At 43.2% G+C, this 539,878-nt stretch overlaps 19 protein-coding genes and 1 long non-coding RNA gene across 57 annotated transcripts; 12 read left to right on the top strand and 8 right to left on the bottom strand.

Moving 5' to 3' along the window:
* The first annotated feature begins 126,995 nt into the window (after nucleotides 1–126,995).
* Nucleotides 126,996–292,012, top strand: LOC143376470 (discoidin domain-containing receptor 2). The gene is made up of 16 exons (XM_076826870.1): nucleotides 126,996–127,415; nucleotides 200,692–200,870; nucleotides 207,546–207,651; nucleotides 223,659–223,890; nucleotides 236,716–236,863; nucleotides 237,539–237,846; nucleotides 249,250–249,457; nucleotides 260,711–261,050; nucleotides 263,684–263,874; nucleotides 264,131–264,312; nucleotides 269,902–270,024; nucleotides 272,547–272,656; nucleotides 277,645–277,845; nucleotides 278,307–278,399; nucleotides 287,300–287,441; nucleotides 287,839–292,012. Exons 2-16 carry the CDS (start codon nucleotides 200,771–200,773, stop codon nucleotides 288,187–288,189), a joined length of 2,835 nt encoding a protein of 944 aa, XP_076682985.1. The 5' UTR covers nucleotides 126,996–127,415; nucleotides 200,692–200,770; the 3' UTR covers nucleotides 288,190–292,012.
* A 2,358-nt stretch (nucleotides 292,013–294,370) lies between these two features.
* Nucleotides 294,371–300,093, top strand: LOC143376630 (uncharacterized). 3 transcript variants are annotated; one of them, XM_076827175.1, is made up of 5 exons: nucleotides 294,371–297,869; nucleotides 298,263–298,531; nucleotides 298,608–299,173; nucleotides 299,254–299,513; nucleotides 299,704–300,093. In XM_076827175.1, exons 1-4 carry the CDS (start codon nucleotides 297,691–297,693, stop codon nucleotides 299,500–299,502), a joined length of 1,263 nt encoding a protein of 420 aa, XP_076683290.1. In that variant the 5' UTR covers nucleotides 294,371–297,690; the 3' UTR covers nucleotides 299,503–299,513; nucleotides 299,704–300,093. The 3 variants fall into 3 exon arrangements, with proteins under 3 accessions (XP_076683290.1, XP_076683300.1, XP_076683281.1); XM_076827185.1 differs by lacking the exon at nucleotides 299,704–300,093 and having other exon boundaries at nucleotides 294,372–297,611; nucleotides 297,759–297,869; nucleotides 299,254–299,596; XM_076827166.1 differs by lacking the exon at nucleotides 299,704–300,093 and having other exon boundaries at nucleotides 294,373–297,869; nucleotides 299,254–299,596.
* Nucleotides 299,551–300,545, bottom strand: LOC143376800 (magnesium-dependent phosphatase 1). The gene is made up of 4 exons (XM_076827482.1): nucleotides 300,405–300,545; nucleotides 300,248–300,302; nucleotides 299,947–300,168; nucleotides 299,551–299,872 (listed from the first exon to the last, which is right to left on the bottom strand). The coding sequence occupies exons 1-4, from the start codon at nucleotides 300,448–300,450 to the stop codon at nucleotides 299,698–299,700; spliced, it is 498 nt and encodes a 165-aa protein (XP_076683597.1). The 5' UTR covers nucleotides 300,451–300,545; the 3' UTR covers nucleotides 299,551–299,697.
* A 209-nt stretch (nucleotides 300,546–300,754) lies between these two features.
* On the top strand, nucleotides 300,755–302,809 carry Pabp2 (poly(A) binding protein nuclear 1). Of its 4 annotated transcripts, none has more exons than XM_076827429.1 (7): nucleotides 300,755–300,843; nucleotides 301,625–301,761; nucleotides 301,905–302,019; nucleotides 302,093–302,160; nucleotides 302,247–302,488; nucleotides 302,576–302,668; nucleotides 302,738–302,809. In XM_076827429.1, the coding sequence occupies exons 2-7, from the start codon at nucleotides 301,627–301,629 to the stop codon at nucleotides 302,769–302,771; spliced, it is 687 nt and encodes a 228-aa protein (XP_076683544.1). In that variant the 5' UTR covers nucleotides 300,755–300,843; nucleotides 301,625–301,626; the 3' UTR covers nucleotides 302,772–302,809. The 4 variants fall into 4 exon arrangements, with proteins under 4 accessions (XP_076683544.1, XP_076683535.1, XP_076683526.1 ...); XM_076827420.1 differs by having other exon boundaries at nucleotides 300,836–300,961; XM_076827411.1 differs by lacking the exon at nucleotides 300,755–300,843 and adding an exon at nucleotides 300,887–301,016.
* A 2,505-nt stretch (nucleotides 302,810–305,314) lies between these two features.
* LOC143376491 (protein zyg-11 homolog B) lies at nucleotides 305,315–311,288 on the bottom strand. 12 transcript variants are annotated; one of them, XM_076826926.1, is made up of 10 exons: nucleotides 311,156–311,288; nucleotides 310,133–310,400; nucleotides 309,468–309,699; nucleotides 309,183–309,377; nucleotides 308,710–309,104; nucleotides 308,489–308,634; nucleotides 307,834–308,222; nucleotides 307,376–307,745; nucleotides 306,878–307,217; nucleotides 305,315–306,731 (listed from the first exon to the last, which is right to left on the bottom strand). In XM_076826926.1, the coding sequence occupies exons 2-10, from the start codon at nucleotides 310,263–310,265 to the stop codon at nucleotides 306,586–306,588; spliced, it is 2,346 nt and encodes a 781-aa protein (XP_076683041.1). In that variant the 5' UTR covers nucleotides 310,266–310,400; nucleotides 311,156–311,288; the 3' UTR covers nucleotides 305,315–306,585. The 12 variants fall into 12 exon arrangements, with proteins under 12 accessions (XP_076683041.1, XP_076683104.1, XP_076683031.1 ...); XM_076826989.1 differs by having other exon boundaries at nucleotides 310,133–310,383; nucleotides 311,156–311,170; XM_076826916.1 differs by lacking the exon at nucleotides 311,156–311,288 and adding an exon at nucleotides 310,941–311,149.
* Nucleotides 311,289–312,351: 1,063 nt separating this feature from the next.
* Nucleotides 312,352–314,244, bottom strand: LOC143376736 (putative dihydroxyacetone kinase). 4 transcript variants are annotated; one of them, XM_076827389.1, is made up of 7 exons: nucleotides 313,906–314,244; nucleotides 313,580–313,751; nucleotides 313,464–313,505; nucleotides 313,185–313,388; nucleotides 312,997–313,119; nucleotides 312,670–312,906; nucleotides 312,352–312,596 (listed from the first exon to the last, which is right to left on the bottom strand). In XM_076827389.1, the coding sequence occupies exons 2-7, from the start codon at nucleotides 313,586–313,588 to the stop codon at nucleotides 312,507–312,509; spliced, it is 705 nt and encodes a 234-aa protein (XP_076683504.1). In that variant the 5' UTR covers nucleotides 313,589–313,751; nucleotides 313,906–314,244; the 3' UTR covers nucleotides 312,352–312,506. The 4 variants fall into 4 exon arrangements, with proteins under 4 accessions (XP_076683504.1, XP_076683499.1, XP_076683509.1 ...); XM_076827384.1 differs by having other exon boundaries at nucleotides 313,580–314,244; XM_076827394.1 differs by having other exon boundaries at nucleotides 313,051–313,119; nucleotides 313,580–314,244.
* A 131-nt stretch (nucleotides 314,245–314,375) lies between these two features.
* Nucleotides 314,376–317,734, bottom strand: LOC143376809 (MAPK regulated corepressor interacting protein 2). 3 transcript variants are annotated; one of them, XM_076827509.1, is made up of 6 exons: nucleotides 317,509–317,734; nucleotides 317,331–317,415; nucleotides 316,958–317,076; nucleotides 316,675–316,743; nucleotides 316,535–316,588; nucleotides 314,376–314,527 (listed from the first exon to the last, which is right to left on the bottom strand). In XM_076827509.1, exons 1-6 carry the CDS (start codon nucleotides 317,558–317,560, stop codon nucleotides 314,469–314,471), a joined length of 438 nt encoding a protein of 145 aa, XP_076683624.1. In that variant the 5' UTR covers nucleotides 317,561–317,734; the 3' UTR covers nucleotides 314,376–314,468. The 3 variants fall into 3 exon arrangements, with proteins under 3 accessions (XP_076683624.1, XP_076683606.1, XP_076683614.1); XM_076827491.1 differs by having other exon boundaries at nucleotides 314,376–315,611; nucleotides 317,509–317,729; XM_076827499.1 differs by lacking the exon at nucleotides 314,376–314,527 and adding an exon at nucleotides 315,667–316,014.
* A 954-nt stretch (nucleotides 317,735–318,688) lies between these two features.
* Nucleotides 318,689–323,771, bottom strand: LOC143376569 (TOM1-like protein 2). 3 transcript variants are annotated; one of them, XM_076827067.1, is made up of 9 exons: nucleotides 323,530–323,771; nucleotides 323,065–323,234; nucleotides 322,125–322,406; nucleotides 321,780–322,049; nucleotides 321,346–321,643; nucleotides 321,165–321,285; nucleotides 321,069–321,099; nucleotides 320,434–320,484; nucleotides 318,689–320,257 (listed from the first exon to the last, which is right to left on the bottom strand). In XM_076827067.1, the coding sequence occupies exons 1-9, from the start codon at nucleotides 323,585–323,587 to the stop codon at nucleotides 320,060–320,062; spliced, it is 1,479 nt and encodes a 492-aa protein (XP_076683182.1). In that variant the 5' UTR covers nucleotides 323,588–323,771; the 3' UTR covers nucleotides 318,689–320,059. The 3 variants fall into 3 exon arrangements, with proteins under 3 accessions (XP_076683182.1, XP_076683166.1, XP_076683174.1); XM_076827051.1 differs by having other exon boundaries at nucleotides 320,973–321,099; nucleotides 323,530–323,770; XM_076827059.1 differs by lacking the exon at nucleotides 320,434–320,484 and having other exon boundaries at nucleotides 320,973–321,099; nucleotides 323,530–323,770.
* A 189-nt stretch (nucleotides 323,772–323,960) lies between these two features.
* LOC143376558 (dynein regulatory complex subunit 3) lies at nucleotides 323,961–327,279 on the top strand. Its single transcript, XM_076827040.1, has 10 exons — nucleotides 323,961–324,039; nucleotides 324,388–324,580; nucleotides 324,658–324,941; nucleotides 325,020–325,192; nucleotides 325,281–325,438; nucleotides 325,570–325,762; nucleotides 325,856–326,063; nucleotides 326,141–326,389; nucleotides 326,453–326,529; nucleotides 327,130–327,279. Exons 2-10 carry the CDS (start codon nucleotides 324,403–324,405, stop codon nucleotides 327,275–327,277), a joined length of 1,668 nt encoding a protein of 555 aa, XP_076683155.1. The 5' UTR covers nucleotides 323,961–324,039; nucleotides 324,388–324,402; the 3' UTR covers nucleotides 327,278–327,279.
* A 197-nt stretch (nucleotides 327,280–327,476) lies between these two features.
* LOC143376678 (enoyl-CoA delta isomerase 1, mitochondrial) lies at nucleotides 327,477–329,936 on the bottom strand. Its single transcript, XM_076827266.1, has 6 exons — nucleotides 329,807–329,936; nucleotides 328,534–328,676; nucleotides 328,197–328,468; nucleotides 327,917–328,095; nucleotides 327,713–327,834; nucleotides 327,477–327,637 (listed from the first exon to the last, which is right to left on the bottom strand). The coding sequence occupies exons 2-6, from the start codon at nucleotides 328,634–328,636 to the stop codon at nucleotides 327,477–327,479; spliced, it is 837 nt and encodes a 278-aa protein (XP_076683381.1). The 5' UTR covers nucleotides 328,637–328,676; nucleotides 329,807–329,936.
* A 9-nt stretch (nucleotides 329,937–329,945) lies between these two features.
* Nucleotides 329,946–340,816, top strand: Lrr (capping protein regulator and myosin 1 linker 1 leucine rich repeat protein). Of its 2 annotated transcripts, XM_076826754.1 has the most exons (24): nucleotides 329,946–330,134; nucleotides 330,384–330,481; nucleotides 330,582–330,632; nucleotides 330,712–330,905; nucleotides 331,000–331,177; nucleotides 331,257–331,495; nucleotides 331,572–331,666; nucleotides 331,814–331,855; nucleotides 332,157–332,344; nucleotides 332,445–332,522; nucleotides 332,605–332,938; nucleotides 333,019–333,415; nucleotides 333,506–333,824; nucleotides 333,885–333,998; nucleotides 334,079–334,284; nucleotides 334,840–334,927; nucleotides 335,006–335,230; nucleotides 335,333–335,353; nucleotides 335,486–335,627; nucleotides 335,697–335,946; nucleotides 336,034–336,812; nucleotides 337,078–337,317; nucleotides 337,499–337,563; nucleotides 337,853–340,816. In XM_076826754.1, the coding sequence occupies exons 1-24, from the start codon at nucleotides 330,098–330,100 to the stop codon at nucleotides 337,964–337,966; spliced, it is 4,494 nt and encodes a 1,497-aa protein (XP_076682869.1). In that variant the 5' UTR covers nucleotides 329,946–330,097; the 3' UTR covers nucleotides 337,967–340,816. The 2 variants fall into 2 exon arrangements, with proteins under 2 accessions (XP_076682869.1, XP_076682877.1); XM_076826762.1 differs by lacking the exon at nucleotides 335,333–335,353 and having other exon boundaries at nucleotides 329,947–330,134.
* Nucleotides 340,817–341,686: 870 nt separating this feature from the next.
* Nucleotides 341,687–342,993, top strand: LOC143376817 (GEL complex subunit OPTI). Its single transcript, XM_076827525.1, has 4 exons — nucleotides 341,687–341,937; nucleotides 342,019–342,122; nucleotides 342,231–342,360; nucleotides 342,440–342,993. Exons 1-4 carry the CDS (start codon nucleotides 341,839–341,841, stop codon nucleotides 342,479–342,481), a joined length of 375 nt encoding a protein of 124 aa, XP_076683640.1. The 5' UTR covers nucleotides 341,687–341,838; the 3' UTR covers nucleotides 342,482–342,993.
* A 288-nt stretch (nucleotides 342,994–343,281) lies between these two features.
* On the bottom strand, nucleotides 343,282–347,069 carry Prpk (TP53 regulating kinase). 10 transcript variants are annotated; one of them, XM_076827344.1, is made up of 4 exons: nucleotides 346,945–347,069; nucleotides 344,079–344,277; nucleotides 343,721–343,990; nucleotides 343,282–343,631 (listed from the first exon to the last, which is right to left on the bottom strand). In XM_076827344.1, exons 2-4 carry the CDS (start codon nucleotides 344,275–344,277, stop codon nucleotides 343,384–343,386), a joined length of 717 nt encoding a protein of 238 aa, XP_076683459.1. In that variant the 5' UTR covers nucleotides 346,945–347,069; the 3' UTR covers nucleotides 343,282–343,383. The 10 variants fall into 10 exon arrangements, with proteins under 10 accessions (XP_076683459.1, XP_076683452.1, XP_076683407.1 ...); XM_076827337.1 differs by having other exon boundaries at nucleotides 346,845–346,964; XM_076827292.1 differs by lacking the exon at nucleotides 346,945–347,069 and adding an exon at nucleotides 345,576–345,789.
* Nucleotides 344,893–346,917, top strand: LOC143376682 (uncharacterized). Its single transcript, XM_076827280.1, has 2 exons — nucleotides 344,893–345,043; nucleotides 345,882–346,917. Exons 1-2 carry the CDS (start codon nucleotides 344,893–344,895, stop codon nucleotides 346,553–346,555), a joined length of 825 nt encoding a protein of 274 aa, XP_076683395.1. The 3' UTR covers nucleotides 346,556–346,917.
* A 226-nt stretch (nucleotides 347,070–347,295) lies between the features above and the next one.
* Nuf (rab11 family-interacting protein nuf) lies at nucleotides 347,296–367,823 on the top strand. Of its 3 annotated transcripts, none has more exons than XM_076827079.1 (10): nucleotides 347,296–347,438; nucleotides 349,797–350,378; nucleotides 352,592–352,666; nucleotides 355,159–355,197; nucleotides 356,798–356,915; nucleotides 365,226–365,390; nucleotides 365,533–365,902; nucleotides 365,980–366,125; nucleotides 366,219–366,269; nucleotides 366,869–367,823. In XM_076827079.1, exons 2-10 carry the CDS (start codon nucleotides 349,915–349,917, stop codon nucleotides 366,989–366,991), a joined length of 1,551 nt encoding a protein of 516 aa, XP_076683194.1. In that variant the 5' UTR covers nucleotides 347,296–347,438; nucleotides 349,797–349,914; the 3' UTR covers nucleotides 366,992–367,823. The 3 variants fall into 3 exon arrangements, with proteins under 3 accessions (XP_076683194.1, XP_076683213.1, XP_076683203.1); XM_076827098.1 differs by having other exon boundaries at nucleotides 366,219–366,305; nucleotides 366,830–367,032; XM_076827088.1 differs by lacking the exon at nucleotides 352,592–352,666.
* LOC143376789 (uncharacterized) lies at nucleotides 357,871–361,236 on the top strand. 2 transcript variants are annotated; one of them, XM_076827463.1, is made up of 2 exons: nucleotides 357,871–358,379; nucleotides 360,540–361,236. In XM_076827463.1, the coding sequence occupies exons 1-2, from the start codon at nucleotides 358,011–358,013 to the stop codon at nucleotides 360,774–360,776; spliced, it is 606 nt and encodes a 201-aa protein (XP_076683578.1). In that variant the 5' UTR covers nucleotides 357,871–358,010; the 3' UTR covers nucleotides 360,777–361,236. The 2 variants fall into 2 exon arrangements, with proteins under 2 accessions (XP_076683578.1, XP_076683585.1); XM_076827470.1 differs by having other exon boundaries at nucleotides 360,437–360,576.
* A 16,958-nt stretch (nucleotides 367,824–384,781) lies between the features above and the next one.
* On the top strand, nucleotides 384,782–386,024 carry LOC143373971 (uncharacterized). Its single transcript, XM_076821729.1, has one exon. It carries the CDS (start codon nucleotides 385,121–385,123, stop codon nucleotides 385,877–385,879), a length of 759 nt encoding a protein of 252 aa, XP_076677844.1. The 5' UTR covers nucleotides 384,782–385,120; the 3' UTR covers nucleotides 385,880–386,024.
* A 1,954-nt stretch (nucleotides 386,025–387,978) lies between these two features.
* Nucleotides 387,979–388,923, top strand: Vnc (GNAT family N-acetyltransferase vnc). Its single transcript, XM_076821741.1, has one exon. It carries the CDS (start codon nucleotides 387,979–387,981, stop codon nucleotides 388,531–388,533), a length of 555 nt encoding a protein of 184 aa, XP_076677856.1. The 3' UTR covers nucleotides 388,534–388,923.
* A 58-nt stretch (nucleotides 388,924–388,981) lies between these two features.
* P130cas (Serine_rich_CAS and FAT-like_CAS_C domain-containing protein p130CAS) lies at nucleotides 388,982–538,333 on the bottom strand. Of its 2 annotated transcripts, none has more exons than XM_076821723.1 (9): nucleotides 537,925–538,333; nucleotides 451,803–451,952; nucleotides 444,423–444,572; nucleotides 406,616–406,742; nucleotides 399,584–399,884; nucleotides 394,603–394,955; nucleotides 394,134–394,450; nucleotides 393,109–393,465; nucleotides 388,982–392,499 (listed from the first exon to the last, which is right to left on the bottom strand). In XM_076821723.1, exons 1-9 carry the CDS (start codon nucleotides 537,967–537,969, stop codon nucleotides 392,212–392,214), a joined length of 2,088 nt encoding a protein of 695 aa, XP_076677838.1. In that variant the 5' UTR covers nucleotides 537,970–538,333; the 3' UTR covers nucleotides 388,982–392,211. The 2 variants fall into 2 exon arrangements, with proteins under 2 accessions (XP_076677838.1, XP_076677842.1); XM_076821727.1 differs by having other exon boundaries at nucleotides 394,134–394,426; nucleotides 537,925–538,331.
* LOC143369592 (uncharacterized) lies at nucleotides 468,682–469,499 on the top strand. Its single transcript, XR_013085449.1, has 3 exons — nucleotides 468,682–468,785; nucleotides 468,975–469,072; nucleotides 469,129–469,499. It is a non-coding gene; the product is annotated as an uncharacterized LOC143369592 (long non-coding RNA).
* Nucleotides 538,334–539,878: the final 1,545 nt, after the last annotated feature.

The following is a 539,878-nucleotide window of genomic DNA, read 5'->3' as shown; positions in this document are numbered from 1 at the left end:
GAATCTGCTTTTAAAATGTTCGTCATTCCTTCAGAAATCAATATTTCTTTTTACACTCTGCAAAAGTAGTATTCAGCAACGAGCCTTCCAGCGAATGCACCTCGACGGACGCGTTAAAGTATATTGAAACCAAGGCGCCACGTCGAGGAATTACTTACAAGAGATTAATAAACCTAGCCAATCGTATTATCCAGATTGATATCGTATCGTGGAATTGTAGGATTAGCGCGAATCGAGCAAGGGACGCCGTGAATGGAGCGCGAGTCCATCGGGAGCTAATTGCAGGTAATATCGCAATAATCCAACTATGATTTTAATGCGGAACTGCTACTGCTGGAGCGTAATGAATGGATGGATTCGCGTTGGCAGCTGCCAATCCTTTGATTAATTATTGCCTCGCGCATTCATTGAGAGCGTTGACTGTCTCAAGGAAACGGTGAGTAAGGACGCACTCGGGTTAATTGCGAAAATTCCTGGGCCACTGGAAATTGCACAGGCTGCCTCCGAATTGGCGGGAACAAAGGTGAAGCAATAACCACGAGGGTAGGTACCCCGCAGTGTTTTACTCGCGTGAAATCACTCGCTTAGAGTGTCTGTCTTTCGGCAGAGCTTTTACAAGCGAGGAACGATGTAGCCGCGAACAGCTCCCGTCAAGTCGAGCTTTCGCGGTGGCAGTCGTCCTTTCATCGCACTAATTTGGCACTGTCAACCACGTCATTTGTCATTCTAATGGCCAGGACGACGGGTCGCGTTTTTAATGACTGCATAGCGCCTCCTCGATCTCCGTACCCGCGTTCTCACGTTCTCCCTTCCCCTCTGTCGCGGCTTTCTCTTTAATTTGCCCCCGACACACTGCTGCACCGCTCTATCTTCCGTTTCTTTGCGTACCTACTTCTTTTCCCCGCCTCTGCCGCCGTTGCATCTACTCCATTCAGGTATCCTCCTTTTACGGAAACGCGATGCAAAGAAGACGAGTCCGAGAGCGATGCTCTCCTTTTTCGCTTTCCCCGCACTCATTCTTTCAAAGGCCGACCCTTTTTCAAGCGCCCTTGCATTTGGAACTAGCTACCCGCGGTCTTAAATCCTAGACGCGGACAAGATGCAGTGTGTTTAAAATGTATTCTTCCGCGGCAGGATGTATTCCCGCGGAATTATGCCCCGCTCTTTTGCTACAACTTCTGTTAATTAACTCCTACGGTTAATTATTAGCGCTGGTTGCTTTTCCTCGAGCCGCGGCGCAACCGTAGCCTCGTTCCGTTCCCTCTTTGTTCGCCCTTCCCTCGCCACAGTGCCTTTTATTCTTTAATTCGTTATCCGAGACGGATGCAAATCTCGACGGTGAATGTGAAGATAATTATACTGTTTCTCAGCCTTGCCTCTTTCCTGGTTCAGTCATTCAGTTGGTGGAATAGAATTTGTTTCTCCTTACCTTTCAGTATAGGAGCATGAAAGGTGTTATTGAAAACTCCCGGAAATTCTTAGATGTCTGTACCCTCGTTCGCCGGATAAACCAGGCAAAAACTACGATATCGTTACCGTAAAACATACAGAAATACCTCTTCGCTTCTGACCACGAACCTCCAAGAATGTGCAAGCCGTTCCCAGCCACGAGGCAAAGTAAAATCGAGGCTGTTACAGTGCTCCAGCTAATGCGTTCGTATTTACTCGAAAGCACCCTCTTGCAGACTATTTCTTGAGTGGTTCGATGGTGGTTGACGAATAGCCGGTAGCCACAATCGGCTCCTTCACCTGAGAATGGCGAAAAGGTGGGCCCCGTTAATGCGCTTCCTGCGCAACCCTCTAACGGGGGCCATTATTGTTTCCCATCCATCACGCCGCTCTAGCGAGCAAGTGTTGCGACGGCAAATATATATCTCACCCCGAAAATGTTGCTGCATCACGTCCGAAATTACGGTCGAATTTCAAGGGAGGGCAGGGGCGTTGCGGGGCGCCTTTGTGCCGCGCGGGATTCCGCTTTGACGGAGCCGTTATCGCGCGCCCTAATTCGCCCTCCCGATTAGACGTTCGCCTCTGACGATTACCAAGTTCCAGGATTGCGCGGATCCACCCTCGGGAAAAGTCGAGCCATGCCTCTGGCAATTGTTAACGAATGTTCCGCTTGGAAGCGGCGGGAAAAGCTGTCCGAAATCAATGAGCTCCTATCTGCGAGATATCTGACGTCTCGACGAACCACTGCAATTTTCATTTGCAATTCTATCGCTTTGATAGAAAATGATGGAGCAGTCCAATTTTTGGAGATTGAATTTTCCATTCGCTCGCGATTTCGCGAAAAAGGAAATAGCGCGTGCACCTGTAATCGAGCTAAGGAGATAGTAGAATCTGATTGTTATATTGTTGGATATAAAGGGTGAATAAATACCAGGAGCGAGTAATAGGGGTTGTCGGGTTACAGACAAATGAAGGGAGTTTCTTTCTGGGTCAATCGTTAATGGAAAACAGAAATTAGGTCGCAGGCGTTGAACCATGACATTTCCACGAGATTTCCCGCCCCGATAAAGCGAGCTCCGCCGTAGCCCTCAGGCTAATATGTAACTACGTTAGCCGCAAGTAAATCCGAGCCTAGCGCTGCCCACGGCGGAACTTTACGAACCGGATGCCAGCCGTGGGGTTTAACAATCGCGTGCCCCTGGAATTCTGCGCGTGCGGGCGCACGAATACGTGTTAACCACGAAGTCACGGGATTCGACGCGCATCCTGACCAGGCGAATACGATTCCGCCGTAGTAGTCTCTCAAGTTTTGCGAGAAGCTTGAATTACGTGGAAGGACGAGTCCTCCGTGTCGATTTTTCGGAACGTATAATGTTCATGTAATAGTTATTAGAAGAAATGAAATATTCCTAACAGGCGTGGACTCCGGAGTTAATTGAAATTAGGAGAATTTATTTATTTAGTTTGTCAAACGGAAACCCTTTGATAAATACAAGAAACAACAGCATAGGGAAAGATTTATACAAGTAACGCGTAAATAAAGTAGGAGCATATTGATACAGAGATCCTTTTTATCGTTAATGTTGAGACATGTGTACTATTTTCAAATGTAGTAACAGCAGTTCTATACAGTATATGTGTTAGAATGTTCCCTTTCTTCTGCCGTGTTTCTACAAGGGAAAAATAATTTGACGGATAAGTATACCGTTTATTTGGCTTCCACGTAGAATGTGACTAATGAGAACGCGTTGGATTACCACGCGCGAGCTTTCAAGAGATTAATCTTCCAGCTGAGCTCCTCGATCCCTTAATCTCCTTTTCATTAAGTGGCGTTTTAGTACTGGGCATTAGAAACAAAGTCCCGCGTATCCAGCACAAAGAGGCCGCCCGCGTGTTCGCGATATAATAATTCCACCGGAGTCTCGCTTAATTAAAATTCCAACCAGCGTGCATTTCAGTGGGCAGAAAGAGTGAGGCGCAAATATCAAAGTGAAATCAAAGGAAGACCACTGCAATTGCCCGAGCATCAGAAAGTCACGCTCTACAGGGTGTCCCATCTAAGACTGGACAGCGCGATATATCCTAAAGTATTGGAGATAAAATTTTTTAAAAAATATGTAATTAAATGGTTCGACAGGGCCAATTTATTAGCCGAGGCGATTTTTTGTATTATTATTTTAAAAGATACGATGGTCAAGTTCGGTATTTCAAATGGAACATGCGTTGACGTATTCCGTGCGAGAGAAGGTGGGCATTGCGGAGGAGGTATCGCTGTGAAGAGGGCCTCTTCAAGAGAGCAGCCGTTTGTGAGGCATGCAAATCCGATTGGTTCTGATACAGTCTGCTCCCCATGGCTGAAATTTAGTCTAGCAACTTTCACCCCTCCTAACCTAACCAATCCAACTTACATCCCTCCAAAAAGAACCGGCCATCCGAGCGTAGATGCAAGTGCGAAATAAAAGTAACGGTGCGCTTCTCGATACCGCAGATGTACCTACCTAAGTGGCATTTTTGACGGAAAAGAATTGTCCAGCTTTTGGGCCTGCGAACCCTGTCGTAGACCTTTGGCAGGTAGGTATCAGTTTCAACAGGCAATGCCACCCGTGGCGCCAGTAAGACCGACCCGGTGCTTGCTATTCCAGAGGGTTTTCTTCCAGTGAAAATCAGTAATTTTGCAGGCGCAATATCTTAAAAACCAGTGGAAATAAAGTGTATACATTAAAGCTTACTGAATTTGTCTTGGAACGCACTATCAACTCAGGTGTTAAAAAAAATAGTTGCATTTGAAAAACCGAACTTGACCATCGTATCTTTTAAAATAATAATAATAAAAAAAACGTCTAGGCTAATAAATTGGCCCTCTCGAACCATTCAATCACATATTTTTAAAAAATTTGTATCTCCAATACTTTAGGAGATATCGCGCTGTCCAGTCTTAGGTGGGACACCCTGTATAACGTTAATTTGATCCAGTCAAATGAAGGAATCAATTCTCTAACTAACCAGGTAACTGAATAAATAAATTCCAATTCACCGCTCCAAGTCCCCAGAACACTCCAGCAGATGTAATTTACCAATTCGAGGTAGGTACCCCAAACGTTCAACCACTCCAATCAAAACTCAAACCCGTCTCCTCGCAACACTTAAACAGCACCAAGAACCAGCGCGCACCTGGTTGACAAGTGGATTCTTATTGCGACAATGAATTAATCCAGGTAAGTAAAACAGAAGTTCGGTTGATCGTCCGCCGAGCATTGTACTTACGCTTTATTCAGCGAACAAAAGCGGTTGCTACCCTCCTGTCGCAGCATGAAATGCTCGCTCTCTGTTTGCCCGTTCCTCTTCTAATCTGAGTCGTCCACCCCTCGAAGTGGAGAGCAGCAACCAGGGAGGGAGGTGGCACAAAGAAACCAACCAACGTTTTGACCACCAGCGTGCACCGATATTTCACGCAATTAGCGAGCGCATTCTGTTGACGCGTTTCGCGGAATCACGTCGAGAGGAATCGGGGACGTTCCGGGGGTGACAGCGTCGGAGGAGGGCTCCAGCGTATCGTGAACGCGTCTGGAGGCCGCGGAGGAGTATCGGGTGTCAAATGGCCAGGCTCGATGACAAATATTCTCGCCGCCGCTGGGAATGATAGCGGCGGTTTCGTCGTTGCCCCTCTCAACGGGTCGTTAGAACTTGAAGCACGTACGCGCCACGTTTCGCGGCATTATTTTTGCCCCTGTTTCCCTCCCTAATTGCCAGCAGGAAGTCACTACTCAACGCGGTGCCGGCGCTCCGATGCACCGACGACGCTCGTATCGCGAACACGGCAGCGTCTTCGCGCGAAAGGAACGAAAATTGCTCGGCAAATTCGTAACGGCTCTTATAATTGGGCCGACGCGGCATGGTCGCACCGGGGACGCTTTATTTCTGGACGGGACGGGGAGAAGACGCCGCTTCCACCGCGAGGAGTCGATATAAAGGATATAAAATCGTGGCGCACAGCTGTCGAGTGAAAGATGAGTGCCTGGCGGTGAGGATGTGGTTCAAAATGGAGGCAAGGTGGGAAATAATAACGAAATGTAGGTACCTACGAGCTGAATCGTGGCACACGATCGATTTCATCATTCCCTGCCTTAAACGGACTAGGCAGTCGAATAAATCGATTTTTTTTATTGCATTTTCCGAAAGTACTATCTTTTCTCAATAAATGCCGCTTGGTTTATAGTAAAATTCGCAAAATTGCTGATTTGGCAGCTAAAAACGTCAAGCGGCAACTTATAGCGTCACCTTTGCCCAGAAACTTTAAATGCGTTTCTCTCGAATATTTTTTTCTCTTCATTTTTTCCTGATTGCGAGCGAATTGAGGTTCAAATCGACTTGGAAAAAATTACAGGATGTGTGGAACATGTGTCATTTCGGCGCAAACCTCTGATATGGTCTGTAAAAATTCGAGATTTTCGTCAAAAAATCCGGTGACTTCTTAATTTTTTTTATGAAAGTCTCGAATTTTTACGGACCACATCAGGGGTTTGCGCCGAAATGACAGATGTTCTACACATCCTGTAATTTTTCCAAGTCGATTTGAACGTCAATTCGCTCGCAATCAGGAAAAAATGAAGAGAAACAAATATTCGAGAAAAACGCATTTAAAGTTTCTGGGCAAAGATGACGCTATAGGTTGCCGCTTGACGTTTTTAGCTGCCAAATTTACAATTTTGCAAATTTTACTATAAATCAAGCGGCATTTTATTGAGAAAAGATAGTAATTTCGGAAGATGCAAAAAAAGAATCGATTTTTTTCGATCCACTACACCAGTCTCACCCCTCAATGGGTACATTTCTTCTTTTCTCTTTTATACAAATATATGTGTAATAATACGTGGCCGCAATGATATCTACACAACTCGTAATTTCCCGTATATAGTGTACAAGGGGAGAAAATTCAGCGTTCGAAGAGTTTGCTCCAGGAAGCAAAGTACGCCACAGACGCGGACTAAAATTTGGGGCGAAACTAAGGGTCCTTTCCAACGATTGTGCGTTTATACGACGGGAGTCGTGACGAAGGGGTTGACGACGTTCTCCAAATACCCCTGCCGGTGACATCTAGAGCAACAGCAGGACGAGTGGCTTCGATGAAATTGATCCGATCGTCCCTCTCGAGGCCACTTCGCGAGCGGTGCTCGAGCGGCTCGCAGCGGAACGCTCGAAAATGACGCGGCCCGCTGTCGAATTGACCAGCTAAATTATATTCGAGCGTGGAGGGGAGCGGGGACGATGTTTTCCATCGGCCCGATCGAACGCGACGACTCGCGTGGGACCCCGTACACGCTTCATTGTCCGCAACGGATGGATAGGGGGCCCTGAAGAGGTTCGGCATTCAAATGTGCAACCAAGTTTCGCATTTGCTCAGCAACCACTGGAGCGCACACCCTCCCTCTGTCTCCCTGTCCGTGTGGCCGATTATCTAATTGATCAATTGTCCCCCTGCCGTGATAATAAGCACTCATTTGATTAAGGCCACTCGCTGGCGTCCAGCCTTTCCTTCTATTGCCCGGTTCCTGTTTTGGGTCCTTGCGCGAAACCACGGCGCAGTACCGTGCCTCGTAAACAGCAGCGACCGCTCAGCGAGTTCCGCGAGACTTCTGTAACGTTCTTAGAGTCCGTACCTTTCGAGTTTCGAAGCAGTTCTAGAAAGTGTAACCTGTGCCTTTCTGGTCCGGGCTTTCGAGGCTCCATTAGCCTTGCATTGAATCTTTTTCTGCGAAGACAGACACGCGAGAACGGCAGAGGTTGTGAAGAGCATTCGCACAGAGAAGCTTCGAACAATAGAGGACAATAGATATTGCAATGGCATTGTACAATAGAACAACAGATTTGGTGCAGCAAAACGGTACGTCGAAATTACCATTACCAGACTCCGAATTGATAAAATGGCTTGGTACGCTGAAACCCTCCACTGGAAAGACGTGTCCCACTTGCGTTTGCCGCAGCAAATAATACATCACGATCGAAAGTGCGCACGAAGCTCTCCGACGTCGGCGAGTCAATTTAATTCGAGGGCCCGCACCAATCGAAATGGCAAACGCACGTAGCGTACTTGAAATTGAGATTTCACGAGAGGGAAAGGGGCTTTTAGCAAGGGCCGCTGAAAGGAGCGAGATAAAGAACGGCCGTTTGATTGTACGGTTAATTCTTGCCGGGGCTTTTGCGCCGTAACCGCAAAGCGACCAACCGCTGTGCGCCCAGCTGCGGGAACATCGAAACCGACTGGTCATACTCCCACTGGCTAACTGGTAATCATGTCCCTACCAGCACCGCGATAATGGTGGCCTGGCTCGATTAAAAGTACTCGTCGATATTAAGGCTTTCCTGTCGCTCAGCTTCCACTGGCGTTTACAAGCGCCGCACACGTTACAGGCCGACCATCCTCGTCGAAACGACCGTATTTCTCCCGCCAGCGGTGCCTCGAGAAAACATATCAGCGGTAAACGTCGCTCCTCGTGTCATTAAAAGGCGACACCTTCGAGCATTATTGATACCAGCTCAGAAACGGCTCGTACGCGGCTGAGAGATTGTTGGGTGATTGTTGGAACAGCTTGGCGCGAATACGCGCCACTTTATTTGCGGGGATTTTGGAGTGGGAGCGCGGAAGGTGAGAGGATTCCTCGTGAGATGTGAGAATTGGTGGAACAGAAGAGAAAGATATCGCTGAAATTAGTTGCGAATCAGTGAAGTCAAATATCGCGGGGTCGCGGTAATTCCGCTCACGTTACTGCGCTGTAAACATACCGCAAGGAATAAGTTATGAAAATCTCACGGGGAGAAGGTAGGGGCGGCTGGTTTCATGGACTCCGCGGTTTAAAATGGTATGTCAAGAGAAATGTTTCCGTCAAAGAACACGGGCCGGGGCCGCGTGCTCCGTCTGAATAACTCACCGCGAGATATTCCCGAAACGTTCAGGAAATATTTTTAATTTCACGCGGGAGGGGCAGCCACCGACAGCCCACGCGAAACGGATCGCAATCCTAAAATACTCGCTCGGCTAGAAATAAAGAGAAACGCGGGGGTCCGGGTTTTACGATTGTTTACCGCGAAAGGGATGCCTCCGCGAATCTTATGAATTCTTCAGATGCCGATGGGAACGGAAGGGCGGAAGCAATCTACGGGGGGTGTGGCGAGGAGGGAAGGGGGACGCGGAGTTTATTCGACTTTATGTCGGTACGCCAATGTAAAATTCACCGACGCCCCAGGTATCGAATTTAATCCTGCGTTTCAGTTAGCTCGAGGAGTCCCGTCACGTGCGCGCCCGTGTAAACTAACAAAGATGTACGGGGACAAGAATTGCGCGCGAAGAAACGCCCGGTTTAACCACGTTCCTGAATGAAAATCCACGAAAGGCGTTTAGCGAAGAATATCCTTCGCGAGCATTCCATCTCCATCGCGATATTCGTGGCGGACCACTGTCACGTATAAGGTAACTCGGTGTAATATGTCACAGTTATGTTTAAAACGCGATATCTCACAAGTATAAGTAGATACGGGGAAATAGATAAAACCATATGAAAGTGTAACTAATTCTGCATATTGACTAATAAGTAAAGATATGTAACTTTTAAAGTTCAATGAGAAACGTACAAATACAAAAGTCCTCGAAAATGGCATATTACCCAAGTGGTGGGTAAATATGCCACAAGGTCTGAGGTAATATGCCAAAAGCTATGAAGTGCGGACTAATCGCTCAAATTTTTGAGAATCGACAATATTTTAAACTATTCAAGCTATTAGTAACTAATAACAAATATTTTAACTCAATGAAATGTAAAATAAATTTGAAAAAATAGCTATTTAAAAATAGCTTTTTGCAACAAGTAGTTTTTACCCAGTCACATTTAGGTCCTTTTTTATCGTAATAATATAGTTCACATATTGCACAGTAGTTGCACATTTTTTGCATCAGTCGAATTGTAGTAAAAAATATCTACATTCTCAAAATTTGATCTATATTGTACGAGCCTCGTTCGCCATTCGAATGGCTTCCTTAAAAGTTTCGTCTGACCAAGCAGCACGGTTTGAAGTTCGTACATACTTCTTAGGCATGGTTCTAATACGAAAAAACAACTCGATGGCATTAAATAGAAAGAGTTATAGAAATATTAGTTTGTGGCATATTAGACTGACAAACATGTGGCATATTACTCCACACGGCTATAAAAGGAAGCATTGAAACAAAGTACATAGTGTTAACGGATGTGCGAGAGGTTGTAGAATTCGTTTGTTAGTCTACTTTGTCATAATCTGGGGTGGATGTACCGTTTGTGGCCATTGCACTGTTTTTGGCCATGTGCATAATTATCTTATTTCTAAATTGCTTGCAGATCATTATTATGTGGAGAATTTTACATCAGAAATATTTTGTTTAGTACACCGTCAGAAATACAAGGTTACATGTATTGCTTACACGGAAAAATATTATATATTTTAAGAAGTGGCCAAAACTAGTACAATACCTTAAACTGGCCACAAATTTTTTGTATAACTGTTCACACAAATGTATAATCTGCATTCTAGTTACAATCTGAAATTAGATCAAGACGACACTTTTATAACTTACCAGAATTTACTGAAAATAAAAGAAGGTAAACGCCAAAATCTATTGTCGTCTTAGCAGTTACACTAAATTGAACAGAACTAGTAAATATTAGAATTAATATTTATTTCTTCTCGTACCTACTGAATTATTCGAACCTTTGAGGTGTAAAAAAAAAATAAATGAATAACGACTAAGATCAGGATGATTAGTGGGAGAATAAAGTGAAATGAGTAAAATCGATTCAAAGTGGAATTATCAATTGAGAATCCCCCTCAAATTCATTCTACTATTATTTGTCCAATATAAGGAATTGCTGATAATAAATTTGTAATAACTGTTGCTCCTCAAAAGGATATTTGTCCTCATGGTAAAACGTAACCTAAGAATGTTGTTGCTATTGATATTAATACAATAATCACTTCTATAATTCATACCAGAGTTGATTTAAATGAATGATAATAAATTCCTCGTCCTACATGTAAATATATGGCGACAAAGTATAATGATGCTCCATTTATGTGAATGAATCGAATTAATCATCCTAGGTAACGGAATTTGCGCATTACTTAAGAAATGATTAAAAAGTGGCATATTACCTGCGGTGGCGTGTTACCCCGAGTTACCCTACTACTACAATGATAATTTCCCACTTCGGCGTGTGCAGTACAGTGGAAGTATTGAAACCCACAGACCTCCGCCCTGAAAATAACCAGACGCGGAAGAAGTGTCCGCAAATGGCAGAAACAAATAAAGAAACTAAACTTAATATCCTCCAATCGCATCGTAACGTACCACACGTTGCGCACTGAAGTTCACGGTAAAATTCCACCCGGCAATTTCCCCAATTGGCGGGAGGCAAAGCCGCGCGCCAGCGACGCTACAAAAATCCTTTGACAACGGGGTCAGTCGCTGAAGTCACGCGCGCGTCGAACTTTCCAAACGAAATCACGGTGAGTTTTCGGGCGAAGTCGCAGGGGGAGGGGGGGGGGGCGTGGGTCGGTCGGCGCTTTTGATGTCCCAGGTACACGTCGATTCGGCAAAGTTGCTTTCGCACGTCCTGGCGGATACGTCATCGTGCGCGCGCGTGAACACGTAGCGGGAAATCGCGTAGACTGCGGAGGGGGCGAGCGCAGCATCCGGTGGCCAGGGTGCATACGTGCATCGTGCGTGCGCGCGCGTGTACGCGGCGTACGCAAAACAATGCAGACGCCCGTCGCCATATATTATTCATCGAACAAAGACCGAGCTGGGACACTGGGTAACATCGCCGGAGGAAACAAGTTGTCACCTGGAGCCGCGAACGCACCGCTCAAATGTGACAGCTGACTGATAGCGTTGCCATGTGGGAGGAAGTGCGACTTTGGGGCACGCATAAGTTTCTCGCAGGGTATTGTCATTGAATACGACGATCCTTCGAGCCTTGAGTCTCTAAGCGATGCCATGAAAAGGAAGCTTTAATAGGATGGTTAAATGGAGAACGATATAGGGGCGGTTTGTTCAGTGGTTCCAGGGCGTCGAATGTTTCTGTAGACCGTTTTGTGTTTCATAAGAACAGGTTCCTTTTATTTGGAAGCACTTACAATTAGAGGATCCATGTTTGTATAAGTGGGTATTATACAGTTGCGATCGAGCGGTCGCAGGGGTGGGTGGAGGGAACAGCGACCATGCATTTCGTTCCGGCGCAGACAAAAAGTAAAGACAAAGGGTGCTCAGGGGGTTCAGCGGGCTTCACGGGCCATCGAATTTCATGGAAGGGCGAGAACGAATCGTGGGAATACGTAAATGCGGCGGATTTGCGACATCGTCTACACAGTCTGCAGGAAGGGTGGAAGAAGATCCTCCAAATGAGAGCGTTTCGTCCCGGGACGATGATTTCTATTCGCAAACAGAAAGCAGAATTTGTTTGCGCCGTATCCCCCCGGCTCTAAAGATTCCTCCTCGACGAATTCGATATCCAGATACTTGTTGAATCCAGCACGCTCTGGGAACAACTGATGGCACACGTATTGTATGGGAGAGAAAGTTGCTGAAAGTTTTGTGAGATTATAATTGTCTGTTCGCTGGAGTTAAGTTCGTCCGAGGAAGAAGTCCTTGACTGTTCGCATGCCTCCGCCGACCGAAAAGCACCGCGAAGGTGGCACTCTCGCAGGATGCACGAGACGGTGCTTGAATTATGAATTCATGAATTGTAAAATCGACGCGAGCATTATCGATCCCGGCACGCTACCCACGGGCGTGTCTCTTCGCCACGCTGACGTTTACTTAAGCGCTCGTCTCAGTTTCATGCAAAGTAGAATTACGGGCTAAGTGATACCGGCTTCGGCTTCGATTTCGAGTGTCTCACTATTCTCTCGTAAAATCGAGCTGATCGCGTTATTTATTCCGTTCTCTGCGCCGTAAAAGTCGATACAGTGTTGCTTTGTAAGGGCTAGCTCCCCGGAGCTTGGAATGTAAAACAGAAAGAGTAAACGATCTTAAAATTCTGTGAGAAATATACTTTAGAAAGTAGGTTCTGTTGCGGTGGTAAGATATGTAAGGATTATATTGATTAGATGTTATTAGTTCCATCAAGGATTGCTGAGTAGAGCTCATTTTTCACTTCCTTTGTGTACATTGATCAGAAACAGAGCGTGGTGTAAATCGTGGCCGTAGCGTTCCCCAAATAAGCAGCATTACGAAATGAAACAATGGCTGATAAATGCGGTCGGTAACCAATCATCCCCCCTAGGGTTAATGTTCATAGTGACGCAAAACGTGGAGCGCTGTAAATTAGAATTTCACTGGGAACCTCGCGGATATGACGAACGATCGATACCAAAGCCCGCGAACGAACGTTCGAAAACTTAATTTACACGTCGGCTGCGGTATGGGGACGCTTCCTAAGTATCATTTTCGAGCGTAACCCCGCGCGTGTAATTCAATTTAAGTGACAAATGATACATTACGGCATCCATCAGAATGATTAGTAACTGCTTATGCGGATGCGGATGGCTAATGGCACCGAGGTAATATTGCCAAGGGTGGCCGTGAGCTAGACAATTCTACCGACGAGAGGAAAATGGTATGCGACGTGTGTATAATGCGGTTACCATTTATTTGAACGCGAAACGAGGGGTTGCACCACCCCTTCGGATCGGTCGTGTCGGATGCTGCTCGAAGAAACATAAACAGAACCGCGGGGGACGGGCACTTAGTTAGGAAGAAAAATATGTTGGCCACCGAAATCATTCTTTCTGGCAGTATTCAATTATTGGCAATTTGTAGAAAGTGTAGGAATTATTCACAAATAAATTTTTCATGTGTAATTAGGAAGGACCGTAATGATGAATAGAGATTGAATATCTTGATGGAGGAATAATTATTATTTTGCCAGAAGGTTTAAGGGGTATTCTACCCAAATTTAGTTTTTTTTTTGATTTTCTAATAGTTTAGGGTTTCGAAAATATGTCCATAAAATATTAAGGTGAAATTCGTAGAACTCCCAGAGTTGTAGGGGCTTAAGGCCGCAACGTGGCATGTAATCGTTCCATCTAAGGAGGCTATGACTGCCAGCAGAGTAAAGAGAGCTGCAAAACATGATTTTTTTTAAGCTGAGGAAGGTTTCCTCTATGGTACTGGTATAGCAGATTAGGGATAAGTTACAGAAATTACTCGTTATATACCGTAACTTCAGTTGTATAGGTCGTAAACTGCATGAAAAACTTTAAACGCGTTTTTCTCGATACAATTTTTTTAAATCGGGCGCACATTTTTCTCAAAATCTACTGGACCGATTGAGCTAAAATTTTACACACATTCAAAGTCATTGTGTACCTATAGCCCGAACTAGAATTATATCAATTGTTTTAGCTCAAGAAAAGTCGAAAAATCAAATATAAATTTTTAAACAGCTGCGATTTCGGTAACAATGTCCGGACTTGGTTACAGCTAGTTCAGGCGATAACTACACTCATATAGTTTAAAAAAAATCTTTGGTAGTTTCGTTTCAGATGACTAGGACGGCCGCAATTCGTGCGCCCGTTGCGGCCGGTTTTTGATGACATGATTTGCGCTTCGGCGTGTAACTTGTACAAATTTCAATATAATACATTCCAAAAATTTGTGTTGATAGTTCAAACATTACTAAATATGTGTGTAAAATCTCTGCCCTGTAGACGCAATGGGTTTTCCAGAATTAATTTCCAAATATCATCTTCAAAAACGAGTGTCTAGACTAGAATACCCCCTTAAACTAATTATCAGTAATTTCCGTAAATATTTCCAAATCAGAGTTTGTATAAAAGAATATTTGTCGAAATATTTCTGCAAATCATTAGAGGAATAATTTGCTCTGCATAGAATACAAACAATATTGTACCGAATTCTAAATTAATCTTATTTTTAATAGAAAAGCTTTGCGAGATGTGCAAGGGTCCAAAATTTTTTATTCTTTTATTCGATCGTTTAGACGATTTCACAGTAATTTTGGTAGACTTGCAAATCTAGATCTTCGATACATTTATGCGTTCAGTGTGGAATATTATTTCTCGAGAAAAATTTAAATCGGAAATCATTTAATTAATTATTCATCTTTCACCAGAATGTTTAAAAGACTTATTAGAATTTTTATGCATTATTGCTACTGTCCTATTTTACGTTCAACGAGAAACGTTCAGATAATTATTCACCTTTTAATGGAAAGTTTAAGCATTACGTCAATCATTTCATCCAAGATTCGAAGCGAGCCAGATTTTATCATATTTATATGCATCTATAGAAAATGAACAATTGTCTAAGTGAATAGGCATCGTATAATGCTTGAATATGCATCATTCTATTATCATAGTCTGTGTCGATTTATCAATAATTTTACGTAAAACTCGACAGACTGCATTTTAACAAATTTTCTACTTTGACAGAAAGTCTACTGACAAACAAGAAGTTTAAACGTCCATTTCAATTACAACCCCCGCGAACTTTCGCGCCACCCGTTTAAAGTTCTCGTCAGATTAAATGTCTCTGGGTTAATAGGTCGACTATAGGAAATGAGCTGGCTCGATGCCCTGACAAACTCTCGTTTAATAGGGTGTGTATACCTATACTCGACATTTTTAACGTTACTTAGTACATAAGTACATACTTCAGATAGTGACACTGCAAACATTTCGTTTCACGCCTATACTTCCACGAGATCCTTTCCGCCAAGAGTCATAAACCGTTTGTTCATTTACATCATCTCTCTCCGGCGAAGCTCTCATGACTGTAGCTTCCGAGCATTTGGAAATTCATGATGAAGCATTCGAGAAGAAGCGGAGATATTACAAGATACTTTCATAAGACTGGATATTAATACCTAACAGGATTTCGTGCCTCGGAAGGCAGCCTTCTCTAAGTCGATCCTTCCCGCCTCTACTCCTTTAACCGTATCCATCCCAAAGTCAACTTCGCCTCGCTATAACTACCGTGCCGTGGACCAACTCCGCGGCAACTCAGCTGCTCGACCTTAATGAGATCGAATTTCAGGTAGCAAGTTTGTTACAAACTTGGAGAAGCGACCGGGCAGCTGCAACCAGGTAATACCCTTTTTAGGGAATTCTTCATTGGGCCGAGATAACGATCGAAACGATCGAAACGATCCAGCGAGCGATACGGTTCGAGTCCTTAGCGGGCGTTTGGGTAAACATCGAACCCATAACAAATCACTCGACGCCCCCATCCCTACCCACAATTTCCATAATCGAATTGGAAAAATTCCATTTCCAGGCCACCTTTGAGTAAATATTGAAATATTTTTTCCCGCGGGATCGGTGGGCCACCGAGCGACCCCCTCCTCGAAAAGGGACTCGAGAGACCGAGGCGAAGGGTCTTCGTGGCTGGTGTCCTCGTAAAAGGGACAACCGCACCAGCACTGGCGTCAGATACGAGACAGGGTAGTAAGTTTTCTACGAACAAACGGGACGGTGCACCCCCGCAGAGGCACGACGCATAATCTAATTTGTACTTCGACAACTAAGCGCCTCTAGTCTCCCCCCTCTCACTCTTGCACGCTCCCTCTCGCTAGACCGACATCTTTCTTGGTCTCTTTGACTTCGGCTCCCTGCCCCTCTCGCCCTGTCTCTGTCCCTCTGCTCTGCGCTTTATATTCCATCTGCGTTTCTGTCTCTTTCACCGCGTTCTCCCTCATCGCCCTTCGCCCAGGCGACACGTCTCCGCGTGACTCGAACCGGCGAGGATCCTTCCGCGACTGACAAACGAACAAATTGGCTCTGGTTGACGAAACAAAGCGCCCCGTCGACTGCCGCGACGAGGGACATGGAAATGATTGTTTCAAAACCCTCCCGCTACGCGACTGGACCTATATCATTCCCGTTCATTCGTGTCGGTGTGCTTTAACGACGTCGTTAGGATGCCGGCGTCTAAACATTAAGAAGGATAAAGGCAGTTGGGACCAGCATAGATGTAGTTGGATTATGAATATGCATAATGCGCAGGGCTAGATCTTTGAGGAGATATGTCGCAGCCTCTGAATTATATTTATGGGAATTTGATACACGCTGCGGCCTTTGGTTTGGAAATTGGATTTAGTAGGTTCTGTTCGAGTTAGTCCGAGAATTCATATTCAATGGACGTTAATTGGGAGGTACGAGTGTTAAGATGAAATAAGTGTGGGAGCGCGTGCGAGTGGAGCACCGTGAAATTAGTCAGACTTCTAGAATTAGAGACCGAGTGCTCTGATTGCAGGATGAATCGGAGTAGAATTTTTCAAATATTGCGGAATTTCTTCACTCAAAGAGTTGTTTCCATAAACCACCCCCAAAAAATTAATTATTTTTTTCTACCCTTAATAATTGATTTATAATTTTTAGAAAAATATATGAAATGCAGTTAGTATGTAGCTATTTTTCGTTTTTGTTTTCATTTAAATATCTTAAGTAGTAACCGAGGAAAAAAATAAAAACGTTAATAGCGTTTACCCCCGTATTATCCTTAAACAGGGGGGTAGCGATCTGAAACTTTACACAATGGTGTTTCAGGCAAGGAGCATTGTTTAAAAAATAACAACTCCACGAATCGGCATGAGGGCCGTTTGCCCATGCTTACCCTGCTAGACTCTTTGTCTGTGTTAACCTTCTTTAAGTTAATCAGATCTTCTAGGAGCGTGTAGAAGCCAGCTAAGTATAAGCCAGACGCTATCAAACCGTGCAACTTCAGCTAGATCCCAGCAGACCCAGTCAAAACTGTTGTATATACATGGCGCCAGAAAACAAACTTGATAGCTATGGTTAGTTTTGATGAGGTCTGGTGAGGTGTGAGCAGATTTAATTGTATCTGAGGAGATCTGGCTGTGTTTAAAGTTTCATGGGGACCAACGTGGAGTGGCAGAATTTGGTTCTGACGAAATAGGTCCATCATATTCCCAGCTTGTTTGGATATAGCTAAATCTGGCTACGTATAATAGCGTTTAACGATGCCTGGTTCTGTCGAGGTCCAGCTGGATTTGGACTGGTTTCGACAGATAGAAAAGTGGACAAAATGAACGCGAAATGAGCCCGGCAACGTACAATTCAGTCGATGCACTTCTAAAAGATCCTCCTGCATCATAAACTTTTTAATTAAACTCGAGGTATTAATTTCCCGTAAGAACAGCGTAAACGGCGATCAACCAGCATTCGTTCGTGACATCCTCTAGCAACAAAGCGCGTTGAAATCAGAATTGCCATCTCATTCGAATATTAAACTTCTTAGCTTTCCCTAGAGTTCCCTCGAGAATTAAGAGTGCGAAGGCGAGCCGGTGCATTCTAAACGAAGTACCACAATTCCGGTCGACTGTCATATTTCATCGGGATCACCGAGCGGTAGCAGAGGAAACGTAAACGTTATTTTCCACGTGTCTAAGCAGTAACTTTATAAACGATACGCGGCCACGCACCGCTGGCTGTGCGCGAGATTGACGTTTCCCCGATAGTCGAAATCAATCGCACGTACGTATTATTCTCCCCGGGCATCCTGCTGCAAACAGCCGATAAACACAAATGGAAAACGGGCACGGGTAAGACTAGAGGGACGACGAAACGGAGGAGTGTTAAAGTTAAAGGGGAGGAGGGTGGCATTGAGGCAGTAACGTGGCGGTGAAGTGGAACGAGGCCGATGTGTAATTAACCGCCTTTCATTGGATTTTCCCGATATCTTACCGTCAATTTCCGGGCGCGCAAGCCGGGAAACCGCAACGGTCAGTTCGCCGAGCGCGTAGAATTGTCTCGTCCGTAGAACGAGCCGACAAATTACGGCGATGGAGGCCCGTGCAAGCAAACCCGGAGCAATTAACCGGTCGAATGGTAATCACGGAAGTTGCCTCGAAAATTGAATCGCAAACTCGCGGATTAAACGTAGCGCGCGGCTCGGCTGCGGGCCATCGTTTAAAAGATTCCGGGTGTCGAAAGAGACTGGCTTAGGATAGGACGTTTACGGGAATGATTGTCGTTAATCGGGAGTGTTGGCCGCACGATAACGAAACAGCCGCGGTCACGCGCTCCGGAGGTGTAAAGCGATAAAAAGCCAGCGCGGTATCAGCGCGGGCGGAAAATTTCACGGCGCACACCTCCCGAGTACGTGGCCCAGCCGCTCGCCGGCCCCGCCATTAAAACTTTCACAACGCTTGCATTTTATCGTGTCTCACCCGACGACGAGATTTCGCTCGGTCAATTACGGAGGCTCGAAACTCCTGGCCTGTCCACGCGAAGGGACACGTCGGCCGTAATAAAGATATTTAAAAAATTATGCACTCTAAAGCACTTTATGGCCGTTGAACCGCGCCTCCTACGAGCGATGCATGATTCGAGGGAGATTCCTGCGCCTCCTCCTCCACCTTCGCCTTTCTCCGCTTCTTCTGCTTCCACTGTTTCCGCGCCTGTTCCCAGGGAACGGTTTTTTTCGCAGCGGGCGTGTGTAGCGAACGCTGGCTCCAGCCCGGTCGCCAGCATCCCCCTCGTTTTATAACCCCGACGAGTTTAATGCTCGCATCAAACTTTTAATTACCCAACTCGTCTTACAAATTACTAACAGATGGGCCGACGTTTATGCGCCACGACCGTTTTTCACCGTAAAAGATATCACGCGGCGAAAAAAATACTACAGCCTGGCGGAAGATCGGGTAGAATCCCTTTGCTTGCGTTAGGCATCTCGGGATCCATCGATCCGTGATTTGTCACGCGTGACGCTTGTTCTTGTTAAGAAAATACAAGTAGGGGAGACCGGGGCAAAGTGAACCCCGGGGTGAAATGAGCTTCCTTAATTTATTCTTTAACAATAGAATATATTTACAAATTTTGGTGACGTAATAAATGTATGTAATACGACAATGATAATTATGCACATTCAGGTATCGAAAAATAGAAATTCATTTAAAAAATTAAAAATGTTTTAGAGACTTCCAATTGTTTTTTTTTTTTCAATTTAGCTTTTTGGATAAATGAGTCTTAAATGTGTTATTTTAACTCCATTCTTTTTCTGCGTGTTTATAACAAGCTTATAAACATACATGTACGCGCGTTTGAGAAAAGATTAATCCTAACATTATTAAATAATTAATTTTCCACTGAGTACACATTCGGGGCAAAGTGACCGGGGTAAACTAAGCTGCAAAGAAAAGATGCGCGAGTGATGTGCGCAATAATCTAACCTGTCAGCTACCTGGGAAACGACGCGGCGTGGTGGTCAGACTGTTGATGTAAACAAAGTTCCTTTAAAAACACATTTTCAGAAGAAAATGAGTTTAGGTTAGTAACACAAAGTACAAAGTTACAAAGTACAAATTATTAACATTAAGCTTGTATTAATGAAATATTTAAAAAAAAAATAGTTTAAATAGTTTAAAAGTTCTAATAAAGTTGATTTTATAATTATATCCTTCATTAAAACACGTATTTTATTTCTGCTCACTTTACCCCAGAGAGTAGCTAGATTTTGCATTTTCTTTTCAAGTTGAATTTTAATATACTTTAAGTTTATTTTAAGTATTGATATTCGTCAATTATCAATAGTAATGTTCAAAATATATTATAAATCTATTTTCACACATTTTTATTGAAAGGGAAAAATTTTATTCGACTTCAAACATTTTTCGTCCCACTTTGCCCCGGTCTCCCCTAGGGTAAACGCACCAATAAATCAACACTTAAGGATAATGAATGAACACTATTATAAAATTATGTTTGCAGCGCGATTGCCTCTTTGTGCTGCAAAACTTCTTTGGATATGAAGCAAGAAATTGAACGAAATCTCTAATTAATTAATTGCTTATTTTAATAACTTATTTTACTCGTTTTAGTAAGGAATGTTCATTTACTGGTAGGGGAACGTGGGGCACCCCGTTATGCCCCACTTTCCTCTACAACCACCCTATTTAAGTGCTGTACAAATACACGATCGTCTTTAACTCCTACTGCGGCCTTCGAGTCACCTACACATTTAATATAATAATGAATAATAATACTAATAATAATAATTATAATGCCAAACACTGAGGAATACAGACATTAGCAACGACTGCCTTACATTTCCCTCAAAATTAAAAGAACCCTTAACGAAATGGGAAAACGAGTAGGTTAAGAAAGATCCGAGGTACATAGTAAAGTTAAAGAAATGAGAATTGGGTCTCAAATAACCGGAGATGTATGTGCTTAATAAGGTTAAGAGTACATTTAATATAAATGATCGAGGAATAAACAAATCTGGTACCATGGTTGCTAGTACCCGAAACTACTTTAGCTGTGCCAGCACAAAACGAAACATTCAAGGAAGTTTCACTAAATCTCTGACGCATGAAAGATTGATTCTCAAGAGATTGGAATTCAAGCTTCCCCATATCCCGAGCGCGTTCCACTGGCAACGGTATCGTCTCCATTAAAGGATCGAGCATTAAAAATGTATCCCGGACAGGTAATTCGGCCTCGGCGTGTAAAAACAGAAAAGATTGCCGTCGTTGCGCCGCCATGAAACTACCATTCGTGGGAGTCTCATTTTCAGCCGCGGACATTAAGCCGAATGCACTGCATACAAAAGTATATTGCAGAATGCAACTTTTATACTCGGTCCGGCCGGCTCCCCCGCGAGCGTTCCCTGAAAATGTAACAGGTTGCCCCGACCCGACGGAGACGCTCCGTTTTTTTGCCTACCCCCGAATAAAATCGCAATCGACACGAAAGCAACTCCGTATAAAGGAAAAAAATATGGCCAAGCCTTGGCCGCGGTGCGTCAATAGGCTGGGCGCACAAAACGGTCGTCGTGAAAAGCGTGTTCGCCTCTTCGTGACTTCAGAGTAGTCGCCCAGATTCAAATTATACAGGGTGCCTCGTGATTCAGGGTCCAACTGAAAGGATGGTGACTCTTGGCAAACGGATAAAACGAAAATGTAGAATAGAATTCTTCTGTACCGGGCTTTATTATTCATAAAAGATTTTAGAGATTATTCTGCTTGATTTTCATTTATGGAGTACCAAGAAGGGAGCAATTTATGCTGCACCATGAATTCTTTAATTAAAGTAGATACACCTTGCATATTGTGCCATGAGTAGGGTAGATCGGTGGCAGTAGTAACACTTTGTCTTTGGAATAGGCTTGCGCAGAAACTATTACAGTTACAACAACAGTTTTTTTACGAAAATGTTACTTACTTATCTGACATTATTTGAGCCACAACAGTTTCGCCATATGTCAAGTAATATTCCGGTTATTAATAAAAAATGAGAAGCGGAGAAAGTGTTACAACCGTCCCTGATCCCGGCTCGGTTGTAACACTGCATGGAGTCGACAGTAGCACAAATTTAACTTTACCAAATTCAAATGTTTATTGATTTCAATTATAATAATAAATGAAAAAAGTAAAATTTATAACCAATTATGCAGTGTCGCCATTGTGGCAGAAATAGAAAACGTTTTTGCTGGCATCAATCCTTACATTCAGTACAGTGCACCCATTTTTTATTTGGTTTGCTTGTGCTGTGCTATGGGATTCCATGCAAACGGGACAATATTATTAATCTTCTTCGTCACTATTCGGTTCTGTCGCGGTAGAACCGACCCCGACCAGGTTTTTGAACTTAAATTATAAATTGTTATTAACGAGGCACTTAAAAGTGATAACTAACGATCAGTATTACTTTAAAAACGGCCAGATTAAATATTAAAAAACAGAGAAAACACGTACTTGCAAAGGGAGTATTTATATTACAATTTAAAGTCAGTAAGGAAAAGTTACTTTAGAGTATCGAAAAGTTATTTTCTTCACTATGCACGTCTATTGTGTATCTATACTGCTAGGACATTGATGTGTGTATTCGAAATGTCATTCTTCACCATATATCCAAAATTTGTGTTAATATCTATCATATGTTTTGAGATATTTCACGTGTTACAATCGCCCCCGGTCTACCCTGTAACGTATAGATCATAGAACGACTAAGTTGCTCCCAGAAGCAAAGTGTTATAAGCTTCTCTTGCACGTTGCGCAAGACGAGCAGCCCGGCGATCGCGGCTCGATAGATCCATGATCCACGGGAGCTTGTTGCCAGTGAGAAGGGGTTGGGATCGCGACGCAAACAGTTACGAGCCGTCGAATAGCCGGCGATCGACTATCCTGACCAGCTTCGACGGCGACAGCTCCCCTGGAGAACCCCCATGGACGTCGCGGACTTGTCATAAATTAGAAACGCCGCGGGGAATTCCGATTGCAGATGGAGGGCGGGGGCAACGAAGCGAAAACAAGGACGAGACCGCGGAGGGACGCCTGGACCCGACGATTGCATCACAGGATTTATGCATCGCCGGCAATTAAACGATCCTGCAGACTTGCCGCGGACTTACGCGTGCACCACGCAACAATTAACGTCCGTCGGCGTTAATTCGACGACTGCGGCGGCCCGGGAGACGGGGGAATGCGCGGGCTCGCAGAAATGGAGCGGCTTGAATTCACCTGATTCGCTTTTCAACCTTGCCCCGGCTCATTTCGCTCCGCCTTGCCACGCCGCGATCGAGCGTGTGCGCGAGATGTTATGAAAAGCCTTTAATTACGCGGCCGTATTTAACGAGGCGAAACAGTGGGAGGGATTTCGGTAAATACCGAGGGGAATCGAGGAATACCTGCTCCCAGCTCCTCCGCGTCTGCACCGTAACGTGATTTAGAGAAAAATTCTTTCATAACAAGAGGAACTGAATTTCATTTCATTTCGGCAGGTCCAAACTCTGAAAATATGTACATTGAATAGGATCAGTGTCAGTGACTCCGTGTAGCCGAATGGTGAGAAGGGATTGCATGGTGAAAGAAAGCAGCGCCGGAGCAAATCGACGAGTATAGCAAGACCGCACTGCGCGACGTGCAGGAACTGTCCCATCCTGGGAGACCGTGAACCCAAGGTTCACGCCGATTATCGGCATGCTACGCGCGAAACTTCCTCTGGAGAGTGGTTACGGAGGAGGCGTGCGTGGCGAGGGCAAGACCTTTGCCTATCTTCTCCCTTATTTAGAGCACGTTGGCTCCGGCGGAGGCCCGCGAGGTAAATTGCATCCTCAATTTTTAATAAAGCCCTGAAGGGGCTAGGAGGCTTTGTTGAATGTCGGTATAAAGTGAACTTCGACGTCGGGCAAGTCAAGCAGCGCGAGGAGGCACAAGAGCAGAGAGGAGACGCGACGGAAACGGCAGGGGTTGGGGGGGGGGGAGGAGAGGCCCAGAAAGGACGACAGGAGTGAGGCGAAGACGAAGAGGACAACGCGGGGAAGGACGGAAGGTCCTTTCTTCGTTTCATTGTAAATGCCAGGCTCAAGACTTTCGCCACTGGTGCCGACCCTGCCCACATCGTCCACCTTTCCTGAAATATTGATTGCGGACACCGCGCCGTGGCATAACGATAGACTCGACTAGAATATTCCTCCTCGCCCGGTTTCGCGTTTATTCCACAACCCGTGGTATCTTTGCGCAAGCTACTTCCTCGCCGCAGCCTTTCCTCTTTCGCTTGTTACTCGTCCACCTTCATTTTCCTCCTGGTCGTCCAGGCAAAAGGAACTCCGTCCTCCTCGCGAAAATTTAATCGCGACGAAGGTTGCTCCTTCGCGGACCGCCACGCAGTGGTTCCAAAGTGCCTTTTTGTGAACAAAATTCCGTATCTCTGTCAATTCTCAACCGATTTTTTATTTTTTTTGCTCCTTTTGTCGGGGATTAAATTTGCTAAAATGTCAGACAGTAGTTTTCCAAATTTTTCTTTAGGAATTAAAAATAAAAAATTCTGAACTCTTGGTTCCGAAACAACGAGTTTATTAACCAGTTTTTTTCATTTAGTTAGTCTTCTTCCATATATTCTACATCTTCTTTATAATTAAATAAAAGATATTTTGCGTCTTTTTCAAGTGCAACAGGCGGAGTTGGCCATTGGGAACTCAAAATCGAAATTAAAGGATCCCCGACAAAAAAAAATCAAAAATCGGTTGAGAATTGACGGAGATACGGAATTTTGTCCACAAAAAGGCATTTTGGAAGCACTGTGCGCCCAGTCGGAACGGCCAGGCGAAACGCTGCCGTGGAGACGTCGAAAGCACGCTGCTAATTATCGTCAGCCTTGGACCTCCATCGACGGAATATTTGATTAGGAACTCACACTGTCAATGAGCTAGGTAGGTATTGGTCACGGAGATCGTGAATCTTTGATGCCTCGAGAAGAAGTGAAATGTGTCAGGTTGGAAGCGGAGGAGAGAGCTGCTCCTTGATTTCTTGAGAAAGATTCTCTTTCTCTAACCAAAGAGAGAATCGAAAATCGAGTTCACCAGGGTAATGCGTGACGACTACTTAACCCTCGGTTGTCAGACTGGGTCAAATTGACCCTGCAATTTTGGAAGCAAAAAACTTTTTGTCGGAACCCTTATTGCTTCAAAATATTTTTTTTAAGCATGATGACACTTTAAATGTCAACTTTCAACGACGTGCATATATTCTACAATGTTCAAGCTTTATCTCAGAATTTTTTAGACGTAATTTAGCAAATAGTTTTTAAACAACAACTGTTTGAAAATTGACCCAGTGGGACAACGACGTTCGAACAAGTAGGCGTGACAACCGAGGGTTAATCTGATTGAATATTTGCCAATTTTTAGTTCAGTTCGAGGGCGGTGAGGAGTTGCGCGGTGCAAAAGTTATAAGCAATTAAAAGGACGAAGCATCCGGTTCCCACCGCGAGTTTTACCGTTAATCAGAGTTATAATTGCCCGCGCGGTGGACGCTCGATAACGATTCTTGAGTCGAACTCGCGGGCTCATTAACAATTATCTCCGATTGATACGCTTCTAACGAGCCCTCAGCGATCACGTTGCTCGTTAACACCGCGTACCTATCGCTGACACGTTTAACGCACACGGCGCGGGTAGACCATATCGAGTATCGTTCTTCCTCTATCATTCATTACATATTCCGGTATATTAATATCCGTCCATTGTGGAAGATGATATCTTCGCCGGGTGAGAGACAAAACGAGCCCGTCCCGCTGCTCCTCCACGATCGATCGATCTTCTTGACGAACGAGTGGGATACACCGCCTGGATAGAGTGTCGTATGAATAAAAGAAAACGTCTGAAAGTTTCGGGTGCTCCAACGCGGGGTCGACTTTGCCCCGCAAAAAAAGATCTCCTCCTCGAGGTTTATCGATATCTATGCCCTACTTGTAGCGCGCTTCAAATTCTGTTGACAGAAATACACAAGTATTTGCCACTTCAGAGCGGTTATCCGTTTCGGCACTCCAAATGGAAGACTGCAGCCTCCTCAGACCGATCCCCCGCAGCATGCAATAATAGAAACCGTTTCCCTGCTTGTATTATATATATATGTATGTACATGCCGCTTTCAGTTTCAACCAGATCACCACGCTACCAACTTCTCCCGTTTTACAAACGAAACCACCGCCTACTTGCCAGCATCTCGGCGGAACGATCTCCAGCTCCAAGGAACCGTCGAGCACCGTCCAGAACCACGATCTTCTTATCGATCCACCCGAACTTCAGCCCCGAGCACCGACTCCGGAACCAAGACGCGTCGTTTCGACGGCGGACGCGGCCGCGAAACTACCAAGAAAGTCTGCGGGACGGATGATAATTAGGTACGAATATAAAACGGCGGGGCGCGTAAAGCTTCTTCGGGTGGGTTGCCGTCGACAGGGGGGCACGGCGGGGAGGGGTGGGGTTGATCCTTGTTTACGGGTCGCGCATCATTGCTCGCGCGTATTTCTCGGAATAAATCTCCAATAAAACTGCCATTACGGCCGATGGTTATTCGCCAAGTTCCGCGGCCGTGGCATTCGAAAGTACACGAAGAACTTGCCCGCTGCCGCCCTTATTGTTTCGTCGCCGGCAGTAAAATATCCTCGTCGTACGTCGAACGTCCCCGTTCTCGCGTTCCTTCTCCTCCTTTCCCTTCCGTTCGCGCTACTTTCTTCGAGGAACGGCGCTCGTTCGCTACTGCAGGCTCGCTGTTGCAGGGAGAAGTTGCGTCTGGGACGTCTCGAGAATTCGGATGAAGTGTCCCGACGGAAATAGATGAATCGTGGGATGGCGGGGCTCGTGAATCTTGGATATACAAGGCTCTTCGTTACTTGGCGACCGATCAGCACCGAGGTGATCAATACAGTCTTGAAAAGTAGGTACCGTAAAGTGGGGTGACTTTGCCCGCGCCGGGGTGCCATTGCCCAATTTTCAGAAAAACTTTATTTTATTTTATTGCGAAGTAATTAGAACATATTATTATTATTATTATTATTATTATTATTCGTCTTTAGTACTTGACACATCCAGAGAAGAAAATAATACATAAAGACAAACGAAGTAAATGGCGAGGCTGCAGTACAATACTGTTAGAAGCCTAACCATAACTAAATAACTGACTAAATGACTAAAAGCTAACTAACATTAAGAAACTAGAAAGTTGTGGTGACGTATAATGTATATCGCCTTATATATCGCCGAGCTTTACATTTAAAATCAGGAAACGAATTTAAACCTCGAATATCTGGTGGGAGGGAATTATAGTAATGAGCCGAAATATAAGCAAAGGATGATTGAAATTTAGATGTCAAGTGTGTCGGTATTGAAAGGAGACTTTGGTGTCGAGTAGAACGAGAAGTAGGCCCATGGTAAGAAAGATTATTGCGAAGAATATTATAGAGAAAAGGCGGGACATGAGATGAGAGTATTTTGTGTTTGGTGTTTCGTAATCGATAACAATAGTTTCTCCAAGGTCAAACGAAAAATAAAACAATGTCGAATTCAATCATATGGTAATTTTTCAGTCGGAGTAAAAAAAGTGGGCAAAGTCACTCCAATTTACGGTACGATACGTTGTGATATACGAGTTTGGTGGTGACTGCAGAAGAATTGGTCATAGACACGGTATAGATGGTCATCGACAGATCATGAGTTACGCATGACCAGCTGCACAAGTGCAATAGTGTTTTTAGAATTACCTTATCTGCCGAGGAAACCCCTGATTATCCTCACTGATGGGAATCCTTCTGACAACCATTGACATTAGCCATAATATTGACTTTTTTCAACTCTCTATGTTGTTTCCTTTGCTGTTTGTGTACTTTAATCTTTATCTTAATGTTATCTTATTTCTGCGGCCTCTACTTATGACGCTTCATCTCATTATACGCGATGTACCAAAGGGATATTACCCGTAATAAATAAATAAAAAAAATATATACCAGGAAAAATTGTAACACCATCTTTTGCTCCACAGTGAGTATGAAAGCAGAAATAAGTAACTCGAAAATTCAAGAAAGGGGTCCATAAACCGCAAGCAGTTGATTACTAGTTTATTGTACTCCGTCAAGCCGTCGAAGAAATGAGAAAATATAGCTGGGGATAAACGTTCGTCTTGCGATTCCGCGAATGTTCCCCATGAATATTCTTCTTAAGGATCCGAGGGGCAAAAAGTTTCTTCCTGGCTGTAATCTTTCGATCGTTTGATTTGCGTCAATCGCGTGGGCGTTTTCGATCGTAATCCTAGAGAGCGGACAGGGCGCCCCGGTATTCCGGGCGATGTTATTTTCCTTCCTTAAGCAGCAGTCTCGCTCGGCCGTGGAACAGACCGGTTACGTAAATATTATTCGTAGAAGTGGAGGAGCGTAGCCTGGACGGAGTCGACGCTTTTTGGAAAATGTTTATTCCATTAACGTTCATTCCGGGTGCATTCAACCCATTAGCGAGCTACTTTTATTTCCAACGTGGCTCCGCCACCCGTGGAATCCTTGTTATTCTAACCAACTTAGACGAGCCCGCCCCCAATGAAATACTCTGGAGCATTTTACGACAAACATAACGAGCGACTCGGGTATACTGACCCAGAACGCAGCGTTCGTCGAATGTGTCAGCCCGATTGCAAGCCGCTTAATCGAGTTTCAAAAGACTTCGTCACAGCAGATATTGATTCTCCTGACGAGCCTCGCACTCCCCGCGTCAGAGCTCATTCCCCGCGAGTATCTTCGCCCCGGCGATGAATGACTCGGGGATATCTATGATTTCCGTACAGCCGTTTGTCGTTGCGCGATAAACGAAAGCAATGCCAAGTTTATCTACCGAAGTAACGATTCGAAGGGCCTCATACTTTTCAGGGAGTTCTCTTTATTTCGCTGCGCTGGCCCGATATGCCGGGCATTGTATCAGGGGGAACAGGCGGAACGCAGATAATTCAGAGGCTCCACCGTTGTATAGTGCCACTAATTAGGCAGCCAGACACCAGACATCTCGCGACGATAAAAAGGGGGAAAGAATTCAGCTCGCGTGTTCGATGGAACGGAGAGGAATAAATAAAAAAAAAAAAAAAAAATGAGTGGAAGAGAATCTGCGGGGGAATGCGCGTTGGGCACTCGTTGATCTGAGAAGTACCCGGTTCGGTTCCGCCTCTGACTCGGAACAGAGAGAGTCGCGTGATACCGACTACCTTCGCGCGGGCGAAAGCGGAAAAAAGACGAAAGAAAGGGAACTCGAGTTCTCGAGCAGTTCGGGCCTTTGATTTTGCTTATCCGACACCGAGAGCAAGGTAATGGCGCACTTCGTTAAATTAATTGGCTTCTTACAGCTCGACGGCAGCGAGTTAGTGCCACTAAACTTCAGCTTCGATTACACGGCCGAAACTCTCCCAGCGATCTTTCTGTAGTACATTACAACCGCGTTACGGTACCGAGGGGGGCGGACGAGCGTGAATTGCGGCGTAAAAGCGACGCAATCTTCTCAGCTGCTTATGTAATATCAGCTGTCGGGAATTCTTTTAAAGCGTGCCCGATACAATTATTTAAGTACTCTCATCATCGATTCATCTCGGGGATTTTGGGATCGACTTTTTTGGTAGTTGGGAGTTTGCTGCGGCAACAGAAAGGTATTTCGTTCGCAATCTAGTAGGTTTCTGTTTAGCCATCGATTTCTAAGTATGGATCCATCATCTTCCCCTTTCAACTGTCTCGAGTCTGACATAGGATCAGCTAGCTCTACTGACGAATCGAATAACAGGTCTGGAATATATTCTTCCTTTTTCTCTCCCCCTGTACTCTTTCTCGTCGCATCCCCGACATGGGTGCCAATTCGGCGTCCACGATGAAGAGGAATCACCGTGGACGTTCCTTTTCTTGTTCCTCTTCTTTCTCTCGTAATAACATTTATTCGAGCGTACCTGACTTTTTCCAGCTTAACTGCGACCCACAGTCTACGCACACTTTCTTTCTTGTACTTCGCTTCGCCCCGCGCAATAAGAGCCAATTATTACCATTACTTCCTTCACAATGGGAACCGTACGACGTTCCTATATTGAGACGTAGTCGAACGTCAGCTTCATAGCCCTATAAATGCCAATACGGATTATGTAAATTTATAATGAAAGAGACTCGTAATAATAAGGCTTGTTAGCCGTGTACCGCGTTCCACGGGCCACTAATGTCCCGTAATACCGCCGCTGAACGGGCAAGAGAACGGTTCGTTCGGAAACGGAAAGTTTAAGAGACCGCGGGAACGTATATTTTACTTAATTCGAGGGTCACGGGAATCCGGAGGGGCTCTTTTTGTGGACGGGGCACGAAGGGGAAAGAGGGAGGGGGGGGGGAGGGAGGCAGGCAGGGCATAGGGCTCGTTAAGAATTTCATTCTTAAAATCGGCGGCCACTTAGCGGCAGGTGGCCTGGCGGCATCAAATCAGACGTGTTACGTTAACTGAATTTAAATTGTCGGTGCTCAGCCGCTGGGCACACCGTGGATTATCATAATTTATGCGCCCTTGCGCCTTCGAATGAGCCGGCGCGCCACTATCCCCCACGGCTCTTTATTATAAATCCAAATCGGCCGCATAATTCCTCGAGATATAAACATCTCGCGGGAGCTACGGCCGGGAAATTAGATTACGCGCGATGAAAGATACCGCGGCCCACGGTACCCTGCCCCATTCTTTTCGGATTCTGCATGATAAAAGAATTCATAATGGCTTCCACTATGAAAACATCACGCGCGCCCCACGGGGGCCAAGCTCAGGTACAGCGTGCTCCGCCGGAAGCGAGCTTAAGTGTTTGATGAGAAATGCAGCTACAGAGCAACCTCCAGAATCACCTCCGCGGACTCGGGTCTCAGCAAGTTTGTTTGATTATGTTCAATTGTACTGTGCGCCTCTTCCTCGTGATCAACGTGTAGTCCTTCCGACTCCATACCGATGTCTGCTGCCTCCACCGTGCCCGCGCTACCTCATTTCTTTAAAGCTACGCCGTTATAATTAGGGGTCTCAAGGTTGCTCTTGAGAAAGGGAAAAGTTACTGAGGTGGGACTGATCATTTCGGAAGAGGCGCTTCATACAATTACGATTGAACTTCACTTACAGGTAAGTTCGTTTGATCATTTAATTATAGCAGCGCTTTTGCTTTAAACAGCTCGACACTACTTTCCGCAGCAAAATTATACATGTACCATGTCCCTTTGATAAATCGAATTCAATTACAAAATAAAATCCTATCCCCGACACGTAGGGTCGTTCGAATAATTACGAACAGCAGTTCGTTCAACGCCGACAATGTGCTCTGCTTAATAAATCGCCCGGTACGAAATGAGAAAAATAAATTGGATCGCGTTGGGTTAATTTCAAGTTTAATTTAGATTTTAATTCACCGTTACTCCGTCAGGCAATAGGCTCACGGAATTCTGATCAATTCTTCGCTGTGCCACACTATTCGGCCGTTTTTTTTTTTCAGTAGTACAGCGATATAGAAGACGCCCAGGACCTCGTGCCATCGAACTTCGACAACTGTTTGATTTACGAGGATCGGTCGAGGCGACAGTGACGATCGAGGCATTCCTCCGTCGCATTAGCAAATTCCCTAAACTGTGTTTCCGTGTCGAACAAACCGGTGCTCCCGTGTTACGTCTAAGCTTCGGGGCTCCCGTGCCACCTTAATATGCTTACGAAGCCGCAGTAACGCTCGACTCGCCGGCAAAACGGTAATTTATCGGGTAAACACAGTCGTAAAACAAGGAGGACCCAGTACCACGGTCCCGTGTCACCGTAAATACGGGAGTTCACTGAAACTTGGTCGGATCGCTCTGGATACCTGAACGCGTCGAACTTCTTCGCCAGCTGGAACTTGCTTCGAAATCGAGAGGGAAAGAGAGAGCCGATAGACCGATGATATATACATTCGCTCCCGAGGATGAAACCGGGTCCCTCGAGCGTCGAAAGTGGGTTGTTCCACCTGGCGACGGGTCATTTTTTTTCTTATTAAACGACCGCTGCTCGAAAGGTGGAGAGCATTAATTCGCGAAGGCAATCGTGTTCACTCCTGTGCCGATTGAAGCCGCGGTTTGCATAACAAGCGAAGCCGTGAGTGACGCGTGATTTTATTGCCGACTCGAGTACGTGGATAAAAGTTCGCGCCTCTGGTTGTGCCGAAAGGTACTTTGTCATCGATTAAACCGTGGCCAACAATGAAATATGCTTCCAGGAGAACCAATTACGGCCGTTCCGAGGCGACGAGCGGGTCGTCCTTTATCACGGCGCGCTCGGTAGCCAGGGTCTCATCCGTCCAAGTTTTCAATTCACCGTCGATCAAGGCGTCTCGCAAACAACCGCGTCATCGTCCATTTAACGATTTATTATCGCCTCCCAGAAGTGACCCGCGCGCCTACTTACACGTCGTTAAGCTTCTTTCGGGGCCGGGCTGCAACGTCATCGTGATACACAGCCCACGACCGTTGCTTTCTGTAGCCCGCTGGATACTTCCGCGGCAGTTCCTGCGACTACCAGCTGTCGCTCGGGAACTTGCAGCTAGCATAGAGGGGTGAGTTACTTAAAGTGTCACGAGTGCTTTTCTGCGCAGCTCGCCAGATAAGGAGAAAAATGACTGGGTTCCAGATTGTAGAATAGGATGCCGTCCCAGGGACAACAATGAACCTGCACTTTCGGAGAGTTTCGAATTTTTCAATCGCTGGAACTTGATTCTCCCTCTGTGGTCACTGCTTCTCCGCGTTTCGATCCTCGTCCGAGGCTTGTTTTTATAGAATTAACGACCGCCTGAATGGAAATCCATTCTGTGGATAATCCAAGCTATTCAACCGAAGCCTAGTTAGGAAAGCCGAGGACCCTGCGTCCCTCTCCACGCCAATCACTCTCGTAGAAAACGTTTCCACCTTAACCGATGTCGAAGGCAGCCACTTGTAACCTTCGATCTGGCCGTTACCTGGCGAACTCGCGCGTCTGGAATCGTTAAAAATGCAGTGTTTCGACCCTCGTCCGCCGTCTGGCGCATCATCGGCCCAGCAGAAGGATGTTGACTGACTAATGAGGGTTAAGGTCGCGACGCCCTTTTCGCCGTGGATCTCAAGCTGGAAACGGATCTTCGCACCTACGCCGCTCCTTTGTGTTCCCTTTCCGTGGACTCTTGGACTCGGGCGTCGCCGCGGGCAGTCCAGTCGTGACGTACCACTTAAAATTGATTACCTTAATTTATGGGTCGGTTAATCGAAGCGCGGCTACAGGCGCGCCCTGATTTATCGTCGCCAGTGAAATCGGCACTCTTCGACTGTTAATTCGAGGCTAACAGAGGGGAGGATAAGAGGTGGGGCGATGATCTGCTTCCGATCGACTGCGTCTCGCGTAAGCCGCAACTTTGCTTCCCTTATAGTTGCGCTTTCGCCAGGTGTTTTACATGCATCAGCATCAACTTTGCCACGTATGTACATATTAGAGAATGTCGTTAGGAGGTATATGCTGCGCGCGTGTGTGTGTGCATATATGTTGGGGGTAGGTGTAAGGGCAAGCAACGTAGTACGTACATGGAATACCGCTGGGATTCATAAGCTGGGTCACGGAAAGGAGAGCCGGAGGGGTTGAATTTGGCGCGGCCAGCGGCGGCGGTTTAGGCGACTATGCCGGATATTCGTGTTGTTGCGCGCCGCCCCGACAACAATCTTACTCTCGTCGTTTTATCGCGTCGTGCCTCGAGTTCTTTTCGCAATTACTGTGTTCAGAACTTTGGTACCCCGTCATGAAGAATGAGAGTGAAATACTGCTTTGGGAAATTGCTGGGTTTAACAGCTTTTATATTTTCTTAACAGACCTGGATTCTTATATTCGGCTAATGCTATACAGATTTCAGCTTGATGTTGTGCTAAGACGCGAACATAGAGACTCCTGTTTCCGCTGGTGAAATATATATCCCTTCGAAACCCCCTAGATACTCGTGTAAATCACAACAAAGGCCACCGTCCAGAGCATCGTTAATTACCCTAATTACCCGCGAACAAAGCCCCGGCGAGAGTTCGTTTCACGGAAGGGTCTGGGATGGGGACGCCGAAATTCGGCGGTGGTCGGGAGAACGCTGGACGACGACGTCGCGAACGGTTGTATGAGGCTGGACAACAAACTCCCACCCGTCGTTATCGCGTTTTCTCATTCTGTCCAGGAGCCTCCTTCCCCCGGGGCCATTTCTATTTGTCCTCCTGAGAGCCAAACCGTGTCGCAGCTTCCGATGGCACGCGTTCGCCAACGTCGCCGAACACGGCCGGTCAGCGGAGGGTGAAGGAGGGCCATTGCCGAGCGAAGGGAGAGAAAGAGGATCTTGGTGGCGCGCACCCCATCTCCAACCGGCTGTTTTATGGCCGCTGATACACACCGCGGTCTAACGTTGCTCGTTAATGTCGAGGGGCTGATGTCGATACCACGGGGGACATTTAACGCTTGGCGTGAAATAGATTGCAGGAGATTAAAGATTTTTAACTGTGACGAGGGTGATCTGGTTTCTTTGGAGTCTCGATATTGCTATCACTAAATCTTTGTCTACAAGACTTAACCCAAGGATCTTACCACAACTCTGCCTTAAAACAGGTACACAGCTCTCTCCGTGACAGAGATCTATCAGTGTTGGAAATTAGCGATTATTAGATATGTAAGAACAGAATTACATATTTGTAAAGCGCGCCAAGCGACAAGGCGTCCACCGTGGAGCGCCTGGCCGAAAACAGAGGACGATCGAGGTAGGCCTCCGTCCGCAGCCGACTCGTCGAATAAAGTAGGTAATTAGTTGTTGCTAACTAGCCGAACGAACGACACGTCTGTGTTTTATTAACCTTCCCCGATTGCCTTACAAATATTTATATGCGTATGGAAGTAAAATGTGTATAAAAGTAAATTCTGCAGGCAGCATGGGCGGCGTTGAAAAGGGCAAATTAATTTAGTATGCAAGGGGTTAAATAGCTTGAAGCAAGATCCATGAGAGGACACCGTCAGTGAAGTGTTAAAAATGGGTCGAGCAGTTTTCTGTGTAGCTCGTCCAAGAACAATAGAGGGAGAAAACTTGACATTGGCCCTTTTGTTTAAGTAACATTGGAGGTGAAATGGTATATGGAAGTCGCAGCAGCTTGCCCAGTGACAAAGTATTATAGAATCATTTCACTCGTCGTTAAGTTGCATTACATTCCCTGCCGCGTATCAGTTAGCCGTTTTACGGTCGGCAGAAGGTATCGGCTGTTTACGACATTACGCGGTAGCGTTTCGAAGGCGTTGCAAAGCCTGGGAACAGTGTAACGACTTCGTAAAGTCATTGTTAACCCTGAAATACGATACTAACGAGACATTTCAAGAAATGATCTTCACAGACCGGAATGATCAATCCGACAGATTCACTATAGTCCGAGAAAACTTCTCAATACCTAGTCAACAGACGGAAGTATCATTAAGGCGGGTTCACACAAGATTTCGTGACGATTCGTGCCGGTAATTATAGAAACTGTCTAAATCAAAAATCGGAAAAATTGAATTTATTGCTTATTTAGATCAACGCAACACGAAATAAGCCAGAAACTTGTTTCGATTTTTGATAACACCACTTTCATAATCACCGGCAGATGTGCGAATTCGCCTTTAACGCCACGTTGCTTAAATCCTGTTCTCGAATTGCAGAGAAGAAAAAAAGACTGGACAGACTGTCGCGACGATGACAGATCGCGACGTTCTCTAATTAACCAAGGTCAACGTGGAATTAGTAGTCGCCAAACGACAATCATTAGGCGCACGCAGGAAATACAAATGACCAAACAGCAAGGGGACCGAGTGGCTAAACCCGCTTCGCCAAACAAAGTCCCTGCGAGAGAACGTAGCCCATTCAGCCGTACGACGATTCGCAATCGCGACACGGTCCTGATTACCCCGATTGAATAATTCATTGTCGTCGGTCTTGTCAAAGAATATATCGCTGGGGGCACCTTCCCTTTTACTTCCTTCGTCGGTATTCGACTCCTCCCACCTCCTGCCTTTTCCAACGTCGTGACTGGGCGCCCCATGGTTCCAGGAAAAGTGAGAAAATTGGTACGTTTCCATCCCCTAAAAGTGTGGAGCCGAAAGGGGGCGAAGGCCGGCCGATCGGATCACGGGAAACAAAGGTCGGCGAGTCGCCCTTGTCGAAAGACATTTCTTTCGACTGCTTTGTTTCCAGGGACGCCTCCACAGGTAGTCATTCTTCCCTTTCTCACAGCCCGAGCCTCAAGATTAGTGTTGGCTAGAACCGTGATTTGTGAATCACGAGTGATCCGATCACGTTCGTTCCCAATCACGGTGATTCCTCACATTGATCCGTGATTTTCGTGATCGCTTCTGATGGGGGCAGGCAGAACAGTGATTCGTGATTTTGGTGATCTGATTAGTGCAGGCAGAACAGTGATTTGCAATTTTTGTGATCTGATTGGTGGAAAGCATAACTGCTCTTTGCACGCGCCACATAACCCCAATTTCTAATTTCTCTTGAAACATTCTCAAGGTCTCACTGTGCTCATAGAATCTCAGTTGTATATTTAGAACCAATGTAATCGTTCTTGGTCTATTTAAATTAACGAATATTTCTTCACTTTAGTTAAAAAGTATAATGTATATGTGAATACTTTGGCCAATCACATCAGTGCGTGCACACATTGACTGCAACACAAGCCATATTGAAGTATTTTAAAAAAATAATTCAATCAAGGTCAAGAATTACGATCACAGTAAACAGTTCTCTCCAGTTAAAAAAATCACGATCACGGTCGTGAACGAAGTTAAACCTGCGATCACTGTGATAAATCACTGTTAGTGATTTTGCACTCCATCCCTGCTCAAGATGGTCAAGGTTCATACTTTATTCTCCAGTTGGGCCTCATCTATCGGTCGACCGGATGATCGCCTCGCCTACCGGAATCCACGGACGGCGCTCCTCTTCTTTTTACCCTTTGAGGCGCCGCGACGCAGGTCCCAGCATATTAATCACTCATCCTCGTGATGAGGCATTACGCTGGGGGATGTCATTGTCAAGGTCAAGTTGCTGGAGATTTTGTCGCGATACTCGCTGGCTGGTTAATTAATCACGTTGATGAAGAAGAACGCGTTATAGCCAACGAGGCTATTATCTCTGTGTAACATTTATTTTTTAACTAAAAACTGGCTTCTCTATGGGCGCCGCTACAAATTACGTCGTACTTTGTACACCGCGGTAGAATTAACAGCCATCGTCGCTGTAGAATACAAACGACGCCAGTAATTAAGTCGCAACAGCCACCGGCATTAAAAGAATTTTTTAGTAGAACGATCGTTAGCTCCGTTTCGATCTTTTACGTTTCGCTGAGCAGAGTACATGGCTCCCCGAAATGGCCACGTAATCGGGGAATCGCGGAACACGGTCCCATTGGTCACGATACCATCTGAAACTCCCAGGATGAGTCATCGGCCACATTGGGAGTATTATCGTGAGCAACCTGGGGTACCCTCTGCGGACTTTTGGCCCAGTCGTAAATACTCGATGCTTTAACCGAAATGCGTTATTCTAATTTATACTAAAATCCCTCGAAAAGGACGACTCCATTGATGGTCGAAGGAAAGTTGAATGGGGGGAAACGTTTGGAAAATATGCAAGATCTTTCAAGGTAGATGTTGAAAAGGCAGCTCTAAATTTCAATTAGGGGATATTTGTCGGCTCCCCGCGGTTCAATGCATCGTAACAGTCGCAGATGACTCGTTGTACTTAACAAGGCTGGAAGGAAGATGGTGGCAGCGATTCGCCTTGAAATTAACACCTTCTTAGATGGCAGCCCTTCAACACCGCGGTCGATCTTCCCCCGTCGTGAAATGCGATCACGTCGGCCGTCGAGACACAGCCACTTCACGGCTCGTAAACCTAAAAGCGATGAGACCCATTTACCATATTATTATGGTACACGGGGCCATGAATATTGACGCGTTCTTTCATTACCAGCAAACTACCATGCGCCGCCGAACCGGTAAGAAGAACGTATCCCCTCTAAAACCGATACCGTAACACTTCTCACTCGTTCCTCGGCGATTACATTGAATCTCGGGGATAGTCGGTTATTAACGCAGCCAGGGGCGCGAAAATAAACAGAATTACCCACGACACTGGATGATTATTAACACTCGCCAGCAGCGTGGCCTTAAAACAAGAAAATTGACCAAAGAAAAAAACGGCGACGGTCAGGATGAACGTGGTGCTAAACGGCTTCTCGAATCCGCGGCGACTCCCGGCGTCGCTGCGCAACACTTTTCACCGGGGAAATTCATAGCACGAGGAGGACGGTAGAACGAAAAAGAGTAAACCGCGAGAACGCATTCGCTGCGTTATGGTAACGTGATGGACTATGAATATTTATGGGCTCTCTCCTTCTATCATCGCGAGAATAATAATATCCACTTCATTACCTCGTACACAATGTTACCGTTAATAACACGTTTAATGATATCGACAAAACGTGGCCTAAATAGTAGAGAATCATAATAATAGAGATTAATAGTAGGGGAAGGGGGGCATGATGGGGGGCTAAGCAAACATGCAACGAAATTGATAATTATACCCTTTACTTAAATTTGTATGAATCGATATATAATTATAAGTTAATACTTTAACCTTTGATACATAGTTTGAGGAACATTTAAATAAAAATTCGAAGTTATTAAACTTTTAAAAAAAGGAATGAAAAACCATCTCACCTCTGCCACGGCGTATGACGAGGTACCGAAAATGGGGCAAGAGGAAATATGAATTTCTTCTAAATTATTGTCTTCCTACCCTAGCACAGGAGTAGTGGAACCATGTCTTTTAAATATTAGACAAATTCTTCCACTTCTGTTTGCGAAAATACACTCTTAATTGGACCTAACGGTAAACCCATGATCACTTCATTTCCCTGTTTCAATTTTTGGACATAACGTTCCAGTGTTGTTTGTGGAAGGCAATATTCTCGAGCCGCTTTCTTGTGTCCCATTTTGTTGCTTAAAACTTCATCTACAGATTTCTTCATAACTTCTTTTGACCATTTTCCTCGACTGGTTTTTTCTTGTATGTTCTTACCATTTTCAAATCTGAATTATAATAGAAATTATAATAGAGTACGATGGCCTTGTTCAACCTCACATGAACAACTAAAATGGTGGGTACGATGGGGTAACAAATAAAAAAATATTGCAATTTTTAATATTGTACATTAAAGTAAATAGAATGGAGATTATACCTAATGTAACAAAAATAACTGACTTACCGTTTTTAAATATATATGTGCTCTCCCACTGATTTCTATCAACGAACTAACTGTTATAATATAATGATTTCCTTTTGGTACTTTCATCAAAAGTCTAGCATTTTTCTATTATCGTTTTTTTATGATACCCCATCTTACCTCGCTGCCCCATCATGCCTCACCTTCCCCTGCATATCCCAAAACAAATAACAGAAACTCCTAGCTTGCACATATTTATCGCCCGTTTTGGTAAACACTTTAAACATGTTAGGACATTAAAGTTGTTATTTGTTGCAGTTGCTAGGCCGCAGATTGAATACGCGTCGGTGATTTGGAGCCCTAGACACAAGCAATATTCCAACTTAATTGAAAGGGTTCAGCATAAGTACCTGAGGTCACCCGATGCGGTTTAGTGACCACGACTACGGCCCAGCCTTACTAAAAACGAGGCTTCGTACTCTTAGCGACCGTCGTGTTTGTTCGGACCTACTATTCATCTACAAAGTTTTCCACGGTCAGATTAACTGTCAAGAGCTTGTTGCAAGGATTTGTTTTCATGCTCCGCAACGGTCACTGCGTCTGAGACCCCTTTTTGTACCCCAAGTCCCAAAATATCATTATTACTCTGCCGATCGCATTAATCGTGCTATGGAGGAGCTAAACCAGTGCCCTGCTGAATTACATATTTTCTTAACCTCCTTCGCCTCGTTTAGGACTCTGGTACTTAGGAGACTACCATCTCCTTAATTTGCGCTCAGTTGTTTGGCGATGTCGTCGTTTATGTTGTTATGTTTTTCTCGTTACTTTATATTTTCCGTTTTATTTTATTTTTTCTGTTTATGTTACGTTATTTTATATATATTTATTGTACTGAATTGTTCAAGCTTTGTATACTAAAGGGTTCTCCCGTCGAAATAATAATAATAATAATAATAATACTTAAACAGGTAGCATACATCAAATTAAACGCACACGGTATCGGAAGCATAAAGCAACCTAGTCTCATCGACGTGCATATAAACTTGGCGATTTTGACAGGGCCTGGCAAATCGCTTAGATACCTATGCGTTAAATGAAAGCAGACCAAGACAAATGATCTAGGTGTACGGCGCCGGGCGAAGCGATGACGTCGCGCGCCTAGGAGAATCCGCGCGCGGTATCGCGGCCTGTTTCTCACCTACGGGGCCGCGATGATTAAACCGAGGTGGCATTCCACGGCGTGGAAGCGGTTATTAACGACACGTTGCACCTTCGTCGCTGGCCTGCGCATCGGAGATCAGATCGATGGCCCCTTCGACCCGCTCGCTCGCGCCGCTCCAGACGCTCTCCGGGCTATTTATCCTGACTGGATCCATTAGCCGAGATATACGGTACGCAGGATGGTAACACGAGTAATTCTGTCCCCGTAGTCGCGGCCTGACACGCCTCGATTTTTCGCCCCCGACGGACGCACGTGGTTAGCGGTCGTTATCGGTGACCGTTTATACGGACAGGTGATACGTATCACGTTTAATTGAGGAAAAATCGCCCGATAGGGAAGAGACGTTGTGTTTTATCTTAAACGCGTCCGTCCCTGGCCGCCGGAGCGATCTCGATAATTAATTCCAGCCAGTTGGCTCGCGTGAATATTAATCAGACGGCGTTAAGTGGAGATAGGGGAAAGAGTGAGGGATGGGCTTTAGACGCGGAGTTTACGATTCCTGACGTTTCTGGCTAATCGGTCGACGGGGAAAGGTTTGAGGGACGTCGCGGCAGCTATCTTTAGCGATTTCCTGCTCCGATGGAGCTGCGCAGGATGATCCCAGAACCTGCCGTGGCTCGTAGATTCCCTCTAAGTGAATACGCAGGATATCGATGAAAAAAATAAACGGGGACCATCTTCCCATAGCGTCGCACTCCACGTGTGTCGTCATGTTCAAGCGACAAATGTCGCAGACAAGTAGTATAAGCGATTCGATCGCTCCAGTCCCGCAATTAGAGCCTGCTCTACAATCAAGAAACAAGGAGTACCGTAACATCAATTAAGCCAGTAAGGAGAGGAACAACGGCCGCTTATCAGCCTCGAACAAACGCATTAGCAGTCGCGCGACCGGGGAACGAGAGAGGATGGGGATGGCTAGTGGAAGTGTTCGACAGGATGCATTCCGGTCGGCGCAGAAACAAATCGGCCACGCACGTTCCAGCGGGCGCGCGAGGTGGCTTTCAGAGACACCACGGCCGAGATACAATCAAGATTACAGCTCGGTGCCACCGCGATTCGCCAATTAAAGCGCATAGAGCCCTCCGCTCGATAATCACGCGCTCGTGAAACACGGGTACGCGGCACGTAATACGGTTATCGTTGCACTCGAAGCCACGATCTGTCCCGTGCCCGCCAGCACCTCGCAAGTTCCGCCAAGTTTCAACGGCGGCTGGGGAGGGATGGTCGAATAGGGACGGGCCCGTTCGATCGGCTCCCTTTCAATTCTCACCCTCGACGAGCTGGGAACGGGGTGCTCACCGGAATTTGTAAGGAATTTCGTTCGAGGATCTAAACAATATCCCGCGGAGCGTCGCGGCTGGAGACGTTATTGGGATTAGGGTGTAGGCGTACCACGACGACGACGACGACGATGGGGGGACGACGGAGCGGGAAGAAGGTGGAGAGAGCAGCCGGAGTGGCATCTGTTGCGCCTCCATGAGCAACATTTACATAATCGCCGGGCTCCACGGTAAGACGAACAGTGGCTGCATACCGTTTCCCGACGCGCGGCTTCTTTCTGCCGCGCTCCACGGGCAAATCCATCGACTGCCACTCACTTTGCCCATTGTGAGCAAGACGGCCGAGTTGATGCGCAATTACTTAAAAATACACCCACTCGCGAGACCGCGGGGCGGCTTCGCTGCTGCCTCCTGCTCTCCGCGCGGCGAACGAGAATCAGCCGCTTTGAATGACAAACGTCTGCTCGGCCGAGTGGAAGAAGCATTTCATGGGACAGACGGTTACGGATCTGTGCGACCGTATCGTACATAGTTCGTCTTGAGACGCTCTTCTTGGTGTATCGTCGTTTTCAAATGTTGCATTGCGTACGTTGAATCGGCTGGATCTTCGTGCAAGGTATTATGTCATGTCATACCTTCCTTGGAACAACAGAGGAACCGCGTTTCTATGGGGTAATGGAGGTAACGGATTGTTTGGTTATAATTGTTTCGTAATGCTGCGCTAATGGAAATATATCGCAATTAGTCCGGGAAGGATGTAGGGAACCCGGAGATCCTGAATACTGCGACCTTATTGTGATACTATAATTGGCCACGTCAGAGTTACCAGGAGTTAGCCGCAGACATTCGAGAAAGGATCGGCTATTTTCATAAATATAAAGGAGGCACTGTCGACAGTGCCATTACTTAAAAATCCCCCCCAGCTTTCGTCCTCGCGTCGAGGAGGAGAGCGGGGAGCATTGATGTCGATGCAGACGGGTATCAGACAAGGGAATCTCCGTCTTAGCGTCGAGGAAAGAAGAATTGTGAAGCGTCTCTTCACCGAGTACCTTGAGATGGCAAACGACGCATCGAATACCTCGAGAGAAATGTTTTCGAAAGGGACTGCGCCCCGACGTCCATTAATACGGGTCATTATACTTGGCGGTTACAGCTGTCCTATTCCGTGGGTTTTCAAGAATGGAGCCAGCCAGCCTGAACGGATTCCTCTCGGCGACGCGATGTCTCGCGTTTTTCGTTTTATTAAAAGCCCCGAACTTACGGGGAACGTCTCGATCGCGATGATAGAAAACGTTCAGCCTCGCCAATGAATAGATGCATTACAAATGGAGACACGCTTCTCTGTACGCTTGTTCTTCTACCAAATCAAATATTCCAGCAGCGCGACAACATCGGAGCGGTGAATTTCCGCTGGAAATGGGATTATGTAAAAACGTACCGCGAAAATGCCGTCGCCGAGGTGAATGCCGGATGAAATGGGATGCGTTAATGGTATCGCTAATCGCGAATCCGATCAGCCTCATAATAGAAACGTATTTATGTAAGCGTGTCGTTATGCTATCACGCCCACAGCACGCTCGGAGACGCACGGTAGACGGTAGTGATATGATTTGCATGGCGTAGAATGTGTCTACGCCGATGCCTGCCAACTTGCTGGCGTCTCTTCTGTCGTGCCGGGGTGCTACACGCTACACGCATTACCAAGACACGTGTGCTCAGAATCTTTAGGTACCACCTACAGACCGATGGAGGTGTGCAACGTGCTACACTGCATACGTAACGAAAGCATTTCGCATTAACCGCATCCACCGCGCACCCACCATCCCCTCGGTATAGTCCTCGTCATTATCCCGGCTCCTAATAAAGCTGATACTCTCTTACTGTTTAACAATTCAGGGATGGTTACGGTGCGCATTATTGGCGAGTACCTCTTGCAGTTTAGCAGTTTTAGGAATTAGGGTGCCGATGGGGATCGAACATCCCCCTAGACCAGTGTTTCCTTTTTGAGACGCGATCCCATTTTATAATATTCAAATAACCTTTGACCCCCCTCCTCCCATATAAAGGGGGAAGCTACTGTGAAATTTCTTTTCTTCCGATTTTTCTTATTGCGCGTTTTCATAATATTTGGAGTCTCGAAAATATACCTGCACAATATCAAAGTGGATCTCGAAAAATTCTGGGAGCCACGGAAGGTGTTGTATAGGTAGCGCAGCGCTCATAATCGAGTGCACGCATAGGTAACTTGTCAATCGGCTGAAAAGTTTATATCAAAGAAACCAAATGTATCTAATAAGAGGGACTATGAGCCTATATATTGTTTGGAACTGAGTAGAGAATCACTGGACATGACGAGACCGTATACAGCTGCGATCTTTGAGATGCAGAAAATAAATTCTGTCAAAATTATAAACGCGATTATCTCGAAAGGGCATTTTTCAAACGGGTGGATTAATAACTCAGTCAATTTTTATCGGATTCACTTGAAATTTTCAGGGAATATGCGTAATAAAATTATCTGCAGTTAAGCGTACAAGTGTTTTGATCGAATAATTCATTTAACCGTAATATTGACATTTATACCTTTTCTTCCAAAGTTCGCCATTTCTTCAATTTTTTTTTTAAATCTGTGCGCGTAACTGAAGCTATTGTAATATACTTTAAGAAAACGTTCGAATTTTTCAATTCCGAGCAAACATTGGAAAGTTACACAATCGCACGTTTTATAATTTTATTGTGTCTGCAGAGCCCAACGTTATCGTATGTTGTGGTCATACTCCCCAAAATTTGTTCAATCTAGAAGCATAAAATATTAATTGAATATATGTATTTTGCGGTTGGTAATAAAGATTTTTCGTAAAAAGTTACATTTCATTAGAGATGTACCGACTAGTGGCCACCCTCAGGCGCTCGAAACAGCACTAAACTATTTAGACGAATTTTTTTTACAGATAGTATGAGATTGAAAATTATTTCTTTCCTTCTTATGTGTAGAGCACGTATCAGTGCATATATTGTATAAATAATATTACTGTAATACTGTACAAAAATATAAAAAAATGGCCGAGTTATTTGTTTTCCCGCGAAGCTTGTCTGTCGTTACACGCGTGAGTGGTATACCAAATTATAACACCCAGATTCGTCTGAAATTAAAAACATGATGATTTTAGTGTTCCTTAATAAAATACCTACAACGTTGCATACGGATTTGAGAGAAAAAAATTATTGCACAAATGAGAGCAAGGTGAAGAAAATCATTTGTTTTTCACCTGACAAAACAAACTTAAAACATTTATAATATGCGAATGGGTTATCGCATGAAGAAAATGATGTGCTACATTGTAGATAATACCACTAAGAATATGTGTACCAAGTTTGAAATCAATTGGACAAATAGTTTTGTGAGATATTTGGTACACCGTTCACGCGGAGGAGCTTCACGGGACGACAAATAACTCGGCCATTTTTTAATATTTCTGTATAGTATGTATACAATATATGCACTAATACATGCTCTAAACATAGGAAGTAGAGAAATAATTTTCAAGCTCATAGTAACTGCAAAAAAAATCGTCTAGGTTTGAGCGTCTGAGGGTAGCGTAACTCCTTAAGCCAACTATCCGGCCACTTTTGTAATCGGCAACTAGTCGGCTTCTTGGGGGCCGATTAATCGGCTAGTCGGCCGAAACCCTAGTCGGTACATCTCTACATTTCATTATTGTATTGTATTGTATTTTTGTTTTCCTGTTAAATAGGATAGCGTTTCAAAGCCTATCGCTTTATATTGCCCAACGAACTATAGTCCTTTCGTTATCTTTTTCCTCCTCTCTCTCCTTCGGGTCCCAGAAGCAACAATGCCTTGAAAATAGTCTTTATTTTCGACCGTCACAGTGGCTTTCCCCCATAAGCTAAATTTAATTTAATAAGGTAACGAAAACACATAAAAAATAGGTAGGTACTTCAGAATATAATTCTAACTTAATAATATTACAAGGAAAACCCCAAAACTGTGGCGATCCCTCCAAAAACACTCCACTTGGGAATCACCGCCCTGGACAGCCTCTATTATTATCACATACTTCTCGCGTTCTTTTCCCAGATTTCACGCGGAATTTCAGATTCGCCGCCCGCTGGTCGTGCGTTCGATATCTGTAATCGCGCGATCTCCGCGAATTCGCGACAATGACTAAGCACGGGTCGCGTTACCTGCACGAGCCGCGGCGAGCACGCAGCGCTCGTCGCTGAACCGTTAAAAATCTCCAAGTTCCCGGTGCTGGCTCGGAGAAGTTTGCGTATCGCCGTCTCATCTGTGCCTACGTACGAGTTGCCAGTTGCTCGCCGTTCGCAGATTAGGCGCGCTTATGAGGGTCGCCGTCGCTTTCGCCGCGGCCCAAGTTTCAATGAGTCAGAGATTATGGCTGGCGTGCCACGTCGACGAGATATTAACCCCGGGGTCGGGCAAGATACGGCCGCAATACCTGATGTGCGCGCCACGGGAGCACAATAGGGCGATTAAACCGGGCAGAACGAACCCGTCGCTTTTCCGTCCGCGAGCCCGCGACGGGAAAACTGTGACGCGCCACGAGCACCCGAAGACACCGAAGTTCCGCTTAACGGGCACACTACGCCTCCGGCGGTTGGCTATCGAGTGCCTGGCTCGGGGGAAAATTACTCGGCGACCGAGCGACCCATATCCGAGAAACTGGCACACCACCGCCGGCTACCTAAATATTTTCGCTACGAGAGGGAGAAATATAAATGTGCGCGTCTGCTGTCGACGTGAAATTCCTGGCTGTCCGGGATTCGCCTAATCGATTCTGTCCGCGATGCATAGGGATGTCTATTTGTGCTTTCTGATACGCCGCCAGTGCACCGACCCCTCTTATCGCGCCCCGATACCAAGATCTTCTCGTCATCGACACGTCATTCGGACGGTTACGTTCTTCCACATCTGCCATTCGCACAAAGCGGCTGTAAAGCAATTGTCGCGCCGCCAACGGTAGCCCCGAACCTCGGGACGCCACCAGGCATCACGTCTTCCTTACATCGGAGGCAGGTATGCGTTATTCAGACGCAGCTCGCATAATCGCGATCGGAACTCGCGCACGGCCGACCGCAAACACCGTCTGCGGTACGGCGACCAGTTTAGGCGGCTCTGCACATATTTGCCTACGCGCGGATACATCGATCTGCCGTGCTGCTCGGTATCTCGCTGGCGGCTGGATGGGAACGCGCAGAAAACCGGGGAACGGGGCGGGCGGGACGGAAACACTGGGCTGGATAAGCCTCCGTCGCGTAAGAAAGTTATTTACGCGGTAATGATCTTATTTGCCGAGTAGTTTCCGCACAATGGCGACGCATCCGCGGAACGGAATCCAAGGAATCACTGGGAGGCGGCCGGGTAACCGAGGCCCCGACAATACAGGGAACAATAACAACAACAACAATGAGAAACGAGCAGACAGGGGTGCACGGCGGCGTGCTCGTGTGTAGCCGAGAGGAAATGCGATAAGAGGCGGGGATAGGGCCACGATACGCGGCTACGACCGCCGCGATCATTAGGTAAATGGAAACGCTATTAAACCGGTGTTCGTCCGCTTACGTCAAAACCGCCGTTTCTGGGACGTCGTTAGGAGACTTTACGCGTCGCGCATTCCGTGGCAATGCCACCCTCCGATACCTAGTACTCCAATTAAGATAAGAAAAAGGAAGTACCCTTGCTCGGGGTTAGTTCGATGACTGACGGCCACCCCGTCGAGCGAGACTACCACCTCCAGCGTGGTCGATCAACCGGACGGCCTCTTCCGCGCGTCAATTCATTCTGGCTGAACCGCATCGGTTAATCCGGGGTTAATCGCTACGGATCAGCTTAATTCGACTCGGATTAAGCTGCAGGAATTTGTTGGCGTTGACAGCGTAATTGACTGAGCTGCGATGATTCAATCCTTTAATGTGCCCGTATCGAAACCCGTTTATCGAATTACCTAAGGCTGACCGAAAAACATTGTTCAAGTCTCATTTTATTTAAGGAGCGTGATAAGCTATGGTGCTTTCAAGCGAGGTCAGACAGCGAAAGAATTAACATTACGAAGTGGAGAACGATACTCTTCGTCCTATCGGCGATGTATAGAGTTTTGCCGCAACATACAGCGTCCCGACTTCTCACGCGTTAATGGTCTTTACTTCGTCAGCGGGGCTAGCAATTCTGCCGCAACAGATTCCCAACAACAGAGGATATTTAACTCCCGTTCGCAGGCACCCGGGCGAAATGAGTTTGGCTAACTACCTGTAAGCCGCTTACGAACTATTAGAACACACAAAAGCGGTTAAAGGTATTCCCTCCCCCTTTTTGCCCGCGCCAGCGACCGCGGAACGCAAGTACCGCGGCGAAAATCTAAAAACCATTATTAAACGAATATCCCCTCGAATGCCTTAACTGATCCGTGAAGCTTCTACGCCATCGTCCGCTCTCTGCGAGTCGTAAAAACGGATCGATCGTTATAAAGAACCAGAGTCAGTCAGCGTGAACGAATGACAGCTACCTCTATCAATAAAACAGTTCGACGTGGACTGTATAACTGAAATGTTCTGTGCGGCTCTCGTGAAATCTCGATTAAAAAACGGACGAGTAATGCGTTCAGGTGTTCGTGAACTTTAAACGAACTGAAACCCTCTGGCTCGATCAGACGACAAATTCTGATACTGGAGTCGTTTGTGGACCAGAGATATTTTGGTTTAGAAACTACTCGTGATATCTGACACAACGAGCGTTTTTGTGTAGCGATATTTTTCCCCGCATCTTTTCGGAAGCCTCTGCTTAGGTAAATGTTCTCTGATATTCGGCTTGTGTAGGTACACAGGCTGACTGATGACATGATCGATACGATGATCCCCAAAGTTTGAGGACACGTGAACAAACTGTTTATGCGAGAAGTATTTTGATCGACAGAGGACCTTGAATGATGGAGTGCAGCTCTAAAAGATCGCTTATTCCCCACAAGTAGAATAGGTCGTTTTAAGTAGTATAAGTCAGAGTAGGCTGCTGGAATTTTACTAGAATCCAGGGGTCGAATGAAAATGTTAGCTTTTATCCATAAAAGTTATTTAATGAACTTTTAGACCAAATCGTTTCGTTTCTTTTTTAAGTTAACTTTGCACATTAACACTTGATCTCTGTTGTAAGAGTTCAGTTTTAAGAGTTATTTTATGTTCGATTAATAAAAATCCTGGAGGACCATGTACTGTTGCACAGATATTTAAGGGTAAAGTATTAAAGTTAAGAATATTTTTGTAATTAGTATTATTTAAGGAATTGAAAGCAGGATAAATATAGAAGTGAAAACGCATTTGATCTTTATACAATAAATTATTTTCACCGAACGGTTTAAGATTTCAACTTCACAAGATTTCCAGCAAATCTGCTTGTCCCAACTTTAACTTTATCAGAGTAGAATAAATGTTCCTGTTTAACTAGAACTTTTTTTCGACTTTCTAGAAAATAAAAGTTTCTTATTTGCACAAAAATGTATGGAATAAAAGTTTCAGCTAATATACTGCACTTTATAATACTTTTCCTGGAATAGAAAAAATAATAGTCATCAAATTAGGGTAGATGCACCATTTGTGGCCACTTTAAGGTATTGCACCAGTTTTGGCCACTAAAAAATATACTATTTTTCCGAGTAAGCAATAAATGTAACCTTATATTTCTGGCGATACACTAAACAAAATATTTATGATGTGAAATTCTTCACATAATAATGATCTGCAAGCAATTTAAAAATAAGATAATTATGCACATGGCCAAAAACAGTGCAATGGTCACAAACGGTACATCTACCCTACAGTTATTTCATAATTAATTGAAACTTTAAACAGTTTCATTCGATACCTGCTAGAATCTCCAGGCATCCTACAAGCCAAAGTTACAATGCTCTATTAAAACAGAAAAAGCCAAATGAATCGTCAATCCTCGTTGAAACCTCCACCTACAACATTACACCCCTCAGATTCCACCACAATAAACCTGCCCAAATTGAACATCGATCCCTACTCGCCCCACGAGAGGTACTTTTTCTACTTACGTATAATCGCGTTGGCCACTTAATGAGAATCACACAATATATCCCCGCGTCCACCCATACACGGCTGGACACGCAACAACGTATTAAACTGCGACGGGGTCAGCGTCGGTGGTCCAGGCGACGTCGGCGCGACGACGCATCGCGGAATCGCTAATGGAATACTCTGGTCCGGCGTGTATTGTCGAATTTCGCCGTTCCGCCGGATAAAAGCCCGTTAATTCGCAGCCCCCTTAACGGGCCACGCTAATGATTCCGTTTTGGCTTGGCGGTTCGAGCTGTCAACGAGCCGTCACGCGCAGATGCAGCATGTCCGGCTTACTCCTCCCTTTCTCTTTCTCCGCTCACCGCTCTCCGACGCGTGGTGTATGTTACAACTGCGAATGGATCCTGTAACCGTTATCGATTCGGGGTGAAAATGATTTCGAATGTACCAAATATATTCTTGCAGCGTTTAGACCCGGTAACAAAGGGGCACCGCGGAAATGATGAAAACCAATCGCTTGTATCAGTGATCTGGTCAGCGATGGTTGGCGTTGCAACATGATACTTTCTGATTCGCTAGTGTAATTATAGTATTATTGTATTATGATAGAGTTATCAGGGATTACGTTTTCTACAGTTGTTCGGGTTATGATGAACAATAGCGGGCAATTATGAAGCGTAATGCATCTAGCAGAGAGTACATTTGATTTAAGGGGATCTTCCGGCCTAGAGCCCCCAAAAATAGATATTTAGGAATTAATTAAAGGAAAACTACTACATATAATTTAATGTGACTTTTGCATTGTATGAAGGATGTCCTAAATTATAGAAATGTGTTTTTTGTTTTATAATTAATCGTTGCAGACGGCAGTGGGGAGTCGTTAAAATCAAGGTGTCAAAAAATTCATCCAAATCGGTGGGAACGATATCTCCAAAAGTTATTATCCCATTCGACTAAAACTTTTTTATTTTGAAGAATATACTTCTGGCTAGGGGGAAACCAGAAAAAAATACAAAAATAACATTTTTTAGAAAATAACGACACTTGAAGTTTGAAATCACTTTTCCCCTATATTTTTCACCCTTTCAACGCCTTTGAAAATTATAAATTTTAAATTTGTTGTATTTCTTTCTGGTACACCTCTAGCCAGAAGTATATTCTTCTAAATAAAAAATGTTTCAGTCGAATCGGATAATAACTTTTGGAAATAGGTCCCACTGTTTTGAGAACACTATTTCGAGAAAAACGCGTTTAAAGTTTTACAAATTGCCCATGCATTTGCCGCTACTCAAATGCCTATAACTTCGGGAATTTTACGAATTTCAACAAGTCCTTTTAAACATGCACTCCTAATATGTTGAACATTCGAGAAATGAATTAAAAAAATCGACTCTTAGACCGGAGCCTCCCCTTAAGTGTTTGCGGAATTGTGGGAGCTGGTGTACGATATCATTTCGGTGAAGTATTGCAAGGGAAATTGCTATTAATAGTTTCTTTGCTAGTTATTCTTCAAAGTAATAGAGGCATGTAAATAAAGCTGGCCGAGGTGTACGAAACATTGCATGCGAAGCTACAATTTGTACTAACGGTCTTTGAAATTGCTTCAAGCACAAAAATACCTTATCCCTTCCGCCTAATCACTTTCGTTTTCAATTAATCGCCGCGCTCCGAGTGAGCCGAAGCTTGAAGGAGCTAAGTCACGGAATATTTCTGTTATAATGAGCGTTATAACTTACCGAATGCGTGGCAATCCCGCATTACATCCGCCCTAATGCGCAGTTCCCTATCTGAAGCGAGTGCGTCTAATAAACCGCAAAACATTCGTCTACATATATCAGAAGCTTGGACGCTGTTTCATTTAACATTTTCTCATAACGTCTTGCGCGCCACTTTTAAATAAAACCATTCTACGCGTACCCGAGTTGTAAAACGCACCAACAAAACGCACCCCAAGGTACCCTTCGCAGCTGTTATCTATTCATCGTTACCAATAGGAAAATTAACTTATCGACTCCCTTTCATCGTCGAATTCGCTCGCCTCTCGAAAATGCACTGGAATCCCGAAACGAACGTACCTACATAGGTAGTCACGATCGCACCTCCCCGTTGTAGCAGCAACGTGGCCCCCTTACGAACTCGGCTGGCGGAAACGGCGCGGAAGGCCGAGTCATACCAACGTTCAGGGAATCGTAGGAGCAGCAACGAGTGGAGGGTGAGAAACAATGCGAATAAATATCTGACCAATGTCGCGGGGTGCAACGACGGGCTACGTGGACCGGTTACGTTTATCTATATACGCCTGTTATCCCGCAATTTCGAAGCGTCTTGGCGCCAGGCCAACGACGATATTGCGGACCTCGGCTACGTAACCCGTAGGGGAGCGCGAGGGGGAGGGTGGTTTCGGACTTCGCTAACCATTGTCCACCCTAACCGGGCTACACAATGCGACGAGTAGGTTGCTAGGGGTCATTGGAAATTCTGGAAATAATAGTAGCCCGGCATCGGCGCGGTTGTCGTCGAATTGGTTTCTCGGGGAATTAACGATAGGCCCGTGGTTTATGACGTTCGTGCGAGGCCAGGCCCGCGTCGACTATCGATCCCCCTCGGCGGAAACTACGGGCTAATTCGCCGTTTCGACTGGTCACCAGAGACGAACAAAGGAATTGTTTTGATAATCCGCGCTTCCGCGACTCCTCTCTTATCGGTACAGCGCTGTTAAATGATGCTGCGGGGCTCGCCGAGCTGGGCAATGAACGGGGCTTGAGTACGTACACTGAGGGGGTTTAATGTGCGGTTCAATGATTCAAAGAATTTCGGGCAAGGGAATTAAAAATTTTGTGGGTGTACCGAGGGAGATACTCTGATCTGAAATTAGTTGGTATTGTCGAAGGATTCTCACGGTAGGGGAGGCTGGGGTAACGTGAGCCTAAAATAGTTTGAAGTAGAATAACATTTTTCTCTTTCAATAAAAATGTGTAGAAATCAATTTGTAATGAAATTTAAACATTACTATTAACAAATTACGGGTAGCAATACTTAAAATAAGCTTAGAGCGTATTAAAATTCAACTTGGAAGAAAGGATGCAAGTGGGAAGGATAAAGTGAGCTGAAATAAAATAAGAACTTTAATTAAGGATATACAGTGACTCGCATTAATATTCGGACACTTTTTAAAATCGCATAACTTTTTTAGAATTGGTCCAAACAACTTGAGTTTTTTTGAGAAGCTAGAAGGATTAATTTGCTAACTGACGCGTTAAACGTTTGTAGCTCGGAGCAACGTTAACCGATTTTGATGAAATTTTAGGCACGTGTACAACTTACTGCAATCTACAAACGTTTTTTTTTTTAATTTTCCTTACAAGCTCACAAAGAAAACTTTAAAAATCGACCTTTACTATTCTTTTCGGTATTCCAATCAAATATATTTTTTTTCAAAACGACGAAACGTGCCAGTTAGCAAACTAATCCTTCTAGCTTCTTCAAAAAACTCAAGTCGTTTGGACCAATTCTAAAAAAGTTATGCGATTTTAAAAAGTGTCCGAATATTAATGCGAGTCACTGTAGGTAAATATACCCAACACCTTGCGCTGTAATGACGCGTGAAGCACGTCAGCTACTATCCTTTTTGCACCGTGGTTGTCAAAAACTGTGTCAGATTTGTCGTTTGTCCTACATATCGTGGATCGTTGAGGATCGAATGAAAGTTGAAGCTCTTGGGACTGTCGAAATACGTGGCCAAGCACGTTATTGTCGGAGCTAGAAACTAAATACTACGAATAAGTGGATCGTTAGCCTGTTCTCGGTCGTTCAATACTTTTATCGGCACTCCTATCGCGGCTCTGTCCACGAGAGAAATCGCCCAATTCTGCTGCAGACAGAAATACAGTAGAGATATTGATGCCGAACTGTCAGCGTGCAGCACGCGCAGTTAAACGGACTCCGATACACCTATCAAAATCCAATATCGATACTTCCTAAATTTTTCAAAGCCCATCGATATCTGTTTATCCGTCGTGCCTGTCGTGGAGTGTGTAACGATGCCCCTGCTCCTCCGCGCGGCACCAATAACTTCGTCGAAACGAAATCAAACTTAACGGGAGGAACCTCGAGCGGATGTCCACGTCTCGAGTGTTTCCCCTCGGCATCCTCGTCGTCCGAGTTCCCGAGACCAGTGTCAACCGGCAACCAGAGCAAAGGGTCGCCGCGAATTTGCGTTCGGAACGGTTCGGGGGGCTGGTCGTTTAAACTCGTCTAAATTTCTATTACAGCCACGGATGCCACTGGGAGCACTTTGCTTATTACGTTGCGCGCAATATTTGAACAGCCGATCGGTCTTCCCCCTGGTTTCTCGGAAGAAAACTCATTATCTTAGGCAATAATACCGACGTTTCCCGATGTTTCTCCTTCCCCCTCCGTCCGGTCGGCCCCCAAAGGAACAATAACGCCCGGGGAAACGTCTTATTTCGGGGGTAGACCCAGCCGAACGCCCGCCAGGAACCGTATCGGCTGTCCTTCGCGTTAAAAATATCAATCCATCAGCGGGCCGCGTTCGTGACAAAACACGAAGGAATACCGTCTAAAGCCTGTCGATCGTGGCGAGGGGGCTGGTACCACTGTAAGGAAAGTGGCTTTCGGTGAGCCAGCACCGAGAGGCATATCAGTCTCAGAGCCTCCGTCTTCCTGGCAACTCCGCTCGATCATAATCCAATTTGCTTTCTTCCTTGGCGGGGAACAAATGAAGAACCATGCACGTCGCTATCGACGTGCGACGACTTCTCGATTAAAACAGCAGCCGCGCTCCCTATCTCCTTGACGCGGCGACTGGGGTAACAACATCTTTGCCACGCTTCGGTGCGCCTATTGTAATCTGCAATGTCTTTTGAATCGAAGAGCCGAGCGGCGAATGGTTAATCGACGGCGAAATGTATGTAGCGGGGTGAATCGATTCCGAGGAACGAGTAGGTGGAAAATTGGTAGATACTTATGGTCAATGGAGTTCGCTTCCGGGAGCTCCACCTCCGTCCATCGAAATATGAGAACATATCGAGTGTGCAAATGCCCTTCCGCGTTCAACGGCCAGACTTTCCGACTGCGAAAGTTTCACTGAACTTCGCTCAAGACTCGTGTCCCTGGATTGTTTACCGTCTGCTAGTGGCGACTGCAATCGAACCTTGCCAAGTCTCCGTGTTCTGTCTATGGTAGGTACTAAGTAAGTAATTCTTTTCACTGTACGTGCATATAACGCTAAAAACGTTGACATTCTGCGTTAACGCGACTGTTGAGGATGACGAGCAATTCTTTGTACAAGCAATTTTGCTTGTTTTATACATTTCGAAGTACTCATTTAAAATTCTAATTTAATAACCGTTAGTGAAATAAAGAATAATCGAAGAGTCCGTGTAGAAAACACTGTACGTGCCAAAAATCAAAATTTTCAGGAGAGAGAAGAAACTTTCTTGACATTAAAGTATTACGAAATTTGTTTAAGTGATGTATTTGATAATCCAACTGCATCGCAAAATTTCCTATTTTTACATTAATCGCGAAGAAAAGAATTGTAGGCATTCGTAGAAAACCGTGCCATTCGTTTAAATTTGCAAGTACTGTAAGTTGCAATTCTGGTTTGCCCTAATTGGCACTTACAGTGTTTTTTTTTTACGAAGACTCTTAAATTATTCATTATTCACAATAACCCCAGGGTGCGCCTCGTAGCCGTGGCCAATCGACGAATTGTCGCAATGCGAAGAAACATTTTCTCATTTGATCCAGGTGAAGAAATCCTCCGTCGAATTCGTCAGCTTAGCAGCAATCATCGTACGATGCGAGGACGGGCATCGAAGTTGTAATAAAAGAATCGCTGGGAATTGCGTGGAGCAGAAAGGAGGGAAAAAAGAACGGGAGATGAAGGGAAAGAATGGAGGAGGAGGGAGAAGGCAAAGGGGACATAAAGGGGGATGGTAGAGCCCTAGTGTCCGCGTCGAACAGAATCCAGTAGCCATTGCGCAGTCCATAAAGTTCTCTCCTGCCTTAGAACGCCGCTCTTTTCTCCCTCGAGCGTTAAGGTACACCCCATAGCGAGCATCAATAGGAATGCCATTTGGGACTGCTCTAAGAAACTGCTAATAGAGCGTCGAGCTGCGGAATGAGAAAAAAAGGCAGAGGAGAAGGGAAAAGAGGATCGGCGAAACTAAAGGAAGACGGATTCAGGAAATTTCGTTGGAAACGAACTGTCGGGCGAGTCGAGGGCCCGAGAGATTACGCTTTGCGCGCCCCTTGACTTTCATGAGGCGTTTAATTGAAAACAATATTACCGCGATTATTCGCGTTACATTGAATGCCAATTCTGTAAAGAATTGAAAAAGCGGTATTACGTTTTAACGCAGATTCGATTTACTCACGGAAGAGGTAGCGATTTAAAAAGTGTTCGTTAGGTGGAAAGCTCCAAAAGACCAATTGAACGCGTTTCCCTCCTTCGAGGAGTTACGAATGCATTGTTTCGTTGAGAAAGGAGGGAAAATCGTTAGCACGAATTGAGGGGTGCTGTAGAGTAGGCTTTCCTTCTCGTAAATCCAGGCGAAATCTTGCTTTCATGCTGCTTTTTTCCCGTCACGTCGATACAAAGGTCAGTATGCCCGGTCGACACTAGCCCTTCTGTAGATCCTTTCAGTGTTCACCCGTTAATGGGACTCGATCGACCCTCCCGTGGCATCGCTTTATTTCTCCGCTTGGACAAGACGCGCGAGGGCCCAAGAGTTATTTCGAGAGGGCGGCGGTGAAAGAAAGTGCTGCTTTATTCATTGGTTCCCTGCTTTCATCAAAAGAACCACGGTTTTGTTCCTTTCGCGCCACTTTTCGCTGCACTGAAATTTTCGTACTTCCGATAAACACGTTCAGTCGTTCACATCTTCTGCCTAGCACTTTCAAATCACCGATTTATTTCGCTTATTGTACAAGGGCTTCAAAGACTTCTATTAAAAATTGTCAAAAGTTTCCAACACAGTTTCAGTATGTATATTGTTATAATACTTTTTTCCGCTGCAGAAACGAGTGATTTACTGCATCGCAATAGTAATGCACTTTATTAGAGTTCAGGGTAGGGGAGACCGGGGCTAGTTGATACAGGGGGTAAGTTGATACAGACGCATTATCTCGACACCGTATATGTGTAGCTCCATTTGAGCGAGATGTATGATGATTGTTGTTCAATTCTTTGTGTTCTTTGTGTGTGTACGTGTGTGTACATTGACGTTAACAATCGTTGTTTAACTGTTTCGTTTATATAGAGAAAAAGTAAAGTTTTGATACATCCAAATCGATCGTCCAAATAACATTTTATTATTCATTTTGTATGTATTTTCCCAAGTTTTCGCTTACTATATATTAAAGAGGAAAGACTAAAGTATATTTCAACATATTTGTTATCAAGTAATTAATTCAAACAAAAGTGAAAACAGAATACCGTAACAACTAGCCCCGCAGTGGGGTAAATTGATATATTTTACCTTCGTCCAAATAACATTTTTTCATTCATTTTGTATGTATTTTCTCAAGTTTTCGCTTACTATATATTAAAGAGGAAAGACCAAAGTATATTTCAGCATATTTGTTATCAAGTAATTAATTCAAACAAAACTGAAAAAAAAATGAAAACTGAAAAAACGTATCAACTAGCCCCGGTCTTCCCTATACGTTAGACGGTTAGACGATCGCACGCAGTAGGGGTGGAAATAAAGCAGGGGTTGAATCGAGGAAACTGTACTCTGGCGCCATCTCTGCGGCCACCCTGCAACTCGTTCAACCCCTCATATTATCTCTTCCGAAAAGTAAAACGGGGTTGTTTAAAACATATCATTTACCTGAAATTTACCCCATTTCGTTCCTCGGGTCGTTCAACACCTGCTGCCATCTGTAACGACTTATTTACCCTCGCGACGAGATACCCCGCTAATTATCGAGTGCCAATTACAAAATCCTCTTAGAACCTGATATCGATGCACAATAACTGCTATCTACATATTTTAACACAACCGCGTGATCAATAATTCGCCAGATTCAAAGCTCCCTAATTCAAATTTGCTCGTTTTATTGTTCCTAACGATGGTTCTCATAACTCAGTCGACAACAACGCGATTAAAATGGATTTCGAATGTTGTTCGACCAACGTTAGTCGCGTATCTGCTCCAGCAGGCATCCCGCGTTCCTTTCGCTCGTTCGATAAAACTGAAAGGATCCAAGGGGCACCTCGGCGCGGCGCTTTGTGAATAATAAAATCCCTTCCATCGTCGAAGCACTCTATATCCCCGCGCACATATATTTCAAAGATGCATGCGCGCGTATATAGGCGTTACTCCGCATGTAGCTTAACTACGCGACTGATACAGAACAAAGAAAGTAAGTCTAGGCACCGAGGGGTCTTTTGAAGTGGTTGTCCTCCCGCTGAATCGATCCAAACTTCCCGCCTTCCTTTTCCACGCACGTCCCCTTCAATCCCGTGTTATATCCGAATTCCATCTATCCACCTACATACCGACCTACCTACCTAGCTACTTACCGTGTCACCCCTGCAGCTTGCGAGGGTGCCTTTTTAAGGCACATCGGCGCGCGTATAATTTAATTCGTCGCTGAACCGCGAGGCGGGTGATATACACCCTAGCTGCTGGAAGTTCGAGGAACACGCCAAACGCCCAGGGAATTCCTGGCTCCGTGTGCGCGTTTAAATCTGCATGTTTTGGCAGGATATATATCTCCTCTCAAGAATTCCGTTTCGCATTTAACAAAAGATTGTGGGTGAACGAAATATAATGAAGCCGTAGAAACAGCAGGGGATGAAGTCGACTGCGGACTATAGCATGGATGGTTAAGAGCACGGGAATTCATTCTCTACTGATTTCCATCACTAGCACCCCAGGGTGGACATGTGCTTCAAGCCTCTACCATTTTGTAATGAATAGTGAAAACGCATTTGGCGAATTGCACCTTCGAGGATATTATTTTACACTTTTGAATGTACCACAGGTTTCTTACTGTGGGTAATTCTTTCATCCACAGTAGGGCTGTTCGAGTACACGAATATTCGAGTGGCTTGAAGTTCGGACCGACCCGAGACTTGGTTTCCGAGCCGACCCGAGTACTCGAAAAAAGCGAGCGGCTCGAATAGAACCGAGTAGCTTGAATAGAACCGAGGACTCGAATTTTTTTCAAGCGGCTCGAATAGAACCGAGAACTTGAATTTTTTCGAGCGGCTCGAAGAAAACCGAGCGGGCCGTAAATACCGAGAGGGCCGAAAGTACCGAACAGTCCGGTGTGTCGAGTATCTAGGTTGAAGCTTGAATGTTTCGAATATTTTAGAATATGTTTATATACTGGATAATGGTTTGTATTTATTATTATTATTATATCGACTTTATTTATTTTCAATAGTTAGAGAATACTTTCATTTACAGTTTACATTTCAATTACTCACATTATTACTGCGGCCTCGCCTTTACTCGTATCTTACTTTCTCCTTATGTACTATATTTTCTGTTTAATGAGTAATAAAGTCAAAATAATAGTAATAATAATAATAATTACGAACCATTATCCAGTATAAACATATTCTAAAATATTCGAAACATTCAAGGTTCAAACTACTCGACACACCAGACTGTTCGGTACTTTCGGCACGCCCGGTTCTTTCGGCCTGCTAAAAAAAAATCGAGTTCTCGGTTCTATTTGAGCAGCTCGAAAAAATTCGAGTTCTCACTCTTCTTCGAGCTACTCGGTTCTTTCGAGCTGCTCGCTTTTTCCGAGTACTCGAACAGCCCTAATCCACAGTACAGTAGAATGCTATGTTTGTTCTACGCAAGTTCCATTAAGTAAACAGTCGTGTCTCCCTATTATGTAGCTGGAATAATGGAGGTCCTACTGTAGTCTTAATAATGAAAACAACCCCTCGCGAATCCGATGAATCGCAATTCCCGCTAACTCGATTATTCAGAAGTTCCACCGTAGGGGGTGGGAGGGCTTGTTAACCCGTCAATTTCATTTTCCGCGATTAAATCTCGCGACGGTAGATTGACGGCGTTTGAACAGCCTGTACGTGTACGAGCGTACAAGGGTTGCGCGTGTATTATAAAGGTGAACGAGGGTTGGGTGGGGTGGTGGGAGGCTACGTAAGGACGGCGCCAAGTTGGGTCTGTTTCGGATCTCCTAAATACCAATTAGAGATGGAAACTTCCCCTTTCATGTTGATTCCGGCTCTCTGAAGTTATCTCGAAGTTCGCATTGTTCGCCTCTCTTTGGACGCGCCGTGAGCCTCTCCAACTCTCTTAGCTTCTTGCGCCTCTCGCGCCCGCGTTCCTCATACCCCCCTGCCAATCCCGACCGTCAGCGGCCGCGTTAGGGTTATGCGCAATAATTGTAAAGCAGAACTTGCCAACTACTTTCCAAATGTTGTGCCAACTGCACGTTAGCCGCCGCCAAAACCACCGAGACGGGGGTTGGCGGACGAGCGTCGACGGTCGAGACGTTTAAATTTCAAACGTCAACATACTGGTCCTCACTTTATCAGATACGCAGATATTTGTTAAGCTACCTGTATGAAAAATGTTTAAAAATGTCTATTGCACCGTGTTTAGACTTTAGGCCTCATTGTGCGCGCTGTGCAAATAAGGCTATGAAAACTCTGGGTTTTATCTCCAGATTTGCAAAGCTCTTTCGAGACAGGCAGTCATTGAAACTTTTATACGTTGCCCTTGTTAGACCTCACTTAGAATATGCCTCGATCATTTGGAGCCCAAGGCACGCGAAATACGTCAAGTCAATTGAAAGGGTGCAACATAAATTTTTTAGGTTCGCTTTACGTGTCCTTGGGAGTCCTATGGGTAGGGACGATCATGACTATCGCCCTGCGTTGACTTACTTTAATATTACCACTCTTGAGGACCGTAGACGTAGTGCTGACATGATCTTCCTATTCAAGGCTATAAATGGTCATATAAATTTCTCTGATTTGCTGGCCTTGGTTACTTTCAATGCTCCGCAGAGACTTATGCGTTCTAGGCTCCTTTTTGTTTCGAGGGTCCCCCAGTACCAGTATTACTCGGTAAACCCGCTCGATCGAGCTTTGTACGCGGCGAACCAATACTTTAGCGACATTGACCCGTTTACTGGCTCCCTAAGTTCGTTTTTTGTCGTTGCTAAATAGGCATGTTACTCACTTTTGAGCAGACAATTAGTGTATAGTTTATAGTATTTACTCAGTTACGTGTTACCTCCAGAATCTTAACTGATCAGACTCCGTCATTCCTACTGATTATATATAGTTTGTATGCTGTGAGTATTCCCGTTTATTAATAAACAATAATAATAATAATAATCAAAATTAAAAAAATCCCTTGTTTCAACAGCCACTCCTCCCAACCACCCCACCAATAAACGAAGCGCCAATTTTCGTGACCGACGCGTTGACAGCTCCCATGTGTTATAATTCCCCGTTTCGCCGATTCGCGCAAATCCGTGCATTGCCGCGGAACAAGTACCCCAGCGATGCGAATGCACCGGGACGAAAAACGAGCGGCGATAACGAGCGAAAGGGGTATCGGATGGTGCAGGGTGGGCGCAATGTGTTAAAACGCCGAGGTAAGGTGGTAGGTCGATGCCGGGGAAATTCCGTACCGCGAAACACTATCGGAGGCGTTAAATTCGTTGAAGCCCGCCCCCCCTCTTTCCAGCGCGCGGCGCCCGGCACGAATTGAATTAAATCGTTTAACGGCCTTATGTTTCGATGGGGGAAGAACCCTCCGTGCCCCGACATTTGGGGAGGACCACAAACCCAGGGAGATAAATGTAATGAAGGTTGTACCTCGGACCAACGCTTAACCAGGACTCCATTAGTAGCGCTATCCGTCTCGGAAGGCTTCTGTTTCCCTCGTTCTTCCGCCACCGTGTAACCCTCGTGACGCTTTTTCTTTTCTCTCTCCGTTCGAGAATTTCAATTATACCAGCGGCAGGGTAGAGGGGGGGGAGGAGGGAGGGTAGGAGGGATGGAAGGGCTAGCAGACCGACGACGACTGGACTGCCAAGCTCAGGAGGCGACGACGTGCCGTGCCTGTCGCAAGGCAAATGATTTCAATTCCGTTCCATTAAGCTGACACGCCCGGGACGGGGTTCCTTTCGTTTCGTCTCTTTCCACGCCTTTGTCTCCCCCCCGGCTCCTCGCCGCCCCTCCGCGAAACTAAATCTTCTTCGAATCGGTCTTACAGAGGAGCACCGCAGAATATTTAAGTTCTCAGCGGTCTGAAGGATTGCGATGTTTCAAGTGTCCTCCCGCACATTCCGCGAGCTGTGACGGGAATTTTGAGCGCCACCGGTGAAAAACGTCCTCGCGGAAATTCCTCGGCTCCCGTACTTCCGGCGATGAAATCGTATCAGCGCTCGTTGACCTTTCGCGACGGCCGCGCGGCTCGGGGATTAAGAAGAAGAAAAAAAAAAGGATTCGACAATGGAAATGGAATTTGCGTACAGGGCGAGTTCCTCGGGACCGTAAACATTCCGATTTCATTTTGCCCGGTTAAATTCACTTTTCACGAGTCGCCCCGGAACTATAAAGATTAAGGGAGAAAGGGCATATAAGCTTTCTCAAGCGAACGGAGGCGAATGACTTTCCAACGATTCTCACCCTTCGCGAAAGGAAATCGCCCCCGGCTCGAGTCCCCTGGATATTAAACTGTTCAACATCGGCCGAATCGTTCGTTTCGATGCGTTTCCCGACGACTTCTCCTAGATATTAAATTCGGTTTCTAAATGCCATCGGCGGATATACTCGTAAGAAAACTCCGTTGCCCCTGCTCCGATTCCGTTGCTGAATTTTCCACGAACCTGTACGCGTGGCGCTTTGTCCTTTCGCGAAGCAGTTTTTACATACCCAATTTCGTGAGTACATCCATCTATATCGTTATATAAAAATCTTCGTGCCACGTATGCACGTGTGTTTGAAAGCGCAAAACCCCGAAACTACTGAACCGATTTTGACGAAACAAATACCGGAAAAATCTTTGTTTTAATGGGACTGCTGTAGGCTATAGAAAAATTCCAAAATTCGCGTGCAGAGGGCGCTACAGTTACTCTTAAAATTAAATGTTAAATTAAGAATGAACGTCAGTAACACTGAAGATAAAAAGAAGACGGTATAAACTCTGACTGATTTTGCAAAATGAAGCTAGAAGTCAGTTAAGTGTCGTGATAGCTGAAAAGTCAGTTGAACGATCCCGCGAGTGGACAAGTTTGCAGAATGCATGAAGCAGCGCCGTAACGCAATTTTGAGAGGAAAAATCTCCGCTCTGTGTCCTTGCTGCTGCACTTGTGCAACCTCGAACCGTGAGATCGGCACCACATGGCGGTCTCGTCACCCCTCAGCTAAATTTACGCAGGAGCGTTTCCCTCTTTCTTTTCTTATTACCTCCGAACCCCCGCGGCCACGTCAAACCTCTCTTTCTCATTTCTCGTATTCAGTCGACTGTTCTTCAGCGTGGTGCGAGTTGGGAAAGCCTCCCCCAGGAGAACTCATATATTTCATCCGACCGCAGTGTTTTCCTTTAATGGACGCGGTTAATAATATATCAATCATGTTTATTGTACGTCGTTAGAAATATGTTGCGCGCGAGATAGGGCGGGGGAGCTTCACGAACCGAATAGACGTGCCTCGAAAGTAATCGCATCGCAAACACCTGTGTATCTCGTACATTTTTTATTGATCAGCATAGTGGGATTAAGTAGCTTCGTCTCGCGATAACCTGTAGACTTTGCACGAGCAAAGAAAGTTATACAAATGTGAGTACTTCGCTCTGTATTAATGACTGTGCGTTGGTGCTTGCCCACAGAAATGTTTGAGAGTTAATACTTGCTACTGAAGGATATTGAACCATCCCAATGAACGGGAACAGAATAGGGTTACGTAAACAGAACCTTAATTTTGTAGCTCGTATCGGATGACGAGCCGCTATAGAGAACAGTTTCTGTGTACAGCAATCAAACAAGTAATTTAGAGCAACCATAATAACGTTGGCTAAGTGCAAGATGCTTGTAAATGTGTACACGTACTAATACAGATAATTTGGTTCACAAGCACTACGGTACAGCCTGGCTGCCTTGCATCGGCTTTGCCGATAGGAACTCTCATTCATGTAAATTCCGGCGGAGCATCTCCCCTGGTCAAGGAGCCAATGGGCTCGTTGCATCTATATCAAAAAGAAGATTAAAACGGCCGCTGTAGATTCCATGGAAGGTTCCTCGCAAATATACAATTAATAAAAGAAAATTCATTCTGCACAAAAGCAATAGTAGCAGAATTTGTGAAATCTCGAAATAGTGCCCAAAATGAAATTATTCTTTATAGTAAAGGGGAAGCTCCTAATGAAAACTAGAGAATATGGCATACGAATGTTGAAATTCGTGGTTCCACGACCGAGAAATATATATGCTGCGGGACGAGTTTAACGACGAACCTAAAACGAGAAAAACTCAGCCTTATTATCATTTCAAATTCTCGCCGATCAAATTAACCGCATCCGCCGGAATAATAAGGTTTGTTTTCTGTGGCTGCGGTAGAATTATTCCTCAGACTAATTCGTAGGACCAATGACGAAGGGAAGAAATCATATTTCCGTGGGGACATTCTTTAGCGTTCTGCCTCCTCGAATATCTTGGAACGGAAGACGGGAAGAAACTGAAAGGGAGTAAAAACCAGGGAATCCTCCTTATATAAAATACAAGCAAATAGATTCTGATCTGGATTAAAAGATTCCTGAATATCTACGCTCGAGCAGTTTCAAAACAAATGTATTTATGGAAAAGAGTGGTTTAAATCAACATCAGATTCAAGCGAAACGTTAAAGTGTCAATTTCAACGGATCGTTTAATTGACGGAAGAAGGTACTCGAGCGTCTCCTCTTAAAAGCTCGATCGTGAATCGTCTTCGCGTACGCTCGATTTAATTGCGTCGTTAAAATTCGGCGACTCGTCATTTTGGAGGCGGCGTTTCCGATTCGTTGGCGAGGAGTCGACAAGTTTTTCCCGCGGGCGATTTTAAGGACCAAGGTCGCCGCGCGATTCCCAAGCGCAAAAGAAGCCGGCCAGCGGGCGCGGCCTGAAAAACAGGGTCGCCATTACGGCCCTGTGGTTTTTCACCGTAGTTTTGGAAAGCGATTAGTCAACATTGTTTCTGGCGCATAGTTGCTGGCCAGGCTGGCGCCGGGTCGTAACGAGCTGCGGTGACAAAAAAGCTCTTGAAGCGTCGGATCGCGCCGAATGTCTCCCGTTCCGCTGGCGTCATTCATCATCGGTGACCAGCGGACCACGCCATTAAACCATGCCAAACGATCGTCTGGTGGTTCGACAATGGGGTCGAGATCTATCTAGATCACCCTGGCCACCGAGTGAGTCTGAGAAAAAAAAGGAACGCGATGCTAGACGAGTGGAAGAAACAGGCAGATAGGGACCAGCGGTATCCGAGACGGCCTGCCCTAATCGTCGTGGAAATGAACTAAAACAATGTGTCTGGGTGGCGAGGAAACGGTCGCCCGATAAAACAGATTTGTGGACCGTCCCCGTGAAATATGTATTTTAAGCGGGCATAAATAAAAGGAGGATGTATTACGCGTTGGTGGGGGAGGGTCGAATAAGAGCGTCCACCCTTCGGGTAAACAGCGCGTTAATGTTTAGCCAGAGTTTCGCGCTTGCAAAGTGGCGGTGGAAAAAAATAACGAGCGATCGTGTTCCATCGAGAAGTCGAGCACGAGTGCGAAGGGCGGCGGAATTAATTTCGAGCGTCCTCGAGGAGGACCGGCGCTGTCGTATCAACACACGAGGGGTCGATATGGTGACCGAGGGCAATGGATAGTCAGCGAGGGCACCGGTGACCTGTCGCTACGCCCCTGTTTCACTCTCCACGGATTACGAGTGTTTTCTTAAGGCAGCGGTCCTCTCAGGGTGGCAATTTGTATTCGAGATAAACCGTTATTGATGCCGCCGATATTTCTCAGTCTTATAAAATAGATGCTCTTGCCCCCGGAGAGCTACTCCTGCTCAACGGAACACCATCGTGGAAGAAGGGTCGGCGGGCGGGGGACCAGCGAGGAAGAAAAAGGAGCCACGTTTCACGACCTACACGTTCTATTCTGTACCGGGGCGACGAGCAAGGAGACAAGTGACCCTCGTAACACCGACTCGCGGAGGACAAATGACAATTTATGCTGAAAAGTTTAAAGAGGAAGCGACGCGGTCCAAGTCATACGTCCAGTCGATGGGTTCGACTCTTCTGGAGCTCTCCCTGCGTTCATCTCGTGGGACCATGATTCAACAATGATACAGAGGCTCGTATTTGTTGGCACTGGATATGCTGGAATTTGGAGCAAGGAAACGATGAAAAATACGTCTAGAAAGTCGACGGAAGATCGCAGACAGTTGCCAGAAACTTCGGGGAACGTGGCAAGGGGACGTTGACTGGACGCAACAGGGTTGGCGCAGGTACTAAATTTTAAATATAAGTATGCAAAAGGTTGGAAGATGGTGGCTACATAGCTGTAAGTTGCGAATAGTGTCCTGTACAGGGTGCTCCGTTTTTTGGTTGCGATACAGGACGATATTAGGGTAAAAGGGGTATTGCTGGTCATTTGAGTTATAGGGTAATTGTGGGACAGTTGCCGCACCTTACGCAAAATTTTCACCGTGTCTAAATTTTACAATGAAAATTTGTTGCAAGGATACATATTATTAGTTGAACATCTAGTCCTACTACTAGCATTAAAGAAAATGAAAATTTTAATATTTGTCACCCTTAAAAAATTGAAACTAAAAACATCCTTTTCTAGGAGAGACGCCGCACGTGCGGGAGTGGTGTCGCATTTCGAAAAACGTTTAATTTTCCATTTAAACTTGTTAATTTTAACTTTTTATTTGAAAAAAAGTAAAAGCAGAGTAAAATGTTACATCTTTTTAATTTATACAGTTGTAAAATACAATAAAATTGAAAAAATAAATAGGTACAGATATTATTTCTGCTTTTCTAAATTTAATTGTCTTTTTTTCTTCCTTCCACATTCATTACACATAAAACAGAAATAAAATGTGAAAAAAGAGTAAAAAACCCACTAATATGTTTGGATTACCAGATTTGTCGGTAAAAAATAAATAATTTGCCTTCAGATATCGCGGTATCTATTTTGAGACACTCTTTTTGTATTTTTAACATTAAAAGCATCAGTTAGTCGACTTAGGTACCTTCCGATACAGTGCGCATAAAAGTGCGGCATCTATCCCAAATGCCCGGAAGAGACGCCGCACTTTTGTATTTCCAAGTGCTATGTCGAATATAACCTACTCTGGCCGAGAAATATTCCACAGAGTTCCTTTAACGTATTACAACAGTTATATCGCGAAAAAACTATGAATTTTTAACTGCCACGATAGCAAAGGTAAACTCGACGTATAACTATTGAGGAAAAGTGTGGCTTACCTAAAAAAATAGCAAAATCTATAAAAGCAATAATGGAAACACGTTCTCGCTTATTAATCTAACCTAAACGAACAGCCAAAAGCAAATAAAATCGACAGTGTTGTATTTTATTACCGATAACCCTGAAATACCGTAGGTGCGGCGCCTCTCCCAGTGCGGCATCTCTCCCACCATTACCTTAATTGCAATAAAACCAAGATTTGAGGTGAACTATTCCTTGAAAATTATTATTTTTATAAACTTAAACTAGTGACCTAGTTGTAGGATACAAAAACAATTTGTTTTATATTCAGTAAAATTGCGGAATACACAAAAGATTGCCCCAGTCTCCGCTACGTCTATGAAACGACAGTAATGGAATCATTTATTTGAACGTATGAAGATGATATACCATAAACTTGAATTACGAAGCAAGGACGGTGCTTCTCCCTTATAAAAAGAAACAGAATTTCTATCCATTACCCAAAGGAGAGCAAGATCACCAATAACGGCCCTTCTATCACACCCCAGAGATTAACACGATCTCCTCTTAACGCGACCATTTCTTCCTGCCAATAATTCTTCTTTTTCCCTACGGTTTGTCACCACGGTGTCCTAGGACACCAGACGTAAAGGGGCTGCAGCGAGAATGGCCGAGCTGTAAATACCACGGACACGGCGAACATCCCCGTAAGTCGTAATAAACCGTGCGGTAAGGAGTCCACCGATATGTTCCGATGTAAGGTAGCCGAATTCCCATCGGGAAACAATACGAGGAATGCTACGGGCATACAGGCCGTTTCGGTAGTAGCGGTCGCAACTTTAGGGGTGAATTCAGACCTACGCTATGATGCAAAAAAAGTTCATACAAACACGCGCTCTGTTTGGCCCCGTTTACGAGTTACAGGAGTTCCCGTGTTTCCGCAATGCTCGATATAAACTGAATTTTTAACTATTCCACTATGTTGCATTCACCTCCGAAGTTACCTACATCCGTCAATCACGAAACACCCTTCCATGCAGGAAGCCATTCTCTACGAGGTCGTTCAGTGTTCGAGTAAAAAAGTACTCGAGCACAAACAGCGCTTCGGATATACAGAATCTACCCTATTCCCTGAAATACGTTCAACTGTTTCTGTGCTATCAAGCCAGACTTCTGTTCAACGCAAAATACAGAACCCTTGTTCCTTAATAAGAATTTTCATTGGGCACCACGTTCCTATGAACTATTTTTTATTGTGTTGTTGCGCTGAACTCAGCCCCGTCCCCAAAGTTACGTCCACTAATAACGAAACACCCTGTACGCTCGTGCGGTTTTGTCCCATAGGACGAGGGGTTGTTCGCACAGTTCGACGTTCCTCTCTTATGGTTACCGCTATGCCTCCTTATTGGTCGGTATCGAGCCGCGTCGGTTGGGGCGGAACGACCTCAAGCGGGGATCCACTCAGTTTTATATCGCACCCCCGAGCAAGGATATTGGATTACAGTGATTTTCAATTATGAGCCCGAAGCCGGGGATCCACGGAAAATACGAGCAAAATGCACGGGGCCGGATCGTTCCGTCGGCGAAAAAGTACAAAAAAACGACGGGGTTTAATCGGGGCTGCCCTCCAGTGCGATCGCGAGTCGGGCCGCGTGCATTTTTGCCACGAACCAGGGGGTTTATTAAAATCTGTATCGATGTCGGCGCTCGGTCGGAGTCGAGATGAAATTTCTCCGGCACTGTAAACGGTAGGTAACGAATCGTGGACATTCAAGTGCGCTCATTTTTCTTCTTTTCGCTATTTTAATTGCTCCTGTTCGTTCGGTCCCTTACGCGTGTAATCGAGACACTAGGAACTGAACGTATCGCGGGGGGTTGATAAATTCATTCGTGTAGCTCGGAATTTGCTGGGACGGTGGGATTGAATATCGGGGGAGTAAGTGATAAAGAGAAGCTCCAGCCAGGAGGATAAGGTATGCTCTCTCGCGAAAAACTCCCCCGATGAGGGTGAACTTGCACCACCCGCAGAATCCTCCGAGTTTATAGGCCGCTCGTAGGGTGGCAGCACCCTTCAATCTTGCTGCCCATCCACCCCCAGTGGCTTCCAGCCGGAGGATATAAATTTAGCAGCAATTGGTACACGACGCGCACCGATCACTCCCACCCCCTCCCCCGCTGATTTTATTTATGTTAATCCCATTCTCGTTTCTGTCACAATTAACGAACGGTCATTACCGGAGCCGCTGATTTCGAAATAATAAATAAGCCACTACATCATGCCCAGCAATCCTTCGCTTATTTTCATTATCGTCACGCCCCGATGGATGACATTTTCAGCGCGGCTCCTAATGCAAAATTCTTCCTGACACTGACTAATAGCGCGGATTAAAACAGACATCCGTCAGATCCGCGCAATGACAGTTACAGCCATGCAGCGGCAACGAAGATATTTCATTATTACACCCCTTCGCGGCAGATCGATGGCCGCCTCGCCATCAATCGCGTCGCTAACTTGTCCGCTTCGAAATCCCGCGCGACGTTAAGTAATATTGCCTCGCGGAAAGGGGGTCAGCGATCAGACGTTTTTCGTATCGTTCTGTGCGCGTGACAGATTAAAAGCTGCGAGGGGCTCGAACGTCCCCGGGAATAAAAAGTCGGAGATGTCGCGGGCCCGGCTCTTTTCACGACATTCGAGACGACCCGCTTCGAGGGGTGACAGCGCCGCCCCTCGGAACAGAAATATCCAGCGCGGACGCTGTAAACATTCAATTTATCCGGTGTCTCCTTTCGGCAGAATTTTAAGATCGCTACGAGACACTGCCGGGGGGGACGAAATGTAACGCCGACATCACTTTATTTCGCGTAAAACGATCCGCCATTGTCGCTCTTCAATTGCGGCGACCCCTCGCCGGTTCAAGTGACGCATCTCTATTTGCCGAACAATGAGGATGCTACAGTCTTACGACATTTCCTAGAGAAATCGTTCTTTGCTGTTGCCAGCGCGCAGACTTTGGAGATGGACGTCGGTAATGAGCTGATCTCTCGATTCGTTTTTAAACGATTTTATATTAGCTTCACTCCTCTGCCCGTTTGTCTGTTTCGTTCAAATCTTGTAACACTTCCACAAATCGAATAGATTTGAAACGTTTCAAGCGTACGTAGTTATGATGACAATACAAATTTAAAAAAAAAACACCCTCGAGGTTGTGAAAAAATTGCATCCCCCACAATAAAAACACATAACCACAAATTGCAAACCACCTGAAATCAGCCTCTCGCCCACATCTCGAAAACGATAAAAAGTCGCTGCACAATTTACGGAGAAACGATCCGTCACGTATAAATATTTCAATTCTTGAAGGTTTTTTAATTGCAAAACTCAAACACTAAAATGCAAATAATAAAAAATATATATATATATAAAGATTTAAGTTACACGATTTTATTTGATTCGATCGAAAATGCACTAAAAACTATAAAATATATCTTTTCATGTACTACAATATTACGATGGTGACGTCACTGTAAATAAAATCGTGGAGCAGGATATTTCATAACACGATACAAATCGGTTTAATACAGAATCAAGCGTCGAAATGAGCGATGAAAAGCGATGAAATACCCTGCCCCTCGTCTTTGTTTAAATCACTTTAGTGCATTTTCGATCGAATTAAATAAAATCGTTTAACTTAAAAATTCTGTTTATATATATATATATATTTTTATTAAAAACGAGCGATTAAAGGCGAGTGATTTCGAAATGATCGATACACTTCTATCGTATAAGTGTAGTTATCAAAGTTTCGCGACGAGTTAAGTCATCTCGCTTAATGCGTAGGCGTTTGGAAATGACAAATTAACTGGTCCCCCCGGTTAACAGGTTCACTCTTAATCCATTTAGCTCGGTGTTTGTAGAACTTGCAGCGTCTTTCTAAAGAGTTTGACATCGCCAAGAGATACTTTGACAGAGACGGAGTAATCGATTCAGAATTCGCTGGAGAAATCTCGTTTTCCTAGAACTCGGGTCTCCGGTTCAACATCAAACGTCCTGCTACTTCATGCTCCAGCAGCGTTACGATAAATTACTTCGTGCCGCGGCTGATGCTCGAGTCGAGGAGCAAACGCGACGCTTCCGCTAACACGGTGGCCGATCATTACCACCGTAGGATGATCATTATTATAACCGGCATTAAAATAATGGCAATCATTATCGCTTTCAGCCGCCACGAGGCACCGAGACAGTGTATCCGGCCGCTGGGCTCTCCTAGTCCTCCCTGTCAAATTTGTGGCCGGACAGAGGAGCCGAGGTAAGTGCAATTATGCTAATCAAATCAAGGTGGGCAAGATGCTCGAGAAGAGCCGCGGCGGACACGGGAAGGTAATGAGAGGTTACATCGCAGAGGGGCCGGAGTGCCAGTATTAGTTGAGGCTAACCTCAAGGTTCCACGCCAGAGAGAAGGAGGAAACTGGGTAGCCGGCGCGAGTAGAAATGGCCAGCTTTCTTGATCCTTGTTTCAGGGACCAGCCGAGACGGTAACGGGCAACGCCCCGGCTCGTTTTCGAGGCTGAGGAGCTCTAATTTGGACGTAGATCCGTCGTTATCTCGCCACCCCAACTCCTGTTCCGCCTGCAGTGGCCTTTGATTCTCCCAACCCACCTTCTCCTCCTTTTAGCGAAGATGAACTATCGAGGCAACTTGTTCTCGGATCGATTGCCAAATTTGTGGGTGCCCCGTCGAAAATTGCGATATAAATTATCGACCATCGAAAGGTGCACCTGGTTTCCTTCGGAGCACCACACAGTGGGGCAGATCGGGTCGAAACGCGGCACATTTTCTGACTGAAATCATATATTTATCGCTAATTTTTTCAGTTCGTTCAGTTAGGACGTATACTGGTGGTCCTATTGATAAAGAAAAATTAATGAAATTTGTTTATTTAAGGTGGCATAGTACTTTTTTATTCGAAAATTAAGCAATATTTATGAATTTTTTTCTATATGAAATTGAAAAGCTAGAAAGATGGGGATAGTTGCAAATGAAAGATCACTATTTGAGAGTACTAAAATAATTTTTATTAAAAAAATTGCACCCTCCCTCCCTTCGCTATAATCGCTCAAAGTTGGTCATTTGCGGTGTCATAAATTCCTCCTTCTATGGTTATCTCGAACATAAAAACAAATCAAAACATTAAACTTTATTACATTTTGTTTTGTTGACCGCGCCGATTCTTAAATTTCGCATTTAAAACAAAATGGTGGACTGTCAAACTGTAGGTATCGATTTTCGGCACTGAAAGTGTAGGTTTCACAGTCCGCTAGTTTGTTTTAAATGCGAAATTTAAGAATCGGCTTGGTCAACAAAACAAAATGTAACAGTCATGCTACATTATGACCCAAATGTGCAATTAACTATCTGTAAAAAAAAATTTGCAGTATGGCGATATTTTTGTAAAAGGACTTACAAAACATATCGAACCCGAAAATTCTGATTGTAATGAAACTCCGTACGATTGTAGATCATGTCGGAGTATGTAAGAAACGATTTTTTTTCTGCGGAAAAACACTCTGAGGGGGTGAAATCAGCCCCCAAATTTTCAGCGATTTTTCGTTTTTCGAGTATAACTTTGTAACGGTGCGAGTTAGCAGAAAACCGTAAATGGTCAAAATGTTCAGTGTATAACGTGCGATATATAATAATTTATAAATAAAAAAAAATCCTCGATTGTCAAGTGGCAGATGGTAGTAATATGGACAAAGGCGGAAAATTTTTGTAAACAAATAAACAAATGAACCAAAATTTTTTCCTTTTACATTTTAGTAAACCATTGCGAATTATAACTTTTCCACGGAAAAAGATCGTCCCCAACCCTCACAGTTAGAAATTATATGTAAAATAACGAAAATTTTAATTTATTTATAAATTGTTGGACGTACAAACATTACTTTCACAGCGCGTTATACGGCATCAAACACTGAACATTTTGTCCATTTACGGTTTTCTTCTACCTCGCACTGTTACAAAGTTATACTCGAAAAACGAAAAATCGCTGAAAATTTGGGGGCTGATTTCACCCCCTCAGAGTGTTTTCCGCAGAAAAAAAATCGTTTCTTACATACTCCGACATGCTCTACAATCGTCCGGAGTTTCATTACAATGAGAATTTTCGGGTTCGATATGTTTCCTCGTTAGTGCCGCGTTTCGACCCGATCTGCCCCACTGTGCGCCAGTTGGTCAGGCGGCCGTCGAATCTACGTCAGTCGGAATACCGTGTGTAGCTGTATAATTCAAGGCGCACTCGTGACGTCTGATCCACGGTGGGAGCCAGAAAGAAAAGGAAAACCTAACTGCGCAACTCGTGACTCGTATCGGCTTGGTCATTTTACTCCGCGACTACTTTCACTCCTCAGTGTATTGGGCATAATTAAAACGTCCGAAATCCGTTAAACCGTAACGGGCATAGGAAGGCTTGCATGGCGTAGATCGCGGCGTTAGCGTCGCGGTCGGAGCCGGATTATTGGTTTCTCGGCTGTTAATTCGCCATGTTGGCACGTTCGGGTCGCCGTCCAGTAGCTGTGCCGCCACTCGACCGTACGTGGCTCGTTGGCGCAATCGAGGGTCCAGAGAGAGAAGGAGGGAGGGAGAAAGGGAGCAGAGGGCAAGGAAGAAAGTACCGTGCTTCGAGTGGCAATATAATACAGCCGCGAAACAATGGAGCACCGTGTACGCTCGGCCACCAGGGCAATAAAACCACGAGCACGGTGGCGTATAAGCCAAGAGGGCCGTAGGAACTTCCGCGGCGGATGAGGGATAGAAAATTAAATATTAATTTCGTTGGCCCCGGTGCCGGAGAAAAGCTCATCGCGCATGCCTCCGGCCTTCTGTCCGGCCGAGCTCCTGCCCGAGCCCCGTGGCCCTTTCCGATTCGAAAAGGTAAAACTCATCGGGCGGCTGGGGCCGGATCCAGACAGATTATTTTCGTCTGAATCCAGAATCGAATTAACCCGAGCCTTTGCATAAATTATACCTGCCTCCGTGCTGGCGAGTTCGAAAAACGCCGCGCTCGTACGCGCGATCAACTCCGGGGGCGCCGCGCCGCCAGGGGGTGAGGCGCAAGAAGCTGGCGAAGGGTGAGGACCGCGGAGAAATGAAAGGTACGAGCGCGGGCTTTTCGCGCGTCTGACTGTTTAATCTCGTTCCTCGCCGAAAGCGGAAGGCTTCCGCTAGCACCGGTGTTTTTCCTACTCCCAGCGCGTAACTTGTCCTGGGAAATTGCGGGAGCTCAAAGCGCGCGGTGCTGGTTGGATCTGCACCGACGCGGGGGAATGTTCTCGCTGCAGTAACGCATGGTAATTCGTTTAACGTTCCATGAGCGAGCGATTTTTCCCGATACGTCGTTCCCATTTTTCCACTAATCAACAGCAATCTCACTTAGCTCCCGCAAACAATGAAACCCCTCGTACGAAGCCCTTATCATCCCGGTTTACGCGGATCCATTCGATCGCCGGCTGGATTGTCACGGAAGCGCCCTTCGTTCGACTCGCGTCTGAATATTACGGCAGAAATTCGCCATACGCGTGCAGCGCACTTGCGGGACGGAAAGGGGGGGTTGGTTGGAAAAAACGCGGCCAGGTCAGGGAATGTTTCCTGCACGCAGCACGCGACGCCAGGCAATGAGGGTACGCGGAGGAGAGAGGGGACAACTGTCGACGACGGAAATGCAAAAGTTCGATTTATGCGCCTGGTACATTGGCGTATGTACTTACACACATATGCGCGCGCGCGCGTGCATATATACGCGCACACGTGTATCGCGCTTGCATATCAAGGGATGAAGCGTGAACGATGATGCATGGTCGTTCCGCATGCGCCCGAAACCCTCTGTCCCTCTTCTGTCCGTGCTCTCTTTTTTTTTTCATCCCTGGCCAGCGTCCTATCAATGTTTCATAGATCGCGTGATACGAAACGAAAAAGTGCGCCCGAATTCCGACGCCGATAGCGCGAACACCCTCCTCTCGTGGATGCACTTGCAGCACCCATAAACTCACGGAGGGGGGTTGATCGCGATGATGCATCGTACGGGGTCGGTATCTCTTGGCGTCGATGTCTGCACGCCAGCCGCACATATCTAATATCCGTTTACACAACGATCCAAGATTTATACGATGGAAATGTTTTCCTTTTTTTTCGCTTGCCCGCGTTTTTTTTTTCGCGAGCGATCTTTGGGGACTGATCTTGCCAAGCGTTGTGTATACACAGCCCTCGAGGCAGGCGTGTCTTGCTACTTACCGCTTCAGTAGGGATCCGCTTGCAACGGGCACGCGCAAAGTCCTCGAGGCCATCCCAAAGGGTTCAAATAGAGACCGAAGTTATTTTTATGGTTAAATATGTAACAGATTCAGCGCGGAGACCGCGATACCGTGCCCACTTTGTAACCCTCTCTGGCCATGTTTGTGACAGGTTAATTAACTTTTTATGTTTCGCGATACACGTTCAAAGTACCAGCTTCGGACCGTGATGTGTTTGTAGGTTTCAGGTTCCATTTTCCTAATGACGACGGGGCCCGAAGACTTCGAGAAGCGCGAATGTGATTTCCAACCGGCGAGCTGTAATTAGCGGGCTTCCATTAAACAAACGGCGCCGGACGATACTGAAATTTTCGAGTTTGCAGGGAACGAAAAATATTGAATACGCGTCGCATGGTTTCCCGCGAATCGCATCAGCCCGTCCTGCTCCCGCCACTGTCGCCGGAGAGAGATGGAAAATACCATTGAACCGGGATGTCGGGATATAATAAATATAACAATTTACAATATTCGCGAGAGTACACACCGCCCGACCGTTTCCCTCTGCAAAAACCTTGTTTAACATATTCCATTTTCATGATTCCACCGAGATGGAAGAGCGCATCGTGATCACACCGCGACGGAGGGGGGTTATAATAAATATCGGCGACACGGAATAAAATTTGCCGACGCCCGGTGACGAATGCATGCTCGGGAAATTTTCGTGGAAATGCTCGATGCGCGGCGATCTGTCTTAATAGTTCCGCGCTTCCGGCGGCAAACATTTGTTTCGCCGTCATGAAGTTACACGGTCCGAAGCAGCAGTTTACACGTACCGCGGCCACGTAGCCCGCGAGCGCAGTATATTCATGCCAGGTTTAGCCGGGCTGCCTCGTAGAGAGAAAGATACCCGTGCTTGGATTGAAAATAAATTTCACTGAGAGCCTAACCCGTACAAATAGCTCCGTACTGATTTTAATGGCTGTACCGCCGTTTTAGAGGCAGCGGCGTTTTATCACCGTTACCTCGAGCACCGAACCCGAAGGCCGTTTGATTTCGGCCGTCGGTGTCCTTTCTGTCTCAACAGTCTCGATGCGCCGTTGTTTCATTAAAATGACCACCGGCTGAGGACGGCCCTGAAAAACACTCGAGCACTTATCGTATTCTCGATATCGAGAGACGCGGCAGCGTCTCGACGCCCAGTACAGGAAAGAAAGTACGGAAAAGACACCCTGTATATGTCGACTGTCGCTACCGCTATCATTTACTCGTCGCCGGGCTATTCCAACCTAACCTGAAACTTATTTCATTAATATCTCATCGCGCCTGCAATATTTCCGAAATTTAAAGGCATTTTTCTGGTGTAAACCGCATATAAGCTTTCGAATAAGACCAATTTCAATAAAATCGGCCAGCGCATAACAGAGATATCATAATATCGTCTCATGGATCTGTCAGAAATAAGATTTTTCCTCTGATTCTTTTTCTGATTCTTCTTCTCCAGTCAAAATTTTCGTCGACATAATACGTATACGCGTTACACACGCCAAGTATTTGACTTCCAGGCCGCGGACATCTAGGCAAATGTCTAGATGTTACATTTTATCTTCGCGTTATTAAAATGGCCGCGATATGGGTAATGGAATGTATGAACACAGCATTTTAGCTCTGTATATGTAGTTGTGTCATCTTAAGCGCAGTTGGAAAGCACCTTTATGTACTTGCAGCTCATTTTGATTTCACATCATTTTTTTAAATTCTAATTATTATTATCTTCTATTCTTTTGTGATTTATTTGATTTTATGTACTTGGCGTAATTTTTTTACTTTTTTCAAGTTTTTTTGTGGTTGGTACATACATATAAGGGAGAGTGTGGGAATTTCGAACACCTAAGCAAAGAAGCAAACAAAGCGAAAACTATGTGAGAAATGAATTTGTTTATTATTTACAAACATACTTAAACTATTCATCTATAAAGTACTGTGACAAATTCTTGAAGAATTATAATAAAAATCAACTTTATAGTGAGAAAGCAAAACCCTCGGTGTTAGTGATTACTCGACTGCCGTGGGGTAATCACGAACAGAGTGCTAAATATCGCAGAAGTCGCACAGAAACCCATACAAAATGTTGCTACAACCTATACCTAATGTATTGTTCAAATTCCTCTTCTTGTGTGTTAGAAAAAAAATGCAATTGGTCGGAACATCGAAAAGAAATAGTAAAGGTCGTTTTTTAAACATTTTTTTCTGAGCCTGAAATGAAAATTCAAAGATCCCTTTTGTAGATTTAAGTAAGTTTTATACATGCTGAAAATTTCATCAAAATCGGTTAACGTTGCTAATCTCGAAGGTTCGTGACTACCCCATCCGATTTGTTCGTCAATACCCCAGGACATCAAAGAATAATTTATTTCAGAGGTTAGAATCATGATTCAAGCAACGCCTTGGTCAGAAAATGTTGGTAAAAATGTGCTTTATTTCAGCTTAAAAAGAAACAATTGTTTCATTAATTCAACAGTAATTACATGCAATTGAAAATGGACAAAATATTACTTGAAACATGATGAAAATAATAAATTGTGTTTATGTTGAATAGCATGAGCGTTCTGTATTTATTACTTTCTGCCCGGCGTTGGAAACTACCTAAACTATTAGCTAGTGGATAGGTAACATCGTTTTTATTTATTAAAACGCCGTAACCATAACATTCGCGATTACCCCGCGTTCGTGTTTACCCCACTCCCCCTTACAAGCTCTGTCTATCTTAGGTGTTAATAACATTCTATTCCATTTGATGGCCCATAGACGTCGTTCAGGGTATCGTTAGTCCGTTACTGATTAACTTCATTAATGCAAGTCTGATCGCGTGCACACTGGGAGAGACTTCGTAGATGGGAATGGCACGCAACACGTTGTGCCACACGCACGTCGTTAGGAACAAATAAAGCAAGACGTTACTTTGAAACAAGTAGCTCTCTGGTAAAAACGAAGAAAAAGCGAAGCTTATAATCAGCGGACGTTGAATCTATTTCTTGCGCCCGGCTCATAATTTCTTTTTACATATCGCTAAAGTGCCTATCGCACTTCCTGGTGGTATATTTCGTTTAAGAGACACGTTTATGCAACGCTTTAAATCACCTTTATTTCGCGGTTTACGGCGGCCAGGACTCTTTCTCGCCGGCTGATTATCACGAGCGGTTCGTGAACTTTTATTCGGGACGTTCGAAATCAGCGGCACTGATTCCGATGGTTCTCGTTTATCGGGACATTTCGCAATAACGCGCCGGTAGTTTTGGGTGGCGATTAATAATAACCGATACCCACCGCGACCGTTGCGCCCGCGTCGCCTGTCCTTCCTTCTGTTATTGTTGCGCGCGTTCTTTTTTCCTTTTTTTAATGCACCCCCGATAATCCCTGTTAGAATCAAATCGAATATGGACGCAGAAATTAATGGAATATTTTCGTTATCACCGCGCATAGCGTCCGGCGCAGATAGGAGGAAGAAGAGAGGTCGAAGCGCGAGCGTGGAACGGGAATACGGGTTTATGGAACCCGCGGGAGCCACGCTAATTGTCCGGCCCCGCTGTTTTTGGCGTACCATTACGCCCCCCCCCCTGAAAAGCGCGTTTTGTTTCCAGCCGCGGTGTCGCATTAAATTAATATTACTGTCGCTTAAAAAGCCCGAACGGTTTTGCTTGTGCGGAAGTAACCGCGGCGACAAAACCGTTCGAATTGTAATAATCACGCGGCCGAGCCACGGATGACGGATGGCAAAACATTAACATAAATAAATATGGCTTGTCCACCGCGAGACATCAGTGTCGCGCTCCCGGCGCCGACCATTCGCAAATTAATCCGTCACGGAACAGTAAAGAGGAACGTTATTAGCTGCGTCATAAAAGCATCCAATATCCCAACGACGGACGTTCTCTACCCTCCTGTGTTTCTTTTCCTCTCTCTTTCTCTCTCCCTCTCTCTCTCTCTCTCTCTCTCTGTCTTTTTATTCATCGTTGAAAAGGGAAGGAAGAAACGCTGGTCACGTAACGTTGAGACCGAGCACGGCCACTTACAGGAAGATATATCGCGTTTCTATTTGAAATTTCCTCCACTTTTTTGCTGGTCCCGGACCCTGTTCGCGATAATGTCCACGTTCGAGTCGCGATGGCCGCGGAAAGAAGCGGGAATAAACGGGACGAGGCGGCAGAAAGTGAAACTCGTAATTACGAAAACCGAGGGGGCCGGTCAATACCAAAGGGCAATGCGTGAGATAACGCTTGTACATAACACCGCGACCGTCCGCGCGGAATGATAAGAAATGCCTTCGGTCTCGCGTGTCGCGTTATTTCACGTACCATTCTGAATATTTATAAGGGCCGCCCGTCAAAGGGGTGGGATCAGAGGGCGGCGGGGGCCCGTGCATTTTCATTTGAAAGTTGCAAGACCTGTCGCGGCCAGATTGGAACGAAGATATTATAAGTGAAATATTAAAATTCTGTCTCCCTCGATTCCGCTTCTCCACTGCTCACCTGTCGCAACATTTGAACAAACGCTACTCACCCCACCGGCTCTTCGGAAACGATTTAACTCTTTTTAATCGTCCGTGGATTTTAATGTCCTCTGCAGGGACATTCATGAAGATCGCGGGAATAGGAAGGAGGGGCGTAAGAGTATTTAATGCTGGAGACTGTAATCTCGTAATGCAGCGGCGGCACACTAACAGCTTTGGATAAAATTAATCTGCAACTACCGCGGCACATTTATTTTTAACGTTACTCGGGTGCTCTGTACGCAACTACGGCGTATCGATCGCGGAAAAGTTTTCCCAAATGGGCTTTGAATACCGGCGCGGTATTTATCTTTTCCGGCCAATGGCGTGCATACATAACAATCGCCGATGATCGTTCGCGGACCGATAAATTGTTAAAAAAATATCCCGAAAGGGTCCAGTTGATCAGCCAGCGGCGAGGCGAGACCTCCTCTGCGGTTCTGCTCAATTTTCGCTCCTATTTTCTGTGAAAACAAAGCGCCGGTGCAATCGCCGCGCCCTCGCCCAAAGGTTAGAAAAATATTCAGGGCTGGCGTGTCCGTCACTGTCACCCACGATCGTTAAAAAAGAAAAGTTCTAAAGGACTCTTGATTGCCGGGGAATAATATTTGGAAGGCTGGTTAGAGTTACCACTAGAAGGTGTTCGGGGGACGGATCCCTGCCCCCGCTTCTTCGCGCCACACTTTCACCCTATGTTTTTTTTCTGCCCTGTGACGCGCACGGTGGTTACAGGGCGCTCTCACATCTGTCGGTGCCCTGGAAGGGTCCCACTTGTCGCGCCTCCACCCCTGCACTCGAATCGAGAAATTTCATTAGGAGTCGATAAGTCGAATAAATATCTGGACCGTTTCTCGCCAGCTGCGCTGCTACTGAAACTTGTACAGTATCGTATTGTTCCTTCGATGTAGCAATTCACAGCATTCTGGTGGTGAGCACCGGATGATTCTAACAATAAGAGCGGCTTATTTGGTCGCACTAATTCCTCTACGAGTTGCTCCTATTAGAGATACAAATAGACGAGAGGATTTGCAACGTGCGTCACGATTATATCCAGGCCAAATACAGATCTTCTTAAAGCCTCTCTCTTTATGCCACACAAATTCGATACCTAAGAGGCACCGGACTAGTTTGCAAACAAGAAACACTCTACAGCTGAAAACGTATACGCTTCCAGACACACGTCCGTTGACCGTTCTAAATAATCCTTACAGTACACTCTGCCCGAAGGGGCAAGCAACCCAGAAACAGAATCCAGCAAACATCCATTTTTCCTCCCGAAGGACAAAACCACGTAACTAGCTCAGCGCAATTTGCCGTAAAAGCGGCTACTTTATTAACGTAAAATCGCTTAATCCGTTCGCCGGCGACAGGAGGAACGAGCTCGTCCTTTATTTACCAGCAGCAACGTTAATTCCCTTAAAACGATCTTTTTCTCGGCCGGCGTGTACGTGCCCCGCGGAGATCGATCGGAACTGGGGGAGTCCTGAGGAGCTCCGCAGCGCGCGCATCATCATCATTCGTCAACATTATTCACGGTCACGATACACGCTCGTAACACGCGGGAGGGTGGCGAGAGTGGGCGCAACATCATCTAACCCCCGGCAATTCGAAGGCGACTCCCGCGTCGGGACGATTAAATTTCACGCGGCGGGCCAGGAGAAGCATGTTCCGACAGAGCGAGGGGTCCCCGTTCCCGGGGTGTGAACTGCCGCGCCGCTTTCCTGGACGGCGGCCTCTGCCAAGGTGGTCGCAGACAGGCCGCAGAGGGTGCTCTACCCCCATGACGCAGCATCGGCTTCCACGTGAACCGCGCCGTAATCTCTCGGGGGCGTGGACGTGTCTCGTGAATGGATCCACCTGCCGGAACGTTATTGTGCGTGCCGCTGAAAATCTTCCCGAATCGTCGGCTTAGAACGGATCATCGATAATTCCGTATCGCCCTGAACGAAACACACTGAGTCATTTTTTAAAGGAGGCGCGGACTCACGCCGTCGGGCATCTGGTGGCGCCTTTGTTGAAGGAGGATCTAGATATGCAAATCGCTGCTGCGATATTGCGCGGCAAAAGTGAGACTGCAAGGTTAAAGTCTGGGAATAATGCGAGACAATTTCTTGAAGGATACCTACTTAGATAATTTTCCTGCTCTCAGTTGGAAATTATAGGAAATTCGGAATAGAGTTTCTATTGATGTGGCGTTTCGAAAGAAAATTATAACGCGTCTGGATTTCTGTTTTTATTAAATGTGAATAACAGAGGGTATACTACGCACAGTAGTGATTTTATGCTTCGGTAGAAAACGCGCTAGATGTTTCGATTGAGTTCGGGAGAATAGAAGAAGTTTGCAGGGGAACGAAAAGAAACACAGTAAATTCCAAAGTATTGTACTGAATTCCAGTTGGTACTGAAGTTACGCTCTTGACTTTCGCTCGCGACACTTTTCCTGATAAGGGGGACCGCATTTCGCTCTTTCCAACGACGAAGCAATGAAAATAGAAAATTTTTGGGATGTGACACTTCTCCGTACGGAACAGGATATTTCTATAAGTTTCCATTGACCTTTATACCTTTATCTGAGTTCGGTCACACGTGCCCCGTTTACACAATCGGAGCCTTCCAGTACGCACTTAAAAAGCGACATTACGGCTAACAGCATCGGGCGCTCATTTTATGAATACAGAACGATCGTTCGTTTTATGAAAATCTATTTTACGGACTAACAAGTGGCGCGTCCGATATCAAAGTAACCTCGTAAAGCATATTTACTGCATAAACTTACAGTACTCGTAATAAAGTTCGCGAGACAAGGAGCCTTATAATGAAGCCTCGATCTGAAGAAGCAGAATATTTATCTCCAGTACCCAACGGTCGTTAATAACATCGAGCACCTAATAAACAGACGTCCCCGGCTATTGATGCAAACTCTAACGATAATAACTTTACCATCAAAGAACGAGCTCCCGCATCGAGCTGTCACCGAGATCCCCGGAAAATGGCTGCTGACAGGGATGAACGGTCGCTCGGATGTTATTTTTCAATTCACGCACGACGAAAGTCGGCGCGACGTGCGCGAAACAGGACCCACGAAAGGGGTTGCACCCCGTTCGGGATCTCGACGATGGCTTCGCGGACGTTTTGAATAATTCAATGAGAGCAACTAATTGTGTTTATGCAAATCGCGAGAGCGGAGAGACACAGAGAGCGAGCGGGAGGGAGGGCTGTGCTTGATTTCCCAAGGATGCGGGACGTTGAGATAAGGCGAGAACACGGGATAGGGTTGAAACGACTAGCGGGCACTCGCGGATACTCGGGGCTGGGTCTAATCGCCGCCCCATCGGGCTCGAAAAGTTGGAAACGCATCGGTTCGAACCGAAGGGGGCGTGCAAGGATCGTGAGCCTGACACGCGCGTTTCCACGCAGCAAGGGACGCGAGCATATGCACGGGCCCCTTCGCTATTTCATGGACAGGAGATCCCGCCCCTTGATTAAGCCAAACATAACCTCCGAGGGATTATCTAAATTGCTTCGTGAAATGAATTAACGGTGCCCGTCGATGATCGCTCCTCTCCCTTTCTCTTTCGTCCTGGATCCGGCCGGAGATTATAGAGCCGGCCGATCGGCCGATAACGATAACTAAAGGGTAGCCCCGTGGCACTTGCGCTTTCTCTAATGCACTCTAGCGCATTTGGATGCAGGATCGGAAGTTGGACATCCGCGGTGCTATTGTGCGCACGTGCGGAGATAGAGCGATACGATTAGGAAATCAAGAATATAGAGGGTAGGTGCTCTTGACTAGAGTCTATTATTTTAAAGACTGTGTACCCTGACATTCTTTGTTTTTTTTTCTTCAAATGATCCTGGATTAAAAGAAGTAGCGCTCACCAGATCTGCTGGCATCCCTTGTGCAAAACAGTCTTCCATCGGAGGCAGGAATGGAGTACCGCGCAGTGAAATATAAGTCTTCCGCTCTGTCTACTTTCCCTGAAACAAAAAGCACTGGATGAGTGATGGGATTCAGAAACAACGAATTCACTCCACACCGCCAACAAGTACCGATTTCAAAGAAACTTTCCACGTCTATCAGCTTTCCTGCCGCACGCTGCCGGGTCCACTCCCCGCGAGCGAAAGAATAATACGAAAGAACGCCTGAAATTAATTACCAGCGCGGCGACATTTATACCATCAAGTTCGTAATACGCGGCGCGGGCTTGTCTCTTTTTGAGGGAAACGCTCTTAACGTTTCTTGCGGGAAAGAGAGAAGCGCGGCGTTTACAGTCTGCGACCGGCTCGCGGCCACCATCGCCGCAAGAAACCGCTGTAAGTGCATTGTCTTGTAAAAAGAGAAGCCGGTCTCGGGTTCAATTAACTTAATGCAAATTGCCTGTCGTATCCATGCCCGTACACGCGCGCGCATACCGAAAAGGAGAACGAAGGAAAGGTCAAAAAAAGCGCGCGAATCGCCTCGAAGGTGTTCGGGCGCGGTCCCTTTTTGCTTGCGTGGAGAATGCGACGCGATTAACTTTCACTCCGCGGACTAACTGAAACTCAAGGATTTCGGAACACCAATAGTTTTAGCTTCACGTCAGATGATGCTTTCGACAGTTGTCTGAATCCAAAATCGGAAACGCAGTTCAAGTGATGCGTAGGTATTTCGAAGAAAAGGTTATCCAGGCTCCAGCGAAGTCACGGAATTGAGAAGAATCCTACGTGAGCCGTCACGATATTGTTCGCCAGAAAATAACAGTATCCAGATGCAAGAAGAATACCAGAAAGGGAATTTTCCATTATCACGTTTCAACCAAAAAATATTACATCATTCGCGAACGCACACACCTGTCACGTCTGCCTTGCAAATTTCAAGGAAACCTGAAATACAAAAATTGTGCATCCGCCTATTCATACCTCACGGACGTTACACACACTTCCACGCGGGTATACCATTACCCTAATGTACCGAGCGTGCAATATTCAACTATAATGCTATCCAACTGATTGAAAAAATCCCTCAAAGGGAGAGCCTCAAAGAAGGCTGTCCCGTCTTTGCGACAGTATTCCCATTTTCGGCTCCGGTTCCAATAGAAGTCCTAGCAGACTCCCCTTTTTCCAGCGAACATGTACGGCCGCGGCGCCGCCTCCCGCTGGATCTCGAAGCGAAACGATCGGCGGTATATGTGCCAGGGCGAGATGAATTACGTGGATGGAGATTGTATTGGACGTTGCAGCGTGTACTTCGCGTAAACCCTGTCAACCTTAAGCGGCGGCTATTGAACGCATTTACGAAATTACACCGATCCGCTGTGCACAAGGTGCTGGAACGCACGGCCACCCCAGCTGGAGGTCTACCCGTGAATGCAAGCACTGGAACGTGAGTCGCTTAATTCACTTAACGAACTGTATCGCTGCCGCGCCAGGTAGCAGGATCAAGAAGCAGCTGGTTCCTCCGGATCGAGGACCCACCGGCGACGTCTATTAATGAAATGTAATTACGAGACCCATCTTCTCTGCGCTCGTATCTTGGAAATGACCCGCTTCTATCTACGCGCGCACTTAAAAGCTACGCAAAAATATGTAGCCGCGATTTTTCACCGTAACGCATCGTTATCGTAGGGAACGATGCCACGGAATTTGTTTGCCCGGAGGATTCGCTCGGTTCATAATTAAATTTAGGTAATTGAGACTCTGACGGGTCGGAGTCTTCAAGTGGATGTTCCACTTGGTACGTACAGTTATTGAGTCCCTTCACTTGGGCGACTGTGCCTACGCTGGAGTTAGAAGAGTGAATGCTTTTTTTTTCCTGGGCACGAGTTGCTCTCTGCTCGACGAGGCTGACTCTCGATAAGACTGAGTAACAACGGGAATAACGAGAGTAACACGATGACTAGGCTGCAAATCCACCGACGGCCTCTTGCTCTTCCTGGGGCCGCTTTTCATCCGGTAACGTGTAATCCGAAATGGCGTGTGTAACGTTCCCGTGTCCGATGCAATATACCCCACGTGCATACGCCACGCACTCCATACAGGGAATTATAAATGGGCGAAGCCCAGCTGCCGGATGGCACTCGTGTGCGAAGCCAAATCGAATGGAGACACGCGACACTTTCTCTCTTACCCTGCTTCCCCTTTTCTCGCCCGTTCCATCCCCTGTCCCGTCACTATTTTTTCTTTCTCCTCTTTTTATCGGTCGTTGTTCCAGCGGGTTCCGCACACCAACGAAATCACCGCCGGGTACGATCGATTCTGAAAGTGGAAATTTATATTTTATCGCATTCTCGAAAATTAATCGCCGATATATCTATAATCTTCGGGCGCCCTGTAGCTTGATACCTGTTGGTAGCTGTAGAGAGAAAAAATTCGATATTCCATTGTTCGTCGTGTAACATTTTTCCCCCGGATTCATTCTTCCGTTTTTCTTTTTAATTCGTAGGTTGACGCGGCAGCTGGAAAACACGAGGAATAAGCGAATCGCGAGAACGAGCGATACGTACCAGTACTCTTCGTCAATTTCGTACGTCTCGAGGCATCTCGAGAACGAACTCGTCGGGAAAGTTCATATTTTCCGCCGCGCCGTTAAAGCCTGAAATGGAATAAATCGATCGTGCAGCGAGCGAGGAGCGCAGGGGTTGCTTTTACAAAGCATTTGAGGACGGTAACGCAAACTCGCCAACGTCGAAAAGATTAACTCCGCCTCTTTAATGTTTTTATAGAGGTGATTAACTCCGCGCGCCACCCCCGATCTCCAACGGACGACATCATCCCCCTTTGGTCAGGGACAGAGAAGCTCACCGAACCGTGGGCTCGCGCCGCCACTCGATGCAATTGCAATTGTGCACGAGTGTCGAGTGCCATTTCGAAATTGTCCTTGCGTTCGCCCTCCCCTAACCTTCTCACCCATTAATCCTATCACCGATGCGGGATGGCTTAAGCGATATTGCTTGATCGCCGCGTTAAAGAGTCACGCGCGATTGCCCGCACGCCTGCGTGCCTCTAGCCTCGTGTAGGTGCCATTAAAAGGGGTATGCGACTTCATATAGGTCAGGGGGATGGAAGCTGCTTAACTCGATGCGTTCCAATATGTATAGTACATACGTGGAACGTTATAACGGTAATAATCTATTTAAGAATGAAATTAGCAGACAAAGTGTTGTCTAACGTTATCATTGCAATTACGATCACAGAATTAGAGATAATGATCAGGTACATTGGATTACCTTAAAGTGAATCACTTACTCTGGATGGTAATTGTTCGAGACTGGAATTTGTAGTTGCCTGAGATCAGCTGTTATACCTACATAATGGAAGGCCGTAAGTATTTCACGTTATTGGATAAAAGCCAGGCTCGTGAATCACAGAGTTCTTATATTTCTAACGAAATACAGTTTCAGGGAAATTAGCCGGGGAATGCTGAATGAAATAATACTAAAATCCACTTGCGGAATAAACGAAAGATACGATTACGAGCAAACACAGTTTCCCGCAATTTCGTTCGTTATGATCCATTCACAGAAGGGCTTGTTCTCAGCGGAAGCTCTTATTACGGACCACAGACTTTCAAGCGTTCTCCAGCTATTTTTAGCCGCAAAAGCTAGCCCCTAGAAGCTACTGTTCCACGGAACTGTAATCACGACCTTAACCTGGCAAAAGTAATGGAGGAATATTTGCAGGGTTGCCGGTTAATATGCTAAACATTTCATCCCAAGGCCTACAATGGCGGCCGGGAAAGCCATCGCCTCTTTTTGTTCCAAAATAATGGCTAGGCATTACGGTTCCCGGGGGGGGGGGATACCGGGACTTCTGCAACCCCCCGAAATTATCGTCGTAATTACGAGGTACGTGTCTGCGAAACGCAGACCCGGCTGATACGAGGTTCGTCAGAGTCGCGGAGGGTAACACCTTTCTACCCAGCCATTTTCTTCCGGTGTAAAAATTAATCTTGATCCATTGTGCGATGCATTGTCCTCGGCGAAGAGGAGATTATGCGTACGAGGTGCAAATTAGCAGCGACTTCGCTGGAGTTCACCGTTCTCTCTCACGTGTGGCGTAGATCCCGGTCCTTTTCACGGGAGACGCGCGCGGAGGGAGAATGGCATAAATTATTGGCCAGTATAAATCACGGACGATGAAAGGCGGCGATACTAACCACATAAATGACAGCGAATTTATACGACTTCTCTCATTAGCGGCGATATTTTCATATTTCTCGATTCGCGCGGATCCACGTGAAAAAGTTCTTTCTCCGGGCTGGCGTGGATAAATTATCGTCACCTCGCGGCTCCTACGGGCCGTGTCTGGCTAGTCCGCCCGTGTGTTGGTGGAGATCTCGTGTGATTCTTCGCCGACACGGGCTCCACGGATCGAGTTTCGTAATCTCACGCGTGTACAGCACCTTTCGTCCTACCTTTCTCCGCGCCATGATTAATGGCGTCAACGTCGTTTTATGGTCGGACAAGAGCGTGTCGCGGCGTTTTGGGACGTCAGCGGCGCGATTCTTCCGGCGAAATGGGAATAGTTTTGTACCGCACCTTTGGGGTAAATCCCACGGTGGATGATTTATTTACGAACGAAAATTGGGACGATTAATATTTATAGAAACGCGAAGCCGAAGAATCTGAGGCACAGAGTTAGTTGAATCTTTAAACTGCTGATTCTAATAAGTCGTCTCCTTAAACTTCTTCTTTAACAAGTCCCTCTCTGGGGACATGAATTTATACCCTTGTCCACGGAGCGCGCGGAGAGGAATTATCAAAGGACTGAACCAGAAGTTGTGTGCATAAAAATGAAAAAAAAAAAATACAGAATGAAAATGGAAGATTGTAGGTAGATAATGATTTCTCCTCTCTTGAAGGGACAGAGCTACCGCTCAGCGCGTAATGCAATGCACCCCCACCCCCCTCCATCGGTATACGATTCCTGGTTAATCTCGTGAAATTATTCTATTTACCAAGCCGTTATTAATTCGCGGTTATTCGTCGAACGCAACGATGAACGTTTCCGCTCCGCGGCTCTACTGAACTAAGTAATCAATCCACTTCACCATGAAACGTTTCCATTCGTGTCGTCAAACGGGCGTCGCTACCCCCTCGAGGGTCTCGTCTGCGCCGCGCGGCGGTGAAATTTGCGCGCATTTCACCGACAATTCTGCCGCGTTACAGCCTCTGCCCCGCCGAAAGAGCGTGAAAGTATAGAGAAAGAGCAAAAGGAAAAGGGAAAAGAGGAGGAGGGATGAGGTGGAAAAAGGAAAGGGCGGGAGAGGAACGAAAGAAAAGAAAGGACTTCAAACAGTCGCTGCATAATGCATCGGCTGGCAGGCGTAGTATCCAGCCGTTTCTTCCCGCACCGCAACCCTTCGAAATAAAAAGCTTTTCCGCCTAAAGGCTAACTTTCGCCGGCAGGTACGCGAGCGCCACCCCTCGACTCGTAGTACTTACGCGATGGAACCACTCGTTAGGCAACGACTCAATGGTGGCACACGTATATCTTGAGGGCTCACGCGAAGGGAGTGCAACGACAGAGAGCTTCCGCGGCGTATTAGACCGATGCGCATATCGGCGCGGGCGAGCAAACGTGACTCCGTTGCCTTTGAATCGCCACCCACCACCACCACCCTGTCGACCGTATTTGCATCGTGTAATCATCGATAATTACGGCAGAATGACGGGGCTGTTCTTGCGATATGCTCGTTTCGCTCCAACGTATCATTCTGCCATTATACGACCTAGCGTGCGCTGTTGCACCCTGTCGTTCCGGGTGTCGCCCTGCCCGCGATGTAGGATTTCGCCAACGGAATCGTGCGAGATGATTGTCAGTTTCGAATGTTTTACGCATTGTCGGGCTTCGCAGGGACATTTTGGTAAGGTAGGGTCGATCCCCGGTTCTCTCGAAAGATGCGACAATGGAAGAAGGATCTGTCTGTGCTTCCTTGGAAACATAAACGTCCCGGTCGGTTGTGCAATTTTCCTATACCGTCACCACTCTTCTACAATAGCAGGACTCAATTTTCTTTCCTTTCTACACAGACGCGTCACTGATCTATCAATCATCGCCAGAGGACCGAGGAGTAACTTCCATCGAGGACTTTTGAATAAACTACGCTTACAGGACCGGACACTCGCGCCTGTATTATTGAACGTTCAATATCATCCCCCAGCAAACGGACGTATTTCACTGGGAACGATATGTGCCTCTCGGCCCGTGCATTACACATTCCGCTGCATCTCGCCGCGCAAAGGGTTAATATTTCAAGGTACTCATAAAAGCTTCAAGGTAAAGAATATCTGGCGGCGGTATCAGGAAATAAAGGCCGGCAGAGGTGAATTCGCCATGAGATGGCTCTCCGCCAGGGATTGAAATTGTTGCGGAAATAACAGTTGGAAACTGTCGTAAGTGTTTTCCCCCATTTTCAAAATTGATTCGAATCTAGACCATGTAGCCCCATTAATTTCCATTCTTATTAGCGTTTCCTCGAAGCTGTTTAGGGGAAGAAAATCGATAGCGTAACAATTCTCGATTCCTGCCATTCAGTTCGATGCTCTCTTTCGCCTCCCGAGGGTCAATGTCGGCGAAAGAGGGTTGCAGAGGGTGAGGTCGCGCATAATCTAATTTGCTTGCACTCCGTTGCAGGGTAACCGGTTGGCGCCGATGTACGCCACCTCTGACAGCCTCCTTTCCACCCCCGGGAGACTTCGACGAACCACTGCAGGGTCGCACGAGCAACCCCCGTCCAACGGCAACGCATTAATAGGCACGGTACACGCACATAATGCGGGCGTCCATGCGAAGGAGCCCGACGTACGTGCACGCTTGTCTAACCCTTCATAAAGCAGCCACCCTAACCTTCTTCCTCGCTGGATCCCGGGGCAAGTGGTAGGACCGAGCTGGGTCGAGGGTGGCCCTTCTGCTACCGCGGAATCAGGCTTTCTACACGATTCTCGCATTACCACGCTGACCTTCCATGGTCTCTGCTATTAGTTAACGAGCTATCAAAACATTCTGTGTTTATTATCGGCGAGTAAGTAGACGGCACCATTTGCGGCGAGAGACATTTCATTGGGAGAGAAAGGGGTATAAATACAGTGGCTCCTCTTTGTTTTCTTACACTCGAGCTCCTTCCCTCTAAAAGTTTCGTGGATAAGAAGCCGAAGATGCAGAGCGAAGATGGAACTATGTCCGAGAAGTGTAAGGGACAGAGTGAAGGGGTGGTTCGTGCCTTCGCTAAATGTATATCAGGATGGACGGCCTGTTTGGATAAACCTGTGATTAAATATGAAGTTCGTACGTAATGGGAGTCCCACAACAGACGTCACGTGAAACTTTAATGAGACGTAAAATTTATAATTACAGCGTAACGTGGAAGGGTTAATGCGAAAATGTATAAGCGAAAAAGCGGTAGCTGAAACGTTGTTTAATCCCGTCGAAGTCCGCAAATGGATATTTGCGCGGGGCGCAACGAATCGTAGAAACAAATGTTTCCCCGGGGGAGGATATAATAAATATCTCGTTGCAGCGTAATGTAAATAGCATTAAATATTGCCGAACTGTTGCAGATACATCAGTCAACGGGCGACGTCGTTTTTCGCCCGTTCGATACTTCCATTACGCGGCGCTTGTAACAATGTAATTTGAATAACTGCCTCTAATAAATGTCTGACGCAGGGAAAGATGATATCTAAGGTGCGAGCCGGTGTAAAAGTAACGCGAATCCTTCTCCCAGCGACGAGTCGAGGGAGAAGACGGCGACGAGGCACTTGGAGCGCATTTTCTCCCCGGGTATCGAGTTACTTCGCGAGGAGAACTCAGAGAATTCTCATGTCCATTAGCGCGGAATTTTTCTTATAAATATAAATAAGCGTATCGGGCGCCGAGGAAGCGTCCGATGAGAAAATGAGATGCAACCCCCTCCGCGCCTTGTCTGCTCCGCGCGGCCCATTGGGACCCGAGATAACGCTGGCCCGTGAATGAATAAATTATCCAGATACGACGCTGACGTTCGACGGCTGAAAACGTGCAAGTGCGCGCTAATTAAATTTGCGAACGCCGGACGTGCTTCTGCATTACTGGGTGACTAATGGCGGCCGCGTCAACCCGCTCCTCGATTCCTGACGGGCCGTCGTTTTTCCGACCGCGACGTCGCGATATTTCCGTCGGCCTCGCGAAGTCTCCCTCTTTCTCGCATCGACGCGTGCATCGTGACAAAAATTCGCCGCGAGTGAATCCGCTGAAAAATCCCTACCTGCGTCTCTCCGCCTTTTTGGCATACCTAACCAGGCGCGGTGGAAGAGGCGGAAAAGGGTAGTCCGCGCGTGAATAGAAATGGGCTATGAATCCTCGATGTCAGCCTTGTTTCAGCATTCGCAACAACACCGGTGTACATCGCGCAAAAGACTAACGTCCCTGAATCTTTGATGTAGAAAATTTCATCCCCTACAGATTTATCGATCTAGCGAAGCGCTAAGAGCAAGATATACTGTTCTACGTATTAAACAAAATGAAACACGGGATTTCTATTTCCTGAAACCCCCGCCATTCAATAGTAGGATATACCGTTAATCGGATAATATAGTATCGCGAATATCAAAGCTACGAAATTCATAATTCATCGGTAATCGGATTTCACAGTTCGCAGCGGAGGCTGGAGGGGAAAAAACTAGCCTTTTACCTTCTGAAATTCTTTCAACGAACCTAGAGGATTTACGCTTAATCGCGTAATTGAATAAAATTCGTGCCGGCGAATTCATAGTTCACTCGCAATCTCCGTGACTCCATTCACCGCAAGTCAAGCGCGATCGAGCTCGAGAGGGGTTTTAAAAAAAAAAAAAGAGGAGCAGGGTGTATAGAGCACTTTGAATCCTATGGGTCGACCACCATTGCGCCCCTCAAAGTCTGAAAAATAGACCCGATATATTTTTGCTCCCTCGGAGGCGGCAGTAACCCTTCGATGGAGACCGACGTTATGGCGGGTACCTCCGTTCTTGAGATGGGTCTACGCCGTGTCCTGAGGGATTACTAGGCGCGTCCCTACCAGCCACTATTCGCGAATGTATTGAATATAAAAGTACCTAAGTAGACAGTGCCCCCACCCCGAAATAACATACTGCCACTCGGTACATAAAAGAGGGTGAGCGTTTCGGGTGTCTTCGACCCCTCGTGTTCGGTGTAAACGAATAATAACCACGAATTACTCGGCCACCCCTCGGCGCTTTCCTACAGCCAAGAAAATATGTACACCATTTGGATTCCTAGCGCGGCGCCCATATGCACCGGCACGAACAGATTTCCAGGGGGTGAAACACGAACATCGGAAATACGATTGCCTTTTAAGTCAATAGTTATGATTGCGCACTGTTGCACGCGGAAAAGAGCAAAACGAAATGACGTGTACCGAGCTAACCCTTGGCAGAAAACACTTGCCTGCGCTTAAATACTGTTTCGTAAAAACAGATCGCAATTAGAGTCGATAGATTAGAATTTGTCGAAACATGTGCGCTACAAAGTTAATTAAAAACCGCGCAACGAAGACTCGCGTATGGCTGGCGAGGCCGTGCAACAATGCTCGTCGCGATGCATTGTTTAGCTCGTGCCAACAATACACACCCCCCAGTTGGTTATCGTCGTTGATAAGTGGCATCCGTTACTCCGCGGGTTTATGGCAATTTGAAACATTAATTGCAGATTAAACAGAGGTCGCTGGTATACACAGTGTAGAGGTAATTATGCCGCGGTAATCTCCGGCTGACCAACCGCTCACTGTGCCTGAGCCAATCCTAAACGTTGCATTGGTTTCGGGCCTGCATCCACGCGGTGTTGTCGATGTGCACCGTTTCGTGTGTGTACACACGCGGGCCCGCTGCAGTGCGGGTGTCGTACACACGGCCGATTTGCCATACGTGATTGACAGTACACACGTGCCAGGGTAATGGACATCGACGTTTGCACCAATTGCCGTGGGTAAAATCGTAAACTGTCGTCGTTTGTGTCTCTGCCTGACAACATGAACCTTGACGCCCGGTTTAGGAGCATCTAGGCTGCCGTGCGAGATCAGCGCGGCGTCTGTTAAACTTCAATCGATGATAGGCGTCTGTTTGTGTAGAATCGATGTTACTCCTCAAAGGGCTAATCAATTTGTAAACGCATCCCCTTCGCTGGTTAATCACGCATCTCTGTTTGGAACACTAGCGAATGATCCGTCTAGGAGTAAAATAAAAATTGGAAGGAGGCTATAATTTGAAGTGACTGTGCTCGGAAACTCAACGTTACGACACCGTTCGTCGCAACTCGTAAACTTCCATTTCAGACTACTTAGGATCGGTTTAGAGACTCCAGATGATAACAGGCAGGGCCATTGTCGCGCCCGTCGAAAATTGCGTTCCCATCGACGACAAGGTGTTTACCATTTTCGCGATCCTAGCCTTTTTCCCCGCAGGTACCAGCGATACGACGCACCTGGCTGGGGCTAGATTACGGAAACGAGGTGTCTCGAACGACATCTCGTATTAACGAATTCCATTATGGGAACAGTTATGGCGCGGCGCTATCGTTACTGATGAGCTCGGGGAACGTCGGCACGTACTACGCTCTCCTCCCAGTGACTTCCACCTTTACCTTCATCCGCCTAAAAGCCTCGAAAAGGCCGAGCCACCCAGAAGCCTGTGAATTCGTGAACACCGGCGAAATTGTCCTTCGAAAATGCACTTTGATTAAATCTGCGATTAAAATCAGTTAGAGACGAGCTGCCCGGAATCCCGGCTTCTCCATCTCCCCCGCTGTGTCCCTTTTCTTAGATTGGCCAACGGTAAGACGTTTCATCAACGAATTAAATTATTCGTTTAATAAAGATACCTACGTCTAGGACGCCCTGCTGCTGGCTGAACCGCCGCGTATACCCGCCGTGTATTTGCTCGCTCGTCTTTATTGGGAACGAGATTAACTTAGGCGTTGAATAAACATAATCTCGACTACTTGAAGATTTTCCAAATCAACAGTTGCTCTTGAAGCATCCGAAATGTTGCGCCTGAAATCGCGGCGAAGACGCGGAGAAATGAGAGGCATTCCGAACGGGAGTCTGGAGAGAGATTCCCCCATCGAGTTCACGGTTCGTAAACGCAATAGAACCCACGCATTCTCGATAAAGAGCGAAAGAACACGGGCGAGATTAACCGAGCTACGTCGAGTGAGGAAGGTTCTCCTTCGTGATTCTGGGATACGGTGGATCGCGCGGGGGCGAGAGCACCCCACCATGGCGAAGGAGATAACATTTAGCCTCGGTCCCAGAAATATTCTAATCCGCCCTCCGCCGACGTTACACGTCCCGTCCCGTGCCGTGGCAGCTGACGGCCTCACAAAACTTCTCCACCCCTCAGTTTCTTCTCTCTGCCTCCTCTCATCTTTCTACCCCCTTAGTTTCTCCTATCTGCCTCCCTCCCCACGGGCCGATCTCTCGCCCTCTCTGTCTTCCTCCCTGCTATGTCAGCTGAAGCGTTATGCATCGAGGCACGGGCAGCTCTCTCGCCTTGCCGGCCAACAATGAAGGGATTTATTTTATAAACACGGGGATATACCCCGCTAGGTATTGTGCTGTCCAACGGGTAGGAAAGAAAATGGGAGAAAACGGCAGCAGGGTGGAGAGAGACCGTCTGAATGGAGAGGAACGTACCCGTGACTCACGTGCCGCATCACGGATCCGATCGTCTTTCCCGAGCAACTCAGCCACGATGGAGCACTCTTTTAAGAGCCCCGGCAACTGATCCGGGGATAATCCCATTCCGGTCAGATCCGCCGCTCGATCAAAGGTGAAGAGATTACAAATTTTTTGGGCCACGTCGCCTCACCTCCAAAACCGAGCATTCGGGGTAAATTTCATTCGACGGAGATCATTCAGAGCGCTCAAGCACCGAACGGGAAGACCATCGAACGTGAGAATTGAAATCTCGAAGACAATGTCCCCGCAAGTCGGTTGACTTTTCTGTGATCCGAGTGCTCACACTTTTATTTGTGAAACAAAAGGGGAATCACTCACCGCTGAGCAGTGAATTATTTAATTCCCTCCGAATCATCTGCTTATTTGACGCGGCCAGCTTTGCCGCAGCGGTGCGCTCGGGACCCGAAGGCTTAATTCTGTTCGTCGTACCGAACATAATCTCGTTTTGGCGAGACCGACGGTAGGGATCGAAGTTTTTCCGGAGCAACGCCAGCGTTGGTCTCTGGGACCCGTCCCACTTCCGACGCGTGCCAAATGAAACCGTGTGGACGTGCATGGTCACGAATCGTACCACAGCCGTGAAAAATCGTCAGCTTACAGGCTGAATCACTGTGGGCCAGATCGAAGAATTAGCTGTTCACAACTATTTTAACGTTATTTCAAGACTTAAAGACCGCAGTATATAGGTCGTTGAATTCGTCTTGACGTCAGCTATAACATTATTAAGTAAAATATATATATATTGACAATTCAAAAATCAAGGTGATCTTAATATTTTATTTAATAAAAAACTTATTTTGATTTTTCATACTGAGATTTGTAGAAGAGATGCTGATGCTATGCTTTCTCGAATACAAATGATTCAACTGAGAGCTAGCAGAAAGTTCAAATGTTTATCAATGGTCGTACAATGTAAACAACGCGTAACATGAGCCTACGCACCCTTAAGATCCGCTGGGTGGTGGGCAACGCGTCTCGTGCGACGCGACTCGTCGCTGAACTGAATTTAGAAAATATTCCACTTTGATAGAACGCACAACTCTTTGAAACTTTAAAGATATCCCTTGTCAAAGGTGAAAAACTTTGACGATTCTCTTTAGCTCACCGAGTATTAATTTTTTAAATAAATTATGAACAATAATTTTTAATTTCAGGTGCATTTACAATATAGATATATGCTATTCATAAAAACAAAAAATGAGTACATAATATTTGATAGGTTTTCCGGGGTATCATTAGGGAAAAAGGTAATTTTTCCGGTGAAAAAAAACGGTATTGATAAAAGCCTGATTTTTCAATGCTTGTTTTAACCACAATTTTTAATAAATTTCATTAATGTCATCGTTTTCGAATGTGATAGACATTTAGGAAACAATATACATTTGTTAAACATCGATACCTACGAGGAATTTGATTTTTTGGCAAATGAACTAGCTCTTCGATCTGGCCCACTGTGTGAATGCCAGTCCAACTAGCCGGGCCAACGTTTCGAAGCGATCCGCAGCGGCCGGGACGTACGCCCGGCGATCGATCGGGCATCGTTTGAACGCTATTAACGCGGTAAAACTAATTCCCAATATTCTCTCCGTTTACGTTTCCATCCGAGGCTTGGTTTTTTAATTGACCAACGCGTCCCCCCTGCGAATGTCTCTCAGGGGGGGAGGGGGCACGGCCGGATATCGAACGGCCGATCTACTTTAACAGCGAGAAAAGATTCTGCGGATGACACGAAAAGAGAAGGATTATTAAGTTGTCAGGGAAGCTGAAGCACTCTGGGCGTGTCCACTTCCCGTGCTGTCCGGCCGACGAGCTCATTGAAATCGTACGGATAACCGTAATCAAAAAGTATCATGGCTCCCGCTGTTAGTCGCAGAAAAGAACGGACGCGTCCCCGACAAGTCGGAAATGTGCGCGTTACAGGCAATGCGAGTAATTTAAGAGGATAGCCATCGCGCCAGCATTCGCTCTTACAGCAGCCGCATGCATTGCTACGGATAGACGATTAAACCGTTGGATACTGTTTCGTCTCATGTTACCTCAGAGGAGATGCTCTTAACAAGATTCCTCGCTGGCATGCTTTTTCGCGACAGCTAGGTACGTTACTTAGTGCCTCCAGCTCACTGTCATTGCATAATGGGGAAATGCTCGTGCCGGATAAAAAAAAAAAAAAAAAAAACAACGAGGGAAACGCATTCACCCGATTAATTGTCAATTTCCGGTGCAACTACCACTCGTCGAAAAAAGAATAATTGCCTTCCCGATTACGCCGCGGCACGTTTCTCCCCGCGATACGTCCAAGGCGCCATAATTTCTACAGTTCCTCGTTGCTTCTCATTACCGAATCGCTGGCATGGTTCAATATTTCATGGCCCGAATCACAACCGTAATTGTGCCACCCGAATGGTCCTGCCGGCCTATCGAGAAGGGGAACGATTTGTCTTCCAAGAAGTCTCCCCCCCCCCCCCCGCCCCAGTCCCAGTGCCCCGTGCGTCCCTGATAAATATTTCAATTGCACCTGACCTGAGGCACGGTGAAATAATACCACAGTGGCCCGCGTTTTCCACGTTCCCTTTGCTTTTTGCCCTGCTCGCGGCTTCATATTTCATCGTTCGGCGACGTGACTCGCGGAACCTACACGGTCGACTGCAGCGCGCCGCGAGGAAACGAATATACGTAGCGGTAAGATGAAAATCAGAAAGCACCGGGAGAGAGAAAAGGTCGCGGCAACGAGGGGGGGCGGGGACGTCCCACGGATCGTTAATAATAATTACGAATTACCGCGTTGGTCTAAAGCCGTCTCGTGTGGGACGGGGCAAGGGTGGTCGTGAGGGGGAGTGGGAGCGGTGGGGTGAAGGGATTGAAATCGCCGCAAATGTAAAGTTATGACGAGGATTTATAACGGGGACGGTGTGTCGGTGGCCTGGTCGGTCCGTGCGAGGTGTAAATTGCACGCTCGCGAAAGAAAGCCCGTACTTAAACAGCCCTCCCCCCCTCCCGCCCTGGAAATTATATCGGGCGCAACGCGTTATCCGTAGTTACGACTCGCGAGCATTCAGCCGGACGCATTTCTCGATACGGCGCGAGGGATAAAAAGGAAACGAAAAGGTGGATGAGTTGTCGCGTAACGTCGGCTCACGGACCGCTGCGTCTTCTCCGCCCGGTCGTACCTCCGCGGGTGGTAAGCGGGCAGGAAATTGTCGTGGCTCGGTTATCCGTCGCTGGCGTCGTCCAGGGCAATATTTTTTAATCCGACAATCATCGAAACGAACACCGTGTACCCCTTAACCGTCGCCGGCCGTTCCGCTTTAACGTCTACAATTTCCAGCGATGACATTTTCCGGGAGCGCGTAACGGATGCAAGTAGATGGAGTTACGGTTTTATGGGACCGGGTTATGGCGGTAGTTGCAGGCCGACACGCTGGAAAACATTCGCCGAGCCGGGACGTGCGCGTTCGTTACGTGCCGCAGGTTGTAAGCGAGGCGCGGATACAATCGTACCTGGAGCCGATTAAAAAGCTGAAACGGGAGGAATAGGAGTGCGGTTCAGTGCAAACCAACTGCTGCCGTATCGATTATCGATGTCTTATCGATAAGTCTGTTTTTCGAAATAAACGCTTGTCGGTCGGAGTAGCTGAAAGTGTACGCCTGAATATCTTCGCTGAAGTTGAACTTATAAGGGAGGCTCGCAACCTGGTTATACGATTTTTCGATGAAACCGAGTTTGAAGCGTAGGGACCGATTTGCACGAACAACACTTCGAACAATGCTTTACTATTATCACAGAGATGATTTCGAACAGCTGTAATTTTCAAAAGTTAAAGCCTCGTTCTCATTAGTCAAGTTACTTCACTTCAAGCTGCTTGAGTTCAAGTAATTTCACTTTAAGTCTGTGCTCAGTTGTATCAGTTGCCTTCAAGTTACTTATAAGATTACATTGAGCAAGTATATATCTAAAATGGCGTGAAAGGAGGTGGTGTTTGCTGGGGCGTGTGTAATAAGGAACGAAATTACGGTCTGATTCAAATAAGTTGTTAAAAATATTTAAAAAAATAATTCAAATTCACATTGAACCCTTCGTTATTCCATTAGGCCACGTTCCATCATACTTTTATCTCGCATTTCTATCGCGATACTTCTCTCTTTCGTTATTCCATAAAATATCATATTTCTCATACATTTCTAAGAATTTATAAATCTTGTCATTACTCCACCTATCATTGATTTAGAATTATAACTTTACTTCTAAAAAACAATAGGCAGCCAGCTTGCTTCAAGTGACTTCAAGTTCACGCTTAAACGTTAGTTCCCACTATTCAAGCTGTATTCCAAGGCAAGTGAAAGTTGAAAGGCTTTCTACTTCTCTTTCAACCTGAAAGGAACTCGAAAAGATATTTCAAGTCAAGTGAATAACAGGCTCACATTGGTAAAATAGTTTCAAGTTACTCGAATTCAAGTAACTTGCTTAATCTGAACGAAGCTTAAGTAATCCAAGTTCGAGTTTCACAAAGGGTGGCTTGCTTCTGAATTCTTCCTTTCCTTTTTCTAATATATATATTGCAACGATTTAGCCTGTAAATTATGGAATACTGCGCGCTGTAGGAACGTGGGTGTCAGAGGGCGTCCCTTGAAACCAGTTCAAAGAAAATCGTCACGTCGATCGCTGATTTGTATCTGGAGCTGTCCACTCGCTATCGGCTCAACGAGTGAAACCAATTATTCCGCGATGCACCAGTTGCGGAGGAAACTTGTGCCGTCACGTGACGGAAGTTCTCGCTGCGAAACTTCCGCCCACGAATTCTGTGACTTTGTGTCCTCAGTTCTTTGCGAACTCCACGCTGGGGATTCTTTTCCAATTTTCCTTCATTGAAAGCTATCGGTCTTCGCTGTCGCGCAGCGAAAAAGGTAAAGGCGGTTTAACCGGGAAATAGAAAAATTTCTACGATTCTCCCTACACTATGTAACCCGATACCCCGCGAAAGTTTGAGCGACAGAAACGATTAAAGCCCGATAACGGTAATAAGAGTGACCAGGAAATATACTTAAACGAATTAATCTAAATTCAGAGTCCCATGAAAACATTATCGCGCTTCCACCGTGCTTTAATTATCCACGCGTCGACAGCGCCACTCGATACGGCTCGCGGTAGAAGATTATTAACCTTTAGCTCTCAATTAACCGTGAAAACATAATGCGTCGGGGGAAGGACAGGTTCGCGAAAGATTCATCAGCACGTCAGTTAATTGAATTATTAAGGCTAGTCAGGTGTGAAGGATAGATGCTTTCGGGTTAGCTAATTGTGGTGTCGTTAATAATAGAGACGATCCGCCGCGTTGCAGTTCACCACCGTCCCCTGGAAAAGGGTGGCGGAGCTGGTCGGCGAAGGCGAAGGGGTGAGAGCAGGGGGGTGGGCGTTGAGTGCTCCCTGAATAAACAAATACCGGAGCGTACTCATTATTTACGACGGTACCGCGTTGCGGAGTCCGCTGTGGACGCCTGACGGACAGGCACGGTAGGATATATATCCGGTTTGCGGTATAAACGGGGGTGATTTCCGGTAGCCCTGGCCACCCTCAAACTCGCGGTGTTGCGCGATGAATAACGAAAATTTCTACGCCCGGCGAGCTCCTCTGCCCGTCTCGAATTTTTCCCGATACACGGCCTCATCGGCCGTAACATTCGGCGGGGACTTGTATCCCTGCCGAGCGTGTACGCGCCGGCGATATTAAACCGCCAACGGGCCCCAGAAAGCGACTGTAAAATCTGGACCGTCCATTTGCTTTAACAATTCAGTTAAAGAGGATTACTTCCTCGGTTTATTACTGTAGGAGGCATTAAACAGAGACAGATATTCGGGACGGAAGGATGGGGCAGCTTCGACTAATGGCGAGACACGCGAAATACCATTCCCCTTTTGAATTGTAAGGAATACCGAAAATATCGAAAAACCGTTGGTACCATCGAAAATATTGCTTGGTCGCAGAGTCCCTGATATTCGATATTGGCGGATGCTTTCACAGTAGGTACAATCATACGTTTTTTTTTTTTAAATAAACAATATTGGCCTGATTCATACGAGCATAAAATATACAGAGGCAGATATCACTTTATATTGGACGTCCCGATGAGATGTGATTTCACGAATCTATTGGAAATTGGCGATTGGCGTTATTGTTGGAATATGTGCAGGATATAAAGTTAGAGGTGTTAAATCGTTATTAATTTTCCTGTTACATTAAATTGAAAGTTAATTTCACAGAGTTGAATATAAATTATGGGGAAAGGAGTGCAGTGCCTACAATCTACGCGCTTTGATCAAGTGCATTACTCAATTTGATTGAGCATTCGATATTATGTATACGCTCGGCAATACTTTTCTTCGTTTACAGCCACCGAGGCGATAAATCAGAATCAATCTTCCCGCGGAAAATAAGAGAGCACCGTCAGGCGAAGGGAAACACGCTTAACGATTTCTCACAGTTCTAAAAACTCGGTTCTGTCAGGAGCTTTAATTTTGAAACCTCTATCTTTCCTCGTCCCAGTGATATCTGAAACATTCAGCACCCTCGGGTGATCGAGCCGCGTTCAGGAAGGAAACTCGCAACGTTCACCAGCCGCTTTTTGCTTCCTGCGGAATTATTCAATCGCGCTAACAGGATTAGCAGGCAAGCGAACCGGTCGCGTTGGATCACGAGACTCGTTAGAGAAACGTGGCGGGTATCGATTAAAATATCGCCTGCCGTATATCCCCGATTTGACAGGGGGACATTACGAGATCGCGACCGACGAAAATTGAGCGCGCGAGCGACGTAATATTCGTACCGTCCTAGATTCGCGGCTGTTATCTTCCGCTATCAACCTCGCGAAATTATGCCCACCTCTTTTTCCTTTCGTACGTCACACAGTGAGAAAGAGGGGCCGAGATGGGGGCGGGAGGAAGAGCGGCCGGGGTTCGGCCGATTGAATCGATTCAATTCGAGAATTTGATCGGCACAAAACACGAAAAGTCCATTACCAATTTTCGGATCGTATTCCTATCGCGCGTACGCCGAATATAAATACATTTTCCTCTTGATATCTGCATCAATAGAATCGGCTCGGGTACGATGCAAATACACGGCCTCGCCAATTTCCACCAATGCCCCTCGAACATCGAACGCGAAATGCGAAAAATTCGACATCACCGTATCAGATTCTCTGTCCGTGGATAATTTGTGTAATTCGATAGGATCATGAGTCGGGCGGAGGCCGAACAACGGGGAACACCGCGTTATTAGCGACGCGTTTGATCGCGGAAAAGGACCGTACAAATGCGGCTCGGCAGCTCGGAGTATCGTGACGCCATTAATCACGCTCTCTTAAGTGCGCAGATCAGACTGCACGCGCGTGTAATTTCCAAAGGGTCGTCGATGCATCGACCGATCCCCGATCCAACCTACTGGCAAGTCAACGTACGACCCCCGGATTAGATCCGAGTCGAAGCTGTTGCAGCTGGCACTTGGGACGGCCCGCGATCGAGATCGAGACGAGACGAGTCCCGTTGACCTCTCGCCTCTGTCGAGCTCTCATCCGCGGATCATTGTCTTCCCTGACAATGGGCGACCGTCGGCGCGTGCTGTTATTTATAGGACGGATCATTAGAATTTGAACAAAGCACCGACCACGTAGCCGTAGAAGTCATTCATCATCGTTCTTCTATTACGTGTCGCATAAACGTCTCGCGTGACGGGGCCGTAATAAATGACATCGCCGCGGCCGTATGTTTTATATAACTTTAATTGCGGTCCGAGAAGGTATTTGTCCTCCTGAATATGTATAGCGCTCCGGCTACGAAAACCGTAGATTACGGTGTTTTCATAGCGACCATTAATAACGTGTAACAGCTGAAACTCAGATGCAAGTAGTATTCGCGGTCTGAACTGTTCTATCTAAATAGGTCAGAAACAGCAGCGTGTGAAACTTCTTTCCGAGTGACTCGCGAACAAGCGCCGAGAGGATGTGCAGCCTGCAATCCGTCAAAATAATTTTTCGGTGGATCTCCAAGCTGTATCGGCGTGGACGTTGTACAAACACCGTCGCGATTTCGTGGCGTGAAAACGACGAAGGGCAAGAGCGTTTTTTGCGCCACGACGAGGTCCACCTGGAGGGACAGACTCGCCGAAAGGAAGCTCGTCAGGGACGTCGTCGTGCTCGCCGAGGAGCGTTTCTTTGAGAGAAGAGCACCGGAAATGTTGCTCCTATTAGTAACATGATTTTTTGCTCGGAAGCTTGGAAAAATACTTCGATATTTATAGAGTATCAATGATAGCACACCGTCCAGCGCGCATCCCACTGGAGAACCTCCCTTGTCAAAGAAGAAGCGGAGGCAGCACTTGGTGCAGATTGAACGCGTGCTTTGCTTCGGGAAGCTTTCTAAAGCAAACGAGAGACGCGGGCGTGAAACGCGCCAGTCATTCTTCTTTGATCATTTAATATGAAATACAGCCAGCGGTACCCGCAAGGAAGGCGCGAAAACCGCAACGCGCCGGCATAAAACCGAAATAAGAAGAGCGCGCCGGCGACACGAGGATCCCGAATCCCCCAAACGAGATTCACTGAGGCGAAACAGCTGAGTCTCCGTTACGCAACGAGCTTTCCAGGAAACAGATATCCGTACACATCCATGGGAATAGGTGCATTTCCCGTGGATGAGAGATGGCTGAAGTGTTCTTTTCTCTTCTGGAAGCCTGGCCCCACACCCCCACGCACGCGTGTATCCTGTCTCGCGGTATCCAGGAAAATGTAATGGGTATCGGGGGGCGCGGGCGCGGCAGCAGCGAAATTTGTTCCCGCCGCGCGGCCATCGAGTACGCGGCGACACCCTGAGCCTGTCCGCCCCCTTTTTCTTCGCTCACACCCAGCCGCCGAACTGTATTCTTTTTCCCCGTGTTCGTATATATTCCCGCTGAGAATCGTTCCGCGACGCATTGAAAAATAAATCTCGGTAAAAGTCCGGGGCTTCCTGTCGATACACCGACATTATGCAATATCTTTCCATGTTGCTGCCGCCGCCACGGGGTCTGCTCCAAGGGGGCGAGAGGGTGGCTGGTGGAGGGGATCGAAAGGAATGAGCGTAATATCCCAGATGGGCTGTACGTTTCGGATGCTTAGGTAAACCCGGGCGCGTTTGTGTGCAGCCTGCGTGAAGCCTCTCCTGTACGTCGTGTACGAGGTATGTGTCTATTAAGCGTGCATTCAGCCACTGCCGTAAGCTCTGCGGATCCGAACCGTTCAGGATCTGACTACTTTATCCTTCTATGCCCGAGTTTAATTTGCCGTGGATCCGAGCCCCGTTCAACGGGATGTCGGACGTCTGTCTTGACGTAACGCCACGCGAAACTCTTCCCCGATGCTGCGCCGCCTCCGTTGTAACGCGATGCTGTCGAACTTTTGAATTGAACAAACTGATGGATCATATTTCCTCTCGCAACGGATAGCTCCCCGGGCTCGAGGGTCTCGAATATGTCTCGTATTGATTTTAATAATATGGAAAACTGTAGAAAGGAACAGTTAGGCCAGATTCACACTATCGGTTCGGTCCCGGTCCGGTCCCGATCAAAGTCGCATCCTTGAGCGTCCACACCCGTCCGACTTGTTAGTGTGGATATGATTTTGATCAATGGGTTAAAACAAATTTTCTTTCAGTGTTTTCGGTATTCTCGAGAAAAATAGTAGGAATATCTGCTCACCATATAAAAGATTAGCAATAGTAGGTAGCAGATATTCCTACTATTTCTCTCGAGAATACCGAAAATACTGAAAGAAAAATTTGTTTTAACCCATCGTATATAAATACTTTCTTACGCTAGGCTATTGTTTTGAAAACGCGTGCGTGCGGAGTGACCATGGGATCCGTGCAGTTCCAAGCGGTGTGTACTACTATCGTAAGTTTTATTTGTTTACTAACTGCTCCCAAAATCTCTCCACTTTTTTGAAAAAGGCATTTATTAGTTTAAGACTTAACGAATCGAATGGTATTTTTTTTCAAGCCGGGCCGTGGGTGGGAACGACGTCAAATCGCGATCAAAAACTTTGACATCGATTACTGTTAAGATTATTAACAATAAACAAAATATTCTATATACGGTTTGAGAAAGCATTCCTTCAGGTTTAAAATGAGCCCAAGACGGTGGCATTATCTTTAAAAATGACCGAGATATTGCAGTTTAAGTGATGACGCGTCAGCCGATTTTGTTTGAATTTTCGAAACTTTAACATGAAATATTTCGCAAACTATTTAACATAGGCCGTTGAAATTTAGTATACTTTGTTTTTGCAAGGTTATCGACAAATGCTGTAATTTTCCGTTTAACTATCCGTTTTGACGTGGAATAGCTCGTACGCGTTTGCGCGAACTATCGGTTAATCCGTCAGTTCGATAACCCGTCGCGGTTATTAACGCTTAGATTGGCAATGTTTTTGTCAGACCGAATCCGCGTGGCCGAGGCGCGGCTCGATTCCATTTCATTTAACCGACGACCATTTTTTTTTCAATGAAGCAGACATTATCGATGACCTTCGACCGAAGGAAATGTACCACGGGAGTAGAATGACGGTCCCAAAACGTCGAGGTAAGCATAGCCTGATCCAAGGTGGAGGAGGATCGGCGCGGTGCGGCAGCTGGGTCATTTGTCGCTGACGGCACCCGCGGGAAATCACGTGATCGAGTCTCACTCTCTGTGTGATTGCCACTTCGTGGACGATCGATTCCTCCAAACAGCCCACAATGCTCCATTTAATATGTGCCGGATGGCACTGCGCCGCGGTTCAACATCGATAACGACCGGCCCCGTTTCACTTCAAGTTCGTTCCAACTCGTGCATCAACTTCGCGCGCGCTGCCGCTCGAAACAGCGAGGAATTATCTCGAATGGAATCGGCGGCCATATCCGCGCGGAGTTACAAGTAGCTGGCTGTTCTCCAGCATCTTCATGCGGGAGGTTTTATCGCACAGGTCGGGATACAGTTGAAGGGCGCAGCGGTGCCGCGAGCAGACCCTCGAGATATCGACGCCCGGTAATCCCCAACGAGGGCGTGAGTCTCGAGGCACGTCAAAGGTCGCGGAAACGGACGCGAAAGATGTCTAACGAAGTAATTCATCTTACGGCCTTCTTGCGCAGAGACTGTCAAGCCCGTTCCACCCGATCTTAACGGATCACCGGGATTTAGCTGGTAAGTAGCGGGAAGCCCCGAGAATTCGGCTTTTAGGTGCACGGGCACAACCGGACGGAAAGTACGTGGACCCTGAAATGCCGGACTTACTTTGACGAGAGTGGTAAACGAGGAGTGGCCTCAGAGTCTACGGAACATCAGACACAGGTTAGATACGGCATATGGCGATGGGGAACGAAGTTTACCCTTCCGGACCAGGGCACTTCGGGATATGCACGCACTCCGTCTGTGTGGGTGTATGCTGGAATAGAAGGGACATGTACAGTTGCGCGCACGCCGCTACCAAACTTCGCTCGTGTCCCTCTGTCCGCCATCTCCACGGCAAGCGTAATTCAGCGACCGATTGGAGTATCTGCAACTCTGTTCGGGAAAGATCCATTCCCAGCTACGTCCAAGTTCTCTAACGTTTCGCTATGAATCTTCGATTCGTCGCAGGACACGAGCGGTCACTCGCGAAATGACCGCGGACCGTCGCGAGCGCAACTCGTGTAACTTCTGCGCCGCTGAAAATTGAACGGCCTCCCTTCGGCTCGGAAAGGGGAGGCGCGCGGAAAGATTATTTATTATTCATTAAACCGGAACAACGCGCAACTGCTTAGCAGGGGAGGTTATGAAAAGTTTCGTTTTGTAGCCGGATTGTAGCCGAAGGGCGGGATAAAATGTTTCAGCTCGCGGCTCCTAATATTCTCGATATCGTTACTGCTTATTCCATGGAGAAATAATGGGAAACTTTCCCGCTCGTCCTTATACAAGGCATTCTAATCCTTTGCATTACTTTGACCCGATTTTCCGCGCGCTTGCTAAAACAATCGTAACTTTTCCTGTTCCCTACCGACTCAGCGGCCACCGCGCTACGCGCGCGCCCCGGTCCCGATGAATATTTCATATTTACGTTATGTTGCTGACTGCACTCGGCGGGCATAAAGCGATACGATTTCCAGAAGTTAAATCTAAAAATACAATGCCTACTCGAAAAGGGATAGGGCCCCGGTGCCCGGCGCGCCGCTATCCGCATAAAATGTTTGCAAAAGGTCTGGAAATTATTTGAGAGCAAATTCTACTTACCTCGCCGCGAACCGAAGAAATGTTCGCGGGAAGTTGGAGGCAGCGAAGAACGGGGCTCTCCTTTTAGCGTTACCGTTCTTTCAAAGGATTTCCCAGGGCTTTCGTTTAATTAAATGATAAAACAATACTTCGCCGAGAGAGAAGTTCGCCTATTCCGTCTCTGACGGGCGTTAATTCCCCCCCCCTACATGAAAGACCGCGTTTATACGCGATCTCCTTTCGTTTTCACGGTAAACAGAGCGCGTATGGAGGAAAGAGATTATCGGATCTCTCGGTAGCACCCCCTGCACACTGGGTGTCCCATTTTTAATCGATCCGCGCGAATATCGATGCAACTGTTAATAATATCGGATAATGCCTGCGATCGTATGCCTCTTACGTAGATTTATGTACCTTTTCTTACGCAGAACTGCTACTTCGACAAACACCTCCAACGACATTCACGCGGCTCGATTCAAATAAGACACCCCGTACGTATGCTACGAGTGCTCGAGGCGCGATATTAGAACGGCCGTAAGATTAATTCGAAATTCCTGCGGTACGCGTCATCGAAAGTGGCAGAGGCAATAATGGATTACACGGTCATCGGATAAACTCCAGACCCCCTCTCTATATCATGGGTGCACCCCTTGCGACCCCCGCGCGATCACGCGGCGCGCTAAGCCGCAAGAATAAGACTTTATGATCGCGCCGAATGAGAAAAACACCCACTGTGCGAGTGCAGTGAGTCACTGTTGCGAATATACACGCCGCGCATTTTCAGCAGCCCCCGCGGTGACGGCGCAGAAGGGCGGCTGAGGGTAGCACGGCGGCATTTCCCTTCGCGGGGCGCCCATATCCGTCAATATCGCCGAGTGGTCTTAAGCCCATATTACAGATCTCGCGGCACCTGCGTTCCGCTCTCATGCTCGGAACCGCTTTGACGAGGAACAGAGCGGGGGAGGAGAGACGGCGGGCGAGAACAGTGGGGAGGGAATTCAATTTCTGGGGTGCATATTAAAGTCGGTCGAATTGTCCGGTACGTCGGGAGGCATGGTTCGCGAGGCAGGCACATGGACCGAGTCCAGGACTTTTCTTTTCTACGTCCACTTTGCCGGAACTTTCTTTTTCATCCCTCGATCTCTTTACATCCGGGACAAGTGGGTCGCCTTTCATCCCCAGCCGGACCTTTTGGGTGACGCGTAACGCGGATCACGGTGCGGGCTCTTTTAAAAAGACCGCCCTGAGATGCAGCGCGCGTAAACGCTGTTAAAGAGGAGTTCCCTTCGGTCACATTGTTCATCGCTCGGCCGTCCGCCGCACGAATCAACAGCCCAGCCGTAATCCCTCGATTAGGCCGGACCGTTGCTCGTCTAATTCTAAATTTGTTACGATACCGACTACGAATTCTGCTTTTCATTCCGTGACCATCAGTCATAAGGCGTTTAGCTTCATCTCCGCTGTCCGTTCCGTCGACTTTGCTGCCCGAATCCTGTTCAATCGATATTACTTCTGGCTCCGTTTCAGTCCACGCCTTAATTCAATTTGATGCCTTCTATGATCTGTCGGGCACCATTTATCACCCACGGGAAATCTGGGACCGCGTGCAAGGTCCGCGATGCTCGTTTTAGATCCATTAAACACCGTTTGAACGTGTCAGAATTACCCACGTGGATGTCCCAATGTTAATTACGTTGCATTACATTACGTTAGTAACGTTCCGTTCCATCTTGGAATAAGGTAAGTGGCCCAGTGCTTAAACAAGGCCCGATAATTAAAAATTGAAAAGAAATTTTGTTATTAATAACAGTTTGGCTAATCTGCAACGTTTAAATTGGTCGAAATATAATTGCAAAATTTATTAGCATTATATAGATACAATTATAAGCTTTCATAACTGAATAGTTATATCATGCAAAAATATTATTGTACAGTAAAGCTTCGACAGTTTCAATCTCGCTTGTTACCTAATGGGCTCAAGCAAGCGAGAGATTATATTTGTTAAGGTTGTAATTACTTATTATTTTATAATTTTTAAAATGGTACAGTTGTTTTGGATTTATTAAATATTGAAAAATTGAAAATTAATTGGATCTCTTATTAATTTTTTGTTTCTAATATTGAAATTGTTGCGTTTATCCACTAGTACACGAAAACATGACACGGACCAGTTATTAAACGCGTGTTTAATGGTGTTTAAACACTGGTAGACACGCCAGTACTCACAAGGGAACATCCCGAACACAGAAATTCGAAAAATTCTGACACTTTGTGAATATGTAGAGAATTTCCTCCTGATTACAACGCAATTTTTATTTGCTGCCCAAATTCACTCTACGGGGGAGTAATTGACCGCTGAAAATCCGGTTATTTACCGATTTTGTGTTATAACTCGTGAACTGTAAAATAATTTGTTCACCAAATGGTAGATCTAATTAAAAGAAGTAACCTTTGTCTTGAAACTTTTTTTTCTATCTCTTACAGTTCGCGAGTTATAACACAAAATCGGAAAATAGCCGAATTTTCAAGGGTTAATTTCACCCCCTTCGAGTGAATATGGGCAGCAAACAAAAATTGAGTTGTTATCAGGAGGAAATCCCCTACATATTCACAAAGTTTCAGAACATTTATTGTTCTAAAGTAAGTATTTTTTGTATCCTATATATTTACGTTAATAATAACTATACAAACGTATAATACTGTTTAAGAATTATTAGGATAATTAATCTTAAACACGTCATAATATTATCATAACCTACAATTTTATAACCGACTAAAGCCCAAATTAATTAATTCGGGCAAATAATAAAGAACTTAACATAAATTTATTATAAATAAAATGTTTTTATTACCCAAAAATATTACCATATTGATTTCTTTTCATTAACTGATAGAAATAGGTAAGCTAATTATATATTCAATAATTGGAACACTGTAAATTAATGACTGGGACACACAATGAATTTCATTTAATTACTGGGCCATATGAACAGTTTCATGTTTTAATTAATTTAAAACTTTTCCTTTAACAAATGTAGATTCTTGTTACTTTATCTGAAAGTAGAAATTTTACGCTTTCGAATAATCATATTTAGTTACAATTTTATACTATTTAAATATAAAAGAAATTGCAATTATCTCAACTGCTTCCTTAACTGTTCCACCACTGGACCATTTACCTTATTGACAATTCGATGCGAACGCGATTGAAGATTCGAAGTCACAGCGGGGGAGAGAAAGACGCGCGTTTAGTGGCTCATTATGCAACACATTTTTGCCCGACCCTCTTTTAACAATTCGCAGCCTTTTCTCCCTGTTAGTTCTCGCGCGCGGGCCGAAGCTAATTACTGTTTGCTGCGCTGACTGCAAAGTCATTATTTATACGGGTCTGCAATATCAGCCGTAAATGCCTGCCCCCTTTTTAGGGGGATGTTCGCGCAGAAAGAAGCCGTGCACGTGCGGCTAATAAGCTTTTTTATCGCTGACACGATCGGTTGCATTTATACGCCTCGCGAGAAAGAGTTTTATTTAATTGCACGCGACGTAATATATGTTTCACGCATTGAAAGGTCACGCGCAAGGGCGGGAGAAGTGTTCCGATTAATTTTCGGGACGCGACCCTGGGCGCGCGGGATGTCGTTAATTGAGGGGCAAGAGGAGGGTAAAAAAAGGGGAGGCGTGAAACGACGGAACGGCGGTGTTCGAGAGCGTTTCGGTCCGATTTAAATTCAGCCGATAAGCGCTCGGTCTTATTTTGAATTTCCGTTTTCCACGAGGAATCTTAATTTCCGTGCGGCTTAATCGAATCATTTAATTAGCACTCTTGTAGCCCATCGTCGCGAAAGTTAACTGACAGACAGCCGCAGATTAGATCGGATTATTCGGGATTATTAGATTAATACGGGACCCTCGCGGAAAAGTTATGATTTCGGTATATTGGTGTGAGTGGTACACTTGATAAGCCGATTCGAGCCGTTCCCCCGCGTGAAATCGTATCGCGGAGCAACGGCCGCGGAGCAGCCACGAATTTTCCCCGAGTTTCTTCGAGATTCATAGAATTTCATAGCGGTGAAACGCGGCCGCCGCGCACCAACGTTTTCGCGCGAGCCAACAATCGACTTCAATCAATAAACCTCATTCACCGGAACGAACAAAAGTGCACTGACTGTAAAGTTAATTCCCACTACGTACCCGCGATATAATTCTCCTGCACACACCGCCACCGTCAAACATCACCAGCGATTCGTACGCGCGCATGAAAATTGTACCGATTCCCGCCAATGAAATTAATTCTGGCCCGGTGAGCTAATTCCGCCGCGACGAAAAGGTGCTTTGAGGAAAACTGAATACCCTTTTCTGTGTCGGCGCTGATTGTTCGCCGGCCGCGAACGCGATGCTCTTTCTCCACCTATTCCGGAGCAAGCAACTGTAGGTATACAGGGCGTTGAATAGAAATTGGGTTTGAACTTCGAGTAGTGACTGTTTAAAAAATTCTGCTGTTGAAATTTCGCATCAACTTCTTTCAACACCCAATAGACGGACCAAGACTGGTTCCACCGTGCGCAGTGTTTTACCCCGTCCGCGGTGGTTCGCGCATAGGCGCCGTATATTCCTGCGAGTGCGAACCACCGCCGAATAATTTAAACGGTCACGTGGATCGTCAATATTCAACGCGATTAAATATTATCAAGCAACATTCCTTAAATGCCGGTGGTACCGCGCGGCAACGAGCACGAGCCAGATGAAGGAGAACGGGTGAAAGAAGAGCGTGTGTGCAGGAATTGTAAAAGGGACAGGGCGCAGGCTAGGCGGAAAAGCGAGGTGAGCCTGATAGAGGGGTTCGAAGGGGGACCCACCGGGGGTAGTTTCAGTCATATCGACCACACCACTTTGCCCCGCTATGCCACGGTATGCCGGTAGAAACACCTGAGCCCACCAGCCGCCCCTCGCGGCACCCCTAGTCGTGAATCGACACACCGACGCCAGGACATTCGAGCCTCTGCACGGAAGCCCCGCTGGCCGCTGTGCCACACGAAATATACTAATTCCTCCTTTTTATATATCGCCCAGGAAGCAAACGGCTGCCGCGGAATCCTAAGGATTTCCCTCGGTTAAAACCGGAAAATTAACAGCGGCCGAGGGAACGGGATGGAACGACGAAGCGAACTGACCGAACGAGGCTAGAAGGTATGGGATGAAACCGGGGGAATACGGTTCAAAGATTTTCTGATTTCCAGATATGTGGCAGGAGGTGGAACATCGTGGACGGTGGGTTCTGCGGCTTTGCTCGGCGGCAAACGTGAAAACACGACCGGCAAAGTACGTTAATGAAAGAATTACAAGTTGCAAAAGTGTGGGACTTCAAAGGCGAAAGCCTCTTACGTACAGACAGATATCGTAGCTGTCGAAACAAAAAAAAAAAGAACTTGACGTCGGAGGACCGCGTTTGAAAGGAAGGGACCAGCGGGAGATGGTAGGAAGCTTTCGTGCAGCTTTTAATCTAGCTCGGTGGGTGACCAAGCTTGAAAACCTCCGGTCGAGCTTTTGAACTCGGTCGCGGGGCGATTTAAGAAGAGTCACTCGCCGGCTTCAGCTGCGTGACAAGTATTAAGTCCAACAAGGGCTACTAATTGGAGTGAATCTAACAGCGATACTCCCTCAAAGCAGGTCGTTTTTCCGATGTTAAATGAAAACGGCAGGGGAAGATGGTACATATTTTCGATGGGAGAAACACACCGAAGGATAATGGCTGAAAGGACTAGAGTAAGGAATTTAGGGCACACTCGATAGACGTGTAAAGTGGTACCATCGGTGGCAGAGCCGTCCGTATGTACCTTCCCCAATCATTACAGAGCTATGCAAGCCCAAAACACCTATTAACCTTGCTCTAGGGGAGAGTGGGTAGGTTTGGGTCAGATTTCAATTAATCTCTAATATTGACCAAAATGAGTGAAACACGCTTTAAACGTGAAGAATTATAATTAGTAAGGCTTTACCATCAATGTTCCATCATCGTTTCGTTTCATTATTCCAAAGAAATCTTTAAAATTATAAAAGTTCTGAAAGTAATTATTTGGCGCATACTTGTGTAGGAAGGTTTGGGTCAGCTGGTGGGGATAAATAGATGGTTTAATTTTTCTTCACTTCTATATATGTATATATGCATTTAGTACCTACAAAGTGAAAATATGTGTGTAGGTACGTATAAAAGTAATGTAGTAAATAAATAAAATAAAAGCTCCAAAAGAATAATAAAATAAACATAAACGAATTCAAAGTTAGTTAATTAAATTTTTAATGATGATTTTCAAAACTACTCGAGTCAACATCGAATGTAAAAAAGAATCTATAGATAGGTACGTTATTCGGAGGAGTTAAACGCAATATTTTTTTATGCGATATTTGCTCGGGAGTCTTTCTCTATCTGTTTCTATTTCTCTCAGTCTTTCTTTTATAAATAAGTGGCATTGTAGACCTGTAAAAAATAGTAGCTAAAACAGCTGATTAGAAAAAAGGTGGGGATGTATGGGTCGACTCAAATCTCCCGCACACTTCTGACCCATACATCCCGCATCTGAACGTCCATAATAAAGCAGCTGTGTTAGTCAAGCAACGTGTTTTATGTTACAATTTATAAGCTATAACTGTTGCTTGAATATAAGTTTGTCTACTAAAATTTCTACCAGCACCACGTATTTTGTATAAGTTTATAACAGCGACTCACTTCGATTACGAATTTAAATTAAATTTACCACGAAAATGCACTTTTACTTATAGAACATTAACACGCACTTTAACTTCACGCTTTAGTTAGGAATGCTCCTACTATTGCTTTAACGAATAATACATATGCGAAATACACTAACTGACCCAAACCCTACCGACTCTCCGCTATAACATGTAAATACTCAAAAACTGTATGAAATGTTCCCCAAGTTCTCATCTTATTGATTCCCAAAACTCTAGCACCCTGCCGTCTTCATCCCCTGCTGTCTTCATCACCTCTCTTCATTTCTCCTACCTACTGTCTTTATTTCCACCTCCATCGTAGTCCGCCCGATCAAACGACAAACGAAACACTTTGATCAAAACAATGAAAGGAAAAATTCCTCTTTTTCGGATAGTTATTGTTGCACTTCTGGTATGCGGCCAAGCGATGTTCTTCCTCTACCTCTGTTCTCTTATTTCCTATCAAGTAGCTTCTATTTCGTGAGAGCCGACGTCTGTCCAATCTCGCTCACTGTACGCGTCTCACCTGTCCGTAGAGAAAAATAATTTCTCGAGAGGCGCGCAGAGGGTTGGGCGGCGAGCGAAAGGTGAAGAGAGTCCACCATGCGATAGCGCCCTCGGCCCCCGGGTTCCATCCTGCGAGTGGCCGTGAAACAATGCCTCTTAAGCGACGGCCTGGCCGTACGAGGACGAGGGAAACAAAGAAGGAATAAAAATGTTTTAATCCACCCCCGCTGTCCTTCTCCCTCGTCACTCTCCGTTTCACGATGACCTCTCGCCGCTCCCCATTTTTCCGTTTCTTCGTTACCGCTCCGCTGCCCCGTGCCTCGCAGTCGTCTTTCCCTAGCCCGCGTTTTTCGAGATGGTTGCATTAAATCGTGGATGTAAAGGGCAACGCATTCAGCGTAATGCAACCATTCCGTTCGAGTACACTCATACGTAAACGTCAGGAAGCACAATGCTGGGGATCGTTCCGTGAATGTCTCAATATAATTTTTTTAGAACACCGGTAGTCTCGAAATTCGCCCACGAAATACCCTCCCCCCGCCATCAAATAAGACAGTATTCCCGTAATTTCATTATGCTGTACATCCCTCCGAGTAGCCTTTACTCCCGTTGCTCATCTCGTACGTCTTACTTAGTTATTACCATCTTGTTGCTACTCGCTCTTGCGTTATGCGAGTTCTACTTAATCGAAGGAAGAGGAGGGCAGATCCCTAGCGCGATCGAAAACTGTTGGACGGCTAAGGATCGATAGCGCGTCGCCGGGACACGCGCGGATATTCAAATTCATCGTAACCCAGCCCCGGCTATATCCCGGAGGCGCACGCGACGGTGAACGACGCCGCGCAGGATGCACGTCGAACGAGCTTATTTTTATACATTAAACCGAGATCCGGACGCGAAAGGGGGTGCCAGGAAAGCCCGCGCGGCTGTCGGAGATGGTATCCTCATCCGGCAGAAAATCCCTTCGCTCGTAACCGAGGCTGGCTGGGCGCAGTAGTAACGCTAAGCTCGACGGGAGATGCCGCCTGCGGTCTCCATAAACAGCGCTTACGCCGCGCAGGCGGCGGGAAGAAGGGGGGTGCGGGTGTAATGTTCCGACCCCTTGTTGTGTTCGTCTCACCCTACTACACCCACTACATCGGCGAACACCTCGTCGTTTCGCGGCACCTTAGTTGGTGCCAGCTCGTGCCGTAGCGGGATACACGAGGCTTTAAGGATGCGCCAAGCGCGAAACAAGAGACGTCCCTTTTCGACGCCCGGGAACCGATGGATCGCCCCCCGTCTCTCTGTTACGCCTCCCTCTCTTTCCCTCTATCTTCCTTCAACCGTCACCGGTGATCCCATTGGGAAAACCCTTCGAAATATTACCGGGTAAAGTCCGGGCGAAGCCTCGTCGTCTATCTCGTCTCACCAGTGTCTGTCTCGGTTTTCCGTCTCCACTGACGCCGTCTTCCCCCTCTTCCAACACGGCGAAGGAGCGCGGGACGAGGTCCTGCGCGGGCCGCGTAATTAATACGCGGGGCCAGATTTTAATTATCGGTCTTGATGAAATTATCCAGAGCGCCACGCATTTACGTTATTCAATTATGTAACTAAATCGAGACCGGCCAAGCGCGCGGTTGACAGGGTCGAAATGCGCATAGTAGGTGCCTACGCATTCGGAATCGTTCGATCGCATGAATGAACTGTGTAGTATGCGAGAGGTTACTAGCACTGGCGTCCCTCCAAACCCTAAGCTTAACGTTTAAAAGCGATGTAAATACGCCTGGTAATTTCATCGAACGCTTTATTTGCGTTGCAGTGTAACGAGATCGATTCGAGTGTTAACGCTAACAGAGAGGCTCCGCGCTCTGCATTTTTCCTAGCAATCGGCACAGCGGTATATAAGACGTGGAAGTGTGAACGTGTTAACGGGACAGTATTATCGCAACAGATCGACTGTCCGTTCCGACGTTATTAATCTATCAGAGATGTGGGAAAGCCTCGAGCATAACCGTCGGAAAGAACGGCTGGACAAGATTAACGGGGTAAGTTCCCGTCGCCGAGTCGCGCAGGTACTATTGACATTGAGTTGATTGTAGGTCGGTAACAAGGCACGATCGTCCATCCAGCCGCCATTATGCGGACGTTATAGTCATGCCAGGCACAGTAATCGCGGCCGCGTGTGCGGTAGTAATGCGGATCTAAGCCCCTTCATCGTCGAAACAGCCACGGGGCACCCTTTCAGAAATAAGCAGCCGATACTGGCCGTGCAAAATCGCCGCGCTGAGACACGTAACTGCGCAAAGTGAGCAATAATAGACACGCTCTTACACGTAACCGGTCGCTGATACAACGGGGCGACACACTCTCGGGCGGAGATACGATCTATATTTAATGCGAGCACGAATGTAGGTCGGGTTTCTGCTTCTGGACGTTAAACAATTCAGAAGCCAGCGAGGAGTTTGGATCCTAAAGTAGTTCCGGTGCTTAAGGGAATCCACCCCTCTCCACCGCGAGGCAATGAGCAAGAGAGCCGTAGGATTTCAAGTGTGCTACGACCTAGTAGGAACTAGCCTTCAAAGCCTTTACAATTACACCGAGGACAGAAAACGCGCTAATTGAAGCGGCCGTTTAAACATCCCCATCCCTGACTCCCGGCTACGGGGAAGAATCAACGGCTCTGGAACGGGCGACGATCCATTAGAATCTGCAGAATTGGAAGGACTGCGGACCGTAGACGGGGACCCGCGTCCCCGCATTCGGAAGTCGGTCACCGAGTAACGACAAGCGCGTATTACGCGAGCCAGTCGATGTAGGCGCCTCGACGACCGTGTCTTTCGAGTCGCGTAATTTCGGTCGCGCCGTTTGTATCTGTCGAGCGGCCATAATGAATTCTGGTTACCGTCGCCCGTTTTTCAGCTCGTCGCGGAAATGATTTACCTCTCGTTTTCAAATCTAATTTAAGTTCAATCCGATAACCATGGGCTCTTTGATCGGTGCCTTTAACATTTCTCACAATCCCGCCCGATCCCGACGTAGGGATTCTGAAATTGACGCGAACCAGGTCGAGCGGTTTGATTCCCCTAGTTCTATTTCCCTGCTGAGACCAGGGTTCATTAAATAACGTATCGCCGAATCCCTCGTCTTGTTGTGTCACGATTTCGACGAGACCCTGGCCCGCGAATCCACCGCACAAGGAATTCGATCCTTTTCTGCGGTTCAATGGCAGCCGATCGAGCTAATTGGAATGTTTGGCCAGAATATCTGGAGCAGTCCTTGCGGATGGACAGAATGCACAGTGGCTCTATCTGATACAGGGACGTTGAATTGTCCTGTAACCGACGTCGATGCCAAAAGAACGCGTCCGAAGTCCCCTCGAGCGGACTCCGACGAATTCTTTCCTAAAATATGTATTTGTCCGGTGGCCCACGGCACGGAAACGTCAATTCCTTCGAAGCCTGAAAATTTCATACATGGAAGGAAACTTTTGTTCCGTTCGCTTCTGCCCAGTAACTTCGCAAATCGATTTGCAAATTTCACGCTGGCACTTTCGCATCCAGTCCTCCACCGTGCTTCAAATCCTTGTCGATCAAAAGGACAATGCAAAAGTCTGCAGAGATATTTTGAATCGCTGTGCACATGCGGACAGCTGTCATTAAGAGTGAAACGGTGTCTTAAAATGCAATAGAAGCGCCGGTACGCTCTTTGGCCCAGTACCCTCACACACTTAACATTATCGTATGTAGCGTGTACGCTGCTGCGGCCCGACCACGTCTTTCCCGGACACGCGATCGACGTAACGGAAATATTTGGCCTAAATATCCGTGGCACAGGATTTCGGCCGGATAGACGAAATGTCGAGAAGTAAAACGCAGATACCTTGTGGCTGGCATCAGCGCAAGCAGGCGCGGCGCAGGGGTACAAACGTGAAAGAGGAGGCTAGGTTCTACGTAGAGTGGATCGATCCGGCTGCCAGGTCAACCCTCACCGCGGCTCACTCTCCCTGTACCCGCCCGTCCGCCAAGTATTTTGCGTTTATATCGCGACGTTATTACTTATGCGGCAACGGTTACTCTAAATCGGCCAGAATTGGGCGACTCCGCTGGCCGGACCTGACCAAGACCGCGTGTAGGCTGAAAAGGTAGCCATTCCACCGATTTTAGGGGCGCACAGAGAGCCTCGATCGTCCGCAGCTACCTATAGACACGTCCGAATCTCTGCGGGATGCCAAATCGATCGGGATTGGTCACGATTAATTCATGCTACTTTCGACTCTCTACCCAGCGCAAGCACGCATCGATCCTACGTGGAATATTGGTTCCGCGAACGAGAAGAGGACGCCGCTGATGACGCTTCGATTGCAAAGCCGGGACAGAACCATTCGATGGATTTTGCTGTCAGAGTGCCTGTCCTCAGAGGGAATTGATAATCGGGAATGGTTATTAGATGGCGATGACACTTGGATAGTTGAATGCAAGAGTTGAAAGAAATTTATAGCTCGTGCATGAAGATTATGGACGATAATTAATCCTTGCCGAGAAGAAGCTCTGTATGTTGAGTGTCCATTAATATCCGACTATTTTCTGCTACACATCGATGAATAAACTCACTCCTCTGTCAGCGTGTTCCTCTTTCACATAGAGGTTTGTTCCGGGGGCCACATTATTCTATTCGGGCCGATAAATGACCATCATTTAATTGATACTTTGTCGTTACATTCGCGGATAACGTGGAAATATTTGAAAATTTCGGCAACCTGCAAATTGATGATACATACCACGTATTGAACACCATTTCCGATATGAAACATCGAACATTATACATAACTCCCGTGCCATTTTTTTGGGACTATAAAATTGTTGCATATTTCATTTAGAGGGGCTGCGGAGGATGCACACACGCCGCGCAATATACGGTTAAACTTTATCAAATCCGTGCCGTACGGGCGCAGGCCAAGGCTGCAAATGCAATTTGTTGACCTAACGTGTACGGTCAGCGGAATCAGCTCACCGAGTATAAGTATCTGACACAAAAATATCGAGGTCGCGGCGATACGTGGGGTATCTACATCGGTATCGGATTATTCGACGTTTTCATTAGCCATTGACATCGGGCCACTGTAAAATATCGATTTGCAGTCTGTAGATACGCCGCTTCCCCTTGCCCCGACGCGTTAATATTAATTTTCGAGCTTTTACATTCCCCCTCGCCATTCTGTACACTCGTAACATAGATTAATTGAGAAAGCCTGTTACCGAGAAACGAGACAGTGGTTATTAATGGCATAACAAAACATCGAACGGCGCACCGACCCCGCCTTTGAAGCTCTACGATTTTAAAGGGCGATAAGTTTCGGCCGGGGCGCGAAGGAACAATGTAGCGATGATTAATTGTTTCCGTCTTTCAAGAATACAAATTTCTACGTAAAGATTAATTTTTATTGCCAATTTATCACTGCAAGAGGAATTGTTTAAATGCACGGGAGGAGCCCCGCGACGGGGGAGTCCAAAATGCTTTGTAAATTATCGACGTTGCAAAACGGAGTGTCACGGCGAAATTTGCTGCTTTTAAATCCTGATAAAGTAACACGGGTCAGCTTTACTTTTTTAACGAGAACGACGTCGTGCCTGTCTTCCTTTTTATAGGACCTCTTATCACATTATAATTTCACACACAACAGTGTAGTACGTGGAGCTTATGGAGCTACAAGTTACGAACTATGACTATTAATGCTTACAAATTTTCACTATCGAGCTCTTGAATAACGAGCATTATCTGAGGCCTCGAAAACGATATTTTCACATACCGCGGAAATACTCCGAAGCATATATTTACCTGTTGCATTTGCAAAAATTGTACCAAGTTATTAACTTGCAAAAGTAGGTCCAGTTATTAAATAATATACTAGTTCAAACGAAAGAAATCCTATCATTTCGCTGGAAAAGATTAAGGTAGCGTTTACTCGAAAAATCGAGACGAGAGGTTCGACCATTTGCAAAATAGTTCGTCTTAATGTCAGACCGTTCCCCCCTTAATCAATAGAAACCAATTTGTGAAAAAACACAAGAGCCTGAGGGCACCCCTCCCCGTCGGAATAAGTCTGCCACCGTAGTAAAAAATGATTCTTGTTGTTCGCTACACCGAAAGCATTTATTTCCGCGCGCCACTAAATCTAACCTCCCGGAAGAAGGGTAGGGAGTGTAATGACGGCGTGCTTCGTAGAAACAATTCCGGCTTCTCTGTTTCTAGCTGCCGGATAAGCTCAACTCTCGGGCCACTTATCAGGAAGGAATTACTCCGTGAAAATCTTACTTCACGTTTCTGATTGTATCACACTCGAGGTACGGACAGCTTTCTGTTGCTGTTTATTCGGAACACCGCGGCGCAACCCTGCTGGAACTGCCACTTACAAACCGCATTGAATTTTGAACTGGATCTATCTGGTTCAATGCGATACTACCTGGATTTCCAAGAAGTGATTTTTGCCAGGTTCAAAAAAGACTCCGGTTCAATGTGGATATCCAGATCGATGGGTGAAACAGAATTTGCAGGTCCGAGATTTATAGGTTCTATCAAGGATTGCCACTTGTATAAAACATTGAGATAAAAAATGAACGAACTCACTCAAGAAATTACTAAGTAGTAACATGCGAGTTACTTCATGTAAATCCGAGGAGAACCGATGACAAATTGTGCTAGGAAATACAGATAAATACTATCGAATTTTACACGCATATCAGGCTTGACACCGGTAGAAAATATTTCATCTGGACTTTACGGGAAGAAAACCGCATCAATACGGATTGAAAAATTTTTAATGCGGTTCTAATTGGCAGTCCCAGCAAGGAGGAGAAGTCCAGCCTGTTGCAAATATTTGCAATCAGGAGGTGTCGTTGCGTAACAAACCCCTTGTCACCGTCTGAAGTCGCAGAGACGAATCGTTAATTTATCGACGTAATCCAGCGATTCTGTGGCATTTGAGGTGCATTCGCGCGGGCTGTTGATTTCACGCGTGCAGGCGACGGCAAGGAAGCTTCTTGGAACGAGTTGGAGGAACTGTCAAAGACGACAGCTCGCCGAGTCAAACGGGATTAGAGGTTTATACGTCGTAAGGTCAGCGTTCGCTTAAAGTGCTTCAACGACGCGTTGCATACACGAAGGAACGTATGTACGCACGGTACGCGTGCGGTACGCAGGATCGTTTGCCGTGCATGAGTCCGTCTTACGTTCGCGTTCAGACGGCCGCGACACGTCCGCTGATTGATTCTCTGAAGTGATTTCGTACTATCGACTCGCATTATCATAGGCGCCAAGGCAATAGGGAGCAATATCTCGAGTGCGTACGCTTGATTCATGGACGTGCAATATTGTTCTCTGCCGCGTTGCCGCAACGCTTACCGAGGTATCAGTACCCGCCGTGCAATCAAGGGTATGAATATTGCAGCTGGCAAGCTGAGTGACATGTCCGAAATATGTATGAATGGAGAATTTTTTTTAAAATGATCACTTCAAAGCGTTGCATTATGTATCTCTATCGCAATGGAACGGTAAAATAAAAATGAGCATACTCACTCGCCCGTTAACGAGTCGTAGAAGATTTAGGAACCTAGTGTATGGATGCAGTCTGTTTAATACGCGTGTAGGTGTAACATCTCCCACTTAAGGGGTTATATCTAGTCAGCAGGCCGAAATAAAGCGAATCTTTGAGAATTTTTTTTTTAAAAATTATAACCATATATTGGTACAGAATTTTTATATTTAAAAGAGTAACATTTGAAGAACATTCAGCAATATTTTCGTGTGAAACTATTCGTTTATGGGAAAGTTACAACAGATGTCCGATAAACACTTTTTGAAAAGTAATTTTGCAGTAAGCACTGCTATTTGGAATTAGGTTGTGTAAAATAAAAAAAAACAAAAAGATTTCGTTAGTATATTAGTTTATCCTCTGAATAACCGATGGAACTTCCGAAATATTAAGATAAAGCAAAATGGCGGGTGTTTAAATTTATGATTCCGATTTTTGTAAAAAAACAACGCCGTTTTTTGTTCATAAAATCGAAAATATATGTCGAAAAAAAATCCTTCGATCAACCACTAGATTTTTATATCTAAAATAAGCCCACAAAATTTCAGAAAGTTTGGTGCAGTTGTTTTGAAATATCTTGCTCGCCCTTTTTAAAAGGGCTTCTTGGATGTCGTATTTTTATTATAAACGTAAATATTTTTGTACAAAGAAATTACCAAATGTTCTTTAAATGTTGCTCTTTCAAGTGCAAAAAGTTCTGTAAAAATATATGCTTCCGCTTTTTAAGAAAAAATTCACAAACATTCGCCTCTTTTCGGCCTCCTGGCTAGGTATAACCCCTTAAATAACACTAAACATTGTAGGGTTAAAGTTTGACTACATGTGCAATTTACGATAGTCTGAATCCCTTTAACTGCACTTTTCTTAAGGCTATAGTAGCTACATTCAATTTCTTCAAATCGAACATGTCTTTCTTTTGTGTGAAAGCAACGTTTTTACCCGGCTAAAAATGAAATCTCGGTAAAAGAATGCAGGCTCCTGTAAATAAACCTGCTGTTTATTAGTTACAAGTATACCTACACGGAGGTTTTACTAAAAACGATATCATCTGAATGCGAAGAAAGGCTTCGCAATTTTGCGAGGACACTTACATATGAATGTGGGACACACCATACATGTAAGAATGGATGTGTGCACGGGAAAATAAACGTTCTAGGAGTCTGATATTTCTCCATTTTAATATGTCAAAACATCCCTTATGCGAGCTGTCCCAAGGTTACATTTTTGAAAGGAATCCTCTTATACGGTCCGTTCGTTCCTCCACAGAGCCGTTGAATGTTCCCGTCGACGTTTGACATTCGTCGCGCCAGACGAACCGAATCAGACCTCAGGGTCTACGGTGAATCATAAAACGCGCGCGAGAAAGGAGGCGTGCGTGCGACGTACTCGCTCTCATATATGTACCAAGTTACAGAGTCATGGAAACGGAGTAATAGACGGCGGTGCGGCAACTCGAATTCATTGAAGAAAAAAGAAGAAGAATGAAGAATTGCAGGTGCTCGTAAAATTGTGTTTCACGAAAATAAATTTGCCCAACGCTGCGAAACAAGAAAAGAAGAAGAGAAGTTGGCAAAGGGAAGAAAAATGGCAGTGCAGGGGCCGTATATGATTTTCTAAATTCATTAATTTTTATATAAAACGCCGCGCAGTGTCATGTTCATCGGGTATCAAGAAGATATCAAAGTCAATTTTTTTGTCCCACGCTCTTGAAAGACTTTATGTGATAGATTATTGAACTTAAATCATGGTAATGTTTATCATCTATGTTTACTATCTAGTTTGCCAAATATAACAGTTGCAATGATAGTGTAAGATAACAAAAATACAGTATTGGGGCCATTCACCGCGGAATCGGACATTTTTCGGAGTAACATTTCGGATGTTGGTGAAACTGTAGTTCTTAGTGATGTATAAACGTTTCTCGAAGGATTTTTAAAAATTTTCAAAATTGTGGATCTTACAGCTCTTTGAAATATAGTGTTGACATTTTTTCAATAAATGAGAACTTTTGAACTAAGAAACTGATAAAAATTAGTTTTTGGGAGCTTATAGTGGAGATATAAGAGTACCTTATAAAAATTATTTCACTCCATAAAACAAATTTTTTACCATTTTTTTGCAATTTTTTCAAAAATGCTTCACAAATGCAATTTTCTCAAAATACGTTCATTTTTAAATTTAAAAAAAATAAGGATATAGCCCTGTTTGCCCTCTTTATGGAGACGTTTTGAAAACTGTGAACACTTTAAAATTGGCCAAATGAAAATTAATTGAATGTGACGGTGCGTCGCCAGCACCGACTCGACTGGCTGAGCCTTACAGTAGTAAGAGCGACCAAGCGGCTATATCTGCTATTCTTATACAGTGTTCTCGCAAATGGTAAATATTTGTAAAAAAAAATGAAAGAGGAAAACTTTTCCTGTTTTTAAACGATTTAATTCAGTTTCGATCCTCTGTTTGTATGTTTGTATGTTTGTTTATATGTATGGTTCAAATCTGGCAACTCAAATTTAACCCACATCCAACTATCCAATTGTCTTGAAACATTGCAGGCGTGCGTAGTTTGGATGACAATACAATATTTAAAAAAAAATTAATCCCGAGCAGGTGAAAAAATTACCCAGTCATCAATAAATATTACCAATAACCACAAATCCAAACGACTTGAAATGAGCCACTCGCGTTCTTCACGGAAACGACAAAAAGCCGCTGCGTTCGGAGTGCTAGTCGCATCGCGATTACCGAAAATACACAATTTATCGAGAAATGACCCGTCACGTATGTACGAATAGTAAAACTAAAACTTTGCAGGCATTCGTAGTAGGTATATCAATATCAAAATTGTAGTACAAGAAAATAATTATTTTTTAGTGACTGTAGCACTACAACGTTTAAGCAAACTGTTAAACTGTATACAGCAATAAATGATATTTGTAAAGAAATCTGACCTGTGAAATGTAAATCCACAAACACTAAAAGCTAGAAAATAAGAAATATATAAAAAAAATTTAAGTTAAACGATTTCATTAAAAATGTAGTAAGAACTAAATTAAAATCCACTAAAAACTAAAAAATAATTCTTTTCTTGTACTTCAATTTTGATGGTGTTAATATCACTTGAAATAAAATCGTGGGGCACGATATTTCATAACAGGATATGAATCACCTTAATACAGAAGCAAATATCGAAATGAATTTGTTACCAAGTTTTCATTCGCATTAATGAAACAAAATATTTTAATTGCGGGGTACAGATTGTAATGGGACATGAAATTGATAAACTGTAGTTGATGATGTTCCACTTGCCAACCGCTCCTTCAACTTCTGCACATGGTGCCCCACGATTTTATTTAAATTGATATTAACACCATCAAAATTGAAGTACAAGAAGAAAATTATTATTTGGTTCTCAGTGCATTTTAATTTAGTTTTTACTACATTTTGAATAAAATCGTTTAACTTATTTTTTTTTATATATTTTTTATTTTTTTATACCCATCATGATACGGTATCTCAATTTTTAGTGTTCGTAATATTTTCCTTGAAACGACTTTCAGTTTTTTAAATGAAATGCTATATATTTGATTAACCAATATGAAAGCAACTCTCAAGACATATTTAACCGTATAGAATAAATACTATGACCTTTACCTTGGAACCCTTTCGAAAACTCGTCACGCATAATGGCACCAATGGCGGGTAAAAACTGTGATGCTGCATTGAAGAATAACAATCAACTTGACTTTGTTATCTACTCCAGACCTCCACCTATAAAAATAAACGAATATCGTTAAAAGAAATACTTTACAGGAGCTTAATAAAAATCACTCCTAATCACTCCTGTACCTAAGTACAGTGGCGATTAAAGGAAAGTCCAAAACGTGTACAAACAAGTTCAACTCTATGTATCACGTTGGTACCACTGACATACAATTTTAATACTTTCCCTAGAATTCATATTTCCAACTTTCCCTCGGTCACCATTTCATATTTGACAGGACATCGACGAGATCATTTAAGTGCATCAATCAAAACTTACATCGTATACCTGCGCGTATAAACCTCGTTAGAAATTCCGTTTCACGTTCCTAACGCTTCAGCATCTCTCAGGCACGATTCTTACTCACTAAGAACAACTAACCCCACTGGACTAGTCTGTTCCCGCGCGAAAACTAGCGAGCATGCAAAAGATCCCAAGCACGAAGATGAGATTATTTGCGGCCGTTTTACGATCCGATGAGTCGCGTCACGTGAAATGAAAACGTAAAAGGGGAAAGTTTGTCAAAGTTGGAAGATAGTCGCGGTAGCGGTCGCGTGGTGCGGGCTAACGGCAGCCTGTGTGCATACGGGTGCGAGGTTAGTTTGCAGTGTCGCCACGGGTCACGGTGGCGCTGCGCCGCCAGCGCGATCCTCAGTTCGTCACGGGGTCGCGAGGGGTACGCATTGCCTTCGTCGATTGGCCGTACCCACGTTCGTCCGTTGTAACGCGCGAAAACCTTACGCGACCACGTTCGGGCCCTCGCCACCTCGAGCGATCGCAATCCCGTCGTACGTGAATATATCGAACACTTAAGTACCTCTTGCCCAGTGTATCCATTTGTGTCCGGTGTCATGTCGCGAAGTTGCACGTTACGCGTGTGATCCCTCCATAACCTGCGAGCACGAGCGAGGAGACAGTGCGCCGGAAGGAACCGAGGACCTGGAAACGAACGACCACACGCGATCTGCGGCACGAGAATCAGGTGCACGCCGGCTGCCGTTCCTGTCACCAAACGTGAGTGAGCTCCGCTACTTAACTCTTGCCTCCTCGGCATCTTCGCTTTCGTTCTCGGCCACCGTTTTCGAACGTGCCCGCGGAACGCGTCTCACGGTGGAAACGTAGTTCCACTCGTTACTGACAGGTCGACAGACTTCAGTTCTAACGCGTTGCACAGAATTCCTGATCGCACGCCTGGCCGACGTGCTTCCTCCGTCGTCTGCCAATACTCTTAAACCGACACGGTTCAACTTCCGTTTGGACAGACCGTGCAAGCACATGCACGAGTGTTGTCTTAACGCGACACTGTGTGCACGTTACTTGACATACAACGCATTCGTATGCTGCGACACAGCCGGCATACGTATATGTGCATGCACGCTGCGTAATACGTTCTCGGTGCGATGGTAGAGGTGACGCTTCCGACGTGCTCCGGTCCGCCGTAGTATTTTTTCCACGGCAGCGTCTCTTATTTATAAACACGGTGACGTAGCTACGGTGGTACGAATCTTCGCTTGAGAGTTTTTGTGTTCTCGGGGGGAAATCTAGAACCGCTCCTTATCGACGGGTAAATAAAGTGTCTGTTTGAAATGTCTCGTGCAAACCGCTGAATGTAACAGAGAGATTTGAAGGTCCAACATAAAATCGCGTGTTTCGTGTATATTTGTAGAACAGATTACAGCTACATACATTTTATTGAGAATCCTCAGGATTTAGGATCACGATTTTAGGATGAATTACAAATATAACTGACGTTAAGGGTGGAATAGTATTTGGTGTTGCATGTTTCGGTTTCAATTAAACAACAGTATGGTATTATCGCTTATGTACGTAACTTATATAGCATATTGGAGTAGAATTTCCTGTTTCGAGAAATGAATATAATATACACAATTATTGTGAGTAATGAATACCATATCTACTTGTTAGTATTTAGTCAACTGTACATTAATATTGCATAAACGGGTTATTGCATGTACACAGAATCAGCCAAAAGAATGTTACGTCAAATGGTGAAACAATAAAGGGATTTCTATTCCTGATTTTATAAATTCAGAATCAATTAATGAAAAATGTTTTCGTTTGTACTCGCGGTTAATTGAAATCCACTATTCCTTTTTTTTTTAATAGAATCGTGCAACAAAAACAAATATACACAAGGCTGCCGGAGAATGGAAATGATTTAAATAAACGGGAACCAATATAAAAGAACAACTAAACTCCATTTAACTCGCGCATTCTGTTGGAATAAATTCGCCCTCAAACGCCTTCCGTTTTTATAGATACAAAAATACAGAATATAAAAGAAAACGCGTAAATAAAAAGACGAGATTACAGATAGATCGAAAGCCTTGTAAATTTCATGCATATAAGTAAAGGATAATCGGTTTAATTACAATACACTGGCATAGAACAGCAGATCAAAGAAACATAAAGTGTTATTAGAGGAATCTTTAGAATATACCTAAGAAGAAACTTTTTCCATATCACTACTATAGAAACTTCTCCATGAAACGCAGCAGTTAATAAAATTGACGTAACTGACTCTCACAACTAAATACTGTTCAAAAAATTATTACAGTGATTTCCAACCTCTGAGTCGCGAAGTGTTTTCTGGAAGATCGCTACGTTCTTTTTTACTTATATTATTAAGTTAGAATTATATTCTGTAATTCCTATTTTTAATGTGTATTATTTACCATATTAAATTTGCCTTACTTTATATGGCGGGGAGGGGAGGGGGAGTCGCAAGTTATTTGAATATTATAAAAGGAGATCGCGACTCAAAAAAGGTTGGGGAACACTGAATTAGTACAAACTTAGTAAAGGGACACGTTTACGAAAATTGATTTTGCTTTAAAAGGACATCTATCGTTGCACCTACTAATTTTCAAGAAAACGCTTCGTGTAACACTTACAAAAATTCTCCCGCCTTGTATACCGCAAGATACCGTACACATTACCTCGACGACTCCACTTCAGACGTACAGATGCCGGCTGATATTAATCGTTCCGAGACAGTAGCTGTCATAAGGCCACGTGGAAACTGCACCACTGGTTGCTTCCGCGCGATAAGTAATTCACCTGGTGTAACACGCGCCGCGTGTACCCGCACTACGCGTCATTCTACTTATAACACTTCATGTCAACGACTCCTGAGGAGGCTCTTGCGATCGCGATCCATTCACGTGCCCGGTAGCACTGCGTTTCTCCCGCGATACGCCCGCGGGGCCGGCAATTTTCTCAGATAGTACGCGTTTCGCGGAACCGGAGTTTCCCGCAATCGTCGCGGTTACAGCGAGCCCCCGCCTGCCCATCGTCGATAAAGCGACCGCCGCATAAATAATTAATCGCGCGCAATCAGCGTGTTTGCGTTTGTCCGCGTTACGAGCCGACTGGCGAAAATTCCGTCCCTTTGTCGCGGATACGTGAATCGCAAACTGATGCGAGTTTTCAAACGAGGTAAATACACGCATTTTGCGCCGTCGCTCGCGCCTGTCGGAGTAATTTTTAAATTTCCCCTCTGTATCGCCACGGGATCTGCAACGTCGCGTGCACAGGTTTTCAAGAAAGAAAACTCTTTAAGGGAAAGCCACGGAAAAGTGTGTGTCAATGATGAAGGAATGAAGGCTTGTTCAGAATCTGACGGTTACTAAATTAGTGACATGCTGTTTAAGTAATAAAGGGGACGCACTCGATTTCTCTTGACAAGAGCTTTCCAAAGTTATAGTAACGACGTGCTGTTCGTTTGTGCAGCATCCCTCTGTAGGCTTAACATTTTTCTTTGAAGGGATTTTTTCATCGCGAGAGGTAGTTTTAAAGGGCTAGTGGTGCTCCGAGAGGTCACGATTTTTCTTCGCCCCTGTAGCTCCATTTCGTGCAACAGAGTGGCTGAAGTTAAATTATGCTTCCCTGAATATAGATCGTCCCGAACGGCGTATAACTGCAGGGACATCAATCAACGGCCATATGAGCCATTATATTACTTCGCGCTGATAACAAATAGCGCCTCTTCCGTGATAATTTCTCTTCCGTGTACGCTCTCGCGTCTTCCGCGTCTGTTTTCTATTTTTTTTCTTCTTCTCTTTCCCCTCCCCGACCATCTCTCATTTTCCTGGGGTTCAGGCGTTCGTGTGCACAACAGTGGGGCGAACAGGTGCCCATTTTCTTGCACCCTCGCCAGCCGGAGCCAGAGAAAGCTTTATTGTGGCCTTTCTTGCGGTTCTCGCTCCCGTGGATCAGTCGAATCCATAGAAATACACGCGCACACGTATCCCCCGGGCAGGGGATAGTACTCGCAACTTGCTTGTTTATTGATTAACCATTAGCGAAATTAATGGTGGCCCCGGGCTCTGGCACAATACCGCTATAAAGCTTATGAAGGTGAATTAGATACGGGACACTTGTGCGAATTGCACTTATTCATGCATCACATTGAGTAATCGCTCCGTTGCCGCGGCGAAACGGAGATCGTTAATTTATCTGGTAATTTTCATTGATCGATACTCGCTCGTTAAGAAACGAAGCGGCGTCATAACTAACGGGTTCGTCCGGTACGCTAACGATACGTGCACATATTATACTCGCTTGCTCGCTGAAATTTTGTTCGCTGGTAAACGTAAGGCAGGCATTCAATTTTCATCGAAATTATATTCAGATCGTATGGGATGATTCGAAGGACAGATGGAAAGTTTTAGAGCATATAGGAGCACTGGAAATGTCTGGACATTAGTAGCACAGGTTCTTATTAGCTAGATACATATTCGCAAGTGGAAGGAATTGTGTGTACATAAATGGAATAATTTAAGGATGTATCGAACGTAGAATATTAGACAAAAATATATGAAATTTGAAATACTTGAATATCTACGTCTTGCGCATAGCAAATCTAGATGAAAGGAACTCGAACGACAGTTGGAGCCTTATTTTTACTCGTAGAGAGGGATTTTTCATTTCAAAAATGCTTTTGCTAGTATTATTTGTTGAACTTTTTAGCAGTGAAAATGCCTTGAATTCGCAATTTTCTCAAGTTATAATTTATTTCTTTAAAACGGTGTAGCGGAAACAATTGAAACTCGGCAGGTATTTTAATCAATCCATATACTATACGTAAAAAAAAATTGAAAACATTGGTACTATTTCTTCAACATTTTTCCAGCGGTTTTATCTGTCAAGATCGTCGCTTTCCATAAGAGTACGTGTCAAAACAGAGGAAATTAAAATCGTTATAACTCCGCAACCGTTTAGTGAATTTGTTTAAAAAATTTTAAGCACATCAGGAAGATTAAAAAGAACAATCTCGCAAATTTGCATCAACATGGTACCATTTTGAAGATAGGTCCGATACATCCTTAACCGAGCGTCTGGGTCCGGTCGAGCAGTCGAGTTGGGGTGGAAAGCGATATTTCCAATTTTGAGCCCCACGGACTAAATTGTAGGGCAGAATTCGCCGAGCAGCCTCGTGCATTAACACCCGTCGACGCGTTATAAAATAATTAAACTTTGGGAATTTCATTTGCGAATGAGAGAGACCCGCTGGCCTCCTCCTTGGTCGTCGTTCATTTTATAATGGGAAGAATGTCAAACAAGCAGCATGACAGTGCTCGGCCGAGAAGAAAGCTGCACTTGACTATTTTATGTGCCGTGCTCCTCTTCGCTCCGGGCCACGGGAACCCTCTTGCATGCGCTAGTTCAGTTTCAAACTTTAATTAAAAAGGTGGAGTCGCAATAAGCTTCCACCGCCCCCACGTTCAACCCTCCCTCTCCCCTTACCATTTTCGCTGTTGTCTCTCCCTCGCTTTCTCTCTCTCTCTCTCTGTCTCTCTCTCTTTTGTCTCTCTTCCCCCGTGTTCCCCTGTTGAACGTGACCCAAAGTGAAGGACCCAAAGAGTCGAGCTATTTTAATTTCATTTACGAGAAATAAACAGAACAATCAAATTAACGTAGGCGAGTGAATATGCGCGTCCGGCCGTGCCTTTGATGCATACTCGAAGTGCGTATTTTCGGAGCAACTGCCACCCTCCATGCCATCCTTTCTCTCTTTCTATCTCTATGTGTGCCATTCCACCGTGTGCGTATCGTAATGCGTGGAAGGATAAAACCGCAAACTGGACAGGAATTTGTGGACCACGATTTGGAATTCACTTTGTGCATTTGCGAATTATTGGGCGGGATTTATCCGGCAGGCAGCGAAGAACCCGATGAAACGAACAACTAGTTGGTATCTCGTCAGCGTAGAACTATGCGATTCGCAGCGTCGATGTTCATTGTTCCACACTTTTCCACTTTTCTGTCCTAAATGCCCGCGGTTTTGCGGTGAAACATTATCCAGCTCCAGTTTACGATCCGCCTGTATGGAGAACGATCGGAGTCGATGTGTTTTTCCTGGTACAACGACGTTTCAGTGGGAGCTTGGTGGACGCGCAGAAACAGATACACGAGTTCTTTTTCGCGAGATCTCTGCGAGCTCGCGGACATGCGCGAGTCCCCGCGTGACTCAACGTTCGAGGAACTACGAGGCTGGATTTATGCCCGAGATAATAGCTAATAAGCTTTCATTAGAGATTCGGGGAGAATTGCTCGCGTATCTCGTGAAATACTCGCGACCGTTCAATTACGGGGGCTAGGCGGTATCAAATTTTCCAACGCACCGGTCACTCGGCACCGTCGCATTGAGCAGGTTACAAGGCAGAAATTAAATGAAAATTAGCTGCGTGTTTCCAGCGCCGTCTAATTAAAAGTGTAATTATTTAGAAATTGCCCCGGCCCGCTCGGGAGAACAGCAAAACAGCCCCGGATGGGCCGAAATTTCTGCGTTGATACCTACGCCAAAAAACCCCCTGTATCGCGAATTCGACAATCAACGAAATACACGACAAAAAAAATATTTGTTGAAAAGCGAGAATAGAGTTATAAAATCAGGCAACCGCGTCACCTGCCCAATACAATATCCGTGCATGAAGTGTCAGATTGCCCGGGAATTTCCCTCATCGTAAAACTATTTCACTCTCATGGCACAGCTATTCGCTGTCGCACATATTCAAGCGAAATGTGAGTCCCTTAATAATACGACGCAATGCCTCAAGCATTTCGCCTGTTGTGCATCGAAAAAATCCACGGTAGTTCCTTCTCCCGTTTAAAACCTACAAAATCCTGAGCAACCAGTTTTATATCTATAATCTTTCCCAAGTAAGACGTTCGTGTTCGAGCGACCCTTTACGGAAACTGAATAACGTCCTTTATTAGCGCAGCCGTCTATAGAGAGGCCAGGCGTTGCTCGTGTCGGAGCAATTACAGAGGTCGTACGACGCGAGGAACGATGACACCGGGTCATCTTCGAGACATCGGGCGGAATTTACCGCGGCACTTTGGCCGCCGTAACGCGCAGCAACGTCGGGGCAGGCCGAAACCTTAATTTCGCCCGAACAAAATATTTATCGAGTGGCCCCGGCGAGCGACTGCCACGGAGTAATTGCGTGCACGACATCGTCACGTTGAGAGCGGGGCTCAGGCCACATAATGAATAATCGGCCTGTTCGCCGAGTGATCACGCGCGTGAGATTACAGTCGCATTTTCTGCACGGTGCTGTCAGCATCGCGTGCGATTAACACGTCGATTTCAACCGGCCGGAGTCTCGGGCTCTCTCTCGTAAACATTTTTATAGGGATTTCGCGATAAACGGCGCTGTATCGGCCCCGAGCATCTCCGGCCCCGTTGTTATTACCGTCGAGTAATTCTCGCCGTTAATCGTCCTTACCGTTAATGCCACTAACTTCTTTGTTCGGTTTTATTCGCGAGTGCACCGCTGGCTCGAACGATGTAGCGAGACGCCTGACGCCTAAAATATATTCTTAAATGTGTCCAAGTTGTTTAGTGTTTTGCGGCGTGTACTGTGAATGTAGGGTAGACCGGGTCGAATCGGATCACAGGGCGAATCGGATCAAAATAAGAATTTAGTCCATATTTCTTACATCGCGATAGAAATGAGCATTCCGATCGTTCGTAGTACCTCGTCTCCATCCCCCGCACCTACCGCAAAAGCCCGTTAATTGTTTTAAATCATTGTTTAGAACTGGCATACGTTTTCAGTGACATGGACGCTTGCGAACGTTACAATTTATTTTGGTTCGAATCTAACCTACGTAATCTGCAATTTCGTATTTAACCCTTAACTGGTATCCTGGGGTCGCTCGTGACCCCAAGCACCCAAAGTTCGATGTACAATTTTCAGTTGTCTAAGTTGGTAAACTGAATTTCTAATTAATTTTATAATAATAGTTTAACTTTCTACGCTTCTATTATTTTATACATTACCTAAGATGAAAATATTCATAGTGGTTGCTCTAGTGTCGACTTTACAAATTTCTGTGTCCTTTTTTATTTGGGGTCTGCCGCGATCCCAGTATACCAGTCACGTTTGCCAAAAACAGTATACCAGTTAAGGGTTAAAATAAAAAGTAAGCTTGAAAATTCCAATGTGTTTATTGTTATTAGTTTGCACGATGTCCAAGTTTATTATTTGATGTATTTTAGACTATTATATCATAATATGTTTATGTAATCTATACCCTTTGAAATAATTATATATGGGGCTAATCGGATCGCGTTATTTGGGGTGAATCGGATCACTCTTTATTTTCATTTGAGTAGTTTTGTGATTATAAATATGATAATTGTTTACATACAGATGGTTAGTACGTACATAAAAAAGAGCAATCAGGGATCATGGTGTCCAAAAAAAATAAAGGAATCTGTGATAAAAATTAAATTTAGAGAAATGACGAAAAAAAAAAATAAATCAATGGTCTTAAGAAGATGGCATTGTATTTACTCTGGTGAAAAATTAATTCGTCCACTTTCAGAAGATTATTTGAGAAGAATGATGCCACGAGAATTGTGCTGATAGAGGCGGCAAAACACGGCAATATTCTTCCGATCTGTGTGCTGAGTAGAGTCACTTGACTTCACTGTCATTAAATGAGATTTGTTTAAGTTGATTCTAAAGATTTTCTTATGAAAATTTCAGTTTTTTTTCAGAAATTTATGGGTTATCCGATTCGCCCCAAGTTTCGAAGCCAATCGGATATTTCTCACTTTTTGTTTTTTTGTTTGCAGAAGAAACACTTTTATGTTTAATTTTATTTTCTATTATTAATCTTAAAGCCAAAGGTGTACTGGTCACGAATATATAATAAAAAATTAGTTTTTTAATGTTTGACTAATATTTTTTTACCGTCGAACACAAAGTGATCCGATTCGCCCCGGTCTACCCTACTTCTTTTGACGGCAGTTGGCTGAATACAGATTCGGGCAGTGTGATTTAGATAGCTGCGGCGAAAGCACCTGTTCAGCCAGAAGGCAATTGCAAATGGGTAGACGAATGGTGGCAGTTGTTCGAGTCAGTAATCTCGTCTTCATCGGGACAGTACCTAGGCGGCTTTCCAAATACCTAACATCGCGTTGCTTGCTCGTCGGAGCTCGTCACACGCGACGCTATTTCGAGTTGTCGTTTAGCTCGGGGAAAGCGTGTCAGTTAAGCGATCCATTCCACCAATAGAACCTGCAGACCACCTAAGATCTGTAATAGCACCGCGTTACATAAACTTGGTATCGCCTGCCCCGTCCGCTTTCAGGCTGCGAATCGATGTTCGCGCATGGCCACGTAGCACCCCGATGAAACCCGCGAGGACTGCGAGACGCTCTCACGTTAAATTTCCTTCCTCATCTAACATACGCGCCGTATCTTTCACGCCTGATATATTTCCTAAAGGGCGATGCATCATTTGTCTGAGAGCGCGCGAAATACGCTTTCCCCGGCGGTGCTCCCCGCGCCAGGGACTCCCGTCGAAACGCCGGGGGAATGTCTTATATTTATCGGGGCTAATACCGTTTCCGTGCCATAAACCACGCGTGCGTACAGATAAAAAGGCACACGCGACTGTTTTTCCCGTTAAGTGCGAGCCACCTACGCGTTATCGCACGCAAAAGTAACGCGAACGCGTTATATACGCGCGTGCATTAACCCATTATGAAAGCGTTCGTTTACCTGTCGGTGTTACGTTGCAGCAGGAAGCATTTAAAGGAGTATCTTAGATCGTTGCAAAAATTTATGAACCCGCCGTTCGAGCTCGGTCTCTTTTTCTGGTTGGTGAGACTTGTTCAGTGAAACTGAAGGAAGTAGGTACGTTAAAACCTCCCTTATTCTACTCTTCTACTCGCTGGGCGAGAACTCTTCGAAGGAGAGAATCTTCGGGTTAAACTCGCGTTTCTGACGATGATCGCTCTGCAGTTCGAGTAAAAGTACAGGCACGCGTACGTTCGTTCGGAGGCCCACCTTGATCGCCCCAACGGGCACGGTGCACCACAGCGAGATAATGCATGACGAGAGCGTAGGTTGGGTGCGCGCCGCAGCGGAAGGCGTTTCGGAAGACGCAACCGGGTGCAAACTTCCGAAAGGCGATAACTCGTCCTAACCTAAATAGTCCCCGTCGCAGGGGGTCCACGAGGCGGCGGCGTGGCCCCGTTTGTCTACGTTTACTCGTTTGCCGCGCGAGTTAGGAGCGCACCGTGTACACGTGTGTTCCTGCGGCGGGGCTTCGTACCCGGCGGGCAAACAGGAAGCGAGTCTCTCCTCTGCAGGACCCGACCGGTCTACCCGGGTTTGCACCACTATCTGTCCGCGGCAGCGCGGCGCAAACATTTGTTCAGGACAGGGGACGAAACCGGGACGAGACGCGAACGGCGGCGGTCCGCGAGGCGATATCAGTAATAAGATAACAACTGCTCGGTCAACTGCACCCGCTTTTCCTGCTTTCGCTGTTCTCACATCCCTCCAACAGCCTCACCCTAGCCTGCAAGGTGATCCGTGAATTTTCTACCCTCGTCCTCCATCTCATTACCTGCCTATCTGTTTCGTTAGCCAATGTGACCTGGCCTACATGAATGCATCTTCGGTAAAGGTAGGTTTTCCTATTGGTATTTTCTTATTTCCGCTACGCAATCTGGTGGCGAAAATTAAAGCAGTCCAATCGGGCTAGCTGTCACATGTAATTGGCAGCATTGGGAATTTCGACTGTTTGGTGATCGATTTTGTAAAATTTAACACACTATTTAATGACAAAAACATTATTGCACTGTTTCAATACTTGTGTGACATCAGTCCTGTAACGCGATTGACCCGATTACAGAGCTTACTTTAGTAGATGGCGCTCTCGCAGTATTTCCCAATACGCGACTGGACGCAATGTCAAGAATTTCAATGTCGATTTTCTCGAAAATGAAGCGCAATATTGAAAAATTGTATTCTTTTTTCTCGACTAATTTACTTGTTATAAGTCGAAAAGAAAGAGTAACTTTTTTTGATATCGCGCTTCATTTTCCAGAAAATCGACTTTGAAATTCTTGACGTCAAGTCCAGTCGTGTATAGGCAAACCTACCCTAAGGGCTCGCCATGCGGATAGGGAGATGGTTTGGAGCCTATGTTACTTGCGGCATTCTGTTAATTTTGGAATCAATCAGAGCACCATAATATGTGTCTGTGTTTTTGGCTGTTTGTAGCCAATTGATTTGTTCAAAATTGTTATTGTAAGCGTACACGTTCTGTTCCTTTATTGAGAACACTACGCGTGAAAACCCCTGCTGATGTCCTCGAAGGACCTTCCTAAAATGAATTCCTTTATTACACTAAAGTGGTTTGTGTAAGAAAGTGTGGCTAAAAAGCCTGCGGCGTAGCAAATTAAAAATAAAAAGTAGAAGAAGCTTGTCTCTGAGGTCAGGGCCACAGCTGTTCCGCCGCCTGACAACGCGAACGTGCCCCAGGTACCAATCACGAGCTACAGCAATGTCTCGGCTGAAAAGGCCCTAACGCAAGCTCGCGCGGCGGTGCACGCTCGTTTGTTCAAACTTCCTTATCGAGAGTCCTCGAGCGGAAGCTGCTAGCTTAAGTCGCCGCACCGGTGCCCCTGCGTATCGATTGGTTATCGAGCGAATTTTTGTCAAGCCAGCATGGACGCGCGGAGTGCCTCTCCAGGCAGAAATCTCTCGAGGTCCCTTGTCGCGGACGTCTCCCTGAAGCACGTCCCTCGCGGTTCAGCAGCGTCGCAGAAACTTGACAGAGAGAACGGCGCTGGAAACTATCGCGTAGCAAATATTGATCAGCGTGGCTAGAGACAGCGGGACTGATCGAATTAAACTCAGGTGTGGTCGAGGCTCGGTCCTCCCTGATATTGAATACCTGATCCCCGGACGATTACGCTGTCCTCCCTGGCCGACAGCCGTACGCGGAATTGAAATCTTTCAAATGCCTCGGGTACGCCGGCGTTCTTACGGCCTCTCATAATAGCGTCCTCTCTTACGAAAGCCCCTACATGGATATCTGGATGCACAGGGAGAATATCCTGCAGTATTCTTGGTCCGGTCGGTCTCCGCGCGCAGACTTCCCTCGATCCGCGGTGCCGCCGGACAAAAGGAAGGAAAGACATGCACGTACGTATACGTGATACACGGACGGGCACGGGTACACCGTACCACACGTATCATAAGCCTCCCAGGGCTCACGTGTGATCCTTCTATAATAATAAGAGGGGAAAAAAGGGAAAACAACGATCCATTCCCGACTTTTTGTAATGGACCGCAGTTACCCAACCCTCCCTGGCATTTGTATCCCCGTTCCGTGTGTGTGCACGCTCCCGCGTTTATACCTACCACGGGCAACCCCCGGGACGTGGATGGACGTAGCAGTGCAATGGGTAAAGATTGGCATTGGGTGTTTGCGAGGCCCGCGTCGCGGCCACCCAACCCCATTTTCGTACGGTGTGAGAGTCGAGCATGTGGCAATAAACAATTTGTAACGTCGAGGGTCGCGGCAAAGCTCTCTCTTCAGCAGCATACGCTCTCGCGCATTATTATCCGTCTTCCTCCGGTGCACGCGACGCGCTGCTCCCACCAACAGCAACGGCCACGAGCCGACGCAACAATCAATAACGACGCGTCACGTTGTTTTCTGCGATACCTCCGTCCACGTCGATCGTTAACCTCTCGATTATCGTTGCGGCCAGGGCGGGCGATCGCCAGCGATTCCACGTCACTCGCTATCCGTGCACTTTGTCCTATGGATATCGACGCGCCCATGTCCCCCGGTGTCTTGCGACAGGATCGATGCCAAAGATCAACGATGTTGTCGGAAGTGGGGCACTTTGCGTGCCGGTTTTTGTTTTAAGAGGAAAAGGGGTAACGTAGACTTTCGCAGCAACCTTTGACGAGGGGAAGGTTCGATGCCTTTAAAAGTCTTTCGGGGATGAGAGCTTCCCGGTAGTGTTCCTTGGGAAAGTCAAGGACTTAGCTGGCAGGTCTTTGCAACAGTTTTGCGAGGGTAACGTGAGCGTAATGGAGTACATAATGTTACGAGTCTCGTCCGGAATTTGAATCATAAATGCTGCTCCCTTATCTCCTCAAGGCAAAGTAGTTCTTTGTCACGACGAAAGGTCTTTGTCAATTATGAACCACGCGATGAGAAATTCAATTGCAGCGTTGGTTTGTTAGACTGGAATTCGAAAACATATTACATTACCGGTAATGTTTTCGACCTTTCTCCCCTCACCCCTAAGCAGCGCTCGCCATCTTCAACAATTTCATCCCCTATCTCAGATATTCAATCTTCTTTCTAAAATATCTATCAAACTTTATACATATTCGAGGCCATCGCCAGGCAGAAGCCTCCTCGAAACCTCAGGTTGATAATTCGCGAGAAAATTACTCCCACCTGCCTGTAAATCCGCTCGACGGCGAGGTATCATTTGGCGAAGGGAAAATGCCGCACTGTATGGCAACATTTTTCGTCAAATTAACGCGCGAGCAGCCCCGGCGCCTCTATAGGAACGCGCGAACGCCGTCGAAAAATCCACTTGACTTTGGTTTACGCGAAGACGACGAGGAAGCGTGTTGAAAAAGGGACCGGGTCTCCCTTTCCCCTCTTTTTTTTTCTCTGTTACTCGTGGACGCCAGCCGGCGGCGTTATACGAACGCAGACGATAACGGGGAGGCGCAAAATAAAATGAGATCGCATTATGTGCACTCGTGAAAAGATCCCTGAGGGGTCGCTCGTTCGCTCGCGCGCGCGAGGCTCGCGTGGATCATATAGCTGCCGATGCAGCCGTCTACATAAAAGTGTTTTGTATCACGGATACAGCACAGGCGCACCGTTCGCCCCTCCTTTTTGCTCAAAATGTTGTCGCGTCTCGTTTCACAGAGAGCCGCGTCAACCGTCGAACCGCGCGACGATGCGCTTGTAAGACGGTGTTTTGTGAGATTCAGGGGTGCACCTGAGCAAGGATGCGCAGTCGCCTCATTGGAAGCCTACCCGTTCACGCGCAGCAAGGTACAATACTATCCTGCACGCAGGAATACCTTTGCCCTGCGAATTTCCACCTCTTTCCGATATGAAAGTCACCAGTGACGCCGCACAGTGGGCGAAAGTGAGGTAGTTTGTTTGAATATCAAAGAACTTTAGATAGAAATGAGATAGAGCGATGATTTTTTTTTTAAATTAAAGCTGAAAGATCGCAGAATATTTGAGAAAAATAATGAAATTATGGTACGAACGTTAAGTGATCGCGAGATGCAAAACATTCAATATTTTAAAATAAACATTAAAAATTCTTATTTTGATTGTGTAATAATACAATGGAAATACAATATACCTTCAAACCAGTGGGTTATCAAATCATTTCACCGAAAAAATTATGATTCATTAGTTTATTTCACAAAAATCGATTTTTTTTTCAAAATCCTTGCGAACGGAATCAGCGCGACCAAATCTATGGGAAATGATGTACAGCATGTCAAAAAAAAATTCTAACCGAACATGGTAATGGATAAAACATAATTTTATTGTAAAATTTCAAGTTTAACAGAGATTTTCAAAGGTAAAAAACGTTCGTACCATAATTTCATTAATTTTCCCATATTCTGCGATCTTTCAGCTTTAATAAAAAAAAAAATCATCGCTCTATCACATTTCCATCAAAAGTTCTTTGATTTTGAAACAAACTACCTCACTTTTGCCCACTGTGCGCCGTCGCCAAGCAAAAAGAAACCACCTACACCTTCCGAATCGCGACCCCCCCCCACTCTTTTCATCCGTTAAACATTCCCGTTTCCATGCGTTTGTATGGTGCTTGGCGAAACTTCTGAGTGACGTGGGCTGTCGGGGTGCCGCGATGGAAACCGCCCGGTAACCGAACTCCATTAATCACGTGGCTTTCGTCGCTTAATGAAAGGGCAAAATATCGCGCTAGCCGAAAACGCGTAGGATAGCTGGCTACTGAAGGGCGGAAGGGGCCGCCGAAGTCTGCGCGGCGTAATGCGTGCCGGGGGTAAACGATTTTCAGGGGGGGGGGGGTTTCCAGCGTCACGGCTGGAAACTTCGGTGATCAACTTGGCCGCTCCGATGCTTTGTTCCTGCTCGCAGAACGGAAGAAATATTCCGCGAGCGGAAAATGCGATTCGCTTAAAGAGATTCCCCGCCGCTTGCTCTTGCTCGCTACAAAGGGTATTGTTTTTACCTTTATCGTATTTTTCAATTCATTATCCGCCGTTGGCATTCAGTCGTCGTCGTGGCCTTTTTGCTCGTTCATCGGGAAACGTACATTCATCGGAGGCCCTTCCGAACGGTGAATTTATTCTGCATTCAAGTCGAATTTCTCCCGTTAAATGCGACGGATATCGATAAAAGATTCCCTCGTTCCGAGCTCCCTGCTCCGGCGACGTCCACTGATTGCCCGTGGCACGCGATGTAACTTTTCCGACCGGGGGGTAGCGCGCGCTAAACAATGCGCCGTGTTATTGTTTCGGGGCATTGACGAAAATTTTCACCAGCAGTTATTCCACCCCTCCGTCCTTTCTTCTAACTCGCGCGTTGGCGTGAAAAAGTTAACCCCGCGTGAATAGGTAACAAGAAAAGGCACGAGGTGGAGGGGGGATGGACGGGTGGGTTCTATTAAAAAACTTGGAGCCAACTATTTTAATAAAATGCAGCTCGCACGCGTCGAACGGAGCGTGTACAGGGTGAGGATGGAGGGTGGGTAATTCGTGGTACAACGGAGAAGACGGCGGTTCCTCCAGCAAAACCGAGTTGGAAGCGCAGAACGAATTTTTTCGTAGCCAGCTTCGTTATGGAGAAAGTCGAGTTTAAATTTCTCCGTAGGTATCTCGTTAGTCTGCGATGTACTCTATAACTCGTTATTTCCGTTTCAATTGATGCCTGTAAATGTTATGGACATCAATGGACGTCAGAGAGGTGTGCCACATAAGAACCTTACCGTTTTGTGGTATTGTTATAAATTTATCAATTATAATTTTCATACGAAACATTTTACGTTTCATTGCCACCCTGCAGACACAACCACCCCCGTAACGCAATCTACATACACCTGAATCCTCGCACTCGTAGTTCTCGACGTTGCACGCTCGTCCCAAGAGGTATTACAAGTTCGAAACCTACGTCTTTAATAAAACGACAAAGAAGCCAAAACACTGAATTATCTTCAAAGGCAGGCATATAAGAGGCTATCTCCCATCGCGCGTCCTACAGCGTCGCAGCTGGTCGCGCGCGATTCCCCGCGACAATGGGACAACAACGATAATGCCTTATTACAGCACACGTCGGGAGTACGCGAACCGTTCGCATTGTAAGTTCATTAATAACGCCGCTCGATCCGAGATAACGTTAGGAAACGGACGGGTCGCCTCTCTGTGCGTTGGCGCCGGCTACGCGTCACGCGCGAGCGGAAAACACTTGTCGCTCGCGATCGGTTCAATTCATCAGCGAATCGAGCGCCGGAGAAAGCGCACAGCATTATTGTAACACGGGAAACTTCGCGTTCCCGGCGAAATGTCGTTCGCGTCGATGGGCTGCGTGTCGCACGGCATATCTTAATGCCGAGACGACACCCTGGCGATTATTATTCATATCCCATTTGTATGTGGCCGCGCGCTTCGTGCTTTTATTTTCCACGAGCTCGCTTCGAGGCTGATCCGAGGCGGCGGCTCTTAAAAATCCGTCTCGCCCGGCGGAGATCTCGGGCCTCCGTAAATAGAGCAAAAATCGGGGTTGCCCGAGCGGCGCATTTGAATTTTAGCGTCCGAGATTCGGAGGCTGGGGAAATCGACCTTCGTATACATAAAACGCGCGATAGCAGCCCTGCTATGCATATGGGGGCCGCGGTTGATGACGCGTGACACGTGCGCGTCGTCGTTGGGAATCAATTAGCCCGACATGCACCGCTGCCCCTGGGATACACGTAACACCTTCCCCGCCGAGTGGACCGTACACTTTTCGGTGTTCGACATCGCTCCACCCACGCGCTCATATACGGGGTGTTTTAAAATTACAACTGCATAAAACGGCAATAAAAGACGCGCAACAATTTTGCTGCACACGCGTGCAGAACTCTTATCTAGGGGATAAGGAATCGTGATTTCGGGGTTGACAGTGTTTAACGCACTTATCTCGGAGCTCAGTAATTTTTCGGGCATTCCGTGTGAACGATAGCAGCTTTTAAGCGGTTCAGGTCGAAACTGCTAGCTAGAGATAGCAGAGAGGGGTATGGGTATTGTAGAATATTTTTAGAGCGACGCGGATGGAGGCTTGCAGCGTTAATCCGTACGATTTTTGATGAACGAAATGCCCGAAACCTGATGTCCGCCGACTATCTATCCCCGAGGGTTTATGCACATATGCACGTGTAATCCCTGAAGGGTTTATAGGCCACCATCATCGTGTATATATCCACGGAGTTACATACCTCTGGAGTGATCAGCTATGGTAGGTCGAGGGGAATGCATTGAGGTTTCTGCAACCCTCTCGCGTTGCTCTGCCCGTTAATTAAAACCTGTTACGCTCGTGCGGGTAAACGCGGCTGCAACGGGTCGTGTCAAATTTCCCTGATCATTTTTTGTGTATAATAGAAGCACCTTCCGTCAGAAGACACGGCGCGCCGTTATTTTCCGGGCGTTTCGTTTGCAAGCGAACCGTGCCGCGTACGAATCGCGAGTCACCGGGGCTCGATGGAGGATGAATGCTCGAAACGCCAACGGGAACGTCGACGTTTGATGTCGGAACGAGGATCACGCGGCAGTACTTAGCGTGCCGTCGCGATTTTTCGCTTATCGAGTAGATTGCGGTTCGCCGTCGTTATCCGTTGATGCGGCCGCAACGAAGTGATATGTGGCAGTAACAGGGGTCAATATTATCCGATACCAAAATCGATCCATAATTATTAAGCAAACACAATGGGAACGGGCTCCAAAGCATGCCTGGACAAATATGATTACATCGTTGATGCGAACATTCCGATCAATATAAACTGCGCGCCGGTGTTCTCTATCCAATTACGCTTATGGGATTCTGTCTGTACGTCCGTGGAAATCAATCCCCGCTAACCGTACCCGCTGATGGTATCGCCTAATTAGTTTGATTATCTCGCGACTTCCTGAACTTGGTCACCGGACAAAGGCCGCGTTGTGCGGTGTTTTCAAAAGCGAGCGAATCGCTTTAGCACTTTGACTGCCGGGCTGCATTTGCCGCGAAGGACTGTGAGGCTGTCGAATCAGCGCCAGAACTGTTACATGCCCCTATCGGTTCATCCCGTGCTTACTGTCCTCTCGCGTCGCTTTCCTTCGAAATCGGCAATTCAGCGGAATCGCCTCCCGCGTGGCAGGCAGGTCGCCGCGACCGCGAAGATCAGGAAGAGCGCGAGCGAGAGAACGACGGACGACAGATGCAGCTACTTCATCGCGTCATCCGATAGCGACACATCGGGCGAGCGAACCGAGAGACATCAGGTTCGCCGACTTCTGAGCGTTACCTGAGAGTAAACACGAGCGCCCGCGACCTACGACAGGTTCAGCGATACGCGAGCTTCAGCAGAGACGGAACGCTGCACAGTGTGCCATTTTGGACAAAAATCGCTAGATAGCGCAAATCTTGACCGATTTCAATAATTTTTTTTTTAAATACTCGTAAAGGGCTCGGCAATAACGGAGGGGTGCAGTAAATCCTGTGTTTTTTAGTCTAATCTATAAAAAATATTATTTAGCATAACATGACACGAAGTGCACAATGATAGACGGCAAAGTGTGTAATATACTAACTGAGCAAAATGCTTCATCTTGCAGTAATATTTGTCGAGTTGGACCTAAATTTATAAATAATCTGGGTTATGTGAAAAGTCTTAGAAGTAATGAAGAATATTACAAATTCGGCCTTTCTACACTCCACTGTTGGATCCGTTTCATGGAATATCTATTACACGTAGCGTATAATCTTAATTTCAAAAAAGGACAGCCAAAGAAAAACATTTAAAGAAATTAAGGAAACAAAGTATACAAAATTCTTTAATTGCACGTAGATATTGTTAAGCAAGGTTTTGGAACAACCAACAGTGGTAATGTTGCTCGTTCCTTTTTCGCCCAAGCCAAAGTCGTTGCGAAATATACTGGTTTAGATGAACATTTGATCCAAAGATTGTATAATATTTTGCAAGTTTTAACTTGTGGTAGAATGATCGATTGTAGTAAATTTAAAACATATTGCTTCGATACTGCAGATATTTGTGTGGAATTGTATGAATGGTATAAAATGCCACCATCCCTTCATAAAGTTCTTATTCATGGAAGCGACATTATTAAATCATTTGATTTACCGTTTGGCTGGTTATCAGAAGAGCCACAAGAAGGAAATAATACAATTTTCCGTAAAGCACGAGCTAAACATAGCAGAATGTGCAACAGGCAAATGAGTAACAAAGATATTTTACATTTTCTTTTGATCTCATCAGATCCCTTAATTAGCTCCCTTAGACTGAAAGAAGATAAAAGAGTTAAGGTCGTAACGGTTGATGCTGAAGAAATGTTATTATAAAATAAGCCACAATGCATGTAACATTTCAATGCATATAACATGGCACATATAATTCTTATTAACAAATTATTATAAAATTAGTTGCCACATCAAATTCTATTTTAATTACAATTCCTAAAAAAAAATTTAAAAATATATATATATATTAGAAATAAAATCAAAACTAATAAAAATGAAATATAATTTAAAAGTATTAGATTTAAATCAGCTACACTTACAGTTTATTTAAAACATAAATTTTGTAAATTAGAATTAAACTTTTTATTTTATAGCTAATATTAAATTTACAAAAAAATCATTATTCATTTTTAATATCCTCAATTTCCAAAGTTTACGTTTTTATGTCGTGTTATGCTAAATAATATTTTTTATAGATTAGTCTACAAAATACAGGATTTACTGCACCCCTCCGTTATTGCTGAGCCCTTTACGAGTATTTAAAAAAAAATATATTGAAATCGGTCAAGATTTGCGCTGTCTAGCGACTTTTGTCCAAAATCGCACACTGTGCGCCGTCTCTAGGGTGTGTAGTTTGTCATTCACGTTCTTATCAGAATATTTATACATATGCATCTGTTATTGTTATTCCCATAACTCCTGTATGCAAGTTCATTCAACCACCTTTTACCTTCCTACTCCCTGGTAAGCACAGTCAAGGCGTGCTTTTGCACCTCAATAGAGCGCGAACCCGGTAAATCATTTCAACCGCTCGGGGTGATTTACAGAAGGTCCCTTCAGGACGTAACAGAGCCTTCATTCTCGTCCGCATTCTTCTGCAAATAACTCTTCCGCGACAAATCAAATGTCAGATACAAACATCCCTAGCAGGGTTCCAGTTTGATTTCATTGCACTTCCGACACTCGCGCGCTCAAAGGAAGCCCGAGAACGCGCGCGTCAGCTACGCAATCGGTATGACGATGCGTGCATTCGCGTGACGACGGAAGATTCGATAGCGCGATAAATAGCCGCCTATCGTTGGCTGACTCGCAGCGTTTTCGGACGAACACTGCAACGTTCATCGCGCGTCTAATTAACAGAGCCTCAAGGTGTTCCGACCCCCAAGCTGCATTGTGCGCGGATGGCCATGTTCCGTTGAGACCCTTTGCGAGCCGCGAGCGGTGAGAATTTAATTAACCTGCTCTGCATTTGATAGCCGGCAAAAACTTCCGGTCGGTGTCCTTTTGTGAAGTGGTCGTAATTAATATTCCTCGACAGGAGCAAAGAGCAGAAGAAGCGGGTCGCTCGCGACGAGGCTGGGCGCGCCACGGGCTTGCCGGGAGAAACACGGGACGCTGCCTCTTAAAAGGCGGAGTAGAAGAATTTTCGGATGACGAAGTCTCGTTGCTCTTGGAGCGTTCGCGCTCAACCGCCAGCCGGGAGGAATTTAATCGGACGTGCAAATCCGTCTATCTCGAACGGTTGCCAGTGTCCCCTTCGCTTCGTTTCCCTCCGCTTTGATTACTCTACCAGCACGATAATATTGTATTTAAACTTTAAACCCCCTTCCCTTTGCGCTTCAGTCGGTGCCTCAGAAACTCTATGGATTCGTAAGACGTATACAGACATTCTTGTGCGAGAGACCTCGAAAGGAAGAGTCTCTCGAAGCGCATGATCCCCGTGCAACGCTTTACAATTCCATTTTCTTCGTTATTCCGCCCTTCAAACGCTCCCCCCCGGAGCAGAAGAAAAAGTAAACGCACGTTCATCGGTGTAACCGTGAAATCCGAGGTTCGAGCGAGCGACCCCGTCGAAAGTGAAATACAGGGTCGCTGGCGTCACAATTTTCCAAGCCGAATTCCGTTCGCGTAGACTGCCGCGGAGCGGTGTGCGCGCGCGTGCGTGTGGGTGTGGGTGGCCGAAGTAAGAAAATGGAGAGGAAAAAGTGCCGGGACAGGGGGAAAGAGAGATCGTATACGCGCGGGAGAAACACGGCAAAGCAATTTCTGTACAACCACGTTTTCTCGTTTCCGCGAAAGGAATCTTCGCCGAGACGCCGGAGAATTTACATGCCGGTTTTACACGTGTGCCAGCGCACGCCCCCGACGTCTCGTGGAAGAGTATAGACTCCCTCTCTGTCTCCCGCTTATACCTCCTCTGTTGAATGTCCGAGGGAACGGTTCACGGGTTGCACCGCCTTATTGCGAATTATTTCGTTGCCCCGTGTGGCTTATCGACGCTCTCCGTGAAACCTGACGAGCGCCCGGTGCACCGCGCGAGGGCACGAGCGAACGGGCGCTATCGATTTCCCTCTCGTTAATGATAATTAAGGCCTGGCACGATGAGATTTCGCTAATGGAACATAATATACCCGGGCACGCGGTATCGTATTATTACTCGATTTTCCGAGCAAAAGGCGCCGACTCGTTTAACCGAACATTTCCCTGTACGCGCCCGCGTTACAGTGGCTCTCCTCCTTTTTTCATCCCGCTCTCCCACCGTCGAATGGAGAGCTGGAGGGTTGCGTATTATTACATTTCGCCCGGGAATCGTAGGTGTAACGAGCCGAATAATTGGGGGGGGGGGAAAGGGCCAGGCAAGACGTGAAAAATGCGCGGAGCGGATTTATGAACGCTTTCGGCCGAGGTTTTCGGTGAACGGTTGCGAGAGAGACAAAACGATTTTGTACGCGCGGATACCGGCGCGCGGCCGGTCCAGGGAAAGCGCGGGGAGAAAGAAGCGAGCTCATTATCGATTTCTCTGAAACGTCCTTCCTACTTCTGCCATTTATCGCGGAGCGATTGGCGCCAACCGACTTTCCGCGTCCGGTTATCGGTTTTATTAATTGCCTGCTAATCGAGAAGCCTCGAACGACCGTAATGTAATCGCGTGTCATTGGAATTATCCGTTCGTAGTCGTGGCCGCCCCGGTCACTTAATAGCGCTCTCTCGATTATCGATGCCCTATCTTTCTCTCTCTCTCTCCCTCCCTCTCTCTCTGGCATTAATGACGGTCGATATAAATTAATAGCAAACGTTAAGGTTAACCGTGCTCGCTCCTCTTCCGGGTTCCAATCGTCGGCGTCCATTCTCGCGTAGCTGGTCGATCCGCGTGACCGTCGGAAAAATATTTGCTATTCGGCCGCCGGGAGAGTTATAATAATGCACTGAATATTAAATCGACGTGGAATAAAGTTTACGTAACGAAAGCAAATACGATTTACTAGAGGGATAATATGAATTAATTCAGAGAAATGTTGGAACACTGCTCGCTTTCCATCCCCGTTCACTTGCACCGCATTGGTGGATCACGGCGCAAGCGCAGCGTCGAAAAATCAGAAAGAAAGCTAGTCCGTTTTTATTTATTAAATCATACTCCGAAAGGTTACAACTGGCGCCTCCGAACTAGTCTGCTCGACTGCGTCGGAACTCGAATTGACGGAGACGCCTGTAACAAAAATTCCCAATGCCGCAGCGTAATCTATCACGTTCCTCTTCTTTACGTACCGCGACAGATACGTATTCCATTTTTCGCAAGTGCGTAAGATTCCTTGCGCTAATGGTATCCATTCATCCCAAGTATTCAGCAATCGCGACAAGCTTGCAGCGAGCCGATGCACATTTAGATAACGCAATCTAAATTACGAACGATAATTCTCCCCCGAGGAATAGTTACCACTGATTATTACGAGTTACCGCATCATCGCGTGGCCGTGAACGTAAAAACAGCGAGTGCAAAGAGAAGAGGGATGAGAGGGGAGCAAAACGTTCGGATTCATGATGCCCGCATGCATATGCATCTCTCGTGGAACGGCGGAGGAAGTTTTCTCGGTAAAGCCAACGACACTCCCGTGTATTTATCTCGCGAATTCTCTCTCTCCCTCTCTCTCTCTCTCTCGTCATCTGCGAATGGAGGGAAAAACTATTTCGCCGGCATCACTGACCCAGGACAATGGGCGAGGAATTTCTAAGTAGCGGAGAGAAATGACGCGGGGAACGGTTCTCCCTCTGCTTCAGCGACTTCGTTTAGACACACTTGCCTTAAACGAGATTCAACGAGAGGAGCCTTATCTCGGCACGCTGTTGCGAGATTGCTGATTGCTCCCTTCGTTCCTTTAATTTACGATGAATCGCGCGCTGCGCTCGTAATAAGGCTGGACGCGATGCGTCTCGTGCTGAATGGTCGTGAGCCTGTACATTCGAGTAACGAGCCCGGGTGTCATAATCTTGGCGAGCGTGCTACTGTCGCGGGAGTTACGACAGCAGCCTCCACTGCTACAATCGCGCAGAGACCGCGGCGTAAATAAGAACAGCCCAGTGAGTTATTATCATTTCTTAATTAACTCGAGAAATTCCCATTAACATGTTTTCGCCCTCGGCCGCCTTGTCGCGTGCGTTTGTTGCCCAGCCTCCCGTCTTGGAAGCAGTAAAACACGCGTTGCTCGGGATGCCTAGCCTCGATACTAATCTCCTCGTAGGTCTATGTATTGGCTGCGGCGTCCTCGCGCGGCGGAGATTAGAATTTGAGGGGCGCTGGAAAGTATTGTTGGTCCCCGTGGAATGAATCCCACCACTGGTATTCAGATGAGTCAAGGGGTCAGTGGCTCGTGCTTTCACAAGCCAGAGGTGCGAGGGAACGGTTACGGGAGATAAAGGGGCCCGATGATTCGGCGTTTCTACCGCTCGTCGCGGGCCAGAGTCGTGGCGAAGTGAAAACATCCCCGGAACATGACGAAGACGTCCCGCGCAGTGACACCGGGCGGCGCCGTTGCGTCCATTTACATAACGTGATTATTTCATTTTCCCCCGCGAATGGAGCCGTAACCCCGTATGTAAATCCGAGACACGTGAAAGGCGTGCGATCACGGCCGTTTGAACACAACGATCCTTGATCGTGATCGCCCTTTCCTGCGCTCGACGATGGCGTGCACAAAGCGGCGTGATTGAAAAATTCAACGACCGGTGTAATCTGTCATCCGCGCCGGTGGTTAGAAGCATGGCAACGAAAGGCCACGTAGCCCCGGCAAACAATCGTTCACCCGGATTCATCGGCAAACGGGAGGCAGCTCCTCTGCTTATCCCTTCCGCGGTGCCCGTCTCTAATTACGTTTCGGTTGGAAAGTTGAAAAATAGTAACGAATTAGCTTGCTCCCCGTTCGGCTTGAAACGACATCATCCGAGGCACAGCGAACCGTGGCGACATCAAAGTGGAGAACAGTTGATAAAGCGAACGAATGGCCCGGCCGTTCCACTCAGCTCCGAGTCGAATCTCGCCGCGACGATGGATCATTAATTCATCGCCAGACCGACAATAGGCCCTTGCCGTTCGGTAACCGGTTTATTTGGTCGAGTGCGACGTCAAAAGTTAGTCGAATGTAGGCTAACTGGGCCGGAGGGGTCCGTCCGAGGGTCTGTAATCGCGTGTAAGCTCCCATTTTCATCCCCGTCCGTTCGGACTCTCTGCGAGCAGGGCGGACGCCCGGCTGAAAAGGATTTATATATCGCGATACAAGGGATACAAGGGGCACGGCCGAGTCACGGGATAACGGGGATGAGGACGGAGCTAGAGGACGGAACGGGCGCGAGAGCGAGAAAAGGAGCTACGCCGGTGTAACATCAAATTCAAGTAGCGCCCTTTTGTTCAGCTCGGTAAATTATTAATGGGCGCCGCGTTGTAGGAGCCACGCGAGCCCCGTCCTACGTTCGTGCAGATTCTGCATATCCAGCGACGTGAAAGGAGTCGGACACCGGGCGTGACATAAATATGTAACGTAACGGGCCGCCATGAAAAATGCACTCGAGATTATAAGCGAACAGAGGCAGCCAGGCACCGTGGGTAGCTGCTCCAATGTGCATCTCGCGGCTTTATTTTGCGCAACGCTTTGACATTTCCTAGTCGCGTCGGACATGGCCATCGTGTGGGAAGAGTTGGTAGATCGGGCTACGGGCTTCAAGTTCGAAATCGAGTTCGTAGCTTAGATCGCAGACACGATAATGTCGTGGACAGCGACATTCTGAAGACTATTACGAGAGCTAATACCGGGGCAACGGTGTCAGGGTGCCATCGACTATTATCTCTCACCCTGCTGCAATTCGGAGGCGAAAAGATTAGATAAGCGGATCTTACGTAAGTCGATAGTGCGGAACGAGTTGCATCGCCGCCACACTATGGACCTGGGTTTCCGTGTAACGACGCCATACATTTCAGTAATCGAAGCTGTCTTCACCGTTCCGAGAAACGTTACAGATCCCCGACAGTGTTTAAGAACAAATCGGCCGGGTATAAATCAAACCTCGACCCACCCCCCCCGGTGAGATTCGCAGCATATTTCACGGGGTTTCGAGCACGGAGTGTATATCCGATGCGGATACTCGATTCGGCCAGCTCACGCGCACCTTCTTTTTTTATTTCTTTCACCCCTAACTTTCGGTGGGTATATATCGGCGATATTTTCGGTGGATCTAATATTAATTCCTCCATGAATCAGGGCGGATGCCTCGGTGAAAGGGCTCGGCCAGATTTATTGGTTGGCAGGTATGACGATATGACGATATAACTCGATAAAGGTCTGGCACGAGACTGAAAGGGGGGTGGGTTCTCTTTCTCCCTTTTTTTTTCGCAGTGGTTCGTCCTCTCCTTCTGCCCTGTGCACCTCTTTTTTTCCTACCGCATCGACCTTACTCCTGTCCCCCTCCTTTGAGGAGGGAGTTGGTGGTTGCATGGTGCAGAGATCGGATGACGGGGATGAGCGCAGCGTGCAGCACAATGCGCCACGGCAGATGTGCCCTACTCAATGGAATCATACACATAGCACGGTTTCCCTCTCCTCGAGTAGTCGCGCGTTCTCTCCCTCTTCTCGATCCCCTTTCTCATCCCTCTACGCTCAGCCCCCTGACTGCGTCTCTTTCCCGTAGCCACCCGTCGGTCGTCGCCCGTCGACTCACCCCCTCTCGCACCGTCGGGGAACGCTCCGCGTTTTCTCGCCGCGTACGCGCACGCGTCCATGAATTAGCGTGCTCGATCCCGCTGCATCGAGCTATAATACATATACGGCACAACGGATACGAGACGACAACAATTTCGAATATGACCGGCAAACGAATCCGACGGTATTTTCGCTTGATTACGCTTTTTTCCAGCGTCGTTCCTCCGATTGCCTGGATACGGTCCGCACGAGCGCACCCCGAGGCACACCTGCTCTCATTAGACCGCGTTCAATTTACTTAAACAGTGGGGAAACGATCCGCTCGCGCAGTCACTTTCAGCCCGTGACCGGGTAATTTCTTAGAGTTCGACGATTATAACCGAGCGCCCGGTTATGTGCTTTTAATTCGCGAATATAAAGTGGGCTCCTTCCAGAGGCACGGATAATTACCACGGGAAAGTGTCCTCTTTTTACGGCGCCGGCCGTACAGGCTTTTACGAATCATTGGGTCGTTATGCTCGTTACTCGCGTGATTACAAGGAGGAAGCGGCAGTAAAATATATAATTCGAGAAATTAATTGCAGTCGAACGAAATTATGTGATTTACTTCTGATATAAATGTGTTAGTGTCTTCGTACAGCGAACTTAGTACGGAAATATTATGTCCAGTTTTTGCGACGTTTGAACTTTTATACGCAACAAATATTTCTTAACTGTTTCTTCATGCTGTGTTAAAATCGCATTTATATCTGCTTCATAAATTAGTGAGAAATGATATTTTGGACGCACAATATTTGTGCAGCAAGCCGTCGATATTTAGAATTCCGCGCAATCGAATTCTATCGATCCGTTGTACGGTACCTATGCGGTAATCGTTGAAAAACAGTGGTGGTACGAATGATGTTTTGTTTAGAAACGGAAGGTGAAATAAATTGCGGGCAACAGAGGGACAGGAGAGTCCTGAAGCGCGCCACTCCCGATATCAAATACGGGATCGTTGCACGTGTTCCCACTTGTCGTTTGTTCTTCCTTCGGAACCCCCGACACTTTTTCCCCCCTTTAGAGACAGACGTACGAATTATTACCGGCAATACGAGCGCGCCGGAGTGGTTCGAGTATAATGGCCACAGGAGGACAGAGAGAATTCAAAGTGCACGGAGCACTCGAAAAACGAGTGCTCGCCCCCCGATGCGCGTGTATCGATACCACGGAACACAGCCGCCCCTCGCCCGCGCCGTGGTCGTCGGTGTGTTCAATTGGAAATACCGTCTGTCGCTTCGGTGCCGCAAATTAAGACGGGGAATGTAAATGCGCGCTCGTCTGTTTTTACGCGCGGTACCGCGACGCACGCTTCGCCTCGTTATATGCGTGCACTCGAAAAATCATAATGATTATGGAACAGGGAACACGATCGGGGGACCACCTCGCGTACCTCGCGGTTATCGAAATAATGAATTGCTCGGCCTACATTTCCGATTTTCTGCCTGGAACCCGTCGACGTTCCTCCCTTCGGTTTTAATTAAATTTTATCACGAAATGGTAGGTACTTTGAAATAGCTGACGAAATTCTGTACGCCACGTGATTATTAGATTTTGCATGTGACTTTCCGCAATTAATGACGCATTTGGAAATTGTTTCCATACCGACAGTAGCTCGCCTTTAATTATTTTATATATTATTGATATCAGCAAAATATACGAGCTTGTGCAAATATCGGTACTCCTCTCTTTTTCACTTAACGTTCTTTCGCTATCGCTGCGCAACAGTTCGCTTACCCACGCAGCCGCTAACGTCACAGCTGAAGTTTCTGCCGTGCATCTGCTTTCAGGAAAATGTTAGTGCCAAGCGATAATAATTCTCCTCGGTAAAAATTCATCTCTCAGGATGCCTACGGAACAGTGGCGACTTTACGACGTGACTTTGCTCGTAGACCTACAGGGTTCGAAAGGGGTTCCCTCGTAAGATCGTAGATTTGCATCCCGGTGAAAAGCAACGTTCGCCGCTTTAATGTCTCCCCGTAGTCAATGGCGGCCGTTCCCCGAGGGAACGCGGCGTGCTTTCGGTGAAAGGCAGCCGGACAGCGGAATAACTCTTTTTCGCAATTACTTCGGTGCCTTTGGCGCGCACAGAAATGCCCATGCGGCACGAAAGTGCGCGGATCCTGCATCGCGCTTTTACTTCTACGGCGGTGCGTGCGCGGAAATTGAATCGTTCGCGTCGGAACGAACAGCATTAAAGGTGATTCAATTTCTTCGTTTCAGTCTGCTCGGATCTGATTTCCATTCAGAAAGAAATGGAGACAGAAGGAAAAAAAAATCTAATCTGGCAACGCTAATGATTGCAGATTGCCCCCTTAACCCTTTAACGCCTACTAGACCCTTAAACCGTTATTTTAAAATAGCGAGATTGATATAATGTTGTATCGTGTTGCGTTGAAATTGAAAATATCAATTTTTCTATTTTTTTTTTTTGTAATATTCCACAATAAAATTTTCAAGAGAATGTTTGATTTTCGAACCCTAAAGCATTGAAGTCTACCTTACCATTAGGAAAACTACGGATGGTTGCTAACAAAAGTTAAATATAAACAGGCGATAGAATTTTGCGCACATCTGAAATGAGCGCTGCACCGCTGCAACACTGGGAGTTACAGGGTTAACAAATAGAGGACTCACAGAAGCAGTAAAATATATTTCTGGACATATTCTCGTGTTTCGTCTTCGCAGACATCTATTTTGAAATAACTTTCCCAAAGTAGGTACCTAAGTAGTTTAGATCCGAATATATAACATTAATCTTTGTCGTCGCGATGCTCGTTCATCTCGTACTAGATCGAAGGTGCTGGATCCTTAGAATATTCCGCGTGTTTCTGAATTCAGTGGTATGAAGGTAGTATTCAGAGCTCGCTATCCACCCTGTCTCAATATTGTCTTACGCTCCTCGACGTCGCATTACTGTCTCGCATCTGCGACCTTCTCGTATCAAGCCATCTGCGTCTTCCCCGTTCTCCAATGCTACAGAGCCCTAGAGTGCAGAGCGCCTCGATTTGATTCCCGGTACTTTATTAGACCGCAGGTACGTCGGTAAAGAACCGATATTTCCGCTATTCTCCGCGACGAGCCCGGATGTTACAACGGCGCATCAATCCGCGAAAATGGACTTCCGTTATTTGCGGTTCCGACACACGAATTATCCACCCGTTGCTCGGTTCCAGTTTGTACTGGGATTGTTTGCTGGCTGCGCAAATCGCCGCCGTAAGCGCAGTTACTCCGGTCATTAGCTGGCTTTCCATCGATTTTCGGAGCACGAGTACACATCGGTAATTATATAACTCCGCTGTCAACCAGCGAGCTTCTTTTTTTTGGGCTCGTGCGCTTCGCGGTTACTTTCGGCCCGGATCGATCATCGTCCATCGTTTTTAGCTGGCGTGCTCATTGAAACGTCCGTAGCACGGAGAGCATATGGCGGTTGCGACCACCGATATATCGGGTCCGCAGTCGGCGGTTTTTGGGCAATATCGCCACCGTGCAGCCAACCTGCTTCCTTTCTCTTTCCATCTCCCACCCACTTTTCAGATATGCGTGTGTTTTTTTTATTCCTCCCGGTGTTTGCCCAAACTGGATATCCACAGTACTTTACCACGCTTGGTCCTTTGTAACTCGCAATGACCGGTTTTTCGCCCTTTTGTGCCCGCTAGTTTTCCGTTGCCCGTATTTGCTTTCATTGTTTCTGGCGGACGCAGCCGCGGCCACCCACCCCCACATTTTCATGCTTTTGATCTGACAGCACGCGCGTACACCCCCGCCCGGGCCGGCGATAAAAAACGAGCAACAAGAGGGAGAGAAGGAAGGAAAGACAGGGAACGGGTGGCACCGTGAAACACTAACTACGCTCTCTCTCATATACCGAGGAGTTTTTACCGGGCGCGGGCCCTGCCAACCCTCTCTCCACCCTTCTCGCCCTCCCCCCGAACCCCGCTCTCGTTCACGGGCAATAATTCCCGCGGTGCTTACGAAACTTTCGCGAAATATACTCCCGCCCTCCGAGAGCTTCAGCTCGAATTTTATGTTACCTTCGAGGCTGATTAATATAATTCTTTCGCTTAATGTACGAGCGAAGTGTCAAACAATAGAACGGGTAATGAGCCAGGTTGTTCATAACAGGGAACAAGCTTTGACACATTAAAGGAACAATAAAGCAGATTTTTGGCAGCATGAGTGGAGTATTTACTGAGGGAGAGAGGCTGTGGGTATTTACCCTGGAGCGATATCGCACACGAGCTTTTCATCTCTGCTCGTTAAGGGGTTCTTTATAACAATCGTGAATTTATTAAAGAACATTAATGGCACTCACTAGTGTACCTCTTTCAATAATAACATACGTAGACGACTAAAACGATAAAGTTCTAAATAGGTACTTTAAAATGACTCTATTGCACCATTATTGCTGCTCTACAACCTAACCTAAAGAGACTTTAGGAGATAAGAAAAAGAAAGAAAGTAAAGATGAAATAACTACAGAGGAAACCGTGAGAGGACGAAAGGACGAACACTGAGTTTAAGAGGACTAGGCAGTCAGATCGCTCGAAAATCAAATATTTTTTGCGAATTAATTACAAGGAGATGAATACAAATTGTGACTAGTACTTTTGGGTAATGTTTGTTAATACTATAAACAGTAAAAAAAAATTGAATAATATATACATATTTCATATCTCATATTTCATTGTTGAATTAGTTTTAAGTATTATTAGTATTAGTATACGTAGTACTAATTAATGTTTAGTTTCATGTTATGGTTAGGCCTATTAACAGTTTATACTGCGGCCTCGCCTTTACTCGCCTTTGCTTTCTTCTTATGTGCTATACCTTTGTTTTACGAGTAATAAAGACGAAATAATAATAATAATATGTATGACAGCGCCTGATATGTAGGTGTTTTGTCTGGAGCCGCTGTAATTTTGCAGTGATTCTGGCCGTAAGAAATTGAATTGTGAAATATCCTGTGAAATTGATACTTTGCCCTGACCCCCATTCTGCCCTGAACCTATTAAAAAAGAAAAAAAAAATCAAAATTATAAGTATAGCGGTTGTAAAACGGCGAATTTTAAAGAAATGTGATTTTTCGCCAGGGAGAAGTCATTTTATTTTTTTTCTTGTCAAAATAGGAGTTTTCACAGACTTATGGTTAGGTTCAGATCGTAGGGGAGACCGGGGCTAAAAGTTCCGGGGGTAAGTTGCTCCGACGGCTCTATCTTCAAAATAAAAAGAGCGTTGTACTTTAAATTATTTTTTCCGTGTGAGTTGATCACGCCACTCTGTCGCCCACTATAATAGCGTCCGCGACAGCGAATTGTGTGGTTGTAAGCAAGGAGCTATTAGTCGCGTACCAGATAAGTAAAAATTTTTCTATCATTACTTTTTGGTCTATTTCAATTATTTAACGTCGATATTATAGATTGAATCGTTCTTATGGATCAAATGACATTTAAGAACATGGTGTAATAGTGTTTATCGTTTGAATACATGTATAAGCAGAATAGTCTTTGAAATTGCTACATGTGTCGGTAGGGGCTAGTTGTTACCGTAAAAACTTGCCCCGCCGCAAATAGGTCTGTGAAGATAGCACCCCCAAATTCGATTTTTTAAAAAAACTCAACTGCATTCGTTTGTTCATCGTATGCCCATGTTTGCCCATAACAAAATTTTTTTTGCCCACCCTCCAAAAAAAGTTATGAACAAAATAAAAAATTTGTCTTCATCACCCACGATGAATGCATTTCAATTTTTTAAAAGAAGGATACGAATATACCCGACCTGGCCACGTTTGCCCACTCTCAGATTTCATTTGCCCACCCTCCAGAATTTAAATAAAAAATAAAAACCTCGAAAAGAAGGGTACAGGTGAAGCGATCGCGTTAAAGTTCGATTTTTCTAGAAAATATTATCAAAATCGGTCTTTCAACGATGCAGTCCGTTAGTTTAGATGTAGAAGAGATTTGCCCATGCATTAATTTCGTATGCCCACCCTCCAGAATCGAATTATTAATAAAGATAGCCAAGAAGTGCGGTACCCGTTGAAGCGATCGCGTTAAAGTTCGATTTTTCTGGAAAATATTATCGAAATCGTTCTTTCAACGATGCAGTTCATTAGTTTAGATGTAAAAGAGATTTGCCCATGCATTAATTTCGTATGCCCACCCTCCAGAATCGAATTATTAATAAAGGTAGCCAAGAAGTGCGTCGTTGGAAAGAATTCGAGTGTATCGCAGACATCTGTTTACGTTTCGGCAGTGGCACTCGGCGCTGCTACCCTTTAGGGTATCAACGCTGCGTGTCGTCATCGAACGTGCCGAAACGTAAACAGATGTCTGCGATACCCTCGAATTCCTTCCAACGACGCACGAAAGTCAGTCGGTCTACAGAGTTCGGACGCAACTCTTGCAAGACCGTGCATTCATTTACGGTTTGTGAAGTAACTGTGACATTATATTATTTTCCGTTGTGCGATATCATTGCGGTAATTAGTGAAAAATAACTAGAAAACCACTCTGGTATTATTCTGCACATGCTGCAGATGTGTGAAAAGTGTGAAGTGTTCGATGAGCGATACAAATTTAAGTGTCGTTCCAATAAAGTGAGAAAGAAGTGTGTGCAACATTTTTTGGATAACATGTCACCAAACACCTTCAACCTTTACGGTGAGTACAATTGATTTTGATAATTCATTCGGGAAAAAACGAACGGAAAGGTATTCGGTTCAACGGGTACCGCACTTCTTGGCTATCTTTATTAATAATTCGATTCTGGAGGGTGGGCATACGAAATTAATGGATGGGCAAATCTCTTCTACATCTGGACAAACGATATGCATCGTTGAAAGAACGATTTTGATAATATTTTCCAGAAAAATCGAACTTTAACGCGATCGCTTTAACGGGTACCGCACTTCTTGGCTATCTTCATTAATAATTCGATTCTGAAGGGTGGGCATACGAAATTAATGGATGGGCAAATCTCTTCTACATCTAAACTAACGAATTGCACTGTTGAAAGAACGATTTTGATAATATTTTCGAGAATAATCGAACTTTAACGCGATCGCTTCATCTATACCCATGTTTTCGCGGTTTTTATTTTTTATTTAAATTCTGGAGGGTGGGCAAATGAAATCTGAGAGTGGGCAAACGTGGCCAGATCGGGTATATTCGTATCCTTCTTTTAAAAAATTGAAATGAATTCATCGTGAGTGATGAAGACAAATTTTTTATTTTGTTCATAACTTTTTTTGGAGGGTGGGCAAAAAAAATTTTTTATGGGCAAACGTGGGCAAACGATGGACAAACGAATGCCGTTGAGTTTTTCCAAAAATTCGAATTTGGGGGTGCTATCGTCACAGACCTACCGCAAATGTATAAATTGTTTCCGCTGTGCTTTAAGATGCGAACATATGAATGAAAGGCGGAAAGGGACACGACTTCGATCGAAGTTATGCGTAAATATAAATAAAAACTGTCGCTTTTGGTTTTCTTTTAAAGATATTACATTTTTGTTGGTCCGAACCTTCATAAATAACCATTATTAATAAAATTCTGCTTTATTTCATTAGAAAATGAAATATTTCATTAAAAGGCAACTCTTATATCATAGTAACAACTTACCCCAATGCGATAACAACTTGCCCCATGTAGGGGTAAGAAGTTCCGCTTCGATCAGCCACAAATAAATTACTTTCTATGGGAAACCTATTACAATATATTAAACACAAGCGTAAAATCAGAAGATATAATAAATTTAACAAGAAATTAGTCAATAGTGAAGAGAATAACTACATTATTTTCCAGTCATTTTTATGGTTTATCGAAATCGGAACTTTTAGCCCCGGCCTCCCCTAACTAGACATGTTTCACATATGTGAATTTTTTTCAAATCCATTTGTATGTCCGTTTTTTCACAATCACTGCAAAACGAAGAGGAAATATGATTCCGAGAAAAACGCGTTTAAAGTTTCGAAAGAGGAATTAGTCTACCCGCGTACGCGCATGAACGGTTCATGTCGCGCTCGACCTTTTCGGCTGTAAAGTCCTTAATTTTGCGAATTTTCACATAAACCAAACGGCATTTTACTCGAAAAGAGTAAGTCCCCTTAAAGTCCCCTTAAAGGAAGCCAACGATGACAGAGAACGTATATTAGAAGGAACGGAGTTATAATAATCAGATGATATATAGGGGAAGGACGCAGTGAATTTATAAGAACGATGGTGAGGCACAGACAAATCAAAACAGCGGCTCGTTTTCATAGAGCTGCTAGAGCTGCTACTTCTGCTCGCAAAGCGATAGAAAATTCAGGATAAAGTGAAGCCCCTCGCGCTTTAATTTGCTTTGCAAGGGCCAAGTTTGGTGCCTTTCCTGTCGCGTCGTAGACGGTGTAACATGAAATCCGTCTGCAGCCAGTCTGGCCGCAGTGTATCCCCTCAAGTTGGCAGCGCGCACTCGTCGGTGGTGTGACTGCACCCTCCGGCATCCCTTGGTGCACTTAACCGTAGAAGTGCTTGGAAGCACACAGGACACCATCCACTTATGTCGCGGTTTCCCCATTGGCATCATACTAAACTAAGTGAACGGGAGAACGAGTATCGTCATTAAGCAATTCCGCTTGTAAGCGTGTTGAAGGAGGAAAACGGACCCCGTGTATTCGACGCGAATCGCGCCCCTCCCCCCTCGGATCCAGCACGCCGCAGACGTTAACCATTCATCGCGCAATTACGTATTATCTCGGATACGAGACTCGGTTCCGCGCTCTCCAAGAAAATGGAACCATTTCTCTTTTCTCCGGTCGTTTCGTTCACCCGAAGCTTCGAGCGCGTCCAGTTTCTCACGCCCCGTCCCCAGGACGAGGCGGATCAGAGTACTTTCGCGCAATCGCTGTTTCTCGTGAAATCTGACACATACCGCGAACAGAGGCGCGCCGCGGTCATTTATCATCCAGTTACGGAGGAAAGTACTACTTGACACGGGGGCCAATTACATTTAATATTACACAGTCCACCGCGGCGGTATGCGGCTGTTACGACTCAACTAGCGGGCGGGGTTGATCGCGAAAACACACACGCCAGCCGAGATGGCAAAAAGAAAACAACCGGGCAGGCGAATTTCGAACTTCAAACTCGCCGGCGAAACTACCGAGCCTTATTCGCAGCCCGGCTCGGGACCGCGAAACGAATCCTCCGCGTAATTGCAGCTGTTCGGAGGTCGATCTTATGCACGGTCTTCGCCGCAACCTGAGTTACCTAGTTTCCAGGCCTGCCGGCCGTGCCCTGGCATGCGAGCGGATTAATTAAAGGGGGAAAGGGTGTGAAACTCGACGGTGCTGTCGTGGGCCGTGTCGGCGCAAAAATCGGCGCGCACCACGAAAGCATCGCTCGCGGTTCTCACGCTCGTCGCTGTTTACGAGCGACCCTTGCGCGGACGGCTGGCTGGTGCAAGCATTACATTTGAACAATGAAAACCGTTCTATTGAGATGCAACAATGCCGCATTGTGAAACATCGTGCGGGATGAATATTCAAGAACCGCGCCGCTCGAACTTGTATTAACGAACGTGTTTCCTTCAAAAGCGTCGACAATTTCATTTATAATAACCACCCTGCCCGACCGAGCCGCGCCGATCAATGGCTCGTTTCTCATTTCTCTGCTGCGATCGATCACTTAATTACGACTGTGCAGCCCTTGCACCGGGTGTCTCCTTGTATTCGATCGAAAATCATTCGGAGCGCCAAAGAATGTTTCGAGCGCGAAAGGTCGAAGTGGACGTGATTTCTAAAGAGGCAGTGGTGTTTCCCGATATTTCAAGCCGCCGAGGTTTTCTGCCAATTTTTGCGCGCGATGGAACCGATCACTTTACGCGGATTACCGTCTATTTCCCCCCCGTATATTCGGTTGCGTGTAACAGAACACTAGCGGCCCTTTAGAAGCGGTAAAGTGTTTCGTACCGCGAAATTAGGATAGCTCGTTCCGTTCTGTATCCTGTTCGTTAAGCAATTTCTCGTATAACCGCGAGATGCGCGCAGTTAGATGAGCGGATGTTCAATATCGGCAGGCATTTCCGCGGAAACGGGACGCGCGTGTACACCTCAAAAGCGGGCGCGGCCCTATTTACGGCGGAGAATTAGCAATCAGGCTGACGACCGCGTCCCTCGGCACAGCCCCCCGAGTTATGTGCACTTAAGAATTTTTGCTTAATTATCGGCTCGCCCCTGATATCGAGATTTCGCTGCGACAAGGGACTTATGAAATTTTTCGCGTTCCACGGGCATTGATCCGCTTGTTACATGTTGTCAGGCCCCACGGCCGACCGTTGGTGTAGGGACGTTAAATGAATCTTCATATTGATCCAAACATTCTTCGTTCCCATCGACCCTTTCCCCCTTTCTTCCAAATAGAGACAGGAACAATCAGTTCATATAATTAATCGTGAAATGTATCCGTCTTACAATAGGATACGATTTTAATTAACTACACGTAATTAATTACAATTCAGTTTGATATTACGTTACGATTATTACCTTGCGTGGTGCATTGATGTTCCAGCGAAATTAATATTCATTGTAAATGTTGTATGTTTAGCTATGGAAATTACAAAATGTTTTCTCAAAGTATTTCGATTCCGTTCTGTTATTTCACCGCGGCGGTTTATTAAACCATTTATTATTAATATATTTAAGCGCTTTTAGAAGCGACATTTGCGGAATTCTAGGCTCAGCGACATTTACCGAAATAATCTCTCAATGCGATTGACTATGACCGAGGAGGTTAGCGCGCGTACTAGGGGATGTTGGTTTGAATTATTGCCAATATTTCCCGGGACGTAATACACGATAGAGCCTACGGACAACGTTAATCCTGACTGACAATTTTCGCTCTCCCTCTACGTGCACCAGCACATGCTTCCACCCCGGCTGCATACGGTCTTCCCTTGGACTTCGTTTCACTCGCCATTCGTTCGACAAGTTGAAATTCATGGCGCATTTCCCATTAGATCGCGGCGATGGCCATCCATCACGGCTTCTCTGGTGCCAGCGTGTATGCCGAGTTAGAAAACACACCGTGCGACGTTAAATCGAACTTTAGGCATCGATTAGGAACGGCCACCTACACCTAATGATCCGCAGGTTTAGGTTTAGATTCCCGGACGATCGTTCATGTGTCAACTATGACCGACGCAGTTTACCTCCTCAGGGATCAGGCGAGAATCGATGCTTTCCGAGTGGCGGGGCCGTTGCCGTTCCCTCTATTGGGTTCACTTCGCCCGACGATTCGTCTCTGTCCATGAAACTTCGCGTTACACATCAAGCAGTCACTCTTCGTCGTCACGATCTCACGTCCCGGCGTCCGATGCGGCGACAATCGACTCGTTACATACGTCCCCCCTCCGTTTTGTCGGCGTCGCGATGCTCGCGAGATATCGCGGATAAAGAGAGTCGGCCGTGTCGGGAATATAATTTACAATTTAATTAGCCGCGGGGAATCGAAAAATATCTTGAGCCGCGGACGAAGATACACTCGCCGTGGGGGCGAGAGAGCGTCTCAATGAGACGATTGTGCATGCGAACTAACGAATGCCTCGTAACTTGTTAGACATTCATCGGGCGTCGTGACAGTCGCGCGTCCCGTCTGTCGACGAAGCAACAATCCGTTCGTTAAGCTTTTTCCCGGTATTACGGCAATCGAGTCGGGTCAGGACACTCGATACAGCCAGACGGGACGGGCAGCAGTCGTGCCCCGTGAATGCACAGATAAAGCGATGGACGCGTCTTCGAGATTGCTTCGTGCTTCCAAGAAAGGGCAGCCGAGCCCGAGTCCATGGGGCTATGATAGTTCCTGTCCGTACAATGTGAATTCCTATGCGGACCCATAAAAGTCCATGCGTGCCGATACACGCGCTATCGAACGTTCCCCGAAGCAATGTCACGACGGGTGTAGAATTCTCAAACTGATTACGAGATGAGCACTGGGTCGTGGTAGCAATTACGCTAAAAATATGTGTTTGTAAAATAGGGTGGCATATATTAGGTACTCCAACTTCAGTGTTCAGTGTCCAACATTCAGGACAGTGTGGTCGTGTAGAGTATGTGTTAAGGCATTCAGGGGTAGTACATTCTAGTGTAACTGCCAGTTTTTCAACGTCATTTTCGGGAATTTATTTAACAAAAACTGTAAGATTATACTATCTGGCGTTTTGCCTGCATGTTAAGGTACGTTTGAAGTAATACTCAGAATTTTGTTTGACCTTTTTATCGCACATATACATAGATATAGTTGGTGGCGAAGGCTTTATCAAAAAAAAAAAAATTCCGATGTGCGTTGGTGTTGGAACTGTTCTAGTCATCCAAAATGAAAAAATTAAGGTTCATTTTCTTTATTATGTTTGTCGATGTGGTTGGAACCTCGGACGAGATTCTATATTGTATAAAATTAATTCTATAGAACGAAAAGAGTTAAATTTATCAGAAAAAATCGAACATTTTTCTCAAAGTGCTGTCATTCTGCAAATTTTTATTGTTAGGGGGCCTCTGTGGTTCCAACCATAGCGACGAACATAATAAAGAAAATAAACCTTAGTTTTTTCCATTTTGAATGACTAGAACAGTTCTCACATCAAAGCCTGTCGGAAAAGAATTTTTTTTAAGAAGTTTGCGCTACCGAGTACATCTATTTATATGCGCGATAAAAACGCCCCCAAAAATTCTGAATGTTAGTTGAAATATACCTTAATATGCAGGCAAAATACCAGATAGTATGAACTTATAGTTATTGTTAAATAAATTCCCGAAGATGGCGTTGAAAAACGGGCAGTTACACTAGAGTACCCCGTTGTGGGCTGAAATGTTGAACTATTCAGATCCTAGTGCAGATAATGTTCCATCGGAGATAATGAAACTGAACTCTTGAATGCTGACTCATGGAAACGATCACTTCGATGCGTAAATCACTCGAAGCTTTAAGAACCCTCTGACAGCGTCGATTTTACGTCACGATACAGGCTCGCGAAGAGAGCTGCGTGGAAGGGGGATAAGTGTCGTCGGTGTGGCCATTTGGAAATGTACAATCGCTCGTAATTCAGACGCCTCGAGGCTCGGCCACCGCCCGCCAAGCCGTTAAGTGTTTCCGCGGGGCCAATTTTAATAATGCCAAGCGTCTCGAGCGGCGCAACAAAAGGGTCCCTGCTAGCCTTCAACCACTTTGACACCGATGTGTACTCACTCAGAGATCTCTCGTTTCTGTTCTGCTGGTTCCTCGCTTCCTGTTCTGTCAACGTGACTCTCGATTCCATTCACCTCGGTTGTCTCAACCTTTGATCTCATTCTCCTCTTTCTCATCGGTTACTTATTTAGAGACATCGCGAAACACCCTCGAAGCACGCCATTTAACCATCGAATAGTGAATCGTTAAGCAGGTGACTATACGATACATTTCTATACTATGCGATTTAATTTGTCTAAACCCTATGTCTAGAATACGTTTGCGTGGGAATGATTTAGCCAATGGTATCAGCTTCTTTAACACCTCCATCGAGGCTTTCAAACGATCAGTGGTACCCACTTTTTGCACGCCGGTATGAATCGCTGGGGGGTATCACCTTCAGGCTTTCCTGTTTGTTGTTTTTGTTTTATATATTGTTTCTCTAGTCTGTATACTATGGCATTATACTCTGTGTTGTATATAATGTGTTTACAAGGGGAGGACACCAAGTGGTAGACACCGATTTTGATGAGCCTTGGCAGGATGGATCTATGTCGAAAATAAGGAAATAGGTGCCAATGGGGCTTAATAATAGAGATGTTTACATGGAAATTATTAAAAATTTCATAGTGACCGTGGGATTTTAATGGGTGAAAATCCCACACTACCCTGGCGCCCCCGGGGGATTCCCCTTTGAAGGAGTCGGGGTGCCTTTTGAAGATTTCCCCAAGTTAAAATAAAATTATATAAAAAATAATTTATAACAAAAAATTTATAAAGTTTCTTTTTAACGTGGAGACATCTTCAAAAGGCACCCCGACTCCTTCAGAGGGGAATCCCCCGCAGGCGCCAGGGTAACTGTGGGATTTTTACCCACTAAAACCCCACGGTCACTATGAAATTTTTAATAATTTCCATCAAAATATCGCTATTATTAAGGCCCATTGGCAGAAACGCTCAGACACCTATTTACTTATTTTCGACATAGATTCATCCTGCCAAGGCTCATCAAAATCGGTGTCTACCTCATGGTGTCCTCCCCTTATTAGTCCCGTCAAATAAATAAATAATTTCAATCTCTTTATTTTCTTAAAGAATGTTAAGCAAATACGTAACCTTATTACGTTCCCTTGTCATCGGTAATGCATGCAAGCCATCCATCGCATGTTGTGATCGAACGTAATTTTGCTTGCCCATAAAGGCGCCTGCCGCGATGAATGGGGCGCACTGTGCACGCTGCTCAACTTCTCCCTCCTTCTCGAGTTCCTTTCGCGTTTTCCTCTTCATCTGTCGAATCCTGCCGTTCGATTCACCCGAACCGCCTCGTCTCGACTTTTTTCCCCCCCTTAGTTCTTCCGTTGATTGCTTCTTCGCTGGCCGCGTCTCTGTCTCCGGGTACACGGCTGGCCCGAGCGAAGGCGGGCTCCGTCGTCGACGAGTAATTAGGAGGAGCAGTTGTGGAAGGAAACAATTGGTTCCGAGTCAACGTCGAAACTTGCCGGGCTGGTAACTAATCGCGAGTCGCGGCACGAAAAACGAGAACAGCGCGACAAGCGAAATCGTATTGTCATCGTGGCTGTTACTCCCCGTTTGTCGACGATCGGCTGGCCCGGAATCGGGGCGCGCGACGGCTCGCCGATTCTACCGCTGGCGCGAATCTTTACGGGCGATGCTAATTTAATGGAACGGCGTCGATGGCGGCGTTATCGCGTTTGTCCCGCGCGTGTACCGTTTTAATTAAACGGGATAATAATTAACGGGTAGAGACGCGATCGTGAAAAGGAGATCGCGGATCCCGACGGCGGAAATTACGAATTGATTCGACTCGGTGCCACCGGTTTACCGTTATTTCGGAATTCCTCTCTGTTCCGCGCTCCCTTTGCTCTCGCCTACGGTTAACGAGGAGAGTGACGCAGCAGGTAATTAGTAGGTGCACTTCTTGGAGGAAAGCAGACGTGTAATGCGAAACTCCAAAACAACAACGTCGGCTTGTGTACCGTAGTTGCCCGAGGAACGCGCGCGCGCGCCTCTGGAGGGTTTTAAAAACTGGTTGATTTAAACCGGAGGAGATGTGGGGAAATAATTAGATAATTGGTAATCAAATAATTGCTGCAGCGTTAGCGCGGCTCGGGATCCGGCATTCGCGCGGCAATTACTCTGCATTTTCTATTTACCTATTTGATATTCCCGCGAAACAGGCGGGCTTCCTCGCGCTTCGGTAAATTTCGTTCGCCGTATTACACGAAATTACCGGCTATCGATGGGCGATATTTGGAACGATCGAAATAATCGTGTCACTGATCACTGGTGACAAACGGACAAATCGAATCCCCGAGTATCACTCGAAAATGCACTAACGCCGCATTGTCAGCGAGACGATTACACCGGGCGTATAGTATATAGGCACAATCTACGATTGAATAATAATGTTTGCCTACCGTAGGCGAAGTCTGCTACCCTTCAATAGGTAAATTAGCCAGCAATATGCTCGGTGTTGCCAATAAACCGCGGCACAAAATTAATCCCGCCGCGTACAAACAATGAGCGCAATATTAAATGCAAAATCGCCGGCCGATGTGATTGAATTGCTAGCACACGCCCCGCTAATACGCCGGGCCGCATCGTGAATTTCAATTTCACTACTCTTAACCTTCGCGCTCGGCGTCGATCGTACCGCTTCGTTACGATCATTTATCGAAACGCTCAGCAACGTGACTTTCGACTCGCTGTTATATGTACCTCGAACGTCATCCTTGGATCTAAATCTTTTTCCTACACTGCCGCATATTACTGTAACGCCATTCCACCTGTCATCAACGAATTAAAATCCTACTCGTCTTTCAGGTCTCCTACTCGGCTATTTATCCTGCAACACTATTCCTTTTTTTTTTACTTACTTTTACTTTATTTTACGTTTGTGTTTTCTCATGTGTTGTTTAAAGTGTCAAGCTAATATTGCTAATATTACTTTAAGGGGCTGTTCCGGTCTATAGCCCATAAAAGTAGCTGATATTTAGGAAATAATTAAAGGAAAACTAACTTTCATATAATTTAAAGGGGCTTTTTGCATTGTATTAAGAATGTCTTGAACTATAGAAATAATTATTTTGTTTTATAATTAATCATTGCAGACGGCACTGGGGAGTCGTTAAATTCGAGGTGTCAAAAAATTGGTCTGAAATAAAAAGCAATGCTAGATTATTAAAGAGCACGCAACTCGCTCGTGGGCTGACCAGTAAAAATAACAAAAAATTACATTCTTTGAGAAAATAACGACACTTGAAGTTTGAAATCACTTTCCTCTATACTTTTCGTCCTTTCAATGCCATTAAAAACTACAAATTTTCAATTTTTTTAAATTTTACTTGTCTACCCACGAGCCACAAGTATATTCTTCAAAATAAAAAAAACTTTCCGTCGAATCGGATAAAATGACTTTTGGAGATACAGGTTCCACCGATTTTAAGAACACTGTTTCGAGAAAAACGTGTTTAAAGTTTTACGTGAGCCGGTGGCCGGTACTTTGGAAATTTTACGAATTTCAAAAAATCCTTTTAAACACGTATTCTTAAAAGGTTGAACATTCAAAAAATGAAATAAATAAAAATCGATATTTAGACCGGAACCTCTCCTTACGTTAACTTCAGATTACTTGTTCATTCTTACTTTTTGTAACGTTTCTTTCGTTGCGCCTATTTTCGTTTAGTTTATAGTTCACGGTTAGGCTCCTCTTCTTGTCTACGACTTTTGTAAATATTCAGGTTTCTTCTGTTAGAGTAACAAAGACGATTAATAATAACAATAATAACAAATGATTCTTCCCTCTCAATTTATCTCGCGATCTTGTCGATGATTATCAACCAGCAATAAAGATTCGCGGATTAACATTGAAAGGACACTTGACGCGGCATCGGTGCCGTCGAACCGAGGTCTCAAGCCGTCGAATAAAAAGGTCTCGCTGAAAATGCAATTTGCACATAATCGCGCGACGCATGAGATTCTTTTCTCTGGAACGGCCAGTTTTAATGACATATTATTAACAAGGAGAAACTATCCCCTCGTTCATCTTCTCGTCGCACGACTTCCAGTGCCGGTCGCCGTGGTTGCCGTACCCTTTGGCAGAGCCGACTTTCCTGGCGCTTTTAATGCCAGGCCCGTGGCGCATTACTCACCGCAATGTAAAGTAGGCGAACATGTGTAGAAGTCGGCCTTAGCTCATGCCCTCTACCTGCTCGCGAGTACACTGGTAAGTACCTGTGGGCAGCATCGAGTGTATATCGCATATATCACGCGTTTAAGTACCGAGCGTAGCCCTTTCAACCTCGCAGCCTCACTCGTAAGCCCTTGAGCCGACCAGTCTACCAAACGAAGACAAAGAACCCTTCCCCGCGGAAGACTCTTCTCCTCGATCCCGGTCGGAAAGCCCGGCCGATGAAATATGCAACGTTGCCCCGTGTATTTCTGTCAAAATACTTCTGTAAATCTTCACGGCTCGCGCCCCGCGTTTCACCGCCACCGCCGTACCGTTCCGGTTACCTTCGGGATTTTTATGGACACTTTCTTCGCAAACACAAGTTTTCGTGGATGTACTCCTCTTCTACGGGCACGATGACGAAGAACGCTTTTGAGGCAGGCACCTCGATCTCGCGGAAACTTTGACCGAAGACGTATAGAACCTTCCTTCGTGTATCTCTGTCACACCTTGCGTAAATCTTCGTGACTCGTGATTCATGCACACGTTGTGTAGGATTTGACGCAGGAAATGGACTTTGCTAGACTCCTAAGCCTCGAGGTTATCCTTGAAATTATGAATATTCTTGCTGCCATTGGCGCACCCAGGGGGTGGCCTTGACACCTCCCAAAGAAAAAGGAGATTAATGCAATCACGACTGCAGTAATTCAAGAACTTTGTAAAAAGAAGACTGGATTTTATTCTTTAAAAAAAATTGTGATCAACTAATGAATTTTACTGAATTTACATTAAAAATATTTTAATCCCTTCGACTCGGCTCCACCAAGATTAAATTCTGAGTACGCCACTGCTTGCTGTAGTATCATCGGCTTGTGGGAATTTTGTCTGCAAGCATCCGCTGGGTTTTTCAGCGAGAGAAAGAAAAAGGTGGATTACGTTCCATTTCGAGCATCCTAGGCGATGCATGGGGAGGCTGGCAGACTCGTGATTTTACAATGAGCACGGGCCGAGGTCGTTGCAGCTAAACATCGCGTAATGATAAATGCGCTCATCGCGCAAAGGAAGTTGGGGCGTTTCGCTCTAAAGGTATAAGCAATTTTCGTGGCTGGCACGGGGTCCTGGCCAGCGAGCATCGGTGGCCGGAAATTAAATCCCATATGTATCTCCTTGGACTTTTTACGAGGAAATAATTTTTACCCGCGGCAAAAATGTGCCCGCATAAATAACAGACCGGCGTGGCCGGCGCAGAAAATGCACGGGCAATAATGTTGACATGGTCGTTTTCACGTGCGCGCGTTCTACGTATCAGGATCACATGATTACATTCGTGGAAGCCGTCGCGGCGTCATCCGGTTGGGTTGTTAGAAATCTCGTTGGCAGGTAGTTGAGGAACTGCTATTCCGTGAGAATTATAGATCGCATTGCGAATTCAACGTGTGCGAACTCGTCAGAAACAAACTCTTGCATTCCCGCGGAGCGCTCCCTTCCCTGCTGCAGGCTCCCTCGTTGTAAAAACCCACCGACAGGAAATGCCGCGAGTTGGGTAGGACCGCGGAGGATATTCTCGGTAATCCTTCCCTTAACCCTTAAGTGCCCAAATCTTCCACCGGGGAGGACGAATAAAATGGACGCATTATCATATCTCTACCACCACAGCGAGACCAAATCTGCACCCATAACCGTGTTCGCAACTAATCTCGTAACAGAGGGGCCACGGCGCGGCGTCTCATCAAGTCCGTGCTCACAAACCGAAAGACGATTTCGCGCCACGTCTCCCCTCCCATCGGAAAGAGCAACACCCTCGCAGCCAGCGCGCTACGATAAACGAAAACCACGGTGGAACCGCGGCGGGGTTGTTGCGCCAGCATGGGGTTCGTTTACGAGGAAAAAAGGAAAGATATGAATAAATGAATCGGCGGTGGCCGTTATGGGCCTGGGCTAAACCACGGGACAGCGACGGGGGCAGGGAGGCGAGAAAAAGACGAAGGGAGAGCGGAAAAGAGAGAGTGGCAGCGACGGGCGAATAAAAGCTAGCGTCGGGCAGATGGCTGGTGGCGGCCATTAGCTAATGGATCCCTAACACCAGTACACCAGAGAGTCATCCGCCAGGAAGTACAAACCGGTAGGTGGACGCGTTCTATGGGTGACGCTCCGACGTACTCCTGCACCCTTTCAGTCCCCGTGAACGCGGACCCGACGAAATCGTGCGGCGGCAATCGCGCTAAATCACAAACGGACCCACCTTCCCGTCCGCAGCATCTCGATTCGCCGCGTGTCTCTCGCTACGATCGACCGTGCGCGCGCGCGCTCACCTGTACCTACTAAGGGGTTGCAACGCACACCGAAGCGTCCCAGCTGACGCGAAAATTACGACGGGGATACAGTGAACAAGGTCTGAAATGATTTACTGTCACTCGGATGCTTTTCTTCGCGTGGTATTTGATTCAGTTTTCGGAAGGATTCGATGGATAATTATTATTATAAGGATCACGTAACGATTAAGTGAAATGCAAATTAGTGTGGTGTTTGAGAGTTTTAGCGCGATTATTTACGTCGCCGAGGCGAGGGGATCAGTTGATGGAAAGAAAGTGTGTGATAGAGAGAATGCGTGAGAGAGAGAGAGAGAATGCGTAGAGCAATGCGTTGCTACGGCGTGATAGACGACACATCAGTTTCCATTGTTATTCGCTTCTTACATTATATTCTTATATTAATATCTTTTATTTTATCTGACATTAGTTGCCTCCCTTCTTTGCTTGGCAAAGTAAAATCGCTTCTCCAGCTTGTTAACCTTCGCTATTTTAATTCAAGAGTCGAAACAGTATCGATTAAACGCGATGTCCAGTTGAGCCTCTCTCTCAATTGATTCTCTAGTTAAAAGGGCAAGATTGAAGGGAGCCATCTCGAGGGAGCGAAATTATTAATTCAGCGGGAGTTACGATGTCGGACGTTTTAACCCCGGGGGTGGGATACGGCAGAAATTGTCGAGCAGTTTGAAATCATTTCCTCCCCTTTTTTCTCTCGTTTCTTCGAATCGAGCGGGACGGACGCCTGCACACGTTACCGTAGCGGAAAAATGCGATCGCCGCGCGGAGGAAAAGCGCGCACGGCGATTTCGCGTGAGTCCACCTCCAATTACCTACAATACACTCGCGAGCCGACGTGTCCCACCCCCGATATCTATAATTAACGCGGTGATCGCACGGCGCGGCCAGTGACGCGTGAATTCGGTGTCGCGCTCCAATTTACGGGTGTAACGCAGACGAAGAACGAAGGCAGTCGTTACAGGGCGATGATACGACCGCGTCGCAGCTCGCTGCGCGCTCGCTAATTGAACATTTCGGATTAAAATCCCCGACAGTTGGCGATTCTCGTTATTATTAACTAAGGGTAGCGCGCGAGCTGTCTCTCCCTTTTCTCCCCCCCCTCTCTCTCTCCATAGCCAAGCGCACGAGCGCAGTTCGTTCCGCGCTAATTATTTTCCTGGCCGTTTTGTAATTATACGTCCGTGCGCCATGCTTGATTAGACGTTCATTAGACGTTTAAAACGCCAGTTTAAGAGACTACAGCCTTTGCAGTGGCACATACGTGTGGAATTTCTCGTAACAACTTGGGTGTTCACAGAATAACTCTAGGATATCAACAACTATTGCTATCATATTAACCTATTCTAGTAGGTTTCATTCTGGAGTCAATTTAAACGACAAGCTCACTCTGTCTTCATTGGAAATGTTGTTTCATATAAATTGTCTATGAGTTCCACAACTTCCAATTTTATGTTTCTATTTTCAACTTTCATTGTTTAAACCTTTATATCTAGTTAAATTTTTACAATTTTGGAGAATCATATATTTTTAGATATATACGCGGTATCCCATTTGAAATTTCCCACGCAATTACAGTGATTTCTCGTTATACGAGAATTTAAACTCGTTATTCTTTAAATCCCCCCGCTTTTCAACCACGGGGATCCTCGAAGGTTTGATAGCCCCGGGCCCCAAAAATCTTCATCAGGGCCTGGGTCTTCCGACTCAGCACCTTTACCCCAGCGATTTTGTGTGCTGATTTCTGTCAGGTTCCTCTGTCCGTCGCGAGAGGCGTTGCGATAAGAGATCCACGTACGTATGCAGTTATGTCGTTGTAATAGTAGAGATTTTAGTGATATTATGCGCAAAAAGTCAGCATTATATGTATGGTTTTTCTCCTTGAGTCGCAATCTAGCGATCGCTAAAAGACCTAGGACGAAACAGTCACACAATCTGAAGAGGAGTCAGAACTAGGAGTCTATTACACCGTGGTCCGGGCGTTGTCCATAGTCAATTCAAATCACATTCAGTGGAAAGTGCAGTTACGTTCAGACAACGCTTCTGCTGAAGTAGAATATCCCATAAGGCAGACCTCTCACCTCCTTCAGATCATTATCCATTCTCTCAGCACCGAACACATTACGTACTACTTTCAGCCAGTGTACATATCTTCCAACACAAATTCGTCCCCTTCGCAAAACATCCCCGTTCAACATATCGAGGACTCACCACTTACTCGTACTTCGATCTTCCTCCCGGTTGAGAGAACTGAGAACTGTCCCCACGAAGGAGCCCAAAATCCTCAGTTTTTTCTTAGCCATAGAGGAGCGTAATTATAGCGAACGTCGTTTGCAAGCCGTAAACAACGAGAAGACAGCGGAACAGGGGGAACTGCTGCTGTTACCGGGAAGTTAAGACGGAAGCACGGCCTGTTACGTCGCGTTACGAAAGGGATGAAACGGTCGGATAAGGAGACGGAGGGGTTAACGTTGCCGTATAGTTGCGCGTCTACCAGGCGTCTTAACGTTTTGAAGCACCCGCCGCTAAATATTCATCACGTCGAAACGTAAGCGCCGAATATCCAGAATACGCGGCAGTCAAGGCCCATCCTTGAGCCGCCCTAATCCTCCCCGTTCCCAGGGCGGTGGAATTAAAACCGTACTGCGATTCTGGCTCGCGAAGACGTTCCATGACGCGCCACGGTTTTCATCTGCAGACGGGGCCAAGTTTCACTCTCCGTGGCTTCGAGCCGCGACGGGAGGGAGACGCGCGTAAACTCGTTGGAAAGTTTACCTCCTTCTTTTCTCCTCTTTCATCCGGCATACAAAATTTCAATCCGCCCGGGCGCGCCCCTGAACACTGAATAAGACGAGTTCGCTCCTCTCCGCGGGGACCGGTCTCGCGTGGATTTCCATCGCGAGGATCGAAGCATTTTTAATTATTTGCTGAATATCGCGCGCGCTGAAAAGGGAATCCTTGATTTCGCCGGCGCGCCCCTGGGGCTAGTTCATTCGCGCGATCGTTAGTTACCGTTAATAGAACAGCGAATGGCTTGAGGATATCGGAATTCATCGGACAAAGGGTGAGATTTGCTTTTAAAGTTTCAAAGTACCGGCAGCGGGTACCGCATTGACGCAACCCTTGAATAAGTTACCCCGCAATTCCGCGCGCCATCGGCCGCTTCCGTGCCATTGTTTGTATTCATCCAAGGTATGCGCACTCCTTGTCAGCCCCTTTGAGAACTATTGTAGCAAAGGTTCTGGGCAAACGTACTCTGATCCAAAGGTACTTGCCTAATCTAACTCGATAACCACTGCCTATATGCACGGCCCGCGTAAACGCCCGCAGCTACGGGGGAACGAAACCGTTGTGCTTTCACAAGAAATTATGTTGAACCGCCAGACGTTCTTCTGTAGACTCAGTTATTCATAGATTCCATTGATTATTAATAAATTGAACGATTTAACTGCAGAGCTGGCTGATTTATCGTTACTGGTATCGCGCAGACTAAGCCACTCTCGTTCCCCGCGGAAGCACGCGGGAATTAGTGGAAGTGACTGGTATATAACCAGCCTTCGGTCTGTAAAAACTTCGGGCTAGAAATTACCTCCATCTTGGGTGCCAAAGGGAGCACATTCGAGTGGATAATCGCTAGGAATAATAAACACGTTCGTTGGGATTCCTATCGACCCCTCAGCGAGCACTCGCCTCAATAAGAAACCAGAGGCAGTACGCATGGGCTGGTAAGGGCTTTTAAACCCCGGACCCCATGGCACGTCTCAGACGTTCTCATCCCCGTCGCGTTTGTTTAGCCCGCACGAAGAAACTCATGATTGCTCAGACTTCCATCGGAGCAAGAAGTCGCGGTGCCCCACCTCGAGGCTTCAGCCCGCCGCTTTCCTCTATATACGCACGCGTATTCTTCCTCCTCGCATTCAACCACGTTTGGAATAGTAAATAAGAATGGGTCCATGTCCTTCTCGCTCGGTATAACGTTCATTTCAGCAGGGAACGCTGGGAATGGCGGTGCTCGGGGATGGTGCGAGGGGAGAGGAGAAGAAAGGGAAAGGAAGCTCGAAAGCAGGTAGTATGGGCGAAGGAAAATGGCGGGAAAAGGAAACAGAACCAGCAGAGAAAGAGAGAGAAAGGGATGGGTTGTTCAAGACAGCAGGACATTGTTCAAATTGCGGAGAGTGGAGACATCGATCACCGTGGTGCTGCCGCAGCTGAGCCCCTGGGGACAGACACTAGCGACCTAACCGTCCCTCTTCTGCCTCGTCCTCTGCTGCCTTCAATCCCCGACTCTATCGTCCGGCGACGCGTCCTGCTGGAAACCGTGCCACGCGGTGATCCATCCAGCCACCCCCTTCGTGCTTCGCGCCGCCTTTCCCCGCGACTGCTAAATTTTTCAACCGAGCCGTACGCCCCGCGTTATTATGCTTCTTTCCGTCCCGTGCAATTCCGTTGATGCGTCGCTGAGGGGGTTGAAGAACGAACGACGCGCGGATGAAGGAAAGCGATGATAGAAGGCAGCCAATGATACTTGTTTTGGGCGTACGTCTCGATAGTAGCTAGCGGCTGATGTTTTAGGGGTTTCGTATACTCATCCGTTTCTACATTTGAATCCTGGCTTAACTTAACAATCTCCCCTTCGCGTCGTGATCTCCGTCGTGACCTCCCATTCTCAGTGAAAACCGTGGGGCGGTGGTCAGGTGAAACCTAAGTCTTCCCAGAGCAACCGATCTCTGTGAGTAGGTAAAATTTGTTTTCTACGGCGCAACTTGAATCGGGGCTTAAAGTTTCCCTGCAAGCGTTCAAGAATTGTCTGACTTAAGAATAGACGAGGACGAGAAGCACTTTCCCAAGACCGAATTCGACGTGGAACCATCGACCTACCCCCAGAAATAAGCCACGTTTGCCAAAGTTCGAGCTGGCGTCGTGACGTCGATGCGCGTTCACTGCACGTGAAAGTAAGTCGATACCTTTCCCAAAGATCGACTGGGAAATGGAACTCGAAGAAGATTTACGACGGAGCTAGGAATCGTCGATCGAGAGACGGACCGAGGAGGTGGTCGTTTAACTTCCTTTGCCGATCGGTTCGCGCGAGTGATGCATGGTAGTTGGACAGGTTGAAATTATTTTCCGTCCGGTGGGGGGTAATTATATTCTGACCGCGAGATATTTCACGGTTTATTCTGCTCGCGACCGAGGCGAAGGGAAACGCTTTTCGACATAAATTATCTCTGGTAGCCAGAAGATTTTCGTATCCCGCGCGCGTGAGGTAGGTGTGTCATTAATATGTAGTTACCTATTATGAACGAACGTTTCGTGCATCCTCATCATTTCTCATCTGAAGTTCAGGGCAGTATATTTCACTACGCATTGTTTCAAGGTCCCCTTAATTACATTTATCGAAATTCATCGTCGAATTCTTCTTTACATAATAGGCTTTAAATATTAATTAGTCACGATATAGGTAATCAAACACGAAAGAGCTGAATCGATTTAAAGGAACAACAGAACAGCGCAACAACTGATTCCTGCATGAACGATCATCCGTATAGTCGGCGAAAAGTATCGTTGGCCAAGGAACGGCTGACTGGTTCCCGCTCCTATTCGTCTCCATTAGATATTCAGCAGTAGAAACAGGCTGTAGATCCAATCCTGATAACGTTGAAATTTTTATACGCCGACATCGGCGGATAAATTCTTGGATAGCGGCCAATACTCCGGCGATGCTGCCATTCTATATTCTCCAATTTATTCCAGATCCACTTTGCTATTTATTTTCCTAGCGTATCCAACGTCGATCCGCCTTCAGACGAATGTTCCGGCCGGCTTCGTATCACTTACAATTTCCTAACCGTAATGGTCCGCCTCTGGTGCACGGGAACCCCGGTTTCCAATATCAGTTTTTCGAACTTGCCCCTCGAAAGATTCGCAACTTCTATTCGGCAGGGCTGTTAAAGTAATTGATCAGAGATTACAATTCCTCTGTCCGTTTCTGCGAGAACAATCCCCATGAAAAGCGAAGCTAATCTCAGCGTGTCGGTGAATCATGATTTGGTAAAACAAAAGGCAATTGTGTGCTTAATAGCAGTGGCAAGCAGTGTGTTTCCAAAAATGGTCCGCCACTTGGATCCAAGGCCTGTTTCCCAGCGCCCAAAGCGCGTCACTCGAGAAACGTACCGCGTGATCGATCCGAGGTATCCATCGTTCCAAGGAAACAACGGGAATCTCTTCCAGATGAACAACGGGGATACTGGTTGCAGTGCTCGAATTATGCTCTTGTCTACGGTATTAATGGACGCCGTTAGGAGGCGCAATTCAGCTCGCTTGCCGCGCAGCAAAGCGCCTCTGTAAACTATAGCAACATCTTCGCAAGTATTAGTTCTGAAACCGCGGAGGATACTTCACGGACTAGAATTGGTTGTTTCAACACTGAGCCGTTCGACATTCGGCTCTCCTGGCTTTAGAGAGTACTTGAGCCGTTACTCCTGCGAGGTATACAAGCTACTCAAGCCTGAGTGGTTCTTGTCAGTCTCACTTTCTCAACCGGGAAGCATATTTGGTAAGACGATACTCCTTCAGCCAGCACTGGATAACAATACGTCCTCTTCGGATGCTGTTGTTTAACCCGTCGCCGCCCGAGTCCTTATAAATCTTTCGCGGAAATACAAGCGCGCGTTGCTCCTCCTGAAAACCGATTCCGCCGATTTCATCACTCGTGAATAACGATCCGACGCAGCGTGTGCAGAGTTCGTGGGGGGGATTGTGCGGGGAAATTGGAATTCTTGAATCTTCCTTCGGGAGGCGCAGCGCGAGTGGTGCAAATGAGATGGTCGATGCCTTCTTCTTCGCCGAGAATAATGGTAGCGATAGAGGTAGAGGAGCATGTTCGGTGATCTCTTCTCGCAAAAACTTCGATCTTATTTGCTACTGGACGTACCGATGATAACTTGCGAAGTTATAGTGCACGGCTGTGCCGCAGCTACGATTCCACTATTTTCAAGAAGACACGCAACTCTTTTGTAATATTTCCACCCCACTCTGTGCTCGCAGTTAAAAGCATTTCACTGTCGTGCGCTCGTCCTTTACCGTTTGCCCTGCCGTCTCGGTTCAGCCGGGGTTCCCTCGCTTCGTCAGATAAAGCGTTATCCATATTTTAAATATTTCCACGTCAGCAACGCGGAAACGCAAACACTCCGGGGACCCCGTGAAAGCGCTGAATACACAGTTTAAAGTGCGCTACGAATTAAAGTCAATGTCACGCTCTGTTACCGCCAAATGATCCGATATAAGTCGACCGTCGAAGTTTCTGCCTGCCGGCGTAGTGTAAACGCGCCCCTTAGCTCACCCTTCCCGACGCTGTTTCGTTCCCCTTCGACGAAACTTTCGTCTCGACATAATTCTGTCCTCGAGGTTCGGTGTCCTGTCTGTGCAAAAGTACCTACTACTAATTAATCCTTTTAACAGCGCTTAAATTTAATTAATCTCAAAGTTATGTGGTCGAACCCGGGCGCTCGGCTGCCGCTGCCCTCCGCGCGCTTTTTGTCCTTCCTGCTTGATTCCGCGGGGAGGAGGGGTAGAGGGAGGAGGGGGGTAGGACGACGTTGAGTAGGCGGGGGTGGAACTGGGAAATTCGCTGGTGGAAGTCGTATACATTAAGCGAAGCTTTGAAAATCCGATTTCACCAGTTTTGCCATCCCTCGCGAGCGAGCTCCTCTCTTCTTCCTTTCCCCCTCGTTCCATCTTCAGCCACTCTCTCCTCCGTTCGATCTTCGCTCCTTTGACTACGCGTTATCTCCCCCACTCCTCCCCCTCCCCCCGAAGCCTGTCTTTTAGCGGATTACCAATTCCTCGGTCGGCGTTTGCAAAATTGCGCGGAATTGCCCGAGTGCGCGAGGTCCTCGGGGTGAAAAAGAATTTCCGCGCGCCCTTGGGACAATTACGAGACCGCCTTTCGCTCGTGTTTCCCCGTATTTCCCTCTAACTAGACCGCCTTCGCCGAGTAATAAGGGGAAATTCCTTCTTTCGCTGTTTTAATACACTTTCGAGGGAATGAAGGTAAATTACGACGGTCCTCCGTGCAATCTGATTACTCCTCGGAATGTGCGAATTAAAGAAGAATAAACGTCAAAAAATTGCGAGCAATAAATCACGGAGAGGACGGCTATCACGTCCGCAGTCCCCGGGAGCCGCATGTAGGTCATTCTCGTAAAATTGTACCGGCGAGGAACGTTTGTAATTCTGGAAACTTCGGCACTCATTTCTGCGGAGGAATGTGCAGGCTTCCGGGGGCTCCTCGGAGAACGGTCGAAGCACCTAGTCAGAGCAAGGTTTTGAAGCTTACGTTCGATGACACAGGAAGATTAGGATGACACAGTGTTTGCACCGCGCGGAGAAGTGAGATAGTGCACTGTTTGGATCAGGCAGAGAATAGAGATAGTACGGTGTTTGGACTGCGCGAAGCCCGGGAAGGTACAATCTTCGGCTGAGACAAGATTCGGATCATATAGGGGAAGGTTTGCAAACACCTGTTCCAAAGGAAACGTTTAGTCCAACGAGGATGGTTACGTTACCCCGCGAACGAGCCAGGAAAGACGGAGAGAAGAACTCGCTACAGGAGATGGTATCGCGTTGAAATTTCGCGGTTTTCGACACCGACGGAAGCCTTCAACCCCGGGGTTCGAATAATGGAAAAACAACATTTACAGATCGCGGCCGATTAACCGCGACCTCCCCGCGAAGCTTATCCGGTTCTGCAAGCTCGCCCCGGTGTGTATCTTCGGGCGCAGTCTCATGATCTCCAGCGTAGGAAATTTACGATCTCCACACTTTCCACCCTTCTGGAACCGTGAACAACCGCCGACCCCCCCCCAGAAGCCTGCCGTGGTTCCCTGTGCATTATCGGCGCCGGCCCCCGCTAAGTTTCGCCTGGGAGGAAACGCTGCACGAGCCGATAGGGGATAATCAATCTCGAAACAGAACGTCCCCCCAGAGAGGTCGTAGAGTTTGAGGGAGGGAGAGAGAAGTAAGGGTTAGGGGTACGTGTGTTTGCATTTGCGTGCTAATTTGCCCTAACCTAATGAGAGACCGGCTCGGGCAAACTCTTCCTCTACTCTCTCGCCCTCGTTCACCCCCTCCGTTACGCCCCGGACGAGACCCACCGCTGCCTGCCCACCGGGCATAAACCCGTTGAAAAATTGGATCGCGAAACTTCGTGGCTCGCTGGCGTGCTCACGTTGCGGCGATCTTTAATGAAACTAGCCGAAACGGTGAGTTAGGACGGTGGGATTGTTCGCGGAGTTTTGGGGGGGTAGTTCTGGCACACCCGATTCCCGATGCAACCATAATGAACGAGCTCTGCTAGGATGAATAGCTAATTTTAATGGGAATATATAATGCGATGTTTGATGTTCGAGGCGGGGCAATATTATTATTCGCCGAGCAAAGTAGACGAGATAACAACTATAATATCCCACCGTAGAGAGAATTCCATTTTCTCAAAAAACACTGGAGCTTTAATCCGCGCGGTTGGCGAATCAGCCGCGCAGCTGAAGGGCCCGGAAATGTCCTAGGACGCCAGGAGAGCGACGAAAGCTCGAGCCGGGGTTACTCGAATCCTCTTTGGAGGATTCTGAGTACCGGCGTCTCGTTCGGCGCAATTTCTTTTTCGCGGCAGCCAGCAAAAGTTCAGCCGCTGATACCGAGTGTCTCTGTCAGCGTGTGTAAGCGCCGCGGGCGGGACGAGGGGGGGGGGGGGATAGGGAAAATGAAATCAAGGTGCACCTTACCTTGGACGTAATTGTGTTCGCCCCGGGCCGGATCGATCGCTGCGGGGCAAATGTTAGCGCAACAATTAAACTGGCGGAAGAAGAAAGGACAAAAGGCGGAGACGCTGGCGAGCCTCACCTCCGGTGAATGCGACTGCGCTGCTCCCATAGACGACGCGCCGCGTCATTATGCGGGAGAGGACGAATGAATCGCGACAAAAGGAGGAGGAACGAGAGGAGGAAACGGGCAAATGTTTTCGAGTAGTCCCACTTCCACGGATCCATTGTTATTTAACGCGGGCACATTGAGGATGAGCACGGAAGAGGAGCTGAAAGACGCGGCGGGGGCGGAGGCGGGAGGGTTTGGAAAGGAGGGGACAGGTGAGAAAGGGAAAGCATTGTTAGAGTTCTGTTAAATACGATCCTCCTTGGCTGGCACGTGTAAAGGTGCTTGATATTCAGCGTATTTTTGGCGCGGCGGTTATCAATCAACCCCTTTGCCGCTGTAAACGTGGCCCTGAAATTACACGCCCCGAACCGATTCCTTATTTCACGGAAGGAAGCAGAGGTCGTAGAATCGAGTGACGATATTTTGCGGTCGATGATTACACAGTACAACAAATTTTTACTTTTTTTCAGACTTGTAAAATTCAATAGCCTTTTCTTATAGGTTTTCGTGCCCTGAAAACGAAGCCGCAACCCGTTTGTCGTCATCACCCTTAGGTTTTGAGAAAATCGATGTTGAAAAAAAACTGCAAATTTTCAACTTTGAGCACCCTTTGTGTCGAAACGGTAATAGTTAATCGATTGTTCGTTGCGTGAAATTATTCTATGAAGCCTCCCGAATACAGCGATATAAGTTATTGTTGCATTATGAACATTTAAATATGTTTAAACAACGATCAAAGGGAAAAGGACACCCGAAATGTACCAATTTTTGTAGATATCTTTCAATTTATTTCCAAAAGTAAGGGTCTTAGACGAAATCTGACCATCACACGCGATGCAGCAGACATTTTTCTTTCGGAAAGCGTCAACAGAAGTGGTAAGTCTCGTTTTGTTTTCAATACAGAAGCGAAATAGTTTGGCAAAAAGTGCGGCGTCGACAGTGGTTGTCAACGGCGGCGCGCGATCCACAGCCGCTCAGTGTAACACACCCGCTTAACGCGCGTGACTACCACTGTCGACGCCGCACTTTTTGCCAAACTATTTCGCTTCTGTATTGTAAACAAAACGGTACTTGCCACTGCTGTCGATGCTTTTCGAAGGAAAATTGTCTGCTGCATCGTCTGGGATGGTCAGATTTCGTCTAAGACCCTTACTTTTGGAAATAAATTGAAAGATATCTGCAAAAATTGGTGCATTTCGAGTGTCCTTTTCCCTTTGATCGTTCTTTAAACATACTTAAATGTTCATAATGCAACAATAACTTATATCGTTGTATTAAAATCGACTTTCTCAAAAACTGAGGGTGATGGCAACAAACGGGTTGCGGATTCGTTTTCAGGGCCCGAAAACTTATAAAAAACGGCTATTGAATGTTACAAGTCCAGATAGCTGTTGTAATGTGTTATTGAAATGTACAGGACGGAGTAATTGGAAGCACTTTTCGTTCGACTGAAGATTTGTGGAGTTCCGCAATTGCTTCCATTTACTCGGCCTGCTCTGCCCTGTATGGAGTTGATTCCAATTGAAGTCGTAGATGAGGCTGAGGGTAATCGTGGGCTTCTTATAATTAAGAGAACAATGGTAACGATTCACTCGTAGGTGTATAGAGGAGATAGTTTTAGAAACCGTTGGAAATTCGAGGAAACATTTTTTCGGCAATTTTCGGACGGAAATCCAGAGGGAAAAATCCGTCTCGCGGAAAAATGAAACGCAGAAGGCGACTTGAATTTTTCCCCTGCCAAAAAAAAATATATAGTTATGCGCACAGTCGATACACTGGTCAAAACGGTCGTAATGTTTCACCGGTCGGCTTAACGCGGGATTACCATTATGTTTCACGGATTACACGTAGCATGGAAAATATCGCGGGCTGTGGAATATATTTTTTATTGGAACGGCGAAAGCAGCGTGGCGATTTTTGTTCCTAGCGCGGACACGCCGTGACGCACGGGGCGGGATATGGTTTTTTATTTAAATTCACAGAGGGGCAGCACTGTAATGCGTCGTCGAATTGGAAACTTGATGCAGGCCGGCTAAATGAAAATTTGTTGACGCGCGTCCCGCCGACAATAAACTCTTGCTTTATTCTACAACGTCGATCGCGCACGATTCAAATGGAAATCCCCGGGCGGCGTCCTTCTCCGCTGTGCTTGTAATTCGACCGTTCGTTTGATACCTTCATTTCGATACTGCCCATCGAAATCGGAATCGATAGGGCTGGATAGGTGAGAAACAAAAGCGAGCGGACCGGAACGAGCCACCGGCGCCTTGCTGAAGCGACGTTTAAACCCTGGTGGTCGCGAACGATACGAAGAGAAGAAGAACGGCTTCGCGTATCGTTCGCTTACTATTTACTGCCTATAAACTTTGAAAAATGGCATTCTTGCGGCTTCAGCCTCGGCGTGATAATAAAAAGCAGCCTATACACTGCTTTGCCTTTATACGCCCACTTTTATGACAGTATAAAAGTATTATTAAAAATGATGGAAAACAGCCACGCGAGAGATGCAGGGGAAGAGACAGGAGCAGGGAAAATCAATTAGCGGGGTTGACTGTCGTATAAAAAGATTGCTAATATAAAGCAGCCCCATAAAGCTTACTCTAACTACTATCGAGTAATTACAATAGTTCCACTGGCATTAAAAGAGAACTCGTAACACCTATGATGTTAAAAATTTGAGTCGTTAAACTTCCTCGAGTAAACTTCACGAAAATGTAGTTCACGGGATTAATGTGTGTGTGTGTGTGAGCACGGAGGGGTTGGCTCGGTAGGTAGTGTCTGGTTACCGCAAGAATGTCCGTAGCTGTTCAACCGCGGCCAAAGAACCCACTCGACTAAGTATTTTCAACGATCCCGCTCAATGTTCCCGCTGGTTCGTTGCTCGGTCAGATCTACGTGACTCTGAATAACTCGTGGTCATTAGCAGGCGGGTCCTTTTTATATAGAGTGGCCGCAGCAGTATGTACATACATACATAACACCCTGACGGAATACCTCTCGCCCCCTTTCCAACCCCTCGATCCTCTTTTCACCGGTCCGCAACGATAATGAGTACTATTTCGGTAATGAGGTCGCGCGCCATTGAAAATCGCGTAGAAGCACGCGATCTCGGCGCTCGCAGAAACACTGGCGGGCCGAGTGCTCGGGAGACCGTAAAACTTAATGAACGGAGAAATAACCGTTTCGAAAGAATCCCTGGATCTATTTCCTCTGCTACCGCCGCCGCCGCCCCTCGCCCCTTCCCCTATCCTTTCTAGTCCTCCACCCTTCGGGGAATGCCCATCTAAACGACCAGTCGACTTTTCACTCGCGGGAGATTCGATCTATCCCGCCCGGAACGCTATCAACGCCCGAGAATTCCTTTCGCTCAAAAACGCACGCCCCGTCCTGTAAATCGCCTTTCTTGCCGTAGCCCGTGCCACTGTTCCGCATTTCTTCCTTCGCCGAGCCCGCTTCCTCTATTCCGCTCTTCATTGTTCGCTCTTCTTGCTCCCCGCGTCGGCTAGGACCAGCTCGAATTATTTCTTCGAGTGTGTTATATAGGGTGGTTCCTACCTAGCGGCGCAGTAACTGGAGCATTCTTTGCGTCATATTCGTCACCGAATTACAGCTGAATTATCCTCGCTCGGGTCCCACTGCATTCCACAAAGGACTCGGCGGAAATGTACGCGAAGTACTCTTCTGGATGTCCAGGGTTTGAAAGGTGAAAGTCACCAAGGCTTCGGCTGGATTAATCTTCCGTCTCGAATACGTGCGTTCCGAGGTGGGCAACAGCTTTTGTTTGCGGAAGCGTAGATCGTAGGCGCGACTTTAACGATCCACTTCGTTTGCGCGATGCCTCGCCAGGTCCTCCCCTTTCTTCGGGGGCGCCTCGGTGGAGGCGCATTGAAGCCCGTAACTCAATTCGCGTATAATGACGTGGTAACCTATAACATGTAGAAAGGTGGAGAGGAGCGAGCAGGGGCTCGAGGGGAGATCCCCGCGACAATCCCTCCTTTGATTCCTCCTGGCGGTCCTGGAAGCTATCTGTTCGCTCTCTCGGTCAACTTTTCACCGAAAAAGATACGATCTATCCGGGCGGAACGTTATCACCGGTCCGGAAATTTCCAGGACCGAGGTCGTTGTCGTAGCCGCGGTACGAAGCTGATTTTCGATTTTGCGCTGTCCTACTTTCCGCTTCCTTCCATTTCTTCGGCCGGTTTTCTTCTTTCGCCGACGATACGGGCGCGACTGGGACGTTCGAACGGAAATAATCAACACGGAAACGCGATCTCTATCCTCCACCCGCGGCTTGCTAGCCCACGAATTCTCGCGTAGCTCGTAAGACGATGCACGGGGACTTCGATAACGATTGCGAATCTATACAGGTGGGAATTGGAGACCTGGTATTCTGGCTCGATGGTGATGATAATAATAAGCTCGCGATACTTGAAAGCATTTAAGGCGGGCACCACTGTAATGGCTCGAAATATTTTTCAAACTTTCAGAACTTTTTATTGGATATTTAAGTTATAACGGTGTCTTTTTTTAAATTTATTTAAAGCAGATTTACAAGCTGTACGGCACCGGTAAGTTCGCGCTGCAAAAAATCTGGTTGGCAGTTTTCTGGCGAAACGGTGCTTTTAAAATCAACGAACCAAAATGTTTTAGAAACTATATACGGATGGCTATGGCACGACCGGAGATTTTTTTGATTGGTCGTTTGCTTCTATTTCCTTTTCAACGAAAGAGGTTAATTTACTAGAACCAAATTTCACCATTTTTCTCAGAGGTTCGTCATGTTGTAATTTTCTAAAATTTTCTGAAACTTCTTGGATTTTGGATTTCCGAAGAACCGTTCTCGTCGGAAAACTGTCAACACTGTCAGCGGAAATTTTTTGCAGCCCTAAGTTACTGCTCCTGTGCAGCTTATAAATCTGCTTTAAATAAGTTTAAAAAAAGATATTCGTGTAACTTAAATATCCAATAAAAAGTGCCGAAAGTTTAAAATAGATTCATTACGGAGTTTGCTTTTAATAAATTTCCAAAGATACCGTTACTTTCCGGGCCATTACAGTGGTGTCCCCCCTTAAATAAGTTAATCCATTTGACCAGAAATTGTAATAAAATCACGGTGTAATATTAATTGAAACTTCGATGTGCCTTGAAGGCGTATTTGCAGTGAGAAGGGTTAGAGTCAAGGAGATATAAACTATCTGTATTTCTAAAATCATTATGTACACGCGGACACTGTACTAATTAGAAATTGGCTTCCGAATGTCTTTCGACGAGCGCCCTTCATTATCGAATATCAATTTTCCACGCATTCGCACGGTCCATCAGAAACGGAAATACCCGGAACGCGTGAATCCGTGCACCGTGGTTCGCTTGCGAATTAGTCAACCGCCCCGAAACAAGGACTTCCAGCATGCCGGGTACAACCGCTCCGCTTGTAATCCGCGGCGCCTCATTGGACCGGAAAGTCGGGTATGCGGGACGCGGCCGTGTACCGGATACGTCGAAACAACGCCACCCTGCTCATTGTGTCAGTGGCCGGGGCGCGTTCTATGAGCGGGCAAAGTGAAAATAAAGAAGGAGAAGAGGCCGGTGGACACAGGCGGGACCAGAGACAGCGCCGCGGGAAACACGGTAAAAAACGAGTGAGGTATACGTGAAAAGAAGGGGGAGGAAGGAGATACGGGGAGCGGAACGGTGGAGAGGCAGATGTGATAAATGGTAATTGCGCAAAAGTACCGCGGAGGACACGAGTAACACCCGTTCCTCATTAGAGGCTTGTTAGGGCGCCGAGACAGAGTGACGGAATGCGGAGAGAGGAACCGGAGGGCACAGAAGTCGGGAGTGTCGTCGGAGGCGCCTCGTCTTTTCTGTTCAACACGCTCCTCTTTATCCCGTGTCGCTTCTCGGTGTCTGCTCTTGTCCCAGGTCAACTGTCTTGCGCACGGTCGCCTCTCTCCGTCTTAATAACCGATCGCTTTGATCGCGCGGCTTTCCCGCCGCGCTCCAACCCCCTCCGCCCGTTCCCGTTTCACTTAAAGACGTTATTGTTTAGTGCGGGCAACGGGAGCGCAGATTTATGGGCCTGGATTTTTCTGCAGCCGCGTTATTCCTCTGGAACAGCTGCCGCTTGGAAATCACGTTTAATCGCGCGTTCTTTCGCCAGCGCCTTCCCGCGGCGCAGTTTCCCTCTGGTATTTGATTTAATAGGACCACGTAAAAGGGCACTCCGCCCGCTGGTCGGGGCTGGAGACGTTATTTTGAAAATGTGGAAGATTCCACGGGGCACAAACATGTCGCGGCACAACTGGAACATGAAAGGCGTAATTTAAGAACCGCCGCGGCGGCCTTTCAATGCAAACTTAAATCGCCGAGTATCTTTATCCACGTTGAATACGCTTCCATTGCTGGCTGGGCGGCGCTTCGTTACGCGCACCGTAATTTGTCGCTTCTCCTCAGACGGATCATTTAGACGACGAAATATTCGATTAAATTCCGTAGCGGGACAACCTCGTTCGTATTCTCGTGGAATACGAATGTTTTCATACGGTACAATGACTATAGTAAAGGGTCTCCCTACTTTGACGGCCTGAAAAGGAGCGCGATATTTAGGATTTTTTTTAAAAGAATCCCTCGCATTATATTAATTGAAAACTTTATGCCTATATTGGTACATATTTAGGCTACATTTAAAAAAAAAAAATTATTTAAAAAAGCAGTACCTAAAACTTTAAACCCATTTTTCTTAAAACGATGTTTTTCCAATTGGTTAGCATGATATCTCAGAAACCAATCCCCCGATTTACTTCAAACTTGGTATATATCTTCAGTAGATGTCCCATTCTCGTTGTTACTAAAACTAAGTCGGTGTTTGCAAAATTAGAATTTTGCGATTTAAGAAACCAGCGAATTTTTGCAGAAATCGATGTCTGTTTTAGACGCTGCCATTTTACTTTACTTTTCAGTATTTCTCATTCAATCTAGTTGAAACGACAGCCACACTCATACAGATTACACAAATTTTTTAATTTTCTATTTCAGACAACTATTTGAAGCACTCCGGATATAACCACTATTTTTGCATATACTCTAAAGATTGACAAATAAAGTCACAAAGCTGGAAATAAAGGTATTTAATAATTTTGTTTTAAAAAATTCCCAAAGTTCACATCACCTCTCGTTCGCCAAGGCAGGGAGACCCCTTAACCATGGAAGTAGAAGAAAATATGATAAATAATAGGTGCACGTCCTAGTAAATTCTTCATATCACCGCGATTCGTGGTGAAATAAAAAGGAAGGTAGTAGTTCGTATAAGAATGCATAAAAAATGTGGAAGAAAATTTTCAATATGTAAAAGGCCTTCTCAAGAAAATTGATTTGAAAAATTCAATCGGCACGCGTGAGAGGCGTCCGTCTATTACCTGCTACTTCTACTTGCACCGTGTCCCTCGCCATCTGGGAGCTATCTACATATTCTATCGTGGCGGATAATTTTCGTCTCGCCCAGTCGTTCGACGCAGCCGCGCGAAGATGTCGCCGTTAATTAACCAATAGCGCGATAGATTTATCCCACGCAGTTGGGAACTTTACGGGGCCATGGTCGATTTGTTTTGCTGACCTACACGCCGCTCGGCGTTTATTGGTCGTTCGCGTGATTTATCATCGCGGGATGAGCGCGTGCGATAATGATCGGCACGGGGCGGACAAGAACGTTCCCCCTGGCTGGTACCTGGTACCATTTTTTGGGTCAATCGATGGCATTGGCGAGGCTGTATAGCTTATACAAGCCGTTCCAATCCACGAATACGCAAATAAGCCGCGGCTTCGATTAAACAGCAAAGAATTAAATGAAACTGATTAAAGTTCCGCTCGCATGGATCGGATCAATGAGCAACCTAATAGTATTTTCCCCAACGCGCACTTTCAGACAGGTGTCGTTCCAATCCATGGACACTGTCCCTCAAAAACCGACGATGAATGCATAAATCACCGTCACGCGGGGCAAAATTGAAACACGCGGGTGCAATTTTGGCGGTGGCTCGAGGCTCGAGCCGGCCTGACAGGGAAGATACCGGGACACCGTATATCAGATCCATTATTTATAGGAATATACATAACGCAAATACATGGATTTTCGATGAATCGACCGACTGCGAAAAGTGCATGCACCGCGAGAGCCGATCCGCCGAAGGGAATTCAAGGGGGTACAAAAGCTGACGGAAAAGCGAAACCCCCCGATGCATATGTATACGTATCCCCGTACACGTTCCGCGTGCCGGCCGTGTGTACGTGTATCTGCATATATAGTTACCTTTCGCAATAAAATACAGCGGCGCACGTAAAACGCCGACGCGCTCTGGCGAAGCAAAGAACAACAAACAGCGAGTCGGGACGGACGATTTACATGCATAAACTGCCTTCCCTCGAACTCTTTTTATCCCTCCCCCTTCTTCCCTCTCCTTCTCCGCCCCTATTTCTGCCACATCTTCCCTCTTCCTCCATCCGGTCTACCACAATTCCTTTTAGATTCACTTCCTTAATAGCGCGCGATTTTCCCGCGGCGCTGAAACCCGGCTGCAACGAAATGGAACTGTGATTTTAATTTCGCGAAACAGGGGGTGATTCTTGTGGGAAGGTAAACCGAAATTGTGCGACACAATTTGCTCGCGGGAGACTTCGCGAGGAGAGAAAGAAATATGCGTTTTGACTGCTGCGGCGAAATTGTGACCGTTTCACAAGAAAATTTTCTAGAGAAGAAAGTCCGACGCCGTCGAGGGCATTTTAGAGCTAGGCATTCAATCGCCAGTTACACGCACAGAGTTCTCGATACGTTGTCGATAAATCAATGGCAAAGATCTGGATGCGGTCTCATCCGCAGGGAAGAATGGCGTTTGGAAATGGCCCAACTTCAATTGCTCCTCGCTTGCTTCCCTTTTTCGCTGCATCGTCCGAGTGACTCAGCAGCAGTTGTCGCCCTCTCGGACGACGTTCGCCTTGAAGAAGACTAACGATCCGCTCAGCACCGAGATTAGAGAACAGATGAACAAATACCGATGTCACCGGGGCGCGCAGCTAAGTCGAATAGTTATGCAAATGTACCCGCGTGCGTCGATCGAGCAATTCGAGGCACTCCAAGCATCTATTTATACCCCCGAAACGCGCAACACAGTTACGTTTCTCGGCGATTTTACACCGCGGCGAGTATTTAACAACGCGCGACACTCGACGCTGGGCAAACATGAAATTGCTTGTTCAAACAGCGTCCGCGCGCGTGTAGTGGCCCTTTTCTTTCGTCGAGTGTCTCCGCTCGCTTCTTACCACTCCCACGGAGAAGATACTCGAGGGACATCGGTGTCCGGCGAGGGCGTTCGTCGGAATCCTGGGGCCGTTTCAGACGGCGAGGTCCAGGAGGCACACACGGCGACGAATCCGTTCCCCCTTCAAGAATAATGGACATTAATGGGAGCCGGGCGCGCGCGCGCGCGTCGCGTCTAAACAGTCCTCCCGAGTGTTTGCGCGCGCCTTTTCTTTCCAGCTCGGTAATCCGAGGGTCAAATAAAATCGTTTACGAGCACAATGTGGGGACGTAGTACTTGGCCACTTCGTCCCGCCAGGAGAAGCATCTCGGCTTAAGTGCTGATTATAATCCCCTTGGAGGCGTAAAGCTGCTGGATCATCCCAAACGCCATTCTTCCCTTCACCTGTCCTTTCGACAGGAATGATTTCGGGGGTCTTGCTTCGTGGGAAATTTCGTGGAATTCGAGGGACGCTTATGCACGCGCTATTAGCGATACACCCGCGCCGAGTTTAGCGCGAAAAACTATTTATAACAGGGCATGGGGGGCGGCATTCGCAGAGGCAGGTCGTAATTGACTTTCCCACTCCCAATTTACGGCTTCCTTTGAACTCGAGACTCTGCCGTAATCGTCGGGTGGATATATATGCTGCGATATAAAATTATTACGCGCTGTGTTCTTCTTTAAAGATTCGTGTCTGCAGCTATCTTCGCTAAGTGTCTGTATAGTGTCTGAATAGATATTGTTTTTCCGGAGGAAAGTCTCGAGCAATATCCACAGTGAAACGGTACAGGGGTCCGTCCATTAAATCACCAGTTAGGTGGAAATGTTTATTATTTCTTTGACAAACACCATCTACATTGTTTTACCGCCCTTCAAACTTTCACCTCTCAGCCTCCAATGGTGTTTTAAAATCAAAATTCGTATTCTGCAGTTTCTTGGAATGTGGAAAACGAATATGCACTGTGTTTTATAGAGAAGATTGTTACAACCACTTTATTTAGAATGAATTAAACAGTTTAAGCTCAAGCATCGCCATTTTTGAAGATAGAATTATTTTAATTTTGTATAAAAATTGTGTAGAGTTGCAAATATTTGCGGCTTATAACTTGTCAATATATAGTCTATGAAGCAAGTAGAACAAAACAGCACAACAATTTCTAGGTTCCATGATGTTCTTGGAAATTGGTTTTTGGAAAGTGGTTTTGTTCTGCTCCAAGAGACAGAAGAAGGAAGTTCCAAACATCCGATCTGCTTTTTCCAATTGTTTATACGATATCTGTCATGAATTTTTTATCCTCGATGTTGTCGTCAGTTATAAAATAGCAGTCAAACGCGATGCACATGACAAAAATAATTTGGTACAAAAATGTTTCGAACAAAAGTTCGTAAGTATTCAATTGACAACAAATTGCAAAATTAAATATTGATAACAAACTTTTTATTCAATAAAAAATCAAGATCACCTCAATGTTTTTAACGAAACTGTATATTTTATTATACGCCAATCAATGTACCATTATACTCCCTTTAAAAAAAATATTACAGTAGGTACTTAGGTCGAGAAGTGATCAGTTCAGAAGTTACGAGTTTTATCCGGATCGCCCACACACTTCGACGCACAGTGGCTTTGTGGTGGTCGTACAATTCCTGACTAGGTTCGAAAGGACCCAACTTCGTTATTATTTAATTTTTTCCCCGGAGCACGTCGATGGTATTAGTCGGCCCGGTTTGGCGGTGTTTCCAGCTAACGAAAATAGCGGATGCTGAGAAGCACTTCGACTGTGTTAATTGTAATTCAATTTGCTCTCGACTCGGAGCTGCAGCGACGGAATTGCAGGAGGGAACGCCTCTCGGGGGTTTGTTGGCGAGGTAAGTTGGTGAAAACCATAAAAGGGTCCTCTTCTTCCAGGCGAACGTAGTTCGTCGTCGTCGCCGTCGTCGTCTAGCTCTTTTCTAGGAGCACTCGAGAGGGAGTCGAGTGGCCCCGCGTTAGAACAACGACTTTATACAAGTCAAAGTCGTGAGTATGTACTCCAGCGCATGGTGAACAGGCGACTGCACTTGTGCTCCTGGTTAGGTGCTCACGAAAAACCAACTGCGTTCCACGATCAATCTTCTATAACGCTACTTACGCGGTACACTTTACCCTGCGCCGCGAGATCGAGGAACCTTTCCCATCATCGTTTGGGAACGCGGAATATCCCAGTCGCATTTACTCCCATCGAATTCTATTATTCTTCTGTCACGTCTCTGCTCTCTGAAGGCAGACAAATACATTCTGCTCCCTTCTCTCCACTGTCGTGAAAAACGGCTGGTGATCCTGAAATAGATGAGCAATATCGCGAACAGCGTAATGGGGATTGAAGGAGAATGACAGACCGCGATTCGTCCTTTTATTGCACCTGTCAACGTGTGTTCCATACGGTGTATCCGGCTTATGGGGAGGCACGATCGGCGAGATGGCTGAAATATTTCACGGTACATCTCTTTAGTCCGGCGATCAGTGAAACTCTCCTTTCGTCAGCATTGTTACGGAAAATCAGTGTGCATTTTTCACGAGTCGACGCACAATAGAGAAGAGGGAACGCGGAGGCATCGCGAGGCCGTACTCCCATTGTGATTTTCCCGTCCGCGATTTTTCCTTTTGCGGAACTCCGTCCATTTGTTCGCGGGGATCGAAGTTTGCGGATGTTTCGCAGCCGTTCGGGGCCGAATGCCACAGGTACACACCGGTCTGACAAATGGAAAGTCGACCGGGCCCCTCTAGCGCGCAACGCCATAAATCTGAACGTCGCGATACACGGTTCTCGAATAAAGCCCTCTATAATTTCAGGGTATCTTATCCGACGATGTCTGTCGATGCGAAACGATGAACGGTCCCCGGCGCACTTTCTCCATTACTCACGGCGATACCTAAGTAACCGTGCCTCGAGGAAACTGGCAATCCTGTGAAATCGCGGAAACACCTTGCGGTGGTGAAAACCAGAAGTGGAAACTCGATTTCTTTGTTAAATTCTTCTGGGAATACATCTGCACACTTACAAACGTTATTTCGTCGGGAGATATGAATCTACATCAATGTTCCACTATTCTACGGAAAACATTATGGAGTATCATTTCGTTTCCGAGAAACGAATGGATAGTTACTTCCGAACGAGATTTAAACCTCCCTTGATCCTCGAACAAACAAGAAACGAATCAGTTATATGCGCGTTGCTCTCCCCGTCGTCATCCCTGAAACAGACAATATGTTTGTTGCGTAAACATTTGAGGAAACGGGCGTCGCGCGTCAACCGAGCGGAACGCTGCGAATGTCCGCCGCAGACACGAACGGGCCTCTTCTTTCCGATCGAGGACACGCGAAATTCTGGGCGAAATGGATTGGAGTCGTCGAAGCGTGCCGTCGAACAGAACACGAGGATCACGTCGAGGATCAAACCGCAAACTCGCCTTGATCCGTCCACGCCTTTTTGCTCGTCGCGAAATTCCCCGTCCGCGTCGCGAGACTTCTGACATCGTCGCGATAGGAGCATCACCGTTAAAACGGTAAAAAGTGATATGAATAATTCAACGCGAAGGCATCCTTCCAAAAGAAGGAGGGGTGGAAAAAAAGGGAGGGAAATAGAACAGCGGAAAACTTCACGCAGAATCTTATTGATCACCCAGAGGACACGAGTTACACAATACATATTTCCATTACCCGAGCGAATCCTTAAACCCGAACTCCGCCGGAGAAATTCGATCAGCCGACGAACCACGGATACGTCTATATGTAGATGGAGGGCTATAAACGAGCAGCCACTTTTTCACGGTCGAAAATCGACACGAGAAATTCTGTTGGACGTCGTGATTCCGGAGAGAACACGAGGGGGCCGCGCCCACGCGTTACATGCGGCCAGCGAGTTCGGAAATGAATCCGCCGCTTCGGGCGTTTTACGGATAATTAACTGACATTAACGTTCCATCCAGACATGGCTCCAGCCGCCCGTGTTTCTCTCCGTCGCGCACGCATATTTTCAGCGCCAGATAAGAATCGCTTTTCCATCCCGTCGCGACCGCGCGAGCTTTTATTCCACCCCGCCTCGCCCTGGATCGCTCTGCCCCGATCACGCGGCCGATTACCAATCTCCCGGTTGCATCTTGTCGCGGGGCGCCTCGAAAGCGGCGCGGCGCACCGCCGCGTCTCGTCAGCCCTTCTCGAACCGCCCGTGTAATTAAGGTCAACGCGACGATCGGTTGGTAACGACACCTTTTTCCGAGGTCGTCTTTCTTTCGCGCGAGATCGATCCCCGATACCGCGGCGACGTTATCGCGGCATCGACCACGCTTTGGCGCTTCTTGCAGCGAACCGTGGACGCTGCACGATTGTACATGCTTAATCGAGGGTGCCGGGCAGCTTGATGAATAGGAACATTGCGGGAATAGGTGTACAGCCTCTGGATATTTTTCGGAATAATTGGGGAGCTAGTTACCTCGAGGGTTTCATTTTATTGTTAATTCTGGGCTGTTGATACACGATAGAGTGGGGTGGAGAAGGTGGGTGAAATGTAGGATGTATTTTTTTCACGTGAAGCTTTATATTTGAGGTAATTGGGTTGAAAGTTCATCGGTATATCTTTAGAATTCGTGTATCAGTTTTGCGGGAGCAGGTACCGTAATTACGCCAGAGTTTATGCTAGTTAGATACCAAATTTTCGTTAAATTTCGTTCGTAACTGAAGGTCTGATACTGCATCGCAGTCTCACTTTAACTCCTAGAGGAGAACGGGAATATTACTACTGACACGCCGCTTCCAATTAAACCACTTAGTTAAGATATTGTACACCTCCAGTGATACAAAGACTTACAGGAGCTTGAGGACAATCAAAGCAAACTATCCAATGTAACCAGCTTGGCTGCAATATCCACTTCAATTAAATGCTGACTCCCTTCGGTGCTAATTGTCTAATTGCTCCGCTGGTCCCTGACTTAGGATTTCCTCGTCCACACGTTTCACTGGTGATCGAGATCTCCACGAAGGATTTTCATCCCTCGCAAACACGCCGGCTCTTATACTCCTGAAAACTGCAAAAGAATACTGTAGACTTTCTAATCCAAAGCAACCCACGCGCAAACAAATTCTGGACAAACAAATGCATTTAATCTCTCGTTCGTAGAGCCCACGCCTCAGACACGCGACCACCTATCGCGAAAGTTCTCCACACCGTATTATTCAGTAAAAAAAAAAGCTAAGTGAGAAGGGGATCGATGTATCCTCAGTTTATCAGCCGTCTATCACCGCTAAGCAGCTTGTAGACTCTCGCGAAGTCGCATCGGATCCACCAAGCAGACCGGTCGTCCATTGTTTGACGAAGCCTCCGATCAGCGGATTATAACTAATGGGACAAGAAGGGCCGGGGATATATCGCGGGGGTAGTTCCGCGAGTCGCGCGCCACCGCCACGGGTTTATAGTTTATACGATCGAGGATCCTTAAGCGGGTCGCCCGCCAATAAAATATGCATGCACGCCCGCGAATCCGTGTAGATACCGGCGCTTTACATCCCACGAGACGTTGTACGCGTCGTAGACGTTTCGCCGTGTATTAATCTGCATAAACTCATTGCTATGCAAACGAAGAGATTCGACGTCGAACCGGGATATCACGGGAAGCCTTCGCGGCTTACATCCCGGCTTAACTGGGCTCTTACGTTCGCGGGAGTACGTGTGCTCCTTAACACGCATATGCCCGCCCAAAGCACATAAACAGGTGCACGCGTACAGGAACAACAGGCTTGTCTACTGGGTGGAGGTGAATTTCCGATCCTGCTGCGAGGATACGTTAAAAGTGTATAGGTAAACGTGTCTCGCAGAAGAAGGCGTCGTTGCCAGGAAGATTCATTTGAAAAAATCCGTCGAGTACGATACTTTTGGTACCACCAATTCCATCCACGTCCTGTGTACATATCAGGCTCGTAACACGGTCCTCCGTCGCGACGATGGAATAATAATCGCGAGGGGCCTAGCCTGGATGGGAAACGAGCTACCGTAAACGACGGAGACAACGCGCGCCGCACCTGGTAATCTGCAGCCGGTTTGCGCGAGATGAAAAGAAAACAATCGATGAATAATTTCGTTATCGGCACCGGGGACGGATAGGTGGCGGGGAATTGATTCGAATGTTTCGCCGTCCCCTCCGGGGGATCGTCTCGCGAGCATGCCATCGCGATAAGGCTGCTTGCCCGTCGAGCGCGAGCGATGAATTGAAAAATTTGCATAGCCTCGAATCGCGGGAGCCTGGTCAAGTGGCGGTCCTTTGACGAGGCACGCTTGGGAGCGAATTTCGCCGCCTCCCCGGGCATGGCTTCTGGATGGTGGAAAGTTCGTTCGGACCTGCAATAGACGTGATAGCCGCCAGTCGGAGCACTGTGTTTGATCAGCAATCGAGGCTGTCGTAATTGAACCGTCGTAACGAGGCCCGACCGAGCTGAAAGAATTTTTAAAGGGCGAGCCAGCTGCGAGGAGCCCGGCTTCCGCGGTAGCCTCTGCAAGCACAAGTGTTGCTCGGTGCCTCGCGAACTAAACCGTAGACTTTCTTCCTCGCCGGCCGTAAGTTGCCGCGCGTATGTATCTTTAATGCGAGCACGCGAGGCCTACGACCTAGCGACTTCTTACTACCGTTCGCCGTTACTTATTCACATCCGACGCAATTACCGCGGCGCACTCCATCAAAGTCCAGACAGGGGGATCGCACCTTTCTTGCGAGGCCCGTCGTCGTCGTCGTCGTCGTCGTCCGCGCGGTCAACCACGTCCAGTTTCGCCAACGCGAACTGCCTTGACGTGGCACCGCGAAACATGGTCGCGACCAGAGGCACTGCATTGCCCAACTAATAAATCGCTAGCCATCTCCCGCGGCGTGGCCCGCGGCTGTGAATTAATTATTTCAGCTTTCGCTTTCCCACACTGCCCGCGTCGATGTACGGGGCGTCTCGGAACAAGTGTCGCGTGAGTTCGTCAATATGCACAGCGTACACAGTTGGACATAGGGGACACCACCGAGCAAACCTTCTTCTAATTCAAATACTTTTCTCTCGCTTCATATAGAACTTCTCAAAGTTATTCTACAGGCGTTAGAAGTTTTTTAACTCGGTTTTTTAGAGTTCGCGCTACTCGAGACCGGTCAGTTTAAACCGTTTTCTTTATTGATAAGTGGTTCCATGTTTCCCGAGTGTTACAGTTACGTCGCTTTGCTAGAGATATGAAAACGTGGCGTGTTCGTATGGCAGTTGTCTCGGGACACCCTGTACGTATCAGCGGTGGCGCATGTTTATGCGTGTGGCGTGCATCGATCTATCAGTGCTGGAGCACGGGATAATTAGAAAGATACATCTATATTGCTTTAACGGCGCCCTGTCTGGCTTGAAATAAAAATGGTTCGGGTGACGTAGATAGAACGGCCGCAGGGGTGCCTTCGGGGAGCTTTTTGAACGCGTTATTTTTCGAATTGGTTTATTTCGTTGCTTTTTTGTTCGCTTCGCTTATGAATTTTTTTTTTTTTATCAAAAGTGAACGCGTGTGCGCGGCGTCCTTTCGCGTCCATCGTTCAATTCCCGGTAAAGGAAATAAATCTGGGAAAATAGAACGGTGCCATACGTTATTGTTAAACGGTTAACTTACGAATTCCTTCTCCGGATTCGCGAAGCTAGATTACCCGTGCGGCTCGTTTAAAAGGCGGCAGATTAATGTACAGCAGGGGAAATTTGAATTTCGCCGGAACTTTATATTCTTTCAATTTTTCATTCAACTTAAATCGAATAACTTTGCAAATTAAATGCAAACGCTCGCGGTGCACACGCACCGCTGTCTCTCCGCGGCAACTCCGCAAAGTAACCGCGACGTTAACCCCTCCCTTAATTTTGTATCTGCACAGCCAACTCCAATTCTTCTCTGCTCAAGAACGAAAAGAACATCTGCTAACAGCTCGCACGTGGGTTTCCGTAAATTACAGCTAACTCCGAACGTTACACCCAGGGTAGAATGGCCCGTCAATTTCTCAGACAAGTCAACTGATAGACCTGTCCTCCAGCGAAAGAAGGAGCCGCTCTCAGACCCAATCAACCCACACCTGCTCCCTCCTCGCAGTAAAAAAAATCAGATTACACCGTCTTGACCGTTAGTGTAATCGCGGTACATTAATTCAGCCCCCTTCTGCAAGATTTTATCAGCGCGGATGGCCCATGGATTCCCCGAAACACGCGACTAAAAATACACGGTATTCGGATAGGCCCTGCTTTGCATTCGAGATAAAATCGATTAGCGAGCCGTGAAAAGAAACCCGCGCCGCTATCATCCCCCCGTAAGCTTGCCTCTAACGAACCCGTCCGCGCGTATCAGAACGCGAGCCTCGTTCTCGCGGAGCGGAGGGAGCCTCGTTCGACGGAAACGTTGGGCGAAACGAGCGAACGCCCTCGAAACACGTCGTCGGCCTCCCCGCGCCTCTATCGTTAGGGGTTGGCATAGAGCGGTCGCCTCACTTTCTGTTCTTTCTGTTGCAGGTTGACGAGGCAGAAATGGCACGAGCAGAGTCACGGTGAGAAAAGGGCGAGGGTGAAGCCCTCGCGCGAACCGGGAGCTATGGTGAAAAGCTTCGGTTTCTTCGCCAGGAGGGCAATACCTGCCGTCCACCTTTTGCTGTTCCTCGCGCTGGGCGGCACGACACGCGCCGTAGACCTGTGTAAGTACACGCTACCCGTAATCGGCTCTAGCCGGGGAGCTTTATAGTATTCATCGCGGAACTTCCCCTATAACTTATTAACGAGCGAACGGTTCACTCTCCGACGCCGCTGGCGCCCTCCAACGGCACCGAGAACCGGAACGTGCTGCTGCTTGACCGCAGTCGACGGATTTTCGATCCGAAATCGACTTTGGCCGTGCGGCTCACGGAAAAGCTGGATTTACGCGGCGTACACCCCGCGCCCGCCCCTCGCCATCTCCTCCCCCGCACCCTTGAGCAGAAAACTTTTCGGTGGAAGTTGCATTTAAACAACGCTGGCAACGGAGATTGGAGGGGCCGGCGGTCATGCGAACTCGTGATACGAGTTCGACCCGGTACGAGTTCCTTTCCTACGTATCGACGACAAACGCTTCTGTTTGATAGAAATTACTTGCCGGTAATCGACCAGCTTTCCATGTAAAATTCAATCGGGGTTTGTATCGGTTCCGCGGCTGAACGAGTGCGAGCGTGCTAGGGATCGGCGCTGGAGTTATCAACCTCGCCAGCTTCGGTTCTGGATTTTAAGAGGACTCGAGGTCCAAAGTGCTCTTTGTTTCTTAATTGTTTTTCACACGGAGTGGCTCGTTTAAGTGTCATTACGACTCCCAGGCTTTCTTTACCGTTCCTAACAAGAGTTTTATTTATGACTTATGAGAATCGCCGGTGTAGAGTACCGAAATGTGATCGCACCGACAGCAAGCGGAAAGTTGAATACTCGATTTACGAGTGTTCTTCGGAGTTTTAAGGGTTCTTGAAGGATTTTAGTGCGGGGGCGTGATTTAAATTTGAAAGACTAGTAAAACAGAGGAGCCGCTGTGGGAATTTTCGCTTTGAAAGTGAGTTTTACCTTTAAATGGAAATATTTAAGCAAATACCGGAGGCCTGGTTGAAAAATGTAGGTATATCTTGAACGTTTCAAGCCGTAATTTAAGTAAGAATTAACCCTCTGGTGCATAAATTTTTAATTCAGTTGGAAGAATTAGACTAGTCTAATTCGGGGATGAAAAGACCGATTCCGATGTCTGTTCTCAATTTGGAGGACGTCTCTTATATAATATTTTATTTTTAATGAAAACTTTGAAAAATGTTCAAAGAAATATAAATTTATGATATAATAGAGAATTATTTTATTGTGTATTGTGAAATTTAACAAAGCACAGAAGAAGCGCGAGAAGCCATCGCGAGCCGGCCTAAGGTCGGTATCAGATATATTGGGCGGTGAGTTCATTTTCGCGAGCAGCGATCGGGGAGAAATCAGCCACCACCATCTGACGATCGTGGATTTGTTAATTGGAATTGCATGGTCCCCGAAGAGTATGGTGAAGTAACGGGAACGCTGCTCGGCTCAGCCTGAACGTAGCCGTATGGCTGTTATTTATTCTGAGCGCAATAGTTGTGTGTTTTACGAAGCTATGCGTAAACCAATTCGAGATGAAAATATCGAGAAAGAATCAATCTGCTGAATAAAACTCCTGAATTTTTTCGGAGCTTACGCAGACCTATTCTGATGTGTATATTTCTACGCTAAGAACTCGGTGTGTCCTACACGTCAGGTGCTTGGCGCTATCCCCACCACTTCTGATTCACTCTTGTTCTGCGAAAACGAGAGCGTGATGGAACGAGAGCGAGTCAGAAAACGTTGAGAAAAGGAGCACCGAGGCAGGTAAGCGGTATGGTGGGAAAATTTCCCTCACGAAACGCACCGGCCAATATATCTGATACCGACCTATAGTCATGACTTCTTTATGTAGATTAATTATATTTTACATCATAATGCATAGCATATATCCCTTCTTGTTGTTAAAGGACACTGTAGTTAAAATTTCGTAATAATTTGTTCAGTACTTTATGAGATTTTTGTGAGCATACAAACAAAGGCTGTGGCTTTATTATAATAGTATGATATGATATATGAGTGTATATAGGTACCAAATTTCATGAACAAAGAGCGAAAAGGTGCACAAGTAAAATTTTCACGCATCAATTATTAGGGTGATGAACTAACACCCTGACTAACTTAGGATGATCCGCTAACATGATACCGCCTTAAGGCGGCTACCGGTCAAGCCTCACTTCACAGGTGTAAATTATTTTTTGCTTTCAAATCTTTATTCCAAATTGATAGATCACTACACAAAATACTTACCAATAATTTTCTTTTAGCTGTACGATGTCGGGAAGTATTTTATTCGATCTTTTTACTTTCACAAATAATTTTCGCAGCATGCTTAGCTCAGAAATGCACTTCAAACTAGATTTCTGACAAATCGAAACGTCAGATTGACATGTTTCTTAGGCTAATATGTGCGGTGTGGCCATACTTTTAAGGCTGGCAACTGAGAATTCTGAAGAAAAAAATTATAGGCGCCCAACTCCTGGATTAAACAGGTGCCCGCCTTAAGGCAGGCGTATGCACTAGAGGGTTAAACGCTAAGGGTTCTATTAAAACGTAACAGAGTAGACTATTAGACTTTGAAGTAACGCGTAGAATTTGCAGATTCCATCAGGTGTGATATGCTTTTCCTATCCTCTCTGGATTGCCGTTGTCGCTTGGCCTTTGAAAAAGGGAAATATTCATAGCGTGCAAAAATTATCCAGGGACAAACAAAGAAAATTGCATTTCGCCTGTCGCGAAACGAGAGGGCGCTGGAATTTAATGAGACAATAAACGTCCAAGTAAATTTCACGAGCTAGACGTCCCGCAAGTTGCCTTTTATCGAGCGTTTGATCGACCATCGTGTCGTCTGTACGAAAAACCAGCGCGCATCGATTTGCATGTCGGAGTGGCTTAGTCAGCACCCAACGAGACCCGTTAGTTTCACCAAACGATCTGTCGGCGTCAGCCGCGTTACTTTTCGGTGTGTAACGAGTTCACTCGCCACGAGTATCAGAATTGTTTAGATTCCTCGATAAACGACTTGTTCTTCCAAATCCACTTCTGCGCTATCCAAGAAGCACGGCCCTCGACTCGTTCATAGAGCTTGAGCAAGAGGGGTGCAATAACTCACCACTCCGCAGACAAAATCAAATTACATACCAAGTTAGACCGAACACAAACGTTACCAACCTACACCAGCGTATGTATAGAATATAAAGACCTGGAAAACTTCTCCGCCGAGGCTCGCACACTTTCGCAGAAACGGCAGGAAGGAGAGTTAAAGGGAAGAAAAGAAATATCGCCATAACTTCCGTTCGTATGAATGGCCCGTTCATCGAAAGCGCTTTTCCATTAAAGAAATGGAAACGCTATCGTCGCCGGCCTATATCAAATACCGGCTCCTAATTGCGATATAAATTTCTCCAACGGCGGGGGAAGAAGTGTCCCCGTTTGGCCCCCATTCATCGCGGCGTCAATAGAGCAGAAGTAATTAATGATGCTTTTTTTCTCGAGCGTCGCTGGAAAGGCTGGATTGCCGGTAGAGACACGCGGTACATCGTCGAGCGAGCAGCAGCAGCGTCCCGGCGCCCGCCGTCGTGCGGATTACACGGGGCGGGGGGGGGGGGGGTGTGCAGCTCGCGCGAAGATCGGTGGGCGCCGGTTTTCCGCGCATTCGGGACCGTTACTCACGATCGATTTACGACCGCGATATCTCACCGGGCGGCTCGTTAGGTAGGACGCGGCCGACAAAGGAAACGGATTCTACCCGTAGAACGATCCAAGTTTACTCGACGAGGGGGTCCGAGGAAGTTGCGCGAGGGTCGTGAGAATTCCGGGGGTGCGACGTGCGCGCGCGATATGTCGACGATTCGTTAATAATATTACCGCATCGTGTCTGATTCTCGAAGATCCACCGTTGCTGTTAAACCGCGAGTCAAACGCAGGAACCGCACTGGTTCCGCGAAGCAGTACGTTTGTCAGAGATCTGGTCAGAAAGGTAATCACAAAACTTTCGAAGACTACCAATACTTGCACCCGCGGTAGCGAGTTTATACGCGGTATAATTTCGTCAGACTTAGTCCAATTACACGCAGATTACCTGGCTCCGCTGTTCGAAACGGAGATTGATGGGCTCCCCAACGACAAGTTCGCAATCCGTAGGAATTTCATCTCACACCGCTGGAAATCCACCGGGCGGAATTACGGCGAAGGATCCGTCCAAGGACAGTACAAACTTTTACTGATATTAATGGCTACCTACATGCCCATTCTGTTTCTCGATGGCTTAGCACGGATTCCTTCCGTTATAAGCTCGAATTCCCTGCCATTAATTCTCGCGGAGTCTCTGGCTACTCGGGGCGCAAAGCTGCAACCTCCCATCACCCTGTTCCGGTGCACCTGCACTCGATATCCGGCATTCTGGTATTATCGTTATTCCCCCTGTATTCCCTCCATTCAGGCGAACGACGCCCCCAGCAAATTTTACCGATCCCGCATTTTAGTCGGTAATAGAACTTCGATATGCATAAATTGCAATCGATGCAGCGTCGCGGGGCACCGAGCAACCCCGTCGTCGGTCGCGCGCCTCGGTCGCACTTTGTCGATAATCGAACCATTCTCGTATACCCGAGCCAGACGACCTCGAGAATTCCGTGTCACGTAAATGGCCCAGTGCTTAAACAAGGCCCGATAATTAAAAATTGAAAAGAAATTTTGTTATTAATAACAGTTTGGCTAATTTGCAACGTTTAGATTGGTCGAAATATAATTGCAACATTTATTAGCATTATATAGATACAATTATAAGCTTACATAACTGAATAGTTATATCATGCAAAAATATTATTGTACAGTAAAGCTTCAACAGTTTCAATCTCGCTGCTTACCTAATGGGCTCAAGCAAGCGAGAGATTATTTTTGTTAAGGTTGTAATTACTTATTATTTTATAATTTTTTAAATGGTACAGTTGTTTTGGATTTATTAAATATTGAAAAATTGAAAATTAATTGGATCTCTTATTAATTTTTTGTTTCTAATATTGAAATTGTTGCATTTATCCACTAGTACTCACAAGGGAACATCCCGAACACGGAAATTCGAAAAATTCTGAAACTGTGTGAATATGTAGAGAATTTCCTCCTGATTACAACGCAATTTTTGTTTGCTGTCCAAATTCACTCTACGGGGGAGTAATTGACAGCTGAAAATCTGGTTATTTACCGATTTTCTGTTATAACTCGTGAACTGTAAAATAATTTTTTCACCAAATGGTAGCTCCAATTAAAAGAAGTAACCTTTGTCTTGGAATTTTTTTTTCTATCTCTTACAGTTCGCGAGTTATAACACAAAATCGGAAAATAGCCGAATTTTCAAGGGTTAATTTCACCCCCTTCGAGTGAATTTGGGCAGCAAACAAAAATTGCGTTGTAATCAGGAGGAAATCCCCTACATATTCACAAAGTTTCAGAATTTTTCGAATTTTCGGATTCGGGATCTTCCCTTGTCAGTGAAGTTTTCAGATTATTAACATTTATTGTTCGGGCAAATAATAAAGTACTTAACATAAATTTATTATAAATAAAATGTTTTTATTACCCAAAAATATTACCATATTGATTTCTTTTCATTAACTGATAGAAATAGGTAAGTTAATTATATATTCAATAATTGGGACACTGTAAATTAATTACTGGGCCATATGAACAGTTTCATGTTTTAATTCGTTTAAAACTTTTCCATTAACAAATGTAGATTCTTGTTACTTTATCTGAAAGTAGAAATTTTACGCTTTCGAATAATCATATTTAGTTACAATTTTATACTGTTTAAATATGAAAGAAATTGCAATTATCTCAACTGCTTCCTTAACTGTTCCACCACTGGGCCATTTACCTTAAAATTCTCCGTCGCGCCCCCTCCGAGCAACGCAAACTCTACGTACACTTATCGCTACCGATTCCTCGAGCGGAGACATGACTTTTGCATTTCGTGCCCCGCGCGACGCATACGAGCACTCAGTGCCTGACAATTATATTTCGCTGCATTCCGCACAAAGTTACCTAAAAATTCCCAAGTAAAAGGACGGAATTATCCCGAGCCAACCGATCCGCAACGAGGGGCTGACGAATGCCCGTATCCCCCCAGGCTCTGGTTCGATCCGATACGAATAAGAGGAAAAACAATGCGCCGGCAAACGGGCTTCAATTTACGCGAAACACCGTCCCCGCCGATTTATTAACCGGAGCCGAGTCAGCGTCTCAGAGGCCCCCGTTTCGTTAGCCTGGGCCGCTGTTTCGAGCACTCCGCGGCCCCAGCGACGCGTGACGCGAGCAAAACCGTAAATAACGCAGGGAGTCGTTGCAGCGGACAATATTGTATCAAGATAGGCCTCCGTTCCTGGTAGCAGGATACATTGCGTCCCCGGTAACGCTGCCGTGTTCCCCTATGAAACAATTTGATCGGTCCCGGAGATACGGGAACGTTGAGGTAGTCCTTCCCCGTCGTCCTGGAACTCCCTCCTCGAAGGAGAGGAGACGGTCGTATACAAGAACGTAAACCGGCTCTATCCGCCGGATTCATCTCGGTTAGCTGGTTATTTAGCCGTTTATGATCCGACCTCCGTGGGGTGGAGCGAGATCACGAGGGGAGGGGGACGGAGGGGTACCAGCATCGATATACACCCGCGGGAGAGGAGCCTGAGGATCCTATGTAAATTCGTACGAGCTTTAACCTGCAGCACCGTTTTCGTCTGTTGCAGCCCAATGTATCGCGCCGCTCGGCATGGAATCCGGCGTGATCCCGGACGCGGATATCACGGCCAGCTCTACCTTCGACACGGGAAACGTCGGCCCGCAACTAGCACGGTAAGCGACGCTTTTTCGTTTCGATAGCATGCACTCGATACCATTCGTCATTCGTATCTACCGGCACCTTCTGTGTCGCGCTGTTGCTGCTGCTGCTGCTGCTGGCTACGCGCCATCGAACTGTAATCGACTGGTACACAATACACCGAAGCGCGGAGAACCGAGCTGGAGTCTCGGCCAGCAGGGGTGTGTTGCGTCTTCACGACGAAGTTATACGCCAGATAGTATCGGGTGGCAGCCGTTCTAACGATGGATTTCGGTGTGGTGGGCTTATAACTGATGGCCAGTAGCAGAACGATACGCTGGTGTTGAGAGATGGTCGAGATTGGAGAGGTTTACCGTTACAGGGTTATGGGGCGAAGCTCTGGTTCAGCGGGAACGATGTTGATTTCGTGATTGGGTAAAGCTAGACACAATACGCCTCCGGTGACTAAACCCCTCATTAATGTTCTATAGTGAAATCGGATTTGAAGAGTTTGATGATTAAGATAGGAGTGTATTCTGTTTCGAATTTTCATTAGGAAAGAATCTTTACACGGAGCGTCGTCGCTCTCCTGCCGGTGGGGTGTGTAATTACTTGCAAGAAGTTGTCAGGGCAGCGATTTAATAAATTATTCATGTATTCTAGACACTTGCGCAAAGAACTTTTTTGCGGAGAAAGTACGATTTATTTGCGAACGCGAGACATAGAAGTAAATCAGGGGTTCCGGGCGGTTTAATCGCTCGACGCGCGGGGACTGAAATTAATACTTCAGTGTTCATTAATTGTGACGGTTTCCCGCGAGGCGGCCGCATGAATACTAAAAACGCGTCGCGCCGACGGACGACTCGTTAATACGTAAAATCCGGTTTATCGGGTTCGCGTGCGAGCACGGTGAAAGACGTTATTACGGGTAAACAAAGAGAGCACGCGGTACCGCGGGGGTAATTATTTCTAATCTGACCGTCGGCGGCCCTTCTCCCCTCGTTTATATGCGAGACCGCGCGGCAATTATTTCGCATTTCTCACTGTCGCGACGCGCAAGATATAAAAAAAAAAGAGGGGGGCGTAAGAAAAAAAGATGAAACGATAATGAACGGTTCGATTCGCAGCAGCACGCGAGAACGTTGATGAATTCTAATCGTCGGCTAATGCATATTCCAGGAAGAATAAATTCCGAGATAACAACGTGCAATTAAATCACCGTCCGCGGTGCCTCATTTTCGTGCACGACACCAGTCGCTCGCGTGTAATTAATATTTGCCCACGGAACGGTTACTTCCAGGGAGGTATTTATCCACGCCGCCGCCCCGCAATTAATCCTCCACGGATAGTTCGATAATCCCCTGTTGATCGAGCCGCGTGAAAGCGCGTTCCATATTCATCGCGCCCTCCTCACGGCGATACATTCCATCCGCGGAAGAACTACCAAATCAGAAGTTTAATCTGAAGATGGCGTTGCCAAAAATCTCCGTCTCCTTCTACCACCAGCGCAGCAACCGCTCGTGAAGACCAAAGCGACTCCATTCCTCAGCCGTCAGCAGCCACATTTCCGTGGACCGTCCCCCGCGGACGTTAGGGGCTGAAGCGCCCTGCAGCCCTCTAATACAATTATCACGGAAGGATGTTTGACGCGCTCCGGCGGCCGTAAAAAGAATATTACACCTGGCTAGTGGCGAAAGGGTTGGTCGTGTAACGCCTCTTGTAGCCGACGGTGCAACGCATGAATACCAGATGCGGTGGTAGCGCGTGCGCCCGGCTCCTGTGCCCCGTGCCTGCCTCTCTCCGTTCAGCCTAGCGTTCCTGCTTCTCGCTCCCTGTCTCGCTGCACACACTCCGCCCTCCCCAACCCCCGGCGTTTAGATATTAATGCGTAGGGTCCAGTATTCACCGGCGGTTGCAGCGCAACAGCGGTTTATACGAATATTCCATCCCACGGGACATATCCGCTGTAGAGGCCGCGGTTGTAACTCGGGGCGAGGGCCGGGGTATGGCCGGGCGCAACGAGAGACGCACAGAGAGCGCCGCGCCGGTCGCCGGCCCCGCGGGCTCTCCGATATTAATACATTCCATTACCGCAGACAATGACCGGCTGAATGGGCCTCTGACTCTTGATGAGCTCCGGGGCGCCCCCGCGCTGCATCCGAGAGCCTCCTTCGCTCGTCCGCGTCACCGTCTAATTTAATACACCGCGACCGCAGGGCGAAGGTGCTTAGAATGGCTGATAAGCCAGCCGACCGCCGCGCACCGCGCCGTCGGCCAGTAACGAGAGGGAAAAGAATGCCCGAGATACACACCCCGCGCGCCCGGCTCGCTCTATGCTTGTACGTTCCGGCGACCAGGTCCGGGAATCGATGATGGGTTAAGCTCGGCGGGGGTGAAGTCGAATCGCGTGGTAATAGCGATTGTAGGATATGCGAGGGCAGGACCCGACCTGGGGGGCGCAAGCAGGGCAACTGCCTAGAGATGCAGAGAGTGACCCAAGGAATCGTCTCTTTTTGGTCCCATGATTTTGGAACTGAATTTTATGCCAAACGATACCTTATGATCCGACATCAATCACACGAAATTTTCAAGGTGAGGTGACAATTAATTAGTTTCTGAGATAGGGGAGGTCAAAGAAGTGAAAATTCGTTATCGCGTCAGCCCATACGCTTCGGTGTACGGACTTTTATGTCAGTCCGGTAATTTAAACAATTATTTCCAGGAGTTTTGCTGACTGCTGACAACGAATTTGAACTTAGATTTTCAAAATTCAGAAAAAAATAAAAATGTTTGTGTCGTGGGTGCTTTTTTAATATATCGTCCACCATATTGAAACGGCCATTGCGAATTTTGAAAATCTAATTTCAAATTCTTTGTTACCAGTCAGCACAACTCACAATGGTGGATTCAATATGGTGGATGATATATTAAAAAAAACACCCACTACACAGACATTAATTATTTTTTTTTGTAAATTTTGAAAATCTAAGTTGAAATTCGTTGTTAGTAGTCGGCAAAACCTCTGGAAGTAATTGTTTAAATTATCGGGCTAACATAGAAGTCCGTACATCGAAGCATATGGGCTGACGCGTTAACGAATTTTCACTCCTTTGACCTCCCATATCTCAGAAACTAATTGTCACCTGAACTTGAAAATTTTCGTGCGATTGATGTCTCATTATAAGGTATCGTTTGGCATAAAATTCAGTTCCAAAATCGTGGGACCAAAACTTTGCAGTTTATGATAACTGGTAATTTATGAATATTACATTTTTTACAAAACACAAGGCTTCTGTTATTCAATAAATACTTACAAAAAATTTCAGTCACTGTCGAAAATTATATTTTAAAACAATTATTTTATATTCTAAACGTGATTTTTGCCCAGAGCTGCAGAAGAGGTAGATCAGGTCCTGTGCGAGGGGATACTGGATAGTCTAGTGAATTCTTTCAAGGACAGGTTGTTGAGTTGTTGGGAACAGAGAGAACACAGGCTGTTAACTTAGTCTCCATCATAACTCTTTTTTATACTCTGGCTCATTTGGTCGTGCGGTTCGGAATTGTTGAATTTCTCTCGACTTGAACTATGATGTTACGCGAACGAAAACCTTCTCGAATCAACAAAGGTGCCAAATCCGAACACTCCAGCCTCCGATGAAAAGATGTACATTACGGTGGACAAGGACTTTCTGGGTATTCCGAGGATCGACGTAACTCGACCGTCCCCAGCAGTCCACGTGAAACTGAAGGAAGGATTAAAAAAAATCCCCGCGTTATTTCGTCCACCAGCAAAAGTTCGTCCGAATGTCAACCACGTTCGTGATGTAATTCAATTAAACGGTATTCTAACGTGATTTATTCAACCCCCGCGCGGCTGAAGCGGTAACGTTGCCGCGATGATTCAATCCTCGGCGGTTTCGCATGCTGGGACCGAGCGGTGATCGACGTGCGAACCTCTCGAAGACGCTTCTCATTCGAGCCAGAGCAAAATCCCGGAGAAAAGATCATGCTGCCAAAAAAAAAATATCAAGCGTGGAAGTAGCAACGGTTTCTTTGACGAGGGTTGATAAACCGAAGGCGAGAGCGACACGTAGCAGGGTAAATCTGAGGAACGGCTTCCTGGAGCGTGAAACGACTGCTTTCCATATGGAATACACAAGCATTTTCTAGTGTGCCCGTTGCGGGAAAGGAAAGCGAGCACTCGTCTCGACTCGTTGCCTCTCACTCCCTTCAACAATCACCCCAGCTGCCTCGCCTCTTTCCCGCGTCTTCCGTCGACTCCTTTCCCTCGCGTTTCCGTTCAACGCTGTTTCCCGAATGGGCGCAATTAAGATGCCGCGAGAGGAGGGGGGGGGGGTGGAGGGGTAAGGAAGGAAGAGAGCGAGGAGAGGCGCCTTTTCTGTTCAGAGAAATTGCAGCGGATTGAGAAGTGAAAAGACGACCCGCTATTGCGAATTTTGCCTCCGACGAAAATATACGCCGCGATTCAACAGATAAATTCAATTGCAATTACGGGGGTGAATGCGCGGCCGGAGGAAACGGGAACGTGACACTTCGCGCTTCAGAGACTACCATCCCGACCGGCGCGATACTCGTTCGGTCGTTTACCTCCCATTTATACAATTTTTTACATTCACCGTTTAAACGTTTACAGGAGCGAGGTTTTTTACTGTAATCTCGTTATGAAATCATTTCTTATATCGGGCCGCAGTTATAAATCGCGAGTACTCGAAGGAAATAGTATTCCATGCGATGCTGCTCTCAACGAGTCCAGGGACCTCCGTCTACCTTTCATTTAGCGCTGAGAAATATGCCCCTAGAGATACGAGGCGAGTTCGACGAGGCAGGACCACGTTAGCGCGTGGTCAAGAAAGCAACACCGCGTAGCCTTTACGTTTTTCCCCGCAGATAATGGCTTTCGGAGTCATTACTTGATACACTGTAATTTAGAGAGCGCAGATAAGAGGCTAGCCGCGAAGTCTCGCCGCTTCGCACTCGTAGTCGATTGCATACTCGCGCCGGACGAGGTGGATCCTATTTTCGATCTTCCTGGGGTGAAGGAAGCTTGTAGAAGTTTCCTGAGAACCTGGAAGAGACGTCGGTACATTTCTCCCGCGGGACCAAGAACTGTGTGCCCAAAAGCTGCGAACCGATTCGCACGGAAAGGTGTCGCTGTTCCGTTGGAAAAAGCGGGGGCGTGCGGCGAGGGTCGGGGATCACGGATGGCGGAACGATAATTCCGGATTAAGAGCAGCGCGGCCCTCGTACTGTTATTCGTTACACACGTTTCGGTGATAGCCAGCCGAAGAAGCGGAATTGAATTCGCGCGGCTGTATCAGATCGCACGGGGGCTGGGAGAAATTTCAGCGGGTTCAATAAGCGGGCGCCTGAAATTCCTCGAAGCAATACTAGCCGGCGAATAGGAACATCTCTCTCGATGGCGAGACCCTGGCAGATAAAACAGAGGGGAACGGTCGTCCACGGCAAAAGTTCGTTTGCTAAGTGCCGGGAATGTCTTCTTGATTTCACGAGGAAACGCGACGAGCCCTTAAGGAGAGGCAGTCTCTCCAGACTACGGTGTATCGAGATAACGTTTATTGCCACGGCAGAGGTGCGGCTACAATGTTCCTCCGGTCTCGTTGGTTAGATATACCCCAGCTCGTGGTATCAACTCATTGTCACGGCGTTTAACCTGAAATTGTTACTGTACCTTGGTTCATCTTGGATTCTGTGGTGGAGCAACGATGGCGGACATGTTCTTTGGAGTACTACTTTCGTTGCTTTGCCATTGGCTACACTCGCGACTGTTAACGATTATAGTACGGTCTGTAAAAAATTGAGGAAGGTAGCGGGAACGAAATGCTAACAGATAATTGCAGAGATTTGTTTGTATTAGACTTTTAAGGGCCGCTTAAGGGGCCTCGCTACTTTGACGGCCTGTAAAGGAGCGCGATATTTGGGATTTTTTTTAAGAGAAACACTCAAATTATATTAATTCAAAACTTTATGCCTATATTTGTAAACATTTTAGAAAAACATTTAATTAGAAAATACGGTACCTAAAACTTTAAACACGTTTTTCTCAAAACGATGTTGCTTGAATTGGTCAGCATGATATCCCAAATCCAATCACCCGATTTACTTCAAACTTGGTATATATATCTCTAGTAGTCCCATTCTCGTTGTTACTAAAACTAAGTCGGTTTTTGGAAAATTAAACTTTTACGACTTAAAGAAACAGCTAATTTTTGCAGAAATCGATGTCTGTTTTTATTCGTACTATGTTTCTTTCATACAGATTACACAATTTTTTTAATTTTCTATTTCAAACAACTATTTTAGGCTGTTCTTATGCTAACCACGCGCATATGAGTTTTATAAGGCTTCTATTTGAAGCACTATAACTCCGTATATAACCACTATTTTTGCATACAACATTTTTTCTTCATATTCTCTAACGATCGACAAATAAAGTTCCCAAAGTTGGAAGTAAATATATTTAATGGTTTTGTTTTAAAAAATTCTATACAAAATTTAAGGTAGGCAGACTTAATAAATTGCAAAAAATATTTATTTCCTTATATGTTGTATTTACTGAGAGAAAAATCTATAAAAAATAGCTTCATTTTTCGACCGATCAAAGTAGAACGACCGCTTAATCCTATCCATTAAATATCCGTAGTCTTGATATGAAATTGTCGGGGCGTTGAACTCGGCATTGTGAGTGTGCCTTGCTTGATCCTGACACTGTGTTAAAGTGAAAATCATGGAGCTTCTTTTTGAAGTATATACAGTGCTTTGTTGAAGACTGTACTCTTGATCGTCGGGGAAAGTAGTGGAGATAAAAGGACGAAAGTTAATTGTATACGCGTGGCCGGATTGTAGCCTCTATCTTATCGAGTAGACACTAGTCGTGATACCAAGTTATTGTCAGGACGTTTAACTCGATATTGCAAGCGTATCTTACTTGATCCTAGATAATACTATATGGAAAAAGATAGTGGAGCTTCTCTTGGGGCACAGTACCTACTTTGCTCAAGGCTATATTCTCGATTGTTAACGGTTACGCGGTGATCTGTGGAGGATTAGAAGAAGCAATCAGAATATAAAGACAGAAGATAATAATTGTAGAAACTACACTGTATCGCGTCCTTAATCTTATCTAGTAGATCCTCGAGTTGTAGTATGCTATTACATTAAATATTGCATGCATCTATATTAAAAAAATGTAAAACGTCAGTATAATATGAAACATTGAGAGCAAAAACGAACTACCCCACTTAAACAAAAAATTAATTTTTCCTATTTCATTTATATGATTAGTACCTACATCCTATTGGAATAGATTATTGCTACTAACTAAATTCTAATCACGGTAATAAGAAACTTCACAGTTCAATCTGCATTCAATTTCTCACCGACCAAATGCGTAAAGACACATTTCTCCCCTCCCTGCGTCTGCGCGGCTTGAATCGGATAAACCTCGCTGCGTGTCAATCCTCCTAGCCAACGGTTTGCATAATACAGAGCCAACAACGTCGAGATAGCGGGCAGACAGTGTGTCACGTCGCTGCTAATTCCGTCGAACCCAGAATCGTCCGCGAAGCGGTTAACGCGATGGAAAATTTAAGTCCGCCACGGTGTATCGCTCTCCGCCGCGCCCAATTTAATGCCGCCCGTCCGTCATTCGGCCGAGAGAAGGCACGATTTTCGAAGGCTCGAAACAAAGTCCCGCGCCTGCCGTCCTGCCGCCCCGTACCATCCCGGCGCGAAAGACAGCGTCTCTGATCGTCCTTTTTCGACAAACCGTGGACCACACACAGCTCGGGACACGCTTTCACGGGCGCAGCTGCAAAAAGTCATTCTAAATGGCACGTGTAGGCTGTAAGCGGACGTAACGCGGCTAAATGGCGGGTAAAACAGGAATTATAAAAGGGAGAGGGGATTTGGTGACGGGGACGTTATCACTCGCGACGCTAATAATAACTTAAACGATAATGGCGCCCGGCAGAGGACATTAAACCGGAAAATATGAAATCGGCGGCAGCACGGGACCGACGAGGTAGAAGGTGAGCAGATTGGCCAGAAGGAGCTGAGATATTTGCTGTGACGCGTACACTGCCGCTCAAAAGTTTCGGTGCGCGGAATGCTTAAGGGGTCGTGCCTAGTTGGCAGGTGAAAAATGCTTGATTTTTGGGATTTTTTTGTTGGAAAATTTAATGTATATTTTTTACAACTATTTGCATATTTTAAAAGTACATATACCTGTTTTGCAACTCTCAGTAATTTTGTTATAGGAAAATATTTAAAGAAACAGCCACTCTTCCGGAAGCTAGTTTTTTAGTTTATCTGAAATCGGAAAGTGAAGAAGATTCTGTTATTATATAAGTTTAGCTGGTTCGTGAACGAAGGATTTTTGTTTTTGATGAAAACTCTATTTTTAATGCACGAAAAACGAACGAATTATTCAGACATTGAAAAATCGTGATATTGCGCTAAGCGGCCGCCATTTTATCTGAAATCAGTTTTTTGAAAAATCCTTCGTTCGCGAACTAGATAAACTCATATACTAACAGAGTCTTCTTCACTTTTCGATTTCAGATGATCGGGCTCGGAGAAATCGTGCTCGCCGCGCAGCGCCAGTATAAAAACAGCTTCCGCGAGAGTGGCTGTTATTCCTTCATTATTTAATATTTTCCTATAACAAAATTACTGAGGGTTGCTGAATATATGTACTTATAAAATAAGGAAATAGTTGTAAAAAACGTACATCACATTTTTCATAAAAAATTCCCGAAACTGATGTTCTTTTTCGTCTGCCAACTAAGTAGACGTGACCCCTTATGGCAGATGGAAGTTCGTAAATTTCCCTGGTACCGGGGTGAAATCGAGAAAAGGGTGGTGCAGATGGCATGGAGGTTTTCACAGTGGTCTTCTAGGTATAATTATTATACCTCGCAACTTCGAAATCTTCATTCTTATATCAACTTTTCGATACACGTGTGCCATTTGTTTAAAGGGGCAGACCACTGTAATGGTCTGAAAAATAAGGGTGTTTTCGGCAATTTTTTTCAACCACACAACGCACATAAATCGATGTATTGATTAGTATAGTTAATATGTACATATTGAAGGGTAAGAAAATTTTTTTTTTAATCAAATTCATAAATCAGTATCCGGTATACTCTTCGTCAAAATGTGCGTTGCGGCAAAATCGTGCCTGTGGCGTTGACAGTGCCCTAGCCATATCGCCGATGACAGCGCAAAACCGCGTATGAGCAGTTTGTAAATACCGGGTATCTGCAAAAGTAGCAAAATTGAGATTTCGCGCCCACGGTTGCCAAGCGCTGTTTCGCTTTTTTTAAAAGTCACGCCATGCGAAATAGCCAATAGGAAGAGGCCTTTTTACCAGCGGAACCAGCAGGTTCAAGGATACCGTGAATCTGGCTCTCTTAGCAAGTTAGCGGCGAAACCGCGCATTTACAGAGAAATCAGGTGAAGTGACGGCACGTTTGGTGCGTGAAAGTGACTTTACACAGAAATTAAGCATTTTTATGCCGAATTGATGTTAGTATTTATTACAAAGAGTGCTACAACTGTCCCAAAAAAAGTTCAGTCAAAGAAAACCCCCTTAAAATGGCTGAAATATGAAGTCTTTTCTTCCTCCTGTAAAATCGGTAAAATGCAGAACCGCGGTATTTACAAACTGCTCATACGCGGTTTTGCACTATCGTCGACGATATGGTTATACTGAATTCCAAACGACAAAAATATTTAGAAACTGCATTCCTACGTCTATTACGCGGCGATAAAAAAGTTAATATCGCAGAAACTAACAAAATGACGGACCACTGAAAAAAAATCATTTTTTCAGTTAATTAAAAAAACCTGAATGGGTTTTTCGTATAATAAATTGCTTTGCTCGTGTGAATTGGATGTATAGTTTTCTCTGTATACTGTCAACGCGGTTAAAAAAAATGTCATTCCGAGAAAAACTTTTTCAAAATTCCGCTCGGTTCATTCGCGCCATTGACACTGCTTCACGCAAAATACTATATCTCCGTCAATTTTATGAATTTTTACATAAAATTTGGTGAGAGCATTCTTGAAACGTATGTCTTTGACAAGGGAACGAGATCGAAGAACATACTTTCTTGAGGGGTCAGATCACTGTAAAAAATCGATTTTTCCGATTTTTTACAGTGATCTGACCCCTCACATACTTTCGAAGAACATACTTTCTTGAGGGGTCAGATCATAATGAATCTTTGACAAGGGAACGAGATCGAAGAACATACTTTCTTGAGGGGTCAGATCACTGTAAAAAATCGGAAAAATCGATTTTTTAGTGATCTGACCCCTCAAGAAAGTATGTTCTTCGATCTCGTTCCCTTGTCAAAGATTCATTAGTAGATACCCCAAGCAATTACTCTAACAGCATACTAAATACTTGATCCACCCCCTACTCAATCTCATATGCACCCCTGAAGCATAGACAACCCAGCCAGAACCGAGCCCAAACTTTTGACCATCAGTGTACACGTGCTATCGCCAACGCATGTTCAAATTTGTAGTCCCGTAACATATTTTTGCGGCCTGAATTATCATAGCGACGACCAATCGGCGTAAAGCAGGCCGATCTTCCTCGTACGTCGACCAGCGCGTGGAGCGCGTATAAGCCAGTTAATATCAATTAGTCGTTAATAACGAATAATGTCCGTTAACATTAATTCTCGCCCGCGAAACGGCGGTGAATTTTACGCGTGGCTGTTCAGCCCGGTCCCGGCTCCGCGCTCGACACCATAAAATCCGACCTACGCGGCCGTTTGTCTATTATTCCGTCTCGGAATTGCAGGTTTCGCGGTGGCGCACGTCGATGCCGCGGTACCGTGTCGTCGTTACCTCGTATCGTTTGCTGCCTCTCCTTGCCCGTTGTTCCAACACAACAGGAAACCAGTCCATCCGAGCTGGTTGTTAAGGATAAAGAGCCACTTCTACCGGGCCGGCCGTAAATCTTGCGAAAGCAGCCTCCTCGGCTATTATAACGACGGCCGACTCCGCGCGCCCTCTCCCCTCCCGCGAACGCCGCCGCGTTATCATTCTCGCATTGATGGCCGTTAAGCACGATTATTAGCGCGGCCGCGATCTCGTTCGGCCGGCGGGAGCGAAAGAGTCCGGGCCCCGTGGCGCATTAATTTCAGCTTCGCTGCAAATTACCGACGCGCCGTCGAGTAAACAGTATGCGACGTCGCGCGAGCAACGGGCCGCGTGATCAGGTGAAACGAGTTTAGATAAGGTGAGCTCACCTCGATCCGCTCCAGATAAATGCGCCAATGTTCTCCTCCGGGCGATAAAACCGTCGCCGTTAGAACATTTCCAACCGAATGTATCCCGTGCCACCGAGTTCTGCAAAGTTCCTGGAGATCGTGAAGAAGCTTTATCGTCGGTGTACGTTGGCTTCGTGGTCGGGTAAATTACATTTTTCTAATTTTAATACGCGGAGGAAGTTGATTATACATTCCACTGGGCGCCTCGGTATTTCTAGCACACCAAAGTTCCTAATTCCCTTTGTCAAAGGGATCGCAGCCCTCCGTGAACTCTGTTCGCGCGAAGGAAATCGTAAAATCTCCGAAAAGGCGTCGTGTAATGAGATTTCCCTAAACTGTTAAGGGCTTAATGAACCGTTCGCGGTCTAATTCGAGGGGCGAAGAAAGTCGAATTACCGATGGAAATCAGAGAAACCTGGCGGGGGACATTCCGGGGCATAATTCCGTCTTCGAAATTGCGGGACGATTGGGAGCCTCGGTGCTCGCCCCCATCCTGGGCCGGCCGGAAAAATTGAATTATCCGTATCGTAATCGAGAACGCTCGCGAGGATCCCCCGGCGGCAATTAACGATAGCGCAAACATTCCCGGATGGGCACGGGTTGTTAAGGGACGCCCCGAAATATTCGGGTAATGAAGAATAATGCACGTCGCTAAAACAAACTCGAGTCTCCAAGACGCTGGGCGTCTCCCACCCCGCGCTTTCTACGCTATTCAGCTCGCACCTTCCAAAGGATATACCAACACGTATATAGGTATAGCGGAGTGGCGTTACGACGGGGAGAAGCTTCTCTCTTAGCCAAGCATTTAAACGGTCCACGCAATTAGGGAAGGCGCTTCGCGCCTCATCTTTTATTCATGCTACGGCTACGGGCCCAGCTCTCCGCGCCTTGCTTTCGACCCCCAAAGATTAAAACCGAAGCACGGCGAACGCACCGATCCCCGGATGCTACAACCTGGACATATTAAATGACCAGCTTGCATCTTTGATCGACATCGCCCGTACGTCAGCAATGCCAGCGTGCGCGAGAAGCTCCCGAGACCAACTCCCCTCTCCGTCTTCTGCTGCAGACTTTATTTCCTGGCACCGTATCAATAATTGAAGAGCCCTTGTAGAAAACACTGTAAGTGGCAAAAGTAAAAAAAAAAATTGTCGGGAAACGATCTTCGTGCCAATGGTGATACTGAATAAAAAGTAGCGCACCCAGGAGCCGAGTTGGACGGATAAAATAGTTATAATGCAAGATCAATAAAATTCATTAGGTGATTATGCAAATTTATTTAAAGAATTAAGTTCAGTTTTTTTCTTTCTACAAAGCTCTTGATTTGCTTCAGCAGTGGTGACATTAATTTTCTTTTTCTTTTATCTTTGGGGGTGCCAGGACCCCGTCATTGACTATAGTATTTTAATGCAATTTCCTTTTGTAAATAAGTTACCAATAGTGTTAAAAGATGGTACCCCTCGTACAGGATTGGCACTTATTACAGTACAGTGATTGCAAATTTAAATGAATGGCACATTCAGTTTTTTCTACAACTAACAAGGGAACATCCTGATCAAGGAAATTCGAAAAATTCTGAACCTTTGCGAATATGTAGGGAATTTCCTCCTGATTACGACGCAGTTTTTGTTTACTGCCCAAATCCACTCTAATGGGGTGTAATTGACCCCTGAAAATTCGGTTATTTTCCAATTTTGTGTGATAATTCGGGAACTGTAAAATAATTTGTTACGAAATGCTAGATCTAATTAAAAGAAGTAACTTTTGCCTTGAAACTTTTTTTCTATCTCTTACAGTTCGCGAGTTATAACACAAAATCGGAAAATAGCCGAATTTTCAGGGGTTAATTTCACCCCGTTCGAGTGAATTTGGGCAGCAAACAAAAATTGCGTTGTAATCAAGAGGAACCCCTCTCCATATTAACAAAGTTTCAGATTTTTTTTTCAATTTTCGGCTTCGGGATCTTCCCTTGTAAGTAAGAAGAGGCGCATGGTTTTCTACAGATACAATTCTTTTTCCATGAATTTGGATTATATTAATGATAAAGTGGGGGATACGTCGTAATAAATAAAGTCTCTTGTTGAGACTTCTTGATATCTACTATAACTATAAACTCTATACGTGATATCGGATAATACTGATTCATCGATACTCGCTCCTTTCCCCCCTTTTTCTTCGGCACTTTTCTTGATTGTCTCGTAACGTGTACAAACGACGGAGACGAGCGAAGTATCCGGAGCTCGACGGCCCGCAAAGTTTGCAAGGGTACTCCCAAGGGCGAGAAAGTTTCGCGAGGGTGCGGAGATTTCAAGGCGTTATGATTATTCTACTCGTTTTTAATTTCAAATGAGCTCGCGTTCCCGCGCGACGCTGCCTCGCTGTTTGTTTCTTAATGACGATTGAAATTACTTGATCTTCACGGGGGTGGGGGGAAGCGAGTTTAAGAGCTTTAAAATTAGAGTCTGGAAGCCTGGAAGGCCGGGAGTTTTCGTCGGGAAGCAGCTCGCGTTTATTACTTCCCGTGGAATAGAATAAAGATGCTCGCGGTGGTTGATGGCGCCTGTATCGCGGCGGAAGGTTATCGTGCCGAGGGTTCACGTGACAAAGGTGATTTTGAAAAACTTCTGAAGTATCACTTACGCTTGCCGCTATCTCAGGTATCTGCTCGCGCGCGTTGGCTTTCATTAAGTGGTTAAACTCGTGCCCCCTTTTCCCCCGGCAGCTTTAAACGCGCGTCCGATATCCAACATCAAGAAGTACAAGCTCGGGTCGAAGAAGTTGCCGCTCGGAGGGTGCTCGAATTTACTACTGGAAAAATGAAGATATTAAAAGTTGCCGATGAACGATGCATTCGCGACCGATATCGGAATTTACTTTGAAAATTTTTTACGAACTGCTAGGAGGAGGGAGACAGGGGGAGGGGGTCGACGGATAGCTTCCCCGTTTAATTAATTCGTTACGTTCGGAAAGTATTGAGAACCACGCCGAGGAATAGGCGATCCGCCGAGGTTTCAAGGATAAATCGAGTCTTTGAAGCTCGAAGAATCTCTCCGGGAATGCTGTGTCCGATTATTCTTTGCCCCGATGCGGAGAAACTTCTCTGGGGGGGCGTGCTTCGAATTACGACCTCTGCAGTCTTGTTTAATTTTCTTTTTATACATTCTCTGTAGGATTTAAGAACCCTCGGGTGTCAATACATTTTCTACGATATCGAAGCGAAATATAGGTACTCGAAAACGGGACTAAATTTAATTTCTCGTAAAATCTCTTTCAATTGAATTTAAAGCCTCAGAAGATCAGACATACCCAAAGTGAAATGGAGGACCTTGCAGCCGGAAGGGTGGGTGCAGCTCCATCTTTACCAACTTCAAGTAATTTAGTAAAAACTGTTTATAGTATTATTGCTCTGACTTGACAGTAAAAAGAGAACACTGATTGAAAAATAGGTTAATTTCACACAAGGAGTAGGTAGTAATTGAATTGATAAGTTTTTATTCCTATTTTTGGCGAATTTTTCAAATCTGGAGTTGCCCGAAACAAAAATATTGTACAAGATAGTAATGGGTGCAGATTCGAAATTTGCAATAAATCGCAAATTTATTACATATATTACACGTGATAACTGAAAAACTGTAAAAAGTGAAGCCGCACCTCTCTTGCCACAAGGGATGAAGCGGATATCGTCGGGTGAAACATAAGCTAAGTCCCTATGCCTAATAACGAACACTATTCAAATGATGATGGAATTACGCAGATTTCTTTATATCGATCGAAAGTATATATCACAAAGGTCAAAAAAAGAAAAATGAGGGAAAGAGAATGACAAATCTGTGTGTTCAAATTTAAATATCTCTATTATATGAAAACTGGCTTTAATACTCGGCTTCGTCCAAAATTTAGATTCTGATTTTAGTTTTCTTTTTAAGTAGTCACATTCATCTGGATTAGTCAAGCATAATGAGCTGAGGCACATTTTGTGATCCCAGAGTTTATCGGTCGAAAGTTTTTAGGCAACAGACAAACACACAAACATATTAGAAGCTTTCTGCTTTATATATTAAGATACATTATAGTAAATGAATGATAATTCATTAGTGATAGATAATAATTCGAAAAAATTAATCATAATAAATGATAATACTAATGATGTCAGTGACATGTTTAGACTGTCTCGTTGATCAAGGTATGGAAGAATCAGTGTTCGCACGTTGCAGTCATTGTGAAATTTATTATTGCTTCAGTCACTTTTTTAAACCTTTTTGTCGACAAGATTATCATAAATGTAATGGTTAATATTACCCACTGTTGTGATTTCATTAGTATTATCATTAATTTTTTCTAATTACTATCTATCAATCTATTATCAGTCATTTACTATAATGTATTTTCATATAATAGAGATAATTACATTTGAACACACGGATTTGTCGTTCTCTTTCCCTCATTTGTCTTCTTTCCCCGGTTCCAACTTTGCCGATTCTTCAAGGTCGGACTTGCTTTTGGGAGCATCTTTAGTTTACAGTTTTATGACCCTTGTGACATATACTTTCGATCTATATAAAAATATCTGCGCCATTCTATCATCAATTGAACAGTGTTCCTTGTAAGTAGAATCGTAACACCATTTGGAATAAACGTTCCATTCAGTTTGCTTCGAACCCCAGCAGAAAAAGTCACCACGAATCCGCCCGAAACGTGACGTTCGTCTGTTCCAGATTGAAAGTGGAGAATCTCGGCGGCGCATGGTGTCCCAAGAGCCAGATCACCCAAGAAGCCCGAGAATGGCTGGAGATCGACCTTCATACGGTTCATTTGATCACGGGTACCGCTACCCAAGGCCGCTTCGGGAATGGCTTGGGTGTTGAGTATGCGGAGGCGTATCTGCTCGAGTACTGGCGACCACGTCTGGGCAAGTGGGTTCGATACAGAGATATCAAAGGAAAAGAGGTGAGTACCCTTATCGCCGGCTCCATTAACTAATTTGCCGCGATTTCTGACGCGTCACGGATATCCACGCCATTCGGCTGGCCGCGGTCACCGAATCGAAAATACTATCGCGACTCTGAGCACGTGGAAGCCTCGCGATCGTTGCGTAGATCATTTAATTAGATCGCCCGCCCGCGGATCGTTCCCAGAAGCGTAAAGGGGTCGCGATCAAAAGCGCGCGCCCGTCACGAGATTGATAAAAACGGCTCGAGACGTATCGTGATTTATGAATTGTATCGCGGCGGGCGAATCGCGCATCTGCTCCCGGCGATCGGGCCGCGGCAGCTGCGCCCGGAATAGTCGAAACTGCTTTCGAATTGGCCGGCCTGGTCATTGGCCTGAAATAATAATTCCATCCCGATTAAAGCGGCGGGAGATTGTTATTCCTGGTGGTGGCTCTTGAAGCGCAGAAGCTCGCGCGCGGCGTACGCGCGAGCCGCAAGTTCAAAGCGCTTACTCTCGCTCGCTCGCCCTCTCGGGCGATCAGGAATCGAAGACTGGTCGGGGGGGGGATTATCCCGCTCGGAGCGTAAGCCGCTTATCGCGAATCCGTAAGCTAATTTCGTACCGCCGATGCGCTACTTTGTCGAGCATGAAGCTCCGAGGCGGAACCTTCAGGCTTTCCGTCTGTGATTTTCGCGAGCGGAGCCTCTGCTTAACGGAAGTCGCGCCGAGGCCGCAAATTCCTTTCCACTGTACTGTTTTTACTTGGAATTTTCTGCGGTCGCGATGTTCACAGACTATACATTGGTAAGGCACTAGTAATAGGGACTCTATGATAAATTATAACGTTCTTATTGCTATTCGCATTTGAAAGTGCCATGTGCCTATCGCTGTGTATTACATGAAGGGTAACGGTGAAACCGGGAATGTCCATTTCTCATGATTTTGCGATTTATAGCATATTTTGTTGCTGGCAACTGGGACTACAGAACTGTCGAATCGCAAAGAGTTGTAAAGTTCAAATACCCCCGTAAGATAACGTTAAAGATTTGGTATACTGGTTAAAAAAAAGCAACTGTCCACTCTGCGCTGGATCGAAATACGGAATGCCCGCGCTCTTTGCTTAAGCTTCTATCGTCAAGGAATTATTTGTGGGGAAAATTATATAAGAAAATTAAATTCATTCAACTTTGTTTCTTTACTGATGGACTAAAGTATTAAAACTTAATTTCCCCGATAACGCTGTTTTGTGACATTCCCTGGTTTCCCCCCCCCCCCCCTCTTACCCTTCGTATACTGCTTATTCTCTGCTGCATATTTATCCTCCGAAGTGTTCACTGAATACTCCAATAAATCAGTCAGCCAATTAAGAAACTCATCAAAGTATCAGAAGCGTCTCGACGCGGGGAGCTGGGAGGGCTGATAGATTGCAGGGGCCGTTGCAACAAGTGCCAACTGAAAGTAAAAGCGATACAGAGGCGAGTACTAAGAGACTCGTAAGAAGCTCGCTATGGGCGACACGGCACGTTTTTCCTCAAGTTATCGTCGTTTACGTCGGCCAGTGTTTATGGACTTCGTCGGCGTCGCTATTACGACACTTTAAGCCTCATCCAATTGGTGTCCCCTCGGGTGTGATCCCGAAGTGTGACGGTCATTAATGTACAAACGGTTCTGGCTGGCTTCGCGGAGCTGCCGAGGAGAGACGGTACCTCTTGAAAGGCGTAGCGAAAAAGCTCCGCCGACCGCCGAGCAAATTGGCCACCCGATCGGGTGGCTCCTCTGCATCTCTGGCTGGCCGGTCAGCATCTTATTAATATTGATGGACCTAGCGCGCCAGGATTAACGTGCCAAGGGACTGCGGTCTTGCCCGCGACCCCACGGTCGCTCGTGTCGTGCGCTCCACTTCGTGATTTCGTGTTAACTCTAATTTGACCGCTGCTGCGATCGTCGAATACAAGCCGCGAATCCGGAGTGTTTCAATTACGCGCGGTGGGCAGAGATGCGGCGTATAATTGGAAGAAAAACAAAAAACGATCAGCGAGGGAAACGTGTAATCGGCAGATTTGACGTACAGTCAAGATTCGTGTAATAATTTAAGTCGCTTAAGAAATGCAACGGTGCAGTGCTGTTCGAAAGTATGTTCCATTGAATTACCTGTCATCGTTAAATGCAAATCCCCGGCCATTGAACGTGCCGTCGCATCGCCGCTGACAAGCTTTCACGTTTTGGAGATGATCGACGTCGGAACTCGGTAGCAGAAGGCTGGAAATTTTCTCCACAGGCCGAGGCGAGGCCTTCTTTTTTAATAAATTGGTTATCCGATCGGCCGTCTCTATGCGTCCGCTGTCCAGTTACTGCCTTATTAATATTGATGGACCACTCGCGCCGGCGCTAATGCACCGGGGGACGGTGCTACTTCGTTCGGCATCTCGAGACGGCGCCTCTTCGTCACGTGTCTCAGCCTTATGATTTCATGCGGAGACCAACTTCCAACTTCAGCCTCATGATTATTCACTAATTCGCGACCAGCCAGTCCCAATTATCGTCCCTCGACGGGCTTTCTTCGTCGACGGCGCGATACGCTCGTTCGCGGCGGCTCCTCCCGCTTGTAGATTGAACAATTACAGCGGACCCAGCAGCGAAATCGAAGGACCTCCTCGTAATTGAATGCTCGGATCGAAGAGTGCCGCGTTCGCTCTGCAAATAAACTAAACCAAAGTCTCTTTGACATGGAGAAGGTAAACAAGGGTGCTCTTAAGTCTGCTGCGCTTTTTGGAGGACATCCTTCCCGTAAAAGCGACCGAAAAAGATTACTTAATTACTCTCTGGTCTACGTGATACCGCACCCGCCCGGAGCCGCCAGCGGAAGCCGAATTCCTTCCTTCTTGCGAACTTTCCGCGGAACCTCTGCACATGCTTGCTGCTCCACCAGTCAGGACTTCTCGGATTTTTAGCTAAATTACCCAAAGAAGGAAGAGGGAAGAGTGCACGCTCTCTCTCCCGAGTTTTTAGCACACCCGGGCACCACCCGCGCTTCCGGGCACGCACGTCGAGCTACGAAAGCAGGAATGTCTGTGTGTTCGTGAGGGTAAACGAGTTCCATCGCGTAATAATAATTGTCACGGGGACCAAAGACGCTGGTAGCGCTGCTTCAAAAGACCGCCGGAGGTAATTAAGGCTCGAGGCGCCAACAAGCTTCTCCTTCCTCTGGCTCTTGCACAGGATACACCATTAAACTCAAACGAGCTATATCATTGAAATTCCTGTAGGCATAAGAAAAAGGTAGCAGACAAGGTGGGATAATTCTAATTCTCGTTGGAAATGAAAAATTGAATCGGGTATTGTTTTATGAAAATTACAGCAGGCTAGGGTAGGTGGGGGTATTACTGCGGTGCCCCGATTACTGCGGATATTCTAAAACAGATCATATTTAATGTTGGAAAGTATATAATCTCTTGAAAAATTTTGATAAAATTATTTTAAAATCTATTACAGATAATTATTAATAAATATGTACAGCAAAGTTATTATTAATTTCTTTTATCGTAGTTTGAAATTCGTCAAGGCGAAACTTCGGTCGATTCCCGATATGGCGGTCATGAACACCTACTTGAAACACATTTATATTTCTGTTATTAACAGTAATACATTTAATGCAGCGTTATTACTCGATAGAGGCAGAGTTATTTTTTTCAGAAAAACAGTAAATCAGTCACCTGCATTTTAGTTTTAATTTTTATTTCTCAGCGCAGTATTAGGTGCAGTACTTTACACCATGTGCATGTATTACTGCGGACTGACGACAGCGCAATCTAACCTTTCTTCCGACCGTATTCACTGACGTGATATTTGTACTAATGTTATGTTTCGCCTGACGTCGGACCGCAGTAATACAGTGGCTCGCATTGATATTCGGACACTTTTTAAAATCGCATAACTTTTTTAGAATTGGTCCAAACAACTTTAGTTTTTTTGAGAAGCTAGAAGGATTAGTTCGCCAACTGACGTATTTGGTCGCTTTGAAAAAAATGTATTTGGTCGGAATAGCGAAAAAAAATAGTAAAGGTCGATTTTTAAACTTATACGTGCCTAAAATTTCATGAAAATCGGTTAACGTTGCTCCGAGCTACAAACGTTTAAAGATCGCAGAATAAGGTCGAGAATCGCGAAAATTCCCGAAATCAGCGATTCTCGACTTTATTCTGCGATCTTTAAACGTTTGTAGCTCGGAGCAACGTTAACCGACTTTGATGAAATTTTAGGCACGTATACAACTCACTGCAATCAACAAACGGGTTTTCTTTTTGCTATTCCAACCAAATACATTCTTTTTTCAAAACGACGAAACGCGTCAGTTAGCAAACTAATCCTTCTAGCTTCTCAAAAAAACTCAAGTCGTTTGGACCAATTCTAAAAAAAGTAATGCGATTTTAAAAAGTGTCCGAATATTAATGCGAGTCACTGTACATGCGCAGTAACTGGTATTTCGTTAGTAATTGACACGCAGTAATGCATGCGTGTCCGCAGTAACACCTGCAATGACATTGATCGACAAATCTCTGTGTTTTTAATTAACAGTGCTTATCACCCCGCCCTCATATTTTTTTTATGGAATTATTAAGGTTCCACCTTTCTTTTAAAAAAAGAAGGAGGAACTTTCATTCATTCGAACGCCGTGTCGAGGTTTTTAAAGTTAACCTACCTTAAAAGTCCGCAGTAATACCCCCACCTACCCTATTAAAAAAAAAAAACACTCACAGACTTCGTGTCTTCTTACTGCTTGATACACCCACATTCACATTCATACTGCTTCTCTACATTTCCCTGGGAGCATATGTATACGAATACTCTTTCGCGCACTCTGCTTGCATCGCAAGAACGGGTGGAAAGAGGAAGCCTGTCTTTCCGCGAGGCTCGACTTTAATAACGAACAATGGTATCAGAGCCGGGCACCGTTGCGATTAGCCGGTGTGCTGGATGATTTCTGCGGGGCAGATTCTATCGACGCGCTCCGAATTAAACGAGCTCAATTTGCGGACCACAGTCTGCAGGAAATGGCCCCACTCTTTGCTGCACGGTTAGCCCGAACTTGAAGACGCTCTCGCCGCGTTACCGCTGGATTCGCTGGCGGCCGCTTGTTTGCTCGAAAAGATTTCATTCGGGCGCTGCGAGCGGAATGACGATTCCGTGGCTGGGGAGAAGCATTCTTTTTCTTCCTGTCCTCGGAACTAACGCAGTTGCGGGATACAGTCGGGCTGAAAAGAAAACGCGGAAAGGTCGAGATTACGGTTGTCGTTCGGGGCTGAGGAAAAGTTCTGTGGACCGGCAGTAATTTTCACGTGTGACGTTTCAGTTAGAATTCGAAGGAGACGTTCTCTGTTACGGGCGGGGCGAACAACACGCGAGCCGATAAACGTGGCTCTCGCGGGAGTAGACCGGGTCGTAAACCAGCCCTGGAGGAATTCTATGAATTTTATTTCTGCTAAACGAAACGCTGGTCCCCGAATTACCGACGCGAATGCGTGCTCATCGCCCGCCCACTTTAATCATCGTGTCCACGGTGTTACTCCTGTCGGCCTTTAATGCTGTTTCGTCTTTTCCCGGAAGGACGTACGGAAAAAACGGGGGCACGGCCGATGCCGGAACACGAAGCCTCGGAATCGTTCCACTTTTCACCTTTCCTCCCCATCGCGATAGCTTTTTAATGAGCACTGACGTATTCCCCGTTCCGCTTTCGGCGTTTTTCCCTTTTTCGCTGCGGCCTTCTGGCTCGTTATTTTATTTAGTGCAGCGTAAGCCGTTATGGCGGGATTGCATCTTTTAATAACGGCCCCCGCCCTCGGCGGGGCGAGAAACGCCGCGCTGCACGGATACGCAACGGAACGATACGGGGACCGTGACGCCCCTGTTTCAGGCTGCTTCTTTTATCAGCGCCGCTTCCCCCCACCAAAAGATATCATCCTGTAATCATTGTCCCGCTGAAGAATATCGCGGCATTAATTACCCGGGATTTAATAGGGGCGAAGGTGCAGGATGAAACTCCCCGGAAAGAGGCTGGTTTCCACAGAAACTTCAATTAATCACGGTGACCCGGTTTCGTTCTCAAAGGAGGCGACGCGTATTCGTGTAACGGCAGCAGCTTTAAAACGGCTCTTAATCATGCTCCTCGGCAGAATACAGTGACCCCTCGGCGAGAGAGGGTACACCCCCTCCGTCCACCCTCGCGCGACCCTTTCTGTCCTCGAACATTTTTTTTTTTTTTACCCACCGCGCGCGACTTTGGCGTGACCAACTATGCGCGTTGAATCTCGAAACGTCGCTTAATCACGGGACTCTATGCGCACCGAGACGCGGCGTTCCGCGGGGGTGGAAAGGCGAGATCGCGTGCGCGACCATCTATCTTGCCTCGACAATTTATACGGAAAGTTCTGCTCTCGACTACATTTAATTCTCCCCCTGGAGTGGGGAAAAAAGGAAGCGTCGAATGGGCGTCGCCGACGCCAACGACCGGACCTACGTCCTCCCGCGACGGACCTTCGAGGGGAACGGGCACGCGAGCGGTCACGAGTTCGACGACATTTCAGACGTGACACCGCTCTCGGGCTGCTTTCCAAGGGACAGGAATCCAAGAACGTCTACTTTTGGATATTCCCTTCACGTTGAGAACTAGCGAAGCACCGCGCGTGTCCCTCTTGGAGGCGTCGTATTTAAAGCAGCCCCTGATGTCCGAAACGTGGGCTTGGGGGCTCGCAGGCCATCCACCGCACCTCCTGCTTACTTTCTCACCCCCCGAGCCACCACTTAAGTCGTCATTATCGTGTCACGCGAACGGCCAGCCCGGACTGTCAGCTTTTCTCGGCTGTGCCCCCGACGCGGGAATTCCGTGTGGAAATCCGATAATTATGGCGGGAGCGGGATAAGTGCAGGGGAGGGTGGGGGTGCGTGAGGAGACGAATGCGTGCACGGCGCGGTCGACACGCGAGCGGGCAACGTTGCGTTCGCTCCCAGTCGGATCTCCGACGTGGACGTTTCCACGTAAATCACGCACGCATACACGCGGCGAGGGGGGCGTTGCGGCGGTGGAAAAAGAAAAATAAGGGTGGCGGCGAGGCGCGATATTGCGGCCCGGTGTGCAATGTTAGTTATAATGTCGCACGCACGGGAAGCCGAGGACATTAGCGAAATGTTGTCCGCGAGGGAGATAATTCGCTCGCGTCACGAAACACGCGGCCGACGTCGCTGCTTTATCGCGAGCGATTGTTATTCTAACTGGGACCATAACTGTTTCTAATGGCACCGGATGGAGGGGGGTCGCGCTTCCACGGAAACGAGATCCTGACCGCTGGCAGTGATACCGCGGGGCTGGTATAGAATCGTTGTAATGGGTTTCAAAAGGATAATGAGTCAATGGGGGTAGTTCGCGATAGAATCCGTGCAGCTGGGAATCAAGTAGGAGTGGCAGAATGGACTCGCACTGTCTGATATCGATATCCGCGGATATTCATTGTGTAATGCCCTGTCCATTGTGCGATAACGGTCGTAAAAAAATTACTTCTCCGAATTACATATTCGCCGTAATGGATTTGTCGAGCGCACTTCGAGTTACATTCACCCTTACATCGGGAAAAGCTCCGCGGAAAATGTTGCTCCGCCGAGTCCCGAAAATCCAATAACACGGTCGAGGAGCAGTTCACCGAAATGCTCGTCCATGGAGGTACACGCGCGACGTGCACGCTCCGACGCAATAATTTTCCTTTATACGCCGCCTTGATAGGCAAAAACGGTCATGAGCGTAAGTTATAGGTGCTTGAGGATCGCGTATCTTAAGTGGAGGACGCCGGGAACGCCTGGCTCGTCGAATTTTTTTTCAACGTGCCTCCTCGAGAATAACCGATCGTTTCTGAAGCGGAATCGAAATCGCTGATGCTCGATCGTTAGCTTTTTTTCAGAACTAATTAGATTAATGTGCCCGGGTAATGAGTGTCTCGGGAAAATCGGGAACAACGAATCGAGGGCAAGAGGTGCTTCCAGCGGTTCCCGGTCAACCCTCGAGCAATTAAAAAATATTTACATTCAATTTTCATTCGGCCATGAATAATCGAGCTTCAATGACGGTATTGTGGTGGATGCACGAGATATCTTTTACCTCGTACCGCGTAACAAAGGCCAGAGGGAAGAGGGGTATCATGATTCCGAGAGAAAATAATAAAGCTCGTTCCAGGCGAAACAATTGGACTCCAGCTTCTCCGCGTGGTTTCCCTATTCAAAAATGAACCTGCCAAGGCAACGAGAGCCCGTAATGTAATTTGACAGCATTTAAGTGATGAATGGAGCGTATACAAGGCGACGGGCATCCTCTCTCATATTGTCTCGGGTCTCCGAGCTATTAACGGGATCAGTTTCCTTCTTATATTCTTTGTCGCAATTTCTCCCACTTCCCGTATAACAAACACGCTTAATTTTTCTCATTTTTACACGAGCTTCTCATATTTCATAATTCTTCGTGCACTGTGCCCTGACATTTTTCAAATGGATCAAGAAGATCTCACGAATGCGAAGAAACGCCTTGTGCTTGTGGGAAATTCATGGAACTCCAAAGTAGCAGTGTAGTCGAAAATTATTCGTGCCACAAGAATTATTGTTGCTAAAGGATTGAAGAGTAACGCTAAGCTTTGGAAATACACTGAAGGGGGATGCTTCGAACTGCTTCACCATACACAGAAAGTTTTTCAAAGCTTGCAAAGTGACCTGCAATTAAGGGGTTGCATACACCTAGGGCCTTGAAAAAAGGGGACTTTTTATGGATATTTTTCACCTATAAGTAATTTTGTTAATCAAAAATCGTAGCATGCACTTGGAAGCTTATAATTTAAAGAATATTTACCAAAAAAAATTATGATAATTCGTCTCGTTCGCCCTGTAGCTGCTGTTGAACAAAATATTTTTTCTGGGTGTCACCCGTAAGAAAAAAAAAACTATCCCTTAAAGTATGTAAAAGAAACTACTTAGGCTTTATCATACTCTATTTTTTAAATTCTCAGGTCCAGGTTGAAGTGAGATAATTTTTATTTTGAATTTATCCAAAATTGTCGATTCCGGGGCCATAGAATTGACCTTCCTTTGATGGACAAACCAATTGTTTCGACCATTCTAACCCCACGAAATGGTAGAACGTTCACCTTTTCACCGAAGCAAGTTTCCAAGAACAGAAGTTATCGGGCGACCGGGAACCGTGTTAAAAATCACAAATTACATACATGGACGGACACTTGGACCGTGAACCGGGGGAACCCTCCCCTCGAACAATAACGCAGATCGATATCAGCTATAATTGCTCAACGCTTAACACTTGACCCCTGTGCGCATGCACTGGCGTGTAGCCGCGGCACGCACGCATTCGTGCGCCCATTCGAGGGTGGAAAGTAAAAGTAGCAGGAAATTGCATTAGAAGGGCACGCACGGCCTCTGTGTCTGTGCACGTACGAGGGCAGGTAGAGTTGCAAGGTCGCCTGACGCTCCGAAGGCCTCGCTATCGGGGTCTAATGAAAAGTAATATCCACCCTTTTCACTCATCACCCGGAAGGCTTATGCGCCGAAGAATGGCGTGCATCTGTTCAGCGGTGTCGGGCCTCGTAAAAACGATACTTCGCTCCATATTTATCGCGCGACACCACCTAGGAATACTGAATACCCGAGGTGCTGCATGCAAGGCAAATCGCTTCGTTGAATTTTCAATTCTCAGTCGCAGTTTTTTGGCCGCGGGAGCGTTCTACGCATATGGAACGTTGGATCTATTTTTGCAGCGTAGATAGCGGATATTTAGAATGCCAGGGTTATGGGAGAAAATTCCAGATCCGGCTACTTTTATGTCTATCATAATTATCGGGAATATGATTTATCCGTGGATCTCTGTGTTCTGGATCTTTTGTGTGCATTTTTGTAATTCCATTACATCGATGATCGAAATTGGTATATCCGAATTCAAAACCGGCGATCGATTTCTGTACTTTAATTTCTGTACTTGATTAAAAGGAATTGCACGCGGGCGCGTAATTTCACTTAATCTTGGAATAGAAACAGTATCGGTGGAGGATCGCGCGGGATGTTCGGGCGGTCGATAGATTTAATGGAGCCCATTTGGAGAAATTAAATTCTGTGCGCGAGTCGCAATCTCATTAAATTTGCCGCGGAACAAACGCGTGCTTCTACGCCAGTGCAAAGTGTGGCGGCGTTGATGGTGTAACGTGCCACCGGCACGGGTCCCAGGGTGCCCGAAATGAGAAAGAATCGACCCCAGACAGAGGGGTTGGTTTCGGTAAGGTATACGCCGGCCAAGAGGTAAGGGTTCACCTTGGGGAGTACTTTCCAAGTGGCAGTTTCTCGAAGGAAACGATGACCTGCGAGCCGGCGGTTCCGCCTCGAGGGTGGGAAACGCCTAAGGGTTGCTTTCAAACATTGAAAACCTTAATTATGTATTTATGAAGAAAAAAAACGTGTACGTGCGGCGAGCGTGTCACGTGCGCGGAATTTAAACCGATCACGTGTACTTTGGGACGATATAAATGCGAGGAATAAAAACGTACTACAGCCGTAAAGGAGAGTAACGTTTTCTTGTTTAATGGCCGGCGCTGTTCGAAAGTCCACAAGTTTTTCGTATCATCCGAACTCGACTGGATCTTTTACGCGAGTTCAGCTCCAGAATATAGGAACGTCTGACTGCGACTGTGTCCGTCAGTGATAAATAAGGGAGTGCCATTTATTTCGTTTGGAACACTGTATGAAAATCCCACCGCACTGTTGTGTAACTAAATTTGGTCTTTAAGGATATTCGTTTATTTTCCGGAACTATATTTGATTGTAAAAATTCTGCATTCTGGAAGTTGCAGCAAAGCTAACGCCATGCGATCGCGTTGCGCATTAATGCATCAAAGGACTCGTATTCCGCTAACATAATAATAAAAATAATAATAAAAGGAGATTCAATTTATGGAGAAATGTGTGGGAGAATATTCCTCGGTGTTTGTGAAACGCGGTGAGCAAACGTGCAATTCCAGCGGTATCTAAATATATGCCACATTTTTAATCCAATATTATAAATTAATATAAATACCAGCGGATTGCGTGTTATTTTTCCATGGAATACTCGAAAATTCAAGCACGGAGCACAGAGAAGGAACGGACGAACTACTTGAACAGTGGAACTCTTATCCGTCATTTCCTGTTAAGGAACAGAAGCTAAGTAAAGAATCTACCAGTAACTGACACCGGACAAATCGAAAAGAGTACACATTCGCGGCGTAACGGCGCAAAGGAGCGAGGAAAGGCGCGGTGGGAATAGTAGCGCGGGTAATAGTAGTAGAAGTCGATGCTTAGTCGCACCAAAAAGAGATAGGGGTCGGCCGATGGTACGGGACGTGTACGTTCAGGTAGGGAACGTGCGCAGAATGTGTCGTGTCTGCCGCAAAATGCTCTGTCACGCAACTGTGTTGCATGCTGCATCGCACACAAGAAAACCTGGCTGCTACATCTACGTAGATTTATCCGTGCACGTTGCGTACCCACACGTGCATCCGTACCTGACGGCAAGGTGTGCGTCTGCACTGGGTGTCCAAAAATACGTAACCAAACATGGCCAGCAGATCTTACAAATTCCCTGCATACCTATTCAAAAATGTTCCAACGATGTGCGAATCACGAGCAGAGTTTCCGCTCGGAATGACGATTCGCAAGGATGCCAGGCAATGACCTTGCCCGATCTTCAGGATGGTCAGAGGATCAGAATAAGCTCTCCAGGTTCCACTAGTTATTTCTAGGACACCCTGTATACTCGTACACGGGCCTCTAGTGGCTGGCTATCTACTCGCCATGGGCAACGCTGGCTCGCGTGATCTCTCGGGACCGTGCACCCCTTTTCCACCTTCGGTTTTCTGCACACCGTCCACCACCGAGCCGCGCCAACGTCAGATAAACCGCTTATTTTATTCATAAACCCACAACGTGAAATCAATATTGCATCACCCTCTGCACGCTGGAAGATAGAGAGATAGAAAGGTGGCGAGGGAAGGAGAGGAAGCGCAATATGGTCGTCTCCCTGACGAGGCTCGGAGAATGCGGGCGATGGACGTTTAGCTCAACCCCGTCACGGTCGTCCCTCCTTCTCTCTCGGTCCATCGCCGTTCCTCGGCCCGTCCGCGTCCCCTGTGATCCTCTCCCTCGGACGCTCCCGACCCTCTCTCTCTCGTCATACCTAACGTGCTGGAATGCGGGATGAAATTAGTCCTTAGCCCCCCTCCCCGTCTGATGCGGTGGAACGCGATGTCCGTCCTGTGACGGGATGTCCAAAGCCAGACGATGGTATTCCAGTATGTGCTGAAGTGCAGAAACGCATCTTCCCCCGCGATATAAATGTCATCGAACGAGGGGATGCTTTGACAGGATACTGTGGCGCGCCGAAGGGGCGACCTTGCCAGACGCGTCGACGCCCCACGATTATACGCTTTTCCCCTGTTGACGACGCGTCGAGCTGTGGACGGGATGAAACGTCGAGAGAGAGAGGGATCTGGCGATGAAGTCGCGTCGCTTCTTTCGCGATTGGTCCACGTCTGTTCGAAATGTTCTCATCGGTTCGAAGAGGAGCGAAGGTTACTGAACGATCCATGGGTGGCTTGTAATTACGCTAAATTTAGGGTAAAATCATTCAAATATGCAGTATCATATCCCGGGTCCATTGCAACGGAGACAAAAATCAATGGCCCCGTCTAGAGCGGAACGCCAAGGCTCAAAGGGAAGGTCGGAGGACCGATATTGTTCTGGTCTTTAACCCGACGGTTTCCACTGTTTCAGGTAATACAGGGTAACACGAACACGTATTTGAAGTCCAAGCACGAGCTGGAGCCGCCTCTGTGGGCGAGCAAGATCCGTTTTCTGCCCTACAGCCATCACACGCGGACGGTTTGCATGCGGGTCGAGCTCTACGGATGTTACTGGAGCGGTAAGCTGTTTGCACTCTCCAATTTTCGCGGAACTTGCCGGCCGCTTAGAATACTCAACGGACTGTCCATTAACCCTTATGCCGTTGCCGCGCGCGCAAATTTGCTCTTCGGAATCTTGCTTGCGCAATTATCCCTTTCTTCCTTTGATGAATCAACATCGAATTAAACGTTTAACCAAACGGAAAGTTACACACCGAGTTTACGCGCGGTTTGGTTGCTCCCGGACTGCACGCCGCGTACGCGAATACAGATAATTGTAGATTCGGACCCGTCGAATCGTTCAACGGCGCGCGTTCGGCGCAACCAACGTTCCTTTGTATGAAATCAAAGAAGCTGCAAGGATCTGTTAACTGGGTCACTTTTACCGTCAACTCATTCCGCGTAATGGGATGGCATTTGCGAGTGGCGAATTAGTTCGTCTTCCTCCTTTCACAGCTTCCGAATTTGCCAATGAGTTAGATAATAGATCAAAGGGCTGACCTTCTCAAAGACCTTCCCACTCGGGTCATTCATCCCCGCGTTAACACCCACGTGGCGGATCTGAAAATCTACCACCGCGCTGTGCCCCTATTAAAGGATAATAATGGCCCCTGACGAAGCTGAGGCTTTTACACGAGTCATTAAGGGCCAGCCCATCTAGCAGTGACTTTACACCTTGACCTTTTTTGCCGCAGACGGCGTGGTATCCTACTCGATGCCCCAAGGTGATAAAAGGGGTAATGGATGGGAATTCTTCGACGCCACCTACGACGGACACTGGGACGGGGAGCTGCAACGCGGCCTGGGACAGCTGACAGACGGCAGGACGGGTCCTGATAACTTCAAAATGGGGTATTACGATAACGATCGCGCGCAGGGCTGGGTCGGCTGGAGGAACGACACCCGCGGACAGCCGGTCGAGATCAAATTCGAGTTCGACAAGGTCAGAGAGTTCTCGGCCATCCACATCTACTCCAACAACCAGTTCACCAAGGATGTCCAGGTAGGCAACAAAACGCTCCTACGGTTGTTGCTGCAGTCTTGGGCTATTTAGGGACCATTACTGTCGCGAGGAAGATTTCAAACTTCGATCTTTCACCCACCGATCGAAAGTCCAAGATCTCCCCCTCGTGGAAGCATCGGAAAGGGTATCGCTTCAGGCGGACGTTAAATTTTCAAACCGATCGGTACCTACTACGGAGTATCGAATTCCCTAAACCCTAACAAATCGCGCAGATTCTCGGATACAGATAAAAGAAGATAAAGTGGGGGTCGCTTTCACATCCAATTACGTGTCGCGCACCCTTGGCCAACGTAAATACGCGGAAAGCGACGAATCGTTTACCCTCGCTTTGGTGACGTTATTCCTTAGCCCCCGCGAGGAATGCCCAAGCAGCGTCGATCAACAGGCTTACCATCCACAGTTGTTCGAGATCCTTTTACCGTCACCTTCCTCCCTGGTCGCAGCGCCTTTGCCAGTGGGACGCTGCCTCCTCGTCGTATCCCCCCACGGTTGATTGAATATTCCACTCCACGCTTTATCAGCCAGACGCCCGCTGAATATAAATACAATCTGAAACGGTAATTCCGCCGGCTCGATATCTTCGAACCCGGCTTACTAGCCAGATCGGATCGCGGGGTTGCATCCAAACAGGAACAATCGTAACGCCCGATCTTCGTTATTAAGGGTATTTAGCCATCGAGGTTCCTATTCCTCGTCGAACAATTTCCCAATAAGTCTGACGTGCTTTCATTAACGTTAATTTAGTTTCCGAATTACTACTTGATCGCTACCCACAGCCTTCTTGCTCCCTTCAGATCCCAGTGCTAACTTTCTCTTTTCACAGTGGAACTTGTGAATCAAACATTCCTTCCTAGTTAAACGCCACCTTTATCACGCGACACTACAACAACATTTGACGCAAACACGAACACATCCCCTCTTCCTCACGACGCACAGACTATTGCCAGAATGTACGCCCCTCCAACACGCGATAGTTTTCCCCGAGCAAATATCATGTCAAATGTCAAAGGGCCCCAACCTTCGCCATGCCACGGAATAAGCCTCCTCCGTGCATCAGTGTTACTTCGTACGTGACTATGCACCACGAACGTTAATAACACGAGCATTAAAAGCCTCGTTTGAAAACGCCGCGCATTTTATAGCCGGAGAAAGAAGCAAAGAGGAGTCTCCTCTATTTTCCCTATGTTTCGGTAATTGGAAAAATACGCGGGACATTAAACACGCCCCTCGGCGCGGATGACGTTAAACCGGCCTCACCCGTCTCCATTTTTCGCGCGCGCTCGCAAAATTAATGTAAATCCACAAATCTAATTCCCGGCTGACGGGCAGAAAAAAACGCTATCGCTGCTCGTTCGGGAACAGATAGGAAAGTTTTCGCGTCATTCGTTACTCCCACCCCGTTCCAGCTCCCCTGCCACCCTCTTCTTCCTCGTAATCCCGTGCGTGACGGCCGCCGGAAATGAGTTCGCAGGCTCGCATTATTCGGAGCATTCTTCGTCGCGGAGGCGGCCAATAATTCGATCCCGTTGTATAATTTCCGTTTCGCAGCGATTCCGCGCGACCCTGTCCTCGGCGCTCGCCGTTGGCTTCGATAATGCAATGCAAATTCGCCCACCCCGTCATCCCCTTAACCTGCGAGCTCCCCTCTCGCATTGATACAGACACGATACAGGCGGACGCGTGACTCGCATGCGAAATCACCGGGCCACTTTTGAACGGCGGAATTATTTCCGCCCGCGGAATAAAACTCCTGATTACCGGCGCGCGGAGATCAAACTTCAGATTTATATGTACAATTTGCCGCTCGCGTTTGGCGAGACGGCTGCCGCGTGAAATGATACCGGTGCGGGGCAGCGATTAGGTTTTGAAGGGGAATGAACCTCGGGGAGATAAATTGAATATTTTGGAGATGAAATGGCAAATAGATGCCGCAAAGCGGCGCATTCTTTTTTTTCCTGTTTAGAGATTTATAATGGGTCGCCTCAACGATTCAAGACACAAGTTAGGTATTATTAAGCTAGAGAATAGTATATCATAGCGTTACTTTTACTTTTATTTCTGCTACGATTTTTCTTTTCTTTTTTCTGAATTCTTTAAGGGGTTACATCCACCTAGAAGTCAGGAAAAAGGGTACAAGTTTGGGAACTTTTGGGGGAAAAGTACAAGTGAAAATCATACATAATGTCTCTCTACTAAAAGATACATCTTTTAACTGTATTATTATAAATTTTCTTTAAATTATTCTTAAATTTTCATGGGATATTATTATTAACTGAGGAAGATATCATATGAGTCGTGTTTTTTTCAAGCATTAGCTGGTGGACATTCCCTAGGCTAAACGATGAATCTGAAAGCAAAATTTCAAATAGATTTTAAAAATAAATAACTTCCCGAAGTACCTGCCGATTTCCGAATTTTTAAATTTTGCTTTCAATTTTGCAATAATGGAAGTACTTGCAAAGTCTTCTTGAAAAAAAGAAAAATTGTTTCCAAGAAATTCGATACTTCAACTTCAAACGGTCGCTCTTTTTTACCAAAATACAATATTAAAATTCGGAGATCGTCAGGTGCTTCTGAAAGTTATTTATTTTTAAAATCTATTTGAAAAGGATGCATCTGAAAGCAAACATTCAACGTTAATAATAATAACGCGTTTTTAGACATGCTACATAGCCTACGTCCGTCCCAGAGTAACCTGTAATAACGTGTTAAAATTTGAGGAAGATCAGTTCAACAGGTCTTGAGTTTTGCGCGAGCATAAAAATCGGCTCTCCTTTTATATAATAGTACAGATAGAATAATTATTATAAACTCCCTATTACTTACTTAGCTATATGCTTAATTGTAACTAAAGCGTACTTCCCGTTAAATAAATAAATAAATAAATGATGTGCCAGATGTCTAAATTTTCGATATTTTCTTTTGAACCACAGCGAGACGTTGGTACCTATATGTATACTTATACTTATGATCTCAGCCTTATCACGCGGCACCCCTAAATTATTCACCGTGGAATTTACATCCTTTCCCACTAAAAGCATAATTATTCATTTCTCTGGCACTTCCTTTACCATTTCAACTCCTCACTTGCGATTGACAGAGTGAAGTTAATCTTCCGTCAATGAAATACAAGTTTCGAGTAAAAAGGGATGCCTAACTTGGGATTCTTTATCACCGAGCGTGAAACTGTCCAACTCACTTTTTATCCCGAATTGTAAAGGCCCGCGATATCATCTCCTTTTTTTCCATAGCACAGGGATCATTTATGCGTGCATATTAACGACAACGAGGCCGACATGATAACGTGAATACTTAAAGTGCCTTAATAAAAGCAAGCCTCGTGCGTTAGTACGAAATCCGCTTTAAACCCGCGCGAGTGTTTTGCCCCACGGTGTAGTGCATTTAAAGATTTGCCGGGCGCGTGCGGTGAAATATGCATGGACGATTATTGAACAGTACCATAAACGGGGAGGCCACCGAATTTTGATTCGGATAAAAGCGCTCGCCGGGCCCGTTTCGCACGCTTCGAGCTCGAGGGGGCGGGGGCGGGGGTGGCGTGTTAGCGAATGGCTTTCAATCAATAAATCCGCGTTGTGCAGTAAAATTGTGCATAGATAATGTTAAATAAATATCGCTTATTCTTCGTCGGTCGAAAAGTCAGCTGTGACAGTTGCTCCAGTAATTATTTCGAGAATCGTCCTGCGCTCGTACTTCGTCGATGCACCATTCAAAATTTAATACGCCAAACCAACTAATTCGAATAAAATATCATGGTTTGATGGAACCGTTCTCTCGCTCTGATAACAATATCACGCGATTCATTCATCGACAATAGAGAAACCTAGTAAAAGACAACTAAATTCAGTTGAAAAAAAAAAAAAGAGAAACAATGCCTTAGGAAGCCAGGCACTATTGAACCAGGCAACTTTTCGATTCCCCGATTTTTGATATTGTTAACGGTGGAACGTGTAAGCCGATCAAATTGCGCGGCTGCCTCTGCAGCTTCGGTATCAGCAATTTCACGCGCGGCCACGATGAAGCTGACGACGGTTTATTCCGCGCTTTGTGCGGGGGTGGGACTGGAATGGAGGTCGAAAAATCATCAGGACATTTGGACAGGCCCGCCGCGTAACTGACGTTTTTTCCAGGCAAATTAATGCGAGGAGACCGACGAACCGGGTGGAAAGAGTTTCCAGCCTCCGGTACGAAAAACTCGCTTGCAGCGAGGGGACGCGAATACTCGCGTGTAGCCAGACGTTTCGAACGAGCGATCAGGCCCGAAAAGCTCGTTCGGGCTTCGATTCAACGGCGTTCCTCCGAGGAACGTTTTCCCCTCCGGTCAGCCGCGTAACGGACGCATCGGGACGATTGAAAGGCTGTCATAAAATTTACGCCGCGAACGAAACTCGCCCACTTGTCCCGCGACAGTGGGGATTACGCGGCCCGGTTTGATAGAAGAGTGACTGTTAAGCGCAGAGGGCGAAAGCGCGCTCGCGGACACCGTGCGACGAACTATAAACGATAGCCCGCTCTTTGACGCGGCAGGGTGGCTTTATGAAAACGTATCCTTCGTGCCCTCTTCGTGGCCGGCCTCCGAAACAGAGGCAACGCCGAGCGCGGCCGATCGTTCTACAGATTCCCTTCCGCGTCGCCAGGTTTTATATACAGACAGTGACCCCGACGGTGTCGGAGGTTCGCAAGCTCATAAACCGGAACCCACGGCACAATGGCTCTGTCGGGGCTTTGCCCGTGGCGCATCTTTGATATCCAAATAACATTTTCCCCTTCGACGGAAGCAGCCAGCGAAACACGCCCGGTTCTACGGGGCGATAATAGACTGCGATACGAAACGTCACCCTTCCCCCGGCGACGAAACGGCCCGTCCTGCGCGCTTCGCCATACCGCTGCCAAAAGGGGCGGCTACGTGGCCCTCGTGGATAAAAAGGAAACGTTGGAGACGAGATGGGACGAAATTAGCTACGGCGGGCTGCGAAAGGAGCCGAGGATCGTCGGGTTCGTAATTGCACCGAGTTTTTTAGGATCTTGAGAAGCAGCAACGATATTTCTTTCGACCCTTTTAAGAAGGAGGCTTCTCGGTGGTTAGATTGATTTGTGTTCCATCAAGTGTGGGACTACTTGTTGCGAAGATAAAGACGAACGAGGTCAGGTTCCTGGTCGTATTTACCCACCCGTGAGCTTAATGACCCTGATGAATAAAAGCTAAGCAATACCTTAGAAGCAATTCCTTATTAGCAAAATCAGTTGCTTCAAAAGCAATTACTTATTAGCAAAAGAGGAATTTCTTATTTTCATATGAATAAAAATCATAAGAAATTGCTGGCTTTGCTAAGCCGTGTAAGTAAATGGTAGCTGTGACTGCTGGTTACGTTTTCACTCTCTCTTGGGCGCCGCTGCTCGCTCGCGTTCAGTGCTCGTCACTCGCCTCTGCAGAACAGGAGTGAGCAGGGTTGCCATGAAATATTTTGATAGACAAAAGCATTTATTTGCCCATTAATCATGTCGGACAGCAGTGTTGACAGCGAGGAATCAGATAATTCGCCGCTACTCATGTGCCTATAACTTCGCGAAATTTTCCAATTTCAAAAATGAAATAAAAGAAAATCGATTTTTACACTGAAACCTTAATCGCTTCACGGGTTAAGAACAACCCATTTTTTATTCACCGATATTCTAAGCCCTGCTTGGTCAATCCATTCGAAGGGGAAGAAGGAAACCCTTTATGTAAAGATTCGCGCCGGTGACGCTCCGCAGTGGATAGAGAGCGCCCGTCGCGCGGCAAGTTTCCGTCGAATAAAAGGCCACGGCATCTCAGGCATAAGTAACAAGATCACTCCGCGATCTGCTTGTATACTCGGGGAATGTTTGACATTGCAATTTAATAAACGTAACGACCGAGACGTCTGCGAACGAATTTACTTAGCCGGAGTCTCCTCGTCCCCGGAGCGAATAAATGAAAACCGGGGAAGTCAGCGCGCTGCGTCCGATAAGATCTTCCGCTGCGCTCCTGACAGTGTGCAAACACTTTTCCTCCCCGTATAAGGACCGACTCCTCTCCCCTGCCCCCTCCCCTCCGCCCCTTTGCAACTCGTCAAAGTGCATAAATTTCCGTGATTGCATCCCGGCCCCGATGCAAAGGTCCTCGAACGCCTCCAGCTGCTCCCGTGTCAATTTTATTTACGAATGCTCTTTCCTACGGGCTCCATTTCAATTTCGTCCATGGACGAGCTCCCTTTGATCCGTTCGCTCGCCGGTGAACGGGAACGCGCGTCCTCTATCCGGCATAATGCATAAGACTCGATGGCCGCACGGTTAATAGCCAAAATGAGGCGCGCGCGTACGCCATTCCATTTTCCCGGGAGTCGAATTCAATTTGGGCCATTCGTGATTTTTTAACGCGCCCCGCGCGCAAAGTATTTCCGATTAAAGCGACGGCACGGCGGGCCTGCTAATTGCCGCGTTTCCGAGGCGCAGTGGAAACAAAACGGAGAACTGCCGCGATGCTGGATCGAGTATCATGCCTCGTTCTTCCGGCAAAAATATTAGTTAACTTGCTGTTGTACTGTGTGAAGTAACTCTTAACTCTGAATGGCTCGCTACCTTTTTATTCAACGATCAGTATTTATAACTGTTCCATTAGAAAATAGAGAATAACGATTTACAGATGACTTCGCGAGTTATTTCGAGTTAAGGTGGATGGATCGACCTGTACACGCGGGAGGAATCCGCTTCGGCCTCTCGTATATTACAGATTAACCATTCCGTCGTGCTCCCAACGAGCGATTAACGCGAGCGGACGCGGCGTCGCGCGGTGACGAAAGACCAGAAGCGAGCCGACGCGAAGGGAGACACGGCGACGGGAGGAAATGTAACCGACGGTGGTGGGACCGTCGCGAAAGCGTTTTAAAGCGTTTACACACACGCTCGCCTCCGTTGTTAGCTCGCCCGGTGGAACGAAGTAACGTCGCTCTTTGAGGGTAAGTCTCTGTTTGCACGCGGGGGCCGCAGCGACGGTTGCCGCAACGAAACCATTCCCCCGGCTGGGGGGGAAAAAAGCCTGGCTTCTCCGAAAGCTCCATTTCTCTCCGCTGAACCGTACTGTAAAAAAGGGATTTACTTCCAGATCAGTTATTGCGCTTCATCCGGTATATTATATCGGATAAGCCGGGGCTGTTCCGTCTCTCTATCTCTCCCCCCCGTGCATCTGACTCCTGGCGAGCCGGTGTGCACACTGCACGCACGCTTTTGCCTCTACACTTGTCCCCCGGGTTTCGATTGAATATGGCCTGCTGCCCGAGAGGACTCTCGTCGACACGCCGAGGAAACGGGATAGACGAGCGAGCGAGTTTTACGACGGCCCACCACCTACGCGACCGAGCGATATACAGGGTGTAAGTGTGTCGCGGACTAATATGCCTGGAACTGAACGGCATACGGAACTTGAGTCTCTGAAGAATTGGCTAGTTTTGAAGGGGGTCATATAATAGGGCTTATTTTCTTCTAGGTGGAAGTATGCTTGCTGTAGATAAGATTTTTCTGTAATGTCAACGTATATTTCTGAGGATCTAAGGTTGTAGCGTCTGTTCTGCCGATTAAAATGAGTATACACAGTGGGGGTGGTAATGGAAAAGTAATAGTGGAGAAGTTTTGGTTTAGGCGCTTGGTCTATGTCTGACCGCGCGCTGGGTGTTTCTACTTGCCTGCCTGACTTGGTAAGAGGCCGTCCTTAAATTACGTAACGGTAATTTTGGCGATTTCTTACCTACTTCCTCTAAAAGTATGAGAATTTTTATGATTTTATATTCCACCCCTTCCTTACCTAATATTTTTTATATTGAAATTTTTCAGTTATTAAAATTCTTTTGTAGGTTTATATAATTAATTTAAGTAACTCAGTTTTAAGCTACTCATATGGAAAATTAGGTTAAAAAATATTACGTAAGACGTTACCTGTCTCTTTCTCTCCCCCTGTAAGAAAACGTAAGAAATTTGCTACGCCCCCAAAACTTTAGTAGGGGAGACCGGGGCTAAAAGTTCCGATTTCGATAAAACATAAAAAATGACTGGAGAATAATGTAGTTATTCTCTTCACTATTGACTAATTTCTTGTTAGATTTATTATATTTTTTTATTTTAAGCTTGTATTTAATATATTGTAATAGGTTTTCCATAGAAAGTAATTTATTTGTGACTGATCGAAGCGGAACTTCTTACCCCTATATGGGACAAGTTGTTATCGCATTGGGGCAAGTCGTTACTAAGATATAAGAGTTGCATTTTAATGAAATATTTAATTTTCTAATGAAATAAAACAGAATTTTATTAATAATGTTTATTTATGAAGGTTCGGACCAACAAAAATGTATTATATTTAAAAGAAAACCAAAACGATATAATAACCATAAATATTATCTCTGATATAAAAACTATAATCTACTAATCAGTCTTACATTCAACTGTATGTAGGTACCTACTTATTGAGATTTGTACTTGTAGCCTACTGTGGACTCTTGTCCACATTGTATTATTTTAATAAATCTCGATAGAATCATGTGGTAGATATTGAATTCTCTACCGACAGTTTTTATTTATCTTTACGCATAACGTCTCTTTCCGCCTTTCATTCATATGTTCGCATCTTAAAGCACAGCAGAAACAATTTATACATTTGCGGCGCGGCAAGCTTTTACGGTAACGACATGCCCCAAGTCACGGTATCAACTAGCCCCTACCGACACATGTAGCAATTTCAAAGACTATTCTGCTTATACATATATTCAAACGATAAACACTATTACACCATGTTCTTAAATGTCATTTGATCCATAAGAACGAATCAATCTATAATATCGACGTTAAATAATTGAAATAGACCAAAAAATAGTGATAGAAAAAAATTTACTTATCTGGTACGCGACTAATAGGTCCTTAGTTACAACCACACGATTCGCTGTCGCGGACGCTATTAACCCTTAACTGGTATCTTGGGGTCGCACATGACCCCAGGCACGCAAAGTTCGCTGCAAAATTGTTGGTTGTCTAAGCTTGTAAACTGTTTTTCTAATGAATTTTATAATAATAGTTTAACTTTCTAGGTTTCTATTATTTTACACATTACCTAAGAACAAAATATTCATAGATGTTGATTCAGGGTCGACTTTACAAATTTCTGTGTCCTTTTTTATTTGGGGTCTGCCACGACCCCAGTGTACCAGCCACGTTTGCCAAAAACAGTATACCAGTTAAGGGTTAAAGTGGGCGACAGAGTGGCGTGATCAACTCACACGGAAAAAATAATTTAAAGTACAACGCTCTTTTTATTTTCAAGATAGAGCCGTCGGAACCACTTACCCCCGGAACTTTTAGCCCCAGTCTCTCCTACGTAATTTAAAGCTCACCTCTAAGGGAATCGCTTTCTCGCTCCTCACTTATTATTTTTCTATCAGAATCCTCGATCAGATCATAATTAATTGTACCTTGATCGTTATCAAGATCAGACTGTATTACCTTGACATTGTCGTTTCAGTCGTCAAGAAATGGGCCACAAACTTAGACAATTTAAAATCAAAATTGCACCGTTCCGAAAAGCTCGAATGATCTTGATGTAACCTGTACATTTCTATTACACTCCGTGCCACTGTTATAACGCGAAACACTTTTAATTCCACACCCTGTATACACGGGGCGCATCGATGGCATCGGATAAACGCCTCTCCCGTCACCGGGATATCGTTTCCGACTCCCATCGGGCCTGAAACGAATCTTTCGTAATTGGATTTACATGACGCGAATTACGATAACGAGATCTTCGGGAGCCGATCCGAGCGGGGAGGATGGATCCGCTGCAGATGTTGCCGCGCGGTTGCGACAACGACGTTATCGACTCCCGACTTTCGTGGCCCGCAGCCCACCGAAAGGAAGTTTTCTTTCGCGATGTCGGATAATTTGATAACTCGCGGAAGCGTCGAGTATTTGATCGGCGAAACGGATCGCGGTGGATCGGCGTTCGCCGGAGTAGAAGCACGGGACTTTTTTATCCACTTTAGGAAGTCGCTGAATCAGATCGCGCTGCTGGTTCTGTGTTTTGGATCCCGCTATTAGATTTTGGAGCATAGAAGTGCAAGCTAACGCGTGCATCTGTTGTAATTTAAATTCGTCGGTGTTTGCCAATGCTTCTTGTTATAAACTCAACTTGATGCCTTCTATCAAAGCGGTACGCCACGGCGCCGCCACTCTTATCACGTCGGTGACAGCTTTCAACTTCCATCGAAGCACGTGATGGTCCTTCGTAGGATGCTGCGTGTATAAAAGAAGGCGAAGAAACGTGGACCGTAAAATGCCGAAGCCGAGACGACCAGGCGAGACTATACGGGCGCAACCTCGATACACTACCCTCGCTAAGTAAAGCCTTTTGCGACCTCGGATAATATCTCTGATTTATGATCAGATCATATACCCTATCGAACTTCGGGGACGCATTAAACTTTTATAACATCCTCAGAAGTCGCGCGACTTTCGTTTCCCCGGCCGCGGAGGCCGTATCTTACTTCGTTCCTAAATCTTCTTCGGCGAGCTCGGGCTTTCGACTCGACTCTATCCATCAACGTCATACTTCGTCTGCTTTATTTCGTCTATACGCGAGCTTTTATTTAGGCCTCCCGGATGCGTTTTAACGCTGCCCCGATCAATCTCCCCAGCCCGCCGCGTGTATAATAAAAATGGGCATTTGTTTTACTCTCTTCTATCGTGATACGCAGATGCCGGATCTGTTTCTTACTACCTGAGCCGTTTTATTCTCTTCCACGTCGAAGCCGCTATACAACGGATACGCTCGCTCGCCACGCTGCGAGCCCTTGCCATTCTTACTCTACTTGAAACTACCTCGGAGGAAGCGAAACCCTCCAGATTACTATAAAAGTCAACTAAGATTGAAGAAGTTGTGGGGAGCATGAAAGGCGCGGGGTCTTCAGGTAAGAGGGCTGCGATAATCACAAGCCACTTACCCCAGATTCTCCTAATCAAAAGGACAGGGGCGGCTTTGGAGATTTCGCGCACCTGCGCTAACAAGTGTCTGCCGCCTGAATCAAGTATCGTCAAATATTTGAAGTCGAAAGGGGTGAGGCAATTTGAAAATTATTTCAATGTGACAACTGAAATATCAGTTATCGCTAATTTGCTGGATCAAAGAAAAGTACCATTTCTAAAGCTATCTCAGCCTCTGTGTTTCAACAATTTTCAATTTCTTTCGGCGATAATTTGCCGCGTCCGAACTTTTGCCGCCCCAGGCTGCACCTACAGATTTTTCCTTTGAAATCTACCTTGTCGATTATAAAATCTGACGCACCCCTCGACCTTGTGTTACAGGTGTTCTCTCAAGTGGACATATTGTTCAGCATCGGTGGCAAATACTACACGGGCGAGCCGATCACGTACACCTACATGGAGGACAAGATATTCGAGTCATCGCGGAACATCACCATCAAGCTCCACCATCGCGTCGGCAAGTACGTGAAGCTGAGGCTCCACTTCTCGGACAGGTGGATCATGATCAGCGAGGTGACCTTCGACTCCGGTGAGCAAACGGAACCAACCTATTCTATTCAAACTACTGCCAATCGTACGAGAAATATTGGATCCGCCGGCTCCTTTCAAAGACAGAACGAATATGCGGCGCGCGAGATTCTTTTATGATATACTGCGCGATCTCTGTCGAGTCGTTTCAATCGCGATTGTAAAGCACCGAGCGATAAAACGAACATACAGATAGGTTTGAGGAATCGTGGATGAAAATCGCTACGCGAAGACGTGTATCTCCGTGACATGGAAAAATAGTAATCGAAAGGAAATACGAGGGGAAATGCAGACTAGTCCCTGGCATGTGGAATTTTAATAATTTCCGCCGGAGAGTTTATCTTGCAAGTCTTTGTCCGAGAGCAAATTTTGTTCTTATCCCGAGTTCAAGCGTTCCTATGACGAGGGAGGTACCATATCTAGGGCGAAGCATCTGATTCAAACTTACAATTAACACGGTAATTTCTGCCGATGACGCAAAATCGTTTCGCGGCTCTTCGCCCGGGGGGGGGGGGATGCGTTTCTTTTTGTATTAATCCCGATCGTTTGGTTCCGATTTGACGTGGCCGGTCTGTACCGCGATCCTGCGCCACCCCACTTTTCAACCCCTCTCTCCCAGGTCCAGCGATCTGACAGCTCGGCTACCGACTGTCAATCATCGAAAAATAAACCCTGCACCCCCGAGTGTATAAATTGATACACGGTAATTGACAACGGCTTATTATATATCTGTCAGTCGAGCGATTTCGATTAAGTCGTCGCAGCATCCGCGAATAAAGCGGATTCGCCCATCGATCGCGCGCGGACGGTCGCAGCGCAAATCGAGTCTCCAACCCGCTGGTCGTCGCGTGTTTTATTATTCCCTTTCTCCCTTGCTTTTCCTTTTTTTCTCTCTTTTGCCGCCGACTCTCCATATTTCCTTTCCACGCGAGCGGAGAGCCACGGCTCGATGCGAGGTAACGTTCTGTTTCAATAGAATTCAACTTGTCCGCATTCTCGACGGGGGCGGAGGAGGAAAGCGGGGCGGAGGTATGACGTCGCGAACGTTAGACACGGGGTGGCGCTTTATCAACGGTGATATAAAATCGCGGGGGGCACGTCGAACGTCGCGCGACCTGAGTGCCCTCGATCCTCTTGACTGAATATAAGTTCCCAGCGATTCGAATGGAAATCGTTTCCTTGTGCCGAGTTTAGCCGTATTTACGGACGACTCCCCGCCCGGGTCCGCTCCCCAGCAAAGAGGACTTATAATGGGAAAGAGACAGAGGACCGGGTACTTTGATTTTTACCGTCGGAATATTAATACTCCACCGAGTGCTTATTTTCTTTGGTAATGCGTCCGAGGCGAGCGGTGCGCTGTTGTATACTTCGCCCGTTAAATCGACTCTTCGGTTTTGTCTTGCGGGCGAATTAGTTCGCTTCTTCCGAGCGATTGCGTCGACCGTCCAGCCACAGGAAGGAAATCCAATTAATTCGAAGATGACGTACGAAACCTCGAATGGGAGGAGGAGTGGCGAGATAGAGCTGCACGACCTTTGGCCGGGGTGGAAAGCCCGCGCGCAACAAGACCGAAACGCGACGGAACTCTTCGTTTCCGAGCGAGCGGCCACGGGCACTGTGGAGAAAAAGATTCTTTGTCAACCGTACCGAGGAATTAAACGCGAGCGGTGCTCCAGTCGCCGAACAATCGAGCCGGGGTAGTCCCCCTCGTAAACCGTGTCACGAAACTCGACTTCCGAGCTTTATCATTTAAACCGAGGATACCCCTAAACAGGCATCAAAGACGCTCCTGGAGCGGAAGAATTGATGCCCGGAAAAAAGGAACGCGCGGATCGCTCTCGGGCACAGAATGGGCTGACCTGCATGGCGCGGGACAGTCATCCGCGTATTGTGTCGAACGATTCGCGTCTCTCTGCTTCTTTTCTCTGTCTCTAATTAAACGCATGGAGCTGTGAACCTAGGATGACGTATCGCGAGACGACTGACGATAGCAAGACGTCTCGGTGTTGTGCAAGGTATTCGAGCACAAAGGGCTCTTTGTCAGGGAGATTTGTCGAGCTAACAACGGCCTCGTAAAGTGGGCATGAAAACTTCTCCAGTCCTTGTTCCGCCGTCCGCTGTATTTTTTTTTTTTTCATCTCAAAGGATGCACATGGAGATGTACCCGGAATTATTTCCACGCCGAGGAAATACCTGGAAAACGGTGGATCGATGCGTTGGATCGTGAATGTTGTCGGGTGCCTCTTTATCGATTCAGGTGCGAATTGTTAAGGTGCGAATCCACCATGAGGTTTTACACGAGACGTTTCTATCACGAGACACAAATCTGAGCAACGACGAAATGTAAATAATTCTCGTGAGTCTAATTTCGTGAAACTAATCACAAAATAATTAAGAAATAATTGAGCCGTTTATTTTGAAAGTGGCCTAAGTCCATTTATCTTCAAATCGAGATATTTAAGGGTTTGCGTTTCAATGAATTTAAAAATATACGTATAGGATACTGATGAGTCATACTGCTTAAGTGTATCTAAGGATGTTAAATTTATAGTTCCTATTAAAATAGTGGCAATTATTAAGCGAATAATATGCGTTTTCTTATCAAGAATGGAGTTAGGCCATTTCCAAAATTAACAACCAGATTCATTATAAAATTTGAAGGTGCCCAAGTCCATTCAACATAATTTAAGATGCTTCAAATTGATTTTGTTAAAATCTCCCAAACCCCAAAACTTCTCAAAATATTATTTCTTTCTTCTTCATCGTAATTTTTTGTGCAAGCATTCCGACAACGGCAATCTTTGTTTTCGAAATTTTTTTCAGGTACAATATTTCCGGTTTGAGTACAATATCTTTTTCCTGAATTCCGTTTAATCTTTCGCACTTTTTGGATGTATGATTCATCAATCTCTTCTCCATTGTTAATCGTATCTTCATCCCCTGAAGACGAGTATTGTTCTATAATTCTGTTTCGTTTTCGATTTTTTTTTAAATCATTAGTTACTATTTCTTCTTCACTATCTGAACTAAATAGTCTTGTTCTGTTCTTCCCCATGGGTGAAATAATTTCTAAAATTTAATATTAAATTTTAAGTTTTATATTAATTAAATGTAGTGGTTATTCAACTAACGCAATTGTCCAAAAACTGAGGTCAACTTGTAAATACTAATTAATTAAAATTACCTTCATCACTGCTTTCTAACATTATCAATAGTAAATATCTTGATTTAAGTATAAATGGAGTTAGGCCACTTTCACACTACACGGTTCGATTATTGAACTAACTCTGAAAACTTATGTGTCAAGAATTATCGTATTTGCTCGGATTATAAGCAACCTGAAATGCTTTACTGCTAAATAACATAAAGTTGTACATGTAACCATGGTAACCGGAAAAAAATTGAAAAATGGAGTTAGGCCATTTTCAAAATAAACGGCTCAATTAAATAATTGTTTTTGCCTCGTCCTGGATTTGCACCTTTAGGGAGTGATGCGTTACTTTTACTCTCGGCGAAATTGTGAAAGAGCCATTGAATTTGGGGGACGAAGCAACCTCCGCTAAGTGGAATCGCACCCCCTCGGCACGAACTAATAAAGGATTAATTATTAGGATTTGCCGGGCGAAAGTGAATGATCTGGGAAGCGAAGGCTACAGGAGGACCCCCCGTATTCGGGTTTCATCCTTTCGTGTCGTTGCTCAATGGAAGCCTGTCGAAACTGTTCCTCCGCGCAGGTGAACAAATCACTGCCGCGGCGAAACGAATTTCGAAAGGATTCGTCGATTAATGCGAGAGAGAGAGAGAGGGGGGGAAGTTGACTGAAAGGGGCGATGGGGTCTTTGTGAGCCTCGAAACAGGAGCTTTCGCAGCGGGCTGTTGCTAATGACGCGTCAGCCCGACTACTTTATTTCAACAACTTCGCCACCCCTTTGGAACCAGCAGCAAACCCTTTCTCCAAGCCCTTCGCCGAATCGGCCCTCCCCTCTAGACAGATAATTTCATACGGATCTCATTCGCGTGCTCTGCGTGAAATTCATGCTCGTTGATCCAGCCTCCGCTCATTTATCTCGAACGGAGAGGAGAGCTAGACAAAGGGGTGCAGGAGCAGGAAATAATATCAACGAAGAAAAATGACCCGGTCCGACGACACACCCCACAAACGCGACCGCTCTGTGACTGATGTTCGCGAAACATAATTCTTGTCTACGAAATAAGAAGGCTGATCGCTGATGGCAATTGATCACTGGTTACAAGTTCAAATAGGGTAAAAGCGGGAGAGACGCCATACTTTTTGTATAAAGGAGTAATAAATTAAAAAAAATGCAATATAATTAAATCATTTCTTTGTTATTTGAACGGTACACTAATATTATATAGTGTAATCACAATGATTTTGTCTTTCGTCAGAAAAATAAGAAAAGTGGATAATAAAAAATATAAGTCCGCAAAGAGCCATCTCTCCCACATGGTGTGGGACAGGCGCCATACAGCTAAAAAATACTTAGGTATTAACCGAGATAGCAAAATATACTTTAAATGGGCTAAGAACAAAGAAAACAACATATTAAAACCACTTCTTACCTTGCTGTGGCTTTGTCTTTTGTTCAACATTCACTGAAACCGCATTCACACAAAACTTTCCTCAAACAAATTACGCACTACATAAATCTTCCCTTCATAAATACGTCGCCCTCGAGCGCAGCCGAACAGGCACTGACAATTTCACTGCTGCCGTCTATGAGTAGTTAAGCACAGTGAGAAATATAGGCGTCTCTTTCCTAAATACTGAGCTCGCGAAGGTGTGGCGTCTCTCCTCCTATGGCGTCTCTCCCCCTTTCACCTTACGTACATTTCTGCGCATCGAAAGCAAAAGATGTGTAAGTACATGTTGAACTTGGCCTAGCCGCCACCGATTTCACAGGAGAATTAATCCTGAAGATCGAGAAGTGGCACGCGAAAGGACGTCTCGAGGCGTCTCGATAAGAATGTCAAGGCGAGAACGTGCCCTTCGGAGCTCGGCAGTGCTCGAAGCAGCCCCCGTCGACGGCTAAAGGGATTCGTTAAAAAGTTTATCGACAGTTCCAGCCGTTTGTTTCCTCGCAATTTCTTTGAAGACAATGGTTCGATCTGCAGCTCGGTAAGCACGTCTGGCAGAGAGAAGAGGAAGAGCAGGCGGAGGGAAAAAAATAATGGATGCACCCGGTAGGTCCGATTCTTTCAGCCTCTATCCGTTGCTCGCGGAAGGTCCTGCAGGGATTTCGCTGTTCCTTCTTGTTCTCCTCGGCGAGTAGACATAATTGGACAGGGAAATACGAGAAGCCGGGCGCGGATCTGCTTGCCCAGGTGGATGGCCCCTTCTCCCCTCCGCCTCCACGGTTACACCGTGGCTGTCGTAAAAATGATTCACCGCCGTAGGATCGCTCATCCCATTCTGTTCCTTAAATATTCAAAATATCGTGTCCCTCCGCTGATATATCGCGAGCACTTTACCTCGCGTCAGGCGGCGCTGCGCCAGCCATCCTCGCGATACCGCCCCCCGGCGTCTGGCCCCAAGATTCCACGCCGGATACTCCATTATTAATTGACAAAGAGGAACGGAAAGGGCCGCCGAAAAATTTACCTAAACTTATCTCGTTAATAATACCATTACGGTGCCGCTGCTCGGCGAGATTAAATCGCGGGTGCGCGAATGAAAAAGCTTGCAAATAAGGGGGGAAATTTATCGCGGCCTTCCCCGCCTCGTAATCCAGGTCCTGAGAGTTTTATTAGTTACTTATTAAGCAGTCACTTATTAAGACTGAAAAATTTGTAGAACTCTTCGCGGGCCAGTAGAATGTGAATTCTTGTACCCCGCAATGTTTCGAATGGGAAACCCTTGCGATTGAAATCAAGCCACTCGAGCTTTCGCAATGCTGGAAAGAAATAATCGATTAGTCAATGCCCTGGACACGTGAAAGAGAAACATCCACGCTTGATACCCAGTTAATATTAAACGCCCAGGAGTACCTATCGTAATTAGTATTCCGCGGTTCCGATACATTCTACCGGCAATGATCGCGCGGTCGCTATTGAAACCGCGAAGCTCGGGCGATAAGCACCGACGAGGGAACGGGCGAGCGTTTTGCTCGACAATGGCCGCGATAACGGGGACTAAATAAAGGTAAAACGAGGGCGGACGTATTAAGGGAACGATTGGCGGCGACATCTGACGTGCTTGAAGCACCGGAAGCATCCCTTTCGCCAGACAATTCCACGGTGCTGGGTTCACAATGGTGGCCGTTCGATTAAGCTTGCACGGTTGGAAACGGGGTCGCGGCAGAAACGAACTTCGCGGCTCCATTTCCGTTCCGAGCGGTAAATCAAAGCGTTTTAAAATTGCCCAGCCACTTTTTCCTCGCCACCTCTCGTGCCTCGGCGCGCGGGCGCGCCGAGCCACCGAGATCAAGGAGCGCATTAGTTGCATTTGACGTCGAGCGTCAGCTGCATGTGCACCGCCCTCGCGCATCTGGCTGTCCTCGTCGCGGTTAACGCTGGAGGAGAAGCGACGGAGCGCCTTGAAGAACAGAGGGAGAGGGAGGCAAAGAGGGTTACAAAACCGGCGGAGGAAACCGCGGGGACGAATGAAACGAGACTTCTTACCGAACTGCTTTCCGTTGCCCCGTTTCTTTTATTGATTTTATTTTCATTCCTGCCCGAGGAAAGGCATCCCGTTGCATCTCTCTGTGCGCGCGATGATTTATACGCGGAAGATCCACCTACGTAAGTTATGGCCCACCCTTGTCGCAATCGCGCTGCATCCTGATCCGATCGTAAATCTGGCCCACCACTGTACGACGGCGGGCGCATGCAGCCACGGGAGAGCGACTCTGTTATTGTTTTGATGGCGAAATAATCGCGAGGCCTGCCGGGGGGATACGCTATAATTAAACGGGAATTCGGTATCGCGAGGCGGGCAGCCACTTTGGAAAATATTTAGTCGGTGCTGCAGTAATATACGGCGGACTCTCGAATTCTATTTCGAGGTGTGCACGGACGCGCGATCCCTTTCGTTCTCGCCGAGCTAAATCGCGCTGGCCCCTGATGGAAGTTCCTTCAATCGCGGACGTTAACCTGCGTTTCGGGAACATAGTGGGGTTACCGGAAAGGTTCGATGAGGAATAATACCACTGGTTAAGAATTTCGGTATCTTCTGCTTCGTTTACTTTTCTCTTTTGTAGTTCCACGCTTTCATCGATACTCTGGACAGAATAATTGAGGACCTCGCAGGGGTGCACCTCCATTCTTTACAGTCTTTGAGTTACGACGTGTAATATACGAAAACAAAAATGAGCGATCTATCGCAAATGAATAAAGATATTAATATCAATAAAAAGAGAACACTAATTATTGATAAATATATATTTTCACATAATAAATAGTAGTTATTGGGTTGATAAGTTTTTTTTTCTATTTTTGGCAAAAATTATTCTAAAATATTAACATTAATGTAATATTAAAATTAGTCGAAGCAATAATTTCATAAACAATTATTTCTAATTCACTCGAAATTGATAAAGATGGAGCTGCACCCCTCTCGCTGCAAGCTGCTCAATTCGTGTATGACAAAGTCCACCGCTTCGTCCAAATCGGAGTCTTAAGGCATCAAACATCACCGAAACTTTCTTACTTAGGTTGAAGCCGTTCTATAAAACAGGTCAATCCGCTATTGTATTCCTACATGAAATATGTATTTCTTTTGTCAGAGTAGCGCGGTCCATTCTCCCGAACTGTCCGCGGACCTGATCGAGTAGTGGACTGGCAGTGTGTTCACTGGAGTCCACTCAGCGTGCAACATGGGCGCCGGGCACGTTTATTCCGCGCTTTTTCACATAAGGAAAAAAAAAATCGCTCGATCAATACAAGCACGCCCGTGTGTAACGAGCGCGGCTGTATAAAGAATTTAATTGGGAACTCAATCCCGGCTATGACACTCAGAGTCGTTTGCACGCGTGACCGTGACAAGAGTTTAATTGTGCCGTGCGAACGGAAACATTGTTTAACGCGTTGATTAGCACGCCATACGCGAGACGTTTTAATTTGAATCGCGTCCGTTGCCACAAGTGTCAATCGACATGGGTGAACGCTCCTTGAGAGCCATCTTCGCGACAGAATCGAGAATTACCCGACAGGTGCTTCATCCAAAACAGACAATTAGTCACAATTGGTCCATTCCCATTTTCATTAAATCGCTAAAGAGCACGTGGACCATGTTATCAACAGTTCCTCCACCTTCTATCTTCTGAATTATAAAACTACTTAAGGGGGTATACCCGTTTGAACCCTCGGAAAATGTATACATTTTGTGGATTTTTTTACAAGTCAACGGTTTGATGCAGATTTCCCGTTTTTTAACTATGTTTACATAGTATTATGAACTACTTATAAAAAAAATTTCAGTTAAAAAACTATTGTTTTTCGGAAGTTACGGATACATGTCCGAAAGTCTCTCGATTTTAGACGGCTAAACGGTGGCCCTAAAAACACGCGCTACGTTCAACCAATTTACTTCAAATTTTGCATGCAGAATCATAATAAGATTCCACATCGTCCAACGAAGGCGATTTTGAAAATTTTGAAAAATAAAGAAATGGTGAGAGATCAAAGGTAAAGTTAAATTTTTCTAAGAGAAAAATCCACCTTTTTCCTTTATAAATAATAAACGGGGAATCGAAATAAAAAAAGCCTTCGTTGGACGATGCGGAATCTTATTATGATTCTGCATGCAAAATTGGAAGTAAATTGGTTGAACGTAGCGCGAGTTTTTAGGGCCACCGTTTAGCCGTCTAAAATCGAGAGACTTTCGGACATGTATCCGTAACTTCCGAAAAACAATAGTTTTTTAACTGAAACTTTTTTTATAAGTAGTTCATAATACTATGTAAACATAGTTAAAAAACGGGAAATCTGCATCAAACCGTTGACTAGTAAAAAAATCCACAAAATGTATACATTTTCCGAGGGTTCAAACGGGTATACCCCCTTAACGACTCGTGCCCTAAACGTCTGTGAAGGAATCCGTGGCTATTTAAATCAGAACTCACGAAGCTGGAGACCGCTGGGAAGTCCTGTGACGACAGGCGCAAATGGTACCGCCACAAAAGCCGCCTTCAGAACAGGAATCACGCTTGCTGATGCACAGTGGTCCGCTTCTTCTCTAGCGGAGGACGCAGGAACGAGGAAGCCCGTGCTTCGCCTGGCTCGGTCCTCGTCACCGACACCTGCAACCCCTCTGGTTGTATCGAAACTCATTTTCGTTAAATTGCCAACGAGCTCGCGGCTGCGACTGCTCGACAGAGCCGTAGGTGCACCTGACGCCGCAGCCCTGCCCGAAACAAAACCCCTTTCACAGTTCGCCCCCCGCCCGTCCCGCGCAAAGAATGTTTAATATCAGATTTCATACGGGATACAGGGGCGGTAGACGGTTTGTCAGAGGCGACAGGGAGGGTACGGCACGCTTGCCAAGTCCATGTAAAGGCCGATATCAAACGGGGCGACAGCTTTGTTTCGTCTGGAATAATCCTGCCGGGAATCCACGGAATACCGCAGCGCATGGAGCAGCTCCGCGAGTCGTGTGCCGGGAGGTTTCATCGGGTGAAGCTCGACAGACTCGCGCGGCTCTTACGATTCCCCTATTCTCTCTTGACCTTCTTTTTGCGGGCCATCTCCCGTTTTATTGCTCTCCGTCGACCACGTCGCTGGAACCTACAGGCAGATTTTATTTAACGGAACAGACACCGCAGTGACGGGACTGATCTTCCGTATGCTGCGGGATGAGAGGGGAAGGGAATTTTTAATTTTCAGCTTCCCGTTTTCTAATTAACCTGTTAAATGGACCATGTCTCTCGTTACACAGAATTAATTAGATTCGCTGCCATTGTTTGCGCTTTGCTTATCAGGAGCGAATGACAAGGATTCAGAAATACAGGAGAGACGTTCCTTCTCAATTGCAGTGACGCACCCAGAGCGGGCCAAGGGACCCTGGGGCCCCCCAAAGAAAAAGGAAAAAGGAGGTTAATGTAACCAGGACTCAAGTAATTCATGAGCTTTGTAGAAAGAAAAGGAAACCCGATTTTATTCTTTAAGTAATTTTTATAATTAGTTAATGAATTTTATTGAATATAACTCCCCGAGATTAAATCCCGAGTGCGTCGCTGCTCTATTGCAAATATATACTTAGCTGTGATAGAGTAAACGGGGAAGTTCTTGGTGCCACAGAGTGATCCCAAACTTTCTTTCTTTCCTCAACGAGAGTTCAAGTTGAAGGATCGCGCCGAGCGAAGACCAATCTCAAGACGCGTTAGCGTCTCCGCTTGGCGCGTGAATTTATTCGTGCGACGTGCTAGCGAGATAAAAGGGGTGTAAGCGAATCCGCGAGAAACACGTGCGTCGCTCGAGCATGTCACTCCTCGTGTCGAGAAAATTCGTTCAAGAGCCGCGTGCTGGGTTTAATTGTTCGTGACAGCGCGAAATGCGATTCTGTCGCAGCCCCCCCCCCCCCCCCCCGGGGCAGGAGGAGAAAAACGTAGCCGGAATATTTTTGCCCCAAACTCTTGCCGGTTTTTTTGTTTCCTCTCGAAAGCGAGTCGCCGCGCCGCGCCGTTTCGCCGGCTCCAGAGTAACCAGGAAATTATTAAAAATTCCATCTCGACGGAGTAGAGCCCGTCCGGTAGAATCCGAGGAGCGCGGCCGTAATTAGACAACCGAATCGCTCAGCGGCCTTTCAATCAAGCAAATGGAAAATTCCGTGAAACGGCGCGCGCTTTTTTCCCCATCGGAACGCATATAGGCTGATTATGCGCTCTACATGCGCTCGCTCGAGCACCTTCTTTCCGCTTAATGATTCCGCGTCTACTCAGTGGCTCGTGCGTTAATATTTTTTCCACCCCAAATGTCCGCCGCAACAGCGATCTTCAGCCACGCTTACGCATGGTGTGACCCCGCGGGGGAAAAAAAAACTATTCGGCGGTTCTCTCGGGAGCGTTTTGCTTTAATATCGAAGACGCAATAAAGCGAGGGAAAAAAAAATGGAAAATATCGACACGAGTCGTTGGCCCGTCGCGATATTTTCAGTGACCCGGTTTCGAGCGATTTGCACGGTCGTATCGAACAAAATAGAAACGAGCTCGTGCAATCCTCCCCCGCAGTCCTCGGAGCGCCGAATGATGGGATTTTAAAAAAGGGAAAAAGAGGAAATGTCCGCGTTTCTATTTCACAGACGTGGCTCACGGTAACTTCACGCCAGAGGAAGCACCGACAACCGAGTCACCTATTCAGAGCGATGTCTTCGTGGAGAAGAACGGCGCCGCGGAGGGTGAGCTTCCGGTCTCGACGGCGAAACACGACGATCCGACGTACATGGCGGTCGTGATCGGCGTGCTAACCGCGGTGATCCTTCTGCTAGCCGTGGCGATCTTTCTGATCATCTCGAGGCACAGGCAACGGAAGTGCTTCGCCAGCCCCATGACTGGCAAGGCGCCCTCTCATCTGGGCTCTACTTGCGCCACCGTCGAGAAGGGGGCTGCGTTGATGGCGTACACCTTGGAGGACGACGAAAGGTATTCTTATGACTGAGATTCTTTAGTAGATTACGTTCGCAAAGAAGCTGAGTGAATTCTAAATCGATTTAGCTATGTATTAAATACCGAATACAGCTAAAACAGAGATGGGCAATATTTTTATTTAAATAAATTTCGAATAACGAATAAAAGTTAAAAAAAATGAATCGTCATGTGTCGAAACAGTTGATCCAGCTTAACTTTATTTGGCGAATAGACGCGCCAGAAAATTATTTGACGTCGAATAAAGTTACAGTTATAGTTGAAGTTAAAGTTAAAGTTAAAGTTAAAGTTAAAGTTAAAGTTAAAGTTAAAGTTAAAGTTAAAGTTAAAGTTAAAGTTAAAGTTAAAGTTAAAGTTAAAGTTAAAGTTGAAAAGTTAAAGTTAAAGTTAAAGTTAAAGTTAAAGTTAAAGTTAAAGTTAAAGTTGAAAAGTTAAAGTTAAAGTTAAAGTTGAAGTTGAGGTTGAGGTTGAGGTTGAGGTTGAGGTTGAGGTTGAAGTTGAAGCTGAAAAATTTATTCAACTGTGAAGTTGAAACACACTAAGAATAAAAAAATTAACTTTATTCGTGGAATATAAAAATTAACTTTATTCGTGGAATAAAAAAATAACTTTATTCGTCGTATAAAAAAATAACTTTATTCGTCAAATAATCTAAAGTTAAAGTAACTATTATTTGATCCGTCATTTAAATTTTTTTTTATTTAATTAATGCCCAACTCTGATCTAAAGTAACTTGTATATACACAGAAGGAAGTGGAATTCTACTTTGAATTAATTCTCAGTGCCCGGCGAGTGGGGGATTTCAGAAACATTTTATTCAACGGTATTAGCCGTAGTTCGAAATATTTTCCCCAAATATTTGGAATTCAGCGAACACGTTGCATTACGATAGTAGCGTCGCGACGAAAGGAAACGATGTGGGCACAAAGGATTTGCGGCTTTCGCTGTTATAGTAAATATTAATACTAATAATATTGGCTTTCGAGATAGGCCTACGGTGTCGCCTCTACCTTACCCAAACATCCCGGTTTACCGATTTCAAGGCCTTGCTTAGGCGCCGACGAAACAATGTTTGCGACGCGTCGGCATAAAATGGACGCCGAAGCACGATATTATTAACAGTAGAATACAGTCTGCTATTCCTCAACTTAAATTGACTCATTTTATAATATTGCAAAAATTACATTACCTACTTAGTTGCCAATAATTTCTCGCTAAATCTTTGTAAGAGGAACAAACTTTCCAAATCAGACCTAGAAGGAGAAGTTTTTAAATGTCCGCCTCCGATTACTTTCGTTATTTTATATGATTTAGAGGATCAAAAAATAAAATATACGTATTTCTTTATAATGGCTCCGTTTGCATATTTAGGGAGTAAAACCACCCCTCGAAGTTCATAACAAGAGACATAATAGTTTCTATTGTTAGTTTAAAGGATATTATAACATTGTGTTGAATAATACTTTATATAAATTCCATTTGCGCCATAACTTGCTGTATAGATGATTTTCTTGTCGCCCGTCACTTTTGTATTTCGTCTTATGAAGTTTGAGAGGTGGTGCCACCCCCTAAACGTATAAACGGGCCAACATAAAGAGACACGTATTTCTTATTTCTCGGTCCTCTAAAAGATATCCAAAAATCAAAGCAATCGGAGGCAGACACCGAAAAACCTCTCCTCAATATGCAGAAGACGTTCGTTAATATATATCCGCGAAAATCGTTATAATATTGTATAAACCATAGGTAGGTATAGCGATCCCTCTCAGTTATGAAAACTTACTAATAATCCGATACCACGTGACACCGCTCTGCAACTTTCCAAGCATTCACGAAGGTCCACGTCGACGGAAGCCACCTTCCAATAAACTTTCCATCCGGCGTGCTCGTTAGTGGATGTCCAATAACGTCCAATAACGGACATCCTCGGGCAATATATCGAGTTTGTACAGCACGAATGTCTCCAGACGAGATCCTCGATTCTGTCCTAACTCGGCCGTGACCCGCACGTTTCAACATTGATGTTCAACCTTGGCGTCGCTTTGTGCAATCTGGTATTGCCGTTTCGGCAAAGAGAACGTCCCCAAAGAGGACGCGCGCCGGGTATTTCGAGTACACGCGCACGCGAAACGTTTCACCACCCTTTGACGAATATCTGACGTGCACTTGAGCTGAACGATGAAACTCGCAGAGCAAAAAGTACCCCCTCGAAAAACGATACACCTCGTTCGTTACAAAAGACGCTTTAGGCTCTTCCTTCCTCCGCGTACTTCTCTTCAGCACGTGCTGTATTTTTAATAAACCCCGGGGCTGAATTAGGAGGAGTCCACAAGTTTCGTAGAACTCTAGATTTGCTCCACTGGCAGAACAGTCGTCCAGCCAAAAATTCAGACTCTCGACTATACCGATTTCTTTCCCCCTACACACTGGCGCGTAGCTCTCCGTTAGTTAAGGGTGTTTTTTTTACACTCCCCGACTCCAAAGGAAGATACGGAAGATTTTTGCGCCCCTAGGAATTCTGTCATTCGCGTGTCTTTCCGCGGAAGCTCAGGACGTATTAACGGCGAGACAGAATCCCCCCCGGGAGTGTGACCGTGGTGAAGTCAGTGGTTTCTTCCTTCTGTTACAAGGTACGCCGGCGGCTCACTGCCGACGTTGCCACGGGACCTGGGCAACCGTCTTCTGGACATCGTGAAGCTCGACGACTATCAGGAACCGTACCAGGCGCTGAAGTACGCTCCGTACTACAGCTACAGCACCGTCGTTATGGAGATGAAAGACATGATGCTGAACAACAAGGGCGCCAACATCAATCACTCAGGTACGCGGTGCTCGAACACACTCGCGACCGCGTTGTTTTACACGAACACTCGGCGCGCGTACAAGAGCCGGCGAGCGCGCCCGCGCCCGCACCCGCACTTATACGGGGCGGAGACATTAAACGCTCGCTACGAGTACGCCGTTTCGCCGGTACACGTGCGTGTGCAGCGAACAACAAAGCATTCGCCTGACCGCAATCAATACACCGCCCCCCGCCCGGTGCTGCGCCCAATCCTCCTTTGCTATATCATCCGCAGCGGTGTACGCGAACGGTGCAGTTGACACATCGTACGATTATGCGGTGCCGGAACTCGGCACGGTGCCCCTGCTCAACCAGGATGGAACAGGACGCGGACCTGCCGTTTCCAGCGGCGCCAGTGATCAGGACAGCCTCTTCTCCAAGACAGCCGCCCGCGGCACCAAGACGGAGGACAAAAAGGTAAGTCTGCGTCTATGTGAGTGGGTGGGACGGATACTAGGGATGTGGGTACAGGGATATTGAACAGTACTGTTGAGGAGGAAGGAGAGTAGGTGGTGTACAGGGTTGAAGGTGGGACTGAAAAGGAAAAGAGGAAAGAAGTGTGCGTTTCGTCCTTGGGCTTGATAGTGGACTCATCGGTGAGGCTTTATCTAGCAGGTCTTGCCTCAGCTGCGGGGATGTTAGGAGGTAGGACGAAAGAGGAATTAGATTATATAGACATCGAGGACACCATCCACTTTTCAATTTTCTGTTTCGACACATCCAAGTGGGGTGTTAAGCGATATCGTTGAGCGGCACAAGCGGGTCGATGTGGTTCTCGGTTGGTACAAGATCATGGGGACCCAGCTCGCGTATCTACCTTGGTACCTACTATATTTAAGGGCTTTCGGTTTAATTAAGGAATAGGTTAAAATGGATAAATGGGTTAAAATAGTTAAAAGGAGTTAAAGTGGGTTAAAATATTCCCTTAAGGGTTTTCTGGTCCAGCGCGCGAGTTTCATGACCATTTTTCAGAATTTTTTATAGGCAATCAAAGTAAGTGTAGTACACAAATTTTTGTCTTAAAATCTTAATCGTTCGTTTAACTATATTAATAATATTTTTATTCAGTAAGAATATGGCTATCGTCTGGATCGAGATTATTCATTGAAATTAATTTTTCACAAAATGGCGCCATGTTGAACAGAAAAGTCCGTTTCTTCCCCTTCAATTGTGATATTAATTTGTTAATTAGGAAAACAATTTTGCAGATGTTTTTATAATTTTGATTCAGACAAGAATGACATCATTTCGAAATATCTGTGCAAAAGGGCATTGACATCGTATGCACTATTCTTGAGATATTTTGCAGCATCATGGCAAAACGCACAATCTTCATGTCTTTGTACAGACATGCCTACTAATTTTTCCACTACAAAAAAAAATTGTAAATATAGTTAAAAGGACGATTAAGATTTTAAGAAAAAACTTTGTGTACCGCATACGCTTACTTTGATTGCCCAGAAAAAATTCTGAAAAATGGTCACGAAACTCGCGCGCTAGACCAGAATACCCCCTTAAATTGAGTTATTGCTGCTAAGTGGCACAGAAATAGTTTATCTATACGTATATTAATTAACAAAGCCATATCTGCATTGAAACTGAAGATATACCAGTTTATATTTCGGAATTATGTAAAATCGATGCCTGATTTTGGGCGTATGCATTTACCAAAGTCTCCTGTGGAGTTTATTGAAATATTTTACGGGATTGTCACACATATGTAGATACCTTTCTATGCAGATTTAATATTTAACCTAATTCGATTTATATATAATACCGATGGGTACGACACAAAGTACTAAAACTCATTTATCTCGCAAGGAGAGTATTTTAGGTCTCCGCCTCCGATCATTTTGATTTTTGGATATGTTATAGAGGACCGAAAAATAAGAAATACGTGTTTTTTTATTTCCCCCCGTTTTCATATTTGGGAGGATGGAAACTGCGTTCAAAGTTAGGGTTGAAAAATCATTTTTGTAGAATATCTCGAGAACTATTAGAGATAGGGGAATAGTGTCAATGGACGAATTTTGTGTCTTTGAATGCGAAATATGACTGAGTCACCAGATTTTCAAAAATCCACAAAAATGATTTTTCAACTCTAACTTTGAACGCAGTTTTCACCCCCCAAATATGAAAACGGGGAAAAATAAAAAACACGTATTTCTTATTTTTCGGTCGTCTATAACATATCCAAAAATCAAAATGATCGGAGGCGGACACCTAAAATACTCTCCTTGTCAGAACCAACTTTTAACCAGATACGCTCTTTCAAATTAACACAGCAAAGTCCCCGGATTGTCACATATGTATTTCTAAAGTCCCTATTAATCTAACACTGAGTAGCTTTGTGCTGGAAATGTTTCCCAAAATACTATTCGAATACACTTCCTATCATACCCGGTCCAACGATGTCTGACAACGGACGGTGCGCTTCCCCTTCTCCTCGCGCTCTGCATGTCCGCGCTGTAAGTGGTACGAGTCAATCATTTCTCCCTTCAAATCTTACTACGTTCAATACCTTAAAAAATACTTTCGACTATTGTAATCCATAAAAGCGGCTACCGCGAGTCCCTGTGCGCGCAAAGTCTGACTACATTTCGCGTAGCTTCGCACGGCGAAATGGCACCGAAACGAATACCGGCACCGCTGAATCGGGGACAAAGTAGTGAGAGCCAAAAGTGCAGAAATTCAACGAAGTTATCGCGGCTGGATCTATAAACAATGGCCACCCTTGGTCGAATGTACTTGTATTCCTACCGGTTTCCATGAAACTCGCGGTCCATTCGTCGAGGGAAAGTTCGCAATTAATAATTTAAATCAATATGGCGGAACGAGTGCAGACCATTTGGGGGGGGTTAGATATACCTCCCGTGGGTACAGTATAACGTGCCTCGTATCCGGAATACCGGAGCAACGCGAGCGAACGCGCGGGGGAGGGACGGGGGGCGCCAGTGAATAGGGAAGGGAGAAAGGGAAAAAAGGAAGAAGAATAAGTGGAGGAACCGTACGCACCATCGACGTCAAACGCGCGAGACGCTCCCCAGGGCTCTCTTTTCGCATAAAAAATCACCGGATCGCGACTAAAGGTCAATATGAGAGCGTCGGATCGATAACGCGAGTGCTTCTTTCGAATTGGCTAATAATCTCGTGCAATGTATCGACTACGGCGATAGCTTACGGCCCGTAATAACAACGCTGCATCGATACTTCACTCGCGACGCTCGAGCTTCCGCCAAAGTTTATGCATACTTCGTAAAAGGCAGCCAGTAAAATGTTCCCTCGTACGTTGTAACCGTGGGGCAACGATACTTTCGGGCATATTATACTAAAGGGTAACAGCCAATATTAACAACATTCCGTAAAAACATGCACCGCGTGCAAAGAGTCAACGACTCTCCCTTCCAAACATTATTCCGTCGATATCAAGAGAGCTACCTACTCGTCGTAATTGTAGGGGTTGAAAAATGGTAAACGATGTGCCTACGTACCAAAGAAATGAAAAATTATATTTGTAGTGGAAAAGGACGTGAATTCCAGGGTGAATACGGCGATAAACGCTGCAGGTTCTATAATCATATATTTTAATTTCTACAGCAGTGATTCTCAAAGGATGGGTTGCAAAGTATTTTCTAAAGGGTCGCCACGGTTTTTTTTTTTTTGTTAATATTATTAAGTTAGAATTACATTCCTAAATACCTATTTTTAATCTGTTTTCTTCACGTTATTTAATTTATTATGTCTTATATGGGGAGGGGTTCGCGGGTTATTTGTATACCTACTATAAAAGGGGATCGCGGCTGAAAAAAGATTGGGGAACACTGTTCCAGAGCTGACGCAAGAGCGAACCCAGATCATAAGTATTCCAACGTCGGTGTGGTTAAAAGGAAAATACTGAAAATTTTCACTTCCGACACTGTACAACTGTACATACATCATTTACCATTTCAACCCCTCGGTTCCCACCGCCGTTAATGCCTACGAAGTAACCTAGGGGGGCTTATTCGCCGTGAAGCAACTAAAGTATCGCGTATTCGTGAACGTTTCCGCGCGATCTGCAGAGTCATTCGATTGATCGGTTCGCCGACGTATAAACGAACTGCCGTCAACGGGGATGCGTCGAACCCTTTCGCGGATAGCCTCGCAGCAACCCTCGTGGAATGTATCATCATTACGCGGTCCGGTGGCTTCCGGACCAGTTCGTTCTGTTAATTGCGGAGAGAAAGCGCGGCGTGTAATCACGTTTGCAATCCTATCTCCCCTCTCTCTCTCTCTCTCTCCGTTTCACTCTCGTCCTTCGTCCCTTTGCGCCTGCTCCCGTCTCTGTCGCCGCGCGTGCCGACATCGCAGAAATATTACGCTGGCGGGGGTGGTTGATTCGGCAACCTGCGCCTAAATCGCGCCGCCACGATCTGCCGGAATAAAAATACGCCCCGCCGAATTTGTAGCACGTCGGTGATTTATATCTTCCAGCGCGCACACAACGGGCACGCCGACGGGACAACGTATTTTTTTGGGAATATCCGCCTCGGCGTTGTACGTCCCCCCCAGCGGATATTGAACCGCGGCTGCCATCGAAATTCACGTCCGCGTCTTTGGCGTATAAAACAGGAAGAAATGGACGGTGCGGGCGGATTCGTCGCCTTGAAATCAAACGGCGGAGTTAACGTGGAAATTAAAAGGGGATGCCGCGCGGGCGAGTCCCAGTTCAGAAAATTGCAAGGAGATGAAGAATAGGCCGAGGGTTTTGTCCCAAATCCCTCGATCGCCGGATAACTTCTACTTGAGACAGCGCCGTGCTCGCCACCAGAGGCCTTCCCATCAATTTCTATTCCCTCAAGTTTTCGTCTAGCCGCCGATTCCTTCGCACAGATCCTTCGGCCCAATATCGAATGTCCCCGCGTCTAAAGGCGCAAGTCTACCTATGTAGGTAGCCTTATCGAGGAGTCCACTAGGAGAGGCTCGGATCGAAACGTGTCCCTCCTCTCCCTTTTACTGCCTCTTCCAGCTATCAAAGAGCTATTCAGACGCGCCGTCGGATTCCTTCTCCCTAAGCCTAATATTCGAAAATGTGCTGTCTCCTGCGAGCGCGGGAATGGAAGGTTCTCAGGCGTCCATATGACAGGATGATCGATCCCCCAGCGGTGGCCTGATCTCTTCTGGCTGCAAAGACGCGCTTGCATCCATCGGACGGAGGGACCCCGCGCCAGCCCCGGCGTGCGAACAGATTGATTCGAACACAATGCGTCCGAAAGTGGTCGCCTACGTCGCGTGTCGTCTGCGCGTGATGGACGCCCGACAGCTCCACTCGAAACAGTCAAAACATTTCGTCGGGCCTGGCCTTGACGCATCGTAGCGACGCCAATCATTGTCCCTCCCCCGCGTGATCCGTCATTAGACCGAAACGGGCGCTCTCCGAAAACGCGCCGGGGTTATCGGTAGCTCCGCGCAGCTTTACAATGGACTCGGGCCGAATGTTATACCCGTCACGTTCGACTGGCCCTTTCGGTCGCCCCTCGTCGCAACGCTGGGCTCCTTTTTTTTTTCTATTCCATCTCGCTCGGCCCAATGAAAATGCTGGGACAAATGGAATAGCGGGGAATATCATCGACGACCAAGCAACGAGTATTATTAAATTACGCGTACGTGGCAACGCAGCCATTTTCATCGACAAATATTCAAAGACTTCTTGCAAACAAACCAGGAAGCCCGAAGGTACGACGAAGGACGGAATTTAGCTACGACGGTGGAGAGATTTCGCGTGAAGAGACCGGTCTGAATTTATAGGAGTAGCTCTGCCACTTAAATTATTGTAAGTCTGTCGGGATCGCGTAATAGATCACGGCGAATTTACGGGACCGAGGTCCGACGAATAATTCATCCGGAGACCGCCCTCCGCGGCACCCCTTTAATACCCCCACGCTCGTGGCGCGTGGTTAGCGTGATCGTAGATCGTGGATTATCGGCAGATACCACGGGACGATGCATTGTTCTTTTCTGTTTCAGTCGCCGACTCAGCAGGAGGTACTTTCGGCCCTGAAGAGACGTCTCGAGCAGACGAGCGTCCCGCTCTTCCCACGGCATCGCCTCCGCATGCTCTCGAAACTCGCCGAAGGGGCCTTCGGAACGGTAACGACATTGTTATTACGCCCGACCATGTATCTATTATAAATTAGACGCGCTGGCCGAGTACCACGGCTTGGCGATTCGTCGCGTCCACTTTCAGGACGAATTACCCCGCGCTGGATTTCTGTTATTACCCCCTTTTAGAGAGCCGCAACCGTTGCTTACTTCGATACCGCGTAGGTATGTGGACTGTGTAGCCAATTCGCGGTACCGATCATTCCATAGTAGAATAGCAAATATTCTGCACCTTCGAGTCTCGTCGCGCGCAACCACCCTCTCTTAGCATCGCGCTCGTCACACATCGTTCACCGCGCGGTCACAGAATGGTCAATTGCGGCGACCGAAAAGCCGATATTATTTTAATGTAATCATCACATTATCCTGGTCAACTGAACCATGCATCTCCGCGCGCTCCCGTAACATTATCATAATACACTTGCTGCTACCTCCGCGCGGCTTTACCCTCGACCGATGCGGAGCGCCGGAAACACCCGGTGAAATGCCATCGAGCTGCAGAGGGATTAAATTACAAACAGCCGACACTGCAACGAACTGCAACTGTGCAGCCGGTAGAAAGGCATCGTCGTCGCCGATCCCCGACCCCGGTGTGCGCGTGGCGGGCCTCTCCTTGCGCGGCGTGGCGGTGTGAACGACGACAGAGAAATCAATCCGTTTGTTGGCTGTACGCGGGCAATTCGCCACCGGCTGCGCGCAACAATACGTCGATTAACGAAGTGCCCGCCCTGTTATTCTTCCCGTCACAATAGCGCCTCGTCTGGCCTCGTCGAGGATAATCAGTTTAGAACGCGTTAGAGCGGCTAATAATTCCCTTTTGTTTCCTGTCCGGACGACGCGACGGCATGCCGTTAATGACCGAGCAAGCAGACGAGCCGCCCGCGATTCGGCCGCGTCAGCACGGGCCTGCATCTGCATCTACCGCGCGATCGCGACTTCGGGACCAACGCACATTGCCGAAATCTCCAGCATCCACGAAACGTGAAATTAACACGTTCACTGTATGGGCCCCTAAGCGTGGTTGCGTAAACACGGTCGGGGAGAGAAAGTTTCTCGTAGCGACGTATACGCTGCTTTCTTTTCTAAGCACTGTGCATTACATCGTAGACCTCGTTTTATAGACTGTTTATAGATAAATGCTGTATAGCATAGGTGCTTATTCTGAAGAATGTCAATGATAACGGTCCATGCGTCGCATTGGGCAATTCTATAGGTACCTATTTAGGTAGGCACTCTATACCAGAGTTGGGTATTAATTAAATAAAAAATTATTTAAATAACGGATCAAATTATAGTTGATGTAACTGTATTCGATAGTGGAGGCTCGAACAATCCGGGTTAACTTTATTCAACGAGAATTTATTCCACGAATATAGTTATTTCTTTATTCGGCGTTTCAGCTTCAGCGTCGAATAAAGTTACGAACTTTAACTTAACACCGAGGAGCGGGGAGTTGAAGCGTCGAGGCCTGGCGCGTTAAAGTTAGCGTTAAAGTTAAAGTTGCAAAGTTACAGTTGCAAAGTTAAAGTTGCAAAGTTAAAGTTGCAAAGTTAAAGTTGCAAAGTTAAAGTTGCATAGTTAAAGTTGCAAAGTTAAAGTTGCAAAGTTAAAGTTGCAAAGTTAAAGTTGCAAAGTTAAAGTTGCAAAGTTAAAGTTGCAAAGTTAAAGTTGCAAAGTTAAAGTTGCAAAGTTAAAGTTGCAAAGTTAAAGTTGCAAAGTTAAAGTTGCAAAGTTAAAGTTGCAAAGTTAAAGTTGCAAAGTTAAAGTTGCAAAGTTAAAGTTGCAAAGTTAAAGTTGCATAGTTAAAGTTGCAAAGATAAAGTTGCAAAGATAAAGTTGCAAAGTTAAAGTTGCATAGTTAAAGTTGCAAAGTTAAAGTTGCAAAGTTAAAGTTGCAAAGTTAAAGTTGCAAAGATAAAGTTGCAAAGTTAAAGTTGCAAAGTTAAATTTAAAGCTAAAGTTATCCGGTTTATCTTTATCCGACACATGACGAATAATTTCTTTAACTTTAATTCGTTATTCGCCCACCTCTGCTCTAAACCACGGTAGAACCATTGTACGGCCTGGGAGACTGTGAACCTGTTAATCGTTGCCTCGCAATCTACTCACACATTCATCGTTCTGGAACCAACAAAAAATTGCGAAACTTCAAGCCACAGCGATATCATCGCGTGCATTGAATACATATAGCTACATACATGCACATCCGTGCGCGTTAATCGTTCATCCAGCTTCCTGTTCGACTCCCCGCCAGCACAGGTGCTGAAAAAAAATATCTATCTCAGGCGAGAGTTGCGGTATAAATTCGCGAGCGTCGTATAATCGAATCCAGGGATCATCCATTCTCGTTAGACGAATTTATATGACTTTAACGAGCCTCCCGGTTCCTGGACTCTCGGTCCTGTAGCAAACGCAGGTCGACCGCTTGTCAGGCGAATTTTTCATCATTCGCCTGGACCACGGTGCAAAACAATTTTCATGTAACGCAAACAAATTATGCCCGTGTACAGGTGTACGTAGCGGAGGCTGAGGGGATCCCGGAGTACGGGACGACGAGCAGCGTCGGCAAGCGTCTCGTGGCCGTCAAATTTTTACTACCAGAAGCCAGCGAGAAGGAAAAGTGAGTATACAGCCGAGCGCAACTGCATTCCCCGCGCAATTTGCATTCCGTTTCGTTGTTACAACGCTCGATCGAGCCACCGGCACTTCCGCCGACTCGTTCCATCCCCGTATCTGCCGATAAACATTTTACAACCGGCGGGGAACGCTCGATTACGCGGGACCTGATTTTACGCAAGATTCGTTCCGCTGTTTGCTCATCGCGGGCCTCCGAAACGCGAACCAATTATTTGGAAACAACATCAGTGCTTAGGTCCGATTCAAGAATTAGCTTCGATCGACAAATAGCAGTTGGAGAATATTTCACCCTGTTCCCCAGTTACTTAACTCTTTTAATAGCTTCAATTAAATTATGAACCACTCATTCGGTATTCGATTAACTGTATTCCAAAGTATTCGCGTATATCTCCACACTATGCGCTTATTCGGCAAATGCCGAGCGTTTCGAGCCGGGCCTCCAAGCTTTATGCGAAGCCTGCAGTGGCTATGCAGCAAAGTGCAACGGAATCCAATCTATTTCGCTAACCCCGAGAAAAAAAAGTACCTTCGGGTCATGATACAAGGCGCTGCAAACCACGCCGAAAAGGCCGCCCACTCCGAGTGGCTCTCCTTCTGTGTATAAAATTCATAGCGCAGGTTCTTCCCGAAACCGTGTCCCGGTTTCTTCCGAAAGCGAGGCCACGGCTCCCCTGCAAGCATGCCGCTTGTCGTTTATAGAGGAAACCCCACCGCGGCGAAACGTCCAGATACACCAGCGAGGACGATCGTTCTCGCGGCTATCAAGCTAGACATCAGAAAAAGGCCAGCCCGATTCCACGAATGGAATAGATTTGCATACAATGACCAGGGAGAGATAGGGTATCGGGAGTTCGCCGCGTTTCGTGGCGACGCGAAACAGCGGATCGGGGGGGAGGTTGAGGCGGAGAGGACGGCGGGCAGCGAATCTGGCGGAGCAGATGACAAAGCTTTCTTCCGACGAAAATCGACGACGTCCATCGGACATCGTAGCGGAGACTTTTCTGAGCGAGAGCCTTCATTTAGTCGGGCGCGACTGAGTTATCTGATGCCTTTCTCAATGAGAACCGAGAGTTGTCTCCAAGGAAAGCTCCACTGTCGGGAACACGGATCTCGCTTCTTTCATCTTTCAATAATTAGTTGGCGCCGATGATAATTAGATTACAGGGTATTCCGACGCGACAGAGCGTGTGGTTAGGCACAGCTTGACACGTTATTGTACAGTGTATAATACCTCTAAGTTTAGAGTTCTAAACCGATGTTACTTTCACCAATTACTTACCAGTATGACGGCGGGAATCGGCAGTGTAGCGGTTCCCACAGACCTCATGCGCTATGGACCCGATAGATTTCGGAACTCCCCCGTAGCGCTTCCCAAAAGCCGATGGTTCACGATTTATCACGCAGAACGATCGTTTCTGTTAATGCGCCCCCGCCCGCAACGCTTTATCGTGATTTGTGTAAATATCGGTGTATCCGAGCCTCACGCACCGTCATAAATAAAAACCGAAACGATCCGATCGGTGGTGTTTCCACGGCTCCACGGCGTCTTTGCTCACGCAACAAGTCCCCCGCCGAGAGGATGACTTATCGCAGCCCTATCGTAGCCGGGGCTTGCTCCATTTCCCCGTGTCCTTTTCCACCTCGTGCATCTAACGCGTCCACGAGATCCTCTCGCAAGGACAAAGACGCGATTCCTCGAATTACGGCTCGTTTCACCCCTCTTGCGGACGTGTGCAACTTTGCACAAGCCACGAGTATAGATTGATTTTTTTTCACGTACTTCTTTCAAAATAATGCCAATAAGCCTCGGTCAGATTTGAGTAATGTTTCTCCGGGCATAAATACAGGTAAATTGTAGTCTCTGGCTTTGATCTTGGAGAGCGTTGATTTTGCCGGAGTGTTTGTGTAATTTTAATCTCGCAACGCGAAACGACGACACAATTACACGGCGGTGGTATTATCGGTACGGAAAACTGCCGGAGAGACTTTTCCATTCGATTAATTGGATTAACGGGGATGTGATTAAAAAATTACGAGGCGTAATTGAAATCGTACATTTAGGTCCGTTCCAAGCTCCGCGCTCTGTTTCATCTGTCAATATTGCAACGGACGCGACAAACGTTTGACTAACCCAAATTGCGTCACTTTAATTCCGTTGGTGGAGAAGGACTTTGCGCTCCTCGGCTCGCCTTGTGCCGCGCGCATGAATATTCATTAGAAAAATTAATTACGCCGCGGGTATCCACGGTAACGAAGATCGCGCTGGCGGAACTGATGGAACGATAGGGATCGCCGAACGCTCGGCGACATCGCCGACGCGATAAAGCGGCTCGAAACGCGGTTGAGAATTTGTGATTCACGTGTTCACAGTTCGTTGACTCCTGGACCTCTTGCAAGGGAGCGTATCGAACTCCCGCGTGCCGATTTTGATGAGACGCTGCAGATTCGCGGAATAGGGAAAAATATTTGACAGGTATTTTTTGTTATTGCCAATCGTCGAATTCCGTTTTTTTTTCTCTAATGTATTATTTATACAATCGGATTTTTCTGGCATTTCTTTGCACAGCTGCGTTGCTTATTAGAAATACACAATTTTGCCATTTACACTATTCTCCTACTTAGCTCTAGTACAGTGGTGGAGAACCTATGACTCGCGGGTCAGACTCTGGCCCACGAAGGCTTTTTAAATAACCCACGCGTTGATTTTTATAAACTTATTTTTGAATCAAGTTTTCCTGTTACTTTTCAAGTGACGCCACTGACTTACAAGGAAATTTTCAGCGATTTTTCGTTTTTCGAGTATAACTTTAATAACCGTGAGGGTTGGGGACGATCTTTTTCCGTGTAAAAGTTATAATTCGCAATGGTTGACTAAAATGTAAAAGGAAAAAATTTTGGTTCATTTGTTTATTTGTTTACAAAAATTTTCCGAAAAAGTAATAGACATAGAAAGAAATGTTAAATACAAAAATTACTTGAATTTTTATGAGGAATAATATAACGGGAGTGCAACGGGAACGAAATCCTAGGTGGCGGCACAGTAGCCGTAAAATGTATTAAGTACGCGTAAAATGTATTTATACCAAGGTAAGAAAGAATCAAATACAATACTATTTCGAGCAGTGTTAGGCACAATTAAATTGTTTTGGGAATTAACAAATAGCAATTAAAATTTCATTTATTAACTGTAAATTATATTATTCCTCATAAAAATTCAGGTAATTTTTGTATTTAACATTTCTCTCTATGTCTATTACTTTTTCGGTTATACGCTTTAGAAGGTTCCCACCCCTAAATCTTGAGGGAGTAGTTTCACCCTGTAAACATGAATTTCCGCCGATACAGACAAATACTTGTCGAATAGTTCCAAATGGTGTGCTTGTATACCAAGTTTCATCGAAATCCTGGATCGTCAAGTGGCAGATGGTAGTAATATGGACAAAGGCGGAAAATTTTTGTAAACAAATAAACAAATGAACCAAAATTTTTTCCTTTTACATTTTAGTAAACCATTGCGAATTATAACTTTTACACGGAAAAAGATCGTCCCCAACCCTCGCGGTTAGAAATTATATGTAAAATAACGAAAATTTTAATTTATTTATAAATTGTTGGACGTACAAACATTTCTTTTGCACCGCGTTATACGGCATCAAACACTGAACATTTTGTCCATTTACGGTTTTCTTCTACCTCGCACCGTTACAAAGTTATACTCGAAAAACGCTGAAAATTTGGGGGCTGATTTCACCCCCTCAGAGTGTTTTTCCGCAGAAAAAAAATCGTTTCTTACATACTCCGACATGCTCTACAATCGTACGGTGCTTCATTACAATCAGAATTTTCGGGTTCGATATGTTTCCTTGTTACTGACTCCCAGGCAAGTATTAAAAAAAAATAATGAACGAAATTTAACCCACTTCTAAATTGGATTCGCCATCACAGCTCTAGTAGCTTCCAAGAAATTCGATCAAAGATGTTTCTCGCCCTCAACTTCGAGGGACGTTTTCACCCCTTCCACACGAATGTCAGCCGATAAAAAAATACCTGTCAAATATTTTTGCAAGAACAAAATCGGCGATTATCACTTCGATATGTTCCCTTGTCAGTACCTACTATCCACCTTGTTGATCCTGGTCCCTCTTACACGACGCTACAGAGTGTCCACACAACCCAGGCTGTATCGGTCCACACCCAGTGTCCCAAGCAGCGAACCTGTTAACTGGATCCACCTTGCAGAGAGCAACGTAGAAACTTACTATTTTACATACGATTCAGCCCCGCGAAGGCCGTGGCTCTCGCCCACGCGCCTCGAAGATGCCGCCGCGGCGACGGCACGCACCGGGATTCGCAGTTTACAGGGAATCGATACCAGCCACCGCGTAGTTTTGTTAACGATCGCATTAAGCTATCACGCGAGAGTGCCATTACCAAGTCGATCGTAAGTAAGCAAGAAGTAACTGATGTTGCGGCGCGGCAACCCCTCCCGTTACTCGTACGTGTGCACGTACGCTGCTGGTGAACCGAGTTTCATTTACGCGGCAAGTAGGTACGTACGTACGTACGTCGCGGGCCAGACTAATCGGAGGGCTCGAGTCGTTTAATTCGCGCGGGCATGCAAACGAAACTGCCCGAACTTTGTTCGAAAATCTTACGGTTATTTCGCGAAATGGACACAGTCGGGCCCTGGGCGACAGTCCATTCCCCTTAACGATCCCCGGCCCGGTTCCCTCGCGTCGATGCGAAATCCGATTCCGTGTACGGCGCTCCGTGTCGTTTAGAAAGTCTCCTGTCCTGTGTACGGAATGGAAATTCGCTGAAATTCGCGGCAATTCGGTGGAACTGCCGCGGCTTGATTACGCAGGGAAAAATAGAGAAACGCGATTGGATTGCTCGACCAATAGGACTTGAATTTACTTCAGTTCCCCGAATGGACGATTACCTGTGAATAAGCTTGACGAATTTCTTTAGATTGGACTTCCAAAGAGACGTGAGGATCCTGGCCGCTCTGGAGGACCGCAACATCGCCAGAGTCTTGGGCGCCTGTTGCCGCGAGGAGCCATACTGCGTGGTGATGGAGTACCTGGAGCACGGCGACCTCTGTCAATTCCTCAAGACGCATATCACCGCCGAGGACGCCCACTCCATGCCGATCGGCGTGAAAACGCTCAGGTGATTAATCATCCACGATATTCGACGAAGGGTGTCATCGCCTCTCCCGAAGATAGGAAAGCTCCTTTCCACCGAGTTTCAATGATTCCCGCGAGCAGTCCCCGTGGACGCGGAGCGCACCTCGGGCGCGGACCTCGAGGGGTCTCGTTTGCAAGTAGCGCAGTAAAATTAATCAGTCGCGCAGAATCCTCGCCATAATTCCCCCGCGAGGCTCGAGATTTAGTTTCATCCGCTGTGGCAAGGCGTCGCGAAGTTAACAGCCAATAAGTTTCTCTCGCAGACCGGAGTTTGAAGCGTTTATTAATCGTGAGCGACGCGGCGTCGGCGCGCAGTCACCAGATCCTCGCGCGCCCCGGCCAGCTCTCCCCGAGCCCGCCCGCCCCCGTCGCCCTCTCGAAAAGCTGCGGCCCTCGCTCTTAACTTCGCCCTACCCCGCGACTGATGCCGTTTCCTCGTTTCAGTTTCAACTGTCTCATCTACATGGCGGCCCAGATCGCGTCGGGCATGCGGTACCTGGAGAATCTGAACTTCGTGCACCGGGATCTGGCTACTAGGTGAGTACGGCAGAAGTTTCAGGGGGGGACGTATCCGCCCGGATGCCCCTCTTTCCCACGAGGATAAACGCGTCTTAGCGACGAGCATCCGAACTATCGTCGTCGCCTCCACCCCCGCGTGCAGACGTTTTGTTGCTCCGCCAGGGAGATAAGTAAACGTTGTCCCGACTTCTGGTGTGCGCGCCAGCGCGAGTAGCACGCGAACGGATCGAGAATAGGTGTAAATGACGCGCTTTAATCTATTGCCTTGAAGAAAATTTGTTTAGGGTCGATCAAACCTTACCGCCCACGATTTCAGTGATTGGTCCGCGTGACTCCTTCGGGACAGATGGAATTAATTTTTGAGAATATAAGTAGATCAGCGCAATATGGGCGTTTAATCGCAGTGATTTTATATTACTCGTGAAGGGAGATATTTAATTGCAGAAACATTCGGTGGGAAACTGGATAATTTATAACAGTACAGCATATATTTTGGATAACAGTAAGGGGTCGTCTTTAAATTGTGTAAGGCTTTCTGGGGAGGGGCTCGCGAATTTCTTACGTTTTCTTACAAAGGGGGGAGAAGGAGTCAGCTAGCTTCTTACGTAATATTCCTTTAATCTAATTTCCAATTTGACTAGCCTAGAAAACAATGTTTCATCGTACACGCGAAACCGAGTTAAATCTAAATAAATAAAAACTTTGTACACGTTGACTGCCGCGCGCGTTTACAGTGAAATCTTCTTCAGGCCACGAGTACCGCTGTACGAAGCGTATTCTACTGGGTATTCCCACCGATATTTAAAAATGCGAATCGACGATTGTCGCAAGAATAACCTCCCGCCCCGTTTGTTTCCATGGTATCATTCTCGGTCATTTATTTTCGTTACTTCGCATTTGTTTCTCATCTCGCCACTGTACAGGAGACCAGTTTGACTCTTTGCCGAGTAACGAGCGGTATAACTTAAAATCTCTACCCTAATACCATTTTCTTTTTTACCATCTCTACCATTTTCGTATTACTTTTATAACAATAGTTTATACTAAAAAGTATTCTATTATAAATTTAAGTTATATTAATAAATATAGTTTATATTAATTAATATTCAATAGTTTTGTTACTGCCTCTGCGAAATATCTTTTCAATCACATACGAATGTTCTGCGCAAGTAGTCAAATAAGCGTCACCCCGATACGGGTGACGCGGCCCGATCAGAAACTTTACTGTCACCCGAATACGGGTGACGTGGCAGTCAACGTGTTAAAGGATTTTTAATAACTGAAAAAATGCATTGTAAGAAATATTAGATACGTAAGAAACGGGGGGGGGTGGGGGTGGAACATAAAATCTTACAAATTCTTATACTGGGGAAGGGTGAGAAATCGAGAAAATTACCCTTACGTAATTTAAGGAATTTCAGGCCCATAGGATAAAGCGTCCCAGTCAGCCTGCAAATACCTTAGGACTTATTTTTACTGTTTTATCACACTGAACGTGAGAGTTCTAATCGTTAACGAAGCGATAGGGTCGCAGGTATCTCGTAAAGTGAAGTGTCCATCTTCGGAAGCTTATAAACATCCATTAAAACAAGACGAGCCCCCAGTATCGACCTCCCCCCTCGCTGGCTCAAGTTGAAATTAAATCAAAGCTTTCCCAGGGTGCATTTCCATAAGCCCCAAAATAAACGGAGCCCGAAGCCCACATGGGAAATCAGCGATTCGTTAGGGATACGTCGAGCGGAAAACAGCAAGAACGAGCTGCTTACTTTCGCCGGGGATAACGATTAAACATGAGCGCTGCGATTATTACCGACCGAATCGTCAATACGTAACGCTCGCCCTGTTTAATTACAAACTACCTCGACTCCGTTCCGCATGAAATCTGTGTGTAACTTACAGTCGGCTGGCTCGATTGAATGCCTCCCCCGAATCTTTTCTCAACGTTAGGGCCAGAATAACACTCGACTCGATAGGAAGGTTCCGATAAACTTTTATAGAGTGCAACGCGCGCACCGCTCTGAAAGAGAATTTTCGTAGGTTAATACGAGGTGTTCCCAATTCTATGAAACGTTCCACTATTGGCAATGGCCAATTCTCTTTCTCTGCGTTCACCGTATCGTTCGAGGCACGGTTCGCGTTAGAATGAGAGATGATTCGAGTGCTTTGAATATATTCGTCGGAAGTGAACAAATTTCTTGGTATCCTATTAAAGTTTAAAAAAGGTCAAATATAATTGAGAAGTGGGTATAGTACCCCCTACTACCTCTTGCAGGACTGTGTTTAGGGAAGACCAGGACAAAACTGGGGTCCTAGAGGGTAAAGTCTCCAACATTACTTCAAGACATGCAGTGACTTTAATTTAAAATAAGTTGTTAATATAAAATAATTTATATTACAACTGTTCTAATGCAGTACATATACCTTACTACAATGGATTTTTATTTAATATGTGCTGACAACGAGACAAATTTTAATTGTCAGTAGCAAAGCTTAATTGATGTCCTTTAATATTGATAATCAATTTCTTCAATTTCTTTTTTATTTTATTAAAATCGAAATTATATTACTTAATCTTTAGGGCCAAGGTTTTGTCCTGGTCATCCCTAAGCACAGTCCTGCAAGAGGTAGTAGGAGGCCACGTTTAGCGGCCCATACCCAGCAGGATATCGGTTAAGACCCCGCTGAGAGGCCTCACACCTAAGTCACTATATCTCGTAGAGGCACTATACTTACCATCCAGAAAATATTAGCGGGCGATCGATAACAAGTGAGCACCGCGAACCCGCGCTCACCGATTGGAGCGCAACTTTGCGAGCTCATAGAGTGACTCAAGACAAGAACAACGGTATTTTTCATTCGTGCTTAATCGCCCTTTAAGGGTAAGAAAGTTAACTTCGAAGTCAAATAGGCACTCCCACTTTCTCGCGTGTAACTCCTAAAGTACACGGGACAGAAAAAAGCGTTTCAAACAATAGATTAATGGTACAACAAGCGCTGCAAATTTGCGTAACAAAATTTCGAAAAGAGTTTAAAAAAAGAAATATCTGATGGAAAGAACCTTTTTCCAAAATTCTGTTAACGCAAGTTTGCAGCGTTTTAACTGTTGTTCGAAGCCTTTCTTTCTGTCCCTTGTACTTTAGGAGTTATACTAAAAACTGTGTACTATAATTGTTATACAATCTTCCCGTGTCCATAAGAGGAGAAGATTTCGGGACATTTTCTAAACTCGGTGGCGATCTTCGCGGTCCCTCGTTGGACGTATAATATCCAGGGATCAGGAACCTTTGACTCTCGCAGACAAAAGCGTGTACACGGTGCGCAACGGAACCTATCCGCGTTCCTGTTATTGAAATGCAATGGCCATCCCGTGGAATCGATGGGAGGTACAGACGCACATATGCGCATATACGCTCCACATACATATTCACGTTAACCGCGCTGCGCCCTTACAACACGTGGAACCTAGTTTCCGGTTGACCAGTGTCTCTCAAACGACCGCTCGTAAATCTTAATAGAATACCAGGATGCGCTTCCTGCGCGCTGGCCTCTAGTATTATTACGGCGCTGCACGTGCTCCCGAATGCATGTAGGACGATTTAAGTCGACGATCGTACCGGCGATCCAAACTGTCCGCCGCGAGCACGGGACCGCGCCGCTTATCACATTCCAACGGTAAACAAACGTAAGGCGATCGACGCGAAAAAAAAGGAAACTCCATATTCTTCTGACAATCAGAACAAAAATGTAAAATCATATCCCGAGCGGGTGCAGCGACACAGTGGCGCGGGGGTTCGGTGGCCCACGAACCCTGGCCCAGGAAAAATCCGCGGGCAATAGGGGAGGGAATAAAATCGTAGGGTTCGGGTGGCGCGTATACATCGTTGGTGTCGGAGTCGGCGCCCGCAAGCCCCGGACTTTTATCGTAACGCTCGCCAGCCAATTTCTCCCGGCACCTTATTTTATTCGCGAGCGAGCGCCCGTATAAAGTCATTCTCAGAAGCCGGCCGAGTGGAAAAGAGGAAAGAATCGATTGCTGATCAAACGGTAATGCAATTCAATTGGCCCGGTTGAAGGGAGAGCGGCGGGGCGACCCGCCACGGCATTACGTACGTACACGTACGTACACGTGTGTCCGTAATAGCCGGGGAAAAGAGGAGACGCGCGTGTGATCGGGTATAAAAGTGTACGGGCAGGCGCGCATGGGTGAAACACTTAAGGACAGGGAGAAAGACGATGGGAAGGGCCCAGCGGTGCGCCAGCATCGGAGGATGGCGGGTGGCTCGGCGTGGTCGGGCCGATAGCGGTGATACCGGTGGTGGTGGTGTTACCAGAAACAGTGATAGTGGTCGCACACGCCGCAAGAACGTGTACCCCGACCGTGGAGAACGGCGAGGACTCGATGTAGGCACTCCACCCCCGTACTAAGCGAGGCTGCCTTTGTTCCGACTTCGATTACAAATGTAGAGAATGGCTTTCCGTACCTTCCTGCCTTCCGCCCTTTCTTCTTTCGCTCTCTTCCTTCTCTTCCTTTGGATCGTTCACCTCTAGCGCCCACCCCCCGCCCGCCCCCTCTACGACGAACGGTTACCGTTCGATCTAACATCGGAGCGTCGCGGGGTCGAAGTCCTACCTACGATCGCACGCCGTCGCGGCCCTGCGAAGCCCTTGTCCCGACCTAACGCCCCCTTCTAACGTTAAAGCGTATCACCAGAAGGTGCACTCGAACGCAACGACGGCCGACAATGGCCCTGCGAGCGACTCTCCTCCGGTTGTCGAGGGAAATGACGGGGAAGTGGATGCTCCGCGTCTTCGGGGAGAGGCGTCTTGGACCGCCAGGCGGCCGGGGGGCTCTATTGTTGCGTCGTGAATTCTAGTTTTCGAATGTTTCAGCGGGGGATCTTGGAAATCATTCCGCACGCAAAGGAAACGGGAGCGACGAGTGATGTCGGAAGGGTAATTGAGAAGCTTTATAAGACGAGATCAAAGGAGTTTTATGAGTGGGAGATAGAAGAACTGGTAACGAGATGGAGTACCGTAGAAATTATACAGAGGGTAGTTCCTAGTGCAATCTAGAAGGGGGTGATTCTTCTTATAAAAGTACACGTAAAGCGTGCACCTCGTATGGGGAGCCTCGTCTACGAGGAAATTGATATCACCCTGGAACGCTGACGCGCAAGTAGAAGCGACGAGTGATGGACAGACACGTTAATCGAATCCTGCTCGACCTCCTCTCGATTTCGTCGAAAGCGGAGCCATCTATGAGAAACATTTATACCGGATCTTCGATTTATTTTTATGTGGAGAATCAGTCTGTCTTCGATTCTACTACGAATTGTACTCTACTCCGTACCTATTTACCTAATTTATAGGATCAATGATTAGACCAGATCGATCGCTCTTACCTCGAATGCGTACTAAACAGAAAAGGCCACTATCGCTGATGGGATCACCTGCTGTAAGTCACACAGAGGCTCAATAGGATTCATCTACTGAGCATTGCTTATTGCATTAGCGTTCTGACCCGGGACTTCGGTTGGATCTGGTGACCGTCGTAGTCGGTGAACTCCACGAGCGTAGCGTAGCCAATAACAGTGATCGATAAAGCGCGGCTAATTACCCAGCTTCTACCTCCAAATTGGAGCTTTGTTCCACCGACGAAATTAATTGACTCCATTCACTCGATAACGCTGGATACTCGAATACCGTTCAGCTGCTCGTTTGTCCGCAGGGAGAATTATAGTTCGTCTTTGAAACCAGAAGGCAGCCAGCCCCTCTCCCCTTAAACCAGAATCGAATGCTGCTAGACAGATACGTCGCGGCGATTCGGGTGTCCTTCCACGGAGACGCAAATCTCCCTCCGTTCACGACAGAGAAACGGATACAGATCGTGTTTCGCCATTCTGTAATTCCGTGGTGGCGCCTATCGAGGCCCGAGCTCTGTAATCGCAGCGCCTTTCGCGACGCTCAGCTCCCAGCCCGTTTCAAACGTATTCATTTCACGTACTCATTCGCTGCGGTAAATGAATCCACCTTGTTTTAGAATGGGAAGTGGTGTCTATCATTCCGGAAGCTTCGGGGTGAATTTACGTATAATTGAGCACACCTCGTTGCAGCGCGCAGCGAACTAACAAGGGAAACGCCAGACATGGCTCGCGCCGATTTCAACGAAACTTGGTGCGGTGATACGTCTACATCCACAACACAGCGTGATTGTAATTTTCAGCCGTAGATATCCAGCCAATTATGAGAAAATTAGACGTGAAGTTTGTAGGAATCGTATAGTCCGGTATATTTGAGTAGTAGAGTGGTTCATTTAACAGCAGCTTTGACGTAGCGGGGTGCGTTTAAAATTGAAAGCGGTGCCTCCCTGGTAAGTTATCCACCGAAAAAAGAAAATGACGCGTGCTGTTGCATAGTGGTCCAGATTGGGGAAGTCAGTGACATTTATGTGTAACTTTTCAGCTATAAAAGATATCGGAATTAAATTCGCGTCAAACAAGCAGGGAAAAATTATTCCTTTCTAATTATGCATAATTTAATATATTTTACATTTATTTAATTTTTCTTTTTCAACTTTTTTTAACATAATTGTTATAGAAAAAAGTTTGAAAACTGTTTATCTAGTGGTTTATTGAATGCTCTTTTAACTCAAATAGTACTAGTAGAAATTGTGACGAAATGTGTATATCTCTTTCTCTCTCGTAGGATTTAGCCAAAACATGGCGGACATTAGCTCGTGGCCCGACTCTTATTATAGTGTCTCTAGGCAGTTACACTAGAGTACCTAGAAGGCGTCTCGAAGAAACAGGCAGTGGAAAAAATGCTATCTTTAAAATGTCCAACCGTTCGTTCCAATTGCAATTTCGATTAACTCTTATTAATATTTTAATTTTCGAGTCTGATGGACATTCAGCAAGTAGGTAGTATACAGGGTGTCCGCGCGTAGACTGAACAGCTGGATTTCTCCTAAAGTATTGGAGATAAAAAAAATAAAAAAATATGTAATTAAATGGTTCGATGGGGCTACTTTATTGGCCGAGACGAATTTTTTTTCGATTATTATTTTAAAAGATACGATGGTCAAGTTCTGTTTTTCAAATGGAACTACTTTTTTTGAAGACCTGAGTTGATAGTGCGTTCCAAGACAAATTCAATAAGCTTTAATGTACACACTTTATTTCCACTGGTTTTTAAGATATAGCGCTTGCAAATTTGCTGATTTTCACTGGAAGAAAATCCTCTGAAATAGCATGGACTGAGACGGTCTAGCTAGCGTCACGGGTGGCCTAATGTTAATGTTTCAAAACGTCATAACATTTACTGAATTTCCTCATTCAGACTCAATTTTCAACTTCAATAGTCTTTTATTTCGCACTTGCTTCTACGCTCGGATGGCCGGTTCTTTTGGGAGGGATGCAAATCCGATTGGTCCTAATACAATCTGCTCCCTATAGTTTAGAAATTTGGTCTAGCACCTTTCACACCTCCTCACCTAACCAATCGAACTTGCATCCCTCCCAAAAGAACCGGCCATCCGAGCGTAGAAGCAAGTGCGAAATAAAAGACTATTGAAGTTGAAAATTGAGTCTGAATGAGGAAATTGAGTAAATGTTATGACGTTTTGAAACATTAACATTAATAAGTAATATTTCTGACGGAAAAGAATTGTCCAGTCTTTGGGCCTACCATTCCTAACCCAGACCTTTGGCAGGTAGGTATCTGTTTCATCAGGCAAGGCCACCCGTGACGCTAGCAAGACCGTCCCAGGTCCTTGCTATTTCAGAGGGTTTTCTTCCAGTGAAAATCAGTAATTTTGCAAGCGCTATATCTTAAAAACCAGTGGAAATAAAGTGTATACATTAAAGCTTATTGAATTTGTCTTGGAACGCACTATCAACTCATCTCTTAAAAAAAAATAGTTCCATTTGAAAAACCGAACTTGACCATCGTATCTTTTAAAATAATAATCGAAAAAAAATTCGTCTCGGCTAATAAAATAGCTCCATCGAACCATTTAATTACATATTTTTTAAAAAATTTTATCTCCAATACTTTAGGAGAAATCCAGCTGTTCAGTCTACGCGCGGACACCCCGTACAATCTATAGATATCGATACGAGAGAGTGGATTTGTTGGGCCGAATGTCACTAACTACCCCAACCCGGCCCACTGTGGGTCGCCGTTTCGCAGCCTGATCCGCAAGTTCTTCAGCGGTCGCGGCCTAACCCCGGCCCGGTAACGATCCGCGATGATCATTCAGCGATCCAGCCGCGGTAAAGTTTGCCGCGCCACGGGTCTACGTACAATTCTACAGCGGGGCGTGTGCTTGTACAGGAAACGTAGCTCATCCACGCGTACGTGCAAATGCAGCCCGCAGGCAGCCATTCCTGCTTCCGGTCGACTGCCATGCACAGAATGCGTACGCGTATGCAGATTGGCGGCCGTGCTATGCACCTCCACCCCCGCCACCCCTCTCCCCCCCGCATACCGGCCAGGAGATCGATTTGATCGTGCCCTTTTTCATTCGTAGCGAATCGCTCGGAAAAGTATTTCGGACTCTCTGGCCGGCTCCGAAGTCGAAACTGATTCGCGTGTCTGCGGCCAGCCCTAGAATTATCCCCAAGTGTTCCCCTTTGCGCGCACAATTCTACAATTCCCCTTTGTGGCCCGCAACGGGCTGGCCGGCAGCGTAGTAACGAAAGCCACGGGGACCAGAGCGAATCCAAATATCGCCGGCGAGATGTGATCGATACCGAAGGGTAAATTAGAAGATTGTTAATATCGTTAAAAGCTCCACCCCCCCCCCCCCCGCCGATCGGCCGAAGTTAATTAACTGTCCGGACGTTGAATATTTGTAGAGCAGCCCGGCGAGCTATACGCGCGTTGTTCATCGTTATCCCCCATGATTTCGTTTACAGGAATTGCTTGGTGGGCAAAGCTTATCACATTAAAATCTCGGATTTCGGCACGGACAACGAATTGTACGCGTGCGATTATTACAAAGTCGATGGCGCGGTGCCGCTGCCGATACGCTGGATGGCTTGGGAGTCCATATTTCTGGTAAGCTTTAGCCGCGCGAACCGCGCGGTTCCATGTTGCATGCGTTGTTCCGTTTTGCTTGCTGCCGATTACAGCCACTGCTTACTTACGAATTTCCCCCGGCTGTCGTGTGCAATTTATACGTTACGTTTGACTTTATTACTTACCGCGGCGGCGATGCTGTTCGCGCAATTTCTTGCACGTGATAATACGCTCGCTTGTTTAACGCGATATCAATTGTAGATACGAGGACAGTTCGGTATTCAATTCGGTAGATGAAAATGGTCCCTTCGTAAAGGCAAATCCACCGTTCCGATCCCTTGAAATCCTGCTTTCTCTCTAACGCCGGGCACCACCGACCTCGCGGCTCGAATCTCCGCGATGCCGGAGGATGTGATAATCGATACGATCTCCGCAGGGCAAGTACACGACGAAGAGCGACGTATGGGCGTTCGCGGTGACCCTCTGGGAGATCTTGAACCTCGGCAGACGGGTGCCGTACGAGCACTTGTCCGACGAGGAAGTGGTGCAGAGCCTGCGACGGCTCCACCGGGCTGCGGACTGCGCCGACACCGGTGGCGAGAACAACGGCTGCGAGGAGAACGCCGATAACCTTTTCAACCATTTGCTGCGACCCACCGCGTGCTCCAAGGATATTTACGACCTGATGCTGGAGTGCTGGCGGCGGGAGGAGAGCGAGAGACCCACCTTCCGGGAGATCTCCATGTTCCTCCAGCGAAAGAACCTTGGCTACGCGCCCACGTCCTGATACTGAACGTTCCGCGACCTCGACGGCCACGATTTTCACGGCGTTTGCCACGGTTGCCCGGCGAACGAGCGCTCCACCACGGACCGGCGAGCCGTCGACGACGCGCTCTACCCTCATTGGATAACCGTGAGAACGAAGTTCTGATTCCCGAGCCTCCCCCGTGCACGGTGTCCAGGCGGCTCGATCAATCCTAGGGGAAACCGAGGCGTCGAAGGGAGCGCGCACAACGTCAAGGTCCGAGGGTGGTTTCCGGCAACGATGGTGAACTCTCGAAGCTTCTTGCGATTAGTCGGAGGATTCCCTGGCATCGAAACTGGCGGGGCTCTCTCCGCGGAAGCTGAAAGACTCCGGTGCAATTCGGGCAGACCGAACTCATCGAGCTTCGCCGTACGTAGGTAAAGACTGTTCGTGTCGAACTCGAGGTAGCGGAATGGTGCTCCAAGTTCATGTAACTTACTTATTGGTGGCGCGCAATCAGGGTGCGCGCTGGCAAGCATCCGTGGAACTGTTCTCTTTAGACGTAAGATCGTATAGGAAATACGGACATGAAACTGTGAATTCGACAATCCAATCTCGAAGCGCCCTTTGCGCGCATTCGAAGGTAACCAATGTTCGGGCGAACCTCCGCGCGGCTCGCGCGAGGACGCGAGCAACCCGAGGGGACTCGTGGTCCGTGATGAATCCTCGAAAAAACTTAGGAGCAATATCGTGTAATCGTAAATACAGCTGTGAACATTCCTGCATGGATTAAACGCCTATACAGGGTGCACCAAAACAAGCGCAAAGGAACATGAAAATTCTCTGTGTTAAAGGGAATCGAAGGACGCTTTGCGATTTTGTCAGTCGCAGCTTCGTTTTTAAATTATGAAGGGTAAGGGGTGAAACGGAGAATGACGCAATACAGCTTTATCGGGAAAATTAAGTTTTAATACTTTAGTAGTTTAGTTCACCTGTTAAGGAACAGGGTTCGATGAATTTAATTTTTTTTATATAATTGTCTTCTTAAGGGTGTACATGGGTATTTAGATGTCAAGAAATCGAAATTTCCGCCGATTGCTTATGATAGCCACAAGTGTTAGAAGTATTTTAAAACAGATTTCATTGAAAAATTCGTGAAATTGCGAGAGTTACAGCGTAAAAAGTAACGGGCGCGCCAATGCAGGTTAACGCGCCGCGGCAGGCTTTAACCGCTTCGTTCCCTCGGACGTGTTATGTCGCTACGCAATACCGTTTGTGCGATGCCACAGACGAGTAAACGCGCCTCTTCTGTGGCAAGCTAATAGCGAATTCGGTACCTCGCACTGACTCTGCACTGGTGCCAAAGAAAGACTTGGATTGGTTGATTCTTATAGAGCTATCTTCGTTTCTATCAGAAACAACCAATCCAAGTGATTTTCTGGCACCAGTGCAGAGTCAGTGCGAGGTACGGAATTCGCTATTAGCTTGCCACAGAAGAGGCGCGTTTTCTCGTCTGTGGCGTCGCACGAACGGTATTGCGTAGCGACATAACACGTCCGAGGGAGCGAAGCGGTTAAGGGGTTGTACCTAGTCAGGTGGCCGAAAAGAGGCGAATATTTGTGAATTTTTTTTGAAGAAGCGGAAGCGTACATTTTTACAAAACTTTTTGAGCTTAAAAGAGCAACATTTGAAGAACATTTGGTAATTTTTTCGTAGAAAAATATTTATTTTTATAATAAAGTAACAACCGACATCCAAGAAGCATTTTTAAAAATTTGGTTTTGCGGTGAGCACTGCCATTCGGAACTAGATTATCTAAAATCAAAAAACAAAAAAGATGTCGTTAGTATATTAATGTATCCTCAGGTAGACGGAGAGAATTTTCCGAAATATTAATTTAAAACAAAATGGCGGCTATTTAAAGTTGAAATCCTGATTTTTTCGTGCAAAAATCACGCGAAAAAAATCAGGATGTCGACTTTAAATAGCCGCCACTTTGTTTTAAATTAATATTTCGGAAAATGCTCTCCGTCAACCGCATTACGCAACCACTGACTTTTGCGTCTTGTATATTAATTAATTTTTAATATTTTGCAAACATTCTTATTTGAAAATACCTCTTATATCCCTAAGAAAAAGCAAATGTTTTAAGTAATTACTGGCTCTACAATCTAGCCCAGAAGCAACCACTGACTTTAGCTGTTTAATACCCTTAAATAATTTCTTGTTTCACCCTAACGACAGAAGCTTATGCTTCGGCAAAAGGTGGCGAAATTCCCTGTTTTGTTCCAGCGTAGAGTGGACATTTCCTGTTTTTAACCAGCGTACCAAATCTTACGGGAGTATTTACAACCCTTTGTCATTCCACAGTTCCCTTACCCTTCTTAGTTAGGTCTGGGTTAAGTGCGAGTACAACTACTAAACTTCCGAAAGTTCAGCAGCTGAACACGGACGCGCCAAGCTGCGAAATGTCAAGCGACCTTCCGGTTTCTTATAGCAGAAAGAACTCCCCTGTTTCAGCTTGTCCTGTACTCTTGGCACACCCTGTATGGTATATCTATATCGTCGAGGTAAATAAGGATACTCGTTACTTAAGAGAATTAGAAGTTACCCTGTTCCCGTTGAAAGGAAGCAACAAGAGGGACGAAAGAGGGAGAAGGAACCGCGGGTGGAAGAGAAGACTCCGCACCGGGGGCTGTCGATCGAGTGAGAAAGGAAAAGAGATATACGAATTGAAATAGAGTGTGAATGCGTGTGTTTCGTTGGTACAATTAGTCGCGCGTAAATTAATTGTAATCGTTTAGGCATTTCGACAGGCCTGCTTCGAGTGTTGGTAGACGGAGCAGAGTCAAGACTAGTCGAACTTCATATAACATTAAACGCGGTAGGGCTCTCTGATCGCGTGCACGACCGAACCGCATCGAAATCCCGCGTAGATTACGTTTCTTTCACCAACGCATCGCCAATCGGGCGACATTGTTTAAATTTAAATTGCATTCGCCTAGGAACCAGCGTAGATCAATATCGCGCGAACGTCTACGTGGCCTAGCGGCTGCGAGCCGAATGCTGGCTGAAATTCGTGAGACAGGATTTCGATAACGTTGCCGAGGTGGTGATCACGCTGGAGAGCTCGGCAATATCATTGTTCGTGATTTACGGAGGAAGCACGAGGGTATACATATTCGCTGTTAAGCAGTGGTGGCTCGCACCACCGATTACGACACATCATAATTGTAACTTTATATGATAGGCGGGATCAATACAAACACAACAAAAGGAAAGAAGAAGAGTAAAAAAGAACTAGTATATTGTACATACATTGTAGGCATGCGTCGAGATGTAAGAGAAGATTTATCATTGCGTTGGCTGCGAACAGGGACAGATTAGCAGCGGGCGCCGGGAGTGCGAATCGTTTTTCGGGAATCGTGTTCCGTCTCCGTCTCGCCCGAACGCGATTCCCCTGGGAGGGCAGCGAGAACGTTTGGCCCAACAGGTCGGGCGGAACCTTTGGTGGGGCGTTCGAAAGGATTTATCGGTGCGATCGACATATCGGAGCCTTTCGTTTCGCGGGGAAACGAAGGGGGATGCGCGGAGGCATTGAGCGGCCGCTTCGTGTGAACCATTCCGAAGCGGGACGTTCGTTTGAGGACGCTATTCTCCCGCGACATCCGACTAATTAATCATTCGAATCGTTATGTTCCATGTGTTTATATCAGATGAATTACTATATCGATAGCATTCGCAATATCTAGCATGTAGGTGATGTTACCGTTATAACATTAAAAATACTATTTATATATCTTAATGTAATTCGCCGCGTAAGGAGTAGATAATCAGAGGCGTAGCCCGTATTCGTATATATATATATATATATATAGATATAAAAAAAGAAGGAATGTACGTCCGTTGAATTTAAACGTAACAGGAATCACTTCTCTGCCGTTGAGCGAAGAGGACGAAGAAATGGGGGAGGAAAGACGAGAAACAGTAACGAGAGATCTGCGAGGGCAGAGCGAACGTATCGTAGACGATACTTGCGGAGTTATCGATAAGATAGTTATGTTTCCGCTAATTGTAAACGTAGAAATCATCCGACAACTTAGCATTTTATACAGAGATCAGGCACCACGCGTGATGACGTAGTTGTCGCATTAATTAGTACGTAAAACAAGAAAATAAGACAGAGAGAGAGAGAGAGAGAGAGAGAGAGAGAGAGAGAGAGAGAGAGAAATACTGCCGACAATTGCTCGTGACATTAGAAAAACGAATCATAGTTGCGTTTAGATTCATCGATGTAAGCATATTGCTGCCTTTGGCTGTATCGTTGCCCCCTACTGCTAACGAGTAACTCACTTGTCTACTCATGTGATAATTTAGTGTATCTCTACGTACCTACCTGTACCTATACCGACTCGGAAATCTCAGTAGCAAAAGGATTATTCGTCTTGCGCCGCGTTCCAAGCTCCATTCACTCGCCGATACCTTCGTCTCGGCCGGTAGACAAAGGGAAAAGGGATCGAACCTTGTAATGTTATTTCCAGAAAGGGGAGTCGCTCGCGAGAAGGACACTGCGCGATATATCATGTAGCTGCGTTCACCCCCCGTTTTCCTTTCCGCTGAAACTTTTTTCAAATAGAACATCGTGCAAATGCGTAACCCTTTCCCTGCTCGATGATTCGCTCTCTATGATCTAGATAGCTCGCGTCTACCACCTAGCGTGTCCATTATCCAACGGTCTTTAAGAAATTTATGTCCCTCGCGACAGAGGAAAAGTGACAAAGAGAGGACGGTGGTGTTTTCGAGCATTGTTGACGATGACAGGGGAACGACCGCCTGTAAGGGTAATATCGGGACGAAAAGCAAGCGTGATCCGTTTAACGGGGTACTCTTGTATGGAAGGCCAATTTTTTGCCATCCTATAGGGACGACGCATAAAAAATCACACAGTTTTTAACGGTGAGCATTATTCACTCGTATTTACTAACATTTCAGTAAGTTACAAAAATATCGTCAGTTACATGTAATAATTAATGGAGCCTCGTGGTGCGCACTATTCTGGCTGTTCCGCTGATCTAAAACAAAAAAGCGAAAGGATTCTTAATCAGTAAGAGCGCGACTATAACTCCTAGCAAATTTATAAAAAAAAATCAAAATTTCACGAAATGGCGAGTCTTTGAATTTAAACTCATTTTGGCGCGTTCTGTCGTATTTAAATGGCCTTAAACGTGTAAAAGAAAAACTCTTTCGACTCAATTCTGCCACCGGCTAGAATTATATGTTTTCTGAAGGTGTACGCAAAAGATGGACCAGATTGGCCCACTAGAAGTTGAGATATCCGGGGTGCCGTCACGAAAAGCGCTGTTTTGAGAAAAACCCGTATCTCCATTAATTTTATTATTACATGTGGCTGAAGTTCTGTTTACAACTTACTGAAACGTTAGTAAGTACGCGTGGATAATGCTCGTCGGTAAAAACTGCGTAATTTTTTGTGCGTCTTCCCTAAAGAGGGTAGAGGATCTCGTCCCTGTAGGCGAGAATAGCCCCTTAAGGGGGTATACCCGTTTGAACCCTCGGAAAATGTATACATTTTGTGGATTTTTTTACAAGTCAACGGTTTGATGCAGATTTCCCGTTTTTTAACTATGTTTACATAGTATTATGAACTACTTATAAAAAAAGTTTCAGTTAAAAAACTATTGTTTTTCGGAAGTTACGGATACATGTCCGAAAGTCTCTCGATCTTAGACGGCTAAACGGTGGCCCGAAAAACTCGCGCTACGTTCAACCAATTTACTTCAAATTTTGCATGCAGAATCATAATAAGATTCCACATCGTCCAACGAAGGCGATTTTGAAAATTTTGAAAAATAAAGAAATGGTGAGAGATCAAAGGTAAAGTTAAATTTTTCTAAGAGAAAAATCCACCTTTTTCCTTTATAAATAATAAACGGGGAATCGAAATAAAAAAAGCCTTCGTTGGACGATGCGGAATCTTATTATGATTCTGCATGCAAAATTGGAAGTGAATTGGTTGAACGTAGCGCGAGTTTTTAGGGCCACCGTTTAGCCGTCTAAAATCGAGAGACTTTCGGACATGTATCCGTAACTTCCGAAAAACAATAGTTTTTTAACTGAAACTTTTTTTATAAGTAGTTCATAATACTATGTAAACATAGTTAAAAAACGGGAAATCTGCATCAAACCGTTGACTTGTAAAAAAATCCACAAAATGTATACATTTTCCGAGGGTTCAAACGGGTATACCCCCTTAAGGGCCATTCCGAGGACAGTTTTATCGCGCGATGCAGCGAACCTTCTCGTCTGTGACTTCTAAGGCTTCGCCGTTTCCGTTCGCGAAGGATGTCCCATCGGTAGACATCCTCCGTCGTCACCGTCATCGATCGCTCGAAGGCGCTCGTTTCAACGGATTTCGGTCCCGCGTGATCCGCGTTGACTTCGACGCTCCACCCGACGCGGGATGAATTGGCAACCGGTAGAAGCATCCCCGCTAGGCTCGAGAGATTTTCGTTTCATTTTTCGGTTGCACGAATGTTTTTTGCAATAAGTGTACGATCGACAATCACGCTTTAAGCCTCAAGGCTTCCGGGATCGTTCAATCTTCCATGTTGGTGCTGTCGCAAGTGTAGTATTGGCACTGAGAAAAGAATTGTCAGATGACAGTGGAATTGCCGTTTTATCGTCACCTTCTTTCCGGCGTAGAATTTTGTAATCGAGTAGACGACGGATCCAAGCGCGATGAAGTGAGTTTTACATGATACAAAGTGGTCGATGATGTTCGAGGATCCATGGAATCTAACGAAACGTTTGTTGTATATTAACGGACAAGTGGTCTGCTACATCCTGTTCTCGAGGAATATTTCAAGCAAGGTCGCGAACATATCTGACGTCTTTAAATCTTAATAAGATGCTTTGTTAGAAATAAGGAACTGCGAGCTGGTCGAACTCAAGAATGGCTGTAACTTGAACGTAATATCAAATAGATCGTATGTTTATTCTTCCGCTATTATATTTTTCATAGCGGACTATATATTTCCATAGGCCGGAGCCCTTTTCTTATTTTAGAAACGAGTAACGAATAATTTACCGTGGCCACTGGAACCATTGGTATCATGTAAAACGAACTCTTCAAGGACTCAACTGTTTTAAGGGAAGAACCTTGCCCCAGATTCGCAGTCGTAGAAACGAAACTGAGCTAATTTCCGGCACCCCCCCCCCCCGATTGTTTACCTAACGTGGAATTGAGAGGAATGCAGAGGCAATCGCGGAAGACTGTGGAGAGCTCACCTAGCTATATCTTCTATTCAGGCAGAGGCAATCTACGGCTTGTTCACTAGAACATACAACCGCGTCGTTCGAACTAGGTTCTCCGCCGAACGTTTCTTTGCCTCGCCAGGCAACAATTATGAATTCCTGGGACGATAGAAATGTGGCTAATGATCGCGCTGCGATATTTCGTTACGCGAAACTGTCAGTATTAATTTTCCGTCGGCTTCGAATGATTTAACTAGATATTGTTTACGGTACTTTCGTAATACTTTGAAAGAAGCAGCTGTAAAGATTTAGTGGGTAATATCCGTCGCCGGCTGCCAGCGTCGTGGCGACACTCGGCGCTGCCGGCCGACGGCCCTGTACTAATAAAAATTACTACAGAACGTGTAAATAATATCGCAATCCGGAAACCTGGCAAAAAGTTACAATTTCCTCCGAACAATTATCGTCGGACTTACGAAGAGAAAGAATAAGGAAGAGAAGGAAACCGCTGACAGGCCACGAAAGGTTGCCTAGGCCTGCTCTACGCTATCGAACCTTAATCGTTATAGTCATAAAATTATTTTGTACTAAGAACTGTTTATAATTTTGTATCTAATCTCTGTAAATAACCAAGCAGATTATCTATGGCTAATAAAGCTTGAACAAAATCGATATAAGTAGACTATGTAAAGGGAATTATATATATATGAATATATATATATATATATACATATAGGTATTTATATTTTAAATTAGCGGTAAGAAGGCGAACGAGATGGAGATGTAATTAAATTTCATATAGGCGAAGGGCTGGTAATAAACCGATGTACAACGATCTAGAAACTATTTGTATTATACAGGTGACAATTTAAGGGACAAATCATGAGAAAAAAAGAAAGGTATACATGTTACGCTCGATAGCCACGTATGTGTATAGGGTAACCCATCGGATCTGTATCTGCAAATATTAAATGAAATTCTTGCGAGAAGGCAATTGTTTTTCGTTTGGCGTTATCGATTCTGGAAAGGAGAATTGCCTGAATACAACGACGTGTTTTAGAAGTGTAAAATATATTTCTAGGATTATTTATTGTGCTCAAATAAAGCCTCGTAATTCCATTAAACGTTGCTGTTACTTCGGAGAAGCACGAAAAGTAATCCGGTAATTTTAGGAGCGAATATTTCACACCACCTAAAAGCCTGGGGAGCCCTGTACAGGTAGAATCGAACTAGTCATTTACGGCACTTTGTAACGGCTAAAGCGTATCTTCTACGATAAACGTGACACGTGACGAACTCGTTGCTCCAAATTATTTTCCGGCGGCGAATTCCAGAATGCGCGCGTTTTAACGTCACACCTTAATTATGCTCTTCTTCCTTTTCTTTTTTTCAAATATAGTTAACGTACATTTGTACCTTGTTGCTAATGGAGGATGTCCTCGAGCTATCGTATTATTTTTCTCTCGATCAGTCTGCCTATAAATGCGAACCGTTACTGACAGTAATCTATGTCTTGCGAACGATAATTCTATTCGTATATCTTGTATGTACGTCTCAATAAAGGCGGAAATACGCGGGAAGCACAACGATAAAACCTATTTGTATCGAACAGTCGAATGAAATGATATTACGTATTTCACTGAGACGCACGTGATTTCTTCAACTCCTCACTTTTCCCTTTCGATATCTCGCGGTAACAGAGTTCTTCGAATTACAGATTTGAAGCTCGTTTAGTTGTTAGCGGTAACAGGATTTGTATCTGCGCGCAATTTCGCGCCTGTGGGAATAGGTGTTCCTAAATCTATCTTATCGCGTGTCCTGCGTTCCATAGAAATCGGGCTTTACGTGCGCTTCGTCGCCTTTATTTACGCAAACACCGTATCGCGCATTTAAAAGTGAAGGTAAACAACAAGTATTTGAACTCCGTAGCTACGAAAAGATTGTAATACATTTAAGTGGAATGTTGAATTGTAACTTTACAAGAAATACACAGTTTTATAACCATAGAAAAATGTAAATATTATTTCTCAGTATGCGATACTGAAAAGAGTACGGAGTAATTCGGAGTAAAGACGCATACCAGGCGCTCTGTAAAATTCATGGTAACAACAATAATAACAACTTTTACTGACAACTGAATGTTTATGTAAACAATTTAAACAACGATGGATTCAACGCGACAGTATGACATTGTATGTTATTAAATCGAAGTAAAAAAACATATGGTTATGTCATTGAATATTATTTTCGAATGCGATTATTCGCTGGAGAATGTTTTATATTAGAGTTCCTACAGGACATGTTTCGCTCCACGTTTTAGAGAAATGTGTTTTTGTTAGGTTAGAATATTTGCAATTATTATACCAGGGTAAAGCTCACGAATTTAATGGCAGCTTTGAATATTTATTGGAGCATTCGGTGTATGATAAAATTGGACATTTTACTTTGCGGTAAGTGTTTAATAAAGTGACCAGACACCCCCATTGCGCGGCACAATCCCGCATTGAAAAGTGTCTCGCAAAGTGGAGCGCAAACCTTTTGCATTTTCACAGTGGCATAAAGTTACTGTTTCCTCTACTGTTTTTGTTGCGAAAAAGAAATATTTTTAATTTCGTTTCAATGTATCACCTTATAATCACAAGTACGTATTTTTAAATATATTGTAAATGCTTTAAAAAACTACGGAAAAGATCTCCTCGCGGATCTGTTACCCCCTTTTTTTTTGCTTGCCTGCTTGCTTGTCCCGCATTGGAACAGAAAGTATCTGGTCACTTTAGTGTTACACACGTAACTATAGCAATTAATTTTATATTTGTAGAAGCTGACACACTAAACTGTTGTAGATTATTAGCATCCGCGTCGCAAGATCTATGGAACTATTGGATCGCCAGAGAAGCGCTATTATTCCGAAACAGGCTGCACCATATTTTGCCTAGACAGTTACACAGATTGTGCAGAAGTATTATTCAGCAATTAAGATCGCTCGCGAGCAATGAGATATTAATCAATAGAACATTAACCGACATATGTACTTTCTTCTTGAATCCGACTGTTCTTAAACATCTTGCATCAAAGAAACATACAGGAGACTGTAGGCTCTTTGAAGCTAAAGGTACGTCGGTAAGAAACAAATTAGATTCACCATTTAACGACTTAAAACTTATCCCTGATCTTCTTATCTGTTTAAGTGAGGTACGAACTAGTACCAGATTTAATAAGGAAAAGAAAATTGGATTTAAATGCAGGATACGCTATTGTATACTGTTCGCAATGGAGAGAAATATTCCTATCGTTATTTTCCACTTACATAACAAACGAATATGTATGTACGAAGCCCAAAGCGCAGCAAAGCATAAATCAAGATATCAGACTGGAGTATTTATATCAGAAAATCCACGGTCAAATATTTCAAAGAAGTTGCGGATATGGACGTATAAGCGCGGAAAATATAGACATGGAAGTGAAAAACTTTCCACTCTGTATGCAACATTTTCATAGAAAATTACGGGACACGCATAGGCTTAGTCACTATGCCCGCCTGCATTACAGTTTATTTTTAAAAGACAGTGGAATGCATATAGAAGATGCTATAAACTATTGGAAAGAGGAATATTCCAAACCCCATTTGTGCTCCTCCGTCTGTTCGCACAATTGGCAATCGAGCGAACGTAAATTTATATATAGTATTAGGCATCTTTATGGATTAGAAGGATCTCGGAAGAACTATAAATCACCGAACTGTGAGTTTATGTGTGTAAGTACCAGTCCTCTGCTTCGTAAAACATCCGTGCATTGTTAAAACTGGCGATTACTTTTCTTTTAATCACTTTGCAGAAAAATGTTTCAGGCCCGATGTACGAAGGAGGGTGTCCATTTAAAAACTTTGACATAAATATTTTAAAGAGCCTTCTGTGCGTATCATTATCAGACGAGCAAGTTACAAATCTGTTGACTATCGTGTCTCCTCAGAATCCACGAAGTGCTTGCGCAGAATTTTTTAAAATGCTTAATCCAAGCAATAAGGATAACGTAGTTATCTGTAGTCCGTTACAGTACTACTTGACAACGATTAACCAAAGTTGACTGCATAAAACGTATGGTATAATTGTATATAGGCAAACACTAACAAACTTTTATCTTTACAAAAATATTTATTTACAATAAATTAATTTATCTACATTTTGGTGACATTGTACTAAAGTGGTACATAGTTTTTACTACATATAGTATTGTACCATGCGTAGGGAAAGTGATTAATATAAAATATATTTTTATTTGCTACAGAAATTCTTCTGAACTCGAAAGCAGCATAGCATTTCTTACAACTGCGCGCGATATACCGTTGTTTACGTGTACGCAAGTAACACCAAGCTTGCTGATATCGACGATATTTCTGTGTTCGTCGTCGAAGAACATCATGTCTTTGAAATCAACACCTGACGCTTCTTGAATTCTGCGAAGGAACAGTTCGTTTTAGAATTGCTTAAAACAGTACTTGCTGTCTGATAAAATTTAAATGGAACTTACCTTGTGAAGTGGGTTACTTTACATCCCGGGTATATCTCTATGTATTTAAAGTACTTCTCCCAATCGAATAATCTTAGTAATTGCTTGGCACCTTCAATTTCTGATGTCCGAGACGCAGCACCAAGGTCGTATCCATTCTCCGACAAATGCTTTAAAACATCAGGCACTTCTTTGTAATAGCGTATCATCTGGCCATAAGAATCTACTACGTCCTTCCCCTTCCTAAAATATCGTTTAAAATCAATAAGCCAAGTGCAATCCTATATTCTTCTGCAACTGATCATAAAATACTAAAACTTACTTTCTAAAAGGTGGAGTAACATGAGTATCGACCCAAAATGGCCACAAAGTGTAATCTGAAATATAAAGCAACTATAGTACTATTTATGCACTTGATCGCGCACGATTAATAGATAACATTATTCCGAGTAGTAAAAAAATTTCTTAAATTTCCTAACCTAAATCGAACACGATCACTTTAGGCCCCTTACTCATTTTACACATTCCCCGTCGCACTGTTTTGCCACACACCACGCGCAAGTGAATATGAACTAAAATCGGCAGTAATGCATAAACAACGCGCGTTTAAAACACTTCGAAATGTTCGATAGTGAAGAAAATGTCATTGCATCAATTGTAACGGTGCAACGCGACACGTGCAGCAAATTCAATGAGACGCCATTATATCGACGCTACTCGAAAGAAGTAATTTTCAAATATATCTGAATATTGTTCATAATAACGAACGCGAGTTCCGCTAAAATTAATTCTACAATTTCATTTGTAAGGATTTCATAAAGCATTCAGATTTCTATGGGTGCGAAGGTTTCCTCATCCGCTTAAGCGACCAATAACGAGGCGTCCCTGGATCTCGTTACGACCAATCGTAAATGAAATGTGCGTTAAGGCGATTTTCTACCTCGTACAATCCTTGAATTTTGTTCATCTTGTTCAGCGGTGGTAGCGTCAATCTCGTTTAGCGAGTTTGTAGAACATCGTGGTGTCCGGATTGAAAGTAGTTATTGAATTTGTTATAAATTTATTATTTTAGATAATAGAAATGTCTAAAGGTATACTTGTACGTTACGTATTTCTGTGTAATTAGTAAAGGAATGCTTAAACGCCGTGCGTAGATGATAGCGATCGCGAACGTACAGATTCTTGTATTACACGTTATTAGTGCCGTATTTACTGCATTCGCGTAGTTATTTAAAGAATTTCAAATCTCATTCACGCGTATTACCAAATATCTCGTATATCTTACTTACATTACCGAACTACACTTCGAGTAGTCGTTAATTCCTCATAACATTTAAGAGCCTTATTTGTTTCTCTATGTTAATATTAATGTTTACCTTCCACTCTGATGAGATTCTTTTCATACGCGTACATTATGCAAAAAAGCATGCCGACAATTTAATTACCATGATTCTTGATTTTCATCATTTTATATTTGTTCAGCAAAAATTAAACATATAAACGGATGTAGCGAATATACGTTTGAGCATTTGCAATAGATCATCGCAATGCTTATAAGTAGCTTGTAAAATATATATATATATTTATTGATTAAAATAGTTGTATTGTAAGTTATCTCGTTGCACAAATGTACTGATAACAACAGCATGTATGTACACATCTTGCATATGTAAAGATAACATTGTACATTTTATTGCAGAAATGCTTGAATCAGATCTATTAGCTACTGATCATATCGATGGTCTAGATGGGCTCGAAAATGGTCAAGACGGAGATGCCATTATGCAGGGCGATGGTGTGAAGCGTGAATTGAACGAGGCAAACATTGATGACCCGGTATTTTATTCTTTTCCATTGCAAACATTCTCAAGTGTCTTTCAATTACATATTTTATATTGTTAATAAAATTCGTACGCTAAAAGTTGATCGTGCCAATGGTTAAAGCGCTCAGAAATCAATATATCTTTACTTGCTTCCAGGAATTGGAAGCTATTAAAGCGCGTGTAAGGGAAATGGAGGAGGAAGCGGAGAAATTGAAACAATTACAGTCTGAAGTGGACAAACAGATGAACATGGGTAGTCCACCCGGCATAAGTAAGTTGTAATTCTTCTTACGAGCTTTTATATTAATAAAATATATGTTACAATAGTGTTTTTTAATTATCAGCGAGTCCATTGAATATGTCGTTCGAAGACAAGATGGAGGTTGACAACAGATCCATTTACGTCGGTAATGTAAGTTGATACACAACATCAGTATTAATAATCCTACTCTCCTGTTTTACATCGTTCGTTAATGCGCTGCCTCTGTATAAATGAAGGTCGATTACGGCGCTACAGCAGAGGAATTGGAGCAACATTTTCATGGCTGTGGCAGTGTCAACAGAGTTACTATATTGTGCAACAAGTTTGACGGGCATCCCAAAGGTTTTGCTTACATTGAATTCGCTGAACGGGATTCTGTACAAACTGCTATGGCTATGGACGAATCTATGTTCAGAGGACGTCAAATTAAAGTAATGCCTAAAAGAACGAATAGACCGGGACTATCGGTGACGAATAGGTACGGGGGATAGAGAAATGTTGCGTGTAAATTGTTTAATGCGAAATGAAACGATCGAATGATAACGTCGGCACTTAACGCTTGTAGGGGACCACGAGGAGCGCGAGGCTACCGAGGTATGGCCAGGGGAATCATACGTGGAAGCGCATACTTTGGCTATAGACCAACAAGGCGACCTAGGTATGTTTCGAAATTCCAAGTATTCCCTGAATGTAAATAAGTTAAAATATATGCTTGTTTTTAACGTAGGAGTTACAGACGAGGTTACTACATGCCGTATTGACCGTTTTAAAACATTTTACTACTATTTTACAAATTAAGGTAAGTTCTTACATTACCATGGTTTACATTATTATTTATGTTGCCTGTTTCCTGTGATTGTTCAAACACGACACGTCCGGTTGAAGGAGACTAAAACTTTTTATACTCGAATACAACTGTGTACGTTAAACGCGAATATTAGATTTTGTAATCTGGAATTCTACTGTAAAGCGATCGCAGCTAATTCAGAAGGCTCGCTTTGTTTGAACAATCAATTTGTACATTACGAAGCAATACATTTGTAGGAAGGGCTGGTGAAGCAACGAATTACTTAGGTATTATTGTAAAATCATAAATATTAACGACGCATAATAGAGTAAAGAACTATCCGTAATATTTGCTAGCCATTCCTTTCTCAGTAACAATTATTATTACATTTCGAATCATTATTTTAATATTCTGATGTATCTACATAATTTTTTAAAAACTAAATTTACGTTATTAACGATTTAGAATTAGAACTATTAAAAAGTATCCATCTAGTTTCTGCAGTGGATATGGAATTCATATTTAGATACATTAGTTTCGTTAGGAATCTTACACTGTGCTCTAAGTTAATATTCAACCTTAACACCTGGCCATATTTTAAATAATGAAAAACGAAATACCTATTTTTAACGCGAATTGTACATCTGCATTTTAATTGTATTCTGTGTCGCAGAAGATTGCAATTACGCTCTACACGCTGCCTTTTATGTTACTCTCAAGTCATTGGAAATGAATAGGTATTTAAATTTACGTTATAGAGTATGGCCACGTGCACTGGAATATTAGATATTGTAAGTTTTTGTGCATATCTTATTTATAGGTTACACAAAACTTACATGTTTATACGAACACGCATTACAGTATAATGCTGCTAAGGTGTTTAAGTAAATTCTTATGATATGTCCACAGAAAAAAAAACTGATACGATGGGAAAAAAAAGAGAAAGAAAAAACCTCATGTCAAAAGAAAAAAAAAGATTGGACAAAGATGGGCACAATTAATCATATTTGATTTAATAAATCATCATATGAACATTACAAATGTAGATCAGCGATGATTTGCTATTGCAGTTCAATTATGTTTTTACATTTCCCGAACAGTTGGCACCAAACTGGTTTCACAACATCAGCCTTTATTAGTTTCCAAGAGTCTCGATCTAACTAGATCACAAAAATACATAAAACATTGGAGTGTTAATAAAATCATGTTAATATACCTACAAAATTTCCCTAAACGCGTGTGTATTAATAATGCATACGTGTGCGTATGCATATCTAGATACATGCATACCTCCACAAGTACTAATTATTTTAACATGTGAAAAAAAAATGTAATCGCTACATTGTTGTACACTTTGAGAAAATTTACGTTTGTATCTAGAGTTACTAGCAAATAATACGTTTAGCATTCCTTGTTATGCATATAATTGTAAAATATTGTCGCCCATAATCGATATGTTAACAGTTTCGTTTAATTCGTTAGAAAGCACTTAAAAACTTAAGAACATTAATCACCTTTGTCTCCTTCCAACTAACATGTTTTTTAACACTTGTAACAACAATTTTATATATTTTTGTCATCTACACGATTTATAATTTGGTGAGATTAACGTAAAAAATAAAAAGAAACTATCCTACAAACAGCATTAAGAGCCTGTTAATAAAAATGCTAATAGTATTAACATATGTTAAGGTAATATAAAATTGTACCCCCCAGACCCCCCCCCAAAAAAAAAAAACAGCTTTTGTAGTATACGCGAGATTACGGAAGTATATCGATGTTCTAGAAAATGATTTTAGGAAATTTATAAAATAGCAATAATAATTTTAGAAATATTTTGGTATAACATAAAGGCTGATAGAATGCTGGCGAAGGAATTAAATTTATAAGCGTGGCGATGTAAGTAGTGTTATCGAAATATATTTTCAGCATACTCTTAATAAATATCTAACCGAATTATTTTGAATTTTTTAGTTAGGCTTGTAGTTTCAACACGAAGTAAAAATAAGAATTGAACTGCAATGTAAATATCTAGAGTACTATCATATTACTATAATTTATAGTAAATTTTGTATGCATAGTAAATGAAAGTTGCCAAAATTATAAGCTGCGTACAGAGTATGGCATGTACATTGATATTTATGGCGCGCAACTTTCATTTATTTACTACTAACTATACATCCTCAATTTTATCTTGAACACATTGCTACTAATTTGTAAGATGCGTGTAAAATGTTTTTGAACCATTAATCCACTGTGCTATGATGTTAGGAGGAGAGCCAAGTTTCCACATATTAATGATCCGAGCTACAATTTTCGTAACGTTACTTCCATGCCGCTAAGTATTTTGCAGGTGCAGTGCAGCATCGGCATCAATTGAGTGATAATCATACAAATTTCACGAACAATTTTTACGTTCCATTTTAAAAAAAGAGCAAAAAAAAGAAAGAAAAGGAAAAAATAATTAAGACATAAGTGTAACATATAAATGTAACATGATTGGGTGGTAAATAAAGATTTTCTTGGCTTAAGTCTTGTATATGAAGCGCCTTGCCGGTTTAATACGTGAACATTATCCTAAGGAGCGGGTAAAATAAACTTCAAACTCGTACAGATTAGTGATTAGGGATAACAGATTAATGTTATCAGAAGGATAAATTTTGTTCATACAAATTAATAATATTTTTATAACAGATACAGTCGGAATATTGTTAGAAATCTGCATTTCTTTTATATCTCTGAAGGCATGTAAATGCACAATTAATCTCTAAAGGTTTTTCAGTTACTTATCGAATGGAAAGATCGTAAGATAGTAGTGTTAACAGAATGAAATTGAAGACCTGTATTCAAAACGTTAGAAGTATGATATAACAAAATAATTACTAATGTATCCCATAGTCTATATAATAATACAAAAAATTATACTTTTGAAGCATACCATACTCATAAAATCCTAGTCTAATCACACTATTTCCTTTCGCAGTATCGACACCGATAAAATTTAATTACGCGTTATGTATACGTAACTTTTCAATAACACGGCTAAACGTTATCAGTAGTGTTTTAACGACCACAAAGGTACATTGAGCACCTAGTTTTAGGAGAAACAAAAAAGACGCTCTAAACATGTCCGTAAATTACGCAAACTGTCACGCCGACATAATTATTCGATTTATTAGACTAGAACCTTAACTATTAGCTATATTTTGTAACTGTATAATATAAAACGATATAATGAATAACAAATAATTAAGTTAATTCTCCAAATAGTAGCGCTTTACTGTTTCAATTGCTTGATTCTCTTCCACTCGTTAGTCCATTTTAATTGAAATATTAGACACAATAATGTATTTAACAATTAAAAAATATAGTAGCGATAATAGAGCATTCAAGATTTGTCTCTTCTATGTTCAATGTATATCTTCGAATGTTTAATTATTTCCTTTCTCTGTGATTTCTTTTTAAATATAACTTATATTATATATGTTCAAATATACTTCTGGGCATAAGATCTATGTATAATATACTTCATAATACACAGAGCTATACTTTTTTTTTAATTTTTATTTTTTTTCATAATTCAGGTCTTCAATTTGAATCTACAGAATTTCGTATCCTGGACTTGTTCTCTCATTTCAGTCCCCCATTTTGATAAATTATCCATGTTCGTATAATAGTTTTAAATTATTTGGTCTAAAGAACAGGATATAAGATTGCATTGAGATAAACATTGACTAGTATACCAACTTTGTGGTACGCAGATTTTGTTTTGGAAGGCAATAACGTCGTTAAGAATTTAATTCAAGTATTTCCAGAATCGATTGACACAGACTCTGTAAGTTCGGCTGCGTTGTTTGCTCTGTGTGTGTGGTTTGCAGGTATTTCAATGTCTCCACGCCTCCTTCTCTGATCAATATGGCGCAATAACGTTTTGCTACGAATCATAAGAACATACATGTGAGACAACAGCTAGGCGTTGGTATTGATATAATATCGTAGAGGAAATTCTAAAGAAAGTCATTACCCGTAAGGCTCGCAGAAATTGGTTCTTTTAATCATAGGGAACCTTTGTACACTTACGATTTTTCGTGCACACGTGATGTATCGCCCAAACTGCCCAAAGTTGTACAGGGTAGGCGTCTGAACTACGCAGAAGCATAAAGAATGGTTGGAAACTTCTATAAGCGACCATTTCTCTCTGAGGTGTTTCCCAATGTGTCACTGTGTGAGCTAATTGCTCTAATAATTGCTCTCTGCTTGGTTGCGAAGGCATCGCAGCCCATGCAGACGGGCCGTCGCTAAGCAAATGCGCAACGATACCAGCTGCGAAGTAAGATGCATCAATGTGTGCAGAATCCAGCAGCGAAGAAAGCATAGAGATGAATCTAGGTTGCATAAGCCTCGGTCTCAAGTGTACAACCTGTAAGGAATTATATGAATGTTTCATTATTTCAATTACAATTATGACCGTTAAAGATCGAGTAGTGATTAAATAATAAGGTCATTTTAAAGTAAACTTAAAGCTAAAGGTACCTTACACTTCGTGCCTTTAAATTGCAGAATAACAAAATTACAAACCTCTGCCATATTATTCAGTAAGCCTAATACTTTAGTCTCAACACTGGACTCTCCCTGATAACTTTCAAGTACTTTCAGAAACAACTCCATTCCACCTTCGTCTAGAAATACTACGCATGTAGTAGCACTTTCGTCCGTTAAATTCCACAGAGTACTTAATGTGAACTTCATTGTTATATCCAGTGATTTGGAGTCCACTTTGGACCTAACCATTGCAAGTAATTTGGATATATACTGTGGTTGAGCGCCAAGCATGGACGTTTCTACTGTCGATATCTTTGCTGCCAATATCGAGCAAATAGCAACGGACATGCGAAGCATTGATGCTTCGTTAAAAGTCGACAAACAATCCAACACTAATTTCGCGCATCTGCAACAGCGAGAAACAATTGTTCAATTCATGAGAATTTGTAATTTCAATTTGAAAATTTTCAGGGAGCTTTATAAATTTTACCTACCTGTATTTGTCAAAAGCAACGTCCTGCAGAATCCTGTCACTGCACAAAGTTAGTAGCGTGTTCATTTGAAGTCTATAATTGGTTGGGTAAGATTCCATTGCAATCATGGTCAATTCAACGACTTGTTTAAGTATCGAGGGGTGAATCGTGATACCGAATTCACCTTTGGTAAGATTATAGAGACACGCGGTGCATGGCACCTGCACGCGGACTTCCTGCGGATGTTCTCTCATTCCAGGTAACACTAACTTTATCACATCCACCCGTGGTTCAATAAAGTTTTGCGTTTGGCGGAATAAATTAAATAAACATTTCTCAAGATAAAGTAATCTGCATGTATATCTTCGGAGAGCTTCCAAAATCTGAGATTCTGTTGCTGTACCACTGACCTGACATAAAGAACAGACAATATTCTATATTAACATTTTTCAATATTTCTTTACTTCAGAATTCGTGTAAATTCTCTCTTGACAACATAAATATATTTGTTTGTATGACATTATAGATATTGTAATATTGTTTTTGTAAAACTACGTATATACTTTGATAAGGATAATATTTCATACGTGGTCATTATCTCATAGAATACTGAATAAATAATAATCCTTTCCATTTGGAAAACTTAACCGACTATATTATTATTATAATAACTTACAACGAGCCCAGGTCTATAATCTTTATGTGCTGGGTTTATGAAGCATTCATCGTAGCAAGCATCTGTGCTTACAAGCCCCAAAAACCTTAAATACGGATGAGCTTTAATAAATTCCTTCAAATCTTTCGGATCTATATCACCCTTACCTAATGAATATAAGAAGAAAGGATGTCACGCATTGTTTGGGAACAAGTGCAATGTATTAATCCAGCCATACTCACCAGATAAATCTAGCCTGGTTAGATATGGCATACAATGTACAGCTTTCAAGAAGTCTGTTATTTTCGGTTTTGCAGGCCCTAACACGCAGTTCAAAGCATGCATATATTTCTCATCCGAAATGTCTAAATTTCTTAATTCGTTTAGCTCCAATAATACTGAGATTAAATTTGCACTTTCGTTTATCTTCAAATTGTACATACTAAGAGTTTTCAGACGATTTTTACATTTTTTCAACGGCGTTATATCATCAACTTTTGTACACGAGATATCCAAGCTCTCTAGAAGAGGAAGGTCTTCAACTACTATTTCCAGACCATGTTTATTAAACTCTGTTCCTGATACATTCAATGTATGCAGTGCCCTCAATTTGCTTAACGTTACTACTACACAATACCTGTTAAAAAATGTGAATATTACGCGCCAAGGAAATATTTTACTTATTACACATCTAGAAGCAGTTAATCTTAAATACCGTGAACAGTCCATAAAACTCCCTCTCGCTACATTCAGCGATCTAAGATTCTGTAAACTCCAATCGCCTAAACAGCTTATTAGGTCGTCGACGGTTATCTTCAATCCATTCACCGTAAGGTCTACCACTTTATGTTGCTTTAAAACTTTCAAGCCTCTCACGGACAACGCAGATGCATCTGTTAATCGCACGTGTCTATAAGGATTAATGAATTATTAACATTTTATTCACATTTCTATTCTTTAATAGTTAAGCTGTTCACTTTGATAAATAATATGGGGCTACCTTAATCTAGTGTACTTTGAGTCAAAAAGCGTAATGGTCAAATCCGACAAAGTTCTCTTTTCGCAAAGGTTTGATAATAACTGATCTGAAACTTCAGCTGGTATAAAAGTATCCGGCTGCCTAAAACTAAGCCTTGCCGTCGAACTTGAGGATCCATCACTGGACGATTTAGCTATTGCTGAGCCCAAAATACCTATATTACTACTATTTACTGAAGAATTACCTTGTTCATCTAAAAGTCACATACTTTATAACAATTGACTGTTATGTTGGAGTAACTCCCAACAACGGTCGTTATTAAACAGTTATATACAATTAAAGACAAGATAGGATATAACCACGGTATATCGTACAGCGAGCTACAAAATTATTGACACAAACAATTCCATTTAATCGAAATCTCCGCAACGTCCAAGACCTCTTTCCTCCGTTTATGCAGGATATATAATCTATGGCTCTATGCCAATAATTTTGTCAGACCGAAAGATTACATTGTTGCGTTATTCTGCTAATATAGGATACAAGGTATATATTTTATGCTAAAATGCTAAAATATATTAGTTTAATATTCTTTAATCACGTTTCTGTGTGTGCCAATAGTGTTACCATTTACTGTAGTTTAACGAATGCTGTCTTGAAGAATAGAGATAATCATTTTCACTCACTGCAAGTAGACGCACCTAACAAAGCAGGGGAATGTTCTTCTGCATCGCCAAGGTGTACTTCGCACAAACCCAAAACATTGTCACAGACAAAATCGATGCAAACATCGAGTAGGCTTCTCGGTGACTTGTACATTTTACACTCTTATTTACACGCGTGTATTCTTCTTGTTCTCTCTTTATTGCCTCTTAAATATTTGATTACTTCAAGTGGCCTAACATTTCAATCTTTCCCATTCGTTTCAAAGGATCTGCTACAACATACGTGCGTCTGTAAATTTAATACACTGGATTCTCAATGTTAAACATTCTAATATTAAACATGAGTTGAACGATGAAGTAAAGTGACGTTCGTGAAGATTCCGCGTATTTATCAGTCGGAGATATTAAAGAAACGTTATGTCCAAGTTACTTCTCGTACAATAATAAGATATGCCACGTCTATGTCGCGCGGAGAATAATTCTTAATTACATATGTTTCAGTACTTAGAGAAAACGTGGGAAAACAACCGCACGCATGACTTTATTCTTATCCACGCAGGTGACAGAATTTTAAATAATGATTACGTAATGACAAGTCCACAAAATGGAATAAATATTTGTGTCACTATGCATCCAAGCACATTGCGTATATGTACCACGTATCGGGAGGAGACTCGTAAAAAACCGCGGGGATATTTATTTAACGGATCGGTATTTATCACGAGATCTCGTTACTCCGACGTGGCGATTAAATTCTTACGTGAGCTCGTCGGCAGGTAACACTGAAATGCGATAGTAAAAACAACCGCGGAAAATCGTAGTCTCTCACCTGTGGAGAGTACGCCATATTGACTTGCCAAATGTCAAAACAGACGAAAAAGTCCAAGGCTTAGTTACATATCGTAGGGCACGCGAGCAAGATCATTCGAGATAGATAATACGATAGAGAAGAAGATAATTGCCGATCACAATTTAATTATCCAATCTATAATGAAAATGGTACTATGCGATATATGTATAATGATTTTCATTAGTAACACGTACTGTGCACGCAGAGCACTGGGCACTCCCAGCAAAATCCGTGGTCAGAGATGAGCTTCGAAGTCGAGTCGCGAGCGGAGCTGATGTCGCACTTGTCAACGCTGAATTTCTATGTGTAGTCTTTGGCGTAGTTCCCGTAGACAACGGCCAACAACGGCGGACAGCGGGTTGCTCATTCTAAGGCGCAACGCGTAGCGCTACTGACATGATGGTCAAAGTCTCTTCTTTTAAATTTTAAATGGTAACACATTCGATTATTAACAGTATCGGTAATATACATAAAGAGCATAACTATGATTATTACTTTGCATTTATTATTACCGAGCATCGATATGTTACCTTAAGGGGGTAGACACGGGTAATTCAAACATTCAATGGTACTTTATAATTACATAAATACTTTTTGCATTATTGTAATATAGGTATCACTGAAAGTATGTAATTAGTAGTATAAGTTAGAAAGTTAAAAAGTAGACATACAATATGTGTGCACTAAGCCATCCCAATATTTTTGAGTACCTTTTTTATATTATTTGTTAATAGCCAACGGTTATATGGACAGGAACATTAAAGGAATTGAAGTATCATAAAATAGTAATAAACCCCGTAAACATTGTGTTTCATAATTATTCCAGTTCAGAATTCGTTCATGAAATCCGCTACTGAAAATGCGCAGACTGGATGCGCGTGATTATTATGTGGTCGGCTCCTCGAAGTGATAGAAAATATAACCTAAGTATATGGTATATGACAACAAATGTTTAGTGGCCATTTCGTTCTTTTACGAAAGATTTGTGAACTTTTTATCATCCTTTCAAAATATTATTATTACGTCACAACAGTATCTTTAGGAAATCGGGTATAGCAATTAGGTTATATTTTCTGTCACTTCGAGGAGCCGACCACATAATAATCACTGTAATACCGACCTGCCGAATCGGCCAGGTCACGTGACGTGTCTACCCCCTTAAGGCTGGAACAGACATGTCGAGTATTTTAATCGAGTAGTAGCACAGACGAGGCACAGACGATGTATACGTCGTCTGTGGTAGTAGCGAGTAATTTAGTAATTTACCATTGTTTAACTAAACTACTTGACTAATTTTTAGTGTTCACACACGAAAACATACTAAATTACTCGCTATTCGACTAAGTTACTCGATGTGTCTGAATCAGCCTTTATGGAAATAACAAAGAAATGAAGAACATTACAAACATTTATTGTTAGCTTCTATTGATACAAAAACCAGGATGGTGGTTTTGATTTACACGTACCCTGACATATATATAAAATATATAAAGATTATTGTTTCCGTGGACATGCAATGCAATTCGTACTTAAAAACCCAGGCTATCAATGTATTAATTTCAATTTAGTACCTTCATATGCAGCCCTCATCCATATACCTACCGCATGTGCCTGAGGATTTGGATGTTTAAGTTTCTGTAATATATTTTAATTGTAAAGTATAAATTGCTTTCCAAATTATTCTCGCATTGAAAGAATGCGTACGTACATGGTTTATATGAAAATTTTCAGCAGCTTTTACAGCTATACCAAATGCATCAATGGGATCTACATTGTTAATTAATGCGGTTGTTAAATCTACTTGTACTGCTACCAAAACGGTTATCAGAGTTTGATCACCTATAGAGGGTGTCTTAAATTGCTTTATTGCTTCATTCGCAGTAACTAGAGCATCTAACCATGTATGTGCTGTTACTTGTTCATCACTTTGGTAGTTCATAAACGCCTATGAACATATGATTTTTGAAGTATGAGTTTATTGTACAAATGTTCATACCTTGTAATAAAATTTATAATATAATGGTTAACATCTTACATTGGCAACACTATGAAAAAATAAGGAATAAAGCCCTCCTTGCGTACCACTTACTGTTCTTTCAATGATACGACTAATTTGCATAAATGTTGCAAATGGATTTCTCCCCGGTGTCTTATTTTCCTGTAAGATTTTTTTTTATTAAAATTTGAGTCATTTCTTTTTTATTCTAGACCATATGTACAAACCTGAATGGCAGCTTCAATAACTGTAGCTCCATGGGCAAGTGTTGTACCGTAATCCCTATTTCCAAACTCTTCATCTATTTTATTCAATTGCCTTGTACATGCTATTATTGCTTTGCACGCCATTGATATAACTAATAAAAATGTTTGACCGGTTTCATGGCTCAGCATTGGTCCTTGCAAGGTGATGTCGAGGGTATCGTCATTCTATTTTGAAAATTTATTCACATATAGAGTTTGAAATAACAATGATCTACAAACAAATGCATAAGATTCAGTTACCTTAGAAAATTCTCCGCCTGTAATTAATTTTACTTCATCAACCTGAAAATTAATTGTATTAATTAATTGTATAAAAACTAAACTAACACAAATTAATGTGATAAAAATGATATTACTTCTGTCATTCCTATTGTAAATATCAGATGTCAATACTCTTGGCCAAGCAGGTGTGGAAGTAGGGAAATCCAAATATTTAATTAATAAATATTCTCTTTATCGTTAAGCCAAGTATTTCTATTTGTTTCACTGCTTCTAAGATAAAAGTACTTGTCTCTATCTGATCGAAACCTAGGAGAGTAAAGAAAACTTGAGAATGACTACCAGTCAAGTATGTAAACGAAATTTGAAAACAGATTCAACACATTATCAAAGTTATTTGAAGAGCTCTGGATGCTTTATACATATTTGAGGATTGAAAAGGTTAACAGTAAGATATAGTAACCTAAATATTTAGATATAAAACATATCACTCTTTAATACTAATAGTTATAATATTTTTAAATTTAATTGTTATATATTTAATAACTGTTAATCATGCACAATAATTTAAACTTATTTTTATAAAAACGACGTTCTGTATTTAATCAAAGTCTCAGTGTCAGAGAGCTCAGTGTCTCAGAATTCTAACCCTTTGTAAAAGTAGCATCTTAATATAAATTACAAAACGAAGTAAAATTTAGTAGAAATTTAATAAATGTAGTTACGTAGTTTGTATTTCATTTGAGTATTTTAAGTATCCAGCAATTATTGATAACAAACTTTTGTTCTTGAAGGACCATAATAGACATTATTGTGATAACAAAGAATTGTATTTTAGCAAAAGGTGCATAAACCAAATATTCTGCAGCAGTATAAAGTCTGCACGATCAACGATTCGAAAGAATTAAGAAGGGTAAAAAGAAGATCATGATATGTATAAAGTTGTATTTATTTATAACTGCATAATTCAGCCACATATGGCCGAATATTGTACTACATTTCGACTACTTTTGCAAACTCTGCTTTTCAAGTGTTAGATTTCACGCTTGTACCCTCACTAATCGACTTGTCAAGTGCACATAAAACTGAAACAATGCAGAACTTAGAAAGAGATTAATTCGGATCAACGTGAAATACAAAATTGTGAAAGCAAAGCTTGCAAATACATTTATGACAAGCGTTACCTTGCCCATTAATCATATGACAATCTTAAACAGTATCAGTCTACAAAGTTATACTAAACTTTTGTTTACATAAAAGTATTCAGACACGGTTGTCGTAACAATATCAGCAATGTATCATGCACTCACACAAACAATGCATGTAATATATGTACATCATTTTATGATTAAAAATCCATTGTTCTCATGCTGCATTCATACCACGCAGGGATTATTGTGTATACTTAACCCTATCTGGTATGCAATTATGAGCTATGCTTTCACCATCATCAGTTTAAAAACCTACAAACGTTTCTTTTTTTCATCATGGTATCGGTGATCATATTCTGTATCGCATTAATTTCTTTATTCGATTTGAATTTTGCACTTTTCTTTTATATTTAAATAAAGTTTCTGTACACCCGTACACTTTGAAATTGGAGTGGCCTTAAAAATATGAGGCAACGTTGAAAAAATGTCTGAACCGTACGTACTGTTGCATCACATATTCAATAACACTGTCGGCAAAAATGCATGTTTGATCGATGCAAATGATTGTTAACGTGGCTTCTTTAAACGTCCAGAGAAACACTCTACTACTCCCATATGGTCGTGTACAAGATTTTGAACGAGTGAATCTAACTTTTGACACGTTGCATATACTAAAAAAAAGTTCGTTTACAATTTCATAAAGGAAGAAACAATATAATCCATTGCAATGAGTGCACTATATATTATACAAGATTTTGGGTTCACCAATTGTAATTCTCTGTCTAGTAAACCAAGTTCGTCCCCAAACTTCCAGTTTAACACTATGCAATAATTCAGCAATTCTTATGTTGCATTTAAAATGCAGAACAGGCTAATCCTTAGCGCTGTTTGCCATTCTGTACTACTTTGAGATATATCTCCATAATTTTTACGAGCTTCTCTCTGTCTCAAAGTGACTTGGTGATATTATTAAATAATCGTTTACCCCACCAAGATTCCAAATCAAATGGTTTGAAGTCTGAAATATAGTAATTAATCGAAGTAATACATCGTTTATAATACAAATTCTCAGTTAACAAATAGAGAAGAATTATTTTATTAACTGACAGTATTGTATATGTTAGAAAAGTAAAACGACTTCTGGTCTTTAGAAAGAAGAAAGCGTTTCACTCGTATCTATTAAGGAGGTACAGGACTATTGAACGACTAAAATCAACGGTTCCTTTTGGGTTGGATTGCATAGATACCACATAATCACCATACCGGTACTTTTCACAGTTTTTTGCGCACGCTTTTACAAGTAATTTAGAACAAAGAAATTATCAGAATATTGAAAATTATTGAAGTTATTTAATGCTAAAGATAGTCCTGCGTAGCGCGCAGCTGTAGTTGGTGTACACAGTCCCAGGTGAACCAATCATCTAAAAGCAAAATGCTTTGGAGTGAGTAACTTCTACACTAAAAACTACAGTGTGGACCTTTATTGGGGAATTTAAATAAAAATTGTGAGAGTTACACACGAGGCAAATTTTCCCCCAAATTTTTACGAAAAAAAATCGTCTTTAATCAGTTATAAAATGTTTTACAAACATCCAATGTTGATGCGCAAGTTCCACACTGTAGAGAAAGGAATTCTACAGCTCCAGTTAAAATTTCAAATGAAACTATTCATTCCTCCAAACGATATGACGTACACGGAGTTTAAAAATGTAGTTTCGAGATAAACGACTTCATAAATAATTGCGAGGCCAATGTGATTACTACACAGTGCACTCAACTACGTTCAGCGCTACAATTTCCGTAATAAATCGAAATTCCTCGTAAAACTTTGATGTAAATGTTCACAAAGGGCGACACGTTCAGAATTAATAATAATAAAAACAATCGCTTTTGCGAGATTTCAATAGTCCTGTGCCGTCTTAAAAAAGAAATGCAACTCACCTTGAAGAGTATCATTTGGTTCACCACCATTATAATATACTATAGAGTTAGGACCTGCAATACACAAGACGTTATATTCCAACTATGAGTATTATATATACAGGAACATACAAACATGTAGATTTATCCGTTGGACTTACTGGAAGGTTCTGAGCAATCCGAACCATCTGAGGATTCGCTTCTTTGCCGTGTGTTCACTTGATTCCATGCTAAAGTAATAAAAAGAAACTTGAATAACATTTCGGATACATAAAAATACATAATACGATGTGTTATGCAATGCATATTGCATAAATTATATTCCTATAGACCTCACCGAATTACGATACACGTTACTCTTCTCGTATTATACCATATATTATGTTAAGGCTGTGTCAATAGTATATATTAATGCGCAATGCCGTTTAAATACTTTCAACCTACATTCGTAAACAAATTTGATAAGTTCCTCGTGTTGCGGCGTTATAACTTCCTGCATTTGATGCCTATGCGAACTAAGTTTGGATTTCCCATTCATGTGAAAAACTGGCTTCGGCACATGCCTGTAAAATCAACGCTGATTTTACAACACACATTTAAAGCGAAGGGACATTTCTATGCTACGTTATATAAACTTTTATGAGGCTATACAGTATTTATGTATAACACTGTACCAATCCAGATTTCCATACTTCTTCGAGCACAGCACAGAGATTAAGCGTGCTGTTTTTTTCACGGGGAATTATGAATTGCGTAATGCTTAAGGTACAAAGAGAGAGGGAGAGGAGTAATGAAGTAGGGTTAGGGCACTACTTACCGGGTGATCTCGTGGTCATCATCAGGATCCGCTTTTCTCGTTAAATCGCGCAGTGTCTCCAGCCTCTCGAGATTCTGACTAATTCCTGAGCAAACAAGACGTTAAATAGCTCCGATGTCACGATTCCTTGTGCTTTAAAATCCGTACAAAACTGCAATCATACTATGAATATCAGTACCTCTTCGGGTCTTTGCGACAATTTTGCTAGGTCCTTTTGATACAGTATACATGTTCCCCGTGAGAAGAGCAGAATAGTAGCCGCGTACTATGCCCACGATACCAGACCATCCGAGGAATTATCTTAAATTCTTAGTTTAGAATCAAGTAAAGAACACACGGAACTCTAAGCACTACCGGATAGATCAACCGCACGGGTTGAAATGATCAGCGTGAAATACACGATGGGTGAACCACGTGACCTTAGCTCGTGGTATCACTCGCATTATGCATACACAGTCTGTATAGTGTGTGTATATATATATACGCACACACATTCACACACGTGTATGCACACACAATCACTAGCCAATTTGAAAAATTCCAATGTAGGTACAGTACAGTGAATCCAGAGAGTCTTTGTAGAATTATTTGTTAGAATTTACTCAGTGTTGTGTAACATTAACTTGAATATAAATAAAGAAATAACTTTTGAATTGTTTTAGCTGGGTATGTCACATTTATTATTTTTACAAACATAGGTTCATATATTAGCGAGTTCGCTGAGTAAATAGAATAATGTAACAGAAGGCGAGCAACATGGTTTCTGATATTTTTAGTTTCCTTTATAGCTAATAGTCAGTTCAATTTCTTTGGAATAATTCCTTGTCTTTCTGTCTCCGTGTGTGTTTCACATAATTCGTATTTAGAGATTATGGAGATCCAAGATTCAAGGCTGTTGGCGTATATAAATTTATAGAGCAATCACTTTTTTACTATCTTATTGTTCACTTTGGCTGATTAGCTTGTAAAGTGACGAATTAACTGAATTTTTTCTTTCAAATAATAGATAAATATTGTAATCATGTACCGTGCTTCGTGTTTAAGTGCAAGATTTTACATTCAATTTTTTTATTTGGTTTCTTTGCTACTATAAGTTTCTGTTTATGCCGAGTTCAATGCCAATTTAATATCGTTATACAGTTAAGATTCTGATAAGGTATACAGAAACTTTTTGGATTCACTGTACATGCTATGAGCGACAGAAACAATTAATTATGTACACTTCAAAGAGCCCTTGACTTAAAAAAAAATTATTGAAATTGGCAACGCATACATTTGTTTCTGCTTGTATGCATTGTAATTATTATTTATATATAGTACAAGGATTACAATTCTTCAGAAATAAAACGTTATTAACGTATTGGAACATTAGGAAATGTTTATTACAAATGAAAAAATTATTTATAACATTTAACAAACTTGTAATTTTAAAAGCATAAGGAATCTGTAGAAACATAAATTCATCACAATGTTTTCAATAACATGCGATATTGAAATGCGTATACAAAAGGGAACAATAATTCTTCGGGTGTATTACCTACAAAATTAGAGTTACTCATCGCGTTATCAAAACATCTTTTATAAGTAAGGAAGTCTTGTTTCCATTAAATTCGAATTAAAATATAATTACAAGGAAACACAGTGTTTCGTACATTCTAAAGTAACAGATCGAATTTAATACGATCAGTGCCATGGTGATTCGCACTGTGTGTCGAAAATAATATACTTTTAGCAAAAATATTTTATTATGCGCTATTGAAATAAAATATTCATCGATAGAAAGCATATAGTTTACTTAATAATTCTATAAAATCAGCTATTGGGACATAATCTGTTGTAATCGTTATTTTTGCAACTTTTGCTTATCACATTTTTAAAATTGCATGGAAAGTCTTGATTCAGTTTACAGCTTTGAATACGTTAATTTTGTTTGAAACAAGACAATGTCTTTGAAATCACAAGCAAAACTTATCACCAATGGTATTCCTATATTATAATTTCAGAATATATTATTTATCTGTAATATCGGTACATCATTATAACAAAACTAGCAATAATAAATTTATATTACTCTATGATAATAATAGTACTTTTATAAAAAAAAAATCAAAACTACTAGAGATGTAAATATATGTATACCATGTTTATACAGGATAATGTCAAATAAACGAGACACAATTTAACATAGAAAAATACTTCCATCTATAGCTCGATAGTCAAATATTTAATTAAATATTCACTTTATTGCATTTGAATCTGCAAGTTTGAAAAATGCAATCGTACGTACGAGTTAATTATTTTCATAGAGCTTCAAGGCATGAGATAGCACATTGTAATGTAAATGTTATTTTGGATACAATGTGTTCTTTATATACAAATAACATAAATTAGTATTCCTATTTTTTCGTATTACATAATGCTTATACGCGTAACGATTATTTTAGCTTTAAAATAAGTTACTCATTGTTATGAAATTTTTACAACATACAGAAATGCTAATTTACGGTCACGTTGTATCAATTACATTCTTAAGTACATATAAGCGCAAAGCACGTTCCCTTTCGTTATATTTTTTTCTCCTTTTTCATCCTGATTCATTTCGTTAATGTTTCTAACACCAATAATGTTATTAGAAGCATCGATCTATTAGAAAGAGGTATCCCAATGATTGAATCAACTCAAACTTAATGTCTATCATTCTTTTGACAAACGAATCGGTAAAGTGACATTTAAAGGGCAAATAAAGATTTATCTTGATCCTTGTTAATTTGGCGTTGAATGTTTGAACTGCCAGAATTTGTAGTGTTGCCAGTAGCAGCAGTAGTTGTAGGTACAGTTGGTAATGCTTCAGCCGCAGCTGCTCGTTCTGCTAAGAAACGTTCAAATTCTGAAGATGTTAAGGATTCCTGATCACCATGTGCCCCTGGCTAAAAAGAAAGCAATTTTCCCTTCATCATGAATTAAACCATTAACGATAATTCGAGAACATTCTTTCGAAACAAACATTTAATAGACATTACGATGATATGAAGTGATTTTCAAACAATTCGAGTAAAATCCTCCAATTCTCGCAAAAGTAATTTTAATATTACATACGACTCACCGTATGATCTAACCAGGCTGCCATTTCATTAAATTCAGATTCCCGGTTCAGCTAAATGTTAAAACAAGGAAACGAAATAAAACCGAACATATTAAACAGAATGCAAAATATATGTATAAATATATGCGATATATTTAGGCAAAAATAAAGCATAAGGAAACGTAAGAGAAAAATAATTCGACATTCCATGCTCTAAAAAGCTAATGCAGCAAAGGGGAACAAATTCTTATTGGATCTATCAAATTAAAAGAACTTATGCTTGAATATCATAAAATTGGATAAAGTGTAGCATTCTTACCTTTCGTTATGGAAGGCAATTTTAATGGTCTTTGTATAAATTCATAACTGAATTATTTAAAGATATATAACTTGGCAATGATAAAATGAGATGAGAGTTTGTACAAAATGGTTTACAGCTTATAATATGGCGTACTTTTTGTAAATAAATGATTTACCAATATCTACTTATATTACTTAATTTGATGGTATTAGCTAAGTGTTTTGTAAGAATGAGTATAGTAAGGACAGGGGTTACGCACAGAAGTAGCAGTAGTAGAAGCAACTGTAGAAGCAGTCTGGGGGTTTTCAGGATTATTGCGATTCAGAATTGCTGTACTGAGACTGCCTCCGCTCACCTGCTCCAAATTATCCTCATACTTGCTACCACTGTAACAAGTACGGATTAATACATGATTCTACAGAAATTTTAAACTTAATTTAACGATAGAAACCTGTTCTTTGTAGTTTCATAAGATGCATTGCGTGACTGTGCAAACATATCGAATTCATCGTTGTCACCTTCCTTCTTCTCCTTTCTATCTATCCTACTTTTATCACCGCTTTCGGATATGCCTGTAATTCAATACAAGACAATGTAATAAATCTCCTGTCTGCTTAACATATAACACATACCCATTCCTGTCATTTTCCTTTCCAAAGCATCAGTTTCGTCAGATAGATCTATAAGAGAATCGGCTTCTTGTTTAGCACCCGATGAAGCGGAATCCATATTTGCTGGATGACCAATTGTTTGCGCTAAAATAGTACTTGCAGCGACAGCTTTATTTTTCGTAAAACGTGAATAACGCAAGAACAAATTATTCAACTCGTCGTTTATACGTAATAATTCAGCTGTCATTTCATCGTCGGCTAACTTCCCAATTAACTCGACGACTCGTTCTTGCATTGCTTTACACGTCCCGTGAAGTTCCTGTAAACATGAGAATTATTAAGGATTCTTTCGATATTTCTTGTAAAGATACATAAGAGAATGAATTGAATATTTATTTAACGCAACAGAGACATCTCTTCCTACTGTTCAGAAAGCAAATGGTTTGTATTCGTACTGTTAAAAGTTCAAGATCTGCGGCATCTGGTTGCTGGTTATTGCTTTGATCAAGACTTGTAAAATATGCCAACATGTCCAATAAAACGCACATGTTTCCTTGTACGACATCAAGTTCGCTTTGTAATTTAGCCAGTTGCTGTTCGTTTAACTGAGCTACTTGCCCAGACGATTGATTCGCAGGTTGCTGAACTTGCGTTGCCAAAGGAGCTATTGATTGCTGCTCAACAGCAGACGCATTTATAATACTTTGCTCCAATTCGGGTACACTCTGCAACATTAACGGCAATGAAGAACATATAGAATTCTCATACTTCGCTTATTTCTTACATTATAGAAGACTTACTCTCTCAGGAGTGATAATGGGTGCCATTGCATCTAAATCAGTCATCGGAAATTGTATGCCTTTCAGTTTTAATTCTTGATACACTTGTACAACCCCTTGAGTATGCGGCTGATGGCGGAACGTGTCTGCCCATGTTTGAATCAAACTTAAAACTTTCTCTTGCACTGCAGTCGGTGGTTCGTTCTTTGGTCCAATTAATTTAAACAGTTCTTGTACAAATTCTCGTGAACAGGCGAGAGTATGAAAACGTTTCCCACAATTCTTCACGCATGTTTCCAATACCTAATTTATCAATATCATTTATGTAAAGATACTTATAATTTCTCATTTCTACGAGCATCTCTACGTAGCATAAAATAAAGTCCCTGGTAGGCGTCCGTCTGTTTGCTCGGGCTAATCTCGAGAACCACTGGACGGATTGTGATGCGCTTTTAATGGTTTTTCTAAGGCATTTCTCAAGGAAAGTTCAGGTGAATGAAACATTAACTTATGACAAAAGGAAGGCGAGTAGTGACGATTGTAGTGAAGCATTCCTTGAGAATGCTCTATCAGATGTTAGGGGCTGTATCGCACTCCGTCTAGTGGTTTCCATAGTAAATGCGTCTATTCTCGCATCAACACGTCTCTGATTAAGGAGCGCCAATTAATTTTAAAATATTAATGCTGCTGTTACAGATGCGTATAAGAAGCCCGGGCAACGCCAGGTACTTTAAGCTAGTTTAATAGAAATGACCTATTGCTTAAAAAACTACGATGATTTAACGAACTGCATAAACTGTTCGTAAATATGATATCGCTATTCTGAAATTACTATAGAAAGTGAATAAAATTAAGAAATAAATACCCAACCCAGACCTTATTCAATTGTATAAAATAATTTTAACGTATCGCGCATATCTTGCTTAAAATGTAAATATTACCGAATATTGTGAGTACTAACGGTAAGGGTATACATGACTATAGTGTAATTTTTTCCTGCGGCTTGATTAAGCCTACGCTTAATTGCTTTAATTGCATCTCTTGGCCCATCCTCTGTTTCATTTATAATATCACATATTTCCATATTAAGTGTCCAATTCTCGCTTGGCAAACTACTATCTGTAGCTTGCTCTAAAATAAATATATAAAAATGAAATGTACTGTTAATTACAGCTTTTATTTTACAAACACTTTTCGTAAGCTATAATTTCCGAGATTATAGATAATATAGATACTTGAATATATATGCATATATGCACATATATACATATACATGGTAGATGGCAAAAATTTATAGGTATTCAAGCGTTTGTACCTATTGACGCGCAAGCACCGGATTATGCCAGCAAAAATGACAAGCCGATCATTCGTTTGTATTCACCTAATCGGCATGATCGTATTTCGTAAAAGTAAATAAGAAACGTACCAATCTTCTGTCCTACTGGTGTTGAAAACGGGTTGACGTTTACCCCGAAAAATGACATTATTGCACGATATATGAAACTGTTTTTATATTCGATAACGTTACTTCGACTCACTTGTGCATGTATAAGGCACGTAATAAATTTTGTCAGGAACAATATATGACAATAATTTACAAATTTCTTGTTCCGCTAAGGTGACAGTATCATATGACCCATACGATGATAAAGGCAGACGTCAAAGTGTCATGATACTTCAACCAATCGGAGACAGCGCTCCGTGTACTTTATTAGGATTGGTTTTCTACTTTCTCCCTAAATCAGTGGAGTACACTCCATTGGATAAAAATATACCTACAAAGATACCTTCGAAATGTTGATTTCGAACTTTTTCGTTGGACATTTAATTCCAGATTGACTGGCTTTCTCTGACAATATAGTTTAACGAATTGTAACAAATCTACCATATCTGGCTTTAAAATACTCTCAAGGACGGTTAGTCATCAGATAAAAAAGTAACTAAATAAATGGTCGAATATTAAATAATTTAACTTTATCTCTTACTTGAAGGGAAACTTGTCAACTTGATATTTGAATAAGATTAAGATAAGATAAGATATAAATATAAAATAAATGAATAATGGTGCTCAAATTTGAATAACGTTCGGCTTCGAATTTGTGCTCATTTCTTGTTCGTGCAGGCTAATTTTCAATGAAACATTCAGGTTAACATGAGGATCCGTCGTAGAATTAATAAAAGTTTCGTCGCGCGGCAACCGAATCAAGACTGAAAAGATTTCAAGAGTGCAGCGATATAAATTGGTTGATACATAATTCTACTGATTTATTTTATGCAATTGTAGAGAACATTTTGAAAAATGAATCCCGAAAATGTTCCTACTATACTGCAAGAATTTGTGCAACCTCGCGTGATAAATCAAGAGATGCTTATAAATCTGATAATCGACCAAGGCCCAAAGGGAGAAGCGGGTAAACTCTTCTTCGAAGATGGAATTGAATTGGACAAAATGAAAGAAATTCGAATTGAATTTCTTAGTATGTACACATTGGCAGCCGTAAAATTATATTTCGCGGAATTGTACGCATGTTTAATTATATACGTCTGTTTCTAGATATTTTTAAAATTGATTACCTCTGGGTGATGCCAAATCTTGTGAGATTAAAATTGTGTAACAATATAATCGAGGTAATAGAAAATCTGGATATCCTCGTCCATCTAAAAGAATTGGATCTTTCGTTCAATCGTATTAAGATAATGGAGAATTTGAATAATCTGACAAAATTGGAAATACTGCTTTTATACAATAACCAAATTCATACAGTAGAAGGCATAGATAATCTGCACGAGCTTACAATTTTTAGCATTGGTAATAATGCCCTGGTAGATTGGGACCATGTAATGTACATAATAAATTGCCTTTCATTTATGAATGAAATAATGCTATTCGGCTACATATTTATGTTATTATTTCAGGTACTATATTTAAGGAAATTCAAGAAGTTATCTAGCTTAAATGCGAGTGGAAATCCATGTTGCGAAGAAGCTGGATACTTGGATTATGTATTTGCATTTATTCCTCAATTAATTTATTATAGATATAAAATGATAACCGACAAGGAACGCAAAAATGCCTTAGAAAAGCATTAGTAACTATAAAACTTATAATTAATTTATGTCAAGTGTGTTTATATAATTTAACATTTAAGGATATGTGTGTCTTACTTTATAATTCAGCCGTGCTTTACACACTTTGAAAGAAACAGAAGCTAAAGAAAAAGAGGAATCGGATAAGCGGCAGAAATATGAGGAGAATCTAGCTTTTCATACTAATGCATATGTAGAGCATTTTGACGACGATTACCTTTTCTGTCAAATGTTTGAGGACGATAAAGGTTCGCATATTTATGTTCATTCGTAACAGCTATAAATAGTTGTAGATATAGGCGAAAGGTACACAAAATAATAAGAGAATTTCTTTCCATATAACACATGCAATTAACGCGCACTTTAATTTCATATTCAGAGGGTATAGAATTATCTCTAATAAACGAGGAAACAATAACTGCTTATGAGGAATACAAGGAAAATTTTTGTGCATTATGTCGAGAGATTTGTGACATAGGCTTGAAAGAACATGATAAACGAATGAATGAGATACATCTCTACACAACGGCTGTAGCTGCGGGTAAAGAAATTTCACAAAATCAAGGCAGATTGTGAGTAACTTGACACGCAATATGACAGTATAAACGTAATATTAACGATTTTATTAACGCAATTGCAACTTTTATTGTTCATTTGAATCGCAGGATTGTAAACGAGACGCTACAACAGAAAGCTGTTACTATAACAAATATTAAACACTTGTTAAAGAAATTAGTTGGCGATGTAGACAGTGGTACGCTCGAAGAGGTGACTCGGAAAGCGCAGGAGATTTCTGAAGAATTCACTGATATGATAACTGAGGCATGGACGAAATTAATGTCTATTGAAGTCGAGCTACACGAGCAGATGGAAGTATGTCTTAGAAGGAAGGCATTCTGCATGAAAAAGTTAATCTAAGAAATTATTAATGACTGATTTGTTTGGCAAAGGATGTAAACGAAATATTCAGATTTAGCATCGGCGATATGGTGGATTCTTTTGTAACAACTGCGCGAGGATATTTCTCACAATTACGAAATTGCGAGGCAGAATATAATGATGTTATCAATGGATTAATTCTATACTATCTCAGTGGCTTTGGAGACGACACAAAAATGCCAAGTCATTTGGTAGATTTGTGTGGAGATAAAGATATTTTAAATCACAATCTCTCTAACTCTCATGAGAAACATTTACAAGTATACAAATTTTCTTTTAGTTTCATAAGTTATCTAAAGAAGTTAATGTCTTTTTAATTACAGGTAATAGATGTTCGAGAAGATCACATGGTAAATCGATTAAGAACTTGGCTTGAAGATTACGTGGAGCAAAAAGCAAAGTAAAGTATTCATTCTACTGTATAATATGATATTCCAAGCATAAAAAATTAAATTTTATTGGCGTATTCATTCTACTCACTGTGTTGATAAAGAGAAGTCATAAACATAAGTCCAAGCTTGTCTTTCAAAGCTTCATATCAGAGGCATCTTTTGCATGAAACGTCAAGTGTGTAAACATGAGTTTAATCTGTTTGAGCATGATAGCTTAAATGTAAACAATAGTAATTAGATACCAGGTAACAAGAAGAATAACAGTATTAGTTTACAATTAGTCACTATATCATGACATTCGTGCTGCTTGGATTTTAAACTGTTTGATATGTTCATGTGGAAGTATCAAATGGTTTGTCTGTGGAACGTGAGTTGATAACGAAGGTCTTTGAGAAACTGAAGGGATATTCTCACATCTTTGACAATCTATAAGGCGTGTATAAATTGAGAAACTGTAACTTGAAAATATAGTATTTGTGGATTTATATTTGGATGATCGTTTCAAATCAATTCCAGGAATAGAATACACTCCTAAAGTTTGAAATCTGTATTTAAGTAGTATACTGTGCATTTAATACAAACTTTAAAATATTATTTTGATTTAACAGAGACGAAAATGATAGAAATAATCAACGAATACTAGAAATATCACACTTTGCGGATTGCCAACAAACTGAATTTCATTCGCATCAATTATTAAAACAATTAAATATAAATGTTGATGATACGGAAGTGATCGACGCTCTTGATGATTAAAATTTCCTAGATTAACAAGGTATTAATCGTGTAGGATATGGAAAAATATGAAAGTAAGTATTTAAATGCAGTTATGATTTATTAAAAAATATTAACTGTAATAATATATTTATATAAAATATTTGTAAGAAAATATCAAAATAAAATTTATACGAATACATAAGCAATAAAGAAATACTAATATATTCAATAATAGTTATCACTTTTGCTTCAAGGATTCGATATATAATTTAAGGCCAACTTGCACTTTTGGTAATTGAACAAGTCCCACAAAATCAGCGATATCCGACTCCCGATTTTCTTTTAACCAATGCAAATGATGTTTTCGTAAATTGAGTTTTGTTGCACTTCGCCCTAGAACTTTAACAACATTTCTCAAGGTAAATAACTCATGTTTATTCATTCTGTAAATGATTAAGCGAACACTGAACTTACAAGCTACGTTTTTAAAACCATTTATGTAGCCTTGACACTTTTTGACCGCATCTACTTTGTCAGCAGCTAATTCGTCTACAAGTCCGATCGCTAATGCTTCCTTTGGAGGGAATAACGAACCCCTAAATTTATATTACTCATTCAATCAAAGATGTTTCCTTTAAGCTCAAGAGCTTTATTATATATTTGTTAATAATGAGTTACCTTAAAAGCGCTAATTCAGCTTTTCGATATCCTATTGTATCAATAAGCATGAATTTAAACCATGTTGGAACTGCAAGCCCTAAACGCGTTTCATTTAGTCCTATAGTATTTTTTCCATCGGCCAGAACTCTGTATTCACAAGAAAGCGCTAATGCACATCCTCCGGCAGGACTAGAACCCTTTAAAATTATGTTACTAATATTTACGTGCTTAGTAAAAGATAATTGGTGGTTTACTCTAGTTATGCTAAGTATTTCACTAATAATGCACGAAACAATACATTAATAGCAGCTGCAATTGGTATCTCCAAGCCGTATAAAGTTAACCATGTATCTTGCAATATCTGCCAGTACTCTGTAAGCTGTTTCTCATTCCGATTGTACATCTCCATTATATCAAGTCCAGCTGAGAAGACAGTAGGCAATGAGGATGTTAATATAACACCTCTGCTATTATTTTTCTGTACGTCCATTAAAGACGAGTTTAAGGCACTCAATAGTTGTTTACTTAAAATATTTACAGGGGGGTTCGCCATTGATATCGTAGTAATTCCTGCCAGACACAATCCATCATTATCAAGGAAACAGATACCATAATCTCCAGAATTATACTTTTACCTGTACTATCGTCTTGCGTGACTTCAACAAGTTTAGACTTTGTTGCGTACGTTCTACATAAAGAGACTTGTATTCGAGCGAAACTTCTTCTTATCGCAAACATGTTTAATCGAATGCAAATTGAAGTATGAAGAAAAATATCTCTATAAAATCGAAGAATATTTATTACATGTATACAAAGTTTTTAACAGCACAGATATGGGGAATAGGACAAAGAATGTTCAGGAACAATTTTGGGAAAAGGATGAGAATATTCAGAAGCATAGTGAAAAGTATCTTGCTGTACGCGTCAGCAATTTGGGTAGGATGGAAGCAGAAAAAGTAGAGAAAATACAGGACAAATACATAAGGTGGACTTTAGGTTTGGACTTCAATACACCAGCATATTTAATTTTGGAGGAAAGAAAAACTGACAAAGTAAGGATAGAAGCGGGCAAAAGAGCAATAAATCATGAGGAGAGAACGAAACGTCTGAATAAGAATAAAATAGTACAAGAATGCTGGAGGGAAATAGATGCGAAGCAAGAAGAGAAAAAGTCGAAATAGGAGGAAATGAGAGGCGCATACTGTAGGCAGAAAATAATGGATATCCAAGAAATGGAAATAGAAAGAAGAAGAGGAAGAGAGTTTGCTGAGGAACAAGCGTCAGGGGCAGAGCAAGTTCAATGGCAATACAACAGAATACTAGGAGGCAGATACAACACACATTATACAGGAATTAGGGATAACCAAAGAGCAAATTACCTAGATGGAAACTACAAAGGCAGGTATCCAGGCATGATCACAAGGTTCAGGTGTGGGAACGAAGAGCTGGGAAGGAAGTACTGGAAGGAAGAAAACGAGACAGTATGCAGACTATGTACCTAAAGGGGCTAGAGAGACGCTGGGTCACATGCTAAAAGACTGTAAGGAGTTGAAAAGAGAAAATTAGACGATAGAAGGGATACTAAAGGATGAAGGAGAAGGAACGGAGTGGATGCGTATGGTTCTGGAAAAAAGGAGAAGAAAGGAAGCCCAAGATGAAGGAAGAGGTCAAAACGAAAGCACAATCTTGAGTTAACAGTCCCAGAAACACATAAACACAAAACACATGTAACCCCATTTTGAGGACGAAAGGCAAAAAATAAACCTATTTACTACTACAAAGTATTTAACATATCATCAATTGATACTCTAGAAATATGCTCTAAGCTATCGCTCTAAATAAATCAGTCCTTTGTTAATCAAGTAGTTGTTATTATAAAATATTAGTAACATATATGGAACTGTTTACGGTTTTATTCTGTATTGCTATTACCACGGATGAAAATAATATTGTTCCAACAGAAGAAAAAGTCATTCAAACCATTAGATATATTTGTAATAATGGAACGGACCGGAATGGAACAGAATGGATCGCGGGCAGGTGCTAATATGGCGGCTATTCTGCTTTATAGTTTCGTGACATCGCCCTTTATCTTAACATTTTTTTAAAGCACGTCGCAAAAGTTCAGTCACTGGACGACAGAAAAAACAATGTCTTAAATGGGCCCGGTTATGTTTGGAAAATAAGTTAACTAGCAAAATGTCAACCAGATCGCAACTTACGAAAGATTTAAACGGTTTGTCTTGGTCTGAATGTTTACGTTCGTATCTCGGAGCTGTCATACATTCACACGATATATATTTATTTATTCAAACAGTCATTATTTTATAAAGCCTATAAAAATTCCGATAGCTACTCCTTTTACTTGGTATTGCATGCAAATTGGGTTATGACACAATTTTATAAATATTCCTGTTAGTTTCTGTGCAATTTCGCGTTGCGGTACATCGGATACGGCCTTTTATAAATTATTCATTCTTTGTAGAATCGGTGAAAGCATTACTCGGCAAGCATGTGAAAATATTATTGAAGAACGTTGTAAAATTGGAAACAAAGCAGGATAAACAGGAAAACCGTGTTCTAGTAAGTAACTACTATAATGTTAAGGGTCCTTTGAATAACAATATTTTTAACGCTGTTTAGAACGGTACATTAACACGATTATGTATTTTAAAAATTCAAGGTTTTTTCACCATGTCGTCTGTTTCTTTTAACGGCCAAAGTACCCACAAGGGTAAGATGGATGTTTGTTTTTAGTATTGATTGTAGATAAGATTGCATGATCGCTTTATTAATCGTGTATTAATTTACAGATCGACTGCCATTTCCATTACTTAGAAATAACATCTATAGAATCGAAAAGAGCGAATCAGTTGTCTTTAACTGTCGGAGAAAGATATTACAATTTTACTACTACAGGAGCAGGCGCAGATACTACAGAGGTAGATGCAATGATCGAGGCCTTACATACTGCAATTCGAAACATCTTTCCCACTGTACCGTTAAAGTACGCATTCACTTCTTTGTTATGAATTGGATTTAATGTTTGTTACCTTAGAATTGATATTAATACGGCATTAATGATGCAATTCTTTTCGCAGTTATATTATAAGAAAGATAGAAGTAATACCTGCTAGTAGATTGCAAAGTATAAGAGGTAGCGAGTTAGCTAGGAGTACAGAAGCGACAAGACACACAGGACCGTGCGGTGGGTTCTCAACCCAATATGCGTGCATGTGCGATTTACACGGCGTACCGTACAGAGAAGAAGTTGCCTGGGTAATATTCTTAACGAATATAAAAAGTAATGTAGTACTATTGTGGCTGAGATTTTATTGAAGGAGGTATGAATTTTTAGGATGTTGATACAATATACCTCTCTCACGACACAAGGGAATTAAATTTAAGAGATTTTGATCATTTAGATCAAAAAGATTTGGTGCCAATTATTTCTGCCTTGGAATATAACACTTGGTTTACGAAACTGAGAGCATCACATCTTAAATTAAGTCACGAACCTTTGGAAAGATTGTTACACGTTATGCGCAGATCTCTTTCTATTCAGGAACTTTATTTAGACAATCTTGGAATCAAGTGGTAAAAGTCGATGGTCGCATAAATATTATGAAAGTAATTTTAGTTTCGAAACATTGACAAATGATTTGTTTTTCAGGGATTTTGCGCACAAACTATCATTAGCTCTAATTTCTAATGCTAATACAATGTTGCAAACTATTGATCTTTCGTATAACACGATCGAAGATAAAGGCAAGTGTTGGCTATTAAGAGTTATGATTTTGTAAACGTTGTGCTTCTCCCTAGTAGGTCCGCGCGATGTCTTCAATTTTTCTTTCGTTAGTCACTCTCTAAAACTCTAAATGTATCCCAATACAATTTTTTTTTATATTTTTGTAGGAGTCTCTAGCTTGTGTGGGATAATTGCCAAGTTAATGCAAGGTGTGCAAATAACCATTACTACTTCCACTCTCTATTATTAGTGCCTTTTATTTAAGTTGCTCCTTATCCTTTCATATTTAAAAGTACAACCCTTCATTTACAATTGTAGTATTCTTTCCCAAAAAGAATGTAAAAAGTATTATTAGCTACTCTCCTATCACGTGTACATAACATTGTATGTTATATTGTACCTAGTCTAACATAAATATCATTAGTCATCATCAGCCATTAGTTTAATGAGTTGAAGCAATAAATAGGCACTTTAATTAATAGCATAACTTATGATGATATCATTTTTAAGGAGGTGCACATTTAAGCGGACCTATCGGAAAGTTACCTAAGGGCTTACAGAAATTAAATTTAGCACATTGTGGACTAACAGGAAAAGGAATAAGTCAAATTGCACATGCACTGAGTTTAAATAGAAGCATGCCAACTAGTTTGCAATATTTGAATCTTTCAGGAAACTGTTTAAAAGACGACATCAATGTAAGCCTCCTATTCAAAAATGCAAGATTTAATATAATAATTTAATGCAAGTAGTAACTCCGAATGAATCGTTTATAACACGAGTATTAATCAATTACAGAATCTGTGCAATTTCTTGGCACAACCGAATAGCCTAACTCATTTAGATCTAAGTGGTACAGATACTACGCTAGAATGTGTAAGTATGTCTTTAACTTTGTCTACGGGGAATCCCAAGGTTACGAATAAGCAGCGTTACATTTCGCCTTTATCTTATTCAGCTGTTTGGTGCTTTACTACGGGGTTGTGCAACTAATCTAGTCCATTTAAATGTTGCTCGCAACTCTTTTTCAAGCAAAAAGACCAAAGAAATACCTCCCAGCTTTAAGCAGTTCTTTACAGCTACACTTTCGTTAAAGTACTTAAATATATCTTCCTGCAAATTACCACTAGAAGCATTGAAGCACTTATTACTCGGCTTGGCATGCAATGAAAGCACAGTCGGCTTAGAGCTCGATATGAGTGGTAACAATTTGGGCTCCATGGGTGCTCATGTGCTCGAGTCTTGCATTCATGGCGTACGTTGCATAGCATCGTTGGACATTTCGGACAGCAGTACGTATATGTTCTACGATAGGGAAAGAATTGTTATTTTAAAAGTCCCTGAAATCTATGCTCTACTTTATTCTTTATAGATATGGATGTTGATCTAGCGCAAGTAATAACTGCGATAGGGAAGAACAAGTCCATTAAGCAATTGTATATGGGTCGTAACACTGTTAGTATGAAAAGCAAGCATATTGCTATCGTAATGGATGCCCTTGTGCAAATGCTTCAAGAAGACGATTGCGTTTTGCAAGCATTACATTTACCAGATTCCCGACTGAAGTCTGATCTTTACAATCTTATTAATGCCCTCGGTAGTAATACGTGTCTTCATACTTTAGATATTAGTGGTAACCAGATTGGAGACCCCGGTGCAAGATTGTTAGCAAAAGCACTACAAATTAACAATCATTTGAGGACCATTATTTACGATAAAAATAACATTACACTCCAGGGTTATGCAGACATTGTTCACGCTTTAGAGAAGTATGCTTATTCTTCGTATTAATAACGTAAAGTAAGCTAATGTTGTCTAAGGCGCAGATGTCGCACAGCTTATATTTTCTAAACTCATAGGAATTGTAGCGTGAGACACATGCCGTTTCCAATTTACGATCTGCAGCCCTGCATGAAAACTTCCGCTGAGAAAACTGAGCAATTGGCGAAAAAGATACAAGATCTATTGCAAAGAAACGTTACACCCTGCAAATATAGTCACGGACAAGCCTTCAGACTGCAACAAGGATTTTTACTAAGCTCTACGCAACAAATGGTAGACAGGCTTGTTGTACAAACTCAAGATACTATCAAGGCTATCGCCGCAGAGAGCTGTGATGCTAACAACGACATTAATTATGCGACTGGACTTATACAAGACGCGGACAATTCGAAGCAGGTATAGGAAACTGAATATAAACGAACTCGGAATGTAACTTTACGAAAGTAATATTTGCAGCTCCTTCCGAGGTTGCACGAAGTTCTTCAGCGGCGTGATGAAAATAACCCAATTGAATTGAAGCTACACGATATGGCAAACGAACTTCACAAAGTTGTAACCATGTATTTACAGGTACATAATTTATAATTCAATATTCACTATTATTACTGGCTACGTAATAATGAATGTAAAATGCTTCGATCCGAATGTAGGATTCTTTAGACGCTATGATAAAGTGTGCAAATGATCAGTGCCCTACGATACTTTCGCAAACAGTATTCAAGGGAGATGAAAGCGAATCAGTTGCAGTGGAAGACGATCTACGTAACAGTTGCAAAGAAAAAAATCAGATCAGTAGCGAATTCATACATACTACTATTACAGAGCAAGCTGGTGCAGACATAGTCAACAGAGTCAAGTACGAGCTATATTATTTATTAATGTTCAATACATATATATACAGTGGCGGACGAAAGAAAGTTTACGACTTTTAAAATCGCATAACTCTGTTAGAATTAGTCCAAACGACATGAGGTTTCTTTGAGAAGCTAGAATGATTAGTTTGCTAAGTGACGTGTTTCGTCATTTTGAAAAAAAAATGCAATTAGTCAGATTACCAAAAAGAATAGTAAATGTCGCGAAATTCACGAAATCAGCAATTTTCGACCTTATTCTGAGATCTTTAAGCGTATATAGCTCAGAGCAACGTTAACCGATTTTGATGAAATTTTAGGCACGTATATAAGTTACTTCAATCTGCAAACGGATTTTTTGAATTTTTATTACAGGCTCAGAAAAAAAAGGTTAAAAAACGACATTTACTATTCTTTTTGCTAATCCTTCCAGCTACTCAAAAAAACCTCATGTCGTTTGGACCAATTCTAATAAAGTTATGCGATTTTAAAAGTTGTAAACTTTCTTTCGTCCGCCACTGTATGTGTCGAATTAATAAATGAAACCTTTTTTTTTATAGCGAATTAAATTTAGCTGTCGCTGCACACGTATCTGACAGAATAACAGATGAAGTAATCGAATCACTATCAAGAAGTTACAAAAACTTGGTATGCACAATATATATTGTATATAATAGCGGTTTAAGCTACGGGACAGTTTTGTAACTTTTATATGAATATTTTTAGATTGGTGATTGCGATAGCAGAACACGAAGTAGCACACCAGACGTGTTGAGGCCTAGTGCTGGCTCAATGAGTAGTGGAAGCGTCATAGGTGTTACAAGTACAGTAGGTATATCGACAGCATTACCCATTGGTAGAACTAGTCTCGCTTCAGAAGATGATTGCCCACCTGAACCTTATTCGCTAGTAAATTCTATTGGTCCATGTTCTACCGATCAATCGCCAATGGTGAGTAAACATAAATTTTTACATACAGATTTGATCTGTACATACGTCATATTAATGGTTACTATAGAGTAACTACAATGCAATGCTTTCATGTCTGTCTAGAAATTGGATTATTTAAATCTTGTAAGTACAGTTAAATATACATGTAATTAAAATAGCGTTCACTCATCATTTCAATTTTCCATGATATTTCAGAACATGATACTTGAATATGTATATCTCAATATGTAACATTGACAATTATTTTATGCTTAGGCTACGCCGCACCTGTCAAATAAACGTAAAAGTTTACACGGAAGGAAATTACGACCTAAATCAGTAGTTGATTCTGTTGAAGGACTTTCTGCCGATGACATTCCTGACCTACTACCATCATTGCCGAAAAGTCAAGCAGAAGGTTCATACTTTTTTAACATGTACATGTCATACATTTATAATTTTTTTAATTGATTAATGTATTCTTCAGCCATTTCAGAAACAGAACATTCTTTAACAGAATCACTAGATTCTGTTTCGGAATTACCTAATACTGTGGGTCAACAGCTGCAACATTTAGTAAAATCTAGACCTCGCAGAACAAAAACCAGAGCGCCTACAAGACCAATGTTGAGACCCGATCAGCCAGTCGATGGTCTAGCCCTTGGAGAGGGCCTCGATGTATTCTTCCGACCAACTACACCGACAACTCCTCTTATATCTCCAACAAGTGATGATAGGTATGACGTATTATTATAAAAATGCGACTGATAATACTTTAACATAAATCATGTTCGTTAATCCTTTCTGTTCTTATGAAACTGTAGCTCCCTGCATACATTTCCAACCGATGGTAGCCCAAATCTATCTCTTACAAGTCACAAGAGTATTCCACCAGACATGGACAAGAAACCAGGGTGCAGTTCTCCAATGTTAAAAACGCTTCTCGAGCCTGCACCACGATCACGGTCCAGTGATAATTTGGAGAAGTTTTCTCCCCTCGTCGGTAGGAGATCTCAAGGTGATTCACCATTAACTGCATCCCCATTAGCTCGACGGAACACGACCGATAACGCTCAGAATCATGAAAGAATTGTTGAGAAATCGGATAGTAATAAAGACATAAGTAGTAGCGTCGGTAATTCTGCCGACATCTCTAAACGTAGCACGTTACCAATCACTGGGTCTGGTATAAGTTCACGTAGTTTGCGGGATTCAGATGAAAATGGTAAAATGTTACAACTAACAACTGCTGCGAATTCTTCAGATAGGGATGTATCGCTTGCAACGTCTGTTCCTAAAGATTACGAAACCAGAAAAAGCTTGACGAAGAAGTCTGCAATGGAAGTGGATAAGTCCGCGAGCCAGCCTTTGCCTTCTCTTAAACTAAGGTCGACAGGCTTTGATCTCCGGAGCCCGACGAATGGCAGCGGTACAAAGAGTAACTCGGAATCATCAAAGTCTCCAGTATTAAAGCCTCTAACCAAAGGGAATGGCTCCACTAACGACGGGAAAACTAACGGTGCTCTTTCGAAAACCAAACTAACTCCACCCGCAACAGCTCCAAAGCCGAGACCTTGGAGTATGGCCGCTGATAGAAAATCTGGTAAGCTTAATGAGATCTAAAAGAAATAACACCTTCACTGTCCATTAGAAAGTCTTCTGATTGCATACGAACGGCATGAGGGGTACAAATAAAAGATTGTAAACACTTTGCGATGATGAGCAAACTATGAGGCAATTAGTGATAAATTCTTTAGACCTTTAGAGTAAATTAGTAGTTAATTGCTTATACTAATTATACTACATCAATGTCTATTCTATATTTATTATTACAGCTTCGTTATACCATATTTCGTTTAATTTTATAGGCGAATTTAATTTATTAAGCGATGGTTCTAGTCCAAATACTTCAGCAGGAAATACGCCTGATTCTGGCGATGCTCTCGACGAATCAACAGATAGCGGCGTGAGTGGGCCCGCTTCTTTGCCACCAACTTTATCAGCAAGTAGTACTGCTAGTTCTTTAAGTAATACGAGTGTAGAGAAAAGATCTGTCAGGGAATTGGCAGCTAGCTTAAACAAGGGTAAAACGGAAAGGAAAGAGAACGGTAAGCCGAACACATGTCTTATTTCTCGTTGCATGCTCCGTGTACATAGTAACCTGGCATACACTATAAAAATCACGCATCACTTTCCATTAAGCATAAGTTCCTCTTTAATTTCAAGTATATCGCAAATATGCATGTTGAATCTCTAAATTAAGAAGCCTTGCTGTACATATTATTTTAGAGCATACCGCACCTGCAGCATGGAGGTCGGTGCTTCCACGATCTAGCAACCAACCAGATACCAAGGTACTTCATGTAACGTTTCTTTTTGTTTCCCATTTTTTATATATATATATATATTAATCAATAGGGATATAAAACTTAACTTTCCCATAACCTTTTGTAAGTGCTTAAAAGATTTATTTGCGCTTGAAATCCATTAATATGAATTAATAATTTCCATTTTAATCGATACAATCTACCTGTTGCTGGCGTAACACATAAAGAGATCGTTGTAAAATTAATTGTCCATGGCGTATTTATCCCTTCGGCTGTATTAGAATCGTATACACATAATAGACTGCTACACTTTCAGGTAACGGAAGTGCCGAAAACGGTTGAAGAGACTCGTACGAGTTCCAAACTTCGACGCACTTCATTTTTACGTGATTCAAATTTTAACTATAATAACGACGTAGTTGACGTTTGACTGTGACTTAACACAGTAGTAACTTGACGGTCAGTGCGAGTGACTGGGTTTCTCCACGGGACACCTTTTGTCGGAATATTTTATACTGGGCACAAAGCATGCAAAACGACACGTTTGTATTTGTGCCATATGAAGTCAAACGCGGGGGCAAGTACTAACACGATAGTAGGGTCGGGGTACTGCGGGAGTCTCTATAGAAGACATTAATGTATCGTTAAGGTGGCATTGAAAATCTTATTATAATTTTTGTTTTTTATAAACCTGTAGTTTCACTGCAGCTATTATCTTAACTTAACAGTAAGTGTCTATATTTAATGTACTAAAATCGTTTATTATTTTAATTGTACCGAGTTAAGACACTCGACACTTCCACGGAGAATATATTTTATGCTTATACATTCCTTCGGATTCTTAGAGAAAGGTCTGTTTGATATTTGCGATGATATTACTTGAATGATGAGTCACGTTATGTTTGTTTTAAAATTTATATATTTATATATTGTTTTGCGTGTACATTGAAAGTAATAGACTATCTAAAGTAGATCATAAATTACATGATTTTAATTATTTTAAATATATTACTGTTGTCCGATTATATAATAGATCAGTGAAATCTACTATTATACTATACAACACAGATTTATTCAAATTATTTAAACGAACTTTGAATGTCTTCCGAAATGAATTCTTTTTTAAACTTTTGTAACGCCTATCTTGATCTATGTTCTACAAAACCTACTGTAATAGGCCTGTGATGATTAAACAGTGCAAAGTTTTCTTTAAGCCTTGCCGTATTAGTGTTCTGAATTCTTCATTTTTGTTTTCCACTCGGTTCTTATCGTATTCCAATTTTTTAAAATAACTTTTCTAAAAACTGCCTGTAAAATAATGAAATTTACAATTGGAATTGAGGAGTGCACAAAACCAAACTCTAAGAATCATAAAATGTATGCAGTGTGCCATATAATGTTATAGAAATTAACGAATGTCTTTGTTGTCCATATAATAGGGACGAGTTTAAATTAAGTTTTATAGCAGAAGTATAATATAATCGGCGACTGGACTGCTGTTTTTTTATATATATATATATATATATATATATATAAAAAAGTTTGTTTCACGCACTGACATTATCCTATATACGGTGTATGTGTTGCATAATGTGTATATATATATCCTATACATGGTGTATGTATATATATACACATTATGCAACACATACACCGTATATAGGATAATGTCAGTGCGTGAAACAAACTTTTAACTGAAATAAGTAGAGAAGAAACGAAAACATTATTGGCAACTATTGTATTTCAAGAATTTCTTTGCAATATTTGTAAGTTACATTTACTATTTTATACGTTGTTAAAGATATACCGTAATTGAAGATAATTTACTAAAGTCTTTCTGCCACGCGCGTCCTCTTTCAAAGGGAGCAGCTTTTTTACGAATATTTTTTTGTATTATATGAAAACATTACGAAATATAGATGTAACGATCCAACTTATACAAGTGTATTGAGAACTAGTTTTTTGATAGCAAAGGACCTATGTACATACGTATGTATAAAAAGTTTCGCATAGGTAAATTAACCATAATTACAGTTACAGTTCTTATAGTCAAATAAGTATTCAAACATCTATCTCATCTCCAATATGTAACAATAAGCGTAAATAGCGGGAAAAAAAAATATATATATATATATATATCCTTTTGCATACAGATATTTAAGAACATGTGCTCCATAACGATATAGCATATTACCCTGAGAATATTCTTTCCATAATACAATTAAAGCAGCTAGGAGAAAAGTATAATTGCTACATCACTGTATCAGATCCGGGATGTGTCCAATGCACTAATCTTTATACCTAAACTCATAACTGTTGTGTAGATTGAACGCACGGTCCAACGATCGGCTCTTCAGACGTATCTCTCCGTAAGCGACAAATCATTCTAAATCTACCTAACTGCGAATTAAATTCATAAAGCTTTCGTCAAATCGTATGCCCTATTAAATCAATTTATAAAACTTTGCATATAGCGCGAACAAATCAGTATCGCAGAAGATAGCTAATCATGAAGTTACTTAACGATTGTATGTTTCAAATAATGGTTACGCACTTGTAATCTAATTACTCCAGTGGTAAAATAGTACTTGCAAACGTGTATGTACTTGTACGTTTACATAAGTGCATACAGTTAACGCTCTGTATACATACTATGTCGCAGGTGGTTTTTTTTTAAATATACAGATGCATGAGAATTTATTGTCTCTACAAAACAATATCATTATATGAAGTTAACGAGTGTAGTATAAAGATCGAAATTTAGTGTATTGTGCCAAAAACGTAATCTACGTGAAATACTTAAATTCCAATTTAAATGTTTATTTCATTGCTGAAACATTGCGAACCCCCAGAAATATAGTTCTTTCACGTTATTTATGTATTACAATATTCTCTTTAACTTAACAGTTCAATGTGAATCGTGACTCTGTGTACTGAAAAAGATCATCTGTAATAGACAATATTTTAGCATGTAAATATATTGAATGTGTCTGCAGTATGTATGTGCCGAGTGCGTGATATAATATTTATACATGTATTCTAACTTTCTCTAATACATTCCTGTATTTACATCTATTATATATATATATACATATGTTGTATAATTGGACACGTCTCAAAATCTGCTATTGATTTTGTTATGTACGTATCGCCATCTATTATATTACTCAATGTAAACGAATACAAACTGGTATCAGTATTTGCAGCAGATTTCGATACGTGGCTTATTAACCATGCAATATAATTCGCTAGTAAATAAAGACTCCTATTATATACATGACATTCATAGTTCTTTCTAATATGTATGTTGACGATCCTATGCATTCAAATGATTTTTTTTATAATTCAGTTTCAAGGAATACAGTAATCAGGCGCTGCAAGAACATGCAATACTTTAGTATCCACCCTTTGACTACTTTTATAAATTATGAATCTTAAAAGTAAAACTTAGGGATGGGTTCAAAGTTAATTTTTAAATTCTCGAAATCCGGAACTTTTAAGGCTTCGAGACTCTCGAAGCTTTTGAAGCTTGAAATGCTGATTCTATTTTGTAAAAACAGAATATCTTGATTTAAGAATTGAAGTCAATAAATTTTTAGTATTACTCTCTATTGACTTGAAGAAAATTAAAGAAAATACAAACAAAAATATAGCAATAAATAAAATTCTTTATTCATCGATTTTACGCACTTTCTTATCTGGGTTTCGAGAGTTTCGAATAACGAGAAAAAGTGCAAACTTTCGAATACTCGAAACTCGAATCTTTTTTTGGGTTTCGAGAAGTCTCGAGGTTTCGACACTTCGAGAAGACCCATTCCTAGCAAACCTAAATAATCGAATAAAATATTATGTTATTATTGCAGGAGTAAATTACACTGAAAGGAACAACTCTATGGTCTCTGTTGTATGTATTTTCAACTTTTTTTTTAATTTTAATTCATTTCTTTCAATATATTTCTTACATTTATTATAAACTGGCGTCAGAATTCAATGGCGCTAAATGCAATAATAGAATCAAATACTCTCACGAGTATATTTTAATCAATAATATACACGGTAAACAATATTTCTTTGGCTAAGTTAAAACAAAAATCGTAAACACGTCATCGGACCGCGATTAGTGCGCGTGCGTGAAAAATTGTATGGAATCTGGCACATTTCCATAATTCAAGAGTTGGAAGAGAGGCATAGCTATCGAAAGGCTGGGTTTAAGGGAATGAGGTGGGAATGGTATCTTTTATCTAGGAAATGTTAATGAATTTTATCGTGCAATTCATGCCGTTAAGTTGAGGAGGCGTAGAAATGTCGCGCTCAAAGTCTGAAAAGATCGGGAACGGTGGTAAATGTGAATCAAGTGTTTGGACACGTGCGATAACAGCGAACTCCGAATGGCCGGATAAAGTAAACATAACCGCAATCTATTTAATTAAGCTTTCCTTTTTTACTTATCTTCATTTCCAAATCCGTCGCTTGTCCTTACAGGAAGAGTTTCTTGACGTAATATATTGGGCTAGGCAAGCAATTGGAATTATTGTTGGTATAGGATGGGGCCTCATACCTTTAAAAGGTTTTATAGCTCTATTACTGTAAGTCTTAATCCTTATTGCTACGTCAAAGCACGTTGAGTACCTTATAATTGTACAATTAGCATTACGTATTTCAATTCTGCCGCTAAACTGTCTTTCACGTTTCAGATTTGTACTAGTTAATGCAGGCGTTACGTACCTATACTTTAGCAATTTTCAACAAATAGACGAAGAGGAGTTTGGCGGCGTATGGGAATTAACTAAGGAAGGTTTCATGACGTCGTTCGCCGGTTTCTTGGTAATTTAAAGTCTTTTAACATCGCTGGACTTGAACGTTCAATTTATTGTAGCTTTCTCAATGAAATTATTGTACGCAGGTTACTTGGATCATTATATATACGGGGTTGCATTTTGACTGATAGTTTTCTATCATGCGGAAGCGGTGATGTGACTGATACAAGCATAAATACATATGTTATTTTTCAAGGACCGAGCGCTACACACGTACATACAATTTATATTGTAAACATTTTCGACGGACGTCACTTCTCACATGGTTTTCTTACGCTTCAAATTCGCAGCATATTCAATGACCATGCAAAGCGATATTTCCCTCGTGAGATATTTACCTGCATAATATGTAATTCAACATTGTTATACAAGAAATGTCGATCCATTTAAAAGTTATTTATCCGTGCAGAAACTTTCATGATACATTTCAGGGATCAGTTATCCGTCGCTAGAGATAATTTGTTGGAACGCGTGGATTGTTTTAATTTCAGACATGTTTCCTTTGTATACGTACCATCACTTCTGTAGAAAATGAGTGAATGTAAATGTTGTAAACTATCGCTATAGAGTTGCATATTGCGTATGCCAAATCAGATTATATACAGATAATTAATATAAATAAACATTTTAAATAATCAAATTGCTCAATATTTGGTCGAGTTTAACATTTTACTTACTACAGGCAAGACTTTCGTGCTCAATATCTTTTTCCTCTTATTGGCACACTTAACGACGAATGATTAATTATTTCAACCAATGCCTACAGGTACAAGGTAGTTACATAGAAATAGAATTAGAGCATGATAATAACATTTCCTTGGTAATTAAATTTCTATTTAAATAATAAATAATACGATGAAAAACCTTAACTTATGGGATGCTGCGCACGAAGTTGTCAGTGTTTCGACAGAAATAATCTAAGACGAAAGAAATTGAATAAGAACGTTTATTTAAGTGTATTTACTTGTATAAGTTATCAGAAGTATGTTAATAAAACGTGTTTAATACATTCGTAAAAAACATATCGAGATCATCCGATCATTAATCGTTTCCGCCCTCGTGACTGTACTTCCTTGTATTTGGAGACAACTTCTTTACACTGTTTTTTATTCGTATAGCATTTCTGATACGCGTCAAATATTTCGGAGAATAACGAAGGTACTTCCGAGTGCGCGCTGAGCAGCGATCGTTCAAGCACGTACAAGTCGACCGCTTTATCTTCCACGCTCGACTCTACGCGAGCCAATCCAAAGTCTATCATAACGAAATTGTTTGCCGCTGCGAACAAAAAACGAGCAAGCAAATTCGACGAAACGACTATTAAGCCAATAATAGATTATAATAATCGAATTACAGCTGTTGCATACCGTCACACTTTTCAATGTCCGACTCCTGATCGAGATTTCGCAAGAGTACATTCGAGGTAGTTAAATCGCCGTGAATTATATTTCTGGAATGTAATTTGGCAATGAGCGTGCCTAATCCACGTGCTATAAAATTTAACGAATCGTCCAGGCCTAACCCTTTCGAAACTTGTTTGTCTATAAAATCTTTTAGCACTATTGCATCCTCGATGTATTCCATGTAGATGCACCGTCGCTCTAGATGCGCCAAGTATATAGCCGGCGTTACTACTCCTTAATACGAAACGCAAGGATAAACATAATCTGGCCATTATTATGGTTGTACTCAACGACGTAGTTATATCGAAGCGTGTTATTTCACCTGCAGCTTTAGCGCGTACCATAGCGCGACATTCGGCTTTCATTCGATCTTTCGTGATACGGGTGTCTAGATCTACGTGCCTATACTTCTTTTCAAATCTCTCTTTTATTAACGCTGGCCTTCCCAAATAGACTCCCTTATACACGCGCGCCTCAGCTCCCTGCGCTATCAATTCGAATCCATTCATGTCGTTCAACATCTGGAATATATAATCTTTCTTTAACTACACTGTCACAGGTTAAGTTTATATTTAGCAGTACTACATACTGATCTTCAATGGTTCGTATGACATTCTATTAATCGTTCAACTTCGATGGGACAATCTATTCTGGTGGAATCGAGACGTATCGGCGATATCAGTATAAAAAACTATGCAAGGTTTACAAAGATAATATAAATCACTCGCCCTGTACTATTGTTTAAAGGAAAGTGTTTGCTAGTTTTGTAAACGACGGCGAGAGTTAAGAAGAATAATTACAGTTTTTGGAAATCGGAAAATTTTTGCGCGATTGGAATGTTTGTCAACAAGAGGTATTCAACTGTTATCGTTGTGATGTGGAATGGGTGCATAAGGTGCGTGTATGCTGCTGGCTTGTGGGAAAGGATAGATGAAGTTGCTCGCGCTAGCAAGGGCAAGATGAGGGCGAAACGCGAATCGATCGTTACCCGAGAGCGTCCTGCGCGCTAATCGCTATCCCAGCGCTAGTATTCGCCCGTACTTTGTTCCCATCGGATTGACAAGCTAATACCGCGTCCTCTTGTCCCGTTATAATTACCAAAAATAAATAATCACTTTTCCGGCTGGCCGGCAACTATGAGGGACGAAGTGAAAATGGACGCGAATCGGCTAATCGCCGAAGTTTATAAGCGGCCAGCGCTTTGGAACCAAAGGCATATCTCTTATCACAATCGCGAGGTGACGAACCGCGTTTGGATGGAGATTGCATCGATATTCAAGTTGCCCAGTAGGTGCATTGTCGAAATCGTTTACCATACATGTCTATGTCGTTCGCGCGCGAATTTTCGCGATTCGTTATAACCAACAAGAATTTATATCTCTTTTTTAATAGAACATACATCCCAAGCATGGATTATTAAATCGCCGTTATAACAGAATAATTGCAACTTTTCTTTCTGTTGTACTTTTATATTTAAACGATATCCAGCATGGTTATTGCACACTTGTTTAGAGATTAATAATGTGTAAAATATTCATGTTGTTATTTTAAAAGGCCTGTTAGTTACCATGCAACTTCTGTTTAATCGCTACATGGAAATAACGTAGACACATTTAGAGGATCTGAATACTACTTGCTATCATTCTCATTATTTTCACAATATTTTGACATCGTACGTACTCGCACGTATGAACAGCGATTCAGATAACCTCACTTTTCCGTGATGTCATGCTACCGTGTGTCGTATAATGTTAAGTAAATTTCCGCACTCGATCTGATGTAAAAACTGCACAGCCATGCGATATTTAGCTCTACGAACCATTGGTGACTAACAATTTGTCGGCATTTGTAGCGTTACTCGACGGAAAGATTTAAATTGCAAGTAGAAGTTGCTTCTCGTCAAAACGCATGCGCGTAAGCACCAACTGTCGCGTCTACGAAGTATCTTCCGTCCCCTTTAAATATATATCAGTCAAATTCATCAGTCAGTAAATTCACTACTGTTGACATAGATATGTTAGCACACATGCTTTTACCTAACTTACAAGTTGGATATAAAATCGTCGAAACACCAGATCGTAGGTTCATAGTCGAGCAAATTGTTTTCACTGTTTTTTTTTTGCAGAACCGGTATTAAAAGCAAAATGGAAAGGTTTACGTGACACGTTTCGGGCCGAATTAAAGAAGGACCAAGTTTATCGGAAAAGTAAATTTCATCGAAACAGGCCGGTATGGATACATTTCAAGAGCTTGCAGTTCTTGAAAGAGCAAATGTTACCCCGCCCCCCGATCTGGGAGCGGAGCAATTCCTGCCAAGACGACGATCGGATACCGAGCGAGGGTGACAGCGATGGAGGGCTGTTGCAGAACGGTTCGTCGGTAATGATCAGGAACGCCGACGAGCGAGGCATGCTTCCGAATCATCTACTGTCGATAAGCGGCGATAACGGATTGAAGATCGACAGCGTGAATCACATAGACGTGAAGCAGGAGCCCGAAGAGAGCTTCGACAATCTCGAGTTCCAGAGTGTTTCCGACAATCTCACGGAGAACGAGATGATGTTGCAAAACATCTCCCCCGAGCAGGTGCTAATGGGCGACAATGACACTGGCATTGGTCTCACGGTAGATCCATTGGAAGGCAATCGTTTCGACGATAATTACTATTTCCTTATGAGCCTCTTGCCCCATATAAGAACATTGCCCGCCGATAGAAGAATGCTGCTTAGGATGCAGATGCAGGAACTGGTTTACAAAGAGGTTTACAAGAAAAGCTCAGAGAATGTTACAAGCGCGTAAAACGCCACCGAATGTATATGAATATTTTTAACAAAGATTAATATCCGCACGCGCGTTTCGGGGCTGATTAAATATTTGCCGAAGCGATCGTCTCTCGCGTTCCATTCTATTTGAATTGCGGTTCTTGTACAAGGGGTTATTAACGTTCGTTCATGAAAGCCGACCGGCGGATCGATAGATCCAGGGATGTATGAAAAAAACAGACGAAAAAAAAAAGCAGTAATACTCTTAACCGATTTAACCTAAGTCGTTACTCCGTAGATTGAGAGACACTGGTGCTTTCTCGTACCTGCGGGTACGACCGTGATGTTTAGTTGTGGTGGTTGTACGTAAGTATAGTAAACGTATCGTGTATTCACGAGCATTCCTGTTCCGTTGCGCATGCGTACCTGCCACGGCTCCTCTCGGCTGATCGTTTCGTCCGTTTTCGCGTTACGATTCGGTTGTGCTTTCGTTTAGTCCGCTCGCGATTGCCACACCACGGTTGTGCGCCCAGTGCGTCCGTAGCCTCGAATTCAATTCCGTTTATTCGGCTGCCCGCTGCACTGCTCCTGCAGTCATACACCTGTCCCCGCGGCATTAGACATTTAGACGGACAAGTTTTATTGTGTAAGGTTCTCTGTGCGCCCCGCGTCTACTACCTGATCCCTGGCTTGGTGTACACAGGTGTTTTACTTCGTGTGACAGCTAGAAAGGTGCATCTGCCTCGGGTTCATTTTCTGTCCTCCCTTCACGCTCTGTACGTACCGCAATTCGAGCGTCCGTGATTAGCCCGTTCACTCGATCGTGACCAATCATCCGAAGTGGAGAGTACTTAGCCCCACGCGTCGGCGGACGGAATTTCGGTGCATTCCTTCAGGATTACCTATCCATTGGGTTCAAGGTGAGTCAACGTTCGGCCAGCAATGCAAGGAACGTCTTGCTCTTCCCTTCCGAATCTCTCGTCCCGTAAATGTCACGAAAAAGTTGCGTCGCTCGATTGCTAAAACGATTATACTGAAATTACTATCACCTTTTCAACTGAAAACTCTAAATTTTGTTTATCGCGTGTATGCATTGCTAGCGTTGATGCCGAAGTATGAAGAATGATTGGCAGGTGGATAATGTGTAATATTTAAGTGTATTTAAAATAACTGCATAGCAAGTAAGGAAATGTGATATTTATATTATGTTCGGTTCCCCTAGTAGTATTCTATGCACGTGCAACGTATCGTAAAGGGCCGATTACCGGAACTGCATGCAATGTATGTTGGGAACAGGTACTTCCGGATTATGGGGATTCGTAAAGTCTCGTTACTCTCGTAATACTGTATAACGACGAACGTTAGCGTACTCTCGTGTCATCATAATTAAGGTTAAAAGCGTCAGACGTCTCCTGAGCGTTTAAATATATATTCTTCGTCTACACTTTCGAGCTTGCTCTAAATAGCGTGCTGGAATCTGCCGGCGATTCGAAACGCATCTACGCATTCCGTTCCGAGTGACATGTACCTGGAAACCGAAACGTTAGCTGTCCTCTACGGGTAACTCTCGTAACTAGTCGTAATCACAATAATAAACGTCTTTGTATTCAAAACTACCATACCCCTGTATTTATTTACACACTGCAAAGTGAAAGAAACAAGGAGCTACTCGGAAGCTCGATTAAAGTAGAGATGATCCTGGCAATCGCATATATCTACCGTTTGCTAACATGCGGCCAAAAGTAAGTTCCAAAATACGTCTATTGTAAAATCTCAGTTATCCTTCAGTTACGGTAATAGCGAAATTAGCGAATGACTGCGTGACAATTTGGTCGGAGCACGTGCGTCCGCCGAATCTTCATTACCAACATGACACCAAGGAAGTAGCGAAACAATAGAAGAATGTATGGAGGTTATGTAGGATCATCAATAATTCTGATATTATCATATAACTTTTATCGTTTAATAAAAATAGTGCACGTTTCGGTACCACGAATCATTCGTTTGTTTCCGCGTGAATTATATACAGTAATCCATTTGGTTTAGCCGCAAGTGAGAGAATAGGTTTGTCGCGAATAAAAGATCCGTTTAATGGTCAGAATCCAATTACGGTGTTCGTTGCCTGCAGCGTTATATGGTTATTGCGGAAAAGCGATATTGCAAGGGGGCCTTTAAAAATTAGCAAGTGCATTAGTGAATGGATACTATTTACAGCGAGAAAGATCTGGCTACCTTTCAAACCATCGCTGTTTGATGATAACGCGATAACTTGTGTACACTTTTACCGATTGATGTTCCGTTTCAAGATTATCCCGTCGACTGTTTTAATTAATACGGCTTCAGCCTGACGAGACCGCGTTCTACAAGTGTACGAAAATCGATCGGATTAATATGTCATGGACTGCGGGGATAAACTTAGATACAAGTGACTCGCGTTCATCGTTCTCAACGTTCTACCATGTCACCCAATTTTTTCTCACAATATAACGACGTCCATTTGTATTTCCAGTTTCGTCGATTCTTTCTAATCTCTCTATATTATTCAAGGACAACAGAGTTTTCAGTTCAACTCACGACTTTCCGTTCTATTTTAAGGCAACAATATAAAGAACTTCGAACGATCGATGAATGTCATGTTCTGCAAATTCTCGATTACTGGTGACTCAATGCATACATCACAACTCCATGGTGTATATCTCGTTTTACTGCCCTCGATCAGTCATTCTTTTACCGTCTGCGTCGCGCACTCTGTCGCACTCGCGTGTGACATACATTTGTTTTACGAGCGCGGCGAATCCAACCCAGGACACGAGCAGAACTCTCCCCGCCCCCCGTCGTCTAAAATCGGCATTAAAAGCAAAGTCCCATTTCCACGGCGAAAAAAGTAGTTTAATATTTCTTGACCTCGCGCGACAAGTATAGAACACGGCGAGCCCGCTCCTCCGAGTTTTCTCATATTGCTAAACGTCTGACTCAGTGTACCATGACTCCCGTGCTTGGTTCTCACGCTTTTCTCCGACTCTAACCGTACGACGTTGCATATTCATTACAATCGCATAGAGAGAGAGAGGACCGCGTAGGAGCGCCGCGTAGACGAGCACGCACGGCGTTCCTACGAGTAAATAAAACATCGATTCGTCGGATCCACCGTGCCGGGCGCTCGCGCCAACAATGCCGAAAGAGAGAAAAAACAGAGACGTTACGGTCCTCCCGTCGCGTTCCCCCGTGCCCTTTTTAACGGTTTTAAGCTGTGACTCATTAGAGCGGACGTTTTTCAGTGACGACCGGTTGGACCGGCGCGGCGCGGCCCGTGCGTGACCGGAGGAGCTCTCTGGGAGCGTCCCTCGGCTCTCCAGGTCTCTCGGCGACGTGCCCCAATCTGGCCGATAACGAAGGATGGTAAGCTCCCGCTCGCCCGGCGTAAATGTCTCCTCACCCGCTAACAGCAGCGTGGCTACATCGCGTGTCGTCGTGTCCGACAGTGACGTAGCCCGTGATGGTGACGCCATCTTACCGAGCGGCCTCCAATCGTATCGCGCGACGGACGAGGGTGGAAATCGCGTGAACGGTCCTCCAGCCGCGATCGAATGGAGCGAAAGCGGTCCCCCCTCGCTTTCTATGTCGGTCGATCTTCATAATCTGGTGAACCCGAACCTTCAAGACTCCGGGCACTATTCCGCTAGCCCCGAGCACGTCGATGCCGCCGCCGCGTCTCTCTGCAACGCCAAGGCGGTCCGCGGTAACGACGAGGAGGAGAGCTACGAGGCGTTCGGCTCCGTCGAGGGGGACCCCGATGACGGAGTGGACTCACCGGGTGGCAGCAGTTCCGCGCCTTCGCCCACCGGCACCAATTCTCTCAGGTGAGTTCGTTGCCTCCTCTCTGTCCCCGTATAGCGCGGTTCGGTTTATCGACCGGCCTTTTCGCGCGTAACTCCACCGATGCCACCGTCCGAGGCGGCCGTGGGCGATTTCGCGCGCGAATTATTTCCAAGCTCGGCCGGGATCGAGTTTCCGGCGTGGAGCTGCAGAGGGGGCAGTGGGTCGTTAGCGCGGGCTCGAGACAGCTGATGTAATTACGTTAATGACAGGCTCGTTCGCGTCTTGTGATGCGCTTTTAGAGCCGGAGCTTGCGCTTCGTCATGGAGACTCCGATCGCGCAGTACGAAATTATCGCGGAATTTGCGTGGTCGATGGAATTTATAACCTATACAGTGCAATTATTCTTTCGCTCGATAAAGCATATTTAACACGGTTAAACCACTGGGAATGAACGCGTCTTGTATCTTCTTTTTGCAAGTTTCAACTTCACTGTATTAACGTGGTAGGGCACTTTTGTAGTATAATCAGGTAATGACTCAATGTTGCGCAATATTCCAATGACTTTAAAGTTACATATATGTACATCTAGTAATATTTCGTGATCGGCGTTGTCAGAATCTGTATGTTTATAGTAGGATCGAAATATTCTTAAGTTTTTATATATTTTTTAAGCGAACATTCAAGTTCAAGGTCACGCCATCGCGGTGCAGCGAAAGTTATCAAATTCTCCTTCGTATTACGTGCAAAATTATATTCAGAACTGGCGTGACGTTGTATTTGTAAAAAGCAAGACGACTCTAAGAGATCGGAAAATGTTGAATCTACGAAAATCGATTGTAATTATATGCTACATTTCTACTTGAATAATTTTGTTTTCGTAAAGTTAAAAAAAAAGTAAAGGAGGTATTTCAGATGTCAGTGAAACAATGACTCGTTGCGTACACACGTACTTTATTTTATTTTGATTAAAAAAAAACTTTTCTCACATTACACCTGAATATCATTGGCGCGGATCTGTTCCCACGATTAAATTGATGCTTCGCTAGCCTGATCCGATGCGTAGAGAAAAACTTTCACGCGAGAGGAGAAAATGAAACCGAGCGTCTTATTATCTTCCGCGCTTTCAGGATTTATTAATATAATCTCTCGCATGCTCTTCCAAACTGTGCCGCTCGTTTTCTGCTTCCTGATGCACACGGTCGCTTGAAAACTTTCGCGCCACCGCGCAAGTTTGGCGATCAGTGTTTAATTAGGCTCATCTTGTAACTGCTTCTCTCCGCTCTGCGGTATCGCGTTTGTATCTCGGAACGATTATTCGATAAGCGATGAGTAGCCGCGAGACGCGCGCGGAGCTGTAGCGGTAGGAAGAAAAGGAACAGGAATTCCTGAGGCTTTGGAGGAGATGCTTGCATCGCGGGATGAGAAATGAGAATGCCAGTTGGTGTATTTGGTTTGAAAGTATTTATAGATATACCGAGGAGTAGTGAGGTCTCCAAATGCGCATGGCCGAACGGAAAATAGTTTTATAGCCCGAGTTCTGGGACAATAGCGATGATTTTTTTTTTTTTTTTTTTTTTTTTATTATAAGCTTACTTAAACCGCTAAGGGGTTTATACAGCTTTACATGATTGGAACGCTTGTTACAAGGTCTGACAGTAGCTGTCGTACTTTTACGGGTCTGTTATAACTTATGTCTAAATGTTAAGTTCGCATTTTTGGAAGAAGTCGGATATTATTAGCAACGCCTGAATGTCCAGAGTAGCGAGAAACATTTTAATATCGAATGGTGGGTACTGTTTATTTTTCTTTAGTTTTTTAATCAAGTGTTCTCTTTGGGAATCATATATTGGGCATTGCCAAATAACGTGATTGAGGTCTTGTATATCGTATTCACAGGCAATAGCGATGACTATATATTGGAATTTTGGGCGGGCTCTTTAGTTCTCAAGGGTGAGAGCTAAATACTTCCCATGGACTCCTTTATTCTCTTCTTTCTTTTCAATTCAAACAAATCTCACCATTGCTTGGTATACCTATACAAGACTGCAAAAGCAATTACTACATGCACTTAACTGGCTAATAAAACTTTCAAAAATAAACAGAATGGTCCTAATGAAATTAACGCCCCCGCAAATTAATCGTTCCCGAGATACACATTCAGTTTTCCATTCTCCAGATTCTAAATTAAGCTTTCTGTACGATTATGCATACCATCAGCTACTCGCTCTACATCTCCTGTTTTTCTTCCAAACAGAAACCCTAGAAGTCCCAACTCAACCATAGGAAGGCATTCTTGGCTGCGGACATCCCTTAGGCGGACACCACCCTGGTAAATTTCAACGCTTCCCATGAACATTGCAAATTTCCCAAGACTTAAGTAGACTCTACCTTACTCTATTATTCTTCCCCTTTCTGCTCATTTTACCATGGATTCGTCACACCGAATGGGTTGATCTAAGCCGGCACCGGATGGCACCGTCGACAAAAAGTATTAAAATCCAGACAGACAATGACTTTGGATGTGTTTAATCGCAGTGTCGACGTCGCGAGCGATAGCTGCGATTCCCTAAATTCTATCTTAACCGATCAGCGAGGACAATGGGAGCCCTGATACCCCGATAACGCCCAGTTCTGCTCGGAAGGAAGCGTCAACGCGGAACGAAAGTCGCCCGAGTATGCAAAGCGAAGTTTATGTAGCGGCGCGTGTGTTTATGCACGTCGACGCTGGATTTAATTCGCCGCGCGAGAGTTTCCGCCGATTCGAAGGACGCGGAACAATGACGGTGTTTGCGTGCGAAAAAATTGCTCCCGCGGCTCGGTAAATACGGCGGCATGTGTCTGGTTGCTTTAATAGACCGGAGCAGATAAGAAACTCGTTTAATTTCCCGAAGAAAGGCATCCCCGGCGGCTGTCTGCCGCGAGGAACTCGTTGCATTTCATGGGGAGCTTGTCCGCATCTATCTGTACCTGCAATGTAAAGGAAGTCGTTACAAACCGAGTGTGAGAAAGAACATATTAGATAGCGCACACAATGCTTTCCGTTCTAGTATCGACGATTGCGTCATAAGGACTTAGCAGATAATATTCAGCTAAGCCAACAATTACGCTAAGCCAACTGTGCCTGCATTAGTTCGCGCTTACCGGACGCAATACCCAGTTTCTATAAATAAAAAAGGCTAGTGGTTTTTTAAAGGTAGTGTTTGATATATTTACGTGTGCTCATAGATGATATTGGATGATTTAACCTGGCGAGACAATAACGTAGGAAGGAAAGACGCGTGACTGTGGATGTAGGATGTAAAGAGCATTTTCGGAATGGGAAAATTATTTCGGTATACGTTTGGTATTAACCTAGACTGTCAGGGGCGGATTTGAAGATTTGGCCACCATAGGCTAACAAGCGACAGCTGCCCCTTCCACGAAATATTATCAAATGTTTTAATTTAAAAGAGTCGAGACAATTTCATAATTATTTCAACATGGCAACTCACATATTCTAAGTCATTGCTAATTCGCTAAATGAAAAAAAGGGAATTGTTTTTAAAGTTGTCTCAAGCCTCCGTGTTTAAACTTTCTCCAATTTCGTTCGCTCAAAATTTGATCCTCTCCGAAATTTTCCTTTCTCCAAAAATTGCCCCTACCGAAAATTTGTCGCTTCCCAAAATTCACCGCTCCTTAAAATTGATCACTCCCCAGAATTTGTCGCTCTCCAAAATGTATCGCTCCTTAAAAGAGTGGCGCAAAAATAGCCTCTTACACGAATTAACAACGAATTTGAACTTAGTTTTTCAAAATTCACAATGGCCGATTCAATATGGTGGACGATATATTTAAAAAAAACACCCACTACACAGACATTTATATTTCTTGATTTTTATTTTTTTCGCGAATTTTGAAAATCTAGTCAGCAAAACCCCTGGAAATAATTGTTTAAATTATCGGACTGACATAGAAGTTCGTACATCGAAGCGCATGGGTGGACGCGTTAACGAATTTTCACTTCTTTGACCTCCCATATCTCAGAAACTAATTCTCACCTCAACTCGAAAACTTGTAATTGATGTCTCCTCATAAGATATCATTTGGCACAAAATTCAGTTCTAAAATCGTGGACCAAAAAGAGGCTAAAAGAGGCCTGGTTTTGGGTCACTCTTTGCCGCCCTAGGCTGCAGCCTACTTATTAGCCTATACCCAAATCCGCCCCTGTCGACTGTTGCACCTAAAAGGTTCTCAATTAAGAAGTTTGGATCTTGATAAGCTATTAAACTCGGTCGACCTTAAATTTGAGAGATATCCCTATCGCCAAAAAATTTGAACGTTCTTTTTCATATCGGTAAATAAATTTTACAAGGAGAATGGAGAGTAGTTAAATTCTCTTTCACGATAATTTTTGAGGAATGCAAAGGGGAGTCACGATACCCTGCGCCAATTCTTACGTAGGTCACACTGTACATTAATTTCCTCCGTATTGTCTGAAGCGCATATCGCGTTCTCGCCAAAAATGGCACCGTCTCGTTACTTGATCCCCTTCGGTGGCCAGCTGTATAGTCTCGCGTTCGATCTGCCCGCGATTTTACAACGAGTATCGGCCTTCGTCTATTTTCTTCGCCCTTTCGGTTCAGTTATAGAAATTGGATTTTGGCTCGATGTCAATTTCAACATTTACGCCTTTGGCAAACCCGGCACATTATCCCAGTCTTCCAAAGTGCCTAACTTAAGGCTCGAAGTGCCCAGAAACTGATCACAAAATTAAAGTCACTTACGCAATCAATTTTCATTATTCATTTCACGGTCATATCAACGTCTTCTTTTTTTTTTCAGTTCCGGAAGAAAACGGCTTAGTTCCAATGCACTAGCAAGGTAAGAGCGAGTCATCAATCCTCTGCTTTTGTAACAATAACAGCGCGAGTAATGCGTAACGCATTATGCAACGCGGTTTTTTTTTTTCGATTCAACTCACCGTGATGCCGTGTAACTGATTTTATTATACTCTCGTCTAACGGCGAAAGCACGCAGAACTGTCGCTCGCGTGCGAACAAGAATTTTCAAAACCACCACCCGTCCACGAAGACAAGTTATCCCATTGAACGGAACGGCCGATGAATTGCGGGAACAAAAATCTTGTTCCCCGAGTCACTGGCTGACGTCACGGGTTAACAATAGCACCGATGTAGCTACTCATCGCTGAAGAATTTGTAGTTCGTAGAAAGGGATGTTAGGGTGTCCTCGTTCGACTGATAATTTTTCAAGCCGATCCTTTTACGAAACGCAAAACGACAGACTTTCTAAAGCGTGGGCATCCGTGTGTCCGCAGCACACGCGCTTCCACAGCCCATTTCCTTTTATGCTTTTACGAATACTTTAAGTACATACATTTAACCCGCGGCCCATATTTATTCACCCACAACAATTCACTGTGGCGTTTTCTTATACATACCTACCTCTTAACTTCGTCGTTCTGGCGTCAACGATGTGTTTTCGATCGATACGAATGGAACGGGTGGAAGAATTGGGAATGTCGTTATTAAGGGGTCAGTCCACTGCGAAGTCGTGAAAAATTGTCATTTTTTAGGATTTATTTTTTAGTAAGCTGAATGTCCAACGTAAATAATTTTTTGTCTACTTGTTAATACAATTATTGACAGTATAAAAAAATCAATTTTAAATTTTTAACAGTTTTTTTTAAATATTTATCGCACTGATGTAAACGCCTTGAGAAAGCGATGTAATGCTGGTGCAGGTGATTCCGGGAGAACGACGCATTTGAAACAAAAAATTCATAGTGTGTTGCGATCATTATGAGTGCGGTTATCGCCGGAACCAGGATTATTTTTACTGATAAAAAATTAACAAAATGGCGAAAGTTTGAAATTTAAGTGTCGAAATATGGTGAATTTTTCAATCATTTTGCCTTGTAAAAAGTATGAAATGGTTAATCGAAAAAGGTTTCCGTGGTCCCGGCCATAGCCACTGATGTGCTGAATAACGTGTAAAAATTGCAGACTGATCGGTGAAATAGTTATTTTGCCATCACCTGCACCAGTCGAAAAAATGTTGCTTCGAGATAATCGCGTTTAAAGTTTTAAAACAAATTAAAAAAAATTCTTTACAATTTTTTTGTATAACATAAGAGTGGCTTAATGAATACCAAAAAGATTTATTGCATTATATGTTGTATCTACGGAGAAAAAAATCTTTAAAAATAGCTTAATTTTTCAAACCGTCACAGTGGACTGACCCCTTAAAGAAACGCCGAGTAGCTATTCCTTTGCAGTTACATAAATTTTCTGTCGCGTAAGTGGAAGCTAGTAGCCAAATGCTTGTGAAAGCATGAACAGAATCCTTGAAGATTTATTTTAAAAATATCCACGTTACTTAGAGTATCAGCGAAAATTATGTTGCTCGGTTCCACATGAAACAGGAGCTCGTTAAATGATTACAATCCCCATTGCCTTTACAGTCAACTGTATCGCAGTGGCAGTTTCAACAGCTCTGGCAGGGGTTCCAACTGTGATCCTGCGGACGATATGTACAGCGATGTTTCCCTCGAGGACGATGTCATCGATCTCAATCACAGAGTGAGTGAATTGTCTACTGAATCATATACCTTTAAGCCGGGAATCCACCGGGAAGCTAAGCTAAGCTATGCTATGCGATGCTACGTTTTAACGTAGCTTTTGGTGGAAACGGTTCCATAAGAATGTATTGAAGCTAATTTTTTTTAAACGTAGCATGGCATGACATAGCATAGCAGTGCATAGCATAGCAGCGCATAGCATAGCTTCCCGGTGGATTCCCGGCTTTAACCCTTAACTGGTATCCTGGGTCGCAGATGACCCCAAGCACTCAAAGTTCGCTGCAAAATTTTTATGGTTGTCTAAGTTTGTCAACTGAATTTCAAATTAATTTTATAGTTAATAGTTTAACTTTCTACGTTCCTATTATTTTATACATTACCTAAGAACAAAATATTCATAGAGGATGATCTAGTGTCGACTTTACAAATTTCTGTGTCCTTTTTTATTTGGGGTCTGCCACGACCCCAGTATACCAGTCACGTTTGCCAAAAACAGTATACCAGTTAAGGGTTAACCCGGCGGGAGGCGCACCCCATATTGTAACACAGGTTGTCGCTACCGAGGTCAAAAATACCCAAAATTGAAACGTAAAAAACCACGGTTTTAGAATATATTCTTTTTAACTTTATAATTTTTATGTTAAAGTACAGTGTTTTAAGAATCAAGCAAAATTTATGAAATATCTTAAAATCTTTATTAAAGTTATTTAAAAAATTGTAACAAAAACTCAGTCTTTACGTTTTCGCAATTAGCGCCCCTGTGGTAAATTTTACCCAGTAGCGCCTTCCGCCGAGCTAATATACCCGTCTTTCAAATCCATCACTAAATTACTAAATACTAAATACCCACAGTATCACTTGAAGCGCATGAAGTTTATCGAATTCGGCGTCGATACCGAAACCGCCTTCAAGCTATTCCTCACATTCGAACTCACGCCTCGAAAGCCGACGTGTAACCTAATGTTCGGGACCTATCTAAAGCAAAATTACTGTTCCCCCGCTACATGGAAGTATCGTTCCGTTCGAGGGGAGTGTACTTTGAAAATCCAATGTCCAGTAAAAGAGAGGAGGACTTCGTAAGCCGTAAGGATCGTAGATGTGTGCGTCGAATTCGCCCTGTCGCTCCCCGCCGCGTTCAAGGCCCACTACCGAGAGTCGGACAGACGGGGCTAGGTTTCACCAGCCGCATCCCCCTCATCCAGCCCATCCCTACGTCTACTATCCACCGCCATACCCACCCTTGAATCCCTACGGTCCTTACGCGCCTTACCCGGGCGCATATTACCCACCGCCCTACTGCAACGACGCGGCGCAGGAGCCGAAGGGTGGCCTGTCTTTGTTCAGCATCATCTTGATAGGCCTGCTGGTACTGTGCGTTGTCAGTATTGTCTTCTATCGGGCATTATCGCGCGACACCCGCCGAAGGCTGCACGCTAGGCTCTCCAACGTGATGCAACCAGCGCAGGTAAACCTGGATTCTGGATGTCGCGTGATTACCTCACGGAACGAAGACGCAAAGAGTAGCTACCGTTTGGAAAATTAGATACGATTAGATACGAGCCGTTGAAAAATAAAGGGGTGCAAGATGGAGGAGTGTATGGCATTCTGTAAGAGGAGATGAAAGGAGGAATGTGAAAGAAGTGTCCCTGGTGGGGTGAATTCTGATTGTTCCAGTATTGCGAGCCACTGACTTACTTACAAGGGAAGATCCCGAACCCGAAAATTCAAAGAATTCTGAAACTTTGTGAATATATAGGGGATTCCCTCGTGATTACAACGAAATTTTGGCTTGCTGCCCAAATTCACTCGAAGAGGGTGAAATTAACTCCTGAAAATTAGGATATTTTCCGATTTTGTCTTATAACTGGCGAACTGTAAGAGATAGAATAAAAGTTTCAAGTCAAAAGTTACTTCTTGCAATTAGATCTATCATTTGGTGGAGAAATTATTTTACAGTTCGCGAGTTATAACACAAAATCGGGAAATAACCGCATTTTCAGGGGTCAATTACACCCCCTTAAAGTGAATTTGGGCAGCGAACAAACATTGCGTTGTAATCAGGAGGAAATTCTCTACATATTCACAAAGTTTCAGAATTTTTTGAATTTCCGTGTTCGGGATGTTCCCTTGTTAGTATTTTTGTTTATTTTGCGAAGCACGTAACTGAACGATAGGGATATGGGGTTTACTGTGTCGAAACCAGTGGCGGATTCAGGAGTCTTTCTTGGAGGGGGCGAAATATGTAAAAGTACATAAGTACATTTTTTAATCTTCCTTTACAAGATTTAAAATTTCCTTGTAATTTATATTTTAATATCTCTATCTGATACTATAGCCTAAATAATTACATTCGCATTAATTATTTATACAGAATAGTACACAGTGTCTTAATATTTTTCTTTTATTACTCTTGGGAGGGGGGGCGATCGCCCCTATCGCCCCCTTCTGGATCCGCCCTTGGTCGAAACGGGAGGGCGGCACGTAGAATGTCTTTTGCGAATAAAAACGTGCAAAGATGATTTCGCGTAGCTGGTGATAATCGGTGATAAAATTGATTTCTGTCAGTGTCAGATTTCTCAGACTTTCGCGATGTGAATTATTCTCTTCTTTTTGCCAGAGTAATTCAGTTTTTGGATTTCTGGGGATTCAAAAGCACTCGGGCACCGCGGTGAGAGGGCTGGAAGTGTTTTAACAGGACTAGGCAGTCGTTTTTCGTGAGAAAGAGATTCTGTCCTTTATCTATTTGTAAAAAAGAAATGAAAGCAAATTCAGATGTATCCTTTTACCCAATGTTTATTACTACCGTGCAGATTGAAAAATAATTGTGGAACCTATAAAAAACATTAAATAAATCAAAATTATGCGATCGGTGGCTGAGAAACGGCGACTTTTCCGAGGAAAATTCGTTCCTGTTTGTGCGCTACTAAAAACCGGTGGCTTTTTAATTTCTTCTATCATAATCTCGAACTTTTATGGACAATATCAGAGGTTCCACGTGGAATGGCACATGTTTTACACATCCTGTAATTTTTGCAAGTCGATCTGAACCTCCGTTCATTCGCAAATCTGGCAAAACCAAGAGAAAAAAAGATTCGAGTAAAAGCGCGTTTAAAGTGTCTGGGCAAAGGCGACCTTACAAGTTACCGTTTGACCTTTTCAGCTGCCAACTAAACAATTTTGCGAATTTTAATATAAACCAAACGGCAATTTATTAAAAATATATACTACTTTCTGAAAATCCAATAAAAATCGATTTTTCGACTGCCTAGTCCCGTTAAAGAGACAAAAAACGTCTGAGGTCACAGTGACGAAGTTATAATCATACCAAAGTGCCATATGCTCCTAAATCCCCAAACCCTCTCTCTCTCAACTTTCTGATTCCTCTAACTCACTTGAAAGTATCTGAATCGAGCCTTACCTAGACTTAAAACTCCGTGTTAAAGTTGGAAATCGAGAGGCAAATATTAGAATACTTCGAAAGCTTAGTAACGAATAAAGAGCACACACGTTTCTCACATCCAGGGTTACAATCGCGGGGACAGGGTCCTTTAAACCGTAAAACGCGCCCCCTCCGAGCGATTCCCCGAGCGGCACGTCCTAAAAGGCCGTCTTTTTGAACCTGTAGACCGCGAAGAGGAAACAGGACGCGAAACAGAATTATCCGGCCGAATTTGTTCTGTTTTCTGACCGAGCTCCGACGCAACGCAAGAATTACGTCGCCTGCGACGGCTGCGAAGATCGTCGTTCCACGCCGACCAAGCAGGACGGCATAATTGAAATTTCGCCGGACAGTAGAGTCGACGTTGCCACTGATATATCAGGCACGACCGTGAACGAGATGACTCGATCGATTGCTACCTAGAGGGGCGAAGCTTAACACTTAAAATTTGAATATTCAATTGGGAATCGAGATGTTAATATTCCACCCATCGGCTCGTGTTTATAAATTCGAACGCTGAAGAGGGCAACGTACTAATTGCGCAGCACGCGAGGGGAATAATTACAGAGCGAATGTTGCGTGAAATTTCGTGAAAGGTAACCCTTTTATTAAGGAACAATATTATATGTAAGATTTGTTGCTTACGAGTGGGACAGAATTTTTCTTTAACCCGAGAAGATTGTATCGAGAATATAGAATTGTTTTGGCTCGTCAGGTGTAAGCACGACAAGCTGGCTTCTCAAGATTTATGGAATATACTTGCTGTTTATTTCCTAGATGTTGTGGATTTTTTTAAAATAGTAGAGTTCGAGTAAATTTTTAGTCTATACACTTTTGTAACGTAAGCTGCAAAATGTGTAGAGTTTCGCTATAAAAATAAATAATTATGGCTTCTCAAGATTTATGGAATATACTTGCTGTGTATTTCCTAGATGTTGTGGATTTTTTTTAAGTAGTAGAGTTCGAGTAAATTTTTAGTCTATACACTTTTGTAACGTAAGGTGCAAAATATGTAGAGTTTCGCTATAAAAGTAAATAATTATCTAAAAATAAACTATCTTTTATATTTCATATTTGTGAAAATTGTATGTTAGCATGCTTTTCAATTGAATGCAGGTTTTGCACCGGAGTCTTTCGAATATCGAGTAGAGAATTACACGTATTACAGTTAAATCGTGATTCGCTACTTTTGCCCCGCTAGTTTTTGCAAGAAAATCGGTGTATCCTGTAATTTCCGCGCGCTCTGTTACGCAACCCTTGCGTTATCGACGAAAGTACATACACAGAAAATTTACTCTGCAGTGTTCTCGGAGAACGAAAAGATTATTAAAATCCAGACACGCTGTACATTGCTTCCGCCAGAGGAAGAAACAAATGCCAGCGAATGCAACATAAAAAATACGATCACTGTGGAAATTATGAGAAATCAGTAAGTTGCGGCGCACATTTCGAAGAGCAAAATTATTGTGTACGTAAACGAGGCTAGCAGAATTATTAACTTTATGAAGTTAACGTTTGATTGATAGTCAATGAAGCATGACATGTGGTAAAATAAAATCCAGAGGTTTCTTTGGACCGAGCGGTTTCTTTGGATGGAGGGGTTGGCCTTTCCTCAGCTTTTTACTTGTTCTCGGTGCGATCGCTTATCTGGGATACAATTTCTGCAAGAACTGGAAACCAGCAACTGCTCCAGTAGCAAGTGCTCCAGTAGAAACAGCGGAATCAGACACGGAATCTTAAAATGAAAATAACGTGAAACACTTTCCATCAGTTTTGATTTACACACGGTACTCCATATAATCTACTAGTAATGAGTTTTTATTAGATTTATAATATCAAACTTACATAGCCTAACCAAATCAAAATTTCAGTTCAATATTTATCCTTGATCTTTCGACAAGCTACTTTTACGCAATACTAAGATGGCCACGAAAAATTCTTAGGACATAAAGGCCTTAAGAGAAATTGTGTATAACAGAGATCTTAATTTAACTGGTCAGAAATGTTTAGCACGGAGTATCTTTGATGACAGAAGCCATGTGCTGGAAGGCGATCAGGGGCGTATACTACTCTTGGGGATTAGTCAAAGCCATCGTGTCAACCGTGTTGTACGTGGCTCGTTAAGGGGGTATACCCGTTTGAACCCTCGGAAAATGTATACATTTTGTGGATTTTTTTACAAGTCAACGGTTTGATGCAGATTTCCCGTTTTTTAACTATGTTTACATAGTATTATGAACTACTTATAAAAAAAGTTTCAGTTAAAAAACTATTGTTTTTCGGAAGTTACGGATACATGTCCGAAAGTCTCTCGATTTTAGACGGCTAAACGGTGGCCCTAAAAACTCGCGCTACGTTCAACCAATTTACTTCAAATTTTGCATGCAGAATCATAATAAGATTCCACATCGTCCAACGAAGGCGATTTTGAAAATTTTGAAAAATAAAGAAATGGTGAGAGATCAAAGGTAAAGTTAAATTTTTCTAAGAGAAAAATCCACCTTTTTCCTTTATAAATAATAAACGGGGAATCGAAATAAAAGAAGCCTTCGTTGGACGATGTGGAATCTTATTATGATTCTGCATGCAAAATTTGAAGTGAATTGGTTGAACGTAGCGCGAGTTTTTAGGGCCACCGTTTAGCCGTCTAAAATCGAGAGACTTTCGGACATGTATCCGTAACTTCCGAAAAACAATAGTTTTTTAACTGAAACTTTTTTTATAAGTAGTTCATAATACTATGTAAACATAGTTAAAAAACGGGAAATCTGCATCAAACCGTTGACTTGTAAAAAAATCCACAAAATGTATACATTTTCCGAGGGTTCAAACGGGGATACCCCCTTAAGAAAGTAAATCTAGTGTATCACTACAAAAATTCTAAAAAGAAATAGTAGCGCATTAACGAGAGCAAAAATAAGACAAGAGAAATATATACAATATATTTTCTCAGTAATGTAATGATTGATTCATGACTCAGTCAGCGCGGATTCATAATATCAACGGTAACATAAATGCGCGCGGACTTACGAATTGGCACGATAACGTCACCGTGAAATTCTTAATATAAACGTTACGTTGCATAACCCCTCTTCTCAAACTAAACGTAGAAGCAGGAAAAAACATGATAGACATTTAAAGAGATACAATTCCTTCCTCTGCCGCAGAAAGGAATACAGAACTGGGAAACTTTCTACGCGCGCTTTAAATGGAATTCCTAAAGCATGCGTAGGGGTACCCGCTGTCCGCGATAGCCTCTGTTCGATATAACCTCCACGCGCGATATATGTGGATTCACCGAAGTTAGTCGATACGCAGTATGGAGCGCACAAATAGCCTCTCGGCTACTCCCAGCTCACAGTGGGCGATCGGGGCGGACGATTATATTCGAGGTGCACGCTCGAAGAAACGGAAGTGTCTCTAGTGTTGTGGCTCTGTCTCTGTCCCTCTTCGCGTATCCCGGATCGTCCGCGCCGTTTATTAGAGTGGTTTCACGGTCACACGAGGGGGGCACGGGCGAAATATTCGAGGTTAGGTTAAGTGACAGAGAGGGTGGGCACACGAGGATGGGCGAGGGACCGGCGTGCCTGCACGTCGCTCTAACGGAATAATCCCTGGTATTGGATTAGTCGAGGAGAATGACGGGGCTACCTGCCACAGGCGTGACGTGAGGGATCACGAATCAGGATGGATTCGAACGCTTACGACGAACAGACAGACACGGCCGCGATCGAACGGTGCCCCGACAGTCGAATAACTTCCGGGGAGGGGCTGTCTCCTGGACCTGGAGCCGGCCTCGAGTACGACCTGTGGGAAGGCCAGTTCCAATTCGTCGGACAGCCGTCGTCTTCTCGGGTTAGTCGACTGCCTCGTCGCCGTGGTCCTCGACTTACCGAGCAAGTAAGATACAGACAGTACACGGCCAGACTATGGGATCGTTATCTATAGCCGCGACGATTCCTTGGCCACGATAACGTCGCAACTCGGAGCGCGGCGAGTCGGCCGGTGGCGATACGGAATGTAGGCAAACAGAGCGAACATATGCATGCGGTTCAAATGGAATAATTTAAAAATTCTTGCTTTTATCAAATTAGGTCTTAGATAGTAAAAAGGTTGGTAGTACACGGTACGTAGGAAATATTCGTTTCTTTGGAATATCTGCATTTATCGTGGAATAGGAATTCGAGGGTCGTCACTGTAATCAGCTACTGAGATACCGATGTGCGGATTTGATAGCGAGAGGGTGTAAATAAGAAGAGTTTTCTTCTCCCAGACCTTTATATTAAGAAAGGTCATGTATGTATACAGGAGCCGCGATTGTAAAGACGATATTACGCGTTGTTTACAGGGAATATTTCCGTGGATTGTGGATTCACTTTTCCTTTGAGTAATGTGACTAGAAAACGGTGAATTAAGTTTTACAGCGGGATCAATTTATGTTACACGCTTATCTGTGTTGGGTATACTACCGTTCGGGGCAGTGGTGCTCATTGAGTTTATGGTGCGGGCTAATTATAGACTTATAAAGGTTGCCTCGAAGACAAAATAAGACTGTTGGGAATTATATTTTTAGAATTGCGAGTAACTGTAATTATAATTCGACTTTCGTACGTGAAAGTAGGAATTGTATTAACGCTGCAGAAGCGTAATTTAATGGAACTTCGTGTTCGTGATTGAGCGTTACTGACGCAGAACCTCGAAGAATGTGCAGGCGCACGTGCGCGGGGTTTTAAACAGAGCTACCGTGACAGCACCTTCGCCATTACTTTCTTTGTACTTTCATGTTAGGTCCTTGCACCGACCATCTTTCTAAAGCATTCAAATGATCGTTTTAATTTATGAATAATAGAAGATGAAATAATATGTTTTCAGGTTCAAATGATTCAGGAGCAAATGCACGCTTTAGTAGACACTCAATCGGTTGGGGAGGAGCGATACGCTAGGGCGAAGCAGGAAAATGCTACGTTGCAGGCGAGAATATTAATGCTAGAGGAAGCTGCCAAAGATGCCGAAGCAAGATCCGAAGAAAGGCTTCAGGTGATCTTCTTTTCAGAATACTTGAATCTTTTTGCGTAAAATTGTTTAAAATAACGTAAATGTCGCGAATGCTTTTTTATGCAAGTTACGATTATTTTGCCAATTTACTGTGTTATTAAATGTACAATGCGAATTATTTCAGACGGAGCAACGAAGGCACAGAGAATGGGCGAGTCGTTTAGAACGCGAACGACAATTGCAACTAGACAATTATGCCATTAAATTGCAAGCAACGGAGGTAGAGGGGACCAGTCTGAGGGATGAAATAGGAAGGCTACGCGAGCAGCTGGAAAAAGTGAAGGCTGAACGGAGTCGATTAGAAAATGACCTCGAGGAGGCCAGAAGGGATGCGGAAACCGCGCGCGAAAGTGAACGTCAAGCGACGAGTCGAGCTAACGAAGCTCTCTATCAGCTAGAAGCTGCTAAAGAAGAACTTTCGATGAGACTCGAGGATCAGCAAAGAATGGAGGAATTGATGCACCAGGTGTCGCAACTTCAAGCTCGAAATAAAAGTATGTTTTTAATCGGTTGCGCTTAATCAAGGGAGTAATGTGTGCTATTGTTAAAACATGAATTTTTCCTCTGAAAGGTCTTGAAGAATCACGGGACGAATTGCAAGCTGCGGCGGCCCTGCAGGCAGGCCGTGAACTTTTAATGTTAAACCCTTGTAACAATACCGCTGAGAAGGGTCCTAGTCTCGCTGTAGAATTATTAGCCGGCATGCATCAAGATCAAGTACGTTCTGTATTAGTTCTGTAATAAGCGTGACTTTTAATTCGCAGGTATCATTTTGCATTACGGTACTTATTTATTTGAGCTTCATTGCAGATGGATGGCCAGATTCCTGGAGATTATGGCGAACCTTATAATATATTGGAAGTACGTGTTAAATTATTAATATGGTATTAAATAGGGGTGCGCGGGTACGCGAAAGTACGAGTACCCGAGCAGACGGGTCAGGTCGAAAAATTTCGGGCGGGCTCCAGCGGGTACCCGCAACATACGAATGTTCGGGTAGCTCGAAATTTTCGAGCTTGGTTGGAAGAAGTCGGGCAGGTTCGGTCCAAGGCGTTATCGTCGTATTTCGTCGTCGATTACTCATACAATCATAGCTAGGCACAAGTCAAGTTAAGTGACGTTCGTAGTGCATATATGCACATGTAGATGTATCTTATCAAGTTCTTAATAATGTAAAACATATACATTAAAAAACTTTTCACACATATTATTAGGTATAATAGTATACTTTATTTTAAATTAGCATGTAAGAAACGATAACGCCTTGGATCGAACCTGCCCGACTTCCAACTAAGCCCGAAAATTTAGAGCTAGCCGAACATTCGTATGTTGCGGGTACCCGCCCGAGCCCGCTCGAAAGTTTCCGAACCCGCCCGAGACTATAATCTCGGGTACCCGCACACCCCTAGTATTAAAACGAGAATGGTGGTCATATTGTTATTTAAAATTACTAATTACAGATGAAACAAGCTTTAAAGGAGCAGCAAGAGGTCAATACACAATTAAGGACATACATCGATGGAATTTTGTTGAACATAGTTGAAAACTATCCTCAATTGTTAGAAGTGAAGCAAACACACTGAACTATTGTATAAATAGTCACTGAATGTAAATGTTAATCGTTCGAGGCAGTTGTACATTACACATCTTTGTTGGAACTTTTATTTATAGGTTTATACGAGGAATTTTGTCGTAAATACTATATGGGAAAGCAATTTCCGTCCATGCTAACTTAAAATTTTAGCAACCCGTTGCAATCGTTTAATTTGATGGTTTTTCACTGCCATTGTTATTAATTTTAACTATACAATTTTGATACGGAAGGGCAGTGAATGAATGGAGGAGTTAAAATAGGAGCTAGATAAATATGCATGAAATTTAATGAGAAACAATTATTATATAAGCTCTGTATTATCCGAGTCATGGAATTTGGAGTCATTGCAATGTTGCCTTTATAGGAACCGTTATAAGAAGATTCTCGATTGTTCAGTAACAATTGATATGTCTAATGATATATGGGTAAAGGTACCAGTAGTTGACCATGTATCAGTAGTTGACAACTTTTCAGAAAAACATATATGCATTAATTCCTCTATTCTCTGCTGATCCTCGAGGCTCATCGAAAGTTCTTCTTTAGCGGCTTCTAGCTGATAGAGAGCTTCGTACATTGTACACTATGCGTAAACTCGTTTTCTTCTTATGAGAAGATAAATCAATGAAAGGTGTTTAAAGGTTCTTAGCAAGAGGAAAGATGTATAGCTGCGTTTGGTGATGTCACGAGAATTGTGATATAACGAGAAGTACCTACAGAATTTAATACTTAATATTTTCACCTACAGTTTACGGTACACTCTAGGAATTTATACCGAGCGATAGAGAAGAATATGTAATTAAATAATAATATTTTACTACTTATACTTTCATCCCACTTACCAGTCCCACGTTGCAGGCTATAAAAAAATGATTTTACCAATTTTTTATATGCTCAAAATTTTCGAATAGACTATATTAATGGTTTATATTTCTTAAATTGGAGAGATGCATATTTAGATGTTTATCTGGAATAAAACAATTTTATAGTTACATGAAAGAGACGTTCTTTTTATATTTCTTTCAAAGGTAAAGAAGCATCATTACAGATGTACAGAATAGATCTAACATCTTATGGAAGTTTTTGTATGTCACATAAATTGAAATACGGATTTCCTACAGGATCCATGATTGTGACACTCATTCTACTCGGGGCGAATTCAACTTACACCCAATTCGCCCGCAACACATGGTTAACATTCCAAAATTTATGAAAATCTCTTGAAATATAGAGGAGAAATCTGTGAAAGTGCCATTATCGGAAAATACAGGTTTTAAGTATAAATTACGACTCGAAAACAGGAACATTTAATTTATGATATTCATTTTAATACAAAAGCGGAAAATTCCTACGGTCGTGGGCGTAAGTGGAATTCGCTCGCAAAGAACTGTCGCTGGGAACTACATCCAACTTAGGGTGAAGTCCACTAACGTAATGAAAATCACGGGCGATTTAGGCGTAAGTGGAACGCACCCTTAAGGGGGTAGACACGGGTAATGCAGCGCGCTGTATACCGACACAATCTGGCCCGAAACATGGGTTCGGGATTTTTCGTTTTTCGTCCTTATATGAGCAGATTTGGGGCTGGGCGAGGTCTCATTCGAAAGAGGAAGGTTCAATGCGGAGCGCTCTGCTCTAGGTTCAACGAGATTGTGTTGATATGTAATAATATCAGTGTCCAAAGTAAAGCAAAAGTCGACAAAATATACCCGCAGAATCCAAGCATTTTTAGGTCACTAAAAGAGTTTTCTGACTCAAACGGTGAGCAGAGCGCTCCGCATTGAATCTTCTTCTTTCGAATGCGACCTCTCCCAGGCCAAAATCTGCTCATATAAGAACGAAAAACGAAAAAGCGTGACTACATTCCCAAATCAGAGTTCCGCCATATTGGCGATAATACATAGCAAGTCACGTGACAAATTTAGTTGAGGTAGTAGATACGAATGGCGCCTACTCGGGAGGACTGCCAACGTGGATTCATAGCAAAACTGAAGCGATAGCTGGATATACGAGCCACAATAAAAGCATGATGGAGTCAATGTATGCATTTTCAGACGATTGTAGGTTAGGTTATATTCATTTTAGGCATACATTGACATAGGAACTGCTGGGAATTGTATACATTTACTAAATTAACGCTTTTATCGTTACATATACATCACTTGAAATCGCTGTCGTATTTATGTCATAGTAATTCAGGCAGTTAGAACAACAACGGACTAACCTACCTTAAAAAAAAATTTCCTATTGTACATCGATGGCTTACAATTAGTGCACACATATTGTATGTCCACTTTTAGCGTTTTTGAGAAAAACAGGTTCAAACATTCAATGGTACTTTATAATTACATAAATACTTTTTGCATTATTGTAATATAGGTATCACTGAAAGTATGTAATTAGTAGTATAAGTTAGAATCTGCAAAATTATAATAATAACTCGACAATAATGCTTGGAAGTTGGACATGCTATTGTAACCAAGTACAGAGGAGGACATACTATACTGAATGATATTATATAAAAATGAATGAAAGGAATAATACTGGAAATAATCTCACTTCAATATTATATTTATTTTTAAAGTAACAGGAATAAAAAAGTAATTCGCGGTAGATATAGGAACACTTTAAATTTTTTTTATTTATTGTTACATTTTTCCAAGACTATTTTCATCCAGTAACGTCTCCGGAGGGCAAATCAAAGAGCGAGAAGTGGCGCAGATGTTTCGAGACAGTGACTGTTTAACGAAGAGACGCAGAATTTTGGAGCGCATTATTCCCTTTACTAATATATTTTCATACGTGACAAACTGTTGTAACGTTTCTCCCATGTTCAATAATAGACAAGTCAAGTTACTAAAAATATTTTTCAAGTTACTAATATATTATACATTTCCTATGTACTTTACTGATATGTTAGTAGAATTGTACAGCGTTGAGATGTATTTTACATGAAATAAAGGGGAATTGTCTTAAATTAGGAAGATAATTATATTCTTTATATGTTTTGCCTGAAATTAGTTGTATTTTCTATAATAGACAAATCTATTTGTTGTATTTTCTATAATAGACAAATCAGATTGCTAAAAATATTTTCTTCTTGTTACAGATTAACCTTGGGAACATTTCTCGGTAGACAGGATTGAGGAACTTTAAGTGAGACAAATGATGGAAAGCTGATAGTGATTTTATACATAAAATGAAGTTAAATTATATATTTTATACTTAATAATAATACAATATTAATCAGCATTCATTTCTACATACTTATATTAATTTATTGTAACACTGTAAAAGCCTTTTCTGCAAATAAAGTGGGAAAAACTTGAAAAGAACTGTATTATTATTTAGAAATACCTTTTACATATTCCTATCCAAATTCCAAACCTTTGCAGCTTCGATTCGCAACTTTAAAGGTGACGCCTTTGAAACTGAAATTCAGAATACCTCTTTTCGCTTCATGCTCTCCTGATACCTGGGCCAAAATCTGGCAAAAATTTTCAGAATGCACAAAATTGGGCTTTGTAACAGGAGAACATGATGTCAAAAGAGGTGGCACTAAGTAATGTCTCCGGAGAGAGAATCGAGGATGCCTTCGCAGCTGAAATTCAGAATACCTCTTTTCGCTTCATGTTCTCCTGATACCTGGGCCAAAATCTGGCAAAAATTTTCAGAATGCACAAAATTGGGCTTTGTAACAGAAGAACATGATGTCGAAAGAGGTGGCACTAAGTAATGTTTCCGGAGAGAGAATCGTGGATGCCTTCGAAGCTGAAATTCAGAATACCTCTTTTCGCTTCATGTTCTCCTGATACCTGGGCCAAAATCTGGCAAAAATTTTCAGAATGCACAAAATTGGGCTTTGTAACAGGAGAACATGATGTCAAAAGAGGTGGCACTAAGTAATGTCTCCGGAGAGAGAATCGAGGATGCCTTCGCAGCTGAAATTCAGAATACCTCTTTTCGCTTCATGTTCTCCTGATACCTGGGCCAAAATCTGGCAAAAATTTTCAGAATGCACAAAATTGGGCTTTGTAACAGGAGAACATGATGTCAAAAGAGGTGGCACTAAGTAATGTCTCCGGAGAGAGAATCGAGGATGCCTTCGCAGCTGAAATTCAGAATACCTCTTTTCGCTTCATGTTCTCCTGATACCTGGGCCAAAATCTGGCAAAAATTTTCAGAATGCACAAAATTGGGCTTTGTAACAGGAGAACATGATGTCGAAAGAGGTGGCACTAAGTAATGTCTCCGGAGAGAGAATCGAGGATGCCTTCGCAGCTGAAATTCAGAATACCTCTTTTCGCTTCATGTTCTCCTGATACCTGGGCCAAAATCTGGCAAAAATTTTCAGAATGCACAAAATTGGGCTTTGTAACAGGAGAACATGATGTCGAAAGAGGTGGCACTAAGTAATGTCTCCGGAGAGAGAATCGTGGATGCCTTCGAAGCTGAAATTCAGAATACCTCTTTTGAAACATTGAAATTGAATATTTCTTCTTTTCTTAGGAAAAGAAAATATATTCAATTGCTTTGTATATCCTTCTATCTGCTGCATACGCGTCACTGACGCGACAATCCATGGTCAGACGGCCTTAGAAAGGGTAAACCAGGGAAAGTGAGGACACTTCCTCGTGTCTGCGCCAAACATTTCTAAATGACGACGGTCGTCATGGTAACATTTCACCAACGTCGAAAGGTTGTGTGTCGTGCTCACTGATACACGTAGGTATGTGTGTGTGATGTACCTAGCGCCTCCTACCAATACGGTGCTAACTAAACGGGAAAACTTCAGCCAAACAAAGACGGCTTGGTCCCCCTGGGTGGCACAGAACCTTCCTTAAAATGTAGGCCTATCTTACCTACGCTTTGTCTAAATCTATATCTTCTTTTTGGTAAAAGAAGAATTTGGTCCCCTGCTACGGAAAGACTGTAAGAATGACGCATAACACCTCTAGGGCCGGTATGAACGTGACGCGGTAGTCAGACTGTCCATTTTCCCAATTTTTGATAACCACAAACCGAACCAACAAATTTGCTCATGAAGAATCACCACTAACATATCGAATTGACAAGCTGTGTATTTAAAAGCAGTCTAGCACACCACTTTTACCTGTCACATCGCTTATCGTTTCGACGTTGTGAAAACGAGTATTAAGATTCGAATCGTTTATTTTATTATTACGTTTAAAGAAATAGGAAAGAAGATACAATAAACAAAAGTTCCTTAAAATAATGCAAGGAAATGTGAAAAGAATAAAATAATGTTGAGAAGGAAGTTGATGTATTCAACATCTTGTACTGATGTCGATAATTCCAATTATACTTGTTATAAAGTAATTATGTATAAGGATTGTGCAGGTGTGAAATAAAAAAATTTAATAAATTTAACCGAGAATACCTCGTCCGTGGTCGCATTCAACTTTATCGATACAGAATCGTTTACGGGAGCACAGACGAGGTATAGGATAGACCTATCAACCAATGCATTTTTCTGTCACCGGTTTGGGGGAGTCCTAGAACCACCTTACCATTTTTGTGTCGCATGCAACGTTACCGATGAAGCCTCGAAACGGATTGTAACGCTACGTGTGGTAGGAATTAGAATTCAAGAAGTCAGTCGAAACCCGCGATTTACAAATGATTCTGTTAGAGTAACAATTTAAAGATCGTTTTATAAACGTATTCCGTGCAACGACCGAGAAAGAAGGATCGCAACAAAAGAAGAACACATACGCCTTTTAACCTTGCTATTCTATTCAGGTTTATTTAACGCCAAACAAATTTATTTAACATAAAAATTTATATAAACAACAACATTATTTGTGGAAGACATGTGTTCATGAGTTCAAAATCATCGAAGAAATCGACGAAATGAAATAAATCACGCAAAACCATCGAAGAAATGCATGAAATAGAATAAATCATGTAAAACCATCGAAGAAATACCTACCTGAAAGAGAATAAAATTCTGATTAGATGTCTAGACCGAACCAAACTCACTGAATGTAAGTTTCGCTCGATCTGGACCCTTAAACTAGATCGTAGGCTTTAGCTTGATATCGTTTTGCAAGTCGCAATGCTTGAGAAACGTTACCAAGGAACCGGGCACACCAACGCGGAGGTACCTACGAAAGTGACCCATCCCGAAACAAACACCGATCCCATCCACCCTCCATTTCAATAAACTCATCGCGTCCGTCATTGCTTGCAATGAGGGAAACGATGATTTGACTCTACTATTAGTGACAACCGCGAACGCGAAAGCGAAATCGAAAGAGAGATAGACTGACGATTATCGTCGATCTCTCTGCACTTATACAAGGTACTCGTATTCTACATTCTACAGCATGCATGCAAGAACATCTTAGCTAGCTACCAAGCTAGCATAATTCTAGGCCCTCTCTAGGGCCCACGAGCTAGGCCCTCTCTAGGGCCCATGACTAGGACCCTCTCTAGGGCCTATGCCGAAGGCCCTCTCTAGGGCCCATGACTAGGACCCTCTCTAGGGCCCATGATTAGGACCCTCTCTAGGGCCCACGAGCTAGGCCCTCTCTAGGGCCCATGACTAGGACCCTCTCTAGGGCCTATGCCGAAGGCCCTCTCTAGGGCCCCTGTTCTGGGCCCTCTCTAGGGCCCACAAGCTAGGTCCTTTCTAGGACCTAAAATATCAAGCAGCTGAAAATTGAAGCTAATCGAAAATTTTACTTTACTTTCGCGATGAAAAAGCAATTAGAGCACCGGTGCTCTGGACAAATTTCCGATACGCAAAAGGTTGATTTTACTTTCGCGACGAAAAATCAACACGAGCTTCCGTGCTCTGTATAAATCATAGATCCGCAAAAATTTGACTGTAAATTCGCGGTAATAAAACTCTACACAAGAGCCGCGGCGCTCTTGAAAATATATGGACGCGAAAAAAGCGTGGACTCTACGATCGCATTACCGGCGACCATAAAAGATCTTGCTAGAATGCAAGATTGCTAGGAAGACTAGTTTCATTGAGACCCATTTCAAAAAATTTCGCGGTGACTCTACTTGACTCGATCGATCCGATTATTTTACGAATTATTATTAATCGATATAAAATTGTAAGAATCGCGAGCAACAATTGTATTGATTTATTTTATTTTTTATTTTGAGACAGACACATGCATGTCACTATCTACGAGTACCTTGTATGGTCAGCTCAATCGATGCTGCTCTTTCGAACACACATGCATAACGTTTAGTGGCGCATCTTATATAATTGGCATTAGTTTCGGGAACATTTCTACGATATTTCGTGAATATGGTTTAGAAAAGGACCACGCCATAAGGCTACTGCCTAGACGCCCTAGACCATATTCGCGAAATATTGCATAAGAGTTCCCCAAACGAATACCGACCATGTGAAAAGGGCCTCTGCATGTCGTGCATTTGTGTTGGAACGGCCAGAATCGAAAGAGCTAAGTAGCTGTACTACATGCACCCCCATTCAAAGAATGATAAAATGACTCACCGTTCGCTGTCATCATCGGTACTGCATCTCTGCAAACTCGTAACCCTCTGACCAGCATTCCTGAGACCAGCTCCCCTCTGATCACCATCCGTCTGACCAGCATCCCTCTGACCAGCAGCTCCCAGACGAGCACCCCTCAACTCAGCCCCAGCTTAGCTCTCAACGTTGCAGCTGCAGTTGGACTCGTGCATGACTCTACTTTCGCGGTGAAAAAGTTATTAGAGCACCGGTGCTCTCGACTAGCTTTACTTGCGCAAAAACACTGACTCTACGATCGCATTACGGGCGATCACAAACACTATAACTCAAACCGACAATTTATATTTAAACAGCAACTTTTAGCGCTCCTGTTTATTAAACGCGCACATTTCATCTATTTCACATTTCATCTATTTCACATTCCTTAGTTTCTGAATGTGTTTTTGTTGGGTAAGGTCTTTTTGCATGCATTATGTAGGAAGCTTATCCTACCAAATGCATTGCGTGCCTTAGGTATGATGCTTTTCCTTCCAAAATGCACGCACAAAGATTACGACCCACTTATACAAGGTACTCGTATTCTACATTCTACGGCATGCATGCAAGTACATCTTAGCTAGCTACCAAGCTAGCATAATTCTAGGCCCTCTCTAGGGCCCACGAGCTAGGCCCTCTCTAGGGCCCATGACTAGGACCCTCTCTAGGGCCTATGCCGAAGGCCCTCTCTAGGGCCCATGACTAGGACCCTCTCTAGGGCCCATGATTAGGACCCTCTCTAGGGCCCACGAGCTAGGCCCTCTCTAGGGCCCATGACTAGGACCCTCTCTAGGGCCTATGCCGAAGGCCCTCTCTAGGGCCCCTGTTCTGGGCCCTCTCTAGGGCCCACAAGCTAGGTCCTTTCTAGGACCTAGAATACCAAGCAGCTGAAAATTGAAGCTAATCGAAAATTTTACTTTACTTTCGCGATGAAAAAGCAATTAGAGCACCGGTGCTCTGGACAAATTTCCGATACGCAAAAGGTTGATTTTACTTTCGCGACGAAAAATCAACACGAGCTTCCGTGTTCTGTATAAATCATAGATCCGCAAAAATTTGACTGTAAATTCGCGGTAATAGAACTCTACACAAGAGCCGCGGCGCTCTTGAAAATATATGGACGCGAAAAAAGCGTGGACTCTACGATCGCATTACCGGCGACCATAAAAGATCTTGCTAGAATGCAAGATTGTTAGGAAGACTAGTTTCATTGAGACCCATTTCAAAAAATTTCGCGGTGACTCTACTTGACTCGATCGATCCGATTATTTTACGAATTATTATTAATCGATATAAAATTGTAAGAATCGCGAGCAACAATTGTATTGATTTATTTTATTTTTTATTTTGAGACAGACACATGCATGTCACTATCTACGAGTACCTTGTATGGTCAGCTCAATCGATGCTGCTCTTTCGAACACACATGCATAACGTTTAGTGGCGCATCTTATATAATTGGCATTAGTTTCGGGAACATTTCTACGATATTTCGTGAATATGGTTTAGAAAAGGACCACGCCATAAGGCTACTGCCTAGACGCCCTAGACCATATTCGCGAAATATTGCATAAGAGTTCCCCAAACGAATACCGACCATGTGAAAAGGGCCTCTGCATGTCGTGCATTTGTGTTGGAACGGCCAGAATCGAAAGAGCTAAGTAGCTGTACTACATGCACCCCCATTCAAAGAATTATAAAATGACTCACCGTTCGCTGTCATCATCGGTACTGCATCTCTGCAAACTCGTAACCCTCTGACCAGCATCCCTGAGACCAGCTCCCCTCTGATCATCACCCATCTGACCAGCATCCCTCTGACCAGCAGCTCTCAGACGAGCACCCTTCAACTCAGCCCCAGCTTAGCTCTCAACGTTGCAGCTGCAGTTGGACTCGTGCATGACTCTACTTTCGCGGTGAAAAAGTTATTAGAGCACCGGTGCTCTCGACTAGCTTTACTTGCGCAAAAACACTGACTCTACGATCGCATTACGGGCGATCACAAACACTATAACTGAAACAGACAATTTGTATTTAAACAAGTTCGAAAAAATTTCCTTTAAATTGCAAGGTGTCACGCAATTCAGACTTTGAGAAAAATTTCCAGCAGCCACATTGGGCGCTCAATGAATTCTGATTCTGTCTGATAGAAAAAAGGAGTGGCCTCTTCGGGCGTTTAAGGTTTTTCAATCTTAATGTATGGAAGGAGTAGCCTTTTTGGGCGCCTAATGCTTTTTAATTCTAATGTACCATCATCAGGTCTCATCCTTTTTAATGTTAATTAAAAAATACAGCAGCCTGTTTAGGCGCATGATAATTCCGAATTGTAAAAGGAAATAGAAGCAGCCTCATCAGGCGCTAATGGCATGGAATGCCAGAAAAATTCCAATTCTACTCTAAAGTGTTAGTAAACCCTAACCCAGATCTAATTCTTCCCTGAAACTAGCAACGAATCTCTTAGTGAATTCTTTATTAAAGAATTCACCAGAGAAAACCTCGGCGAATCCCTCGGCGAATGTTTCGATGATGCGCTTAAAACTGGACTTGCCTGGCTAAATTTTCTAAGTTTCGCAGCACACATATACACTATACTTCGTTATACTAACCCTTTGGACTGTGATTGCGGTATAAGGTAAAAAACTACTAAAATTATTTCCAAAGACTTTACTTTAAAGTCCAAAGGGTTAGCATGCGCGCGTAAGAAAGATAGACGAGAGGTTCTCGTCGATCTTTCTACACATATGCCATTACAATTTCTTTCGCATATTTTAGAGGCACACTTGCACTGGTTTCAAGTGACAAATAGACGCTAAGTATCTCATTGCAGAGATAGAAAAAGAATTGAAAAACGGACACGGATTCGCCGTCGTGAGAGATCTCGAGCTGCTCGATACACTCACGCATTGCAGTTGCACAGACAAAACGCTAATACGCGACCACCATTCATCCAGCCCCCCATTAACGGGAGTTCCCCACTAGGGGCCGCGCCTGAGGGGTCAGACTCACAGCAGCCCGCCTCACAATTAAATCACATGCAGCTGCAATACGCGCTCCCATCACAAAGCCGACAATTTGCACAGGCGAGTGTATCGTGCCCGAGCATCTTGTGCTAATTCAAGATCTCTCCCGAGAGCGAATTATATTACCGGAAAAAAAGAAAAGAGAATTGAAAGTAGGAAATAGAAAATACACTATGACAAGTCTGTAAAAGTATACTAAATGCGAAACGACACGGTGCACGGTGAAGCTAATTGTAAGCAAAAGCAAAGGTAAAAGGCGTCACTCTCAACAAGCAAGCGTACCTCTACCCTTAAATCTAGCCTATCGCACTCTTTACAATGAGCCCTAGTGGCATAATCTATTGCAAATATGCACTTGCGTAACTTTCGAGGGATATGCGAAAGCTAAGAATCTCCCGATTGAGATTGCAAAAGAGACTAAACGACTAAAGGACCGAAAGGCGCGGCGCGACGCGAACATTCACCCTCGATCCACCGAAATTTCGTTTCTACATGGCATGCTCCATATCACGACTTTACACAGCCATGGCGAGCGTGACCGAGAACGAGAACTGTCGCACATCTTCGTCTAACAATGGTCCTCTGTGTAAAGCCGTAATAAGTTGTACCCAGCACAGCCGGCCTATGAAGGGCGAGAACACCATGCGCGAAATAGAAATCAGTGATCGAAGGCGAATTGTATTTCTAGAAGGGTGTGTTTGGCACTCTTATATTTAAAAAGAACGAGGCGGAACAAAAGCTTATCGCTCGAAGTACGCAAGTGCATTTCTGAATAGATGTCCAGACCGAACCAAACTCACCGAATGTATGTTTGGCTTGATCTGGACCCTTAAACTAGATCGTAGGCTTCAGCTTGACAACGTTTTGCAAGACGCAATGCATTGGAAAACGTTACCAAGTCCAGGCACACCAACGCGGAGGTACCTACGAAAGTGACCCATTTCTACGAAATATTTCTGGTCCATATTCGACCAATGCATTTTTGAAAATTTGGAAAAATTCTTACGACTAAAGTTCTTAAATTAAAACTTAATGGACTCTAGGACTATGGCTAGTTAAAACTAAGCACATGTGCAAGTTCTTCCGCGATGTATAAAATTTGTAGGTTTAGTGGCTTAAAGTTATTTTTATGCAAGGGAGAAAGAAATTTAAGTTCATATAGCAGCCACTTTGGCGGCAGTCATTTATTATTATACTGTTATTTTATAAAGGGACCATTTGAGGTCGAGATATCAGGTGGTAAGAGTGGCAATTTTTGATTGATGCAACGGGCAAGCAAAACTAGCGAGCATAATAACCAAGTAGTACCAAAAATTACTGTCATTGTTTATTAAGAGAATCTAATGACTCGAATGTAATTACTGTTAAGAGAGAAGATTTGAAAGAACTCGCACGAAAGAGTTCAACTTCAGAAATGTAACTCGTATTCGATACATTAAGCATCCGGAATGATTGTGAAATTAAAGAAAAGAAGTTTAGAATGTTTGAAACGCGATATTAAAACTCCTATCGCGAATTTAAAATTTATTCATTGTATTTTTCTACGTGTATTAAACATTTGGAAGTATACGCATTAAATTTTACTATTCGCGAGTACTAAGTACGTATTCGTGGTCACTATGCTCGCTACAGTAATCATTATGTTCGATAGCATACAGAAAAATTCAAAGAATGAAAAAGTATCACTCACCGTTCGTTGAAAATAGTCTCACTGACAAGCATCCCCTTTTAGCAGTAGCTATTCGATCTGCAGGCGAATGTCCAGCAGTTGCAGGGTCAGTACCCCATAGAATGTGTCACACTTCCAAATATGTCACATTACTTTCGCGATGAAAAAGCAATAGGAGCACTGGTGCTCTGAATTAATTCTAGATGCGTTAAAACACTGACTTTACGTTCGCGTTCACATTACTAATACGCAGGGCCACTGTGCACTATCGAATACTTTATCGCGAAATAAGCACTGATTCTACAATCGCATTGCACACGATTACAAAAGCAGTTCATGTTTTTAAACATATCTCAACAGTGGAAAGATGTGTTCGGACTCGAGTAAAGCGTTTCCAAAATAGTCCTCTAGGTACTGAGTGTAATGTAGTGGAATCTCGTTGAACGATCTCCCACATAGTCCAGTTATCGATGAAATTTATGCAGGAATCGAGAAATCACGAAATAATATGTACACGCACTCACTGATGCGATCACCGTCGCGAGTAAAGTCGAACTGACAGAGGTGACACCGCTTGGCAATGTTGTGACGTAGGGGTTGTTGGCGGTGTTATGGCGCTCGACCGACTCCCAGCTAACTGGAAATTCGTCAAGGCCAGAAATAATTTTATGTAGACACAGTAATTCCACGATGAAAAATCACTTAGAGCACCGGTGCTTTCACTTAAATAGTTCTGTATGCGCAAAACATTGACTCTGCACTCGCGTCCACACAGTGCTCTATGAAATACTTTATCGCGAAATATGTACTGACTCTAAAATCGCATTGCACGCGGTCACAAAAGCACATCACATTTCTAAACATCTCTCAGCAGTGGGAAGTAGTGTTCGGGCTCGCGTAAAATGTTTCCATAAAGGCATCTTGGTATTGAGTGTAATGCAGCAGAATCTTGTTAAACGGCCTCATACATAGTCCAGTAATCGATGAAATTGATGCACGAATCGAGAAATCACGAAATAATATGCAGGTACATTCACTGATCCGATCGCTGCCGCGGTTGAAGTCGAACTGTCAGCTTACACCTTTCGTGAATGTTGTCACATTGGTAGAGGTTGCTGTCGACCTCAACTGTTTCCCATGGAAGTTGAAATTTCACAAAGGCCGGAAATAATTCTATATCGCAATGTCCATTGCGAAATATGTACTTTTCGCAGCTGCAGCCATGCACCCTGCTCTTTCTATGTATACATATATGTCTTTCAAAGTTGAGGAGATGTGATCGGACTCGAGTACAGTGTTTTCAAAAAAGTCTTCCAGATACTTATTTTTAGTGTATTGCAGTAGAATCTGGACGATCGACCTCCCACATATTCCAGTAATCGATGGAAATAATACATTAAGATAGGTATACCATGGCATTTTAAATGTTCATCCGTCCGATCCGTCCTCCGACTTTGGTGAACGTCGTTATTGAACTCCATTATTTCACATATCTTGAGAATTCCACATTACTTTATTTTATATATTTATACATGTGGAAGGAAGGGAAGGAATGATTTATTCAAACATTTCGAGTTACATTTATTTTTACATTATATCAAAGTATTACTATTTAAAGAAATTCTTGTATCTATCTACTTATTTAGGATATTTGACAATCGCAGCAATCGCATCGGCTCTGTTCTCACCAATTACCAGGTCTCACTACGAGGAGGTCGCAGCGTTTCGAGGCCCGTAGAGAGACTGCCTATTTATGTTTTATTCAGAAAATCTAATGACTCGAATGTAATAACTATTAATAAGAGAAGATTCATAAAACTCATATGAAATATTTAAACTTGAGAAGCGTAACTTGCATGCAAAACATTAAGCATCTCGAATGATTGTGAAATTAAAGAAAAATTGTTTAGAATGTTTAAAACGCGATACTAAAACTTTTATCTAGAATTTAATACATATATATATATAATCGTTTTATTCGGTAGCATGTAGAAAGATTGAACGAGTTGAAAAGTTGCACTGCTATCTCTGCAGATCGCCCCCCCCCCAAGAGTAATAAAATAGAAAATATTATGACATTGTGTATAATTCTGTATAAATAATTAATGTGAATTTAATTATTTATACAGAATTATAATTAATGTGAATTTAATTATTTATACAGAATTATAATTAATGTGAATTTAATTATTTAGGTTACAGTATCAGATTGAGATATTAAAACATAAGTTACAAGCAAATTTTAAATCTTGTGAAAGAGGGTTAAAAAATGTACTTATGTACTTTTACATATTTCGCCCCCTCCAAGAAAGGCTCCTGAATCCGCCTCTCCAGGTGGCTCGGCAGCATCGGGGGGAGGGGGATGGACCCGAGTTGAAACCCTGACCAGGTCCTCAGGAAGTCCAGGAAGTCCAGGAAGTCCAGGAAGTCCAGGAAGTCCAGGAAGTCCAGGAAGTCCAGTAGGTCCAGGTAGCTCGGCAACTGCAGGGTCCCCGGAGGTCCTCCAGGCCCGGAAGACCGACGACGACTGAGTACATGAAGCTCTGTGAGCTCCTTATCTAGACTTCGAGGAACGATGTCTCCCGATCAAAACAAGGTCGACGGTTAATTACAATTGCGAAATCCAACGAATTCTTCGGCAAAAATGGATTTTCTGCTAAAATATACGTTCCATTGGCTATTGCTATGACAAATAATGTTAACAACATTTACCCTAACCGCCCAGTAGAAATTATTATTAACTTTGATCGATAGAACTTGAGATATCAAGCAATTAGTAACATTTGATCTTGAATTTGCAAATGATTTTCTACGCCGAATGAATTCTCTTTTATTCTCAATGTTTAATTGTTCGATACATTAATGTTAATGCTTATACATATCATCTAGTATTATTTATAATGAATAAATACATTTTAGTGGAACTTGGTGTAAATGAATAGTTGCAGGAATATTTGGAGAAATATGAGTGACATACTTGTTTCTCCCCCTTAGTTACTAAGATCGACGAAGTATACGATAGAACCACGGTACTCTATGAAACACTTTTTGGCAGGCACAGGCACTGACTCTACAATCGCATTGCACACGATTACAGAAGCACTTCCTGTTTTTAAACGTCCTTCAGTTTCTGAAAAAGTCTTCTAGGTAACGGGTATATCTAAATGGAATCCTGTTAAAAGGCCTCCCACATGGTCCAGTAATCGATGAAATTTATGCGCGAATTGAGAAATCACGAGACAATATGAACTATGACGTGCACACACTTCACTGAACCGATGAATTTCTCAGCGCTAGACAAAATTTTATTTCCCAATGCGGGTTTCAAAAGTAACTCGACTTGCAGTTGCATCCATGCACACCACGACACTCGTGCATCGTGCAACCTTCTGCGAGTCTTTTAAGAATTAGATTTTACTGTAAATTTTAGTGTTGGCCATAAACTAATACTCGTAGCCAGTAATATCCAATTATTATTACTTCAAAAGTGCATTAGAATCTTGCGGGAATGTCAGTAACAGCGTGAATTTTTAATACTTTTCGGCGTACGATACGTGAAAAGGTTCTACTACACGCAAAGTACTAATAAACAATGTCATCTTGCAACTTATAGCTTGCATGGGCTTTGAAGAAATACCATTTTTGTGCTTCATAGTGTCTTGATCCCTGAAATGGATTTTCGGAGAAAAATCCGCGTGAGTCGTTGACAAACCGAGCCAAAGCATAGCGTAGCAAAAGCCTACCTGTGCCAAACTCTCTCTCTAAACATGTCACACATATACAAGCACGCACACACGCACAGCATTTCAACAGATTTCAGAGTAGGTAGTTGCTGAATTGGCCGCTTCTCGTGTCGCACCCAACGTTACCGACTGATTCTAAAATAAGATTACAATGCTACGAGTGGTAGGAATTAATATTAAATCTTACCGGAAACATAAAATCTAAAACGACTAATTTCAACCAACATGTTGCACAATAAAATTATTCCCTTTACTAATATATTTTCATACGTGACAAACTGTTGTAACGTTTCTCCCATGTTCAATAATAGACAAGTCAAGTTACTAAAAATATTTTTCTTCTTACAGGTTTTAACTTCGGAATATTTCGACGGAATGATGGAAACCTTGATAGTAATCACAAGAAAATAGTGACTTTATATACCTTATACTTTATTGTAACACTGTAAAGGCCTTTTATGCAAATATATTGAAAGAAACTTGAAACAAACTGTATTATTATTCAGAAATACCTTTTACATATTCCTATCCAAATTCCAAATATCTATGGTATTTCCTTAAGAATACCATAGATTTCCTTTGTTAATAAGTCGATATTGAAGAAAATTTTGCAACTAGTGTCCATGGAATACTATTCAGAAATTACAAGCTTCCAGTCTTTCAAAAGCATCACATTAACCGAGAACTGTTTAAAGGCCCTTGAAAGGCGTAGCTCTTGTTTGCTACTTTAAGGCGATGCCTTTGAAGCTGAAATAGCCACTAAACATTTGTTGTCATACATATAGCATATATTTAGGTTATATTTTCTGTCACTTCGAGGAGCCGACCACATAATAATCACGCGTATCCAGTCTGCGCATTTTCACTAGCCCAATTCAACATTCAATACAATTTTGTATATATATAATGTTTGTTGATAACTGCTTTCTGCAGAGGACGTGTAATAAGTGTATTTCATGTTCTGTTTCGGTGCTTTGCTAATAAAAAAATGTCTAACCTAACAAATTTCATTTTCTGGGGACATTCCCTCATCTATTTTCCCTTTTCACTTAGAATTCCTTACTGCTAACGTAGAATATTGTAGCATAAGCACATTTCAAGTAATTGAAATGTACAATGAATTTTCTACGTTTACAGTACCAGCCAACTTTCCGTTTAAATTTTTATAAGTATAACGGAACAGCTGAGAATTTCTTTCCTTATTCAGAATAGAATACAGAAATAGCAAACAGCTCCCTCTTGCGTTCACCGGGTAATCGTCGATCTATCGGTATTACCATTTCTGTGCAGAAAAAAATGCTGTAATACCGACCTGCCGAATCGGCCAGGTCACGTGACGTGTCTACCCCCTTAATTGCTGAAATCGGTAAAGTTAACGAAGTATTATCGGTAAAGTTACGAAGTACTATCTGTAAAGTTAACGAAGTATTATCGGTAAAGTTACGAAGTACTATCGGTAAAGTTACGAAGTACTATCATTTACTAAAGGCTGTGCAAAATTTTCTTCATTCAAATCTTGCGCAACCCAAAGTATGAGATGTAAAACATGGCCTCACATAGAACTCCTCACCAAGATATTGGCCAAGTGCCATCTGCCCGACACTTTACTGAAGTATTCCAAGTTAGCACTTATTTTGACGAGATGCGACTTGGAATATCTCACCAAGATAGTGAATATTAGAATAATTCTGCATTTAACTTAAACCGCTTCTAGTGTTTCAATTATACCCCATTCGATAACGTCGCATGTGACACGAAAATGGTAAAATTTCTCTAAAACACTCTCTTAATTTACGCCGGATGTTAAAGCCTCGTTTGCGGCAGGTTACTGATGTCACATATGATTAATTGCCGGTTGAAGTGCAACATCTAGTATCGATACTTGCTTTCGAAATAAAATGGCGGCACACGTAAGACGTTTGTTAACACGTACAGAATCGCTGTTGTTAAACATTTAAACGCTAAGAATCAGTAAAGTGTCAACAAGTGTCGTTGAAATCCGCTAAGGTTTTCAATTCAGTGGATTTAATATTTAAGAAACTAGTGCTGGACGTCCTAACCGCCAGAACTCTACGTCGCGACACTTTCGAACAATGTTATCTGTGCTTCTACGTTGAAAATACACTTTGCTTCAGTATCGAAACGTTGACACAGGCATAGCAAGGTATAACTAATGAAAATGCACACAACCGGAGACTTCATGTTGCACGGCGGTGACACTGCCTTTGCAAACAGGCAGAAACGCCTGTTTGACAGTCTGTCGGATGCAGAACAGGAATGCAGTAAGAACAAAATGGTCGTTGAATCTACGCACATGGACGCGGACGTTAAGGACACGAATAAATGTCAAATATTAAGAGCCGGTCAGAAGCGCAAAAGCGAGACGAGGCGATTCCGTGGTAGGGAGAGTATTTTTAAGCGGCCGGAAGGCCCGGCGCCGCGTGCTGCTAACAGAAGTATACCGGATTACCATAAGAATCCTCATAAATGGATGAAATATAGCTTGGACGATGTATCCAATGACGATATGACTGACCAGAGTAATACGAGGGCTGCGTTATCTTTCCTAAAAGAATTAAAGGACAGAAGGTCGAGGGGACAAATAAAGGGGACAGAGAAAATGGATGTAGACGAAATTACGTCGAACGAGCAGAGTCAAAACGAAGTTGGGTTTAAATCCAGGAAAATTAAAGCAGAGTCAACGATCGAATTTAAGAAACCCGAGAATAGTACGGAAGAGGTTCAAAGCATGCCGGTTATTGACGCTGACGACAAGCCAGTATTTAGAAGCAGCAAAATTATTATGCCCGAATACATTGTCGGGCAGAAGCAGAAGAAGAAGAACAGGAAAGGGAAACCTGTCGGGAAAGTGGATCGCTTGAAACAGCTTAAATTGGATCACTTAGAAGAGCACGATGACGAGGAGGACTAAATGTATGCCCGATGCTACTATGAATATATATTATTCCTAGCAAATTGTTTGCCCGACACAAATAATTTCATTTCATCGTGTAATGTACTTTGAACATAGTAATAATAAAACACTGTGCGTCATTCTAATTAGGGACAGCCGTGAATTTCATACAATTTCATTATATTCTGCTTAGATTCGTAAAAGCAATGGTCAGATTGAATTTCTGTTCGTTTCGAAGAATTCGAAAGAAGCCGCTTTGGTAGGCTGTTCCGGAAGTGACGCGTTGCGCGCACGTACAGTGGGGATGTGATAACTTCCTGTCGGCTTTAGTCGCTGTCGTTCAAAAGTCTTTAGACCGGTTCGCCTATTTTCGAGTTATGTGCGGGCGATGCTGATCGGCGAACGGAGCACGATCCATTGAACTTCGGTAAGTCACGCGATGCACCGTCGAGAAATTTTATATGTCCCCCGGAACGTCGGCGAGAAGTGCGGCGCTGGATCAGCGCGGGGGGGAGGGATTCATAACCTGTACGCACACAAGCTCGTCACGAATCAAAATGGCGTGCCATCGGTGAATGGGCAACGTAAGCGAACTCGCGGTCCGTGGTCGTGCTAAATTTGTCGCCCGTGTTTCTATATTCGGTGGATTTAATTCTCTTGCCAGGAAAGAGAGAAACCGTAAGAGGTTATGACACTGTTCCCGTACGCGTCGTCGTAGGAAGTTCGTTAGTATATTTATTAGCCGTGGTACGGACTTAATAATGCAGGAAATCGTCCTAGCAGCCTTCTCCGTGATATCGAGTCTGCTCATAGTATTCGGCCTGGTGCTGCTGGGTAAGAATGACAGATAATAACGTCTCGTTATTCCTGAGCGGTACACGTAGAATGTCTCGAAACATTGCTGCCCGAGCTGTCGGGTAGTGTCATATATATAAATATATATATATATACGCACATAGTTTCGAAGTCGAAGGTATAGTAGGAGAGTTTCACTATATACTTAACCTCTATCGTCACGTGTATGCGCAATCTCCACGACTATTCTCCGCAGTAGAACTTACTTGATTACCTCATGTTTTTTATATGTATAGAGAGACTCGCTCTGCCTTACGTGTAGTATTTTTTTTACATCGATTTCCCTTACATCGTTCAATTTATTCTAAATATGATGTTCTAAGCATTCAATGTTGTTTTGTACGCAGTGCAAGAGTTCCGTCTATTTAAATATTTAACATGTTGGTACAAATTGGTGTTTGTCTCGCGGTGATAATCAGTAGTAACCACTATGTGATTTTTAGCCGGAGATATAGAGTTTTACATGTAACTGAACTTGTAATTTAACACATTCCGATGTAGCACAGTTAGAGCAACAACTTTGTAAATGTTCTATTAAAAGTTTTCTGTATTTGGAGTTAAGAAACTTGCTTTCGTTGTTTTTCTTTCATTGACACTGTTGAATATGTTGCCATAAAGGGAGCTAAAGATCTTTCCAAATAGTGTCTGATGATCTTGAGATGATGCGTTGTCATCACAAAATTTTAGAAACCAATGTTTCACCTATGACAATCTTCTTTTCCAACAGTATAGAGTATTTCTTACTTTATGTAACAGGTGTTTTTTTTCACAACACTTTGATGCTTTAAATGCTATCGGTAAAATAAAGTGGAGCAATTTTCTTCGGTATACTCGTAGTTCCATATCGCGTGGTTTCTACTATCCAGGAAAATGGACAGAACTCTTGCGATACGTTTAATGAAAGTGTACATTCTTTAGATTCGGTATAAACTTTTAATATAAGGCGTTCAGGTGTCCCGAAGTTTATTCTCCACATGGATGTGTCTTCTGTATTTTTTCACAGGTTGGTATTTAGTTTGGAAGTTCTTCCTTTCACGATTCCACTTTGTCCGAGAATTGCTGGATGGAATGAGCGAATCTTCATCGGTGAATGATTTAAAGAACGGGCGATCTCGCATTAAGAAAATTCGCAGGGACTAAGGCTTTGAGAAATTGGGGAAGGAGTTTAGTCGGGTGGCACCTAAGGAAGCGTCTAAAGGAAAGGATCGACCAAAGCGTAGTTGTGCTTCGAAAGTGCGCCAGTAACACTGTAATTCGCAAAGATGTCTATAAACATACGCTGCGCGACGACGGATGACCTGTTGAACATTCAGCATTGTAACTTGCAATGCCTGCCCGAGAATTATCAGATGAAATACTACTTGTATCACGCCCTTTCCTGGCCGCAGCTAAGCTACGTGGCGGAGGATGAGAAAGGCAGGATAGTCGGTTACGTCCTCGCCAAGATGGAAGAGGATTGCGAGGACAATCCGCACGGCCATATTACCAGCTTGGCGGTGAAAAGGTCTCACAGAAGGCTCGGCATTGCGCAGAAGCTTATGAACCAGGCGTCCAGAGCAATGGTTGAATGCTTCGGAGCGAAATATGTGTCCCTGCACGTGCGCAGAAGTAATCGGGCAGCTTTAAATTTATACACAAGCAGTTTGCAGTTCGAGGTGTCCGAAGTGGAGCCAAAATATTACGCGGACGGCGAGGATGCTTATGCGATGAAGCGAGATCTCAGCAGCTTCCACATGGAGAAGAACGCGGCGAAAGAGAAGATGAACAAGGATGGGAGTACGCACACGCATACTGGTAGATGCTGCGATCGTCCATAGTCTGCTTGGCATACGCGCCAGTCGATTAGGTTACAATTGATTTTTTGCATTATTAATTCCGTATCTTTTGGATCTAAATTTGTGTCACTTGTGCATGTGTTTCATAAATCAGACACGCATAAAACGTGCGTGGGAATATTGCGTCGAGCATGACGGCTTGAATGTTTGACATGTACATTATCACGCGAACTTCACGAATACCGGGGTATTTGTGTTTATTCAAGCCTTACCTGAGACATATGAAATGTTTTATATGCCACTACGAAGGGGTGTACTTGTTAATAATTACGCACGGAATAGGAGAGAGACGTCTAAACAACTGTATGTACTTTAATGCGAATTGAGTTGGAAAAAAAGGTTTCTAATAAATGTATAATTGCGTGTAGTTAATTGATATATCGTGTTATTTTAGACCCACAAATCTGAATTCAGTCTCTGCCTGTATGTATATATATATTCAATTAATCTTTATTAAACCATTGAAACTATAATATACAAGTGTCGCGACCAGTATACAAAATTATCACCCAAATCTCAATAAGCAAATCAAACTGCCAGATGGTTGCCGACTTTTCGAAGGAAAACGCCTTTAGCATTTATTTATGTCCAGAGGTATACGTCCTACGTTATTGTAAAACTCGTCTAATTATTTTCCCTATCGCGCGCTTCCTTGAGTATAATTTGAACGCTTAAAACTTAAGATTTTACATTGCACGATTCTTAAATGTTTGCTCTTCCATTGCTGCGCCGATACATTATTGTATTCGTGTATACATTGTAATAGGAATAATTATAATATACATATATATATATGTATGTATGTATGTATATATATTTATAAATATACTTATGTACACATTAAACGACCTTAGAAAGTAACGCACGCGGTTCAGTTTAAAGGGACACGCTAATACAAAAGTCGAACGTCGACATAATCTTTAGTCATTCTTAACCGAATTAATCTTTCGATTCTCTAGGTCGATCTGCTCGATAGAATCTAATTAGAATGTAGAATTTGATGTTACCTATCGATCGTTTATAGAGCAATTAAAATCGCGCAAACGGAACTTTCCAGCAACAGTATGATTTAGGACCGTCGGTAAAGTCACTTCGCGATTATAATAATTCGATCGCAAGATATATTTCAGCACACGAAAGAATTCCAGGTACAATGTACAAAGGGTGAGATTAAAACGAAACGATAAGGTTTTACACGCGTTTCGATCGACAGTCGTATGATCCATGCATCTTACGTCTCGATATATTATATGTAAAAGGACATTGTTCGCATACTAAATTATGTTCACGATTAATCGGAATACGATTCAACGAGAATGGATAAGCACCTATTGCTCGGTATTACCGATCCTATGTATAAATCCTAAATATACAGCGATTTCTAACTGCCTTGGATGCGCGTTATTATATATCTTACAAAAAAAAACAAACAAAAACGAAACGCTGCGCTTATAAATTATAATACAAGAGTTCTCGTGAAAACGAGGTTCGTGCGCTCACGCGATATGCTTCGGGTTAATAACGATCCCTAGAAAATAAACTTACAAGTTAATTGTGGTGAATACTCTACAGCCACGCGGACGATCGTCCAAAGTTTCCATCTCCATAGGTATACACGTTTCGCATGACGGCCTTCTTCGGCGACCCTCCGCGGGCGTTCTCCGTGGGAATAAAAGGAGACCAAAAAGGGCTGCGCGTCTCGACATGCGATAAGTAAATACTTTGTTAGAGAATATTATTACTGATTTTAAAGCTGCGTTCACGAACGCGTCAGTTGTCGATTATCTCTCCGGATTACCTTAAGTAGAGGTGGAAGGAACGGTGAAACGATAAAAGGGCTTTCACCGCGTCTACCCTTAAATGCGTTTACTTTAAGTCCCGCCGATCGTGAAACACTCGGGCCCGCGTAGGTAACGAAACTAACTTCTACAGGTAAATAACGATTCGATCGAGAGCTTTATAATCGGCGGGTACCACTTAAACTCGACCGATGGTCGATAAAAATGAACGCGTAAGTCGTATTGTTTTCAAGTGTTGAATTATTGTTTCCGTTGCTCTTGCGCGGCGTGCAATCGAATCATCATCGGAATGATCGTGTAAATAGTCTACAAATCCTCGGTGTATTCCTTTTTGGCAGTTTCCAGTGTGCGTGTCTGATAGATTGGTTGCTCGCGGGAAGGGGCCGTAAAAGGGCCCCGGGCACGAAAAAGTCGTGCTCAAAGAGGGCGGTAAAATCGTCTAAAAATTCCTTCGAGGTTCGCCTCTAAAAAAGTCCGATTCGCGTTGAAATTTTTATTTATAAATCCTAGCATTGTAAATGTCGCTGTTTTACGAGGCTTCTTTTGGTATCCACGGCTCTTTTCCAGGCATTTTTAGGCTACTATGTTCCTTTAAACTCTTGCGTTTTAGATGATGATTTCCGTTGCGTTTTTTTCACTTAATTGTCTCAATTCTCATATTAATCGCGGCCAGAACAAAATCAATTGGCTGCTCCAGGTGATCGAGGGGCAATCGGAAGTACTCTATTAGTTCGGAGTCCTCACTTGTTGCTTTAAATATACAAAACGCGGGGAGTCAGAAAGGAATAGCGGAATTTGAGGTAAAATAAAAAAAAAAAAGGGAAAGCAGCGGTAGTGTACAGTGGTGGGGGGAAGTGTCCTCAAGTTGCCAACTGATTTTATTTCGACTTCGATACCACCCTTGTTTCACTACGAGTGAACAGGTTCCTTTTCTTGCCAAAATGGGGGTACGAATACATATCTACCGTGTTTCTGTATCATCTACGCGAAACACGCCCTAATTATCGTTAACTGTTAACGCGCTGGCAACGATAACGGCGCATCACATTCGAAGCGGATCTCCAATAGTCATTCCTGGCGCGCTCTCACTACGCGCGCGCCATTACTCTTGCGCCGTTAATCGATCCCACATCTCTAGCTAATGAACGACACGGTTACACATGCTTCCTACAAAAGGCTACGTTGTCTACAGTCTCGAGTACATTTCACAAAGACGCCTGCCCCGAAGGTGGTTCCCTTCGCTAGGCTCTAGATACTTTGGCAGTTTCTAAGTAACGGTAGGCCCCGAGAATTCTTTATTGCGATAAAAGGGGGAGGGGGAGTTCGTTTCAATCGAACGGAACGGTAGTGCTTCTTCTCCCGTGGTCCAAATTCGCTCCAGGCTCTACGCCCTCGAAGAGTTGCGCTCTAAGCTCGACCTCCCCTCGGAGACGTACAGTAACTTCGTTATCGTCAGAGCCGGAAATCAAAACAATTCCTTATTTGCACTCAGATCCACCAAGAGGTGCTCATCTATGAACTACAACCATCCTTATCAATCATTATTTCCCGTTTTCATCCCGCTTTTCCTCGTCTCTTTCATCATTGCAATCCCGACTACCCTCCTCGATGATCGAGGACTTTTCTATCGAGTCGCCGACAGACATATATCTATATCACCCTTCCTCGCATCAGTTTCTCACGATTCGCAGATCTACGGCGTTTCTGGAGACACGAACTGCTCGCTGATCATCGATCTAAGGAACTTGCACGCAACGGTAGAACCCTCCCGAGGAAAGCGCACGGATTGTTGCTCGATTCAGGCGCACCGCCAAGCTTTCACCTTCCTGTCGCAGAACGGGTCCTGACCCTTGGACGACGCTCAAGGCTGTTGCGCGCCGTGGATCATCGCGACCTTCAGGTCCTTGGCCAGGTGGGAAACGTCCACCACGCTGTCGACCATCTCTTGGACCGCGGACACGCTGGGGAAGAATTGGGCCGCCTGTTTCGTCTTCGACACGGTCTGGGCCAGAGCCTCGTCGAGCGCGTTCGCGCACTGCAGCACGCGCGTCCTCACGTCGTTCCTGGCCACGTTCCTGTGCACAGTGTCGCCGATGTGCACCAGCCTGTGGGCGCTGAGCACCACGAACTTCCCGTGAGCTAGGAATACCTATTGAACCAAACAGTGCTTTTTATAGAAGAACAGCAGAATTTCTATATACTCTATTTTTAATCCACAGAAGTTGCAGAGTAGAATTAACCCTTAACCGGTATACTGTTTTTGGCAAACGTGACTGGTACACTGGGGTCGTGGCAGACCCCAAATAAAAAAGGGCACAGAAATTTGTAAAGTCGACACTAAAGCAACCACTATGAATATTTTCTTAGGTAATGTAGAAAATAATATAAGCGTAGAAAGTTAAACTATTATTATAAAATTAATTAGAAATTCAGTTTACCAGCTTAGACAACCGAAAATTGTACATCGAACTTTGCGTGCTTGGGGTCATGAGCGACCCCAGGATACCAGTTAAGGGTTAAAAATAAATTTCTTCTCTTTTCTGTCTCAACGAATTCTGTGAGTAGCTATTGCGGTGGAGGTCTATACAAATACGCGATAAAGCTAGCAATGAGTCCGGCGTATTTTAAAAATACATTTAGGCTTGGGAACGTGAAATTATTAAAGAGGAGAGAGGTGAGAATCCACGTCACCGTTTACGTCACAAAGTGGGACGTCACAGGTTAAGGGTTAAATCCGGAAAGTCAGCGGCATACTCGCCTTGGGTGGTTGGTTGTGCGCGACGGTCTGCATGAAGGCGTCGATGGCGTGAGTCAGGTGGTTGCCATGCGTGATCGCCTGGGCGGCGTAGAAAGCCAGCAATTGTTTGTCGTTGGGGTCCATGGGTGTCGGTGTGGTGGGTGGCATTTGAATCGTCGCATTGTCCGACTCGGATACAAGGAGGTCGTAATTACTACGGAGCTCCTGCGGCAGGGCTGCGCGTAGCTCCTCGCGTTGCTTCGCCACCACCTCCCTCGAGTCCAGATTCACGTAATCGTAATCCTCGCCGGCGCCGCTGTTGTTGCTGCTCCCGGTCGAGATGATCGACGACCGTTTGAAGAGGAGCGTCGAGTTTCCCTGTTACAAGTAGAGCCAAATATTATTTTCTCCACTATATAACTATTCGAAGATCATTTTCTCTACGGAAGGCTCCATTGTCCAGAAAATTCTGCTTCTGATCGCACTAGATTTTTTTTTGTTTTCCATAATTTTCATACCACAGGCGCGTGAATTTATTTGTAATTCTGTCATGTACGCAAGGTGTCCCAGAACGTTTGCCACCTGTTTCCTTAAATCTGCCACTGAGGATAGACTCAACATTTCATGGGCTTCGACGTAATATCGACTTCGTGTAATTGTAATTATTTTTTCGCGCACTTTACGTTAAACAGCGGGGCCTCTGTGAGCTACTATGTTCAACTTAACAACAGAAGTTGGAAAGATTTATTTAAAGAGGAAAATCCAGGTTTCTTTTCCTTTTAGGATGCCCCTTTTTTTGGAAAAGTGCCAAGGCCCCTTGGTCCCCCCTCAGGGTGCGCCACTGCTAAAGATTATACATATAAAGCTCCCAAGCCTCTATTACAAGGCCCAGCGAGGGTCAGTCTAACTACGGCTTGTTAGCCAAACTGCTGATTCTAGAGATACACTTTACGGACCCAGACGTCCAATTTTTCTCGCCCCGAGCCTCGTTCCCGAAATTCAGTTAGCACCACGTGCAGCACGGTTCCAGCCCATTGAATGCTCACCTGAATGAAACTGGCGACCTGACGAACGTCTTCGGTGAGTGCTCGAGCGCACGCGATCAGCTGATCGAGTGGATCCGGTTGTGTGGGCGGTAATAGGGTGGACGGCGGCCCGTTAGTAGGTGTCGGGGTATCGCCACCCCCGCGACAGAGCTTCGCCGCGTCCCATTCCATCGCGTCCAGATCGGTGGCGGCTTCCTGGACAAGCTTATCCGAATCACGGAGAGCCTTGACCAGGGGTCGCAATTTCGAGGCCAGCCCCTTGTCCGGCGCTTTGCCCGCGTTACCTAAAGTGCCTGCGCGGAAGTAACAAAAAGAACCTGCTCTTAAATCCTGGAATCACCTCCTCAGCCGTTCTTATCTCCTCTACAGACTAGACTAGATCCAACCGTTCTTCGTTGAGGAACTTGGCCGAGTGTCTGCTAGCTTCTCCGTCTCGCGAGGGAGTTTAAATGGAGGAAGGTGGGTTTACCTTCGGCAAATTCAGCCAGATCATGCAACGAGGTCCTCAGCCTAAGGGCGGCCAGCCTAAGGTCCATCAAGCTGGCGTCCAGTCGCTGGGGCGTTCTCCAACCAGGGCTGACGAAGCCGAGTAACCTGGCTATCGCGGCTGACGCCTCGGTCTGCAGCCTCTGCAGGCCTTCCAGCGCGGAGTCCAGCTCCAGGGGAAGCTCCTTGCTCACCGGGACATCGTAGATCTGCTGCGCCTGTGGCGGCGGCGTCGGCGTCGGTGTTTTCGGCACCGGGGTGTTGTGCCGGGACGGTAGGGAGGAAGCTGGAAGACGCGATCTAGGTACATCGTAATCGGGAGCTGCGAGGCTGGATCTGAAATGAACGTGTGATTTGCTGGTTAGTGTGCGGGAATTGCGTGGGTGGGTGTGGCGCGGAGGTAAGGGGTGAATGGGGGTTGAAGATGGTAGCAGACTTGAATGTTGAAAAGCAGGGATTTGAGGACGTATTTTATACACTTTTTGTGTATACTTTTCGCACGCTGGGAGATTGGGGATCTGAGTACACCTTGGTGGACAGGTACAGTACCTGGAAGGTATATAGCGAGTTATAGATAAGTTAAATTTACTAAGTTATAGTTGGGTTTACAGCTTGAGGTTTCCAAAGTAGAGGTGTGGCACTTCTTTTTGAGGAGGTGAGGTTTCTAGACCTCTTCTTCCAAAACCTCAAGGCTACAAACTTTGGGACTCCTGTAGCTTCTATGTGCAACCTCGTTATATATCTTCTAGGTACTATACCTGGGGGTTTAAGCCTCTACGTAGTTGTAGCGAGTGGTGGAACATATGTTTGGTGACTCGTACTTTTATAAGTATGTAGGGGAGACCGGGGCAAAGTGGGACGAAAAATGTTTGAAGTCGAATAAAATTTTTCCCTTTCAATAGAAATGTGTGGAAATAGATTTATAATATAATTTGAACGTTACTATTGATAAATGACGAATATCAATACTTAAAATAAAGTTAAAGTATATTAAAATTCAACTTGAAAAGACAATGCAAAATCGACCCTATATATGGGGTAAAGTGAGCAGAAATAAAATACGTGTTTCAATGAAGGCTATAATTATAAAATCAACTTTATTAGAATTTTTATACTATTTAAATTATTATTTTTTAAATATATTTCATTAATACAAGTTTAATGTTAATAATTTGTACTTTGTGTTACTAACCTAAACTCATTTTCTTCTGAAAATGTGTTTTTAAAGGAACTTTGTTTACATAAACAGTCTGACATATTATAAATAAAACAAATACATACATAATTTTTAATAAAATACAAAATAATAAAATCTAAATAAATTTTTCAACAAAAGCATATATTTTTCTAACTAATTTTTTTTTCAAATGGGCTTCAATAATTTTTGGCAGACAGGTTTCACATAAAAATAACGATGTTTTAATAAGATGCGCATCTTTTCTTTGCAGCTCAGTTTACCCCGGTCACTTTGCCCCGAATGTGTACTCAGTGGAAAATTAATTATTTAATAATGTTAGGATTAATGTTTTCTCAAACGCGTGTACATGTATGTTTATAAGCTTGTTATAAACACTCAGAAAAAAATGGAGTTAAAATAACACATTTAAGTCTCATTTATCCAAAAAGCTAAATTGAAAAAAAAACAATTGGAAGTCTCTAAAACTTCATTTTCAATTTTTTAAATGAATTTCCATTTTTCGATACCTGAATGCGCATAATTATCATTGTCGTATTACATACATTTATTACGTCACCAAAATTTGTAAATATATTCTATTGTTAAAGAATAAATTAAGGAAGCTCATTTTACCCCGGGGTTCAACTTTGCCCCGGTCTCCCCTACCTATTGTTTTATACATATATTTACCAGCCGAGTGCGGTTTAAGTATTTTGCAACATTTATTTCGCAAGTATTCGTTTCACAAGTGTTCTCTAGTCTTTGGGGCTCCTAATCTCCGAGAATGTCGATTATGAAAAATTCTAATTTCTCAAAGTCTCCACTTTTGAAAGTCCCAGTCTATAAACTCCATTTTTAAGTATCAACGTGTAAAGTAGGTGGATCCTGCACGGCTCGAGTGTAAAATTTATATTCCCACATTACGCGTAACAACGTGGCCATTTCGTACCGAGTAGTGAAAGGGAATCTTCGCCAATTTTATCGCCAGGGACTCGACGAGTTAGCGAACCTAAAGCGTTAGTTCCATTCAGCGTTAACCCCTTTCAAAGTTTTCCATTCACTTGACCATTAAGGCTTACTTCCATCAAGCACTATTAATTAGTGCCGACGAGAGGCAGGTGAAACAGCAACGGCAGTTCTTTCCAGTAGGAAAGTTTCGAAACTCTGAACATTCCTCCTACCACTATCCCATACAATTAAGTAATTAGAAATGCTTGACGCCGTCATTAATGTCGAGTACCTGGCGCAAATTCAAATGCAAGATTTCAGTGTCAGCATTTAGAAGCGATAATAATTCCAACTTCTAACTTTCAATTAACACTTCTGTCTATATTAATACATTTATTCATTGGTGCGTTAAGAAACTTATCAAGCTGCGTAACGATCCTATAATTAAGGGGCCATTCCTCTGCGAACGTTGCAAAATTCATCGATCTTCATGAATTATTTTTGAAACTATACGTACGTCTATCATTATGATTCTTTTTGTAGTTTATTTAGTTACTTCTTATTCTGTTTAATAAATATTTTTTATTCTGTTTAAATTCATTGTGCGTCGTGCTTATTTCGCCCGCAATAAATGTGCGTTTAAGAGCGATGCCTCGCTGGCGTAGACGATTGGAACTCTCAGGGTGGACTAAATCAAAAGAATCAAGAAGATTCTTAATCAGTATGTTTGTCGTTCTCGTCGGGAGCGGAAGAAATAATTTATGTTGAAAATTGGCAAAGTGGCGAACGCCTTAATCGAAGTCCAAAATGAATGTCATCATTCATTTTTCAGTTAAAAAAAATATGAGAAATTCAACGTAAAAATATAATTTTACCCCTGACGAGAGCTACTAGTATGTGGACTATCTTGCAAACAGTTCAGAGCAATCGGTCGAATAGTTTTTGAGATTTTATCTATGCCAGGTGACAAAAGTACGTTTCGAGAAAATCGCGTTTAAAGTTGTCAGGGACAAGCCACAATGCTTATAAAATTTTTTCCAAAATTTAACAGTACATTCTCAAATAAGTATATACATGTATTTAGAAAAATTAAAGAAAAGAGTCGATGTTTTCAAGGTGTCACAGAGGAATGTCCCATTAATATCATGAAAGTAATTAATCACCAATTAATTTTAAAATTAGCAAAATTATGTAGACAGTAATTGTGATGCATGAAAATGTTTTCTTATCTTCCGAAATTCTCACTGAGTTATAATTGATGAAAGTCAATCGCGTTTCGATCCCGAGCCACGAATTAAGCAATCACGCGCACTAACCAATTCCTTTTGGGAACCGTAAGCGGAACCAATTTCTCTGAAACTGCGGTAGGAATGACCGCTGTTGGCACTAGTCCGGTATTTAAGCTCGCGCCTCTAGAAATAAATCTCTTCCTAGCAGCTGTGCGTCTCGTTACGTTTCGCGAATGTACACGGCGGTTCATCGTACCCGATGTTGATGTTTCGCACACTCTCAGATTAGCTCGTTCAACTTCGTCGTTGCTATCGCGACAAAGCAAAATTCCCCCGGAGACACACTGAAATATCCAACGTCACCCAGTGCGGAGCCTGTCTCGAAGACACGATTATAGTCCGTGGAGACTGTTTAAAGTTTAGACTTTCGATCCGACTGATAGGTATTAGGTATATAACCCATTATACAGGGTGCCCGCGCGTAGACAGAACAGCTGGATTTCTCCTAAAGTATTGGAGATAAAAATTTTTAAAAAATATGTAATTAAATGGTTCGATGGGGCTACTTTATTAGCCGAGACGAATTTTTTTTTCGATTATTATTTTCAAAGATACGATGGTCAAGTTCGGTTTTTCAAATGGAACTATTTTTTTTGAACACCTGAGTTGATAGTGCGCTCCAAGACAAATTCAATAAGCTTTAATGTATACACTTTATTTCCACTGGTTTTTAAGATATAGCGCTTGCAAAATTACTGATTTTCACTGGATCACTGTTACTAACGTCAGGAAAACACTCTAGTAGTACTAATGTTACTAATATTCATGTGAACGGGTACCAACTTTAAACTTTCTTTTGTCCGTCCGTTTTTGTCGTCGTTTTCTCTTTCTCGCTTTTTTATATGCTTTCTATTGTAAAGTCTACTGTGCAATAAAGAGTTATATTATTATTATTATCTTTCACATACCCTCAAAGATTCATATTTTTTTTTAATTTCTGGGATAGGTATCTTTCCTTGTCAGTTTTAATTACATTACACTATATGTAGGAATTCGGAAAAAGAGAACCACGGGCGCCGGGAATCGAACCCGAGCCGCCCGCGTGCTGATCAGTCGCGTTTACCACCACGGCTACTCCGACTCCCCACGGCCCCTGTCTTCCGAACTCCTCATAAATGGACGCCACCTATGGGCCTCATCGCACACCATAGGCCGTTGCCTAAATGCCGGTTGCCTACTACATACACTATCTTCTTCCCTACTCCAAAATCCTGTATTTAATAACTACAGCATTTAGCAAAATTCTTCCTCTCAATGGAGGAGCAAATATCTTACAATTCAAAACACAAAACTACCTACTCCCACTGCATCCCTAACTACCCTAAAAAACTACCCTCTTCGACTCCGGCTTTCACAAACTCGTCACATCCATTCCACCAATAATCCACCCCGCTTATGCGTTCCCCGACCATCTCGCAACCCCATATTTTACGGTCTCCTCCAGTGGAATGCACGCGACGGCCACGCGTAATAGGTCCGCCCAGTGAGCACATTGAGCGCTGACAAAGCAGAGGATAAGCATCGGGGTATTGTTTCGTGGTGTCACGTACCGATTCGATCCGCTGAGAGATCCATCGTTGGTGAGGCTGGACGCGGAGCTGCTGGGCGTTAGGGGCTGCAACGATCTGGGCACGTCGTAGCAATCGAGGGGTGTAACGCCAGAACCCCCGGAGCAATTGGAGTTAGGCGTGCAAGAAGCCGGTTGCCTCGGGATATCGTAGCAGGATGGCGCGGGGCTCGGGCTGCTCGCCGGCGACGGGATCACGGGCACGGCACGCGGCGGAACGTCGTAGCAGTCGTTCACGTCACCCCCGTTGTCCACCGAACTCTTGGTGCTCGTCGTGTATCGTCCTAAACAGAAGAGGGAATCTAATTGAAGCACGGTGCCGTATGTACGTCGAAGGAAGCCATCGGCATCGCAATATGTATCAGGGAGTTTGTTTATAGACGCAAGCTATCGACGAAGGGGTAGCGCTCTCCATGGAATTCGATGCCGCTGCGGTATTGCAAGATTTATAATTCAGTAGTGGCTCCGGAGGAACCGTTTCTGTGACATACAGCTTCTCTTGCCTTGTGAATCTTTCATTTCGCGCCGTCTGAGCGGCAGTTGCCTTTGTTGCGGCTTGCTGGAGATCAAGCGTTCCTGTATGGTAACGCTAGTTTCTACTTCGCGAACGATAAGACTATTAAATTAAAAGGCACGGGCGGATTTGGAGATTTGGCGCCACTAGGGTAGCGAGCGTCTGTTGAGTTCAGAGCATTTTAAAATCAATTCAATATCATGACTTTCATACAAGTTATTGCTGATTTGTTAGAATTGCTTTTAAAGCTCCCTCGAGTCCTCTGTGTTTAAACCTTTCCCCATTTATTTCGCCCAAAATTAAAGTTCACTTAGACTATATACAAATCCACCCACCCCCGTTGGAAGGTACAGCAGAGTTTTCAAGAATTTCAGGGACTTTTTGCATCTTGCTCTGACAGACACGAAGGTAGGGGAAAGTGGGGTAAAACGGAACACCAATGTTTCTGTTAGATAAGAGCTGCGAATTAGTTGGTATCGCGTGATATGGAACCAAAGGGTTCTCGTAGCATTTTGTGATAGACCATAGACCCCTGCACGCGTTATTTTTCCATTAAGAAAGTTGGACAAATTTCCGGTATCGACGTTTCAATATTGCGTTGGACTTTCGACCACTTTTCGGTACTTGGATTTGGAAAATTAATAACGGCAAGTACATCGTTGGATTCTATAGTCCTTACGCTACATTTTGACGTATATAAAACGTTCTTTACCTCGCGCTGAAGTGTAAATATTAAATGTTTACTAAATGACTGCATGTAAAGGGTGGGCCCATGAGGCCTGCACCAGTGCTGAAAGGGAAGATGATACATTTGTATGTGAACTGTATTAATCTATCCTTCTTTTACGATATTATATTTATATTTGATTATTTTCCGTAATTTTCATGTTATCTAATAAAATATTTTCTCTTATATGTATAACATATATTTTTGTTATATTTTATTTGTAATAGTTATACCTAAAACATATATTTATAGATTTTAACATAACTGAATACATTTTAAATCATAAAAATAAAGATTTTGTACGTTTACACGGTCTTCGAGTGGGTGTTCCGTCTCACCCCACCATTTGAGCGAGGCGAAGACTTCAATACCTCTGGTAAATTTCATTTCCCGTCGTTCCCAAAGATTTTTCTTAACAATGACTATGATTTTCTTATAATCTAAGGTCCACTGAAGACTCCTGTTGAAGTCTCGTGTCTTTTTCTCCTCCCGATTTTAAGTTATCACCCTCCAAAGTTAAGCGTTCCGTTTTACCCCACCTTCCCCTACATTATGTTTGAAATTGTTTCAGAAAACGAAGGCGTTTTAAACCTGAGCAAGTACGGTGGGAATTATAAAATTAGGTTCGTTTTGAGACTGAATACGTGCCTCCTCCATTGCCGCCGCTTGTTAGACTGGAATGATAGCATCGTTAATTTATTTACAAAGTATTTCACCGATCGAGATAGCATTGTTCCCGCTCGACACGTGCAATTTTTACGATGCTCGACGCTAGCGAAATGAGGTCAGTCGGTCGACAAGGCGAACCGAGACAAGATCAGCAATCTTTCACCATAAGAGATTGGTTAAGGTACCGCGATAGCTTTGCAATTTCCTACGCTAATCTGGCGAATAGTCCCGGACCTGTCGATATTCGTAAAAGGATCAGCGAATCCATTTTTCATCGACGCTTCAGAGTATACATATTCAGGGCGTTCCTAAGAACTTTCTGTTTCTTTTGCATCGAGCACACCCCCCTCCCCAAGTGTAACTTCAGAAAGTTTTTACTTAAAAAGAGAGTGCCTAAATTTTAAACGTACAAGTCGTAGTACTTGAAGATTTGTAAAACAATCGAGTTCGAGGTTTTATATCTTCCAGCTTTGACGCTTCACAGAACAGGATCAATTTACTAATTAATGGCAAAAATAATTAAAAATGAGCTGAACTGTATACACATTCCTGGAATTAGTATATGGATTCAGTAGCCAGGAAAATCAAAGCATTGAGTAATTAATAATTATACATGCTGTGCACAAATTATGTTGAAAATTTGAAACAAATCGATGACTCCAATCCTCGATTACTTTCCTTGCCAGCCGGATAACACTTGTGGACCTGCTACAACCCCTGGCAATAAGTTTGGAACCAAACGCAAAAATACGAAATTAACGAGAAACACCAATACTTTTTATGTATGATATGCAACGGTATATGTATGGGACGCGTGGTAATGTTAAATTGGTCTATTTTAAAGTAAAAGCACCAAAAATAATTAAGAATTTTGTTTATTATATAATACAAAATATGGAAGGAACAAAATGTGTCTGGGAAATAAGTATGGAACGGACCGATGTTCTGGAAAAAAGTATGTAACATTATGAATTTGTAAAGAAATTAACAATAATTGATTTAATATTTATATTATCTAGTATTTTGTGACGTTTTGGCATCGATGTAATCAAGTTTTCACACTGTGATGGCAAAATTTGTTTCCATGACAGCTTAATGGCTTCCCAAAGTTCAGTTTTATTTTTTGGTTTTTTGTCGCGTATAAATTGTTTCCAAAGTGCCCACAAATTTTCGATTGGACTTAAATCTGGGCTATTTGCTGGCCATTTTATGGTTCGAAAGCCTTTTTGTTGAAGGTAGTTTTGAACTATTTTGCTTCGATGACAACTTGCATTGTCACGTTGAAAATAAAAATCATCCGAATCCTCGAACCACTGATCTAAACTCGGTATTAAAAAGTGTTCTAATATATGAATATATACTTCAGAGTTCACATTTTTATACAAAATGCATATTTGTCCAACTCCTTGAGCTGTCATACAGCTCCAGACCATATACGACTTTGGATATTTTATTTTAAAATTCAAAGAATCTTCACTAAATTTTTCAATTGGTGTTCTCCACACGAAATGTCCTGCATCATCTCCTCCTCCGAAAACAACTTCACTCCAATCTTCTGTAGTCCAATGCGCATACTTCTTACACCATTCTAAACGTTTCTTTTTGTGTTCCTTAGTGAGAAATGGCTTTGTCTTTGCTTTGCAGAAAGACTACCCCATTTTTTCATTAATTTCGTGAGATGTGGCTCTTTTCATTTTCTTTACGATCTGTCTTAATCGTCTGTCATCTCTTCTTGAAGTTGAGCGCGGACGTCCGCCTCTTTTGCGATTCACCACACTGCCCGTCTCGTTAAATTTTCCTTTTATTTTACTTACTGCGCTTCGGCTACGATTCAAAATTTCAGCTACTTTTTGCCGAGTATTACCTTCTTTCAATAATGCAATTATGCGTAACTTTAAATCGTTAGATAAATGTTTGCGTGGCGGCATGTTTTATTCATTCGACTTGCTTGTTTCCTGTCTCAAAAGAGTATTGAAAAGAGAATAATGAAATGAAAACCATGAAGTAACTAACTAATATGCACGTACAAATGTCAGAAAATACTAGGTAATATAAATACTGAAAAAAATTATTGTTAATCTCTTTGCAAATTTATATTGTTCCATACTATTTTCCAGAACATCGATCCGTTCCATACTTATTTCCCAGACACATTTTGTTTCTTCCATATTTTGTATTATATAATAAACAAAATTCTTAATTATTTTTGGTGCTTTTACTTTAAAATAGACCAATTTAACATTACCACGCGTTTCATATATATACCGTTGCATATTATACGTAAAAAATATTGGTGTTTCTCGTTAATTTCGTATTTTTGCGTTTGGTTCCAAACTTATTGCCAGGGGTTTTATAGCGTGACATTGCACTTCGTCAATACCATCGGTGGAACACACCTATTTTCGCTAAAGTTTGGATAAACATGCGAGGAGCACTGTGCGCGCCCAGCGCACCGTAGATATGAATAAACGAGAAACGTTTCGGTGCATCCTCCCTTTGATCATCCGCAACGAACAGACGCAGCAATGACTGCAATTTCTCCGAGTGACACTAGCAATTTCCCTTCGTTTTCCAGCGGAATTATGAGTCGTCGTTCCGCTTTACCGAAGCAAAATTAACTTCATACGTCGGTCACGTTGTAACGGTTCCTCCAACTTCCGTGCAGCTTTTCCAACGATACCGCTGGAGACTCTTTGAACGGAATTATTAGTGCACACTTCCGTCTTTCTTTCTCAGTAAATTCGGTATAAAAAGAGATTCTAAATTTCAAAGGAGACATTAAGTTTTACAATAACGAAGCAATACTCGGCCGTGAATTATTAAATCGAGATTGCAACTCCAGATATAACAGGGTGCCCCGTTATTCAGCGGTCTCATTAAACGAGTTAATTAGGGAGGTAAGATGGAGAAAAATGTTTTATAAATATGGTGTCAAAAACTGAGATTTAACCCTCGAGGTCATATTTCTGTAAATATTTAGGCCTTAATAAAGAAATTTAAAATTTTTGTGAATTTTAACAAAAAGAAATCGGTTTTATCCACAACTTTTTTTCAAATAAAAATTTCAACGTATACAAATTTACAGTCCTAGAAAAAGGCTATTAGAGCATGAGTGTATGAATATTACGAATGTACAATTATCACTGAAAAGTTAATAAATTCAAAACTACGAAAATGGTAATTGAAAAATGGCGTTGGGGTGCAGCCCATGTGACCAATTTCTGATTACAAGAAGGTGTGACCATAGAGGGCGAATTTAATTTCGCCGTAAATAATTAATAACCATCTTTTAATTCCGAGAAAATTATTGTATCCCTGCTTCGTTTCGAAGAAACAATAATCTAAGGTTTAAGACATTAATTCATTTAAGTCGATCTTGTAACGACATCCAAGTACACTCAAAAGTACGTTTCACTGGAATTCTGTATACTCACGAAACGGATACTCTGGTTGCTTTTGAATGGAAATGGAAATTGTATTCGCAATATCGCCGTTTCATAAAAGAATTCTGGGAGGAACATCGCCGTTCTATCGATTCTCGATAAACGCTTTCCGCGGAAGTATCTTGTTTTCAATCGAATAGCAATGAGCAAATGTATAACGCTCGATTAAAGCGATCAAAAGGGACGTTCCATGGTCGAGAAATAACAATGACTCTGCAATTGTTTAATGGACCATTTCGTTCCGTGATAATAATTTAAAGTAACACTCTTTCCTCTGATAGTAGAATGTGTGAAAATCTTATTCACGTTTTTCCTAGATTCTATTCATTTCTATCTCTTTCCTCAGCCTGTTTATATTCTTCATAAACAGCTGACACGTATTATTATTTCTTATAACACTGACTCTCCGGCATCCGTAAACAATACACAGCAGGTGCAAGGCGAATGACAAGCAACGTATTCAGACATGGAATACAAATTGCTCAGCTGGTATTGAAACCATTCACACTTCCTCTTACGCAAAGGAAATAGAGCTACCTTCGTTGCATTGTTAATAAAATGGGAGCTTCTGAGGCCATGCGATTAATTTAATCGCATCGAAAAGTTTTACCAAGCTTCATCCCACTAAACTACTTTCAAACATGAAGCACATATTTACTACGTCCCCACATAGTGCCTTGAACCCATTAACAGCTCTCTTGTTGCATAAAGGCAGGATTGAACTTTAATTGCTTTTAATTAGGGCAACTGTAATGAAAATTCTATTAATAACTCTAGAATTTTCATTACAGTTGTTTTTATTTCAATGCTTGGCCAGTAATGGGTTAAACACTGGCTAATGAAGTAATTCCCTTACAAATTGTAAATTACAATCCACTTTACTTTTCATGTGCTCACTTGGACCAGAATTTTAAGTCCTGACAGTCTCCTCGATGTTATCAATACTGAAACTGATATCGATGCTTCTATTCTTATTAATCAAATCGGAATACAGAGATGAGTGACGCACCCCCGAACGAGCCAGAGGCACCCCAAAGAAGGAGCTTTGTAAAAAGAAAAGAAAGCTGGATTTTATTCTTTGAATAAACTGTCATAATCACCTAATTAATTTTACTGAATTTGTCTTAAATAAATTTTTATCTCATCACCTCGGTTCTCTCCAAGATTAAATCCTGAGTGCGCCACTGGCATAGATTACAGTCGTGTGGTTCCTTGCACAGTTTTACCTGCACTTTGCAGATATAGAGTCATCTTTGACTCTAGAATCCTTAAAACTCTGTCGTAAATCTCCGACATAGCAGAACTGAATTAGGGTATATGCACCATTTGTGGCCACTTTAAGGTATTATACCAGTTCTGGCCACTTCTTAAAGAATATAATATTTTTTTCGTGTAAGCAATAAATGTAACCTTATATTTCTGGTGGGGTATACTAAACAAAATATTTTTTATGTGAAATTCTCCACGCAATAATGATCTGCAAGCAGTTTAAAAATAAGATAATTATGCACATGGCCAAAAACCGTGCAATGGCCACAAAACGGTACACCTACCCTAGTATAGGGTTACTTCCAGTGGAAGTCTGGGCAAAAAGCTACATAAGGTTCAGCGGAACACTCGTAGCTTGGTTCCAAATGGATTGTATTGGGGGTTGTTGCGCACCTGTGTTGTGTAGCTGCTCGTTGTTCGAATTCAGGGGTGAATCGTGCCTGGAAGGTGGCGCGGGGCTCCCCCTGCTCGCTGGAAGATCGTAAAGGTACACGTCGCCGCACTTCTGCGGAGTCACCACCTGCGCAAAAAAGATCAAAGGCCCATTAATTGCCGCTGGATTAATTACCCCAGTAAAGCTAATTCCTCCCCCGAAAACAGCTGACGAATCTGTTTAACCAATTAGGGGCGCTCCTCATCCGGCTGAGAATTATTCGTAACTGCTCTCGAATCTCGAACCTCGATTCGACTTAAGGGGGTAGGTCACCCTCGCTAGCCTTAAAACAAGCCTTTTTTCAAACGAAAATTGTAAGGTGATAAGTAACAATAGAGGCAACGTTTATTCTAGTTTTGTTCGTTGTTCTATGAGCTTTAACACAAAAAAATAAAAGTCTAAATATCTCTATGTGCATAAAAGTTGTGAGTAAAAACGTAATGGCATGCACGCGGTACACCGTTTAATGGTGTACATAAAATCTCGAAAACCGGTGCAATGATTTGGATGAAAATTTAATGAGACACGCAGAAAACCATTCCCTAAGCTGTGTTGGAAGCAGATTTTCGAGATAAATTCTTTAAAAAAAGATAAAAAATATTTTCCATACAAGAAATCACTAAAATCGTATTTTTCAACATAAAAATTGTATTATTTTTTTTTCCGAAAATCTGTTTCCAACACATCTTAGGGGATGGTTTTCTGCATGTCTCATTAAATTTTCATCCAAATCATTGGAGCGGTTTTCGAGATTTTATGTACACCATCAAACGGTGCGCCGCGTACATGTCATTACATTTTTACTCACAACTTTGATGTACATAGAGATATTTAGACTTTTCATTTTTTGTGTTAAAGCTCATAGAACAACGAATAAAACTATGAAAAAACGTTACCTCTATTGTTATTTATCACCTTACAATTTGCGTTTGAAAAAAGGCCTGTTTTAAGGCTAGCGAGGGTGACCTACCCCCTTAACTTCTTTAACCCTCGGGTGACGAATCAGGATCCATTTCTTATTATTAGTATTATTGCCGTATTATTTAAACGAATGTGTCGCTTCCCAAAATGTGGTGGTCTCCAAAATTTGCGGCTCTCCAAAATTTATCACCCCACAAAGTTTGTTGCTCCCTAAAACTTTCCGATCCCAAAAATTTGCTGCCCTCGAAAATGCAGCCTCCTTATCTTACACCCAAATCCACCCCTGATTCTTGGAGATAAGAGTTTCAGATCGTAGAATAAAATTAATATTCCTGTGCACGAATAAAGTTATTATGGAGCAACGTGGACGCTGAACTCTACGAGCAGAAAATTATTCGCCGTCCAAGGATTAAAGAGAGATTTATCACGAGTCCGTCGAACTTAGAAAATGTCTGCGAGGTTCTGATTGCTTTACGTACCTACTTGTATTCGATTGTGAAATCATGTGTCACGGTTTGCGTTAGGCGAATTGACAGACAATTCGTGCTTCGCGGTTGAATCGCACGAAGTAGGGAGAAAGTATGTATCGCGAAGAAGTGAAATCGTGTGGTTCGTTTTGGCTGATTCATGCAAGCAAATTTGCGGGCAATATAATGAAATTTGATATCCCCGAGTAGACGAACGAAAAGTAATATGCGAGATTGAAGAGAAAATTGCGGAGCATGCTTGGTCTGGATAAAATATTGAAGTGTTTAGAGAATATTGAAAATTACATTTCATTATTGACAAATGTTTCACTGCAAAAGAAAATTTTAATGGAGTAAATAGAGGTGTTTTCGTGTTGCTACGTCAAAACTGGCGTTGTACATTTTGTGAATTCAGCTTGCAAATAAATTGCAGATTCAGGAAACGCATCATCGACATCGGTGTATAAATGTTTCGCTGAGTAAGACCAAAAATCACTGCATCCTCTGAATTGATCGCTCACCGGTCCATAGAGCAATTCGCTTAATTAATTAACGATTTCTCGGCGATGCATCGCTTTATACCATTGGATTATATTAAGTGAAAAACAGTAATTATAAAAGAAAAATATAAAACCGCTTGAAAATAATATATTAATTTAAAATTTTAAATTTCGAGTGTTTTACTCATTCTACGACTGATATTTAATTAAAATGCTTCATATCCCATTTTATTGAGTAAAAAACTCGATTCTCCTGTACTCTATCAAATCTAACAGAAAACGTTCTATATAAAATTAATTCGAAGGTTATTTTCGCATCGAACTTAGTGCGCACAGGCCGGTTTATGGAAAATCGTTTTCCAGAAACTTAAATTGAAATCCATTGCGAGGGCGGCGCGAAAGTACCTTTCCAATTTAATTTCAAACAGAAATTCGTCAAAGTAGCGTGGCTGTTAATGAATTCATTGAAACGAGTGCCAATCGATTCGCGTTTCTTCTCCTCGATTTCCAAAGCAGACACCCAGGGACTTCCTAAAGTTTTTCTCCCTGTGCCATCAGCTTAATTGCAATACCTTGTAAATTGAATTTCCTCGGGAAACGAATTAAGCCGACGGAGTTTTGCTCCAAAGTCAAGAAACAAACGTCCTCCATTCGCCACGGTTTCCTGTCGCTTTAAGCCGCGATCCCACGTGTGCGACATACAGTCACTCGCAGGTTCGTTCAGAAAAATGCAAACTGATAATTAATTGTGAAAACTTGTGCGTTACTTTCGCGCTCTTATCTGTGTCGCTTTAACTTCCCGTGCCCAACTGTTGTCCAGTATCTCAAACTATGATACAAATAATAAAATATGAAGTTCTTCGTGAACAAAAGAGCATTTAAAAAACGAACAACTTTTTCAAAATCTGCATAAATTAAAGGAGGGTCTTAGGTGTGTTCTATCACACGTTGCACATATTATAGTTGAATATGGTTTCGTGGAGAAATAGATTTATCGAGAAGTCACCGTTCGAGATGCTATTAAGATCTCGATGTTTTAATTTTAGTATCTTTTACGAAGCATGTGGAGCCGGAAAAGATTTTTCCGCGGCTTATTAAGATTTCGCAGAGAAATCGTGGCAGTGGCGAATTTATTCGCGGGCCTAAATTTTCACGGACCGACGATTCAGTAGCGCGGGCTTGTAAAATTGTCGACATTAATCTGCGCAGCCTATAAACGGCGCGGACCGTGAAATCCTTTCAAATGAACGGGGGCGGAATGAATTGTTAATTGAAACGGTCAGCCAGTGTCCAGTTAAAAACTAGCTCGATCTCGAATTATATAAAGGCTTGCATGGTTCACACCTCGTGGCTCGTGTCATTGCATTATAAGACTCTTCACAAAGACCTTGTAGTCTTATTAAAATTCTAGGTTTATCATTTTCAACGACAGTATTTGTATAGTGGGCTACGAAAATGATTACAGGAATCTCTTCGTTCGGTTCCCTTCATACTTTCACAGAACCGCACGATCCACAGACATTAACCCTTTTAATGGCGCAATTCAGAATTCAGCTTTCAGAATTCAGCTTTCTGAATTCAGCTTTCAGAACTCAGCTCTCAGAATTCAGATTTCATCTTTCAGAATTCAGCTTTCAGAACTCAGCTTTCAGAACTCAGCTTTCAGAACTCAGCTTTCAGAACTCAGCTTCAGAATTCAGCTTTCAGAATTCAGCTTTCAGAATTCAGCTTTCAGAATTCAGCTCTCAGAATTCAGCTCTCAGAATTCAGATTTCATCTTTCAGATTTCATCTTTCAGATTTCATCTTTCAGATTTCATCTTTCAGATTTCATCTTTCAGAATTCAGCTTTCAGATTTCATCTTTCAGATTTCATCTTTCAGAATTCAGCTTTCAGAATTCAGCTTTCAGAATTCAGCTTTCAGAACTCAGCTTTCAGAACTCAGCTTTCAGAACTCAGCTTTCAGAACTCAGCTTTCAGAACTCAGCTTCAGAATTCAGCTTTCAGAATTCAGCTTTCAGAATTCAGCTCTCAGAATTCAGCTCTCAGAATTCAGATTTCATCTTTCAGATTTCATCTTTCAGATTTCATCTTTCAGATTTCATCTTTCAGATTTCATCTTTCAGATTTCATCTTTCAGAATTCATCTTTCAGAATTCAGCTTTCAGAATTCAGCTTTCAGAATTCAGCTTTCAGAATTCAGCTTTCAGAATTCAGCTTGTAGAATTCAGCTTTCAGAATTCAGCTTTCAGAATTCAGCTTTCAGAATTCAGCTTTCAGAATTCAGCTTTCAGAATTCAGCTTTCAGAATTCAGCTTTCAGAATTCAGCTTTCAGAATTCAGCTTGTAGAATTCAGCTTTCAGAATTCAGCTTTCAGTCTTGGACCACTTTCAATCTAACAAGAATCCTTTTCCAACACGGAATGCTACAACATCTTCTCCATCCTTCCACGATCAATCACAGGCAATGCCATCGGAATGATCTTGCTCCTTACAAAATTACCAAGAAAACGTAGTAGGAACCGCGAGTACGTATGACGACGAAGATGTACTAAAGCTGTTGCGGCTGGTGGATCGCGATAGAAGGAAGAATAAAAGTGTAGCACGCTTATGTATAGCGTAAGGGCTGAAGAGCCTCTATTATTGTAAAGCAGCCAACGATGAGCCCAGAGATTGCGCTGCAGAGGGACGCTTTCCTCCTCTTCCCCTCTCTCTGTCTCCCTCCCCTCATCCACCCTCGTAACGCATCCGTTCAACCCTCTCTTTCGTTCGCGTTTTGTCGACGAAATTGCATTTTCCCTTGCAGCTTCGCGGTTCACCGGTCGAAACCGACCAAGGCAAGCCCATGCTCACACGCGTGCGCGCGAGCGCGTCCACGACACCCCTGTGACCGTGGTTCTTACGAGGAAAATTGACAGGGTTGGGCAGCGAAGAATTGTAGAAATGGGTGGAGGGAAACGAGCTTAAATCAGTGCTCCATCTTTTCTTTTTGCTTCTTTTTTAAATACGAGGAAGTTTTCGGGGCTAATATTTTAGAATTTATTTACCCTCGTTGTCTTCTCAGATTTTTAACCTTCTTTCGACTAGGGCTGTTGCGAATATTCGAATATTCTAAGTATTCGAATACCAGAGAATTCGAATTTAAGATTGGAATACCAGAGAGTTCGAATTTAAGATTCGAATATTCCAATAATTCGAATATCGGAGAATTCGAATTTCAGGTTCGAATACCGGAGAATTCGAATTTCAGGTTCGAATACCGGAGAATTCGAATTTGAGATTCGAATATTCGAAGAATTATGAGTATTCGAAGAATTAGAAGTATTCGAAGAATTAGAAGTATTCGGCGAATTATTAGTATTCGAATATTCGAACATTATTCGAATAAATAGAAAAACTTATTTCGATTGCACGAATATTCGAATAATTAGAAGTATTCGGCGAATTATGAGTATTCGAATATTCGAACATAATTCGAATAAATAGAAAAACTTATTTCGATTGCACGAATATTCGAATAATTCAAAGACACTATTCGTATTCGAAATTAATCGAATATTCGAATATTTACAGCTCTAGTTTCGACCAGGAAGTATTTGTTTCGACAGTAGTTTCCCCCTGTGAATTGAAAATACTACATACGTGTACTTAGAGTCTGCTACTTCGATTCTGTCTTCTCTAACAGAAATGTAGCCTAACTTTATACATGCGATTTCCATTTCGTGAACACTTGTATGAAATTTCGTGAATATGTTACTAGGGCAAAGCTACATCATCTATCTTAGAATCATGATTTTTGTGACCATAAATTTTCTGTGGTCTGTTTCCTGTAGCGCGATGAAGAGTAAAACGCGCCAATAAATTTCAAACGGGGGTATTTCAACCGATCCTTCTCTCCCGCAAAATTTATCCGTTTCGTACTACCTTCTGACGATGCCGTGTCTAAGCCAGAGTTTGCTAGGTAAAGTAAACTTCTAAATCCACTAACAGGTTTCTACCTTCCAACTCTCAACTCCTACCTCTTCCAGTAACTCTTGCTTTGTTAGTAATTTGTGGTCCATTTCGATCTGGCAATACCCAGCTCAAAGTCAAAAATATCTCTGGCGATGTGGTCTCCCCTTTGAAACTTAGCGATCCCGCAAATGGCAATTTCAATGAGAGTATACCATCGAAATAAGCAGTCATATATTATACTACTTTAATAATGGATCGATTTCTTAAAAAAGTAACAATTTTGTACCTATCCACTCTTAAATTTCACAAGTTCTCTCTGCAAAGTATTAAAAAAATACCCAAGAAATATTAACAAATAATCGAGTTATATATTTCTTTAATCCATCTACTGGTTACTCACCCCCACCCTGTATAATTACGAAAATCATGCAGTCACCTAAGTAGTAACACGTTCAAGGAACATTGTAGAAGTGCGCAGAAAATAGTGAAACGCGTGGAACTGGGACACTCCCCTGCGTGCTTGTGTGTTCGAGGGTGCAGAATCGAATGAGCGGTTGTACCACCCAGCTATACACGCGTGCGTTTCTGTGCCCGCCTTCGTTTCAACGCACTCTACACGCGAGAGGTTCGAGTGCTCGTTTTCTATAAAATATTCAATTAAGGCCACGCTGCGCGGGCAAAACGAAAGCAGGATGCTGCCAGTTATTATCCTGTATATTTTATTTGCACAGTTGCGTGGCAGCCGCGTTGCAAATGTTTAGGATGTGGCTGCGAGCGGAAGAAAATCGCCAACGAGGGCCCGTCGTGCGTGGAGTTTATTTTCTGATGTTAGTAATAATATGTGCAGGCAGGTGTACCCGGCCGAGGATCAAGGATTCGCGTAATTCTTAGGAGAACTCGCGTGGACCTTGTAAGAACTCTTCGCGAGCGAGACACTCGAGAGTATTTTTCTGAGAAATCGGTTAAATTGTGTGGAATTGGGGAGTTGACAAAATTTTTAAAAGTGTTTAAAACTGTTCATTATGATAAAATATGCTTGTAAAAAAAATATTAATTTTTTGCTACACCTCTAACATGAAAAAATGTAATTTTTATTTGAAATAAAAAAATTGCCGTGAAAACGCACTGCATGGTCACGTGATCATTTGTGACGTCAACGTGCAGTTAACACAGAAAGTTGTGGTTAGGGAAAGTAAGGGGGTGAATTTTTCTCACAAAAATAATGGCGAATAAAAATTATTATCAGTACTGTGCTGTTCCCTGTTGTGGGAACACTTCGATACGTACGCCGAAGAAGTTATTTATTCATGTTCCGCTGGAAACAAATATTCGCAATAAGTGTACTCGGCAGAACAGAAGTCTGGATTTGTAGCGAAATAGCTAACCACCATAATAGCGTCCAATGTTGGTAAATTTGTCACCTTTAACGAAGTTCTTTTCCATTGCCAATAATAATTTATATAAGTGTCATTCGTCGCTATATATAAATCGCTGTTTACTGCACAATGACGTAACGCGCCGTGATTGGCGTTTCAGATCAAATTACTCAGAACTTAAAAGCGTCAATTTTATTTATTAAATTTTGGTAAAACGAATAAGTGTTTTATTAATATTTCTATCATTTTAGGCTTTTCATTAATAAATCTGTAGATTTCACTACTTTTCCCTTTTTTTCAAATACTGGCAACTCCCCAATTGATAGAGTATCTGGAGTTGGAGAGGGTAAAACAGTTGGCAGGGATTTAGAATAAGGGAATTATCTAATTTCAAATGTGAGCTGCATAGAGTAATATTACTTGGCATTTTAGGCTATCTTGAACAACACCTCTGTGTTCTTAATTCTAGACATTAAGTTCTTAATTCTAGACATTAAGTTCTTAATTCTAGACATTAAGTTCTTAATTTTAGACATTAAGTTTTAAATTCTAGACTCTGAGTTCTGAGTTTTCAATTCTGGCCACTAGGCTCTAAGTTTTCAATTCTGGCCACTAGGCTCTAAGTTTTCAATTCTAATCTCTAAGCTCCAAATTTATGTACACCAGTATCAGAATCCTAGATCCCAGAGTCTCTATTGACAACTCTACACAAGCCTTTAGACACTTCCCACAGAACTTGATGAAATCTAAAGTCCCAACCAGATTCTCAATCAAATTTTCGTTCCACTACTGACTACTCAATCCAAGAAAAACAACGCGCCCTTACGATACATCTCCAGTCCGCCCAAATGCTGTTATCAAAGCGCAAAATTTTTATCACGAGTTGAATTACTGATTTTCCAGCTGTTCGATCTCATTGTCTTAAGTAGACCAGAGTTTCTTACGGTGGGGTTTTCGAACATCGAGTAGGAGGGCAGGGAGGCTCGATATCCTGGCACAAGTATCCACGCGAATGTGGGTCACTCCTTATCGCTGGCAACCGTCCTGCCAACCCTCGAAATAACGGCCGTGCCACACCCCTTTCGACGGTACATACCCCGGCCAACTACCCCTGGGACCACTCGTCATCGATAAACCGTGATCGAGCACTCACCGCAAATCATTTCGGCCCCATTTCATTCTCTGATCATGCCTGATGGTTACCATGGCGATGCACCAGCAGGTGCTCCTCGAAGTGGACCGAGAAAGAGCCGCAGAAACCAGCTGGAGCTTGTGACGTCTCATTCCTCGCAATGCAAGAGCTTGGTTCCGCATTTCTGCGTTTAATCCTCGCCTGGCGGATACGGGGTCCGGATGGGCCCAATTTAAATTTCAAACTGTCCGCGCTGCTTGTTATTGATATTAAGTACTTCTTAGATGATAGCAAGGTGAAAAGTTTTGCAAGGGAAAGGCGATGTTTTGCAAGTTGAAACGGGAGTAGATTTGCACAGTAATTTTTAAGGGAAGAATTGAAAATAGTTGGAATTCGTAGGCGACCTTAAATTTGTAAACGAGTAAGTGGCTATCTAATGAGCATCCTTGCCTCGAGGGACCTTAGTTTTTCTTTCAAGTAAAATACCTTTGAAACGAGGGCGTGGAATGCTCGAGCACTTGGCAGCATTGAGCGTCCAGTCGCGAGCTTTTTTGCACCGCAGTTTTATATCGTTTTTGGAATGTTATGAAAAAGGGGTTAGAAGAAAGTTTGTGGCCTGTGCTTGGTGATGCAATTACCATAAAATAAGATTTCTATCGCGATAACGTAGAGTGTTTGAGTAGGTATCTCATTAAATATTTAAAGCGTCGAGAGACGTGGAGTCTTCTTCTTTACAACTTTGATAACAGAAATCGATGGCTATAAAAATAGCGAAAAAATGTAAATGGAATAATGATGAATTTATAATGTACGCTGTTTCGTACGCTTCCATAAGCAGAATATTCTTGGAACTCGAAGAGAAGGCAAGTACGCTTGAATACTTTCGAATCGTAAATGGTACTCGGCGATAATATTATTTTGATTGAGTGGAGAGGTTGTTGGTATTAACCTTTAGAGGGCCGGGATTTTTTCACTGAAATTGTAAATTTTATTTACTTAAAATTTATGCGTATATACCACCAAATTAGGCGGCCACTATGGTGACCAGCCCGGTCCTCTAAATGTTAAATAATGCAAGAAATATTTGGAAGAACGAGGACACAATTTTAATTGCGGATAAATTAAACTTTGGGTTTTCTCACGATAAATTTACCACCGAATTCCTCCACGGCTCCATATTTAATTATCTACGACATATTATTTTTTTTTTATGACATTTGTACGAAACCATTGCGCTCGGAAAATTTCTACACCATTGTTTTCCCTTCCGAATGATGTTCAGGTGTATTTAACGGTACGAAAGCGGATATGAAAATGAGAAAATTAAATGAGTATATAGGTTGAATCAGACGTCATGATACGATCATTCGTACCGTCCTTTTCATTTGAATTAATAATTCAACCGAGGTACGAATGCAAACTCCGATTCTATAAGACTCATTTTCTTAAGGGAGTAGGTTACCCTCAAATTTTTCGAAATTTGGTTTTCCGGACTTTTGCACATTCCGCTAGCTACATCTGTTCTGCGTATTTTAAGCGCAACCGGGCCCCAAAATTCAGAAATTGAAGGAATTACAGTCACAAATGTACGAGCCTGCACATAAAATCAGATAACGACAAAACTGCGTGTCCAACTTTAAACGCGATTTCCCAGAAACTACGTTTTCCAGAATGGTGAACATAAAATCTCGAAAACCGTGTAACGATTTGAATGACAATTTACAGGGAGGTGCAGGAAACTATTCCCAACAATGTGTCGGGAGCACATTTTCAATATAAATTCTTAAAAAAAAGATAAAAAATATTTTTCCTACAAAAAAAAAGGATAACATCATATGCATCAACATAAAAATTGTATTAATTTGTCCATCAAAATTTTGCTTCCGACACAAGATGAGGACTGTCTTACAGATTATGAAAATGCCTTTACTCTGTGTTTTAGGTAATTCACCTGTCCGGAATCGTGGTCACCATCAGACGGAACATCGCGTACACGCTTTCACATTTATATTACAAATTAAAAGAAAATTTATCTCTATATTCATTTATTACTTCAGAATATTCATTTGAAGAAGGGCTTGATTTTTTACTTGTGAGGGTAACGTACCCCCTTAAATAATTTCCATCATTTCTGAAACGTATATAAATATCTTTATTGTTTCTTACGGGTTACAATTTTCTTCTCTGCCATCTGCACATCCCTGAATGCTATCTTTACTTCAACTCTATGCATATATATATGACAAAACAATTATAATTATTATTAATATATATATATTTTAATAAAGGTATTATTATTAAAATATATACATATTTTAATAAAGGTATTATTATTAAAATATGTATATACTTTAATATATATATTAATAATAATTATAATTGTTTTGTCATATATATATATATATATATATATATATATATATATATACATAGAGTTGAAGTAAAGATAGCATTCAGGGATGTGCAGATGGCAGAGAAGAAAATATATACATATTTTAATAAAGGTATTATTGAAAAAATTGACAAAACATCCGTATAAACGTACTGTAATTGCGCACGTGCTGCGTGTTTAACATCCTAAGCAAATAAATATATATATTTTTTAATAATATCTTAAAATATATATATTTTTTTTTTAATAATATCTTAAAATATATATATTTTTTAATAATATCTTTATTTGCTTAGTATGTTAAACACGCAGCACGTGCGCAATTACAGTACGTTTATACAGATGTTTCGTCAATTTTTCTACAATAAAATTGTATGACAATGCGAAGGAGAAAATTTTGAAATTCGTGCATCTAATTTATATTTAATGTTGATTTTAACTTGTCAGGAACCGACTGAGTAGATGGCGGAGGGATTTTACAAAGCTTTGCCTCGTCGCGACACGTATCGGCGCGTCAAAGAGCAGGATTGAACATGCAAATAGATGAAGTGCCACTCGAGGCCCCCCTGGTTTGCTTTGCGCGGGGGGTCGTCGCGCACAATGGTGCCTGAAAAGCCCCCGTGCCTTTCGTGTCCCATCGGCTGCCGACTCTCGTACACGTCACCGGGGAGTTACTAATCCAACGATGTCGTTGATCCTCCCCGATAAATGATGAGCAATGCCCAGGAGACACGGTCCTACCCCAACCGTCACTCGACGACCTTTCTATACGCGTGCATCCACCCACCCACGCGTCCCGGCTCTCCTCCATAAGACGGTTCACGCGCGCTGCACACGGGCGCAACCGAATACGCGCATACACCGAATGCACGCGACAGAAGCGAGCTGCTTCAGGCTCGATTGCAAATTCGATCATGCCTTTCTAGACAGATACCCCGTGACTCAGACCCACGACCAATCTGATTACGACCGGTTTACATGGAGGCGGAACGCGCCACGGGTCGCACGCGGGGGGGTGTTGGACGTTTCCGTTTCTTCCAGGGGGGTGAGCGCGAACACTGACGCCAACGAAACCAGATTATCTTTGATTCTCGGCTGCATACGGTGGCGGGTGCGATGGGGCTAAATTACGGGAGGAATTAGGTGACGGGGTCTAGAGGAACATGGACTGCACAGGGACGGATGATTTGGGGGGATGTAACGCGAGCTAAGGAGCGGAAAGGCCGTGTGTGTGGGTATGGGGGGTGAGTTGGAGTTTGCGTTTGGGATCGGGGGTTTGGGAAGTACGTTTGATTCGGTTGTTGTTGTCTTTACCTATTCGCTGGTAGGTTCAATGGAGACACTTTTCACTTGGTGCAGCGTTTCTTAGCTGGGGAATAGTGGAATTGAAAATGGTGTAGTGAAGTGATTGGAAATCCAGTAATTTACTTGATTTTTTATGTTGGTATCGGTGTACAACGTTAATTTAAACTTTGGTGTGCCTGAGTCTTAGTTGCAGTTTGAGTGCCAAAGGTTTAGTGATCTTGGAGTAGGTAATGTTGAGAGTATGTAATCGTTTTAGTAAAATAGGAATAGGAGGAGAAAAAGATTTAGATACAAGGTGGGGTAGTAAACAGAAAGAAGGTGACAGTGAGTTGGAGATAGCAAATGAGATAGGTTAATATTAAGGCGTGGTGGAATTCGGGGTAGTCTTTTAGGGAGTCTTTTCTGGGTTTATTCTGAGGTAATCAGATGGGACACTTTTATGACTGCATCAACTTATAGTTGTTGAATTTTTGTCGAGGACCATGAAAGTTTCTCGACTGGGGAGGCTCTACTGCAGACAGTAGGGAAGCTTCATGGGACGTGTTTCGTTTCTGCATAAATATTTCGAGAATGGAAAGCAGTATGTACTTATAGGTATAGTGGAGGATTACTTGGTTGTGTCTGAGTCTCATATGAATATCTATGTCTATATCTGTACAGATACGATGCTTCTGAGATTATTATACGTTATTACATAAAATAGGATATGGTGAAGTGCCATGATAGTTCAAAACGGCTGAATAGTAAAACTGTATAATTATATAATAGAATGATAGAAACGTAACAATATTGTATGTAGAATTTACTAGGTATAGGAAATAAGCTAGAGTTATCGAACAAATTCACTTGCAATTTCTGATGTATGCCGAGTACATCCAACCATTTTGTCAAGGGGTTATACCTAAAAACTCACACGAAAAAAATCAGGATTTCAACTTTAAATAGCTGCCATTTTGTTTTAAATTAATATTTCGGAAAATTCTCTCCGCCAACCTGAGGGTACATTAACACACTAACAAATTATTTTTTGTTTTTTGATTTTAGATAATCTGGTTCCGAATGGCAGTGCTCACCGTAAAACCAAAATTTTAAAAATGCTTCTTGGATGTCTGTTGTTACTTTATTATAAACGTAAATATTTTCTACGAAAAAAATTAGCAAATGTTCTTTAAATGTTGCTCTTTTAAGCGCAAAAAGTTTTGTAAAAATAAACGCTGCCGCTTCTTCAAAAAAAAATTCACAAATATTTGCCCATTTTCGGCCATCTAACTAGGTTCAACCCCTTAAATAACCTGGAATTCAAATTCCGGGTGAAATTAGCCTGAGCTGTCCACTTACGTAGCAATCGTTTCATCGCCAACGAAATCTGTCAGTAACGTTTTCAATCGGATTCGCGTCTTTCATTACGTCTCGCCTATTCAAAGTATCGTTCGAGTCTCCATAATTACCGGAGTCTGCTTTCCATATATTCGTCGGTTTATTTTTCCCATTCAGCTCGCTCTATCGCTGCTCGCAAGTCGACACCGATGTCAGCGTGGCAGTCGTTAATTAAGCTAACCTTTAATTACCGAGTTTTTTCCCTTGACGCGAAACTCGCTCGTGCATCGATGGAATGCGACGAATCGGCCGGCCACGGTCTCGCGGAATGCTCGACTTTGTAGGGTTTAAAAACGCCGGAAAAACGAAGAAGACGTTCAAGGGCGAGGCGAGAATTTGTTCTACCTCTAAACGCTGCCACGGCGGGCTGTGTGTCTTCGAGAACCCGTTTCCCTTTAACCAGAGCTTTATTCCATCCCTGGACCGTACGAGGGCAATCTCTTTAATACCTCAACGGCAGAAACGGAGGTCGAGCTGCTTCTGTACAGGGTGCTTCAGAAATATGTGGCCAACGTTTAGGATGAATATGTGTCCCGAAACAAGGACAGAGTTTTTGTCTCGAAACAAGGTGATCGCTGTGAATCAGCGAGAAATGTACTGAGTGCCCAGAAATGCTCGGTCCCAAACCGCCACCTTATTTCGGGACAAACCTGTACCACTGTTTTAAAGAAGGAGAGATATAAATATTCACGGGAATATGGGTCACTCATTTGTTATATAAATATTTTATACGTTTTGTACATTTGTACTGTTTTACTGCTGGGAAGTTATTTAATAATAATTGCACTGGTCGGTGGATTAACAGAGGACCAATTGGGTGTCCCGCGCAATCTCCCGGTTTAAATCGTCTGAATTCGAATTCGTGGGGACACACAGTAGTTCGAGTATACTACATGCTAGCTGGAGAAAATTATTTTTTCGGGGTATTGGGTTTACATGGGGTTCAAACTGTTAGAAACACACCAGATTCGTATCACAGGCTATTATTTCACTAAAAATATCAATAAAATAAAAATACGACTAATTCAATAAAGGAAAAACTACAAAACGACAGTATTGTACTTTAACTATAATTATCAGTTTTAACATTATGGTTATTCACCCTGTACGTATCGTTGATTTCGGCAGACTACGTGCAGAAACACATCTGAAGCTGAAAATCACGGGCGACGTAGCTGTTTGCATCGGGACGATGTTCGAATCACGAGTGAAACGAAAACTTAATAACGACGAGAAGTTGGAGATTCCTATTTGTGCCCAAAGGGCAGGGAGGGGCGGGCAGCCGATGCGATTAAACTTCAGCTTGTCCAACGTTTTCTCTCTCTGTGGATGGGATAATACTTTCGCGATCCGTTTCATAGAATCCCTTAAATCGATAGCACGAAACTGGATTATTACGATAAAACTGCAGTTGAGGGAACTTTGGAGCGTCCAGCGGAGAAAGAAACGGACTGGACGACGTCGAGTAACGACATTATTTCCGCCGCTGCTGCACGATAACAGGTCGAGGAATGAAAGAAAAAGAAACAACTTGGTCTTTAAAGAAGTAACAGATCGTGATACCTACGGACAACATTTACGATGTCGAGGTTATTTCGAAGTAGCATTGTGTTCGTGATATTAAAAAATTCATCCTACTTTCAAGAGATTCAATTACTTATAAAACATCGAGATAATTGTAGGAGAGACTGGGGCTAGTTGACTAATTTTTATAAATAGACCGTTGGTATTTTCTTGACTTGTTGCACACCAATGGTTTACAAATTTTATTAGGTATACAGGTTTAATTTTTAAAATTGTTTTAATTGAGTCTAGGTTTATTAAGTATCACGGTGTTAGATACTGTAATTATTTTCTACTTGTTTGTTATGGTCTATTTGGAAGGCCTGAGAGTTTGAAGGGAGGATAGGGTGTAAAACTGGTAGGGGTGAGTTTGGAGGGATTTGTGGTGGGGGCAGTGGACTCTGCCTCGACTGTATCTTGAGGATAAAAAGTGCAATTTTTAGTGGTATTCCTATTCTGAGTCAAGTAACCCCGTCCGAAATTGTCAACATGTTAAGGGTTGTACCTACAAAATCCCCACGCACCGGATAAAATAAAATACCCTAGATTATAGTCAATGTATCACGTTTCCACAAAATATTCATGAAAAAGCATCAAGCAAAAATTCATAAATAGTTGAAAGAAAAATAATTACTTCTCGCCGACCTTTTTAGATTTTTCATTCTCACTGATAGAACACACAAGTTTTTGTCACGGTGACACATTAAATGGCAAGGTGGTCATTCATATGCTTCAATATCGCGAATCGCAGCATAATTTATAACATAATACAACAATTAAAGGGAATTTGTCAACTAACCTCGTTAGTCAAGTAGCCCCGGTCTCCCCTACTATTCGAACCACGACACAGTTTCAAATTTCATTGAATCATCCCTTACTAAGATACTAAGCCCCTGATTTGAAATTACAAATCTAGCTAGCCGTGATTGGGGTATCTTCGCGTCGAGGCACCCTCCATGCATAACCCTGGGGTTGTGAACAATGTGCACTGCGTATACACCGCGGTATCTGAAATATATTTTACTTACAAGGGAAGATCCTAAACCAGGAAATTCAAAAAATTCTGAAACATTGTGAATATGTGGGGAATTTCCTCCTGATTACAACGCAATTTTTGTTTGCTGCCCAAATTCACTCTAGGGGGGTGCAATTTACCCTTGGACATTGGGGTTACTTCCCGATTTTGTGTTACAACTCGTGAACTGTAAAATAATTTTTTTATCAAATGATAGATCTAGTTAAAAGAAGTAACTTTTGTCTTGAAACTTTTTTTCTATCTCTTACAGTTCGCCAGTTATAACACAAAGTCTGAAAATAGCCGAATTTTCAGGAGTTAATAACTCCCTTCGAGTGAATTTGGGCAGCAAAGAAAAATTACGTAGCAATCAGGAAGAAATCTCCTATATGTACAGTCAGTTTCAGAATTATCTGAATTTTCGAGTTCGGGATCTTCCCTTGTTAGAAGAATTCGTCAAAGGAAAACTGCACGATGCTTCATAAAATTAGAGAATTTCAGGTCTTCAATCTTTATTCCATGCTTGTGAACGAAATATGACGGGCAATGGTAGTTTCGTCAGAAAAGCAACAAAAACAGAATCACCCGTTACCCGTTCCCAACCCCCGTACCAACATCTCAACGTGTTAATCGGCATATTTTGTAATCGAAAGTGCTCCCTAGCTGTGTCGTGAAAACGTAGGAAAAAACAGTCAACTCGTCTAGCTCAGTGAAGAAGCATTTGGGAATGACGAGTTAACTCGTCTTGCCCATTGAAGAATCATTTTCAAGTGACGAGTTAACTCGTCTTGCCCAGTGGAAAAGGATTTCGAACTGACGAGTTAACTCGTCCTGTGCATTGAAGAAAAATTTTAATATGACGAGTTAACTCGTCCTCTATAATTCGACTAACAACCACCTGCACTTGCAATTATCCAGACTCTAACCCTGCACGGTGGCCTGCCAATTCACCAGCCAACTCGCCACGCGTGAAGACATCAGGAGCCAACGGGCGCCAGGAAAGGGTAGAGCGTCGAGGGGATTTCCGAAAGATAAAGGCGGTGATGCGGCGTAACGCCGTTGGTTTCGTGAATTAGAGCAGCACGCGATTCCACTATTACGTTCTTTCCACGGGTATGAATCGAATAGTACTATAGTAGTGAAAACGCGCGTAGTACGGGGGGGGGGTTGGGTGGCGGTGGATGGTCTCGCTGGCTCGCGAAAAGGAGGGGACGCGAGGGGGTGGAAGGCGGACGGTTGGCGGGAGCGGGGAGGGGAGCGGGGAGGCACGGTCGATACTAGCGTCGCGGAGCTAACTGTGAAAGGCATATTACCCCACGGGCGCGGGAGAACGAGGGAGAGGGAAAAATGACGGGCGGCGGGGCGAGGGGAGGGTGAGAAGGACCGAGGATGGAGCGGAAGAAGAGCGAGGGAGAACCAGCGAGGGAAATGTGGACGGAGAAAGGGGAAGAAGGGAAATGCAGAGAGGGTGTAGATGGATAGAGAAGGGTGGAGAGAGAGAGAAAGAGTGGAAGATGGTGGTAGGGTAAGAGAAACAGAGGAGATAGAAAGACGGTCGCTATGGAAACGCGAAAGGAGGCTCTGTGCCTCCTGCGCAACCAGGACCTTGGTTCTGTCTCAGGGAGTGATAAGGATTTTCCTATTCTCTCGTGTGCGGTTAAGGGCTGCACAGGCTGGATGTATTTGCGAATGGATGGCGAATTCGATGGCTGGTGTATCGCTGTTTAGAAGCGGAGTGGCACTTGCCACCCTGTTAGACGGCGATAGGCTAGGTGGGAGAGGTATCGGAGCTTGTAAGTTAAATAAGACGGGAGCATGTTTGGGCGGGGGCGATATGGGGCACGGAACCGTGCGAAGTGCAATCCTGAGTAACGAAATTTCTGGGCAAACAGCGATGTTTGGTGGGACACGCGGAATCGAGGGAGTCAAGACTTCCTTTGACGGAGGGAGTTGCTTCTTTGAGCTTCACTGTGGGGATACCAAATTCGGAGATTCATAATGCAAAGCGCGTTGGAATTATTATGAACTTATGAAGAAGAACAAAGTATAATAGTTTGAATACACGGGTATCTACTGCACTCCCAAAGAAAAATAATATAATAATGTCAATGAAGAGTCTTTGTAGAAAACACTGTAAGTACGAAAATTAGAGAAAATAATTTTTCACCAGAAACTGTTCTACGTGGCAATGGTGATATTATTATTATAGAATTTGATTTTTGATCTTCAAACAAACTCTTTTGGCGTCTTTTCTAATTTCCTAATTTCAGTAACGTCGCGATTGCAAAGAAATGTAAGCTCGCTGAATTATAAGAACGGTTTGTAACTCTTTCTTACCTCAGAACACCGGTTAGAAAGTAAAGCGTGTTTTCCCCCAGCGCGCAACAAACATCCCCCACACGGAAATCCTCTTTTACTGGCGCCGGCTAGCGTGCGCGTTACAGCTGGCTCTACGTTACTTAATAAGTTCTTACGGAATATCTAACCGCGTCTAACTCGCACACCGAGGAAAATCTCGAAAGTGAGTCGACCTTCTTACAAACTTCTCGCACGTGACTTAGAGGCCCGAGGAGCTTCCCGAGTGTATTTCTCCCGCGTAAAAGTAGGACCTTGTCCCGTCGCTGAGCACTTTACTAATTTTCATCTCGTAAAATGTAAATCAGCCGAGGCTTTTACGCGCTCGAGTCGGCCGAGGAATCGGGCAAAGCTTTCAGGCGTTAATTCCGGTCTTAAAAAGTTATTAAAAGGAGCGATAAGAATAAAGTTTGACGGACATCGGACGGGTAGGGGAGGCTGGGGGTTGGAGCAGGCAAAGTTCAACTTGGGGATTACACGAATCGCAGAACTTTCTTTGGGCTGAACAATATTAAAATTTAATAGGATTTTGCATAAGGGACAGATTAAGTAATGTACTTTGCTTACGAATTTCACGCTATACCCGCGAATTTAGGAATATCTTAGCGTTGACTTAAAGAACTCAATGGATTCACCCTTTCTTCCTATCACGAATAGGATATCGTTCACTCGTCTGTTAAAAGGTCTCTTCGTTTGAATAATACCGCAATTTAATATACCACGATGAGAAAAGGAAAGACGATCGACAGAAAAAAATATCGCAAACTGACAAAACTGTATTTACAATTATTTAAAAAATTCCACAATTTCTTCGCGAAGCGCCCACGCATCGGCGCCCACTCTGCTTTAGAAACTCGAATATATTTCCCTTCAAGCACCAACGAAATCTCGAAAAAAGCAGGGGGATGTATCACGAGCATAGTTGGTTAGTTATCGCGGATGTGGGAAAATTACTTTCTCACGAGCACGCCGATATGATATGGACGCCGTAATAAAGGGCATTTTTCATCGGTTCGACGTCCGTGGTATTCCACCACCGTGAAAAATTCCCCACCCCGTGGCCGCAGTTTAATCATTTTCCCCGGGGCGATCGATAGGAACGAAGCCCCCGCGCTTCATCATAAACAGGCAACGCCATATTTTCGCGTTAATTAGCGTGGGGCTGGCGGCTGGCAGTCGTGGATGCAACATTTCGCCATGGAGAAAGATCATCCGTCATCCACGCACCCCTATAGCTACCTTTTAAACCTTCTTTCATCTCGAATGAGGATCGCGATCATCAGCATCGCTGTTCGACGAATAATTTCTTGAACATTCATTCGTCATTCGAAATATTTATTTAAAGAAATATTTTGTCCATCTCTGCTTAGGTAGAGACCGAGGTAGCTAGATGTTGTGGTGAAAAACCTTTCTTGGCAGGAGCTAGCGCTAAGAAAAGCCAGGCCAACTTAAAGGGTGGATTTATCAAAGTCTCGGGACACTCGAAGTGTTAATTATTCCTTTTCCGTGGTGCAGGCACGATTTATTATCAGTAGCCCCGACAAGGTCGATTTATCCCCGTTCGATCTTTCACGGCGAAAGGCCGTCGATCTCGAATGAAAATGCGCCGATAAGAGGGCCGACGCCGACGGGTTGCAGCCGCTCGAAGATAAGCGGTCGATTCCCGGGCTGAATCTTGATCCTGCGATAACAAGATCCTCGTTGCAGGTCAGTTAGCGTCCCCGCCAGCCTTATTGCGCCCGATAATATCGTTTATTATCGATTTAATAAGCGGCCCGGCCTATTTTCCAAAGCGAACGACCGCTGCTTCCGACGCCGAGTGATTCGAAAGCAATAAACTGGGGTAACTTAGGTCTCATCGGCCGGCTAGGAAAAACGAACTGCCGCGCCGGAAAGCGGTGTTGGCTCTCTTGAATCGATCTTGGATGCTCTTACGATAAGAGGAAGACTCGTTAGCTTTTTTCGAGCGCGTCTTATGCTAATGATTCTTATTTCTTCTTGGGAGCAAGAATGGAGGATGAAGAGTTTTCTCTAAAGGCTGCCGTTCCAATGGGCGGCTAGTGACTGCGCTACTAGTGCAAGGGACAAACAGATACGTACTTCTCCCTTACACTAGTGGCGCAGCCGCCAGCCTTAAGCGAGCATGATTTGCGTAGTAGGTATATCTGTGGATATAATATATGTATATATATAAATAATAGTTATACTAAAATTCATAGACCCGACCTCATAAATAGTTCAGTCAAATACACATAAAAATAAATTCATGTATATATAAAACAATATAAGCAATACCACAAAAAAATATAAAGCCAACAAAAATAATCTTTAGAATTATTATTTTATATATATATAAAATAATAATTCTAAAATAATAAGAATTATTATAATTCTTATTAATTCTTATTAAGAATTATTATAATTCTTATTATTTTATATATTATTTTATATATTTTTATATATTATTTTATATATTCTTAATATTTTGAGTATTCTTTTAGGCTGGGATGGGTTTGGTTTGATTTCTTATTATATGCTTATAAGTCTGGAATATATATATATGCTCCTTACTGTATATATAGATATATATATATATATATATATATATATATCTTCCTGCAACATTTAATAACATACTTTTACAGTATTTTTTTCTTATTCTTTGCACTGTCGACTGACTAACACTACAATTTTTCGCTGTCTGACGTGTTGACAAGCCGTCATTCAAAACAGAAATTAATTTTTTTAAACAATTTGAAGCAATTTTCTTCATATTTGCTGTAATTCACTTGCGTACTTCTCCGTTCGACTGATTGCTAGAAACTGTGTGCTGAGACGTAAACTAATATTTTGTAAACATATCAAACTGCTAGATGTAAACATACTGCTGAAACATTCCACATAAATATTCCTTTTACGGATCGGTGCAAAACCGAGTCAATCCATTTTGTTTGTCAGTGGTAAACGAGGGGAGTTTAATTTTATTATTGAAAAAATTTCTGATGTTACTTCTAACTGTAATAAAACTTACTATAATGTTCATTTTTTAATATTCTTCTCCATTCTTAGCATTAAATAAAGATTTATACAAAACTAGTGGTTATTGGTTCAGTTATGCTCCTTACTGTATATATAAAAAATATAAAATAGGAAATAAGACTGACGTATATATATATACACACAGAGATAGAAACATATGAGTATATCATTCTTACACATATGAAAATATAAAATAGGAAATAAGACTGACGTACAAACCAGAAGTCATCCAAAGCCGCGAGGCAAGAATTATGTTAAATAAATAAACAATAAATACACATATTTGGCAATATTCTCTGTAGAATTTATTCCATAGCTTCAACAGCATGGCACTTTCCCCGGAGTTCCCCTGGCCGGAAACCACGTAACATCGATCTCGAATCGTCACGTGTCGACGTGCAATCGTGTCAAAGGAACCAGGAAATTAGAATCTAGTGAAAAGTTAGGGTGCAGAATTTACACGTCAGGCGAAAAGCTCGAGTCACGGTTGATTCGTGCAACTCGCGTGAAGCGTGTACAGGGTGCAACGTTTGACAGTAACCGAAGAATAATTCTTACAGCGCCTTCGACGATTTGCAAGGTGCAAAGTGACAATTGCACACTGCATCCCATTGTACGTATAATAGGTCACGAAGGTAAGTAGACATTTTCGAAGGAACGTGGAAGATAATGTTATGCACTTCGTGAGCGAGCTTCAACGTAGGTATTACAGATTATAATGCAAGGTGGATCCCTTTGATTGAATGTTTGCAAGATCTGTTATTAAATGCAGAAAAATATCGAAAGGATGAGGGATACGGTATCTCCGCACTGGAATTTGCAACGAAATGTATCATTACTGCCGGGGAGAAAGTTGGAGTTACCGTAAAAGCTACCTGTTACACTGCTGTCGATCCCGCTGATCCGCGGCTGGTTAACGCTTTTAATATTCAAAATGACGTAATGGCTCGAGGAACTTTACCTGCCGATCCTACGCGTTTCCGGAATGAAATCACCCACGCGCTTACGAAAGTTTCTTGAACTTTTGCAAACACGTGCACGAGCGTTGGAATCCTAGTGTCGCCGGGGAAAATGGATCACGCGGTACGAGCAGCTCTTACTCCGTCGTCAATCAGAATTAAATAGTTCCTTCGACCTGTCGAACGCTTTTGAATTGCAAATTCCTAAGCATCTGCGCGGTTGTTGTAATTTTCTGTTGAAGTACGAAGAGCATTCTACTGATTCTAGTCTAGGAGCAACTAAAGCAACTCAGAGATTTTGAAGAGTCCTTATAGAAGACAGTGTAGGTGCCAAAATAAAGAAAACAATTATCGGAAATCTTCTACGTGTCAATGGTAATACTACAGCATAGAGCTTGATTTTTCGCACTTACAGTGTTTGGCACTACAAGGACTCTTCAATTAATGGAAGATTGATCTGCCCTGAGAATCATTTATGGAAAAATCGTTACCATTGGGAAATCATTCACTAGCGTTCATAAACTATTATGACTCATACCTACACAGATTTTCTTACTTTAGTGATTTTACATATGGAATAAAAAACAAGTGCCATTTTATTCTTTATATCTCGTTTATATTCTTTATTATTTTCTAGTTTCCTTAGCTTCCTCATACTTCTTGCCCTCTTGTCCTAGATTCGTCGATCCATCCTTTAGCTTTAACTCCATCGTTGCGTTTATAGGATTAGGTTTAACCCTTCGTTGACACACCTCCGTTTTCGATCAACTTTCACATACCTGGGTGGCTCACACCCAGAACAATTTTTTAACAACTGCCATTATCGTAAAGAATCCAATCGTCATAAAAAAAATCATGGATCAGTTTTAAGGTCTCTAGAATATATTCCAATAATTTTTTGACTGAAATTTAATCACAGTTTTTGTAAAAAAAAATCTAGATTACCACATGTCGAGAGAAAGCGACGAAAATCTTTAAATAGTTGTAACTTTTACAAATTTCAATATTAGAGGCTAAAAATCTACGGAGTTGTTACTGGGATATAATATTTCGAGAGAGAAAATAGTTTGTAAGTCAGCTTTGAAGAAAAGGTATTCATATTGCATATAGAAGGTACAGAGCGTCAAAATCAGCTTATGGGTGGCTCACACCCAGAGTGTCAGCGAAGGATTAAAACACCATCAGAAATGCGAATCCCGTCCATTCGTTACTCAATTAATTGTAATTGTTGGTGCAATAAAGTCGACATTATTATTACTATTTCCTACAGTAAATTCTACAAAGTAAAAACCGTTCAAAGTACAAAGACTCCCCTCAGCAACGAAACAACCTGCCTTGTCCACCGAAGCCCTCTCAAAGGAAACTGTAACGCACGCAAACGCATAAAGAGAATATATCCCAGTTCAGCCGGCAAGAAAAAGGGCGCCCTTTCCAAGCAACCAATCAGAAAGAAAATAGACCTACAAAAGCGTCCACTTTCTAAACTACAGCACGAAGCAACAGGGGCCAATGAGCACAGGAGCGCCGAGGAACGTCGAACCCGATTTCCCGTAGAAAAGGGAAGAGAAGTGCCATTTTTCTCGGTTACCGTCTAGCAGCCTCCGTCCGACCGATTCGTTTCGTCGAACATCGCGCTACTACCGAGAGAGTAGATAATCCCACGCGAACGAGTTTCGCAGTTCATTGATACTGCCTGTTAAAGACCTCGGCCCACGCCCAGACGACTCCCGCCTGCTCTCCCTGGGCCCCTTTCTCTCGCTCCTTCTTCCTTCCATCTCGCCGTCCTTCCTCGTGTCTACGGATTTTCCCCTCCGTGTTCCTTTTTCCATGGCATTTTCAGCCGGTGCGACGGCGGCTCGCTCGCTCGACCGCCGACAGCAGTGACGGTTTTAAGATCTCGTCACCCCGGGCGACGAATACGCTCGCGGGGCCATCAGCATCCTTCGTTTAATGGGGGGATGGGATCTCGGTCGAACGTCGCTGCAGACACTGGAAAACACGCCCCACCCGTCACGGGGCGGCACTTCCGCCCGATCAGGCGCGCTTCTCTCCCCTGACCGGGGGTGGCGAACGTTTGCGAGAATTTTTTGTTCGCCTTGGGAGGAACCGGAGGTGGAGGGAGGTCATTAGAATGGGGCGGAAGGGAGTTGGGGTGTCGAGGGTGGATTTCGATGTGACGTGACGCGGATATATGAAACTTGCTTTAAATGGCTGTAGGATGATATCGTGCTCTCGTCGCGCCTGGAAAGTGAGCTGCGATAAGTATGTGCACCTATGCCTGCGGGAAAGTCTACTGACAACGGTGCATTCGCATAGATAGTTGGTTGTTATGTATGACTTTGTTTTTTAAAAAGATCGAGTGTATGGAATGAGTTCTTTATAGAGCAGGGTCATGCTCACTGATTTATTTAATAATTTCTTTTCGGAGGACTGACAAGGAGAGTATTTTAGGTGTCCGCCTCCGATCATTTTGATTTTTGGATATGTTATAGAGGACCGAAAAATAAGAAATACGTGTTTTTTTTTATTCTTCCCCGTTTTCATATTTGGGGGGTGAAAATTGCGTGCAAAGTTAGGGTTGAAAAATCATTTTTGTGGAATATCTCGAGAACTATTAGAGATAGGGGAATAGTGTCAATGGACGAATTTTGTGTCTTTGAATGCGAAATATGACTGACTCGCCAGATTTTCAAAAATCCACAAAAATGATTTTTCAACCCTAACTTTGAACGCAGTTTTCACCCGCCAAATATGAAAACGGGGAAAAATAAAAAAACACGTATTTCTTATTTTATATTTCTCTATAACATATCCAAAAATCAAAATGATCGGAGGCGGACACCTAAAATACTCTCCTTGTGAGAGGAGTCCGCTGTTAACTTAACTTGGTTGGTTAACCCAGTTAATTGAAATTTGAATTTTTATATGCAACACACAGTTCTTGACTGTTTCTTTGTGCTGTATAAAAATCACATTTACATGTACTTCATAAATTTGTCAAAAATAATACGTTTCTTCCCTGTATGTCCCTGAACCTTCAACCTGTTTAAAAGATTGCAAACCCAAAATTTAAACCTTTTAAAGATTAGAAATTTAAAATTGAAACGAAATACTCGTCGAAAGGATCGACACCATCAACAAGGTAATATCAATCTCTTATTGCTTTCGCAAATGATTAAGGGGTCATATAGGTACGTTTCTCAGCGCTAAAACGTAGTCAATGTTTGCGAGCGATTAAGAGATAAACTATCAATCCGATTTGTTTAATTATTTTTGTATTTTATAGGCATATGTTTATATACCTATGTTTCTGTATCCATGGTTATATACCTCAGGTATGAGAATTGGAGAATTTTTAAAAACGTGGGTTTTTCTCGAAACATCATTTTCCAAGACGGTGGGCATGATAACTGTCTCACCGTTCATTCAATTAACTTAATTATTTACACACATATTCTACGTAAGATTCCCTATCCGGTGACGGTGAGCTTTTTCAATTAAGTCGAACCATTTTTTAATAACAAGCAACAACGTACGACTTCTATAGCTTCTATAACTTTTTCAAAAAGCGCGACGTCACCGGATAACTACGATCTCAAAGATTGTTAAAAAATCGGAGATTTTTTATTCAGACCGCTCGTGACGTGTTCTACGCCACTGCGCGCAGACGCCGCATTTTTAAACATTTTCCTATTCTCAGACCTGTTTTATAATCTATAAACATGTACCTATACAACAGAAAAACAATTAAAGCAATCGGACTAATAGTTTATACCTGGATCTCTCCCAAACCATGACCCCCTTAAGGCCCCCTTAAGTACCTGACAATCCTTAACAGCTAAAGAATTCGTCAAACCTCTTTCTTATCAAGAACACCTCGACACGATAGAAATGAACAGCTACCTACAGAAATATTATAGATATGAGCTGTTGCGATTCATGTTCCCCATCGATCCAGTATGGCAGCAACGCGATACGCGTTGTTAACCCCTCGGAGCATGTTATTTCGACCATCTCTGACCCTCGTAACGCGCTCGTTTGCCACAGTGGCTGCAGCCCCCGACGCTAAGCCCCCAATATGAAGTATAACGTCGACGGCCGCCCGCTGGCTCGAAAGTGAATTTAACGCGCAAAGTTAGCGTACGTTACTGGTTGTTACTGGTCGAGGGAGCCGGACCAGCCGCGATCTGGTTATTCTATTTAACGTCGCCGGAGCACGAAGCCACTTTCGCCTACGTCGTGAATACGCTACTCCTGTTTCTCTTCTTGCTTCTGGCCGCGGTTATACTCGGGCAACCACGATATCCGCGCGACACCATCGAACGTTGCTTCTTTCAGGTCGACAAACTAACAATCTTCATCCGCGCAAATCACAGGTGCGGGAATCCTCTTCGTTCTGGACCGTGACTGGGCTCTGTCGAGCTGCTGCCACGGATCTCTTGATTAGAGTCTCGCAGCAGCTCTTGAATTTCGACAGGAATAAGATTTTCGCGTCGTTGAAACGAATGTATGTATGTAATACTTTTATTACGCGTTTATTTTGTGTATTTCCAGTGATTATACGAGTGTTTTCCAAACTTTTTTTAAGTCGCAACCCGTATAAAAGGCAAGGTAAATTTAACGAGCTAAAGAAAACGCATTAAAAATGAGTATTTCAGAATAAAATTCTAACTTAATAATATTTCATTATTTTAATACATATATTAAGTATACTTGAAGGTATATAATATATTCAATTATTTTGTTTAGTGTAATAAATAAGGGCTAAGAATCGTCAACTAAGAATAACCGCGACGACCCCCCAGGAAACATTTCGCGATCTCCTTGGTGGTGGCGACTCAGGTTGTGAACCACTTGGAATTATAATTAAATAATTATTTGTGATTTTTGTGGTTTATGCAGATTTAAATACAGTTTCGTGTAACTTTTGGCTTCCCATCGGTTATGTACAGAAACCTTTAGCCCTCCTACCCCCCCCTTAATTGGTCGATTAATTCACCCTCGTGATTTCGCGTAATTGAATCACTTCGAACTCTAAATATTGTCCTTTCGTTTTACCGCGACACACGAGAGAGGATAGGGAACGAACCATAGGGGACGCGTAGGAGAATCAACAGGCAGAGCGGAAAGGAAAACGCTGAAGAGGAAAATATCGAGCGAAAGTAAAAAGGAGAGTGTGCGCGAGGGTAAAAACCGAAGGGGGAATGTGAAATCGGAAGAAAAGGAATACGGAAGAGGAGCAGACAGGCGTACAGGGTGGTCCAACATCTCTGTCCACCTCGAATATCTTCGCTACTTTAACGATGCATTATTTATTCGTTGTAAAGAAAGTGGAGCACGCATCCACTTTGCCACGATAGTATTGAACGGACCCCTGAATTTTCAGAATAAAAATATTAAGGTGTACTTATCCTAAAATTTGGAGGCCCATTAAGAATTACTAATCGCTAAAAATTCGCGCAGAAGTCGGTGATTAATTAGGACCACTAGGGCCCTGTAACAGTAAAACCCGCATAATATTAGTTTCATATAATACATTAATATTATATTAATTAAGAATAATACTAACCAACTGAGAAATTTCGTTTCCTCAAGGAATCAAACACTCCATTCGAGGATGAAATAAATTACGCTTACCATGACTCGTTCTAATTCCCAGCACAAAGCGCCTCCACCCAGAGGCGTCCAAAAAGCGGGGGGAAGAAATTAAAAGAGAAGTAAAGAAACATTTGAAGGCGTTCAAATAGAAGGCAAGGGAAGCAAACGGAGAGGAGGCTCGCCAGACGGAAAGAGGCTCGTAAAGGGGAACGAAAGGAGGAGACGCCAAGATTTTCAGACGGCGATAAAAAGATGAGACACGAGGATTTTCCTGGAAGGAAGGAAGTCAATAAAGATAGATATAGAAAACAGGAGAGAAAGCGCGGGACGGCGACAGACGGAGAGGCCGTGGATATGTGTGCGCACGTGATGAAACGTGTCCGCCCTTCTTTGAAGCTAAACCGCCCTGCGCATTCCATCGAGATGACTCCAGGGACCCCACTTTGTGCTCCGCGCCCGATGGAACGTGTGCGGGTGTTTCTTCTCGCGATCATGAAGCGGCATCAAAAGTGACTGGGAAGAATACGGGAATGGCAGCGTGGTGAGAACAAACAAATGTCGAGGACACGCTTCAACCCTAGGAGGGCATTGCGAGCTTTCCACTGACCCCGCATACCTCTCGATTACGTGCAACTCAGTTTCCTCTTGCTTCTTTAATCATCAACACGCAAACCCTCCACTCTGAACTAATCACTGAATCAAGGGAGTAACATAAAGTATTGGAGTCTTCAGCACTCCAGAATTCAAATTCCAAATCGATATTCGAAACTTTAAGCATCGTCTGCTACTGTCGCATAAATTCAGAATTTCGAGAACGCGATCTTATTTCATATTTGTCGCCTATGGAATCCATTTTCACAAGATACACCTCTGAAGGTTTCCAAGAATCAATCAATTCCTCGGAAGGATGTAAAACGAAATTGAGGAGATGGAATGATAAACGATGCAAGTGCCAGACGCGAAATTTTTCAGTATTCTATTTACAACCACAGTGACTTTGATATATACCTAAATAGTTATAATCTCAGCTGTGTCTTGCGACAGCCCTGGAAAGGAAAATAAATTATTTCACCACTCGCAGCGTTTACCACAGTGTCCACCACGGAATTTACATTCTTCCCCGTCGAAGAAATAATTTTTGTTTCTATTTCAATCTTCATCGTTTACCATTGCAGCTCCTCAATCGTCCCCTCATCGAAAGTGAACTTCCCAACGGTTACTTACCATCGAGTCGTGCGTAATTAAAGGGTTAGCTATCGTCAGGAGGTAGAAAAAGAATCGATTGTTTGGGAATTTATTTCAGAAAGTACATGCATATATTTATGCAATGGTTTTTGTATTCAGACGAGGGACACTTTAACAGGTTATTATATTATGTTTTGGTATAAAAATATTTACTTATTGCAAAATTACAGCTGATTTCCCCGGAAGCTGCTTTTACACCGGTGGCCACGATTTCTCCAAAATCGCTTCACCAATCTCTCCGCAATTTTGTAGGTTTCTTCTAGACATTCAAATCTAGTCTTTAATCGAAGCATTTGTTTTTCCACTGCATAGTTTTTATTTTATGGATGAAAACACTTATTCTTAGCTAGAAATACTAATTTTTCATCCATAAAATAAAAACTATGCATTGGAAAAACAAATGCTTCGACTAAAGACTAGATTTGAATGTCTAGAAGAAACCTACAAAGTTTCAGAAAGGTTGGTGAAGCGGTTTTGGGGAAATCGTGGTCACCGGTGTAGAAACAGCTTCCGGTAAATCAGTTGTAATTTTCCAATAACTCAATATTTTTTTATACCAAAACATAATATAATAACGTGTTAAAGTGTCCCTCACTTGAATACAAAAACCGTTGCATAAATATATGCACGTAAATTCTGAAATAAATTGCCAAAGATTTGATTCTTTTTCTACCTCCTGAAGGTAGCTAACCCCTTAATCGAACGTAATTTCCGACGTTACTAGTAACAGGTAAATAAAGGCTGACCAATGAATGGTATATGGAACCGAGTATCGCCGAGTCAACGTGCAGATTAAACTTATCCGCATTGTTTACCCGGAGTGGAGAACTGGACAAGTCTGGACGGCGTGGAAACGAGAGGGGAAGCGAAATGGAAGAAAGAGGAGGCAGAAGTGGCGTCGCGGAGTGGATATTGTCTGGACTTACGGACATATAAGGACACCGGTGGTCTTTGCGCGGTGAGCGAGACAAGGGAAGCTCCATGTAGGGTATCCTGCAGGATCGGCTTCTCGTAAATCGTTCCGAGGGGTGCAACGGTATGCTACCGCGAGAAAACAAGCAAGGGAAAAAGCTCCGCGGGTTCTATTTCTACGGGGACCATTTTGATGCGCATTGTTCGAATCGCTTCCAAATGATACCCATCTCCGCTGTATTTTCTTACACTACCATGCAGAACTGTAGGATGGAATTCACCGGTACGACTCAAAACTGAGAGGAGTCTCTTCATCCAAAAATAGATCGAAATTTATTCTGCCCTTTATTTATACCAGGTATGTAGTATTTAAGGAAATTCATTTTGAAAATCTGTCGATTACGCAATAGACTTCACCTTCGAAACCAAAGTCTTCGTGAAAAACAGTTAGGGGAGACCGGGGCAAAGTGAACCCCGGGGTAAAATGAGCTTCCTTAATTTATTCTTTAACAGTAGAATATATTTACAAATTTTCGTGACGTAATAAATGTATGTAATACGACAATGATAATGAAAAATGTAAATTCATTTAAAAAATTAAAAATGAAGTTTTAGAGACTTCCAATTGTTTTTTTTTTCAATTTAGCTTTTTGGATAAATGAGTCTTAAATGTGTTATTTTAACTCCATTTTTTTTCTGCGTGTTTATAACAAGCTTATAAACATACATGTACACGCGTTTGAGACAACATTAATCCTAACATTATTAAATAATTAATTTTCCACTGAGTACACATTCGGGGCAAAGTGACCGGGGTAAACTGAGCTGCAAAGAAAAGATGCGCATCTTATTAAAACATCGTTATTTTTATGTGAAACCTGTCTGCCAAAAATTATTGAAGCCCATTTGAAAACAAAATTTAAATAGAAAAATATATGTTTTTGTTGAAAAATTTATTTAGATATTATAAGTACGTATTTTATTAAAAATTATGTATGTATTTGTTTTATTTATAATATGTCAGACTGTTCATGTAAACAAAGTTCCTTTAAAAGCACATTTTCAGAAGAAAATGAGTTTAGGTTAGTAACACAAAGTACAAAGTTACAAAGTACAAATTATTAACATTAAGCTTGTATTAATGAAATATATTTAAAAAAAATAGTTTAAATAGTTTAAAAGTTCTAATAAAGTTGATTTTATAATTATATCCTTCATTAAAACACGTATTTTATTTCTGCTCACTTTACCCCAGAGAGTAGCTCACTTTACCCCATATATGGGGTAAAGTGGTCGATTTTGCATTTTCTTTTCAAGTTGAATTTTAATATACTTTAAGTTTATTTTAAATATTGATATTCGTCATTTATCAATAGTAATGTTCAAATTATATTATAAATCTATTTTCACACATTTTTATTGAAAGGGAAAAATTTTATTCGACTTCAAACATTTTTCGTCCCATCTTGCCCCGGTCTCCCCTACCCTGCACCTTCGATTTATTTTTGCATCGAGGTTTTATTTTATCTACAACTGTGCCTACTACAGTTAATAATATAATTAACCACTGCATTCTGGTTATCCTTATGCGCACGAGTGCGCAACTTCTGAAAGTAGACATCCTCCAAAATAAGATTTAGTAACAGAAAATGTTACTGCACACTTGGAATTCCTTTTCGTACCAGGTTCGATCGCCCTCTTCACGATCGTATTAAAAATTCCACTCTCCCCTGTGTCTTACCCTCGCGCGAAGAAGAGATTGACCAAAGGGGGGAGCGGATTTCGCGGCTGTGCGATGCGAGAAGCTTCCCTCCTTGTTCCTCGAGCGCGCAAGAAATGCCTGGAGCGGAGGGGAGCGCGAAAGTAACGAAAATACCGCTACGTTCGTTGCGAGGCACGACCCGAAGCACCTGCGGCCACCTGAATCCGAGTAATTCCGTTGTGACGAGGCGGTTTCGAGGAGGCTCGGTCGCGTAACGTTGACCCTACACGCCGACGACGACGCTCGTATTTCTGTCGTCGCCCGACGCACATGCGGGCAAGCCGGGCTCGCCGCGAAGGGGCGACCGTGCCGCGCAAAAAGCCTACCAGGCCCGAGAAACAAGAAGACGTCGAGGAGATGCCAACCTCGGCAGGAGGAGCAGACTTTGCGAATCTATCTTTCCCCGCGTCCTCCCTTCCCTCCTTCGCGGAGGGAAGAAGGAAGAGGCGGAGAAGAAAGTTCCTTCCTGGCTGGGATTATTTCTGTTTGCCATTGGTAGAAAAGGAAACGTACCCGCGAATGGTATTTTGTAAGCACTTCTTGGATATTTCAGGAACAAGATTTCTCTTCTATTATTTGGTAGGGTCTTTCTGGAGCTCTGTGTACGTTGACCGGTTAATTATTGAATAGCACGCTTGCTTTATTTTATTCTACTTTTCCTTTATTACTTGCGATGCTTTGTACTTTGATACACGCATGGAACTACGCGTGATGAGTGTTAACCTGGTAACTGTTGAGTGGCAGTGATTTATCGCCACCGTCGCATGCAAGTTGTGATATTCGGAGTTCAGCTATTTGTACTTGCTTCGGTTTATTTAGCAAAGGGTGCTGCTCGGTGGTTGATTACGATGTAAAACCGAAGATCCCCGTGGAAGCTAAGCTATGTTTTAAAAAATTAGCTTCAATACATCGTTATGGAACTGTTTCCACCAAAAGATATGTTAAGCGTGCTACCTATTTATTTATTTTTTATTTTTTATAAAAAAAAATATAGCACAGCTTAGCTCAGCTTCCAGGTGGACCCACGGTTTAACGTTAAAATGATCGCTAACTATTTGGTGATATATCTCGTCAATGTGTAAATGTGGATAGATATTTCTGAATTCAGTTGTTTCCACAACTGTCGCATTAATAATGAGGGCTCGGATGCAATAAGGGGATTAGCGCTCGAAAATGCGAAAAAGTATTGTCCAAACGCTAAGAAAAATTGGATAATTAAATGTTGTTAAACTGTATTTTAAGAAATATAATGTTATAAAGCTCGTCACGACACACATTTGTTCTATTTACAGTTTTTTATCCAATCATTAGTATTCGGGATAAAAATTATAAACAAGAAAAATTTCTTCGACGCAACATTTACAATATTTACACTGTTTTGTTTACAATATTCTGTTCTTTTATAAATTTTTCTTTTTCTCCTTTTTCCTATCTTTCCTTTTCAGTTTCTTTTTTCTTTTTTTCAGTGGACAAGATTTTGGCAAAAAATTTTGAAGCACGAAGTCAATCAAAAATAAATTGTATAAAGAAGAAAAAATAAGCAAAAAGAAAATGAAAAAGGAAAGATAGGAAAAAGGAGAAAAAGAAAATTTTATAAAAGAACAGAATATTGTAAACAGAACAGTGTAAATATTGTAAATATTGCGTGTAAATACTATAATAAAAATGTTACTAAATATTTCGAAAATAATATCGCAATATTTTTTTGTAATATATAATCATATAATAGTGACAACGTCATGTCTTTGCAGTGTGACGCGATTGTACGCAGCTGCTGACTGTTGGTGCCGCGCGGGATTTATATATATCGTCACATCTTCTATAATTATTTATTAATCAGTGTGAGAATTGGTGAAAAACTTCCTTGTATATTAAGAAAAAACTTTGTCGCTGCAAGTTATATGTGGCGAGCTTTACAACACTATATTTTTTAAAATACAGTTTAACAACATTTAATTTTCCAATATTTCTTAGCGTTTGGACAATAATTTTTCCCATTTTCGAGCGCTAGTCCCCTTATTGCATCCGAGCCCTCTAATTAATAGTATTAATACCTATCGTCCGGCGGTTGATTCTGCACCGCTGCATTACCTTTGCTTTGAAACCGTTCTGCGATTTCGACCGCCGACGTAGCAAGTAGGGTTCGACATCCACCGTGTATCTATTTGTATAGCCATTTGAATAACAAATGTTTGCCGGTGGATTCGCGTCACCCTTTTGTTTCATTCCCATCCTCTCCTTTTTATACCGAAATGTGCGGCGCACAAAAGGACGAGGCTGAGTTATGGCTGCCGTGCCCGCGGATAGAGCCTTCAAGGATCCCAATCGGAAATTCAGGTGGTTGGAAAACGCATATAAATGCGGCAGGGTGACGTAACCGCCGTACAGAAGTATACCTTGCCGCATGAAATTTTAATAACACTTCAGCCGATAGCACGCGAAAATTTACGAAGCGGGGCTCGACGATTCGAAGCGGAGGGAGATAAATTATCTCGCGAATGTGGTTGCAGGAACCTGCTTTAACTCAATCGAAATTCTACAAGAGCATAAACACCTGCAATTTAATACGTGCCGCGTGAGATTTTGACAAGATTTCAAGACTATTTCACAGTCGGTGGCAGGAAATTTAAGCATTTCCAAGACACGAAATGAAAACCCCGTCGATTAATAAATAATTGCAAAATATTTCGCGATGGGGGAAATATTGCGAGGGATGCGTGTGTGCGCGATGCCAGTAATAATGAACAATTAAGAAAGTGAAGCGCAGCGAAATTAACCCTTGCTGGTCCCCGAATACGCCCAGTATGGGAGGACAAAGTGAATTACGTCTGATGGCATGATGGATACTCAACCGGAAATTCAATAGCGGGAAAAACAACGAGGACGATGTTGTAGGAGTGAGAAGTATGTCCCCCCGAGGTTTTACGTTAATGCCAAGGGATGCAGAGTGTTTGAAAATATATATGCAGCAGAAAGAGACAAGTATTAATAAATTATAAATTAATTTTGGAAAAACAAGTCACAGAATGTGCACCTCGCACAGTGGACAGCGAGGGTCGTTTACTTGTTACAGTAAGTACACTTTGTGCGGGAAGAATTTGCAGAGGGCTGCAGACATTTGAAAAGGATCGGTATGGAATCAAGAAATATGGGTGGCTATCTGTCCAGCTGTTAAGGGATTAACTTCACAAAAGGATGAAGACAAATCCAATCCTAAAACCAACGAGCGCTCGAACGTGAAAATTCTGCTGCGGGATTATCTTGACAGCACAATAAGAAAATGCAAGGTAAAACCCAAACGCCAATACGAGTAACAACAATAAATTCCAATAATCTTTAGAGAAGATTCTACAGACAAAGTGACGATATACAGTGCTAGACAAGAAGTTAGATAAATTCGCCAAAAGTGTCGACTATCGGCGGGCAGGTAATAAAATACAAAGGGCAAGTTGATGAACGAGCAAGCTAAAGCAGCATTGCAGAGCTGAAACTCTTAAACGATTGTAAATACTGTAAGTAACGTTCGACATACGACAAATAACTCACGGAAAGAACCAGCGCGAAAATTTCGCCGAACCCAACGGAGCGTGAAATTAAGCTTAAATTCGCCGGCTGCTATTAATCCGTAACGCGAGCGTGTATGTATGTACAGTGCGAATCGACATTTGGCGCCAGCGTTCATTTTACGATCTTCGTTGCGAAATACGCGACAGATGTTGACCAGCGTGAAATGAAAATATCCAACCATTAATCACGAGAGTTGTTGTGTGTTTAGTTACGCCATGCTTCGCGTCCGTATCAGCAACTCTTGCTAAAATAATAGAGGCTAGCAGTTCGGAGCTATACAAGTATTATTGTATTACTTAATACATACTTCACGTCACCACTGTGTACTTCTTTTTATGTCTAACAAGGGAACACCGCGAACCCGGACTCACCGATTGGAACGCAACTTCGTGGGTTTTTAGAGTGACTCAAAACAAAAACAACGGTGTGTTTCATTTGGGCCCTATCGCCCTTTAAGAGAGTGAAAACTAACTTCAAAGTCGAATTGGCACTTCCACTTTTTCGCGTATAACTCTCAAAGTACAGCAGACAGAAATAAATGTTTCAAACAAAAGTTTAATGGCGCAATAAGCGCTACAAACTTGCGTTAACAAAATTTTGAAAAGAGTTTTTTTCGTCAGTTATATATTTTTTTTTAACTCTTTTCAAAATTTTGTTAACGGAAGTTTGTAGCGCTTAATGCACCATTAAACTTTTGTTTGAAACATTTTTTTCTGTCTGCTGTACTTTGAGAGTTACACGCGAGAACATGAATTTACTGAAATAACAAAAAATCTTTTAAATTTGGTGAAGTTTTCCCTTCACACGCTTAAAAACCCGCGGTAGTTACTCTTAAGTGATTAGGAACTGGGTCTTGACGGTATACGAAGCTAATATTTTTTATTGTAGTACAAGTATCAGGGGCGGATTTGTGTATAATTTAAGGTGGCTGCAGGCCAGGGCTGCCAATTTTGGGGAGCGGCAAATTTTGAGCGAAAGAAATTGGGAAAGGTTTAGCCACAGAGGCTTCAGTCCACTTTAAAAACAATTTCTATTTTTCACACAGCGAATTAGCAATCCCTCGTATATAAGTTGTAAGATTGACTTAATTTTGAAATTATGTCGTCTCTTTTAAATGAAAATATTTTATGATATTTCGCGGAAAGGGCGGTGGACAGTTGTTATCCTACAGGCGCCAAATCTCCAAATCCGTCCTTGACAAGTATGTATCAATAAACACGCGGAAAAGCGGCTGAATTTTATTCGCCACTGTGCCTTAAAAAAAAATTCATCAAAAATGCCTAATTATCGACTCGAGTTACAGAGCAGCTCCCTTTAATTCGACGCGCCGGCCGCGAGGGTCAGAATCAAGTTTGGATCGATCAATCGTGTCGCGGTGTTCGTTTCTATCTGAACTGTCGTGGTCGACAGATGCTGAGCGACGCCAGAGGCAGACACGCAGCAGTGGCCAGGAGAGTGGCCGGGAAACGAATTGGTAGTCAGCTGATTTTGACAGATCCCGTTCGTACGTGGACTACAGGCCGCGTAGAACGGGGTGCAACGAGGGGCTCTGCACAATGGAGCCAGCGACGGCATTGTGGCTCCGAGCCGCGTCCCGCGTATAATGTCGATCGATGGGACAGGGTAGTCGCGGCAGAGGTGGACTTTATGAATTTCTACGTCTTTTCAAATTGGAAATAAATTAATAGCGGGGGGCAGCTGCGTATACACCCAACCATAAAGTACGTCCCCAGAGTAAGGGGACAATAGATGGAACCGCGGTATCGATGACGCCAAACGAGCGGTGCTGGATCAAGTGCTAAAGGGAGCAATGTGCAATTGACGTGGACGGGTATTTAAACGAATCCATCAAACGTGGTATGCACGTACTAACGTTTTGTGCTTCAATTTGGAGTCGATCAGAGACTTGGGATTATTTTCACTATCGTAGATGTGGAGTGTGTTCATTATGGAACGTTGATATATTTTCGCGAAGGGATTTGACAAGTTATTATCAAATTGGGAGAATTGTAGGTAATAATGCAGAATATAGCTTAGATTAAATTACTTTGTGAACTTTTCCAATGAGCAATAAAGTTGGTACAAGAAAGCAGTGATTACTTCTGAGTCAACTCAAGGGAATCAATGTATTCGAAAAGCGAGATATGTTCTATTGAAATTCAACTTTGATATGAGGATTATGTTAATGTTTTTCTTAAAATTTGTCAATGTAAAATGTAGCTGCGATTTTGTACCATGGTCCTCGTGGAAGGGAAGACGTGTACGTTCTACAGAAACGTTCTGTGCCCCATGAATTTAATAACAGGATTGTTTCACAAGGCAACTCACCCTGTTCGGTTGAACGTGCCAGCTACGCCGTTTTCCATGCCTCTGTATACCGTCTTCAGAAATGGTTAGGTCTGCCCTGCTGCCAACCAAACAACCCCCTGTATCATATTGGCCAACTAGCAGTCTCAGTCGATTTCCTGGACAGATGCCCTGGGAAGAGAAAAGGAGAATGTATAGCGAACGCAACGACGGCATTGAAGCTGTAATGCAGTACAATATTGTCATTTTGCCCTATCACTTTGCTATATTACTACTAAATAACTCGCGTACAGCTGTGGTCAAAAGAAAGCTTAAGAGTCATATGTATAAATGTCTGCATAACAAACTTAATATGTATTGGCATCATTCTATCCTAAGGAGCCCCTAATTCATGGGATATAAATTTTAAAATATAATTATTTCTAATAAAACTATTTTACTTCTATTACCATTCACAGTTCAAACTTTCTTTGCACCACTACTGTGAATAATCAAGCTACTGGAATTTTTTCAATTACTCAAATAACCGACTTATTAGATTTCTTAGGTAAATGGTTGTGACATGGGCCAGCTTTTTTAAAGCACTGTAAGACTGCTAGAACATACATTCCACTTACGAAATGTACGTACCATCATTAAGTGACTCGTTTCATTCATCATCAACAACGCTGCATCGATTTCGCGGATTACAGCTGAACACAAAAGAGGGAAGAAAAAGAGAGGAACTTCAGCTAGTTGCTGGCATTTCAGCCGCTCGCTTATCCCCGAAGAACCCTCTCAGCATTCCAGAAATACATACTCTGAAGTTGTCAGAGCTCTCGGATACGAAAGGAAGCTCCAATTAGCCGTCTGCGCGGCCCTATGATTCCGTGCAATCGGGACGAGAATAAACGGGCTGGGCCTAAGCTGCATCTTGCCACTGGAGGGTCTCTCCACGCAGAAGGACGGTGTCGCATAGCTCGCACATTCGGCGTACAAACTCTGAGGGCTGCGCGTATCGAGTTCTCAGTTTCTCAGCGTGTGCGACACGCGTTTATATCGTGACTTTCGCCCTTGCGACAGTCGCAGCTGCGCGACATGTCTACCTGAGGTTGGTGCTCGGAAACGTTTTAAGAAGTAAACGCGCGATCAAGGAGTAGGAGCATCGTGAAATCTGTGGAGACTTAAATGGGGAGGTGACTTTACTTTTGGGGGAATTTAAATGTGGAAGATCTTTAAGCTCAACATTATGGGGAGAATTCATTACAATTTGTGTACATTATATATCACTCACAAGGAACACTATTCAATTGATGATGGAATGGCGCAGATTTTTTTATACCGATCGAAAGTATATATCACAAAGGTCAGAAAAATGTAAACTAATGATGCTCCCAAAAGCTGGTCTGACCTTGAAAAATCGACAAAGGTGGAACCGGGAAAGGAAGAAAAATGAGGGAAAGGGAATGACAAATCCGTGTGTTGAAATTTAATTATCTCTATTATATGAAAATACATTATAGTAAATGAATGATAATAGATTAATAATAGATAGTAATTAGACAAAATTAATGATAAGAAATGATAATACTAATGAAATCACAACAGTGGGTAATAGTAACCATTACATTTATTATTTAATCTTGTCGATAAGAAAGTTTAAAAAACTGATCGAAGCAATAATAAATTTCACAATGACTATAACGAGCGAACACTGTCTCTTTCATACCTTGACCAACGAGACAGTCTAAACATGTCACTGACATCATTAGTATTATCATTTATTATCATTATTTTTTTCTAATTATTATCTATCGTTAAAGAGTTATCATTAATTTACTATAATGTATTTTCATATAATAGAGATATTGAAATTTGAACAGGCAGATTTGTCATTCTCTTTCCCTCATTTCTCTTCTTTCCCCTGTTCCACCTTCGTTGATTTTTCAAGGTAAGACCAGCTGTTCGGAGCATCTTTTATTTACATTTTTGTGACCTGTGTGACATATACTTTCGATCTATATAAAGAAATCTGCGTGATTCCATCATCAATTGAATAGTGTTGCTTGTCAGTGAAAAGTAATTATTGCACGGTAGAATACTGTTGAACCGAACGACGAATCGTGTCAGTTGTTAATTGTGAAACTGAGACAATGAATGTTCGAGTGACGAAGAGGCCCAAAAGATTAAAAATAATTCTCAGAAGAAGAACTAAAAGTTTCAACAACTTCGACACCTCGTCACCTAAGCGATTAAACTAAAAAACAGTGCAATGAAAAGCATAGCTACCCCCTTAACTCTCCGTCATTGTAAAGTCCAACTATCACGAATTTCCTGACAGCGGAGAATTCGCGTCTACCACCATGCTGCGCGCGCGGGCACATACGGCCGAGGGAACAAGGGGCGTTCATTTTCGAAACAGCGAGCAGACGGTGCTCTGTGTACCCAGCTCTACAAAACTGTTCATTTGCCGTGGCATAGGAGGCCGAGGACGACAATACACCGGGGCAAACCTCGCTCCACTACGAATTCCATTGACTTGGCGGACTTAGGAAGGCGAGCGACCAGGCTCGTTTGATCAGGACCGTCCGTACACCCGTTACGTGGCGCATCTGCTGTTAATTTTCGTGTGGACGTGCGAGACAAATGGATTCCAAAGTCAATGACGCGTGCCCTGAGAGCCGAGGCAACCGAAACCTCGCGTCTTCTGCCAACTTTCGACTCCAATGAACAACTCGGGATCTGTCCTCAATCTGGCAATCCGCTGATCAAAGATTTCGGGGAATCGCGATCGAAGCGGATTGATTAGAACGTTGTGCAGGGGTCGATTGAGTGTGACTTGAATCGGTGGAATATCGTTTCGATAGCTTGTGACGTTGACGACGGCGTTGGGGAATTGATTGGTAAATCTTTAATTTGGGGGAGGGTTAATGGATACTTAATATCGCTGTATTTTTGGCTTTGAAATGAATGAGCTTCCTATTGGTAATTCTACTTCAGTTTGAATTACCTTATTATTGAAATACGAGTTTAAAGGGTTAACGCAGTGATTCCCAAACTGTGGGTCGCGAAGTGTTCTCTGGGGGATCGCCACAGTTGTTTTTAGTTGGCGATTTTTAACACTTATTTAGTTTAATTATTAAGTTTGAATTATACTCTGAAATACCTACTCTTAATGCGTCTTCTTTATATTATTAAATTTATGTTATCTTATATGTGGGGAGGAGGGGTCGAAGGTTATTTGAGTATTATAAAAGGGGGTTGCAACTCGATAAAGGTTGGGAAACACTCGGTTAATGTATCTATTTTTATAAGTAGAAGTTTGAAGATTTTTAAGTGCCACTTAAAGTGTACTTGAAGTGTCTTTCTTCGACGCAAAGAAATGTACCTAGATATAGTATTGTAGGTAGAATGGTGGAGCGACGTTAGACGCGAAGACTCGTTGTCAGCTGCAACAGCTGGTAGATGCGTAATTTCTTTGTAAATTCACATTACAGACATGCACCCTTATTTTCCAATTTCAAATCACCCCTAAGGTTCCTTTTCAACGGACACCATGTGCGTTATTGCATGCCCTCTGTCTGTGCCAAAGGGGATCAATATGGTGGGTGTCAGCTTCAGACAAGAACGTGAAACCAAACTCCAATACCAGAGAATCAAGGGAAACTTAGAATTCTTTAAATAGGCTGCCCTTCGCTCCCAGCTTACTAATTACGTAAACATAAATCAGGGAAGAGATTCAGTAAATTCCCAAGCACCTTGCTCTAGGCGAATACCTCTTTAGTATTCCAAGTCACGAGGAGGAATATTAAAACAACGTGGTCAGGAAAAAAAGCAGAGAAGGTGAATGTAAAGATTCGTTGCTTCCAGTGAATATCTCATCAGTTAATGAATCGTATTCACACTTCTGTATACAGAATGCATTTACCCCGCTCAGACAAAACTACAAAGCATCTACTATTCTCCTATAAATATTTCAACATTGCAAATCAGCCTATCTAGACACTCTTCAACACTTCGACTGGCTTCGGCGTGTTCCCACCTCGATACTGTCTAAACAGCATCGAAACAATTTCCCAGAAGGCCCCAAACGTTGACTTTCAAAGCAACCGAAGTTCAATGTTCGCTTTGCGCCGAATTTTCAAAATCTGACCTAGAACTGTATTCATCAAACCCTTGCTCCGCTTAAGGTGTTAAAAAGTTCATCGTTGGTACCTAACAACATTCCACGAAGTTAACCCACGAAGTTACCACACTAGAAGTGATCCGCCTTGCGGCGGATTCGCGCGTATCGTTACGGTTGAGTGACGTCAGTGTGAGTGGTAAAAAATATCGTTTCCCTGCTTTGGACTGGAGCAGTTCGCACTTGTCCGTGCCAGTCACCGACACTGACGCTACTGAACCGTCACGGTGTAGCTTCTCATAGTTAGGGGAAGGTGGGGCAAGACGGGGTAGTTAAGGTTCGATGATGAATAAAACACAGATTTTCATAATCAAATAATCAATTTTATGTCTGAACCATTCTTTGGTAATAAGTCTTGCAGTTTAACTGCGAATCAACCTGAGTTTTACAGGTTTCAATGGAATAAATACAAAAATTCAGAAAAAGTCGTTTCTCCCCATCTTACCCCACGGGTGGGGTACCAATTAAAAAACAATATAAATAAAGTGTATATATATATATATATATATATATATATATATATATATATATAAGACAAAGGATAATGTTGAGGACTTTCCAGGAAAATAACCAAAATGTGTTGCTCTAAAAGAAACAGGTTATAATTTACGTATGATGTATATGCAGTATTTACAAATATACAAGATGGTTTGTTAATTACCTAGAAGAAAGAGAAATGGCAATTAAAGTCTATTCTCCTCAATTCCTCCTAGGTCTACTATTTTATTTTATTTTATTACTTTAATCCTTGCAATTTTAATTAGTGCGTTTGTATCACGAGATACGGGGGGTACCCCGCCTTGCCCCACCTTCCCCTACTAGTGTTAATAGTCACTGGGGTTTCCTAGAGTTCTTCCCCTAGCGTATTTCATCAGTGCCGGCGTGCCAGTGATAAGAAGAAGAGGGGCATGGAGGATTTCTTCCTCTTACCACTGGCGCGGCGACACTGATCTGTCACGGAACTGATAGGTGCGTTTAGACCTTTAAACAGCACCGTCTCCATTGCGGAAGTCGGTCGGTGTATCGAATAGAGGTTGCGCCACCGCGAGAGGGATATCCTCTGACAGGGGACAGGTCGTGGAAATCACAGAGATAAGCCTGGTAACGAGTTTGCCGTAGGTCGTGGACCCTCACGGAAATCTTTCGAACAGATGTCGAACGCGGAAACGATCCCGACGGGTCACACTACCAGGCTCGTGTCCCCCCGTGTTCGCTAGGGAGCCCCCCTATCGTATCCGAGACCGCAGATGAAGATCTTAGATCGGGGCCTGTAACGGCCCGGCCGTGCGTCCCATTTCCGCGATAATAATGCCGTGTCATGTCTCCAGCGAGAGAGAGAGAGGCAAGGAAAGCCTCTCTGTTCCTCTGCCCCCTTGCTCGTGGATGAGCACAGCGCATTACGTCGCGTTGCATAAATAATGCAGCGACCGCGTCTAGTACGTCAGCTCACGTGTTTCTCGTCCAGTATGCCTGATATACTCCGTCAGACGTTAATAGAACCGCGGCTGGGCTCGCGACGCGAGCACATGGGGCCTAGATGAACGTGGAAGTTTATGTATGCAAGTGGTCGTTCGATCGCTGGCACTCGCGAAGTAGGGCGATCGAGAGGATGGAGAGTGATGGGTCGTCGAAGGGTGGGTTCCGGGTTCGAGTAGCGGGGGAAATATTTGTGCATACGTAATGGGGATGGGGGTGTTTAGTAGATGCGACGGGTCACTTTAATTAGGAATTTTTGGGAATGTGGTAGGAGCGCGGAAGGGTTGAGCGGAGATGGTGACGGTAGTAAATGGGGAAGAAACGTTTGTAAGTTTGTGGCGCCAGGATTTGAAACCCCCTTAAGGGGACTAGGCAGTCGAAAAATCGATTTTTTTATTGCATTCGCCGAAAGTACTATCTTTTCTGAAGAAAGTCTCGCTTGATTTGTATTAAAATTCGCAAAATTGTTGATTCGGCAACTAAAAAGGTCAACCGGCAACCTACCCCGTCGCCTTCGCCCAGAAACTCTAAACGCGTTTTCCTCGAATCTGTTTTTCTCTTGGTTTTCCCCTTAGACCATGTATACCTATAGACACGGCCTGCTCTATATGAAGCCACGAGTCATAGTAAATCAAAGATAATGGGCAAAAGTGACGTCACTTGTGGGCAAAAGATAATTCAAAACGGTGGATAGTACCTCATACCATATATACAAGTGGGGTTCTATCTTTTTCTGTGATTAATTTTGGAATAATTATTAATAAAGGTGCAAACATGTTTTATAAAGAATTGCAAAGACAATGATTAAATCGCATTTTCGGAAATATTTATACATCGCTGTAACTTCCATCATTACTTTGCCCACATGTGACGTCACGTAGATGATTTAATCTTTGCGTCAAGGCAGTTATCTGAAGCCGTGTCTATAAGTATATATGGTCTAAGGTTTTCCCTCGGTTGCGAATGAACGGAGGTTTAGGTCGACTTGAAAAAATTACAAGATGTATAAAACATGTGCCATTTCCCGCGCAACCTATGATATGGTCCGTAAAAAATCGAGATTTTCATAAAAAAAAAAAAATTAAAAAGTCGCGGATTTTTATATAACATTGCAAATGGTTGCAATTTTTTAAAATTGTATAAAAAGTTTGTTAACATTTTACTCGAATGTATGGCCTTAATAGAACATATGGCTATGTAATTAACTTTGTAACTAACTTAAATCGCACCTCTGAAAGAAAAATTTTTCAGAATCGTGAATAAAAACTATGGGAAACATTAAGGTTTTTGATAAGCTCTTAACATTCACGATTTTGGCAAAATTTCAGCACCGATCACATGAAAACAATAGCAAATATTAAAAAACAGTGTCTACCATAATATAATACAGTAACTAGTAAGGATGTTAATAAAATGTGAATTGTAAATGGTCAGTAGCCCCACTTTTCGAAAACATGGGTCTATATACACGGACCTAGCACGGGCTTCCGAGGGTTAATATCACTTATATTAATACAACTTAAAACCCGTAAATTTGCGGTTAAATCGAGCCGAATTTCATTAAAATATCTAGACCAGAACCAAAGTTATAGATTTTTTATCACCGTCAGATCGTTTTGTCCCACTGTGCGGCGTTTCATTATAAACATAACTCATTCTTCTCCCGTCCAAATGTTTCCCGACCAAAGCACCGCAGCTACGCGAAACAATTAACTTTTCGTCGGGAAAGTGCGTCGGAAAGTTCCGTTAGGGGAGGTAATTACCTGTCTGCCGCGCAGGGCGCACAGCCACCAACCCTCAAGACCAGCGGTGTTCTGCTCCAGCACAGTGAGAACGTCGCCTTTTCGGAAAGCAAGCTCGTCGGGCGCCTCCGCGATGTTGTCGTACAGGGCACGTGCTTTCACGCATTTTTGCTGCAACAGAAAGAAATAGAAATTAAAGCATTGCTATTGAATTCGTCCCTCGCGCGTGCTAGTTGCGTTAACATCCTTTCAGCTAGTATTATTAATGCAATGCTCGATGTTAATGTTTCGCTTAATTTTCTTTTCTTAGGTGCTATCTTAGAAAAGGAAAACTTGTTCGTGAAAAATATTATTAAACACACCTGGATTTTCCTTGTTTTAAATGAATTGAAACTCGACTGAAATTCAATTCATGTCCGTGGGAAAGGAATAATTTTACTGCATTTACGACAGGCTGGATCAGTCCAATTAACCACTTGAATTCATAAAATCCTAGCTATTTCGAGAAGCGAAACGTTCTTGGACGAGATACGACGAGCAATTTAAGACGAAGTGCAAGTGTCACAGTGGACGCGGCGCTCACGAGGCAACCGCGCCATGTTTCCCCCGCTTTCAACTGATTGCGAGTTCAATTAAAGTGCCTCGACGCGATGACAACAATTTACACACTATCCACTTTTCGGGGCAAACAGTGATGTCATCTGGCGACTTTGGGAAATGAGTCGACGAGGGAAGGGGCGCTTGAAGGGGTGTCAGCTTGAATTAGTACACGTGTTACCAATATGGTCGAATAACGCACGCAGTTCTTGCCGCAAAAATAAGATATTTATATAGGTGCCCCAAAAATACGTGGTCCAAAGAAGAAATTTTCAATGCAGATTTCCGATTTCTACGTGATACAAAATGACGGAATTAACTTGCACCGAAACAACCTCTGATTTCAATAGAAATGAATTCGAATGTTATTCAAGTACACGTGCACTTGAGGCGTGACAATTACTGTAAATTCAACTGCACGGTCATCTGAGAATTCTCCAATCGATGGACTCGTGCACAAAATTTTATCCATTATTCTTCCTTTTTTGCGTTATTACTCAAGCCTGGTAGAAAGTCGTGCAATTCTGACAGAAGGTGAATATGTGTTCATTGTTTCGCGAGTAATTGCTGCTACAAAAACTCGTTCGACGAACGCGTTGTTATTACGGCAGAGCGGGTCCCCGAGAATATAGTAAATTGTTAATTGTACGAAACGAAAAGTTGAACAGTTTAGCTAATTGCGTCTGCGAGCAATTGAAAATCATTACAATTATCGATGAAAACCAATTCGAAGTTATCGATACGCGATATTACCTTGCAATTAACGTTCAATCATTAAATTTTTCATGATTGGTTTGTATTGTACCTTCGATAAGCCCTAGAAAGCAACCGGCTAATGGAGGATCGATACAAGCTCGTGACAACGATCAGAGTTCCTTGCAATTCAGTTAGCAGACTGTGGTAGTGAAACGTTCACGAAATTTGACGTGCCATTTCCTTTACACGGTGTCCATTCAGCTTCGTTAATTACAGAACTTTCGTTCTTTGAATATTAATTAATGCCCAACGATATGTGTAAAATAATGTGAAAGTCACTCAACTGTAATCACAATTCAAGTACAGTCCTCAGTATTTTTTTAATGAGCATATGGCTATCCTTGTACAAGGATTATGAATCACTTTGGAATTTACTCGTAATGCTGGCCCAATTCTCCCAGTATTCTGTTAATTACTCTAAATAAATTTTAAAAATGATTGCCTATTAAGATTAAGCGCCTAGTTGCAAGATTAAGTTCCTAAAACACTGTAAGTGCCAAAAAATCAAATTCACGCTAAAATTTTGTTTTCAATTTTGACACTTGCAGTGTTTTCTACAAGGTTTTTTCAATTACCGTTCTCTGCATCAGTGTTTTTATAGTAACGTGGATAATTGACTCGCATAGTTTCGTCATTTCGATTAATCGACGGATCAACCACGACATTTCCGTTACGTGGACCGTGCGAGCCACGAAGACGACTGAAAAAGCGAGGTTAAGGATTTTAATCGCAGAGTAATTAGCGCGCGGCGCTACGCGAGTGACTGGGCCGACTAAGGCGATCAGCGGTGATTGGAAATTAATCCTGAATGAGCTAAATTGATTCTCTTTGTTACTCGTTTTTTTACGTCGCGTGACAATCGACAATTCAACCCTTTAGGATCAAATTACCAGATAACGTAGTTGTAAGCGCAATTATCCAGAGAAAATTGTGGCGTTACACCGAAATTGATCCTTAATACTTAATACTAAGAGGAATTTAATTTTCCTGTAATCTGGCGAAATTATTTAGTTCCAAAGAGTCCAACTCGCCATTAAACTACAGAAAATAATATTTTCATAATCTAATTACGCGAAGCGTGTAAATAATTTTCCGAACACAGCACGTGTTAAGAACCAAATAATCACAATTGATTCAAGGACAAATAATCACAAAATCACTTAGAAAGTCGAGGAATAATTTCTATAAAAAATTACCGAAGAAATGAAGAAACTATCAGGAGTTATAGACGAAATCAAAGAAAAAACTACAAACGATTACTAAAAAAATTAACCTAGGAATTCTCCCAAGCAGTCACTCGAGAGGGATGCACGGAAGAGTGTATATTTTAATTGGTAGTAGATTCACCTGGCAATTAGACACGAATTCAAAGCGCCACCAAAAAAGGAGGAAAACACAGATACGCGCGAGGTAACTCGATTAACCCCGTGACATTACGACGCGCCAGAAGATCATCGCCTCACAATTTGTTCGCTCGTAAAAACGCGCCATTAAGCCCAAAGATTTCATCTGTTCCGCCATAATTTCGCCGTTACCACCACGTAGGTCGTCCGTCGTCGCGCCCGAGCCGCCTAATTGCGGTGGCTCGTCGCATAATTATTCCTATCGCGGGTACGTAACGTCGCCGCGCGATGACCCGGATCGGTTTAACCGTGGAGAACAGAGCGGTGCTCCGAAACATGTCAGTTCGAAAGGTCGTGAGCGCCTGTACCTGCCAGACTGGCCTGACACGTTCGTGGCAACCGGCTTCCCTTTTACGGGGCTAAGCTGCATTCTTCGTCGACTTACGTATATCGATCGCGCCACCACTGGGCCCTCGATGATCCTTCTCAAAATAGGATCGATCCCTGTTGGTCTGCTGTGCACGACGAACTTGAGATGCATGGTGGATCGATCGACAGAGGTGGGAAGAAAGGTGTGAATTCAGGTGAATATATTGGGAAGATGTTGCTTCGTGATTGGTGACTGATTGAGGAATGAAGATTCACTAGGGAGCTGAGGTGGCCATAAGGATTTCTTTCTTGAATTTTTGATGGAGGACTTAAATGGGGGTGCCAGTTTTGTACTTAAGGGGTTATGCCTACCTGCAAGGTCTGAAAACGCAAGTATATTCGGGATTTTTTTTCTTCAATTTGAAGATTTTTTTTAAATTAGCGGTAGTATATTCGAAAGTATATGTTTTAAAGTTCTTGTAGTTTTTTTTGCAATGCGATAACTAAATAAATAATGGAATTACAAGCGATCTCCCGACAGCGCTTTTTTTATTACGGTGATCACTATAGCTACGACCTGGTTCATCAGAAATAAAAAATTCGACCAAATTTAGTCAGTATATTAGATTAGCTTGTCCTTAATCGTGGGTTTTTCATTTCCGTTGGGTAGTTGTTATTTTACAGATGGAAAATGATGAAACATGAGCGCGATTCTGTGGTGAAAATCGATACTTTTGCTATGAGAAGTTGCCATTTTGTAGCAAATTAATATCTTGGGATAATAAACGATTAAGGACAAGATAATCCAATATACTAACTAAATTCCCGCGAATTCTTTATTTCAGATGAACCAGGTCGGAATTAGAATGTTCACCGCAAACTACTCACAAAAAAATCGCTGCCGAGAGATCGCTAATATTTTTTTTTATTTATGTATATTTTCCATCGCAAAAATTACCACAAGTAGTTTAACGTGTACACTTTCGAATACATAAAGGTTTATTTAAAAAAAAGTCTTCGAGTGTTTTAAAAAAAATCCCGAAAATACTTGTGTTTTCAGACTTTGCAGGTAGGCATAACCCCTTAAGGGGTTACCGCAGTCAGTAAGGTCAGAAAAAGAACGATTCTTTATGAATTTATTTCAGAAAGTACATGCATCTTTTATGCAAAGGTTTTTGTACTCAGATGAGGAACACTGTAACAGGTTATTATATTATGTTTTGGTGTAAAAGTATTTATTTATTGCAAAATTACAACTGATTTCGCGAAATGGTTTTTAGATTCCGGTGACCACGATTTCTTAAGACCGTTTCACCAATCTTTCTGAAACTTTGTAGGTTTCTTCTAGACATTCAAATTCAGTCTTTAATCGAAGCATTTGTTATTCCAATGCATATTTTTTATTTTCTGGATTAAAAAAGAGTGTTTTTTCAACGAAACTCGATCATTCCACTTTAACATCCACCATTTTGTCCCAGATTAATATTCTATAAAACGGAACTATTAAAGACTAAATAAACTATTGTACTACCTAAATCTTCTTCGTTTTTTGATTTTAGATAGCCCAGTTCCGAATAATGTTGGTCACCGCGAAACATATTTCTAAAACCAGCTTCCGGGAAATCAGTTGTAATTTTTCAATAAATAAATATTTTTACACCAAAACATAATAAAATAATCCGTTAAAGTGTCCCTCATCCGAATAAAAAGACCTTTGTCTAAAACTATGCATGTACTTTCAGAAATAAATTCCCAAAGAGTCGTTCTTTTTCTGACCTTACTGACTGCGGTAACCCCTCAAGCTATTTCCCCCGGTGCGCGCCACCCGCGCAGTGGGCAGGGAATAATTTCGTTCTTGACATCGAGATCGCCCTGCTGCGCCGCGCACAATGCCCAATGCCCAAAGGATCTCTAATGGGAATGTTAGAGAAGACGTCCTGTGTCCCGTGTTTCGAATAACACGGTGTGATACGCCGCGTTGTACATTATGTACATACACGTACTAGCCTCAAGTTACATCCTTATAGCCTCTAGTGTACACCGAGCTCTCTTGATTCTCGGACAGCAATCGCACTCACGTAGTGCCGCAGAGAAAGAGACTACTCCTCCTAGACGCTCCCCACACAGATTAGCTTTATTCGACGAATAATCTAAAGTTGAAGTAACTTTTATTCGATCCGTTACATAAATAAATTTTTATTTAATTAATGCCCAACTGTGATTGTGAGTGCACCTTTCGCTCTCGCGCAGTCCGTCTCATTTGCCGTGGCAACAGAAGAAGTGGAGGGGGCATCGATCACCTAATTTCGAGCCAGAAACCCTGTCCTTTGTTCGAGACATTACTGTATCCTCCTCGCGCAGCGCGTGAAAGAAGGCTCTTTTTATTGCGCGACCGCGGTTAGTGCCCGAGAATCAAGGGGACTCGGTGTACATTGAAATACGAGGCTCCCGTGAATGTTGTTGCCGCCACGAGCTGGCAGGAAAATGTTTGCGCAGGTGCGCCAGTGTTTGCACAGGTATGCAGTCGTCGGCTAGACCCTGCACCCTCGCGCAACAAAGGCTGCATTATGAAGACACAATGATGCTGCATGGATGCGTCGTTTCGCTCCCGCGGACGTCGACGCAACGTGGATTTTAATCGAATTACATCGGCGGCCCGCCAGCCGCGTAATTCGTCAAAATTATTTCGGGGTTAACGCTCCCCGAGGGGTGAAGCTTCGCGGTGCCGGTGGATTAACGCCCATCGCGAGGCTTGCTGGTCGGCGCAGAGTTGGGGATTAAGTAAATGAAAAATTATTTAAATAGCGGATCAAATAAAAGTTACTCTAACTTTAGATTATTTGACGAACAAAGTTCATTTTGTTTCCTCGAGCGTTTCAACTTCAGCGACGAATCAGTTGTTTCAACTTTAACTTTAACTTGGACGTGGAATAAAGCTAAAGTTTTAGTTAAAGTTAAAGTTTGCCCAGAAACTTTAAGCGCGTTTTCCTCGAATCTTTTTCTTTCTCGTGGATTTCCCTCGCTTGCGAATGAACGGAGGTTCAGGTCGACTTGAAAAAATTGCAAGATGTATAAAACATGTGCCATTTCCCGCGCAACCTATGATATGGTCCGTAAAAATCGAGGTTTTCATAAAAAAAAAATAAAAAGTCGCGGATTTTTAGTTAAAGTTAAAGTTAAATTTGAAGTTGAAAATTTTTTCGACGCTGAAGTTGAAGCGTTCGACGACTAAAAAAAGTAACTTTACTCGCCGAATAAAGTTAACACGGGTCAACATTAGTCGACACACGCCGGATAACTTTTTTAATTCTTATTCGTTATTCGAAATTTTATTTAAGTAAAAAATTTGCCCATCTCTGACGCAGTGGAGTTATTTCGTAACATTGATGCGCACCGCGGCACCGATTCTTGCGGTAACGTGAAGCGCGCTGGAGGTTAAAGGCTGAATTGACTTGGCTGACTTGAAGTTCTCGATTGCGGATGTGACTTATGATAGGGGCATAATTGGTTGCTCGTGGTTAGCCGGGTTTATGCGAACGTGCAAGGCTGTTTCGTTATTAGTAAACTTTGAGTAACCTTCGTTTAAAATGGCAGCTCGAGTACCTACATTTTATATTTTTCTTTGATTTGACTTTGATTAAGGGTGGTTCAAACGGTGGAAGGTATCTTTGTTAATTCTAAATTACCAAGCTACGCGTGTTAGGTACTTGTTAGTACTACTTCTCGAAGAAGATAAGGATTTTAGATCGTACCCAGATCAGATTCTAATTGTTGTATTCCGTAATTATGATATTTCCATTTATTTTATATAATCATATAAAAATACAATTTACGGAAACTTAAACGAAATGCAGCTTAATAGATTTTAGAGCTAGACTATTATGTCGAGACTGTTCGGGACAACAGTAAAGAGTTAGTATTGAAAGAGATATTGCGTGTTATATATAGGTGGTTTTGGTGGTTCAGAAAGTGGGGGTTGAAAGGGATGAGGCATAGGGATCAAGGTAAAAGGATAGGTATATAAATTATTTATATATAAGATAGATATCTATATATAAATAATTTATATACTAATATCATATTTAAGCATCTATCTATATACAAATTATTTATATTAGAAAAATAGGGATTCAATAATGAACTTATTATACTATAAATAATTTATATAAATACGTTTATATTTATGAATAGGTGTATGAATTAATATATATTCCGTTATATAAATACATTTGAACTATATGAATATATAAATTATTTATAAATCAGGAGATAATAATACAACAAGAAGCTTATTAATATATCAATGATTTCTACATAAACCAAAATTTATCTACTGATATACCATTATCTATTAATAAATCTTTCGGACTTATTAATATATTGATTATTTAGGGGTTGAGTAATAAGGGACGAATGAAATCACAGGAAAGGGAATTTAGGATATTTGCTATTGCTATCTGTAGAACCAGCTATCTGTAGAGAGATTTACTACCAGTAAACGAATGACTAAAACTATAGAAAAATAAATTTAAGTGGCGTTGGTATACAACACAATACAGAACTTTATTCTGAGGCGATCATGAATGAAATAGGGTAAAATTAACCTTGCTTTTGACGTGTGCTTCAAGGGTGAACTGCTTCGAGTGCGTTTCGCAGTTGCACAAGTGGGAATGTGGCTTAACTGATTTCGTTCCAACTATGGGAGTATCGAAACACCATCAAAGTTCCGCGTTAAAATAAGTCGCTGGTAAGCGCGAGTCACCGCTGCGAACGCGACGACCGGCTCTTGATAAATAACGACCATTATCTTTAATGCACCGCGGTAAACTCGCGGCGATACGTAATCCGCCGAACACCTGACTGAGGTGGTGCCGTTGGAGCGTTCCTCGCAGTGGCGGGAATTTAATATCTGCCGGGAGGCACCCACTGGAATTCCTTCCTCGATGAAAGGGACTATTTCGAATCGATCTACATTCCGATCGCGCTCTGAACAAATATTTATGCGAGTAGGATAGGATACGCGCGATATTGTACGCCCAGCAGAAGGCCCAGCGGCTTTAAGGCGACCCATTCTACACAGGGTGTCGTTAAATTAAACGACGGAGAAATATCCTCATACAGCACTGGAAATACTTATTGCATCGCTCGAATAACTTACACCTCTTACAAAATATATTTATTGAAAAAATGTGTATCTCACTGTCTTCGGCAAAATAAGTTGAACGCGAGTCATTTTGTCAATCACATTGCTTTGAAAATTGTGCTTACTACGTAAATTTGGCAGTGATGAAAAAAAAACGAGAAAAGAAAATGGGGCGAGCGAAACGCGCTAAGGTGAATGTCCCAATTTCTGCTCATGTCCCCATTTCTGATCATTTCATATTTTTCTTATTATTATATGCGTTACGTTTGTATTATAGTTGCAACAAAATTATTCTAAATTATTTAAACATTTACGCGAGTGCTGCACGAGCGTGGGTCAATACATACGTCGCTATTTTTCGTGAGCAGAAATACGGACATTTAGAGGATTATATATTTAATTACAAATTACTAATAGTTAAACATCTTGAAATATCTTCCTTAAATAGTTTTTAAATTGCTTGATTTATTATTAAAGAATTAGTCAATTACTCTGCAAATTTTCATCACAAACAAATTTTTTACACCTTCTTTATGACGAGTTACCTCTCAAATGAGCAGAAATTGGGACATTCACCTTATAGCAGTTTCGTGGAAAGAGCGCGGACCACAACAAACGGTCGCGAAGCGCAACCTCTCCTCGTCCATAGGAGAGCCGTTCGAATTGCGACGTGGTGGGGTCAAGCGTGGCCCAGGCAGTTCGACGCGAGCTAACAAAGGCGAGCGACAGCGAGCGACTGACGAAATAAATAAACGCATATATAGTATTTTACCTCAGAGCACAGTATTACTATTAATTTCCTACAGCACCCCTACAGAAAAGAAATAAAGCACGTTAATGCCTTTCATTTTGTAAAATATGTGAACATCTAAGGGTAAAAAAGTTCACTTATGTAATTGCTATATCAAGATTGCCAGCTTTACGTCATGACGCGTCAGGCGACACTCTAGTTTGCTACGATCTCACCTAGCTCCACGAATATACATACAGTGACTCGCGTTAATATTCGGACACTTTTTAAAATTGCATAACTTTTTTAGAATTGGTCCAAAGTACTTGAGTTTTTTTGAGAAGCTAGAAGGATTAGTTTGCTAACTGACGCGTTTCGTCGTTTTGAAAAAAAAATGTATTTGGTTGGAATAGCGAAAAGAATAGTAAAGGTCGATTTTTAATTTTTTTTTGAGAGCTTGTAATGAAAATTAAAAACAAAACCGTTTGTAGATTGCAGTAAGTTGCACACGTGCCTAAAATTTCATCAAAATCGGTTAACGTTACTATGAGCTATAAACGCTTAAAGGTCGCAGAATAAGGTCGAAAATCGCGAAAATTTCCGAAATTAGCGAAATTTAAACGTTTGTAGCTCGGAGCAACGTTAACCGATTTTGATGAAATTTTAGGCACGTATACAACTTACTGCAATCTACAAACGTTTTTTTTTTTTAATTTTCATTAAAAACTCTCAAAAAAAGTTTAAAAACCGACCTTTACTATTCTTTTCGCTATTCCAACCAAATACAATTTTTTTTCAAAACGACCAAATACGTCATTTAGCAAACTAATCCTTCTATCTTCTCAAAAAAAAACTCAAGTCGTTTGGACCAATTCTAAAAAAGTTATGCGATTTTAAAAAGTGTCCGAATATTAATGCGAGCCACTGTACATATTACTTTCTGTTAACTTTTCAGCTCCGGACGTTCCTTCCCCAACATTCTGCCCTATTAGAGCACCCTGACACGGTTTGCTCGTGTGATTCGAAGTGACCCAGTGCATCTAGAGTCCAAAGCGAAGCGTGGGCCGATCCTAAGCCAATATTTTGACGGGGGACCGCCGTCATCTTTTCTATTAGCTTGTACACCGGCTAGATTCAGTCATCTGATGGTTTATAGAGTTAGCCGGGGTGCTCGAACGACCACGATAAAACCGAAGGAAAGTCCGTGGAGTGCCTGTAACCAGTGGCCTCGCACGCTACAAAGATATCCCCCTGTCGGGTAACGCTTGCTGCCCGATACCACCTAGCCCCGCAGTATTTCACGAACGCAGGCATTTAATGCTACGTCGTATAGGCGACCGCTCCACGAGTTTTGTACATAACGTTACTTTCAGATTCTCTCCCTTCCCGCTGGAAAACAAATCCTGAAACTTTACGAGGATCGCGAGGCAACGATAAACACGGGACGGAAACTGGGTTAAAACTGGAAATAACAACCCGCGCCACGGGTCACTTGTTCCGCGCGCTTTGTATCGTAAATGGCGAGATGTTTTGGCGGATACAGTAGGGCTGCGTTTGTTCGAACATGTCGGGCGACATGGCGGTTCAAGTAACTGGATCGTTCGGATAATTTAGGTGTCCACCGATTCTCCCTTCCGTCACTGTTTATTCGTTCCGATCGTTTGTTTCACTAATCGAATACGGGGAAACTTTTGAGGACCTCGCAGCGCGAGGGGTGCAACAACACCATTTTTGACAGTCTTTGAGTTATGACGCGTAATATATGTAAAAAAATCTACATCGTTTGGTGCACGTTCGGTGGAAATCCGGTAACGAATGGGCGATTTATTGAAAATCCTGAATCCGCACCTATTACTGCTTTGTGCAATACGAATGCTCCAGATTTGACAAATTTGCCAAAAGTGGAAATAAAAATGTTGGTTCTTGTAAGCGTTTCAGGAACCGAAACTGATGGTATAGCCGTTTTCACCCCCTGATAACAGCTCATTAACCCTCAACTGGTATACTGTTTTTGGCAAACGTGGCTGGTATACTGGGGTCGTGGCAGACCCCAAATAAAAAAGGACACAGAAATTTGTAAAGTCGACCCTGAATCAACCTCTATGAATATTTCGTTCTTAGGTAATGTGTAAAATAATAGAAACCTAGAAAGTTAAACTATGATTATAAAATTAATTAGAAAAACAGTTTACAAGCTTAGACAACCAAAAATTTTGCAGCGAACTTTGCGTGTCTGGGGACATGAGCTACCCCAAGATACCAGTTAAGGGTTAATAAGTCCGGTAAATCAAACGCTGGGACCAAATTCGTTCGGATAAATGAAGTTTTACCGTGCCTACGTGCCACTGCTTCATTGTCCAAATCATGAGCTTTCAATTGTTGAGAGGAATATATAGGGCGTGCTCTAGCATTCTAATTAGGGGACAATAGGGAGCATCCAAATCCATTATGTCCAAAAGCCAGAACTCTAAGTTATCGTCTCGGAATATAGAGATAAGACCTGACTTTACTCCTGTGCAGACTTTGTCATTATTGCCACTAGTGAACTGCAGAGTAGATACTGTTCATATGAACCTCGGGAAAATGGACGCAGATATAAAACTTTGTTGATATACCTAAATTTGAAGTGCAAAACTCATTTCCATCCATATCCTCTGATACACGAGCAGGCAACCAGAAACCAGTGTTCAAGCGAACCGAAAACATTATCCAAAAGTATTACCACGCTATTCAACCACCTTTACTATCCTCAGCATTACTCGATTACTCCAAACCTCGAGTAACTCTGCCCAAAGGCGACGCAGCACCGCGCACAAAGCATCCTAATCTCCAAACAACGCTTCAAGTGACTGAACACCCTACCAAAAAAAAAAAAAACCAACCCCATCCATTCCACCCCTAAAAAATTCCAATAATCGTAACCCACCCGAAAACATCGAGCAAACAAACATCCCCGCAACCGCAGCAAGCGGCGTCGCTCCAAAGCCAATTACACATTTCACGCGCCCACCGTCGAAAAGTGCACGGTCGGCGGGGCTGGATGGCAGGCTCGGCCGCGATAAAGCTGGGCCGTCCTCGCGCGGCCCGGCGATAAGCGCGCGCGGATTACAACGCTGGATATTACGCGACGAACGCGTTTCGCCGCGCGGGCACGTTCGCGTCCCTGCACACGATTTCGTATGCAAAACGCTCCTCGCCCATCTCCCCGGTGCTCGACGCGCGCAACGAGGACCGTGAGTTCCCGAAGCGTCGGCCCCGTTTGATCGAGAGGGCACACGTGCCGAATTTAGAGCCCACAATGCCCTGTCGACGGAGAAGCTCATTCAACGGGGCGCACGGGGGGCGGCAGGGGTCGACGAGCACGCGTTATTTCGCAACCCCCCCCCCCCGCCGCCCCCTCCTCGTTTCGTAATAGGCACAATTTCCTCTTTACACGGACTGACCCTGCTGGGTACACGCTCCGCGGGCCCGCGCGCTTTGTTGTACAAGGGCTGTCGGCGGACCTTCAATTTTCAGCGACAAATTCGGCGGACGTAAATATTGAAGTACTCGTGCCAGTGCCTCGGTGAAGTGGAAATAGGGTCCGCGATAAAAGAACAGAGGTTCTGATTTCCTGGGTAACTTCTCCGGGGGCGGGGGGGGATTTAATATTTGTTAGTGAGAACTGGGTTTTGGGTTCACGCTTGTGTCTTGCTTTTATTGCCCGAGGACTTTACAAATTGACGCTTAATGAACTTGCTTCAAACGCTCGATCCTTTTAGCCACATTCTACTCTCTTCCACGCGCAGTCGCTCGGTTTCCCCATTCTTACATCATTCACTCATTCAATTGGTGTATCGGTATCACAAGTTCGCACGTAGGGGAGGCCGGGGCTAAAAGTTCCGATTTCGATGAAATATAAAAAATGACTGGAAAATAATGTAGTTATTCTCTTCACTATTGACTAATTTCTTGTTAAATTTATTATATCTTCTGGTTTTAAGCTTGTGTTTAATATATTGTAATAGGTTTTCCATAAAAAGTAATTTATTTGTGGCTGATCGAAGCGGAACTTCTTACCCCTATATGGGGCAAGTTGTTATCGCATTGGGGTAAGTTGTTACTATGATATAAGAGTTGCCTTTTAATGAAATATTTCATTTTCTAATGAAATAAAACAGAATTTTATTAATAATGGTTATTTATGAAGGTTCGGACCAACAAAAATGTATTATCTTTAAAAGAAAACTAAAAGCGACAGTTTTTATTTATCTTTACGCATAACTTCGATCGAAGTCGTGTCCCTTTCCGCCTTTCATTCATATGTTCGCATCTTAAAGCACAGCGGAAACAATTTATACATTTGCGGCAGGTCTGTGAAGATAGCACCCCCAAAGTCGAATTTTTGGAAAAACTCAACGGCATTCGTTTGTCCATCGTTTGCCCACGTTTGCACATAAAAAAATTTCGTTTGCCCACCCTCCAAAAAAAGTTATGAACAAAATAAAAAATTTGTCTTCATCACCCACGATGAATGCATTTCAATTTTTTAAAAGAAGGATACGAATATACCCGACCTGGCCACGTTTGCCCACTCTCAGATTTCATTTGCCCACCCTCCAGAATTTAAATAAAAAATAAAAACCTCGAAAAGAAGGGTACAGGTGAAGCGATCGCGTTAAAGTTCGATTTTTCTAGAAAATATTATCAAAATCGGTCTTTCAACGATGCAGTCCGTTAGTTTAGATGTAGAAGAGATTTGCCCATCCATTAATTTCGTATGCCCACCCTTCAGAATGGAATTATTAATGAAGATAGCCAAGAAGTGCGGTACCCGTTGAAGCGATCGCGTTAAAGTTCGATTTTTCTGGAAAATATTATCAAAATCGTTCTTTCAACGATGCAGTCCGTTAATTTAGATGTAGAAGAGATTTGCCCATGCATTAATTTCATATGTCCACCCTCCAGAATCGAATTATTAATAAAGATAGCCAAGAAGTGCGGTACCTGTTGAACCGAATACATTTCCGTTCGTTTTTTTCCGAATGAATTATCAAAATCGATTGTTCTTACCGTAAAGGTTAAGGTGTTTGGTGACATGTTATCCACTTCAATTTGTATCGCTCATCGAATACTTCACACTTTTCACACATCTGCAGCATGTGCAGAATAACACCAGAGTGGTTTTCTAGTCATTTTTCACTAATTACCGCAATGATATCGCACAACGGAAAATAATATAATCTCACAGTTACTTCACAAACCGTAAATGAATGCACGGTCTCGCAAGAGTTGCGTCCGAACTCTGGAGACCGACTGACTTTCGTGCGTCGTTGGAAACAATTCGAGCGTATCGCAGACATATGTTTACGTTTCGGCACGTTCGATGACGACACGCAGCGTTGATACCCTAAAGGGTAGCAGCGCCGAGTGCCACTGCCGAAACGTAAACAGATGTCTGCGATACACTCGAATTCTTTCCAACGACGCACTTCTTGGCTACCTTTATTAATAATTCGATTCTGGAGGGTGGGCATACGAAATTAATGCATGGGCAAATCTCTTTTACATCTAAACTAATGAACTGCATCGTTGAAAGAACGATTTCGATAATATTTTCCAGAAAAATCGAACTTTAACGCGATCGCTTCAACGGGTACCGCACTTCTTGGCTATCTTTATTAATAATTCGATTCTGGAGGGTGGGCATACGAAATTAATGCATGGGCAAATCTCTTCTACATCTGGACAAACGATATGCATTGTTAAACAAACGATTTCATCGTTTAATTAATTAAAAATCGAACTTATACTTGGTCGTCTCAACGGGTACCGCACTTCTTGACTATCTTTATTCATAATTCGATTCTGGAGGGTGGGCATACGAAATTAATGTATGGGCAAATCTCTTCTACATCTAAACTAACGGACTGCATCGTTGAAAGAACGATTTTGATAATATTTTCCAGAAAAATCGAACTTTAACGCGATCGCTTCACCTGTACCCTTCTTTTCGAGGTTTTTACTTTTTAATTCGATTCTGGAGGGTGAGCATACGAAATCTGAGAGTGGGCAAACGTGGCCAGGTCGGGTACATTCGTATCCTTCTTTTAAAAAATTGAAATGCATTCATGATGGGTGATGAAGACAAATTTATTATTTTGTTCATAACTTTTTTTTGAATGGTGGGCAAACGAAAATTTTTTATGCGCAACCATGCGCATACGATGAACAAACGAATGCCGTTGAGTTTTTTTAAAAAATCGAATTTGGGGGTGCTATCTTCACAGACCTATTTGCGGCGGGGCAAGTTTTTACGGTAACAACGTGCCCCAGTCACGGTAACAACTAGCCTCTACCGACACATGTAGCAATTTCAAAGACTATTCTGCTTATACATGTATTCAAACGATAAACACTATTACACCATGTTCTTAAATGTCATTTGATCCATAAGAACGATTCAATCTATAATATCGACGTTAAATAATTGAAATAGACCAAAAAGTAATGATAGAAAAATTTTTACTTATCTGGTACGCGACTAATAGGTCCTTGCTTACAACCACAGAATTCGCTGTCGCGGACGCTATTAAATTGGGCGACAGAGTGGCGTGATCAACTCACACGGAAAAAATAATTTAAAGTACAACGCTCTTTTTATTTCAAAGATAGAACCGTCGGAACAACTTACCCCCGGAACTTTTAGCCCCGGTCTCCCCTACTCCTGATTCGTTCATGCTCTTTCTCTCTCTCTCTCTCTCTCTCTCTCTCCCTCTCTCTCTCTCTCTCTCATTGCTACATCGGTACACTTACTCAAAATCACGACTTTATGAAACCAATTTGCAAACTGAAGACTATTATTGAGGCTATCAGGGGTGTTTTCACCCTGAATAATCAATAAATAGCAAAAAAGAAAATTGCCTGATGCTTCTAACGAGGTCCCTTACAAACGTGCAGGTTAAAAAATTGAATTTCCTTTTTTTTTCTACCACGAACTCCTTGGCGAAGTTCAGTTCCAGGTGGGAGGATTAACGAATGAATAAGGGGTTAGGCGTCTCTTTCGGGCGGTTTTCCGAATGTGGCAATGCTTTGCTGTTTTTTCTGCATGAAAAATTCAGTGGGGGAAAGAGACACGTAGCTGTAAATTTGGGACGGACCCCAAGGGGCTGCGAGCCGTCAGGGTCCTAGTGTCCAGGGGCCTTATCGGAGTCCTTGGGCCCTTTGGGACTCCAAGGTTCTCATGTTCTGTGTAATTTTCACTTTTCCTTCTGTCTATGATGCCAGATGTTACCTACAGCAGTAAATTGTCCAGACGAATTTATTTAGCTGCTAAATAGCGAAGAAGTCACGTCCGCACCATAAACCCAGTCACCCTTCAAGATCCCTAACACAGCGTGAGCACACAGGGGAATTTTTTTATGTTAAGTGATTTCGTGAATTTTTTTAGGGATTAGGTGTGCACGGCTTTGGTACAGGTGATTTCGTTGGAAGTGATTTAGAAAGAGGGTTAGGTGTGATGAGCGAACTACCCACCAGTTAATTACTATTGCATTGTCTAATTAGAATATCTGTTTCCATTGACCACAATCATCGACCACCTGTTGCGTTTTCAGTTACCATAGACATTCGACAAACCTCCAGCCGCATAATGATCAAAAAGATATAATTTACGATTCGGCGATAGAACCGCGAGAGTTTTATATATACTGGACGCAAGGGTACCGAAAAGTGAAAACTACTTAATTGATCCAGTCACCGATAGGTACCTAGTCGTCGATAATTTGAATTAATATTGAGATTTTATAAGGTTTTTGAACAATATTGTGTAAAAAATAAAATTGCAAATTAATATTTAAGTCTTCATCTACAATATCATGAATTTTAAAGTGATTCATAAATTACAGTTACAAAGAAAAAAATTAAAAAAAGTAGCTCATTCAGATTCTCGGCATATCCCGAATATTGTTAGCCATATTGTCTACAAAACTGAATATCGTTTTAGGCACGCGTGACGAAAAATAAATTATTTTGAGTGCGCAGAAAGGTTCTTGGAGCTTAGGAAGAGAATGAACAACAAGAAAAAGGTAAGATATTAATTATTTTGAAACTATCAACCCATTTAATTCTATTATCGAAAATACCATTCTCATTTCATATACATAACCCTGTTTCCGATAATTAACAGACAAGTATAAAACATTATTTTCATGAACCGAGATAAGCAATAAACTGATATAAACATTCATTTATAATAAATTATTTGTTATTTTCAGTATAATAAAGCAAACACAGTCAGTGATGTAGAGAAAGCCGTGGAAGATGTTAAAAAGTGGATTTCCATACTTGCTGTGAGCAAAACATTTAAAATTCCGTATGCTACTCTGTGCTCAAGGATAAAAGGGATTTATGCCATAAATGTGAGGTCAGGACCAAGCAGTGTCCTGACTTCTTAGGAAGAAGAAGAAGAATTAGTGGAATGGATTATACATCTCAGCAAACGTGGCTTTCCAGTAACTAAAAACCATTTACTGGACAGTGTACAAACAATTATTAAAAAAAAACAAAGAGGAAAAAACTCCTTTCACAAGTGGTAGGCCAGGAAAACACTGGTATCAATCGTTTCTACAAAGGAACTCAATTTTATCTGAAAGAATGTGTCAGAATCTTTCCAACAAAAGAGCGAATGTATCGAAGGAAGCTTTATCAGGGTGGTTTGGAAAAGTTCAGACTTATCTTAATAGTAGAAAGCTTTTAAATATACATTCAAATAGGATTTTCAATGTAGATAAGTACACAACATTTTTCACATCATTATTCATTAAGGATTCGTCATTTTTTTGCTTACAAATGTAATTTATAAATCATTTCGAAATTCATGATACTTTTATGTACTTAGAAACATGAGTAAAATCTCAATATTAATTCAAACTATTGACGACTAATCACCTATCGGTGACTGGGTTAACTCTTAATTATTCCACATACCCTCCCTTTTTTTAGTGTTTCAATTATCGACCACTCAGTGCATGGAGATATCGACAACTGCTCCCGGCGTCAAAATGGTTATCGGTCATTGGGCCCTTCGATATTTCTTTTCAAATTCAATTTTTAAGGAGAAATAAAGCTCTAAACGTGTTATTACAAATTTCACTTATTAAATGGATACATAAATCGACTATTAGAAACAATTTTTATTCCTTTCTTTCAGTTTTGAGCGTAATTTACCGAAAAGAATCCGCGTTCGTCACTAAGTTATCGAGCATTGGGTCAACTACCTTATCATTCTAAAAGAAATAAACCAGGCAAGAATCTGAAATTCTTGTCGCAGAATCTTTAACACAACGAGCCGATGTACAAACAATTCTCCATTCTATAGAAGGCCCTGTGAAAAAGCGACGGGGGAGGCGCGTTTTCATAGTAATCGAGCGCGAGCCCGTGAAAATTTTCGATTTTAATCTCCTTTCGCGCCCCCGCACCCACAAAGGTGGCTGAATGCTGAAGAGGAGCTTACAAAGCGTCCCACGATACCGTGCCGCCACAAAACCGACGCAGGCACCTCGAAATAAGTAGCCTTATATCGATATGTACATGGTCGGCGAGGCGTGTTTAACCGCGCAGGGGTTGAAATCGCTTTGCAACACGTGCCCTTTCAACGGGCAAAAGCACCGTCGCACCGAGCACCCTTCATCTTCGTCTTCACTGTCGGCACTTTCGTTGTGATCGTGCGTCGTCTGAACCATCGACCTCCACCCCCATCGCAATTAACGCCCCTCCACCCGCCCGCTAATTACACACTCAGTCTACGAGGGCCTCGGATGGGAGTCTGATTAGAAATCGAGTCTGAAGAGGTTCTTCCCTCGATGGACGTCCGCGGCACTCCTGGATGCTTCACAGAGGCCACTTTTAAAAGTTCTTATAAATAGGGGTGTGCGGGTACCCGAAATTCCGGGATCGGATTTGCCACTCGGCAGCCGATATTCTTGCTTAATAATTCTTTAACTTTTGATTTTGCGGTACGATCAGATGTAAGGCTTTTTAATTAAAAAATAGAAACCTTGGAAATTAGAAACACTAATGTTCTAGTTGAGATTCAGGGTGTATGAAGAATCGACTGTGGAATTTTTACTTTTGGAGCATCCAGCTCATTTTTGGATATAATAAAAAGAATGGAATATTATGTAATTGTTGCACGTGACGATGCAGCCGATCGAAAGCTTCACATTTTATTCGCACTATTTCGGATTATAATGTTCAGTGACGCGCCCTTGATAATTTAATAATAATCAAGTAACGCAACTTTTTAATATTACTCCACGTCTGTTATTTCCCTTTGTACATCCGCAATTTCTTGCGGATTTCCTGAATTAGCGCCAGCGTAATAATTCATAAGAATTCTCCACTTCGGGTTTCCTCGGTCGCCTTTAGTCCCGTTACGGCGATAGTTTCAAGTGGGACTCTCTCCGCGGACTTGCGCGAGCTGAAGAGTACACAGGAGTGTCCGTAAGTCGGTAATCCAATTACAAGTAGGCTTGTAAGCTACTCCACGGCCCAGGGGGGCCGTGCAAGTGTTATTCGTGTGTTAACGCATCGGCCGCGCGAGCCACAAATAATAGGATTTCGCTAATCACTTGCAAAAGAGTCGGTGGAAGAGGATTACCACGCGTGGCGATTCTTTCTCGCGATCGAGCAGGCTGCGAATCCGTGTAGCTGTACAAAAAAAAAATCCTCCCCATTCGATGTACCGTTGATGTAATGGCAATTACATCGCGGCGCGATATTGGCCTGCGAATGGAAAGCTGAATCGTAAACAAGATACTCTGAATGTGGAAAGTAAGCGGATCGGCCGTGCCTCTGCAAAGGATTTCTTTCTATGCGCACTCTCCGCGGGGATATTTGTTTATTTACTCATTTATTACCTTAAAAAGAGGCCGCGCACTTTTGTCACTTGTAATCCTAAGAATATTACTAATAATTGATAGAAATGGATAATCTTGGAAGAACTGTTTGCTACTTTCTTCAGATATGGAGGAATTTTTTATTTCTTATTTCCCTAATTTTTTATTTCCCTTTGTGGGTCGCGAATTGTTTTCGTGGGGATCGCCACGTGTTTTTTTTTATATTCTGAAATACCTATTTTATGTTCCTTTTCTTACCTTATTAGTTTTACCTTGCCTTATACAGGCCGGGTCGCAGGATATTTGAATATTACAAAAGGGGCGACTCGAAAAAGGTTGGGCCGTTTGCTTCTTTTGAAATTGAAGGATTTTAAATCTAGAGAGTCCTAAATCCTTCCAGCTTCAATTTAAGAGTATAAAGGGTACCCAGATACCTTTCCTAATAGGAATCCATCAACGTACAATTGTCACGAGTACGTACGTTCACAGAAAGCCCGCCGATAGAGCAGCCATTCGTTAAAGCAATTGTCTGCATGGGAGGGCTTATATTTCACCTAACGATAGGTACCTTCCTGACGGAATTAATTAGAGCGCCCCGTGCTGCGAGCGAAACGAGAGGAAAAAAGCAGGGGGCAAATAAAACGACGGCGAAAGAAGGCAGGAGAAATTGGAATTCCTGACTGAAGAGCGGTACAACGCCGGAGCGATCCGCGGGGGGGCTTTTTAGTGGCGGCACGACGAAACAAAGCAGAAGCCATCGGGGAGGACTGATTAATGAGGGGGACGTGCGTGCTGCGAGCGAACGGCGACAATTATAGGACGCAAACTGGCCACGCGTCGTCCCGTCAATGGAGAAGCGCGTGTTATTTTCCCTGGGGAGAAAATAATCGTGAGACTTTGCGTACCAACGACCGCGGCGCCTCTCATTCATGAATGCGAGCGACGAAACGCGGCTCCGCTCGCGCCGAGTTTCGTAAGACCCGGGAATATACAGGGTGTCCGGTAACGCGCTGATAAAAGCGGATAAGTGACGTTTCATCATGAAAAAATAAATTGATAACATTGTAGGGATTTAATGTGAAACTAGAGGCGATACGTTACCGGCAAAAGAGCCGGTTGACGCGCGATCGAATGGCGTAGGTGCGTGCGGAAATAAGATTAGGAAGTGCGATCAGTCAGACGCGGTATACACGTGCTTTTGGCTACACGGCAGGCATACGGCCACCGTAGCGATTTTCTGGCGGGCAGCAGGACCACGCGTAACTGCACACGGTCCGAAGTAAGAGAGAAACGAAAAAGTACAGTGCCTCTACGAGCTATAGTGACGTAGGTGTGAGGACACTCAGTGGGGCCTTAAGGGGAGGTTCTGGTCTAAATGTCGATTTTTTTTTATTTCATTTTTCGAATGTTCAACCTTTTAGGAAAACGTGTTTAAAAGGATTTTTTGAAATTTGTAAAATTCCCGAAGTTATAGGCATTTGAGTCGCGGCAAATGCATGGGTCACAACCGGCTACTCGGCGCTCACGTAAAACTTTAAGGGGAGGTTCTGGTCTAAATGTCGATTTTTTTTATTTCATTTTTCGAATCTTCAATCTTTTAGGAATACGTGTTTAAAAATTACAAAAAGTTGAAAATTTATAATTTTCAAAGGCGATGAAAGGACGAAAAATACAGGGAAAAGTGATTTCAAACTTGAAGTGTCGTTATTTTCTAAAAAAAATGTAATTTTTGTAATTTTTTTAGTTCCCCCCGAGCCAAAAGAATAATCTTCAAAATAAACAAGGTTTCAGTCGAATCGGATAATAACTTTTGGAGATAGAGGTCCCACCGATTTGGATCAATTTTTTGACGCCTTGACTTTAACGACTCCCCAAGGCTGTCTGCAATGATTAATTATAAAACAAAAAATATATTTCTATAATCTAAGACATCCTTAATACAATGCAACAAGTCCCATTAAATTATATATAGTAGTTTTCCTTTAATTAATTCCTAAATATCACCTATTTTTTTGGGCTCTAGACCAGAACCTCCCCTTAACCGATACCCTGCTGGATACGGGTCGCCAAACGTGTTTAGGGAAGACCAGGACAAAACCGGGGTCCTAAAGGGTAAAATCTCTAAAATTAGCTGAAACATGCAGTGATTTTAATTTAAAATAAGTTGTTAATATAAAATAATTTATATTACAGCTGTTCTAATGCAGTACATGTACCTTACTACAATGGATTTGTATTTAATATGTGCTGACAATGAGACAATTTTGAATAGCCAGTAGCAAAGCTTAATTGCTGTCTTTTAATAATGCTAAACAGTATCTTCAATTTCTTTTTTATTTTATTAAAATCGAAATTGTAACACTTAATCTTTAGGGCCCAGGTTTTGTGTCCTGGTCTTCCCTAAACACAGTCCTGCAAGAGGTCACGTTTAGCGGCCCATACCCAGCAGGATATCGGTTAAGACCCCGCGGAGTGGCCTCACACCTAAGTCACTATAGCTTGTAAAGGCACTATACAACGAGGTCATTGTTTGAAGTGATTGGAGATTTATTTATGCCCTGTCCCCTCGCCTACAATATAGAATAAAATTCCTCGACATCGTGCTTCGCTTTCGAGAGAATTCACTTCGAATTTTTTCGGTGCGCACAGTCGACTAAAATTCAAAGTCAATTTTCTCGAAAACGAAGGGCTATGTCAAACAATTTTATTCCATATTTTCCACTTGTTTTTTCATGTAGAATCACATTTACATTTCTACTTCGATCTACATTCCTAGAATCTTAAGTATCGCCCTTCCCACGCAGGTATCGCTGCTAACGAAAGGCCCCAGAGGAAATCTATTGCTCTATCCTCGAGGGGGTTGAACTTCAAAGGGTTAATTGAGTTTTCCAGAGGACCGAGATTGCAATGAAATTTTACAACCTGCCGCGCGGGACAGTGTTATTAGGAATGGGTCTCGCTGCCATGGATTCTGATTTCGTCGACAATCGTCCGCCGTCGTCGCGGGGAGATTTTCAACCGAGAATCGATCGCTTCGGAGGCGAACGGATAATGCTTAGGCCGGCCACTTTAAGGCGAGCTTCGGTTTCGAGAACCACGCTCGATAAGATCGTCAATTCGTGCTTCCGTCGGATGGGAATTGAATTATGTAAATTCCCGCGAGCTCCGCGCCCGTTCTCGACGCCCGAAATTCTCGATGATAGCATCCCTCTATTCCGTATAATCTCGGACCCCCCTCCCCCGGACTTCCACGAGCAGAAGGTGCAACTTGGCTTCGAGTCCCGGTTGAATATCCCTTCACGTATTTAAATTATTCCCTGCCCGGTATTATACCGTAGACTACATTGTCCAGCTGACTCCACTGCGCTCTATGGATTAGAAATAAGGAAATTTCAAAGAACGAGGCTGGGGTATGGGGGGACGTCTGCTGGTTTGTAAGTTCAACGACCACATTGCTGGTGAAGGAATATAATCGTACAAGAATAGTTGATTTTTATCGGTGGGTATTTACGTAGGCAAACATGAGTGACAAGTGCGAATTAGAAGAATATTTATCCGGTGGACGAGCAAACGAGTATAAGTCAAAGGGTCTAGCAGGGTAAACATAGGCAAACGGCCCTCATGCCGATTCTTGGAGTTGTTATTTTGTAAACAATGCTCCTTGCCTGAAACACCATTACGTAAAGTTTTAGATCGCTACCCCCCTGTTTAAAGATAATACGAGGGTAAACGCCCTTGACGGTATTATTTTTTTTCTCGATTATTACTTAAGATATTTAAATGAAAAAAAAAACGAAAAATAGCTACGTACAAATTCGAAACAGGCGGACAAAAAAATACCACAGATACTGATCTGCGAAAAGTGCTGTATAATTCGCTGAATATAAAAAAATCAGCAACGAAATTCAAAATTTCGGCCGGACAGATCGATAGAGAATTTAATTGCGAAGAATTAAAAAAAAAATCGTCAAGTTTCCTGCAAAATTACGACCTGTAGGGTGATTTGAACAAGAAATGTCATTATGTACCACTGTGCGGCGCGGCGGCTCGGCCGATCGCAGCGGAACTATATTTTTCATTGCGTTGGCCCTAAAAACTCGCGCTACGTTCAACCAATTCACTTCCAATTTTGCATGCAGAATCGTAATAAGATTCCACATCGCCCTGCCAGTTTTTTTTTTATTCCGATTCCCCGTTTATTATTTATAAAGAAAAAAGGTGGACTTTTCTCTTAGAAAAATCCAACTTTACCTTTGATCTCTCACTATTTATTTTTCCAAATTTTCAAAATCCGCTCCGCAGGACGATAACTATTAACATATTTCATAAGAAAATTTTAGCGTTTTTGATTTCAGACACGACATACAGCTTTTTTCAGGGTCACCGTTTAGCCATCTAAATTCGAGAGACTTTCGGATATGTATCTATAACTTCCGAAAAACAATAGTGTTTTAACTGAAACTTTTTTTTTAAGTAGTTCATAATACTATGTAAACATAGTTAAAAAACGGGAAATCTTCATCAAGCCGTTGACTTGTAAAAAAATCCACAAAATGTATACACTTTCCGAGGATTCAAACGGGTATATCCCCTTGAATGCAAAATTTTGAAATAGGAAAAGGTGTATAATATAGCGTAATACTAGCGGAATTTTTGCGCGAAAGATATGCTGGAGGTAAATCTACTGTGTTCTATTATCTCTCTTATCAATCTATTTGTATTCACTATCAATTTTCACATTGGGCACGTGTTTCTGGGAACATATTTGCGAGCCGAGAGATACAAGGTGAACAGATCGTTCCGATGAAAGAGATCGAAGAGTGTAAGGAAGGGAGTATGGTACTCAAAGAAGTTCATATTTAATTGCTCGCGTTAGTACAGCACTAGGAATTCGATAAAATGCAGCCAGGGGAGCACGAGCAGACAGACTGGCCACGCGACGATTCGATGAATGGAACGAAATCAACCGAGACTAATGGCACAACAAATTGCTTGATTGGTAGATCGCCCGTTGACGATCAATCACATTAAACGAGTCGTTTTCGAGTTACTCGTTTAAATCGTTCATCCTTTACGAATGGAAATTGTACTTGTCTTCTTCTTTACACGATTAAAAAGTTTCATGTGAAGAAAACATAGGTACTTATCACAGTCTAAATAGACCGCATTAAAAAATACAAAATTATTGATGCGGATACTCGAAATACCTTTCTGTAAATTAAAGGAACAAGATCATCTATTCAAGAATGATGCTTTCGCAACAAACACCTGTTCTAAAAATCTGTACAGCAGTGATCTAACACTCTGGCTTCAATTTTAATTCCGACATTTTTGCGACATCGTTTCGATCTGAAGGTGAAGATTGATATGAATTGTTTAAAGTTCAAACCATGAAATTCAGGAGACAACCACCACGAGGAATATTGGATCATAGAAGTTTCGTATCACGAACGTAGGATGGAAATATTGCAGACAAGGTGTTGTCAGCCTATCGTGAGTAATATATCTCGCGGAAGATGAAGTGCATACTTCTACGGTATATGTATCTTGTACCTCGCGATCCTACCAGCGCTCTAGACTTACACAGATGTTATCGCTCGGGGGAGAAACTACTCCAGAAATTCCTGAAAAATCGAGTACTTCAAGCGCGTTTAATTCACTTTTTATCGACAGATAATGTTCAGTGTTGTGAAAATTTCTAAATTAACTGGCTAGATATTCCATATTAACTTATTCGCCCAGGTAATATCTCAGTCGACAGTTGAATCCAGAAAAAGTAGCCAATAATTTTTGCCCCTTTAAATGAAAAACAGCAATTTGTGAAAAGATATGTAAATACAAAAATGGATAACCTCCAAGTCTCCTATTTATATTCTCCGTTATAACTATTTACATTCCCACGCACTTGTACCGCAAACAGAAATGTTGGAAAGTGCCCCTTAAGGGGTTACGCCACCCTCAGGCGCTCGAAACAGCACTAAACTAGACGAATTTTTTTTACTGACACTATGAGGTTGAAAATTATTTATTTTCTTCTTATGGGTAGAGCATGTATTAGTGCATATATTGTATAAATACTGTACAAAAATATTAAAAAATGACCGAGTTATTTGTTCTCCCGCGAAGCTCGTCCGCCGTTACACGCGTGACTAACCTAACAAATTATAACGAACATGTTCGTCTGAAATCAAAAACCCGATGATTTTCGTGTTCCTTAATAAAATACCTACGATGTAGCATAGGGATCTGAGAAAAAAAAATTTATTGCACAAATGAGAGCAAAGTGAAAAAAATCATACGTTTTTCACATGAAAAAACGAATTTAAACCATTAATTATATACGAATGGGGTATAGGATGGAAAAACTGATACGCTACATCGTAGATAATACTATTAAGAATATGCGTGCCAAGTTTGAACTCAATCGGACAAATAGTTTTGGAGATATTTGATAGGTCACCTTTGAAAATGTAGTTTCGAGAAAACCGCAAAAGAAGAAAAGTAGAATGGTCGCTACCTGCTGCGGAATATCGACATCCGCGCCTCGTTGAAAGCCTATAACTCGGCTATTTTGGGGAATTTTTGCGTCTACAATGACTTAAATTATTCTTAAAACTTCACGTAATAAGAAAATGCGAAGAAAGAAAAATCGTGTTTTCAAAACTTTCAGGGTGGCGTATCCCCTTAAACTCTCGTCTACAAAGATTTCAGAAGTCCAAAAACCCGTGCGTTTTTTTTTGGAGCACGCCCGCGAGATCGCGCGCCCGGGAAACGGGGCGATTGAAGAATTTCGCAGAAGAAAAAGTAAAGCGGCTGTATAAAAAGCGTAACAGCATTAAGCTCGCCGGAACGAGCACGGAGAAACATAACGTTCCACGGTTCGTGTACCGATGCAGGCACCATGGCAATAAAAACAGCGGGAGAAAAAGGAAAGCAGATAGAAACAATGAAGTAAAAAGGCTACGGTGAAATTAAAATAGCAGTTTATAATACGGGGAAAATAGCGACTCACGGCGAGTGAAATGCTTTCTTTTGTTCGCCGTCCAAGTATGACATTGGGTAAAGTACATCTCGAGTTTCGTTTCCAACCACTTTTTTCCCTCTGTGCTTCGCAACGAATACGCGCTGAACGGTAAGCAGGCTCAAGTACATTTCAAACGATTTGCAGAAAGATTTTTCTTTGAATTTGTCTTTCAATAACACCATTTGCGGTCGCTACTATTCGAAAGCGAACGATATATCTATTAACTAGCTCATCTTTCGAATAGAAATGTCTCCAGTGTGTTACAGTGCTGAACAATATATTAATTGCTGCTTCTGTACTGCGCTGCAACGCGTAGAAAATTTCAAACGACGAGTTAGAGACGATGGTGTGATTGGGTAATAAGGAAATTAATAAGGGAGAAATAAAGCACAGTGGCGCGCACAGGGTTTAATCTCGGGGGGAGCCGAGTTGAAGGTATACAAATATTTTTTATGCAAATTCAATAAAATTCATTAGGTGATAATAAATATTTATTTAAAGAATAAAATCCAATTTTCTTTTCTTTTTACTAAGCCTCTTCTTTGGGACCACCGATATGAGAAGGCTTAAGAAATAAGTAGCGTGGGTTGGAACCAAAGCAAAGTGTTAATAATTAAGTGTTCTATGTTATTTCTCATCTCTTTTTTTTAGGTGACGAAGTACCACGTGTGTCTGTGTTCTACAGGAATTGAAATAAAAATATATTCTTGATTATGGAATACTTCAGGTTTTCAAACACGAATTCGTATTTGTTCCCATCAGAGTAAAAGGAATTAGCCGACGCCATCTCTAAACACGTATCACTGTACATCCTTATCTTGGCTTTAATCTTTCCACGCAGCTCTACAAGTGCGCATTCTAACGAGGGTTTCCCCCCAAAATTAATTTCAGCCTGGTTCCCCCCTAATCTTATGCAAATCACAATTAGGTGGGTGAGGTACCTGGGTCGGCTGGAAACTAGAAAGGCGACGACGATGAGTCATCGTGGACATTAAGAATGCTGTGTAATCCCCACCGAGAGAGGGTAAAGGATGCAAAGGGTGTGAGAGAAAAATGAACGAAAACCACGAGATGGTGGGAGATCTTTTTAATTAACGCTCCCTGTCGATTTCCTACTGCCAAGTTACAAATTACGAGCATATGTGCCGACGCCGTTCATAAATATTAAGACACTTGTTGCATTTGTACAAAATGTGATACTTTTCAATGCTTTTAATTTAAGAGTCCAAATAAAGTAAAATGTTTTCTTAGAGTTCTGCAATTTTGCAACGTCGTTCAGAAAATTATTCCACACAGAGTAGGTGTGCTAATATTTTTGAACAGCAGTGTAAGTATCGACTCTGCAGAAGCTTCTAGTTAATTAATTGTATCGATCACACTCTAACTGGCACTAATTACTTTTTATGTGTTTCTGATATAATCAGCGCTACGATTCATCGGAAAATCGAAGTGCACAACACGAGAAGCACAAGCAGGGGATGGATACGTTACAATTGTAAATTCGTCCGGGGGGTTCGATTTTATGTGGAGGCTGAAAAAGTGCCGGCCCAATTTTGGCGAATAATTGGGGCTCCATTAGCGCCGATAACTGGGAGTAATTAAAGCTACGGCGATGCTGTTCGTTCGAACGACACGTCGAACCTCGAATCAATACCCCCATGGCTGGCTGCGCAGCGCATAAATCGCCGCTTAATTTGAATTTATGACACAGCGAGGGTGAACCAGCGACCCTGTAATAATGCCTCCGCTACTTATGCTCGTGGACGCGTCAGCATCTTCTTCGAACGCTGCTGAATAGCTTTACTTTCTTGGTGCGATCACAGATCAAGCTCGAATGATATTCAACTACCTAGAATATGGATTATTCAATGAAATTTCATTGAACTTCAGATATCAACGATGCTGCTTCATTTGCATTTCACGGAATAATATTGGAGTAAGTATAAATATTCTATTTACGATTAACAGTGATCAGCGGAGCACTCAGCATTTAATCTTGGGGGGAGCCGAGTTGAAGGGATAAAAATATATTTAGTGCAAATTCAATAAAATTCATTAGGTGATTATTCAAATTTATTTAAGGAATAAAGTCCAATTTTCTTTTCTGTTTACTAAGCTCTTGAATTACTTCAGTTGTGGTTATATTAATTTCCTGTTTCCTTTTTCCTTGAAGGTAGCCAGGGCCCTTGCCACCCCCTTCTAAGTGCGCCACTGGTGGGCCAAATTGTGCCAAGAATTTCGTTTCATACGACTTTTTTTCGTTATCTACAGTCAGTAAGCCACAAGTGTAGAACATTCTTGGCACAATCCAACTTCTGGTTGCGCAAACTAATCCCTGATAGCGGTAATTGTTTCATATCGTGTTCTGACAGCTTCGAATTGAATTGGGCGAGCCTGGTAATAATGGAATCTACGTTGTACTCTTTAAAAATTCGATTTCTAAGTGGCACTAGTGGTTCATTTATGCTTGACTGATTTCATCCCCTTTCCGTGTTAAAATAAATAAAAAATCAAGCAAACTGCTTTTGTTTCTATGATTTTATAGTTATCTTCGAGGGATAACAAGATGTAGAAGTAAATAAATTCTAAATAACAAAATATACCTGACGTGGAATTGAGGGGAGGGTTAAAGAGTTTAGTGTGAAGGAAAGCTACCACCAGTGATCGACCAACCATTCACACTAACATTTTCTACAGACTATATCGTAACGCACCTAACAATTTTAAAAGCTCTGTGGCTATGAATTATTCCAGAAAAGCGTTGATGTTAAATGCGAGCTTCTACTCCACTTCAAAGAAACTACACGTTCATCTCTCGCAAATTTCTGGAGGTAGACTGATTAGCCTGAAGCAGCAAGGTGCTGAAAGGGGTCACGAAGGCATGGTAATTGAATATACCACAATTAAATCGAGGCGTTGCGTTTCTAATCACGGTTCCCAGAGTTCGGGGGGGGGCATCGATATCGAAATTAACGTCTCTCGTTACGCGACTGCCACGATATCGCGATATCAAATTATTATTAGCACCACAGCCGCGCCACGATTCGCTCCGCTGCGCGAGTTTATGAATTTGTCGAGTACCGGTGTAAATGTTCAATAGTCTCGGTGTCGACAAACAGCTCCGCGCAATTACGGACTAACACGTTGCGAGCTGATTTGTAGTGTCATCAATCTTCGCTTCTGCCGAATTACTGAAATATGAAATACGTTCATCGAAACTCCGATCAATAACTTACGTATTCGTTTGCAAATAATTGTCGCTTTGCGAGGACCAACGCGTTGCCAATAATGCAAATTGCTTATGTAATGAATAAAAAAGAAAAGCATTAGGTAATAAAATCATCCCGTGTTCCACTATCGATTTTCCGATTTACTAAGCTTCTTTGCGTTGGAACGACGATACTCTTAGTTCATCGACAGCTCACTGTGCCACGATGCACAGCGAACTACCCTATGCACCGAAGTACTCCAAACTACCGAAGCCTCTTAATTAGAAAAAAATCTTCTAGCACAATATTCCAAGTAAATTGAAGGGTTGGATGCAATAAGGGGACTAGCGCTCGAAAATGCGAAAAAGTATTGTCCAAACGCTAAGGAAGATTGGAAAATTAAATTTTGTTAAACTGGATTTTAAAAAATATAGTGTTGTAAAGCTCGTCACGGAACACATTTTTTCTATTTACAGTATTTTTATCGGATTATTAGTATTCGAGACAAAAATTATAAACAAACAAAATTGCTTTGACCAAAATCATTATTTCTTTAAACATAAATTGCGATAACTTGAGTAAATATTAACGGATCGTTATGAGACTTGAAACATAAAACTCAGAAAACCCTAGCGAAACCGTGAAATGTATGCACAAATCTCTTATGTTAAAAAATGTAATAATATTTAATTTAAAAGTAATACTGGACATAACCCAGTTCTTTCAACGTTCGCCGTTAAAAAGTATCGAGGAAATTTTGAGGTACATGTAACTTGCAGCGACAAAGTTTTTTCTTAATATACAAGGAAGTTTTTCACCAATTTTTACACTGATTAATAAATAATTATAGAAGATATGACGATATATATAAATCCCGCGCGGCACCGACGTGACGTTCTCACTATTATATGATTATATATTACAAAAAAATATTGCGATATTATTTTCGAAATATTTAGTAACATTTTTATTATAGTATTTACACGCGATATTTACAATATTTATACTGTTTTGTTTACAATATTCTGTTCTTTTATAAATTTTTCTTTTCTCCTTTTTCCTATCTTTCCTTTTTCATTTTCTTTTTGCTTATCTTTTCTTCTTTATACAATTTATTTTTGATTTTTTTTCGAAAATAATATCGCAATATTTTTTTGTAATATATAATCATATAATAGTGAGAACGTCACGTCTTTGCAGTGTGACGCGATTGTACGCAGTTGCTGACTGTTGGTGCCGCGCGGGATTGATATATATCGTCACATCTTCTATAATTATTTATTAATCAGTGTGAAAATTGGTGAAAAACTTCCTTGTATATTAAGAAAAAACTTTGTCGCTGCAAGTTATATGTACCTCAAAATTCCCTCGATACTTTTTAACGGCGAACGTTGAAAGAACTGGGTTATGTCCAGTATTACTTTTAAATGAAATATTATTACATTTTTTAACATAAGAGATTTGTGCATACATTTCACGGCTTCGCTAGAGTTCTCCGAGTTTTATGTTTCAAGTCTCATAACGATCCGTTAATATTTACTCAAGTTATCGCAATTTCTGTTTAAAGAAATAATGATTTTGGTCAAAGCAATTTTGTTTGTTTATAATTTTTATCTCGAATACTAATGATTGGATAAACAAGCTGTAAATAGAAAAATGGTGTGTCGTGGCGAGCTTTACAACACTGTATTTTTTAAAATCCAGTTTAACAAAATTTAATTTTCCAATCTTTCTTAGCGTTTGGACAATACTTTTTCCAATTTTCGAGCGCTAATCCCCTTATTTCATCCGAACCCTCAATTTCTCCCTGTGCGTAATGCATGAATTGTGCGATGCACGCCAATTGGACTAGCAATCCTCCACAAGCCTCTACAATCAGCACAAGCCTACCTAATTATTTTTCTTAAACGATTTTATTTTCCACTCCCTTTTAGATCACCTTGCAAGACGAACAACACCAACCACCCCACGCCATAACTGTCGCACAACAGATTAATGCTACAAACGCTGCACCAGCACTGCAATTACTATGCCCTCCATCTAATTTGTCGCACGACCGGTGGTGAATCGTTAAGATACACAGGCGTGGCTGTCTCTGCGCATCCCGCCAAGTATCGCCACGCAGGAGACAGGGGGAGTTAATCAAACGATGGAATTGCAAATGCCGCACGAACGAACAAAGTCCGGCGGCTAACGATTTTCGATCGCGCACGATCGGGGGCTGAAAAGTTGCCGGCGAGTTTCTCAAACGCAGGAGGCTCGGCCAGGCTAAACGGGGCAATTCGTTAGCGTGCATCGATGTCGCAAGAAGCGTGCAACCCAGTTCCGAGTTGACTCCGCGCAAGTGGTTCAACTTGGGTGATTCTATTTTTACGGAGTGTCTTTGTACAATCCTGCGGCAGAGCGCGGCAATAGTACCCGTCATTAACCGCAATTATGCCGTCGCGCTATCTCGCTGCCGCGGCGAATGAGAATTTATACGCTAAGAACGGAGATAGGTGTTGGTCCCCTTTACGCCGGCAATGCCGTTCCACTTCCATTTTAAACGCGTCGGGCTACAAAATCGGGCTTAAACGCGCGAACTTATTAGCCCCACTGGCCGGGCGGGTGTTAACGCGAAGCTCTTTCAGCGGCGTGGCATAGATACGCTTTATGGGCGGCAGTTATAGTTCGCAGATATACGTAAGAGGCGGTGAATCTTTTTAGAACGGTGTCCAGCGCTTCCACGTTGCAAAAAACTCGAGTTCTGAGTGGGTAGCTTGTTAGGTAGAGCAGTTGCTTGGGTTATTGTGAAAGGTGGATTTTTTATTCGAAGAAGAACGACGGAAGTAGGGCCCTTGAAATGACAACTCTATAGACCCGGTTCGATATTATTCATTATATCAAAAGTTTTCGAGTTGAACGCGATTGGGAATGGTTTGTACGGTTTTCCGCGAACCGGCCGATGATACCCCGCGAAGGCTTGCGGGGTGCAGCTCGCATGCGCATCTTGCCAGCGCCCTCGTGAAACAGAAAGGGGCTGTCGAGGACGTGAAGGCTTTCAGGACAAATGGATAATCGGGAGTCCTTTCGCGTCCTGTCCCCTCGCTCCTGAGTAATAAAAGACCGAGGTCCTCCCGGGTGGAGAGTACCATTTCGTGCCCACTTTTTAAACGAGGGTGCAGCAGAAGGCGAGTTGGAGGAAGAACATAGAAAATACTGATCGTTCTCTGCTGTCCGATGAAATATTTAACACGTTCGATGAACGCTTACAATGAAGTTTATTTTCACGGTTTGGCGGATACAGTATCTATCTTCCGCGTTCTCAAGATGCATTGAGTTCCGTTTCTTCTTCATAATGTATTTACTTATCAATGAGATACTGATAAGTTTCAACTGGTCGCTCTTAACTTTTTACGAAATCTTTTCTTTCGTCTTCTTCCTCTTCGTGCTCTTTCTACATTTGTCTTCTATTGTATTTTATCTTTATATTATACTAGCTTTAATATTCGGCTTTGCCCGAAATTTAGATACTGATTTTTTAATTTTTTTTTTTTTAAATAGTTATATTCATCTGGATTAGTCAACCATAATGAGCTGAGTCACATTTTTCATCCCAGGGTTTATTGTTCGAAAGTTTTTAGGCGACAGACAAACACAAATATTTTAGAAGCTTTCTGCTTTATATATTAAGATTACTTTCTCTATACCTAAATGGAGTTATAAATAAATTACAATTTATATTCTCGCGGCTATTTTTCAATGCAGTTTGTACCTATCGTGTTACTACCGTAAGCCCCAATCAATTCACCGACAAATTCTGATAAATATCGATAGCTGCCACTAAATACTAACAGCTACCGATAAATACCCATTAAATATCGATAACAAACTGCGAACATTCAAGTACCTACTACCTATTAGTCACCCCGTGTAACTTCACAATAGCTGGCCATACACGGAGAGATTTCCCGGCGGTTTTCTCCGTCGCGTTTCAAGTCTGCGAATTTAACTGCATGTTAGTGGTGCATGTCTATGATCGATTTACCGTCACAGTTCTCGTGACAAACTTCAACCCCATTCAAGTCTGTATGACAACTGAGAAAACTTTCAGCAAGACGAAAGTCCACAGTTTCGATGAAATCCGCGGATAAACTAGCGGTTTTCATCCCTTAACACGCAGTTTTATCTGTGACCGATTTATCCAACGTGATTTGTCTGTGAACTTTCGTTGTATGTTATTGGGTATTTGCAGTTCTGATCCACCGCAGACTTTGATCGCGGGTTTGTCCGCGATGGATGAAGACCGCGGAGAAACCTCTCCGTGTATGGCCAGCTAATGTTACAACAGCCTCCACTTACAATCTCCGCATCATCCATAACTTGTCAATAACGCTCACCACGGCACCAGCTTTTCCTCCACGCCCAGGAAACCTTTCCCCAAGCCGACGCGCTAGAGAGAAAGCACCCAATTAGGGAAACGTTTCCCTTTTTTTTTGCTCCAGATCGTACAAGAACTGGCGCCCACTCGCGCAACCGTTAGCCTTCCTACAAAACTATTAATTAACGTCAACCAAGACGTTTTCGGCCCGCTCTCGTTCGACCCAACGGGCCATTAATCCTGGCTCTTAATTGCGCCCCGCGCACCGTGATTACCATACAAATTTGAAGGGTTTAATTGCGGAGAAAAATGCTCGTGGAGCGTCTCGGGGGGAGAGCCGGAAGACGCCGACACGCCGCGAGAAAAGGGTCCGCGCGGCGTGCATACACGCGTCGCACGAAACTTGGCTCTCTCACGTAACGCGCGCTGAAATTGCCGATCATTAAGAGCATCCGGTCTCTGAAACGTCGGCTCCAGTTTACGAGACCAGTTTCTGCACCCGAATCAATTTGCAGAGGCTGCTGGTGCGCGCGGCCGCGTCTCCTTTTCCTCGCGCGCCATCCGCGCCGCGAAGAGAAAGAGAGACTGGCGCACGGACACGCAGACATCCGGCGGTAAATAGCGACAAGCGACACTCCAGCGAAATTATGTTCATCCGCCACCTCTGAAATTATTTTCATCTTTCCCGCCCGCACGTCGCCGCGCAACTGCGCATGCCCCGCACCTTCGCGGTCTATTAAGCCAGTTTGATTCGCGTGCTTCTTCGATCGACGATTTCTTCTATTTTCTTCGGTCCGCTTTCTTCTCGGTGAATTCGAGGAGGAGGGTTTCTTCTTTCGGGATGAGATGCGGGGCCAGCGTGAGTCATCTGGAAGGTGTGGAGTATTCCACGCTTGAGATTTTGGAGTTTGTGGATTTCAACATTAGGGAATTCAGAAGGCCATTTTTACCATTTTATTATTTTTTGTTTGTGTAGGGTGGATGTACCGTTTGTGGCAATTGTACTGTTTTTGGCCATGTGCATAATTGAAGGGTTGGATGCGATAAGGGGGCTAGCGCTCGAAAATAGGAAAAATTATTGTCCAAACGCTAAGAAAGATTGGAAAATTAAATTTTGTTAAACTGAATTTTAAAAAATATAGTATTGTAAAGCTCGCCACGACACACATTTTTTCTATTTACAGTTTGTTCATCCAATCATTACTATTCGAGCTAAAAATTATAAACAAAAAATTTTCATTGTCTAAAATCATTATTTCTTTAAACATAAATTGCGATAACTTGAGGAAATATTAACGGATCGTTATGAAACATGAAACATAACTGTGAGAAACTCTAGCGAAGCCGTAAAATGTATGTATAAAACCCTTATGTTAACAAATGTAATAATATTTAATTAAAAAGTAATACTAGACATAACCCATGTTTTTCAACGTTCGCCGTTAAAAAGTGTCGAGGCAATTTTGAGGTAGATATAACTTGCAGCGACAAAGTTTTTCCTTAATATACAAGGAAGATTTTCACCAATTTTCACACTGATTAATAAATAATTGTACAAGATATGACGATATATATAAATCTCGCGCGCCACCAACAGTCAGCGGCTGTGTATAATGCGCTACTTAGCAGACTATTTAGGTATCTTGTACAATTATTTATTAATTTTACGACTTCGCTAGAGTTTTCTGAAGTTATATTTTAAGTTTCATAACGATCCGTTAATATTTCCTCAAGTTATCGCAATTTATGTTTAAAGAAATAATGATTTTGGACGATGAAGATTTTTTTGTTTATAATTTTTAGCTCGAATAGTAATGATTGGATAAATAAACTGTAAATAGAAAAAACGTGTGTCGTGACGAGCTTTACAACACTATATTTTTAAAAATTCAGTTTAACAACATTTAATTTTCCAATCATTCTTAGCGTTTGGACAATAATTTTCCCCATTTTCGAGCGCTAGTCCCCTTATTGCATACGACCCTTCAATTATCGCGGTTTTCTTAGCTTGAAATTGCTTGCAGACGCATAATTATGTGTAAAATTTCACACCGTAAATGTTTTCTTTAGTATACCGCCAGAAATATAAAGCTACATATATTGCTTACGCGAAAAAACATTATATTTTTGAAGAAGTGTGTAAACGATTCGCTTTTCTTGTAATAACCGCGAAGGATACACGGTAAGTAAAATTCCCATATTTACTAATCAAAGTATGTTGATATATAAATTATGGTAGATAAGGTTAAATATACTTTCAAAATTCGCATACGGTGAAAAATGGATTTCTTATATTTTTCAACTTTATTAATTCTTTAACGATTTCTCTAGTTAATGGTAACTTAGGCATTAATAGTAAAGACAGTGTAAAATTTAGTAAAGCTTACAGTTTCCTTATTTTAAGTACAATTTTAAAGATAATTACGACGAAAGTCACTGAAATCCTTAAAGTGGTCACAAATGGTGCATCTACCCTACTACTGTTTTAATCCTGTTGACCCTTAATTTTTAAATTCGTACTCCCTCTGCTCCTCTAACTCCACACACGAATCCTCGGGCTATTTAATACTCGCCCGCTCTAATCAACCGCTGATTAATGACTGATCCCTGACTCGCACTCCACTCTTTAACGTACGGAGCACACTCCCACTTTGCTCCTCCCTCCTCTAATCCTTGGATATAACACTAATTTTCAACATTTTGCTATTATTATAGGCAGTTGCATTCCCGGCTTAAATCTAGAAATAAGTAATTTCTAGCACGGATCAGAATATCAGGCTGAAGTCGCGTTGAAATTTGCCAAGGTTCAGAACAAAATTCGATTAATTCCCTATTATTTATACAGAAGAATTCTAACAACCAGAATAATAATTAAAGGAACGAATTTGAGAATGTTTCCTTCTTCTCAAATATCTATACCTATCTCTGTAAATTCTCCGCAATTTCGTTACTGCACACCTAATCCTGCAATTAGAGTCCAAGTAACCAAGACCCAACCCCTGTTTCGCTTCGCTCTTTCTCGCCAGTCGCTCCGCCGACAAGTTTTTCCCCTCTAAATCGATCCCAGATGTTGCAACCTCCAGTTCCATCACAGGGGGTCGGGAAACGAAACCGTGCCTCGGGAAAATTCCTGGACGGTCCGTCGCCACGTGTTGCGGCGAAATTCGACGAGGTAGAGTGGGCACAGAGAATAACTCCGAGAGAAAGCTGGCTCGTGGTGCGTTTTGTGCGTACAACGTTTGCGCGCGTGCGGTACATGCGTTGCCCAACGTGAATGGACACAGTTTGACGGAGTTTTTGCGACTGGTGCCACGTGCAGCCCAAATGTTGCGCTCCCGGGCGCTTTACCTTCTATCCGTTGCCGCTTCTGGGTTTAGAAAGATATTAGGGGCCTTGGACAGCCGAATATGCACTGCAGTATAACTTTATTGCAGTGTGCAGTCACGTAGCAGAGCCCTTTACGACACTTGCAGCCGTCGCGCCCCGAAAATCGGCGTGCGAGCCATTATTCGCACTTCTTTCAGTGGGGACTGCTGAAAAACGTGGCAAGAGTAGGGAGGGTGATCAATGTTACGTGTAAATCCATCTTAATTAACGGCGGGTTCTTTCGGAGCGCACATGGTGCAGTTCTGAAGATGGTACTCAGTGTGAGAAGTATGTGACTAAAAATTATATCTCGAATGAAAAATTCTATTGTTAATTGAAATATATTTCGCCACCTGCAAGATACTAATAGGGGATGATCCCGAAGACGAAAGTTAAAAAAATTCTGAAAGTTTTTGAATACGTAGAGGATTTCCTCCTGATTACAACGCGATTTTTGTTTGCTACCCAAATTCACTCGAAGGGGGTGAAATTAGCCCGTGAAATTGGGCTATTTTTCAATTTTGTGTTATAACTCGCGAACTGTAAGGGATAGAAAAAAAGTTTCAAGACAAAAGTTTCTTCTTTTTATTAGATCTAGCATTTGGTAAAACAAATTATTTTACAGTTCACGAGTTATAACAGAAAGTCGGAAACTAACTCGATTTTCAGGGGTCAATTACATCCCCTTAGAGTGAATTTGGGCAGCAAACAAAGACTGCGTTATAATCAGGGGGAAATTCCTAACATATTCACGAAGTTTCAGAATTTTTTGAATTTCCGGGATCGGGGGGATGTTCCCTTGTAAGTAGGGTAGATGTACAGTTTGTGGCCATTGCACTGTTTTTGGCCATGTGCTTAATTATCTAATTTTTAAATGGCTTGCAGATCATTATTTTGTGGAGAAATTCACATCATAAATATTTTGTTTAGTATACCGCCAGAAATATAAGGTTACATTTACTGCTTACACGAAAAGATATTATATTTTTTAAGAGGTGCCAAAACTTGTACAATAGGATAAATAAAGGGCCTAATTACTGACACCTAACCAATTACTGTCACCTTAAGCTATTTTACTTAAAATAACGAACAAATGAACGTTGTAAAGTCATACACAAAAAGAATCATGTAATTCAACCTATAATGTGTACTACAGATTATATACTATAGTTTATTTATTCGTTGTTTTGAGTAAAATAGCTTAACGAGACAGTAATTGGTTTGGTGCCAGTAATTGGGTCCTTTACCCTACCTTAAAGTGGCCACAAATGGTGCATCCACCCTAGCTTTACTATCCAGCTTCGCCCGGAGTTTAGATTCTGCTACTGTAAAAAAGATTTTTTTGGTGAAAATAGTCACTTTCATCTGGATTTTCCAGGTAGAAAGAGCTGAGGCATATTTCGTGACGCCAAACTTCACCGTTCGAACATACAAACTTTCTGCTTTACATATTAACCCCCTCGTTACGGCGTACATTTCCGCGAAAGTGCTTTCTAAAAAAAAAGAAAAAATTGTTTCTTTTTTTTAAACAACCGGAGATGCTGACTAAAGTCAACGCTAGGATCGGAAGTTCGTTCCGCGACGTCGTCTAAAGTCGGCGCTCGTACACACAGGTCGTCCCGGGGGTGCCGATTATAGTCGGCGCTCGTAACGAAAGGGTGAAGATATTAATAACCGCTTAACCCAATAATGTATTATTTCTTCCTGTATTACTTCCCTTCCATAGTAACATTTTCTAGCACAAGCGAAGCACCCCTTCATTTTCATAAGTCAGATAACGAACACCCTACTTTATCCTCCTAATCACTGAAAACTTTAATACAGCGTAATACTTTTCCTAACCACTCTATTAATCCACCTTAACTTATTTGTTGAAACCATCGTCCTCGATGTCACACACGAATCCATCTTCAATGGACCTGGAAAGCTCGACCTTCCACAGTGGAATTTTTTAATCATTTCCACGCCTGTGCAATGCTTCCCATTTAACTAACGTAAGACAATTTCTCCAATTTCCACGGCTGTGCAATGCTTCCCATTTAACTAACGTAAGACAATTTCTCCAATTTCCTCGCTGTTTAGAAGCCAAGGAAGCCACCGCAAAATCAAGCCGACGGATGCGACTTTCTTCAGGAAGGGAACCCTTGACCACAAAAGGGACGGAGCGGTCGGTGGCCAGGCCGAAAGGCCTCGTCAAGTTAGGACCTCCCGTGGGAAGCTATTTCCCGGCGATTGTTGCGCGATTCCGTCGTTATTCTCGGCAAGAGGGTTATCCGCGCGTCTTTAAGGGGTCGCCTTCCGCGAGAACTTCTGCGGGACCACCTACGCGCGTCTCGTGTTACTGGTATTGTCGGGAACGGCGCGGACGAGGACGATTCTCTTCGGTGGCCCCGGTGCTCGCTGGCCGCGCGTGAGAAGACGGCGACTCGGAGCCGAGGAAAGGGAAAAAGTATGCTGGGCCGTAACACCTGCGGGGACCAAGGACAATAACGGCTGCGAATTTTTCTAGGGCCTCGCCTTCTGTTAGTCACGCGATGAAACTGAAGACTTTCGTCGCCGACGAAAGTCACGCGCGCGACTCTCGCAGCAAATCGCCACTATTGCGTGGGAAGTGTAAGCGCTGCGTGCAAACTGGCAGGGAACCTATTTGGAGAAGTTTAGGCGAACTGTTTCCTGTTTCGGGAATGCAAAGGGGATTTATGCGATATTTTTTAATGCTTGATTTCGCCAAAATAGGCGGATGTAATATACGCTGAGAAAAAGAACCATGTATCCGGGGGATCTTTTTAGTATTTCGTTTCACATACATGGTTACTTCAAAATCGACCGCGCAATCGAGGCGTTTTTTAATAGTGCATATTAGACCCACCCAATTTTGACGAAAGCAGGCAATAAAAAATATGGAAAAAATTGTATCTTCAAAGCACGTATTAGAAAAATATTTTGTGGCACAAAAAAGGTCCGAACAGCTGTACTTTTTTAGGACGCTACAGTGAAAGCATCCCTTAATCGGTAACTTGTCTACGACTACTGGCGATTCGCCCCCTACTCTTCATTCGCACGTTTTCGTTCACGCATACAGGCACACACGCGCAACGTGTACAGACAAGTTGCAATTTGCAACTCGCGCGATTTCGAAATGGCGGAAAGTGAGAATATCATTGTAAAAATGAATATAGTTTAGTTAGTTATTTGCGACCTAATATTAGTATTTAAATAAATCATTATTATTACTATTGTCCTTATTATTATGAAATGACTTATTCTGTTTATTTTTATATTTTCTAGGTGTTCATAAAATAATTCAATTTTTAAAAAATCCCGACACGCGCGGGGTTATTAATATAAAATCCCAGGATTTTTAGAATCCAAAAAACAGCCGGGATCGCTGAATCCCGGAATACCGTATCCCGGGATTGTATTCCCTACCTATACGCGACTGCGCGCACCGTCGAAAACTTCGAAGTCGATTCTCTCGAAAACGAAGCGCAATATCAAAAAATTGTATTCCTTCCTCTCGACTTATTTACTTGTTACAAGTAGAAAAGGAAGAGTAATTTTTTTTTATATCGCGCTTCATTCTCGAGGAAATCGACTTTGAAATTCTTGACGCTGCGGCCAGTCGCGCGTAGGGAAAGGTATCTTTACGCTATCCGGGATCGGCAATTTCATATGCACCATCCGAATAGATCTCCAGCATGCATCTTGAAACGTCGCGTATAGTTGCTTCCATTTCCAGAAGCTCGGTGAAAGATGAAAGTCACATAACGTCTATATGTATAGTAGCCTCGATGCACCAGAGAATGGCTGATAGTGGAGGATCCTCGCTGCACATCGTTTCCCTCCGGATTTTATAGCGATCGCCGATGGAATCCCCATCTGTTTTATCTCGACTATGTGACGTACATATGTACTTTTTCACGCGTCGCCCATTCGCTATCGCGCGCTAATGCTTCAGATATGTATTCCCGGTGCCCTGAGAGTGCTAGCCCTGGGAGATATCGATACACTTTCCCTCGCGCCGATAAATCTCTGCACACGAGCTAGCCGAGTAATCAAGGACGCTCGCACGTTCCACGTACCTACCCTCTGCACCTTTCATGCCGTGCGTCGCGAGCAGAATCGCTGCCGTCGCTCCCACGAATTATCCCGGCAAACATTCGTCCGCATAAACGTCGCGTAGGTCGTTAAAATGCATATGAATCCATCGCCACAGCCCCATAATGCATAGGTAGGGCCGTGGCTGTAACAGATTCTGACAATGGCCTCCCCGCAGGCTAGCCGCCACCATTTCGCCGCGGAAATCACAGACCATTATGATCGGGAGTATCAACGTCGCCGCGAATAGCCATGTGAATAATATCAATTTGCAACGCGTTACGACAGAGCTGTGTAATCAATGGCTGATACGCGGATTCGTAGACCGCCTAATCATAGTCGAGGGTTGCTACATCTCCCTTCTTTCTTTGTCTCGCCAAGGTATATACACTGTGGGCTGTAAATCGTGGCAAAGGAGCTTTGAAGATTAAAATTGCCTCAACTCCTGCAATTTAAAATATTTTATGATGCTTCACGGAAATGGCGGCAGCCCCTTGTCAGCCTAGGGGCGCGAAAACTCAAATCCGCCGATCCACGCGAATATATTGAAAGGCGCGTGTAAAGAAGACCTTCTATCCCTCCATTCTATCAATCTCAACGAATACACCCGGAAACCGGTTAAAACGTAAATAATCAACACTGTACCGCGCCCAACCGAGTCAAACTACAGTTCTGTCTCTCTATATACGCGACCGTCGGGGCCGGGCGCACGCAATTTGAGAGATGAGGAGCCTATTCGGCTTGCTTTGATTCCTCCTCGAGCGCTCGAGTGGTATGGGGCGACGCGCAGTTGTTTTTTCGCTCGGCGTTCGGCTTCTTCGGGTTTTTCTTTGATACGTGATACCCAAATTCTGTTGCTCACAAGGGAACACCGGACTCGCCGATTGGAACGCAACTTTGTGGGTTTTTAGAGTGATTACAAACAAGAACAACGGTGTGTTTCAGTTGGGCCCTATCGGCCTTTAAGGGGGTGAAAACTAACCTCAAAATGAAATTGGCACTTTCACTTTTTCGCGTATAACTCTCAAAGTACAACAGACAGAAAAAAAAGTTTCAAACAAAAGTTTAATGGTGCAATAAGCGTTACAAACTTCAGTTAACAAAACTTTGAAAAGAGTTAAAAAATATATATGTAACTGACGGAAAAAACTGTTTTCAAAATTTTGTTAACGCAAGTTTGTAGCGCTTATTGCACCATTAAACTTTTGTTCGAAACATTTTTTTCTGTCTTCTGTACTTTGAGAGTTATACGTGAAAAAGTGGAAGTTGCCAATTCGACTTTAAGGTTAGTTTTCACCCTCTTAAAGGGCGATAGGGCCCAAATGAAACACACCGTTGGTCTCGTTTTGAATCGCCTTAAAAACCCATAAAGTTGCGTTGCAATCGGTGAGTCCGGGTTCGCGGTGTTCCCTTGTCAGTCGAAGAAAATTAATTGATTCTCGGTATTTCGACTGTGCGGCGACTACAGAAGAAGTAGCGGGGATAGCTTCACGCGTATAGAGAACCTGAAAACGCGCGCAATTTGAGAGACAACACTGTATTCCTACCCATTCATGTTACCTACCATTCGTCGTACCAATAAACTAAACATTGTCTTATATTATGTACCTTCCCCTGTTTCCTTACTCCACTTCGTCGCGCAACTTTCCATGACGGCTGCATTGCACATGGCACGCGCCAAAGCACCCCCGCGGAATTTCTGCTAAAGCCACAGGTAGTTTCTATATACATTCCCAATCTGCGAGCGAGTTAAAATGCCCTTCCCGTTCTATCGCGCCGAGGAATAGAGAGGCTCAGGCAAAAAGGAGCTCGCCTAGTCCCGCAAACTCGTGTTTCCTGATTTTTAAAGAATCGTTGCGAGAGCGAGCGCTTAACGCAGCATTAAGAGGTTTGCATTCTGACAGCATGCTTGATGCGCGCACCGAGCGTGTTACGTTACAAGGAATGCAGCGGGAGGGAACAAGAGTAAAACATCGATGAAAGGGGAGAAGATGCCCGCCGAGGGGTAAAAAGTCGATGGTAACGACTTGGAATCAATACTTCATGATGCCCCCATTGGCCGTGCGCGGGGCCCTTGTGTCACGGTCCTTGTACCGTATCAATGCAATCGCTATACTTCTTTCGGCTTGACAGCTGACAGCCAACCAACACCGTATCAGACCGTCGCGTCGGGCGAACAATTTTAATGGAACGCTTGTTCCCTCGCGCCTATTCCACTGGCTTCGAATGTAGCTGCATGTCGAACGATTTCTTTCCTCGAACAACTTTTGGTCGAGCGGATCTTCCCTCCGCAACGACATGGAACTGGCTTTAAAATTGCTTCGAGTAAAAAAAACCGCTGAGTTCTTCGAAGCTGGTTTTCAAAGCTTGCCAGAGCTTCGGCAGTATAACGGATTAAATGTTAATAAATATCTTTGACAAAAATGAGAGTTTTATAGTCACAGGAAACCGCGGAAATTTATTGGAAGGCCTAATAATTTAAGTGTCCTTGTAGAAAATACTAAAATCAAATTCTATAGTACTATATTACCATTGGCACGTAGAATATTTAGCGATAAAATTTTTCTTTTTAATTTTCAGATTTACTTTCTATTCTTCAACGAATTGTTACAATACAGTCTGTTAAGTGAACCTGAGGATTTCTATTTCAGTTTATAACACACCACCAAGCGCTTCAATTTGATTCTTTCGGTAGCCCATTCAATTAGGTAATTCAAGTGGAGAGCATCACTCAACCCTGTCTATAAAGCTTCGCGGTATTTATTTACCTTATTTCAAACGCAAATATCCTCGATAAAGACTCGCATCGTACACTCGAAGTGTACGAGAGGAAGAAAAATACTCAGAGGTGGAGTGGACCTTGTAAGTGGGCCCTAAAACTTTCCAAGGATCGCACAGCTCGTGGCCATACGTTCCTGACGTATCTCTTGGCCGCTTCACAGAACCCGCGAGGTTTGTAATCTCTTTCCCCTAGACGCTGGAGAACCGAAAACAAACGAGCAGTTTGTTCGGATCTTCGCTTGGGACCCAGGGTGGCCCCGTGTTTTCCTCGTAAAGCGGCGCAGCCACGGTTTCCAACATCGTTAAATCGAGCTAATGCGTTGCTCTAGGTCTAGACATCTCCCATTTCAAAGTGACGATACCGCGAGAACTTCTGATTTTCGAGGAGACCCATAATCGTGTGTAAACACAGGGGCCTGCCAACGGGGCTTCATTGATGCACTTGCTGTGACTCCCCTAAGTTTTCTCAGCAGCCAAGTGCTCGTGGGAATCAAGCCGGGGGTTGGCGCTACATTTTATACTGAACAAAAAAGATTACAGACAGCCAAACTAGAAAATGGAAACATCAAATCATTTTTCTGCTAGTAAGAATTAATGTACCTAATACCCGTCGCGGGGTGTACACTCATTTTATAAATGGTACGACGTTGAAGATAGTGTCTGAAGAAAATTATCGATCCTTAACCCTTAACTGGTATCCTGGGGTCAGTCATGACCCCAAGCACGCAAGGTTCGCTGCAAAATACTTGGTTGTCTAAGTTTGTAAACTGAACTTCTAATTAATTTGATCATAATAGTTTAACTTTCTACGTATCTATTATTTTATACACTACCTACGAACAAAATAGGTATTCATAGAGGTTGATCTAATGTCGACTTTACAAATTTCTGTGTCCTTTTTTATTTGGGGTCTGCCACGACCCCAAGATAACAGTTACGTTTGAAAGAACAGTATACCAGTTAAGGGTTAATAGTACAGCTTGGCAATTTTATTTTTTTCTTGGAATCTTCAAAATTTTCAACATTCTGAGATATAGATTCTATAGAGAAAGGTTCAAAGACTACACCGATATTCTTTATTTCAGGATACTGTGGTCACCGTGCTTTGATGATGCAGAACAATGTTTGCCAGAAGATAAATTTTTATAAATTGTTATAAACTGTTCTTCAGACTCCACAGTCACAGTTAAAACAACTTGCATACCAACTATGTACTTTATCAGTCACGCAGTTACGAAGATTGTTTCATAGGACGTGGACTCGGTGGTAACGCAGTGCATATTTCCAGTACTGTACAATTTAACGAAGTAAGGTTAATTAAACGCTAAACCAATTACCCATCCATGGTTCAGCGTTTGCACCGCCCATCCTGTAATAAAACCGCAGAACGAGGCGGTGTTATTCGCACCAGAAAGCCATCGTAATACCGTCCCAAAGCGTGACGAAGCTTCTGCAGCCCTGTTTCGCGGGGGGGAAACGCAGCGTGGCTTTCAATTGCGGTCGCCCCTACCGAAATTAATATCATCATTGCGAATTTCATGGCGTCACGGGACCGCAGGCATTTCTGGTAACACAGAAACAGGTACCGCGCGGACGAACCGGATCCACTTCTATGGGACTTCCGTTAACCGAGTCTTCTTGCTTCCGGCGAGGGGACCGATGGCTCGTGAAATCGAAGGGCACATCACCCGTGGTAATTCGATCGAATAATGTTTCCCCTGCAAGGGGGAAATAATCGGGAACTTGACCTTTCACTCCGGCGGGCACGCCCTCGTGGCATGCTCGCGCTGCTTGGAAAAGCGAAAGGTTTTCCTGACTTTCGATAAATTCAAAATTCTTTAATCGATCGGATACGTGTACCGTATTAGGCCCTGCAGTTCTGGGAAAATGTGTACTCTGAAAAGGCTGGGGAGCTTTTCTTCTTCACCAGCCCCAAGTTTGTTCGTACATAAGAACTATTTCTGTGTAGAAGTTATACAATTTCCTTACAAATTTAGTAAACAGGCACCAATGGAGTGTTCAATTGCGTTACTGAGTTCCCGCAGATTAAGGAGGACTCAAGACCTCGGACGTTCCTTGTGATATAAAGGAACGTCGAGGACAACCTGGCAACCCCCAATCTGTGTGATATTAATTTTAAGATACAGTTCTTTCTATTGGGATTATTTTTTACGTCTAGGTACCACCGTTTACAGTTTAAACGTTCTTTTGTCCGCTACAGTAATTCGCGATCACCGACAATAACGGAAACGTTTATCGTTTATCGGTTCAATCGATATACAGTGACTCGCATTAATATTCGGACACTTTTTAAAATCGCATAACTTTTTTAGAATTGGTCCAAACGAATTGAGTTTTTTTGAGAAGCTAGAAGAATTAGTTTGCTAAATGACGTATTTGGTCGTTTTGAAAAAAAATGTTTTTGGTTGGAATAGCGAAAATAATAGGAAAGGTCGATTTTTAAACTTTTTTTTGGGAGCTTGTAATGAAAATTCAAGAAAAAAACCCTGTTTGTAGATTGCAGTAAGTTTTATACGCGTCTAAAATTTCATGAAAATCGGTTAACGTTGCTCTGAGCTATAAACGCTTAAAGATCGCAGAATAAGGTCGAGAATCGCTGATTTCGGGAATTTTCGCGATTCTCGACCTTATTCTGCGATCTTTAAACGTTTGTAGCTCGGAGCAACGTTAACCGATTTTGATGAAATTTTAGGCACGTATAAAACTGACTGTAATCTACAAACAGGGTTTTTTTCTTGAATTTTCATTACAAGCTCCCAAAAAAAGTTTAAAACTCGACCTTTCCTATTCTTTTCGCTATTCCAACCAAATACATTTTTTTTTCAAAACTACGAAACGCGTCAGTTAGCAAACTAATCCTTCTAGCTTCTAAAAAAAACTCAAGTCGTTTGGACCAATTCTAAAAAAGTTATGCGATTTTAAGAAGTGTCCGAATATTAATGCGAGTCACTGTATCATCGCCAAGAACGATAATTCCCCCCGTTCCCAGAGACTTCGTTCCCGTGGGCCCAGAGAAACAGGAGCGCGCGCGCAGACTGCGATGTACTTATGCGGAGGGATCCAGGTTGCACCTTGAAGAGTAGCGAGGCGCGATTGCTTACGCGCGATGGCAATAAATACTTTCGAGCTTCGGGCGGTGAGAAAGAGAGATTGCAGCTGGTGAAGGTCCAGCGGTGGCGAGGCAGACTTGTAAGTCGGTGAAAGACTTTTAAAGATTTTACGGCTTGTTCGAGCGAGCTGCGCGAACTTTGAGGCCGCCGTGTAGGCCGAGAGGCGATTACACTGGCAAGATCGTAATTCCTTCCGTTCGTCGCCGTTCGCGGTCCCCTGGGCCGACTTGGAATTAGAATCGACACGAGTGAACACGTGTAGCGTGATTCTCGGGTAAGGTTCGCGTACGTTCACCCTTGCTTGGCGGACACGGGGTCTATTTTGACACAACCTATGCGCGCGTCAAAGATGGTATCCATATTACTCATTAGATACTAGCAGGAGTTTGTTGACACTTTGCGTACCTATGATGAAAACATATATACCAGTGATTCCCAACCTGTAGGTTGCGAAGTGTTTCCTGGGGGTCACCGCGGTTTTTTGATTTTTTTTTAAATAGGGTAAACGCACCAATAAATGAACACTTATGGCTAATGAATGAAGACTATTATAAAATTATGTGTGCAGCGCGATTAATTGCACGTGCTGCAAACATTGTTTGGATATGGAGCGAGAAATTAAAAGAAGTCTCTAATTAATTAGTTGCTTATTTTAATAACCTATTTTACTCATTTTAATACAAAATGTCCATTCGCTGGTACGTGTTCATTTACTGGTACATCTACCCTATTATTAAGTTAGAATTATACTCTGAAATTCCTATTTTTAAAGTGTTTTCTTCACCTTATTAAATTTACCTTACCTTATAGGGGGGTCGCAGGTTATTTGAATATTAGAAAATGGGATCGCACCTCAAAAAAGTTTCGGAAACACTGATGTACTGTGACTCGTATTAATATGCGGACACTTTTCAAAATCGCATAACTTTTTTAGAATTGGTCCAAACGAATTGAGTTTCTTTGAGAAGCTAGAAGGATTAGTTTGCTAAATGACGTATTTGGTCGTTTTGAAAAAAAATGTATTTGGTTGGAATAGCGAAAAGAATAGTAAAGGTAGATTTTTAAACTTTTTTTTGTGAGCTTGTAATGAAAATTCAAAATTACCTATTCCAACCGAATACATTTTTTTTAAAATGACGAAACGCGTCAGTTAGCAAACTAATCCTTCTAGCTTCTCAAAGAAACTCAAGTTGTTTGAACCAATTCTAAAAAAGTTATGCGACTTTAAAAAGTGTCCGAATATTAATGCGAGTCACTGTATATGTTCAGTAATTGCGTATAGGCTGCGCGGAAAACGCCGATGGGCGTTCAGTGTCTATGGTTTAATAAACGTGGCTGGCGATATCCGCACGGTGCAACGGTATGATAAGAATCTTATCTTTCAGTATAATTTCGCCGAATTGAATCGCTACTCCATTCCAAACACGGTATAGGGAAACGTGTGTATCGATTCGATTTCATCAAATTCAACGACAAACGCCACCTGCAGCTCAACTCACGAACGCTCGAGTTTGAAACAACCCATTAATGACCGAACGAGTGACAGTTTCATTAAACGCCACCGTTCAAGTCGCAGCAAAGGGGCGCCGCTTATTTGAATGGAGAGGAGCCCAATTAAGTGACTCACGGCGCCGGGGCGACCGCAAGAATTTTAATTCTCGGGCTCCATTTGTCAGTTGCATAACTTTCGCCGTCTAAAACGTTTCACGGCTAAGAATAAATCTGACGACAACTGCAACGATACCACGCCGCTCGTGACGGCCTTCCGTCTGCGGGAAAATCAATTCCGTGAAAATTCTATTCCCGTCTAGACAACCTTCCCTCCCGCGGCTCATTAATATTCATAACACCCGCGGCGTATTCGCGGTCGCGATATCGATTGAATTTTCTTTTCCTCCGTAAACCGCCCTCTCCCCCATTCATCATCGAATATCAATGAGATTCGTATCTCGATAGTGTGTGGGAGGGGGGCACGGAGAAATCGACCGCGTAATCATTCAGCCGATATTATCCTGGAAACGCGAAGTCCCCCCACTGAGAGCTGAAAGGATTGCCCTCGAGGAGAGCGAAGTGAACGTTTCTCCATTCTGCTCGTAGCGGCCGTCTACGGTAAATGTTACCATTAGTCATCCAGGAAAAGCAGCTACCAAACATCGGTGGCCGAGTAACGTGCTGTTTGCGTACGATCCAGCAATTAATCGCGACGAGGAAGAAACCAAAGTGGGTATGCCGTGGATAACGCGCGTCCCCTTCTATACAGAGTGTACCAAAACGTTCTATGTTACGTTTCGCGCTGTTAACTTCTAGCTCTCTATCAAGAAACAATTGAGGACCTTGCAGCCAGAGGGGTGCGGCTCCATCTCCACCAACGTAAACTTATTGCTTTGACTTAACATAAAAAAGAGAACACTAATTGTGAAATATATATTTCCACAGAATAAGTTAGTCAGTTAATAAGTTTTTGTTTCTATTCTTGGCGAATTCTTCGAACTTGCAGCTGTTCTAAACAAAATTATTGCACAAAACGGGTTGAAAACTTGAAATAAATCGCTCGTTAGAAGCTGTAGAGTCGCTTTCAAGGGAACATGCCGAACCCAGAAAAATTAAAGAAATTCTGAAACTTTGTGAATATGTAAAGAATTGTAATCCTCCTGATTACAACGCAATTTTTGTTTACTGCCCAAATTCACTCCAAGAGGGTGTAATTAACCCCTGACAATCCACTTATTTTCCGATTATATGTCACAACCTGTGAACTGTAAAATATTTTCTTTACCAAATGATAGATCTAATTAAAAGAAGTAAATTTTGCCCTGAAACATTTCTTCTATTCCTTATCAGGAGGAAATCCCCTGCATATTAACAAAGTTTCAGAATGTTTTGAATATTCGTGTTCCGGATCTTCTCTTGTTAGTAGAATTTTTTAAACGTATATAACATATCGTAACTAATAAACTGTCAAAGATGTAGTTGCCCCTCTTGCTGCAATGTCCTCAATGGCAACTTTTTCTTTCGCGAACACTGTATCTTAATCTTGAGAATTTAATTACCCTCGACAGATGGAAACTAAGAGAAATACAGGTTGCTCTTCTTGCTTGAGGAAAAACGAGCTGCCAAATGCTTCTCCCTCGCCCTCCACCACCCCTTCACCCCCAACTTTCCCTTTACTCGCGAAGCCTCGAGCGCGCGTGGCAAAAACGCCACTCGCCCTGTACGTGGAAAAGTTTCACGGCGGGGTTGTAACAGCTGTGGGAAGCTCGGATGGCGAATCGATAAGTTTGCTCCTAACAGGGCTGTTTAAGAGGGCTCTCATCCCTCTGGCTCCCTTTCCTCCGCCTCATCATCTTCTTCTCTGTAATCTCTGCTGAGGAACGGGACGCTTCTTCTATGGGTTCGCGGTGGCTCTTTAGCCGCGGCCACAATAGAACAATCTAACGACACGGATGCGCAGAAAACGGGGGAAGGAAGCGGGGGAACTAATCCGCGGGGGGGGGGGGGGCGAAATCGATAGCAGGTCTGACAGGGTGGCCCCGAGTCGATGGAAAGGAACGAGCGTCGATGAACGACCGTACACGCGGGGGTTAATCCGCCCCTTCGATTTCCATCGCACTGTTTTTTTCTTCTTCGCTGCGCACGCTGCTTCTGATACACCCCGCTGCGGTTGCAGTCAATGCGCGTTCTGATGAATACACTCGATATGTTCTTCAGAAACACGGCAGCTAACAGGTTCGCTGGCGCAAATGGAGCAGAATAACTTATTGTGAAAGTCACTGTCTTGCGTTCGCTTCTTCATGGCCAGAATGCCGTCACTCGATCCATCATATTAATTCTAGGTCGCTGCAAAGGTTCTTTTGCCTTATTAGTTTGACGATTTTAAATGTTAAAGAAAAGTAACTTTACTTCTATTCTTCTAATAATATTCTAATTAATATTATTCTAAATTCTCTGCAGTTCTTGTTTCTAAGCCTAAAATGGAACGATGGCTTGGTAGTTTTAATAATTGTACAATGCAAGAGCTGTTCCATGGGTTGGCAATTCTTTGCAAAATAAAGATTATAAAATCATGGGATCCTTATTGCGTTTAAATATTTTTTTTTCAACTTTGTGGGTTGGTAGCTTCCTGCATAACTTGACAGTGTGCGAACAGAAAAGAAGGCTGCGCGCATTATGTGGTCGAACGAAGGTGATATTCTTTGGTGGATAAATGGTGGTCGCTATGAATGGATGGCATCGATGACTCGGAATTAAAGCTTTTACTCGTGAATGGAAGAAGCAAACGCGTAACCCAAGTGTCTAGCGGGGAATACCACGCGTTATTTCACCATCTACCAAGTCGAGTGAAAAAGTTCCCTGATTAGTCCTTCCATATTTCTACAGAGATACGTTTCTCTCACAGCAAGTTTTTCCTCTCGTGTCCGACGGACATCGAATACTGCACGCTGAACTTATTAATTTCTCGATATCCATCGCAGGAATTCGCACGAACGTCTTTGAACGACCAACGTATTCCGCCGAGATCGTGCGGCGTCTGAGGAGCATCACGCATGCGGTATAACCACTCTCGTAAGAATTCTTTTGTTTCATTGTTCTGAAGACTTCGTACGCAAACTTCGTGGGTAGACAGAGAACTGGGGAATATTTTATGCGTCCTCGACGGTAGACACGCAGTAGTTCAGCTTCGGAGATCATGGTGGGAATTGAGTGGGAAATGTGTTTAAATGTTCCTACGTTATTATTCTAAACGATAAAGAAAATCAGTTAAAACGCGATGGAAATAATTACGAAACACACTGCTGGCCAGTATCAAAGACCTAATATTTATCTCGAGAACCTACTATTATCGCCTTAACGACAGATGACGCAATATCTCATCGAACCTAAGCATTTGCATCTATCAGAAACGATACCATCACCAAACGAACAAAATTGAGTGAAATATTTCTAGCTCTAGCTGATAAAATATTAATTTGTAAACCTGCCCTTATTTATCTAAAGGTTCACAATCTCTCCACCGTTTTTAACACACCCTAAGCTCGTTCAACGACAACCTAGACGCGTGTCAACTTATCCCCGATAAAGATTACAACTGAGAAAAACCTTCCTTCGCTTGCGCGCTGACTGATTTTATACGTTTCGAATTTAAATTGCACTTAATCGAACCAATACGGAGCTTTCAATACGATGAATTATCTATCGGTATCCTGCAGCAATTCCCAAGAATGCCATACGTAATTTATTCTCCTTCCTGTCGGAGCTTAATTGGACGAGCAATGGCGCCCAGTAAAACCAGAGGTCGAGCTGCCTATCGACCTAATGACGAGCGATAAGTATGTATGCGCTTGCTCCTCGTCCTAAATTGAATTGCATCTTATTGCCACTGACGAGCATTCTTCGAATTGCATGCTTTCCTGAACGGGCACCGTCAATGAGCCCCGGGAATAACAGGAACAAAGTTTGCCACGCGAAATATCAAAAGTCTTTCAGTCAAGCGAATTAACTCAAACGCTGGCGGAAGTGAATGGAAAATATAGTTGCGCGACTCGCTAAATGCCTTCAACGAAAGGTCTACCATCGCATGGTACAATACACTTGGTACAATCCAGACTTTTATTCAGCAATTAATCGCAATTTCAATACACGTCGCCCCATTCACGCGAAAATGCGGTGTACGTCGATTGCACGCCAATTTCTGGCTCCGCGGGAACAGAGGGATGCATCGAACTGAAATAAAAAAATATCTCCGTGTTCTATGCACCTTCGCCTATACAACGTGTATTTTTATAAATGATACGACATTGTAGATAGTGTCTGAAAAAAATATCGAAGTTAATAGCGAAGGCTTGGGAGCCTCCATTGGGCGCAGTTTGGAGATTTTATTTTTTTTCTTGGATTCTCAAAATTTTTCTCAACTTTCTGGGATACAGATTCTGTAGAGGAAGGTTCAAAGACTACGCCGATATTTTTTATTTCAGGATACTGTGTTATTTTACTTTTCTGTAGCAAATAGTTGCTAAATCATATCCGACCATACCCAATCCTACGACATATTCGAATAAATTCTAGGAGTGTCAATGAAACGTTGATTCGTCGTAAGAGATTACAATGATTCACAGAGTATTAAGATTTCTCGAATTTGAAGTTCAATTTTTACGACCGAGGCAATTTACGAGACCGCGCGTGCGCACGACCTACGGAGTTTCTATCATTAAATCTGTCACGGCGAGCGAGAGGACGGGGACAGATCATCTCTGACATCAGTGAATGAAGCTTCCTAATGACTCGCCGTCCCACGACCACGGAGCCCCGTAAATAGCGATAGGTCGTAAGTCCGATGCCGAAATGTTCCTTGGGAAATGTGTGTGAGAGGAATTCGACCTTCACCGTCCATCGCGGGGGTTCAATGCTCAGTAACCCGTGTCGTGAAACTGATCCCCATGTAAAATCTCGTGAAATTCGTGCGCTCATTAAATGGACCATTTGTCACAGCTGTTACTTGCTAACACGATTACACGAAGTAATCCGTTCGGAAGCGTTACTTCTGCCCTCTAACATGCATTTACCATTAAGTTCCTATCAATCTTGACTCAAATATAAACTTCACCACTTCAACCCTTCATTTCCTTCGCATTGATATTATTGCCTAGAAATGAAACCATTGCCATTTCTAATTAAACACCAAGAAATGGGAGAATTCTACGAGAAACATAGAACAGATTAAAATCTAAGTTAAGAATTTGAAAAATCGAGTAGGTAGTCGTTACTTAAGGGTTGGAGACAGGAAACCGAACCCTAACCCACACCCGGTTCGGTACGCCGTATCGTCGACTAACCCGCCTAACCGGGTAACAGAAATCATCTGTAACCCGGTTACAGTATTACGGTGAAAAACATAGTTGAAACCATGTTTCCAAATACAGATGAATTTTATTTTAATATCGGAGACTCCTTGGTAGGGTGATGCATGCACGTGAAAGTAATAAATATGCGAGGTCAAAGATTAACTTGGCCGCGCCGAAATAGCGAGCGTTTGCCGACGCACAGTGTAAGATTTTGGACAAAAATCGCTCGACAGCGCAAATTTTCACCGATTACAATAATATTTTTTTTAAAATACTCGTAAAGGATTCAGCAATAACGGATCACAGCAATAAAACCAGTATCGGTTGGTCTAATCTATAGAAAATACTATTTAGCATAAGATAACATAAAAACATAAATAAATAAATTTTGCAGATTAAAGTTATTAAAAATTAATGTTTTGTAAATTTAATATTAACTATAAAATAAAAGTTTACTTTAAATTTACAAAAATTATGTTCTAAATAAACTGTATAGCTGATTTAAATCTTATATTTATAAATTACATTGTAAAATTAGTTACCATAAAATATTCGATTCTAATTATACCGAATTACAATTATTATAAAGTTTTTTTAAATTTATATATTAAAAATAAAATCAGAACTAATAAAATTGAAATATAATTTAAAAATATAATATTCAAATCAGCTATGCAGTTTATTTCAAACATAAATTTTGTAAATGTAAAGTAAATTTTTTATTTTACAGTTAATATTAAATTTGTTAAAAAAATAATTTTTAATATCTTTAATCTGTATAATTGAATCCTTTACGAGTATTTAAAAAAAAAAAATATTGAAATCCGTCAAGACTTGCGGTGTCGACCAGATGACGGGACCTGTGCCTATTGTCTAAGATTTAGGTGTCGAAAATATTCGAATGCCAGAAAATGGAAGCTATAAGGCGAAACGCGTACACGGCTGTAGAAGATATTGATGCTAAAAGATATTGGTGTTGAGTAATTCTTGAAGTTTAAGAAATAAAGTGTAAATTCCGTTTCTAACAACCCTCTAAAATTAATCGATCCTGCATGGATTATATACTCGTATATCTTAAACATTGTGTATTCATTTGATCTGAATATGTATTGCCTGTAGATTCACATATCACTGACTTGCCGTAAATGACTGTCTAGCCTAGACTAGACTGTCTTATTTTACTAGTAACCCGCTCTTAGCGGGTTAACCCGGTTGCTTCGGTTCTTTCTAGAATTTAAGAACCGTTCCCTCGCGGTTAGTATGGGTTACAGAAACCTTCCTTGGTTAACCGGGTAAGGGTTAGGGTTACGCGGCGGTTCGGATCCCTGGTTGGAGATATATTTTCGCGAGTACAGAGATCTATCAGTTGCAGATTTGGAAAGTATACATATATATGGGGATCAAAGGACGACAGCGATGGCGGATGTTACGAAGCCTGCGCAAGATTGCAGCGAGGGGAAATGACATTTCCCTGTCAAGTCGTCCTACCAAGGGTTGATAGAGAAGCAATATTTCGCCATCCCGTGCGTCTGCACAAGTCCTCGCGCGTAATGCTAGCTCACCCTCTGCGTGGGCCCTCACCCTCGGAAAGAATCTAATCTTTCGCAGACGAGGGACGGTCACGGCAAGGGGGCGTAGGGTCGCAGCCCCCCGCAGGCTTTTAAAGTTCGTGAGAGGGAACGCGAGGCAGCTCCGAGGGACTCGCGTGTAAACGTTTCGTTTATTTGGTTCCTCGTCTTATCGAATCTCGGCGGGGTTGCCGCCAGGATTTTACAAATTTCGAACACGTGGGCGAGCGAGGCGCGTAAACGGAGCAAAGGTGATTAAGTGGAATAGAGAGAGTAAGGGGTGCCATAAATTCGTGGGGATTATAAGTGATACAGGCCTCACCGAAGCGGATAACCGAAGCTCGGCACCGAAACCGGCGACGCGAGATTCTGTTTTCGTTTCCCACTTGCGGGGAATTAACGAGGGAACTGTGGATAAGTAGCAAGATAGGGAAAGTCCCTTCGAACGGCTCCAGACTCGGCATAATCCCAGATAAATAAACGCATTGCCTCGGAACCTACGTACACACTCCTTCGGTACAGGCTCCGACCAGCTTCCAGGGGGATACGAATTTCAAATTCCGTCGGAGTTATTACTGCACACGCTGCGACATATTTCCCGTGTTTACCGTGCCCGTAAATATGCGCAAAGAATTATTCAGAAATTCCTCCGGCAGCCTGTAAAAGCAAAATTGCATTTGAATACTTGGCCGCGCTGCGAGCAGCTCGAAATCTCCTTCGACATATACCGCGCGAAACATTCCGAGTTCCCCAGTGGGGATTGCATTAAAATTTCGTGAAATTTCTTGGGAGGGCACGACTGCGTTCTGTTTTTCCATTATAAAAGGGGGAAAGTAGTTTCGGATTTGAGTGGGTATACCAAACGATAAGAAAGTGCGTCTAACTTTAGAAGAAGTAAGTAGAAAGAGAGCGTGGTGCAACTAAGGGTGTGGTGATTCCTCGTGCAAAAACAAGGGGAGAATGAAGAATATTTTATCAAAAAAGGAATCCTCTAGATGTCTCAATTCCATTAGCCTCTGAAATACAGAAAAGTTCTAACCTTAATTCACGATTCTACGATTAACAGAGGGCGTTCGGCGACTCGAAAATTAAAAAAAAATTCAAACTTTGCAGAACTGTAGTTCAGTGGCGATACACAAAATGCTTACGTTTTTAGCACCACAGAATTTCTGGTAAGTTTCAAATTTGTTATAATTTTCGAGTTGCTGAACATCCTTTGCAAGTTATCTATCTACAGATGACTCTGTGCACTAATCCCAGAGCTAAGGTCTATATTCAGAAGCTAGAAAGCACACACATTTCCTCGCGAAATTGTGTTCAGTGCAATGCATTATGTAAAATGAAATTTTGAGAAACTTCCATTCTCTCGTGTCCAGATGAACTGCCGTGGGTCAGAAGTGACCCAGTTCCTCTTCTCGACTCCCTATCAGACCTTCATCACACACGGTACAGGTATCGCAACTGAATGCAAACGATTGAAATACACGATTCGAGCCTCCTGCGTTCTGCCAGCAAGAGCCCCGTTCTTCGTCTTCCTCTTCCCAGAGGGGAGCACCCACGCCAGAAGCGTGTCCGAAGAGGCACCTTAGCAAATGCAAATTACGACAAGTGGCTGGTCAAGTTTCCCCGATCTCGTTCGTCCAAACGACGAAAGGTTAATTCCCTCCTCGCGCGGCTAATCCCAAAACGAGGGCACTAGGGGCCCTCTCGAGCATGCTACTCGCTCCTCCGCGACTCGCCTCTCGCTGCGAGGCGCCCCGGCCCCAAGTGTTCCAGCGATCCAGCAAGTCCACCCGGGCTAACTGCACTCCGCCACGAGGACTTGTGGAGTGACGTGTCTCGAGCAACGAGTGTTTGCCGCAGCCTCGTCCATTCTCTTCCGTTCCTTGCCTCGACCTTCCCCACAGACGCTCACCGTTTCCACCTTTCTCGAGCCGTCTCTCCCTTTTTCTCGTTTTCTTTCGTACTCCCCGCCGGGCCCCCCTCCTCCCGTTACACTTTCGAGTCGCCGAGGACCGTCGAGGAAGCCAGTTTATTACGTATTACGCGAAGCTTCACGGTGGCATTACTTCAACCACCCACCCCCCGCTTTTCGGGCCCCTCGACCTGAGTTTTCCACGCGCGGATAACTTTTGTGGATAGCCCAGCATTATCGTTCCTCCCTCTAGCCTCCCCGTCTGTTCCACGATGAAACGCTGCACGTGCGCCGAAAAAGGGGGATGACTGAGGGAAACGCGAGCATAAAGGGCAACAAAAACGCGGCTGGACGGGAGGATCCGAGGGGATGGGGTGGAACAGGAAGGAAAGCATCGGGTTAAATGCGAAAGCATTGCGGGGGTTAACGGGTGTAGCCACTGGAAACAGCAGCGATGGGGGTCCTATGTGCCCCTCTCTTTTTGCACGGTCTTCTGGAGACGTGTTTGCGCAGCGATCGAGAGACAGAGTTAATCGGGCCAAGGAGAAATTGAGGCACGTAGATACATATTGAACGAAAAGGAAGTTTGTGTGGATTTCGCTTTTCCGATGGAGGAAATTCTTGGACAATGAATTTAAAAAAAAATGGCGAACGTGGTAGATAAGGAATACATTGCGGCGATAGTAGAGCTGTTCTGGATCGTTTATCGAGGAAAAATTCCCTTCCTGTTACGAGGAAAAATGTGTTCCGCGTGAAAGGGAGGTGGGTTCTCGTCACAGCGATATATCGAGCACTCGAGATCGCACCGTTCGTATCGAGAGCTTATAAACCTTTCGTAGTATCGATTCCGGGCTGAATAAATGTTTCTTCTCGGTTTATCTAATCTTATCGTGGAAGCGAGCGACTCTGCTGGAGATAATCTTCCAAGCAACAGTGGGCGCTTATGTATTTTTAATAAGGAATATTTCAGCGTTGCGATCGGCGCTTCTTTTTAACGTTAATCGGAGAATAAGGGTTAATGCACGTTGATATTACAACGCATTGAAGTATAGTATCGCGAGGTGCGCCAATTTAATTGTCGATCTTAAATTCTTCGCGAATTAATCGTTCTCTGAACAAGTAGTCCAGTTTCTATTTTCACTTCAGGTGCAGTATTTTTTCAAACTCCAGAAATGGAATGTTAGTTGCTCCATTTAAAAAGTCTGAGACAACCTCCACACATTGATACAGAAAAAAATGGCAAATAAATAATTACTGTACACCATGCTTCCACCAATACCACGTAGCTTGTGTTCGAAATATTTCTGCACTTAAAATGAATAAACAAATAATTTGCCTACAGGTAAATTAAGGTCGTCGACTCAGGCGACTGACTCTCCTCGCACATCATACTATTCGCCCATCACTGCATCACACCGAACAAAGAAACTACCCACCCCAATGCAAATCACTTTCTATCACTAGATCTAAATTTACGAATCAATTAGCGAAAGAGGGGCCCTGATTTCCTACCCAAGAACCTGGCCGACACAGTCGAGGAATTTACAAATGGGAAGCCGAATTTTCTCATCGCATTTTCGGCCAAATGCTCCTGCCAAGTGGCCCAAAAAAGGGGCAAAGAGGTGCTGGCCAGTTGCCTGACCTGCTTGGACAGCGTATCGAATAGCGAGGGGGGAGCATAAAAGGATGAGAAATTGAAATGTCTCTGAGACGAGGCCACAACGCCAAAACCAGGCGAGCGTTTGCAAAAAGAGAAGGAAGGGTAAGCAAAATTCGAGCCTCCGAGGTTTTGCTACAAAGAGACTGCTCTCATTAGCGCCAACTGGACCCACCGATGTACGTGTCTCGTGACCCTTTTTATTCATCCTTCTCGCGACTCAAGCTTTTTGATCGTTTTCATCCTTCAGCGGGTATAACTGGTTTAAACCCGTTTTAAAGTTCATGGCCGCGATCGTTCCAGCCATTGGGAAGCTACGAGTGACACCGATGATGCCTGCAATTGATCTTACCGTCGGGAAAACTGGGGATGTTGCTGGAAACCGCTTGTCAGGCTATCCCGCCTCGAGTTCAATTAGTGGAACGTTTCGATGCACGTGCAGCGGACGGACCTCGCTTGATATCGATACCAAACGCGGTTGAAATACTGCGTTTTTCGATTTAGATGTTACGATTGGAGAATTTATACCCTCCGGGGGATTTAGTGGGATGTTTGCGTATTTTTTGTTTGATCGGTGGGAGTGAAAATTGCGCAATCGATGCTTCGGCTTGCGGGGGATGAAAAGGCTGGAGTGAAGAGTGCTTCCGCTCTTGCTGGTCAAATTGGTGGTACAGAAAGTTTTGAAACTGTGAAAGTGGTAGATGATGTAAGGGGATGATGCATTGGAAGAATTTAGGAAATTCTAGTAAATTCTTTTCAATTTCACTTGGAATAACCAAGTACAAATTTCAAATAGATTTATAATCGTTTGGGTGCAAGAAGAGATAGTGCTAGAGTAGTAGAGTACCTAGCCATTTTGCTTGAAATACCAGCCTTCAAAGAAAAACTACCGTATCTTCATTTCAAAACTTCATAGCCATCTGAAGACACTTAGAGTGCAAGAAGTTACTATTTCATCATCTGCGAATATCGTGTGCAATATTGTAGAATTCTGTGGATATCGTTTTCGTACAGTGCCTCAAAGAATTTCACAATTGTCAAAATTTTTCAATTTTTCCCCAAAATTCATTGCATCAAAAATCCCTCAGATTTACCAAATTCGGGATATTGCAATCATTAGGAACGATCCAAAATCTAAAGTGTAAAGCGCACCGTGGGTCTGCAAAATATTTTTATATACCTTCTTACACCTTCAGATTAATCTAACAAACCGAAAAACTGTGAATAGTCGTGGTCTACGACTGAACGAATGAGTGATCGTCATGGGGGAACAAAGATCCTCGAAAGAAGGCCTGCATCCAGGAGGAAGTATCTGTTGTATAAGCGCGTCAAGCTATGAAAGAAATCGCATCAGTTTTTCAGAGTAGGGATCGTCGACCTAGAAACAACAGAAAGGACTTCCCGGGGCTACGACAGAGGTATGAGTTGCGCGCCCAAGACCGTCCATAATTTATTTCTTCCTACTGCACCGCGAGAAGTATGTTCCTGGTGGAATCCGTTTTCAAGGCGGCCACGCCATTGGTGGTCCAAGAATCCAGAATAAATTGGGATTCGGTGTTGTTTCATCCGAGTGGCGTCAAATCCACAGACAAGATCCATGAGGTCAGAGCCGTTAAAACGGGGGGTGCATTTTTCTGGCGCGAAAGTTCATCGTCCTCGGTCCAGATTTTTCATGGCGGTATGCTTTACGTACAAGTCGAAAACTACTTACTTAGTTATGCAGAAAGCTACCCAACCCTCAAAATGATAAAAACAGTAGTTAAACGCACTAAAAGATCCCATAATTTTGTGATCTCTATTTTGCAAAAAAATACCAACCCATAGAACAACTCTTGCAATTACACAATTATTAAAACCGCCATGCTATAATTTTATTTTTCATTTAGAAACCAAAAGCTACTGAAAATTTAAAATAATATTAATCATACTACTCACTATTAAATAACCCATTAAAAAACATTATAAAGCAATAAGAAGAAATAAAATATACCCAATAAAAATAAAGCTAGTTTTCTTTAACAATTAAAATCTCCACATTAAATTTACTCAGTTTCAGATCATTGAAGGGTTGGTAGGTATTTAGATAACTAAACCCAATTGAGGAGTTGAGATGGTAAATGACGTAAGTGCCAGAAATGAAAATTTTCAGGGCTAATATTCTTTTCAGCCACACTGGTACTTATAATCTCAACTCTGTCTTGCAACAGCCCTAGAATGAAAAGTAAATTATTCCAGCACCTACAGCGTTTACCACCGTATTCATCACGGAATTTACACCAGTTTCCATTGAAAACGTAATTCTCCATTTCTTTGACGCTTACATCGTTCATCATCTGAACTTCTGAATTTGGACGAGACTTGCAAAAACGTGGCGGCAGTTCGACATTCACGCGACACTTTCCATATTATGTACATCGAATAGTACGCATTCTTAGCCTCAGACTATATTTTCTTCGGTCATATTCCATCTCGCGCAGAGTCCAAAGTAACAACGCTCGACTCGCAGCAACGCTTAATATCCACAAACGATTAGACGGGACATCGGCAGTCTGCGTCTCAGAGTCATTTTCGCGAATGAAAGGAGGAAGGGGGCGGGCATCGTAATTCCAACTATGGGGGGATTTAGGGCATCGAATACGACACGATCCCTGGCAATGTTCCCACGGGTCTTCGAGATTCCTCGTACACGCGAGCGTTTCTGTGTATACTTCTACCTGACACTCCACGATTTCAGCGTGGTCAGGGCCTGCCAGGGGATACAGGGTGCATCAGCGATCCTTTTAAAAGGAACTCAGTGAACCTCGATGGATACTTGATCCCGATCGCAGCACAACTGATCTTTTAGCAATTCGGTCCTCCCTTCGCGAGTGAAAAATAATACTTGATTTTTCCACTAATTTTCGCCGAGCGCGAATTTCTGCGCGGCACAGACGGCAGAAAGCCCCCTTCTTATTCTCTGAACACGCGCGTCTACGGTAAATTTAAATTACGATAAAACATTCGACAAGCCAAACAACGCTCTGATAAAAGCTGGCAGCTGTCGGCGTAGCTCGCGTGCACAATGGGATTATTTCACGGCCGACGTCGACGCACCGTGAAAAAGACATTTTACGGGGAATAACCACACGTCCAATTATACATACATGTACCCAGCGCAAAATTTCCTCCGGGGGGTGGAAGTTATTCGATAGCTGCGCCGAACGCGTGTGGAACTTCATTTTCGAACCATGTTATATGTAGGGAAGACCAGGGCAAAGTGACGCGAGAAAAGTTTGAAGTCCAGTAAAATTTTTTCCCTTCCAATCAAAATGTGTGGAAATAGATTTATATTATAATTCGAACATTACTATCGACAGATGACGAATACCTAGCAATACTTAAAATAAACGAAGTATATCTCCATAAAAAACTTCAGAGAAGTAAAAAAATTACGCCAAGTACATGAAATCAAATCACAGAAAATAGAAGATAATAATCATTATAAAATAAAAAAAGATGTTAAATCAAAATGAGCTGCACGTACATAAAGGTAATAATAAATACAAATAAATATTTTAATACGAATAAACATTTTCTTCAAAACACTTGGCGCACATATTTTTTTTATTTTATAATTATTATTATCTTCTTTTTTGTGATTTCTTTGATTTCATGTACTTGGCGTAATTTTTTTACTTTTCTGAAGTTTTTTATGGAGATCTCACTTCTTTTTACAAAGATAATTTGCATAGAGAATGAATTCAGATAATTTTCAATATTATAAATTATTATTATATTATTAATTGATGACTGGATAATTTTTTCATCCTCTAGGGTTTTTTTTATAAATATATTGTATTGTCATCCAAACTACGCACGCCTGCAAAGCTTCAACGCAATTGGATTGGTGGAATTGGTTTAAATTGGTTTTTATCATTTAAATTAAAAAGAAATCCATTTAATGTATATATTTGTAAAAACACGTTTATAACTTGGTTATAACTTGACGGTAAGCTGTGCAAAATTTGAAGTAGATTGCATAGTGAAGATAGCGATTGACGAACGAAACGTGTGTTAGTTCCGTTTCGGCTGAAGGTGTGCGTGTAACGCGTATACGTATTATGTCGACGAAAATTTTGACTGGAGAAGAAGAATCAGAAGAAAAATCTTATTTCTGACAGATCCATGACATGATATTACGATATCTCTGTCATGCGTGGACCGATTTTATTGAATTTGGTCTTATTCGAAAGCTTATATGTGGTTTACATAAGAAAAATACCATTAAATTTAGGAAATATCGCAGACGTGATGAGATATTAATGAAATAAGTTTCAGGTTAGGTTGGAATAGCCCGGCGACGAGTACTTGGCGTCGAGACGCTACCGCGTCTCTAGATTAAAATTCAACTTGAAAAGAAAATGCCAAAACGACCATTTTACCCCATATATGCTACTATCTGGGGTAAGGAGAGCTGAAATAAAATACGAGTGTTAATTAAGGATATAGATAATTATTAACCCCTTGCACTGAGATGTCGTGTGCAGCACGTCAGTTTCTGTTATTTTTTTTTTTTTTGAACCGTGGTTGTCAAAAACTGTGTCATATTTTTCATTTTTTGAGCAAAATTGAATCGCCTGTGGACCTTCCTCCATTTTCCAAGTCCCTTCAATTTTGCTCCCGGGAATAGGTACGGTTCCTACGCGAATGAAAGTATATTTATCGTTCATCCGTTAAGCTAAGTAGGCCCAATTCTTCTTAGATTTTGAAAACGAAGGAAGAAGGCGAGATCGGAAAATGCACTGTGAATTCGGCGATTGCGCCCGGCGTGATGCGCCGAGCATAGCAGAAGAAGGGTTGGGCTGTTCGGCTAACCCGGAGCGAAACTCGTATCATAATCGCGAAGACGTTCACGACATCGCGTGTAAACGTTCTATTTATATGCGCGGCTAATTCGCGCCGGACGTCGGCGGCGAGAGAGGATTCCATGGCGGAGGGGCATGGGGCGCGAAAAGAGGAGAGACACGATGATGGTAGGCCGCCAGAGGTAGCGAAGTGAAGAAGAATGAAAAAGTAGGACCGCCTACGGCAGGTAACCGTGCACCTGCTCTATATGTATACGCAGGGTGCGTCAGCTTCGAGATCAGATCTGCACTTTCTCAAGCCCATGGCGCGAACGAGATCCTGCATCTCTTTCAATAGCGACGCGTGAAATATGAGCGCTCCTCCGCGAGGCGAAACAGCAACACTATTAATCCAAGTCATACGTGGATACGTACAGTTGCTATCAAGATATTTCTTCTAAGGATCAAGGGTGCTCCGACTTTCATCTTCTTGCGAACCACAGCGCTCGGAATGGGATTGTTATACCGAAGCATAATCGCGTTAAGTTCGACGGATTATTGCATTGAAATTGCACAAGTTTTACTTCGAGGCCGAGACCACGTTAGGGGAGAAACTTTTAAAAGTATGAGAAGGTTGTTTGATTCGAAAGGGGAAATACAGAACTGGAGTTTAATCTCCAGCGAGATCTACGAAGACCTCAATTTCACCTTGATTCTGTTAAAAACCTCCGATTCGCGTTTGGAGATATTCCCAAGAAAATTAACATCAAGTGTACTCAGTTTACTCGTCAGCTCTCGTTTCTCCCCAATTTCTCCCCAACCAAACGAAAAAAAAGAACAAACAGAGGTCACGAAAAATTGCCGCAACTAGGAAAACCCGGCTAATAAATCAGCCTCCGTGCTTTGCCAGGCGATCGAGGAACCGTCGGGTCCTCAGCAAGGGTACAAACGCGATCGAGTGTTTCGCCCCGTAAATCTCTGTGAGCGAAAGCAATCTCCGCAGGCGAATCGATACCGTCCACTGAGCCTCGACTTTTATTGGAAAATCTTCGCGGGTAATCGTCGATGCGCGCGTGTTCCTGGAATCGGTCCGTCGACATTCGTTCGCACACGGTAGTAGGTATTTGCGATCGTCCTCTAGCTGCAACTTCGCAATGGAGCTTGTCCCAGCATCCAGTGAACATCGAGACCGAGAAACTTTTCCCTGCGCCGCGGAACTGTTCACGGAGAAGTATGCACAAGAAAAGTGAGGGGGTGGGTGGGAGAGGATCGAGGAGGAGAAGCAAGCGTGTGCATCACGGGGAATCGAGATCGAGGGAAAGAGGCGGGCAGAAGATCGTCCTGGCACCGGCATGTCGCGGGGCCGGAAGTTCTGTCCAAATATTTTATGTGGGGGTGCCAGGATGGCACAATGGCTGGGTCAGTGGCCTCGCTTTAAGGAGATTCTGTCGCATCATCTTCCCACAAAGAAGGAAACCTCCTTTTGTCAACCGTGAACGCGATAGAGCTTCACGGCTAAGTTTCCACCAGTCGCGTCTACCTCTCTCAACTGATGCAAGAAACATTTCGGGGAAAATGGAGGATGCACCGTGCCAGACGCTCGATACGTCGCTGGCATTTCATCTTTGAATGGATGTTTGAAGTGGTCGTATGCTTCAGGATGCGCATTGTGCGGGGACTGCTGTCGTGGAATGAGAAAGAAATAAAGGAAGTAATGGGTAAATTGAGTCGCGGTGCAGTAAGGGATGAAAGTCTCTGTGTACTCCGCCTTGCACAAAATGCGAGAGCAGCTTAACTGTAATAGGCAACTCTTTTTACGGTGCAAAAATAAAAATTCAATTTCATTCGTACTTCGGTACATATTTGTCACGCGCAAATGCACGTGGAAAATGGATTAACATATCCAACAAAAAGATTAAGAAAACAGTGCTGTTTCTTAATGCGTTATTTAAACAAACTGAGTTTTCTGGAATCTGCGAGCGCAGCTGGATTCTTTATTAAAAAATACACGATGTTGCATGTTACACCGTTTTTCTAGCTGCAGTAGTTCACACGATATTCGATCAAATGTGTTTCTCACCCTCTAGTTTGAGGGCTGATTTCACCCCTTCGATATGAATGCGGGTCAAATATTTTTGTGTAAACCATTTTAAATTTCATCAAAACCGGCGATTGTCACTTCGGGATTTCCCTCGTAAGTGATGTTGGATAGTAAGATTTGGTGGACTTACTTGAAAAATGAATCCTATGCATTGGCAGTGGGCGTTGAATGTTTACTAGAAATGTTGCAAGTTCCTTACCTGCAACAGACAGAATTAGACACGAATTTAGTAAGCTTAAGCCATGTTTCCACTTTCATATTTATACGGGTGTTATATATAATAAAAAACCGGTGTGATATATATCGAAAAACACCGGTTCTCGTTAGATCACCGAAGTTAAGCATCACGGGGCGGTGTACCGGGGAAAGATGGGAGACCACCTTTCACCCGGTGCGCTGCCGCCGCTGGGACCCGAAGGGGAGAGGCGGGAAAAATGAATGACTAATGTTCGTTGGGCAATATAAGCAAAATGCTCTGAAACGCCATCCTGTGTAAAAACACGGGAAAAACAAAAATACAAATACAAAAATACAGGTGTTCTATTTAAGTAGGATGATTAATAAAGAGCACTTGGACTTGATGCAGAAAAATGCGTGGAACAATATTTGCCCTGAAACGATACAATCTACTGACCAGGGCGTAAAAAACAAAACTGCATTTAAAAGAAACTTTGATAATCTGTATCTTTTTACTCCAGCAGAGGAAATTGTCTTCAGCATCTATCTCCTTTAACCCAGCCATCTAAATCTCGTCCTCCACCATTTCCTGTACCCTCAGCTCCGTAAAGGGGCATTCAGTAGATCTTCAAAAAGATATCTCGAAAGTAGAGACGGAGTAAAAGTAATAGCGCTAATAAATTCACGAATTTAGAACGACGGGGAACTTTCGAGTTAGCTGAAGAGTTGAATAATACCATAAGCATGGAGCAGTGTGCACTTTAAGGAGCGAATTTTATCGTGCCTGTTTCATTGCAGCACTAAAAAGAAGGCCAGCCAGTAACGGCAGTGACGTAACAGTTTCACAAAGCACACTACTAAGCGTAAAACTGACAAGATTTAAGAGGTCAATGTGGAACTGGTCTCATCCTCTGGCGGTGGAAAGTACTCGTTACCAAATAGACCTGCCTCTACTCAAACTTATTTAGCCGGTGTAGAAATCCCCCCTTATCGAGCCAACATCTTTATTGAACGTAAAAACACATTAGTGTATTTTAATCAAACTATTTTCCTTGGCTATCATCTTTTGCCATTTTTCTGGTAAAAATGCATGTAGGTGTAGTTAAAACCCCTAGCATCACCTAACAGTGAACGAACTAACCTTTGCACCGGCCTAATACATTTACAGAGCGACAAATTCTAAAACAAGCATCAGAGAGAAAAGGCACCTTAGAACAAACGCTTCTATTTGCGCCGCAAGGCGTGTATATATCCGCCAGACACCAAATATGTACAAGATCGATATATCTCTCGAACGATGACGGATAATATATCTCTCAATGCCAGTAATCGTTCGATTCACGCGTTCCATACGACACGGCTTAAAGTGTCCACTGAGCGCAAGTGAACACGGGGTTCTTATCGATAATGGCGCAATAAAATTGATAGACGTCCGTGTACACCGACCCTCCTCTCGCGCCTTCCCTGTCTTTCTCTTCTGCATCGTTTATACCTTGCCTCGATATCATCCCCAGAACTGAGAAATATCGCCACGCGCGTGTATATCCTTGTTGTTTAATGGCCGACGCACGGACAACGCGCACACGCTGTTTAACTTCTCTTCCACGGGTGATATTATGTATTTATCACGATACTTCATATCTCGGGCTGGATAGCTACGAACGCTTTCCTTTCCATTCGCAACCTGCGTGTTAAGGTGGTTCTTGTATGTATAGTAAAAAATCACAGTTTTTTAAATTTTCTTCTGACCCTCTTAGAAGTTTCCAAATAGTTTAAAAGAATTTCGTTTAAAATTTTGGTAAAATATATTAATGATTAAAGGTCGCTCAATGGCATTGGAATAGTACGATTTTGGTATAAATTGATAGAAATTTTTGCAATAAAGACGAAATAATTTTATTAACTTTTAAGTGAGAGTATAACATTAAAGTTCGGGCACACATCGCATATTCGAAACGGGTTTATAACGGGTGTGTACTGTATTGTGTTATGGCATAAGGCTTTATATGCACATTTAAATTTCTTTCACCAGCAGCTCTCGAATCAGATGCAGACGGATTCTGATATATAAATATTTCACCAGCAGCTCTCGAATCAGATAGTTTCGGATTCTGTTATATAAATATGGGCCCCGTTTCATTAAAATTGACAAGTGACATATACATGCGAAATATAAAGTCCTTGAGCGACCTTTATATATCAAAATATGCAAATAAAAAACAAGAAGATATTTTTTTTTTGTTAAATAGAAGATTTTAAGATGGTCAGACAATACAAATTTTAAAGTTGAAAAATAAGGACCACCCTACTGCGTGTGTAAGTTTCTTTGGTCGTGTTTGGTTACTTATAAAATGGCAACTTTCCTTTTGCAGCAACGATTTTAGGGTACTGGTTGCTGGGGTTAGCTGATGTGGAGACTTTGATGGGAAGGTTTAATTAGATAGGCGAGGAAATGGTACACCGATGGAAGTAAATATTGGAAATGGGTACTTGATTAGGATAGTGGATAACGAAGGGTGATATTTTGGTGTCTATTTCCTTTTTTAATTGAGCAGTTGAAATGATAAATGATTTTTAGTGTTTCCTTTCCAACCACAACGACATTGGTATAAAACTTATTACCTCAGCTTTAGCTTGCCACAATTCTAGAAACTAAAATACATTATTCTAGCACTTGCTGCGCGTACCCACTGTACACATCATGGAATTTAAGTACTTTCTTTCGCACCAGAAAAATGAATTTCCATTTCTGTGGCATTTACATCGTTTACCACTCCAACTCCTCAATTTTGGATATTAACAACTAAAGAACGCCTGCAACTACTAATTTCTTCTCCACGACCACGTAGTAACCTTCGTATGACGTTTAAATGATAAAAGTACACGCGCAGGTACGCGCGAAAGTCCCGCAATTTAAAGACAGTGTAAAAATGAGAATACACAGTAATCTTCACCCGTGATATCTTACTATTCTACGAAGAAATCTCGCCTGTCCTTACTCACTCCAGGTCATAAACACGATATCTCACTATTTCCTGAACAATCTCGCCTATCCTCGCTGTTAGTCACGAACAGTCGGTTCTCCTCGTGAAATAGCGCAGGTGCTGATTACGTCGAGATTAAAAACGAATATCACAATCTCCAAGAAGCTCGTACAATTTACACAACTCTGTTATCCAGTCCTTTCCTCGCTATCGTTTCTTTAATATACACTACTGGAAATATATCTGTAACTCTTATGCCACTTGAATATTTAACGTGTTATCACGTATACCTCATTTAACATTAAAACAACATTAATAATCACCTTTATTGCATCACAATGATGAAACAGAAGAGTTACACGAACACCTACCGCTATTAACCCTTAACTGGTATCCTGGGGTCGCTCGTGACCCCAAGCACCCAAAGTTCGATGTACAATTTTCGGTTGTCTAAGTTGGTAAACTGAATTTCTAATTAATTTTAAAATAATAGTTTAACTTTCTACGCTTCTATTATTTTCTACATTACTTAAGAAGAAAATATTCACAGTGGTTGCTCTAGTGTCGACTTTACAAATTTCTATGTCCTTTTTTATTTGGAGTCTGCCACGACCCCGGTATACCAGTCACGTTTGCCAAAAACAGTATACCAGTTAAGGGTTAAACTTAAACCTATTGGTATCGGACAAATATTATTTCGTCACTGCTAATTGAGTAATCACTGCCCGATATCTTTACCAAAATGAAGTAGACGCCAATTACGCAGCTATCAAAATGGTCCACGCTATGTGACATGTATTGTGGGCGATAAATTATTAATGCAATGAACAGTTCCAGTAGTATAATCCCCCCCGCCCCCCCCGCCCCTGGATTGCGAACGAGGGAATGATACATAATGAACACTCAACGCCAATGAAAAGAAACTACCAAAACAGGGCAAAGCGGTGCCGCAGAATTTAATAATTTACATGCAATTATTATTGCGAATGAGTAGCACAATATAGCCATGCATGCTTCGGGATTCCGAATAATTCTACTTGTTTCCTGTTGTCACAGCTGCAATATTCCGCGCACGGCCGTACGTAAGGGAAAAAGAAGAAAAAAATTGTTTGCCACTCACGTCACGCGCGAATCGATTCGAGATAACGTTCGATCCTCGACGTTTGGCGAATACGTGCTTAATAACCGCGCGTCTTCATTCGACATCAATGGTATCCTCCTCTCCTTCGAATTCTCGCGTGTGTAATTATGCGAAATTCGAGCAGTTTCTGTGAAACGGTAGATTAGGAGCAGAATACCTAAGCGTTTCTTGAAATAGTACAGACGTCCAAAGAGCATCGAATTTTTTTAAGCGAATTGGTGCTTGCCACTGGTCTTCTTAATTCTGTGATTACTCATCGATTGTTGCAGATATTTAAAACCATATCTCATGAATCAAATTTGAGGTATATTCGAAGCGATTCAAGTATTTAGTTTTGTATGCTATTTCTACTGTTTTATTTTATTTCTGAGTTTTACACCGAAATCTGTCGTCATTCAGCGAAAAAGTTATTGAAGGAAATAAATAATATAAATGAAGTGCTTGAAAATCAGCGAAAGGCTGAATTCTGAACATGCGGGGAAAAAAATTATGATTTAATATTTTTTATTTTTATGTTAAAAGTGAGAATGAAAATATCATTTCTTTGTTACTATCTCAAAGTTCTCTTGTGTATCGTTTCCCATGTTAAATTGACATTGCCGAAATCGAATCTGCAAAAATATGACCCTTATTTCCTACTCGGTCAATTTCACCGGTGTCTCTATTTTAATTGATTACGTTAACATTTTTAGTTGCAGGAGCTAAATTTTAGTTTTAGTTATATACATATAAACATGTTAAAGTCCGCTGATACTTGAAACGCTTTTTTCGTTAAAACTCCTCACTCCCCCATTGGCACTATTAATATAAAGCAAAATGGATATTTTCAATAATTCTCCTATAAAGCGATAGGTTACCATATTCTCCCGTAAGTTCTCCTGATAAATTATTAATCTACGATAAATTATTTTAGTCGAGAACTACTTGGAAGAGCATTTCACCTTCTGCTGCAACAAACTTCCTAATCCTCCACGATTCCTTTCAAGAATTATACCTAAATTGCGATAGTTCCCCACCGTTTGAATTTTGTAATACGACCGAACGACGTGTTTACGGATTCCTCCAATTCCGTTTCAACATCTTCAACGTATCGATCGAGGGGCACAATGGCGCGGTTACGTCACATCACGCGTGTGTGCGCATATAAGCGCATCGCGAGGCCTCGCTATGCACCGTCTGGAATTTAATTCCACGAGTGACTTTTGCTTTCGCAACCGCCCTACGGCCAACGTAAACACGCGGTTCCATAATAGCGGGGGCGTATCATTTTTCTATGTTACCATTCAGCTGACTTTACAATCCCCGTGACGGCCTCCTCCCGTCGGCGGATTGAAGCCCTTCTACCGCGGATATGGGGTCCGTTCTGACCCATAATCAAAGGTAGAACCAAGGATAAAATTTGCAATAGGTATTGTGTCATAAAAAGAAAAATCTGGATGAGTGGTAAATTTTAGGAGCGTTTGTGTTGGAAGGATATTGAATAACCTTTGTGTCTTTTTAGTGTTGGCTAGAACCGTGATTTGTGAATCACGAGTGATCCGATCACGTTCATTCCCAATCACGGTGATTTTTCACAGTGATCCGTGATTTTCGTGATCTGATTGGTGCAGGCAGAACAGTGATTCGCGATTTTCCTGAGCTGATTGGTGGAAAGCGTAACTGCTCTTTGCACGCGCCACATAACCCCAATTTTTAATTTCCCTTGAAACATTCTCAAGTCCTCAATATGCTTAAAAAATCTCAGTTGTATATTTTGAACCAATGTAATCGTTCTTAATCTATTTAAATTAACAAATATTTCTTCACTTTAGTTAAAAAGTATAATGTACATGTGAATACTTTAGCCAATCAAATCAGTGCGTGCACACATTGACTATTTATGAATGTATATACTAAGTATATATTCGCTGAATTAGCACGCTTTGACTGCAACACAAGCTATATTGAAGTATTTTATAGAAAATAATTCAATCAAGATCAAGAATTACGATCACAGTAAACAATTCACTCAAATTAAAAAAAAATCACGATCACTGTGATAAATCACTGTTAGTGATTTTGCACCCCATCCCTAGTCTTTATGTTAATCTTTACGATCCAGAATTCTCATCTATTTTAAGAAAATTGTAGTGATAAGTAACAAATAACGTAAGGAACATAGCTCGATGAGTGCTACGGGTGCTCATTTACCCTCTATCCGACAAGCGAAGCTAAATGAGCGGGCCACCGAGGAAAGCTTAACTTGGCGAACCTCCACATGTAAGGAAAGTTTTCTGTACGAGTCGGTGAGCCAGACGGTGGGCCGTGTTCGTGTGGGTACAGAAAGTAATGCTGAAGGCACGCGGGGAATTGTCGCAAGGGTTAAGTGTCAATAAATAAAGCGGCCCGTCACGGGGCAATCAGTCTAAACTTTACGCTCTATTCCGCTCGACGGCGTTCCTGCCTTTTCTAGATGCCGAAATCAATTGACGCGATAAGGTGAAACAAATGTCGTTTCGACTCCTGCATTATCAGAGCTGTACTCGCTGCGAGATAATATCTGGAAAGATTGTACTATAGGGGTGGTCCAGGGGGAGATATAGATAAAGCACAAGTGGATCGCGGAGATAACTTCGAACGAAGAATGTCGCGTCGAAGTAGACCTGATTCTCGATGTTCAACGAGATGTGGATAGTGTTTGAATGTAGAAATACAGAATAGGGAGTAGGGCTGTGACGAATATTCGAATACCAGAGAATTCGAATTTCAAATTCGAATACCAGAGAATTCGAATTTCAGATTCGAATAGCAGAGATTTCGAATTTCAGATTCGAATACCAGAGAATTCGAATTTGAATATTCGAATACCAGAGAATTCGAATTTGAATATTCGAATACCAGAGAATTCGAATTTGAATATTTGAATACCAGAAAATTCGAATTTGAATATTCGAATACCAGAGAATTCAAATTTCAGATTCGAATATTCGAATACCAGAGAATTCGAATTTCAGATTCGAATATTCGAATACCAGAGAATTCGAATTTCAGATTCGAATATTCGAATACCAGAGAATTCAAATTTCAGATTCGAATATTCGAATACCAGAGAATTCGAATTTTAGATTCGAAGAAATTATTCGTATTTTTTTATTTAATTTATTTATTTAAGATACGTATTCGAAATAAATTGAATTATTCGAAATAATTCGAATACTCCAATATTTATGAGTATTCGAATATTCAAAGAAACTATTCGAATAATTACAGCCGTATGGCCATAATTATTAAGATTTTGGTAATATGGTGAAGGAATATTTAAACATATTCGATTTAAGGATAAAGCTACGAAAGAAAATTTTGTAATTATTAAACACTGTGTATGAACTACAGCTCATCAGTATAGTATATCATAGAATATCGAGTTAATTAATCCAGTCTTAATTTAGCACACGAGATAGGTGCAAGCGTTACCATTGAACAAGAGATGTGTACAGTGACGAAGGGAAATGAGAATTTTCTCTAACGCAACGTGACTTGTACGTATTGTGATTCCGTTGCGAGCAGAGGCATTTAAACGGTCTTGTTACTCAAGATCGATAAATTGCGATTACGCTTTCAAGAGACAGGATCGTATGATCTGTTCAAGCACGGTGTCACTACCTGGTGAAGTATAGAGTTACCTGATCTATCAATCGTCCCTAAGAGTGTTGCTCGTATTACATTTCGTAGCGTAAAACAGACCTCGGACATGCGAATCCGAGCAAATCCACTTACGCACTACACTTGAAATGGTGATTCTCGTGCTTTGTAAAAATGAGAGCCGCCATTACATTGCACAAGAGAAACAAAAATAACACAATTTCATTCGGAATTATTGATTTTTAATTTTAATGACTTTATTCGTTTAACGAGTATTCAGTACCATTACTCAAAGCTTTCATCACTTTCAAATAAATATCTTGCACCTTTACAGCTATATAATATATAAATTCTTCCGAATTCAATTGCGCAAGTAATAAAACTGGAGCACCTCGGCCACAGTCCGACGATGAATTAAACGAAAGCGATTCCAATTAACAGGCAATTAGCTAACGTTGACTTTTATACATGCCAAAGCACACTCTTACAAAGACGTTGATCGCTCGACCGTATCACGTGCCATTTTTATGTTGATTCCAAGTGGGCACCCGCAGAATCGCGTTGACAATTGCCAAGGATCTCGAATTTCCTGTTGGCCCCTATAAACCAGCTCTGGATTAACGAGAAATTAATTTCGATCCGCGTACATACCACGAAGGACCAATCGAACGCGTTTCCAAACCCACTCTTCCGCGTTAACCCCTATCTTAATCAATTACTACCATCACAAATTCACCTTCCTATTTTAATTAACAACATTGATGAGCAAACAGCAATGAAACTCGATCAATCGAGCTAAGTTGATAGCCCTTTTCCCCTTGCGGCGATATTTCTGTAATAGAACAAGCTTAGCTATCGATGTAAGTACATAAAAATCAAGAAAACTTCCTGACCTTGCTAAATTTTAACATAACATTTGTATACATATTTGCCTACAAGATCAAGGTGCATATTAATTTGGAACAATACGAATCTACTTCCCTGAAGGGAGCATAATCTTCTCCACAAATATACAAGACACGTTCGAAACATCCTACCAGCACAGATTCAGTGTAATTTCCACCTGTCCGCGGAAATACCCAAAGCTCGCAAATTAAAGCACGTTCCACGGCCCGACTATACATACAACCTCTACACTGTGTATCGCGCGTGACTCGTTGATGCATTAAACATTAAACGGGCAACGAACCACCGAAGTGATGCAAATGTGCGCCGCGCGAATCTCCATCAAGTTCAGAGAAGACGTCTTTAAACCGAAGAAACTTTCCCCCCGGGAGATGAAAAGATTCGCGCAAAAGAGAATTCTATTAAAAGTTTCCTCCGCGTCCCCTGGACCGTGACATTAGCGAAAATAAAGAGTTCCCTGGGCGTTCCTTTCTCTGAATACCATCAGGGAAGTAACAACGAATTGTAGAGAAAACAGTGCAACAAAAACTATCGAAGCCTTCTTGGCCCACGAGTGTCGTGCGTCATTGCTTTCGCGATACCATTTATTTACGTAATTTCAACTGATTAAAACAGACGAATATTTTAAGATTTAAATTACAAATACTTCATGAAAAAAAAAAGTTTACATTAATGTACCTATACGCAAAGTTTTCGCTCCTGGATTTTTTCAAAAGTCCATATTGTGAAATAAAACTACTCGTATAATAAATGCATTGCTGTATATAATAAAGCAATCTAGTTTTAATTAAACTTTCATTAATTAAACCTTGAGTTCGTTATTGCTTTTCATTTCATGCGTCGATATTTTTATTCCGATAGTTTAAGTGCGTGGATATTTTTAAGAGTGCCGCCCATCCTTTTCATGCCGCGCAAGGTGGTTGCGCGCGGTTGCGGTACGGAGCTTGATGATAGAAATTCAACTACTCCTTGCCAACTAAACACCGGAGAAGCAGCGGAGAGTTGGGTCCGCTGGAAAAGTGGTAGAAAGTGCTAAGGGAAGCTCGGCAGATTTAGCCGTTTCGTGGAAAAAGAAGATTCATTTCCTGCTCGTTCACTTTCACGATACCTTCTCTATTACGTTATTGTATCACGTTGCGCGTATGCAGTTGCAACACGGGCCCTGGCGGCTCAAGACCCACCGCCACTTGCTACCAATTAACCGCCGGAGAAGCGATGAACAATTCTGTAAGGACAGCGGTACACTTATGTAGAAAGTAGAAAGTGTCGAGGCAGGCCCACGAAATTCGACCACTTGGCAGGGAAGAAGATCGATTCCGTGCTCGTTCACTTTCACGATGCCGTCTCTATTGTCCCTGTGGCGGTGGTACAAGGTTGTTGCGCACAGTTGCAACACGGGGCCTGGTGGCTGCAGCCCGACTACTACTTGTTGCTAACTAAACCGTCGGGACGAGAGTTCGCCGCGAGAGCGAGAACAATCGGCGCGCTATAAAGATTTCTCGAGCGAGCAATGGCGCAACAAGCTCCTCCGTCCGAGGTGTACGCACGATAGCGACCACGTTACCTTTGTTCCCCTTATCGCCGTGGCACGGTAACGCATGCTAGTAATAAATAAAAACGACTTAACCGTGCGCACGAGCGGACCGCTTTTCCTTCTCGCTTCGTCGTTATGCTTCCCTTCTTCGTGATGAATTAATTAGAGATCTCAGAGAACGAGGCACAGCGGTGTTGTTCTATAATTATAAAATTTGCGCTCGTTGCTCGTAGCTTTTGTTAGAGAAGGATCTCTACGGTGGTTCTGTCGTTGGAGCTTTCGACTTTGATACTCGATTAATCGTGCAAGGTATCGTACTTGAAAGAGGTGTGCGCGAAATTAATTTCTGTTGACTTGCAAGTTCATGTTCCACGTTGGTGAGGATTGTAGAAGTTGAGGGATTACTATGGACAATGTATCTACGTTTATAAGTACGTAGGACTAAAGTGTATGAAGATTATTCAAATGGAACGTTATGAATTTAGTATTCTGACTGATTTAGGCTAATGAGGATTTAGCCTAATCTCCCGGATCTCTCTAATTATTTGGAATAACCTACTGACACCATCGCTCTCCGGGTTAATCGACGTAAAACATCGGTGAAAGTACCTACTCTAATTACAATGCAGCGGTACTAGATGCTACTAAATATTTAACACGTGTACAGAAACTTCGAGCTTCTAAAGTAAGATAAAGTTATTCGAGCATCCCTTCATCCACTTGCAACAATAGATATATTCAGAAATCAAAGGGTCCCCTTGTACAATCAAAGTTAAATCAGATACTATTTTATTGAATGCAACCCTTATGGTTTTTAATACAAACGTCAAGAATCGAATCACATTTCTGTTTTCCAACAATCGTTACTGTTTCTATTTCATTTCGAGGGTGCACGAATACTCGCAGGGTTCGCGGTGTTTTCCAGAAAATGTGAAACATGATTGGAAATTAGAAAGAAGAGAGAAACCGAGGGCGCGTTTGAAAGACGTCTACGGTGGTGGCATATAGGGGTTGCTCGCCTCGAGACCGATCGATTCCAGGCTTCTCCAGCCACCCCGACCAGGGGGGTCCTTTCTACCCTGGTCAATGTCACGTTAGATTAGAAATCCACCCGCGTTTTTGCTCCAATACCGCAGAGGCCGAGGTTACGTTACTTTGCGACGCATCTTTCAAATTGTACCTTCTCGCTGCCACGTGAACCATCATTACCATTACACGTCCACGGTTATTAGTTTATTAGTTACTTAACTTTTGCCACTATGTCTCCAACATTGCGATAGAACCTCTACCACTTGAACCTCCACATATCAAATATTGCATTACTGCACTTCGCACTTGCATCAGTTTCAATTATAGTACAAAAGAATACTTACATTTGTTATACGACAGTGTTCTACAGTAATTCTCTGGATATATTTAAAATATGTTTATCGAATTTCCCCTTGACTCATAAAGGACAAACCTGGAGTGGTATTAGGAAAAAGCTCAGCATTACAAGAGGAATAAAAAGAAGAGCACAACGCTACTCGAGGAGGAAAGATTCTTCTGGAGTGATTCAATCATGCAAATATTTGAACAATATGAAATAATCGGTATAACAACGCAGCATTCCCGTGCATACAAAACCGTGTTTGTGTTTCCAGGAAATCTCTTACAACACTCTTTCCACGAATGCACGAGCAGTAAAGCAGAGAATTTTTTCACCTTGAAATTCTATCAATAATCTTAATATACCGCTGGGCACGATTGTTTGCCGATCGGTCACGCGAAAAATTAAACGAAATTATATTCGTTAAACATATATATAAATTAATATCGTTTCAAATTTAAGAATTAGTAAACAAGTGACTATTTAAAGCGATAAACTTTAACGTCAAAAAAATGTATCGCAATAAATTGGCCCTCGTTGTATGTTTTTAAAGTTTTATGTAAATTTCGTGCATTGAAATTGTTTTCTCTGTCTTATTTACTTCTCACATGATTTCTAAGAAGACTGTTTATGCTTATTCTTTAATTTAGCGTGGGTCACAAGTGACCCGGCGTCGGTCGGCCGTTCGAGGGTTAAATGCTGACTTTATGTACAACGTAGGAGAGACCGGGGCTAGTTGATACAAGGGCAGGTTCCCAGATAGACTTTAAAGTGAATTCATGAGATCGTCCTGAGATGCCGAAAATTTGAAGCAATGTACAGTAAATTCTTTTTGAATAAATATATAACGTCAAATTTACCCAAATTTTATATCGTATCATGAGTTAAATTCTTGATCACGCAATGCACCAATACATTTACTACGTGTTTGATCAATATTGCTACATCGTTAGAATCATGTTAATTTACTAAATATGACTAAAACATATGTTGTAAATATAATGTAAAGTGATGATGGCAATTTGCAATCATTGCGTGCTGCATTGATTGCTGCAAATGTGATTCAAATATGATCCCTATTTTTCAATGCACAACTGTAGTTAAATTTTGCGCAAATATAAGGTAAATAGATGACGGTCTGACGCGGGAACGTTCGCAATCCGCTTTCGAGAATGATCGGATAATTTTTCATTTTGCGTAAATATTAGCAGCACGTCATGACTCAAATATGATTGAAATATGACCTGAACAGAATATTCTCATCGAGTGTATAAAGATTGCTACAATATTTTCTGTTCTAATTGCATCATTACATGTCTTAAATTTTATCGCCAAGGTGAGCACTCACAAAGCGCACAACATTGTTGCATTACGTGATTTGATATTCGATAAACTTTACGCAAATTTGCTGTAAATTGTCTGGCTGGGTTGATTCAGACGAATTATCTCGACAACGTATGTATGTAGCTCCGTTGGAGCGAGATATATGAAGTTTATGGTTCAATTTTTTCCTACGATCCAGCGTACGTATGCGTACCTTGACGTTAGCAATTATATTTTAACTGTTTTTTGTTTATATAAAGCAAAAATAAACAGTTGTGTTCACTTTCCAATTCGTCTTGAGACGGTACAGAGAACTTTATAAACCGAATTAATTTGGCATCACATTGAGTCTTTTGAAGGTAAGGTAATTGCGTTTTGTTATTTTGTTTATATGCTCTACATTTTTTTTATGGACATGTTTGTACATAATGACTTCCTGTGGGGTAAGTTGATACTTCTCTGGGGCATATTGATACAGTGTATCAATTTTCTCCGACTACTTTTCACTGAATTTTTTCCTTTTATTTCTAGGAAAATAGTTCGAAATTATATCAAAAAGACAAATCGTGGCGAAATATCGCAAGATATTTTTGAAAAAGCGTGTACCGCAATAGAAAAAGGCTGAATATCATTAAAGCAAAGCACGAAAATGTACAATATTGACAAAATGAGTTTACTAAAATATATTAACATAAAAAGACACCTCATGTTAAAGTAAAATATTCCAGACATAAAAAAAAAGAATAAAAATATTTTTCTATATTTGTTCAAAAACCTGTTTGGTTTTCAGAATACGTATTTGTTAATTTTTAGTCTGTATCGTTGGAAAGGTATCTAAATTAAAATTATATTTGTCAAATTCATTAAACAGATTTTACAGATGTATCAACATGCCCCGCAGTTTTTACCTTCATCCAAATAACATTTTTTCTTTCATTTTGTATGTATATTCTCAAATTTACGCTTACTATATATTAAAGAGGAAGGACTAAAGTATATCTTAGCATATTTGTTATTAAGTAATTAATTCATACAAAAACGAAGAAAAAGAAATTGAAACCTGGATAACGTATCAATTAGCCCCGGTCTCCCCTAACACGTCGAATGGGTGGCGAGTAGGACAGAGCACCCAACGTCTGTGGGCATCGACTTTTGAAACACCCTATGCAACGCGAATCCCCCGCGTGCATTCCTAAACGTATGCTTGCACCCCACCGCCGGGCGGCGTGTCCGTAAAACGGGAGAAGGGCAGTGCGTTTGCCTCTTCCTTTTCGCGTTCACCTTTCTCCAGTACTACGCCGGCACGATAACCACGGGCGCGAGTAACGGTAAATTAAAACGCATTAAGACGGAATATTAAGACACAGGACGGTGGCTGAAGGTTCGGAAAAGAGGGAGAGCCTCCATGATGAAAATCACCATGGCCACCCTCCCCCAACTGCGCCACTGTCGCTGGGCGAAATCTCATTAGGCGGGCAGATTCTCGTCTTTCGGAAGTTAGACCCCGGCCGGTGCGAGCATACTTCGAATCGCGGCGCTATCTCGCCCTGCGACGGTCCCCTTAACGAGAAGGTAATGCGATTCTTTCGATGAAACCAGGGGATAGCGATAACCGTTTAGAGCGAATGGCGACGATTCCAAGCCGACCGAGGCGCTTGCTAGTGGATGATAAACGCGATCGAGTAATCGGAGCAGTGCCATGCGTAATTGCAGTGACGTGGCAAGTATATCGAAGGGGCGTTGAAGAATTTTGGAGTGTGCAAGGCGGTCAACGAGTGAGCGAGGATTTTGCTAATTACTTGATGAGGTAATTACTTCGGGAAATAATGTCATATGTAGGTAGTTATGCAGTGTGATTATTAGAGGTCAGTCTCGTTGCTATCAGTGCAAATGGTAGCAATGAATGGTAGTTATGTGAATTTTGAAAAGATAAAAGCAGATTTAAGATTTCTGATCGTATCAGTAAATTGTTTTGAAATCGGTATTGGGCACTTCCACTTGAAGTGGAATATTATAATGTTTGTTGATTGGTTGAATAATTTGTTGTGTTTTAATAATTTTTACCGATCGGGTTTGTAGACAATTAGCTAAGTTTGGATATAAAGCACCGGGTGATTTCAATCCTTAACTGTAAAAAGTATTAAAGCTTCTCAAACACTTCCCAACCGATACCAACGGCCAACATAATCCGACCATCGTTCAAGAGCAATTTATAAACGATACTCCAAAAGACCAAAACGTGAACATCGACGAATTCCGTGGATTCAGCTTCTCGTGTTTCCCCGTGACACCACCGTTTTATAATATCCCCTCGCAGCAAAGGAGAATAAAAAAATCCGTACAGAACCGCCAGTGCGTGATGAGTCCCGATTTTTTTGGATTACATCATAAAAATCCCTTGCTTATTACGTTATCCCATAAAAATGCTCAGGCAAGCGAGACGAATGAATGAAATATTACCTAAGGCGTACCTACACTACCTTCGCGAAAGTGGGTCAAGAAAATCGATATTTGCTCACTGCCACACGCATCGAATCTGTGGATCAACCTAAAGAAATTCTGAAATCGTGATACAGCAGGAAAAGAGTTGGTTCCTCGTGCAAAAGTAAGTCGCCGATACAGAATGAAATTTGTATCGAATAAGGCTCTGTTTCGAGAAAATTAAATTTGAATATTTGAGAATTAAATTTCAAAATCTTGAATATTTGAGAATTAAATTTCAAAAACTTGAATATTTGAGAATTAAATTTCAAAAACTTGAATATTAGAAAATTAAATTTCAAATACTTGAACACTTTGAAATTAAATTTCAAATATTATAATATTTGAAAATTAAATGTCAAGTATTTAAATATTTTGACCGAGACCGGACCAATGGTGTGGAACGGACCTAAAACTACCAAGCAATAGTGAGGTTTGTATTGCTCTTTGTATATGGTCGAAGATTTTTCAAATAGGAAACTACTTGGTGAAAATAGTCAATAGTAGCAAACCTTCCCCTTGAAAGAACAGAAGGGAGATACAAGTCGTAATGGTTACCAAAGAGTACACACTTGCATTTGTTTAGAAAGAATACGCGAGAAGACTTGACCGCGTACTTTCTTATATCGAGTCTAATAGTGCCAAAGAACACCTTTTCCAAATCTTGCAGTGTCATATTACTTAAGGGGGTATACCCGTTTGAACCCTCGGAAAATGTATACATTTTGTGGATTTTTTTACAAGTCAACGGTTTGATGCAGATTTCCCGTTTTTTAACTATGTTTACATAGTATTATGAACTACTTATAAAAAAAGTTTCAGTTAAATAACTATTGTTTTTCGGAAGTTACGGATACATGTCCGAAAGTCTCTCGATTTTAGACGGCTAAACGGTGGCCCTAAAAACTCGCGCTACGTTCAACCAATTTACTTCAAATTTTGCATGCAGAATCATAATAAGATTCCGCATCGTCCAACGAAGGCTTTTTTTATTTCGATTCCCCGTTTATTATTTATAAAGGAAAAAGGTGGATTTTTCTTTTAGAAAAATTTAACTTTACCTTCGATCTCTCACCATTTCTTTATTTTTCAAAATTTTCAAAATCGCCTTCGTTGGACGATGCGGAATCTTATTATGATTCTGCATGCAAAATTTGAAGTAAATTGGTTGAACGTAGCGCGAGTTTTTAGGGCCACCGTTTAGCCGTCTAAAATCGAGAGACTTTCGGACATGTATCCGTAACTTCCGAAAAACAATAGTTTTTTAACTGAAACTTTTTTTATAAGTAGTTCATAATACTATGTAAACATAGTTAAAAAACGGGAAATCTGCATCAAACCGTTGACTTGTAAAAAAATCCACAAAATGTATATATTTTCCGAGGGTTCAAACGGGTATACCCCCTTAAATCAGCTATCTCTCGTCCCTTCTTTTGGAAATTCAGTTCAAAGCTGCTTTAACCGACATATGTAACGCTGCAAGATTTGGAAAAATCGTTATTCGGAACTATTTTTATCGATGTAAAAAGCATAAAATGTCTGCCCGCATATTTTTGTTCCTAGGATCCACACTGTACGCAGATTATCAAGATTAAGAAATTTCCTACCGACGACTTCAACGCGCATGTTTCACCTCCGAAGGCATTGAGCAATCGCCACTGCGTTTCCGTAAATGGCAACCAACGCGTACACCGATGTATCTTGCTCGGACTCTCGCTAGGTATCACGAGCAGCAATTAATATCGAGGCTAAAAATGGAACAGCAATAGAGAACTATCAATTAAGCTGCTTAGAGCTGAAAGGAATGAAAACTTTCTTAACGCACGTTTCCACCGTGAATTGGCCACGGATAGGAAAGGAATAATTAAGCTCCTTGTTCCTAGTTCTTTCACAACGTCATCAAGAAAAGAAGAAACGAAGCAGGGGAGGAAAAAGAAAATTACACGCGTTTCGAATTTCACTTGCGCGCTTATGCGACGTAGTTATGCGAAGATAGCATCGTGGTAACGCGAAGCATCTTTCGCGTTTAGAGTATCTACCCCCCCCCCCCCGCTCCCCCACCAAATGCACCGTGGATCGAATTGACCCGGTAGGATTAATTTATTTTGAAAATAAAGTCCGTTTATGGGCATACGGCGGGCATCGCGTTTGACGTCGCCTTTCGAAACAATCGATAAGGCTCCACCTCAGGAATTCTCTGTTGGTGTACGTCACGCACCTTCCACGAACGACGAACATGAAGAAGCACAGAGCCGAGAGTCCTGAAAGAGAGACGAAATCCGCGCGCGAACTCCAGCCGCGTCAGAGGTGAGCGTTCTTCGAATCATCTCGATTGTATCGGGGAAATCGAATGACAAAACGACGGCAGGAGAGTTTCGTAAGATTTTCGCCAGCGAGAGGATTCTCTATTAGTCATCGATGCAGAGTGGTGACGTCATTATCGTCTGGCATATTATATTTCTTGTGAATGAACGACGTCAGAGAAAGACGTCTAATTTGCATATCGATTTCAGGTTAACCTTTGAGTGCTGGAGATTTAAAATTCTCCGCTTAAAATTCTACTAGGTTGCCGTTTAAATTTAAGGCAGGCCGCATGTTCTGAACGAAGATTCATTGTGTTTGCTTATTATCGATATGTTAAGTTTATAAACTTTCCGTTTTATCTTCGTTCAGAGATCTTGCCACAAATCAACAAACGAATAAGGGAAAGATAAGGACTAATCTTTCCGGGTAAGATAATGATACGGAATATTGTAATCATTTTCTCGACAGAACCAGCGAATGATGTTCTGCAATCTCTCGCTAACAGAACCGTTTCCATTCAGTCCACGAGGCTACCAATGGCGTGCAATAATACCGCGACTTTCGACTCGATCCGTCATCATAATTCCGAACGTCGCTCCGCTTAACCTTCACCCGGAATCGTGACTAAGAAACGGTAGAATTCGAGGTACACTCCTGATTAAATATAATACGATCCACCGCGAGTCAGGAAACTCCAACAAGCCACTCTCCCACACTCCTCCATTTCAGAAACCGGCCGGATAAGCGAATTGTTAAAACGATCCGCCGGCTGGAATTCGATTATCACCAAGAAACTAACCTGTCGCCTTCCGCCGATCGTTCCATCCAGGTTAGGAGCGCGTAATATTGACACAACGCGACACAACGAACTTTCCGTCCCCCCATAAGAACCGCGTTCCCGAAGCCGGGCGGCAACTAACTACGAGCCGCAAATATTTGTCTTTTCCAGCACGCCATCTTGACAGGAGTGGCACACGTTGCCCCTGCCGACACCGCGACGTAGTACCCATATCGTAACGAGCACCGGGTCGATTATCGATAATTCTAAGCCCCGTTTACGATCCCCTCGAGCGAACCGTGTCTCTACATCCATTCCAAAGAGACCGTTCACAGTCCCAACGGCGCCGAGCGTGACAAAATACGAGGACGTTACCCAACGTGGATCAGAATCGTCACCGATTGGCACACGCTTCGCGGTAACCGCTCTGAACTTGTCACGTTGGCGAATCGATAAAATCGAACACGCGGGGGGGGCCGTGTGTGGGCGCCCGCTTCCACGGTGTTGTGGCGCACGTCCACGCGAGAGAAGCGCCCGACGAAAGTGGCGAGTCACGGCGAAAGAGGCGTTCCACGAATTTCTCCTCGTGGAATTGTGGACGGGACGAGTTCACGCGTTACGACAGGGACGAAAGTGGAGGGGAACGAGAATCGGTGGCTCGGTTTAGGAGCGGAGGAGACGTGGCCTCGCGAGAAATTCGTGGAACGGGTATAAACAATGCCAGGGGCGCGTGACGTTTGGACGGCTGTCACGTAGTGGACAGAGGAGCCGACTTTCAGGTTGAAGGTCACACGGCTACCAGCGAACGAACGTTTCTTCGCGGCAACGTTTTGCCTACCTGGCTCAGAGTCGTGGGGATGATGTCAGGTGTCTGGGGCAGCATTCTGCTTGGGATCCGTGGCGGGGCGCACCTCGAGTCAAAACGATCCTGCTGCACACACGATCGGTAGCATAATATCCTGGCGAGAGAACGGAGGTGAACACCTTTGACAGGATACACACAAGGATCGATCACGAGAGACCCGGCACTAGACCCGCCAGCGGTATGTATAATCACTAACGAAACCGGCTTGACGCACTGATCGTTTTTTCGGGCGAGTGTCTCCTTCGCTCCTCTGGCACGTACGCGGGATCGCGTTGGGGGGACCGGCGTTTACGAAAATACGATTGATTTTTTGTCCGCGTACGGGAGCGAACCGACGAATAGGACACGTACTGACGCTACGGAGTCGAGCGCTAGACTGACGGGACCGGGCGGTGTAAGCTGAGGCCGAGCGTGTCCGAGCGCCGACGGAAACGGCCGAGTCATCGGCTATCATCCCCCCGATGAAGCGCGCACACCATGGTATTTCTGAAATTTAATGGCTATCGACTGCCTTACTCGTGGAATCGTCACGGGGGATTATCGCTCTGATTCACAGCGATTGATAATATTAATGTGCATTCTTCCTTGTGTTTCCATTGTAGATCAAGTAACCTCTGTCTCAGGGGGGACTCCACTGCCCTTCGGGGCCAATTAGAGGATCCTCCGACTATTTAAAGACTTTTACCGCACACCCACTTGCTGGAATAATTATTACTGAATTATTAATGAATTAAGGAGCATTAAAGCGGCGAGTGGAAGATTCGATTTTGATGTAAAAATTAAAACGATGTGTTTCGCTTTAGCAACGAACTCATGCTCTTGTAGTTCCAGCTTTTAGTAGGTACCCTGTATATCCAGGCACTAGAAGTTTTTTTATTAGCAGATTGCCTTTTACTAGGAGCTCGTGCACTCGACCGAGCTTAATTAAATTCCGTGTAGTTTGGAGTATCGGGTTAAAATATCAATCGAAAGGTGAGCATTGGATATCAGTACAGATTAAATCCAAGAAACGCATCACTGATAAAATCAGGCGAAGGCTAATCACTGTTTTTATTCGAACCTTATCTGCATCGCGTTTAATGAAATACATCGACGTGTTAGTATTATCGTAGCTCTTTTCACAACCCCATCTCCGACGTGTACGATCGCGTACGATATTAAATTAGAAATCGTAACAAACGCCGTTGCTTCGGAATATAGAATTCGCTTTCGTCCGAGCACAGTAGTCACGGCATGTGGACAGTTCGTTCCACGAAGTACAACTTCATTTCTGAGACGGGGGAGGGGGTGGTGACCAGTGGCATCGGGAGCTCGTTTGTATTCACCCTGTAATGGCTGTCTCGCAAGACGCATAATAGTCGTATCTAAAGAGTCGCCTCGCGAACGACAAATTCCTTTCTCCGTCCGCCACGACCGTACTTGGAATTTAAACGGCGCCTCCGCGAGGCGTACCTTTGAAATTCGCGGAAACCCCGTTGGAAAGATCAAACACACTCGCTGACATTATGAGGGGCCGGACGTGAAAGCGGCGGGATCGGTTAAAAGTGGAAGGACGAGCGTGAAACAGGACCTGCAGTCCGCGAAACAAAAGGGCTCGGTTGAAAATATCGGTTACGTCGACTCGGCCTTCCGTGAAACGTAAAGCAATCAACTTCTTTTCCCTCTGTCGCCGCGTTTCGAGAAACGTGCACGTTAGATCGTATATGTAGGTCATGTACACTGACATTAAGCCTGAATTCGTAGCGAAGACGTCGCAGAAAGTTCTGTAGAATATTTCTAAAAATTTCCAAAGCGTTAAACTTTTGCTGCATAAAAAAATTCGAGATCCCAGATACAAGATTTCTATTTTTATCGTAATAAGGTAAACTGTACAATGATTGGCACCGTAAGCGGAAATTAAAATTGGAATGTCTATATTTCTTGTCAA

This window comes from Andrena cerasifolii, chromosome 1 (genome assembly GCF_050908995.1).
Source record: "Andrena cerasifolii isolate SP2316 chromosome 1, iyAndCera1_principal, whole genome shotgun sequence".
Taxonomy (NCBI): Eukaryota; Metazoa; Arthropoda; class Insecta; order Hymenoptera; family Andrenidae; genus Andrena; species Andrena cerasifolii.
The sequence above is the reverse complement of the archived record's forward strand: the minus strand, read 5'-3'. Positions and strand labels throughout refer to the sequence as shown.

What these genes read in the sequence shown, in the direction of transcription:
- LOC143376470 (XM_076826870.1), top strand. Translation starts at nt 200,771, where the DNA reads ATGGTGAAAAGCTTCGGTTTCTTCGCCAGGAGGGCAATACCTGCCGTC. An exon ending in GTCGGCCCGCAACTAGCACG is followed by an intron (nt 207,652 to 223,658) that starts GTAAGCGACGCT and finishes CGTCTGTTCCAG; the next exon opens with ATTGAAAGTGGAGAATCTCG. An exon ending in GAGATATCAAAGGAAAAGAG is followed by an intron (nt 223,891 to 236,715) that starts GTGAGTACCCTT and finishes CCACTGTTTCAG; the next exon opens with GTAATACAGGGTAACACGAA.
- LOC143376630 (XM_076827175.1), top strand. Translation starts at nt 297,691, where the DNA reads ATGTTTTATATTAGAGTTCCTACAGGACATGTTTCGCTCCACGTTTTA. An exon ending in ATTGGACATTTTACTTTGCG is followed by an intron (nt 297,870 to 298,262) that starts GTAAGTGTTTAA and finishes AAACTGTTGTAG; the next exon opens with ATTATTAGCATCCGCGTCGC. An exon ending in TAGGCTCTTTGAAGCTAAAG is followed by an intron (nt 298,532 to 298,607) that starts GTACGTCGGTAA and finishes TATCTGTTTAAG; the next exon opens with TGAGGTACGAACTAGTACCA.
- LOC143376800 (XM_076827482.1), bottom strand. Translation starts at nt 300,450, where the DNA reads ATGTGTAAAATGAGTAAGGGGCCTAAAGTGATCGTGTTCGATTTAG. An exon ending in AGTGATCGTGTTCGATTTAG is followed by an intron (nt 300,303 to 300,404) that starts GTTAGGAAATTT and finishes TTTATATTTCAG; the next exon opens with ATTACACTTTGTGGCCATTT. An exon ending in GTTACTCCACCTTTTAGAAA is followed by an intron (nt 300,169 to 300,247) that starts GTAAGTTTTAGT and finishes ACGATATTTTAG; the next exon opens with GAAGGGGAAGGACGTAGTAG.
- Pabp2 (XM_076827411.1), top strand. An exon ending in AGGCAAACATTGATGACCCG is followed by an intron (nt 301,762 to 301,904) that starts GTATTTTATTCT and finishes ACTTGCTTCCAG; the next exon opens with GAATTGGAAGCTATTAAAGC. An exon ending in AGACCAACAAGGCGACCTAG is followed by an intron (nt 302,669 to 302,737) that starts GTATGTTTCGAA and finishes TTTTTAACGTAG; the next exon opens with GAGTTACAGACGAGGTTACT.
- LOC143376491 (XM_076826926.1), bottom strand. Translation starts at nt 310,265, where the DNA reads ATGTACAAGTCACCGAGAAGCCTACTCGATGTTTGCATCGATTTTGTC. An exon ending in GTTGCTTTTGACAAATACAG is followed by an intron (nt 307,746 to 307,833) that starts GTAGGTAAAATT and finishes TCGCTGTTGCAG; the next exon opens with ATGCGCGAAATTAGTGTTGG. An exon ending in TACTGAATAATATGGCAGAG is followed by an intron (nt 307,218 to 307,375) that starts GTTTGTAATTTT and finishes AATTCCTTACAG; the next exon opens with GTTGTACACTTGAGACCGAG.
- LOC143376736 (XM_076827384.1), bottom strand. An exon ending in CAGGCGGAGAATTTTCTAAG is followed by an intron (nt 313,389 to 313,463) that starts GTAACTGAATCT and finishes TTTTCAAAATAG; the next exon opens with AATGACGATACCCTCGACAT. An exon ending in TTATTGAAGCTGCCATTCAG is followed by an intron (nt 313,120 to 313,184) that starts GTTTGTACATAT and finishes AAAATCTTACAG; the next exon opens with GAAAATAAGACACCGGGGAG.
- LOC143376809 (XM_076827491.1), bottom strand. Translation starts at nt 317,560, where the DNA reads ATGTATACTGTATCAAAAGGACCTAGCAAAATTGTCGCAAAGACCCGA. An exon ending in TGTCGCAAAGACCCGAAGAG is followed by an intron (nt 317,416 to 317,508) that starts GTACTGATATTC and finishes TTGTTTGCTCAG; the next exon opens with GAATTAGTCAGAATCTCGAG. An exon ending in GATGACCACGAGATCACCCG is followed by an intron (nt 317,077 to 317,330) that starts GTAAGTAGTGCC and finishes TTGATTTTACAG; the next exon opens with GCATGTGCCGAAGCCAGTTT.
- LOC143376569 (XM_076827051.1), bottom strand. Translation starts at nt 323,587, where the DNA reads ATGTCATTTTTCGGGGTAAACGTCAACCCGTTTTCAACACCAGTAGGA. An exon ending in TAGTCATGTATACCCTTACC is followed by an intron (nt 322,407 to 323,064) that starts GTTAGTACTCAC and finishes TTGATAAATTAG; the next exon opens with GTATTGGAAACATGCGTGAA. An exon ending in TATGAAACTACAAAGAACAG is followed by an intron (nt 321,100 to 321,164) that starts GTTTCTATCGTT and finishes TACTTGTTACAG; the next exon opens with TGGTAGCAAGTATGAGGATA.
- LOC143376558 (XM_076827040.1), top strand. Translation starts at nt 324,403, where the DNA reads ATGAATCCCGAAAATGTTCCTACTATACTGCAAGAATTTGTGCAACCT. An exon ending in AATGCCTTAGAAAAGCATTA is followed by an intron (nt 325,193 to 325,280) that starts GTAACTATAAAA and finishes TTTATAATTCAG; the next exon opens with CCGTGCTTTACACACTTTGA. An exon ending in TACGTGGAGCAAAAAGCAAA is followed by an intron (nt 326,530 to 327,129) that starts GTAAAGTATTCA and finishes TTGATTTAACAG; the next exon opens with AGACGAAAATGATAGAAATA.
- LOC143376678 (XM_076827266.1), bottom strand. Translation starts at nt 328,636, where the DNA reads ATGTTTGCGATAAGAAGAAGTTTCGCTCGAATACAAGTCTCTTTATGT. An exon ending in CAATTGCAGCTGCTATTAAT is followed by an intron (nt 328,096 to 328,196) that starts GTATTGTTTCGT and finishes ATAATTTTAAAG; the next exon opens with GGTTCTAGTCCTGCCGGAGG. An exon ending in GCTGAATTAGCGCTTTTAAG is followed by an intron (nt 327,835 to 327,916) that starts GTAACTCATTAT and finishes ATATAAATTTAG; the next exon opens with GGGTTCGTTATTCCCTCCAA.
- Lrr (XM_076826754.1), top strand. Translation starts at nt 330,098, where the DNA reads ATGTCAACCAGATCGCAACTTACGAAAGATTTAAACG. An exon ending in TAACACGATCGAAGATAAAG is followed by an intron (nt 331,667 to 331,813) that starts GCAAGTGTTGGC and finishes ATATTTTTGTAG; the next exon opens with GAGTCTCTAGCTTGTGTGGG. An exon ending in GTTTAAAAGACGACATCAAT is followed by an intron (nt 332,345 to 332,444) that starts GTAAGCCTCCTA and finishes AATCAATTACAG; the next exon opens with AATCTGTGCAATTTCTTGGC.
- LOC143376817 (XM_076827525.1), top strand. Translation starts at nt 341,839, where the DNA reads ATGTCGCGCTCAAAGTCTGAAAAGATCGGGAACGGTGGTAAATGTGAA. An exon ending in ACTCCGAATGGCCGGATAAA is followed by an intron (nt 341,938 to 342,018) that starts GTAAACATAACC and finishes TTGTCCTTACAG; the next exon opens with GAAGAGTTTCTTGACGTAAT. An exon ending in GGTTTTATAGCTCTATTACT is followed by an intron (nt 342,123 to 342,230) that starts GTAAGTCTTAAT and finishes TTCACGTTTCAG; the next exon opens with ATTTGTACTAGTTAATGCAG.
- LOC143376682 (XM_076827280.1), top strand. Translation starts at nt 344,893, where the DNA reads ATGAGGGACGAAGTGAAAATGGACGCGAATCGGCTAATCGCCGAAGTT. An exon ending in ATCGATATTCAAGTTGCCCA is followed by an intron (nt 345,044 to 345,881) that starts GTAGGTGCATTG and finishes TTTTTTTTGCAG; the next exon opens with AACCGGTATTAAAAGCAAAA.
- Prpk (XM_076827292.1), bottom strand. An exon ending in GGTACGCGCTAAAGCTGCAG is followed by an intron (nt 343,991 to 344,078) that starts GTGAAATAACAC and finishes TTTCGTATTAAG; the next exon opens with GAGTAGTAACGCCGGCTATA. An exon ending in GGACATTGAAAAGTGTGACG is followed by an intron (nt 343,632 to 343,720) that starts GTATGCAACAGC and finishes TTTTGTTCGCAG; the next exon opens with CGGCAAACAATTTCGTTATG.
- Nuf (XM_076827079.1), top strand. Translation starts at nt 349,915, where the DNA reads ATGGTAAGCTCCCGCTCGCCCGGCGTAAATGTCTCCTCACCCGCTAAC. An exon ending in AGTTCCAATGCACTAGCAAG is followed by an intron (nt 355,198 to 356,797) that starts GTAAGAGCGAGT and finishes TTGCCTTTACAG; the next exon opens with TCAACTGTATCGCAGTGGCA. An exon ending in CCGGCATGCATCAAGATCAA is followed by an intron (nt 366,126 to 366,218) that starts GTACGTTCTGTA and finishes GCTTCATTGCAG; the next exon opens with ATGGATGGCCAGATTCCTGG.
- LOC143376789 (XM_076827463.1), top strand. Translation starts at nt 358,011, where the DNA reads ATGTGTGCGTCGAATTCGCCCTGTCGCTCCCCGCCGCGTTCAAGGCCC. An exon ending in ACGTGATGCAACCAGCGCAG is followed by an intron (nt 358,380 to 360,539) that starts GTAAACCTGGAT and finishes TTGAACCTGTAG; the next exon opens with ACCGCGAAGAGGAAACAGGA.
- LOC143373971 (XM_076821729.1), top strand. Translation starts at nt 385,121, where the DNA reads ATGAAAATGCACACAACCGGAGACTTCATGTTGCACGGCGGTGACACT.
- Vnc (XM_076821741.1), top strand. Translation starts at nt 387,979, where the DNA reads ATGTCTATAAACATACGCTGCGCGACGACGGATGACCTGTTGAACATT.
- P130cas (XM_076821723.1), bottom strand. Translation starts at nt 537,969, where the DNA reads ATGCTGCCCCAGACACCTGACATCATCCCCACGACTCTGAGCCAG. An exon ending in GGCACGTTCAACCGAACAGG is followed by an intron (nt 406,743 to 444,422) that starts GTGAGTTGCCTT and finishes TTTTTTGCGCAG; the next exon opens with GTGGTGACTCCGCAGAAGTG. An exon ending in TCTCTCAGCGGATCGAATCG is followed by an intron (nt 394,956 to 399,583) that starts GTACGTGACACC and finishes CGTTCATTTCAG; the next exon opens with ATCCAGCCTCGCAGCTCCCG.